This window comes from Trachinotus anak, unplaced genomic scaffold (assembly GCF_046630095.1).
Source record: "Trachinotus anak isolate AG129_WGS33_773 ecotype Australia unplaced genomic scaffold, CSIRO_AGI_Tana_v1 ptg000012l, whole genome shotgun sequence".
In the NCBI taxonomy this organism is placed as follows: Eukaryota; Metazoa; Chordata; class Actinopteri; order Carangiformes; family Carangidae; genus Trachinotus; species Trachinotus anak.
The window spans coordinates 15,683,920-16,195,736 of record NW_027273863.1 but is presented as its reverse complement, the minus strand read 5'-3'; the positions used below and the strand labels follow the sequence as shown (position 1 = coordinate 16,195,736).

General features: G+C 39.7%; 20 protein-coding genes and 2 long non-coding RNA genes across 53 annotated transcripts; 11 read left to right on the top strand and 11 right to left on the bottom strand.

Annotated features, from left to right (window-relative positions):
* The first annotated feature begins 3,955 nt into the window (after positions 1–3,955).
* Positions 3,956–20,496, top strand: pcmtd1 (protein-L-isoaspartate (D-aspartate) O-methyltransferase domain containing 1). 3 transcript variants are annotated; one of them, XM_071490594.1, is made up of 8 exons: positions 3,956–4,180; positions 4,634–4,864; positions 4,954–5,124; positions 12,676–13,140; positions 13,677–13,779; positions 14,532–14,703; positions 17,186–17,309; positions 17,694–20,496. In XM_071490594.1, exons 4-8 carry the CDS (start codon positions 12,834–12,836, stop codon positions 18,065–18,067), a joined length of 1,080 nt encoding a protein of 359 aa, XP_071346695.1. In that variant the 5' UTR covers positions 3,956–4,180; positions 4,634–4,864; positions 4,954–5,124; positions 12,676–12,833; the 3' UTR covers positions 18,068–20,496. The 3 variants fall into 3 exon arrangements, with proteins under 3 accessions (XP_071346695.1, XP_071346696.1, XP_071346694.1); XM_071490595.1 differs by lacking the exon at positions 4,634–4,864; XM_071490593.1 differs by lacking the exons at positions 4,634–4,864; positions 4,954–5,124.
* Positions 20,497–22,515: 2,019 nt separating this feature from the next.
* On the bottom strand, positions 22,516–54,876 carry sntg1 (syntrophin, gamma 1). The gene is made up of 19 exons (XM_071491613.1): positions 54,470–54,876; positions 46,375–46,725; positions 45,626–45,675; positions 43,613–43,747; positions 41,994–42,050; positions 41,729–41,786; positions 41,597–41,640; positions 41,123–41,164; positions 40,706–40,808; positions 39,993–40,075; positions 39,562–39,692; positions 38,618–38,747; positions 31,931–31,969; positions 30,190–30,306; positions 28,778–28,849; positions 27,979–28,131; positions 27,712–27,804; positions 24,571–24,681; positions 22,516–24,454 (listed from the first exon to the last, which is right to left on the bottom strand). Exons 3-19 carry the CDS (start codon positions 45,650–45,652, stop codon positions 24,272–24,274), a joined length of 1,578 nt encoding a protein of 525 aa, XP_071347714.1. The 5' UTR covers positions 45,653–45,675; positions 46,375–46,725; positions 54,470–54,876; the 3' UTR covers positions 22,516–24,271.
* A 5,144-nt stretch (positions 54,877–60,020) lies between these two features.
* snai2 (snail family zinc finger 2) lies at positions 60,021–62,388 on the top strand. Of its 2 annotated transcripts, none has more exons than XM_071491617.1 (3): positions 60,021–60,231; positions 60,459–60,980; positions 61,425–62,388. In XM_071491617.1, the coding sequence occupies exons 1-3, from the start codon at positions 60,174–60,176 to the stop codon at positions 61,604–61,606; spliced, it is 762 nt and encodes a 253-aa protein (XP_071347718.1). In that variant the 5' UTR covers positions 60,021–60,173; the 3' UTR covers positions 61,607–62,388. The 2 variants fall into 2 exon arrangements, with proteins under 2 accessions (XP_071347718.1, XP_071347715.1); XM_071491614.1 differs by having other exon boundaries at positions 60,021–60,252.
* Positions 62,389–119,675: 57,287 nt separating this feature from the next.
* ube2v2 (ubiquitin-conjugating enzyme E2 variant 2) lies at positions 119,676–125,305 on the bottom strand. The gene is made up of 4 exons (XM_071492374.1): positions 125,148–125,305; positions 120,493–120,641; positions 120,245–120,370; positions 119,676–120,060 (listed from the first exon to the last, which is right to left on the bottom strand). The coding sequence occupies exons 1-4, from the start codon at positions 125,161–125,163 to the stop codon at positions 119,914–119,916; spliced, it is 438 nt and encodes a 145-aa protein (XP_071348475.1). The 5' UTR covers positions 125,164–125,305; the 3' UTR covers positions 119,676–119,913.
* A 1,296-nt stretch (positions 125,306–126,601) lies between these two features.
* On the bottom strand, positions 126,602–134,306 carry mcm4 (minichromosome maintenance complex component 4). 3 transcript variants are annotated; one of them, XM_071492370.1, is made up of 17 exons: positions 134,225–134,306; positions 133,158–133,235; positions 132,827–132,985; positions 132,513–132,676; positions 132,301–132,405; positions 132,109–132,204; positions 131,811–131,906; positions 131,270–131,408; positions 130,851–131,071; positions 130,559–130,679; positions 129,778–130,037; positions 128,823–129,188; positions 128,589–128,716; positions 128,246–128,453; positions 127,871–128,099; positions 127,408–127,541; positions 126,602–126,910 (listed from the first exon to the last, which is right to left on the bottom strand). In XM_071492370.1, the coding sequence occupies exons 2-17, from the start codon at positions 133,219–133,221 to the stop codon at positions 126,815–126,817; spliced, it is 2,586 nt and encodes an 861-aa protein (XP_071348471.1). In that variant the 5' UTR covers positions 133,222–133,235; positions 134,225–134,306; the 3' UTR covers positions 126,602–126,814. The 3 variants fall into 3 exon arrangements, with proteins under 3 accessions (XP_071348471.1, XP_071348472.1, XP_071348473.1); XM_071492371.1 differs by having other exon boundaries at positions 132,301–132,402; XM_071492372.1 differs by having other exon boundaries at positions 133,158–133,256; positions 134,225–134,257.
* Positions 134,307–137,665: 3,359 nt separating this feature from the next.
* cebpd (CCAAT enhancer binding protein delta) lies at positions 137,666–139,092 on the top strand. Its single transcript, XM_071492373.1, has one exon. It carries the CDS (start codon positions 137,881–137,883, stop codon positions 138,763–138,765), a length of 885 nt encoding a protein of 294 aa, XP_071348474.1. The 5' UTR covers positions 137,666–137,880; the 3' UTR covers positions 138,766–139,092.
* Positions 139,093–139,159: 67 nt separating this feature from the next.
* Positions 139,160–174,129, bottom strand: spidr (scaffold protein involved in DNA repair). Of its 3 annotated transcripts, XM_071492366.1 has the most exons (20): positions 173,926–174,129; positions 173,417–173,578; positions 172,956–173,019; positions 172,317–172,523; positions 171,778–171,920; positions 168,639–168,874; positions 167,330–167,436; positions 165,609–165,828; positions 160,309–160,501; positions 158,801–159,039; positions 152,329–152,487; positions 149,535–149,622; positions 147,904–148,044; positions 147,718–147,777; positions 147,002–147,200; positions 143,577–143,771; positions 142,196–142,289; positions 141,993–142,107; positions 140,688–140,744; positions 139,160–139,699 (listed from the first exon to the last, which is right to left on the bottom strand). In XM_071492366.1, exons 1-20 carry the CDS (start codon positions 173,938–173,940, stop codon positions 139,580–139,582), a joined length of 2,814 nt encoding a protein of 937 aa, XP_071348467.1. In that variant the 5' UTR covers positions 173,941–174,129; the 3' UTR covers positions 139,160–139,579. The 3 variants fall into 3 exon arrangements, with proteins under 3 accessions (XP_071348467.1, XP_071348468.1, XP_071348470.1); XM_071492367.1 differs by lacking the exons at positions 173,417–173,578; positions 173,926–174,129 and having other exon boundaries at positions 172,317–172,518; positions 172,956–173,009; XM_071492369.1 differs by lacking the exons at positions 172,956–173,019; positions 173,417–173,578; positions 173,926–174,129 and having other exon boundaries at positions 171,834–171,920; positions 172,317–172,457.
* Positions 174,130–174,885: 756 nt separating this feature from the next.
* mapre2 (microtubule-associated protein, RP/EB family, member 2) lies at positions 174,886–190,244 on the bottom strand. Of its 3 annotated transcripts, XM_071490535.1 has the most exons (8): positions 188,010–188,089; positions 183,231–183,392; positions 180,200–180,327; positions 179,380–179,525; positions 179,039–179,255; positions 178,585–178,727; positions 176,551–176,709; positions 174,886–176,312 (listed from the first exon to the last, which is right to left on the bottom strand). In XM_071490535.1, the coding sequence occupies exons 2-8, from the start codon at positions 183,350–183,352 to the stop codon at positions 176,214–176,216; spliced, it is 1,014 nt and encodes a 337-aa protein (XP_071346636.1). In that variant the 5' UTR covers positions 183,353–183,392; positions 188,010–188,089; the 3' UTR covers positions 174,886–176,213. The 3 variants fall into 3 exon arrangements, with proteins under 3 accessions (XP_071346636.1, XP_071346637.1, XP_071346638.1); XM_071490536.1 differs by lacking the exons at positions 183,231–183,392; positions 188,010–188,089 and adding an exon at positions 190,135–190,244; XM_071490537.1 differs by lacking the exons at positions 183,231–183,392; positions 188,010–188,089 and adding an exon at positions 189,897–190,056.
* Positions 190,245–192,129: 1,885 nt separating this feature from the next.
* Positions 192,130–213,115, bottom strand: dtna (dystrobrevin, alpha). 9 transcript variants are annotated; one of them, XM_071490529.1, is made up of 23 exons: positions 212,929–213,115; positions 208,812–208,879; positions 207,586–207,666; positions 207,265–207,478; positions 206,835–206,920; positions 206,167–206,321; positions 205,954–206,059; positions 205,265–205,431; positions 204,919–205,043; positions 203,417–203,500; positions 203,106–203,174; positions 200,701–200,796; positions 199,505–199,586; positions 199,076–199,170; positions 197,650–197,763; positions 197,354–197,450; positions 196,247–196,270; positions 195,503–195,662; positions 195,300–195,389; positions 195,129–195,228; positions 194,514–194,631; positions 194,344–194,372; positions 192,130–193,402 (listed from the first exon to the last, which is right to left on the bottom strand). In XM_071490529.1, the coding sequence occupies exons 2-22, from the start codon at positions 208,876–208,878 to the stop codon at positions 194,355–194,357; spliced, it is 2,148 nt and encodes a 715-aa protein (XP_071346630.1). In that variant the 5' UTR covers position 208,879; positions 212,929–213,115; the 3' UTR covers positions 192,130–193,402; positions 194,344–194,354. The 9 variants fall into 9 exon arrangements, 8 of the variants coding, with proteins under 8 accessions (XP_071346630.1, XP_071346632.1, XP_071346635.1 ...); XM_071490525.1 differs by lacking the exon at positions 212,929–213,115 and adding an exon at positions 211,350–211,449 and having other exon boundaries at positions 193,263–193,402; XR_011692835.1 differs by lacking the exon at positions 212,929–213,115 and adding an exon at positions 211,350–211,453 and having other exon boundaries at positions 193,347–193,402; positions 194,344–194,425.
* A 1,308-nt stretch (positions 213,116–214,423) lies between these two features.
* LOC139628916 (coiled-coil domain-containing protein 178) lies at positions 214,424–241,347 on the top strand. Of its 2 annotated transcripts, none has more exons than XM_071491103.1 (20): positions 214,424–214,602; positions 214,909–215,029; positions 217,838–217,974; positions 218,069–218,127; positions 218,217–218,296; positions 218,715–218,933; positions 219,050–219,270; positions 220,472–220,614; positions 221,674–221,827; positions 221,965–222,060; positions 222,218–222,354; positions 222,458–222,641; positions 222,761–222,823; positions 223,173–223,301; positions 223,423–223,536; positions 223,759–223,904; positions 224,217–224,376; positions 226,662–226,811; positions 230,082–230,216; positions 232,587–241,347. In XM_071491103.1, the coding sequence occupies exons 2-20, from the start codon at positions 214,972–214,974 to the stop codon at positions 232,713–232,715; spliced, it is 2,514 nt and encodes an 837-aa protein (XP_071347204.1). In that variant the 5' UTR covers positions 214,424–214,602; positions 214,909–214,971; the 3' UTR covers positions 232,716–241,347. The 2 variants fall into 2 exon arrangements, with proteins under 2 accessions (XP_071347204.1, XP_071347205.1); XM_071491104.1 differs by having other exon boundaries at positions 214,425–214,602; positions 218,730–218,933.
* klhl14 (kelch-like family member 14) lies at positions 241,273–256,286 on the top strand. The gene is made up of 9 exons (XM_071491105.1): positions 241,273–241,414; positions 242,315–243,215; positions 245,194–245,315; positions 249,873–249,962; positions 250,662–250,740; positions 251,265–251,455; positions 251,926–252,084; positions 252,637–252,794; positions 253,688–256,286. Exons 2-9 carry the CDS (start codon positions 242,338–242,340, stop codon positions 253,826–253,828), a joined length of 1,818 nt encoding a protein of 605 aa, XP_071347206.1. The 5' UTR covers positions 241,273–241,414; positions 242,315–242,337; the 3' UTR covers positions 253,829–256,286.
* LOC139628919 (uncharacterized) lies at positions 252,702–258,697 on the bottom strand. 4 transcript variants are annotated; one of them, XR_011692880.1, is made up of 5 exons: positions 257,995–258,697; positions 257,808–257,887; positions 256,295–256,390; positions 254,557–254,623; positions 252,702–252,797 (listed from the first exon to the last, which is right to left on the bottom strand). It is a non-coding gene; the product is annotated as an uncharacterized lncRNA (long non-coding RNA). The 4 variants fall into 4 exon arrangements; XR_011692878.1 differs by having other exon boundaries at positions 256,767–258,697; XR_011692879.1 differs by having other exon boundaries at positions 256,295–257,887.
* Positions 258,698–258,720: 23 nt separating this feature from the next.
* LOC139628918 (uncharacterized) lies at positions 258,721–270,593 on the top strand. The gene is made up of 3 exons (XM_071491106.1): positions 258,721–260,785; positions 262,775–263,228; positions 268,592–270,593. The coding sequence occupies exons 2-3, from the start codon at positions 262,813–262,815 to the stop codon at positions 268,890–268,892; spliced, it is 717 nt and encodes a 238-aa protein (XP_071347207.1). The 5' UTR covers positions 258,721–260,785; positions 262,775–262,812; the 3' UTR covers positions 268,893–270,593.
* A 35-nt stretch (positions 270,594–270,628) lies between these two features.
* On the top strand, positions 270,629–315,282 carry LOC139628915 (voltage-dependent R-type calcium channel subunit alpha-1E-like). Its single transcript, XM_071491101.1, has 45 exons — positions 270,629–272,554; positions 273,502–273,641; positions 283,948–284,051; positions 284,453–284,611; positions 285,671–285,861; positions 285,953–286,056; positions 286,145–286,260; positions 287,225–287,278; positions 288,229–288,309; positions 288,512–288,721; positions 288,874–288,986; positions 289,178–289,290; positions 289,413–289,544; positions 290,834–290,903; positions 291,317–291,434; positions 292,381–292,448; positions 293,078–293,145; positions 295,722–296,486; positions 297,451–297,716; positions 297,968–298,097; positions 298,220–298,349; positions 299,971–300,030; positions 300,185–300,291; positions 301,603–301,699; positions 301,807–301,967; positions 302,231–302,368; positions 302,485–302,686; positions 302,792–302,956; positions 304,589–304,699; positions 304,810–304,890; positions 305,149–305,268; positions 305,368–305,433; positions 305,843–305,934; positions 306,078–306,252; positions 306,345–306,472; positions 306,805–306,901; positions 307,603–307,708; positions 308,025–308,132; positions 308,218–308,318; positions 309,414–309,520; positions 309,603–309,702; positions 311,340–311,444; positions 311,865–311,997; positions 312,123–312,286; positions 313,431–315,282. Exons 1-45 carry the CDS (start codon positions 272,462–272,464, stop codon positions 313,953–313,955), a joined length of 6,474 nt encoding a protein of 2,157 aa, XP_071347202.1. The 5' UTR covers positions 270,629–272,461; the 3' UTR covers positions 313,956–315,282.
* A 4,845-nt stretch (positions 315,283–320,127) lies between these two features.
* LOC139629442 (RING finger protein 11-like) lies at positions 320,128–324,980 on the top strand. The gene is made up of 3 exons (XM_071492051.1): positions 320,128–320,791; positions 321,116–321,285; positions 322,272–324,980. Exons 1-3 carry the CDS (start codon positions 320,669–320,671, stop codon positions 322,441–322,443), a joined length of 465 nt encoding a protein of 154 aa, XP_071348152.1. The 5' UTR covers positions 320,128–320,668; the 3' UTR covers positions 322,444–324,980.
* Positions 324,981–325,960: 980 nt separating this feature from the next.
* rpe65a (retinoid isomerohydrolase RPE65 a) lies at positions 325,961–330,621 on the bottom strand. Its single transcript, XM_071492043.1, has 14 exons — positions 330,484–330,621; positions 330,114–330,196; positions 329,784–329,934; positions 328,993–329,100; positions 328,595–328,736; positions 328,355–328,502; positions 327,942–328,023; positions 327,721–327,853; positions 327,463–327,602; positions 327,239–327,368; positions 327,029–327,143; positions 326,821–326,915; positions 326,618–326,729; positions 325,961–326,525 (listed from the first exon to the last, which is right to left on the bottom strand). The coding sequence occupies exons 1-14, from the start codon at positions 330,492–330,494 to the stop codon at positions 326,380–326,382; spliced, it is 1,596 nt and encodes a 531-aa protein (XP_071348144.1). The 5' UTR covers positions 330,495–330,621; the 3' UTR covers positions 325,961–326,379.
* Positions 330,622–332,958: 2,337 nt separating this feature from the next.
* Positions 332,959–341,319, top strand: LOC139629438 (serine/arginine-rich splicing factor 11-like). Of its 3 annotated transcripts, none has more exons than XM_071492045.1 (12): positions 332,959–333,263; positions 334,182–334,315; positions 336,977–337,092; positions 337,702–337,782; positions 337,898–337,935; positions 338,068–338,201; positions 338,396–338,474; positions 338,570–338,689; positions 338,774–338,863; positions 338,943–339,026; positions 340,373–340,538; positions 340,661–341,319. In XM_071492045.1, exons 1-12 carry the CDS (start codon positions 333,142–333,144, stop codon positions 340,850–340,852), a joined length of 1,356 nt encoding a protein of 451 aa, XP_071348146.1. In that variant the 5' UTR covers positions 332,959–333,141; the 3' UTR covers positions 340,853–341,319. The 3 variants fall into 3 exon arrangements, with proteins under 3 accessions (XP_071348146.1, XP_071348147.1, XP_071348148.1); XM_071492046.1 differs by having other exon boundaries at positions 333,000–333,263; positions 338,570–338,668; XM_071492047.1 differs by lacking the exons at positions 332,959–333,263; positions 334,182–334,315 and adding an exon at positions 336,463–336,724.
* A 2,377-nt stretch (positions 341,320–343,696) lies between these two features.
* LOC139629437 (ankyrin repeat domain-containing protein 13C-like) lies at positions 343,697–352,841 on the bottom strand. The gene is made up of 13 exons (XM_071492044.1): positions 352,018–352,841; positions 351,846–351,887; positions 350,551–350,655; positions 348,443–348,528; positions 348,115–348,160; positions 347,835–347,901; positions 347,489–347,633; positions 347,267–347,398; positions 346,493–346,654; positions 346,304–346,383; positions 346,034–346,132; positions 344,074–344,174; positions 343,697–343,971 (listed from the first exon to the last, which is right to left on the bottom strand). The coding sequence occupies exons 1-13, from the start codon at positions 352,391–352,393 to the stop codon at positions 343,841–343,843; spliced, it is 1,572 nt and encodes a 523-aa protein (XP_071348145.1). The 5' UTR covers positions 352,394–352,841; the 3' UTR covers positions 343,697–343,840.
* Positions 352,842–352,921: 80 nt separating this feature from the next.
* On the top strand, positions 352,922–354,191 carry znf830 (zinc finger protein 830). The gene has a single exon (XM_071492050.1). It carries the CDS (start codon positions 353,009–353,011, stop codon positions 354,032–354,034), a length of 1,026 nt encoding a protein of 341 aa, XP_071348151.1. The 5' UTR covers positions 352,922–353,008; the 3' UTR covers positions 354,035–354,191.
* A 56-nt stretch (positions 354,192–354,247) lies between these two features.
* On the bottom strand, positions 354,248–361,964 carry efcab14 (EF-hand calcium binding domain 14). 2 transcript variants are annotated; one of them, XM_071492048.1, is made up of 9 exons: positions 361,135–361,964; positions 359,981–360,129; positions 359,683–359,828; positions 358,778–358,876; positions 358,561–358,668; positions 356,444–356,596; positions 356,221–356,323; positions 356,007–356,138; positions 354,248–355,833 (listed from the first exon to the last, which is right to left on the bottom strand). In XM_071492048.1, the coding sequence occupies exons 1-9, from the start codon at positions 361,308–361,310 to the stop codon at positions 355,655–355,657; spliced, it is 1,245 nt and encodes a 414-aa protein (XP_071348149.1). In that variant the 5' UTR covers positions 361,311–361,964; the 3' UTR covers positions 354,248–355,654. The 2 variants fall into 2 exon arrangements, with proteins under 2 accessions (XP_071348149.1, XP_071348150.1); XM_071492049.1 differs by having other exon boundaries at positions 359,981–360,126; positions 361,135–361,456.
* A 7,177-nt stretch (positions 361,965–369,141) lies between these two features.
* On the bottom strand, positions 369,142–379,408 carry LOC139628801 (uncharacterized). The gene is made up of 3 exons (XR_011692862.1): positions 379,237–379,408; positions 377,706–377,800; positions 369,142–369,350 (listed from the first exon to the last, which is right to left on the bottom strand). It is a non-coding gene; the product is annotated as an uncharacterized lncRNA (long non-coding RNA).
* Positions 379,409–410,383: 30,975 nt separating this feature from the next.
* Positions 410,384–493,872, top strand: LOC139628951 (adhesion G protein-coupled receptor L2-like). 8 transcript variants are annotated; one of them, XM_071491185.1, is made up of 23 exons: positions 410,384–411,019; positions 430,003–430,215; positions 444,864–445,077; positions 449,095–449,204; positions 452,776–453,576; positions 462,488–462,787; positions 465,181–465,281; positions 466,658–466,843; positions 469,267–469,305; positions 472,379–472,562; positions 474,144–474,266; positions 475,398–475,603; positions 476,109–476,282; positions 478,208–478,417; positions 479,565–479,785; positions 480,572–480,638; positions 483,251–483,342; positions 484,692–484,860; positions 485,639–485,767; positions 487,133–487,229; positions 488,321–488,446; positions 491,188–491,226; positions 491,830–491,971. In XM_071491185.1, the coding sequence occupies exons 2-22, from the start codon at positions 430,140–430,142 to the stop codon at positions 491,223–491,225; spliced, it is 3,663 nt and encodes a 1,220-aa protein (XP_071347286.1). In that variant the 5' UTR covers positions 410,384–411,019; positions 430,003–430,139; the 3' UTR covers position 491,226; positions 491,830–491,971. The 8 variants fall into 8 exon arrangements, with proteins under 8 accessions (XP_071347286.1, XP_071347284.1, XP_071347283.1 ...); XM_071491183.1 differs by having other exon boundaries at positions 491,188–491,241; positions 491,830–491,942; XM_071491182.1 differs by lacking the exon at positions 491,188–491,226 and having other exon boundaries at positions 491,835–492,074.
* Positions 493,873–511,817: the final 17,945 nt, after the last annotated feature.

The following is a 511,817-nucleotide window of genomic DNA, read 5'->3' as shown; positions in this document are numbered from 1 at the left end:
AATGTCCTCCTCAGTTGTAAAAACAAAAAATGCCCCAAAAGTTGCTTGAAATAAATTAAAACAAACTTCACACTACAATCTCTTTCAGTGTATTTAGTTTTGGGCTGCAACTATTTTCCTCATCAGTTGATCTGCCAGCTGTTTTCTATATTAATTGTTTGAACACTAAAAATGAAGTACATCAATCAATCAGTTATTTAAAAAACAGTTGCTGTTGTAAATTTTCTGCCAATCGACTTATCAGTTCATCAAGTAATTGTTCCATATCTTACTCAGTTCTACAGATTTTAGATGAGATAACTTAGATAACTGGTCACCAAACAAACAGAAACAACAGGGCAAAGGTATGTCAAATAAAATAACCCTTTTCACATGTCGTACAAAAGTTAGTTCACAGCTATGAGCACAAAAATCTTCTCCACTTGACACAATTTTTATCTACTAAAAACACCAAGAAAGTGAAGAATGGTTTAAACTCTCATCTTATTTTTTTTTTCTTCCAACACATTCTCTAATGAATGTTCATTTTCTGAATATCTTTGTGTTTTGGACTGTTGGTGAGTAAAAACAAGTCAGCATCACCTTGAACGTAACAGACATTTTCCACACTTTTAGCACCAAAATGAGAATTTGACAAAAGGATCTGGACATTAAACAATGATGAAAATAGCTGTTGCAGCCTGACAGTGATTCACAAATTAAATCTCTATATCTTTGATGTATTCATTTGCAGACATTCAAGTGGGGAATAGGAAGAATTATATGCAAGGACCTATTGAAACAAAGGTAGATCGTGCGGCAGAATTGAACCACAGTTCAATTTTTGGTGTAGTAACAACACATCATTCAGACTATGAGGCCGCTCAGCGCACCACAAACATGTTTCCTGTCATGTCACATGCCAGTTTTCCTGTAATGTACATGCGGTGCATGTAGAACGTAACAGATACATAAAGTAAATTGATGGCCACACACACACGCACTGTGACCTCAGCTAACCCCGTTGAAGAAAACTGTGTGTATTTATTTAATAAAACATGTGGCAAAAAAAAGGTTTGGTTTCATAGAAATGACATGACAAGCAAGTGTGGCCAAAGGATCCTGCGTTTGTGTGCGATAGTGTAGTCTTCTTTTTAAGTAACGTGTATTTTTATGACAGCCTTATCTGGGGACTCATTTCGTCTCCTCATATTCAGCGGTACAATGACCTGAGGAGGACTTATATATGATATGTTTTCAAGGCTGTGATAGTTTTATGTTGAGTATGTTTAAATGTCTATTTTGAAAACTTTTTTTTTTTTTTTTGTTTACCCACTTTGAACAGCTCAGTGCATTAAAAAAACGAAAAGTTTGAGTTCTTTCTTTGTGGCTGGTTAAAGCTTTCTTAGTGGGCGTGAGACTCCTGACCTCTGTATTTCTTAAATCCTGGCTATGGCCTTGGTTTCATGTATCACATACTAATTATGGTGCTAAAAGCAGGTCAGACTTGAAGATGTAGATCTTGTTTGAGTCATAAGTCAAGCCTCTTAAGGCCGTGAGTGACATGACTAATGATCCTCCCTGAGTAGGTATTCAATTACTAGACAGACTTGAATGAACCCAAATTAAACACTCTGAACCCTTGTGTATTTTGTGTTTTTAATAGTTTGTGTTCATGTAAGTAGGGCTCAGAACCTCTCAGTGTTATGCAATGAAAGCCGCCGTCTGAGGAAGTAAACAAATTCTTCACCTAGGGGGCAACCTGCAGCAGAACTGCACCACACACCACAAAAAGTGTCTTGACACAAAATGTATTTACTCTAACAGGAAGTGAAAATCAGCATATTCCACCAAGAGTGTTGATGGATTTGATAAACTTGCTTTCTGTACCAGCCACTTTAGCAGCTGCTCACCCAGACCATTTAGTGCTCCAGAAAAAGTTTTGGTTGGAGAAAACAGAGAAATAACTTAAAGCTATTTTAAATACTAACTTAGTCCCCTTTCTATGAATGAAGAAAAATACAGGAAGACAATCTGTTTATCCTGTAACTGTCTCTTATGCACCTCAATAGCCTGAGCTAAGACTGAAAACAGGGCAATTTTCTAAAGTTCTTGAACTGACTGCATATTTGGCAGGCAAAACCTTCCTCCTGAAAAATAAGTAATCAATAGTATATAAAAAGATGAGGTGATGCGAGGCTCCAGACACCATGACTCTTTGTGCAACAGATCAAACTACAACTACAGTACAACAAAAAGCTTGTTTAGTGAAAGCTGACTGGCCCTGACCTATGTCTGCTGCCCACAAATGCTTCCTTATTAAACCGGGTAATCATTTACTCCCACACTGCCAGAGCAAACCAGAAACCAACTGCAGGATAAATTTAGGCCTTTTCTTAAGGGAAATGTGCGAGGTTACAAGTTGGGAGAAGCTTCCAAGCATCATCCCAATTTTATATTCTCTTGTTAACGGCACTGATAATAAACTATACTATAACCATTGTGACATTAGTCCTGAACTCGACTTGAGCAGTAAATAAATTTGAAAACAAACTGTGGTAAAAGTAATTTTAAATAAATTTTTTGTACTGGCAGACAACATTGGTTCTCTGTAGCCTACTGGACTAATTCAAGATGCAACAAAGAGGGCACTGTTGGATCTTTAAACTTTTAAATTACTTCCATTATTCAATTCGGAAGCCTGTCAGCGTAGATCTCTGTAACTGGTATGATTTTCTCCGTAGTGAAGTCCATATTTTGACCACTCCTGACTCCAAAAAACACATACACAAAAATGCTCCAGTAAAAAGAGCCATGGTGTTGTGTAATGTATTGGCATTAATATTGTACAAGTTTTATAATAAAAACCAATGGTAATATAGGTAGATGAGTATGGCTAATAGTAACTGAGTAACATTAACTGATACTTCAATATCATTAAAGAAAAAGTACTGGCTGAAATTTTCTCACAAAAGATACCATTACCACCTTTGATATTGTAATAGACAAAAAAACACTCATAGTACACAATACAGCATTCTTAAAATACTTCATTACAAGTTAAAAACTTGTCTTCAAAATTCTAATTAAGAAATATAGGACAATAAAAATATTTACTTTATATACAGTTGGGTAGACCCTACTTTAGTCCAGGGGTCACCAACCAAAAGAGGTCAGGCCACAGGGTCAGAAGAAAAGAAGAAAACAGAAATGTGTTTAATTTTTCAAACTTCGAACTAACTCTAAGCCTTGCTATTTTTTTAGAAACACTGGGTAATTTTACCTCTTTGGGCGATGAACACTTATTTAAATGGAAACGTGTCAGATGTTGAGTGGGAATCACTGTTCAGAACTGCTACAAACCCAACAGTATTAACAAGAAGCCCAAACTAGACAGTGGTTTTTACAGTCAGAAGGTAACCGCCGGTTTAATCTTTGAAAAGTATTATATTGAATGTAAAATCTTAATCTGAAATGTAGCTTGTAACTGTAGCTTTCAAAAAAATGGGGCAAAAAGCTCAATATTTCTCTCTGAAATGTAGTAGGAAGCATAAAGCTGCAAAAAAAAAAAAAAAAAAAAGTAAATACTAAAGCACAAATACCTCATAATTCTACTCAAGTGTAGATCTGGAGTAACTAAAGTGGGGCTGCAAATAACTTTTCTATTCTTTTTAAAGCTATTCTGTATATTTCTTATTTTTTATTAATATGCCAATTATTTTCTATATGAATCAATGTTTGATTGGAAAAATAGTTGCTGATTAATTTCTCTGTCTCTCTAATGGATTGATCAACTAGGCCTAAATGTTGCATGATGGATACCCAAAGTAAAAAACTAAACTATGACTGTAGAACATTGCACTAGATAGATAGATAGATAGATAGATAGATAGATAGATAGATAGATAGATAGATAGATAGATAGATAGATGTGAAGCAACAGTGCTTCCCTCTATCGACAACATTTTAAAACCACGTGACCTGTGTTTACATCCTCTCCTCAGCTGTTTCTGTCTTCATCCGCTTCGACACAGCAGCCCGTCCTTACTACTTTACCTTACCAAACCAACCAACTAGTTAGCCCGGTTAACTAGTACTCAGCCTCCACGGGAGGCACTTCACGTTTCAAAGTGACTGTCACTGACCGTCGCATCGCACAGCGCGTCCAGTTACAAGGAGCGAGTTAATGCGACACGGAGCTGTGAGTATCTTTTATGTCTTTTCAGCTAACTGCAGTGTTGTCAGTTAGTTAGCCGCTGTGTGTGTTTGTGTCGTGTTTTTTTTTTTTTTTTTTTTTTTTGCCTTTCTGGGGGGATAGTTTGGTTAGGTTTATCTTAATGTACCACACACAGAGTGGGTGCTGCGTGTTTGCTGGCTGTGTAACGGCAGGGTGAGGAGGCGAGCTTACCTAACCTGCTTTGTCTGTTTTGGTGATGGCGCACTCAGGCCCGCTGGAGCTAGCGTTAGCCGGGCTCACTTTAGCACCACAGCACCTCGGTTGTCCGACACCTCACGGCTGATTTAATGCGCGATTCTCGGGTTAAACCCATCACTGCACCCGTCAGTGTGACCGTCGTTTGCAAAATTGAAAAAACATTTAGGACACCTCGTCTTTCATTTTGGTGTGTGTGTGTGTGTGTGTGTGTGTGTGCAGGCTGCTCAAGCGGAGACTTCAGTTACATCAGGCGGAAGAGGCTCCGAGAAATCAACGGTATCTTTGTTTTTTTTGGGGGGGATTTCTCCTGAGCGGTTTCTTAAAACCTGCAGGACTATTATTCAGCCTCTTCTTGACCAACCGGTTTTGCTAGTCGCTGCTAAAGATTGAGGTTAATCGCACTGCAGAGAGCTGGAGAGCAACTGCGTTGTGGTTGAGAACAAAAGCGTGGTGAATACACACACACACACACACACACAACCTCTCAGTGTGTGTCATCTTTTGTAATGAGTGCCTGACCCGCCGTGTGTTTCTCGCAGATGTGGACGGGCAGGATTAAGGAGCAGCCGTGATTATTAACGCTTGACAACATTTTCGTGAAAACGCTGTTGTTGTTTTGCTCCATCGTCACACGCAGTGCGAGGAAAGTGTGCGGCCCTCTGATTGGCTGACAGGCTGCCGTCTGTGTGGCAACTGCACCACGTGACCAGGTACGGCGCTGATTGGCCTCATCAGGTGTCAGTTGTGGGGGACTTGGGAACATCTGTGGGTGACCAGAAAAATAGAAACACCTGCGTGACGTGAAGCAACATCCCTGCAAAACACTCCCACCTTACCCAAGATGTTTCTGGGAGTTGCTGAAGGTTGTTACTAGTATTTTTGTGCAGTAATGTTGGTCACGTGGCATTTCATCTATTCAAATTCACTTGCAAGATCCAAAATCTTTATTCAGTCTCATGAAGGCGAGCTTTCGTCATTTGCAGGTGATTAAGATTATATGTAATCAACAACTCAGAGATTCAGTTTGGATTTGTGAGCATCACCTGTTGTTGGGCTGGAAACTGTGAACACCATGGTTTTTTAATGTATCTGTGTATTTTTAGTGATACCTACTAAAATAATCAGCATCAGCATTTATTAAGCAAGCCTAATTGATTGTTCTGACATATTGACTTTTACACCAGATTTTTTCACAAACTACTTTGTCCAACTAAGAGAGACTCTAATTCACAACTATGGGGTTAATGAGCTCAAAGTATTGGTTTGATATGCAAATAAAAGTTTCATGTACTTTACTGGAGTTTTCTCCTGATAGTTCTTTTAGATGAAATATTCTTTAAAACATATTTTAATGTGGAGAGGTGCTGTCAAAAGCCTCTGTGACCCAGACTTATTAAACAGCCCGGCAGCAGTACAGAGGTATTTCCTTCTAAAGTTTCTGAGCGACCCTATTCCTTCCAACCAATCAGTTTGGTCTATAAATTGCATCACAATGGTGACAACTGCCCATCACAATATCCCAAATCCCAATCAATAGTCCAAAATCCAATGATGTTTGGTTTACCGTTACAGAGGACAAAACAAAATCAACAGATCCTCACAACTTAGAGGCTAAAATCACCTCTGAACCATCTACATGATGGCAAATCCTGACATGAGCTGCAACTAACAAGTATCAAATAATCTACCATTTTTTTTTTTTTTTTTTTGCAAATATTAGGTATGTCTAAATGTCAGACAACAGTAGAAAATACCAATTATAATTTCATAGGGCCCAGGATGGTGTTTTTTCCTACTATCATATATGACAAAGAAAAGCAGAAGGTATTCACATTAAGGAAGCTGAAACCAATTCATTTTTGCCATGTTTGTAGTAGTAAATAATTTTCTGTAGAACAACCAATTAATAAATCCACTATTAGTTTCAGCTCTAGTTGAATGAACACCTCTGTGACCCAGTGCTGATAGCAGATAACAACACTTAAAGTCGGTTGCCTTGCTGGCAGCGCTGTGATGCTGGCAGTCTTATCACACATCAGATAAAATAGTAGATGGATAAACTGGTAACTGTTTTAAAGATGTCCTCAGTCCAAAAGTGAAATGAGCTTTGAAGGTGGCATGACTTCAAGACAGTCAATGGTGAGATACGAACAGTTTCAAGTTTATCTAGGTGCCACAAACTGAGGGAAAGACGTGGCTGCTTGAGTTAAAAATGTTTTAATTTGAGCCAAAATGTCAGTCATATCCCAAGATTGTAACACTCCTCCTCTTGAATACACAGAAACAGCAGGAGCAACATTAGGAGGATCCAGAGGAGTTGGAGTTGTGGCACCTGTCGCTGTTGTCAGCCTGGTACAACACAGGTCTTCACTGTCACATCTCTTGGCTGTTTGTGGCTAATTAACACAGAGTCTGGTGGTCACATTTGCATAAATAAAGAGTGATGCAAATACACTTTTAATCAAGTCTGAAGGCATCATAGATCATTACCACTAGCTTAAGGATGGAGTCAGATGAAAAGCAGGGGGGTTTATCCCCTACCGAGCATGAAAATGTTTAGATGTTTGCATGGTGGTCTTTCTTACATTCTCATCTAAAATCAGGTTCACTATGGTGAGTGATTCAATAAACTCTGTACCATGTGTAACTGTGGAAATGACAGAATAAGTCTTGATATAATTCTACCACTATCATTATCCAAAACCGTATAACTGGAGAGGAAGACGCCCCACTGAAATGACAAATATTTTTTTAATACAATCTGATTTTATGTAGTGTATTAAAAACACACAACAACATGCAGACTGTGTCAAAAAAAACAAAAACTTCCCCCTCATGTTTATTCATGTCAGAACATACTAGGACAAGATATTACTATATTGTTTTTTCCTCCCACCTCTCCATCTTTCATACATTAAAAGTGTGAAAATGGTCTAAGGTCATGGGGTCAAAACAATTGAATGGCTTAAGTTGTTACAGTGACTAAGAATATATAATAAGAGATTATGTGTAAAAAGTTGGCCTTGGAGAGGTCAGTAGGTGACAAAATCCAGAGGATGCCTCCTCTGGGGAGTATGAATGAATGCAAAATTTACAGTGTTCCACCCAGACAAGCATGTTTATGTAAAATTAGAAATTTTAACATAAATATGACACTATAGGAAAGGTCAGGTGCGGCCAAAATCATTGGACAGGTGGAAAATTAGAATTTCTGGTGGTGCTAGATGAAACTTCATCAACCAGACGAGGCAATCATCAAATAGATTACCATTAATAGATCGGCTGACTGACTGACATTGCTATACCTAGAGCCATGCCGTTACTGTGGCTATAAATTAGCTTGAGCTTCACAAAGGTAACATTTATCACTGGATAGTTGTGTTGAAATAAATAACAATGTCCAGGTGCTTTTATATTTTTCATTTCACTTAGTCTGGAGAGGAGCGCGGAACAGTTCCTTTTAGTCACAGTTTTTGCACAGAGAATTATTCTGGTATACATGACTTCAATAACATTCCTCTCAGGTAATATGAGCCCTTCTATGAAATTTGCATTTATACTGTGTTTGAACACGTTGTATTAATAATACATTTGGCGTCACAGACAAATTTGTAGCAGAATTTATTTCCCATACAGTCAGACATAAGTAATAAACCTTTTCAACTATTAGATTTACTTTCTTCTTTTACCTGTTATCTTAGGCCACGTTTACAAAAAGGCAAAAAGCGCTGCTTTAACAGCGCAGGGGGATGTGTTTGTGGGGACATGTTGTTTCACGTACTAGCGGGACGCTGGAAGTCAAAGTGGCAGAACGGATTTATGTGTTTAAAAGTTTATTAGATGGCAAAACTCAGCACATCAGTTTGTTATACTCACAGACAGGATTTTACAACACTGGAAAGTTACCACTGCAGCAGTTGTGTTATCTGTTGTCCCAACAATTTCGTCAGCAGCAAAACCAGATTCAGCTTTTTTTACCGCACAACACGGCGATGTTTTGGATGGACCTTCCCGTCCGGCCCCCTCACTTCCCCAATTCAAATGAATGAGAAAAGCTATGTTTTTCCACGCCAAGATAATGTCAGTGTGATTGCGGCCTTATCCTTCAATGTGAACTTCACACCACGCCACCCTCGAGAGATGTAAATTCACAGGCAGGATTTATGTATGCAAGTTAGAATTAAATGGTAAGAAAAGTATTAATCACAAATACACTCAGTGACCACTTTATTAGGCACACCTATACTATCTAACACGAATCAATACAATTGTGATGTCTTAAATTCTACCTTTACAAAGTCTATAACTGATGTTGCTGGAAATGTGGAAATTCGATTATGTTTTTGTTACTGAAGTCAAAGGTAAAGCTGGTGTTGTAGTGGACTTCATCACATTTAGAGGCGTTTCTAATTTTTTCTTCTGATTTACATACGTGAGTGGGGCAGAATATTAGAAACACACCTGAACATGATGCAGTCCAGTACATCAACACTATCACAAACTAAGACCTCAATTCTAAAAAAACAGAATTTAATCAAAACTTCCGTGACGGTGTCAAAAAAAACTGAATAGTATACACATCATAAAACTAGACTTTATGGCAGAGCAGGTGTGTTTGTTTGCATTAGACTGTACAGGTAAGTGGCCCCTGAGTGTTTATTTCTCACAGTTATTGTAGCTTGTCAGTGATTACAAATGCATGAATCGGCCATTACAGCTTCACAAATGAACTGTGTGCACTGTTGATAGCAAAAGTGAGGCGGGTGAATGTAAATTTATTGTGAGCTTTATTCATACATGTGTGATTATTTTTCACTAAAACACATTATAAAGAAAAAGTGCTCAGGTGTTTTGCCACATAGGCATGAGTATAATTTTCTCTCTGTTGGCAGAGCTGCAAATTGTCTGCAAAATGTGCTCAGTAAATGCTGGTAGCCATGAAGATTATCAGTTTAGCTCACACTGTCTGTTGATCAGCAGCGTGTACATCTTGGGTGTGCTGCCTAGACAGGCCTTTGGTATTTAGTTGCAGCATTCGTGCTGATCTTGTGTTGCTGGAGGATCTGTTACATGTTTCGTCATCCTGCTTGGTTCAGTGAGGTGTCCATAAACGGGTCAGGGCAGCCCGTCATGAGTTGAAATGGCGTCCGAGCACTTTCCATACACCCCAGGGGTCAACCCAGGACATCCTGTGTGTGTTTACCAGTGGATTCCAGTTTACAAAGAGACATTTCTTTCCGTTTAAGACTAGCTTTACTGCAGCCATAAATGTTGTTACCTCGCTGGCCTTTCTTGATTTGTCTTAAAGGAGTGGATGAATAATGACCTGTTTCAAGACTGGGTTATCACTGGTAAGATTGTGCAGCAGTTCCCAAAAGCAATATGCCCATAGAATACCTACTCTGACCCATTTTCCTGGATTTTCTTTCAACCACAGGCAACTCAAAGGACTATGCATTACAGAGAGGATGAGAGAAAAAACTGGGATAAAAAATACACTGCTGCACAATCAGTGATGGTGAGCGAATCAATGGCTCTTTTTACCTGCGAGAAGGAGCCAATGGAAAATTACCTTACCAGGCCTCCCACTACAAAGTCACCTCTGAATTTAATCTTTATTAGCTGAGTCAGATGTAGAGATGCTGAGAAGGCAGAGAGGGAACTCAAGACTTGTCTCCCTCGGCTACAGTATATCCATTCACCCTGTGGTAGTGTGGGATATTTTTGTTATCCAGGTATTTATAAGATGGTTAAATACCTCTTTATTGTTGCAATGTGGTACTTTATGAAGAAGAATTTTATAGTAAAGCCAATAGCACAGTATTCATAATCTAAGTAACTTTTAAAGCTCCAGAGATTAGTGCATATTTTACCAAAACCCCACCCTGTAGTGGTGCTTCCCAAACGTTTTGGCTTATGACCTCTTAAAATGAAACAGTCTTCTTTTTTGTGACCCCACATCACAAATTATGGCCTTAGTGTGGACATATGTGTTGTGGGCAGTTCAGCCAAAGAGCTGTTTTTCCTTCTCAGACTGTTTCACTTGAAGAGTTTTTAAAGGCCTGACGTGCAGAAAGTTTTCAGTACTTTACAAGAAAAAAGCATATATTAGAGAGAAATCAGCAAAAAAAAAAAAGAAGAGAAGCAATGTTATGTAATAGAAAATGTCAGTGTTTGTTTCACCTTAAACTTTCTCTGTGTACAACAATTCTGTTTCAGTACAGCAGGTAAGCCAATACAGATGCAATTGACATATAGTATAAAACAATGATTTCATCAAGAGTGCGTGTGTTTGGATTTTTAGAGATATACATGTTAGATTAGTACGCTTAGTAAGATAAATGTAATAAATCCCACCTTCACAAAGTTTAGAATGTTATTAAGAGGAAACACTTAAGTCAGGTGCTCTGCCTCAGAAAACAGAACTCCACACTGTGGAATTTATTTGCAGTTAAAACGCAGACACATCTGATTCATATATCGGCATTAAAGCTTCATCAGAACCTGATTGTAATGTTCTGTGAGAGGAGTTTCTCTTATCAGAAGCTCCCTGTATCAGTGAGGAAAGACTAAATATTAGAGCCACCTCTTGGTAAGGTGCAGTGGAATTCAGTGGTGCCAAAAAAACTGCAGACTCTAAAATGATCAAATCAACGTCTTTCAAAACAGTGTCAACTAAATATGAACTTTATAACAGTGATGATGGTAGGATTAATGCAGCGCTGTTGTGTTAGACTGCATTCAGCTCAGCCAGGTGTACATGTATATTTGTTTCTTTAATATCTTAAGGTGTATAAGAGCATTATGGGTAATGTTGTTAATCTGTGAACGGGAGAGACCTATGATAATGTCATTGATAATCTCCTGTCTGGTTGTTTTATACATCAACAGTTTCTCAAGAGATTTCCCAGAACCTTTGCCATATCACGATACACATACCGCAAAATAAAATTCCACAAGCCATTACAGAAGATTTTATCCATGTTTCCCATTACATAACCCCCCCCCCCCCATTACCCTCTGGACATAACAGACTCCACTGACGTAAGTGCTTTGACACCTGGGCAGACAGTATCAGCCTTACATCAGGTTTTGGTTGTGACAGTGTCTGGAGCAGTTAGTGGTTTCAGTCTTTTGATAAAATATTAGAGCTGCAGTGTATTATTATTATTATTATTATTATTATTATTATTATTTTTATTATTATTATTATTATTATTTTTATTTAGCTCTCCTTTTTATTATACTGTAAATTATCAGGAAAAGTTCATCACAATTTCACAGGGCCCAGGGTGACACCCTTGATTTGTTTGTTTTGTCCAGCCAATAGAGGAAAAAGTTAAGAGATTCTGTCACCAGAAAACCAGCAGATATTCACATTTGAAGAGCTGAAAGCAGTGAATTCTTGGCATTAAAAAAAAAAATTAAGTCACTTGAAACAATTAATAAATATTATCAACATGTGGATTATTGATCTCTTAGCACTTAAACACATAACATATACAACACACTACACTGCATGCAGAACATCTGTTAGTACTGGAGACAGTGTAACATAAATATTGTTCCTACTTAAGTGTGCACGACATTAACGTGACTAATAGAGCTTTCTCACAGCAGACATTTTGACATGTCAATGCAGGAAAAACCACAGGTGTAACTCAGTGTATTAATGACCCAGTGAGCCAGTACGTGTGATGCTGGAGTCCTGAAAGCTGCATATCTCCATACAGTGCAGACATAATTAGGGATATTAAGCTTTTCCTGGTTTAACACAACAAAATTTCTGCTGTGGAAAAAAAAAATTGATGTGCTATGCAAAATACTAATTTTGAGGCAGACCTATTGAGGCCACAAACAAGGTTATAAAGTAAAAATGCCTTCATGTTGTATTATTGGATTGTTTTCAAACATGACAGTTTGATGAATACATCATCATTATTTACATAAATACAGCTAAATTTTATTTATTTTATTTGGCATATTGCAAATGCATTTCAAAGCATTAACTTTATCCGGAGGGGAATTAATTAGGATAACACTACTGTAGCATAATATGTCATTGATTCTTCAGTCTGTTTCTCTCACAGTCATTAATTTTTCATCAAAAGACAATCCCACTGGAGGGAGAATATTAATCAATCTTTACTTTTATCAGCGCCTTAAATCTGCACTCTGCTTGTAGATTTAAGTTTTTTTTTTTAGACACTGTGTTCTTTAACAGGTGTATCCCCATAACGTGTTTTTATCTTTTTTCTCAGGTCATTTGCTGCCCGGACATGTCTGTTGTTTCAGCTGACGTTTGAGGAGTCACAGCGGCAGGATCCTTCAGCCAGACGTTTATCTTCATGCCACTGTGAGGAGGTATCACTCAACCTGAGTACGCCTTCGTCCCTTGTGTTTCCCTTCTCTTTTCGCAATGGGGGGAGCCGTGAGCGCCGGGGAGGACAATGATGACCTCATTGATAATCTGAAGGAAGCTCAGTATATTCGCACAGAAAAAGTTGAACAGGCTTTTCGGGCCATAGACCGAGGCGACTACTATCTGGACGGCTACCGGGACAGTGCCTACAAAGACTTGGCGTGGAAGCATGGCAACATACACCTGTCTGCTCCATGTATATACTCTGAGGTGATGGAGGCCCTCAAACTGCAGCCAGGACTTTCTTTCCTCAATCTGGGTAGTGGAACCGGCTACCTGAGCACAATGGTTGGCCTTATCATAGGTAAGCAGAGTGTACCCCTTTTCCACAGCAGTTTTTTTCATATGTGGGATATGCTGAGATGTTCTGTGTGATCTAGAAGACATCTACCTGGAAAAGTACAGTATGTAATCACAGTGATATTAGGACAGCAACAGTTATTTTCCTGATTCATCTAATATTTATTTGTTTTATAAAATGTCAAAAGAAATTGTGAAAGTTGCTCATCAAACTTTCCTCAAACCTAAGGGACAGTCTACAAATTACTTACTGCCCAAAACCCAAAGATATTCAGTTTACTATCATATAAAACATACAAAAGCAGTAAATCTTCTGGAATCAGATAATGATGAGCAATTTTACGATAAAAATGAATGAAAAGGTTAATCAATTATTATTATATTATTAAAGATAGCTGCAGATTAATTTTCTGTCAATTCAATTTTCTGTCTGTTAATTGTTTCAGCTCTACATCATACCATAATAGGTAGTAGGTAATGATTAGTTATGATGTTTTTTTAAAGAAAATATTTTTGCTTTTTCTTTTTTTTTTTTCTAAGGGCCGTTTGGTGTGAACCATGGAGTTGAGCTCCATAAGGACGTGGTTGAATATGCCAGAGAGAAACTGGATGATTTCATTAAGAATAGTGACAGCTTTGATAAGTGAGTACATGCATTGGGAAATGCACTTTCTTGACAGTTAGATTAGAGGATCAAAGTAAAGGTGAGAAAACCAGAACCGGTGATGTGAATACATCTGTTTCTTGTTAAAGCAATAGTTCGACATTTCTTGAATCACATTTCTTGCTGTCTTGCCAAGAGTTAGATGAGAAGGTAGATTCCAGTCTAATATCTGACCATTAAATGTAAGGCTGTAGCAGCCGGTTAGTTTAGCTCAGCATCAGGACTGGACACAGGAGGAAAACCTGGCTCTTCCTTTAATATGTACAAAAACTCGATTGTAATAACACAGACTTCCTACTTAAATTTTTACACTTTTTGTACAGATTAAACAACCAAGACATACCTTGTTAATTATTGAGCTTTATAAGCGCTGGTCAAAAGATTTTCTTTGTCTTGAGACAGAGCCAGGCTTGCTGTTTCCCCATGTCCAGTCCTGATGCTAAGCTAACCTTACCTAGTCTTATAGCCTATATAGCCTTATATTTATCACACAGTTTACCTTCAGCAAGAAAATGTAGCATATTTGCCAAAATTCCCAACTTTTCCTTCAACAAGAAGTGAATGTCTTACAAATTTGATACATTTAAATCCCTCCAGGTCTACTCAATGTACTTGCATAATTCTGTCACAGCTTACAAATGAGATGATGAGCCTGAATGAAACAAAAATGTGTTTTCCATGGTTGGTTGTTATATTTTATCCTCTGCACTTCCGTTATTATTTTTTCACAGGTTTGAGTTCTGTGAACCCATCTTTGTGGTGGGGAATTGCCTTGAAATCTCAACAGACAGTCATCAATACGACCGCATTTATTGTGGTGCCGGGGTGCAGAAGGACCATGAAAATTACATGAAAGTACTGCTCAAAATTGGAGGCATTCTGGTGATGCCTATAGAGGATCAGGTAAGTGCCAAGCCACCAGAATGATACAGAATCAACACATTCTGATTGCTGTTCAAAATGCTAACAGATGAGGGAAAACAAGGTAAAATAGCTTTGACCTGCGAGACTGGTTATGCAACTTTCACATGCATTATTGAGCCACAAATGCCCTTGGATTTGAGCAGCTGTGTAAGGAGCACAGTGGGGCTGTATAAGTACATATTTTATTTAAAATGGAGGATTTTTGGTGGATGGTGAGTGTGGACAGAGTTTGGTCCATGTAAGAGGGTATTCAAGATATTTTGGGATGTTGGTGGGAAAAATGTTTGGCAGGATGGCACCTTTTTCAGTAAAGGGGGTAAAAAATCTTGACTGAGTCATGGTCAGAGATTTTGGGCAATTTAGGGTATTTAAAGGAAAAAGAAGCTGAAATGAAGCAAAGTCTGGTTTAGATTATTGTGACCCAAAGTTTTGACGTTTAACAAAGGCCTGAAACCACTGAAATTAGCATAATGTACTTAGGAGATATCAAATACTGTGTTTTTAAAGAAGGTGAAAGAAAACAGCCTGCACACTCATGAATCATGGCAGAGAACTTCATTCAATATTTTGATCAGGGATCTTGGTAAGATCTAAACAGCATGAAAGCGCTACAGCCCATATTCACTCAGGCCATGTCTACACTAATGCGCATGATTTTCAAAACACATCATGTTCTCTTTGTTGTCGCCTTTCATCAGCACCAAGCTGACATTCTCCACTTCCATCTCCACCACAGCTTTTTAAAATGACTCTCCAATAAGAAACATCACATTGTAGTCTTCAAAGTCGGATACTAATGTGTGTGTAGAAGCCACAAGACACAAGCTTTGTCATCTGTAACTCTCTCTCTTTTCACTCATGTTGTGCATCCATATAACAAATCACATGACAACAGACATCATTATGACCATATTGATTTTTTATGTTTATGCTGGCAGATGGAGTTACTTTAAGCCTTTGTCAGCATGTGGCATTTAATCAAAATACTGTTGTACATATGCCCAGTTCAAGCAGGAAAATGGAAACACCTATATTGAGGCTATACTGAAAGAAAAAAAACGAGTACGGTAATTGCATAGAGACATTGAGTGTTTCAGTGCTGGATGAAGTGCTCCCTTGGGGGTACAGTACATTAAAGATGGCTGTGAATGGATGAACCTCACTTCAAGGTAGTATCTGGTGGTATTAATGGCTCTGTAAGTGTGCGACTTGAATGCCTGAATGTTGATGATATGTCAGGGAGGGGTGAACAATATGACAAGATACTCCTTACTTTAACTTCAACAATTAGTCAATTAGTTAGTCAATGGACAAAAATTACAAAATGTTTTTGATAAATGATTAATCATGAAAGTAATTTTCAAGAAAAAAATTACAAACACTGAAGATGTAATGAGAAAATAATTGGCAGATGAATCAATTATGAAAGTTGCAGCAGTTTTTTTTGTTGGCCACTATTTTTGTTCTGCTTAATACCATTTTAGCTACTCCTTTAATGTCCCTGGCAACACTAGGCCAGCGTTTCAAATCAATCAGCAGAATATAATTTATTTCATTATATTATTAAATTTTTACAAACGACTTTAAAACTTCAAAGTTTCATCCCATTGGATGAATATAAACTTTCAATTTTGGACCTTTTTTTTTTTAGAGAGGTCTGTGATTGTTTCTGATGCTGTCTGCATGGACGTGTGTGTGTGTGTGTGTGTGTGTGTGTGTGTGTGTGTGTGTGTGTGTGTGTGTGTGTTTTTGATGGGTGTCTTATCATGTTTTTTATTTCTTCTGCTGAACTCGGGTCTCTCTTGAAAAAGACATTTTAATCTCAAGGAGACTAAGAGATTAAATGTTGTATGATTTCTTTTTTTTTTTTTTTGCATTAGTGGAATAAGGTTCTTTGATTTGTCAGGTAAAAACTCATATTTCTTTCTGTATATTCTATTCATTCATAAATTTTCAATAGATGTTTTCCCATGAATTGTATTATCTTGTAATATAAATTTCCATCTGTTCACATACAAAGCAAGTGTAAAGATGAAGTTGATGTTTGATGTACCTATTTGATGTGACGGCATATATGCACATGTAAAGAAAGGTATATTTCTTCTCTAGGGGCATGTTTTATATTCCCCCGGTTACACAGTGTGCATAGATCTGCCAAACATTATGCATCTGGAGTCACATCTAAGGCGTGTGAATGTTATTTAAAAAGCAAATACTGGGCTTATACAGAAATAATTGCTCTTGTGTGTTTGTTTATTGTTGACATCTGTATTCAAGTGGCAAATTTAAAAAAAAGACACAAGAAGCAATGGCAGATGGTTAAATATACACTGTATATATACATCATATGTTGGAGAAACTGTGGTAGTTGAGGAGCTTAGCCCTTGTTCCCTAAGGTTATACAGTATTTCATATTTTATAAGTGCTCAGTGTGGAGTTCAGGTTTTGTCTCTTTATGCAGCTGACCCAGATAACCAGGACTGGTCAGTGCACATGGGAGAGCAAAAACATCTTGGCGGTGTCCTTTGCCCCCTTGGTCCAGCAGAGCAGAGCTGATGGAGAGAAGCCTGACGCTGTCCAGCTGCGTAAGTTACCCGGCCTCAACAAAACCAAAAAAAAAAAAAAAAATCTTTGAGTCATTGTGCTTTATTCTGCCTAAACCACCTTAAAATGTAAAAGCAGGCGATCTTTTAAAGTTGCAGTCCACTCAAAGTGATGTGACGAGATGATTCCTAAAGCAATATCTGCTTTGACATATGAAGCTTGCCCTGCAGCTGCTTCAGAGAGCCAGTTATTTCCTTCCCTTGATATACTGAGACACACTTTTCTCTTTGACAGCCTCACTTGTTTGTGCTGACCTAGTTGAGGGACTGGTGCAGTTGTATGGATTATTCTTTTTTATTTATTTATTTATTTATTTATTTTGGCGCATTGCCCTGAAGGACTGTGTCATCTCTGTTTGTCCTCAGCCCCAGTGACTGTCCGCAGCCTTCAGGATCTATCTCGGATCTACATACGCCGCACTCTCAGAAACCTGGCCAACGAGGACAGTCAGGGGAAGGGGATGGTGCAAAGAGTCCCCCAAAAGCGCAAACGCAGGCGCTGCCGGCGGCGACGCATCAACACCTACGTTTTTGTAGGCAACCAGCTGATCCCCCAAATGGTGGAGAGTGAGGAGGAGGAGCACCCTGAAGAAGAACACAAGGAAGTGGAGGAGGAGGAGGAAAGAGACATTGGCGATATTGAAATCCTCAAGCAAGTGAACATGTTGAGAGACCAAATAATGGCTTTGCCGCTGCCTGAGTCACTGAAAGCATATTTGCTGTATTACAGAGAGAAATGACTGATTCCCTCGATATCCATTCGTTATGGGTGCGGCTCCTGCTGAAATGCTTTTCTTCACTCTTTTCAGTACAAATGTAGCATTATTTCCATTAAATCTTGATGGCGAAACTGTATTGGAAAGAAACGTCAGAGATAATATTGGATAATAATGTTATGATTGTCATGACTTGTTAGCTTTTGTTGACATTTTCTTTTGATTTGTATATTAAAAAAAACAAAACAAAACAATGTAAAAAGTATTCTAAATGGAAATAGTTTCAGAAACCTGTTTTCAGATTCAGATTTTATCACAATATGTCAGGATTTCTGCAGAAGTGTGCAGATTAAAAATTGTATAAAAAAAAAAAAACAAAGTTCTTACTATATTTGTTAAAATATGATCATGCTAAGATGAAGACTTTTATTGCACCTTTTTTAGAAGCTTTAACATACTCTCAGTGTCTGGCGATTAAACAATGCTGAAAGGAGCAAAAGACACTGGCGAATAAGGCCACATCGTCCCATTTTGAGTTCTGAGAGCATAATCATGACTGGGTCATTACTCTTCTGGATATTTGGTTTTGGGTCAGCGTGTTTCTACCTTCCTATTATAAAAGAGAATTGAGAGACCAGATTGGTTCATAATTTTTTCTACAGGGCACCTTTTTAATGTAACTTTTTCTACAGGGTGCTTACATACATACTTGTGTTTTCTCACTTTGCACATGATTTGCTGACATCCTACTTGATATGATGAGGTGTTATAGGCCCTCTCCCCTCCATGGTTTTCTTTCCATCGTTAATGCAAATGATTTATTAGTTTCAGTAATCATTTCAGAGGTTTAGAATAGTAATGAAACCGATGTCAGGTGTTTCAAAGGTGGTTCACATTTTCAGCTTTTTTTTTTTTAGAGGGGACTGGTAACAGGGAGATGTTAATGAAAACGTGCATGAATTTACTGTATATGTCTTGGGTGTTCCTGACTTTGCTTCACATCTTATGATTGGTCACTGGAGGTGATGTCCCAAGTGATCAAGTTAGGAAATGCTTTGACAAAAGGAAAAAAAATGATTTAAAGATGATTAATCAATTAGATGGCCTTGAGACAAATCTCAAATTCTGTACTATTATTATTTTTGGGTTTTTTTTGTTTTGTTTTTTAATCGACACCAATGCAAAATCAGAATCGCTGAGGATTTTGAAGCCTTTTTGTATCCTGGACTGTAGAAGTGTCCAGCAAAGCACCTTACTCTGCAGTCCACAAGTGGAAAAAAAAACACACAAAAAAAGGTGCCATTTTTGTGGCGTAATTTGTACTGTGGACTGAACATACTGTAAATGTAAATCCTGTTTAATCAAAGTACAACTTGCTTGCAGAACTTCCCTGATAGTGATGGCTTTTAAGTGCCAACATACCCCATCACATTAGGATTTCTGTGAGTTCTCTGGCACAGTAAATTCAACCCAAACAATGCTATATTTATACAAAAACATTCCACAGTGAGAAAAAAAAAAAAAAAAAGAAAATGGCACATCACTGATAGATGTCACACTTTTTTTTTCATGCTTTACCGTCACAGACTTGGAAATTTCCTTCATCTTACTTTGAATGCATAATTTAGTATTCCAAAAACTGAGTTGAATGTCGTTGATATTAATTCTATTCAGTATAAAAGTGATATATATGTATTGTTATCATATGATTCTGCATACAGTTTTATTTGCATTTGGTTTGTTGTAGCGCCCTCTTGCTGTACTGTATCTTGACACTGGGAACTCTGTAGATCAAAACTCCACTGCTGTCTGTTAAATAGATAAGATATATTAGTGCTATAGGTCTTCATTTTGTTCTGGTGTATTGAAAAAATATTTTGTTGGAAAACGGGCTGATTATTCTATTAGTAGTTTTTGTGTGAGAAGAGGTAACATTTATTTTCAGTACGTTTTTTTTTTTTCTTTTTTCTTTTTTTTTTTTTTCTTTTACATTCATCAGAAAGCTTTGCAAGTAAGCAATAATGGAATAATTTCTCAGCGTAAAATTACCAATAAAAACATAGTCCCATTTGATTTGTGTAGTATCCATTAAAGTTGACATAACCAATTGCAGGCATGCAACAGTTAATATACCATTATCTAAAATGTAATTGCTAATTAGAGAGCACATTAAGAATTGAAAGCAGGGGACCTACAACCTTGACTCTCAGGTCACGCCTTGCACCAAAGTTAATGGGACTGCTGTGATTTCATTTAATTCGACTACAGAAATGGCACCCGGTAAAGTCATAACCAATTCTGTGCGCTTATATTAAGTTCATTTGTTAAGAGCCAAAACAGTTCTGTTACTTTTTATGAGGCCTAGGTTGATTTCTCACAGTGTGTGCAGTTCATTTTGAAAATGTGTTGTTTCTCCGTAAATGTTTGGCACAAAAATAAAGGTCACAACCACATCATGCCTCTTCTAATTATTGTAACTTTTTTTTTTGTATCTTTTCGATGTTGATGGTTTTCTTCCTGAGTATGTCCAGCGTGGTCAAAGAGTCAGATGAGTCGTTGTGACAAACAGATGTGGAGTAGGAACAGTGGTAAAGGTGCCAAAGTGATATCTAATGCTACTTTGACCTCACATATTAGAGCAGACTTAAGAATTATGAGATGAAGCTCCCAGGCTGGATTCAAACCTGGGACACTACAAAACACACTCATCATGCCAATTTTCATTTTATTATCTTGGGTTAATATAACAAATTTTTGGATACTGCATTTGCTGTTTGCAGCTGATCCATGACAATAATTACTAGATTTAGAGTCAGGCTCATTCTGAGCATAATCAATAGATAAACTTCAATTACATCTCTTTGACTTCGGGCAGTGTAAATATGCACAGATGACAACTAGAAACAAGTAGACAGACTTTTATCTGCAATAAAACCCAATGGTGTACGTGTCACAAATCTATAATATCCTCTTAACCTTCAGTTAACTTACTGTTTTCAAGTACCCTTTCAAGTAGCTTTAAGGTTCCTCAGATCATCTTCAACAGTCTGAAAGTACAGTGTACTTATATCCTACATAGAGTGAAATAGTGGTTCAGGATGTATGTTTTAATGGCAATAGAAACTATTGTGTAAAACAAGGTTTTCTTGCATTTATATAAAAAATAATATCTTTTACTTGAACATGACTGGAAAGCTACTGTTTCAGACATGCAATATGCTGAACTTGGATACTTCAGAGACTTAGTATCGTATTTCCATTGTCTCAGGGGACAGATGAAAGACAGATAAAAGAAGAATGGTGAAAATAAAAACAGCAGACATTGAGATATCCTGACTTTTAGTCTCTAGTACGTGTCCAACTCCAGAAACTCTGGATGCTGTTATTCCCAGCTGCAGGTTTCCTGTTTAAAGTTTCAAGCCCAGACTAAACTAACCCTGATGACATCTTCAGGCGCGTTTTTCAGACTTTACCACAGGCTAAGCAGCTCCCTTGTGAACAAAAAAAATGCAAGTACTCATGATTGCTGCACTTAATCATGAGTGGTATGTATTTTTGACATATTAGTACTGTGCTTTATACTAATTGTACAGCACTGATATATGAGTGCAGCTAAATAGATACTTGACTTCACTTATGTCTAAGTGCACTTGACTGCACTGAGAAACATTGAAGTTTTAATTCTAATTTTACTTCTAATTTTAATACTGTGTTCAACTTAACTTATTTTTTCTTTTTTAATGAAGGACCTTTTCACCAGAAACTTTGTGCATACTTAGACTATAGTACCTAATATCTTTAGATAATGTCATATAATAGATACTAATTATATACTTGAAATATGTTTAATATACTTTTAATATGCAAATATCAACTACAAATATGTTTTAAATAGACTATATCATAATTCAATGGTGTCTCAAATTACTATAGTCAAGTATATAGATTAAGTTGAAATACTTGCATACCATTGAACGAATTGTCTTACATTTTGGGAAATACTTTTATTGCCGAGAGTTGGATAAAAATCTATCTCTAATCTAATTATATCTGTGCAATAATTGTGACCTACCACTCAATTTAACTCATTTTATCGTAAAGACATGAAACAACTTGGACTAAACAAGAGGTATAATGTCTTAATTAGTGAGATTTAGAGGTGTTGGTGGGCGTGTTTTGTTATTTTTGAACAGAGCTAAGCTAACTGCTGATATGAGAGTGGTTTAAGCTTCAAGTGTAGTTTAGTCAACCACATTTTTTTTTTTTTTCAAAATAGCATCATATAAAGACATCTTACCACACTTCTGAGAACAATCAAGCTTCACTTCTCACATTCTTAGACTAACACTATTATTTCACTAACATCTGAAAATGTGATTTGAGTTCCCCTCCGGATAAGTAAACTGACCTCCACATGCGAAATTATTGGAATACCCAGACGCTGTGAGACATAAAACCAACCACAAATGATGCCATGTTATAAAAGTTCTCATTTATTAATTTATCACACAGCATATTTGTTAATAAAACATCTGCAAAAAATAAAATAAACCTCACTCTCTAGATCCTGTGTTATAAGGGTATATGCGACCGAGATAATTTTAAAGCACAAAAGCATCACTCAGACTTTCTTTGCATAGACTGCACCACCATTAGTTTCCCTCAGACACTCACATCAGCTTAACAAGCCTGCACTGTACGAAGCACTTTACTGACCCTATTTAATTTGCTATCCTCTAGAGGTTACTGAGCAATGGGCCTCTTGTGTTTGGATTCTACTTTGTAAATGGAAGGTAAGAGCATGACTAATTGTGCTAATTGACCTGAACTCTTCCTGAATATGATAGTTTAGCTGTCACTATGTTGTATTTTTAAACAGTTTAGTATAGTTTAAAAGGAGCATCTCAAACCTTTTGAGGCCGTGATGCTACATTTTTTTCTGTTTTCCTGGTGTGTTTTTCTCCTGTCATGTCAATGTAAAGTTTTCTTTTATTATATTTACAAGCTGAAGTTAAAAAAAAAAAAAAAAAAAAAAAGATATTCAAAAAAATACACCATTTTATTCTTCTTAATTGGTCCATAGAGTAAATGATGAGGAGAGTACAAGGTTATGCGCTATCTACCTAGTCGTCTCTGGTGCACATCAAATTAACAAATGCAGTAATCCCTACAAGTAATTGCTCCCCATAATTCATAATTCTTTGAGTTCATTTGAATGTCAGTGTTTATTTACATAATTAAGTCTTAGGGCAAACGAAAAGCATCATGGAAAGTGTTTCCAATCATGTTTATAGAGTGCTTTTGTCAGATTATGTTTGTGTGGATGGTGAACCTGATTAACAAAGTGTCATTCCTTATCAATACAATCAAAGCTACTCTTTCACACAGCCTTCCTATCCAGCAATCCAGAAAACACTTGTGTTCTGACCTCAAACACCGGTGTACATCATACACAGGGAAAAAGAAACAAGGTTACTGAGTATATTCATACACATGCTGATCTAAAACCATTCATTTCCTCCACTAATGCTGCCAGCAAATTAATTTGTAATTAAATTTAATCAAAATAAAAATGTTTTTGTATTGCGGGATCAGACTGATGTTGCCATGTAGCTTTTAGTTGGAGTCATCACACATCAGTGGAAAATACATTTTACTGCTAATTGAATTATGCATGTAGGCAAAAGTTTTCACCCCGAGAACAAACACAAAAATTGAAATGTAGAAAGCGCCATCGTATCCATTGTCCAGGAATATCCTCGCAGAACTTCAAGTGATGTGTTGTGTGATGTGGAAAAAAGGGCTAAAATCTGTTTTGCTTAAACCCCCAAATCTTCAGTAAAATTACATAGAAAAGCAGACTACCCTGGAAAAGGAACTCCATTTTCTTTGTGTTGTGTTGATTATAAGGATGTCTGAGGATCAAGAGAAGGACAAATTTACTTAAAAACATGTTTAAATCACACATTTTGTGTTCATAGAGTGTTTCTGTGAAGTTATTCAAAGTAGAAGTTTGTGTTTAGGTCCACATCGATTCCAGAAATCCCACAAATCTGATGCTTCTTCAGAGATGATCCCTAAGAGCTCTTTTGTTCCACAACTGTATACAGCTGTCCTCCATAATGTCACAATCCCAACCTTTTCCACTCCTCCTGTCCACCAGTTTAGGCCACAGTCACGACTAAGTGCGGTGTCTTTTTAAAAGGGGTCTGGAGAGGGCATCCTCTGTCAAGTGGCGTATTTGAGTTTCGTTGTCTGTGAATTACATGAGATACTGGAAAGAGAAGGAATCCCTGTGGTAGTCGCGGTGCCATGGCTCTCCACGAACATTGGGTCCAGGCAAGCAACTTTGGCAGCGAAAAAAGCGTGAATACAATGAAGCACGGCGAAGAGGTTCGAGAACTCCAGCTCCTGGAAGAGAAAAAGCATCCATTTTCTCGTTTTCTATAATTGTTGCTTTGAAATTCTTCTTTAATAACATTTTCATTTACGTGAAGTACCATTAAACATCTCCCAAAGTTAATTACCTTTGCTTCGATAGATTTGGAGTCTTGATTTTGGAATAAAAACTTGATCTTGCTTTTTCCATCATCAGATGATCCTTTTAGTTGGGAGAACTTGTATCTCCACAGTACCGCCTGAAATATACAAATTGCAAAGATTATATGAGTCTACTAAACAACAAAAATGCAACTATATATCTGTATTTACAGCAATCTAATCTGTAAATTCCTTCTTGTGTCACTGTTTCATGAATAATTCATGTTAAATCCACATGGATCCAGTGAGAAATGGGGCACGTCAGCAGATCAACCAGATACCGGTTGCTGTGAGATATAAACTTGTTATTTTCGCCACTGGGAAATTTAACAAGCCACAGCAATTTCACCTGAAATAGCAAGGCTTCGGTGATTCAATTAGTGTTGAACTGAATAAACAAAAGCTGAGCACTGAGCCAAGCGACAGTCAGTTTCCAGGCTGACTCCTCAGGTCGACGGCCGGCCACACTTTCCACACCAATATGTGTCTGTTCATTACAATACCGTGGTGACTGCTCCTGCTGCTTTAATAATCACTCTAACACCAATCGGATTAATCAGCAGTGATGGAGTTTAACTAAGTACATTTACTGCAGTATTTCCACTTTCTGTTACTTTATACTCCTACCACATTTTAGAGGGAAATATTGTACTACCTACTCCACTACATTTATACTACATTATTTTTTATATCCTTCCTGTCCACTGAAAACCACACCACTCCATATTTGATGATTTTGAATTTACTTGAAGGAAGGATGACGAGTTGCTGTATGGGTTGAAAAAATTCTCCCGCTTCTTAAGATAGATAAATTATTAGAGAGATAAAATATTTTTTATAGTTAAGTGGTTCTCACAGGACAAGCTACGCACATATAATAATCTTGTAGAATATGATGCATTTCTGTAGATTTAGCGACGCAACAGTAGCTATATAAAGACTTTAAACAACAGTAAATGCAACATACATATTAATGCACCACTAATAATTATTTTATTATTTTTCATTAAAATAATAATTTTCTGCATAATTTGTCTTAATTTTGATACTTTAAGTAAATAGCTGCCAATACTTACTTACGTTAAATAAGGGTTTGAAAACAGGACTGTGATGGAGTACTTTCACAGTGCGGTACTTCCTGTTACTTAAGTAATGGATCTGAATACTAGAAACTTCACTGTGATTTTTTTTTATCTTGCAAAAAATCATTTAAAATCAGGTCAGATATTCATGAAATGCTATCAGAGTGTAACAGGAGTGTCACCTCCTCTTCTCTGCCTTTTTAAACCCATCTGACTCTTGTTAACCTTGACAGAGGTGATGACATTTCCATCTCTTTCATGTCAGTCACAACCACTTGATGTTATATCTGTATCATGCTCCAAGCGGAGGATTATATGTGACTCTTATTTCCTCGTAAGGAGACATTCTCATGAGCTTTGCTTGGTTTTATTTTTGATGCCTTATTGCCGTGGTGGTGAGATAATGTAGTTTAAGTACCCCTTCATCAACATCAACAATCAAGTTTCGAATGTGTTGATTTGATATGATTTTAAACTAAATGCTATTTTATTCTGTTTATTACAGAAAAGTGGATATTTTTACAAGGCAATTTTTATACAAGGCAAGTAATCCTGGAATTGTTGGATTTTTAGGTTTAGTCTCTCTTTTTTTTTTAAGTACGTTCAGTTAACTTAGCATTCATACTATTACCATTAGAAGCGGTAAAAGCTGGACATTTCAACCATCTGATTATTGTGATGACAAACATACTAAAGATCAGCCTCAAACCAATTGTAAATCCTTTTTTTCTGTGTTTATTTTCTTCCCAAATAGAAATAAGTGTGTGGATATATAGTATTTACATATAATTTTTTACCAAATCATAATTTCTATTCTTTTGAAATTTCAACATGCCCTCCTCCCTCAGGTACACAGTGGTGATTTGTACATTTTGCTCATCTGGTGCACTTATGTTTTGTTGTATAGATCAGAGCTAGCGCTTTCCTACAAGGATGTTATAGCCAGAGTATTTCGATGCCCTTCTTAAAGCAGAGAGTTGTCACATTCACATTGACCTGTTTATGTTTGCTCAAGTTCATTTTTCTTAAACTTTATCTTATTACTCCCACAGCTGACTTTAAAGGTGTCAGCGCTTGCCACCAGAGCATGAACCCTCCAAGTCTTGACAGCTTACTTGCTCTGTGCACAATCCTCATTTGTTATACAAATGTTGTATTTGTTGTATTTACATTTTATGCCTTTTGTTTAATAGATGATACTAAGTGCTTTATCCATCCATCAGGTTTCGGAGGGCTGGAGCTTACAGTATCCCTGCACTCACATTTTCTCACAGGTTGCTAATGTGCACCCAGAGTTTTATAGATTATAAATCATTGTGCCATAGAGGGCTTTGTTCTGTCAGCCTTGTTTTATAGTATGTGATACAGGTACCAGATAAGATTTATTTTAAAATGTTGTGTTTTGAACAGCTTTTGCAGAAAAACTAGAGCTGTGGAACATCTCACTGGCTCCTGAGCCAGCAGAATACAGCTTAACTTGTTGTACAGAGTTTTATTTGTGCTGTTCCATTAAAACTAATTCTAACATGGGTTTTCAAATTTGCCAATAGCAGCTTTTAATTATGGAGTAATCCCACCCCGTGTATTGTCTGCGATTGTAGTTTACATATGGATTGTGTTTTGTGCATTTCACTCTGTAAACAATACGCTGGCAACATTTTTATCGTCCTTGGGGGACATTGTTGCTTCACATTGCAGGAATTAGGGCCAAAATCTTAGAGAACAATATGGCAACGCTTGTGTCCTGCTCAGCCACATAATGTGCACCAGTGGAGTACTCTGCATGGCTCTCAGATTTGGGGAAAGGCCAAAATGAACTGCAGGCAGAAGTGAGAGGTTTGAGCTGGGGGGAACCAGCCGTCAAAACAAATGTGCTCATACTCCCAAAATGCACACAGTGCAGAATAAGTTAGCAGCACCAAAAAAAGAAAAGGGAAACTGAGGCATCATGATTAGTTTCATCACACTGTGTACAATCTCCCACTGAAGAGATCTGTTTTCCCTTTTCCAGTTCTTATTGATGATAAAAGGCTGTTCTACACTCACCTTTGAAGCTGCATCAAAGCACACAAAGCCCATGCTGAAGTCAATCGTAAGTCCCATAAGGTGGCTCTCCACAATACAGGCATACGTTTTACTCTACACAATAGGAGAACAAGATGTCATCCACAAGGACACAAAAGTCTCTTTTGCTCCTGTGAAAATGTCATATAAGTATTATCAATCTTTGTACTAAAACAACTGAGCTGGAACCTTGTGCTTGATTAAAATCATCACAATTCCCTGCACGTTGCCTGCTGTTCAGGTGCTGACCTGTATCCTCTCCACCTCCAGGAAGGTGGCCATCTGAAAAGCCTTTTCCCAGATCAGCAGCTCGCACTCCAGCTCCACGCTGAAGAACATGTCCTCCCCGCTCTCCGTCTGGACGCTGAAGCAGTGCTTCCTCTTGTCCAGAAGGTCATTATCCTAAGATAAGACAGTACGACTGCCATGCTGATCAGGTACAGATGGGCACAATGATGTGGAGATAAGACGAGCAACAGCAATGCAGGGAGGTAAAAGGAGGTTTATTTCACTCTGATGACAGAGTAAAGGCTGCAGACTGCAGCTGTAAGAGCACTTGAATTCTTATTCTCTATATCTTGAACACTTGCATTAAGGTAATAAGTATGTATGCAAGCGGAAACAGACAATGTTTTCCTCTAATGTATCTTTTTACTGTTTTATGTAACACAAATAGCACAGTATAATATATATGGGAGTATAGGTCAACTTATATCTGATCTAATATGTCTGATTTAATATGTCTGCATGAATTGAATTACCCATAATGAGTTTCTGCATAATGAATTGCAGATAAATTCTCACAATCAAATTCAAAGTGACCTCGAATCCGCAGAGACTCAACAAAACAACCTGAACCTTCAGTGTCTCTGTGGGATTGAAGAACACATGCAACTAACTGAGTGCTGTTATGTAAGCGCAATCCTCAGAATCTGTTCGCTACTTTATATTCTTTCAGTGTAACCAGTGTGAGGCTTTGATCTCTAAATGGAATGAATGAATGAATGAATGAATGAATGATTGAATGAATAAAAAAAAGGCGCCTTACCTTTAAAATCTTGCACATTATCTCATACACAGTAAAGCTTTTCTCTGCTCTGGTCCAGTCCCATGTTGTCACCTGAAAATATCACATAAATGTTTGGAAATATTTTTAAATGACAATACAGTTTGCTAAGCCCTGCCCCCCTTTGGTTACTGGTGTTACATCTGTCAAGCTTTTTATTTTACAGTGTACAATGACAAATTTTGTAGGATCAAAGTACAACCGGCTTTTACCAGTTTTACATAGCTAGGGCAGCTGTAGGTATAGCTAAATAGTGTAAGCTAATGCTAATGCTCAGTGAGCTGGTTGATGTAGAACATAAGGAAGAGCACTGTTCGTAAATAGGGTAGAGCTATAAACCTAATATTATACAGTATTATAAGTGAAATTGTAATTTAAATGGTATTCATTCCATCATAACCCTGAGTAAAGTTTGAAAGCTTTGTGTCGAAAAACAACTTGGACAAGCAACATTGTGGTTATATTTATGCTTTAATATTTGTATTTTGACATGCTACACCCACTTGAGCTTTATGAAACTAGCTAGTAGTTACTAAGAAATTAGGAATGATTTTACGCACAAACTTAGTGACAGATTTACAGCTGTCCAGGTATTTTTCAAACATAACCCTAACCCTATAATATAGTAATTATGTAGTAGGCCTACAGTTAGCTAATGACATGCTTTATAACCAGTGAAACTAGTTAGCGGGGCATGCCAATGTTTGCAGCGTAAGTCAGAACAGACACTCTGTCACATCCATTTCTGACTCGTTTGATTTTGTGGTTTTGGTTTTGGAAAGGTAATTTTAGAAGAAAAAACTACCATCCAAACTCTTTAGATACCAAGTGTGGCTCTTATTACAAACCTAATCTGAAGCTTAGTGCTGAGTTATGATTACTAAACTGTGAAAGGTCAGTCACTACCCTGGGCCAGGGTTTATGTGGTCACTTGAGGGGAAATATTCCTCAGAGGAAACTAATCTTCAATAATAAATAAGCTTGTCTCGACGTCTGAACTAGCAGGCTCCCATATTCCACCATCCACTCACATTAGCATATTCCATTTATATCAGCACAGTCAAGTTGAGCAGGCAATTTTCAGTTATCTATCAATCTTTTCCCATCTCCAGTACCATCGACAGCTTATCCCTCTTGTCATAATCACTTAAGTGGCTGGCAGAATGTAAACAGATTTAATGATCATCATCAATCAACAGGAAGATCAATGCAGCACAAATGATTATGAGTGAGCTGCTTCCTTTTTTCCAGCAGGAAAGCATTTTCTCCCTCAACAATACATTAAGATCAAATGAAAAATCTCCTGTGGAGTTGAGCAACATTAATTCAAACACAGAAGTTTTGTGGGTTGAAGATATTGATATAAAACAAATAAATACAGAGTAAAAACTTACAGGAGGTGCTGAAAATTTGAAGAGTGAGGAACCCCTCAAAGCGAGGAACTTTGGTGAATACATTCGGTCCTGAACAGAGTCCTGCTCCTTCTCGTCGACCCAGCCCATGTAAATAATCTATCAAAGGATAAAACAAAACACAGATCAGATAGACATCAGAGACGTGGTATGTAATAACAGGCATCAAAGAGGTGTCGGGCGAAATAGACAAATTCCTTTATATAAATATATATAAAATGCCTAAATTTTTACCCAACTTTAACTTTGATTATTGCTGATTTAGCCATAAATATTTATAGAAAATTACTTGAGATTTGAAACCAAGCATTCAGGAAAATCTCTAACACTGTAACACAACCTATTTAGCATTTAAAGGCAATATATAAACCATTCATAAATGGTTCATAGCACATTATAATGTAGTTCTAAGCAAATAAAAGTACATTTGTAAGTATTAATTAATGTATTAATGTATTTGACAACTACACCATATTTCCTGTGAGGCATCTGTAACTGGTGTACAGACTACAGTAAATGAATGACTGTCAGTGTAATATAATACAGTTGTAATTAATATCAATATGAAATGGAAAGCATTTGTTTCTTACTTTTATTAATAATATATTTTACTTAAGTATTTATTTATCTATAAGTACATTTTTACTGTCATTGAGAACTAAGAAAACATAATCCTTAGATGAAGGCAATGAGATACAGCTGACAGCTCTGGGACCCTTGATTTAAAGATTTCATTTTTAAACTACTGTTTCTAAGGTCAGGAATGAACCTTTATGAGGTTTGAACATATTCATAAACACTTTTAGACCCTCCCTCTGAGTAATAAACAGTTCATGATGTAATGATGTTTGTTCATGTGTTTGTGATACAACATTAAAAATTATCACAGCTGTGTTTTCAGACTCATCAGTTTGTTGACAAGTACATTTGTAATCTCTTAAAAATGTTTTTATGAAATCAACACCAAGGTTATAGTTTTATAGACAAGTTATTTATTCATTAAGTTGGGGTTGGGGGAGGCTCGGTCATATACGTCATCATATCACTTGCTCTTACATGTAGGCAAAAGGTATAAAGTTTTCAAGGGGAAAAAAAAGAGGTTAGACCGTCAGGGAGATGAAGAGACAGAAAGCAAAGCCTCTGCTGCAGATGTTCTGAGGCATAATTTTAGACATCGAGGGTTTCACACCATCACTCCTCATTAAAGTCAGGGTGATTTCAACCAATCAAGTAAAATGTTTGCTTGCTTTTCTGTTAAGAGTTCTTTTTTGATGGATTTGCAAAACAAGCAAGTGAAAGATTCGGGACAGGCAGTCACATCTCATGCAGTTAAATTTCTTAAATGAATTGTCAAGTGAATTCACACATTTTTGTGAAGCAGAAACCCAGAATAAATAAGTAAGACAAAAAGTATCCCACTGTCACGTCGGCTCCCCATGTTTAGACTGAAAAATGACACTGTGTCTTAACTGACTGAAGGCGCTTAAGTTGTTTTCTGATCATCTCTCCGTGGATGGTCTTTAATGATGCAAACACTCTTCTTGTGTTGCAATAGTTGGCAAGATGGTACTGTGTCCTTTCTCTGACTGAGTGACCTGGTTAGATTTAGTTGTGATTTTTAAGATAAATGTAAAATGCAAAATCAAAACAAGACAAAGCAAAAAAAAAAGAAAATGTAACCAAGGAGCAGGAGCCCTGCTGCTGCACGAAGAAAACATCTCACCTGCTGGTTCACTGGAAAATTCCGGTTAATCTTCTTCACCTGTTAAATTCAACAAGAACATCATAAGTCATCAAAATATCTCCTGCTAACAAGCAGGCACCAATTACTGGCAGAGGTTAAAATATTTACAGCACCCTGTAGGGACTCACAATCAGACTAACAATGTGTCTAAGAAGAAATAAACTATGAATCACAGCATCCATGCTAACATGTTAACCACAGCAATGACGGAACACTGTTAGAGCCACTTCATTTATTCAAGGCATGCAAATTACAAAATGAGATAGATAGAGTCATTTCCACAAGGACCTGAGGCTCTTCCTAAAAAAATCCATTTAAAAAAATCCATTCTCTCAGTGGTAATAAAAGTGGGGAAACTACTGAGAGGGCAGTCAGGCTTTAAATTAAAACATTCTCCTCAGATCACAGGTATCACTCGCTCCTAATCCATGCTATACTATCAATATAACTCTTTCTTAGGAGCAGAGAACCAAATTAAGCCGTCCAGGCCTGATCCTGTCTTCCTTTGGAGGCGAGAACAAGTCACAGCTGCTTATTGTGAAAAGTTACTGAAGTTTGTGTCAAGGGAGAAAACAGGATGTTTCTTTTTCAGTGGAGGAGCTGAAAGGGAAACAGCCAGATCACTGTCAAGATGTGAGCTGGGTTTGGATATATGGGAGCAGTGATGGTGGGTTTGTTCACATTCAGCTGTGGGTTGTTGAGGCCCGTCATAGTGACTGCCGGTCTAAACCACCTCTGACATAAATCTGGAAAGGCTGGAGGGTCCAGTTCTTTAAAACAAATCACACATCTCTCACTCTATTTCACAGTACACAGAGGGGAATTTTGACTGAGTTAGGGTGGGAAGTACCTGACTAACACCTACCGAATCACTGTGTTAGTGTGTTTTCACTTTCTAATCTATAACATTTCAGGGGAAAAATTGTACTTTTTGCTCCATTTTTTACTGTAATTATTGTACCATAAATGCACATTCTGTTCAATACTATTAGATGATAGGATAATAGTTTTTCAAGTCCATCTTAAAATGATAGCTATTACCTTGGAAACAGGTTTTGCTGACAATAATCATGCTTTATGTTCATCCTGGCCATTAAGAGATCCGTTCATCAGTAATTAGGTTTGATTTATATGGCACTTTTCCGAAGGGTTACAATGTGCTTCACGAGTGCAGATGAATATATACAATGGTTTAGGAATACAAATGCAAAAATGATTAAGAGAAAAGAAAAAACAAAGAAACATCAAGAGAAACCTCTGAGAATGTCTTGAGACGAGACTGAAAACACTGACCTGGCTCCCAGAGGGAGGCTGTTCCATAACGTGGGGCCAGTACAGCACAGGCAGAGATTTTTTTTTTCTATGGTTATAGCATGACTGTGGGGGTCAAAATCCTCATTTTGAGCACAAATGTATTCAAAATATATCTTAAGCTCATATGAGGCTACAGCAGTCTGCAGTAAACAAATCAAAAGTTACCAAAATATCTGAAGTTACAGCCTTTTTAATATAAAGTTCCTTCATGTTTTGACAGGTAATGTTGAGTTGCAGGGAACTAAAGCCTGTTATTAACTGCAGATAAACTTCTGAATACACTTTGGCAGGACAGGGGATTTTGGCCCACATCACTTACATTGACAGGGTATTAAGCAAAACATGTTTCAGTGTTCATAAGGGCAAGTGACTATTCATTTAAGACAGACGTTGAACTACAATTACCATGCCAAGTTGCAGGAAATATGGTAAAAAATCTCCCTTTCCTGAGTTACAGCAATGAATAATGGTCAAAGGTGTTTTTACAAAACATTATGATGTCGCAGTGAAGTTGACCTTTGACCATTTGGATATAAAATGTCATCACTTCATCGTTTTATCCTTTTAGGCATTTTTGTTGAATTGTGTCATACTTAGCATGTGAATTTGTGAGTCATGGCCAAAATGTGTTTTGTGAGGTCACAGTGACCTTGACCTTTGACCTTTCACAACCAAATTCTAATCAGTTCATTCTTCAGTCCAAATGGACATTTGTGCCAAATGTGCACAGATTGTCTTGAGGGGTTCCAAATATATTGCATTCACCAGGCCAAAACTGTGCTTTGTAACTGTCTCTATGACCTTTGACTTTTGCTCTTTGCCCAAAAATATCTTTACACTTCATCCTTGAGTCCAGGGGAATGTTTGTGCCAAATTTGAAGAAATTCCCTCAGGGTGTTACTGAGATATTGCATTCACAAGAATGGCACAGACAACATGAAAACATAATACCTCTGGCCCTGTCCCCTGCACAGAGGCATAAAAATGCCCCATAAGATAATACCGCCTATACTTCTATTCTTGTATTTTGTGGTATTTGTAGTATAGTAACACTGGTGAACCTTTTTGTACAGTTATTAGATTAAGATTGTTATATTGTGTTCAATACACCCTTGTGTATAGGTTTTGTTTTCAATGGTACTTTGGACTTTCATTCATGCGTTGTACTGTCATTTTGTATTTTGCAGGTACCTTATTTTACTATGTATACAGAGCATCTTCAGCATAAACACCTACTCCAGGGTAAATACAGCTCTGTTATCTTACTTACTAGATTTGTTGCACATTAACATTCAAGTTGAGATAAGGCCATAATACATCGCTGTTGTCGGGCAAAATACACAGCATTTACTCAGAATATAAACATTTCACGAGCACAGGAAAAACAGCCTTTTTTTGCTTGTTAGTTTGATGCCACAAAGCACTTTTGAGAAACACAAGGCGTTTTTGAAACAGAAACAGGAGAATTGACTATATTATAGCGAGAACATCACTATGTCAGGTAAATAGCTCTCTCCAGGGTTCAAATTATTGGGCAGGGGGGGTCGGTGGTGGTGGTGGTGGTGGTGGTGGTGGGGGGGGGGGGGGGGGGGGGGGGGGGGGGGAGAAAGTCAAGAAAAGAGAAAAAGCGGATGCCATGCAGAAAATTGCCGCCGGTCAGACTCAAACCTGGGCTGTAGCTGTTAGGACTAAGCCTTTATGGCATGTGCTCTACCAGGTGAGCCGCTGGAGGTCCAAAACTTTTGTGTGGCTGTGGGGGTGTAGTTAGTCTTTTACCTTTAACATGAATTTTTATAACAGGCACCCTCTTTGTTTTCACTCAGGAATTCAGGAGTTTGACTTGTAATTGAACAATGTTAAAATACATGTGCCCACCACCTCAGTTCACTGAAGCACGTGCCTGCACTGTACTGGGTTCACTCTCAGCCTGAAGAAATATCTATATATATATATAAATATATATATTATAATAATATAATATCAATACCTGACAATGTAGCACAATAACGTCCTGTACGATGCTTTTACTAACATTAATATTCTATTTTTTTTACTCTCCACATCCATAACTTTAAACTTTAAATTTCAATCTTCTATTCTTTCTCAGGGTGAAAATGTAACATCTTTCCAGGGACCACAGATGAAAAACAGACTTTTGGTTAACTCCAGCACATTTAAAGCAATGTTTATTAATGTGCACTGTCCCTGTTAAATAACCCAATAAATAAATAACATAGACTAGGGGATTTATCAAAAACATTGTCATTCTGGTTGGCACTTTTATAATGACTACTCTACTTTTTAAAATTTTAAGTATTTGACTAACTTGTTCTAACTTTACTTCCAACTCAGTATCTGAGAAGATAAATACATTGCACTGACAGTTCAACTAACCAAACTCCAAAAAGGCCAAATGAGTCATGAGTCACCAATAGAAAGAAGACCAATTATAAAAACTGCTAAATTATTCAAAAATAATTATGATGCATACCAAGCATAACCAAACAAAGACAAGCAGGCATCACAGTTCAACACTTGCCAATAGGGTGTAGACAGACATTTAACGGTGGAGCTGCTAAAGGCCACTGAAGAACAGCCTTGAAAATTGCCACAGAATTGAATCAGCACAGTCTCAGCAGAAACTGTTCAGCCTGACCTTTGTTAGAAACTTAAATCTGAGCTGCGATTCAGACACCACTTATATTCAAGGCCAAGACACAGAGACACATAACCTAACCTGTCGTAGGGAGCATTATAACTAAACAAGAAAGAAATGAGTCATGAGGTATGAGTCAAGCTTAAATGTGATTCCTGGATCTGATTTGATTCACAGTCACAGTTGGAGAGAGCCAAAAGAAACCCTCAGCCCACAGTATCTGCTGCTCTGCTGTGTAGCCGACTAGTGGGAGTCGTTAGGGCCAATGGAGCAAACACTTCCCTTCATAATGATCACATTTTGCCTTCAATGACGCCCTAAAATGCACCGCTAAACAAACTCAAGAGCGGTTTCATGAACACCAGGATGGCCTCCCCAGTCACCAGACGTGAACATCACTGAACCTTTATGGGAGTTTGTGGAGCGCAGAGAGCTGAGCGGATTCCCTCCTCCATCATCGCTCAGACAACTGGCGGCACTTTTTCATGATGAATGGAGCAATATTTGATTACAAACAGCTCAGTTCAAGTGTTTGACAGCAAACCACGAGAGACTGACGCTTTTCTGAAAGCAAAGGTTGACCCTGCTCTTTACTGGGTCCTTTATTCCAGTATATTTTCAGATGTCGGTGCTATATTTGTCCACTGCTTGTGCATCTCATTTGCAAGGTTGCCTGTTTAATAAGTTGGGCCCATTAAATTTTTTTGCATTTATTTATTTTTTCAAAAAAAAGGTCCATCTATGAATATTTACTTTGACCTTTTTTAAAACAGGTAAGATTTTGATACAAACACAGACCCTCCAAATACATCCTCTAGCATTACACTTTATTGTTTTTTCTGAGTCTCTGTCTCATCTGCTGCATAATTGATCAATCAATCAATCACTTTATTTGTCCCTGAAGGTCAATTGCAGGTGCAGCAGTGAAACAAAAACAGAATAACAACACAAAACACAAAAGCACATCACATATTTACAAAGTAAAGCAAAAATAAAACTGGGTGTAGAAATAGAGTACACAACTCAAAAAACTTAAAAATAAGTGAAATAGAGAGTAAAAATATAACATTTAAAAAACAAACCTCAATTCAGACCATTAGTTCATGCATACCTGTACATAACTCTGTGTGTATATAGATTCACAGTGCTCATCTGTGCAATTTAAAGATGATACAGTAGATACTGACCTTGTACCAAACATGTACATGTATCACAGGCACTGTTGATGTATATATGTAGAGTTCAATAAAGATCCTAGTTTCTCCTGTTAGTTTAGTTTCTAATCAAGCTAAGTTTTAGTTATTTCTTTTTTTTTCAATTTCTTGATCCAGTTCTTAGAGTGTCCTCACGTTGTTTGCTTTGTTTTTGTGACTTAGCTGCTGTAATGTTATAATTTTACATTTACATTAATAAGCTGTATCGATCATCTGTCTGTCTGTCTGTCTATATGTGCTCCTGTTACCTTTTCCTAAGGGAGTTTAGTTAAGAGATGGCAGAAGGTATGAAAGCATTATTGTACCTTTTGTTTTTGGATAAAGGGAAAATGGCTCTTTTGCACTTCTTTTATTACTAGAAGTAAATTCTGAGCTGTCTTTGACACAGGAAACATAAAAAATCCAGTACATCAAAGCATAACAGCCAGGTGATAATAACCAATCTACTCTTGAAATTCCAACTATTCTCAGTATGAGGATGAAAAATATAAAGCTTATTAATGACGCCGTCACTGATGGCCATTTCAGAATCATGTACACTTGCATTTATATTCAACTGTCTGTTCTCTCAGCAGAAATCTGTACATCCTACATGCAGCCAGGTTACCAGCTCACTCACACACCTCGGTGAATGCCAAGGCCAGAGTGAGAAATACACTCTGTATTGTTGAGGCCACTCTGGCAGTGAGTCATCGGTGTTATGTTTAGTACGTCCCTCATTTCGTCCACTCCAATTAACCAGGGCTCCATTATTCCCCAGAGACTCTCTAACACACAGGCCATCGCTCTAACACACACACCACCACACAAACAGCCACACCAATGGACACAGGATAATTACAAATCCCTATTTTTCACTGCCGCTCACTCCATGTTGTATTCATGTCATGTGGAGAGCCAACACTACTGTCTGGTTACATTTGTCTAGACAACAGCTTGACAGGCTCTCTCTAGAAAATGTAAAATTATAGTTTACTGCATGTTGTCAAAATTTGGTTCTGTATGAGCTGCCACACATGATGAAGCCTGTTAGCAGCGTTTGTATTTGACCCCCTGCTGAGCATCGTGCCTGCCTAGAAACACAGAGAAACACTTTCTTTTTTCCACATCAGCTGTGGTAGAGCTGGAGAAATATGTTCGCAATAAGACAAAGAATACAGCATCGTTATTTCTTTAGATCTTGCTGCTGCTTGCTATCATTATTTTATAATATATTATGATGCATTATAGATTACACAAGTGCATGGGCTTAGCTGGAGGGAGTACTGTAAGTGTAGTACAGCGCGCTTTCTGTTATTGTGACCTCGGGCTGAAAAGGCATTAGTGTTTGTCTACTTAATGCCATGACATTTGCAGAGAGACTATTAGACAATCCACAAATTGAAAGTCTGTTGCATTAACACGTAACCCAATATCTGATTGGTTTACATGGGTGACTGCGTGAGGTGGCAGACCTAACAAGCACCATTGTTTCTTACTCACATTGTGCTTGGTGAGACTGGAAATGTTGCCCGCTATTGCCTGAAGCCAGTCCAAACAGTCTTCAGCTGCGGGAAACTGTATAACGCCGCTGCAAACTCCGTCCACAGCTATAACCTGGAAAGCATTTTTCCTGAAAGAATAGAGACGAAGAAAAAAAAAAACTGAGGATCAAACTGAGCATGCACAGAAATGTTTGTGATTTTAGGGGTGAGTCTGCAGTTTATCCACATCTCTGCAGCATCTCAGCACATTTCTGCATTTCAGTGTAACAGATTTAACAAATGTGTGAATTAGAGAGCTTCAGAGGTGCTGGTTGGTTTATTTTTGACAGAACCAGGCAAGCTGTTTCCAGTCTTTGTCCTAAGCTAAGCTAACAGCCACAATGCAGACATGAGAGTGGTATCGATCTTCTCATCTAACTCTCAGCAACAAAGCAAACAAATACTGAACTATTCCTTTAAATGAACAGATTTTGGGAACAGACCATACTCACAATGTCATAACCAAAATATTCATGATAACTCAATGTCAAGAACAAGTTAATCTTCATCTTCATTCATACTGAAAAAACATCAAGGACGATTGATCTAAAAACTTATTATATCCTTATGCCATTTTCAGCTAATATGCTAAAACCACAGGAGTGGTTCATTAAGAGTCAATCCAAAAGATTACTGTTTCCATCATCCACAGTATAGTTAAATGGAAATGTATTTATTGACAGCTTAATGGCTTATTACATCATACATCCACTATTCAATAGTTTTGTCCTGCAGTATGGCGGATGTACCTGTCGGTTAGTGTAAGTAAAGTTTACTGCAGAATTGCTTTACGTCTTCTTAAATTGTGTTAAAAGGATAAAAATAGTTGCAAAAACATATTTTCTGCTCCAATTGCACTTAAAATGGAGGATGACACGTCAAGATGAAGTCAACGCAGCTCACCTGCTGACGTCAGAGCCTGGGATGTACTGCGACAGGCGTGAGTGTAGCAGCGGAATAAGGCGCAGGTCCACCCATCTCTTCTCCCAGCGAAGCCCTGGGGACGTGGGCCAGGACGAACAGGACAACGTGTCCTGCATGAAGTGTGAAACACAATTTAGAAGAGCTTGTCGTTTCCCACCTTGCACATTGCACAACAGTTGACATGTCAAGAGCTTGAGTCCCGCTGCTGCTGCTGTTGTTGCAGGTACACAGCCGGGCCTATAGCTGCAGAGGGACGCTGATTCACCCTCCTCAAAAGATAAAGATAGAGCATCTTGGTTATCAGCCAGCAGTGACAGCTGCATGGAAACAACTTTCTGGCTGCTGCACGGCTACGAAGGGTAAGTTATAGAATCAGTCAGTCAAAGAAGAGGATAATGGAAAAAAAGTACCGTGTTGTTAGGATGGTAGTTCAAGTGCAGGCCGCTATCACACAGAGGAGAGGATGTCCCACTACTCTGGTCGCTGGGAATGCCTGAACGTGCAACAGGAATGTACAAAAAAGAAAAGGTATTATACCCCCCCCCCACACTTCAAACTCAGTGCGACACCTCTATCTATTTCAAGGTTTCCAACCTCAGTGAATCACAGCTGTCAACAAAAGTGTGTTACTTTGTTCTCTGTGCCAGTTTGTATTCAGTCGACTGGTTGATTGGCCAGTCAACCTGGCCTACATATGCGTATGAAAGGATTTCATAAAAGCTTTCATGTCTGATGACAGGCTGAAGCTTTCCTGTGTAAGAGCAATCAATTGCACCACAATGAGCAATGTCAATTCTTTCAGTTCAGTCTTTAGTATATTTTGTGGAGCTTGAGATGTGTCCTATCATCTCTTTAGCAAACTAGCATCTTTATTTAGTGCTTGTCAAGACAAGCAAGTCCCAAAAAAAGAGCAGCTGAATCTATGTTGGTTTTTTTTGGGGGGGATTTTCAGTCACCAGGACAACCAGCCCTAGACAGAAAATAATACCAGCTATAAATACTCTTGGTTGATTATTCTCCACAGCAGTAAAGGTGATTATATACTTTAATTAAAGAGAGTGTGTATGTGTGTGTGTGTGTGTGTGTGTGTGTGTGTGTGTGTGTGTGTGTGGAGGTTTCTTACATGTGCAGTCCTCACACAGGGGCAGTTTCAAAAAGGCAGGAGTCTTCTTTAAGAAAGAGACGGTAAGAGTCACTTCCTCACCAGCGTTTCTCAAAACCTGGACCTGGATGGTAAAAACAGGAGAATATTTTTACGGCAGGAGCTGTAAACTGTGAGCTTTTCTGCTGATCGCTTGCTGTGAAGAAACATGGTGTGCCAATGTCTAGCTAAGAATGGAAATCCAAGATAAGGGATTTAAACAGACTAGAAGTTTTATGCTCCTTACACACATTTCTTACAGTTACATTTATGAAGGGATGAAACAGAAAAAATTGGCTTTACATGTCAAAAAGATACAAATCATAAAGTGAGACAAGATAAGCTGCTGAAAGAGCTGTTGCAGTGTAAGAGAATGTGAGATATGAGCTGACAGCTTACCACTTCCTCGTGGCGATAGCTTCTAACGTTTATTCCATTTATCTAGAAACAACAGTAACAGGGTTACCCTAAATAATACTGCTGGCACTGGATCACCGTAGCTCTTTCTTCAAGATGATTAATGAAGCAAGCACAATAACTGTTATGGCATCTGCACTGAAAACTGTAAACAAGAGAGTCAAATCCACGGTTGCCATGAATGCTGAATGTCTTTGGCGAGCTTGTAAATGTTGCTTCTGCATCGTATGAGCTGACTGAGACGAGATGTGGGAGATTTTCTTTCTTTTTTTTTTTTGTGACATTCATATAACAAATGAAAGATTTGGGATGTGACATTTAGCTATAGGGATGCATAATCTTTCAACACAGTTTTGTGAATGTGACACATGAATTATTGAAGAAGCAGTCCATGTTATTCTGCAGCCTAGAATGAGTTGTGTAAACAGGCTTTAATATGAATTTTGGCATTTTTACCTGAAGGATGCCGTCTCCAATGAATAGCAGCCCAGAGAGTTCAGCTGGAAACAGAAAATCACTTTAGCAAAAATAAACTAGAAAAAAAAAATGGCATTAGTTGTATAAAGTTTTCCAGGGATAATAATATACCTTTTTGCTCTTTTGATATTTTTGATATCACAACAGGGATTTTATGCTCTGCACCACCCTAAGAAGACAAATTAAATCAAACTGAATTACAAAGGTATCACAAACTCAAAAAAAGGCAAAGACACTCAAGAGCAACTCAATTTTCAGTGAGTCCCTGTGCTATTGCTCCTATTGCCATTTGACAAGAAAATGATCAATAACACTTGTTCAGACTTAATTTAAAGGAGTTGGGAGGAGTGGTCTAATCAGCCGGGATCTAAATTACCTTGATGCTCAGGCCAAAACCTCCAATCGTCTGTCTCCTGATCGTTACAGTCCTCTCCTGGAAGGGATTCACATAGAGCCAACAGATGAGTTCAGGCTGATGCTGAACCTGTGGGAGCTCGTCCCGCAGAACAAATGGGGCGTCATCCCTGACAAAATAACTGATACAACTGGTGCAAGATACAACCTAACAAATGAACTTATAAATCCTTATTTGTTTCTTTAAAGTGCAGCGCATTTTAAAGAATGACTGTGCTGCAGCTTGTTTTTCCAATAATAGAATTACATAGGATGCAGTGATAATTCAATATCATCATTTTTAACAGAAGGAATAGACATCACTCTCAAAATACACTTATCGCATTCTTGCCAAGTTAGAGCATCTACACCACTCTCGTATCTGTACGGTAAATAGGAAACGATTCATGATATGCAAGAAAGCAAATAAGTGTATTTCTACAGTGTCAAACTAGTCCACCAAAATTTTTGTTTCACAGTTCAGTTCATCGCTTTGAACATCAGGTTGATCACTTCAGATGTGACTGCAAATCTTTGCCACATTGTGACAAATATTCTTATGAATTTAATGCCAGTGATTTCTATACAGTATATATTGATGTTATCAAACTCTCAATTCCAACAGATCAAATATTCATATCCATCCAAGACAATCTGTGTGAGACAACATTTTGAAAGCTAATGGTGTAAAAATGGTAAGTACAGGTGCATACAAAAATGAAATCCTGCCAAAGAAAGTGTTGGGTTCTCACACACAATCAGTACTAAACGTATTGACGATGCCTTTGTCAGGCATCAAATTCAAGATGTGGAACAACAACTTTTATATGCGAGCCACAGGCTGCAACAACCGATCAGAACCAGTGCGAAGTTAGGAAACACCTGAGACAATTAGAGCATCAGTTGAGGCAAAACAATCTGTAAAATCAGACAATGTCTGTCCAAATCCATAGGATATTAGAGAAAATGGAGATAGAAAATGTGCAAATGAAAATAAGACAAGAGGAGGGAGAACAGAGCCAATCTCATTTATTTGTAAAATTCTGGAAAGGAGACTGGGACTGGTTGCTGTTCCACCATATCTGAATATAACTGATATCCTATTTTTTTCAATTTCAGTTTCTGTGTTGTTTTCTATGGACTTTGTGAAACATCACCTTATTGAAAGATTGATTTTGATGTTATCTCAGGTGTTTGTGGTTTCACCCATTATTCGATGGATTGTGGCAGCCTGCCGCTCTGGTTTAAAGATGTTGTGGCTTCATATTGTGAATTTGATGCCTGACAAACGTCTATGATCGAAATGAATTTTCACAACGTTTTCTGCTGACAGTGAGCGGGAATTCTACTTTTTCTTTCCAATGTAAAATGTAAAAGCCTATACATCATGATCCAGTGGGTGAATCACTATTTAATAGCTACATTTGATTTATGAGGAATAGATTAACTGATGTAGATTCTTCATTAGCTGAGGTTCACAGTGTTCCCAGCCTCTTTGTGCTGTAACCTTCACATATTGTACAGTACATGTTAGTGATTTCACTGTGTGAAGGTGATGCAGCATTCAGTCATTGTGAGTGTAAGTAACACAGTCATACTTACACTGGAATAAAAAGGTTCTCCTGTCACACAGATGACATCTTGTTCTTGAATGGTCAGAATATCTTTGGCCAAGTGTAGTCGAATATTAAACGGCTCCTCATTACCTTCTTGCATCAAATAAATCCCAGTCTTTGTCTGCGAACAGTCAGAGAGATAAATTCATTCATCATCTCTCCATGACTAAATTAACTGGCCATGAAATGAAATGTCATTGAAAGTACTCGCTGCAGGACGAACATGGAAATTAGGGTACAGAGTTTTCGTGATGTCTGTGATTTTCTTTCTTTATTGCTTTGCTTGTTATTGCTAACGTTGGAACAAATAACAATAATCACTGCTCTTAGTAATAAACTAACATTTAGACATAACATGAAAGCTGTTTGTGTTTTTAAATAATGAGGAGAGTCTGTGAGAAGAAGCTTTTTGTGAGTCAACATTTTTAAGTGCACGTCTCGAGAAAAAAAAATACTCGGGCTACCTTTTCGAAGGGTGAGGCTAATGATGATGACGACAAATTAAGAAGCTGTGAAATTAAGTGGCTAGAATCACGCTCACCCTCTACATTTGAATTTCCCTGCTTTTATACAAGCAAGTGTGAGGACTGTGTGTGTTTCCAATGATCCATTTAAAACATGCTAATCCGCATAAATTTGCATTCTGCACCCCCAGCCCACCACCACGCACGCACACACACACACACACACACACACACACCTCCCCGGCTAATTGCGATGCCTGTCCTGCCCTTGACTTAAAAAGGTCTAAATAAAAAGTAGCACCTTCACCTGACAAGACTGCTAATAAATAACAAAAAAAAAAAGCCACCACTGTCAGCATCCTTGTCAGCTGGGACTCGCCACTCATCAGTTAACCAGACAGCCGGTTGCGTGGCTGCTGTTCTGACAGAGAGTATATCAACTGCAGGTCAAACTTGAATCAAAGTCAGTTTATGGAGCATGTTATCTTTCACCCCTCTGTAATGAGGAATGTGAAGAAATGAGCCTCCGCCTGTAGCATGAGAAATGACACGAGGGGAGGGGGTGGGGGGTTGGGTGGGCATTAACTCACAGAATTTCAAGTAATGTGTGTGCGAGGGTCATTAGCCAAGCAAAATGAGGGCAGTAGTGCCATAACCGTGCAAAGCCGCGTCAGACAGCGTCTCACGTGGCCGAGGGTTGCTGGACCTGTTGTAGCGTTTGCATTGCACATAATTAGCCTTATCTCTGATGTTTCACTATTGCTGCCCTCCGAAACACCTCTCCATTACTATCTCAATTATCATCTCCAACCTGATAGCATGCACATGACCGACAGCAGCAAGATATGCAGGACAACGCTTTATAACCCAAGGGTGTAACAGTGAGGGGATCTGTGGGCCACAACATGGCGAAGGCCCTTAAAAAGCCTGGAAGTAAACGTTTGTTTTTACTTGCAATTTTGAAATAAATGATTTTGCATTATAAGTTAATTGTCAATTGTGAAATACAGTCATACAGTGATTCCTTGTCAGTGTCGAGCCCAGACCAGATGGGAGGGGTGGCTGAGGCTGCCAGTATTAATATTAGAGCATCCCCTGCCCTAAGTTTGTCTCCAAACTAATTGAGGATCTCCGGTGAATGATATAGCAGTGAAGTCATTTTAAAAGTCAAAGTAAAATCAGAAAAACAAAGAAAAACACAAGCGAGAAAGAAAACAGAGGGAAAGCAGCTTGCAAGGAGGGTTTTTAAGTGATTTTACTTTTAGTATAAAACATGGTTTGCTAATACTGTAATATGAAGAGCCACAGAGAGTGAAACTGTTGTTTGTACAGGTGTGACAATGGAGGTATTAAAAGGGGAGGGGGACCCACTGAGGCGGCATATGTACTGGGGCCCAGAGCGCTGCTGTAGCCACATGCTTTCAGATATACTGTGGTGCTCAATGTTACTTTCCGGCGCTTCGAAATGTCAAAGCAGGCTCTATAATCACAGTCAATTCGCTGTCAGACTGTTACAATGATTGAATCCTACCAACCTCTTCATTTGAAGTCTTGAAATCCATGTGCTACTATGCAGTGAGGGATACTGCAAAGGAGGAAAACAAGATTGAGTTAGACTGTGGAGGCAAATGCTTAATGACATGACCGACGTGCTGCAGCAATTTACTGCAGTCCATTTAAAACAGCATTGTTAGCAGGACGCCTACTTTCATTATGGTCCTGCCTTTCTCATATAGAACTTCGACGATGGAGAGAAGTAGATGTTTCATTGAAATGTGCCACTTTTAAACTCAACTGTGCAAAGAGAAAAAAAAATCCCTATTGAGCAATCTTGGGAGAAAAGCAGAGACCATTAAGCGTTAATGAATAATTCATTAAAAAAAGGTGAAAACCCAGGTGTCCTAATAAATGTTTCAATATCGAATCCAATGCTCCCAGAAATGAACTGTGTAACCGTAACCAATGCCTTGTCAGAGAGAGCATAAAACTGAGGGGCAGCAAGAGAAAATGTCACAATAAAAGTACCATAACCTGAGAGGTACTGTGGTTACAAAATAAAGGCATGACACCACAAATAAAAACCACATCCTTTTTAAATCACCTGACCTGCTCTACACAGACAGATACACAAGTAGTCTCGAGAAATGTTGTGTGAGCGCCTCATTTACATAAACCAGTTCCACTCACTTTTAATCAGACATGACTGCCACTTGACTCGACAAAACAAGTGCACAACAGAAATGGATCAACAGAGTCTGTGCTGCAGAGGCAGTGGGAGACTTACCTCAGCAGAAAGGCCCCCAGCTCTTCGTATGGTGAGGTCTAGCCATCGAGCAGGGAGCTGATCCCAGATCTGAGCCGTAGGAGAGGGCCTCCCCAAATCATGGCTTTCAGACCTTGGTGGTGGGAGAGAGAGCAATGCTGTCACCTCTCCTGGATGGCTGTAGGTGCTGCAGGATTATTCCCGGTGGAGCTGGAGCCGAAGAGCAGAATGAGGCTATCGTGTAGGGAGGTTTCACTCCTGGCAGTCCCTAATCGGTGGCTGTGCTGCAGTAATAGGAGGAGGATGTGGCTAAGGTATCATACTGATACTAAACCCACTTGCAGGTGAGGAGCTGCTGTGATCTGATAAGAGCTGAAAAAAATTACCAAAAAAAAAAAACAAACAAAATTGAGACTCCGAAATTGAGTTGGATATTGTTTGTTAAATGCTTCTGTCGAAGGCTGAAAAGATGCAATCTACAGTTGCCAGCAACAACAGATAGGTGTGATGTCAATATAACTGCTGCATGTATGTGGGCTGCTGAGTCAGAAGCAATTCACATCTTTATTTCTCAAATAAGCACCCGGAACAAAAAAACAAAAGGGGAGATTCAAAAGCAAACTCAAAATTGTGAGTCAAATCTTTCATTCTATGATGGAGGATCCTCTCAAATACTACAAAAAAAACCCTGTAGATTCATGTCATGCCAAAATGCAATTAACTCATATTCTTCCATTTTCTTGGATTTCTGTATGCCAAGCACAAATGACTCTCAAAAGTGTTTATTAAGTTCCAACAGCATACCCTCGAGAAATCCTCCTCGTTAGTATGCATTGTTGGCTCCACGCCACCTTCTTGTTGAGCCGCAGTGTTCTTACTATGATCATTGTTTTACAGCCTTAGAAAAAAACTCAGGGTATATGCATTTCAAGCTACATTTCATGCATAAATCAGCAACTTGCGATTATACAGTAAAAGTAGCCTTAATGAAACTCGCAAATGTATTTGTCTAAGCGCAATGGAAGAGAGAGAGAGAGGAACAACAGAGAGGGGGTATTCTGAGTATCTTTAAAGAATAAAAGATTCATGAAAATAGTTAAAATTCCAAAAAAGCTTTGACCTTCGAGTCAAGGTTCTAACTTGGTTTTCTTTGTAAGTATGTGTGGTGTTCTGTGTATTTTGATTTATTTGGCTTATTCAGCTCTTGAATTGTAACCTTTGGCAAAACAAAATACATGCCAACGAGCTGACTTATTGTTGGAGATCTAATATGTTCATATACAGCCTGCTTATTGTTACAAAGGTATCAGGTAATAGCTAAACTAATGCAATCTAAGGCAACAGATTTACATTTATGACGTTCGTCTTTTGTTGAAACTGTGTTAAAAAGCTGTTGTTTCGAAGTTATGATCATTTTTGAGGCTGCAGTTTGTGGAGCATTATACCAACAGATGTTTGTAATAGTCTGTTTGCCCCATTCCGTGGGTGAAATGATATATATTAGACTGCATTTGTTTTTAGCTAGGTATACCTGATAAACAAGCTACTGAATGTACATACATTCAGTAATATTTCTTGCAGTGTAGTGGAGATTACATTACAGCATACAGAAAATTATAGTAATACTGCGAATTTAACAGAAAATCCATCGGCAGTAATCACGATAATCATTTCAGTCATTTTCTGCCCAAAAAGTGACTCTAGACTCTCACATGTAAAGGCTTCAGGCTTTTCTTTGCCTTATCTTATAGTAAATTAAATATCTTTGGGTTTAAAACTGTAGTCTAATTCTATATGTGGAATACATTTTTAACTGATTAAATTGTTTTACAATACCTGTCAATATGTGTCCGTTTCTTGTTTGAGATTATTGATGCTGGAAATTCAATTTGAGAGACACAATCACAGTTTTTGTCTCCATCTGCGCCTACACTGTGAGCTGTCTGTGTCAGAGACGAGCCAGCGCTGTCTAATGGATGTAAAAGAAAATCCTGACATCATTTGTGGACCTGCTTTAAAAATGAATGTGTTCACATGGTCAGCTGAAAAATGTGTCTGCAGCTCTCAAATGAGCACTTTGTCTTTGCAGGTGCCCTCCTGAACATCCTGTCAAAAGACGTGAGCACTTCTCTTTTTTCCTTCTCTTTTTTTCTGTGAGAATCCAAAAGATTAAATAAGCCGAACCTTTTGTGCCTTTTAAGTCGAGTCAGCGTAACTCCTTTTACAACCACCCCATCAGATATTTTCAGTCCTGCCAATTTGCCAAGCAGTGTTTTTTTTTCCTTCAAATAGTGCTCTTGTCTTTGACACAATGGCAGGAAACAGAGCGAGAGGAGCACAGTGAGAGTGCCTGGATGATGCGGAGATTGTAACTTGACATCTCCATCTCTTAGACCTGAGGACAGCTGTGGCCCACACAGGATGATGAATAGCCGTTTGTGCATGCAGGTGGAGCAGCTGTCTGCAGAGTGCTCCAGCAAATGTAGTTTTACTGCTTGAAAATTGAGATGCTTTTCACTTACTGTATGTTGACTTGTTCTCTGACCTGGAACATATGGTGCCTGGGAGTGAAGCTTTTTAATTTGGCCGGAGACTATGGCACTATGGTATTATGTTGATCAAGCACAAGGACATCCTAAAAACAGTCCTGCTCAACATCAACGTTACACTGACTAAATATCACAGGATCTGCTCAATTCATGTTAGAAAACATAATGACATTTCTCTCGTTCCTCTCTTGCTGAAAATGCTCACCTTCCCTTATCTGATCCGTGTCTCTGTAGATAACAGAAAATGCAGAGAACTAATTGTGAATACTTATTTTGCAAAAAAGAAATTTATTTTGTTATCACTCCCTCAACATTTAAATCATTTCTTGATCAATTATCACAATTTTCACCCTGAGAGAAAATGAGTTTGACATTGTTTCTATTCTTCACGTGACAATGTCATATAAAGCTTTTCCTCCATATTTAGTTTGTTATTGTTATTTATTGCTTCTGATTATTTGGTGTGCGACTGGACTGTTCAGGAAGTTTATTGTGTTAGGTAGGTTTGCAGTCAGTATGGGTTGGAAGTGAGTTTTAATTCAAGTGTGGGCGCTGGAGTTTAAAATATGTCCTATTCATAAATAAACAAGTGGCCTTGGGAAAAAGGCAGCATCTTTACTCTCCGCAGCTTGGTTGAAAGGCTGCAATGCGATTATTTTCTAGAATAATCAAACTTAAGGTCAATAAATATCAGAAAACAGTTAAAAACACTGACCACATTCTCTCAGAGTCTAAAGTGCCTGTTTGTTCAAATCCAAAGATTTTAAATTTGCTATCAGAGAAGACTAAAGACTATTTAAATATGAAACAGGCTGAAACTAATCATAAAACTAAATAAACTGAATCATTTGGTCTATGAAATGTCAAAAAAAGGGTCCAGGGTGAGCCCAGAGCAACATGTTCAAATGTCTTGCTTTGTCAAGTAGTGGTGCAACACCCAGAAATGTTCAATTTACTGTCATAGAGGAAGAAGAGGAAGAAGAAGAAGACAAGAAAACAAATATTTACATATGAGAAGTTGGAACCAGTGAACTTTTGCATAAAAAAGAAATTTTCATTATCGATTCATTCAAAAAAAAACATCAATAGTTCCCGGAGCTCCGGACTCACAATTCAAACCCCCAAAACAGCCAATTTACAATGATAACAAATCCTTACACTAGAAACGTATAAGACTATTTGCCTAAAAAAATTGACTCATTATCAAACTTATTCCAGATTTGTTTTCTGTTGAGTGGTCACTTCAGCTCTACATTGTCTAAATCTAAAGAAAAGCATTTGAACTTTAAACTGTGGTGTGCAGGTTCCTCTTCACCTGATAATTAGCGACACGTTAATAAACAGAACGCCCCCAGTCTTACTCCTGCAGTGAGTGAACTCGTGTCAAGAGGCAGCTGTTTGAACAGTTCTGTATTTACAGAGCACATCTTGTATTCAACTGGGCCTGCTCCTGTGTGCTGCTGGAGGTGCAACTTCTCCTTCTTTTCCTTCAGATTATGTTCAAGATCGATCATTCTGGCAAAATGGAAAAGAAGCACCTCATCATGTTTTCAATTCTTTTAGCGCATTTGTCAAAAAAATAAGTCTTTCATTACCTCGTAAGTCAATGACTGCGGCCCCGGTACCAGCCAGTGGCACTCTCCATGCCAGATGCTCATGAATGATAGGCAGAGGAGTAAATTAGTGATGGACACATTTATAGACTGAGCTCCTGACCCTCCTGACTATGATGTATGGTTTTTGGCAACGGGGAGCCACCAGATATCAGCTGGGTGCCAACTTAAATCAGCTAGAATCATTTCACAAACTGGTTCCCTGTTATATCACTGGATATCAGGGAGCAGAAATAGACATAATAAACTATAGCTAGAAGAAACTGATCCTGCAGCCTGTTCACTACTGACAGGTTCCTTAATTGGATTGTAATCTTTTTTTTTTTTTTATTTCACAAATGATATTATGGTGCATTGCCTATGGATGAATGGATTGGGCAAGTCAAGCGTGTTATCTTACATGAGCGTCTTAATTAGCCTCAACAAATGAGCACATGGCCTCTATTGAATTATTGCATTCTCCTAATTATACAATTTATGTATGAAGTGATTCTAAGTATATATGCATGTAGTCATTTTTTTTTGTATTTTAACCAATGGGGCCTGAGCAGCCCTTCAGGAAGAGACTTGGGGACATGGAAATGGCCCCATGCTGTGCGTAGAGTACATGAAAGGATTAAAAAGCTCAGCATATCGCTGAAGGCAAGGCTACACTGAAATGAAGCTATACACAGTCGAGGGACACATCTGCTCCCTTACTAAATATAAAGTACGGAAACATAGAACTATCTCTCAATTGCTCGGGAAATTATTTATGAATTCAAACTGCATGACATGAAACAAATTACTATCTTAGGGATATAAATTGAGTTCTGTAGATCATAAACCCTAAAAGGTTGTAAATTTTATTGTAGATAAAAGCACCGGTTAGAAACGTTTCAATTTTTTTTATCATTTCCTGGAAGATTTGCATGATTCTCCCCTACGACTCCCGACTGTTCTAAATATTGATCCATCTATGGGTGAATCAATAAATTGTTTACTCTGTATGAAAAACACAACTATACTATTTACTGTGGTATAAAACAGACAAAACCAGCAAAGCCTCGCATTTGAGAAGCTGAACAAAGAGAATATTTATCATTTATGCTTAACTCAAATAACTTAAACGATGACTCCATCAAATGCTTGTGTTACAGTTGTTACAGTAGACAGACACTATGATGCCTCTCGCAGTTTGTTTTGCTGTCATAAGCAAAAAAAATGTGACGTTAATGATTGAGTGATTTCCAAATACTCCAAGGAGACACAGCAATGCAATTCACAGCATACAAGACTTTTCTTCCATCAAGGTTGAGCTGCTACTGTATAGCGTGCTGTCAAGGCAGCGGTGCTTAACGAATAAGCAGACTGTCTACATTAATCAGATGTGACCTAAAATTGTCCAGCCTGGGCTACTTAAAGGTTGAAAAGTATAAAGGAAAAACTGCTTGCCCTCGACAGAATTGCAGCGTTGGAGGCATAGATGTTATCTGTGAGGGTTTTGTCACTTGTATGTTAAGCAACCTGCTAGCATCATAAATCATTAAGTATAATCTAACCCCTTATTGCTCTTCTTAGGGTAGTTATCACTCACATGTAGCTTTCAGTGCACTGGTCTGTGTTGCAGTCCTGAACCTCTAAATCAGATGGGCTGGTATATGAGGCGCATATAAATGAGAGTTGTGTCTTCTATCTTCCCCGCCACAAGAGTTTGGTGTGCATTCGCTTCATTAGCCATCAGTCTCCGCTAAGCCAGACTAATGGCTTTCTTGTTGCATGACAGTGACTTCGTGGCACAGACGACAAACATATTTTTCCTGCGCCCTCACAGAGAGAACTATCTACAGTTTCTTTTATTTGTGCAGCTCGTACATCATGCTGCAACGCAGGCATATGGCTTCTCCTCTGTGAATTCAACATCTGGAGCAGTTTGTATGGATGGTCGATCAAACAGTTGCTATGAAAGCCCCACAGAAACATCAGGTGTGATGCATTTTTCTCTCTGCCGTCAGGCTCTGGGGCTAGATCGTAATGAAGATGTCCAGCCTTACAGTGACATGCTGTAGGCTCTCCCTGCTGCCCTTCAGACAGAACAATTGCTGGAGGAAAATGTTAAAGGATTGCTCTGTTTTGAGGTACCAGACTCTTTTCTTTGAATACACAAAAAAGCTGCATGCATATGTTTCAGTTTTTACCCTTTACTTTCCCTGTTCCTGTTGCTACTTCTTAATTTTTCTCTGCCACTGCTGTCAAGTTTTTTTGTGCACTACTTTCATCACAGCACTCTTTTCTATGGTCAAAATGGGTCAGTGAAAAAAGCCGCACGACATTCAAAGAAATGAAATTACGCCTCACTGAGTACTGAAAGTGTAATCCTTGATTGTTCAGAACAACTCTATTACATATCAAGCTGTTGTGTGATGCTGGGGCAGTGTAACAGCACTTTGAATGTGCTAAAATACATAATTCATGCTAATGTGTACATTGACTGCTTCCGAATGCTTAGGACAGTTTATCCCACTTATACATTTCAAGGCATTTAACTAGTGTGGATTTTTAAATGACCCAGTGGGATTCAGTTGCAGGAGAAACATCAGATTATCGATTAACTAAGCAGGGAAGATAAAGTGTGGAGGAACTCTTTGTTGTGCAGTGCTGAATTAGTTTCCAGACCATGACGGATGCCAGTGTGCTTTAGATCATGATGGTTAAACTTTTTTTCCAATTTTCAGCCGATCCAGACTGCGACACCATATGAGAGGACTCAAACAAGTTGTCCCTGGCTCTCATATTGACCAGATGTCACTGACACCATTTCACTCAGGCCTGCTTCTCTGCCAGTGTACCTCTGTCATTTGGCCAAACTGCTCTTTGATTTAGGACTTAAGCAGCAACAGGGGAGGAGGGGGGTGCATGTGCGAGGGCATAAAATCGTCAATGACATGTCAACATCTCTTCCTCTGTAGGAAGTGAGACCTCCAGTACATCAAACAGATTGCTACTGACCTATGACCAGCGAATGGTCCAGCCCGGCTCAGCTCAATATGCCTGCATGAGCACGGAGCCTCCTGTGCTGAGAGGGTACAGACCTGAAATCACTGATGTGAGGTCTAATCTCTACATCTCAATGGGTTTCTTGGATACAAACTGCTCCTTGCATCCCACATTGAGGAAAAAAAAAAACAAAAAACAAGCTTGCCTTATAAGCACCCTGCCACAACGCTTTATAGTGAGAGAGGCAACATAAATTTTGTGAAACAGCAGAGGATTCAGGAGCTTTCTGTGAGGCTAATAAAACACACAGGACCAGCAGCAGCAGCAGCAGCTAAAATACTCAGGTTTATCTCTGATGGACGTGGATGTTGAGGATCCAGCAACAAGGGGGCAGGACTGATGAGCAAACTGTGAATAGTTCCAGTGACGTTTGAGCTGTAAAATGGCCTATTCTGTTTTTAAGTAGGAATGTTATAATTATTGGCAGGGAGAGAGAGAGAGAGAGAGAGAGAGAGAGAGAGTACTTAAACGCTGCTGAATGGCATTGTGGATGAAAAGAGGTCTGCTGCCACTGCACTGGCTGGAGGAACTGCGGGTGATGCCTGTGTGTACCTGCACCGAGGCAATGGAAAGGTTTCTGCAAGCAAACCCACACATTCCCTGCAAACCATACAATAAAATGAAAGGTGTCTCATCATGAGGCCCATCATAAGTGAACTGTTCAGCTCAGTGCACCACACTAATGTGACTAATAGAGGGTGCGATGCTTTATTATCCATCAGATCATATGGGTGATTGGTACATAAATTCTTGGTGCGCAGCATTAAAGCAAAATTACATCTCAAAAAAGTACATTGCAAATGGATTAATGTTTCGTTTCAGGGATGTTTGGCATAGCAATTAACTACCTACGTCCGTCATGCACTGTGTTAGGAGGTATCGTGATTGTAAAAGCGAATAAAGGTCTGTGAAGCTTACCTGATTTTCTAGTAACAGGTGGTGATGTCTTATTAGATCCCTTTGGACTCCAATCCCTCATGTGACGGGTTGTCTTTTTTTTTTTTTTTTTTTTTTGTTAATTTATGCAACGGTTGCTAAAACATCTCTGCGAAATCACAATGTATCCCTTGTGGCAGCATCGCCCACACGGCATCCTGGTCCACTAACACTGTAGCAATGTGCAAAAAAACCGACCGAAAAACAGCCCGCACTCGCACACGAAACAAGATCTGTCCATATTTCCTGGGCAGCGGCGGTTTCAGGGATTCCTGTCGGTCGACATCTCTGGCAGAGGGTCCGGTTTCACAGCTCCGTGTCCGTGTCTCTCCCTCGCATCGTGCTGCCAAAATGACTGAAGCCGGAGATCACATGCGGCTGGTTTAACGCGCGCGTCAATCGACTTGGTTTACCCACGGAACCCGCACAACTCCGGCTCCATTAATATTACATGATCCTACTTTGTTGCTGTTCTCGGGGACGTCCGCGGCTCTGTCCCACATCTGTCCCACCCGCGATAAATACACACTATCATCATTTCACCAAGCTTTTTTTTTTTTTTTTTTTTTTTTTTTTCTTCCTTTTTCATGCCAGTTACATTTGCGTGCATTGCGGTCCTGTGTGTGTGTGTGTGTGTGTGTGTGTGTTTCAGTTGAGATGTGCAGCAAAAGACAAAGGGAAAAGAATATATAGGCAATGATTTGTTTGGAGCCACATAGCCCATACTTGAGAGTTAATTTTATTTTGAAGGCTAGTGTGTGTCTGCAACTTTCTGGGCACAAATGGCATTTAAAAGGGAAAAAAAAAAAAAAAGCATGGGTGGTGTTCTCACTCCTGCTCAGTCAGACTATCATGACTCAGTTTGTGTTGTCAATGAACACAGGCACAGGCACAGTGTAGGCTACATATGCGTTCAGTCACTCAGTAGTATTTGTACTCTTTCCCTTAGGCCCTTGCGTGAGCAGCTGAGCAGGCTGACCAGGTGCGCCTCATTTTCCATGCTGTCATCATGCCAGCTGAAAGACCCCCCCCACCCCTTCCCCACATGCTGCACGCTGACTCTTCTGACGTTTCATGTTTGCCAACCAACCTCAGCTGCATGTCACAGGCCCTACTATGAACTGGAGAAACATGGACGTTTCACTCTGCAACCCAACACAGATCAAGTCTTTTATTTTGGAAAGTTGGTTAAATAAAGGTCAAAAGCCTCCCGCAGCTCTGGACCAGTTTTGACCTATTGGTCCTTCAACCAGCAGCTGTTCTCCATACCATGGCGGGTGGCGTGATACGGAGATGATAAATGGACGTGCTCTGTGACTTCACATTTCACACACACTACAGCAACCTCTGTAATTGTCTTACAAGATACGAGGCTTTCCAACCCTGTCCTGTGTAATGGCTTAACTGTGATCCAAACCAAAGCTAACAGCCAGATTATGGCTCTTATATAGCTTCCAGGTCTCACCAGAGGCTTTGTAAGAGCTCCACATTTTCCCTTATTGCACCTTTAACCTTCCTGCGCCTGACTCAGCAATGTTCAAATCTGATACTGATATGCTGGATCAAGATCAGTGCTAATTCTGAGCCTATTAAGTGGATCAGATATCGGCTATAATGCAACTGATCCACAATAAATGCAATTTATTTGTCAACATCATTGCAGTGTTTCCATTATCAGATACAATAATTCAGTCATGTTGGGCTGCCCACTCACTTTTCATGCCTTAGCAATGCCAGACCTCCTGCTACTTGAGTGATTCCAATGAGATCCATGCAGTGAAGAGCACTGGTATTGGATCGGTTGGAATCGGAGTTGAGGTATCAATATTAGCATCAGAAAGGAAAAGCCCCCATGATCCCTACTGAAAATGCATTTTCTCAGGTTTTGCTTATGAGTTGTGGTCCAACATAAACAATAAAATAATCTAACAAACTGAGAACTGTTTTGGTTATTACACTGGAGAGATTCCTGTTTTTTAATTTCTGATTGTGCTGTTTCCAATGGGCACGCTCCAAAAGTGGACTGGCGCAGAGCCGGTGATGATATGCTGACGACTGTTTCCCCCGATATTTGTTTCCCTTTGCCTTAAAGGACCAGTGGGTAGGATTTAGTGACATCTAGCAGGGAGGTTGCAAATTGCAACCAACTGAATACCCCTTCCTTTACCCCTCCTGCTCCAAACATGTAGGAGAACATACTGCGGCCTTCAGGTGATATAAAAATGCAAGGGGCCCACTCTAGAGCCTGGAGTGTGGTTTGTCCGTCCTGGGCTACTGTAGAAACATGGCAGTGCAACATGACGGGATCCGTGGAGGAGGACCTGCCTCCCGGTAGATATGGAGAGCTCATTCTAAGATAACAAGAACACGATCCTTCGTTTCAGGTGATAATACACTGATCAAACTTAATCATGAATATTTAATTCAATTTCTGCAAATAGATCCCCCTAAATCCTACAAGCTGGTCCTTTAACCTGAACCAAACATTATGCATAACCCCAACCAGTCGTCTTTTGTGGTGCTCAACCTGACTTTAACCTTACCATAACCCGAATCAGGCTTCTGGTAAAGAACATTTTAATGGCTGGGAAACCCTGTTGGAAAGGGGAGCAGACTTAAAAAAGACCTGTTTGTTCCGGTTGAAAAAGATTTGCACACTATTTCAATTTGACACACAAAACAACACATGCCAACAAGAAATGACAGCTCTGTGCAACAAGTAAAGGAAAGACCTAATGTAACAGCAGCAATACAGACGATGCAGACTTATGGACACACATTTCACATGGCTTGTAGAGGCTGAATCCAGATAGGAAAGCTACTGCAGAGTCTCCACCAGCACTTAGCATCTCTACCACCTACTGCAGTTTGATTATCAAGTGATGATACCAACTCAGATGCCGCCTGTGATCCATGTACTGCACCTTCACCACTACATAAAAAGCAGCATGGTGGCCAGTTTAAAGAGGGCAGGGCTCAGTTGTAAATAGGTGATGTTGCATATTTCAGTGCATCAATCAGGATTTAGCAACATTTGAACTACAATCTGATGGCAGTAACCGCGCCATGTTTTCAGGCCACTGTCAATCAAATCTGATCAAAGCACACACCCACACAGCCCTGTCAAAGCAGACAAAGCAGATTACCCAAGGAAGTTTATTCTGCTAAACTTTAACTCTGATGGTTGCTTATATAGTCATAAATATTTCATGTTGAAGAAAAAAACAGTCAAATTTGACACCAAGAAGTGCAGGGCATATGTGCCCTTTCTGTATTTCCTGTATACTTTTTATACACTATTTATTTTATTTTCTGCACATTAAAAATGCAATTATTATAAATGTTACGATACGCACACAAAGATGTTAGCATAAATATAAACACAAACACTTACACCTACATATACTCTCATATACATGGATTAAAAGTAAACAAAAGCCGGTGCAGAGGAGGCTGGAAGCTAAAAGCTTATACCGCTCTGCTCCTAAAAACTCAAGGCAAGATATTCAGGATTACATTAAAAAAACTAATGAGGGATGGAAAGGCAATTGCAAAACAAAGAAAAATATATATAAATATAAAACAATTATTTTTCATTCCAGCTGTTCATTAGTCAACACTATAATTTGGAACTTAACTATATTTGTTTAGTGTGCTTTAAAGGTAAACAAAGATGGTGAATAATGGACAATATGCAAGTTTGAATTCCATAAAACAGCACCCACAAATCTGAATCTGAAGGGAGCTGAAGATGCCTCGACTGTCTAGCAGACAACACCAGCGTGGTGTGTTCAGCAGATGCTGCTGCCTCCAAAGACAGCAAAGGTTATTCTTTTACCTGCGCTTGAGCAGAGAGTCAAAAGCATGTTCATGTTTAATTGAGCACATCTTTCCTGGTGTGATGATACAATGCAGAGCCAAGGATCCACGGATTCCTCTCTGTTAATTAATTGTCGCACTCTTAAACTACTGCCGCTGCTTTTCAGAATTAGTGATATGATTTGCTTTGCTTTCACTGCCCCCCTTCATCCCTCTCAATAGAACGGCATCCACGTGCTCTGAACAGGTAGAACAGGAGTGAAGCATGAAATCTGCAAGATGGCATTTTCACGTGGACATGCATGGTCTCTCTTCTCTTGGATACGGTTTGGTTGGTGGGCAACACTGATTTTCAAAAGCATTATCTTTGATGGTGCACAATGTTTTTTGCTGGATCACCACCAAACAACATCATCCCTGCTTTCCATACAGAGCACTAAATGTGTGACAGTACCCGGGAGTTATTATGCGCAGATAACCTTCCCATCCTTTTATAATCCAAGCAGGCACAAAGGGAAACTATTCATGATCTGCAATTATGTTTTCTAGATAAGATAAGCAGTTCACAATTAACTTAAGGCTTGCCCCAGACACAGATTTTCATATCTGCTGACCTAGCCAATCAAACTGCTCTAGGAGCTGCCTTTCAATATCACCATTGCTAAGCCTTTGCCTTTGTGTTTCTTTTACCCTCTGCCTTGTTACTTTTAGATATACAACTCACGCTTCTCTCTCAGAAGAGCCGAGTTGAACACAAGGGGGCGTAGACTGCTAAGTTTGCCTCTCCTCTTCCAGTTCAGCAGGAGCAGCAAAGGGGATAAATTTGATTATGATATCATGTCTGACCTTGAGAGGGAACTACACTTAAATTTACATTTCAAGGAGGAATGCCTTATTGCATTATTGGCAAGGAAATGTGTGGCTTTCTCCACACGCAACTGCATTAGGAAGAGCCATCCTTTGGCAAAGCCACAGAATGACAATGTGGATGCAGCACGCAGTTTGGTCCAGTGGCTGGTTGGAGCATTCATCATGGAGCCACAGATTTGTCAGTTCATTAGATTTGGCGATGAAAATATCTAAACATGTAGAAGACAAATCTTCCATATTCCTTCAATCCAGTCATTATCATCATCATTAGGGCTGCAACTGTTGGTGGGAGTAGGCCTATTCCTCAATTCAGATATACCACCCGTGCAGGATAATCAAGTCCCCAGAGGTTTATAAGACAACAATCATCAGCAACACTGTGCACACTCCGTGCTATGATTGCATTAGCAATGGCATTTTAAACAATCGTGCTGTCTACCTCTCCCTGCAGCACCTCTTCTTTTTCTCCTCCTAGCACTTCATTCTGTCATGATCTGTTGCAGGAATGTTTAAATAAATAAAAAAGCTTTACTTTGCTGCTGCTCTTGTTGTCACTGTGGGTAACAGCCAATGGCAACTGCATGGTGCCATGTACACTTGCACACTTGCATCCTTCAAACACACAAGTGTAGCACAAAAGCACCTGTCTAACCGGGGCGGATGGCACTAACCCAGCCCATCGGGAGGTTACGCGCTCCTATAGGCTAAAAACGCTTCTCTAAAGCTCCAGGTTAAACGCGAGATTTAATTGGTTTGAGCCCCCAGTATATGTAAATGACAGTGGATGGCTCCTCCCATGCACCTGATAGGGAGTATTTACAGCTCTACAGCTACTCACTGCACTGTTTCCAAGAGCGCAGCGCTGCACCATGACACTCCACTGGACTTAAGCAATAAGGATTTCCGTCTTCACACACTGAACTGACGTTCACCGCTACATTTTACAAGAAAAAAAAAAAAAAAAAAGTTTGCCAAAGTTGTCCACTTGTTTTCCAAGATGCCACGCTCGTTCCTGGTCAAGAAACACATAAACTCCGCAAAGAAGCCAAATTATAGTGAGTTGGAAAGCCCAACAGGTAAAGTTTTTCAAAGTGAAGAGCAAGTGTAACTTTGCAGATTTGCTGAAGTTGTTTCTGACATGAAATCGAGATGACACGCCGCGTTTTTCCACTTTGCAGGAGTTGGCATTTTAAAAGCTTTTGGCCTACTTTGAAGTCTGTGCTGACGCGATGGCAGCCAGCATCCGATCACCCGTCTCACTTTAACTTGTCTTTCCTTCCAGTGTTCATCACGCCGCACATCTACAAGGGCCTTCCCCTGCCCGTCATCCCCCAGCCGGAGATCCTGAGCCCGGCGGCGTACAGCCCCATCACAGTGTGGACTACCAGCAACTTGCCGCTGTCTCCGCTCCCCAGTGACCTCTCCCCCATCTCTGGATACCCCTCATCGCTCTCCGACACCTCCTCTAAAGACCACAGCGGCTCTGAAAGCCCGAGGAGTGATGAGGACGAGCAGTTGCTGCCCAAGCTGACAGACCCTCACGGAGTGGAGGCAGAGAAATTCCAATGTAGTTTGTGTAGCAAGTCCTACTCCACGTACTCTGGACTGCTCAAGCATAAACAGCTGCACTGCGACGCCCAAACGAGGAAATCCTTCAGCTGTAAATACTGCGAGAAGGAGTATGTTAGCCTCGGAGCTCTCAAAATGCACATCAGGACTCACACCTTGCCTTGTGTTTGCAAAATATGCGGGAAAGCTTTCTCCAGACCATGGTTGCTCCAAGGACACATCAGGACGCACACCGGTGAGTGACTGGAGGGGGGGGGGGGGGAGCAAGAGAGGGGCCTCCATGTGTTAAGTTGTTGTTGGCTTTTGCAGGTAGAGATTCAGCCTAGTACATTATTTAATAGCCTTTGCAGCTACAGCAGACACCGTTACACAGCTTACAACTGTTTTGTAGTGAGGCTGAGCAAGTTACTGTTGTGAAAAACGCTCAGAATGATATTACCACCTGTAGGTTTGCTTGTGGAGGTGTTGAAAAGAAAGATTGTTTCTTTTTTTTCAACAAATATCATGTCATCAGTAGAATATACTCAGCACAGTGCCTTTCTCCCAAAGAGTGTGATGCAGCCAGCTATAAAAAAAAAAAAACCATAATAGCCCACCATGCCTCTGTGACTATTTGGATTGAAACACATTTGTGCACAATTACTGACAATGTCTCCCTTCTCGTTTCTCCCCTTGACAGGAGAGAAGCCGTTCTCCTGCCCTCACTGCAACAGGGCGTTTGCAGACAGGTCCAATCTCAGGGCGCACCTACAGACCCATTCGGATGTGAAAAAATACCAATGCAAGAACTGCTCCAAAACTTTCTCCAGGATGTCTCTTCTGCACAAGCATGAGGAATCTGGTTGTTGTGTAGCACACTGAACTGAACTGGGATACTTTTCCACCAGCAGAACCCCCCCTCCCCCTCTCCCTCCATTGCTCTGTTTCTTTGTTTTTCCAAGCCCAGGAGAACTGTCAGGGAATCACATCCTTGGGGATTTGTTCCCTAATGTGCAGACTGTTTTTTTTTTTTTCTACCATCGGTCGATTTCATTTCAAAATGAGAAATAGCTCTGTGCTCACGTGCTTCTCGTTTCAAGCAGTGTTTCTGTGATTGCAATCAGTGTCGAGCTTTGTCAAAACCATGTACTCACCTACCTGTGCTATTCATGCACTTTTCTGCATGTCTAGAATGTTTTATATGCCTTCACAATGTTATCTTCAGTGTTTGTACCAACGTCTCTCAATGGCTGTTATGCAGCCCTCTACTTTTTTTTTTTATGCAAACCACACAAACGATACCAAAGGGCGCATTATGAATGACAGTATGAATATATCCTGAGGAATACTGAAGCCATTGTTACTTAGGGAACAAGTGCAAACTTAGTTTTTAGGGAGAAATTATTATAACTTTTGCACAGTCATTAGAAGCAGGTTTGCCAGCACTCAAATAGCAATACAATTTTTCTCAAGTGCCTCAATTTTACTTGGCAATAATATGTATTTTTGAACAAGTTTCTTTTTATATTTTTATATATTGAATGTAAGCGTGACTGAGATGATTGTATACTAACAGTGAAAACTGTGATGCTGAATGATTTTCATATTTTCATATTTCTCATGACACTTTAAAAAAAAATAAAGTTTCATGACATTTTGTATAATTTTCTTTTTCTTTTTTTTGGGGGGGGGGGCATTTTTCAAGTTGCTTTTTCATCTGTGAGGCTTTCTTGCCACTGTGCTGTTATGAGCAGGTCTTTCAGCAGGGCTCAGCAGGATTCACTGATTGTCACAAGCTTCAAATGGAATAACCTCCACAAAAGTAAATGATATTTAATCCAGCTTGCACCATCTCATGTTATGGAGATGTAAAAAAAAAAAAAAAAAAAAAAAAAAAAGAGAAAAGAGGTGACTCAGCTCTGAATCAGGCCTGAACCTGTTCCTTGTGAACCTGTCCAGACATCAAACAATCTTGAAATTTAACACATACTAGCTATATTGATCTGCACTCACTTGTTAGACCCTTTGAGGGCACATGACTCTTTCTTTACTCAAGTGTGTGTAAAGTTTAAATGTCAGGGTGTAGCTCTTATCGAAAGTAATTCTAATTTCAAAACTCGTGTCATCAAACTAACCTGAGGAAGATGTTTTCTTTTTATCCTCCTGCTCAATCACGGCCATCACTGCAGGGGCAGAGGGCACTCGGATATCTAGATTTTAATATGTTTTCACAAAAAGCTCACATTTGCATTTGCTTTGACAACCTCCCTGAAATCTGGGATGCTTGCCATCATGGATTAAATTGACTTCCTTCAGCTACATTTTTGTTTAGTTTTTTTCCATATGCTGTCTACTTGCAGCAGATAGAGATTAGAGCACAAAAAGTGCAATGCCTTGGGGGATACAGTCAAAGTTAAACTCTGTCTAACAGACCCCAGAGTTTGTTCCCGTTTGCCCTAATGCCCAAAAGCTTCTGACCTGAAAGATGTGATCTGACAAATAGACACTTGTTTTGCTGGCTGTGAGGGACTGAACTCCCCTGTAGGTAGATTTTCCTCACTGTGAGTCATCATCAAGCTATTCCAGGTGCTCACTGCGGCTCTTTGGTTTGGGCCAGGTGGCTCCAGGGCTCTTCAACCTGGCTGAAAAGCAGGTGCAAGAGGAGGATACAAACCACAGCCACAGGTCCACAGATACTGTAGAAAACCTCATCCCTGACCTAATGTGGAAATGTTGCAAGCAGCAGGTCCATGCTATTCAGATCATTTGCCTCATAAAAGGAAAGTGCCATCACGAGGGCACTCTAAACTCTAATACTGCTGAGATGCTGAAGCTGTTTGTCCCCACTATTGTTTGGAGAATCTAATACCTTTCCTTCCACAGGCAACATTTTGTTGTGCTGGTGTCAGGAAGGGGAAAAAACATGAATGCATAATGCCAATTAGCTTCATAATCTTGCAAGATTTCCCTGTTACAACAACAATTAACTGCATGACTGATTTCTCAGATAACAACAACGTGTTAAATGCTTTCCCCTCCAACATGAATATTTGATTTAGCCGTTGTGATAATAGTAGGATGAGAAAGGGAGGGGAGGGAGCAGCAACCCGTTTGTTCTCAAGCATATGGCTATTAGAGAATGTGTTAAAGAATGTGAGATCTAATATTTGTTAGGTCTGGAGACTGTTAATAGTCACACTGCTGTGTTTATCCATGGATGCCAAATGCAGGTAGTATACCCTGTGGGTGTTTTTGCAGCTATATATGGAAAAAAAAGAAATCTCACTCGCACTGAAATATTGTGTTTAAGATGAAATTAGATTTGTATTGTATATGCTAGTTGATTTTGTTCATTTTTGCCCTTAGAACATCAGAAAATTGTGAAAATGCTTTTAATGATTTCCCCTTAGCCCAAAGCGATGTATTCAAATGACATATTTTATCGTATCATTAGTCCTAAACACAAAGATATTCAGTTTACTCTCATATTTGACATGAAAAGGATCAAATTCTCACATTTGCGAAGCTAGAAGTGGGGAATGTTTGATATGTCGCTCGAAAAATTACTAAAACAATTTATTATCAAAACAGTTGCCAATGCTTTTCTGTCAGGCAATTGATTAATTGACTACTCTTGCAGCTTTAGTGCAAAAAAAAAAAAAAAAAAAAAAATTCCATCTTGTTCATTTTAGCTGTCTATTCACTTAATTTGGTTTGATTTTTGACCGTCATTAACACCTTAATTCATAATGGGCCAACTCTTTATTTTATCATGTACAATTATATCACATATAAAATGAATGTCCTCACTCTGCACGTATAAGTGCCCCCGGGGCGACATGAAAATCCAATGCAGCCTCAGAGAACAGTGTGGTAGATCTAAAGCAGAGCAGCACTCTGAGAGACCTGCTGACTTTATGGCGAATCAGGGAGTATGATTCCTTTATGGTCATCAAGTGGAACAAATAAAGTTAAGGGTGTCCTCTGAGGCCTGATTGTCCTAGCCAGGGAGTGATCCCCAGCCCTCCTCTCTAACCCCACCACATCAGAATGGAGATGATTGTGCATTCCCCTTTACGCCGACTGCCTGGAGGAATGTTTGCTGTTTATTGAGTTCCCGCATCTTGTTAAAGACTTTTCTCTTTCATTTCTGTTGTCTCTTCAAGTGACTGGGTAGCTAGTTAGAATGGAGCTGCTTTTCAGCTGGAGGTGCATATACTCCAGATAATACTGTTTGCCTCTAATTGTGTAGCGTCCATTGCTTCAGTGCTCTATTTGTTGATAAATTGGATTCGTGCAGACCGAGCAAGTATAATCCAATCACCAGGGAAGATGAATTCATTTGAAGTTTTACGGTGCCTCTCCTAGTCTTATGTATTTATCAAATTAAAGTAAAAGGGTTAATGTAAAGGGGAGAAAACAGTTGTTTAAAGACTTTTAAGAAATTACACTAAGGAAAAAATAAGGCACTGACCACCTGTTTGATGTATGAAAGTGTCTGACTCTCCATGTAGGTCAGAAATGATTTGTTCGGCACGTCATTAACAGTGCTGAAGTGAAAGGTCCAGCAGAGACAGACGGGGCTGTGTTGTCTTAATCAATAGCTTTGTGTTCTCTTTTTGTTTCCTTCTTGTTGAGCAGAGGTCAGCTGTCAAAGGATCCTGTGATCATATTTACTTGATTGTATTTCCTCCTTAATGTTCAACCCACTAAACCCCATGACAACAGCTGTAAAAGATCATCTCTGTAAACAACACGGTCCTTTGTGGTCGCCACTGTGAAAGTTGCCCTTTTTATGAAAGCTTTTCACTCAAAACTTTAGTTTAAATCCCATATTCAGCATTTCAAAGCCGTATATAAACAATTAACACACGGTTTAACACAACCTCATCATAAACTCGCTGTAAGGAGGCATAAGAACATTTTGATATATTGTTAATGTATTGGCAGAGAACTAACTGGGAAACTGTACAATTGAAAGCTATTTTGCTACTGTATATAAATACATAATATCTAAAACATACCTGCCTCATTCACTTATGTGGAATAACAAACAAATATCAAAACTGCAATTTTTCATTTTCGAATAACATCCGAGGGGAACAGCTAGCCATGCCTGACTAGCTAGCTTTCATTTCACTTCATATATATATATATGTGTGTGTGTGTGTGTGTGTGTGTGTGTGTGTGTGTGTGTGTGTGTGTGTGTAGGCCACGACACATGGATGAAAGCCCTGGTAATTTGACCATGAGTCTCAGATCAAGAAGCTCCACATGCCACCATTTATAGTTTTAAACCCACCTGTAAACGATCATGTCCATACACATGTAATAAATGTTTTATAACACATGGTAAAGATTTGATCATGTGTATAAATGTATCATTAATTATAATAACAGTAATGTTATAAGTTTTATTAATCATCCATTAACTGATTATACTCCACCTGCAGATGAGAGGAGCTGAAGTATTTACAAATACTGAATAAACACAAATTAAAACCACAATATAGTGTACAAACATTGTGTCAAGTGTGTATATGTGTGTATATACTGTTATTTATTTGAATGGAGAAGGTTGAAATGTTACCTGACAAACCTATGTGGACAGATTTTGAAGTATTTTTTTAACTGTTGTGAGTTTTAGCTTTATCCTTTGTTTTGCAGTTGAGATTAATCTGAGGGTTCAGTCATGCATTTCCTATCTGAATTCAAGATAACCTTTAGAACTTTAAACTAGTCTCAAAATATACCAGAGGAACTGAGAACCTTGAAAGTGTGACCACCATATAACCACATTATTTGCTGCTGATGACACAGACGTCAGTTCATTTCGATGAAGCTCTCCAGAGTTGAATCTCTTTCTTCCTCATCCCTGAGGAATAGAGTCAGTTCAGATTTATAATATTTTCTCAGAGTCTTTTCTGCTGCTTTTCAGGACAAGGTGATGCTGGACGATCATCAGATAGACTAAATACTATTCTGACAGGGACTTCTGAATGGTTGTCAGTTTCACAAAGTGGTGCTGGAGACTCGTGGTTTGATGTGAAGCCGCAGTCACACTAAGTGGGGAGAGTCTGCTTTTAATTTAAATAATGATGATGACATTCTTTGAAAAGCGAATGCAGCAAATTGCTCATTTTTAATCCTTTTAGACCTCAGAGCTGCCTTTGACACTGTTGATCATCCAATTTGAATTTGAAAGCTGCGAGCACTGGGTGGTATTACCTGCCCCTCGCTTGACTGATTCATCTCCCTCCTCTCACACAGAAACTTTTATTTCACCAGTGGAAACTCTTCCACTTTCTCCTGAGTGAACATCACATCTGGAGCTCCTCAGGGCTCAATTTTTGGGCCAACCTTGTTTTCTCCCCTTGGGCCATGAATTTAATTTTGTTGCTATGTTGTCAAGATTTCAAATTATGGTCAAGTACCTGTGAAAGCCTCAGAGCTGCTAGTATGGCTATAAGCTCTAAAAGTAAATACATAAATTGATAGTTTGAAAGTTAATTCTTTGCCTGGATGCGGTAGTTAAAAAACCATCTCATTCACATGATCTTCATGATGGACTTTGCTCAGCTGTCATGAAATCGTAGATGTTCAAATGTCTATATATTGTTGAACACATGGACTTCTTACTGATGTTGGCTTAAAGTTGAAATTGAAAGTTCATCAGTGACCAAACAGCCTCACCACGAGGGTCATTTAGTAGCTGATTTGGAACATTGTCTTCAGCAGATAGAGCTTAATTTTGATTTAAAACTATTTCGATATACTCATTTGTAGATGCAAAATTCAGGAAATGTATCTTTTCAAAAAGCTCTCCAAAGAGGATAAGCTTGAAGAGCCTGAGTTTGTATTGTAGTATCAGTAAAAAGTAAGAAGTTTTCTTTGCACAACATGGGAAACATTTAGGAAAAAAAATGCTTAAGGTAAATTCTTTTGGGTAAAAAAAAACTCATTTAGGATATTTTTTTATTCCTGTATCACCATAATTCGTGCACCACCTGTTCTACGTTATCTCTATAAATAGATCACATTGGATGTATGTCACTTTGTATGCACAACAAGAAGACAGTTTTCATTGTTACTGTCAGTAGCAGCATTTTCAAAAACATGAAATATTAATATTTTCCTCATTTAGTAAGACAACACAAAACTTGGTTTGCCTCTTTCAGGGGATGTTTTGACAGCCATCAGAAGTTAGAAGTAAATTGATCCCACTGGAGCTTCATATATACTGTCTGTGTTCAAACAGGAGGGTAGCTTGTCAGAAATTGGTTATCATAATGAATTTTAGGCGCCAGCAGATCTTTCGTCTTTTACCAAATTAGGAAAAAGGTCATAGTATCAGTAAATATCAGCAATGTAAGAGGAAATGGACTAATCTGAAGAACAACTGGGAGAATATAATGAAATAAAGCATACAAAGAAGCTTTAAATAAGCAGAGTTGTTACATTTTGCACACATGGGTTTTGTCCCCCAGGGTCTTTAAGGTATTTCCATCCAGCTTGTGAGTTGCACAGGCTGGGCACCGCATCCCCTCCTCTGGATCTCAGCTTTTAGAGGTGATTATACAATTTTACAATCAACTCTGCTCTGAGCAACAAATGAACTGTGGGTATGTCTAAGCCGGTTGCATACTTACCAGCTGTTTGGGTCTAATCGCAATCATGGCTGCGTACATTCACATCTAGATAAGGAGGAGAAATTACAAAACAGAGTGCGCCAGACTTTTAAAGACCAAACAACCATTGTGGAAATGAGATTTACTTTCTAATTGTGCAGCTGTGTCCCAAGTCATTTATTCAGATTAATATCCTCACTGTGTTTACCTATTGTGTGAAGCACAGTGCATCTCAATGTGTTTTTTTCAATCCATTACATACACTGAATCTAGAAAATGCTTTCACATCTACTGATGAGGTGAGGTGAGGTGAAAGCTATTATCCTTAATTAATTTCACTCTCTGAAGATGGATTCAAAAGACAATACAGAGACGTGGATCGGGCTAAAAAGAGGCTGCAAGTAAATACAAGGAAGACTGCTGCCCGTTCATCACGGTGCATTATTTTGATCACTGATTATCTCCGAGCTGCGTCGGTGGCGCACATGTGTATGTGATAGTGAGAATGTGAGATGATCCCTGAGAGGCCAGCAGACCGAGCCGGTGACCTAATTATGATGAATCAGGGCTGGGGAGAGCTGTCTGGCCACCAGCCGTTTCAAAGTGGTTTTATTCTCCACCGCAGCAACAGCATGAACAGCCTCAACAAAACAACACAGCACAACAGAGATGCTCTCAGCAACACAGAGGCACTTGTTTCGACACTTTCCATTAACTCAATTCATATGAGCTGGAAATGAAACAAGAGACTACTAAAGGATTTTAAAATGCAATGAATAGGACAGGATGCGATATTCTGGTGGGGTTTTTAAAGGAGTGGTTTAATATTTGTTTGCTCTCCTGCCAAGAGTTAGATGATAAGAACGATACCCCTCCCATGTGCGGTAAGGCTGGAGGGAAAATTATCTTATAGCCCTTTTCCACTGCATGGTACCGGCTCAACTTGACTCAACTCTACTCAGCTCTACTCACCTTTTTACATTTTCCATCCGGTAAAAGTTGCAAACAGTGCCTGGTACCTGTTTTTTTTTTTTTTGGTATCATCTCCACCAAGGTTTCACACAAGCTGAGGCACTACTGCATCACCACTGTGCAAGATGGGATGTTTTGAACAAACTTGTCATTTTCAAAGAGCAGCAGCTGTACACTGCTCATCCTATTATACTATTTCTATGACAACCCTCAAAACCACGGCATGGTCAGTTGAGGAGGTGGCAGACGTTTCTCTGTTCGGTATCCCTTCGATATCCTCCATTGTTTGTGTGTGCATTGAAGATTATGCCACAACACTGCATTGAGAGGCAACTATCTGCAGTTGAGAAAGAATGACCTGGGAAGTAGAGTCCAGTGAAGTTGAGTTAGTACTTTAGAGCTGCTGGTAGGTAGATTTTGTTAACTTCAACCAGAGCCAGGCTAGCAGTTTCCCCCCGGCTTCCAGTCTTATGCTAAGCTAAGCTAACCACCTGCTGGAAGTAGCCTTATATTTAGCAGACAGATACAGAATGAGAGTGGTGTAGGTGAGCAACAAAGAAAGTAAGTGCATTTCCCAAAAACTGGATGAAAATTTTTGTGAACTTGTCATAGGAATATGTCCCTGTTGAGTCCCAGGTACTGACATCAAAAAGCAGCTGTTCGGGGACACACACATTACTGCATGACCTCCCTTAACTTATGGGTAAATAGTGAAACCGAATACTCCGGGGGCTTGAGAAAGGCCCGCCTTGTAGTTTGGCATGACATTGGGCCTCTGAGTGGTATTAGGCGCCATCCACATCACATTTAAGACTTGAATATGTTGCTTTGAGGAATGTTTTTGGATTTCTTAGATGGTGATGTTAGCCTCAAACCATGACATGGCATGAAATCAGTCCACAATATCCACTGTGACACATTCTGCAAAGAGCCAGTGGCAGCTAGGGGATCTCTAGAGATAGTCTGGATTTTTTTTCCTTCTGTCTAGTGGTTATCTGATGATCAGTGGAGGGAAAAGGTGAGTATGGAGCACAAACAAAAGGTGCTTGAATAAACTAGCTCCCGGCCACATTATTCAGACTCTGGGTATTGTACTCTGCTGACAAGCCTCAACAGGACGTGAACCTCCAGTGAAGCTTCTCTGGGGATGGGCTGGACTCCTTTGCTCAACAAGGATTTCAGCAGATGAAAAGTTATGTAGATAATCTGTATCTTAACTGCTGCATAATACAGACCCAGGTCACAAATCACAGCAGCTGTACTACATTAAAATGTCACAACTAGAAATACAGGAACACCTGTAAGATGTTATGCAATGCAATACAGCAGCGCTGCAGTAAATACTACTCGATGTAAAATGCTCACTACTTGTTATTGTTCAGTTTCATGGTTCATCTTTAAAATGTAATAATGTTCTAATATAGATTTTAATATTTGTTCTTTAATTAATTCTTTTTGGCTTGTGCTCCATTAAAACAAACCTATCTTTACTTACATGTCAAATGTTGTGTATGTCAGCAGATTGTGACCAGGTCGATCAAAAACTGATCTCAAAAGGCCAAGAGGAAAAATGATGCAGTAATTTGTGAGAAATGAGAAAGAGTTACTGAAAGATGAGAAAAAAGAAAATTTTCTTATGTGGATATTGCTTTTTTTTTTTTTTTTTTTTTTGTCAGATTTATTTTGTAACCCCTGTGATGGGTCCCAATCCCCAAATTGGGAACCACTGATTTCAGTATCATTTTGTAATATTAATATGCAGGTTGATCTGGTGGTTAATTAGGCATAAAAATGTGGTTAGGGAAACTTTTGATGTTGAGATGATAAATGTACATCACCAGGTCAAACACTTTGGTCAATGACTCGAAGCCTAAAGGCAGCACTCCCATGGAATTTGCTGTGGTTGATTCATGGTCACCTGAAGATTAATCCTAATATTTTACTAACTGTTACTCCATTAGGGCCAAAGTATCTCTCTGTATAACAAAAATATCATAACTGAATGGACAAACTGATATGAAATATACTGCACATACAAAATCAACAAATCCATTTTTGAGACTGTGAGCCTTCCTTCCTCTTTCCAAAATGTCAAATTTGTACACAAAATATTTGACAGCTGGATTCTCATAAGATTTCTTGTGATATTTATGCTTTCTGGAGGAGTAGTGACCCCAAAGCAGAATCAAATGGGCATATCAGCATTGGATTTTCTGAGCTCTCTCAGTTTCAGTTTCCAGTTGAATTACTGATTCAGTCTCATGAGCCAAGAAGCCAAGAAACTGAACCAGGGCCAAAGTTGCAAAAAGTTTATCACACAATAAATTATTCTGTTAATGGACATCCTTTATAATTGTTTGTGATTCAAAAGGACACAGTGTGAAGTCTGCCCACTTTTTAATTGCCTAAGAAGGATTTTATTTTTCAAGATTTTTACTTTTACTTACACAGATTTTTGTACTTCTACTTTTGTGTGATTTCTGAAAAGTAACACTAATAGGGTAATAGGATATGAAATAATGAATTCAGTGTGGTGACACAGTTAATAGGTTAGGCACTATGAAAAAATCATCAGCATGGCAGACTGGCATCAGTCATTTAAAAAAAAACAATTTAGGATAGAGTAGTTGTTTTGGCTCAAGCCTCCTCTGAGATCAGTGGAACAAAACAGATAGAACAATGTTTACAGCTGCATCCAACAAAAGTGTCCACAGTGAACTGGAGACTCCACTGGGACTGCCGGTTTTTATTTATGTTGAACACAACTTGCTCTTCCTATTTTCCTGTTTTTCAAGAGGAGTCGGAAATATTTTAGTACGCTAAGATTTCAAACATAACATAGCAGGCCGCTGAATACTTGTATGGAGTGACATTTTGCAATTTTGAGCCCTATAAACACTGCATCAATATTAAAATCCCCCTTCGAGAAACAGATTGTTTGTCTTTCCAAGCTAGTAGTCACAGTCTTCCCTGCCATAAATATTCTCTTGTCATTGGTTCATTCCTTTGCCTTCACCGCAGCCTTTGAGTATTTTCGGAGATTGCTTGGTCTGCACCAGTGCTTTCATTCCAGTGGACTGAACACAGGAGACCTGATCCAGCTGTGTCATGAGCCACAGAGAAAAACCACAGCTGATAAGAGACCCAAGAAGACACTGAGTGATGTGGGATAAACTTTAAAGGCAACAAGCAGCATTTGGATTGTATTAGGAGATAATGCTAATGACGTTCAGATTAGCACTAATTTAGGCCTCTTTGATTGAAGCGACACTGAAAAACCACTGGCTTGAGATCACTGATGATAGCGTCAGTATGAGACATGCCGCCAAGCACAGCAATGGGTACGAATCGCGGGCCTGTCGTGTCATCATCCCACAACGGCAGTGTTAGTTTCCACATACAGCTGGAATGTTCCACTGGGATGACAGAAGGTGTGCCCCCCCCCACTCTCTCTCAACACCACCACCCTTCCCCATCAACATGCCTCCTGGTTGAACACCGTGGCCCCCCCTCCAGCTCTATGCTAACTGGTCAGTCAAGACAAATGGCAAGGAGCTGCCTGCTAGTGAAGACGCAGCAGGTGCTGTGCTGTCAAAAGCCACTTCACACCTCCTCTCTCTCTCACAGTACTGCCATATACCCCCCCCACCCCCCACCACCACCACCACCACCACCACCCCCCCCAGACACACACACACACACACACACACATACACACACACACACACACCCCACCCCCGATGTGAGCCCTGGCCACCCTCTCCACAGGAGGGGAGAGGGGGACTCTCCAGGGTCTGCTTTGTTATCAGCATGTTCCAGCTTTGAAGTGAGCTCGGCCAGAATCTGGACTGTGTTTACTTGAAGGCATCTCCCTTGTTGTGTGTGTCAGCCCAAGGTAATTACGGCTCAGCGAGTAGCCCTGACCGTGATGACACGGTGGGGTAGGTGTGGAGAAGTAGGCAGGGCCCTGGAGTTCATCAGTGTCTAGAGCAGCGCTTACTCACAAGGATGTGGTGTAGACAACGGAGCTCCCAAGGGGGGGTCTGCTTGCACGGGCATGATGTGTTAAAAGAAGCAATGACCATGGCCAATAATGTCCTATAATTGTATTGTTATCGTGAAGCACAGGCCTGTTGTGCTTTTTTTCTCTGTGGGGTGTCACATCAAAGACTTGTTAAGCAAAGCAGTACAATTTGTAAGCATGATTTTTGTTGCATAATCCGAAGGGAAAGTATGTTCAAGTTGTTATTTTAGCATATTAATGTATGGTAACATATTTTCTATTCATGTTAATTCAGGAGTTTGATAAAGACCCAGTGACTTAAGTTAATAAAATCAGTGTTTTATGTCACTTTTGCTGTATGTGTTTGAGGTTAGGTTTGGAAATGTCATTACTTCTTCAAGCTGTGAGTCAAAGGAATAGTTCAATATTTTTGGGAAATGTGCTTATTTGTTATATGAGAATTATATGATTATTATATGTTATATTTGTTATATGAGAGTTATATGAGAAAATGTATACCACTTCTGTGTCCATATGGTAAACATGACGCTACAGCTGGTTAGCTTAGCTTAGTATAGGGGCAGAAGACGAAGAGAAACAGCCAGCCTGGCTCTGTCCAACAGTAACATAATCCAGCTATAAGTTTCTGAAATGCTTTCTAATAAATATGTTACATCTTGTTTGTTTAACTTGTACAAAATCAAAGTGGCAAGATTGCATGTTGTAGTTTTACAGAGGGTTATGTGCTGTGTGTATGTCCTGGCTGGAAGATAAATGTTCTCAGCTAACTCCTGGCGAGAAAGCAAATAAGCTTATTTCCCAAAATGATTCACTTTTCCTTTAAAGGATATGGCTAGCAATATTCAATAACATTTTTTTTTTGTTACTGTCTACAAATCCCATGACAAGACTAAAACTAACAATGCATTAGTGTCTCTTAATACTTTCCAATTTTTCAACAAAGCCCCAGGCCTACTGGTTTGAATGAAAGACATAAATCTTTAAATTCATCAATATGAGATTCATGAATATATTTATGAATCTGTGCTTTCATTAAAAAAAGGTAAGATATTTCCTAAAAAGATATTTCCTAAAAAGTTGGGCAGTGTAGGTTTCAGCAATGTAACTCAAACAAGAGTTAAAATTGAATTTGTTTGGGACTATTTTCAGCAGTGGACATTTAGTGTGTTGTTGAATATTTACAGCAGCTGGATCATGAATATGGGATCGACTCAAAGTGAAATATAGTTTGTAAAGAGGGAACAAGAACGGAGGTCAGTGTCACAGAAGAATTAACTTTGGCTCGCTTGCAGAATCAGTTTGTTGTTGGATTTGGTCTATGCATGATGTTTCCCGACAGTGAAAAATATACAGTTTCACCAGACATGTACTTTAATCCTTTATGCAGTGTCATTTCATAACATGTCAGTCATATTTGGGGTTCAAACTACCCAGAAATGTCTTCAATCCGCAAACTAATAAATGAGAATGAGATGCTGGTTTTGCATTGCCAGTTACATTTCAGCAGCTGCAATTTTAATCAGGGCTTCAGAAACACGCCTAAATCTTTCAGAGTCATTCCAAAAACAGTGGTCGTGCACAGCTCAAGCTCACTGGTGAGAGTTTGATAATGAGATTTCCCTCCCTTCAACCTGCCCAGCGGCCAAAACATAGTTTTTGTAGCTCTTAGAATACCAATTAACTGCATATGCCTTCAGACTATTTCAAAAAAAAAAAAGAAAGAAAACTGGATATGTACATCGGGCTGACAGGTTTGAATATCACAACACATGATGCTGCTTTTGCACCACCTTGTTTCTCAAGCTCCAAACATGCTGATGATGACAGTGTTAGCATGAAAGTCAAAGGTCAGATTCCACATAATACTGGTGAAGCCTTGTAGAGAGCCTGCCTTGCAGATACCGGTGCATGGACTGTAATCTGGAACCAAAATGACGTTGGAGATTTGTGCATTGCAAAAGGCCAGACATCCCCCTGCAGGCCTGGCGCAGTTGTCAGAGAGGATGTGTAAGCTCCCTGTCAGAGTAATACCACAAAAAATAAGTCTTGCATCATCTGTGATATCCTGTGAGGTGTATGTTTATAATCATGTGCATCATTTGAGCATATTACAGAGCAATGTGATGAAATCCTGTGTTCTTCGTGCTGACTGTGACTTTTGCTGAGGCATTTTTTTTTTAAATCAAAAGGACATTTATGTTTTTGCTCTCTCTTTTAACTTGTTACAATTAAACTTGACTGTTATACAGATTTAATAGATGTTCTCACTTGTGAAAGAATAATTGCCAGTCAGCTTTGAACCGCACTGAAGCACACAGCTAATTTGAAAAAATGTAAATCAATACACTTTAATGAATAAAAGCTTTCACTAAACAAAAAAAAAAGACCACAAATTAAACAACAGCGTGAATTCCCACAGACCAAGGTGACGAATCACATATGGCTGAGAGTTAATGTGACAATGAAAGCTTTTTCAAAGCAAGTACACACACTGATTAGTGAGGATCTACAAAGTCTATCGCAATCTGATAAGACTTGTGGTGTTTTCATTGGTGAGTGTCTCTGCTTTTATCTTCTACAACCGCTGAGCTTCTCTTATCATGTGCAGCACAGTCTGGAATTCCAGCCTCTGATAATTGTCTCGTAATCTCTGGTTACCCAAGCAAAGAGTTAAACCAATGTGGACTGTAAAATATTTCGCAAACAGGCTCCCTATCTTACCTGTACGTCACTAAAATTGCTGTGATGGATCCTTTTAGTTCTGCACCTTTTGAATCTTTGTTTTTTACCAGACCCCTCAGCTAATTTTGCAATATCTTCTATTTGTGATCAAATGAGAAATGGATGGAAACTGGGCTGGCTGTAGCAGAGAAGCAACGGGAGGAGGCTACAGAGGGAATACATACAGCTGTAATTTGTACTGGGCACGGCCTGGCGCAGCAGGAGCATCATTGATTGCATTTTCTCTAAAGTTGAATGAATAGTTTGACATTTTGGGGTATCAACTTATTCTCTCTGTTGTGTTTGTTTAGTGTATGGACTGCCATGTGCTGCTTTAAAATTCATAGTTTTTGCATGGATTAAACCAACTAAACAAAGTAGGTTCAATATAATATGTTAATAGGTGTGCTTTAGAGGATTTGCTAGTTTTCTGTTGTTTTTTTTTTACCTTTGAACAGAGACAGTCCAGCAGTTTCCTCCTGTTTCCAGTCTGGCCAGTTTTTGTAGTATCAGTCTTCTCATCTTTTGGTAAAAAATGCAGACAGGCGTATATCCTAAAATGATGTTGAACTACACTCACACATATGTGCTTGAAATAAATTTGGAAACTATTGCAGACCTCTTTGAATTATGCTAGCACTTGGCTCTAAGCTGTCATGTCAACGGCATGTTGACATTTGAAGCAAATGTCCCTCCCCCACTCGCCTTCACCTTCTTTTTGCTGCCATACTCTCCCTTCATTGATGCATTTGATTAAGAAAACCAATTAACAGGGTTGGACTCATCTCAGTGTGAAGCTCTACTTTATAATATGCCTTAAAGGTCTGTTAGGTTTTATTTTTCATCTCTCACCGATGTGAAGCCTGGAGGAGTACGACTTGAGGGTGAGGTAAAGCTCTTCTGCCTTGATGCCAAGAGAAAGCAGAGGCAATGGTTGACCTTGTCCTTCTTTGCTGTTGGTCTGTGGGTTTGGGCCAGGGACAGGAACTCCCTGTACAGACACTGTGTCTGCGATTGCTGAAACTGCTCCACAGTAGAACGCTTTGTTCACTGCCACCAAGGAAAACCTAGACAACAAAAACACACACATTCTGGAAAAATGAACACTTGAGAGGGGTCGTTTTCTCCTCAGAACGTCTTGCTTGGGTTTCAGTGGTAAATAATATTCCCTTCACAAGGGAACAAAATCATGCAGCTTAACAAAAATGCCTCAAGATAATACATACACGACCTGTTGTTATCAGACCATTAATCTAAATTTACAAGTAGTGAAGGGTTATGATGTCTTGTATTTTGTGTTAAAAAAAGAAAAAGCACATAACCACATTCTGACTGTGTGTGTGTGTGTGTGCGTGCGTGTGTGTGTGAGACTGGAGGGGAAGCTCATAACTCTCTAAAAATTAAACAGTTTAGGAGTTGTGTGGTTATTTGTATCACTTAGAAAAATCTTATCATGAGGCAGCCAGTGAAAATAAAATTGATGTAGCAGTGTTATTTTTAGTTGGAAATCACACAGATAATTCGATTTTGAGCAGCTTATACATAAATATAACCCAAAACTCCTGGTATCTAAAGCTCAACAACTCTTGTGACAGTATATTCAAACACAACATGTTTTGTCTCCACGTGCTAATAAAAGATTAATGCTACAGCAACAGTGCAGGTGAAGAGCTGCTCTGCGTTCATCATTTTTCATTCACTTCCAATCCAGCTGACCAAATATCACTGGCAAATAGTGTCACTTCAATCATGGTGCCCCCAAAACTGATAGGTTATCCAATTATGTGCGTTGATGCATTTCCTGTGAAGCTGGAACATTGCTCATGACCTTTTCTTGATAGAAATGAAATTTTCTTCCCCTCAGGCTAAACAAAATCTCACTGTACTCCACCCTACGAGTGAGTCATGCTGGGATAGTCAAACAAGCCTACACGATGATGAATCTACAGACATTACTCCTGGAGAGGAGCTGTTTAGAAATCAGCCACCTTGCTCGCCGGTGTGTCACACAGTTCTCTCTGTACTGGCATGTCTCAGGGTTTTAGAGAGGTGTCGACCACAGGTTGGAAAGTCCTTCTCTACTCTTTGCTCAGTGTCTGAGAGCAGGTTATCTCTCCCTGCAGCATGCTGCCACGCGCCTGTTGCACCTGATTGTCTCATCGGCACATTCCAGGTGAGAGGGTCGGACAAGCCAGGACAGAGCGCCCAGACAGTGATACACTTGTTCAGCAGCCGCAGGTGTAGCTGCCCTCTTTTTCTGCGCTCTCCGAGAGATATTGGGCGTTGTGGAGGAGCAAGGGAGAGTAATTTTAAGGCAAGACAGGGGAAAAATCAATGACAAATGACTTGGCTTTTTCATGGAGCACAAAAAGAAAAGAACAGCCATGTGTTCATCTTATTGACCTATATCCCCGTCCATCATTCAGAGTAGATTCTAGAGTGAGAAATAGATTAAAGTAACAGACTAAGAGGGGAAAACATCCAGTGCGAGCCATTATAAGAGGAAATGTTTCAATATACACATTAATTCAGCCTCAACACCTCCACCAGGCCAAATACTGTTATTCAGTCTGGAAGGTGCCTGTAGTCGATTGTAAAGGCTGTGGCTGGACAAAATAACAGAAATACCTTATAAATTAGTAAAATCCAATTCAGTACCAGAAACTGTAACCTGTGTAAGTCCAGAAAAAAAATACTGATTTAAATCGTTTTTAAACTTTAATGTATATGACATCATTTATAAATCACTCGTGAAACATATATACCGTATTATAGGCTAATACTGAAAATAAATACTAATTAAAAGGCAATCTTGTGTGCTTTTCCTGTTTTTTTAGACAAAGTTAGCAGCTTAAAACCCATCAAAACTAAACAACTATTCCAAATAGATAGATAGCAAGTCTAGTGTGTGTTATATATTGGCTTCCGTCTATGTGGCTAATATTATAATTTGTGTTTATTATAATTATATGATATAATCTGAATACCAGAATATTTCAGGGTTTTCTCTAACCATTACTGTTGTTATTTGTGTGTACGTATGATAGCTAATGTGTCTTTCTTCCATTTTTTTAAGGATTTTATTTTTTCATATATTAGCCTAAATATTTCCTTCTGTCAGTCAGCTGATCAATGAATCGACTTATTGTTTCAGCTGTGATAAAACTGACTTCACTGCAATTTAAAATCAGATTTTAATCAATACTTATATGGCACAGTGTCAACAAAAGCTAAACACTGTAAGTCTTAAGAAGACAAGATAAGACTGGATTTTATTCTGAGGTGTCTCTGTTATTTTGTCCACCACCTGTACATATTAAGTGCCTTCGAGAATATATTTAAACTGGTCTTTGATAATGAATTTAATTCCACCCTCTGGAGCAGAATAATACTCTCTTTCTCTAATACGCGCTGTATCACCCTGACATTAATAACTCCTCTTCATCTGTTCAGACACACACTCATACGTGCACCTTCTAAATTTATGCCTCCGTGGGTCTGTTTGGCTGCCACTGAGGGGTGATCAGCCATTCAAGAGAAGGAGGAAACAGGAACTTGAGCATTATGATGATGTAATTGGCAGCAGATGCAGAGGAAGATGGAGATAAAGGAGAAGGAATTCAAAATAATATGTGTTTGGGCATGCATCAGTGGGGGTTATCATGAGCACAGAGGGATCGTGTTTTGACTTTTGTCTCACTGATTCACTGTTGCTCAAGTGCTTTCATTTTACAGTGGTCTAAACTATGGAAATCTGACATTCCTGTCCAACAGCAGTGATGGTGATATTGTGGAGGAATACTGTAGCATCTCTGAAAGAAGAGGCCTTTAATGAGCTATCCCCACCTGATCAGAGAGCACGCAGGGCCAGTACAGAAAACAAATTGGATATGCTAATATACAAGACACGCTGTGAGCTGCTTGTAAACAGTATTGTCAGCGTTCCTCATTTTGCAAGCCTCACCATCTGCTGGGAGGAGAATTATAAGTTCTCCAGTAAATTCTTAATGCTGTAAAAAAAAAAATTTAAAAAAAATCCAACAGTTCTTCCAGGGCAAAAGTTACTCTCTCATGTGAAAGTCATGGCAAAGAAAATGACCAAAGAAGGTCAAGTAGCCACTTTTTCCTACCTTCCTTGTGGTCTGACAATAAGGCAGTGAGAACAAGGCAGGGCTGAGTAAGAGGATGCAGGGGGGAGGGATGCAGGCTGGGACCTGCTCCGGCATTAAGTTATGCCTTTGTAAGGCAGAAGCACTTGCCTGTGGCAGGTGCAGGTAGCAGACGTGACGCTGCCGAGGTGTTTCTATTGAGAAGTACCCAACCTGCCGAGTTGTCAGGACAAGTTGGAGGACTCAGTCACCACCCTGCTGTGAAAAGCTAACCAGATCCGCACACTATGACTTGCACTTCTAAAGAGTTGATGGAGGAACTGGAAAATCCCTGGGCTCGAACATAAAATTATAGGATTGTTGTGATGCTTGTCATGGAGGCTAATGTGGAAGATAATACATCATAACAGCAATTACAATCCCAGGGATTGTCTCTTTTATGTTCCACCCTTAAAAAAAGCACTAAAAATATTTACAGACTTTAAATAAAGGCATATATCATTTACAGTGCTCAGCAGTAATATTTAAAATTCAGAATGTTAGTTTTTATGGGAGTGGACTAATCCTAAAGCTAGACTTTGAAAGGGTACATAATAATTAGGGCACTTAGCTTTAAAGCAGAAGATTCTCATTTTCCGCTGATGAGTTGCTGTGAAATGTTGCTGTATTTCGAATAAAACCAGTCTTTCTGTTCACTAAGCACTCACTGTATTCATCCCTCTGCCCCAGTGTTCAAAGATGGACTGATTAAAAATCTGCTTCTCCTGTGTTTACGCCACAGAGACACCTGTAGCTGCCTACACAGTACAGCAAATCACAGACGAATGTAAGCTTGCAAGTCTGGCCATGTCAGGTGGGATTCTTGTCATCACAGTGCAACAGTAATCATCAGCACTGTATAGAGTCCGAGTAAGGAGAAAAAAAAGAAAAGATTCAGTGTGAAAAATGCATAGAAGAATCTTCTGAAGGAGATGTGACATGTGCTACACACACTGAAAACATTTTGTTGTTGCAAACTTATTTCTCACATACTGCACATAGAGACAGAGTGAGCTTCGTCGCTATGGTGGTGTTTACCCAGAACTTATCAAAATTCCATGTCAGGATGTTTGCAGTTTAATCTGAGCCACGAAATTTAAGATCCAGAGCCTGTTTCAGCCTGTGTTTTTAAAAAGAAAAAGAGGGAAAAAAAAAAACCCTGAGTGAGATGATATGAAAGATTTTTAGCCCTCATGCTGGTTTGGTGAATCAAAGATCATGTCAATGCCCACCAACATGGAGTCAGAGGAATTTAAATACACCTCTTAAAGCTCTCTTTAAGCCTCCTTGCCTGGAGCATTTTATTAACAGGTAATTGAAGTATAGGCACTACATGCTGCTATTACTATTTTTATGTTATTCTGAACAGCCAGTGGAGCAACTGTGATGATATGGGTATAAATACACAAAGTTTAGCTGCTTTTATCACGGTGGACACCTGAAGGAGTTGAGGTTTTTAGCAATGAGGGCAGAGTAAGCAAAACGATCTGCCTGCCCTCTTTTGTTTGCTTTGCCTGAATGAATAGCAGATCCACCAGCATGGCAGTGTCAGAATAGATTAGCGCCATGGTCCATCTCCCTGCCTTCACAAAATAAAATCCTCTTAAAAGCAGGGGATGTCACTCAATCTCCTGAGACATGTACTTGCATGGTGGACTTAGGAGCTCTCACTACTGGGAAATATACCTGCACAAATAGAGGAAGTTTAAACTGAAAATGAGCTGCCACAAACATATTTGCCAAGGTATATAAAGTCTTCTACACAACTGATCAGTTTTCACTCAGACAGGAATGCTTTTAAAGTTTGTAATTTTTAATGCAGTCAAAGAATAATATGTTATAGAACTGTAGACAGTCATTATCTTAACATATGACATCCACTTAGTCTTCTATTAAGAGATACTGGATGTGCAAGTCTTGAGGACAGGTTCAAGTAGCTCTTATCTTAGAAGTATCTTCATACTGCCTCCAGCTATCTTTTATTTTACAATCATAGCCCAGGGCTTAGAGTAAAAGACGGCTTTTCCAAAGCCATTCAGACTTTTCAATCCGTGTGACTAAGAAAACAACAGGAAGTTCCTCCATGAAGAGCCCAAAGGCACAGGGGTCATAAGGGGTCATTGCTTACAACTGCTATCCTTACAAAACAAAATAATTCATTTACTCAAATTTATGATAATTAATGATAAATTTACAAAAAGAAGACTGTTTGTGTTTGTCTAGTATATTTGCGTAAAAGCCCATCTATGTAACAGGGATTGCAAACTAGCTTAAGCTACAAATGCTGTTTTATGTGGCAATGGGCCATTCTATACTTCTGTCTTAAAAAATGAACATGAAATCAAAAAAAATATATAACTTATAAAATATATCAATACAACATCAAAAAACTTGAAGAATTATGTATCTATGTAGCACTTTACACATCCACCAATATGCCACAGAATAACACATGATCTACAAGCCATAAATTCTGTCAGATTCTTTACTGTACTTTGACAAATAAAGGCAAAAATATCCAAAAAATAATCTTTAACAAAAAAGAATGTATGATAAGTAGTGAAATACCTCATTCATTCTGTTATAAATGGAAATATTCATTATACCATAAATTTTTTTCTCCTTACCACTGTAGCTTCATATATAAAATTGATGCAGTACTAAAACACTATAATGTGTAAACCAATGCAGTTAATAGATAAAATTGTATCATTAAAAACTAGTAATTTAACAAAGGCAACCTCCTCCTGTTAAAATACCAACCCATTAGAAAAATCTTGTATTGTGTATGTATTATGTATTGTATTTTGAGATACAACAAATTTATATATGTTATCAAAATATCATTAAAACATACTAGGCTACTGCGGCTAAAATATATATTTCTATTTGTAAGACAAAAAAAATGGATTCACTTTGTCCATGTTTCACCTTCCTGCATCTTGAAACTGAAGAAATGTGGGGTCATCCAGTCTGCTGGGTCTCTCACCTCAAGATGATAATGCACCAGGAACAGAGACAATACAGATTTCCCCCTGAGATATCCAGGGATGGTGACATGTAAGGTGGATTACCTGTTCGGGAAGGAGACACAGTGTTAGCCTGTCAGCTTAATGCCTCCAGCAGAATTCAAAGTCTGTCAGAAAAATTATGTCAGTGCAAACTCATGCTCACACATTACATAGATCAACACAGAGGCACACATAAGGATTATATAAGTAGCTATACACACTTGCAAAGTAAACACTTCTGGTACTACTTTCTGATAAGGCACCGTTTATAAAGGGTTTATACAATGTAATTAATGGCTTTATTAATGTTTAATACACCACTTACACATTCTTTATAGATCAGTTATAAAATCTTAATAAGAACAACTTTTGGGTTGCCATCTTGCCATGAAAATCGTCCACCAGCAAGACACTGCTTGTCTTTCTCATTAAGGAGACCTCTCTAATGGACTGCTTGACCACTTACCTTCTGGAAAGGGCTGCAGGGCATCTGCACCTAGAGTGATTTATAACCTGTTTATAACACAAGTGCAGACTAACGAAGGTTGTTCAAATGCATGCAAAACTTAATACATAAATAGTACAAATAAAGAGAGAATGTTACAGTAAATGTGAAATGTTAACGATAAGTAAGTAAGTAAGTTCTTTTGTTTGAATAAAGACTTGCATTAGTGCATCTTTAAAAATATTTTGGAAATGAAATAACTGTGTTTCTATTCAGTAGTAATGCAGTTATAAATGTCAATAAAGAATTAATAAGTACTTTTTAGTTGTTTAGTTTCACATAAGTCAGCTTTGCAGTTATAAATGCAACTATAACATTAATGAAGGTCTTGTTTTTCTTAATTTCTAATATTTTCATATCATTTAAATGGTTCTTCAATCAATCATGTCTGCAGCTGTAAAGTGCTAATGAGCTGTTTATAGATGAATTTTGGTCCAGATGTCATGCAGCTATTTTCCAGAGTGTAGGAGGTCAAACAATCCATTGGAGGGTCTCCAAGATGAATAATGAAAGTAGTTCTTATTAATAGGTTATAACTTATCTAAGCACTAGCAGATGATTTTCCAACAGTTAACAAATCAATTAATTACAGGTTATAACTCATTTATTAATTGTGCCTAATTATAACATGGTACCACATTTCTTGTCCACACTGATTTTGGTCAGGGATATAAACTTTTTGGAGGAGCTGCAGAGAAGTCGATTTTCTTTCCTGAGCTTCTAAGAAAGATCAGCTGTCGTTTCTGGCAAGGATGCAATAGTCTACATTTTCAGCAGAGCAGCGTGTATCTCTCCTCAAATTGATTGGAGTCACTTTCTGTACCGCAAAAAGAATCCTCTTCCCTCTCCTTTTCATCTCATAGTCTCATTGATCATTGGAGCTTCTGAGATACAGAGTGCAGGTGTGATCATCATCCTAATGCATCTTCTCTCCGTATGGGTGTGTGGAGCACAACATTTCGATGAATACCCTTTGGTGTGGTCCAAAAGTACAATGAATGAATGTTGACACAACGTGTGTAGTCATCAATAATTCATATCAGCTAAAAACATTCTCATTCCATAACATCATGTTGTGAAGATTGTTTGTTCTCAAACTGGGCTAAACCTTTCAGGCCACAGTTTACAACGTGATACCTTGCAATATTTGTGGATACATTTATGTGTGCATGTGTGTGCATGCATATATGTGTATGTTTGTGTCAACCCTGGAATAATGATAGACTGACAGCGGGAGCGACAACACCACCCCGAGCAAGTAGAAAAGCCCTACATTCCTGGGCTGCGAGCTGTGAATCTGAGCATAGATTGCAAGTTAAAACACGCAGCCTGGAGCCACCACTGTTTTAGTAAATACTTTCAGAGCTAGTGTTTAGAGATCGCAGCTTCAGGACAAGGCTGGGATTGATTTCCCAAACGGGGATTATGTGTTGTGATTGTCCAGTTTTATTGAAGGGTGGAAATGGAAAATTGGTTTCGCCCGCTAAAGTAAGGGTCTGGATGTTCTTCAAGGTTTATCGATTTCTTTCAAGCAACATTTAACATTTTTCGAAATACATTAACTTTCTTGCTGAAGAACAATACCACTCTCACATCTGTACAGTAAATATGAAACTGCAACCACCATTAGCTTAGCATAAAGACTGGGAGCGGGGAAATAGCTAGCCTGACTGTCCAAATGTAGCAAAACCTGCCACCTTCACCTGCCCGCCTCTAATGCTCACTCGTTAACACATTATGTCCTGTTTGTTAGAATAAAACCCAGAGAAATCTCAAAGTGGCTACTATACATTTGGTTTTTGTAACTGCCTTAGCTGATTAGCTTAACACAGACGTTGCAGCTTTTGTCAGGTGAAAGCTAGCCCTTAGTTTTTACAACCACTTGCAGCTAGTTAGTTCAGCTTAGGACTGAAAACAGGCGGTGACAGCTAGCCCTTAGTCTTTATAATTTGTTTTTTGTGCAGATTGACAAAGCAAGACATAACCTCTTAATCAGTGAGCTTTACCCCTGTTTCCTGTCCTTATGCTATGCTAAGCTAACCCAGCTGCTGGTTTTAGCTTCATGTTTAGCATGCAGATATGAAAGTAGCATAAATCTCCTAATCTAACTCACAGCAACACAATTTAATATATATAACATTTTGTAAAGCCACAACTTGTCAGACTACTTATGCTAAGTTAAGCTAAGTGTCTCCTGGTTACATATTTACCCTACAAACAAGATAGTGGAATCAATCTTCTTAATCTCAAATAAGCATAATTCTCAAAATATTAAACTATTCCTTTCAATAAAAAGCATGATTGCCCCATTTTTTTGTTATTTTGTAATACTTATTTATAACATAAATGTGTTTATGTTCTACTCATTTGCGCTATAAAATAAAACCTAGGGTCTTCAGATGGTCTTTTGGATTCTATCTTGCTGTAATAAGAAATTATGGATTTATCTGGTGGCTCACTCTGGCTGCATAGATCTGCATAGATCACCACCTGCCACTCAAATCTGGAACACCTGCTTCCTCCACTGTGTCCATCGCCAGCTGGCTCACTGCAGAAAACCCTAAAATAGCCATAAAAAATACAAACTCGACCCAAAACCAAAACAGTATTTTACCCACTTCTGAGTTTAAACATTTAATCCCATAAATGTTCACAGGAATATTTCATAGCTCCTGTACAGTCCCCACTTTTCTAAAATTTATTTCCTCTCCTTTAACTATGCTCTTTTTTCCACTCTCATTCCAGCTGTCCAGGGGTTGCTTGAGCTATGAGAGGAACTTTCCTGAACTCCCATCCAACATAATCAAATAGAAAATGTTCCCAATAATAATACCCACTCCCTGCATCTACTCACTAACCTTTTCCCCCTTGCCTTTCGTTAATTGAAACATTAATCAAGCAGACTCGCCAGTGTGGCCATGTTGCGCTCAATATTCCCGGGCAATAAAGAAGACGACTGGTGATTACAGGCAGACAGATCAGTGTGTTTTAGATGGTGAAGTGATGATCATGCGCCATACTTGGTGGGAACATACAGGAAGGAGGATCCACTCCACCTACAGGATTCCACTGGACATAACAGAATGCATCTCCATTCAGATGTGTTCACTGCCCAGCATGCTCTGCTGAATCCTTTCGACTTGACTTGATAACAAACGTATTTTGCTGCTGTGTCCTCCTCCCTGTGTGTATGTGTGTGTGTGTGTGTGTGTGTGTGTGTGTGTGTTTGTATGACTGCCTCACTGCTTTTCTCCTTGTAATACACTGCTGTTTTGCAGCATTTTTGAACTGGCTGTTCAAAGTTATTGCCTGTGTTTCATTTGTCGGCTTTTCACATATTTCATCACATGCATAGAGTTTCATTCTTGTGCTGTATTTAAAATTTTTTAAAGGTTTTGCTTTGATTATTTTGTCTCGTCCGTGGTTAAGGAAGCATTGGAATCTTTCATTTAAGTAAAACTAACAATAGCTACCCCAAATAGTTTGTTACAAGTAAAAGGCATGCCTCCACTAGAGTTTGCCTTGCATTTATTTGACAGTTACAGTTTCAAGTTTCTTCATAAATTAAGATTGTACATACAAACATGTGATGAGCTTCTGAAATACAAAGCATTCAAAGGTCCAACATATTGCTCTGTATGATGTGTTAACCTGGTATTTAATGGATTAATTGGGGGAATGAATCCCTACAGCCTGAACAAAATCCCGGATGCTGTGTGACAAACAAAGCTGCTGCATCTTGTCCAATTTGAATGACCCAAACCTACTGAGCGGAGGATTTCCAGGAGAATGTCAGACCTACTACAGACTTGATCTGACTAGACATATTTCAGCTTTTATGTTTATGGACAGGTATCACTTAAGTTCGATAGCGATGCACTGACTGCCTCATATTGCCCGCTAAAACAAACAAAAAAAAAACAGTAAGTTTAATAACACCTAAATTAAAATGTAACAATGCCGGCATTAACGTTCTTTGATCAGACAGTATATGCAGAATTGTTGTAATGAGGCCCCTTTAACTCACTAAACGGTGGTTAAATAAATGAATTGAACTGACTTTATACTGAGGCTAATAAAATGCCTAATGCTTATGCACAAAGGGGCATTTAACATTTATCCTCTAATGGCAGACTTTTGGAGCACAGATGTTTATCATGCTGCCTGTAACCAGCTAAATAGCATCATATTATCACTCAGACAGACCTGCAGTGCGTAGGAGTGCGAGGTTTTGTTGTACCTGATGAAATAAGGGCCTGTTGCCACCAGCTGGAGCAGAGCTGCAGTGCATCATCACCTGCAGGGAGCACCTGGGCCCAAACAGACAGGTGTGTTTATTCATCCTAATGAGCATGTGTTGTTTATACACATGCACACACGCACACACATAGGTATTTGGTTGGTCAGAGCCACATGTTATTAAGAAAAGGACTGAATTCTGTAGAAGTTGCTTATTATAAACAAAAACAAGCTTTTTAATTAAGGCCACAGCCACATTATGTTTCCATTCAACAGAACTGTCCTGTTCGCAGCCCTGAAAAAGGACCCATGGATCTGACATGAATATTAAATATATAGTGATCAGAGTGATGACAAACTATACATAATTCAGAGGGCATATTCATAGAACAAAAGTGTTACATAACTGTACATTAAACTTTTGATGTACTTATTTAGCAGTGCACTGCTATAATAAGAGCTGGACTCAGAACGGACAGTTAAAAAAAAGTATCTAAATCAGTGGAGTAAAATCAGAGATGTCGTCACTTTTATAGCACATTGTCTTCTGCCTTGTCAAAACCTGCTGCCCTCATTATCCACAATGCAACACGCCCACAGCAACTCAGAGATTCAGGTGTTTTTTTCATTTTCAAACTCATTGTCTTCATCCCCAGGCAATGCTGACTCAACAACCCTGTCGCCACTGACAACGTTTGTTTTGAATGAATGAAGCAATATATTTATGAAATCCATCACTAGGAATCACCAGGAGGTGGTCGGGGTGGATGGTAGGCATACATAGCACAGAACTGTCACACAAAAGAATGGGGTTTGAATCTTGACTTCTCTCTGCAATTAGGTTTAGGCAACCAAAGTGCTTTAGTCAAATATAAATAAACATGTAGTGTCTGAAGTCACAATCCCTAACCTTAGCCAAGTGCTAAACATAACCATATTTTGGCAGAAAGCAAGTATGTTATCTGTGGATATTTTACTCATACGTTCAGTAATTTGCAATTTGACAAATACGCAAATCAACAACATTTGGTACAACTGGAAACATAATACAGTCATACTTATGTTTCCTTCCAAACACATTTGTTGTTGCAAATTGGTCGTACATAAAAGTAATTTCTGGGACACTGGGTCGGATTGATGTTGAGGAACATCACTTATCAGAAACTGTGGACCTTCCTCTGGAGCCACAACTTTTTTCACATATGCAGCAGTACTCCCCAAGACTCTGATGTATGAAATCAAGTCACCCTGTTATCATCCATTATTAGTCCGTAGAGCTGGGTGACATCAGGCTATTCCCAGCATAGCACCACACTTACACCTGACTGGAGGTCTGAGCAGCTGTGTGAGTGTGCAGAGCCTTTAATCTAAAAAATAACACATAACTAAAACTAAGGAAGGAATGAGGGACTGAAATGTGTAATATTTTCCTCTGAAATGTGGTGGAGGAGCATAACATATGTTCAAGCAAAGCTCAATGCTGGACTTAAGAACAGTATTGAGTAACTGTACTTATGAGGCATGTCTGGGCTGTCTGCTGGAGCAAATCACCAAAGATCAATGGCCAGTGAAACAATGGCATTGGGAGTGAGTGTAACAAGTGGCTCTGAATCAAATTCCAGTTTGTACAGGAAGCTGTAGAAAACCAGGAAGGACACTGCCCTCGCTCTTCCTCTGCTACGTCAAAAATACACCAGCTCCAGGCACCAGACGCTGCCCGATCAGGATCCTGTTTTCACTCTTTTTCTGTTCCACATTTCAAGTTTCCAAAAAGGAGAAGGGTCAACGTTTAGACAACATGAGCCCTTGTGCACGTGATGAGGTTGCAACTGTTAATTTCCTAAGCAAGTGGCATGGTGTCTAATTTTAGAGGGCACATTTGACCAAGAGGGAATAATTGATAGCTAATGACACTATAGATTCCATAGATATTCAGGGGTTTTTGAAGGGTTTGAGGAAGTGATTATTGCAGCACTGCAATGATTCACTGAGCTATTGCAAGCTATTGAATCCATGTCACGTTATCAAAGTGACAGTGATTCATAAGTCACTTGACATTAAAACTGCTCGTGAAAACTTGAGCTTCTCTCTCCGACCTTTAAGCCGAGATATGTCACACGTAGTTATTGTTCGCATTGTAGTGCAGTGGCTATACTGCTGTTTAAACATTGCTTTCATGTAAATGCAGCAGTTTTAGGATTATTGAACTGTACTTACGTGGCATTTTGAGGCTTTTTTACTTAAAGCATTTCTATTGTCATTTTTTTAGCTGTACTAAACCACATTTTAGAGGAAATATTTATGTACATTTAAATATGTGTTAAATAGATTCATTACTACAAGAAATGTACCTCAAACAAAAGATGATTTTTCAAACCAAGTGAAAGTGTCCAACATTTCACACTTGAGTGTAAAAATGAACACAAATTTGTGTAGCAGAAGTTTGTGCTTTCTTCCTTCCTTCCCCATTAATCATCGCATGTTCTCTCAGATTTATCTTGTGACCCTTTGGGGTGGCCTGAACCCTACTTTGGGAACCACGGGACTAAAACATGTAACTGTATAGCTCCACCTCAAACATAAAAGCTATCATTTCACATTGAGTCACAGTCACAGGGGCCATTTTTTCTGCAGAACATGTCCTTATACTTTGATATTTGAAGTGTATTTTGTTGATAACATATATGTAAATATATTTTTCATCTCAAACTTTTACTTGTAACAGAGCATTTAGAAACAAATGTGTTGGTACATTAACGTGAGTCAAGAACCTGAGTACTTCTTCCACCACTGGGAGCACAGGAGCAGCTCAGCCAACAACATGAGTAATGAAACAGAAATAGGAAAGTACCATGTAATGTAGTATCTGCGTTCAATCTCCATCTCCCTCCTTGTTAAACTATAGCTGCTGAGCTGCACTCCTGCTAAGCACAGAGGCTGTACTTCCAGCTGGAAATGTTCTATTGGGCTTTGGGCCCATTTCCTATAATCTTTGCTTATTAAAAGCAGCCCCTCCTGCTTTATTCACATGCTCTGTGCAACAGAATACCATAAATCCCTGTAAAAGATTGAATGTGTGAGACAGAGGAAAGAAGAGGACCAAGAGGGAGAAAATGAGGGTGGGAAAGAGAAAAGGGGAGAGCAATTATTCACCATCATTATTATCATCTTGATTCATTATCCTCCTAATTACTGGATCTCCAAAAGCAAGAGAGGGGACAATGCTTTAGTCTCAATACTCCATATACAGGATCCTTGATTTACTGGAGTTGTCTTAATGGCAAAATGTATGTTATTAATAATTTGAAAACTGCTGGTAATCAATGAGACGGAAACCACTGAACAAACACCATCAACAAATTGTGTGTATGTAAGTTTTCATTACTTGATGTATGGCTTTGATATTTGCCAGTGATGAATGTGTGTTGGGTATTTATAATCTGATCCAAGCACAATCAGGTTTTTGGGGCTTTTATGTTGGTGTGAATACTGAGTGAGAAATGAATAAGACCTTTCTAACAGGAAAAAAATGCACTGTTAATTAATCTTTCAGGGTGATTTACTAATATTGACCCTAGATCACTGTGCATACATTGGTTTACAACATTACAAAGACGAACTAGTTTTTTTTTTTTTTTAATAGTTTCAGGCTTTTTGTTTGCTTAAATTTTCATACATTATGTTGCAAATGAATACCAATTAATTAACTGAATCCATTTAATTAAAATTTAATCAAATGTTTGTATAAACTCAAAACACTTGTTTGTCTATATGAGTCATAATATCACATGTCGGGATCTTTGTACTGATTTTCTGACGGCTGAGGAGACGCAAGTGTTGTGGACAACTAATCAATAATGTCATGATCTAAAGTGACCTCCACGTCACCCCCTGCTTTTTCACAAGGGAAACCCCTCGTGAGCTGTCACTAACTCGAGCTGCCTTTGACTCCCATGCTCTGAAGCATCTTGGTATTACACAGGCACAGTTAATGTGTGTGAAGAATGGCTCTGAGGTTTTTAAATGTTATTTATGGCAACTAAGAAAAGGTTAAACGTTATTAAAAAAACAGTATCTAACTAACGTTTTTTTTTTCTTTTCCTTTTATTGTTTTTTTTTTTTTTTTTTCAAAGCAGTTTCTAAAATTAGATTTTGCGTTGGCAGTTTTCATGAGCATGAGTCAACATGTGGACAGAGGTTATGGGAGCCAGTTTTCTTAAATAAAAGTAAGGTACAAGTCATTCTGTGAACAAAGCAAAAAGATCAATAAATTGTGTTTGTTTGTGCATGTGGGTGGTTTTGTGTGTCCATCCGTCTGTGAGAACAAAAAAGAAGGCCATAAATACAAAAATAGAGACTCCAGATGAAAAGCTACATGATCTTGAAAGCATAAGTGTGTGTGTGATAATGGTGTGAGGGTTTTCGTGTAGCACTGAGTTCGCATTTTCTCTAACAAGGGTCTGGCGTCCCCGCAGCCGTCAGTGGGATCCACGCTGGGCCCTTTTGCAGTAATCAGCCAGACTGTCTTGCTCTAATTGTTTCCAGATTTGTGTGGGAGGTCAGAGCCCCGGAGTGCTGATCCTTGCCAAGTTTATAAACAGAGCAGTGTTTCCAGATGGCCACTGGCTCCAGACTGGCTAGCAGGTTGATTGGGACCAGAATAATAACAGGTGGAGAACAGACAATGAATTCCTTGACACTTTTTACCTCGCACACACACAGACACGCAGGCGCGCAGACGCACAGACGAGCCGACACGCTCTCAAACACACAGTAACACACTTTCAATATGGTGAGCAGGAGAGACTCCTGACGCTGTCTCTGTGGTTTGAGCTCAGTAACAACCAGATCGGAGAGTAATACAAGCAGGATGTAGAGCACATTTTGAGAGCGGAACAAAGCCTTTTTAAGGTTTTAAAGACAGAAGAGTATAACATAACAATATCCTCGAAAATTTGGGTTCTGATTTTGGAGATTTAATAAATTTAACCTCATGTTGTGACAGGGAAGTAACTATATTATTATCTGTAAAAAAAAAAAAAAAAAAAAAAAAAAAAAAAAAAGAGGCCAGTTGCAGACTTGACTTCTCCTTTGTGTCGAGTGATGTTTTGACATTTTACAGTGTCTTTTTCCTGACTTGGCCTGGTCCCAGCTTTATGAAACATCTCCTTCTTCGGGGGAACAATGTCAGCTGTAAATTGCAAAAGACCAGATTACAAAATATGAGGTTCCTACAGGAAGCCAACTGCTCTCCTATGTTGTTTTTGGATGCAATGTGAGTTTGTAAAATCATTTCAAATCTGCAAGGCATCTAATTATTTATGTTTTTACATTCTTTCAAATACTTTGTATTTTAGTCACGGCTACAAGCCAAATAAAATTACTTCTCAGGAAATTTAAAGAAAATAAATGTGCCCCACATAATCTATGTTTAATTCAAATCTCTCCTTCTGTTTTTAAAGTTGTCACTTTTGGAAGTGTTCCTGTTGCAAACTCAAAGCTGGTTCATTGTTTTTCTAAGAATCGATGCTGGGAAACACAGGCACACACACACACACACACACACACACATGCACACACACACTCACACAGTCATACTTTCAAAGTGGATATTTCAGCAGCTCCAGTGAAGACATTCCCACCACGATCACATCATTAGCTCCAGCATGTCTCTTAATGCCTCTCTCAAGTTTTTGTTTACAGAATCCAGTCCTTCCAAGGTCTTTGTAATAGCTTAGGAGATCTGGGCTCTGGAGAGGGGAGAGAAGGTTTTGAGGATGTGTGTGTGAGGGAAGGGGGGGGTGGGGGGGGCTGCCTTTCATCGGTTTTGCTCTGCTACACTTGTTTGGGCCAAGGTTGGCCCCTGTTTTTCAGTAAGCGTACTCCACTCCAGATGTGCGGCGGCTCCAGAGTGGCTGCCATGTACAGTAAATCGGCATCTGAGGGCTCGTCAATCTGTGGGGTAGAGTGCTGCGGTGTCGTCAGCCCCAGCCACTGGTATAAACGGAAATTTGTACTGCTGAGCTCCCATGAGGTCCTGGGGGAGGTGGAGGTGGTGTGGAGGGGGTGGTGTTGGAGGGGAGAAAAAAAAAAGAAAGGGGGGGGCAGTGAAGGATAGCTGGAAGTGAAAACTCAAAACTGAAACTGATGAGTAGCAAGGGGCAGACACTGTTAACGCACACAAAAGGTGCAGCAAATGTCAGAATATTCTCATCCAAAGGGATAATGAGCTCAGTTAGCTCAGCGGCGGGACAGCAAATGAGAGAAGAGCATGACGTCGACACGAGAATAAATGATCACTTTTGCAGAGAAATTTATCTGCTGCTGAAAATGGAGACATGAGTGTGGAAGCAGGTCACAGTCGGGGTATTTCAGCATGCTTTAACTCAAATCATCCAGCTACTGGAGGATAAAATGATACAAGTTCAGAAAACGGGAAACAAGACTTTTCAACGAGCCTTGAAGTAAAACAGAAGCCTAGGCAAAAAGACTTTACAGAGCAACTACTGGTTACAAGTAGTTAGTGCTGGTGACCAGGGGGAGAAAGAAATTATAAATACAGAAAATAGAGGTTATTAGCAACACTACAGCATCACAGTTAATGTAAATACATGAGGCCTGAGTCATAGTGAAGACTGAGCTCTTTGCGGAGAGGACACAGAGCAGACTCTGGAGTGTCATCAGGGTAGACAGCGTTTCCCCCGCACATTCCTCCCTTTACATTTTCCCATGCTCAGAGCTCAGGCCCTGACTCAGCGCCATTATCACTGGGAGCAAGTCATAGGAAAGCTGCTGATGACTTACAGAGTGAAGCCCTCATGTCCAGACTAATGTTTTAACTCCGTCCTCAATGTGGTTTCCTCCCTTCTGATGTTATTAAAGGTCATCCATGTTTCTGTCTCACTAAACAGTCTGAGGCATGAGAACGCTGCAGATAACCAAGGGATTAAGTGAGTGGACAGTCATTTTTTTGTTTCAAGTGACACCTGGTTAAAAGCTGTTTTACAAAAAAATCTGTCTGTTTATGTGCACTTAAGTAACAGGGTAAAGTCCCCTGTGTGGTGAAATCTTCATATTGAAAATCAAAAACAATATATTTTTAGTCGTTCTGTGAGAAATGGCCACCAACAGCCAATTTAATGTCCAGGTTCTGACTGTACCAGAAATTTAGGACCAAGGTCCCACCTTGTAACTGCTGCAGTGACCCACATTTACACGTCAACCAGTCAAAACATGAAACTAAAGTAGCCAAGTAGCCAAATATTGCATTTCATTTAGAAGAAAGTTTGAACTCATTTAAATTGATGTAAGAGCTATAACCAAATATCACTTTGAAAGGGAAACGATGCTTCAGCTTAATTGTATAATCTTAGTTTGTTTCCAGAGAAACAACAGTAGTTTGGTTGAGGTCAGGGAAGGATTGTGGTTTTGGTTAAATTTAAATGTCTGAAGCCACTGTGAAATGTTTCTGTATTAAACCAGACCACGACTTTCCTTTACCTTAAGCAAATGCTGTGAAATGCTGTGTGTCCCTGAACACAACCATAAAAAAGTTTAAAATGCTGTAGATTGGATACTTTGGTAGATGTGAACATTTTATTCATGCATTCAGTATCAACATTTTTGTTACTTGCCAAATACATACTTTAACAACATTTCTTCATAATGTTAACAGAAAACTTAGTTGGGTTGCAGTTGCATTTCCTTCAAAACATATTTGCGGCTTCAAATTAGGTGCAGATAAACATCATTTCTAGGAGATGGCGTTGTCTTGCACATCGAGCCGAGTCCACTAGGCTCTGTGTCCTGTGTGTCCAAGCTCTGCGTCAGATTGTGACCACGATTTTATCAGACCCATCTCACAGAGTTGCTGTTATTGTATAGTGTATAGACACCACTACAGATGGCTTTCTGCGGCAACCCAATGTCTTAAACAGTATGCATACAGGAAACATAGTGTTCGGGATAAGAGAAAACTGATTTCCTCAGGTAGACTTCTCCCGAAGAGATTGACTTCTTGGCTATGTAAGTGGGTTTCTAATTGGGGTTTTTTTGTATGCATGTGTTTGACAAAGACATCAGACAAGGACTGTATTGCTGTATGAAAGAAAAGATCATCACACAGCGATGCATCCTCATGTTCAAACTAATCGATCAATTCCATTCAGACTAAAACTGAAACTCACACCACACACAACACCGAATATATGTTTATGTTGATATCCTCTTGTATGTATGCCCATATCATGACCTTTTCCTCTTTGAAAGACAGCCCCACTGCCCGACCCCTTGTCACCGGTTTCCTCTGAGATCCCCCATGCTCAACATTGGGTTTTTCCCCCCTGCCCAGTAACGAGGCAAGGCGTCAGAGGCCTGATTATTTGCACTGACCCGGGTCTGTCTCCTCAGGGCGGCTGCCTCGGCACAGTCGCACTGGATCCCATTGACACGGTGAGAGGGAGAAGAAGGGGGGAAGAAAACAGGCCCTGGCTCCAGTCAGTCGGCCCTCCCCAGCAGGTTGATGAATGTCCAGGACTTCACGATCTTTGCCACCCAAGCCAGTGGAGTCAGGCTACAATGAGTTACAGTCTCTACGTTCGAAAACCCTCCTGCCCGCCACCACCACACGCCCCTCCCGACCAACCCACGAGCCCCACAGTCCCCCCAGAACCCGAGCTGGCCTGCCTCCCTCCCTCCACAAACACAGGAGGTCTATCCTCGATTGCTCCACTCCGGCTGCCACCACCACCTCCCTCGCCCTTTCAACTCTTGGCCCTGACTGGGCCAATTCTATCCGGCAACACACACTCACAGGTCTAACCACAAGCTGGCACAGGTCCCCACAGCATGCCATTTCATTACACCTCGAGTTGCTTATGGCAGGTTGCTGTAGTATGTATGTGTTCATGTACTGCACCTGACTTCATTTGAAGTCGTGTAGTGCAGTTCATTATATAGTTTTCCCAGCAATGCAAACTACAAGCTGAATATTATATCTTCCTGAAGGTGACAAATATTGCCAATGGCCAGACTACACTAAAAAATAACTGTGAGAGATATTTTATTTCTTTTTTTACTCCTTACATCACTTTGTCTTTGCCAACTACGTACCTTATAAATGCAAAACAGAGGTGAAAACGCGCACTTGGGATGGCTGTAAAACTGAACCGCAGTGGCAAGAGGGAAACAACAGCATTGTTAAGATTGGCCCCCTGCTGCTGGAGCTAATTGTGCTCCAGTCATGGACTATTCACTGTCACAGCTAGCTGGAAGCAAGTATCAACTGACTGAGAAACTCTTGCTCAAGTGTTTCTCTCATCATTTGTATTTGAATAAAGGAGAATGAGCCAATGATAGTGGTTCTGCAGAAGGATGAATGTAATCACAGGCTCATACAACTACTGTAATGTTTTGTGACACTTCCTGTCTCATGTGAATACCGTCTTCTAACATGATTGTTTCAGCAGGCTGAAAGGTTACTGATAAGAAAAAACTGTGGGAGGTATGATGAAACTATAGAGAGCTGAAGAAAAATATGCCATGCCATTAGAATTGCAATTATTCGCTATTACAGCAAAGCACACTCATTATGTTACCCTACAATTGAGACTGGCAACACTCATGGTAATTTGATGACGCACAAGTCGTGGTGCTTTTGGCTGCAGACAGCGAGTCTGAGTGTTTCACGCCATTTTTCCATCTTCAGCCAGAATTCCCGATTGACCACTTTAATAACCAAAATTTCCCTTCTCCTGACTCCTGTGGCCTGTTGAACATTTGTTTAATGTAAAAACACTAATAATTCCACCAAGTATTAATGAGGTGTCATCATAATGTTTCTATGAGAACATTATTATTCTCACAAAATAGAAAATTATTAGACATAATAATATAAAACTTGAAGCAATTACAGAAGCACTGAGTCATCATTTGGCTAATCTAGGGGCAGGTTAAAGTGTACAGTCAGTATATATAGGTGTATATGTTATATAATTTATTTGTTACACAGTATGTACAAGTTTGAATAAATAGGCCTTTCTGATTCCTTTTTCTTGTGCAAACCTGAATCAGATTTGATTTACAGATGATATTAGCTTTGCCCATCATACCCTCAGGTCAAATATAGTTATATGAGATAAAAAGTCGTCTATCAAATGTAAGTAAGCATGGGTATACACCTACTTCCAAACACAAAATATTAGTTTTTATTCATCATACTGTCAATTTTAATTAATTTTATGTAAAAAAAATAAAAATAAATAAATAAATCATGGCTTTGCAAGTTGCATGCGCTAGCATTGACTTAGTCCTGCATAGCCAGACCTATCTCAGCACTGGAAAATAGTCTGGCTGCATCCATTATCATGTGCTATAGGGGGGAAGAACACTGGCTTGTTTGAATTTGTTTGAAAAAAAAAAAAGCAAGGACGTATACAACTGAGTGATTGCACAATCCAAATCCAAACAGCCTACATCCAGTAAGTCAGACTAGAATTGACCCAAACTGTGTTTTTGTGGCTCAGACGGTCATCAGACATTGCGTTTTAGGAGCTTGGATTTTGGGAACTTCCAGTGTTTTAAAGGAGCTATTTGTAAGTTTTGCTCCATCGTTAGCATTAACGGCTGTTTACTTACCAGTCTAGAAGAAACACTGATAGCTGTCTCCAGTGGTGGAGAACAACCCTCTTGTTTTACTGGTCCTATCATTTCTTTTATGCTACTGCAGTGTATCCATTTATTAGAATCTTAAGATTCTGTTAGCTAGCTGACTTTAGCCCACTTACATTACCTAAGAATTGCCCATTACTTTTTTTTGCCAAATAACTTTTAAATGTAACAAAAAAAAAAAAAACAATACTCATATTTTCCACTGATCCATGGTGGAAAAAGTGTTCAGATCTTTTACTAAAAAGTAAAAGTAGAATAGCAGAGTGTGGTGCAGATGGTGCATTCAAAATGTAACTTAGACAAAAGCAGAGAATCAATATGCTTGATAAGTCAAATTAAAAGCAACCATTATATACAATGACTTTCTGTGTTACACTATCATAAATAATTACAATTATATATATTATGAATGATTAAAATTCCACTTATTTGATTATTATTACTGGTGCATGAACACTGCAGCATTTTCAGGTGCACCTGTAGCTCACCTGGTTAAACATGCCATGTGTCAAGGTTGAGACCTTGTCACAGCGGCTGATGTTCAAATCCTGTCTGGGCCCTTTGCTGCATGTCATCCCCTCTCTCTTACTGGCCCTTCCTGTCTATCTTGCCACTGTCACTGCCAATAAAGGCAAGAAAGCCAAAAATGAATCTAAAGAAAAAGTGTAGCTGGTCAAGGTGGGACAAATATTAACTGCTTTATAAAATGTATTATAGTTTAATTAATAACAATCCATCATATTGTAGAGGCTGGTCATATGTTTTATGTGTACAATTTAAAATTGAAAATAATTACTAACCACAACTGTCATCTAAATGTAGTAAAAATTGAAATATTTCCTTTTGAAATAGTAGGTTACAGGTACAAGCAGGCATAGAGGCACATCAAAAACTGTATGTGAGAACAGTGCTTGACAAATATACATGATTATGTTTTATCACTGCAACACAGTACAAACTAAAGCAGACCATAAAATAATATATTGCAGTGCCAGAGGTTTCAGTGTTTCAGCACATTAGACACCAGAGAAAAGAGTCAAAGGACGTGTAATCAGCTGACATGGTCTCTGTCAAAGGATTCTTTCAATGGCTGTTCAAAGGAAACACTGTCCGCACACGGTTCATCCGTCTGTTCCCTTTAAACCACATCTAACTTCCGTTCAACCCCCCCGCTGCTGCAGGAGACATTCCTCACAAGATGGTTGAATGGCAGCCCTGTTGCAGGTCAGCCTAGGCGGCAGCAACAGGCGATTTACAGGATCCCTGCTGTGTGGAGCTGTGACCTGGCCTCAGAGCAGTGCTCCCAGGTGACAAATAAAACACTAGCCCTCACAGGAGTGCGACTTGAGGCTCCACAATGCTAATTCGATACAATGCATCTAATTGTAGCCCATTTCAGAGAAGCTAGCAAGATCCTCTGCCAGCCATTCACAGGATTACTGCTAATTGGGAAACAAACGAGTGGTAAAAGAGTCTGGGATGAGGTAGTTAATGTGGAGCCCTCTTAATGGACACTTAGAGCTTATTAGCCTCATTCTCACAAAGCATTGTTTGATCAGAAGGGCTCTGTTATTTTCTCTTTATGGTGTTCCATTAGATTTGGTGGTTTTTTTTTTTTTGTTTTGTATTTTTGTTTAAATACACTTATTGTTTTGTTTGGCGCCACCAGAAGTCAGCATCAAAGGCGTTATGCAACGTTGCGGCTAAATATCAGTTCAATTATCTTAGCAATTTCATGTCATGCATTAAAGCATAATTCATATGAAAGCATATTTAAGTAATGATCATGGGCAGTTGTAGATATGAACCACTCACTACCAAATTCAGAAACCAGATGGCCATAGTGCTTATCTGCGATGGCTTTATTTGATATTTTGTGGAGCAGGTCCACTCAAAGCAGACGTTATGGACTCAAAAAGTGTTTGTTAGCTGGAATACGAAATACACTTAGCGCTACCATCACTTTTAAACCTGAACATATCGATATTTGCATATAACCCATTGGTACCTGTACCTTTTCACTATAAGACAGTAATTTACCTGTGATCAAGTATTGTTTTGTCTGAAGTACAGCCCTGAGCTACATTGTGTCTGCTTTCAAGCAATGAATCAGAAACTTACTGGTCGTAAACTGTATCTGCATTAGTTGCAGCAGCATTACAGTCTAAATCAATTGGGTTTGTAAATTTGTATCATTATCCAGTCCATCTGTGTGGTTGATTTTTGTGAAAATACAGCTTGTGGTTAATGATATCCCCAACAAATCACCAAGAAATGTTGACTGTGAAGTTGACAATGCCAGAACAGATTAGTTCAAGAAATTTGCTTATTTTCTTCCTTTTCAGGAGAGAAATGAAAAGATTAAATTTCACGCATGCAAATTCAGTACAGAGCTTTAATTAGAACATGGTTAACCTAACTTGTTAATTCGTACACAAACAGAAATGCAGAAAAATGTGGCTTTAGGTATGTGATTTAACTATTTCTGCTCTGCACTGCTGTACAATGTCCCACGCTATAGCTCAGGTTGCCAGATACAGTTTGTCAGCACAGGTTTGTGTACAGACACGATACCATGGCTGTCAAACTCATTTTGACAACAGAAACACAGAAAGACTTTGGGTTACATAACCCTCCTATAAAACGTTGCTGGTAGATGTATTTTTTTTTCACTTTGGACAGAGCCATGCTACTTGTTCTGGTTTTCCCCTGCTTCCAGTCTCAACTCCTGCTATACACAAAAAAATACAGATTGCAGTTTTTTAGGTTACCAACTGTAATCTTGAAAGCTACAACTAACTACTACAGAAATGTATTTTTATATCCCAAAACAATAACAACAACAGTAAAAACCCTTGTTTAATTTAATTCATTAATTTAGATTTTCCAGTATAGCCAGTGACACAGTTGCACAAAGAAATTGTACTTTGGCTAACACTGATGATTTCTGATTCTTATCAGGTTAAGGGACAATTTAAGAGAAAATCTCAACCTTTAACCCTTTGTGCAAGGAACACATTTGTCACTGCAGCAGTAATAACATCTTTCAGAAATTCATTAAATTATTTTATATATCAGTGATTAAAATATAGGCTATTCACCATGATCGTATCACTGCTTTCAGTCCAGTCCTATCCATGTCATTATTTTGAGAACAACATTTAGCTTCCACCTCGTGTATTTTCAAAAGACACGGTCTCCAGTCTGGCCCAGGAGGGATCCTGACCTAAATATAACTGTCCCATATGTAAAAAAATAAAAACTAAAAAAAATTCTATTGCCATCATTTGGGAGGCAATATTTCATGTTGAAATAACACCTATCTGTTGTGCCCTCTATTTCAAGTTTGTGACATCAAATTGAGGGCTTAGATATTTTGGGCCATCAATAAGACAGATGGTCTATAAAGCAAAACTCACTCAGAAGCACCACTGCATCACACCACATCAGTTCCAGCCAACAGTACAACATGGTTTTCTATCTAAATTAAGGGGATGAAAATGATCCAGAAGGAAAACTGATATCTAGTATTAACGGCTAAGGAATGAAGTTACAATTCTTTGGGGGTAAGACGAACACCAGAACTGGCCTTTGACCAAATTTGTTGTTGTTTGAGTAGCTGATAAGATGGATTTCCATTTACTTCCATTCATCCATCAAAAGAAAGTTATACCATGTTGTTGCACTCAGAGCTGCAAGTTTATTTCATGTTTTTAAAAGGGCTTTTGGCTGGCAAAATGACAAATGTCCTGTTTTACAAATCAGTGGCTGCATCAGTAGCCGAAATTATTCTAGAGCCTGAATACACTGATGATATTTTGGTTATTATCTGTGTCATAGGAAAAGCTTAAACAAATATGAATGCTATGGGTTTCTGTGAGTAGCAACACAATTTACTAATCTTATATTTTATTGAGGTCTGGCGTGTATATTACATTTCTGATATACCAAACACTGAGCTCGGTCGTCTCCCCCGTCTTGCACTGCAGGAGATAGCTCATGGAACATGTAGTTCATGTAACTTTTGCTGACCTTTTTACATCCTTAATAAGCTGCCTCTCAGTGTTACTCTAAAGGTCACTGTGGTGGTTTTGCATAATTTTACCAATTCACTACAAGTCCATTACATGCTGATGGCTATTTCTGAAGCTTACTAAAGCTTATAGATTCTTGAATATATTAATGTTATTGTTTTCATACAATGAAAATCCACTTGCAGAGATCTGTAACTAAGAGACATAATCTACCAAACAGAACATTTGCTGTAGTTTGCCTTATTTTTTTTGTGAGCATGACATGATTGTTGCATGGTAATAGAGTTGTAAGCATGGACTGATTTTTGTGCCAGTATGGTGTGTTGTGTATTGTTGGAGAGCTCTGATATCCAAAACCTCTGAGTCAACTGCTTAACAACAAACTCTGTAATGAATAAAGCTTCCAATTTCATATTATCCTTTTCACAACATCCATACTTGCCTTTTGTTTCCCTAAAGAACTTTAGATAAACAAAGCTTGTTTTGCTTTGAGAAGTCTGCACTGCATTACCACACAACAATAACATTGCCCTGACAAATGAATGTGATGTATTACCTTTGCTGATTTTCATTTTGAACTGAAATGATTGGAAGTAGAAATGTCAAGTGTACACACTGTATAATTGACTAAAACATGCACGAAACATTTGTATTAAAGGGCGAAAGTTATCGACCATGTCTGTGAATAAAGAGCAAACTCTCTCTGCTCATGAAGACTGTGACATGCAGTTTTTTCAGTGCTGATAAAACTTTGGAACCACTAAGACACTTTTTGTAAGGCATTTATAAGTTTTAACAAATGGCTTTATTTATGGCTAATAAATCATTTACTATATATATATCATTAATTAAAACAAGTTTTGATTTGCCAGGTTGTGAAAAAGCCCTTTGGTGGGTATTTACCCTTTACCACTTTCCCATAAAGCAATTTACAACATTCAGAGGTGCTGGCTGGATGGATTATTAGTTTTAAAGTATTAATTACTTATTTACATTTGTAGTAGTAGACCTGATGACCTTAATGCAATTAAGGGAGAAAGCCATGAATGTTTATTTATGGATCACCAACATTTCTTACTGCATTTTGGCCAAACTGAAAAAATAAGCATCAGTCAAATGGGATTTTCACACATTTCGCTCTTATTAATGGCTTGTAACTATTAATAAAGCCATTTGTGAGTACTTATAAATGCTTTATTTATCTTCTTAGAAAGTGGTACGAAGCATTTGTCAAACTACCATTTCCAAGGCTGACAATGTACTCATACTCATTATTCTTTTAACTGCAGTAAACTAACCTCCACTTGCATAAGTAGATGCATGACATTTATTCATTATTACTAATAATCATCTACACCATGCCCACAGTAGGTGCCTCCAAGCGTTCCTCCACCTCTGAGAAATCCCAGAAAGTCTTTTAGAAAAGCATCACAGAGCAGAGTCTGTCTTGTCTTGTGTAAAACACAGTGAGTTACTTCTCATGTTTATAAATCCTTTCTTGTGTGTCCAACATTACACAAGAAGTACTGTCTGTGTCCCATAATTGCTAGCTTACCAACAAACGCTTGACTATAATCATAAGTCAGGGACAGACCATTTAATATGTATTTTATGTAACAAGTTTTGAAAATCTAGGTTATGGAAAGACTACTGTTGTGTATCAGTACATTCTTTTTAGACTGTATATCAACATGCAGGGGGAGCAAAACAGGCACGTGGTTATCTACAGGATTATAAAGGAACTTTTTTGTGATAATCTACTGGATGACACTGGTCGTAAAACAGCCCTGAGCAAGCTGTGTCCTGGATCAAATGGGCAGGTTCTCAGCATGCTATCAGCACTGTTAACTCTGGCTGTAAACCAAACCCTCTAGGGGTCAGAGGTCAAAATGTTTGGGCTTCAGAGAGATGCCACAGGCTGAGCAGGGCCAGGATTTGATATGAAGTCTGACACAATGTTACTGCCTGTGATTAGTGACCTTAACATCCACCCTCATATACTGTAGGAAGACAATACAGAGGAAGTCCAGATGCAGATCACCCCAGCATTAGACACGAGTTATTATGAGGATAAACCCATACTGTTTTTGTGAGCAATATTGTGTTTAATTTTAATGTACAATCACTTTTTCTGTGTTATGTTTATGTGTTTCAGCAATATTTCATTGTTTTTAGCCATGCTAGCAACATGGCTCTATGGATTTTGGTCAGTTGGTCCAACACTTTGTTCCAGATTGAAATATCTCAACAAATATGGTATGGATTGCTGTGGAATTTGGTAAAGAATTCATGGTCCATTTCAGGATCAAACTGTAATAGGTTTGGTGAGTTCTTGACTTTTCATCATCAGCGCTAGTAACAGATCAGAATTTCAATCTGTCAAAAACTTTGGTTCATGATCAACTACCTGCAAACATACCAGTCAGCCTCAACAGTAGTGTAATGTTAGCAGGCTAACATGCTAAACTAAGATCATGGTAAGCATTATACCTGCTTGACATCAGCATGTTGGCATTGTTATTGTGCAGACAGACATTAGCATTTAGCTCAAAGCACCACTTATGGAACTGTGAGCCTGAGATGAGCTTGCTTTTCAACTACACGTTTTCATAGACAACAAGCTGCGCCATGAACATAATTGTTCACGTACTTACCTAAGTACTATGTAGGCTATGTTACTGGAGGATACGAGGGCACACTAGAGAGTTCAAACCATACCGAACTACTTGATTTGCATGATGTTAACAATAAACATGGCAAAACTCAAGGAGGTTACCGTTTTGTTATTTCTGAGATCACAGCAGAATAGACGACAACAGCATCACAGTACATGGTACGTAAGGTCGCTAAACCACATCCTAACAATGGCAAGTATGTTTCTTGTTTTGCAAATGCGAAAAACCGACAATTAGAAACACCGCCAATATTTTCAAATGTCCACAAGGACATTTGATTTTTTTTGCTCCGTTAGATTAGATCATTACACAGCGCAACACACACACTAAGCCTCTCAGTTCAGTAGAGCGGCTTGCTGTCCCTACACTGCTTAGTGTTCGTGTCTGTAATGCATCTTGTGTACACATAGCATTAATTAGCCCTTGTCAAACATGTTCTCACCAATTGGAAATACTTTCATTTAGGTAAGGGGTGGCATCTGGGAAGAGGTGCAGGAGGATGCATGATGCACGAGTCTCTTGCTGTTGAATTTGTCTGATGATTTTGGCATCAGCCCTTACAGAAGTTCCCAAATCTTGTTGTCTCTACGGTTTGACTTTTTCGTTCTTTGTGTAAATGACCTTTCGTCTTCACCAGGCCACAAAGCCTTTTTCCAGTCATACTTCTAGTAGAAAGTCCTAAAGGCTAACCTCTTCCAACAGCGTTTCGCACCAGCTGCATAGAAACGTCGTCAACATGCCCACTCCCTTACTGTGAATTCTCCGGACAATGACCTGCCCTATTCATATTCACATAGGCCCAGTCAGCTCCTTCGGGGAATGTCTAAGTTCAGAGTTGCAGGGCATGTGTGTGAGCAACTTTAATCGATATGCCTTATTTGTTTTATGAATACCAAGAAAGCAATTTGGGCAGTGGAAACAACAGATAACAAGCTTAGAATTCATTTTCATATTTTCATAATCTTAAAGGTTCCATTAAGTTAGATAGGAACTCCACCAGACAGGGATGCAATTTGTTGCGAAAACAATGTGAATTTAAAGTAGTAGTAGTTTTTTTTTTTCCGTTTGAGATGCTTACATGATAAAGCAATAGCGAAAGTGCCGCAGTCAAAAGACTACACTTTTCTGTGCATGGCCTAATTGAAGGTTAACTAAAATGAATTACTTATTTAAAGAAAATTTAAGTAACACTCAGATAAGAGACTTGCCTACTTCCCCTCCGTGTTCTTCATTTGGCATGCATTTTTGGCAGACACCTCAATGCTCTGCACTCCGGGGTGGTACAGATGATAAAGGGAGAGAGAGGGGTGAGGAGGAGGGAGAGAGAGGGAAAAGTGGTCCGTTATCAGGAGCTGGGAGCAGCAGCCTTTACCTGAGATGTGCACCTGCTGGTTCAGTGCACTCTCACGGAGGACAAACCCCGCACAATTGTACATCTGGATACACTTGGTACATTATTACCAGGGTATTAAAGTGTTCTTGTCTGGTATCAAGGAGATTTGTGCGCACTGCACTCTGCAGTGGCCCAAAACCTAATTTTTACACATTTGGAGGTCAACCAAACTAAGCATAAGACACCCAACTGTGTGCGCATTAACTACACACCAACTATGGAGAGATGGGCGCGTAAATTTATACATGAAAATAACCGATTTTAAATTATTACCAAAGTTCAACATTTTGGAAAATATGTGTATTCCATTTCTTTCTGAGTCAAGAGAATATTGATACCGGTATCAAATTTGTATGCTAAATATGTAGCTGGAGCCAGAACCTGGCTAGCTTAGCGTAGCATAAAGGGAGGAAAACGGGAGGAAACAGCTGGTCTGGCTCTGTCTGATGGTAACAAAATCAACCAACCCACACCACTGATGCTCAATGAATTACTTCTTGTTTGTGTTATCAGTACAAAAACCAACAATAAGCCGTTTTTTTTTTGTTTGTTTGTTTTTTTTTTTTTTGTGGTATATATGCTGGACCGTTTCTGAGTCAGGAGGTGTAACTCTAACATTACTTCCCTGGCAATCCCTTGTAAAACAACAAATTGTTATTTTACAACAACAAATTGTTGTTTTAAACTCAAAATTGTTGTTATGACACTTTTGTGCAGATTGAATAAAACAAGATATACAGTAAATAAAACATTTTGGAAAATTTTTGTTTATTCACGTTCTTTCCAAGAGATTCCTATCACACAAGACTGGAAACAGAGGGAGATGGCTAACCTGGTTTTGTCCAAAGTCAACAAAATGTTCCTACCAGCTCCTCTGAAGCTCAGTAACACATTATTACTTGTTCAGATTTGGTTACCTTTGGCAGAGCCATATTTTCCCTTTTTTCCAGTCTTTATGCTAAGCTAAGCTAACTGGCTTCTGCCTGCAGCAACAATTTTATTGCATAGACACAAGAGTGTTACCAATCTTTTCAAGAAGTGTAAAAATATTTTTTTCCCAAAATGTCAAACAATTGCTTTATGTGATTTTTATCTGATGAGAACCATTACTGAAAAGGTAGCCTATTGTTTCTACATGTCCTGGTATCAAATAATATTGCTGTAAGGACTAGTTGCCCTCCTGTCCCTCCTGTGCGACTGAGCCCAAGATGAGAGCTATTGTAGGGAGCGTTAACACAAACCAGATGTTAAACTTGTGTCCTCAAAATGAATGGGCCTATTGGGAAACCAAGGCAAGTCTCAGGGGACATTCCACTGGAGGCTAAGCTGATTGGTTCACATTGAAACAACATGGCCAAGATAAACTGGGATTTCAAGAAAGGGGGTCTCTGGACGCTGGAGTCTAAAATAAATCGTTAGGGCTAAAGGAGGAGCTTAGCTCATCCTCTAAGGAAAACAGTGAGTTTTGCAAGTGACTGACACACATGATGACTGTGGCGCCAGGCAACCTCGGTCTACGGCCCAGTTGTGGGCTGCATGGGAAGTGGGGAGCATCAGGGGCCATGCTTCTTTTGTGCTGATGTCACAAAGCTGCAGGGTATTACTTTTTCCAAATTGTTGTATTTATTTTCCCCTCATGATTTGACTGTTTTTGGCAAGGGGGGAACTAGAGCTGAAATGGTCTTGTAAAGACAAAGATTACTCTTTTGATCTCAAAGTCAAACGCTGCTCATTTGTTTAATCTTGCATAAAGGCGTCAAAGATATCATATGAATTAACAACTTTTCTTTTTGGACAGAAATACATTTGGATCTGTTTACTTTTTAAAACAGTTCAGTGTTATTCATGGGGATGAGATTATTTTTTGAAAAATAAAAGTTTAAGTCACTTTTGTTCATTTGCTTTTTCCCCAACAGGATATAATTTAACACAGTTATATCTCAAAGCCCTTGCTTCAAGATTCAGAGATTTATTTGTCACACAAACAAGCGTGTGTATAGTGTTTGGTGAAATGCTTAATTGCATCCCCACAGACTTGGCACAGGGCAGGTAGATCAAATTAAGAATAAATACATAGATGTTAAAAAGGGATAAATTTATCATCCTAACGTGGGGATAAGGATCCATGCTGGGGTCCCACACTGAACCTGAGGAGTCACAAGATAATTAAAGGGAAAGGAAAAGGGAAAGGAAGAAAAAACATCTGATGGCATCTGGCTAGTTCAGCGCAGCATAAAGAATGAAAGCAGTGGGAAACAGCGAGCCTGGCTCTGTCCAAAGGTAATGAAGAAAATCTACATACTCGCGCCTCTAAAGCTCCCTGATTAACATGATGCATTCTGTTTGTTCAATCTCGAAAAAAAAAAAAAAAAGAAACAAAGTGTAAAAACAACAATTTGCCATTTTATAGATCTTTCTGCTGTTGGACTGATTCCACCTGTTTCCTGTCTGTATGCTAAGCTAAATAGCCGCTGGCTCCAGCTTCATTTTGAGCAAACAGACGTGTGTTATATTGATCTTCTCATTTTACACTTTTCAAAAACACAAATTAGCGTTTTTCCCAAAATATTCAACTATGGCTTCTGGAGGTTATAGGCTACATAGGTTGGGAACAAGTGATATAATGTTGAGTAGCCCCAAGAATTGTATACCAATAATAATAATAATGTTTTTTTTTGTTGTTGTTGTTGCTTGTAACTTTGTTAACAACACAACACCAAGTGGTCATTCCATCACTAAGCTAGCAAGGAAACGCTGCACAATTGATGGATGTCAGGAGGCCAACATATCACTGCACAGCCTTCCCAAATGATAGTAATATTAGACACAAGTGGCTAAAGTTTATTTTTTCTGAAATTTTTTGTCCAACTTTGATTCTGTCTTTTGATCATTTCAGCAGTGACTGATCATCGCAATTTGCATTGACTGGAAAGTCTTACCAAGCAACAGTTGTAGGGGTGTTGCTAACATTAACAAAAATCCATTTTAAAAAGTATGTTTTGAGAGGTGATTTAAAAACCCAAACAGAAAACTGTTTGTTCCAGCAAGTGTAAAATCATATTTTAATTCACGTTCTAAAATCAATAAGTTTGTTAAAACTCATCAGTATCAGTAGTGAGGAGATAATCCCAGCCCAGAGAGCAGCTCTGTGGCCACATGACTTGTGCTGTCACAACAAGGCTTGTTCTTGTAAAGTGGAAGTCCAGTTGTTTGGACCTCGTGTTTGCAGCCCAGAAAGCCTGGAATTAAAAAAACAAAACTCTCAAGGACACAATAGTGGCATTTTAATTACCATCAGCCAGTCATGGAGGTAATTGCTGGTGCCATGTCCTTCAGTACTCTGAGATGTCACGCTTTACAAAGAAAGATCTAAAAAGAGAAGCATGCTCCCACACAATAGCTGGAAAGCTGGAGTGCGGCGGTGCTTTCCTCTGTCAGTGGGCTGGTCAGCCTGTTTTGTAAGCACTTCCATCCTGTGAAAGCCCCTGGTAGACCTCCACCTGCTAGCTCACCACTAGCCTGCTGCAACTTCTCAGAGAGAAGCAAGCCAGCCTCTCCCCCTCATTTCACTGGCGCCAGCGCTCAATGGGCCCTGCACTTTGATTATTTGTGTTAACAGTTAATTTAGCACCACAGACACATGTGCCAAAGCTGGCTTCACTTCCTCATGCATCACCAACAAATGTGACTTTTATGAGTTCCTTTTCACAGGGCCACCCCCCTCTCAGCTAAGTTCTCGCCTCGCGACTCACTCTCCAAACCCTCTATGGACTGAGTCTCCCCGCTCACACACACACACACACACACACTCACCCTCGCAGACACCATCTCCTCACCACCTCTTAGTTCTCCTCTTTCCCTCCTCCCCCATCTCATTTTCCAACCTCCCGCCTCCACTCGCTTATTTCGTTGGTTCAGCCTTAATCTCTTCCACATCTTGCCTGGGAGAGTTATTTCTGGCTCCTCTGTTCCCGATGTTTGAATTATCAGGAATACATTTCATGTCATTTTATTCGCTGGTTAAATACCACAAGAGACACTCTTTGAGAGATTTGAACTGCAGTTGAAAAGAATGCTTATCCCTCAGAAGAAGGTCCTCTCAACATTTTGTGACGACTTTTTCCATTTGGATCTGACCTTGCAAAAATAACTACTGAGGGGGAATTAAAGAAATAACTGTTTCGTACAGTAAGATCACTTAAAAAGACATTACAGACCACGAGGAATGCATACCTTATAACAGTTGATGATAAATGGTGCTATCATCCAGACCCCTAGCCAAGGATGACCACTGTACAGAGTACAGTGTTCCAGATATTAAGTCAAACCTGAGAGCATGACCTGCACTTTCTTTAGTATTAGGTGACACAAAGATATAATCTGCCTTTATGAAAACCTCTACCCTCAATACCAAGTGGAGCCACAGTCTAGTGGGTAGTGGGAAAGGGAGCTCAGAGGACTTTGTCAATGCCTAGTTAGCGTCGACATTGATACTTACAGACTGGGAAAGAACAGTGCTGAGGGAGCACAAACTAGCCGCACACCAATGAGCTCATGCCAGGACTATGCTAGCAGAAGGCCACAGGAGCCATGGAAATATTTGGACATCTTTTTTGCTCCCCCGCTTGTCTGTAGTGCAACCCAGTGCATCATCTTTTGTGGTTGAGAGACACGTTTTAAAGTGGCCAGAGGCAGAACCTTAAAAGGTTGGTCTTGCAATTTTTTATTGTGTGACTGCATTTCAGCCACTCAGCAGGAGCAAATTGCGACCGCATCCCGACACCGCAGATTCTTCTTCATTAATTCTCCATCCGTGCCATGTAGTCTATCACTGTTTGAGCATTGATTCATGCGCAGTGGTCCATAATAACACAGCCACTGTGACAGCATGCCTTAAGTCAGACAGAAATGGTCACTGCTGGTATCCTGCAGCAGTGTTATATGTGGTAAAACTGCTTGTGGAAACATGCTGAAAATCTTATGTAATTGCTTTTGCTTTAATATGAACACACAGAGTCCGGGTGCATTTCAGCAGTCAAGCAGCTTACTGAGCTCACAACGGCCTCATAAAATCTTTCATTTGGATTATATTTGATCTATGAACCGGTCAAGACTTGGATGTTAATTCGCAACAAGTGAATTCTTTTTCACTCTCAATTTCCAATGGAAAAAAATCACCTAAATTATTTAACACAGAAAAGTCTACCTTTATACCCTAAAGCTTTAATCACTACATTGACTGCTGTTTTAGACTATGATAAATATACATATCATTGTGAAATTGCCCTAATTTATAGGTAGCTATTGTTTGCTTTCTAGCTACAACAGATTGGCGTAGCTGTGGATGAACTGTTTCCATAACTAAGTAGCTTAGTTAGCTTAGTAGCTAAGTAGCATAACTTAGACAGAGCCTAATATTTGCATGATGATTGATGTCTGTCCTATATAACGTGCACTTTGATCAGAATCATGCCAAAAAATATCTGCTAGCTTTGTATATATCTTTGTTAACTTGCCGCTAAGTCGCATAACTTAGAGAGATAAATGCTAATTTGATGATTTGATGATGAAAACAACAAATATTAAATTGTGATTTTGAGCTAAATTAAGAAGATAGCATATATTTATTATGAACACTAAATCTCCTTGGGCCCATCTATCCTGACTTAAGGGTTAATAAGACATTTAAAATTGGCCATATATATTTAGAACTACATTTAAGTGCATAACAGTGTGGTATAAACCACTATAAATATTAAGAAGGGGAAGTTGGACTAGTTAATTCTACATAAGCCAGCCAAATAAAGGTGTCATATCTTAAATCAAGACTAAAAAAAACCTGTGAAGAAGCACAAGCAAAAAAAAAAAAGAAAAAGTTATTCTTTTCACATGTAAAGGTGAGAGGATGACAAAGTCCATCCTCAGGGGAAGAGGGGGGAAGAAGTCACAGGGGATTGCTCTCTGAGACACTCGGCTGACCCGGCTTCTGCACACAGCTCCGGGATTCCCTCCTCTTCCTTCCCAGTATTGTCTCACATCCTGCAGGGCCCGGCTCTCCTCTCCTCTGCGGCCACCACTGCCACAATAGCATCAGCGGGCACTGGGCACTGAGGGGTGACCAGAGGGACACCAGCAGTTGGCCTGACAGGATGTGACACACTTCTCTCAACAATTAATGAGTACAAAAGGAACGGCTGACGCGACATGACAGCTTAGCGTGGCACTTCAGGCCTTAATGGCTCGCTGAGTGGCATCTTCACACCCGGTCATCACACTCAGAAACAAAAATGGCCAATGATGGCAACATGGAAAAGACTTGCTAAAATGATTTATTCAACAGGAGGTTACCCTATTTAAAAAAATGACACTGCAACAGGATGAAAACTCATGGTTAGTGATGGAATGTCGCCAAGTACTGTAGATCTTATCTTATGTGTTGGTTATACTTATGTGTTGATGTTTTATGGCAGTTTATCATTTACTCTCATTTCTATGTAAGATTTTACATAGAAAATATATAACCAGTTAATAAAATATAGAGCAATTTTCTTAAATAAACTACACAACAGTATATAAGGTAGTTAACATTAGCTTCTCCTTGACCAGGTACAACTAACAAAACTGCATACGCTGTCATGCAGTAGTAATAATTCAATACTATGACAATACAGAGGCCATTCTGCTGCCTAATGAGTGCTTTTAATTTGATACTTGAGGTACACTTTGCTGCTGACACTTATGAACCTATATTTAAGGACAACTTTTATTCAACCACTGATCATGGCTAGCCGTAGCTATAAGGAGAATTACAAAAAACTACACCATTGCCATTAATACTTTCAAAGCAAAGATGGTTATTTTTTGTCGTATTTGTCAGGAAGAGGCCTAAAAACACAGATATAAAACATTCAACAAACTAGTATTGATATTCTCTTTCCCCAGTGACCTCTATTGCCTCAGTAAATAAGCAAAAGAACTGAATTTCTGCCTCCTCTGGCGTTTGCTGCCTGTGAACAGCAGCTTTCTCAATATTAATATTAATATTACCGATGGCACCACTGAAAGAGAGGGATTAGTGCTCATACTGCTGGATGAGAAGTCACCGCTTGGCTGGTATACATGTGGGATTTGACTTGACTTTTCTTTAAACACAGCAAATGGGAAGCCAAAAATCTTTTTCATTTAAGAGCAATTAAGTGGATCCCAGAATCACTGGCTCCAGCATGCCGCCGAGGCTTTTTTTTTTTCCTGGTTTTATTACCCATTTCCTCTCCCTTGCGCCAGCAGAAGGAATGCTCACTTTTCTCTCACAAAGCCACATTTCCAACGCCAGAATCACACAGGGACCACCATGATTAAGTGCAAGCCAGTGCTTCTCTTAACATGTGAGACATTATAGACACCCCCCCCCCCTCCTCCAAACACTGGAGAAGTGTTGTGCTCCAACATTTATGTGAAGTAATTAAAAACATCCACATGTAATTTAATAGTTCTCACCAAGTAGAGACATGAAGTCTACACAGTTTTTTCACTCTGTATAAATAACCCGGAATGCAGTGAGTACACAGACAGACGATTTGGGATTTTTTTTTTTTCTCCCTGCTTGCTTTTTTTTTTTTTTTGCAACATTTTGTAAGAAGCCCTGTTCTGTGTCACTTTAACCCGAGATGAGGTTGTGCAGTTACAAGCGACACGTTGAGTCTTAAACTCATGTTCCAGATTGCGTGATCCATACATCATACTGTATCCTGACAGCAGATTCAAATCAAAGCTTCCCTATAACTCCAGACTGTCATTCTACCAGTCTTACAGTCTCTCAACATCAGTGAGCATAAAAATGACCTCAAGCGCTCGCTGCAGCAGCGTATCCGAATGTGGATGGCTCTGTGAAGTGCATGTCAATAGCCCAGAGAGTCAGCAGTGCAACAGACATGTGGTTCCAATCTGTCTCTTTTCTCACAGCTCGAGAGGAGGCCATTCATTTATCTCACTGTAAATACAGCACTTAAACACTCAGACTCACTGTTTTCCAAACCCCCAAAAACTGTCTGGGTAATTAGCTTATGCAAACAAGGTTATTGTTACTGATTTTCCTTTTTTAATAATACATGAAAAAACACTAAGCAGTGTCTCATTCTGCGCATCTTTAAGAGATTTTTTAATCTAAAAACCAAACAAGCAAGCTCAGTTTTGGGGTTAAAAAAAAAAAAAAAAAAGATAGTTGATAAAGGAAGTTTGAGACTGCTGGCCAACTTTCGTTTTTAGTTAGTCAGTCTTCTCATGGTTTGATGGTCTGGGAAAAACACTTGAAGCTGTTATAATTTATATTTTTCTATCAACATTGGGCCAAATATCTGTGTATTGTGAAATGGTTGTTCGAAGTGATGGATCTTTTACAAAATGTTTTAGCCTCTTTTAGCTCATTGTTTTGGTTTCATGTTCCACAACTTTTCTGTTTTGGCTGTTGAACGCAGCTGAACATGTCCAGCACCAAATGACACACAAAGTTAGCGACTAGCTGAAAATAGTGGAGTATTTAGCAACACAAGGCCCAGATATTTCCCTCAGGAGTTGGTGGAGACCAAAACCAGAGTTAAAACAGGGTGAATATTGGATCTAAATTCTCCAGGCGGCCAGAAACACAGCTCCAAATGAATGCTAATGTTACTCTGGTTATGTAAATATGCAACTGTTTGAAGATATTTTTGCCGCATTAGCTTTATAAAGTGATAACATGTCAATGCTTTGTTTCCAGCTTGTTGTACTGCTGCCAAGTGAGCAAGAAAATCAATTAATGCAGGTTTAAAGAAAAACGGAAGATCTCTCAGGAAGGGTCAGGCTTCTGAGAGCACATGCTGGGAAACAGCTTGAGTGATTATAAATGATGGATAGATACATACAACTGCAACTAATAATATGTATAAGAGCAGAGCCCATGAGAATCTCAAAGACCACCTTCGTAGGGTCAGGAAATGTCATGCCTGCTGGAGAGCTAGAGGTTTAATACCAATAAGGGAACTTGTTCCTTCAGTTTCACTGGTGCCAGGAACTGGATTAAGGTTTCTTTGCATACTGAAACTACCAGAGATAAAAAAAAAAAAGAGGCTTATGGGAAGTTGAAATATAAGTTTATCATAGTAGCCTGACTGATTTGGATTTTTGAGGTCAATATCAATGGAGTTTAGATGATCTATCGGGCTGACACATTTTGTTACTTATTGGTCTTCATATAGGCTTCATATAACACAAGTCATCTGGAATGAGACAATATCTGTACAGTCTAGTTCTACATGTTATCACAGTTACAATTTGTATGCAAGTTATAATTTATTTTTTAGATGTTTGACTTAAAAATGATTTTATGGATAATGATTCAGGTATTCATTATTTTTCATGTTGGTTTGAAGGTAGTTTGAGGTCACTCTGTCATTTGAACTATTATCTTCACAGCAAGGACAATAATGGAACTAAGTCTAGGATTTTGTTTCATCCTTGATATTTTTGTGGATGGCAAAAGAACTAAAAGCTGCATCAAATTTGGTTTTATTTTTAATCTCAAGCCACAGATCATGTGAGCTCTTCTCTTTAAATCTCAAAAAGCAAGTTATGACAAGGACTTGGAGAATAGGAACAAATGGAGTTTCCAAGGAAGACAGACACATTCTCCCATCAGTGGCCATAAAGAAGACAAAGCTTTTTACAGTATCAACAGACGCAAGATATGACCCTCTGGCCCCTTGGGGCAAAAGGTGAGAGCTCTGGGAGCGGAGGCCTGGTTCCAGCAGTCTGCCAGCAGACGAGACGTATGTCCTCCTAACCACATTCCTTCCCATCTTAGATCACTGAGCAGCTCTCTTCGGCTTTCTGTCTTCAGTCCCTTCCAACCCAAAGCAATATAACTCTTTATTTTAGCCCAGATGGCACCTTATAAAAAACAAAATAGAATGAGTGGTACAAGTGTAATAAGATCAGTGAGCTTCCAGGGCGGCTTCAGCTGGTGCTTTTGTGCAGGTGCCTGAGTTTGAAATTTAGATTAGTCTGATGGGGCTAGAGGTTAAATAGTCAAGTAAGGATTTCCTACTTCCATTTAAATGAGATTCTCTGAAAAGTGTAGCCATGATGAGCAAAGGTTGAGAGAAGTCTACTCGGGAAGTACATGTGGTGAATAAAAGAATAAGCCTGTGTAACCTGGGGCTGTGTCTTTTATATTTGGGGATGACTGTGCTGCTGAGTGAACTGTCTGCAACACAAGCCACTTCTGATTTCATATTCATGACATCCGAGAGGGATGGGGGAAAAACAAACAAAACAACAAGCAAGGAGACTATAGCTGATGGAACCTAGGCCCCTATACGAACTGTCACATCTACAAAGTCAAATCTCATCTTGCACAGACTGAGGAAGAGCGAGGTCATCCTCCGCAGCAAACACTGACTCATCTCACACCCACACACACACATGCATGCACACAAATTGTAATAACAAACCTTGGTTGCTTTCTTTCTTAAATCTAATGGCTTAATAGTACAAACTGGTTATCTATCATTTAACACAACCTCAACAGCCTCATAGGACACACAGGGACACCGGCTAGGAGCCTTTGCACAGTAGCCTACAAACTGCCGGGCTGTACTTCCCTACAGCAAACTGCAAAACACGTCACTTTTCTAAAGAATAATGACAGCATGCACAAATGGAGCCTGGAAGCATCACAGTGGCCCTGCCTTTTCAGACAAGTCATGTCCTCCAAACAGAAGCCCCTTCACAGAGCAGTGCCAAGGACATACATGAGTGTGGAGCGCCCTCTAGGGGACAGAGCTCTAAGTGGATCAGGCTTGAGAAGCAGTGAAGTGGCAACAGTGCAACCAAATACACATCAAAGCTCACCCTATGCAAATGTAGATTGAAAATAGAAATTGTTCAAAACTGTGATGTTTGATATGCAAATGATGCACAAGTGTCCTAAAATTTACAAAATGTTTTCTTTCTGTATATATGAGTTGCTTTATCACTTTTGCTTATGTAACTGTCTTCGTAATTATTACCTTATTAAGTCAAACATACTGCAACAATATGCCCTTTGTGGTTCCCTCTACAGTATCGTTATCGGCTGTCTTGAGATTACATATGTAGATACAGTATGTGACCCCAGTAAAAGAAAAGTCACTGCTTTTTCCAGGGGGGATATTTTTGAATCATCACCAGCGCCAGGCTCTCGCCATGCTGCTGTGACAGCATTACAGCGCAGGTCACAGTGTGGTCAACAGACTTATGCACATCCCAGGCCCGAGACAAGACAAGCTGCCTGGAGCTGGGCTCTGCTGCGAGGGTTGAGGAAGATATATGGCCCAGAGGTCACACAGGTCGAATGTGGAAGCCACCGCAGTTCATCTCTTTTAGATGTCACACATATACACCATCATGGAGCCTTGAATGTTTTTGAGGACAGATTTATCATGAGGTGTGCTTGTTTGCAAAGAGGGCCTGTAGCTGTCAAAACTCAACATCCATCATTATGGTTTTCACAATATTAGATCAATCTGTCAAGTGAATGATTTGACTGATGGTACATTGTGACTGAACCATCAAATATTAATGTCTCCATAATACGTAGGCGAGTGTGGCGCCAGTGGAAAATGGGAATGGAAATTGCAAGAAATCCCACAAAATGCTCTATTAACCCTCTCTCCCACTACAACTACTCTGACAGGCTACCAATGGAACAAAGAACGAGGTCTTCTCCAAGTAAATAAGGTTTAAAAATTCAAATTCAAGGATGCTTCAGGAACTTAATGTTCAGCAATACACAATTATTGTAAACAGATAAACAAACTGAGTGTACCGAAGACAGAAGATAATGCCATCTGTAGTGAACGCTCTTAAAATACCCATTTGGTTAATTAAACTTTATGAATAATCAAACAGCTGAAAAACCACAAAAGGTCACATTCTCAGAGGGAACAGTACCCTTCCTTCTCACTGCCATGTTGGATACCAACAACCAAATACCGTGCAGTGTTCAAACTAAACCAAGAATTACTGCACAACTGAACAAAGTCTGGCTGGCCTATCGATTAATAATGAACAGGCTTCTTCCTCTAATAAATATGCCACTAAATGAGAACTGCAGAGTAAAATAAATGGCAATTTAATCATATAATTCTAATGAGCACAACTCGCATATCAAATATCTTCAGTGTGGTGTCACCCAGGCGTTTCATTAACCTGGTTTCCATTACATGGCCCAACAGGGACAGCGAGAGCTTACTCACAACTTAATGCATGTGTTCAGTTGCCAACATTACTTGACTTGTCATCTAAGGCCCTCTTGTGGGAAAACTGGCAACTGTAGGTGCAGCAGGGGAGTCAAATAAAGTTCAGCCGCTGGATTCTTTTTTTTTTTTTTTTTTTTTTTGTCGCAGACAGTGATTTTAATTTCAGAAAATCACAAGTTCATACACCTGCCATTTTCACTAGAAGTTAAATGCAAGGATTTCAGAACAGAACAGGCTTCAACGTCTGTTACATGTCAAAGAGCTGCAGAACAGAAACATATTGGTATCGTGTCAAATACAGATATATATATATATATAGATAGATATATATATATATATATCTATATATATATATATATTTATTAAAAAAAAAATCTTTCTTACCTTGTGATACTACTTTTAGACTACAGCCACAGTTCAATATTCAGCAATCTGCATGATATTTCAATGGACCTGCTAAATTTGACTAAACTCAAAAATGTGGCTTCTCTTTGACTAGGTATTAGTTACAGAACATGCCTTCGTACACACATCTTGCTTTTTGCTTCAGTGATCAGTCATTTGAACACAAAACTAATGGGACTCTGGTACAGCCTGTGTGTGGTGTCATGCTTCTTTCTTCAAGTCCACTCAAGCTGGAACAGGTCGAACATAAAAGTCATTGTCAAAGTAACTTTATTAAAGGCGGATAACTGTGGTCTTGTAGTCTTTTAACTATCTATTCAGTGCTTAACTGCAGGGACATTTTTTCTTTTCAATGAGCTATGTAATAAGAAAGTCCAATCTTGCTCTTGCAGACGATATTGTTGATGTGCGAAGTGAGCCTCTTGATGATTTTACACAATATTTCTAAGAGAGTAAGGTTTAAGACAGAGGGTCGACACAATCCATTACGATTAAGTGCTGTAGGTTTGTCCTTCTGGTGGTTGTGGAAGCTTCATATTTTCTTTGGACATCATTAGACGCCTTAACTCTTGAAGAACGATTTTAATGCTATAAGAATTCTGCCATTTTGCTAATATTGGTATGCTACGTGAATCCACCTGTGAGACACATAAAAAAAAAAAAAAACACACAAAAAAAAAATACCACATCAGTCATTGTGACAGGACTGCTGACAGTGAGTGATTACACACATCACATCTGAGCATCAAAAAACTGCAACGCAAAACAATTTCTGAACTCGACACCAATACATAACCTTGTCAGATTTGTGATGACACTTACCGTCCCGTTGGAATTATTTATCCCATTCATGCTAATTTTTGTTACAAATCTAACAGTCGGGGCTGTCTCTGGGTATCTAGGTCCACATTCCACTTTCAGACTGTATATCCTGTTCTCATAATTGGTCTGAAAAACAAACAAGTAGAGAAACAGAAAACACATCAGTTACACTATCTATTTTAGCCGTTAGACAGTATGCTGTGTCTGCAGCGGAAGGACAATGCCCATGTTGAGTTTGCCGTGCTTACTCTTGCTGGTCCAATGATCATGCCTGTCCACCGTGTGAGAGTCATGTCTTCATCATCCTCGAGGCCCCAGCTGACTGTACCGTCACCTTCGCCCTTTTGTCCCTCTTCAAGCTCCTCCAACAAGCGAAAATTGCGTGGAACTTTAACTCCTAAAATAACAAAAACAGAATATGAACTACCCTGATTTTAAAGATATGTCAGACGATTTTCTATATCTTTCTTACTATCAGCAAATTCCATGGAAAGACTAAAACCAACAATGAACTAATCATACGAACAAGTACTCTCTCAGTGGCCAAAGCCTAATACACGACTGGTCAAATGCTTTAGAACACCCCCATTTTTCCAGTTTTGAGTTACAACGATTCAAATTTGATTGAATCACATTGATTCTAAAGATATGGCTGGTGATACTGTATATTTTACTTAGTGTCAGCAAATTCCATGGAAATACTAAAACCAACAATGAACTACACTTGCACAAGTATTGGCTGTGTAGCCAAAGCCTAACACTGTATATCTTGTTCCTCCATTGTTGGCCAAAAACTATTAAAACAGGTTGGTATGTTCCATCTTTATGGAAAAATAGGCACTATAGTTTATTTTGAATCAGCCACACTTAGACTATACTGCTGCTGTAAGGCCATGGAGAGATGGTCTTTTCATGGGATTTAGGAACAATAAAAAAAAAAATACAATCTGAATGAAGGAGACCCAAAAACATTCTTTATAATCAACTGGTTTGGAGGGGGAACGATTTATTAATACTTAAGCAACAGAAATTATTTTGGTATATTATTTAACAAATTTGATGGTTCTAGTTCAAATGTGAACATTTGAACAAAACAAGCAATTTGAAAATATCACTTTTGGATGAAAAAAAATTCAGTATTTATAGACAAAGAGATTAATAGATTAATCAACAAAACAATTGGCAGATTAAGACAGTAAATCAATATCAAACAATGAGGTATACACAATATAATTACACTGTTATAGTGTATGTTTCAGTTTGGTTTTTTTTTTAAATCATAATTATATTATTGTATTTTATGTTTGAGGTATAATCACTGTCACTAAACAGCAGTTCAAAGACTGTGCAAAACTGCGCGTTTTTCTCGACAATATGAAAAATATTGCATATGGCAGGAAATACCATGATATTCGATATTATTGAACACTGGCCCAAGCCTAATCATTATCCAAGCATTTTTTGTCACTCCTGGTGCGCAAACTGTGTATCCTTTCATGAAAGCTGATGCAGAAACACATTTGTCTCTCTGATCATAGAAAAGTAATGCATCCAAATCAAGTAAGAGCATGAAGCATGTGCAAGACAGGACTGGTCGATACAAGAAATGACTCAGTGGATTTAAGTGTGATATGCACGTGTCCACAGCATACAGCACATCCTTATCTACCTACTGTGAAACTGCATCTAATTTGATACCTTGTTCACAGGGCATTTACTGAAGATACAGCATCTGATGCTACTCTTGACAGTCGTTTGGAAACAGTCATGAGATTTGGAGCACATGGGCCCTGCACTGATGATTTTTACACAAATGATCCAGTCATCTTATGACCAATGTCGTAACAGCTGAGTTGATAATAACATCTTTCAAAACTAGTCAATCACAGTGTTCAGCTACTGGGAACATGTTCTAGGAAGATGGTTCAGATGTTGGCATTAAACACACAGCCTGACAGGCACTCATGGCAGTGTAAATGATGAACCACTTACAGCTCATGACTGGAGGAGTGGTGGAGGTTGAGGAGACAGCACTTAAGTTAAACTACTGCAATTCATAATTATGATCCTGCGCACAAATTCACAGAAAGGGAAGTGAGAGGAGCGTTTTAAGAGAGTCACGTGACTGAGGCAGAAGACACAGTGAAAACATTCAAATTTTCCCTTGTCACTGAAGCGTTCATTTCATGTCCTCAAATTTCAGACAACATTCATCACAAGCAAACATCACAAATCTCTTTGTAAAATCAATATTTCACATCTGGTGTGCAGCAACCACAATGAAGTAGTGACTCTTCAGTGGTACATAAGCTCTCACGTTTTCTTAAAAGGCATTTGCTCCCAAGAAGTCGTTCAAGATTTCAGTCCTTTATCCGGTAACACTGGTAAAGCGAGTTTAGCTCACCAAAGTGTTAACTGGTAGCAGCATGTGTGTCAGCTGCTATGTAACAAGAAACTGTGGTGCAGCAATGCTTAAGATACTAAGGCTGTAACAAACAATAATTACTATTATCAATTAAACAGCTGATTATTTACTCATCTAACTGATTAATCCTTTGGCCGACTAAAATATCAGAAAATAGTGAATATTTCCTGAAACCTGAAGAAATGTTTTGAAATTGCTTTTTTTGGTCTGATCAACAGTCCACAACAACCAAGAGATAATCTGTATATTGTAAGACAAAAGGAAAAACAACAAATGTTCACAGAGGCTGGACCCACCAGATGTCCAGCATTGTTGTTGGATTTAAGACTTAAAAAATTAGGTGACAATCAAAATATCTTGGTTTTCTATGAAATGATTAATCATGAATTTGAGTTTCAGCTGTAAAAGACAGTGTTCATAATACGCCCTTGTCCACACCACAAATTGCTTCATTAAGGGTTATTATAATTAATAATATATTACATTTCTGTTGTAGTGTATAGGCTATATTTTTTATATACTGGAGCCTAGTTTTTCTTACCATATATTATATTTTTGCAGTACTTCTGTTGTAGTTTAATCTAGTTTACTATTATAGTTGCTGTTAATGTTTTGACAGGTTCATTTTTCAACTGTAAAATCACAGCTTTTCAATAACCACATCTAAGGGATCAAGTGTTAATGTTATCTATTTTAAAAAACAAATACTGGCCCATACATTCTTATCAGGCTTCTAAAACCTGCGACTATCTGTATTGGTACTGGCTCAAAAAGCTTTCATCAGTCGAGCTATAACGACGGGATGTATAATGAAAGTAGGAGGAAATGAACACCTCACAGAAATAAGTTGATCTAGTGTTATATCTGGCAATGTTGGCAGAAATTTGCTTAGTAGAGACCACTGTTACCCTACAAGAAGGCAGGCAGAAGTGTAATCGAGATCAGCCTTAGTTTATGCAGGTCATGTATAGATGTTACTGTATAGTTTTATTTTTCTCTATTGTTTATAGTTGTCCTAGCCTTGCCCACTTCTCTTTGGACCCTCATTATTGTTCTTCCAACAAAACTTTGAAACGTGTCAAAATTAAAATAGGGAGGGAGGGAGGACTAACGAGTATGGCTACAGTAAATTGCAAATACACAAAAGGCACTAATGTGGTTATGTCAGGTTAAGGCATCGGGTTACGTAAAATGCGAGATTCACTTAACTCTAAAATCTTTAAAAAGAGAAGAGGGAGAAAAGATTATCCTACACTACGTGTCAAAAGCTATAAATGATTTTTTTCCTTCTCCTTTCAGCTCATTTTATCTATGGCACTAGTAACTTAAACCTTGTTAGGTTAAAACTGAATCAGCAGCAGGTCGCCCCAAGTCGTCCTGAGGTAGTTTCGATTATGATTAAACTATTTCCCCGTTTCTCTACTTTGTAGCAACATCCCAGTGCTGTATGGCCTAACTCACGCAGAAAAAAAATTATTTCGACTTTGAGATGATATTACACTCATAAATATTATTTTGATTTCCCATGATTCAAAGACTTTATTTTGCAAGTTTTGAGAACCACGCTTCCTGCTGAGCGCTAAAGCAGACATGGGCTCCGACTATTTGCTGAAACCACGCGTGTCAGCTACGGTAGCTGTAATGTTACATCAATCCGCGTCCCCCTGCTCCCCACCCCGCGATGACAAAACATCCGCCTCATATATGGACGCCGGGTTGTCTGCGGGATTTATTCCTACAACCAAAGAGTCAAAATCCAGTTAAAAATGTATCAATAAAGTTAGCAAGTGGGGTGCTAATGAGGGCAGCGAGGAGCAGTGTCTGCATCGAGGCATTTCCGTCACCGTCACGTTGAGTGTCACAGAGAAGCCATCGAAATCCGCACATTACATTTATCATTGATAAATCACTGCATTTTAAAGGCCATTAAAGCACGCAAAAGACAGATTGAGGCCTTTATCCCAGCCAAGAGACCAGCTATCCGGACGTAGCAGGATCGACACTCGGTGCCGCGCAGTGTTGGAATATTCTAGTCGCTAACTTAGCTAAACTAGCTAGTACCGTCTGCGTTTGTTTGTAGTCCTCAAATTAACATGCACTTACAAGCGAAATTAAACCTTCGTAACGTATTGTACCGACTGTGGGGTCTTCTATGTAATACATAAAGTTAACGTCAGCAATACTGACGCCCATTTCTGACACCTTCAGCTATTTCAGCTAACTCACTGACAAGCTATTCCCAACGCCTCGCTTTAGCTACGGTGATCAACACGGTGGCTCCATGAAATAGACGGCGCCCGCGAGGCTCGCCGCTGTAACGGAGAGGCGACGTTAACCGAAAATACACAAGTCGGAACAATTTGGTAAATATGTTCAGCTGGTGAACGGGCACGCTTGCTGACTTGAGTTTTCAACCCCGGCCCTGGCTTCACCCGCAACTCCGTGTCCCTGTAGATGTTTGTCTGAAGGCACACAAACCTGAGGAGGCCGCCATCTTCTTCTTCAGCCGAGTCCAGAAGCACACACAAGTGTGACATCACAGCCGTTAAAACCGGCAGATCACCGCACTGCGAGCCGGTCGGTTCACCCCGCTCCTGCGCTAACACCGCGCCGGTCACGGTCAGTGTAGTCCACCGCATCGCCGATCTAACCTCCCGAACCCGCATGTTACACCTTTGACCAGCTTTAAAGAAACAAAACCGGCTGTGTGCAAAAGTTCAGGCAAATTACGTATTTGGTTGATTGTGGAAAGGTAAAATAAGCCTATTCTCAAATGCATTTTTATTACATTACAAATAAACTACATTTAAGAAATATAAAAAAAAATATTTAAAAAATCGACAGTACCTGTGGCATATGCAAAAGTTTTGGGCACCATACTATACCCCTATGCCCCTCCTATAATAATAATAATGATAATAGAGTCTAATAGTAATAACTAATAATACTCCCACTCTGCCTGACATACTCTGGGATATTTTTAGGTTGTCTTGTATGCACATGATGAGGTTCAGGTCAGAGGTCTGTGAGCAGCATCTCAAAAGCTTCAGCTTGTGTTTCTTGAAGTATAGTCGAGGTATACTTCAGATCATTGTCTTGTTGTAGAGACCAATACCCTTTCACTCTAACTTTGACATTTGCATTGAGAATATTTAGTGTAATCCATTCATCCCTCCATCTGTGCAGCATTTCTCATGTCACTAGCTGCCACATGACCCCAAAGCAGAATATTTCCACCCCCATGCTTAACAGGTGGTAAAGTTTCCAGAGATACTAAATATGTTCCCGCTCAATTTAAAGATAATGTGTGCAAAATGAGTCATCTGCAGTGTTTACATTTGATGAGACTGTAACCATAAAAACATTTGGTTTGAATGTTTCATTATGTAAATGTGAAATTGCTTCAACAAAGAACTGAACGACCTGGTGCAGAGCGTCATATACGATACTGCCAGAGACGGCACATTAATGCAATTTCAGCAGCTTTTAAGGGAAAATATGAAGGGGAAACTGGAATTTACGTCAACTACAAATAATGGAAAAAATAAACTTTCCAAGGATGTTGAGTAAGCAACTTTTTATTTTCTCTCTATTAACAAATAGTCAATGCAAGCTACAAGGGCAATTCAACTCTGGTGATAGTCAAATACTCAATCTTAAAGAGCATTTAGAAAATCTGATACAAAACAAACAAACTGTATGTTCCAAGCTTGCTTTAACACATATCTCAAAAAACAGAGAAACTCAGTGATTACAATGTACAAGACAGAAGAAAAGAGCTTTTTTACCATCACAGAACAAAAACATCAAGAGCAATACTTAGACATAAGACAAGTACAAGCACTTTTAAATATTAGCTCTATTAATTGCCAGTACATGTGTTTTGTTGCCTTTTTTTCTCTTTTTGTTTAAAAAAAAAAAAAAAAAAAAAAAAAAAAAATCACATCAAGACACTTCAGTTTGAATGAGTCCTCTGTTAACTGAACCATGTGTCCAAAATCCAGGGTATTCAAACATCTAATATGCCCACAAAACATATGGTGGTTCAATTATACAAACACTTTTTTTTTTTAACAGCACAAGAAAATAGGTCGACACAGGATAGGACTTAAAATTAAGGACTGTACATAATTGCAGGGTGTGCCTTAGGCGAGGAGACGAACAGTCTTTCCAGTAACCGTCAAGTAATCCTCGTCAGCCAGGGCTCGGAGCGCCTCGTCAAACAGCTCCTTAGTGATCGCCTGCAAGCAGTGACAAAGAAGGAAGTTAATACAGGAAGTGGTGGTGTTGATGATAGAAACAGACAATGTATGATTTAAAAAAAAAAAAGCATTTGTTGAATCTTCATAGAATCTTTTCTTGGACTAAATTTACTTTTATTATGAACATTATGGTTATGGTAAATTAAATATTTTTATTATTAAAAAAAAAAGAATTGAATCAAACTTTAGGCCTTTTTCTTCCATCTTCTATGCATGGCATTAAAAGGTTTTATATCCAGTGCACTTTAACTTCTGAAAACTGCCACCTAATGAAGTTTTAATGTATCTTACAATAATGTCATGGAAAAGAAATGAAACAGCTCTGCTCTTGTTCTGCCAAATTACAAACAAGGAGCACACTGTTCTCATAGAACTGAAAGCGAGTTGGAAATGACGTTGGTTGAGATTTTTATGCATCAATTTCTCTCAGACCTAAAGAATAAAGCAGCACAAAGTAAGGTAGAATAAGTATTTACCGTTTCAGACTGTCCTCTGAGGTCGTCGAGCAGCTGCTGGTATTTCATGGCAGGCGTCTTTCCCTTGGTCTGGATCAGTTTCTTTAGGGCCTGGGCGACCTCCTCCTTGCGCTTGCGGGCCGTGGCGCTCATACCTGTAATCAGTAATCAATACATTGAAATACACTGCTTCTGTTTGTAGACTGAGAAGGCCATTTTCACTATTCCCTAATGGTTTGTCTTCTTTTGGAGATATTTTTTTCAGTTCATGATCCATTTAAATCTTTACTTTCTCATGTTTTATAGACCAATGATTCATCAGTCAAATAAATATAGTCAGGTGAAGCCTTAAGTCCAACTTAAACTAACAGTAAAGGACAATTAAGTGATAAAAAAAACAAAACAATACAAGGTTTGACTCATTAAATATTAATTATTTGCTAATAATCACTTTGGTATTAATCTTAACCCTGTTCCTTCATACCTGTTGTGAGAATAGAGATGTCAACAAATCCTGTCCTGGGATCTGTCGCTGACTGTTTGAGGGCCTCGCGGTGCAGCCGCTTGGCCTCCTCAACATCGATGGTCTCCACCTTCTCAGAGAAGCGCACTTTAGCGTGGGCCTCTGCCAAGCGGATCAGGGACTCCAGCTGTCTGGGGTAGGCGGACACCATGCCTCGACCGCTGCCTATCTTCCTCATGTCCACGTAGGCCTGAGGACCGACACGCACAAGGTCGGCTGAGGTCACAAAGGCCGATACCAAACTTGAGGGGCCAACAGGTGTGTTATTACCCACACCTGTCTGAAAAGTTTCAACAACATGTTCATAAATTGTGGAAACAGGTGGCACAAACTAACCTCGATGAGGGCCTGGCTGGCTTCCTCACTCAGCCTTGGGTTAATGTATGTGCGAGCGTATGCGATGTAGTCCTTCAACACAGCCATGTCGAGGAACTCCTCCTCAATCTGCTCCTCGCTCTGGTAGTACAGCGACACCAGGTGGTGGGCCAGCCTGCGGTCGTAAGCCTCGTCTTGGGGATCCAGCATCAGGAAAATTAGATCGAATCTGGCGGGGCACAGAAGCGCAACATTAAAAACCAGTAACATGACAACTGAGAAACATAGATGAGACTAAATCATTAAAAAAAAAAAAACATTATCTTGGATGTGAACAAGTAAGATTTAAAAAAAATATATTCACCTGGACAGCAGTGTGTGAGGCAGCTGGATGTTCTCAATGGTGGTCTTCTTTGGGTTCCACTGAGATTCAACAGGGTTGGCGGCGGCCAAAACAGCCGTACGGGCGTTCAGCTGGCAAATGATTCCAGCCTGCAGACAGAAAAAAAAAAGAACCCAAGTGAGAAACGTCCAGTTGTATCCTCTGAGTTTTCAGTAATACATGCCCCTACACGTGTTTAAAACTAGTCGAAGGTACCTTGGCGATGGAGAGGGTCTGCTGCTCCATGACCTCGTGCAGCACGGAGCGTGTGCTGTCACTCATCTTGTCAAATTCATCGATGCAGCAGATGCCGTTGTCGCTCAGCACCAGGGCTCCGGTCTGTAGGACCAGCTGCCTGGTCTCTGGGTCCTTCATCACGTAGGCGGTGAGACCCACGGCGCTGGAGCCCTTTCCTGACGTGTACTGGCCGCGGGGCACCAGGTTGTAGACGTACTGCAGCAGCTGGGACTTACTGGTGCCGGGGTCTCCGCAGAGCAGGATGTTCACCTCTGCACGGAAGTTCCCCCGGCCGGTCTGACTGAAGTCCTTACGGGTGCCGCCAAACAGCTGCAGCAAGATGCCCTGGAAGGAAGAGATAACAAAACTGTTGCCAAACTTCTACCAACAATACGAAGAGTACCACCATATTAAAAATTCAATAAAATATCAATACAATATCAATCCTTTGATTTTGCTATTCAGAACATCACGTTGACTTTCTTCTGTTTTAAAGGCTGCACAACACCTTACTGAACTTATTCAATTATTCCTGCCATGTGAAGTGAACAATAGACCTTTTTCCAGGCAGAGATATATTGACTTGTCAAAGCAGGAATCACAAGTGAAGCCAACAACACTGATGACACAGTGACATTTTAGCTTCTTTTGAGTTTTTTCAAATAGGTCTCCCTGCAGGTCTACAAGTGCAACTGTTTCCATGTTAGCCGCTAGAAGTGTCCTTCAGAAAGAGGCCACTGCTGTCAAGAGTGTTGTTAGTCCTTAGATAAAACTATAGAAAACAGGTGCCAACTTTTGGGGAAATTTTCTTAAAATGCATGTTGGGCATTAACATGATCATCATTGCGACAGAGTTTGTGCCGATGTTTTCCTGGGTGCTTGTAAAGGTTCGCGCTCTGTATTTTGGCTTGCATTCCCTCTCAAACACACACACCTTTTTGATGTCCTCGTGTTCATAGATACTGGGCGCGAGGGCAGAGGAGAGGCGTTCGTAGACGTCTGGCTTGGCTGCCAGTTCCTTCAGGGTCTGCACTCGGTCTTCAGTGAAGAGCTTCTGTTCGGCCTCCTCGCCCATACCATGAAGGCGCTTCTCGTCTGTCTTGCGGAAGTGGATGGCGTCGATGTGAGTCTTGTACACGGACTTGACGTTGCTCTGGCGTGGGTTGACGCGCATGGGAACTGCTCTGTAGATACCTGCAGGGACATTTGGGGAGCTGTTAGGATTTCTGCTGAGTGAAACCTGGACTCACCACTGCCCTATTTAAGAAATTAGTGCTGAAATTATCAGTTGATTGACAAAAAATGTTATCACAAATTTGATAATGAAATAAAATAATTATGTGAGAAATTGGTTTTTTTTGTTTTATACAACTGTAAAATGATTATCTTTAAATGTGAACTGTTGGTCAGACAAAAAAAAAAAAAGCAATATGAAGATTTCAACTTCATAACACCTCTGTGAAATTGTGACGGGCATTTTTTTTTTTTAGAAAACTCTTCTGATAATCAGTTCTTTTCAGTCTTGTTTCAAGCAAAAAATAAATAAATATATGGTAAATATTCTCTAGATTTTGAGGAGTTGTGAGTCAACAATTATTGATATTTCTGGGTTGTTAAGGGGCTGGTTGGACTGAGAAAACAACCCCAAAAAAAAAAAACAAAAACAAAACCTGAAGACATCGCAGCAATAGCAGTAGACACTTTAGGGAGCTTACCAGTGATGTTTACTCTGTCTCCTGGCTGCACTTTATCTACCAGGTCATTATGAGCGTAGACAATAGTTGTGTGAGGTGTCTGACCAGCCGGCATGTCTTCAGGAGACTCCTGAATTTTGATCTGTTGTTTAAAAAAAAAAAAAAAAAAAAAAAAGGATCAATAAATGAACAGATGTCACCACCTCAACAGCAATGCATCACTAATTACCACTCGACATATTCGGAGATCAGGTGTCATTTACTGTAAGCAATCTGCCCCGTCACCAATCCCTCAGCCCCTCCAAACTCTCACCATCTGCTTGTCTGAAAAGGCGGAGCGATTGTGCACGAGCGCCAGGCTGTGCGTGGTGTTGCAGTTGCGACACACAGCCGGCTCAGCGATGCGCCCGCGATCCACTTCCACGCGGGTGCTGTAGGCGCACACCTGGCACTGGAAGAAAGCCTCCTGCATCTCAGGGATGAGCTGCGAGGTGCGGATCACCATGCCACTGATGGTGATCAGCTGATCGATGTCTGTGGAGGCAACGCATAAGGGCAAACAGAAGCTTTAGTCTGAAGCTGATACCTCACATTTTATCAAAGCAAGGAAGAATGTTCACAAATCCCACACTAAATATGGGATGGGATATCTCGCCAGTGGTAGCCCTAATAAGCGTGATTGCACTTTGTAGTGCATCTGCTGACGTTGTCTGGCTTCATGAATCCACACACCTTCTGGGTTCAGGTTCCGCATGTTTTTGGTTTTCAGGGCGTTGTAGGGGCGGACTTGGATCTGGTACTCCAGAATAGAGTCTGGGAAACGCTCAAAGAAGAGCTCGTTGACTGCCATGTCGAAGGTGGGGATGACTTCCTGTAACAGAAACAAATGACTCAGGCATTAGCATCCATTAGAGAAAAAGTATAATTTAAAATTTAAAAAAAGAGACAAATGTTTGAAACTAAGGCTTACAACATCCTGTAGATAAAGTGTGAAACTAATTTCCCAAACAGCCAATTCCCCTCTGCATTCAGGACTGAATTCTTTAATGTTTTTGAGAAGAGTGCTCTTTAACCCTGAAATATTATTCTGACCATTCTTATATTATTATGTAGCTGTTCAAGAATTTAATTACATTTCTTTTAATATCATTAACTCAACAAATGTAGTAAAAATGTGAGCAGCCACATTTCCTGGATCAAAACTGTCCACACTGACTCTTAATACACATGGTATAATGAGAATAACATGTGGTTGTAAAACATGGGACTTCACCTGTGGGTAGCAGATGAGCTGCCTGTAAAGTTCTGCATCAAAGGACTGCACATGTCGGCAGTTCACATTCAGCACTGGATCACCAACAACACTGATCTGTGAGATAAAAGAAGCAATGTCAGTTGTTAACATGGATTAAGATGTTGTTCACCGTCTAATAAAGTGCCCAAAAACTACATACAAACAAAACTAAATTATCTGGTGTGCACCTGATTTAAACGTGTGTTTTGACTGGTGTTATCATTTCTACCCAACGCTCACAGCACAATAACACAGACATCAGTAGTCAGTACACTACCTCTTCCAGCTTCTGCATGTACAGTGGCTCATTCAGATCCAAACCGGCGTTCTCATCCTCTGTGGAGGTCGGGTCAATGAACCTCTGCAGGAACCTCTGGAAGCAACAGCAAAGCAGCACAAAAGATGGGAACAGGAACTCTGAGAGTAAGAGGCATCTTATAAAAGCTTAAATGTGTGATTATTTTCATACCTGAAACTTCTCCTTGCACGTCCCTACGTTGACATCAGTCCCCCAGATCACCAGCCTCTGGCCTGCATTTGATTCGCTGGCTACTGCACCATCCGTACTCGGCTGCTAAAACATATGAACAGTGTTAAGTTATTGTGGTTTTAGCTTTGTTGGCCTTAATAACGCCTCATGGGGGAGTTTCAAGTTTAATGCTAGTTTCAACCTCCACTGACCGGCTCAGAGTGAAGATCAACTTGTGGAGCCTTCCTGACTGACCCCAGATCTGGTCGCTGTCTGGCTGGGGTGCCACGCACTCCACTGCGAGGGGTCCCCTCAACCCTGGAGCTGGGGGTCCCATACATGAGAGGGGAGCTCATGTCCACTTCATTGGGTAAGACTGTTGAGGGAAGAAAACGACATTTTACCACACTGGAGTTAGATCAGAGTGTGTCACAACAGATGATTAAAAGTTCCCTGCACCTCCACTGAATAATGATAAAACAAACCAAATTAAGTTTAACTGGGCACATTTTGTCATATTAACTACCTGATGGTCGTGGACTGGAGAACAGAGAAGTGTCCTGAGGTGCTGAGGGACTGAGCATGTCGGTAGCTGGGGAGGTGGGCATCGGCATCAGGTCCCCGGTGGAGGAGTCCTGACCTCTGCGCCTCTGAGAGGGAGGTGAGGTGGGGCCATCACTGATGGCTAGGTACATGAAGACACGAGGAAAAATTAATAAGAGTATAACAGAGAACCACCTATTACAATGTTAAGACCATGTCAGTGGCATGGCAGCTGAAAGCTTCAGGAAAATGTTGAGGAAAAGGTTTCATTTCATTTCATTTGAGCCACAGACAGAAAAAACCAGTGAACTTACGTGTGGATGGGTTCGTGTTCCTTCCACGTTTGCGGCCACCAGGAGTAGATGCTGGGGAAGACATTGTTGCTGCAATATCTAAAAGATCAAGTGGAAAGGCTGTCAAGGAAGGTAAAAAAAAAAAATAAAAAAAAAAAAGTACATTTTTTTTTTAAAAAGGTACTGTCCTAAACCTACCACTTTAGTGGCTGGGTCCCCACCACCTGCCCAGACTTAAAAAAAAATAAAATAAAATCGGGCAGGTGTGTTTGGTTGTGCCTATTTTTTTCTCTTTAGGAGGTCAGGGGGGACACTAGGGTCACCTCCAACATCACTTTACAAGGGGCTGGCTAGTGGGACAGTGTGTTGATGTACTAATGACTGCCACACAATCTTACTTTTCCTGCTCTCCATGCTGTTTTGTTTACAAGGTTATCACTCAGCCTCCCATGACCTGCAGATGAAAAACGCCTGATGGACACAGTCAGTCAGGGGCAACTACTTTGCAGCTTAGATTGACATTTTTGCCACTTCCCCACCTACCTCACTACATGCTAAATGACATGAATAACAATGTGCCTAAGTGAGACCAAGATACATAATGACTGATGCCATTTACCGGAATGTGTTTGGTGCATATTTATCCAGATTATGAACATAAATCGAGTACATGTTAAACCATGTTTTCATTGTAACAATGCTGTATTTGTCAACCTGCAGTTTTCTTTCAGGTCATTTCATGTTGGTTGGCAGCAACGCTCAGTTCTTCAAAGTAAAAGCTAAAGTTAAATTAAAGCCGCATCTTCTTTGTGTTTTTAAGCAATAAACATTGCGTTTGTCTACTTTTATTGAAAACGTTTACTCAGTTAGCAACATCTCCACCATTTGACATGTGGCTGCACAGGGAAACAATAAGCTGAATCTTTTGCGCTGTTTGACCTGATTGAACGCTTAAAACTGAACATGTAAATGACATAAAATGTCGACGCACAATCAAGCAGACGTGGTTGTGAAACGCCACTTTGATTCCACCAAGATAACCTACGGTTTAATAAGAAACACATTAAATAAATCAAACTTATTCTTACCCCTTCTTGAGTATACGTCCGAGTGCTGCAGATGTGGCGCGAAACTGCGGATGACGTTATTTTCGCGGGGAACTTTGGACCAATCGGAGGCCAGAATGGCGCTTTTCCTTCCAGTCGATTCTTTCGTTGCAGAGGGGGCTTCATGCTGAGTTTCTACGGATGCTGCTTTAATTGAACACGACGAAATATCTCGATGAATAAAACAAACACTTTAAAATAAAACTAAAACTAAACGTGCTTGTCTATGATCATTAAAACACGATCTGTTTTTCCTGCGCGTAGTCTTGTGCTCATTGACACCCTGTACTGGTTTGGTTTGGTCCAACAGTAAATTGCCCTTTTTTTCTGTCTCTATCTTTATTGAAACTGTGATCGCTAAAAAAAATAAATAAATAAAAATCAACATATTGTTATTTCAGTTATATAACTGCATTAGAAGCATAGAAAGGCCATCAGAGACAAATAATATAAACTTAGTGGCCACTTTATTAGCTACAATTGAACTATCTAATGCCATCCAGCAAAACTATTGCCATAATTTATTTATAATCACTATAATGAAAAAAGAGGAAAAAGCAAAATAAATAAATAAACTAATAAATAATACAGTAAATGATAAGATGTATTTGTATAGAGAAGGCAGTGGAGTAGAAAAATGTCCGTCCACAAGTGGGCAGCGTTGGGACGTTCAGAAAATGAGTGGGTCAAACACTCGTCCTCTTTTTTTTTTTGCAAAATAAGTAGTTTTAGAAAATGTCAAACTCAAGTTTATTTGATGATGGCACGGCGACTTGGGAATTTTCTTAAAATGCAATTGTTTGACTTTATTTGGAAATAAAAACGCGTCACAGGGATTGTCTTTATTGATCACGCAGCATGTATTTGTGTGACTTTGTCCTGCAGGTGTGTTTACTGACCACAGGGCGGCGCAGTTTCCATTGAAGACGGGGCTATGACAGAGGAAAAATACAGCCCACTTCCTAAGAGGAAAACATCGAATCATTTCCGAGAAGTGTCAGGACATGTGTCATTTAAGGCGGCTTTTTATAGACAAGATCTTTAACATATCATCACCACTAACACCTTCTTCATTACCTTTGGAAGATATCAACCACCTTCAATTGATTGTCTGGCTATTTTTTCACTGTAACATTATTCATTGTAATCAATTACAAAATATTTAAGATAGAGTATTTACTTGTATCTGTCTGTTATCTATCTACTCAAATCTTAATGTAATGTTAATAACTTGAGATTCTGAGGGTTTTCATATGCCAGTGAATGTAGCCCACCATGCACACTCTGTTGTCATACAATGGTCTAATCGGCAGACTGTGTTGTATACCTCTGTACATATAGTGCCCTGTATATACAGGACGCAGTAACAATATCACTTGTATATAGTTAGTTTGTTGTCCAGCTCTTACCTGTATATAACAGCTATAGTCTATGTTTAAATTAGCTTATATTTGTTTGGCTTGGAGTCTTTTTTTAGCTGTACGTCCGGTTTTGTATCCCTCTGTAAATTTGTTCTCTGTTCTTTCAGAGGGGGAATGTAGCTGTTTACATTTACTACAACAACTACTGTACTACATAGTTCTTTGAGTCACATATCGTATTTCCATCTCATGCCACTTTATACATCTTGAAACTACATTTATTTGACAGATAGGCCTTTAGTTACTTTGCAGGTGTAAAAAAAATGCAACAGTAAAATACAGTTTCCGTTCATGTATTACTAATCATTGCCCAGTAATACAATGTTTCACACTCACATGGGCTTAGGAGTAGGCGACTGTTACTTTTGATACAAAAAAAATACATTGTGCTACTAATATTTCCACAGATATACTTAACCACCACTGCCAGTGCAGGGCTTGCACTCGTAATTGAGTATGTTCACAGTGTGGTATTGTTACATTTACTTGGGAAAAGTATCTTAAACTTCTTCCAGTTCTGTCGAAATTTGACAAACACATTGTTATACTGACTTCACCTGCCTCAAAAACTCGTAACAAGCACCCATGTCGGGATTCAGTATACTGAAGTATATTTAGATCTGGAGTTTAAGTTAATTCTGCTTCTGAGCATCAATTATATAAATGCATTTTATACCACATCACATATCACATACAATTTTGTGCACTAGACCACTTTTGGAAGAGTTATTTATAGGACTGGCAACATAAGGAAACTCAAAAAGGCAGATAGGAAATAAAGCAATAGAAAACATAACTAGAAACTGATGCAAAACCAAAGACTAGGACCACACTCTTGACTCTCAATACATGCAATGGTGGTAACATGTTTTGCATGGTTAGTGTAAGTCAAGTGGATCAAGTATATTGTCCTTTATCTGTATGGCCAACATGTGCAACAGGCCTTCACACAACAAACTAAATCATGTTTCTGCATTTCAGATGAAGGTATTATATTTCAGATGAAGATATTATATTTTTTTACCCCACTACATTTATCTGATCAGCTATTGTTACTTTTCACACGAAGATTTCTTCAAACAGAATATGTCATCAGTTTATAAAATATGATGTATTGTTGCAGATGAAACCACCAAAAATAGTTACAATGACCTTCACCTTGACCCGTTACAAGTTACAAGTCTCACATACATGGTAATAAATCAATAATAATAATAATCCAATAATATATTCATTAATTTATGACAGTTCTTCTGGATGAATGATTATCAGCAACTTGAGCTTGAGTTGTGGAAATGTTGTGTCTCTTTGAGGTCATTTTGTGTCTTAATGGAGATTTGACTCCTCTTTGTGGTCATTTAGTGTCTTTTCAACCATTTCTGTGTCTCTTTGTGGTCTTCTTGCATCTCCTTGAGGTTTTTATGTGTCTCTTTGTCATCAGTAATGTGTTTTAGTAACATTTGGCCGGTGAAGCCCAGGGGGCCCCTGACCCTTTGGGCCGTACAGTAATCCATTGATGTGTCTTATAAATCAGTGTGGACTGAACATTTGTATGCGCATGACACAATAACTAACTAACTAACTCGACTGTAACACAAAAGGAATATCCTGCATAACGAAGTACAGTTTGCTGGTAATACCTATGTACTTTTACTCTGTACTCCAACAGTTTAAATACAGGAGTCCTGCTGGTAATGAGGCATTTTTGCAGAATATTTCTTCTACCACTGTTTGAGACAGACGTTATCAAGCCAGACAAATTAAAGTTAATCCCACACGCCCAGAGCAGAGCCCACAGTATGTAAACAACTCTGAACCATTCATACAATCGTAGTAAAAAGTGGGTGGCAAGACCAACACGCCCCTCTCTCCTCAAATGGGAAGTTAGGGGACACCATGTGATCCCAGTGTGGACTTGACTGGCTCGTAAGAGGGCGGCACATGTGACGTCAGCGGGGGGAAACGATACAAAACTGTCTGCGAAAGTAGAGATGCCTCAGAGGAGTGACGAGAAGTGTTGCAACACCCTCAGTGACAGGAGCCTGACAGGCAGCACCCAGGGAAAAAAGCCAAACAAGTGAGGGAGAGCAGAGCCTGCAGAGGGGAGAAGCCAGTGCATGGTCACCGTGCAGCAGAGAGCTGTCATCTCCGTGGGCCACTTCTTTTTTTAACCAGTTTATTTCCTTCCAAACACACGTGGACAAGTCACCAGGGTTCATGTGTGACATATACAGCCTGGACTCCCACTGCGTGTCCCCACAATGCAATATGAGTTGGGCGATGGAGCCTGCTAACTTCTACGAGAGCGCCAAGCTGGGCGGCCCGCAGCAGGGGGTCTGCAAGCCGGGGAGCAGGAGCGACGGGACGGGCGAGGACGGCACCATGGTGGAGCTGAGCACCGCCCCTGCCATGTACGACGACGAGAGCGCCATCGACTTCAGCCAGTACATCGAGTCGATGACAGCCGTGCCAAACCTGGAGCTGTGCAACGACGAGCTCTTCCTCGACCTGTTCAACACTGTGAAGCAGGAGAAGGCGGATTTCTACAACATGCAGAGCTCGGTGCTGCCCGGCGGCGCGCAGCAGCTGTCGGCCACATACACGGCGGAGAGGAAGGCGGAGAGCGGGCTGGAAAAGGGGGCGTTCAGCGCGCCCATCAAGCAGGAGTCCGACTGGAGTGACAGCGACATGTCCTCGTCCCTGCCCTCCCAGATCGAGACCTGCGCCCAGACCTCCGTCAGCCTCCCCACGGGACAGCCGACACCGCCAACCACCCCGGAGCCCGTCTCCGCTGTCAGCTCGGCCAAGTCCTCCCCGCGGAAGATCGGGAGGGAGAAGGGCAAGAAGGCGGTGGACAGGTTCAGCATGGAGTACCGACAGAGGCGAGAGAGGAATAACATTGCAGTGAGGAAAAGCAGGGATAAAGCCAAGAGGCGCAACTTGGAGATGCAGCAGAAGCTGATTGAACTGAGCAATGAAAACGACAGGCTTCACAAAACTATCGAGCAGCTAACCAGAGAGCTAACCGGCCTCAGAGATTTCTTCAAGCAGATGCCCAACTCCTCCTTCGCGGCTCTCTCCACGAATGCAGAGAGCCGGTGACAAACGAACTCTTCTATGAACTGAGCTTTTAGGAGACATACCTCAAGAGACATTTCGTTTTTACCATCTGTACCAGATGTATTTTAAGCTTACCATAATGGCACTGGAAAATATATGATGTTGCTGCCATATTTTTGTGGGATTTTATGTGTATTAAATTATTTTACCACTGCATTTATATGATGTTATACCTGACATGGTACCTGTTTTATAATTCCAAACTTTGTATAAGAGCCAGAGCATGATCTTTTATATAGTTTGTATGAAACCTTGAAAACATTTTGTTAATGGAATCTACAATAAAAATGTGGAAAAAAGGTGCAGAAATTTGCCTGGTCTGTGAGTAGTCTTTGCATATAGCTGGAGTGAAGTCAGAGAAGTGCAACAGGAAATAGAAAGTTAAGTCAGCAAAAATATGTTTATTGACAGTGTCAGCAATCTTAAATACAGAGGTAGATGACTTGGTTGGAGAAGGGTTTTTTTTTTTTAAGACCACGTCCAAACATGTTTACACTGAAAAGTTCTCTTCTGAAAGTCACATCCAAGTTGATGAACCATGTGGGCTGCTTTGACAGACACTGCATGGCACTGATCTACCCTTGGGCTGTCAACTCCTGGTGCACAGGATCACATATCAGTAACACAAACAAGACCTTGTCTTCTTGCAGCCCATTCACTTGAGCACTGCTACAAGCTGTCAGGGAGGCCTTCAGAGGGGAGGAGAGCAGGCTAAACTGGCTCAGACCAAGGCCTAGTGTGCATGCAGATCCTTGGAGCCAGGATTGATATCATTAGCTACTTGGCCTGACAGCTTTTAGAGGCAGATTTCCTCCAGGCCAATCCAGGGGGCAGGTTTCCTGGTGACGACTCGGACGTAAACGGCGAGGGGGCCCACCTCTTTTCCCAGGACATTCTCCACATCGTAACCTGGGAACTGAGACACATGGTGCTTTAAAAAACTCACACCTGGCACACTGGAAGACACAAACTCGCACCTTTACTAATTGTTGAGACCATTTTAGACTGAAAACTCATCTCCTCCACTTCAAATTATTAGTTCTACTTTAAAACTACTTGTACTTCTTCAATCTAAAGAAGTTGTTGTGCTTTCAAAAATATGAGTGCACTTAAGGCCCTGACCTTTGCACTCCTCATATTAGTCAGCATTAATTCTGTTTATTCAGCAGACATGTGCTCCCCTGAGAAAGCACTTATGCCTATTTGTAAGTTAAGGCTGCAACAAGTAACTTTTCATCATCAATTAATCTGCAGATTATTTTTCAATTAGTAATATTGTTTATGAAATGTCAGATGATTCTTAAAAAAGGCCTGTTACAAGTTCCCATAGACTAAGGCGACACCTTTAAATGTCTTGTTTTGTCTGACCAACAGTCCGAAGCCTAAAGATATTCAGTTTACCATATTGTGTGACAAAGAAAAACATCAGATCGTCGTATTTGAGAAGTTAGAAACAGCACATCTCAACATTTTTGCTTAAAAACTGTCTAAAACAATAAAGTGATCATCATTAAAGGTGAAGATGAACTTTTTGTCAATTGACTAATTAACTAATTATTGCACTTTTCAATTGTAAATAACACTGTACAATCATGATTACTACCACGCTCCACCACTTGCAGGTTACATGGAAAGTAAATCATAATATTTCCAGTGGACAACCTGCATGCAAACTTAAAAAAAATACAAAACAATCACTAAATACAGGAAGATTTCATTTTGGCAGTACATTCCTTCTGCATCAACGACCGGCATGACTCTTGAATTTTTTTGTTCGGGACAGAACAGAGCTTTATCACCCTGACATGAACAGATGACTGTGCTTTCAGGACATATTGACAGAGGATCAATGCACCGTGCAGTTCAGTCCAGTGTTATGTAAGAGTTTATAAAAGCACACCTACCTCATTACCCTCCAGTGGTGCAGTGTTCAGAATGGACATGATCGTCTTTTTCTGCAGCTGTCGGGGAGATCAGAAGGTGTGGAGCCATTAATGTCATTTTAATTATCGTCTTAATGTTGTAATAAAGAATAAATGCTGAACCAAACATACTGTGCTCTCTGATGAGTAACAGATTGATGGAGGGGGTTAAAATATCAGATTGCTGATAAGAAAAATGCTGATAATTTTATCAGTTTGGCTCAGTTAGTTTTCTGATTACAAAGTCACACCAGGTTTTCTATAATAATAAAAAGGCCATTATGCAGATGCATGTACAGTGAGGGATTTTATTTCTTCAGCCTTTTAATGTGCTGAATGTGAATTTTATCTTTATGAGTCTGTAAAAGTGTCATCACTGAATCCATGAGAGGATTCAGTGTTTGTCTCAAGGACACTTCAACAGGTTTCAACAAGGTTGAACTGAAAGCTCTGATCACTGTACCACCCTCCTACTCTGCTGCTCTTTGTACTTTCATACTTCCAAAAAAAAAAAAAAAATTCTTATTGTTTCCCTTTATTTCCGCTTAAAGAAGCAGTTCAACATATGTGTTAGATAAGAAAGTTGATACAACCCTCATGTCTACTGAGTAAGTATGAAGCCTAAGTGAAGGCAAGGTTAGCGGTTAGCTTAGACTAGCATAAACACTGGAAACGGGGGAACAGCTAGCCAGGTTCTGTCTGTGAAATCCGCCAACCAGTTCCTCTAAACCTCACTGATGAACACATTACATTTTGCTTGTTTAATCCACACAAAAACCAAAATGAAAAAATAGTCTGAAGCACGGGTTCGATTCAGACCAAGAAACAAGAAACCAATAAAGAGTCCAGGAAGTCACTGGTCCCAGCTAAGAAATAGTCCAGCACACAACCCCCCCTGCAAAATGGCACTTTTATACGTTGGATTTGTGTGGATTAAATAAACTAGACATTACATGTTAGTCAATGAGCTTCAGAGGTGCTGGTAGGTGGATTTTGTTACCTTCAGACAGAGCCAGGCTAGCTAAGCTAACCATCTCCTGGCTATAGCTTTGTATTCAGCATACAGACATGAGAGTGGTGTCAATCTTCTCAACTCAACGCAAAATAAAGCAAACAAATGTACAGTATTTCACAAAATATTGAGCTGTTCCTTTGAACAGACATCAGTTACCAAGTGTAAAATAATATGTGATTATACCTAAAACATTTTGATTTTTGAGGCTTGATTCACCACAAAAAAAGGTACGGGGATGCATAGTTAAAAAAACCCTGAATCAGTCTTCTCACCTTAACCTTTAAAGTGCAATCACTTAATGAAGAAGAACTCAGAAACACTTCCAGTTGAATCCTTGTGTCTGGCTTGTCCACCACTGACTTACAAGAAACACAGTGGAAGTTTTGACTGTGAAAAGAAAACAAACAAAAAAATGAAGTGCTGATTTGCCCTAACAATTAGCATTAAGCTATTCTGGGTCATTTAGAAAACTTACGGCGTTTCAGCTAACGTCTCTAAGTTGTCACTTCCACAAGAGTTGCAGGCAGGCCAGGAATAAGCTGTGTTCTCATCCACACCAACTATCACCCCTGCAAACAGAAACAGAAGTGCAAATAAAACATTAACATACAAAATAACCCTTGGGAAACATCCATACAAACTATACTTTACTAGACTTTAATTTACTCTCAAGTGACAACCTCCTTATTTTTACTGTTAGTTTTATTTACACTTCTTGCTATTTTGAACTGGTGGAGGCCAAAGGAAAAACACTGACGCCTAATTTGAAGAAACAGATAAATGATCTACGCATAGGTTTCAAAGTGTGTGTATATTTGTGACAGGGTGTTGGAGATAAACACATCCCTTTCATTTTTATCTGAGATTGCAGTGATAAATGTAGCTATGATGTTTCTCCCTGCCTAAACACCATGTCACTTGACAACCAGAGCTAATGTCCTACAAACACAAATATGGGACCTTAAATAAGATACTGAATTTAAGACTGATAAATGCTTGTTGTACTTTCTGATCCGAGGCTTTTTCCACTGGTAATTTCCAGAAGATACTATTTGCACATGAGTGCAAAAGATAATATGTTTGTTTTATTTTTTTTCAGCCACCTGACCAAACATGTACAGCCAGAGGAGCCAGAACCAAGAGGGTTCACAGTTTGATCTTTGCCCTCAACTGCGACACAAAGTCGACAGATGCAGATTATTATCTGATTTAGGCTGCTCTTTTCTGCACCACATTTATCTAATTGCAAAGCTTCAAAGGATTTAAAAAAAGAAATCAATACGTCACAACAAGGGCTTTTAACTGTTGTCTGAATCAAATGAGAAGTAGTTCACTCATCTTTTAATTTGCACTGCAAAAAGTCAAGTTTCTTCAGCAATGCACTGAGGAGAATAGTTTTTGATGTTAGCAAACATTAAAAAGCTTAAAAATGTGAAGGAACAACACTGCTTGCATGCAAGGGGGTGGGGCTGGGGGTTGGGGTACTGCAACAGGCCTCCACACTAGCTTCTTTTCCCATTGTGCTACCCTCAAGTGAAATTTAAAGTGAGCTGTGCATGTTAATTTCACCGAAACTGACATGGGAATTGACATGAATGCAACAATATCTCATGTGTTTTCATTTCTTTAAAGTCCCAAACAATGACAGCCTGAGGACAGTGAATAAGAAACAGAAGAAAGCAGGGGCCTTAAAGCCACATCAAGGCCTCTTGCTGAGCTGTAAACTTATATATATGAAAAAAAAAAACAAGTGGTTTTCTTCCCCAGAGAAAACATTGGGTATGTTCTGTAGGAATCACTTCAAATGAGGCGAATTACATGAAAACCGCAGGACACAGTGAAAGGGGGAAACTGACCTGTGAGAGTACAGAGGGAGTTGGGTGTGGCCTCCAGACTAAGGGGATCCAGTCTCACAGGTTGGAGCAGGGTCTTCGCCTGGGGCTCGGTCAGGGACTGTGAAACTAACTCTGGCCTGGTTGTGGACTGGAGACTGTCATCAGGCTCAGCAGAGCACAGCTCAATAACGGACTGCTCCACGCACAGGAGGACACCTAGATATTGAAATTCAAATGTAATAACAAATGAAATGTCCATTAACGATCTAGAGTGCTAACTGTGCTCGTGCCCAAACCAGGAGACTAGTGAGGGTGCAGTGGGGGAAGAAGTACGCAGACCCCTTATTTACTCAAGTACTGTGCTTTAGTGCAGTTTTGAGGTACTTGTACTTGAGTATTTGTATTTTATACATCTTTATATTTGTACTCCACCTCAGCTTTAGGTACTAGTTACTTTGCAGATTCAGATTATTAATACAAAACTCAACTAATAAATGAATTTTGACATATTTTTATAGATTAAGCTACCAGGCAGTATATAAAACAATTAAAATTAGACCAACCTTTACCAGCTGCAACATTAAAGTGATGCTTTGAAGTATAGGGTATTTGATCTTGTGTATAATTTAAAACAAACAGGTTAGATAGACTATATTGAAAATACAAGGGTTGTGTTTAATGCAACATGGCTCCATATGGTAAGGTGTTACCTGATCAAGTAAGAAACCAGATTTCCTCAATATGGGAGAGGGTAAAAGAGCATCAGTGGGCTACTGAACATGAGCTGAAAACACAGCTGCAGCAGTGGTGAGGAGGTATAGGAAGAGCCATACGACCAATAACAGAGGGTGCGGTGGCCGTCCTCGAAAAATGACACCAGACACAATTTACTATTTACGTAACCTTGCATTGAAAAACAGACGGATGAGTGCTTCTGACTTGGCGCAAGGATTGTCTGTGGAAACTGGTGTTTCAGTGACTGATCAGACAGCATGAAGGACATTTAACAAGTTAACCCTCTATGGACAGCCTCCAAGGAGAAAACCATGACTGTAATGGCACCAAACTGCAAGATTAAACTTTGCCAAATAACATGCAAAGATGCCTGATAAATGTTGGCAGCACAGTCTTTGGTCAGACAAAAAAAAACAGTTTGGATCACATGGGGTCCAGCATGTTCGGCACGGACCTGGCGAAACATGGAGGTGGGTGTGTTCTGATATGGGGCTGCATGAGTGCAAAAGGTGTAGGGATGATGATATTTATAGATGGCACCATGAAATCAAATTAGCAATAACCAAATACTAAATGATAAGATAGCTCCCAGTCTGAACGAGCTTGGCAGGAGAGGAATTTTCTAACATGACAATGATCCCAAAGACACAGCAGAAATCATGCAAAAAATGTTTTTATAAAGAAGAAAAAAGCGAAGACTATGGCCCGGGCAAGTATGTCTCCTGACCTGAATCCAACAGAAAAACGTAGGAGTATTTTACAGTGGAAGGTAGAGCAGCAAAAGCCCGTCAAGCAAAGAGCAGCTGAAAAGAACAGCTCTCCACAGATTTGAAAGGTATCATCCCCGCCCAGGAGGATCAAATCTGTCATCCAAAAAAAATGTACTCTAATTTATTACTCTAACATTTGTGTTTTTTAAATTAGTTAGCTTAATTTTTCTTGGGCTAAAATAAACAAATAAAATTGTATTAAATGGACAGGATTTATAATTACTTAACATTTGAGTGACACTACCCAAGAGTGTAATCAGTTTTGGTGTGTACTTTAAATGCTACTCGCAAATGGATCATTCTGCGTCAGTAGTACTTTTACTTTTGGTACTTTAAGTATATTTTGATGCTATTAGGAGTATTTCTAGACTGTGTAGAAGTACCACTACAACACTGAAACACTGAAAAAATATTTCATTATAAGTTAAAAATCCTTTATTCACAATCCCACTATGTAGTCCTCTGATTTAGCTCAGCACCTCTATAACACTGTCACTAGCCTCAAGCAGAGATGAGGAGCAGGCTACAGAGGTCTGGTAAGCTCACTCCTTTCGACCTCCACATCCCTCAATCAAGTTTGTAGTTTTTAGTACTCCCCAACACCTGTTAACACTGATGTGTAAAATCAGTGGAGTTCCCCTTTAAGTACAAGTACAGATGTATTATCAGCAAAATGTACGTAAAATACCAAAAGTAAAACATGTTGCGCAGAAAAATACCCCCCTGTAACTTATTTATTACTATATTTGACCTTAGATTCTTAGTACTGATGCATCAATGTGGAAGCAGTATTTTACTGTTGCAGCTAGTTGAGGTGGAGTTAGTTTTAAATACTTTACATAATGTTGGGGAGATTAATCCAGTTCTTCCCAGCCTTTTCCAAATAAATCTGATGTGTCATGATGATTAATGTGGTCGGACAGAAGAAAAAAACATTAGGTCTGCTACACAAATGTGTATTCATTTTTTGGGAGTTTTCTCTGGTCTCTGATTTATTTGTCAAATATTGGATAATTTTACCTCGTTGGGCCTTGAACAGTTCTTTAAACAAAACCATGTGAGAAGTTTAGAGGAGAAATGTCTCTTTGGTGGAACATCTGAGACGTGACAAAGGCCCCATTCAAATGTCTTTTTGACATTTTTTGTGAAGGTTGTGACCCCACTGGTTGAATCTTTATTGTGTAAGCTTATTGTATGTGTTGCATGTGAACCTTTGAACTACCAAGTAACCAGTGATGGAAAATAAACAAGTTAATTTCCTGAAGTACTGTACTTCTGTACAATTTCTACGTACTTTTCTATTTTAAGTTTCAGTTGCCGACGACAACCCTCTCACTGTCTGGCTGCCTTTTTTGTTCTACTGTGTTTTTCCCCTACAGGTAGACAAACTTATGTCCTTTGCATGTGTGGTTTGCTGCACCATTGAACACAGAAAACACCATACTTACAATCATCCACACATTACACACATTACTGACTTCTGCTCTGTTTGTACACCTCATAGTTATGTTGAACTATTTTGGTTATTTTTGTTCAATTAAAATACTTTGTATCATAATTCTGTGTGTGACCTTTCCCCCACCAGGTGGTAACACATCAAAGAGACATTTCCCTACACACTTCTCACATCGTCTCATTTCAATACCTGTTCAAACTATTCAACATTTCACAAAGGCTAGATAAAAGATTTAAAATAAATAAAACACATAGCTGGTGACTATTTGGAGGGGCCCGACCCCCACTTTTACTTAAGTAAAATTTTAAATGCACTTCTACTTATAATTGGGCATTTTTACATTATGGTATTAGTATTTTTACTTAAGTAACAGATGGGAGTACATCTTCTACCACTGCAAGTAAGTAGTAAGTATAGCTGTCAGATGCATTTAGTGATGGGCAGGAATGTCAGGTCACAAATGAATCATGTTATGTGACATTTACCATGTTCTTTGAAGGCATCTCTGAACGACATGCAACATGCAGCGGGGGAATGTAGTGCTTCGAGGACAGAGGAAGTGAGCACACAGGACGTGCTCACACACAGGGCCACTGTTCGCCTGCATGGTCGCTCGGGCTGCTCATCCTGAAGACTGGGGTCTGTCAGCACCAACCAAACCTCACCCTGACCTACATCACTGCCCTGAAGTCGAAACAGAAAGCCAGAGAGTGAGAATTACTTAGAAAAATAGACTGACCCAGAAAGAGACAATTTAAAGGAAACATTACATGACAAAAACTTACGAAGCACAAATGAGATGCAAACTGTCATTTCTGAATACGAGTTCATTTATTCAACAAGTTGCCCACAATGCTGGTTTACTAGTACAACAACTTCAAAGAGTTGTGTGTGGGTTTCAGTGGTGTGAGCATGTGGCAAAGTCCACCAGTTTGTTCTGAGCTGCTATCTCATCTTGGCCAAAGTTTAAAGGTTGAACCAATCAATGGTAAAGAACGCCCGGGCCTGACACAGATAGTCTCACACACACAGTGATATGAATGCAGCTCTCGACGTCAGAGCTGAGGCTTTATCAGTTTGTTGGTTCAAATGATCTCAAAGGGATGACTGAGGAGCTCCTCAAGACAATGTTTTATCTGTTCATTTGGTTAAAGTCAAATAAAATCTGTCTTTTTCTGGTGTAAAAAAATAAAATAAATACCTGCATTCTCTTGTATAGAACAGTAGCAACAAAACTGCAGCGACAGGTTTTCATCTCAATCTGAAAGAACAAAACACACACACACACAAAAAAAAAACAGTTTTAGATGGACCTGCTGAAGATAAGTTATCTCAACCTGCAGCAATTTTTTTTAAATTTGTGTGTGTATTGTGAGAAACTGTTCACCTGCAGTATGTCTCGTAAGCTTCGTCCCGTGGGGGGAATGTACAGCTTGGACAGAGTCTGCCCCTCAGTGGGTTCAACAGAGCTCTCCTGACCTGAGAGCAGGTAGCAGAAACTCAGAGCTGGGCCTGCAGCTCTGTTCTCCTATAAACAAAAGACACTTATAAACACTCTCCATGTTAAAGAAAATAAATTTGTATCACTGTCCTGTCAATGAGCAATTATTCTCAAAAAGAGCTGTGATTTCACCTCCGATCTTCATAGATATTAACTTTTCTACGGTGGCTCTGAGAGCTCAATGCACAGCAACTGAAGAGAACCTGCTAACAGGTTTTCTGTATTTGTGTTGACTGTATTTTGCAGCATGTTTCTTTACGCTGCATTTGTGTTGTCAAAGTGATAAATGCTTGTTTCCTCGTGTTTTATTTCTCGGCAACATTTTTTTCTAAATGCTGTGAATGTGCTGATGAAATTACAAAGGTGTTTTCTTCATTTGACTATTTGCATGTGTTTTCTTAAACCGCATTGAGTTCTCAGGGCCAGCAAACTTTCCACTACTTAAAAAAAGAAAGGCCACAATCAGTGGATCTAAGCATTTTTTTCCAAATGCTGCACATGTTGTGCATTGTTTTGTCTTTTTGCATGTGTTATGTAAGTTGCAGTGCACAAAGGTCTCAGGGCCAGCTCAAATCTCAGCCCTTTACAATAGTTTGTTTGACATTTTACCTATGATATTTCAACAATGGTACATTTTTGTTTTACAGTGAAAAAAGAAGATTGACCCCATGTAAGCCAGGTTCCAGACATCTGAATCAATGGCGACATCTCAGATTTCCTTAATGATTTATGGAGTGCTCATGTTGTGCACCCTGACGAACCCTTTTCCCCCCGATAGAGAAACAATCGACCAATCATGAAGGTGGGATTAACAATGAGGATATCATATTCCTAAAAACTAGCTGGCTAGATAAAGCACGGATGAGATCGAAGGAGTTGTACAGTTTGTTTTAAGTTGACGTACAGAAATAACAACTCTTGAACTCTGTAATGATTCAGAAAATCAGATACCTCCTCCTTGCAACCACTACCACAGCTTCTATGTTGACTAATGTCAGCAGGACAAATGTGCCAGAAGGGCTAAACAAAATGAATAACCCCTTCCAACTAGGAGTCAGCTAACATGAGCACAATGTGAGGATAAAACAACGCTCCTTATAGAATTGAATATAGTAACTTTCCTGTTAGAACTGTGACCATTATGAGATTAATTGACTAGTTGGTCCTCAGAAAAATAATCTGCACCTATACCGATAACTGGTTAATAATTCAAGTATTTATTTTGGCAAACATGTCGAACATTATCTACAGTATCACAGAAAAGCAGAAGATCCAGAGTCATAGTTGCAGATGCATTTTATATCAATCAACATGTAAATTTGATGTCAGCCTCTTGGGCTTTAAAACATCATCATGAGTTTTTTTCTGAAATTTTATAGATCCAAAAATGTTTGATATGACAGTTATTCAATAAAACAAATTAGCAGGCTAATCAATAGTGAAAACAATCATTAGTGTCATATTACAAAAATGCTCTCTTGGGGAGATGCATGATTTCTGCTGTAGTCAGAACTTACGCTGGATATGCTTGGTGTGTTTCCATGATCTTTCAGAGGCGTCACTGGGGGCCACAGACTGTCGATCAGGCTGAAAAGCCTGGTGCGCCTAAGAATGAGACACAAAAAGGCAAAAAGAGTAAGGAGAGCGGCACTAAAAAGGGGGGGGTTAAGGAGAAACTGGTGAATAAGGGACTTCAGTGAGAAGACTGAGAGTTTTCACTGCCAGTTTCACTTCCAGTGAAACATGAATCTGTTAAGACAGAGCTTGTTCTAACGTCACCTAGAATTAACAGAGAACATGCTTGGGCTGGCAGAGCAGATATGCACAAAAACAGATTTCACAGGCAGGTTTAGAGATACTGAAGGGTGGGAAAACAGTTCACGCCCTATGTAAATCACACTATCATAGTAGTTCAAAACTAACAACGTTGAGGAAAAAAAAAAAGTGATTCTTAACAGCCACATCTATCATGCTTGATTCGTAACATTTGCCTTCTCTCAACACATCCTTAATCTCAGTAATGACAGATAATACTCAAGCTTTCATGCCATTTCATTTACGTCAAACCGACACTGGTCGGTAGGATGAAAAAAATAAGAGGGGGAAAAGCAAACTCATGCAACTTCGACAGGAAACGTCAATCTCTTAATTCATTGTATCTTTTCTGAGAAGAACTTGTTGAGTTCAGGGTGGCTGGTCAATGTTACTTATTCATCCATGTGGGCGCTGTCATATCAGCCAGTGGTTAACAACCTGTTAGTCAGCCTGTAATCACAGGGTTTCTTTGTGTGGAACCGGTTCTGCAGACCATTCAAGTCCAGTGAGGCTCGCTCAAGGATGAGTAACGACAAACTAACAGGACTCATTCAACACACTTTGATTTGATACTGAGCTCATACACTTGTTTAGAAAACATTTAAGTATATTTGATTTACTGCTTTAAAGGTACAGCTGTGGTTCGTGCTGGTTAGTTATCTCAAGTCTCGCCCCCAATCCTTACAGGTGCAACATTTTATCTTTATTTAGTTGGCACACATCCAAGAATATGCCACTTCCTTTGAAAATCACTCCTTCCCATACTAGTAATGTTGACAGGCCACACTACTCATGAAGTGACACTGACACTGATGAAACAAAGATAATTAGCGAATAGAAGAAATGGACAAGGGAAAAGTCGTAGAAGCTGTAGCCGGAGTTTTTTGAGTTTTTAGGTTTTTTATTTTTTTTGTCAGTGAACAAATACTCTGATAAATTGTTTGCATTTATGGGTTTTTCTTGTATAACATTACTGCTTCTTAACTAATCTATATGAACCATCTGTACTGTCTATGCAACTTTTTGTTGTTTCACTGTGTGTTTATTACAATGATCTGTACAAAGTTTGTGTTTAAAAACTCCACACAAAGACTGTTACTAAGTTAAATAAGGCTTAGCTTATTTAGCTGGTTAGCTTATCTTAGCATAAAAGCTGGGCACTGAGGGAAACTGCTAGGCTAGCTCTGTTCAAAGGAAACAAATTCCACCTGATCTGCTGAAGATCAGTAATTATTTTGTGTGTTACCATTTCTTGGCTGGGTGCAATGACTTTGTAAAGTCTTGTCGTCACCGTGAGGTCAATTAGGGAACTTCAGCAGGCGTTCAGTGTTTAAAAAACCTAAGGGACTGCGCTGTTCGGAGCATGTTGCCTCAGGTGAGGCAATTAGATGCTATCCAGGAAGTCTGGTTTGACTTTAAAGGCTTATCAGACACCAAATACTTTTATTAAACTTAAGATAGCGGGTCGGTGTGGCGGGTGGGGCTATTCACGCAGTGCTTAAGTTGGTCTGGATGCAGCCTTTTGGCTGCTAGGCAGATGTTTTTTTTTAACTTTTGGACAGATGGCTAGTTTCCCTCTGTTTCCAGTCTATGCTAAGCTAGGCTAGCTGCCTGCTGGCTGCAGCTTCAGAATTAACAGATATGACAGGAGGGTTGTATGAATCTTTTCATGTAACTCTTGGCAGGAAAGCAAATAAGCAAAATTCCCAAAATGTCAAACTAGGTATGAGTTATTAGGATATTCTTAGAAGTCTAGTAGTCTAGTAGTTTCTAAGAAACTGGAGAAAAAATGTATGTCTGGTTTATTCCAACCAACCACGTGTTTTTCCACTTGAGCTAATACGACAGCCCATGTGTGAGCTCTGAAGATAGCTCACAGACAACCTCCAGAGACATTATAGGTTGTGGTAGCATTGAAAATACCAAGGATGTAAACATACCCCCAGCCTGTCTCTAAATGTTCCCATGGCAGTTCTTCTAACTGCTTCTAATCTGGGATCTTGAATATGGAAACTCACAAGGGAGACAGAGCATGCACCTCGGTATCACTTTACATGTAAACACAGCGGCACTGCTAGCAGGACAGCATAATAAGCTGCAAACATTAAATTCTCATTGTATTGTAAATGTGGTTGTTAATGTTTAGAAAAAGAGCATTCAAGGATAAAATTTGCTGTGGTTTATAATAATGTAGATTCACACAGAAGGCACCAAAGGCAATGTCCACATGTGTGTGCTGGTTTAATTTGAGGTTCACTTGCTAGTTTACCAGCATTGTCATATCAGGACCCATCTATCACAGGTATTTACCTAGGGCTGTTGTCCTAGATGGAAAAAGAGTGAGATAAGATAACCTCAGATATGGCAGAAATCCATATCACAACTTGGTATTGGTCGCAGGTTGAAGTTTACCTATGGCTATGAACTGAAATTCAGGTGAAAAGCTATCCTCATCTAGCGTGGAGGAATGAGTACAGAGGAGTGTGAGGGTCTCACCTTTCTCGAGTGACCCGCTGGACCACTTTAATTCCTCTCAACACACAGGTCTTCCCCTGCCACCTCTGGCAGTAGTGGAGGAGGTCATCTTTGCAGGGCAGCAGGTGCAGCTGGACCACGCTGAACATGCCGTAACCGTCCTGGACAAGAACACACAGCCTGGAGAAACACACACACACACACACACACACACACAATTAATCATGTGGAGTAAATAAGATTTTCTGTTCACAAATGTGTGTAAGTGTTAGGGGCGACCCAATGGACGTTTGGTTAGGGCGCATACCACGTGGGCGCAAATGCTCTGAGCAAGCAAGCGGCTGGTTTGAAACCCAGCAGGTTGTACTCTTTGCTGCATGTCAGTCCGTTACTCTCTCTGTCCTATTTCATGTCACTCGCCACTGTCTAATAAATAAAAATGCCACATAAAAATAAAAAAACGCAGACGTGTTGAATTTGCCTCCTCATTTACAAAACCGCTATTTCGACTATTTTAAGTACTACAATTTTAACTAGCTCGTAGTCTTTTTCTTCACTGCCTTTCCTGGTGTATTGCGGCACTTTTTAACATGTTACTCTCACCAGATGTCGGTCACTCGAATAGTGTGAAACAAGCAGCAGCAATGTGTACACTGTCACCCGTGTCATTGTGCATGTTCACAGTACAAAGTAAACTGTAACATTGCCCCTTAGTGTTACTAGTGTTCAAAAACTGCATATGGTAGCTTTAAAGTTGAGGACAAACAAACAACTTGATTTTTCATTAAAAGCAGATGATTTCCTGTTGCCAAACATATGAAAGTTGTAATATTTTTTACATATTTTTATGCAGAGTACTAATCTGCATACTGCGCATTGAACTCCCCCAAAATTCAAAGAAGCCACACTGGACAAAATTCAAAAAGTTGCCCCTCTTAACTTTTAAGTCGCCATGGACAACAAGGCCAAGTTCTCAGAACAATGTAAAGTTTCTGCAGTTTGATGGCAACTGTGCAAAACTCGGCTGGAACAAACAAGTTTGCTGACTCATTTATTTTTTTGGGGAACTTGAAATTTTCAGTGTGCAGAATACATTTCTTTTTCCTTTGTATGCTCTCTTTGTTCTCTCGGCACCTGCACCCCACTGAGTTTGGATGTACGCACAATGCATTTTTTAATAGCTACCCTCAGGACTAACACTATATATTAATCAATCAAAAATACTCAATAAACACATGGTTCTACTACAAGTATTTGTAGAAGTATTTGAGTTGATACCATTTATACAATTAACACCACTGCTCCCAGTGACATACTAACAATGCACCGTTCAGGGTTAGTCGTGACATTTGGAAGTGTTAACACTTGTGGCTGGTTTGACAGGCTACTGCTGACAGAAAAGACCTTTGGCCTACAAAGTTGTGAGGCAGTGAACTGCAGCGTATTCCTTCACCCTGCTGCTCCCACTGAGCACACAGCCTCAACTGCTATAGCTGAGCTGCTCCAGTATCTCATTCAGTCAAGCCCAGACACAGCCCTGTACAAGCCCTGAGAGTAAACAGTGGAGTTCATATCCCCTGGTTTGACAAGCAACGTCCAGGGAAGAAGAGAAGGAAATAAACAGGGGAGAGAGAGGAGGACTGTCAGCGTGCCCATCATGCATGTGCATGCATGCGCATATCCCAGACACTGAGATCGTTTTGAGTCTGTTTTCAACCACCTGATAGGCCTATAAATGTCCTCTGTTGGTAAACATGGGGTCCGTCTGTGTTTGCTTTGAGAGACCTGGAAATAGATATCTAAATAACATTCCTGACATGACTTCTGGTGGCGTAGGCCGATGTTTTAACCAAGATTATTCCCAGTTGTTTGTTTAATTCACAATCCAAAATCAGACCTATACAACGCCTTGTTAAAACAACAAGGAACATTTAACATACAAAAAAAAAACAACAACTTTTTTTTAACTTTCAAGCTATGGACCTGTAAACACAAGTGCAAAGTTCAAAGTGTAAAGTGAATGGACCCTGGCCCCTTTTACATGGGAAGTATTTATCACAGCAAAGATGAATCACTTCTTGACACGTTGAAAAACAAAAGTCAGAAAAGCAGATGCCTCAACAATGTCATTCCTGAGAGGCAAACATGTTCACATTCTTTAAAAACAACACTTACTGCTGTAGGAGTGAGCTACAGTCCTACGATGAACCCCGTCATATAAATTGTAACCAACAGACTTCAACTAAAAATTGCTGTACATTTCTGAAACCTAAAGACCTAAAGAAAAAAGTTTTGTTGATTTCTGCCAACTGTCAAAACAATTAATTGTTTTAGCACTAACCAATGAAGAGTTGTCCGTTATCAAACTTTTTGGAAATCTATAGTATGTCAATATTATTATTGCAACTATTCACACTGTATATAGCCAATGGAAATGACTACACTTACAATACATGGAATATCTTGCTCCAGGTTTTTTTTTTTTACTTCAGCATTACCACTATTACTGGTTTTTGACCCAGTGCTTCACTCCCTGTCCCTTTTTTTCATTTCCACGAATATGTTGCTCTTGTAAGTTGAGTTGCTTTCACCTTCTGTCCAGTTCATCCCAAAGCAGCTCCATGGGGTTTAAGTCTGGAGTCTGTGCTGTAAGGTTGGGCCTTGTCTACTGAATTGGCAGCTGATTTAAAAAAAAACATTTTAAATGCTAGTCATAGTGATATAAACAAGGTCGCTAAACAAGGTAACACTTCACCCATCTGGCAGTACTTTGTGTTTTATCCTAATGCAAGAGGACAGCCAAGAGACACTGTACAGAAGTGGTGTGCAGAATTTGTGCTGATTCCTTACGAGCATTTGAATCTACACAATCCCTGTCAAAAAGTACAATACAAGCGTGACAGTAAAAGACTGAGGCAGTGCACTGATGCCGTAACCTAGCAAAAGAAACGTTTTCTTTTAATCACGACGCTGAGCTCAACATCATGATGACTGCCAACTGTCAGCACTGGCCTAACCTACTGTGCTGGTCTTCCATCACGTTTTTTTCTTCCAATGTTTTGTGTTATTATGATGACGTAGGTTGAGGCCCTGTCCGACCAGTCTGCTTTTGTTAGTTGTCTTTTTCTCACCTTTCTGATTGCATTATACAGTTCTACTTCCTGCAGTGCAGTATTGTCCTAATAATGCATCAGAGGGTGTAGTTACCGTGTTTACTTTCATTATTGCAGCATAACTGAGTTAACCAGTTTCTTAATCCCAGAAAAAGGTCTGTTTTCTATGAAATATGCATGATTTTTCAGTTTTCAGTGACCTTTTTTTAAACCTGGGCAGTTGACCGCTGATCTTTGTACCATTTAATGTTATTCACTGGACATGAATTGTTGACATTTCAATAAGAAAAGGAACAAGGGGGTGTTCTAAAACTTTTGACTGGTAGTGTAAATACACTTTCACTTTAAGTGGAGCTTGTTTGAACTTGAAAAAAACTTGGTGTGAAAGCTGATAAGACACTTGACAGATAGAAAAGAAAAGCATGATGAGACTCGTGGTGGTACCAACTTGACATAAACAACCGCAGCACCATTCAGTCCCTCCTTTTAGCCGTTCACAGTCCCACTTCCTCAAACAGTGACCCCTCTCTCCCAAAAACCTCTGCCATTGGCCAGTAATAGTTGCAGACCATTTTCAGGAATTTGTTATTGTGAGCGATCACAGAAAATTCTCAGCAACTCAGGTTTCTTTCCAGGAACTACGATCCAGTGAGTCTGTGCAAACACACACATGCTCCTTCACACACACACACACACAGTCACACTGTGTACGCATGCAAGCCCACGCACATGAACATTACTTGGCAACACACTAAGTAAGCGACCCACACATTGAGAATACAGCAGAGAGGCCTCATTGGTGGGGGGCGGACAGGCGGGATTCCTTCCTATGTGTTGTCCACCAATCAGTGCAGGCAGAGCGATAAACACGGTTGTAACAGGATCCTTGCAGCACATTGTGTTCCTTCTCCACCAAGAAAAAAAACCAACTAGCCTCTCCTCACTTCCTGCAAACAGTTAATCTTCTTGTTTATTCTACTCTGAATTTACGGGAACTTAACATCTTCTTCAGGCATAAATATCATACTGGCCTCTCTCTCCTGTGTGTTAACACAGTGGCTAAACAACAAAAGGATCAAATAAGCAGGCTGACCAGGGGAGTGAGTCATAGAGGCTGGGGACACAACATGAGAGGTACAAACTGTCCTTGTCTTTATACAGAATGAGGCCAGTGGGCTGCGAAGTAAACTACCCTGCTCTCCACAGAGCAGGCATGCATCCTGGAAAAGTACTTAAAGCAACACAATGTACCAAATGTTGTTATTTCTGTGCAGCAATTCAAACCAAAACCTCCCATGAAAAGGCACAAAAGTCATAGGAGTTCAGGCATCTATGTACTTTAATACCTTGCTATACTATAGAAAAAAACAAGGTGATGAAAAATAAAAACAAAAGGTAGAAAAAACAGACTTAAATAAAAATTGAGAATTCTCTAGACAATGTTTTAATTTGTCACAAGATGCAGGGAGGGTCACCCAGATTTTTTGAACTTAAGCCCTTGTGATCACCTCCTCACCTCTGCCCCACCTCCATCCTTTCACTACCAACGAAGCCTGTTGAATCCGGTCGAGTTAGTGAGAAGCAAAGGAAAGGGTGGGAGAATTTCCGGTCAGAGGGCGGCGTTTGTTTACCAGCCGCAGAGGCAGCATGGCAGGAGCAAGTGTCATATTACAACCGCTGCTCATTTAGTGAGTTAGCTTGTCAGCTGACAAGGGCTCTCCTCCCTTCACCACAGAGTGCCCCTCGGGCCCCACCACTCAGAGAAACCAATACTTTACTTTTATTACTCAGCAAAGGACAAAAACAACAAGCCTGGGGAGGGCCAGGCAACTTCTGGACCTGCTTCAAATAGAACATTCACTGACTCATTAACTATAACAAGACCACTTGAGTAAATCTCTAAGTCATTTCAAGAACACAGGACACTTAGAACAGCTTGCACTGGATACGATAGGCACTTGTTTTTATCAAGCTAAGACTGATATTTTGACCTATTTAAAACTGAATGTTTTCATATCAACAATGGAAACAATCACAACATATAATGTGAAGGGTCTTACTCATGGTGACAAACCCACAGATAGTTATCATTTTAGTTATCCTACTCTGCAGTTCCCCTCAGCCGTCTTTTAGTACACAAACTCCACACTCAGCGGCAGACAGACACTTTTAGCAACTAGCATGTGAACGTAGTGGAGATTTTAGTGGCCACAGATTAATTATGGACTTTTATTTGTTGGCTGGTCAGAAACATGACAACAAATAAACACTAATGTTACTCCATATGTTTTGAATGTGTAAATAGGCAACTGTTGGCTAACAAATTCATCATAACAACCTTATAAACTGACGCTATGCCTGTGTTGTGTTTATAGCTTGTACCAAAAAAAAAAAAAATTGAGGCAGGTCTAAAATAAAATAAAATTTCAAGGGCTGGAACTCACCATTATTGTCATTACTTATTATTATGTCGATTAATTTTTCAATTCCTCATTTCTTCAATAAATGAAAAAAAAATAATAATAAAAATGCCCGCTACAGCCCGAGGGGACGTCTTCAAATCTCTTATTTGGTCTGACCAACCCAAAGACATTCAGTGCACAACCGTGCATTGCAAAGAAAAGCCTTAAATTCTCACATTTGAGAAGCTGGAACCAGCAATTGTTTGGCATTTTTTCTAAAAAAAAAGACTTGCATGATTACTCCGTCATCAAAAAATTGCTAGTAATTCCTTTCCTGAAGATCAACTACCGGTAATTGATTAAGCGACTAACAGCTGTATAACTTTCATTTCTTTTCAGTGAATATTAATCTCATCTGATTCCACAAAACTGTGCATATTTTATAATGCTGAGGCTTATAGGAATTACATGTTTTCACTCATTATAAAATATACTTGTGTTTTTTCTTTAGAGCATTGAGGTAAAAAAAAAAAAAAAAAGAGAGAGAGAAAGCTGTTACACCCAGTGGAGTATGAGTGGGCACCGGCTGAACTCTGGTTTGCTGGTGCATGAGATTCTGAAAACATCATACTGTCTTTCCTGAGAATCTCTCAGTGGGGCTGGATTCAATTAGAAATATTTGTGTCCTTTGTCAAGCAATGCCATATGGCTGGAGACAGAGTGAGCACTTTGTGGGGCCTGCTGCTCTGTGAACAATAGCTAAACCACTGAGACACATTCTGCCACTATGGAGAGGCATGCAAGGCCTGAGACCAAGGAAACCAGCATGCATTTTTTTACAAAAAGAGAAATTTATATTGTGGGAGGGAAGCATACACAGGAGATAACATGTGATTCATTTTTCCCAGTCTCGCTTGGCATCAGGTACAAAACCAAAGGCCTCACTGGGCCGCCAATTATCAGCTTGTCCAACAGTACCTGGTTTTCCCTTTCTCTGCAGGAGGAGGAGGAGCTGAGGAGGACCTCGTGGGAACTCTGGGTTTGAGGATGGACACAGCAGAGCTGTCAGGCACCGGGATGGAGAAAACTCTCTGGACCACCACCTCCACGTCCTGCCCCACACAGCCAGCCTGGCCAAGTCCCTCAATAGCTTCCAGGAGAGAAAGGCACAAAACCCCTGAACCTCCAAAACTGCACAGAGCATCGGGGACAGCGACCTAGAGAGGAGAAAACAGGAAAATCAGATAAAAGATAAGATAGCCTTTATTAGTCCCATAGTGGGGACATTCACAATAACAATAATACTTAACATAAATTATATATAGCAGTTGCAACAGTCACTTGGCTAATTAGTTGATTGCAAGTCAATCAGCAACAATTTGGTTTGTCAATTAAAGAGTTTAAGTAATTTTAAAGCAAAAATGTCAAACTTTTACTGATAAATTTACTGATAGATCAATATTTACATATTAACCTGAATATTTTGGGTTTTGGACTGTTGGTCAGTTAATACAAAAAAATTGTTTTAAATGTCACAGTGAGCTTTGGAAATTAGCGATACAGATTTTTCTCGTTTTCTGACATTTTACAGCTAAAATGAATAATCTATTAATTGAAGAAGTAATCCACAGATTGAACAGCAATAAAAGTAATAATTGCAGTTCCAAAGAGAAATAGTCTGTAAAATTAAACTTATTTTTATCTGCATATCCCAGTTTTGCATCAATAGCATGTGAACATAATGTAAGCTGCAACATACTATACAAGCACATAGGGCTAATTTCACTGCCAAGGTATGCCATTACACAGTGACAAGCATCTAGCTTGATGTCAACAAAGACCACAATTAAAATTTTCATTCTTTTGTATTTGAAAGCGACAACATCAAGGTGTAGCTGATGGTACCACGTTTTTCATGTGTTTTTCTCACTTGGTTGATTTATTTGTAGTTGCCCAAAGCAAACAGAGATTCAGATTTTGGGAATCAAACATACATGCTTCAACAGAGACTGAACGCACCTGTAACTGTCTGATGTGGGCTGGATGCTCCATGTTTATTATTCTTTGTGAAAGAACACTGTAAAACGAACCCAATGAACCCTGTGGCAAAACCTGCTGTTCACACAGTTGCACCTGTGACTTGATAAGTATGCACTTATGAAAAGTGCAGCAAACCTCCCGTTGCACAGTGATTCAGTTTCATTTTTATAGAGACAAATAACTAAACCTGAGCCGAATCTTATGGCTGGAAGCCAAATAATCCCGTGGGCAACAGACTGAAGCTGTTGTCACATTGCTGGCTGTGTTTCTATGCTAATTTATTGGACTTATGTCAGTTTTCTGTCTCACAGTAATTGTTTGTGCTCTTAAAGTGACTGACAAGAGTTTAGGAAGTGCAATAATGACTTAAAAAGTTGTTTAACATCAGAAAGTAGCAGCTAATTTTTTTAATTTACATGATTCTAACAATGCTGAAGCATACAAACCTGTTTGGCATTGTTCTCTGCAGTGGTCCTGCACACCTCCAGCAGTCCGAATATTTTACCCAAATAATAGGGCATGCATCTCTCTGCTGAGAGCACAGATATGTTGGCAGGTCTGGAAGCAGAGTAGACTTTCTGGCTGAAGTGTGTGTTCAGAATAATATCACAGCCAAAGCCCTCTATAGAAAGGCGTTGCCTAAAAGAGACGAAGTTAATCATGTTTAGATTCAGAGTATAGCAGTAGCTTTTGTTGCAATCTGCACCTCAACTCTACACTTTCTTATTGCATGGCATCAAAGAATTGAGTTTGAAATTCATCATGAAATTAAACATCTTTAAGGTGTTGGGCAACGATAAACAGTTGGTGTGTTGAGATTACGCTGATAGCAGATGCAAAAACTCAAGATTTTACATTAAATGGAATAGGTTGTTGCACAAATGTAGGGGGGCTGACAGCTCCACAGTGCTTGAATGTCAAACTCAGATAAGGTGCCAACCACCTCCACAGGTCTGTACACTGTGTAAATGCATTAACCTCCTCCAAGGCAACTTAAAATACACAGCGGATATATTTGTCCTCTTTTACTGAAGTAAAACATCATTTTCCATGTAATTGAGGTTCTTCTTGAAAGGCTACACCTCGCAGCACTGCACAGCTTGATTGAAAACACTTTCCAAATGTGACATCATCTGTGGAAAAATACTTCAACGCCCGACACAATCAAACAGGCTGAGGGTTTGCTGATGAAAAACTAACAAAATCAAATGCACAGATTGCGTACGTGTGGTCTGAAGGGCTCTTGTGCTATGCTTTAAATTTACTGATACCAGCACATATTTCACTCATCTGTGTGCGCCAAGAAGGAGATGCTGAATTTCTCCGTAAAAACGTGAGAAACATTTCTGGTCAAGTATTTTAGCTCATGCAGAGAAATAACACACACCTGAATGGTCCAGAGCATGAGAGAAAAAGAACTTGAATAACAGCCAGATAATTACATGGCATGTTGTTTGTAGTCAAGTTTGAGTTACGACTTAATTTTTTCCACATGTGAAGTAGATAATAGTGTGATGATGGCTTATCACTGACTCAGAGCCAAGTGCACTCTGTGACTGGAACTGCCGTACACGTCTCAGCTTGTCTCAGACCTGTGGTGATGGTTGGGCCAGAGAAATTAAACACACAGATAAGTGGGAAAAAAACGATTTGTTTGGACATACAATGATAACAAGAAGGGAGAAGATTATTTAGAAACCAAATTATTATATACACAGAGATGCCAGCTTTAGGTACACCTTGCTAAAACGAAACGCAGTTGAGCATGACCTTTGTGAAGGTTACAAAGCTGAGTTTTGGTCACAACTGTTTTAGAGAAGTACTGATTTAATTCTATGGTCATTTTGGAGGTTGTAGTTTGTCTTACAGTTGTTGTTGAACTGTATTATGTTATGTCGAGAGGTGTTTCTAGCATTCACTCTGCTCTCATTGATATAAATTGGTAAGTATAAATACCGTGTTCTTTTACAAATCAAAACGGATCATTATGAATAATAATTACATATCGACATTACATATTATAAGTGCAAAATTAAACATTTAAATGGATAGAGAGGCTTGGACACACAAATTTGCACAACATCTCTGTGACACTGAACAGTTTGATATTGAAAATTATAGTTAAACTTCACACAGGTATTCCTGTGTTATTGTCCTTGATTACATTAGACTGTACATACAGTTCCTAACATTGCTTCCTTGCCCTGCACGTACACAGTTGAGCCAGACGAATTACAATATCATGTGTTCGCGAAATCTAGTACATTCTGTATACCTTACTATGCTGGTGCAGACACAAGCATGACTCATCCATTACTCAGTCAACTGAAATTGAATCCATTGTTTTTTTGACAGTCAATAATTTTGAGTCATTTATACAAGTAAACATTTGCTGGTTACAGCAGTGTTGCACTATATTGTCATGTATTATCTGTTTATACCACAGCCTCCACCCATGGGCGTCCACAGACGGAGTTATTATTGTTGAGAGATACATTAATAAGCACTTCACACAAAAACAGATTTAAATGTGTTTATACTGCAGTGACGTGGCTAAATTAAATGCTAACTGTCAGTCAGACTAAACATGCAAATACAAAGCCCTCTGAGCTTGTGGTATGGGCTTCATTACTTTTTTTTTCATTATAATCATAATATATCATATTAGACAAGACTAGAATTACTGCATGACGGTTGTATTCATCCGCCAGCCAGTCCAGTTGCAGTTAGTGTCAATTATTGAGTTATGGCCAAAAATGTGATTTTTGTGGTCACAGTTCCTTTGACCTTTGACGTCTGACCTCCAAAATGTAATGAGTTCATCTTTGGCTCTAAGTGAACATTTGTACCAAATTTAAAGAAATTCCCTCAAGGCATTACTGAGATATCGCATTCACGAGAATGGGATGGAGGGATAGAAAGACAATATGAAAATATAATGCCTCCAGCCACGGCTGTCACCGCCGCGGAGGCATGATAACATTTGTTGAAATGTGAGCAGATATCCACAAAATACCCCGAGACCGAGTAGCTGTTGAAACCCTACTATATTATTTTACAATGGAAACCAAATCAGTGGAAATCCAAGTGATGAAAAGTAACATTAGTGCTGAACAATTCTGAGATACTTGTACTTTACTTCAAGATTTCCAATTTTATAATACTCTAATTACTATATTTCACTCCACTACATTTCAGAAGAAGATATTGTTTGCTTCACTGAACTTATTTGACAGATATTGTTATTTTCCAGTTTAAAATTAAATAATATAAAAATATACACAGGGTTGCTTTGCATAATGAGTACTATTGATACTTTAAATACTTTTAAGTAAAATTCTGAATAAAGGACTTTTAGTTTCGTCTTTTCATAGCATAGTATTGCTACTTAGTAAATGGTATGAATACTTCTGAGACTGACATATCTCAGCTATGAAAAACCTAAAACAACAGCTCACGTTATGATTAACACTGTTAACAATGTTTATCAGTTCAATATCTCAGCATAGAGCAGTCATCAGTAAACGCTTCACAACAGTGTTAGTAGAGCAGAACGTACTGTTCACAGGAACAGGTACAACGCCCGTACAGGAAGTGTGACCCCACGGTGAGCAGGTGAGTGGGCAGCTGTCATCATCAGACAGGTAGCCAGGTTAAGGAGTGGCCGCGGCTGCTGGCGTCACAGATCATAAGTGAATAATCCCTGCAGGTATTTCCGCTCAGTCCTCAGCCCACTCACAACAAGGCGTGGGAGGTGGGAGGAGCCAACCTACTCACTGCAGGAATTATGGGGGAGGTTAAACCTTCAAGTGTCACACAGGAAACTCATAAGAGGAATTTTACCAGCTATGTCGATGCTCTAAATTCTGGGTTTTTCCACTTTGGCCTTTCCTGTGGCTGTAAAAGTTGGATCTCTTTACCGAACATTTAGCTTGTCATCAGCTTTTCCTGGTGATGATGTTTGCTTTGTTATGATTTAGAGACTTTTTATTGAGATCAATTATTGATTGATTCACACAAATAGAGAGGATGCATGTTCACATGAAAACTAATTCTTTGAAAGAATAAGTGGGAGTGTGTTTTTTTTTTTCTTTTTTTTGAGGGGTGGGGAGGGGGCCTCTACTCTATGTGATTTCAGGAATAGAATACAACATGGAAGGAGAGGTGCAAAAGCAAAAGAGATACTCTCAAACCACCATGTGTTTTCAATCTCAGCCCTCTGGCTCCCTTCACTCTCTTCTCCCAAAAGCTCCAAAAAATAATCCTACTGTGTTTTTTCCCCGGCTTGCTGGAAATGACCTAACTACTGCCAGGAAGAGGAATGTGAAGCATTCCCTGGAGCTGTTCGTGACGTCAGAGCACAGAGGAGGCCCCTGCGCTTCCGCCAGCCTGGATATTCCAGAGCACACTCAACCTAAACTCCCAACAGCTGGAGTCAACTGTTGCTGCCTCGCGCCAACTCCAAAACAATCCCGAAAACACCCCCCCCAACAAACCCCCCGCTCTGTGTGTGAGGGATTGTTCTTCACATCTGGGCCTTTGCTGCTTGCTCTTGTGAGCTGAGAACACGGTGTTGATACTTAAAACCCCAAACAATTAGCTTTAATTATGATTGCTACAGAATTATTTTTAATCTTGTGCTTTTCAGTATCAATGAGCGTATTAATCTGCAGTCCACCAATATGCCTCCTCAGCATTATTTTGGGAGTACATGTCAGTGTTGTATTGTGTAACGGCCTGTAAAAGTGTCTTTTTTGTGTATTTTCCAATCGCCTGCCAAGAGATGAGTAAGTTTCAAAATCATCAAAAACAAGGAAATGCAAGAGAAGGTTTCAGTGACCAGAAATGAATGTTTTAACTTGAAACTTATTTCTTCTTCTTGTAACTGAAGCTATGAATCGATTAGTAAATCAACAGAAAATGAATCAGCAAGCATTCTGATAGCTTTCCAAGTACATTTTCTGTGTTATATGTCATTGTAAACCAAATATCTTTGCAATTTTTAATGTTGACTGGACAAAAAAACAATTTGAAGACGTCATTTTTGGCTAATGACATGCATTTTTCTCTACTGACCAAACAATTGATGGGAAATACAGTTATCAGTGATCCTTATTACTTCATATCACAAAATAAATGTTTTCCTTCAGTTGGTGCTTTGACAGCTGACTCTTTCAGACCCTGCTGACAGCCTTAAAGCTCCAAATAACTAACTGCTTGTGTGTGCATATGCACAAAATGTGCAAAATGTGATTTTCTTTTAAAGATCCTATCTAGAATGGACTGGTGCTGTGCTCATGGTTTTAAGCAGTGTTGTTGAGATAATGCATTCATTTTGTTTGGTATGTACTGTTAGTTTAGGGTTCTTGTTTATATGTTTATTTCTTGTCTTTTGTGTTTGTTTCTCTTGAAAAGAAAAGTTTAGAAAAAATACATTTTAAGACGTACAGATACTTTGGTCTGAACAAAAATGTGTTGATATGTTTTCCCACAAAAAAGTTAATTTACATCTACTCCACATACCTTGTTATAAAAGTCCAGACTCTATGAATACACAAACATTTTTTGTTGAAAAACTTGAAGGGTTTGTGTATGTGCTCTATAGGTTTGAGATTTCCACAGCCTTCTAAAATTCTGCACATGCATCATTCTGCACAGTTGAGGTCAAAGATCCAGGTGAAGTAACAATAACCAAACCACAGCGGATGGGGGACGTTAAAGGGTGACACATATTGCATCCTCTCACCATGGCGGGTATATGTGGATGATATCTCTGGGCGCAGGAACCAGCTGGGCTGCAGTCTCTCTGTTGAATAACACCAGCATACGAGCCCTCTCCTCAGAAACAGGGTTACTGTGTTGGTGGCCCTGTCCTGGGGGTTGGTGGGGCTCACAGTGCGCCAGTTGCATGCTGCACTCCTCCTGAACCTCCAGCACCTCCAGCACCAGCACACCAGGCCTGTCCACTGGAGAGCAGAGCAACAACAACACAGATGTTGAGTGTGTGTCTGTTTCATTGTGTGTCTGCGTACAGAGTGTACTCATGCTCTCACGGACTCTTGCTCCCTGTGGAACTCATTATGCATTATGAGAGTAATTCACTTTTAGCATCAGAACAATTTGCACTGCATAACTGTGAAGCTGTTAGTGACTCAGGCTAAGGTGGATATGAAACAGAGTAAATCCCACTGGGTGATGTGCAAACGTTTGGAATTTTACCACGGCTCTGACTGTACTTTTGGCCTGGACAGTGAAGTCGAGAGGAGCAAATCAAGACAATGCACTGAAGCTATAAATCAAAATCAGATAAGAGAGCAACATGGCTGTATGCAATTTTTGCATGTAAACTTTTTTTTTTATGTACAGTCTATGGATTGCACTGAACTGTGCAAACTGCAACACGAGAACTCACAGCCATTGCAGTTTAGTGTCTCTGTATATTAATCTCTGAATGTGGCCAGAGGGGGAAATATTAATATGATAAGCATAAAATCACTAGAGAGCTATTGAGTTTTAACATGCATTTGTCCAAACATGAATGTTAAGTGCTTCATTTGTGCTCAGTGCATTTAGGTCCCAGATTACAAAATCATCAGAACAACCTCAGGCAGCTGGCCAAGGCGCAGATAGTGCTCCAGTGCTCCTCTTGACCTATAATGATCTGATAAGTCGCAAGCAGAGCATTATGTCAGGAAACAAATCAAGACCTCCTACATGTGCATGTGCGAGTGCTCTTACATCACACGCCAAAATTACTACAACAAAGATAAACAGGTGTCCTACAACAGAACGATCTAGTTGTGAAACAGTGTTGTTATTATTAAGAATGTGCCAGGAAGTGGAATAGTTAAAAATGAACAAACATCTTCTGATTATTCATAAAATTACATGTGTTTTTTTTAAGCCATCTGACTTCAATGAAATGAAATGTCGATTTAAACAGAATCAGGAATGTTCAGTGCCAAAAAAAAACAAAAAAACAAATGAGGTGAAGTTAGCATGATCTTCCACATTTTAGCCCTCTGTTAATCTCTTTATGCTAATCAAACCATTGACTGACCCCAAACTCTTAAGTTGCATCAGGTGGGTGACTTGCTTTTCCACAATCAACTGTCACCTTAAAGCCAGCTTGTGTCCTATTATAAGGACTTAAAAATGGTAAAATGCAAGTTGTTTGGTACACCACGGAAAGGAAAAAAAGAAAAAAAAAACAAAAGACCTAGGCAAGCAGTTTCCTGTCACCTACATTCTAACTTCACAGTTCAGAGTCACAGTGATCGACCTCCAGCCAACACTTCCTCAACGTGGCCTCTCCATGCAATCACAAAAAAATGACACCTGCTTAGAGAGAGGGCTTCATCCCACTCACAAATCAAAGTTCATTGTTAAACTTCAACAGTGACTCAGAGGTGTGTGTATGTGCAACATCCTGATGTGAAGTTAATATGCAGTAGGTTGGTGGATCACCTGTTGTTGTTGCTGGTGAGGTGTCAGAGATGGACTGGTGCCTCCAGAAGCTGATAGCTGACCTCTGTCTGCACTCGAGTCGATTCAGCCTCTCTGCAAAACCTCCGCTATGCCCATCCCACACCCACACCCACACCCACACCCACACCCACACACACACACACACACACACACACACACACAGATGTAGATGTTGTTATGTGATAAAACTCATACAGCACATACAACCTGGAGAAATGCACAATGCAAAGAAAGAAAACGATTTTCTGATGCAAACAAGCTGTCGAAGACTACAGATAGCCATCTGTCAGATTTACAGGGGCTCGGAGATGGCAGTGACATTTAGCACCCACATCATGACACCAGGTGTCCCTTTCATCATCTGCTCTAGTGTGGAAACACTGCAGCCAAAGTCTGACTGTCACCTGGCTGCAAGTTACATGTCTTGTCTGTTTCTGCTCCTATTATGAAGCAAGACACTATAATGCTCGATGCACACTCTCTGCCCATTTTATTCAATACAACAGATCTGCCACTAATTGTGCCTTTATGAAGATGATCATAGAAGATAATTTTTTATAACTTTTCAAGGGGTATTAATACAACTATATGTTTATGACGCTATGTGTTTATGAGGTTGTAGTTAGTGGTGGTGTTGTACTGGCCTGTATTATATTGAGAGGCGTTGCTAATATTCCTTCCTCATGTTTGTAAATGGGATGGGCAAAACAGAAACAGCTCTCAATATAAAGCAGTTCACTGACAACCTCAATGTTAAACATAAACATATATTAATACCTCTGTGATAGTGTCAATCAAAACTGAACATTATTATCTTTATAAAGGTGGAATTTATGGCTGAGCTGTTGAATTGGATTCCATTCGATTTGACAGGTGTACCTAATAAAGTGGCCGCTGAATGTGTGTATGTGTGTGTGTGTGTGTGTGTGTGTGTGTGTGTCACATGAGGAATGAGTGCACTAAGTTTCTTCATTAATGTCATTATAAATGTCTTTGTTTACCCTGTCAGTCCCATTCATTAAGTTCTATCCGACTGCTGACTCAGCTTTTCGTCTCACAGAAATCCCTGACCTCATGTTACCTCACATCAAAATGACCCCAATGAGTTAATACAGATCTTAAATTTAGGGAAAAAAACAGGAACCCTAATATTGTATCGAGAATTGACTACCCTGAGCTAACAGATGCAAATTGGTGTCACAAGAGAAAAACCTGGATTGGTGCATCCCTAATGTGACATAAAAAAACAAACCCAAAAATAAAAAAAAACATAGCATAATTTTCCAACCTTTGAAACTTTCTTTTTTTTTTGGCGGAGTCTTCTGGAGTCTTGGACTGCCGCTCAAGCGGTTTCTGAGGTGTCTGCAGCATCGCCTGAGCAGATCTGACCCAGTCACTGACTGACCTTCTGCTGCCCTCACCAGTTTGCAGAGGAAAGCTCTCAGAGTCCAGTCTGCTCGGGGTCATTGTGTCACCAATATTTTCTCCATCAGACACGTAGCCTGAGATCTCTAGTTCTGGCACCTAGGGACAACATAATAACTACTGATTAATCAAGTTGGCAATAATAATAATAATGATAATAATAATGATTAAACGCAGTTTTGAAATTTGTCATGTTTGCATAAATTTGAACCTTTTAAAGTTCTAAATTATAGATTATATATATGAGGGAGATATTAAATGTCTGAAGTGGCCTCAGCCTTCAGTAAATTAATGATGAGTCATTCGAGATGACATACAATCAATAAATGTATTGATGCAGTGGATATGATACACTGACACACTGACAGACTGATTAATTCACAGATTATGGTAACAAAACAATCTTTTTTGCTGTGTCACTGGTAAATACACCTGCGGGAATCAGTTCTCATGGAAAAATCCATGAGAAACCTGAGTTCTTGTCATGTGCTGACAAGACCAGCATACCAGGCTCTGTCAGCCAACGCGCTCTCTTATTTGAATCAACTTGACCCTGCTAGGCAGTGTGCCAGCAGACGTCACACTCTAACCAGCCACAGAGAAAAAGGAACGCTATGTTCCTGGCCCGGGCTCAAAAATGTTTTCATCCGGCACTGAAAGCATTGTAAGTGCACAGCTCAGTGCAGTCTCATCCACTCACATGTTTTCCTGAACAAACAGTAGTAAAAAGACTTTTATAGTCCTGCTATGTTGACATGGCTGTGATCTGGCAAAAGCCTGGCATGGTGGAGGTTTATCTTAGGTGATTGGGACAGAGCAACACACTTCATTTGGGAAGTGGCCATCCTTGATGGTCTTGAAATGCAAAGTAGCCCTCACAGCTCCGCCTATCCCCTCACAGCGCTAGTACAATAACACAAAAATCTGGCAGACATGCATCAAGTGAGTCAGCCATGCATTTATCTGGAGTAATAAACCCTGACTTGGACTGGGATCCTCCCCCTCTGTATCCTGTTAGATCCGGTTTGATTTACAATGGGCAGTATATAAAGAGGCTTTCCGGGCAGAAAACAAAAAAAACCCAAAAAACTAGGTTTGTAAATTCTGCTGTTTAAATTTAATCGAAATCTACTTTGTGCATATAACAAAATAAAACACTGGAATATAATGAGAAATAGGCAGATGCACATAACAACCTGCTGCACAGCTAAATGCTATTTCGATACTTGATTATTCACTAATCAACCTGTCAGAAATACCACATGCATAAATTTCTGTAAAATCATATTTGAAAAACCAAGACCCTAAAGAGTCTCTCTTTCTAGTGGGCCCCTGACCACAAGCGTCCTGTTGGGGGATCTTAAATCTTATTTGACACCAGAGAGCTGATAGCAGCAAATTAAACTGTGACAAAAGGAAGTAGCTGGGTCTGTGGGAGTGATGTTAATCTGTCAACAGGCTTCCTCTTCACAAACAGCCTGCAAACTCAAGAGCTTCGTCACAAGATAGTGGTTACTTAAATTCATCCTGTGTTTAACAGCATCAATAACTTGAGTTTAATTAGTGGCCAAGGTATTCCACTATACTGTGATGGTTTGGATGATTACTGGCTTAAACTAGAGCTATCCTCTTCAATGACGTCTTCATAAATCACTATCTAAACAACCACATTACCTCAGTAATTTGGCCACATCTAGCTGCTCAATTGCAAGTTGTAATGTGTGCTGCAACAACCCCCTAGCCCTGTGTGTGTGGTCTTGAACCTGAGCACAACAGTGTCACCACTCCTTGTACATTCTCTCCCCGAGAGCCCTGCCTTTAACAAACACTGCTCCTGAACAACTTCTGAGAAAACAGTCAATCTAAATCTCCAGAGTGTACAGGCGAACCCACAAAATTTGACTACAAAGATAACACAATTACTAATGAAATAGCAAGAGAGCTGTGTTCAGTAAATAAGTAGCGTATGCATTACGTTACATGAAACTGCTAATAATTTTCTCTATTAATAGTTTGATCTCAGAAAACAGTGAAACTAGTCATTGAATTTTCCTAGAACAAGAGAGGTTTAGTCTTAAAAACCTTCCAAACAAATGTGTGGCATTTATGCCTGAAAAACGTGAATAATAGAGAAATAATTTTGTCTGTTGTGGCATCTCTACAATTTTTGACTTCCATAAATTGGAAAATATTTAATTCTTAACACATCTGAATTTTAGGGGATCAAAAAAAACTGTTGTCTTCATGAAATCATGAAATTAGTAGGCTGTCTTCCTTAGATTAGGCAATTCTTCATCTTGAACACACTAACTACTGTGTTAATATCTACTTTGGATAAGCTTGTCCCTCCATAGTCACTCAGTGTTTTATTGCTACCTCAGCTTGTGAACTTTGACAGTTTGGAACCTGAATCTATAAAATACTCAGTGCAGCTACTGGTTTGAGTCTGTCGGGCCCCTTAAGGAGATTAGAAACATCAACTACACTCCATCTGGTGGAGAAAGGGTTAAGCATACAATTAAATCAAATGAAAACAAAATAACTAAAAGACACTCATATGAAGACTTAAAATAAAACACAATACTATAGATATTATTTTACATTACACTGAAAAAAAGCATGAAACATAGTCTTTCACACAGTGTAAACTAGAGTTAAAAATAAAGCTCATCAGGTTTAATGCACTAAGTGAACAGAATATAATCTGGTGTCTCACTGGACTCTAGGAAAAGTACTGACGCATGTATACTCTTTGGATGACTGCACATGCTGGCAGTTAACACTTTTAATTTGAAACTATGGATCATAAACTGGCCTGAACGAACTGGAGTTTAAGAAGGTGTATAGCCCCACCTAGTGTTGTTAAATACAAATAACACCCTTCATAAAATGGTCATGTTATATTACCTAGAGACCAGTGTTGGCCAGGTGTAGCACACGTTTCATGCACTAATGCAGGTCATAATTTTGATCCTCTATCACAATAAGTGTAGTTCACTCACGTGTGTAGGTTTAAGCAGTACGTCTTTTGGCTTTTCACCAGAGGACTCTGACTCACAGTCCGAGATTTGTTGCCCACTGTCCTTTTCAGCGTCCTCCTCAGAGTCATCCAGATCACTGTCTGTGTCTATAACAGCACGGTCATCTAAAGAGAGAAAAGAAAACAAAAGAAAAACAAGAAGTTTCTGCGCCCAGCCAAGAAATAGTAAAATCTATCTGTATTTAACATATGGATATGAGAGTGGTATTAATCTTCTCATATAACTCTATAAGCATTTTTATAGGCAGATAAGCATATTTACAGAGTAGGCGTAGTGTTACAGACCTAGTGTAGTGTGAGACACCTTTTCAGTGAATATAAACTTGCCTTGATTTGATTTGTTGTTTCATTATTTATTCACATGTGTATTTAAGTTGCATAAGTTGAAAATGACCAAAATCAACTAAACCAAAAACGGAGGTCAGCTCTTGAAAAGTTGAACTTCACAGTTTGTCTAACCCTTTATGTCCAAGCCCAGACCTCATGACTGACTTAAACTACCTTCATCAGTGCGGAGCATGCGCAGGTCTCTGGTGTAAGACCGTATAGGACCCATGTGTCTCCCTGGTCTATGAGGACGCTGTCGCTGCAGTGCAACAGCTCTGGAGAGATGCTGCTCCTGCATCTCATCATCAGATGGTTCACTGTCACTGGAGCTCCACGCAATGTGCACTGGGTCCTCATTATGGTGAACGCCACCGGTCTGCACTGGGTAAACGCACACATATGGGATAATATCATGTCATAACCAAGTATAGCAAAACAATTAGAAACTAAGACGAGTCCACAGGGCTGAACCGCTGAACTCTACATCTGTAGAAAAACATATGAACAGGTACCTCTACTATCTCAGGCATCCATTCCTGTTCCTGCCCTACTTTGTATTTTCCACTGTCTAAATTAAGAACAGAAGAAATCAGGAGTGGATATTGTATGTTATTTCTTAAGACTAGTGTCAATACTAAAATGCCTAGTTGTTTGTTCCTTTACTTTGAGAAATCAAAATCTTATACAAATCCTTTTTTATTTAACAAAAAGGAACAACATTGCAAATATATTTAAATCAGCAACTAAAAAAGTAATGAGATTTGGTACCAGCCCATCCCTAACACCACACCACTAGTCTGAGCAACAAATTACCTAAAGAAGGGGTCTGTGCCAACTTTTTAATGGCAGAAAGTTTTCTTCCTGATGACTGCAGGTTCTGCAACAAAAAAAAAACATCAACACCAGCAACAATGTTAGAGCAGCAGGGTAATAATGTGAATCTTTAACGTCACAATGCACAGGGTCTCCGCAGTGTTCACCAAATGACAGTAGTCATTTTTATGTCCCTTTGAGTCTGGGTGGTCCTGTGTACCAGAGGTGTGGGGCTTTTAACTTGTCTATGCCCAGAGGTCCATTGTCTCATAATCCATCTCTGCCTGCACCAAGATACAGGGCAGAAAACTGATGAATGAATGAATTTATCAATTCAAGTTCAACTGAAAATGAAGTTTTTCTACTGCCTTATTTTGACAAAGCTGACATTATTTTTACATACGTTTTTTTAAGACCTGCAGACACCCTGAATGCACTAAACTCTGTTGAACTTTATTGACCTTTATGATCGGCGTGTCCGAAAAGCTGTCTCCAACCTTCTCCCAACTCTTGGCTGAGGACACGGATGAAAGTGTTGCTGTCTCTCTCCCCACTCTTTGAACACCGTGTTCGACATCATCCGGAAAGAAAACACACTGTATATCCTTGGAGTACCTCTTGCGCTACAAAGAAAGAGGGACCAGGTGTAAGACGTTTCTCCCCACTTGATAAAACGACTGGTTTGATAGCTCCTACTAAGTTAGCCCTGATGCTGACTGTGATGGTCATTTTACTGGAGATTACCGTAACAGACGGATTGCAAACAGTATTGAGTACATGTGTCCTGTCCTGGTATTAATAATTAAAATGTACAGCTGGTAATATACAGCTTGGGGGGGGGGGACCCCACTCAGCTGTGGGCGGGCAGAGGCGGATAACATGTGTTGCTAAAGCTAACTAGCCAGTGAGGTTAGCGTTAACTGGGTCGCAAGTTAGCTGTCGCTAGCTCGCTAGCAGGCACGTAACTTACCTTTCTGGAAGACATAGCGATAAAATAAAGTAACTTTAGACCTTTAGACCACTGCTGCTGTTCGCACGTCAAATAATGAGCTCTGTTTCATTAACCCATCGTTAGGCAGTGGCGGTTTCCTGGCAGCTAACAAACATAAAGAACAAACTTGCAGCGGTTTCACAATCTGAAAAGGGTGTGTTTGATTATCCAACGCCGTGGACCGGAGGCGGGCGGGCCTGTCTGTGTAAGCTTCCCATTCGGGATAATGGGCGTCTTCCATTGATGGAAAGAAACCAAACACATAAAATAAAGCGCAATACTGAGGTAGTTTTCAGGTCCTCATTGTCTACTTGACCTGACTTGGTCCATTTTCTGCATCTCTGTACAGTTTGTTCCAAGTAAAACCTTCTAGCATTCAAACTTTTACTCAAGGAAAAGTAGGAAAAAAAAGTCAGTGAGAGAGTGTTTTCTTGCTCAGTTGCTTACTGCTGCACTTTAGATGGAAATACCCCAATCTTCTCCTCCACATTTATCTGTATTGTCAAATTAAAATTTTACATAAAACATAGGGTCAAGTTATTAATCATTCTTCACACTGCACAAAAAATCACCAGTTACATCATTAAAATGCTGCTTAAATGTTAATGCATCAATATTAATAATTGTTTTAAATAATATTTTTTTAAAAGTGCTTATCACTTATTTTGTATGAGGAGTCTCATAGTACAGGACATTAATTTTCAATAGTATGTTTACACTGTGGTAGTAATACCTTTTTTAATAAAGTTTCCCTGCATATCTTGCAACACTGCCTGCTTGTTGGACCATTTGTAAACAGGTTTGTGAAATAATCTAAAGGGATAAATGAACAACCCAACTCTTCTTCTCATCATCTCTAGACATAGATTATTAATAATAAAAGCATACTTTTGTTCTTATAAACCTGACTCATTCTAGAGTAACATCACAACCCTCCCATGGACTCAAAACGTAATTTTATTACAGCAAATCCATCCGAATCTCAACATCTTTCAAATAGCAGGTTAAACATACAAAAGCTCACTTAACATACTTGTTTTTTATTAAATATGTAAAAAGCAGGTCAAGTTATTCACAAATAAAATGCAAACATGCAACACGTTGTTTTTGGGGAATGCATAATGAGTGGGACATGAAAAAAAACATTTACCATTCATTAATTATTGACAGTACAAGTTTACATTCCTTTTCATTTACACAATAATATATGACTAAAGCATTATGGTGCACTGCCCAGTTCAATATTAGTAAATGCAATATTAAGAAAGGGTATACAATGTACTTACTGGAATATAGCACGGCAAATTACTCAGTGAACCGACTCATCTCCCTAAGACCTGTGGTTTAAAAAAAAAACAACTCTGAAACAAACAGCTGAAATCTGAACAGACCACAAGTTCCAGCTGAAGTTTAAAACTTAAAATGCTGCATTATAGTAAGACTAGTCCACAATAATTTTTCTTCCTTCCCTATGTTTATGGCATACCAAGTAAATACTAATACCAAACCACCTTGTATGGTGTGAGTGACACACAGTGGAGCACACTGATTATCTGAAATCGTGTAATTTGTGAGGATAGCTGTTAAATGGTCATAAGTTGGCATTGTACTACACTTTATTCACAATTCATCGACTGTAATGTCCTCCTTCATGAGGATGCAATTCAGAATCTTGCACTATTCCTAAGGCTTTACAACAATAAATATGGTGAGGGTCTATGGACAGATTGTCCAATACAGAGTCAAATGTCAGTGCAACATATGGAAGGAGGTTAAATAAGAGCTACTAGGAGCCCTTTCAGGGCTTTGCTTATTGCATTCTTGTGATTAATATTGTTGATATGCAAAATAAAAACAAAGTAAAATAAAAAGGACAGAAGCTGGGAAGTTAACACTTGCACTGACAGGTAACAGTTACCTGTCTAAATTTCAGCATTTCATCACATCTACTGTAGGATTTGAATTGACTTTTCCACCCACACAGTCCTTGGAAACTTCTGTGATGGTCTGAGCTTGTCTGCTGGTGGAGGCTGTCACCACAAACCTGCCACAGCAGTTCACCAAAAGTCACAAAAAACATCGAACAGTGAGCAGAGGGATACAAAAAAAAAAAACCAACTGTGATGGTGCTTCTATTCAGGAGGTTGCTTCATGTGCTCAGTCTTGGAGAAAACAAAAAAATAAACCATGAGGAAAAATTAAAAATCCTTTTAACAGTTCTCACATATTAAAAAGAAGGGTGTAACTGCAGTGAGGGATGATGGCAGTCAGTATTCATCCTGTTCCTCCTGCTGATCATCTGGTGCCTCCTCGTGGGCTTGCTGGTCCACTTCCGGTCCGTCACCCTCAGCCAGCTCCACTCTTTCCTAAAAATGAGACACAGTCACTCAATATAGTTGGAGGCAAGCATGTGATTTCACACAAAGACTGTGTTCTTATCTGTTTCAACCACACAATAACTTCCACATGATTTTACCACCAGGAAAAATGGCGCTCACACATTTTACTGGTGTACACTGCTGCAAAAATGTATATATGTCAGGAAAAAAACAGCCCCCATCTGTTCTAAATCCTGCTCAGATCAATGTGGGGTCACAGACTGACCTGATCATCTGAGGCATAAAGAACCTCCATTAGCCGCTCGATAAACGGGGCATTTTCTTCACCCTGTTCCTGGCACAGTAGCTCCACCTCTCGCAGCTTGCTGAAGTAGTAGTCCCTCTCCTTCTCCACCCCTTCCAGTGCCAACTTTAATGTGTTCACCTACAAAAATAACATTCCCAAGATTATTTTAAGCTTCACAATTGAAACACACAATGCTGCGTGGACTTTGGTAAGAAGGTAAGAGATACGCAATCACAAGATCTACTGGACAGACCTCAAAGAACAAACACACACAGCATCTGATTTAAACTGATTCATTCTAACAAACAGCTGCATTTTGAAGGACTCAGATAAGTGGAAATTCAGCAGAAATAAGATTTAAACATTGTGTAACTGATACAAGTTGTCCAAAGAGCACAAATCATATGTAACTAAAGTAGTTCAGAGTTGTGCTGAAAACATAAGCTGAAAAGCAAAAAAAAAGTTTAAACAATAATACACAAGCAAACAACTATTTTCTATGTAAATATATAGTGGAATAACAGCATCATTACTCTTAGCAGAGCACAACGTCACACCCCCTATGTCTATGTTGTAATCAAGTTTCTCTGTACTTTCTCTGTGTTTCTCTGTTTTGGTATCTGGTCTGAACACCTGTGCATGTTAATGCATGTCAGTACCTCACCACACATGAGATGACACAGTGCAGTGCAAGGTGAGAGTGACCTTCAAGAAAAAACAACAACATGTTTTTCTGCTAAAAAGGCCTCAGACAAACAGAGATGTGACCAGAGCACAGGCGGACTGGCCATAGGGTCTACCGGCTCAAATCCTGGTCAGCTATCAGCCCATCAAAACATCCATAAAGTTTTTTTAAATTTTATCTGGCTCTGTGAGTCTGTTTACTGCCTGTCATTGTGCTATGGAGCCAACACTGGTCTGGCTTTTCCATGATTGAGCAGCTTAAGGGCTCCAGCTTAACTTGGAACGGGCTTTTCTTAATACATAATGTTACATGTCTGTTTTCATTAGTGACTAGCTAGAGTGGGCACGATAACGTGAGCCACCTTGCTGTTGCCCACATAGTTTTTGTGTTGTTTAGAACGTTAGCTGTAGCTGTTATTACTTAATTAACTCATAATAAAAATACTTTTGACAGAAATCATATTCTATCCATACATGTGGATAGTTCTGGACCAGTGTTTGACATTGATTCTACATCTTTCTTTTCCCCCATTCGTCTTTGCAAAACCATTCAAAGGAGCCACGAGTCAGCGTGTGTCAAATCTCAAGGTCTCAACTAAGTCGGCATACTTTTTTTTTTTTTTTAAGTAATTATCATTCCAGCACAGACAGTGCCAACACACAGTACATAATATATTTACTTTCAATTTCTTCCACTGTTTAATTTTCACAAGACAAACAATAGCCACAGAAAACACCAAACAGTTAAACAGTTAGTTAATGTTGTTATTTGTTGCCACAGCAGCTGTGTTGCTGATCATCTGTTGATACCAGAAGTATGGAAAGACTGCATGCCTAATATAGCTTTTAGGGTGGATATACACTCATTGAGATCAAGATCAGACAGCACATTACTGATCCTATAACATAATGGAGTTGTACAGTACTTTGACACTAGTCATCTCTATTATATGTGAAGCGACTAATAATAGTGAAAGAGCAGATTAGAAGTCAGGGACAGATTTGAAGGAGATTAATAAACAAACTACAGAAAAATGTATAATGTATTTATAGGTTGATGCATTTCCTGGTTTGCGTTAAACACCAGTTTTGTAACCTTATTTCAAAAACCTGGAGTGGAGGCGTTTTTTTATCCATAATTCAGTCACACTCCAGTCTCTTCTATGAAAACACACCAGCCCTCTAATCACCACTCACAGCGGCCGTCTGTGCAATTCATTCGTGACCACAGACAATGCTGGTAGGAGGCCTGTGAGCAATGCTGAGAAAAGACTTTGTGGTTGTTAGGCTCTCAAAATAATAATAATTTATCAGAACCAATAAACTTACCTGCTCAGTAAGATGCGTGACCTGTGCTTCCAGTTCTTTCTCTCCTTTGGCAGGAGTTGCTGTTGCAGGGATCTTTTTGGCTGATGAGGGTCGGGATGTTGGTGTTGAGGACTTGGGGGTTGTAGAGGTTGACCTTGATGCTCCTACAAGCAAATTAAAACTTTATTACTCAGGGACAGATGGATTCTTCACCAACATCCTGAAGCAAAACTTAAAACACAGAGACATTGTGTAATTTCCTGTGAAAGAGTGACTCTGGAAGTTATTCGAATTTAGACCTAATTGTAAGTGTTGTTGATATGAAAATAAATGTTCCCCTGTCTCAGCAGTGCATTACTATCAAAACATGTCTGCATGTCTGCAAATATTTCAGTACATATAAAACCACATACCCTCTACTGCGTCAAAATAGACATCTGTAAACAAAGTCAGCATTAATCATTTGTAAACTCACCTGCAGTGGGGGAACTGGCTGCATGGTGGGACTTCTTTGGCAGGTTGAAGATCTGCTCACCGGGGTCAGGTGGGGGAATGGCATCCTGACCCTGTCTGGCTGCAACCGGGTCATACTCTTTACCATCATAATTGGCATCAAAGAACTTCTTAAACCACTGGATGAAATCAAGATTGTCCTGAAATCTGCCTTTGACCAGTTTCTCCACAGGAATAATCTGAATCAAGGAGTAGGGTCAAAAATCAGGCGAAATATAAATTCAATCACATACAAACAGCGAGTTCTAAAAGCGATACTGAAAATAACTGGAAAAAGATTAAAGTAAGGTTTATGAAACCCACCTTGTCCACATTCATCCTCTTGAAGGATGCTTGTAACAGTTTGAAATTGTGAATGTACTCGTGCTCCAATTTAGCTTGAAACTTGACCTTTTTAAGACTGATGCAGCCAGGGAAGAGCAGATCCATGAACTGGCAATAGGCAGCTCCTAAGAAGACATAACAAAATGTTAGTTGAATGTATAAGCCCTTGCTGGAAACTACAGCAAACTGACTCCAGCTATAGGCTAGGATTTATCAAGTCTGCCTGTCTTAGCATGACAGAAATCCCCTGGAATAACAAAGAGCCTTGGGGCCTTTTCTGTGACCAGATTATTGACCTTGTTACCTTAAAAAGAAAACTATTAATGCATGCTCTTGGTAGCATGGCTAATATTAACTGAAGCCTAGTTAAAATTATATCCACTTGAAAAAACAGGGCACTAGCTCAATCTGGTAGTGGGTAACTGGACCCTATCATATAAATCCAACTAGAGAGCACATAGGAAGTAATCTACAGTACGAAGGAGCCTACACCTAAACCAGTGTGACTGCATAAATCTCTTTTTGTGTAGGCAGAGAGTGATTGAAATTGGATTACTTGGTCACAGAGGGAGAGCACGGCAGGCTACAAGTTTATTTATAGACAACTCTCTGCCAGGGAGAGGTGAACATGTTTCCACAAGTTGCTGTAACTGCCAGCTTAAACAGAAAGTGATTTGAACCCAGTAGATGTAATCTCTGCAACATGCTTCTCATCTCAATCAGCCTCTTTGACACATGCAATGCAAGGAGAGGGAAGAGGATAAGATGAAAAGAGAGGTGGTTTTCAATCTGTTCTCACCTGAGGAGAGCTGCTCCACTTTCGTATAGTTTAGGCAGAGAATATCGTTAACCCAGGCAGTAATGTCATGCCTGCTCATAGTCTCCTGGGTTATTGAGGTAGAATATACGTTGACCGCCATCCCCCAACTGCAACAGAGAAACAATAACGCTCAAAAACAAAAGCAATGCAATAACGTGTAGGAGTTGAAAATTTATGAACATACTGTACAGGATCCACTCAAAGGATTGATTGCAACAGTTAGGCTTTGCAAACCCAGCAACTGTAACCACTTTACACCGACTGGCTGTAATGATTTTTATTCAAAACAACTTGCAAATCAGATCAGATCACATTCAGTAATCGTTTTCCCTTTGACATTGGAAGCCACACAGCAAGAATGCATCATGATAGACTGATGACAGACTGACCCACGAAGAAGCCCAGGGGCAATAGTGCACTAAGGACCCCTGCAAACGTTTGACCCCTCATTGCTGCATGTCACAGTATCCAAGTGCACACTGTCATACATTATTAGGCAAACAAAATCAGAGTCAATTCTCCAATGAGAACAGAATTTATTCTTAAAACTATGAGTTTGGACCTGTAGACTGAATTAGGCGTGTACTAATGTTAAAATTTTACGGTGTCCTAAATTTTATTAGTATACAATATTATCCTGATAGTTACTTAATATGTTTAAAGTCTGTAGAGCAATATTTTACATACAGCAGGGTCCAAAAGTCAATTTTCCAAGAACATTTTTCCATTCAATTAAATGAGAAAGTGGTCCCAGACGATTTGAGCCCGTATATTACAGATTAATGGGTCAGATTAATGGTTCAGTTATTGTGTCAGACGGGTGGTTGTGTTGCTACCGCTGGCTGCAGCTCTTTTAAAATATTTTCAAAACATTCATCTCCATCTCACGAAAAACAAATTTATCTCAATACTTTACACCAAAAATCTTCTTTGCTTAGGGAACACAGAATACACAGGATATTGTGATAATAAATTTTTGCTATATTAACATTGGGGCTGTAGCAGGCCCTATAGGTCCTGTTGGGTCCTGTTTAATTTGATTTTACTTGATGGTAAATAAAAGCTGTTGCAAAGTCTGACTAGAAGAATGGTGCATCAGTGTGTTCATCAGCTTGCAAAACTGTGGCTTTTGGGGTCCCAGGACACCTGCCCCACTTGCAGTGGAGATATTATGGTCTAAAAACCTAAAGCATTTGATGAGCCAGAAAATAAATCAGGATACTCAAACTTTGATACTTAAGCTACAGATTAAGCAGTTACACAGACTGGCAACAAAACGCTGAAACAATGCTTACAATTTCATATGTTACCTCTTTGTAACAGAAACAGTGGAAGGGGTATCCTTCTCAGCAGCTAGCCCATTCATTATGTAAGTATACTGTAGACCTCCCAAACATATTTTGACCAATTCTCTAACAAATTTTCACAATTTCATTGATCAAGCAGAGAAAACTGCTCTATTTACAATTTCAATCAGTAATTGTTTGACTGTATAAATTACAGATTCTGTATATTAACATTTGCACAGTTCCCAGTTTATTAGCTACATCTAGCTAAAACCACTGCAGTCTAAAACAACAGTCCTGCAATAAAACCTAACTGGAGGATTTGTTGGCTCTTCTTTCTTATATATGATGGCAAATGTAATCTCTTTGGGTTTTGGACTGTTGGCCAAACAAAACAAGCATACAGAAGAATCATTTTTTACATTTCATAGACTTGATAATTGAGCAGATTAATCAGATTAATCGATATTAGATCATTAGATGCAGCCCCAGTATAATGCAATACAGTTCAGCAGCACCATAGACTGCATCGCCTAAAATGACAATAAAGTTGTAATTAACACCTCTCTGAAACAGATCCAACAAAAACTGGACATTTCAGCTTTCATGACAGGAGGATTTATTGCAGGACTGCTGTATTAGACTTCACTAGGTTCAACCAGGTGAACCTAAAAAACTGACAACTGAGTGTACAATAAGGAGAAATCAGTGATATCCATCATATATATCCTCCTCAGTTCCTCTCCCAAAAACTGAAAACTGCAGCCTGACCATTTCGGCTCACTTCACTGATGGGGAACAGCAGGACAGCTGCATTAAAACACTCCTCTTATTGGATTATGGCAGCGACTAATATGGTATTAAATCATGCTAAATCATCGTCGTCATCACCATCCACTAGCGCACACCGGGGTATGCAGGATAATAATAACCCTTCATCATTAAAGTTGGGCTATGGCAGCACTGCAGGAGCACAGCCTCGGTTGACTGATTCTCTGGGAAGGAAGGAAGGAAACTGGGCCAGAGGATCTCATGTCAACAAAGCGGATGTATGTGCCGCTGCTAGCATGCTTTGTTAGCCGGGGCAGGGATAGCCACCAGGGCTGGGCTGGTGCCTGGATTCATACAGAAGGGGGGAAACCGGGCTTGTGTGGGAAGTAATGAGAGGTTATACACAATGAAACACCCCCCCTAACACACATCTGAAGTGATACTGGGGGGTATTAGGTAGCTGCGAAGTGTCATGTCACGATGGGAATCTTCTAGCAGCAGCAGGGGCGGCTGTCTGTGTGTGTGTCTGTGTGTGTGTGTACTCCTGTCATTTGACAAGCTGCACCTTTTCAATTCAACCCCTCCAAAAAATAAAAAATAAAAAAATCTGCCTGTGCAACTGCGCACCAATACACTTGACAACGTTATACTGCTGCCAGCAGCAATCCGGGGCGCAACACCCCGGCAGAAAAGAGGGCTCATTACGCTAACTTGAGAGCGATTTACGCCGTAGTCTCGGAGCTAACATGACAGGAGACTGGGAGACAACAGGGGGGAGGAGGAGGAGGAGGCAGCGGATGGGTGCAAAGCAGAACCGACAGACGTCGAAGAGGAGGCCAGAATGCAGGTTTCTGTCAGCAGCAGTGTCTGTCCTTTTTATTATCTTTTTTTTTTTTTTTTTTTTTTTTTTTTTGGTCTTACATGAAATCAAATGCGGCATTACACTGATTTACCTGTAGGCGCGCTCTCCCCGCACTGTATTTTTCCTGTAAGGAATGATGTTGGTTCCGTTGTCCGGGACGATGTCGTTGTTATTCTCTCCATTTGGGGAAAGGGCTTGGGTGGGACCGGGCATTTGGGTCTCTAAAATGTTGAACAGATACTCTGTTCTCTGTCTGGCCGGGGAAAAAAAAAAAAAAAAACAACAGGAACGATGCAAATGCTAAGAAAGTGCTGCACCTCCGGGGCTCTTTCCCTCTGTCTGCTTATTCTTCACAAATCTCTGCCCTAGTGACGTTGCTGCACCGTGCACCACGTGATTGCTGGGGCTGGCTGCCTGTTCCTTATGGTGGGCTATTTCAGTACACCAAATTACATTGATCACTTGATGTGCTAAAAAAGCATCATCACCGGTCAGATCAATGCCTGATGCTTTTTGACATGCAGATCAACTTTGTGATTTTTTTTTTTTTTTTTTTTTGCCAGGCCACTTATCAGATGCTTAAGAGACAAAAAAAAATCCAATCAACTGGGAGAGGATGAATTTGATTAAAAGGAAAATGCAGCCCACCCAGTTTCACCCACAAATCCTCAGATGATAATCAAAGTCCTTGGCACTACAACACCCAACAGATGTGGCTAAAAAGAAGAAAGCAGGCAGATCCTAAGAGATAAAAGTGGTGCTTATGCAAAAGATGACCACACATGGTATGTCATATAATGCCGTTTTGATTACTAACCATATGAATTAATGCTGCCACCTCACTTTAAGTCACTCTTTTTTGCAACATATAAACACTTAATAAATGATTTATAACACACTTAGTTGTAAGAATGGCTGTAACTATTACCTTCATCAACCCGCCCACTACTGTTAAAGAAATAGTAGAAAGAAATAGTGAAAAAATGCCTGTCACAACTTTGCAGAATCCAAGGTAAATTCTTCAAATGTCCTGTTTTTTTCTGACCTTATGTCCAAAATCCAAAGACATGTAGTTCCTTATTAAACATGACAAGGAAAAGCAGCAAATCTTGTCTTTTGAGAACCTGAGAATGTGAAATATGTTTCAGTTTTTTTTACTTATAAAAAAAATTCACTAAAACGATGACAACATTATTGAAACATTTTTTTGTTTCATCTTTAGTTGTAAGCAGATGTGTTTATTGGCAACAGCTGTAACACAACCTATGGGCACCCATAAGTGGATGCTGGTGTATGAACAGAAAATGAATGACAATATAGTAAAACTCAGTTCTAATAATATAAAATAAGTCTTTATAGGAGAATTATAATTGTTGACAAAACCTGTACATTAATAAATACTTAAACTGTTCTTATATTGGAATACAACTATATTATAATATGGTATTAAACATTTATATATACTGCTTATAAATGCTAAATTGAGGGACGTTACAGAAACAATTAATAAAATGGAACTATAAAAATATCTAAATTCAACTGTAAGTTTATATTAATGTTTTTGTGGCTGCAACTGGTGCAATAACAATTAGTCAATCAATTCTAATGATTGATGAATTGTTCAAGTCATTTTCAAGCACAAATTCACTGATTCCACCTTTTTAAATTGTGAATATTATTTGGTTTTATGAATGTTCTATGATAGATGACTCTATGTCTGTATTGATAGTAGAACTGCAGTGATTAGTTTATCAGACGTGAACTTTTTCGAAAGATTTATTGTTTCACAAATTTTTTGAGTGAAAAATGTATTTACTGGTTCCAGCTTCTTAAATTGAAGGATTTATTGGTTTTCTTTGTCTTATTTGACAGTAAACTGAATAACTTTGGGTTTTGGACTGTTGGTTGGTCATAACAAGCATTTTCAACTGATGTCACATTGAGCTCTTGTAATTTGTGAGGGGCTTTTTTTCCCCTATTAAAAGCATTTTATAGAATGAACGATTAATCAAGAAAATATCAGAAGATGAATTAATAATGAAAGTATTTACCTGTAGTTTTCTGTATTAGGGAATTGAAAAAAAAATGCCCATCAGAATTTCCAAGAGCTCAGGATGAACAGTTCAGATCAGATCAGATGTCCAAGGTACAATTCAAACAGCAAACATATTCAATTTACTACCATGAAAGTCTAATACAAGCCAGTAAATATTCACATTTGAGAAGCTGTAATTGGTGAGGTTTTGCTTGATTATTAAAAGGGTGAACAATAAGTTTTAGTCTATCAAATAATCAGTTAATCAACGTATTTTAGATGCAACATATATTTTTTAAATATCCATTTTGAATTTCCCCTAGGTGGTGAACAAAGTTTTATCTATCTATCCATTAGGGGTGAAAAGATCTCAGTTCAATGGTGTTGTGTTTAAAATCTAAACAACATAGTCCTTAGGTTGCTAAGCTATCTCCTGTTGCCACATCTCTTGTTTTTACGCCGCTTGTGTGTGTGTGTCTGTGTGGTGCGCTGCTGAGCAACCACTCACAATGGGACACAGAACATTTCCTTAATATACGGCACGTCTTTCTGTAACTAGTCAAATTAAGAGACTGACAATGTGTCATTACACCCCTAATATCCAAATATCTGTGTGTGAGAGCGGAAGCAAGGCCAGCTCCGTTCAACCTTATATGCACATGGTTAGTAATCAAGGATAAGAAGCTGCTTCAAGTGAACCAGCAGGTCACAGTATTTAACAGGCATGATGAAAAACTGATTGATGTCACATAAACAGCACTGGACTATAACACCAGCTAATACAACACAGCTACAATGTTTTATACAGGAATTTTATGCAAGTATTTCCAGCCATTCATATGGCCTCAAACGCCACCAATGAAGTAGCCTGTGCAAAGGCCTTAGGGCAAAACTAAAACATTTATTATTCTGTGACGTTGTTTGACTGCCTTGATTTTTTTCTCACTCTTTTTCTTATTCTGTCTGACTTATCTTTTCATTGTATTGCTGCTTTAATTAAAAAGACACCAAAGTTGTGCTGGTACCATGTCTTTCTTTGATGGAGTCCTATATCAGTATTTATTGAAATTGAAAACATGAAGATAGAGGTATAGATCTTGAGACCAATACAACAATCTGTCCAGCTGTCTGTCCAAAGGTCAGCTCAGATAACTTATTTATTCCAGTAATGCTTGAACTGTCAGCAGTATTTATTCTGGGGGGGGGGCAGGTTGCAAGAAGAGTCCAACAAGTTTCTTGTATTGACACAAGCCAATATGTGTTTGTTAAACACTTTTTTTTGTTTTTGTGCTTCTTCTGCTATAAGCTGAACAAAACCCTGCCATAGGGAAAAGAACCATCTTCTGGAAGCCTTTCTTTCCAAATCATCCTGTGTAAACTTCCACCTCCAGTTGCAGTGCCGGCAATTATTTTTTCTGTCAAAATATTGGACTAATATTGTAATTTCTTTCAATTTATGCTTTTAAAATAAATTAAGTACTCACACAACTCTTGGTCATCACTCTGTGTGCTCACCTAAACTCTAGCTAAATCTCTGGTGCCACCATCAGGCCAAAGTTGATGTCACTTTTTCAACTTTTTCAACTGAACTTTTTACATAGAGCCTATAAACAGACTTTTTAAACTCATATCTTATTCATCTCATAAAGATAAGTCTGACAAATGAAATATAATTAATTTCATCCCTTTGGAGTTCTGTCTTTATTCTCCTTGTTTTCACTACATGTGGAACCTTTGCTTTGCCTTTTTTTTTTGGTCTATTATGGTTATTTAGCACAATTGTCCCCATCCACAGCTACAGCTTGATAAAGTCAATTCCTGTTGAATGGTACAGGCTTCCCAGTAAAGCCTTGCATCGAAGATGTTATAACACACAGTCCAAATTCCAACAGTGTCTCACCGTGAAATGGTGGCCATAATTTACACCATCTGTCTCATTTATTCAACTTTAACCAATCACACTGGAGCTTTCAGGAGTCACATGGCAGCAAAGCGGATGTACAGTATGTTTCTCAGATTGCACCTTTGACTGTGACAGCAGTAACTCACCCCTACTTTCCTTTGAAGCGTTTTTTGAACTATTTCTATTATATTAGAAATAAATCAAGGCAGTGGACAAAATGCAAAATATTCATCTCTAGCTTGCGGTAAATCTGGAGGGAAATATATTTTGCACCCCATCACCCCCCCACTTACTCTACTGGGTCAAAAGTACTCTTTAGTCTTTACACAAATTCCTGCAAAGCCAAACACAAGGCACAACCAGGTACTAATCTTATTAAATGGCCAAACTGTAGATGCTAGGAACGTGTCCACTAAGAGCCAAAAGCATGCAGTACTACATTGCCACTACATTAATGCTAAAGGCCCCATCAGACCGGAAAGTGACAACTGCAGCATATTGGTCTCATCAGAATCAGAATCAGGTTTATTGCCAAGTATGTTTTCACGTACAAGGAATTTGTTCTGGTGAATGGTGCAGAGCGCACCAAAACACCGAGGCAGCCATCTGCGGCGCCATTTAAAAAGGACAGCACAGAGGTCCTCTTTATTTCAGGTGGCAAGCAGCAAAAATATGACATGGTCAAACTTCATTGGCAGCAAGAAAATAGGAAAATCTCTGCTTGATGGCATTAGTGTGCTGCTGCCAGGTTGTCACTGAAATTAACTTGCCACTTCCCAATCTGAAGGGCCTTATCACCAGAGAGGTGCAGCATGCATGGCCTGTTTCAAATAAAGGTTCAGACTCTAAAGACTAAGAATTAAGCGAGTAAATATAAGGCCATAACAAGAGGGACACATCCCCTCTGGGCCTATTTTTGCTCACACCCTCACCTGTAGAGGGATTCTCCTCCGTGGCGCTCTCAACAAAAAGCTAGGATTTGTCTCCAAAAACGTTAAACCAAAGACACATCTGCAGTTACATGACAACAAAAGCACAAAAAGTTTGAGCATCTTCTCACCAACATTTCAAAAAGGAATGACTGATCTGAGGCAGCTGTGTGTCGGTGTGTTACTGGGAGTTCAGATCAAAAACACCACTGACAACAATAAGACACATGCTGGCTGATGGGGGCTTGCTGTTTCAAGTACCACAGAAATGATACAATTTGAGTCAAGTTCAGGTAATAGATGCATAAATCTGAAGCCTTACTAGATGCCAAGTGACTACACAATGGCTTCCAGTATAATAGTAAAGGAAATGATTTTACAACTGTGGAAATCTACCAGGAAGGCACGTCAATTCAATGCGTTCCAAAATGACGTTGCACTTGATTGTACAGGTAGCCTTACAGTGTTCAAGAGTGTTTTGCTGAACATTTGGCTTTAATATTTGTAATAGGCCGACGTGCAGCCGTAACACATATTCACAGCATATCAGCCACATTATGTGAAGTGGATGAAGTGTTTTGTGTTCTGGTGCGATGGACAGGTTTTGAGTCGGGTAAGGTACGGGTATATGACAGTAACTACAGCTGCGTCAAGAGAAATGTCCTTAAACGGACACTGATATCTCTCACAGTTTGCTTTCTGGAGATGGTTATGAATGTTCATTATTTGAAAATTTTTTCTATACACATCTTAGCTTTGAAGGTATTTTGAACTACAAGCAAACACTCTGCTCTGCTACTTAGCATACAGTCAATAAAGTCATTATAAAACTCATTAACCTACTGCCAGTTGCATGCGTAAGACATTTAAAGTATTATAGTTACGAATGCAGACACCATGTGGTTTCTGCTCTTCTACCCTGTGTTTCTTTGTGCCAGTAAACGTTGGTACAAGGCTCAAAATTCAACAATCACTCAAAGTGGATGGGAGCCCAGAAACACAGCAAGCAGGCCGGCTAATCTAGCGAATGGCTTCTTTGTTTGGCTTGTCTGTTAATGGCGCTTGCGTTCAATGTTGTGAAGGTGGGGGTGACGTGTTGGTGATGCACAGCCGAAATCCATGATGCTTTACGGTCTGTTAATGCTAGGTTCATTCCATTAGAGGAAAGGCAGAGCTGTGCTTGCTCTTTCTCCATTTATATCTCACCAATGGCTCTCTTGTACTGGACAATCAAGTGGGTGGGTGAGGGGTGGCAGCTCCACCCGGCGTATCAAGCCCTCAGCATTCAAAAAATAGCAAAGAGGTCACCGTTAACCCTGAGTTGCAGGTTAGAATATACTACAAGTATTCAGGGTGCAAAAACATTATTGACAGAAAGAAGGGGTTTACAGGGTCAGGGGTGTGTACAATCACTATAGGGGGGACCCTCAAACCTGACCAGAATGAGGGCAGGGAGGGCCTGGACCAGTGAGGAGGGAGCACTGATATGTCACATCCTTCACTGGCACCTTTTAAGCATTTCCTTTAGATACAACATGAGAGAAAAGTTTTCATTTGCCATTTGAAAAGGGCAATTTTGCACCCAAGATTTAAAAAAAAAAAAACAAGGTGAGGTGTCTTCTCGTGTGTCCCAACTGTCGTTGTTGCTGATGGGGAAGGAAATATGAGGCTGTCTTTCAAATTTCTGGGTTGTTTTTCTTTCTTTTTTTTTTTTTTTTAAAGCAAATCTGTAACGGAGCAGCTAGCCGCGGTGAATGAAGCTAACTCAGCTTCGTGTTAGAAGTGACAGTTAAATGAGAAACAATGACTGGAAAGCATGCTATTACACAGTGATAGAGCAAAAAAAAAAAAAAAAGGAAGAGCATTTTTACCAAGCCAGACGATACTCACAGTGACGATAGTACCTCTTGTTCAGCTAACTGCCAAGTTACAGTAAGCTAATTTTGCTCCTGCCAGCACTTTGCCAGTGTAGTGACAGCCGACATATGCCCTGACCCTGGGTAACATCCCCGTACGAACCGGCGACAACCACGTCGATACGCACCGGTTTCTGTATGTACACATCATGCTGCAGGTTTCTTATCAAATTACATGACTTCAATTGTTCGGCAAAGCAAATGGGACTCACCAGTGAACTCCGATCCGCAGGTTACAAGGTGTTAAAAAAAAAGAAGCTGTTTTCCGGCTGAGTCACCCCACCCTCAAACGCCCATTCTCGCTACGCGGTGAGCTGAGAGCGGGCGTCTGATTGGACAACGCTGCACCGAAGTGGCAGTTGATTGGCTCGCTAGTTGCATCTGTCGTGGAGTTGACCAATCACGTCTTGATGCGTTGATCATTCGGAACACCAGACAGCTTTCCGTCCAGTCGCACAGTGTCATTTCACTTTCCCTCCTGGCAAACGCAAACAATGTTTTCATACATTTCCTCAATAACAGCGGTGGAAGAAGTATTCAGATCTTCTGTCCAGCGTTCAAAACTGTACCTAAGTAAAAGCGTGTAAGTATTATCATCAACATTTACTTAAAATTTAAAAGTTAAAGTGCCCACTATGCGGGCTAAATTGCTAAATTGTCAGGGTTACATTGCTATATATTACTATACCATCAGATGATTATTGGAGATGCTTGAATATATATGAAGATAGCATTTTAATTAATACTATATAACAAGCTTCATATTTATAGGCTAAGAATAGGTTTTTAAAATCTGAATTGGTAATGTAACCAGTAAATACAGCTGCCAAATAAATATAGTGGAGTAAAAAGTACAATATTTCCCTTTGAAATGTAGTGGAGTAGTAGAAAACAGAAATACTCAAGTAAAGTACAAGTACCTCAGAATTGCACTTAAGTAGGCTGCAGTTAAATGTGCTACTCAGTCACGGACTAATAAATATCTAAGGCAAAGCCCTTTATTAATAAAATCATCAAAAAAATAATGGAAAAAAATAGGAAATCTGCTGTTATGCTATATAGTACAAAATATTAAGGAAAACTAATTGGTAACAATTTTGATGGTCAGTTGTTTGTTACAGTTTTTTAATCAAGCAAAAATGGCAGAAATTCTCTGGTTTCAGCTCCAGTGTGAAAATGTGCTGCTTGTTTGTGTTTTATGTTATTTTAAATTGAATATCTGTGGGATTTTGACCTTTAAGCAAAACAAGACATCTGAAGATGACACCTTGGGTTCTTGTGAATTTGTAGTGGCCATTTTTCACTATATACATATATAATGACATTAATCAATTCATGATGAATTCAAAAAATAATGGTCACATTAATCAGTAATGAGATGAGCCCTAGTATTATGTGTACACTGACAGGGTCAGATTAACTCTAAATTATTACATCCCTGTGGGAAAAATGTTGTTATGGGTTTCAGTGGTTTGCTGAAGAATGCTTTCCTTTCATTATTTTTAATCATTGGAATATAATTCAATACAATAAGCAGCTGGAGAGGAAAATACAGTGCACAAAGTTTGCATCTGTGCCTAAATAAGCCTGATGTTCCTTCAGTTACACAACTGCATTCCTCCTCTTTTAACACCAGGGTGCAGTCATGCGCTTGATAAATGACAAAAGACATTCATGTACATGGGGCTTGCTATAAAATTCATCACTTTTAAAGCAGCTTGCTAACAATGCTGAGAGAGTAGATGCAACATAGACCAGGTAAAGAATGTATTGTGGGAGAATTGCATGTAACCAATTTATGGTAGTTATGCAAAGATCTGGTGATGGATGCTGTGGGTCTGTCTAATAAATACAATCTTTAAATGTTGAAAGGATGGGCCTGTGTTGATGTTTTTAAAAAATACTGATAATAATAATAATAATAATGATGAGGCCTCTTATCAGTTAATTCATATGCTCCTAATATTGTCTGAGCCTGAGAGCAAAATTCTCCTTCCTAATATCCACATGACTGAGATTCAGTGCTGGATGGCTGCTTTTATGTTACCTCAGATGGTGGGTCTATGTGATGAATTATAGACAATAGGTTGAGGGCAGCCAACAGTGCATTTATGACAGATAATAAATGTGCACTGCCAAACCCAGCCAATTGAAGTGTGCCGTTCTGGAATGGAAAAAGAAAGAGAAAAGGAGTTCATAGGCAAAAATTGTGATATTGTGTCAACACTTTATTATGCATCACCACCATGCAAAATCACTGCTATGAACTTGCTCAAAAATCAAACTAGATATATTTCACACATTTATGATTTTAGATTGGCTTGCCACTTCTCTCAAAGTGACTGAGTAAAGTTCCACACACACTCAGAAAATACATCAAGAGTGTGTACCTTGGTGTGCAAGTCATGCACAGATTTGTGAGAGCATTGACGCTAACAAATGAAACAATGGCAAATGATCTATGATCGAACCTTAATTCATAAACCATTGATAGTAAACACAATTTGTTCAATGCCCTTACCAATGTAAACCTTTGAATTTGAGCGATTTGGAAGTTTCTGTGTTACAACTTTTTCACTGTGTCTTAAAACACTTTCAGTCCATCTGTATCTTATATTTTATTGACCATTTATATGTAGACAGTGTACATATTTGCAGACCAAACCTTTCTGCAGACAAAAGCACTTCCCACCGTCAGCTTAAATGAGTTTAACCTCATTTTTCCAGTGAAGACAACTAGCATTGCTGCTGAACAGGTGTGTTTTGTTGTGAGCTACATGCTGCATTGACAGTTTGAATGAACTCCTTTGAGAGGCCATCCAATCAGCTAAGGCAGTGTGCATTATTATTACTAATGTATCAATAAAACAAACTTATCTGATCAATAGCAGTCGGCCTGCTCCAAAAACAAGTCAAAAAACAATACAAAAGCCACTCAACAGCAACAGTAAGAAATCTATGGAATAGTGATAAAATCTGTTCATAGTAACCAGGCCAGAGTTATACATTTACAAAAAGATTGCAAATTTTTATCATCTATAACTTCAACTCCAACGTAATCTCAGGTTTATAACATAAATCAGATGACAAACAAACCCTTAAACCTGGTTTACTGCATTCAGAAACGTGACAATTTGAAGGGATCAAGCTTGCCACCCTGTACAAACAGTACTGTTGTACATTTGTTTGACAACTCATAGAAAAAGGATAAAAATTAAGAAAAAATTCCCAAAATCATGTGGTTTTTATGGCACCTGTGGTATAATAGACAGCTCAGTAATTAATCTCTTTACATCAGTCACAGTATTACCTTAAATATGTGGTTGGTTAAAAATATATATCTTTACATAAATGTATTCTATGGTGGGATTTAGCAATTTTTTTCAACTTAAATTCGTCGTATCTTCAGTGCTCTGTACCGTCGGCCCAGTGTTGTCCCATCCAGTGTCTCCTACTATTGTTGCTTTTCATATTGCTCACCTGTTAAAAATACAAAATATGTTATTAGAGCCCAACAGTAGCCAATATAAAGCAATGAAAGACCCAAGTGTGTTTACATAGATATTGGCACATCACATCTTTGTTTCAGAAACCTTTTACCTGGATTACTTCATTATAAACAGGACTATATTTTTTCCAGGTTTCTGATCAATGATCACTGTCTGGCTGAAGCTCTGTTAGTCAGTAAAAGAATAAAATATGATAATACTGACTGTAAGGATGACCTACACATGGCAATGAAAGCAAAAGTCTGACACTGGTAAAGTAGAGGATACTTTTATTGTTGCTCCTGTCTTTCATTATTGCCAATCAGATGAAGAGGGCAATTCGAGGGATGGTAAACACTCTGCTAAATGTGCTAACCTGGGCTCATCCTCAACTGCTGAGGAAACTCAAGTTGATTCAGAAAGAGAAAATGTGTAGCTGAAATGTTGAGAAAGTAAAACCTGGACACTGATGCACCAAAAACAAATTCTACTGATTACCCATTTCATTCATAAATTACACACTTTGCCCACTGAGGCCACAAAAGACAGAAACAGCAAAGGCATGCACTGCCGCAAATACAAATGTAAAAAAAAAAAAAAAGTCTACATTATCAGAAACCTGGATACTGCTACAGCTGTGTACACGGGGGAGCTTGATGTCCATGTTTCTCAATTTCCATATCAATATCATCTCCAAAATATGATCAAACTCAAAAGAGACATAAAGACTCAAAACCAGGACACTAATATGCATGTAAATAAACTTGAGAAGTTAAACAGAAGTAAACAGTACAGACCTTGCATAACTGAAAATCACCAGATTAATTGATGATGGAAGTAGCTGTTAATTGCTGCCCTACTTTCAAGTACTGCATGTGTTGATTTAAAAAAAAAAAAAATCTTACAAGCAACCACAGAGTTTCAGAAACTTACCAGTAACACAGTCACTGCTGCAGAGTCACCTGCACCACAACATGAACACCACCACAGCACATACAGCAGGTTAGAATTAGAACTGAGGGGGAGAAATTTAATAGTTGAAAACACACAATATGCAGCTTTCTTCTTTGACTTCGTTCCAGTCTTGGAAAGCTGCGACTCACCATGCAGGTTTTGTCTGGCTCCCGCCTGTGCTTCATTAGCTCCTCCAGCTTGAGCTCGTCCTCCAGCTGCTGCTCCAGGTCGTTCTCAAAGCTCTCATCCTCCGCAGCGCTGGCGCTCCTATAACAGATAACAGGCAGTTTAAAGACGGGACAAAAAATGGATGGTGGAAACATGAGGTATAAAACTGTGTTTAAATAGGAATTAACTGTTGTTATTTCCAAGTAACACTGTTTAATTGAAGATTGAAAACACTGTAAAAAGTCTCACAAACTTGTCATCTCTAAAAACAACCATTACATTTGATTCAAATCTGTGATATATAGAAATGTAGATGTATAAGATGATGTATAAGGTATTTTTCACACACTGCAAAAGTGTAGAAAAACAGGATGACACTAATTAGAAAAGGTTTTGAAAATGAAGGGTGTGAAAATGGATGATTTGCCTTGTTGTGGGTGAAATTTAATCAGCTGTCTATGACGGCGGGTTCTCACTCAAGAGCCTTTATTTCCTTTTTTGTCTCACATCCATATAGGCACTCTCCAAAAGCACATAAGGTATTTATATTATTTATTGTGTACTGACTGTTGATGACATATCCAACAGTATAGTACCTTGGTTTATAGTTGATGAAGGGATCTGAAGCAGTTGTAGCCAACAGGTCACCACGTCCAAAGTCTGAATCCACAGTGCTCTCAGTCTCACTTCCACCCTCTGTGGAAAACCAAAGAAATCAGCTGTTGTATAAAAATTCAAACCTGAGGTTTTTTTGGATTCATTTTTACCTGAATTGAGTTCCTTAACCAGTGACGACATTGTGTTGGTGATGGAGTCAGCAGCAATGAGCAGGTCATTTCTCAGATTTCTCCTTGAACCTTTAAAACAGACAAAAATAAAAGTTTTGAAATGTGATCATGCACAGCTTCCAGCCACATTTTGGCCACTATTCCCATGACCAAATGCACGCTTATGTATTCATGTGTGTTACCCTGAGCGAAGGCCTCCTGAACATCCCCTCCCACGCCCATGAGTGAGTCCTGAGGTGTGTGAGTCGGGGTCGTGCCGGCGGAGTCCGAGTGGATTGGTGTGGGGATTGGCCGGCTGATGGTGTGGCTGGGGGAAGAGCGTGGAGAGCCGGGACCCTGAGTCTGCAGCACAACACAGACAGTTTAAGTGGAAAGGAAAGAAAACAATGCTGAATGAAATCTAATCTGAAATAAAAGGTTTCTGATTAAAGCAAACACCACGATGCATCAAAAGACTAAAAGTCTAAAATCACAGCAAAGAAACTTAATTTAAAACCCCCCAAAAACAGCTACAACAACTCAATTTGATAGTTCTTAGTTCTACTGAGAGGCCAATTGGTCCTAAAAGCACACCACAATAGCTTTGTAAGCAACACACATTGCACGCATGCTTGAATTGTACAGTATGTAGAGTCATTAAACTATTTTTCAAGTAAACACAGCATTTTTCATACACTCAACAGGCTGTTAAAACAGATGTTTCTCCCTAAAAGCCACTTTGATTACTCCCACAAACCAAACCACAAGCCGTTTTTTGTCTGGTAAACACAATATATTTCCAAAATTTCAGACAAACCTCTTTCGTTTTTAAAGAAAAAGCTAAAACTTTGCAGATAAAAGGTTCACCCGACAACAGCAAAGTACTTATTTCAAGCATGCATCAAAGTTTCACCCTCTTTTCTCTGCCTGTCAGTTTTCACACTTACAGCTTGTTTCCGTTCCTCCTCCAGCTGAAAAACAATATTTTATGGCTCATGAAACAACAAGCACATTGCACTGAGCGTTTCCTCCAGGATGTGATGAGCATGCGGCTTCCTCATGCAACTTTAATGGATTAACATTGATCTTTTTAGGCTAATTAGATTGATATCCACCCCACTTAAGCCAGTGCAGTAAGCAGTTTATGTAGGCTTTGAGGAACTCCTGTCTTGTTGACTGGAAAAGATATTCTCACACTAAATCACTATCCTTCTTAGAGGGGGGTAGACATGCTGTCTTGTAAGGTGTGATCAAGCTTAATCCCAAACTCAGCATCCTGCTCTTAAAGCGTCTGTCTGGAGTCTTGTCTGGCAGTGTCACTCTAATCAACACCATATTTCACTTATAATTACAGACATTTATCTGAGAGGGCACTTTCATAACAAACCATAATGTATTTGCTTCTTTACTTACACAAAAGATTCAAATACAGCACGGGAGCTACTGAACTGATGGACAGGTTTTTGAAACAGACTACGCAGCAACTAAATAATTTTATTTTCCTTTTCTGATGCTCCCAAATATATGATTAAAGTAAAACAGACCTATACTTAAAATGCTTATTTCTCATCTGTAGATCCCACTCATTATATGTAAATTCACTGCCCCTCATGTTTTTAAGGAAAAAAAAAAAAAAAAGGACAGACTGGGCCTTCAACAGTCGGGTGCCCTCTAATGGACATTTCTGGTAATTGCTCACACGTTCCCTCATCTGTAAAGTGCAGTGTTTGCTTTACATAAGCTGGAGTGATCAGCCACAGCTGGGAGAAAATGTAATACAAGGTAAATTCATAATCTGGCCATATTGCTTACCATCTGCATCAATATAAGAAAAAAAAAAAGCTACATTGCATGTCCATGTAGTATTATATAAACATGCAAACTTAAACTGCAACATAACTGATTCTGGCCAAGGGGTAAACATTAAAAAAAATAAAGTATCATAACCTCATTGTTCCCCACAGGAAACAGAGTGTGTCTTCCTTCAGTAATCATGAGGGCGACTGTATGTGACGACTGTGCAGTGAAAGAGATTAAAGACATGTCTCTGGTACCTTGAGAAGCATCATTAGCTGCTCCAGCTGCACCATGAGCTCCCTGCGACTCTCCTGCAGAGTAGACATTCTTTGTTCAAGCTCATCTTTGCGTTGCCTAACAGAAGAAACGAGTTGTACAGTGTGATGACACCATCATGTCACGTCAATGGAAAAAACAGGAGCAAAAAGAAGCATTATGAGCACGAGCAGTCTCGAACATGTGTTGTTCGTTTGCCTTGTAAAAAGGTAAGCAGGTGTCGCAGTCTAAGCTAAACTGTTCACAGCAGTGGGATGGGTCGAGGTAGCAGAGTTACCTGAGAAGTCGTAGCTCAGCCAGCAGAGTGGGGTTCTGCTGACCCCTGTCAGGGGGCGGCTGGGAGGCCTCCTCATGCTGGAGCCGCAGCCGCTGGATTTCCTGCAGGATTTCTCTGTGACAGGCACAAACATATGCAAGCAGGTACAACACCTAATTATTATTTCTGAAATGCTTTGTCCATGTGACCCTAGGTGAACGCAAAACACAGAGAAGCAGTATTATGCTACTGTGCTACGCATACTCAGAACAAACTCTCAGATGATCTTAGGAATTATACAAATCTAGCCATGTTTAAATATGAACAGAAACCTAAACAAAAAAGAAAAAAAACAAAAACAAAAACTGTAGTCCAGCATTATTTAACTTTTAGCTCAGTTTCGTTTTCCCTTTACTCCTGAGGGAGGGAGATATCTGGCTATTTAGCAGCTAAATGCTCCACCATGTTCACCAGTTAGTGGCTAGCTTCGTCCGTCCACCTTTTGGTGTTGGACAGGTAGTGGACAGAGGGTTTTTAGAGCTTTTTTTTTTTTTTTTTTTACTGAAAGCATGCCTGCTGCGCCTGAAAACTACACAAACACATTAAAGTTGTATAATGGAAAACCGAAACGATGAGCTGAGAGACGCCATAGGCCTTTTTCATACACGTGTTGACTTGTCATAGAACAGGGAAAGAACAGGTGTTACTAATAACATTAATCATGACTCTGTTCTGTTCAAGTGTCTCAGTAAAACATGACAGTGCGACAGTGAGTCAGCATGCACCATAGACTGTATATGCACAGTGCCAGGACCCTGAAACTGAGGCAGCTAAATGGAATTCAGCCATCATTAATTTTATTATATACACCTGTACTTTTCACACTGGGACTAGTCAAAATGTCCTCTGTGAAGACGGCCTATAAAGCGCCACAGATCTGAAGAAAAAGGAGAGTCGGGTGATAATTCTCTGTGGGTCCGTCGTCACCAGCAACCTCTCATATACAAGCAGTGATCCATTGTTAATATAAAAATATTGCTTATAGCGGAACTCTTGCCGCCACTTTGGTTCCACTATTTACTATTTAGTGATCTGATTTTAAAGTTTACATTTGTAGTTAGATTCAAAGTTAACTGTTTTTTTTTCTTTGACTTTTCCTATTTTTTATGCAGTTATTAGAGCACTTTAAATTTGCCACTCTGTATGAAATGTGCTACACAACAATTTGCCTCATCTTGCTTAACACATTATTTATCAGTCTACATTTTACAAACAGTTAGTTCCTTACTTGGAAATGTTAATATTTAGTCAGCAATGTCATAACTTGATGGATGAATGTGCTTTTAAGTCAGTATTTATTTTTGTTGTGAAACTGAAAGACGAAGTGAAGAGACAAACAGAAAGGTATCACCAACCGAACAGCGTCACCAAGGCAGTCATCCCTAACCTGTTTTTGCTCTCGAGCTCAGCAATGAGCTGCCTCTGCTGTTTGTTGGCATCCAGAGAGCACGGGAGGTCTGTGGGGACCCTCTGCTGTTGAGCCTGATGGTGAAACCAAGCAAGAGACATCACGTGAGCTGGCTTTACCCCTGGATGATGTCATCCACTACCTTATCTCATATCTCACAGAGGGGAAAAAAACGGTTAAGTCACCAGACATTCATCAAGACCTGATCACAGCATTAACTGGCATACAAGTCATCTTAGAAATGATCACCACCTTTAAATCCCTTTTTCATCCTAGCAATAAAAAGGACTGAAACCCCCAAAGGTAGAGTAGCTTTTCTCATCAAAGACAGATTTTTGGCACTGAATACCGTTGAAAGATGCCATGATATTGTGTGCAATAAATGTCTTAAATATATATATATCTCACCGCAGCATCAGCAGCCAGTCTAGCAGCATAGCGGGCGATGAGACTGTGCTCTTCATCCTGATGGTTACTGCTCTCCAGCAAACTGATCAAGAGGAAAATAGAGATGGGAGTCACAACATGACACAGTTCATAATAAACAGCTGCAGAGATATAAAATATGCAGGAAAAAAATCCAAGAAAGTTTATTTTGTTCAAGAGTCTGATTAATCAGAAAAGCTTCATGAGTTTTAGTCTGACAGCAGAGGCCCCTGTAATCATGCTAAGCTACTCATGTGAAACCACAAAAGCAGGAATGAAGTTGAGTTATTATATATAAGTGGAGGTGAAGTAATCATTTGCTATGTATTTAAAGGCCAGAGGGATTACACAGGTTATGTATGTGCACGCCCACATACAGTAAAAGCTCTCAAATGCACTCACACAGGAAGATATATAGGGGTGTTTGCAGAGCTGCAACTATAGTACAGGTATCCAACATGATAAATGGCATTTAACCACCACTGATACACACACACAAGCATATTAGTGCACACACACACAGAAAACAGAGGCAACACTATTTTCATGTTGCTTGTAAGTAAGGAAATGAGCATCAATGAGGAGAGAATATGCTATATTCCCAGTAATACACAGCATTTACAGGATCAAACATACCAGACGCAGTTTAGAGATTACCCTGTAAGGAGGCAGTCAAATCTGAGGAAAACAGCAGCTAAAAGTGTTTAAACTACTTGGTACCAGTTAAATAACTAATCTGCCAAGAGCATTTGGACTAATATAAAATAATGTAATATGAATAAGAGACTATGCATTTTTTTTCTTTTACATATGTCAGTCAAAGACAATCAAATGTACATGACATGATTGAGACATGAGTGTTAAATCTAATAGTACGAGGTCATGTATACTTAAAAGTTCTTTTATGGACTCATGAAAAAATGTCTTTAATCTTGGAATCAAATCTAATCTATACTGTTCTGTTGATACAAATCAATCAAAAAGACTTCTTGCTGCTGAATGGCAATAACGTGTTGACAGAAGTGTCAGAGGTCGAGGTGACCACTCTGCAAAACTGCCTGACAGCACGCAGCGTTAGGACTGTAGCATATTCAGACTAAGGTTAGATTAGGGGAAGGATTGCGAGGAGCACATAGTTTCCACTGGTGTTTGGCAAACACAGCAGCACACCGACTAACCATGTTTTGGGGTTGTTTTGGAGTAGATTCACATAGAGGCCAATGAGAACATGTTCGTCAGCAAGTCTATCAGCAACATCGAGGTTGTAGTTCAACCTGGAACAGTGCAGGGTTTCACAAGACATAAAACATAACATTACACAGGTGACAACCGAGGCACAAGGGGATGAGGGGGGAGAGAAAGCTGAGAGAGAAAAGGAGAGAGCACAACAAAGGAGAAGAGGAGGAGAGTGGCTGGAAAGCAGCCATTCATGGATGACTAGAGAGAGACAAGGCCATATTATGTTTGGGAGAGACACCACTGATGAAGTCTGGGAGCACTGTTAAGGACATGCCCAGCAACTCTACCAGCTACATGCACTGTATGCAAGCATCAATCAATCACTCACTGCTCTATTATTAAAACTATTGAGAGCCATTATTCATAATAAGTCAAACATTCAGCCCCCAAGATTCGTCAAGCATGCACAGTCTTTTACTGATGTAGCTTCCATATTCATAGAGGCTTTCCACTTTTTCCACCTGCATCACAAAATACTTTACTGTGGCAACCAACTGCCGTCATGGAGGAACACGGCAGAATTAGCCAGAATGAGCCATTGAAAGATGAGAATAAGAGAAAACAATCCATTCAGTGGGCAGTGGAACAAGGTGTAAACACAACATCAACATATCAGCACTGTGGTGAAGTTGTTGTCCACACATTACACAGGTCAGGGTCAATACACATCCAGTAGAAAAAAAAAAAGCATCATTTGCATTTTTTTTTAAAGTCATTTATCTGCTAACACATATAAGTCAAATTTTCTCTCCTTTTCGCTCTGGTTTGTTTCTCTACCACCTGCTGATCTGGTTCTTCACTGGCTGGTTGTTAACATTGAAAACAGCCGCCAGCTGTAACTCAAAGTGAGGTTGAGAGTGAACCAAAACAATTCAAGTCGTGGGCCATAAAACCCAAACAATGAACAGAAAGACGCTAAAACAATCCATAGTGCTAAAGAGACCTTCTGAATTAAGTGATAATTATCTACATTTGCCAGTACGCGCAACCTCTTTCAGATTACACTGTCGTAAGCTATTGTCAGTACAATAATATTTCTTATCTCCACCAACGATGTTTTGTTTTCACCCGTGTCTGTTGGTTGGTTTGTTACACAAAATGTACTAAACCAATTTGCGCTGAAATTGGTAGAGGGATGGGACATGGGCCAGGGAAGAACCAATTAAATCCTGGGGCAGAACTGGATCATATACTATGAATTTGAAATGTATTCTCTGAAGTCTGGTGTAGGTTATTTGACAGTGGCTTTGACTGAGGTCTGCTCTCTCCGAATGCCCCTCTAGATAGTGCAGTTTTAATAGAGAGCCTTCATTACAAATTGGGGCAACAGCATTAAAAGGATGTAGGCCTTTATCTGGTATGATGTTTATTATGTTCTATTAAGTGTAGGATTGAGGATTTTTGGAGCTGTACCAACATTAGAGACTAAAAGTCAGGATATCTCGGCATTGCTCTGTTTTGATTTTGAATACCCTTTTTTTATTTCACAAGTCCTCCAACCTTATGGAAGTAGAATACTAAATCACTGGATTGCCCCTTTAACTGCATATTTCATGCACTCATAAACTTCAGTTGTGCATTTACGGATGTAATCCGATACTGTAATCAGGTATTCTCTTCAGTCCCTGTTGTGGAAGAGCAAGCCGGTCAACTTCCAGAGAGCACTTCTCCTGAAAGCCCTGTATTATATAGTTTCTCAGCCTGTGCAAACAGCAACCACAATATCAGAGGCTCTGACATGCATAACCTATAGAACGCCACTCACTCATCACATCATCTGTATTTTATTCTACAAGTTATGAAAGGGAGCAGCGCTCCCTAGAGAAACACTTTTTTCATCCAATGCAGGTGCAGAGGAGCTGAAAGATTTTTTTTTTTTTTTTTTACCAGAAAAATCTGGATCAACAATACTTGTGTCTTCCAAAACACAACATAAACAACAACTGAAAAAACAAGTTCATTTCTTCTAAACAGCTTCTGTATACCTCTTCATCTACATAATAAACAATGAGCTTGGGAATTTATACTGTTTAAGTGCTATAATTTCAACATGGAGGACAATGAAAGAAACATTCAAATCAGATTATATTAGAAACTGGCAGTTAGAATTTCCCATTTCTATGTGATTGAAAAGATTGTAATAGACATTCAAACTAATGGCCAATGATCTTTATGATGCATGCTTCATCTAGTGTTTTTCAAATAGCCCCTCGAGTACCACAACGTAAACCCCTCTATAGGAAAACAGGTTCTCTAATTTATGCCCTATGATTATTATCTATATTAGTTCACGCATGCATTTCAGCTACAAAAGCATTCTCATATGCACACCTGTGTCACTTACCCTCTCCCTTTCAACAGATGTGGAGCGGCCCCAGTCAAGGGCTTTCTTTGCTCAACATCATTATTCTTGCTGTAAGGCAAGCCATTTACATTCAGCGCAAGAAACCACAAAAAAACGTGGTGATACACAAATGTTCACAGACACACACACACGCACGCACGCATCCACTCTAGAAAATAAAGGCGAGAAAATAAAGACAGTATGGGTCACAGAGTCTACAGGGGGCTCTGTGAGGCCTTCAGGGAGGATGGCAAACTGAAAAGATCTGTTGTAAAATCCAGGACACCCATTGTTCCTTCTGTTGTACTCACTTTTTGGTGGAGTAAGGGTTCCCTGATGTAGGCATGGAGTGGGAGAGTGAGTAGTCATTGGTGATGTTCACTGGTCTTGGTGGCCTGAGGGGGAAAAGAATATTAGTTTTCAAATATTATTAAGACAAGGCCGCCAAATGCTGCTTTTTTTTTTTTTTTTTTTTTTTTTTTTACCTTTTATTCTTTCATAGTTGAGGATTTCTAGTGGAATACTTTTCTTAGTGGATACTTTTAGTTATGAAGGACGTGGTCAACAAGGAAAACATGCAGTGAATGGAGGAACGAACCAATGGATCAGATAGAAACCAATGAGGGATACTGACAGTGCACTAGGAGGGATGGCACTATGATTAGCACAACGAGCACAAAGGAAAAGTAAATCTACCAAAATGTACAAAAAACACATTTTGTGGTGCGTTAAACAATCAAAACAAACTCACCACGTGTCTCTATTTTGAGGAAAGTAAAGAAGAAGGAAAGGAATGAAAATCATTTATTACAATCAGCTCAGCAGTTCAAAGACTACACTAAATGTAAAGGCTGCAGTCATTACAACGATACAAGACACATGAAATCAACATCTTTGAGTAACTTTAAACGTTCACTACTGAAGGAAACTGACAGAAGCCAGACTGATAAAATGAAAACATCTTATCACAGTTACTGTACACCTGTGTCAACATATAGCGAAAACTGCAGTGCGGAAACGCCAAGTATTTGTTTGCAGTAATACAGAGGCAGTGTTGACAATGTGTAGTTTGGACACCAGAGAGCACTGGCAGACAAGTTTATTTTTCAATTGTAAAATGTCTCACTAAGTACATATCATGGTCACAATTCTTTAATACCTAAACTCATGGGATTTTTATGAATAAATGTTTGTTAATTTTATGTGTTTATATAAAAAAACTAATGTAGACAGATATATTGTAATCAGAATGTTTTAGTAGTTAGTATTGAACTCAAATGTCTAGTATAGGTCTGTCAGAAAGCAGGCTGCCACATCCTCTTGGCTGTTTAAGGGCAGTAAAATACTGTGACTATTAATAGAAGACCTTCAAGATTCAATTCAAACATGTCTTAAAGTGCAAGGAATAAACATAGTCAAAACTTGGAGTGTTGTTCTGAGCACCAGGAGTGGGTTTTTGTTCCAATACCTAATTTAACCTTTAATGGACAGCAGCAGAGTCTGTGCTTGTGTAGCCTTTTGTTTCATTATTTATGAGAAAACACACAACATCAGTCAAGTCAAGAAAAAGGTACTAGCAAGCACCACAGATTACAACCATTCCCAAGGCCATAATTAAGCCTCATTGATCAGTTGACCCAAGACTTCAGACTTAGAGGCAGCTACAGGATAAATATCAGCTGTGGGTTGAAATCAAGCATTTCAAAATCCGAGACAGAAACCAGAGATCCCGAAAATAACACGACTATCTGACTGCAGAACATGATTCCTTTGTTTCTCCATCATGAGGAGAAGAGAAAGAAGATGGACTTACACAATATGAGCTAGGTTGAGAGGTTTCTCTGGCATTTCGAGAAACATGGGGTGAAGAGGCTCTCTGCTGGATGCACAGCTCAGTGACTTACTGAGCGCATGGGATAACTTCTTAGCAGGGGATTTCTGGGAGAAACACAGAGGTAAGGCACAGATTCAGAGGACGTGGGGACGCTAATTTCTTTTCTGAACACGTGGCATCATGACAGCCATACTGTCACCTGCATCGAACATTCGGCATCTTTACATTGTGGTGAAGCAGAGCGAAAAACAGCCACAATGACTGGTCCAGTGCAGACACACCTCCCTCAGCCCGCCCCTCTCCTCCTCCCCTCTCCTTCCCTTACCCATGACGTATACTCCTTCATTTGGTGCTGGTTGCTATGGGAACCGCTGGCATGCCCCCTCCAGAAGCAGTCCTGACAGAGCTGGTAATTATGACATTGCTGGCAGCGGTAGCGGAAGCCCATCATACTCTCAGTATGGCAATAGGAGCACTCGACCGGGTGAAAGACTGCAGGGAGGAGAGGAGGGGTCAGACACACAAACATATACACACACACAAACACACACAGATGCACAAACACAAGCACACAAACAGATGTGACGGTAAATCCAGATATTTTGCACAGTGCAGCGAATAGAGGATTAATTTTCATTAATTTTGGGACAGATGTGCTGGGATATTGAGCCCGTTTTGATGTCAACAACCCTTTGATTTTGAACAAACACACAAATCAGCGCAGTGCAGCATCAAGCTGTATATGTGTTTCTTTTGCTCACATGGAGGTGGCTTGTGACGACGAGTGCATCACAAATAAGCACACACATGCACTCATACACAGGTGTAAGGTCCCTATGGGTCATTTTCCCCCGAGGGTGTGTGTGTGTGTGTGTGTGTGTATGTTTGATGGTGTATGTCTGCTTGACTGATTGTGCGTGCGGTGACTCAAGATTATGATGCAAAGCTGAACTTCACATCCTCCCAACCCTGCTAGCTATCCCCTGTTTATAAATGTTCTGTGTGGTGTCTCACCGTTCTCCACGTTGGCGAGCCGATGCATGAGCGGCAACCACACCAGACACTGAGGGGGCGGGTCTGACATCAAGGTATCGAGGAATGTGTTGAGGGAGACCTTTTTCTGTTGACGTTCAGCACATAGGGAGAGTGAGATTCACCCACAACATCAATACTAAAACAATCACAGATTCGCTTAAATATTACACTGTGTGGTTTAAGGACCCTCACCTGCTGTGCAAAGCACGTTCTTGCAGCTTGTTCTGTGTAACCAAAAGAAGGTCCCTCAAAAACCGCCATCGGTAATTTGAGGACCTCCCTCAGAAACTGGTCAAACTGTGAGTACACCATTATTCCAGCGGAATCTGATATCTGTGAAAAAATATCTGGGAACAATAGAGAGAGACATTATACAAATTAATCAAACTAATTGTCAGTTCCCACCACACTCGGCTAATTATAGCATTACACAATACAATTATCCCACTTATTTGTGAAAACAAATCAAAGTAAAGCAGTTATTCAAATCAGTTGTTATAATACACCCGCAACAGAGCCTTCCTTTTTTCTTTCATGAACTATTGTTACTGCGCCCACAGATTTTGTAGATTATGTAATAAACCCTATTCTTCAGCTAATGAATAAAGACTTCTCCCAGCAATGAAGAGATAGGCCGGCGCTGCCTCTTATTTCAGGAGCAATAGGCTGAGCAGAGAGAAATACAGAAAACACAGCAACTAATAAGTTTGTATTATAAATTCCAAAACGGTACATTACTTTGACTAGAAACTGTATGAACTTTACAAAGAGAATTAGCTGATTTATTGCAGGTGAAATGGGTGATTTTTAATTCATTTTTCACAATTAAAAGCAAAATATGGATTTGTTGTGTTGCTTACATCTTAATTTATCCAGAACTTTCCCACCACAGATGGTTGCTAGGGCCATCTTCGCAACAAAGACAGATATCTTGCCATGGCCCTCCCTAAAAGGAGCAAATACATTTCACATTACGGTCATAGATTCTTTTAAATGGAGCTGTCAAGGGCTATGTGGTGTTGCTGCTACAATCCTATGTATTCAACTGTTTTTGTAAAAGGTTATCACCTTTAAAGGCAAACTTGAAGTGATCATCCTCTTAAAAAAGGTTGGACTTGGATTTACAAAAAAAGCACTCGATACCAACATGTTGTGAACATATTACAGTAAATAGTCTGTATTTTCACTCAACTTTGGCAGGCCACATTTCACACTACAGTAGCTCGTGTCAAAACCTCAGATGTGAGAGAACACAACCAGCTACAAACTGTCATATGATGGGTTACTCACGGGTCGTAGGCTGCCAGCAGGAAGTTGAGCAGCAGGCTGATGGACTGCTCTACGTTGATCTGGTGGGTGGTGGGCATGCGTTTGTTCAGCTGGTAAAAAATGGTGGACAGCACCATTTCTAGACGAGCCACAGAGAGCTCAGCATTGAGGTCCATGGTGTTGAGGCCGTTCTCTCGAAAAGCCTCAATGACATTCCAAATATCAACCAAATGCACTGGAAAGCAAACAGGGAAACAGTGTATGAACTGTTTTTTTTTTTTTTTTTGAAAAAATATGAGCATAGTGATGTAGTTGTGTAGAAGTCGACCGCGTCATACTCACAGTTGCATCTCTTTTGCACAAATCGGAGTTTGCAGGCTGTTCTGTATGTTGATAACCGTATGGAATCCAAATCCTGAGCCCCTGAGGAAGAATTATTCATTAAACAATCATGGAAATGGCAACACTACATGACAGACAAAAATGGAGCTTTGGAGTGGGAGTGCATGGCAGCCCAGAGTGGTCAATACATAAATAAAAACTGTGAAATAATTATATCAATAAATATAATACTATAATAATATAACACATTTTCCAAACTAAGCTCTATGTTATTTTTCCATCCTGCTACTTTCTCAAAATAACAGAGTACACTGAAGTTCATTCACAATGTCATTTTTCATTGCTAAGTCACTGATTGGGTTTGAATGAGCAGACAGCAAATTTCATGATTGCCTTTCCTGTTTGTCTTGCTAATCAACTCACTTTGTGTCCCACTTCCATACCACATACTAATTGTATATAGTAATATGTTTTTTTTTTTTTGTTTTTTTTTTAATCAATACACTTTAGCCTTTTATACCAACACGAAATTATGTTTGCCAAAGCCATGTCAATAACACTATGGAATGTCACTGCCCATTAAACTTCACAAACAAGATTTATTTTCTTCTTTCCCAAAGCTGTTCTACCGCCAACATTATTTTTTCCAGCTGCTCCAGCAGCTCCTTCATTTCCTTTGTGCATTACATTGTGTTGTGTCCATCAACAGTACACTCACAAAATTAGTGTTTGTTAAGTTTTTACTTAATTTTACCACTTGTCCAGTGTAAACACAAAATTTGCTTCGAATTGTTAGACGGTATGGAACCAGGGCAGAGCTGACAACTAATGTTTAAAAAAAATTCAAACAAACTTCTTAAACGGAGATATTTTGAATTTGAAACTGCTGAAATAAAATTTTAAAATGACCTACAATAAACTGTTATTGTTACAAGAAGCCATATGAATTACTTAATAACATTTGAGCTGAACTAAAAAAAAAATGTGTCAGATTATTGGGTCACTATACATAACAGTGTGCCTCCAAACTGTGTAAATAGTGAGAGAGCATGAGGTCATACTGGAGGCCTGTCTGTCAGTGTTTAACATCAATCTGGTTGACAGTAGTGGAGACATTTGTCTTCATGAGATTTGCTTTACATGAAAGTTACAGATTGCCATTTTCATGGTCAGTGTGTAAAACAGTCCGGCATAGATCACACTGGGCTGTGGCCTGGAGCACTTACTCATCTCGACAAACAGTTGCCTTCTATCTGCCATGTTGTCACCGCTCGGCCCGCAGTCTTCAATCATTCTGGTCAGGAAGAGAGAAAGTAATGTCAGAGCCTGTGCTTCTGGGCTTTTAACAGAAACAGCTCCTGTTAAGGCACTGCTCATCACCGAATATGCACTGAATATCCTATTGCTTCCTGCTTCAGTCTGTATAAATTACTATTAACTATTAATGAATGTTGGGGAGCATCACAAAGCTGCATTATAATGCAGCTGTAAAACATTCAGGACTTGGTTAACATACTTTAATATAATAATATAAACATACTTTTATATTATTATGTCTATTTGATATAATGCAGCTCACACTTATTTTGTGCCATTTCACTTTAAATGATAGAAATAACCAATCAATCAGACTTTATTTGAATAGCGCTTTTCATACAAACAATGTAACACAAAGTGTTTTAGAAAATATAGGTAGTAAAAAAACATACCAGCCAACCAATCCAGAGAGCATCGTCTCAGGACCCTAGACCTTCAAGGGGCCTAAACACAAGTTCGCAGTGAGGTAACTGACTGGTCTCTGTTGAGTACATGTGAAGTATAAAGGATGACGGTGGCGGATTTACTTAGAGACAGTGATTTTTCTAAGTGATGGACAAAAGCAGCTCCTCATTTCTAGTCGATGATCGTTGACTTTAACATCTGAAATGACGACCGAGACACTAGCAGCTAGCTTGATAATTAAGTTAACGTCAGCTGACTTTTTATGTTTCATTTTGTTGTTTTTTTTTAAGGTATTTTGTAAAAGGGGTCTTAAATATGCATAAGGGCCACATACACAATATCACGCTAAAGCTAGAGCTGCACATTCCTTCGATTGCAGCGCTATAGTTTTCCCTAGAAGGTAAGCACTGGCTGGGGTTTGCTGGAGTGTAAACTTCCTCAAATTCAGTGAAGAGTACGACAGAACCCCTGGTGTCACTCTACTCAGTTAGCAGATAATATGATCCTTGGCTTTAGAAATAAGATTGGTTACCACGGCTTGCAGTAAGCTAGTTAGGTGGACATGCTAACGATTGCAGCTCACAATAAAGCAGGTGAACACACGTAACGCATCCCTTACACTCTCGTATTCTTTTGGTTTGGGAAAGGCTAAAAAATGGACACCACCCTTCAAAGTCTTCAGCATATGGAGAAATCAAATCTGACAGGCCTGCTGTGCCAAGTCATGGTTGCTAAACTATGACTGGACAATCACTCTTTCAGGGAGACTGATACGTGTGCAATACATAGAGTTGGAAGAATTGGGGGGGGGGGGGGGGCTCATTGTGCCCCAGGGCCACATAGCAGGTTAATTCGGCCCTGGTGGGGGGAGACTTAAGTAAGCAAAGGACAAGACTTTCAAAGGGGCAAAGCAGCAGAGAGAATGCTCACACCATGCCTCACTGCACACTGTCCGAGGCAATCTAATACACCTAGTCATGTGGTTTGTTGCCATGGCAGCAAAGATCCCAGCCACTCCGTTCGTAAAAACATACTGCTAGTCCCCCCCCCCCCCCCACGACACACACACACTGCACCTCCCTCTACAGACAAGCAAAGTTTGCAGAGTAAAGTTTTGTGCACTAGTAAATATCTTTTATGAGATAACGCTCGGTGGGATGATAGTTGTGAGCCCAGTGGCACATCTTGGGCGAGTGGCTCGAAAACAGTTTTTCTGCAAGACAATCATTCAGGCATGGTATTTCAAATTACTCTGACAGTAATTGGTAGACCTAAATATTATGGTGCAGAAACCCGCGGTGCAGAAATTAGAATTCAACTCGCGTTAAAAAAAGCAAACAACAGCATACTTTTTTTCCTTTTGCTTTCCTTCCTCTGATTTCAGTCAGCACAAGAAGTCAATTATTGAGCTCCATGAATCTTTGAAATCCAGTTTAAGAGGGAAAGGATTAGGCCAATAAGTTAACCTGGAATTACACAATCAAGTGCAGCATTTCAGAAAATCACCTCACAGCACAGCAGTAAGAGCCGTGATAGAAAAGATGGGAATATCTAACGATTAATGGCGCATTATCCACATGAGAATGAAACTTGTCTGCATGTTTGGGTTTATATTATGATGCAATGGAGCAAATGACAACCCTATAGTAACATAAATAATAAATGGGTATTTCATCAGTTATGGGAATGCAACTGAAATAGTAAATTTTAAAAGCAGTTTTAGATGCACGGCAATGTCAGGCCACTGCCCGCAGCTGGTAATCCAATGTCATCTTGAAAATAATGGATATGCAAGCCCATTCATCACTTGCAGAGTGAGTGAATGAAAAGGTGTACAAATGTACACAATTTTATGGATTAACATCGATATCCTTTGCCACATCACAGGCAAACACCTCCCGAGCGCCAGCTATGTGACCTTCTGCAGTCTGTTTTCGGTCTCCGAAATAACTCAGATTGATACAATCTATTGCAGGAGCAGATATTAAACCAGCAGAGCCAACAGAAATTGTATGATGGCGAAGGGAACAAGATCAGCATACCTTTCATAAAACACCATGGCCGTATTCCTTTTCCCTTTTCTGGGCTGAGTTATTACAAAGCCAAGTTCTCCTCCCAGAAACGATTGTCCACAACACAAACTCCTGTCTTAAAGAGGAAACATTACAACAAAAACAGCCCAAATGGATGAGACTGAGCGAAGATATCTGAAATTAGAAACTGTCAGCGAGGATACGGCCTGTGCTGCCTCTATCTTTAACTACAAATGAGAAGGCTCCACATTCTTGTACAGCTTTACTGGCTCTCTAGTTGCAGACCCCAAACCTCATTCCTGGCATGTGCCCAACAAACATTACTCGTTCTCTGTGGCACTGCCACGCTGGGTAACATTAGAAAATAACTGCCCTTAAAAGAACAAATCGTCATTTATCATTAACATCGCGGTGAGACTGGTAGGCCTAAGCACTGCCAAAACCAAGCCAACAGTCTCACAGCAAGGACTCGCTCTATCTATGGACTTCTGCTGGCCAAATATTCAAAAAATGCGTTTTTTAGTCAGTTATTTATATTATGAGTCAGCTCAATAAAACATAGAGGACAGTGCTGCTAATTTATGTCCTCCGTGATGTACTTGGAACAGATTGTCATGCAACATTTCTAACCACAAGCGCTTACTTGAGTTACAGAGCAATCTGTGTTTGGCTGGCTCAGTACAGTACATCGCAGCTGTTACCACTGATTGGGCCAGAGTTATTTTTACATCACGAGACTATAAACTACACTGGCATCTGAATCCCATCCGCTGCCAGGAATAAAAAAGCTACACTGTTGACTTGAGGTCAATCAGTTGCTGGACTTTAGGTAGTGGAACAGTTTTCTTTCTCTTGTCTGGTACCAGCCAGTGATGTCTGAGCTGGGGAGCCCTCCGCTCTCTGTCGCCTGCTGATGATCACCATGGTTTCAGCTGCAAAAAGGCCAAAACTTTTTGGACCCTGGTGTTAAATGAGAGAGCAGCTACAAATTGTCAGTGGCTGGTGCTGTCGTGTTGTTTACAGCAAGACTTGACAGAGTTTCTTGCGCAAACTGAAAACGGGAAAACTCTGCAGTCACAAAAAAGTAGCAACAATGGAATAGGTGGAACTACAGCATGTTTGCCTGTGTGAATGTGCAATGTGATAGTCAACGCTGAATGACATTTGCATTTTAATCACAAGCTTGAAAAGAGATGTACCCCAGGGCATAGACAGTGTCAGTGTTGCTCTCTGGACAATAAGAAAAGCATCAAAATTCCACCACAGCAACACTGGCCAAACGGACCAGAGCAGCCAGACAGGCAACAGGCACCTTATGGATACATGTTCAGCTCAGGCATCACCTGTCACGCTAGAGACACCTGTGTGGTCGAGAGACAAAGGTCTCACTGTTAGGAGAATTTCTGCCTGCATTATGGCTGTGGCTCCCTTTCCTGCCGTGTTTACCTTCGCATATCCCCGTTTTTTAATCGCTGAGACTCGATCGGCAAACTCATTTTCCCCCGAAGTGACAAAGTAGGTTAAGGTCGCTCCTCTGCCGCTTGGCAGACTCCAGCAGCTGCAGCAGCGCACTTTGCACAAGACTTACCACAATTTATTTCGAGGCATGTCATGCACCATCACTGTCTTTCTCTCCAGGAATCCCGACGGCAGGTCGCGTCCTGCGGTGCGATCAGGTCTTCTTTGGTGTAGGGTGCTGCATCACTGCACGCAGCGGCCGCAGAGCCTGCAAAGCCCGTGTTGTGGAAATTTTCGGGTAGCGCACTGGCTGAGCCGAGCACAGGCAGCGGCAGCCTCCAGTGTGTGGCCTTCACGATGACGTAATGCGGGATCTCTTCACATGCGTCAGTTTGCTCCGGCTACAAAATGTTAGTTTGATGGAAAAAAAAAAAAAAAAAAAAAAAGTCGATTTACACACACACACACACGCATACACACACATATATATCATAACTGTGATCATATAAAGACGCGTTCATTTTCTAGTTTAAGCATTGTCCCCGTTTTTATGTGGTATATGTGGGGTTTTTTTTTTTTTTTTTTATCATGCAGTTAAAATAAGTGTTATTTCAGTCAATCTTTAAAAATGAAAAAAAGATATCAAAATGACTACATTTACAGCAATCCTTAACTGCCTGTCAAAATGAAAAAAAAAAAAAAGAAAATTAAAGATTATTTACTGTAAATTTGCACTGTGCATAAATAGATAACAACCAATTCCTTTTTTTTCCAGAGGTACTCAAATTGCACATTTGCACAAAACTCGTGAGTGTTATAAAATGTCATACTCTCTCTTGTCATTTCATCCTGTAAATGAACAATTTGAATCGTGAGACAGAATAGTGCCCAGACAGACAGATTAGATCAGCTGCGATCCCAACACATTACTAATAGCTCTATATAAAAATAATTATGAGATTGCAGAGGTTTTGCCAGTCTCAAATTAAGAGCAAAATACCCTTTTCAAACGCTTTATAGTATTCATATGACTGTTCACATTTTTCATAGCATTCCTGTCCAGTGAAAACCCATGTAGATCCAAATTTGGTTATACTGAACTTATTTTCTTCCAGGTAAACTCAAGGATGAAGTGTTCCTTGGTGGACAATTCTCCAAAACTCCTTGGATTAACTAAAAATCCTCTGTCACAGAGCTGAGAACAAGGCTGTTTTTCTTAGCTCATAAAAACTGACCTTTTACAGAGACGTGGTTCTCACAGGAGGGTGAGGGTTAGAATCGGACGCTTTGCTATAGATTAAGCGACCCAGCAGTAGCCATATGAAGTAGTTAAAATTATAGCGTACAATTAAACAACTACATCAGTAAACTGCAACATACGCCAGTTATGATAATTCAAAAAAGATAATATCGAATAGAAAAACTCTGACAATGAACAATTTCTGCATGACTACTTTTGATAATTGCATGTGTTTACACTGTAATTGCTAAGTATCTAAATGAAGTCCATATCCATTTACTCCCACCTGCATGATAATTTAGGTGTTGCTCAGTGCTGCTAAACAAATTCCCAAACATTCCCTGCTGCTCTTGAACGCAACTCTTTCTCTCTCCGAGCGCAGCCCACTGTTGCTTAGCAACCGCCACAGAAGATTGACAGCAACTTCAGTTGATTCATTCGGAGAAAACTTTAATAAAAAGCTACTTTTTTGACAGGACAGCTGCAGCGCAGTCTCGCTGAAGAACAATGAAAAACTTCGAGCATGCTAACAGATAGCTGGTGGCCAAAATTGCAGTAATACAAGTAAGTTAATAGCCAACCACTTTTTCGCTTTCACTTTCTGCCATGGCAACGACCGCCCCAGCTCATTAATTTGTCATTAGCCAAGTTAATTAATCGTTAACTTAACGTTAGCTAAGAGAGCGACATATGAGTGAAGGTATCAGTTGCAACTTTAGCTGGCGTTAGCCAACTTTCTCCGTGAGTCTAACAGCAGAATTTCAACCTGTGCCATCCAATGTGAAACTGCTGCTCAAACAATGACACAGTCTGGTCTACCTCAGAGGATGTAGGTGAATGTTGAACATAAATGCCTCTACTTTTTCACAGGTTACTTTCAAAGGTTACTTGAAAATCGGTGATATTATCGTTAATATCGGGGAAGTTGCAGCAATGCCAGACGTTGAACCCCTCAGGTTCCCATCAAGGGAAGGACGGCCGAGTCAAACAGGTGAGAAGAACAACTGGTTAGTTAAGGTTAGTTAACTGACTCAACGCTACTATTGTACTTAACATTTGACATATGGTAGATTTTTATACATTTTTATGTTTGTGCATTTTTTTTTTCAATTCCCCACTATTGGTCTTTCATAAATTCACCTCTTTAACTGAAATACAATGTTTTTTTTGTTTTTTTTTTTGTTTATATATATATATATATATATATATATATATATATATATATATATATAGATTTGTCTCAAATCATACTGAGTTTCTTTGATTTTAAACAACCTTTGGAAACTTTACAGTATAATTGATTGATATTTTAAATCCGTACATGATTTGAGCTTTTTTCTAATTTTTAGCGTCAGAATAAACATGAGTTTGTTCCTTCATGGTCTGTGGTTTTGTTTACAATAAAATTAATTGGTTGGTCTTGATGAATGGCATTGAATGATGCTGAAATAATGCAACTATCTAATATCTAATATCAGTGGCTAAATGGAAGGTGATTGGCCCTCAGACTAACGTGGGCCTACTCTATGGCTATAATATACCCTGCCATTATGATTTAGAGCTAATTCAGCCTTCCGCTGACATATTGCCTTACCACTTTGCTACCCCACCTGGTTCTTTCAGTGTGTATTATTCATCTAAACTGCACAGCAACAGATGGCCTTTATTTCAGGTCCCCCCCCTCAGTTTTTCCTCTCCTCTGCTCTTGTATTGGTCTGAGTCAGCTCATTCATTGGCCATTTGACTAATTAATGGAGAATAATGGTATCGAGTGTCATCTGAGGTGGGAAAGCTTCAACTAGTTCCAAATATAGAGTTTGTGGCCTACCCTTTCCTGACTGATTAGTGTACTTATTTGTCTGCAGGTCCCTGACAGAAGCTTGGTTGTATCTCCATTGGGGGGTATTGATCTGTCTCGCTATGCACAGTAGACTGAAAACCGTAATGAAGGGGCCTATTAACTACCCCACAGACGTGATGCTGTCCATAAAAAATTGCCAGGCAACAAAAAATGTCACTGTCTTGGCACTTTCAGCAAGACAGGTATACTAACACTTGTGACGCTTAAATTGCTGTTTTGTGGGTGTGTTGTTGCATCTTTCTCATCCTGGGAGTGGGCCCTTCATCCAGGGCTGGTCCACAATTTGCAAAGTTGCACCCACAGATAAGAGGGAGTTTGGGCCTGGATTGATTGGGCACCTGAAACACATTTCACCCCTGGTTCTTCAGCTACAACTCAACCCATGGCGAAGAGAATCACACATTTCCCTCCATTCCTCAGTTCTCACAAGTTGCCTCTCAGTATAGCCCTTTTGGTCTTCTTAGACTTGGTTTGCAGACTTGAGGTCAATGGTACAAGGGACACCATTAATTCAAGTGTAGGGGGGGGTTATCCCCTCTCCAACTGGAACCTGGTGACTTGGCGCCAGAACAGGATTGTTTGTTTACCGAGACTTTATTGTTAGCACGAGTAAACACTACACAGAGGTGCCCCTGAAGCTTGGGTAGTAAGATGCCGCAACATCCCAATCCATGTCTGGCCAGGGATCTTTGCTGCATCTCAGTCTCCATTGTTTCCCCTAATTTCTCTACTTTCATTGATAAAGGCTTAAAAAGTCCCATAAAATAGTTAAGAAAACAACACAATAAAAAATGAAAGAGCCCCATCTTGCTCCTGTCTTAACACCTATCGACTGAAAGTATTTGCTGGATATTTGAGGACCTATCACTTTCACATGAATTCTTGGATGTAAAATAAAACCTACAAATAATGAGCACTACACATTAAGCATTCCATTGTTAATGGGTACATATAACTGATGTAGATTTTAACATTGGGCTGCGTTCATCAGATCTTGGGAAGAATATTCAGCTTTTTAATATTTAATTAAACACAGGCCACTGGCCAAATTATGGTAACTTTTGTGAGTGGCTACTGAATCTGTTGAAACTATTAGTAACTGCAGCCTTAAACAGTATACTCTATACATGTAGCAATGACAGCCAGAAGCTGGCCGTCAAAATAAAATAATGGAAAACCCAAAAAATGAAATAAAATTAAATGAAATGTATTGCTTACTATGAAGCCCTCTCAGTTCTACATTTGCAGAAATGGATTTCTAACTGGGAAAGATATTTTATTATTTTGTTGGCTACATATTAGAGTTCAGAAAAATTCAATGCATACTGTACATATTATTTGTGTTCCAGTACTATCTGTTATACTAAGTCTGTGGTTATTAGATTATTTACCCAGAGACTGAATTAAAAGTGTTTGTGGTAGCATTCACATACTGCACACTGAAATAATATACAGTATAGTGAACTTCCTGCCACTAACATCAAATAGATTACAGTCTGCACCACTGGTGTTTTGTTTGTTTTTTTTTACCCTTTTTTTCAGCCAGATGGCGTCCTTTCACCACTAAGAAGTGTGTCCTTGGGTTTGTCTTAAGATGTTCAAATTAGTTGTCTCTGCTCTTTCACTGATGCTTTCAATATATTGCAGTCTATGCAAACAGAATCAAAGAGAAAGAGAGGAATCATAGAACATCTTTCACAGCCAAATACATTTTTGTAATTACTTTTTCAAAATAAAGTTAATGAGGTAGGGTGTTCCAACAAAAGTCTGTTGTTCTATGATTTTCTTTCATTGATGGATGACTTGTCAGTGTGTTATTTATAAAATATTTCAGGGGCTTTGTGCCATTAGGTAAAGAAAAGCTGGAGGTAGGGTTGGCTTTTCATCATTACTTCCCTGAAAGCATTTGTTTCTTAAGTTTTGTTTGTGTTCCTCAAGCTCAAGCTGATCTTCAAGTTGTCTGCTCTGGTAGACGTCGCACCTGCGCTTTGCTCAACAGTCCCTCTCCATGTGTCAACAATGCTCTTTACCATATGCAAGAGCTGAAGATGACTGTGGAAAACTGGTGTCAGCAGGTAAAATGATGTTAGATGTGATCAAACCCAAATATCCTGTCAGGAGTAAAAATCAATGAAAATGTGTTTGTTTTTTTCTTTTGTTTTGAACCAGTGTGGAAAATATCAGCCACAGATTGACCAGGACAAGCACCAATACAGCAAAACTTTAAGGTGAAGTCTTTTATTGGTCTCTTTTTTTCTGTTTGTCTTAATCAGTGTGATGTCAAAATATGACATGAGTTTAACTCCTTTTTTAACAGATTTCAATCCAGAGACTCAGATACTGAATCAGTGATGTCTACAGAGTTGTTTGTCGAAGGCGTTGCAATTAGTGCAAGAGGTGAACAAATTTCTTTTCAAATACCATAAAGTCATTTCTAAATTATTTTCTCTCAGTTGTTATTCTGTCATAGAAAAGCAAACAGTGGGCCCAACACCCATGCAGACAATAGAGCAGCAGTGTAGAAGCTCTAGGTTTAGATGCTGTTTCATTTATGCAGCAGCAGGTTACATCAGTGTGACAATAATGGAGTCCAACTTACTGGTTCACATCTTTTGCTTGAATAATAACAAATTATATGCTATCCACTTCGCAATTATGCTAATATAATTCCATGAATGAGGTTTATGTTCACTTGTGCTTTGTGGTTGGTCAGTTTATGTCAACGTAGCATTGCAAAAATGTTTTACCTATTTATATTTATGTTTATTGGGTTGAAAGTGATGATAGTACAATAGAATGTGCCAGTCTTGTAAAGTTTTCCATCCTCCAGAAAGTTGTCCATTATCGCCACTATTGAAGAAAATAAATGATGTCCTTGGAGAGGTTGTGTATCTAATTGAGCGACTGGAGGCTGATCGGCAGTATGCAGAGGAAGCTCTCCACAAAGAAAAGAGAAGAAAAAGATTTTTGGAGAGCAAAGTTGACAGTATTTCACTGTGGAAGCAACAAGAGCATTCGTTTGTTGTTCAAAAAGGTTAGTAACTGTAAGATGGTTTATCATCTCTTCGTAGATCTGTTCTTTGTGATGTATTGTGATTCTGTTGTCCCCCACAACAATGAATGAACTTTCTAATTCACTTGCTTTTTTAGAGCATGAGGCTTGCATCAGAGACATCACTGAACTGAAGTGGCAGCTAAAACTGGAAAGAGAGAGGCTTGACCAGGTCCAGGAGAAACTGTCACACACTGAGGTTTTGAACCAACACTTACAGGAGGACATCAACTTTGCCAAAAAACAAATTCCCATTGTGAAAGAAAACCTGGACCTCCAGACAACTATCATAAATCAAATCAATACTACACAAACCGAGGTAGCTTCTAATTTGCTTTATTCTATTACCATGAGTATATTTTTTAATCTACTAAAGCTGGTGACCTGTTATTTCAGGGATGTGGTTAAAAGTTGTCTTTTGTGGAAGCTGAAGATTTATTACACATTTTTGAAAGAATTAGATAAGCTAACATCCAACAGTGTGTTGTGAACACAGTTGTGTTGTGTCAAGCTCCGAAATGCAGTTCTGTAGGTTTGGTTCTCTTTTGTAGTCAAACCAGACAAGATTAATGTACTTGTTACTTTATAGCTGAATGTGATAAAGATGTCTAAGTCACGTTTTTTTTAGATTGCAACTGTACTGTAGTGTCATACAGACTAGTTTCTCCCTTGCACACTAGCTCCATCTCACTCACCCACTCGCTCTGTTCTAACTCAGTTTTCATCCACGAGTGGCATGGCCTTAGGGATTGAAGCGTTTGTCAGTCTGTTGGTCCAGTGTCCACCCAACACTTCTAGAGTAAAATCTCAAGAGTAAAATCTCCCTGTTTTAACAACAGACTGGATTGCCATTGAATTAGGTCCAGACATTCATGGTCTCCAGACAATGAATTCTTATAACTTTGATGATTTCCTGACTTTTCTTTTTCTTATTTATTTTGTTTATGACAGGATGCATTGAAATATAATGACCTGTTAAGACCCAGCTGTATTTTGAGCTTAATGTTTACATGCAAATATGCTATGGAAGTATATTAGTAGAAAGAAGAATGATAGGTAAGAAACACATGGATCAACATGCAATAGGTCAACTTTGACCAGAAACTATTGCAGCTTTATGCTTGCTAAATGAAACACCAGACTGACTGTGTTAAAACAAATGAAATGTTTCTTTTTTTAATCACTGTGAGTTTTCTTAAGATGTTTACCAGGGGCTGTAATGTTGAAGTGTGAATTCTTAAAACCAGGCTTACTGAGGGCCTAGGGTTAATAGCTAGCCTTCAGCTTTCTGGATTTTCTAGGATTTTTACCAGAGCTAAGAGGAAATATAAAAGCCCCAAAGTGCATTGCTTCTTCATTGACTTGTGGTAGTGATTAACTGTAGGCTTAGAATGTATAGTTTCTACAGAGTATGATTTGATAGCAGGATAATGTGTTGACTTTAATGTCAGGAAATTGTTTGATATAAATAATATCTGAGGAAAATAATAAGCCCATAACCACCTTCCTTCTTGTTTTAGGCTGATGAAATATACTCAAAAACAGAAAGTTATCTCATAATGGTTGAGAAGGAGTTAAAAAAGATGGAACTGCATGCCAACAATGAAAAAATATCATTGCACCATGTACTGTTGGCAATGAAGAATCAGCTGGCTAACAGATTGTGAGTATCTGTCCTAACTGTAGTGGTAAAAAAAACAGGTTCACCATCAAAGCAGTACAGCTGAGTAGACAGGAGACATCGCTCATAAAATGTATACCTTTAATCAATTTCTAGTACAATTACAAGTTAAATTAGTAGTAATGGCAGAAAATGCATACTGATCTACAGCATATACTCAGCATCACTAGTGGCTTTCACAGGGCACAATCTGAATTCTCTGCCCTGTTGTGGCCTCTGTCCATCTGTCTGTTATAGAAGTGTGGTGTGTTTTTTTTTATATTTCCAAATGCTTTAATTCTGTGATTTCATAGGTCCACAGTCCAAAGTACACTACCAAAATACAAAGGAAATTTCAGGAAGCAAATTTTTTGCATTGGAATATAAAAAATAATCAGATGTATTTATCCTAACAACTATATGCTGTAGTTAGAAGTCATAGTTGTCTGTAGTTCTCATTAACATCATTTTTGTATTTAAAATTATGCCATGGCCATGGAGAACACTTGTTTCTGACTGGTTGGCAGGTGTCTGTTAATATCATATAACAGGACAGTTTAATCAACGTTCCATATCAGTGCACAAGCCAACATATATTAAAATTCATGTAAGGTTAGCAATCTATTTGCTGCCATCAGCCATTTGTTAAACTGACTACAAACAGGTGCAGGTGTCCCGATGTATAGAAATAATGGACTCGGCATCATTTTAATGGCAATGTTTTAATTTGTCATTTGATGCTGACAAAGCCAAGACCAGGTTTCATATCCACCGTCTTGAAACTGTGAAACTGAAAGCTAATCACAATGAAGTAAATGAAATATAGGTTGAATTCCTGCTTTTTAAAAAGCTATTTCACAGGTATATTTTCCTCAACAGTTACACAGGTGTCATGATGTATTTTAAATTATATTCTTGCAATATATTGTGTATCATGTAGGTTGTGATGCTATCGCTATTATTGGGAAAATATTATGATAGCAATGCTATGTGAGTTACCATTTGATTCCTAAGGTTCATCCACCAACTTAATAACTAAAGAAAAAAAAAATTTCTCTTCAGGGAAGATTTAAACCAATTGAAGATGCTTGAGAAAGGTCTATGTGCTGAAATAAATGATGCTGAAAAGACAGTTGCTCTCACAGAAGAAAAGTGCGCAGCCATAACGCAACGTATTCCTGAAATCATGGAGCTTGAGAAAACTGAAAAAGACCAGGTAACTGATATTGTTATTTAAATTTATTTAAAATAAATAAATTTAATATTATTTAAATTTTTACATTTCTCAAAAAGGTAACTTTCAGCAGTGTATGAAAGTAGTCAAATTCATGTTTTTTTCTGCTTTTATTACAGATTTTGCAGTTGAAACTTCAAATTGATGATGAAATGCAAAAGAATAAGAAATTAAAAGAGAAACTAATTGCATTGCAAGAAGATATTGAGAAAACTGTAAGTCACACTAGCAACAAAATAAAGTCCCAAAAACTTACTGGATTTGAGAATGGATTCTCAGTGCAGCTACACTTGCTCATAATGTCTTAATCCATGGCACTGTAAGGTGCTTTGTGCATTCATTCAATGGCACTGTATGTTATGTTATCCACAGAAACTTAACGGGGAAGCAGAGGTTTCCTGCATAGAAGAGCAGCTCTGTTTAAAACGTAATGCTTTTGCAACTCTCCGCAAAGAAAACATGGAATATGAACAGAATGTTGAAGACTACAAGATAAAAATTTCTGAGAGGTACAATGTCAAGCCAAAACAGTGGAGAAACATGCAGCTTTACTATATGCAGTAGAAGGCCACATGTGTGTCTACCATGACTTTACTGTGTGATTTTTGTTAGTGAGAAAGCAGTGAAGCAGATGCACGAGGAGAGGAAGATGATGCTCCAGAAAATCATTGACAATGACAAGCAGTGGGAAAAGGCCAAGGAGGAAGCGACCCAAATTGTAGCCCAGCACAGTGTCACCCAGACTAAGCTGGAGGAACAGGAGCAGCTCACCTTCATGGAAGAACAGAGGGCCAGGGTCAGTGACAACATATGTACACATACAATGTACTCTGCACAAGTTACAGTTTGTAAGGAAAATATGAAATGCCAACTGCTCTTTCCAGTGTTACTCAGTGCACTTTCTATGCTTTACAGAAAGAGATTGAAAACCTGAGGAAAGATCTGACAGGTCAGATGACTGCTCTAGAACTACTGAAGGTAAATGTATGAAGCACTTGAGAATCTTCACTCTGAGAAGAGGGGAGAGAATGTCATCACAAAATTGCAGTGCAAACAGTAGGTTTAAACTGAAATCTGCTAACTTTTTCATTGTCTGTGGAACACAAGCTTATAGCTATGTTGTCATGGAGACAAAGGCTTCACAAAGTATCAGTAGACAGACAGTATCAATAAAACTGAGCATTATGAGTTTCATAAAGGTAGTTTTAGATGCATAGCAGTATTCAGTTGCATAATATTTTACATTTCTCATAATTGTTTTTACCCCCTGTTCATGTTTTAAGACTTGAGTAATGTCATTTTGCCTTGTATTTGTCTTTTGTGTCAGGGTCAGTGTGCAAATATCAATGAGGGACTAAAAAAACAGCAGAGGAGCTCAGAGCTAACCAACCAAAAACTTCAGAAAGAATTTGAAGATGCATCTTCAGCAACAAAAGCTCTGGAAACAAAAATTGAGGTACTGATAAAGCTAGATAATAATTCATCTTAGTCCGTAGATAATTTTATATCAAAAAAAGCAAGAATTTATAGAAAATGTGTTAAAGCTTCATTTGTGATTTACTTTTTGTTTTGTTAAGAAAATCAAGAAAGTGACAGAAAATTTGGAAAAGATTCAGTGTGAGCACAGGAACACGTTACTCAGCCTTGAGAGGGAGAAAAAACTCAAATGTGACCACCTGAAAGCTGCTCAGGTAAGAGAAGAAAAGTTAAGGATTGCATGAAGTAGTTCTTCTGGAGTCAAAGAATAAGTTGCAAAGTCAGGTTTACTCAGTAGAGCTTGCTGAGCACCAAGCTAGTCACAGCTATTTATCATGTCATTTTTTGTTGAACAAAATAATCTCTTGCTCTAAACACTTTGAACAAAGTAAGGTTTGCAGGCTTTTTTCAACATTAATGCTACTCTTTGTTTTCAGGATTTACACACTGCCACTATAAAGAGATGTGACAACACTCTGGGTAGGATCAGTGACCTTACAACGAAGAGTAAAGACTACCAAGATGCTTCAGATAAAATGGAAAAAATAGTTGAAAGAATGCCAGAAGCCATAGCGGAACTTCAGTAAGATTAGTTCTTCAGAGGAAACACTCAACAAAATGGTTTAGATTAAGGAAATTACTGTAATTATTGGAAAATAGTCAACCTTTTTTAATGGTGATGGCAATGTCAGCATCTTTGAGAAGAGAGGAATAAATACTCAAAAAAATAACTAACCTTTACTATTAAAATGTTTAGTATTTCTCTGACTTTAAGTATTCAGCTTTTTTCTAAAAGGCTAGGTGTTTCTTAAATAACTGTGTTTCTTTGAGTAATAATAATACTAATGATTTTAGAGGTATAATATTGTTGTATATATTTCATTTCTCCTTTCAGAAGTGTGTTTGATGTGGTGGATTTCAAAAACAAATCAGCTGCTCTCATAATGAGCACCTTGCAGTCTGATATTAATAACTGCCAACAACAAACACAGCGATCCATGCAGACACACACCGCTCATGTTACAGCAAGAAAGAAGGAAATGGAAGACACCAAGGTAACAAAATGTTGTTCAGTGTAACTCTCCGTAAATACATGTCTTTTTGTGTCATGTGCAGTGAAATCAGAGGCAAGTTGTAAAAAAAACATCTCATTGTTTATTTGTTTGTGGATTAGTGTCAGCACATTGCCTGTCAAAATACTTCCCTTAAGATGCAGAGAAAAGAACTGTGTGCAATTAAAATTACAAGCCATGGCCATCTTGTTTAAGTGCTTTTCACACAAATGACAACTCACTGTTGTTATAGTCTTTTGTCTGGACGAATTTGATGATGCGTGTCGTGGTGAGATGCTTTGCCTATTTTGTTACCTGTAGGTCAACATTTCCTATGGCAATTTTCAGTATAAGTATACAATACACAATATCAAATAAGCATATATTCAGGACTTATTTTAGATTAATGTCACAAATAGGCTCTCATAAAAACATGAGTATACAGTGCATAAAATGGCATGTATTTGAACACTCCTTTGTAAGAGAAACCCCTGTTTATTGTAAGGTTTTCATCTGCAGGATTATCAGCCCCAGCCAGAGCCTCTTTGCTGATGGGGGTTTCACATGGCTTATCTAATGTGAAATCGCCATGTGGTATATAGTTTCATTAAACGGTGATCAAGAATGCATTAGTTCAAAACAAGAAAAGGCAATGGAGCTTAAGCCGCCATGCATCCAAGTGCAGCAACTTTAAAGAAGTTGTTGGTGTGAGACAATTTAAGAATTAGAAGTCTTCCTCATAGACACAACTCCCATTAGCCAGATAAAAATTAGCCATGCAAAAAAAAGGGTTTAGTCTCTTCACTTGACGAAATAAGATGATATAACAACAATACTCCTCACCAAATAAAAAGATCAGAGTAAGTCTGAAGTTCTAAGGAAATTGGTCACTTTAATCATTTGGACCAATAGAAAGCACACATTATGTCTGCATTAGCATAACATAATAACCAGAGTGTGCATTCAGAAGTCACAGTGCATGAAGCAGAATGGTCAGACACTCTCAAATATGAGATTTCTTATAAAGATGCTGACCCAATACTAAACTCTCATAAGCTCCTGTAGGTTGCTGTTCCTGTTTTAAACACAAACTGATACAGGTTATTCTAACAAATAGCCAGATGAGAGTTTGTATGTGTCTGTATTAAATACAAACCTCACACGGTTGTTTTTAAAGATACAAACACAGAATATATTAAGGTGAAATAGATTGACTTGTTAGAAATCTGTGGTCTTCTCTACTGAACCCATACACATCTGAAAGGACTTCAGCTTTCATACATGCACCTATTTTTTGAATTGATCAAGGCTTGTCATTTGGTGAGGACAAAGTAAACAATGCAAACTGCCGACGCAATCAGTTTCTTATGGGCAATGAAGTGTAATTTGTTCCATTTACACTTCACAACAGCGTCAGATGGGCTTTGTCAGTGCTGCATGGAGTAATTAAACCTGAAATCAATAGCAGGCATTTGTCATGTTTACAGCCCCTCTTTCTGCTGGGTTAAACTCATCACTTTAGTGCTGTTCTGTTTTACTGCAGAGACACACTTCATTATGTCTGCAGGTAGAGTTGAGATATTCACCAACAACATATCCAGTACTGGGGAAACACTGTTCAAATGAAAAGGGGACACGCAGAGAGACACATACTCACTGTGATTTATTTGCTTGATTTCCCAGAAAAGAGTCCATTGTTGTATGCCTGCTATTTGTATTGCTTTAATTAACAGCCCAAATACAGAGCGCATGTATTGTACATGCACACATAGCAGGTCAGGTGTACAACTACTCTATCTTGTAAATGGTCAGAGTATTGTTACTATACAGTATCTGCAGTGCTGTATATTGAATCTCCAGTTCCCTTCACTACATAGAATCTTTTCCTTTGGTATCTGTACATGGCAGATTGTGAATCATGAAAACATTGATCTGTGTGATCATCCATTATGTAGATCTTCATATCTTAGATCTCAACTGTACATCGTGCTGCCTCAACAGTTGTTCTTCTCACAGTATTGCTGTGGTCTTCTACAAACACATTGCTAAAATTAGTGAATGCTCTCTGCTCAAATTGTAATATTCACATTGTATCAGAATCAGGACTGGAACACAAATAGTCAGATCAGTGTATCACTAGTGATACTGTAGCGTAGTTATAACAGTATTTACAATATTGGTCTGCAGTTGACCTTGCGCCTGCTTGTGTCTTAGTGGTCATTTAGTCACTACTGTAAACATATTATTTACCTTTACAGTTTTAACCTTTTGTTTTCATGTGTGCATAGGAAGCGCTAAAAATTGCACTGGAGGAGAATAAAAAACTGGCAAGCGAGTATGAAGGTCTTAAGAAGACTCTCATGGAGGCCAAACAAGAGGCAGTGTCAGCATTAAGCAAGAAAAACCACGAACATAAATCTTTTAATTATTACACACAGGTAAGGTGTATATAACCTTTTGCTATATTTAGTTTATGTCACCCTGTCTGTCATTTTAGATATGTGTAATGAATTTAGATTTCTGCTGTTATCTTATGTCCTTTCCCCTTATGTTCTAGTCCATGTTTTTCTTCTTAGCACTAGATCACTCTTCTTTGCATGGGCAGTGATTTTAAGAAGGTTTCAGCTTGGGAACCAGTGAGGAGGTTACTGCAGCAATCTAATAATGATGAGATAACTTGAGTGGAGGAGGATGATGGATGTGACATAATGTAATGATAACTATGTAGTTTTGCCACCAAGGGGAGTAAAGCTAGAGGTTGATGGTACATGTAAATACTATAACTTCTACTTTTTCCTGATTATAGTTTTTGTGAGGTGGTCAGAGGTGAAATGTTTTATTATCGTTATGTTACAAATTTGTCTCTTCTCACCACAGTAATTGGTTGGGGATCAGGGGCAAACACAGGTAAAGATCAGACATTAAATGTGCCTTCAGTGCTAAAACAGCATCAGACTTCTTGACTAGTTGAGGGAGACAACTCAGCAGCATTTTACTGTTTAATGTTTATAGTTTTTGACACTGTTTAACTGGAATAGAATTACACATGACAACCATAACACCAGGAAGAAGCCACGCTGCTCCTGCAATGAAAAATACATATTATTTGTTCCAAAAATGACTAATACCTTTACTTGAGCAATTCCTCATCTAACTGCATGAATGTTATCAAGTGAAAAATGCATGCAAAAATAAAATCCTGTGGACAGGATTTTCCACGCTCATGATCAAAGCCTGATTTTCTTTTACTCTGGATTCAGCCTTCACCATTTTTGTTTGTTTCAACTCTACACTTCTACAACAGCAGCCTCTCGGCTAGTGTTTTATGCCTAAATTTAGTTTTTATAACAAGCTCATAATCAACAGTGTTTCTGAAATGCAGACGCAGGCCTCTCACATTTAATCTGATTTAAAGAGGAACATTCAAGTACTCTTTTTTCCAGTTTTAATTTCCAATTATCCTTATAATGTTTGCATATATATGTCCCAGTTAGTACATGTATTACACAGAGAGATCACCCTCACTGCTTTGCTTGTAACTGGAGGCAGCAATGTAGATGCATTTTACACTGTCAGGATCATTTGAGAGATCAGAACATTAGTGCATGTGTGTGAGTTGACACACACCAATCATTTTCTGGGGTTTATGTATCTCTTCTATTATATACAACTAGGGGACACAATGAAACCCATTCCTTAGGTATCCTTAAAAAAATAATCTTCACAGCAGGCATCCCTGACATACAGTTGAGGTGACAAGTTTAAAACAATCTTGAGTATGATTTCAAGACAGCTGCTACACAAAATGCCTTAAAATATACTGACATAAAGTACAGACATTCAAAAAAGATGTTGACATTTTCAATTGTAATATTACTTCTATAATGAATACTTTTTCTAGCACCATGCTTATTTGTCCAAAGCAATACAGAAAGCACCTAAGACAAGGAACATGTACAAAGAATGCTTGGTAGTGGGAATTACATATTGTAATTTAAACTTTTCCAAACCTCCATAGCACAACCCATAATTGATATTCACATGTTGAAGTCACTGTATAGGTCTGTCTTTAAAACTGAAATTACTCAACTTTCCAGTGCTTGGAGTATCTAGTGTCAGCCTTGTTACCTTGAATGGTAGTCAGTGGTGGAAGTACATGATGTATTCAAGCCCCTGAAGTACTTGTACTTTACTTGAGTAGTTTAATTTCTGAAAAGGGGAATTTTATATTCTTTATGCTACTACACTAATTTAACAGCTTTAGTAATTAGTTAATTAATTGAAATTTTACACTTGAAACACATGATGAGCTTATAAAATATCATGCACTGTAAAAGATTGAACTACCAATCCGATAATATAACATATAATAATAATTGCAGACTTATGCACTTATGTGATATTTTCAGCACAATTATATTTCAGTATAACTTAGGTAAAGGATCTTAATACTTTGTCCACCAATGATTGTGTGTAAAACTGAATTATCTATTCTATAATGATGACCATCTAGGACAGGTGTAACCTAACAACCATCATTTCTTAATAGCAGAGATTGGAGAGCATCATTAGGCACATAAATATATTAGTTTTGGTGATATGCCATACTCCATGATAACAGGTTGGACAAAAGAACATACAGTAGGATACACACACACACACAACAGATTGCAACTTTAATATACCTGTATTTCAGATACAGACCATTTAACACTAAACTTGACTTGTATTGAGGCACAACAAACATACAAAGCCTTTTTATGTTTGTAGTGAAAAAAATGTGTCCTGTTTATTAATTATCCAATTAAGACGCCCTTCAGATGGTTTATGTAATATAAGAGTTAGCCTTTTTTTAAGCGAGGATGAAAGTATTTGTATTCATAAGACATGAATTTATCTAAATTCAACAAGTATAAATATATTCAAATATGCAAAATTCTCCTTTGTAAAAGACACTATTAATTAGCATCTGATAGCACTTGCCAGTACGCACCTCTTATAATATTCCTCTTGAATCTACTGTACATGTAAGCATTGCTTTGTTTATGTGGAGGCTTTCAGCTCTTGGGTTTTAACAGGGTACACCATAAAGAGCATTCTTGTTATTGTCTTTCCTTCAGGAGCTGATGACTGAGCTAATTCGCTTTAGTTTTCAATGCACTGGGGAACACATTGCCAAGCAATGATAAGCTTTGTAGGAAGAGTAGAGAGATGGAGGGGGAAGAAAAGCAATGGCATCTATCAGAATTTAAACCTCTTTGCTTGAAACTGTGTTCAAATAATAAAGCAAGCAGCATGTCTTTCCAAGAGACTAGGAATAATTTCTGGTTTCAGTGGGGGGTTCATGACTCTGTGTGTATGTGTAAAATATGTCTTGAGGGGATTGGTATAAAGTTAAACTGGGTGAAGTAGAAATATTTTACTCATCAGCTTTGCAGTCACAGAGTTTGCCTCGGCTAGAACAAAACTGCTGAAGCATTTAGAGAAAATTAACCCCCCATCCTGGCAGCCAGATGTGACTGGATTCTGATGAGTGCACACGAGTGGGCAGAGAAACCAAGAGACTGTGAAATTCCTGTCAGGCCCGTGTACTGCAGAATGGGCTATTGACTGCTTTCTCTATTCCCCTCCATCATTCTTCTTGAACACTGCCATTAATTTCCTCTCCTGCCTTACCAATTCCTTTTCTCTGCCTTCTCTCCCCCTAGCTCTCTTTGTTGCAGAAGAGGATGCACAAAGCTTTGGTGAAATACTTCAAACAACGCAGCCTCAACAGCAAGGCTGAACTGGACCGATGCCAGGCTCTCTCTCAAGAGACCAACCAGAAAATAAAAACAGCCCAGGTATTTGTACATATACATGTAAAACAGGGGGGAAAATTGCACATAGTGTAACTATTCATTTAAATGGCAAATCCCTTTATTCAACTTTTATCCCGGGCTAGGTGCTCTACCAGATGGTAGCGTATTCTTTTGCATACTACAGTAACTCCATGTTATGCTTGGTATTGTCTGAGCCTCTTCCGGCTCGTCAGTTGCCTTGTGTCTTCTTTGCCAGGCAAGGGCAGCCAGGCAAACCTCCACCAAAGCTTTGTGCCTCTCTGCTATGGTGGAGTGAAAGACGCCATTCTTACATTACAGTCTATACATTCACTCATGAGATCACAGACTGATGTGATGGATGATGTGTCTGCTAGAGTGCCTATGCAGTGACCCTGTGTCTGAGGCTAGCTCTGCCTCTCTAGATAACTCTATATACACAACACATTGTGCATGGTCACATTGTATTAACATTTGAGCCTGTTTCCTGTTTAGCTGGGGCATTTTTGACTTCACGACTATTTTCGAGTCAGTTCATTAGACCAAATGGAAGATATCTATGTTACAGCTTCTTCTTTGTAAGACGAATAACCTTCTGTCTGTCTTGCAGAAGAGTAGCAGCATATTCTGCAAGGTTGAGAAGTAAGGATCTTCAATTAGAGGATAATCGGTGTCTAATCTGTGCTGTGACGTGAGATGAGGTCAAAGCGGACAGAGGGACAGTGATGAATCTTTATCAAATGTCCTGTCCAGCTTTACCGCAGAGCCAGGCAGCATGCAACCATACTATGGATCACTTTCTCCCTTTTTACGTCTTCTTCACACTAACAGGAGGGCATCCCAAACCCCCAGCTAGCCATGTTTGTCAGTTGCAGCCTGTTGTTTTTGTGTAAAATTCCTTTTTTTGTTTTTGTTGGTCAATTTGTTGTTCACCAAATGTGATATGACTTTTATCAGATATGCTTGAGGCAAAATATGCTAAGATTTGATTAGAGGTTTTCCAGGGGAGTACCTGGTGCAAATACTATTAAGCGGCTTCCATCTCAATTCCTCCTCCTCTGCCTGCTGACATGTTTTTTTGATAGGTCTGGTCCAGACATTACAGGGAGCAGCCATGTCTCAACGGCCCAGCCTCAAAAGGCCCCAGCAGATCACAGCTCAAGGCAGGGAGGAGTGGGGCACAGGGGGAGGAGCTATCAGAGAGCTGCAGAGTGTGAAGGACAAAAGAGCTGGTGTATTCAAGCGCACCACACCGTCACCCGTCACAGCTCAGCACAGGGTCCATCAGAGCAGGCAGCATTCACTTTAAACTCATGAACAGTCCGACTCAGGGTCTATCCTCCAAAAAGTACACAGGGAGAAAAACCTCTATGAGTAAAAAAAGAAATTCTTTATGAGTTTATGAGCATCCATAAAAACACAATCTGCATGATTACCTCAATATTTCGACCTTGAATGTGATCCATGAAGAAACGCACTGACAGTATGCAGATAGTGAAAATGCACTGGATTTTTTGAGTAGGGACGAGTTAAACACAGAGGCTTCAAGACCCACAATTACATGAAGCACAGATTATCAATATCAGTTGCCAATGTATATAAAAGAAATGAAGAAATCAATTGAACTGATACCAGTTGTAACTGGAGTTAAACCAGGCTGAATCCTGATGAGGCCTGTACTAATCCATCATGTCCACTTAACCTCACAAGCAGAACACAGAGAGGTCAGGTTAGTGCTTTCACAGCTAAGGCGTGCTTGAATCAGAAACCAAATAGCAGTTTGCTCAAAAGTAGCTTGAGGGAAGGAAGGCCGGGGGAACCCTAGGGTGGGTGGGTGGTAGTGGGTGGGGGTGGATTGTGGGTGGGAGTGGGAGTGGGGTGCGGCGGGCTGTCATCCTGTTACACTCCTGCCAGAACTGGCAGTTCAGCTTTGTGTTCTGCGAGTTTACACTAGGGATGGCATAATTGACAATGGCTAACAGCGGAGAGCAGTGCAGAGCCTTGTTGAATGGCCAGTAATGATTGGAGCAGACGCCCACTGCCCCAGTCCCAGGGGACAGTAATCCAAGATCCTGTTTCTGATATAATTGTTAGTCAGAGAATTTCTGCATGGCTACGCCGGTTCAGATTCCCAAGCTGGTTGACAGTGCCAGGCAGTTTAATAGAAAAACTGGATGCTGAGGTTTTTAAAACAGAAGAGCACTGAACCTGGACGTGGTTCAACAGGAGCCTCTTTTTCTCCTTCCCTACAAAAATAAGAACAAGATGGTACCTTTATTCTCACTATTGTGGGATGCACACAGAGCGAGGACTTTATGTTATTGCCTTTTTGAAAAATAACAGCATTTTCTTAATTAGTCTCTTTTCTTTTCTGGTTGCCCCTTATTCAAACAGGAGGGGTTGTCAGAGGAAATTCAGCTCATCTCTGCGTTCCTGCAATCCTTGACAGATGACTCTACTACCACTGATGATGCTGGGGTGAACAAACAAGCCAGTCCAGATGCCGCTGGATCGAATGAGTAGATGCCTTCAGTTCAAATAGCAGTGTAATTGGACATTCACCTGTACCAGACAACTTACTTACCCTAGCACGCTTCACTATTCCCCCCTCTTTACTTGCAGCAAATCCATAACAATGAAACAGGTGACTTTCATGCTGCTGTCAGGACTGATCTAATTTTAGCTGGGTGAATGATTGCAATTGGCTTTGCCTCATCAGATAATTAATCTATGTCACCATTAATTGGAAAAGAGAATAATTACAGGCAGTGTTGACAGAAATTCTACGCTTCTCCAGATTCCAAGATCTAATTACAACTAGTGAAACCCCGTGACCTTAACTAGCACTTAGTACACCTTGCCCACCTTGACCATGCCCATGTGAAGACCACTGTCTCCGGAAAGCCCCTGTTTTTGTAATCGCGCCGCGCACTCCTCCACTCTCTCTGCTCTCCTTACTCTCTGAAAGCTGTCTCCCTCAATCACTTTTCAATATTCAATCTTAATTTTGTGGAAGTTTAGCATTTTCAATGAGCTGGAGATGAATGATTAATGAATAAATTTAAATGCTTCATTTTGTCCATGGATCATTAGTTAAGTCCTTTGTGGGAAGGACCTGAGAAAGGAGTGAAAATTATTGAGACATTAGCCTGAAGCAATCCAGGGGTAAATAGTGTGCACAAAAGGATGTTGTGTGTGCACTATCCACTGGCTTTTCTAAAGAACCCTGGGGAAACACTGTTTTCAATTTGGAATCTTAACTGAATCACATTTAGTACTTGTAGAAAATTGATTTTTGTTTCATCATGTTTCAACAATGTCATACTAATAGTAGGCAACAGTAATGTCTGCTCCATATAGACTTTAAAAGTTAAGTAAAATATTTTTCTGGATAAACAATACTTAATAATATTTACATTCTCTTAAAAAAAATACAAATCTGTTATTAATCATGGCATTAGTTTTTGAAAGAGTTCAAGTGCTGTTTTTTTTTTTCCCACCAATTTTTGTGTGGTCTAGGTTGGTGCTTTTATACTGCTCCTTAGCAATATGTGTGTCCCTCTCCTGTCTGTGTCTGGTTGATAGAGATGCTGTTGTTTTGTTGATACGCCGGATGCCTCTCATACTAGTGGAGACAGAAGGGGGCAGTATGGACACAACAACCTTAGAGAGATATAATTGACTGCAACATGGTCCAGTTTAGTATCTTAACATGGTCGTAGCATTTCATCTCAAATTAAGTATCTTCATTATTAAGTCAATTGGAATATACATACAAAATGTAATTTTGGTTTAAAAAAAAGAAATATTAGAACTTTTATGGTGTCCTTTATCTGCAAAGTGAATAAAGTTTTCTTCTATAGCTTTGCACTTATATATGCCATGTAATATTGTACAGTGACACACACAAACACACACACATACACATACACAAACACACACACACACACACATAAACGTGATACCTCATATTGACTACTCACAAAACCGTGATGCCACTAGAGCTCCAAAAGCACCTTGAAGAGAAAAATGTTCAGTCTGTCTGATATTCCTTACAGGCTATATGGTAATATCTCAAAAGAAAGTCCCTCCCTAACACATTTATCTGCTCTCCTTGCATCTAATCAATCCCCTAAATAAATGAAAAAGAGCCACAACTAGATGTCATCACATTTATCTGCACACGTGCCTCAAAGTGGACACACCTAAATGCTGCTACTCTAAAGAGGGTGGATTGTGGAAATACTGATGGGGACTACTTGACAGCTGAGATTTATTTTCTTTCACATTACACACGTTTCAGTATGTTGAGGATGGGATATACAGCACAAGCCTTACTATGTTGTTGTAGTCTGTGATATATCAAAGCTGGTTTAGAAGATTTTTTTGTGTAATTTTGTGTAAAGGCATATTTTGCAAGAGACATGTTGGGGAAAATCTGATTTACAAGCAGCATGATTCTCAGTTTCAGCCTGGCGCCATCATGCAGACGATGGGCCCGTTTCGTTTGGATTCACTTCAGTGATCATTTTTGATCGTTGATGTGAAGCCAAGTGAATCAGAGCATCATTCAGACTTCTCAAGCTAACTAAAATTCTGTTGCGAGATCTTTTTAAAACCAGGAAAATGGAGGTGTCCACTCAAACCGTCCTGTCTTTGTTCATGGGCAAGTGGAGAGTTGAGCCATGGAGCTGATGGAGCCAAAGAAAGAATGTGAGTGGAGAGAGGTGCCACTGTGTCTAAAATATCAATGAGGGAGATGCTGCCAAGTTTTGGAGCACACAAGAGGGAAAAGGTCCTCTGTTAATATAGAAGGGACCACGCTGTTCTGCATTGCTACATACGGTAACTGTTAATATCTTTTATCTTATGGAGATAATATATAAATATATAGATATAAAATATAAAATAAATATTTTTAAACATTCCCTACAGTATTTATGCACTACACTAGGTTATTAGGGAGTGTATTCCTTTAAAGTTGAGCTACAGCATCTGTCATTCAGTCATACTGTGCAGCTGAACAATACACTGGAACTGTGTGTTTGCCCAGGTGAGTCTTTAATGTGGAACTCCACAGAAAACATGCCAAACAAATTCATCAGTATAACAATACATGTTCCTTGTGTTTCCACACTCATTTGATTTCAAAGATATTTATCTTAACAGGATAATAATTTGTGAAAGTCTCTGACATTTGTGGCTAGCTAGCATGATAATAAATCCATGGCTTGGAACATTTTTTAGTTAATTAGAGTCAATCAATCCAAACTTTGCTCACTTACCGGTGTGAGTATAATGAGCAGAAATCAGCATGGTGATTGGAAAACACAAATTACAGCTGTTAAAGAGAAACTCATCCACTTTTCTTCTGTTGATGCCAATGCCTGCTGCGAGGATTTAAAATTAGCATGGCATTCCTTTAATGGATGTTGGGGGAATGTGCTCCTCTATAATTAAAAAACCTGTTAATATCCTCACAGGCTAAAATAAGAGGGGTTGGTATGATTACATGACAACTCTTTAAAAGGATATTGGTCAGTTGACTGTTAAACCACAAATTCTGTCTGTATTTATTTTTGTTTTGTCATGAGACTAATGTTTGTTTCTATTTAAAAATATACACCTAAATAAACTAACACCGCTTACATTCAGTATATGCTACTTGTATGATATATTAGTAATGTTATTTCCCTGTTTATCTGTGTTATGAGGAAATGAAGTAACACTACATAATGGTGTGTGACCATACCAGTGAGGTCATCAGCACTGCTGCCTCAGTAAGATCATGTGGCATATTAATGAACTTCCCTAATATATATAGGGCAGTCTTTGCTTCTAAAGCCTGCATATATCTCTATGGTCAGGACTACATTCATATTATTCTTGACATATTCCATGCACCTTAAAGTCATGGTGTAATGATGTGAATAATAACCTGGTGATGTTAACAGAACCCTACAATAGGGCCTTTATCTGATCTAGGCTGCCAGACAGTAGTATGACATGACCCAGCTGCTAGTGGCCGCGATGTATATGACCTCACTGCTGGATGTAATTTCCTCTCAAGAGCTCTTGGAAAGGGAGAGCTTATGTTGTTGAGCTCATGTCGTCGGGGCTGGTAACAGCAGCTTGCCATTGTATTAATTATTGTCAGGGAATCCAAGGGGTGTAGATAATACAGAATGCACTGGTTGGTCCCATTTGTTTCACTTGTCAGTGGAGTGAATAATTGGGAGTGCTGACCATATTAGACACAGAGAATTTCTAAAAGATACGACTCAAACAGTTGCAACACAAAAGTATGGCTTGGAAATTAAAAAGCTTAATGTCTGAGAATTTCAAATCAGTATGGAATAATTTGCTGGCTTCCCATTGCCAAAGGAATTTACTGAAGTTTAACTCTGACGACATTAATTCTGATTCACAGTGAAACATACAGTGTAGGATATAAATTACAGAAACTGTGTAGAGATTATACATAGTCCTTCAACAACATATTCTTATTTCTAAATATAAAACTTAAAACTGCACTATATTTGCTTTTCAGATATGTGTCAGATATATTACACCCCAACTTCATTCTTTTAAGTCTTGAGAACATTGATACAGTTTTAGTAAAAGGGGGTTGCTAATACAATGGGGCTCATCTTGCAATTCTCTCAAGGAATAACTATCAGTCCTGCTACAGCAGCTTCAGCGTCCCTAGGTGACCGCGCCACTGAGCCCGTGCTCGCTCCATCGCACCCCACTCCACGCCTGCTGCCACCCTGAAGGTAGATGCATCACGCTGGGGAGACTGCGCAACAGCAGCCCCCTCTCCCTCCAGCACCCCCAAACCTCCTCCACGGCACAGTGGCCTCCTGCGGCCCCTACACATCTCCTGGTCCCCGCTACAGCCCCGGTCCCAACAGCCCAGACTCTCCCTCAGGTGAGTCTCCATACCACCTCCATGTCTCCTCCCACCTGAACTGCACAACTGGTATCCTTTTGTCATTTGAGAATGCCGCACACACACTCACACACACACACACGCTCCTGTGCTCACTCTGGAGGGGACACCGCCTGTTCCTTTCTGCTCACCTCCCGGCTGCTGGCTGACTCTCTGAGCCGTGTCTGTGGTGGCTACGCCATGTGTGGGGATCTAGGGGTTTAAAACAGCAGGCCTCCCATACTCCCTGAATGGCAAATATAAGTGCTTACAATTTATTACACAGTGGACGTTTTATGAATCATCTCTGACTAAGTTTGATCTGAGATGACAAGCATGCGCTAATCAGTCCCAGCATAAAAATGTATGTAAAAAATATATTAAATCAAGTTAACAGGTGACTGCATCTGTGCAGATTTACAAATTCATCACATTAAACCAAAGCTGCTATTAGAAATGTTGCACTTTACCTGACCCTTTCACTTTCTCCTCACCTACATAAATTAAACCTGTGCTGCAAGTTCACTCATTTGTTCCTCTCGGGAGATGATAAACTGGTACAAACATTGCTACAGACGGTTTAAAGTAGCAGTTTACTGGGACTCTGGAACAGGAAGTCCCAATCAAAGCGCCATGGAATACTGTATAGTGACTGTTTACATATCCAAAGCAGTCATATTACATTACAGTATCATTTCTCACATAACTGTGAACTCTAAGATCATATTAAAAAACAGGGGGACAGATGTTGAATCAAAGTAGCCCTGCTGTTAAAACATACAGTTAACTGGAATTGAGGGGGGGTGCCTTTAATTTAAGTGTAACTGCTGAAAGCTTTATAATTTTGTATTTACTATAACCTACAGTTTGCATTAATTTTGTTTCACTTAAGTCTCATTTAAGAGGCTCCCTGCAGCATTTTCTCTTTTCTCCCTTTCAATATATATTTTTTTTTTATCAGAAAAGGGCTTTAAACTACATCACTTTTACTAAAATACAAATTACAACTTTCACTTTATAGGTTGCTATACCACACCACACTTAGTTAACAAAATATTTTACAAACAAGATGATATCACCCTCTCCATGATATTAATATGATATGTTCTCTGATCTGTAAACAGCTGGTTATCTTGCTTTTCCACGATAAGAGAAACTGCTGAGGATTTACGCTTGGTGAGCACATTTGGGCTGAATCTTTCACACGTCACAAATTGCAGATGGGAAGCAGTGATCTTGAACAGCCGATCACATTTCCGTGACCATCTGACACCTTCCATTTAGGAAAATAATACTTTCTATCTTAGCATACCCCTCTGCAGCAGCCAGCAAAAGGAATTATGCCTGGTAGACTTTGCTATTCACAACTTTGGAGCTTCTCCTTTTGTTTTGTTTCATTGCACTGATTAGATTAAATGCTCACTCTTTAATCAGTTTTTCAAGGCCACAATAACGTCTGCAGTTTCTGTTGTTTACTTTTATTTTTATGTATTGTTATATGCATAAAATTGCAGTGTTATATATGATGAGAAAATGTGCTGTGATGTAAGCATTACACAAAAGTCGTGCAGTAGCTTAGGTAAAATGAGGAGCTTATCATACTACTGCACTGTATGGAGCAGATGGTCAGTGACTGGGATCTTTGTGTACCTTCTTTTTTTTTTAGCAGTTATCTCCTTGAAAATTAATATTATGAGTGAACTACAGTATTTAAATCCCGTGTAACTGTTGTTATTTACTGTAATATCTTCCCCTCGTGTGTTCTCAGTATAATGAGAAAAAGATGTAAAGACTTTTTACCCATAGAGGTAGATATGGTATCTGAGTAATATGACAGATAAATATGAGTCGGGTTAACTGGTACAGAGAGTTGTAAATCACTGTAGTGTGATTCTTTGTCTCAAAGGGTTTAATTAGTCTAGAAATTCTTCTCTTATCTGATGACCCCCCCCCCCCCCCCCCTGCACACTGCAACAACTTACAACCATAAACGCCCTGCAATCTGAAGACCAGTGGCCTCAGGAGACTGAGTTGCTACAAAGAGCTGAAAGAGTTGGAAACGGTCATTTTATTGCGTTAGAATAGCTCGCTCGAGACTTGGGTAATGTAGTGCTAACTGGGAGCAAGTAACGATAACAGTATGTGACTCCGAAGTGAAAATAAAGCGAACTACTATAATGCACTGCAGTGACAAGCGCTTTGAAAATGAGGCAACACAATAATAACAGTAAACAAAAATACAAACGGCTTTCTTAGTGGTTTCAAACCACTAATTAATACCACAGTATTATAGTTTTCCTTCAGTGATGATAATTATTTGAGTTGCAGTGCACAATCTAATCAGTCATCTCCCACAGTTCATGTAGAATGAATTTGTTCAGTATAACTACAAGTGGAGGATACGCATGCTTGTCAAACACTCAAACATCAAACAATGTCCTGGTTCCATCTATTATAAATGCTACCTATATGTGGCCTGTTATTGCTTCAACTGTAGCATTGTGTTGCTCTATTTCATAGTACATGAACAAACCCATTTATCCTTATCTGTCATTTCATAACTTGTGAGGTATCTGTCACTTCTGGTCCCACGGGAGTCCTGCATGTAAGTTTTATTTATTTTTTTTTACTCTAATTGAGCTCTTTACTTAATTGACAGTTCTATTCTGTCCTAATAAGTCATATCTAACTGTGTTTGATTGAATTTCCAAGTATGTTGTTTTTCTTTGTTTTGAAGCTGCAACTATCTGCTTGTCCACCCACAGTGATCAGGATAACATGATTATTCATGTACAGGGTCCTAGGACGGATACAATCCTAATTCAGATAATGAAAGTAGGTGTCTTTGTATCCAATTTTTCAACTGTACAGAAGTGAGGGGAGTTTGTGTACTAACGTTAAAGTAAACGATGTGGTATGTCAGCAACCAGACTTATAATGCAGGACTGAAACTACCAAGTGGCTCACAGCTTTGGCTGTCTGTGACACAGTGCTTGATGTGATCCATAAGGTCAGGTGGACAGTCACACCAGGCAACGAGGAATCTCTTTTTCACCATGTCTTGTGAACTTTGCAGGGGTTTTGGAGGAGAAAGTGTGGAATCTAAATATACAACGAGGACTTTCACACAGAACACGCTGCTGTGCACCTATTGGATGTTGTATTAGGTTTCAGCCCTTTGTGTTTCCAGGCCTGCAGCTATAGGCCTCCAGGTTGTGAGACAATGAACTGATCAGACAAGATATTAGCACATGATAACACTGTATATTGTGTTACACTTTATTTTCATGCGTGTTGTTCATAACTTTACGTCACTTTGGTCATGTTTTGTGTTTAATAGTGTTCGTGGCCCGATTCTTTTTCTCACATGTGAAATGAAAAAGGAGGTTTCAGATGCTTTAATTCAACATTATGAACATAACGAGGACACTGTGGTGTGTGTGTTATTTGTGATACAGATGCAAAACTTGAGTTTGTGTAGAGCACCTTCTTTTGAAGGACTAGCAGGAGCAGAATGAGATGAGGGGTTATTTTGGCGATGGAGATTAAGGCAGGGGCTTTTTGTCATTTGTGCGAGACAAGCCATTCATCCATCCAGTTCACAGCCAAAAAAAGGCTGGTCCCAGAAATTAGCAGTTTCAGCTCAGCAGCAAAGTCGTCGGGCTGTGAAGGCAGAGAGAAATTGACTAATTAGCAATGCGCACTAAAACTTGACGGTTCTCTCTATAACAGCGAGGGAAAGACTCGGTTTTTCTCCCCCTTTCTCTTTTCTTTCTTCCATAGATGTTTGAAATCGCAGTCATTTACGCTCGACAGTTTTTACAATAGCCTTGAGCCATAATTTTGCGAGTCTCTCCAGCATCCATACCCCTGCATGGTCTCTCTCCACCGGCCATGCACGACCGTTTCTCTCCCCAACCGTGGATTTCCTATTACTCTCGTTACGACTCACTGAGCCCCAGGCCCAAGGATAATGATGTGTTGTTTCTTGGTAGCATAATTTGTCACACGTATATTTCTTCTTCTTCTTCTCTTGCAGAAAGCACAGCTCCCTCTCACACACTCACACACTTCTTGTTAATTCAGAAGAACAAATGATCAACGTCAACAAATAACCTGAAATAGTGACTTTATGAGTTGGAATCAATGGTTATTTTGAGACACCACCGACCATAGACTTTAAAGGAGAGGACATTTCTTAAAAGGAGAACAAAGGAAAAACAATTCAAGTGAGATTATTGGGAACCTGAAGCTTACTTTCTTTTTTTTTTTGGTCAAGAGCTGAAGTCAGGTAAGTTTGGCTCCTTCTCAGGCTCAAGCTGCTCACATCATTTAGTTGTGACAGGCGCTTTTAGTGAATCTGGCGACAACGTTACCGCACGCTTGTGTCAAGTTTGCACACATTACGCACATAGAAATAGCCTTTTTTTTCTTCTCCTGTCTAGGAAAACATTAGCGATGCACATTGCATTTAACTTTGCCGAAAGCTGCATTTCAGTGAACATTTTTCGATACTCACGTCCGCGTAACTCGGGTAGACTGGGGAAAAAAAAGCGAAACGCACCCATACTGCTTTGCTGACGGGCTCGGAGACAAAACTAATTGCTTTTGTGTGACTCCGTAAATCTGTGCGATGTGTAATGTCCTCATTTTGTGTGTCGTGGGGGGGTGGTGGTGGGGGTGTGCAGCAAGATAGGAGAAGGGATAAGTGTTGGCTGAATGCTGCATGTTATCCGTCCACCGTGGCGGCGGTCTCTGTTTTTCCTGATCCGACAACTTCAGCCGCGTTACCGAGGTGGTGGTGGAGGGGGGGAAGCGCTGCAGCATCTCCGTATCCTCGGTTTGTTTTGACAGCGCCCTTCAAAACCTCAGCCTCCATTTAAATCATCTTGTTCCTCGGTTGAGAATGAATGAGAGCGGCGCGCTGTGGGAACTACTGCGTTTTTGTTTGTTGCTTTACGACCAGAGCTCAAAGTTGAAAGCGACTGAAGCCGTACTGGATGTAGATCCTCGCCGGCTGGCATGGCACCGTGGTTATTCCCCGCTGGACGGACGGGCGATCTGTTCAATAACTTATTCCAGAAATCGTTTCCTATTGTAATAGTTGACTGATAGCGTCTATAAGAGCTACGTGTGTTGTGCAAATAAATGACCTGAGGTAAATGGCTTGCATGGTTTATTTGTTGCCTAGGTGGCGTTCACAGTCAGGAAGTCATGTCCAGATCGGGTGATAGAACATCCACCTTTGACCCAACACACAGTGACACCCTGCTGCATGGGCTCAATCTCTTGTGGAGGAAACAGCTTTTCTGTGATGTGACTCTCACTGCCCAGGGACAGCAGTTCCACTGCCACAAAGCTGTGCTGGCATCCTGCTCCCAGTATTTCAGATCTCTCTTCTCCTCCCATAATGTAATCAACAATGAGGGGAGCAAAGGGGACCAGGGCAGCAGTGGGACCCCCTCATCCTCTCCTGATGACAAGCTGGTGACCCCCAGTGCCAGGCCCATCAATAACCTGGTACTCCAGGGCTGTTCCTCCATTGGACTGCGATTAGTGCTGGAGTACCTCTACACTGCCAACGTGACTCTTTCCCTGGACACGGTGGAAGAGGTGCTGTCAGTCAGCAAGATCCTCAACATCCCCCAGATTACTAAACTCAGTGTGCAGTTTCTCAACGACCAGATCTCTGTGCAGAACTACAAGCAGATCTGCAAGATTGCTGCACTCCATGGACTGGATGAGACCAAGAAGCTGGCCAACAAGTACCTGGTGGAGGATGTTCTCTTGCTGAACTTTGAGGAGATGTGTGCCATGCTAGATGCTCTGCCACCCCCAGTGGAGTCAGAGCTGGCTCTCTTCCAGATGTCAGTTCTCTGGCTGGAGCATGACCGGGAGACTCGCATGCACTATGCGCCAGACCTTATGAAGAGGCTGCGCTTCGCCCTTATACCTGCCCCAGAGCTGGTGGAGAGGGTGCAGTCTGTTGACTTCATGAGGAGTGACCCTGTGTGCCAGAAACTACTCCTGGATGCCATGAACTACCACCTGATGCCCTTCAGGCAGCACTGCAGGCAGACCACAGCCAGCAGGTGAGGAATAAGACAAACAGAAACACAGACACAAGTTTATACACACAAACACACAAACACACACACACACACACACACAGCAATGAGAGTAGACGGAAGGTGATTAAATGCCTCCCACTTGTTAAATTTGAACAAATTGCAGACACAAGTATTGCCCACTCACTCAAGTATTGGTCCCACTGTGTGTAGAGTCTAAACCATGTACTGTAGGTGGTCAGTCAGAGGTGTGAGGTTTGAGGCCCAGTTAATGAGGATGTGGGGGGTTTCCTATAAAAGAATGCCAGCTGTCAAGGGGGTTGAGCTACTCTATGCTACACTGTATCCATAATTACAAGCTTACCTTATGTTTTAGTAAAGAAAAAACAACTCTTTATTTCCTCACACATCTGTGTAATTGCTCTCTAATCAGTGTAGACAAGATGTAGCAAAGTAGCTAAAGGTTATGCATTTGATTTGTGGGAAGTCTCATGAATACAATTTGAAATGCTATAATTAAATTGTTACCAGAATTACATAGAAATTACTCAACAATTTTGATGTAACTACAATGATACCATGGTGCTGATATCACATAAGCAGAAATATAACAGGGTCAAAGGGAATTTAGAGCATTGGAGTGTGTATTATATTTGAGATTTATTAAGGGACAATCGGGCAGTGCTTCTTATTCAGGTTAGATGCATGTGTCTCACTCACACACAAAAATAGGCCAAGCAGCATGGTTTACCTCCATGTTTGTCCTGATCAGCACTTTAAGGGGCTGGCAAGTGGACAGGCGTTATCAGTAAGTTGACTGATTTTCGGTGCTGTTGTCAGATTTTGTTTGTAGAGCTGACTGTAGCTAGATGGTCAAGGCTGAAAATGTTTTGAGCAGTGATGACAGCAGTATTTAAATATTTCACTTGCTGTGTATGCATGTGAGCAGAGGAAAATAAAGCTGAGGCATTAGAGAATTGAAACTTGAAAATCAAATTTTGCACAATAAATCTAGAAGTAGAATCATCTTACATGTAGCTATTCCTACATTATCCCAATAACATATCTATTCCCACATATGGACCTAAATGAGCAAGGAATCAGGAATCGTCATAATTAGTTTCACATGCCGCTGTTTCTCTCCTCTCAATTAATCACTATTATCTATGTCCAGGGGCTCATTTGCATATGAATAACCCCAAAACACTTCCGAGTGGGCCGGTAGCAGGGAGAATGTACCGAGACAATGGTGATTTACCCAAGCATAAAAAAGTAAAATAAGAAAAAGGGAAAAAAGGTGAACGTGTCTGAGTATAAAGGCCAGCTACGCTTAATCTTTTTGCTGTATATTGTGATTAATTGGTAGATTTGTGTTAAAATCCATTAGGAGCCAGATAATGGTCATTAATGTGGAGTAAAGTGTGCAGCTTTGAGTTTATATATCATATACAAACAGCAGGAAATATCTCACAACTGGCTCAGGGATGTCACATGAATCACTGTAGCCAATGAAATGGAGACATTGTATAGGCAGGTTTATATACCCAATTGCGCTTTTAGCCTCCAGCATGGCACCCTGCAGGATCATCCTCGCTTCACAGCTAATTGAAAAGATATCTTTAGAGTACAATAACCGTTCAATAACACATCAAAAGGATAAGTGCGCTGTTGAGCAATTTTATGTTAATTATAATAAACGTGGCCACACATTGCCTGATTAGTAGTCTCAACTTAAGTAGTTGCACTTGGACAAGGAGCAGTTATTAATTTAAGCATCCATTTATGCTTATTTCATTCACTGATTAATTCATTCACACACACACTGAGCATTTGAAAAGTGAAACATCAAAATACACTAGGCAAAGCACTGTTGATACTAATAAAGGAATTAAAGGTATCCAGGTGCAGGCTGTGCTTTGGATGTTTTATTTCATGGCTTAATACCTGTTTTGTTCTCTGTTTCCTAACACTTGTCCACACACCCTCACTTTTGACATTACAGAATCCGTTCCAATAAGAGAATGCTGTTACTGGTGGGTGGTTTGCCTCCTGGACCTGATCGTCTCCCCAGCAATTTGGTCCAGTACTATGACGACGAGAAAAAGACATGGAAGATCCTCACAAGTGAGTTGGAAAGGCTTTGCTGCCTTTTTTTTTTTTTTTTTTACCTGGGGCATCTTGTGTTCGCGGCTTTTATGATGAGAAATAGTTGTTCCTATGGATGACTTTAACACAGGTTAATTTCCACGGAAAATGAGGGGAAGGAGTTCCCTAAATCCTTCAGGTAATAATGTATCACTATCACTTTTAATATAAGTTTTTAATCAGAGCGTGACTTCACAGCACTGTGGAGCTTCATGCCCGGTTTCCCTTGTTTTTACTGAAATATGCTGGCAGGATGCATGATGAGATTTACTTGAATGTAATGATCTATTGTGGCAGAGATAGAACAATAATGAATGACATCTTTCCACCATAGCATTTCAATATAGCATAATTATTCACTCGCAATGATCAATACATAAGATTGAATTGCCCCATACATACTGATACTCGGCATGGAATTATTGATTTCAAGTTTATATAAGATAAAGCAAAAGCCAACAGATAAGGTCAGGAGGACGCCAGGTGTAATGTGTACACAAACAGTCAAAATAGATAATGATTTTAATTAACTAAACAAAAATAACACAAGATAAAAGCAATGAATACAAGTAATAAAAGAAAATAACGATGTATCTCACAACCTGTAGGGATTTATACCTGGATGAAGTTTACAATATTGATTTTATGATGTCATTTTGAAAGCAAGTTGTCATAATTTCACCAAAAAATATTCTATACAAAAAAAAAAAGTAGTGTCTATAGAGAACATGTCTGAAGCCCTTGTGAATTTACAAACACATCCCTATAGCACTCACCTTTGTAAAGTGTACCATACTCTTTTTTCTCTCTGTCTTCCCTGACCTTTTAAGGCTCACCACTATATTGTTGCCATATTGCAAAGGTCAAACAAGAGCTAATGGGAAACCATATTTGTCCTTTGCATCATCATTGCCGGACATATCGAGTTTTTGTCCTTTTGTTTTGGTTTGAGTCATATCTCAGCAGCGTCTCTCCATTCGTACATATTAGCCACAAGTCTGTTCTCTGTCGGCTCAGTGTGTGCAGTTTATTTTCTTACTTTATGGCATGAGTTTTCAAAGCCGGTGTGAGGTTCCTCTTGTTGTGTCTCACATTCACCAACGGCCTCAGACATGGTTTCTTGTGCTCAAATCATAACATTTCTGGTCAGTCGTCTGTTATTTTAGCTCATGTGTGTCTAAATCTTTCAGGGTGCATTTTACTGAAGGAGGCATACATACACAACAGCCTGAAGCTCACTGGTGTTTATATTGTCATTTTCTCATTAAACTCAGACTCCTGGGTATAAACTGCAGCAAGCAAAAGGTCAATAGGGATTTCCATCACTCAGAACTAAAAAGTTAACACTCAAATGGTCCGTGGCCAAGTGGAGGGACAAAACTGCAAAATCATCCCCTTAACACATCAGTGACCATCTGATGTAGCCTCCACACAATGGATGTGGAATAGAAGATTATTAACATTCAATCATAACTTTTCAATGAGGCGAAACCTGAGAGGGACAGCCTTTGATTAAGACATTCATCAACACAATTTGGGAAGAATCTGATCCCTCTTGTTGTGTCAGATATATCTGCTGCTCGGTGATTCTAGTGTAAAGTTTGCCATCTAGTGTACCCACAGCAGCGTGGACGAACACAAGACAAAGGCAGGCACAGCCTCAGCCACAATGCTGGACTACTCTCTTCTTCTTCCTCTTTAAAACAACCTGATATTAAAATCTCACATGTGGAAATGGACCTCATCCATGCAACACGGCCTAGAACAAAGGAATTCAGCTCAGTGGGATGCAATTGTAATGGTGTTAAAGGCACGTCAGAGCTCGAGCAGCAGTGGTGCATTAGCTGTGGAGTCATTCAACCGACCCCGACTGTGCCTCTATGCAGAGGTTTCTGACTCCCTCTAGTGAGCCCTAGAGCTCACTGTAGACTGGAGTGATGGCGTCCATCTCGTGGAGGACGTGCTCATCCTGCTCTCCTTTGACTGTTCACCCCTGGGGCTAATGGAAGATTTAGAGGAGAGGGGGACAAATATGCAGACTGATTTCACACTCTTTCTCAGGTGATAATTCACAGTAAAGTCTAAGAGGGGAAAGAATTGTTTTGTTTAATTTGTTGTTTTATTTTTTTTGCAATGCACAAGACTAGTACAGTGGTGTGCAGTTATCATAGCCTCATACTTATTCCACTGTTCACCTGTATCTGTGGCACCTGTAGAGGCAGGCCAAATGTCCCAAGTACTCCCACTGTACTCCTCATACTGTAGCCTGTGACATACTGTAAAGCAATAATCTTCTTTTCACGTGGGTATGAGATGATTTTTAGTATGAGTGCAAGTCACTAGACATCAAATAAAAAGCCAGCCATCCATGTCCTATATACTGCTGACTGAATGATAATGTAAATAGCATGTACAGGAATTTGGCAGTCATATGGCACTCGTCTTTGAGGTGCACTGGAGGCAAGCAACCTAATCCCCTCGTTCAAGATAAAGCTGTGTTTAGTGTATGTAGTATTAGTTCCTATCTGAGACTCCCCTCCCATAGAGGGGACCGGCACATGTCAGCCAGCCAGAGTGAGATTGCAGGGAGAGGCCAATAGGAAAGAAATGAGATTCAAGGCTGTCTAATTTTGCAGCAACTGTGATCCATCAGGCAGTGGGGAGGTGACAGTGGAAATGACTGATGGAGACAGACAGGTGGGCTTTAACATTTCACTGATTTGTGCTCAAAAAGCACCGGGCCTGAGATTTATTGAGTGAACACGATCATGTTCATTATGACTGTCACCTAAGACCATTTCTCTACATCTCAATGGGGTCACTTCAGCAAAAGAAGATGGAGGAGAGGAGGGGAGCACAAAAGCATACACATGGGAAAATCCTCCATGTGGGGTCCGGCTGCAGCTGTGGGCTTGTAGCTGTTTATGCTAACATGTGCTAAGATAATGAGTCAGATGATCCACTAAAGATTATATTTATTGGATGTACTTGATTTTTAGATGAATAGTTGCTGTGGCATATTCATGCCAGATGAAGAGAAAAGGAAAAGTGTTGTTGCACTATGAGAGTCAGTCCTTAGAGTACTCACTGGCAGGTAAGATAAGTCTCCGAAATAGAAACTCATTTACCGTATCAGATAGATAGATGGATAGATAGATAGATAGATAGATAGATAGATAGATAGATAGATAGATAGATAGATAGATAGATAGATAGATAGATAGATAGATAGTGTCATAACAAACAGTAGCCTGTTTACTCTGCCTCATACTTTCATTTGTTCCAGTTTAAGAGTCAACAGGCTTGATTCCCCACAAGAAATCACTTCCTGTAGATGGATGAATGGAAGGTTGCAAAACAAAAGCAATGAAGAGGCAAAATAAATCATAAAACATTGACTCTCACTGAGGATTGTGAAATAGAAGTCTGGTTGTATCATTACAACAAGCACTCTGGCCTGTTGTTGAGTACATTGCAAATTAAATCGGTCTCGACATTAATATGTACGATAAGCACCCCCTATGAAACAACAGGACACTCAGCATCACAAGTAATAAAAGCAGGCATTGAATGAGAAACACTGCCTGTACAAATATTGCTTATTAAAAAGGTAAGATAACATTTTGTAGATGTAAATGGGAACCTTGTTTAATTGTGACTAACATCTGTTGTCCAGACCTGTAGAAACATATATCAGGGATTGGCAGTGAGGTTAACCATGGGCCAAGTTTTGTGCAGTGTAATTTTACAGGCACAGTTGTGATGCAGTCCGAGTGTGTCTGCTTGTTTGAGTGTTATCTGAACTAATTTAAGAATAAAATTAATTTATAAAATTGTTAATTTTAGTGCAGATGTATCTCCCATTAGTACTCAGTTGGCAGTTTATTAGGTACACCGAGCTGAAACCAATGCAGTCTAATACAACAGTCCTGCAATAAATCCTCGTTTATGTAGGTTATAATATTCAATTTTTATTGAAACTATTTTGGGGAGGTGCTCACTCGACTGTTTGATCATTTTGGAGGATGTAGTTTGTGGTGCTGTTGAACTGTACTGCATTACACAGAGAGGCCTTTCTGTTATTTAGCCTACCCTCATTGATATAAATTGGGTGAACAAAATAATTGAAACATCTGCCCGTACAACACAATACAATTCAATAGCACCACAGACTGCAGCCTCCAAAGTAACCATTGAATCAGCACCTCTCCAGAAGACTGCATAATGTTTAGCTAGGTATATCTAATAAACTGCCAACTGAGTCTATTTGTGTTTGAGAGACAGACATTTATAATGGTCAAATAGGCTAAAGTTATGGAATTAAAGCTGTTTGAAATCCTGGGCTACTTTTTTTTTTTATTTAAATCAAGTATTGTGAAAAATCATATATAACTTATGATGTAATCTATCAAATTGAAACCTTTATTTCTCTTCAAGGGGACGAATATTCTTGTTGGAGAGCCAGGTTTGGCCCCCTGACCTAAACTATTTTCATGTTTGAGTGACTGACACCTTTTATTTTTGTGTCTCATTTAGTAATGCCTTACAACAGTGCCCATCACTGTGTGGTGGAGGTGGAGAACTTCCTGATGCTGCTGGGCGGGGAGGACCAGTGGAACCCTAACGGTACTGTAACACTACAGAATGAATGTCTTGCTTTTCAGCGCCTTCACACAGCAGATTTGTCAGTGTTTACTTAATGTAGAGAGCGCTCTGTGCCAGCGTGTCTGTAAGTTCAAACCCATCAGAGCTAATGTAGTTCTTTCAGACAGTTTCAAACACTCATCCTAGAGTGGACAAACAACACTTGTCAATAATTGGCACAGAAAAATAACTGTTATTAACACAGAAATATTAGTGGTGTGGAAGTGTCAGGAGTGCGTTTGTGAAACAGTGGTAACATCTAACATTTAACAAAGACTGTAAATCATCAAAAAATTAAATGCTGTCCTTTCATTCTTATTCCACAAGTGTCATGATAATAGCAGTGAGTGTAAAAATCAACACAACACTAACACACATCATCATATATAATTTAAAGGTTGAACAGAACCACATAAGTCTATGACTGGAAAAGCAAACCTTCAGTCAACACTTGTTAACTCTAATTGCAGTGAAAAGTATCACATATTAACACTGAAAAGCAGCATGTGTGGGTGGTGATTTCCAGATAATATGTTTATTTTTAAATCAAGACTTGCAGAGTCACAGTTGTGCATTTTATTGGTATGTAACAAAAAACTAAACTAAACTGTATTGTACTGTACTCAACTAAATCATGGGGGCAATCATTTTCATTGATCTTGATTTCTATCTCTTTTGCAGGAAAGCACAGCACTAATTTTGTCAGTCGCTACGATCCCAGATTCAACAGTTGGATACAGTTGCCTCCTATGCAAGAGAGGTGAGCCTTTTCTTTTGTATTTGAATACAACATTTTTCTTGCATTCATTTATATTGCTTTATATTTTATATTTTTTTAATATTGATTGCTATGAGGATCATTGCCTTTGCTTAAATATACTCTAAGTTTATGGCTCCCAAAGGGCAATGTGTAATAGTATATAAATCTGAGGATGCAGTAAGAGACTATAGGACTCCCAGGAGTCTTAGAAAAAGAAAATAAATAGAATTTTCCTAATGTTTTCTATTGCTCTAAACTTATGGTGTTTTAGATTATCTTACTTTTTATTAAGTTTGAATAATAAGTAAATTTCCCTGGCAGTACAACAGCTGCTTGCAGTTGGCAAGCATGTGACTCCTGTAGCCCTAAGTCACAGTTCACATATCACAAATCCAAAGACAGAGTCTTAGTTGTGATCTTTTTCTTGAATAATTTCCACCTCACACAGAAACTGTATAAAATCCTACAATGGATCTTGTCATTGTTGGTTTAATGATGTTGTCTGGTTGACACTTCCTCCTCAGGAGAGCCAGTTTCTTTGCCTGCCGCCTGGATAAGCACCTGTACGTGATTGGTGGTAGGAACGAGGCAGGCTACCTCTCCAGCGTGGAGTCCTACAACCTGGAGACTAATGAATGGAACTATGTGTCGTCTCTGCCGCAGCCTCTGGCCGCCCATGCAGGAGCAGTACATAATGGCAAGATCTACATATCAGGTCAGGAGAGAACCCGTCACTCAATCACACTTATCTTCTTTTGAGAAGAGGTACCTGATGGGCATCATTACCCCTTACAACATTAAATGTGCGGCTTAAACAGTAATTCATCCACATTATTTTTATATTGTGGTATTTCGACTTTTACTTAAGTGAAACTGTAAAAGTGACATTTTATGTTAGATGTTAACATAGACAAAATATCGCGTTAAGTTAAAAGATTTACCAAAAAATACTATTCATAGGTTAAAAATCTTTTTGTGATATATTTCAACATGGGAACCCTGGTAATTGTTAGTTTCAGTAATAAACCAATTGATTTTTTTCATAAGAACTATCATTGATCAATGTACATGTGCGTGACAGTTTGCCTTATAGGGTACCATATTACATGAACAGCCAGTGTGTATACGTACACTACGTATTTCAAAACAGTAAAAAAGACATAGTGCTGTGTTTACCTGTTGCAGGAGGAGTACACAATGGAGAGTATGTATCCTGGCTCTACTGTTATGACCCCATAATGGATGTGTGGGCCAGGAAACAGGATATGAACACAAAGCGTGCCATTCATGCCCTGGCTGGAATGAATGACCGCCTGTATGCTATTGGTGGAAACCATTTGAAAGGTAAGTGCTCGAGCTTTTTAGGAAAAGAGATACTGCCATTATTGTCAATTTTAATGTATGTTTAATGTTGAGTAATGAAACATGCTACATTGATAAAATTGCCCTCAGATTTTGGCAAGTTTCCAGTACATGGCAAGAAGAGGAACTTGTAGATTTAATCAAACACACTTCAGAGGCCTTGAGAGACAAGAGGAAAGAAAAATCTGTCAGACTAATCCAGATGTTGATGTTTCATTTTTTAGTTTTCTACGATAGAAATATGACATTTACTTTTTCCATGAAGTCCTGCCCACCTAAAAACCAGTAAGAAGAGCATGGAGAAAACGACACACACAGAAATAACCAAAACTGTTCTAACTTTGGAAAAAAAATTCTGTTCACATAGAAACCCATCTGTCAGAGTAAGAGGCTGATTGGATTATTTTCAGGTCCTGTAAAATCAAACCATCTCACCATCTTATTACTTGTCACCTGGACTGACAGAGATGCAGCATATTAACTGCACGTGATACACAAATGCATACTTTTAACAGAGTTGTCCTCCTCTCACAGGTTTCTCCCATCTAGACGTGATGTTGGTTGAATGTTATGACCCAAAAGCCGACCAGTGGAATATCCTGCAGACACCCATCCTGGAGGGTCGCAGTGGCCCAGGCTGTGCTGTTCTGGATGACAGCATCTTCCTTGTGGGAGGCTACAGCTGGAGCATGGTACTGTATATTTTTACAGATCAGATTACATTCTTTTACATTAAAGGATAAAGCTATATTTCATTATTGTCAACAAATCCTGGGGAAAAATAAAACCAGTGCTGATATGTTTACATAACCAAGGTACTCCCAAAACCTGATTATAACCAGGACTCTATAGCTAGGTCAGTCAAAGTTTAGCACAAATTTTAACTTAAACTTTGAGAAAGTCAGCAAAAGAAAATCTGAATTAATACACGTTTGCCTCCAATACCATTATGTGAAACTAATTTAGTTTTTTTTCTGCTCATATTAAAAAACTGGTGGATGGAAACCCACCTTGGGTTTTAGTCTGTCTCTCAGTAACACTCCCCTTACTTGTGGAACAGGTCATTGAATATATTCTTTCATGTTTGTAATAGACTTTGTAATTTCCTGGGTAATGTAGTTCTAGCAGATTATACCCAAACAGGAATAAATAGTGGATTTGTTGGGGACTGTTTTCAGCTGAGGATATATACACATTTGATGTGAGCATTTACTATATGGCAGCAGAATGGCGTACGTGGAATTGACTCAAAATAAACTCCAGAGCCCATGTTCATCATAATGAAGGAACATGTCCCAGTGAAACAGTGTGGCTTACTGATGTGTTTTGGATCATTCTCGGACAACGGTGGAGCACTGTGGGACAGACCAATAAGCTATATCTGGCTACAGAGGAAGTGCTTGCTATTATTATCAGTTGATTGGTTTTGGTCTTTTCGTGGAATTCGTTGACAAAATATAGAAAATGTTCCTTTAAATATATCTGCTGTTTTTGATGACAAAACTGAGCTTTCTGTCCCCTAGTTAGAAATCCAAACAGCACTAAGATGAATGAAGAAGATGACTTGATTTTCTTTTTTCCCCAGGGAGCCTATAAGTCTTCTACCATCTGCTACAGCCCAGAAAAAGGAACATGGACAGAGTTGGAGGGAGAGGTGGCTGAGCCTTTAGCAGGCCCAGCCTGTTCCACTGTCATACTGCCTGCCTGCCTTCCTTTTAACAAATGACAACTAATCCAACCAACGGGCAGAGAGGGCGAGAGGCAGCAGAGTGACTGGGGGGAGGACCATCAATAAGCAAAACAGTTGTCAACAATTTTGTGACAAACCCTCCGGTGAGATGACGAGGGTGTGTATAAATTATTTTTTTACAGGTTTGACCAGAGCACTTTCGTTATTCCCTACTGAAAGTTTGAAAAAAAAAAAAGAAGAAAATTGTGTAACTCATGTATTTAAACTCATCTGTGTTATGAGAAATGGTCAGTTTCATATTTGATTTTATTTAAACTGATAGTAAGTGTTTTTGGCTTCTCTTCTATAGCACGCATAGTGTTGAACTGAATTATAGCTTTCAATTCCATTGTATCTTGTATTCAGTAGATGCATAATTCCAGCAAAATGCAGTGTTGTTTCATGGACTGACACTGGGTGAAAAGGTGATCAGTCCCAAATTGTCATGGGGTCAAGTAAAAGTGGGGCTGGGTGAGTTACATTAATTGTGATGATCAAAGCATATGAATATTCTTCATCACTCCTGTTATTCTTCATTTTTCTCTGGCTGGATTGTGCACTGAACTGCTGTATCACCTGGTTGGATCATTATGCAACTGTTTTTTTCTTTCTCTGAAAATGAACATATTTATGTGTCTAAAATGGGGACATTTCCAGAAAACTTTTCATAACAGCAGTTGTCATTTAACTGACATGGTATCATTAAAAATATAATAGAACTACACCTGCAAGCAAGTATATCGGGGTCCAAGCAATCCATGCAGCTTGGCAGTGGGGGCAACCAGGTGGACACTGTAGAAAAAAAAAACACAATTACACAATAATCCTTATGAGGATGTGTCCGGATCGCCCAGCCCTAATTTTTAACTAATTATCTTAATAATTTACACCCAGGCTAAAGTCATGTTTCTGTATAACTTGTTGAACGGAGAGTTCCTTACAGGTTATCTGCTTGACAGAAAAAAAAAAAAAAAAAACTTGCCAAATGTTTATGGCAACTATTTAAGGATTCACCATTGATTCTTAATGTTCATATGACGCACTAATGTTCACGTTAATTATACAATGATGGTACAATCAAATTGTAATTGCTAGCCAGTGTATTTATGGGTGGCATGTTTGGGTAAACAGACGAAGAGGACGTTTGTTTGGTTTGTTCTCCTTTACAAGTTAGGCCTGTTTATGAGGCCACATAGCATTACCTTGGTGGGATTTCAATCTGTAATGTATGAAAAACAAACAAGCATACAGCGATCCTTAATGCACTAAAAGTGAACTTTTAATTCAGCAAACAAAGTTCACTAAAATGTAATTTAATTAATGTGATGTGTTTAAAAAATATCTTCGGTACAAATGAATCTAAGTCCAGTCTAGTCTACGTTATTAGGTTCAAAAAGTTGACTCTAAATATTGATGCAGTACCTGTTGAATTCTGTACAGATTTGTTGATTTCATTCTTGTACATAATCGCTTGCAGTGAAACATTTTTGTGCACTCAACCTTGGATTTATTCTCAAATCCTGTTATGTCCTTTGAATTTTAGAATATGAAAATAAATCGACTCTTGATGATTAAAATTCCCCTTTTCAGTTTTTTGACATTTCAGACAGAAAAGGAGCTTCATTTGAATTTATTGTGAATCCCAGGGACCAGATGTGAGCAGGGTGATGAAGGTCTCTGGTTTAAAAACAAACATAAGTACAGCACAAGTAAAACTGAACTTGAAATACATACCGCTGAACACAAGATCGCTCTAAATTATGAAAATACAACTTCACATTTTGGTTGAATGAAGCTCAGACACACTATAAATGCCAAGCGTTCACATCTCAGAAGGAGATTAAAAACAGTTTCTACAACATGAGCAGGATCATTTTCTCTGCTCACTTAGTACTTAGCTTGTAGCTATTGTCAAACTAGAGCTAGCTTACACGCTTACCTGCAGTGGTGGAGGACATATTCAGGTCCTTTACTTAAGTAAAAGTACAAATACCACACTATACCACACAAGTAAAAACCCTGAACTGAAAATGTTAATAAACTTCAAATATGTAAGTATAATCAGGAAAACTTTTCACTGAGGTTCAGTACTTTTCGGTAAATGTACTCAGTTACAAAGACTCCACTATAGTTGCCTTGGTTGGATAACAGATGAATTAATGTCAGTATAAGTTACAGAGGGAACTAGCAGTTCACCTCCTCAGCTCTGAATACCTCTCAGAGATTGACTTGCCTTCATACTGTCAGCCTGCAGAAGTTAAGACTATTAATACGTTTAAGCCTGAAACTCCAAAAAACATTACACCAAGCAGGAGTCTGTAAAATGTGAACCAGCAAGCGTACAAAGCGAATCTGATGTTTACCTGCAGGGCAGCCTCTCATGCCAGACCTGATTTGATTTGCCAACCATTTACTACCAACTGTCTCATGCACTGAACAGCATGCACGTCCCCCAACACATACATACACCTGATGGTTTATTTTGATGTTGTTTTTTTTTTTCCTTTTTCTTTTTCTGTCCTTGGCGTCTGCACTCCATGCATCCACTTGGCCATGTGCCTAGAGGATAAGACAGCAATTATTTTCTCACAGAGATGATTCTGCTAGATTACATAAATCCATATCTAATTCACACAATATGGTATCAGGACACTAGAAACTACTCAGTGTTCTTCACGTCACATAATCCTCGGAGACATGTCTTACAACAGCTATGGAGATGCTGCAGTTAATAGATATCTGAATGCTTCCTCTGGTCAGTCGTAACTACACTTCATCACAACAAACACGCTGCTTGAAGGGGAGTGTGGGCGATGAAAGAGGAACATAATCCTGATTAAGACGAAGATATGAAAAGAATGAAGAGGTTTAGACAAAGAAATGCAGATTGTGATGTGAGTGTGTAGCTGGGTGTGGATTTGAAGTCTTCATTTACCCTTCAGTGCTGGTGGCAGCAGATGGTTTCTGCATTGCTCTCAGTCCCACTGCTAACACCTCTTCCTCAGCTCAGGGAATAACAGGATTGGTTAAAATGAACATGGCTGACCCTTTAATTAACTACATGGACCATCGTGGCTACGTTTTAATCACAGAAAAAGTATTCTCTGTCCTTGGCTCTAGTTTTATAACAGTACAGACACAGAACACATTTTCTGCAGCCCACGGAGGGTTTAAATAATTCTTCTCCTATATATGTTGTCTTAACAAAAACTTATTATATTAAATTGACAGCATGACTTTGTACCATCTATTCAGTGCTGGAATCAATAGTATGAGACTTTTTTCCCCACACAAGTGATCGATAGATGAATTAAATGATAGGAAAAGCAACAAATCCTCACATTTAAGAAGCTAAATCAACGAAATGTTTAGCATTTCTGCATGAAAAATTACTAAAAATTATCAAAATAGTCGCCAACTAATCAGTTATCTACTTGTATATCATGTTGATAGATAATGATGCATCATATCCTATAAGCTCTTCTATAAGCTTCAATGTATTATAATGGTTAGTGTGTAAATAGCTCTTATTTTATCGGAACTACAGCTGTCCAGCGTAGATGAGTAAAAGTGTCATGAAAATACCTGCAAAGTACAAGCAGCCTACATCAGATTTGGAGTAGACGCGCAGTTTGTGACTTCTACCTTAGGGTCTCTCAATCAGCACATTCAAAAGGCGGCGTTGGGTGACGTCATTAAATAGTGCCTGATCATGTGGAGTCGCTGGCTTGATAACCATTGGTGTGAACTTCTCTCGGTTTGGATTTCTTAAGTGAGAGTCGATCGGAAGGTTTTTACCTGGAGCTGAATTATCTACAGAGATCTCCAAAATAAACAGGCCCGGTGACTGGAGCCGTTAAAAAACGCTGAAAGCAGTTTCACTTTTAAAGGCAGTGTTTCGCCGACGCTGTACGGCGAACACATGATGTCAGGGAAGAGTAGGGAGCTAAAAATGCTGCGAACTTATGAACCAGACCTTGGGGAGGTTTATACCGGCAGCCGGATTATCCGCAGAGGTGTCCTCGTCTCCATAACGAACGGACCAGAGGGTTTAAACTAGTAGAGACACAGAAAAAAGAAGTGCCACTTTAAAAATCAGTGATTCACAGATGCTTTTCGGCGGACAGATGACATCCTGGAATGGCTGGAAACAGACTCCTTACCTTTGTGTCTTTGATGACGTATCAACCAGACGTTCAGGATGTTTTCACAGGCCGCTTAATTATCAACAGAGAAGTCCTCCTCTCCATAACAAATGGACCAGGGGGTCAAATCTGATAGAGGGGTGATCCAATAGCCCAGCAGTTAGTGATACTGCATGTCATTCCCCTTCTCTCTGTCACTCTCTGCCGGTTTTTACCGGCAGTGGATCAGCAGATGTCCCCCTCTCCATAACAAAGGGACCAGGGGGTTAAAAGAAACAGTGAATAAAGCAGTTTCAAAGTCATCATCAGTGATTCGCTGAGGCTCTTCGGTGGATACAGGGCATCTTGGAATGGATTCATAGACGTTCATAAGTGGATGAGACCGGAGCTGCATTACATTTGCCTGCCTGTTTTCTCTGATAACTATCCAGACGTCACATGACTAAAATCATTCATGCAGTTAAAATATCTAGTTGAAAACAACCAAGGTGTGAAATTTGTATCTAAAAAGTGGCTTTAAACAGGATAAAGGTCAATGTTGAGCTTCTGGCATGCAACTGTTTTTTTTTTTCAGTCTTTATTGAAAAATTGTCAAAGCAACAACAACACACATAGGGGATATGGCATCAATGACAGACGACCAAATGAAACCGTCCGTTACCATGATTAAAATCACAATTTCTCTGGTTTGAGAATAGCTGGAAACACTCGGGATGATGTAAGTACATAACTCCTATACAACATATGTCTAGTAATTTTTAGACCTTTTAATGTGGAAAAGTTACATGTTGTAACTTAAGAGTACTTCGGTATAATCCACCTCTGAAAATATTAAAAATTAAGTAGATAACTTTGCTACACCTTGTAGTGCTGGGATGTTCAGTACTATTTTCCCTCAGTGTACTGAATACCAGCTGTAGATCTCTAAATGTATTGAGTACATGTATTCAAGCACACAAACATGATACGCTGGCATATGGAGTCAAAGTAAAACAATATATTTCATTATCCTCCCAAAATATTAAGCAGCAGGCTACGTAAAGCTGTCAACTTATGAAATCAAGAATTTTTCTGATAACTGTGTTGATGTCAGCGTGTAGTTTTACAGTGAATAGACAAAACTCTACCTACTTGTATGTTGTATAATGTCAGAGGCAGAAGCGAAAAGTAACCTGGTAACGATGAAAGCATTTTAAACAAATACAAAACAATCTCTCCAACGTCCGCAGGCAGCAGGAATCAGGAGTAATATCCACTGGCTAACAGACTAACAAGTAGCCTACTGCTCTGCTGTGTGAGTCTGGTACATGAAGGAATCTGGAGAGGCCCGAAGCTCTTAAGTGGTGTCTTTGGCATTCCTTGCCATACGGGCTGCAATTCAGTATATACTAAAAGTATTGCAGGCAGCCAGTAAGTGCCAGAGAAGGTTACAGCAGCAGTGGAGTTAAGCCGAGTTTGTACCTTTCCTATTAGTTTGTAGTTCTGAAAGGTGGCATCAGCGAGCAGACACAGCTATGGTAAGCCCCCAGGAGAAAACATGTCCGTCACTGCACAACTTAAAGCAAGCTAAACTTTGTCACACAGTATTCAAGTGAGATTCTAACACTATTTAATGCTTTCCTTTAGATGGCAGGCAATTATTTTGGTAACATTTAGAAGCAGAAAAAGGCAGGAGAAGGCGAACGCTTTGTCACTGTAGGAATTAGCAGAAGTAGGATAATGTGTGTGTATGTATATATAAATATATATATATATATAAACACAGTATGTATAATGTAACAATCTCATGAGCCTGTATGTCTGTTGTGTTCGGTTTTCACTTTGGATATTTTAAATACATTGATTTCATTTTTTTATCACTATATTTGCACTATAGTGCCTTGTGATAATGTATATTATGATTTGGCGCCATACAAATAAAATTGAATTGAATTGAATTGAATATTTAATCATCACTGGCCCCATTCACACTGTCACACGGTGTACAAATTACAGTTACTTTAAATTAAGTAAATGTTATGAGTATTTTTCCACCACTGCTTATCTATTTCTTCTGGGAGTTGAGGGGGTCAAACAAATATTTCAATCCCCAAAAAGGCTTTGGCCGGCCCTGCTTCTGCCCATAGATTCACCTTAGATAGGCCCTGCAGACAAGAGCAGCACCGTCCGAGAGAAATGTGAGGATGGAGGCGACGGTAAGACCCTCATTGTTCCCTCCGCCAGGTTATGTGGCTTTAGTCCACCATCTAGTGGTAAATGCATCTGAGCGTGTGTGTGTGTGTGTGTGTGTGTGTGTGTGTGTGTGTCACCACCACAGCACCGCTCCTAATGAGCAACGTGCTGCTGCAGACCTGTTGCATCTGTCTCCTCCACTTAAACTCACTCCCTCTCTGCCCAGGTAAATGACTCCCCGCACACTCTACAATTTGAACTCCATCTCTCAAATGAACTTTTGAAGACAAGCGCCAGTTCCGTGTGAACCAACAACCAACAACAACAACAACAACAACAACAAAAAAAAATAAAAATAAAAAGTGACTCATATCACGGCAGCCTGCTAGTGAAGATGATTGGGATTATTTCCATGCCTCGCTCCGTGTCCCCATGGCTGTTTACGTTCATGTGATCTACACTCCCCTGGCTCCGAGCCACCCCGCAGTATTTATAGCGGTACAGCGGTAATCATCACTCAAGGAATCCGAGCGAAATCGTCTCCCAACCCGCTAAACTTGGACTGAGTGAGAGGGCTGAATCCAAGATCCACCTGATCGGGGCTCAATGACGATGAAGGAGCGCACGTCACCTCGAGGTAAAGCTGTCAAATTCATTAATCATTTCATTAGTTAATTGATATTGTCGCTTCCTGTCGCTGGCGCTGCATTAATCCCTCTTCCTCCAGTCAACATTTTCAGCATCTTCATCATCTAGCTCTACTTGTTATGACTGCTGCTGCGTGGTTTTTCTTCTTTATTCACTTCGCTTCTGCATCATGCACTCAACTCCAGGAGACTGGAGAAGCAGCATCCTAATTAGCAATACCTGTTAACAGGCTACTTAATGTATTTCTAAGGCGACTGCCGACCTGCAGCTGACGTGCACAAATTAGCCGAGGGGGCCGCCTGTTGTTCCAGTCAGTCTACAGCGGTGGCACTAATTAAAGCGAAGGAGATCACAGCCAGGAGCTGCAGAGAGGAGGAATTTGAATTTAAAATAAAAGAGCATCTTGACGCGAGTGTTTTAACTTGAATGGATTATAGAGATAGGGTGGACGCTTCCTGTTTCATTAGGCTCATTGATCCTCTTATCTGTAAAGCAACCTTATCAGTGCTGACATTCATGATTAATTTCATTTTTGTTTAAATAAGCAACCCACATGTCATGGAGCCGCCCTTAATATCATCCCAGTTTTGTTGCTCCTGCTGCTTTTTCAGCGTGTGCCTGTTGATACAAGCGCCTTGGCATTTAATTTCCTCACAGCTCTGGCTGCAAAACTGACTGATAATACAAGGTATCACATATCTTTTGAACTTGCACGGCTGTGCTAAAAATCAGAGGCGGCCCGCCCTTCAGCAGCATAAAGCTGCGATCAAACCACCCGTATAAATGTGTGCGCTGACCTTGTACCCTCTCCAGGCTTTCAGACAGGCGCTGTTCTGCGTTTGAGGGCAGAGCTCAACTCAGACTGTGTCCAGTTCATGTCTGAGGAGCCCTGCCGCTGATGAGTGAGTCACTGTGCCTTTGCTTCAGCTCTCCCACACTCAGTCATCTTCCTTTTCGGCTCCAGCGCAGTGGAAACAGCCTTGTTTTGTCTGTCTCTCACTGGCTCGCCTCAAACTTGCTGTTTTTCAGCCTCGCCACCTCATCTCCCCCATATTTATCTGTTTCAGTTACACATACATGCTTAACTGGACAATGGCAGCAACAGCAGTATAAACGTTTTACTGGTTTGTTACGCTGTGTTCAGTATTGTGGAAACAAAGCATGTGCCTGAATTGAGATAGTAAAAAACCCTCCTCTTCAAACATCTCCTTATCGCTTTTACTAGACTAGCTTTCTGTACAAAGTCTTATTCCGCCCACCAGTACGATGACATGTACTATTTCTGTGTGGCTGTTGGTTTAAAGCTTTTGTTCATCTAATCACGCACTGCTGGTATCAAAGATCCCACTGGCGGAGGTGATCATTTAGAAAAAGTACTGACAAATGGTGGCACTCACTCTGAATTCAAACTGCACTGTGTAGTAACAAAATGCGGTTTTGCTCCAAGAACTGTGTGCTGCATGTTTGTCATCCATATGCCGTAGAGTCTGGGTCTGTGAAGCCGTGCTATGCTAACACTGACATGCTCACAATTACAACGCTTATATGCTGATGTGAAACTGATGCTGATGGGTGTTTTTGACCTGCTAGTGGTACTAAGTGGAAAGTCATGGACTCACCTGTGTCAGTAGAATTCAACCTCTGGGGAACATCTGTACACAATTTCATGACAAGCCACATGTTGAGACATTTCCCCAAAAGGTTGAGAAAAATAAAAAATTAAACAGCCAAGCAGTGGAACAAGTAAGAAGCAAGAAGTTAGAATACATTGTCTGGGGAACATGAATGTCTATACCAAGTTCATGGGAACCCATACAAAGTGGTGGACTGACCCACATTGCCACGATTGGCTCATAAAAATACACAGCGGAAAAAGGCGGGATGTCAAATGTTTTCTGAGCAGTGTTTCATGAATTATTCTTTTGCCACCTTTCTCTCAACTCATCATTTTTGGTCTCTCCTTTTTTCTCATTCGTAGCATTATGTTGAAACCACCGACGACTGACGTCTGTAGAGATGCTTACCAGTTCAGACCAGTCCCTCTCCCTCTCCCTCACACCCAACCTCCACTCTCCATCCAGCTGTGGTCCAGCAAGAGCAACACATGTCCAGTCCTCCCTGTCCCTCCCCGAGCCTGAGGCCTGGAGGAAGCAAAGCCCCGCTGCTCGTCATGGCCTCGCTCAAGGAGCTCGCTCCTGCTCTCTGCAGGTCCCTCATGCTGTCCCTGAGTACCTCGGCCTGCCCCCTCGAGCTGCCAGCTTTGATGTGCCTTATGGTCAGGAAGAGGGCTCGTCCGATCAGGGTTCAGGGTCTCTGAGCCCCCACTGTATGCTGCGGCGGCGTGGGGGACTTGTGGAGCAGAAGGATATCATCATGGCTCACCAGGCGCATAAAATCCAGAGCACGCCGCAGGCCCGCAGGAAGGAGTGGGAGTAAGTATAAAAGAGATTCAGAGGCAAAGGATTCCTTTTAAATTGTACGTGTAAAGATGATAAATCTCCATGGAGGAGGATGAAAGCACCAGGGTAAAATGCTGTGCTGCGTATGCAGTGTAACTTTTCAACCTGTTGGAGCTGTTTTGTTGGTCCATCATTACAAAAGCATGCTGTGAAGTCACAACAATAGTATTGATTTTAATATTTCAGTCACCTTTTTCATGGCAGACACTTTGACTTGTCATAGTAAAAAAAACACAGGTGTAAACATTAATGATGGCTCTGCTCCATCTAAGTGTCTCTAAATATAAGCCTTACAAGTGAGCAACCATGCATAATACCAGGGCTGTTGAACTGGAAGTGGACGGCAGCCAACACTGATGTTGCTGTTGACACCTGTGCCTTTCCTGCTAAGATGTGTCAAACCTTCTGTTGTGAAAATGTCCTGTGGAAGTGTTATATACTGCAGCTATAATGAGCAGATGCTGAATACATAAGGGACATTACCGTTTTCTTGTTCTAATCAATGTTTTGGATCACTTGACTATGGATAAAGTGAAAGGTGTCTTTCACAGTGACAATTCCACAAACTCAGCAGTTCTCTTCGTCGCTCTCGTCAGTCTCATTTCCAGATTTAGCAGTAGTGTCAGTCGCTAAAAAATTCAGTTTAAGCCACTGTATGCTTCCTGCTCAGCTCCAAACTGCAGACAAAGTTAGCAGCTGCATCTAGCAGGAAAAGAGATCAATATTTCCCTTACAAGCTGGTGGAGACCAAAACAGAACTAGAAGGAAAATGAATATTCAACTCACATTCATCAGGTGGAGTCGTTATTCCTCCAAGTGGTCAAAACTTGTGTGCTTTAAAGGAAAAGTTGAAAGGTAACCTGTAACCTGTTTCTCACCAAAACGCATCGTGTGTACCTTTAAGTCTAATTAAGGTGTTGAATTTGAAACCAACATTTTTACTCCAGTGTTCGCTTGTTGGCAGTCTCCCTCTCCCTTGCCTTTCTCGGCACAGTGCTACATTTCTTTGCATGTTACTGCCACCGACTATCGATCAATAACAATGTGAAACCACGCGTTGATCACGACACTCCCGTGCACACCCATGTGCAGAACAAAACAAGGCCTCACGCTTAAAAGCATTGTTCCATCATGCTTCTAATGGTCAATCACTCCACATGGGGAGTATTTGAGGGGAGTATTGAAAGCACAAGGGTTCAAATGATTAGCCTTTACAGTCGAACACTTATTATTGTTGTTTGGTTGCTTAGCGACAAAGTACTTATTTCAAAGGGTGCTCCATATTAGCAATACATATGCAGAGGCCTTTGTTGCAAGCATTGTTATAGTTCCACCAATGAATCACCAAATCAGTTCCCACTGCTTTCATCAGTTAATTTGACGTTTTTTTTTTTTGTTTTTTCTTTTTGTGTAACATCGTTTGCTGCAGTTTACTGTAATCAGATGCTGGATAGCGTTATTAATGGCGGCGCTGAGGGTGCTTGCTTGTGAACTTTTGAACCTGGGAGCCACATCGCTCTGATTATCTGCTTCCCACCACTTGAATGTGGAGTGGCACTCCATCACTGTAACCCCAACCCACCAACAAGCCCCTTCCCTCCTCCTCCTCCTCCTCCTCTTCCTCTTCCTCTTTCCTCCATCCTCCAATTTCTCTTTACCCTGCTGTACCTCCACCACCCACTCCATGTCCACTTAACTGTCATTCTCTCTTGATTTCCATCTTTTGTTCTCATGTACAGAAAAACATATGCACAACTATTCTAATACGTTTTTTATTTTCAGCCTGTAAACGTCATCAGGATGAGCAGCTGCATCACATAATAAGCAGAAAACGTTAAAGAAAACGTAAAAAAAAACAGAAGTAGGACTAAACATTGATTTCAGAACACTACTGTACATGCATTGTGCTTATTTGTCCATTAGGGGATGCTAGGGAATCAAAGTAGAAGAGCAGCAGGGAGGTAGCATATAATACCTTTACAGTAGAGTTTGGAAATTGTTGAGCTTGCCTGAAAAATGCTAAATGGTTTTGAGGATAAATGAAATATTAATGATATTTATTAAACCTTAGGTGGGGGTTGATAAAAACCAATGAGTTGTATGGTATTTCTGCATAGTTGAGTGTGAGACCGTTTTTTTTTTTTCTCATGCTTAAAACTTTTATTGAGGTTCATCAATAGATACCCGACATTTTGAGCTGTACAGATGTGCAGGTTTGGTGAATTGCATTGAAGCCATAACCATGATGTGAATATGTTTCAAGGTAAACTGGCACGGTGTCACACCAGTCTGCGATGATATGAGCAGCAGTTATTGGTCAAATCAAACTGACATAACTCAGTACTAGAGGATGTCTGTTGCTAGGGAACAGAGAGAAAAATAAAATGCTAAAACCACTCCAGTCAATGTTGGGTGAAAGCCTGTCTGCAATTATATAAATGCTCTTCAGAGTTCTGGCACAAAGTACACCCATTAACGTTTTAACTCACAGTGCGTGTCACCTGCAGCCTCGCTTCATCTGTCTTCCCCTATACAGTGTTTCTAAAGATGTTTTTCTGCTGTGAGTGTGGACATACAAATGCACCGCAAACCGCTGTGCTCTCCCCATCACATTTGTTTTTCAAAAACGTAGCTCTCTTGAACACCTTTATTGGCTAATTCTAATTATGACCATTTCTGCGCAATTTCGGCTCATTCAAAGTTTGGTTATGCCCAGGCAATTTGATATGAGGCTCTCTGCTGTTTCTGCTAACAGTTTACACAACTATTTTCAGAAGCCTTTGAGTAGGCTGCAAGCAAAAGCAGAACAAATGCCAAACACTCTCAAATCGGACTACATCTGGTCATCTATGCAGCACAATAGATCATCAGTGTAGTGATGCAGCTGTACACGAGTCTGCCAGTTTCCTCCTTCAAGACATCCAATGACCTTGATGCAGTGGAGGGAGGGAGAGAGGTGTGTGTGTGCGTGCGTGTGTGTGCGTGCGTGTGTGCGTGTGTGCGTGTGCGTGTGTTGGGAGAAACAGATTTCTGTAGGAAGAGGTTGCTCTATTGTGCAACATGGCTTTTGTTGGCAGAAATGAAAAGAACGGAGCAGGAATTCAAGAGAGCTATGTCGCTATGGAAACAACAGCAAAGAGAGAGCTAGAGACACACACACACACACACGCACACAGATACGTGCTGTTTGCAGAGATGGACAAATATTTTTGTTGGGCAAGATACAAGTAGATGATTTTTTATTGTGATGCGTGCTTGTCTTAGACATTTTTAGTAGAAAGTGGAGATGAATGTGAGTTGTGTTCTGTACAGATACTTTCAGTACAGTCCATTAACTATCAGAAAACTGCACACTTTACATGCTAATTATCATTCTTCGGCTATTTTTACATTTTCCACTCAATAGGTCAGTGTAGCCTTGTGTTGCTCTCCTGCTTTGCATGAAGTGACACGCCTGCCTGCTTCATGCAGATTAGGAAGAGGAGGTAACAGAGTCATGGCTGAGTTTCTGAAGCTCTGTTAGGGACTTATTCATAGATCCTGTTAAATCGATTTTTTTTTTCATGTCTCCCCCAGATTCTGACTTGTTTGCCAAGCATAAATTTGTCACTCTCTCTTGGCTTGCTTTCACAATCCCCCGTCTGAGCCCTTGCTCGCTGCCCGTCTGTGATACCTGCGTTGTGCTGCTAACACGGTGGCGTCTGTCAGTCGGCATCCAGGCGGTGATATTTCTGTGTCAGGATTTCCAGTAGACTGATATTGTGGCAGATTTTTTTTTTTTTTCTCTAATTGTGACAAACAGCAGCTTCAAGCATTGAAACAAGCCCCCACCCGCCTGAATAAAACCATGTTTGTGGGGGCTGAAGTGGTCATCTTCAGGAAACAGTGGGGGAGGGAGGAGAGCAGCAGATGGAGCGAGGGAGCCCAGTTGCCTAATGAGGTCTCACTTGTGTCACTGAGTGTGAAAAAGACCCTGCTTTCTTCTCCTCTCCCTCAAAAAGGGAGCAGCCCTAAGATCTATTTCATGCTCTATTTTTACTCCTGACTTTTACTCCAATATTAGCACAATGGCCTAGTTTTTAAATGTTTTAATAGTACAAGTCTTGTCTCCATTAAAGAAAATATGACAATGCTGTCTGACTAATAGTGAAAGCTTTTCAATGGGGGAAAGCTCATTTATAAAGAGCCTTTCTATAGGTAATGTCTTTGACTCGCTTGTTGCCTTATCCACACACTTGTTGCCCTTTTCTGTGCCTTGTCTCTGCTTCTACTATTAAGTGTTAAATGTATTTTCACACCCCCCCTTCTCTTGCCACAGCACCCACAAACATCTTTACATAATTGTTTTTTGAACCACATACCCACACAGCATACTGTATATAGGTTTCTTCTGTGTTTTTTTTTTTTTTTTTTTTTTTTAGGAAAAATGTTTTTGTTCATGCAGCAAACTCTAATTGCTATGGTAACAAAATATATGTCCCTCCTCTCTGCCAGCTTTCATTCAGATGAATTTTGAAATCGCCATCATGAAATGTAACTGTGGGAGGGGGGCAGTCGGTGCTCGAGCGCTCCTGACTGCGTGATAATTTCCCCAGCAGGTGATGAGATTGTAAGATCTATAGCCATTCGGGCAACTCTCTTGCTTCTCGTCGACCGATTAGAGAAGAAGTTTTTTTTTTTTTTTTTTTTTTTTTTGGTAAAGAAATCTGGTGTAGACGCGTCAAACAAATGAGACCCTCCTTTTGTCAAGTTCACCGGGTGGAGAAGATGCGTGAAGTTTGCGAAGACTTCCCACGGATCTCTCCATCTGATGAGCGCCCTGTAGTTTCAGATCACGCAGCTGCCGGGTTGTCAGATCGAAACGGGCTTGGATGTTGGTAGAAAATTGCAAGGTGTAAACTCGGTGGATCTTTTTTTTTTTTTTTTTTTTTTTTTTTTGTCCCCCCCTCTCCGCTGGCTGAGTTTAGAGACGCGCACCCATTAAAAGTTGTCCAGAGCTGACTGTGACGCGCTGTTTAACAGATGGGATAACAGAGATGCTGAGTGTTTGCAGTCTGAGCGCCTGAAACGTCAGTAAATAAATGGATGTTTTTTTTTCCTAAAATAGAAGCCAGCTGAATGATATAATCCTTTGTTTTTTTGTTTTTTTTTTCTTCTTGTGGATATGGAGTGATAGGAATTTGCAACTTTTTTCTGGGGGGTGGGGTGGGGGGGGGGGGGATCTCGGTGCTCGAAAAGCTGCCGGTGGATTGAAGGTGGATCATTTTTCGCTCAGCTCCACTTCACATTCCTGTAGTAAAACACTCTAAGCGGGCCGTCTCCTCATCTCTTTGTAGAATGGCTCGATTTGGAGACGAGTCCGCTCCCAGCACGGTGGACTCCGGGGATGGGGACTTGGAGCGCGGCGGGGACGGGCAGGACGCGGCGGCGGCGACGGCGGCGGGACTCACGGCGTCCATGAAACAAGCTAAGGCACAGCGGGCCCGGACCATGGCTCTGTACAACCCCGTCCCCCACCGGCAGAACTGCCTCACCGTCAACAGGTCGCTCTTCATATTCGCAGAGGACAACATTATTAGGAAATACGCAAGGAGAATCATTGAATGGCCATATCCTTCCATGAAAAGCTATGTTTGAACTTGTACGTGCTGTCCTGGTACTTTGCTGTAGGGAGAGTGTGTGGTAGGCTGTTGTCTGTTCAGCACCATGGACAGCGACAGGCAGCGTGTGAGCAGCTGCAGCTTAAAAACTACAACTCACATTTGCTCCTCATGTCTGTTCCCAAAGTGCACCCTCAGTGTGTTTTGCATGACTTCTAATCATTTTCAGGGTCCTTCCTGTAGGCAGCTGCCTTCATCCTCCTTGTTCACTTTGCTTATCTGCCTAACCTACTCCATGATTTCCAGCTCTTAGTTAAGTAACCAGATTGAGAGTGAGCTCTTTAATAAATACCTGAATTGAACCTTTTCATAATTCTGCTAAGTAACTTGCCCTAGTTTGTTTGCCTTGTGGTTAGTTCATCCATGTGCTCCAGTGCTGGCAGGAGACGGAAAGTTAGCATGTGGTGATCATTAGAGGCAGCTCTGCTGGCTGTGGGGGAGGCATGTAGGCACATCTCTGCTGCCTTAGTGCTCATTGGAATATGAACCTGGCCATGAGTAGGTGTCAGTTCAAATCCACCAGGCAGCGCTCCTCTGCTTCCTGCTGTAGCATCGGCCAACAGTTTCTTTCTCCTGAACTTTTACAGATTTAGTAGGATAAGATAATCAGGGAAGTTGTTCACAGCAAATTCATGTGATGTGGACATAAAGTGCAATCACATTCAGTCATCACAGGCCAAAGATAAGAATCCCTCAGCGCTGCTTGTTTAGATTAATTAATTAATTTAGATAATTTATATTTGGAGTGATATCCTGATGAATCCTGTGCATGTTTAAATGTTTTGATGGCATAATCACTTCAACAGCATCACTTAGTTGCCATATCTACCCACTGCTCCTCCTGTCTTACACCCCCTCCAGTGCAGCGTGCCAGTCTCCCACTGTTACCTAACCACAAGCTCTGTGGGTGTGTGGGAGTGGGGCTAGTGGTCAAGACTAGCTGGCCACTGGCAGCACGGTAATGTGACTGTCGGTATCATAGAGGCAGAGGTATGTGGGAGAGAGCTGGCCAGTAGTACCGCGGTGGATCGTGGGCTGTAAAAGCAACACATGTCAGAGTATTGACTGGGCGAGACCCAGATTTTTGCACATAGTGTCAATGTTCTGAGATTGCAAATGAAAAACAAACTCATATGAATTCATAGCAATGGTGTTTCTTTGATTGGATGTTGCTGCACAAACACACTGGAGAGTTTTAACAATTCCCACAACTTTAGTAGTTGCTGGGGCTTCTGTTGCCCAGTGCAGAACATAGTCTGTACCATACGTTACTGAACCATACCAGTGTTCCCGCAAGTTTGATAAATCTGCAACAATTACTTGATAAATTGACTTGTCGACAGAAAATGAATTAGCAACTACTTTGAATGTTCAGGTCATTTTTTAAGAAAAAAGGCCCAAATTTTATAGCTGCAGCTTCTCCAATGTGAGGATTTGTAGCTTTTCTCTGTTTTTAGAGATGCGCTATATCATTGTTAACTGAATATCTTTGAGATTTGGACTGTTTGTTGGCAAAAAACAAGACATTTTTAACACATCATCTTGGAGTGTGAGAAACAGGAATGGACAATTATGTCTTTTTTTTTAATGTTTTTATAGATTAAATGATTAATGGATTAATCTAGAAATTAAACCATTAGTTTCCATTCATTTGTTTACAATATGAAATCAGTTGGTAGACTCCCCAAACTTGATTTAGTTATATGAACATCACACTCCATTAGTTTCAAATATAGTTTTATGAAGCAGCTTCACTTCAAGTCAGAGTGAAATAAAATTGATCAGTCGATAGGCAGAAAATTAATCCATACAGCAGTGTATGTGAGCTGTCCTAAATGGTCTAAAACATGCATGATGACGGTATGCATTGTAACAGGTAGCAGGAAGTAAGAGAGTGGGTGAGATTTATTAAGTGTTTCCTACTTTAGCTCTTTTCAGCCACTTTCAATGGCAACAATGTGGACTTGTCAATGTGAGTCAGTGTGGGTCCCAGAGGCCCCCATGTCAGCACTCCTCTGTGATTCAGTGACCCCATTTCACTCAAGGCAGGAAAATTAATAACAAGGAGCAGCTGTCTCATGGGAACTCCGATGACTGAAAGTCGCAAGCACATACAAGTGTTGGGGCCTGTATAGTCACCATCACACACAGTGTACACTGTGTCAGTGCATGTGCACACACATGGGCTGCAGATGTTTCAGCTGCCTGCTGCCTTTGAATATCTACAAAGGTAACTATTACTCCTGATAAGTGGGATAAGTGGCTGTCAACAGAGTTTTAGAGTTTCTATTATCACACAGGATAAAGAAAAGCAGCAAACAATCACGACTTAGAAGCTACAACAAGGTAATGTTTGGCATTTTTGCATGAAAAATCACTCAAATGATTAATTGGTTAACAAAATAGTGTTTCCGTTGATCCCTTCATGAGTTAAGGAACAAATGATTTCAGCTCTGAAACATTTTATTGGAGGAATGCAGGTTTCATATTTACACATTCATCATTGCATTATGCAATATCAAATTCAGGTCATTATTGTCATGATTTCTACAGGCTCTTGCATTGTTTCTATAGGCAATCACAATTAATCACTTAGTCTATAAAATGAAATGAATGCAAAATGACCTGTATCAATTTCCCAGACTCAGCCAAAAGCCCAAAACTGATGTGCAACGATCTGAACTACAAAACTGTCACATTTTACAGAAGCAAGATATACATGCTGAAGCTGCAGTTGACTATTTTATCTCTTGTGCACTGGTTTAGAGGATTTCACGACTCTCTGGTTTATGAAACCTCAAATTAAGTTGAAATCCTGGCTGCTTTCCTTTAATAACAAAGAGATGATACTTGGAAGATGTTAATTTTTAATCATATGAGAATCAGGAAATTGACGTATATCACATACTGTATGGTCTCCTGTTGTGTCGGCTGTAGGCAGAGAAAGGAGTTCTCTGCCTACAGCAGAGGACTGTTGTAGTTTGTGTAGTTAGACTTGTCAGGCCAAGGTGACTTCACTCGCTCACTTTGCTCTCTTTCCCTCCCTTACCTGCTTTTTTTTTCCTCTTCATGAAAGCACTTTTAAAAGCAGGTTGCCATGGATACTGCAATCTCTCTAACAGACTGCTTCCAATACCCGAGAATATGAACCATGACATAATTCATGTGTCATTTAATCATGCATCCATATATCTATGTTTTTTTCCTTTCCACTGAACCGTGCACACATCTACTTTGAGGTATTTGTTCAATTAAAAAAAACAAAAACATTAACAGTTATTGCTGTTAGTGTATTGAACATTTAAAGCTTGTTCAACTCTCAGTATATAGTTGTTTGTATAATGATGTGCGCTGTATTGTCACATCCTTGTAACACTGATCTCTGAAATATGATGACGATTCGAGCCTTCATAACAACAAGGATCTTTCTCTGGTTTTCTCCATGTTTGCTACATCCCACTTGTTTGTTTTTATGTGCCACTTGTGTCCTTGCGTTTTGATCAAAGTACCGTCTTTAACTTCACGGCCTTTACACCGTTTGAGTACATGATCCTGGCCACCATCACCGCCAACTGTGTCGTCCTGGCTTTGGAGCAGCACCTCCCAGGAGAGGACAAGACCCCCATGGCAAAGAGACTGGTGAGGACAAAATCTGTTTTCACATCCTCATGCCACACACAGGTTTTAGAGCAATGTCATCATGAAGTGCACTCACACAAGTGGGTAGAAAACAAACCAGAATGACTGGGCGTTTATCAGGCGATCAACATGAGAAGTTGTTTTTTTTCGTGTCACACAAAGCAGAAATTTTAAAAGTAAGAGGTGGAAGGTGTTCAGTTACTGTGCATTAGGGTTTAGTAGGCTGGTCACAGCCCTGGGCTTTAATTAAGTGGTTCAAAGTTTTGCACAGAAATGAGTGGGTAAATATTTGTTTTAAGGTAAGGAAGCTTACACTCTCACCATGCTACTAAGTTTTGAGAGGAAAAAATATTGCGTACATATTTACCTCCAGTGGTGTAAAGTAACTAAATACATTTACTCCAGTACTACACTTAAGTACAGTTTTGACATACTTGTACTTCTCTTGGGTATTTTAAGTTTATGATACCGGATACTTCTCAGCAATGCAAGTTTATTTAATTGAGTAGCACATTTCATACACAAAGTCTATTGAAAATGCCTTACATAATGCATTAAAAACATTTTTAAAAGTATTTTAAAAAAAGAATAAAAACACTAAAATACAAATTAAAAGAACAGAAAGTAAAACTTTTACTTAATTAAAGGATCTAAGTGCTTTCCTCATCACTGTTTACCCTGTTTGTATGAGTTATCATGACATTGTGCCAATGTGCTTTCTACCCCCTGCTGCACATACAGCCTTGATTCTTTGTAAATGGAATATAGTCTATAAAGTAGACTGTGTCTAATTACTGGATTTAATGTGTGCACAATGTGTGATAGGTTATAGTTTTAACGTTATAGCCTTGTTCATGACTAGAGTTTATATTACTTTGTCAGCTCCACTACCCCTCCCTATAGACTCTAATAACCATACATTACATCATGCTACATTAATCCCACAGGAGAAGACAGAGCCATACTTTATTGGGATCTTCTGCTTCGAGGCGGGAATCAAGCTGGTGGCCCTTGGTTTTGTTTTCCATAAAGGCTCCTACCTGAGGAATGGCTGGAACGTCATGGACTTCATAGTCGTGCTCAGTGGGTGAGTGATATCAGCTGGTCTCTCTCTCACGACCTGAATTTCCAACAAAGTGAGAAGTGTTTGTTTTAAACATTGTCAACAGATTCCTGAACTTCTCACCAAATATAATGCTGAGATCTGTTTTTAGAGGAGGGACAAATATCAGTTCTCTGCAGGGAGGGAAATGATATGAACATTTACGGCTTTGTTCTTCTTCCACCACGGCAATATACAGTTCTCTGACTGTGGATTAGCAGTAGTGTCTAAACCTCTTGCTTTGTTCGTCTGGATGAATAATCTGCCTTCTTCAAAGCAGCCATGGTGGGACATGCACACGTGTGGCTAATTACATTAACGATGGCTCATTTCCACCGAGTGAGCTATGACAATGAGACAGCATGCGCAATACAATGACCCTGGACCAGACTCCCCTACACTGAATGCAACTATTATTAACACTATTAATGGCACCTGTGCTTTTCTTGCTATGGCATGTAAGTAGGCCTATGTCTGCTGTTTTACTGGGACTAAGTGTCATTTTGCTGTTATGGTTGAAGGTGTCATGAATTGTATTCGGTTATAAGTGAAATGTTCCGTGACAACAGAAAAATGGTAGTTTGAAATTGGTCATCTTATAGTAGCTTGTCTAGCTAGCCATTATAGCACTTGTAGCAACCATTTAACCACAGCAAACGACATTTACTACATTAGTGGTCACAGCGTTGAAGCTAGCTTTAGTGCTAAATTGGTGCAAGAGTTTGGCTTCCTTTACAAGAGCAGATGAGAAGACCACTGAGTAAGTGCTTCTCTAATGTAATGCTTTTTGTAAACTGCATGACCACTGATCATCATTGCACTGCAATTTGTTTTGGGTATACATTTGATAAAAGTAGCCTGTGTATGTTTAGAGCAGCTAGTTAGCAGTGCTAATGAGTTATGTTGCTTTGACTGTGGCTTCCACTCTGCACAAAGCTTGTACTGTTTGGTTAGTTGTTGACTATCTCTAAATATCTGATTCCACCAGACTCATCAAAGTCGCTTTATGTGCTCCATGTTGTTACTATGTATGTAATGTACATATTTTTCTGTTTCTGTTGTCAGACAACGGAACAAGTATGAAACGCCGCCCACAAAGTCTACATGTTAACCAGTACTCACTTACAAGCCTGCTTGGCTCTGCTAAAATCCTGATTTTATAACCACAACGTCTTCTGACAAAATCGCCAAACTCATAAAGACATAAAGACAACGGCTGTGCTGTGATTTTGGCTGTACTGTAAAATGATCTCTCACAGAGAAGGTTAGTTAATGCTGCATTTGTTGGGGACTAAATTTTCAGCGATGGATTGATACACATCTGGTTGTGATGTACAGCGGCATCGACTCAAAAACATACTACACTGTTCATATTCTAGCTACTGAAAAAAACATGTCAGTGTGGCTTATTTTGTGTTTTTAATAGTTTTTGGACAACAATGAGGCTCCATGGCACAGAGCCAGCTTTGGCTACACAGACCGTGCTTGTTAGGAGGATCAATTCATTGTTTCATTTGCTGACAAGAAAGAAATAGAATACTGTCAGCCTTGTCCTTGCTGTTTATAAGTATATAGAGACAGAAGATTAAAGTTGAAGGTCAGCAAAGTGGAGGCTTTGGTTACAAGCATGTGTGTGTGTGAGGTATTCATGAGGTATGCCTCCGAGTGCTCTGTTTTAATTTGGAATTTAGTCGAACTCCACGATGAATTACAAACCTCACTGATTGAATGAGAGTGAAAAAAAAAAAAGTTTTAAATTCATGCTCAGCAACTGATTCCGCAATTAATTTCGACAGTATTCATTTTTAGTTTACCAGGCTGTGGCTAGTGAACCAAATGATTAATTTCAGACACTGATTGTCAAGTTGTGTTGGTCCATTCATGCATGTGACTGCGCTTGTGTCAACATTTATCATTATTTCTCAATGCATGTCCATACTGCAGTTTAAAGGCTTCCAATCACTATGCCATACCTCATGTCTGACCTTACTGCTGCATGGTTAGCAACGGTTGACCCTTTGGGCTGGTCTTTATTGTTGTTATGTTGATGTGATTTTCTCTACAAACATGTACATTTACACACCACATACATCCACAGGAAAACACAACACATAAATGCAGGAAAATGTGTGTTTCCACAGCACAGTCAAGCTCTGCAGTCAGTGATAGGTGGGTGGATAAGTGGATTGGCAGTTGTGTCTAAAACCTGTTTCGGTTCGCCCCCAGGACCTCTGTGAATTAAATGTGAATGCAGCGCTGGAGATGTTATGCAAAAGCAAAGAAAGAATGGATGCATGGTGGAGAGAAAAAGAGAGGGGAAATCAGGGGGGAAAAGCAAGATGGAGAGACAGACCCAAGAAGAAAAACATAATGAGAGACTTAATTTGTTCCCTATAAGACTGGGTTTAGTAAATTAATTGCAGAGGAGCTAAGTATTGTTGCCACTGGTATGCTGTTTATGGCTAAGTGTACAGTATTCAGCATTCATGGAAGATTGCTGTCGGCGTGTTGACATCTCATTTCAACCTGACACCCACATCTTTCTTTTTCTCTGTATCTCTTATTTCTCTGTCTGTCTTTCTATCCCGCTGTCTCTCTCTCCGCCTCTTACATAAAAGGGACATCAGCTTCACGTTTACAGAGCAGTCAGTGCCGGCCTAAATGCCGAACAGCTGTGCTGATGACAGATTTCCACAGAATTTACAAGGTTGAAGTGTTCGGTCGGTTTTAATTATCTGAACATTTTTGGTTGCTTTAGTAGGAAACGTTGAAATTTTCTCATTAGGCATCCATCAAAGTTTGCACGAAAACATTTTAATGCCAGTTTCTTAAGAAATGGCCCATTATAGTCAAAAGAAACAAAGCAGTGTTTGGTTCAAAGTAACTGGCTAACTAACTGGCATTTTGATGAGCTCGACAAACTGGTCAAAAAGGTATTTTAGCTTCCTTCTTCACTTAATGTGAGAACTTTTCATCTTTCCTCTCCCATTTTTCATCTCACAACCGACCTTACATTTATTTTGTGACCTTTTAGAGGGGCCTGAACCCAAGTTGGGAAGCAATGCACAACACTACCAAACAGTATATACTATAAAATAATTCAAACTAGCTCTGTCTTGACCTGTTCAAACAATATAATGCTGCATACTGATTTTTATTATGAATGAATATCAATTATGTAACGTTATGTTATGTTATGTTATGTTATGTTACGTTATGTTATGTTATGTTATGTTATGTTATGTTATGTTATGTTATGTTATGTTATGTTATGTTATGTTATGTTATGTTATGTTATTTAATATCTAATTATATGACAGTTGTGGCTAAGTAGGATTTTAAGTGCAGGACTTTTACTTGTACTAGAGTATTTTTACAGTGATGTATTGGTATTTCTAATTAAGTTTAGGATCTGAATACTTCTCCTCACTCCTGCTGCATAATTCAATTCACTGTTGTTAATCCATATGTTCAGTATGTTACACCCATTGTTATTGCCAGAATATTCCCTAAATGTGTTGCTTGCACCTTTCAAGCCAAAAGACAGTGAGTGGTACTCAAAATAGAAATTTGGGGTAGTGAGGATTTAACAACATTTGAAACAAAATGTGATGACAGTTGTGGGCTTGTTTGCTTATGTCTGCCAGCGCTGTCAGTCAAATTTGATTAAGCCACCCTCACACAATCCCAAAGAAGAGTTTGAAAGAGTTTTAAACATTTAAAATAATGCCTGAGGGTGATTTTTCCCCCCAAACATTTACTCTTATTGTGGCTTAAATAGTCATGAATATTTAATGTTAGAGAGAAATTTGTCAGGGGCTTTAAGGTCAGTGGTTGTACAGACAGCTTGATGATGTCCAGGGAACTCTCCGTGAGCTTTGGTCTGGACCAAAGTTCTGTCCTTATTTTCTGCACATTTAGTACAAAAAGGCATTGGTATGAATTTAGAAATATGTGCCTCATAAACATATGTCAGAGGTGGTCAAAGACTGCATAAATTAAAGACAGAGAGCTGCACTTTATCTGAAAATGTGGCATTTTTGCTGCTGCTGTAAGAGTGTTGTTAGAGTTAAGTGTGATACAACCGATCATGTCACTTACTGTATAAAATGCACAAAGTCGTCAGTGTGTTTTCTGCAGCCCACAGATCATCTTGCCCAACTTCGGCCACATCTGGAATTGGTAACTGACGACCTGGTTTCCTGCCTTGTATCTGACACATTTTCTGGTAGCACATATGCTGCTTTCCTCTCCTCTCTCAAATACACACACACACACACACACACGTACACACACAAACACACACGCCCCGACTCTCTCTCACTCTGGTGGCACAGCACAAGTAAGTCAGACTTAAAAGAAAACACACATGTGTCATAGAGGCCGGTTGGGAATAAAATCGAGGCCACTGGGCCAGCGCTGGCGGCATTCATTCCATTTCATATTAATGAATTGCTAGAAGCGAATCTGCTGGGACACTGAGCTCAATTAAAATCCTTAATCTGAGTGAAGAGTGTGTAGCAAAAAGAACCACAGCTAGAACAAGTCACCCACAAACCAATTTAATTCAGTGGGATTCCTAAAATGGTCAATTATATCCCGCGGCAAACAAATTGGCACAGGTGGATTTGATGCTTTGATTAGCAATAAAATGTCTCCCAAATGACTTGTGCATGTGTGTGTGCTTGTTACTCCATTTATGAGGCTGCAGGTACAGAATGTTACCAGTGAACCTGTTGTACCTCATGTTGTAGATGAGTTCTGATAACTCATTCCTCAGACCTAAATGATATTGATCCTTCCTGCACACTATACTTCTGTGTGTGTGTGTGTGTGTGTCAGTATCCCATCCTATTGTATGAAGGAAGCTTTCCCCCATTGCCCCAGTCTGCTGTCCTTCTTACAAAGTGTGACACTTTGCTAAAATTGTTGCTCTTTAGACAGGATGAATAATACAACTGGGTAGGAGTTGAGAGTGATTCATTAGCCATCTGGCACAAAGATAGACATACAGGAGTGAGAACAGTCTCACTTTTGTATGCCTGTCTATGCATGCCAAAGCAGTTTATTCCTAGCATTAAATGTGTATGTGCATGTATGGCTGGATTGACATAAGGTGGCCAGAGGGCAGAGGTTATTCCAGTTAGATCCCTGTTCACCACCCCAGTCCATTATTTTCTGTAATGCATATTTACCTTGTTGCATTTAAGTTCCTTTTATTGCACAGAGCAGGACACAGCAACTCAACTTCATTATTTACCCAGAGACCCAAAGGTCAATCAGTGCTTCTATGTTTGAATACTACTGCGTGGCTACTGTTTCGTTCACTCAAACGTAACCTGATTATAATACAAGTGTTTACAAAGTGGAAATTTACATGACTGAAGTGTAACAGGTTGCACCATAATAACTAGTTCGTACATAGAGCTTAGTTGTTACTAAATATTTACCTAGTAACTGCCAACTGTTGCATAGCCAACTGAGCTTGCTAACAGACAAAGCTAACATTAGCTTGCTAATAGTGTTAACAGTGAAGAGTACAACAGTTTATGGGATATAGTTGACATCAGAACTTATACTTCATCACAAAGGGGATGTTTTTAAATTACATTTCACAAAAATAACACAACATACCTCAAATTACACAATGGTATGCTTAAAACATCAGACTAAGTGATCAAATTATCATGAACAGGTATTTTCCACTGAAAAACATAGACTTTAGACTTAACACACAAACTGGAGGCTGGAGCAATTAATCCTGGACATTTGGGGCCTCAGAACATTTGCAAGCTTTGCCTGTTTCTTAATCCAACCTTGTGTACTTGTGTGTGTTATGTCTCCAAGTTGCGTTTTTTTATCTACCTATGACACAAGGGCTTACAAACTCACCAGTAAGGACCAGTCCCACTGCATATCTGTAAACTCAAAACCTTGAGTCAAATTGCAAATGCAAATCTTCAAAAGTGTTTCCAACCATGTCGATAACTCCCAAAACTAATTCAGGAATTATGAGTAAAACTTCTTCAAAATTGTGTGTATTGTGCCTGGAGTTTTAAAGGATGGCTGCAGTGGTCTCAGTTCTAATTTTGCTCGTATAATTGAACTGAATAAACAATAGCTCACAGTCCCAGGTGGGTTTTCTTTGGGAAAACATACACCCAGTCATTTATTCTATGACTAATAGTGAATAAATGCCTTTTTTTTTAAATGTAATCCCAATTCACCAAAACATCATTAATTTTGCTGTTAGACGCATGGTTTATGTTTTTCCCGGTTTAATTCAAAGACATTAATTTGTTGATGCATTATGTTGATGTTGATTCCGTTGCACATTACCATATGCAGAGCTGTGTTGAAATGTGAGCAACGTGATGCTGCTGATTACTGTAGTTTTTGGTGGTGTTCTTAGTGAGTGTAGGTGGAGGTGTGTGGGAGAGGCTGCATTCTGTGCATGTAATGAATTCATCCTCTCCAGAGCCAGTTTGGTACAATACTGTGCAATAGTGCTTCACTTAAAGAGCCAACGAGGAAGAGATTAGCCACTCACCATGAACATTAACTGGTGGCTGTTGTTGCAGAGTTGAATCAGAAGAGTGACGTGTGTGTGCAGCTATCCCATGTGTTTTAATGTCTAGTTACTTTACTGATAGCTCCGCTAAAGTGATGATATCAGTATTTGTACTATGAGATTTTACATTTTCCTGCCTGTCATTATGAAGTTCTTTATGTAAAGTGAAGTTTCACTCCTTAAAACTGGATTTTTTTTTGCAGTCAGACTATGAAAAACCATGAATGCAACACTGTTTTATATGTGAGAAGCAATCATCCTGATCACCTTTAGTCTTCACTCGCAGTCCCAAAGGCTCACATTTTACCCTCAACTGTGACTCACCCAGTATTGTTTACATTGTTCAAAGATATGAGTTGGCCAAACAATCAGTTGATCCGTGATGGAGATGTCCCAAAACTTCTGCATCAACGAGAAGTGTTTTGGACAGAGAAAAATTAAATGCAGCGGTCTAACATGGTCTAAGTGACTTATTCAACTTTAAACCTTTCTTGTAATATCCGTCAGTTCCTAACTAGACCTTACTTGTTTTTGGATGTTATCAATGCAGAACTAGTGGTTGTGGGTTTTTCTGTGGGACCTTGTCTAAGGTATACAGTTGTAAATATTTTCATATGATGTGTCCTTTATTGAGTGTGACACTGCTTGTGCGTTTTTTTTTTTAGGAGGCTTTCAGAGTGAAAGAGGTGTGGTGGGAGAATAGAGCCACATCTGAATCCATTTCTCCTGATTGTTATATAAGAGGGCTGGATAAATCACTCCTCTCTCTCTCTCTCGCTCTCTCTCTCTCTCTCTCTCTGTGGTTTGGTTGTGTTCTAAAAACTTATCTAAAAGAGAAAATATAGAGACCAGGTGCAAATTCAAATTTGTGCATACAGCATCTTAGGTAGAGCCGACTGTAAAAACACTGGGAACATGGTGGTTTGCATGAACACCGATTGTTTCAGTGAATTTTTCTGCAGGAAAACAGAAAGAACAAAAAGAAAATGACCTCTCTGTGTGTGTAGGGATGATTCATGAGCTAGCACAAGCAGACACAATATTTGCTTTAATTTTGCGGGAGCCTCCAATGAATAGTTTTGCACAAAGTGCAGCCTTGAAGGAGCTGTGCTGTTGCCTGCCTTTGTTCAGTGTGTTTGGTTTGAAGGCTATTTCCACAGACTCCCACTCCTGTGCTCCCGCTCCGTCTCAGTGTCTCTCACTGTGTCATCTCTTTGTCTGACACTCACTCACTCACTCACTCACTCACTCACTCACTCATGATAACCCAGTTAATGTTAATAACCACACTCGGTAACAGTGATTGGTTGCTATCCTCATAAGTGCCACATTTGATTTAATATTCCACCGCTGCTGCTGCTGTGCTGCTGTTTCTATGTAGGAACAAGGTTCTTCACACACGTACAGTCAAAGCACAGGAACAAACGTAGACAGAGGTGTATACAGTAAATGCCACTGTAATTTGAAATCCCGTCATGTAATGTAAAGTGGGTGTGTTAATTTGATAAAATCTTTTCCAATTTCAGCCTTACTCTGATTCTCTCAGATGTTTTTTTTTTCTTCTTCTTTTGAATGGCTCTGCGCCGGCAACAAACATATGGCCGGAGGCATTTTGTTTGGGTCGCCCATCTGTACGCCCATTCAATCCCATTCTCATGAATGCAGTATCTCAGGAATGCCTTGAGAGAATTTCATAAAATTTGGTACAAATGTTCATTTGGATGAACTGATTAGATTTTAGTGGTTAAATGTCAAAGATCACTGTTAGGTCACAAAATATGCTCTTTTCCGTAAATCAAGAATTCATATGCTAATTATGACACACTCTAAATGATGAAGTGGTGACATTTTACATCAAAACGGTCAAAGGTCAACTTCACTGTGACATGATAATGTTCTACAGAAACGCTTCTGGCCATTAGTGAACACTGTAACTCAGAAAAGGGACATTGTGACCATATTTCCTGCAACTTGACTGGTTGGTGGAGATAAACAGTCAGGAGGGGGTAATTCTAGTTTCAGCTAAGTTTCTGAAATTTGACTTCAGCCTGGATCTCATGGTGTAATTATTACTGTACTTGTAAATACACCTACAATTATGTGCCTTTTTAAGACCTTTTTAACACCACACAGAATACAGTCTAATACCTGCCTCACAATCATACTGATCAAAGTATGTAAATATGATGAAAAACCAGCAGGGATAGATAAATAATTCTGGGCAGTATGGTCTCAAACCTTATCACCTGACTTCCTCCCTTTCTGAGCATACACTATGTCAGTTTAGGACACTTTCTCAAACAACTTGCGCCTACTCTAACTTTTTGGCCTTATTCTCACCACAACATCAAAACCAGGTCTTTGCAAAAAGGCTCCAACATGACAAGCTCAAATTTGAAGATGCTGGCTCCGTTTTAATTTCATTTCAATGATGAAAGTCATATAATGTGATCCCCTCTTTAGATTCAGCGTAGCAGCAGTGGGAAGATGCTCACTCAGTCGTCCTGCACATGTTGCAGCATTCAGTATTGGTGGTAAACTTTTAGAAACAGTTTCAGAGCATGGTGTTGTGGACTGTGAGCCTTCTCCGCTTTGAGCGGCTTTTTCAGGTTTATCTGCATTAACGGTAACATGGCCTCACTCATTCACTCGCTCACTCGGCCTCTCTCCCTCCCACTGCTTTCAGGAGAGATTCTGCGTGGGCTTACACTTGAGTTTCTGCCATGTGCTTTCTACCCCCTATTCACACACACGCGCACACACACACACACACACACACACACACACACACACACACACACACACACGCATACACGCATACACGCATACACGCATACACACACATATACCCTCCCCCACACTTCCCAACACTGTCCAAAGATTTTATGAGTTTGTATATTTGTATCTGTGTGTGTGTGTAACAGAGAGTGAGAGATGGACAAATGTGGAAAATAATTGTGATTTCTAGGATCATTTCCACAGCTCATTTAAAATATTACAGCAACTTAGCGGTGGGTATTGATCCTCTCATCATGGAAAGCATTTGTGTTTATAGGCCACCAAATTGGCTCGGCTGATATTGAACTGAGATGAAAAATGTAGACTAAATGGAAAATGTTCTGTTTTTATAACGGGATTATTGCAGCACTTGAATCATTTGTTATCACATTATCTTTTCTCATTTGAAAACAACATAAAAACCAGCTTTTGCCGTTACTACAAGAAACATTCAGATGTGATTTCTGGTGAACGTTGGTAAGAGATTTGCCTGTCGGTTGCTCCTGACGCTGTTTTTCAGTGTTTGTGTGTAGGTGGAGGGACATCAATGTGTGCGTGGGCAGATGTGCGTAGAGATGCCTGCCAGGTGTATGTGGTGTGCATTCTTAGTCTCTCACCATACAAGTCTGGTGTATTAAATAGACATACTGTAGCTCATTGGCAGCACAGTCGCCTCTAATCAGTTTATTATTTGCCTTTTTCCTTTAAAATCAATGACTCGTCTCCAAAACTGTCCTTGAGTTACATCCAGTTGTTGTCTTTTGCCTATTTTTGTAGTCAAATTTGTCACACACCATGCGTAACCGTGGACCAGATTTAGCTACTAATGGATGTTTTCCCCCTTTTTAATACATCCCTGTTGAATTTTCTCTATTTTTACACAAATGTCTTCTTCTTTTTCAGGCCATCACAAGTAATAACTGTTAATTTGTTGTCCATCAGAATCCTGGCCACTGCCGGTGCACACATGAACATCCCAGTCGACCTTCGAACCCTGAGGGCTGTGCGAGTGCTGAGACCTCTCAAACTCGTCTCTGGGATCCCCAGTGAGTCAGTTACTGATCTTTTAATCTTGCATTGTCAAGGTCAAACAATCTGGTATATTAGTGCACATAACAAGTTGTCATTCATCCCTTTATTTTAAGATGTTTTCCTCATTACAAATTCAGATGGTGTGAGTCAGTGGTGTTAAAAAGAACTCTTTGGGAAAAACCTTTTCTTTAAACTTTACAATACAAAATGAATGTAGAAACTAGTGCTGCTGCACAAAAATGTCCAAAACTACTGTATACAGAGCTGACCACCAGGATCATCGCTGCTTGTTCTTGTGTGTCACATATTTTTAGGCCCTTTGAACTTATTTATTGTGTTCGATTGTTCTGTTATTCTTATGTTAATCTGAGGTAATTCTGTAACGGGATGTTTCTCTCTTTGTGAATTCTTTCAGGCCTGCAGATTGTGCTGAAGTCTATCATGAAGGCCATGATCCCGCTGCTCCAGATCGGCCTTTTGTTGTTCTTCGCCATCCTCATGTTTGCCATCATCGGTCTGGAGTTCTACAGCGGGAAGCTTCACCACACCTGCCTGGCATCTTTTGACATCCTTGGTATGATCAATGCACACTGCTAACAGTCTGTTCCTGTTGTGAAGCAGAGGGGGTAGCCCATTAACCATATATGCTTTTTATTCTATATTACTTCCTTGTGAAAATAAATAGTTAGACGCAAGAGCAAAATACATGTCCATACCGTTTTTCTGGTGAATAACTGGTTAAATGAAGATAAGATGAAAGGGGAAGACATTCCCACTCATGTTTGAAGGGAGACAAATGTTGGGACACTATTATCCATCCATCCATTATCATTTGGCTTAACCACGTCGCTATTTGCGGGCACTTTCTTTCTTCAGGTGCACCTGCTTTTTTCACAGTACTGATGGCTTTAGAAGAATATTGTCATGCTTTGTTTTTAGATTATGTATGACTGACTGTGACTGATTTGCCAACAGGTAAACCAAATGTGTGGCTTATGCATTGTTCTCAAACAGAGGGTGTGAACGTCTTTGTTTGAGAAACTGAAGCTTTCATAGATAACAGCAGCAGCAAGCTCAGAGGTATTATTAAAGTTGTTGCCAGCTGATTTAGCTGCTGCTTAATTAGTCAACAGCTACTCTGTAATCACACGCCACACAATAGCATTTACTGTCATCGCCTAGCACAACTGAAAGATGGAGATATAAAACCTGAATAGGCTGACAGCATTTTAAGCGAGAAGAAGGATTTCATCTGTCCTTTAATTCTCTAATGGTCCCCGAAATTCAAAGTTTTAAGATCCCCTCTAGACACATCTGGTCTTTTATTACACCTACTACTTTGTTCTGATTGAAAACCTCAGAATCTATGAATATTAGCATTATCATTTGTTCCAAAAGTTTAACTGATCAGTTGCATATTGGACAACGTTTGGTTAACTAACTATTAGTTATGACACAGCACTCTTATGTCCTTTTCTTAAACTTAGATTTAAGGTGAGCATGGAGAGATCCAATATGATATTTAACTAATACAACTAATCAGTAGTGTCCATAGGGAAGTCAGTCTGGATATTAAGTATATAAATCTACCAACAACAGACCAAAACAATTTCTACATGCTTCTTTTATGTAGAGAATGAGACTGTTGACTCGTCTGAGTTGGCGTTTCCATGTGGCGTGAGGAAGTGTCCAGAGAGGTACGACTGCAACGACACCTGGATCGGGCCCAATGACGGCATCACGCAGTTCGACAATATCCTGTTTGCTGTGCTCACCGTCTTCCAGTGTATTACCATGGAGGGATGGACGGCCGTTCTTTATAATGTGAGCTTGAGCATTCAGTCAGGAAATGAAAACACAAAACGTCACAGTGATTGCTATTATGAATGAATGAATGAATGTTTGTGGATTTCAGACCAACGACGCCTTGGGTCCCACATGGAACTGGATTTACTTCATTCCTCTCATCATCATTGGCTCATTCTTTGTCCTGAACCTGGTGTTGGGAGTCTTGTCTGGGTGAGTAAGACACTTCCTGTGTTAATAATACTGCCATTTCTGCCTGTATTATGGATTATGACAGCTGTTTTCATGCCTCCGTCTTTAGAGAATTTGCCAAGGAGAGGGAGAGGGTGGAGAACCGGCGAGCCTTCATGAAGCTCCGCCGCCAGCAGCAGGTGGAAAGAGAACTGAACGGCTACCGAGCCTGGATAGACAGGGCAGGTACTGGGCTGCAGAATAACTTTATATCAGTAGAACATTTACTTGTTATTTAGCGACATTCATTTCTACGGCTGTATAAAGACATGCAGGGAGTGAGTGAGCAGGCAGGATTTAGTCTTGCTCAGTGATATTTGGATCAGAAATGCAACTGTTCATGGACACAAAATGACTGTTAAGTGAATCTGTGAGCTTCTGGTGACAGGAGATCTGCCCTAATCCCATTCTGGGAAAGTTAGACAAGAAGATTGATATCACTGTTATAATTTATCTGTCTGTTAAATATGAAGAGGCACAGGTACTGAGTAATCATACAAAGATTTACCAGCTGGTTTAGTTTTATTTATTTATTTATTTTTTGCACTCTGCTACAGATTTTATCAGAAATTTGGACCTACAGTGGAGTAGCTCAGAGCTGTACACACACACACACACACACACACACACACACACACAGACACACACACTGTGCTGTAATGGCAATCTACATTGCTAGTCTCCCACGCGAGTAGAGGGTGAGAAAAAGGTGAGACTGACTCACTGACTTAAATTTGTGTGCATGTATATGTGCGCACAGGCATTTGTGTGTGTTTGTGTGTTTACATGCGTGTGTGTGTGTGTGAGAGAGAGCTGCTGTGCATATTTATGTGTGCATGGATGTGGGAGAGTGTGGGAAGGGAGAGAGAGAAAACAGAGAGAGAGAGAGAGAGAGAGAGAGAGAGAGAGATAGAGAGAGAGAGAGAGGGAAAGAGATATTATGAGAGTGTAAGAGAGAATGAGAGCTCTTTCTCTGAAGAAGGCCATAATGGCCTCTCAAAGCCACGTTTACATCACTTCGCCCTCAGTTCCTGTACCTGTTTGCAGACATCCTAAATAATCCAGCCCTGTATATTTCTATGCCCGATGATTTAAGTTGTGCTTTGATGAAATAAGTCTGTGTATAACCTCCAGTTTCATTGCTTTACAGAGGAGGTAATGCTTGCGGAGGAGAATAAAAATTCAGGGAGATCACCGTTAGATGGTGAGTGAACACCCTTAAGATTTGTAATCACACCTAACACTTGTATCTGATACCGCTATTTATAATTGTAATAATCTAAAATAACTTTTAGAGGTTATAAAACAGAAATTACTCATGTTTGACTGATGTCGACATTTTACACACAATAAATCATTCTGCAAGATGTATTAAACTGCAGGTAACAAGGCATGGCAACAATGCTTATATTAGTGATACATTACCAGGTAACTTTCACTGGTGAAACCTAAATAAATATTAAAGTGACTATAAGAAAAAGGCTTCTGTAGTGAGGTAGATTATTTCTGTGCCTCAGCATACTGTATATCCAGAAATGGATCCAGTGAATCCAGAAATTGATACTCTGGATATAAACTGTGAGTGTTTTCTCAGTGGTTGAAAGTGACACTCACAACCCCAATTCACATGTATCTATTGTATGTGTATATATGTACAGGTTAGCGTGTTACTTGAACAAAGTGTGGAGGATGAGGACAAATGTTCTTCAGGGTTGCAGAGTTCCTTTTCCTTCTCTTGCTACTTGGTGCACAATTCTGTTTACCTGAAATTGAATAGATGTGTTTGTAACGTCCGCGTTTTTCCTTGGATTTCATGTATGTGTTACATGAACATGTCTTGTTATATTTTTTGTCTTGAAATAACTATAAGCAATAATTAAGTTGTTATTAAGTTTATTGCTACTTTTTCCACATTGTGCACAAAGTTTATAATGTGCTAGTAAAACATGTATAGAAATATTTATATACTGCTTATGAATGCCAAAGTAAAGTAAAGAGTTAGCAGTAGCTTGGTCTGTAAGTGTAAATTAGACTTTTAAGTCTTCTAAGTCAGCAGGAGTTATCAATTTATTTGTTTTCATTTTGTTTTCATTTCCATTTCTAATTTATCAAAATTCAGTAATTCAGAGATTTGCTAAACTTGATCATTTTTAGTGCTAAAGAGAGCAAGTAAGAAGACCGGCGCACGGAGAGGAGCGCCAGGGGACGAGAAGTACACAGACATGTCTACCGCCAGTGAGTGAAGAACATTTCAGTCTGTTTAGTCAATCACTTCCTTTACAACAGGCCTCTTCCTCCTGCCTTTACCTCCTCACCTGTCTCTGTAGTGACTTTACAAACTCTATATTTCACATTGGTTATACCAGTTCCTCAACCTCCTGCTGTCCTTATGTTTGAACTTTTCTTTTTCTCTCTCTCTCTCGCTTTCTCTTCTCAGGCATGTCGCGATCGAGGATGAACTTCCGCAGCGGCCGCCGTGGCCCCGCTGCGTACCTGCGACGTAAAGAGCGCATGTTACGCATCTCCATCCGCCGCATGGTGAAGACAGACACTTTCTACTTGATGGTGCTCAGTCTGGTGGCTCTGAACACCATCTGTGTGGCCATCGTCCACCACAACCAGCCCGACTGGCTGACCATCTTCCTCTGTGGGTTTCACTTTTGAGTGGCTGCGCTATTTCTTTTTCTATGGTTTACTACTTAGAAAATAATCCAGGTCATGTCTGATAAATGCATTGTTTGGCGCATCACTGCCTCGTTTTCCTTTGACTTAATTGCTTTTTTGTTTAATCATCTCCAGACTATGCAGAGTTTGTTTTCCTGGGGCTGTTTTTGGCTGAGATGTTTTTGAAAATGTATGGTCTGGGTTTCCGGCTCTACTTCCACTCATCTTTCAACTGCTTCGACTGTGGGGTGAGGTCCTACATCTCTTATTCTGGAAGTGTTAGGGAGACACTCTGATACATATATTTGAGATGTGTTAAAACCCCCTGTCCCACATCTACTATCATTTCCTCAAGATTAAGGTTTTGCCAATTTGCTGCTATTCAGATGGAGCTTATATGAAATGATTTTCAGTTGCTTGTGTCTGACATGTCTTGCAGGTCATTGTCGGCAGCATCTTTGAGGTGGTTTGGGGCTTCTTCAGGCCTGGCATGTCATTTGGGATCAGTGTACTGAGGGCGCTGAGGCTTCTGAGAATTTTTAAGATCACCAAGTAAGTGGGACAATGAGACATTTAAAATAAACCAGGCCTGGGTTGTAGTATACTAGTGAGTGTGTTTTTACAGGTCTCTGATGAAAAAGACACAAAAATTGTGTGTGATTTCTTTCTGTCAGGTACTGGGCCTCTCTCAGGAACCTGGTTGTGTCCCTCATGAGCTCCATGAAGTCCATCATCAGCCTGCTTTTTCTTCTCTTCCTCTTCATTGTGGTGTTTGCTCTGCTGGGGATGCAGCTTTTTGGAGGAAGGTAAGTAAAGTCTTCAGGATGTCAAAATCATCAATTAGGGCCAACCTCAGTCATAATAATAATAATAATGATAATGATGATAATATATTTTATTTATATAGGTCCTTTCAGAAACAAAGCGATTGAGCTGAGGGGCCCAGACAGCAAAGGCACCTTTGATTTTAGGAACCGTTAGTGGGGCCCTGCCAGAGCATCTCAAGCAGTGCTCAGGCATATAGGGAGTTAGCCGCTGTAGGTAGGAGCCAGACTATTCAAGGCTTCAAAAACAAGCAATAAAATCTTAAAATCAATTCTAAAACTCACAGGAAGCCAGTGAAGGGCAACAAAGATTGGTGTAATGTGGTTGTCTCTCTTGAGACGAGTGCATTGCAATAGTCACGTCTGGAAGAGATAAAAGCATGGATGACCTTTTCCAAGTCAGTAGAGGACAGAAATGACCAGATCTGGCTTAACTATCTCAGGTGGGCAAAGCGCAACTGCACTACTGTGGCCACTTTAGCATCAAAGGACAATTATCATCCAAAAATAACGCCTATGTTTTTGGTTGTCTCTTTGAACATTACTGGATAAGTCAGCCAGACTAGAGGAGAGATGTTTAATACTGCCAGTGCTGGGGCCAGAGGGAGTGATTATAATTACCTCTGATTTGGAGTCAGTCAGCTGCAGGAAGTTTTTGGACATCCAATTTTTTATTTCAGCGAAGCACGACATAATACACGATGCATCCGTGCTACCAGGCTTTACTGGGACATAACTGGGTGTCAGCCGCTTAGCAATGGAAAGCAATGTCATGGCTATGCAAGATTTGCCTCACGGGTAGCATGTATATGGTAATCAATAGGGGACCCAAAATAGACCCCTAGGAAACCCCACAAAGTAGAGGAGCACAAGAGGAGGAGACATCTCAAAGCGTTATAGAGAAAGACCTGTTTGACAGATAATAGATCAGCTAATTCAGAGCCACATCACTGATGCTTACATAGTTGTTCAGACAGCTGATTAGGACATCATGGTCCACTGAGCTGAGGTCAAGTAGAATTACGTTCCTGATTTGCACACTATATTTTAATCTACGTTCACCTACATCTGATCTGATCATACCACAGTTTTTAAATGGTAACTACACCCAGCAAGCTGAGCAGCAGTTTCTTCAATGGCTCTTTTGATAAGACGGGAAGGATATGACATGTCCGGATGAAAATAGATCTGCATCCTCCTCCTCCTCTCCTTCCTCCTCCTATTCTTCCTTGGTCATATCTGACCCTGCTTTCTATCTGCCTCCCCTCTAGGTTCATCTTTGAAGATTACACTCCCACCAACTTTGACACGTTTCCAGCTGCCATCATGACAGTGTTTCAGGTTTGGCTCCTACAGATCCCCTCATTCTGCCTGCTCTCCATGACACATTGCACCCTGGGATATTTCTCACCCCAGGCGCAGATTAAACAACTCTGCTCACTCGCTCTCCACCCCCTGCCTCTGCTATCATCCCACACATCCATGCACACATATGCGCACATGAATATCAGACAAGTGAAACGTGAACAAATCCACATCAGATCTGCTACAAAACCAACTGCTCTGTGAAAGAGTGTTTTGATCAGCACACACAGTAATTACTTATCTTGCTGCCATTTTTAATAACATATCTTTAACTGCTTTGTAGACAGGGAATATGTCTCTGGTTTGGTGTATTTTTAGCCCAATGTTCTCTTGGATCTACAATGAGCAATGTAATTATTATGCTAAATATTCTGTGCATTTGCCTCCAGATTCTGACTGGTGAGGACTGGAACGAGGTGATGTACAATGGGATTCGCTCACAGGGAGGTGTGCAGTATGGCATGTGGTCATCGATCTACTTCATTGTGCTCACACTATTTGGAAACTGTATCCTTGTTGAGTCCTGAAAAGTGGTCAGAGCTCGGATATAGCATCTACCTCTGAACACAATATACCTCTATAAATCTGTCACTACGTTGCACAGTACAAGAGGCATTTACTTATGTAGAAATGCAGTTAACGTGTTACCTGAGTCAAATATTTATTGATCTTCCACTGAAACTAATGATGGTTTTATTCTTGTCCTGCTCTTCTCATGTTGCATTATCTAACAGCGATTCACGGACTCAAATTCTGTGATTAAACTTTATTTGTATTACTTTGGATAGAACGTAAAAACAAGCGCGTAGAGTTAAATGATACTACTTCCAGTTTCAAATCAACGCAGAAGTTTATTGTCATTTTACCAAACATCTGTGTACAAGGCAGAATGAGAGAACATGTGTGTGGGACCAAGGAACAAAGCATTAAACAAAGCCCTATATACAAACATTAATAAAGAAACATTAATAAGGGCGCTATACAAGCATACTAACATTTATATAACACAGTCCCTGAGTCATGTTAAGTGCAAGGTGATAAAAAAAGGTTTAAACTGGCCTGTGCAGGTAGCCAGAAATACATTAAGTGGTTTTGCCACATAACTAGATATAAACAAAAGACTTCAAACCATAATAGAATAAATATGGAGTAAATATGAGTCCCCCAAATCTGTTAAAAACAGTATAAAAATGAATTAAAGTTTCCGGTACAGGTATCCAGAAATGAAAATAAACATAAAACTAAACAAAGTACAAAGGTAAATTGGCTTTATAGAAACATCTCAGATACTTCGTTTGCATCTATAGGTCTTTGAATGGCTATTTCTTTTCAAAATCTTTATTATATCTATGCACATTATATCAATATACAGTCATGTAAGGGATACAGGAGAAAAATCTGGATGTGTTCCCACAGTTTGGTTTGTGTGTGTTCTTAACTGCCTTGATGACAGACACGCTGTTGAATGTCTTCTTGGCCATCGCTGTGGATAATCTGGCCAATGCACAGGAACTGACAAAGGTTTGCATAGTTTTTTTATCTTGTACTTGGGAGTTTACTAGTAAAATACTTTATTTATTTTGTTGTGTATGTGGCCATTAAAATGTGTGATGTGTGTCTGTCTACATTCAGTATTACTCGCCAAAGCATCCTTAAGGTCTAACAAAAGGTCTTGGGGTGTTACCACCCCTGGCAAGCGTCACCTACAACAGAGACCCAGATATAAAAACATTCCTCCATAGTCCTACTCAAAAACAGGGTACCTCGAAATATTCTTAAAGAGGGGAACTCCGGTTATTTAGCATTATACTTCCATGAAGACGTGGGGCTTTATTTAACAGTCAAAATTGAAGCAGGAGGCTGAAATATCCTGACTTTAGTCATACTGCCAAATCCCTAGATCCTACATGTCCCATAGTGCAACTTAATAGAATCTTTAATCGGCCTTTTCTTTCTGATAAAGGCTCACATCCTTCAAACTCAACACCCCCAGTTTTCTCAAGTCAAATTATCACCATCATCATTTTATTTGACTTAAAAAAAAAGAGCCACAGAAGGCTACAGTACTCCTCATGACAAGTAAACCGAACTTCATGTGTAAAACTGGTGGATTGCCCTTTAACATTTTATATTCCCTTTGTCTTTCTCAGGATGAAGAAGAGGAAGAGGAGTTCTTCAACCAGAGATATGCCAGAGGCAGGGATGGCTTGATCTCTGAGTAAGTTATTGGTTAACACTTAACAAAATCACAATTTTAAGATGAGACACCCAAAGCGTTCACAGCCTTTAAGTAAATCTTAGCGTTCATGTGTGGAGGTGTGACTCAGATCAGCTCTCCTCTTGAACAAATGGAGAATTAGATTTTTGGACTGAAGATTTGTCACGATTCTTTCTTGTAGCAGATGTATCCAGAGTAATCAAACTAAGACTTACTTAAGATGTGGATGCTGTGGGAAAAGTGGTGGTGGTGCTACTTCTGTTATTGGCAAGAAGATGTTCTACGAAATCAATATGGAGCTTAGCCAATAAGATCTATCGATTATGGATTCTCTCAGAACCAGTTGTTTGTGTAATAGTATGTTCCTCAGTGCCTTCAGTTGCATGGTGAATGCGAAGAAAGAAAGAAAGGCATGTGTAAGACATCGATGACACAATAATGAATGTGAATTGAATGTGCTTGATTGAAAAGCATGACCCCTTACAGACTGCTTCAGCAGCTTTACTGAGACACCTTCTGTACCTGTGATTGGTTGTTAATGGATTTCCTGCTCCTCGCAGCGACCTGGTGGCCTCCCACTGGTGTAACGGTCCAGCAAGCCGGTAGGGGGAGGGCAGCAGGCAGGAGGCATTTTTCCGACATTGCTGGGAACAGTGGGGAGTCTCAGTGTGTCACTCTGCTGGGGGGAGGCACACTTTGGAGTGTGGCAGATTTTGGTCAAGCTTTCCCACTTAGTATGACTTGTCTGCTTAACATCTCCACTGGAGCTGTTGTAAGGGGGAAAGAAATACGACATGACACATCAGGGGGTATTACTGACCCAGAGTGGCTTGTTAAAGGAATGTCCTCATTATTTTGCATGTTTTACACCACTAATTACAAACTGAGGACTTACTTTACTAGCAATTGTTTTCCAAAAAAAAAAAATCATATTCTTACAGAACAGTGTGTTGTTCCTGCTCTCCAGGTAACCCTTTATGTATATGAAAAACAACTTGCAGAAACTTGCTTGTAATTCATCACATTGGACTTTTTATCAGCTTTTTTTTTCTTGGTAAATATTAAATTTGAATGCTGTAATTGTTTACAAAAGGCCTTGGTGGTTAAAACGCATACCACACTGGGGACATTTGTTGCTTGTTACCTCTCTCTCTCCCCAAGCACTTCCTCTTTCTCTACTGTCATTGCCCCCAAATTGATTCAAATTTTTAAAAACCTTGTATTGGTGCATTCCCAGACATTAACAGACATTAACAGATAATGTTTTTTTGCAACAAATGCTTAAGTATTGGATGTTTGAGGTTCCCCCTACTAACACCTGAATAAACCAACAACAAGGTGTTGTTGGTTCCTGCTCCCATCTGCAGAATCAAGTGATAATAACATTTCCGCAAGAAAGATAACTATGATAAATTACCTGTTTAAAGCTTTTTATGTCTCTGCAAGTTGGTTTTATGCAATATTTAAAGATATTTATAGGTGCCTGCAGGCAGGAAATCAAAAGAACAACATATGATGGGGTAACCAGTGATATAAACCAGTTGTTACCAGTGATATAAAGCAGTCGTTACCAGTGATATAAACCAGTCGTTACTAGTTGTATAAATGTGAACATGATTGAAAAAATCCCTGATAGTGGGTCCCTCAAACTCCCCAACATCTCATAGGTGCTGTTTAAAGTAAAACAGGTAACTGCGTAGACTCTTACTCTCTACTTTGACTCTCTAGTTGTGACACTGAATGTATCATTTGTCTGTTACATATTTGAATGTTAGTCTTGTATGTGTTGCAGCTATCAAGATGCTGATATTAATGTGCCTTACAGTCTTTTGCTGGTCCCATCATGTTGTCTTGTTTTATGCCTGTTATGTGGCACTGACCAAAATGTTGTGTTCAATGACACTGCGAAACAATTAACAAGTATTTAATATTGATTACCTTAAAACTGAGTGCTCCATAAATTACTTTTCTACAAGATAAAGTACTGATTTCAGACTATTTTATTTACATTTTGTTCTGTGTCACAGAAAATGTTTGGCGTATGTTGTAAAACTCTAATGTCTTGTTTTCAAAAAATCACTCATTGATTACATGGACAACAAAAGAATCTGAATACCAGTAAGTATGATTGTATGCATCCCTGTCACACAGAATTTCTCTCTTGAGTTTTCCTACTCAATTATTCAGATTATTTTCTAGATTTTACACTATGTTTCTACTTTAATCCTGCACCTCCCCTTTTTTTGTTCTTGTGGGTTTTGTTTTTCTCTTTTCCTTTCTATCTGTCGTTACCTCTCGGGTATTTTAAGTTTTTGAGTTTTTGGATGTATTTGTATTTTTTAGCTTGAAGCATTTTGCTCATTTTTCATGGGAAATTTTTTGTGTGTTACTAATCAAGTAACCTTATAAATTCACAGAAAAGGTTTGGCCTTTTCTTGCAGCTTTTATTTGTTTGAATTTTTTTAATATGACTGGTATGCTAAATGAACACTAGTCTTGATGTTTCTCGTCAACAATTCCTTAGCTGTGGGCCTGTTGCTGCCTCATAGTGATGTGAAGCATGTTGTGCTCCTTAGTGGGAGAAGAAGACCCTACCTATACAGGAAACGGGCGATCCACCGTGGTCGTCCAGCCTTCCCAGAGGAGCCTGAGGGTGCAACAGGTGCAGCAGACGAGCAACCTCTCAATGGCTCCAATGCCTTCGTCAACCGCCGCGAGAGGAGGAGAAAAGTCAACATGTCAGTGTGGGAGCAGAGAGCCAACCAGCTACGCAAACGCCGCCAGATGGCGAGTAGAGAGGAGCTGTTTGGCAGCCCAACAGAGGACACCATGGAAACTCCCACTATCGCCCACCACGTCCCCACCCTTTCCCCAGAGGCCAGTCCGGCTCACCTGCCTGAGTCTCCCATGTCTGTTGGGATGCCCCTGCCTGAGCCCCCGATGTCCATCTCCATCCCCATCCCTGAGCCTCCGGCGGCTGAGCCTCTGGTAAACCTGAGTGAGGACAAAGCAGGAGGAGCTAACCACCGGACTACAGGTGGGGGAAGGCACAGGATTGCCCGCAAGTTCAGGCCCAGTCAGGGGCCAGATGAAGGGGCCCGGCACAGACGCCATCGGCACCGTGATGCTCGCACTGAGGCCAAGAGTCTGGACTGTACGCAGTCACCACATGAAGTGCCACTAGTGAGACGGTCACACAGCCAGGAGAGGAAGATACTGGATGAGAGGGAAGAGAGAGATGACAGAGAGGAGAAAGCAGAAGTAGAAGGAGGATCAGTCCAAGACGACTGTGGAACCTGCATCATCAACCCATATGCAGAAGTTGGAGAAGACTGTAGAAGGTAAGGCTCATGTATTTATCTGTGAAGACCCTTTAAAAGGTGTAACATTCATGAATTCTTGTATATTTGTACCATCATATAATTATCAAATAAAGGTTCATTTGGTTTGAAATGTTACTGGATATTTTCCCCCTGAGAGACAGCCATAATAACAATAATACATAATAGTAATTATATTAGAATAGTAATAAAAATATAATTGAATTTAGACAGGTCTGAATTTTTTTTTTTTTTTTTTAAACAAGACATTTTAGATTTTATAAATTTTGTAATTTCTAGCGAGGCTGTTGTATTGAATTTCAATAGATTGTACAGTTGTACTGGATAAAGTGACCAGTGTAGCACAAGGAGGACTTTTTGTACCAAAAAGTCTATGATTTTGGAAGATACCCTTTTGCTTTGTCTAACTCTGACTGTTATAGCTTATATTAGCTTTAGTTAAACCTCAGGATGCATATTTGCACAGAATGTGGACCAGTATGGACAAGAAAAGCAAGTACAGTGACAGATAAGGCTTGAAATGTAGACTTGGGGCATTTGATTATTGTTTTAAAACAGACTATGAAAAGCAAGACTGAGAGTCTACAGCCATGCAGGAGACAAAACAACCACAAAGAGACACAAAATGACCATAAAGAGTCAAAACATTTTGTGTTTTTTGTGTCTCTTTCAGTCTGCTCCTGTGTATTTGCTAATTAGCACTTAAACATAAAGTACAGCTGAGGCTGATGGGAATGTAATTACTTTTGCAGCTACTTGGTCATAAACCAAAGTACATACTGAAAATTTGATGTTACGGTGCTAGAAAAGACAGGGGTTCACCGGTGTCATTACAGTCCAGTTCAACACATTATAGTAGATCTTTTGTACTTTCTACAGGAAAAATGATCTTGTCATAAAACATGTATGTATTGTTCTGCTGATTTAAGTTCAGTGTTCGGTGACATTTTCTTTCCCATTTCAGAGGCGACATTCCTGATCCTCCTCAATGTGAGCAGCTGCTCGACGGCACCTGGTCAGAGCAGGGAAAAGGCGGGCACACGGACCAGTACGAGCCCCTGTGCCAAAACATCCCAGTGGAGCCTGCTTTGGAGGCCACTGAGTACACTGTAAGCGCCATGGAAGCTGAGAACTGCCCGATCCCCATTAAACGTGACAAGTCCAACCTGGAGGGAAGCGTGGCCATTGAAATGTCTGCACAACCGCTGCTGGAGCTTACACCCATGACAGGTAGCTGTGTGATCACTTCCCACTGCAGTCACACTCCTTTACTGTGCATCATCAAGTGGGATTTAGTGTCAGTATTGCTCTGTATAACAGTGTGTAGGTGTTTCTGACACCCGAGTGCCACACTTGCCCTTGTCTTTTTTTGATGAATCCATTGTACTGGTGACTCACATTATTCTCTGTCATAGCTGTCCACATACAGCTAAAACAGATTTTTTTTTCTCTCTCCTTTTGCACCTCTGTGTTGGTTTTAGTGAACAGTAAAGAGTTGGAGGCGTACCAGTCCGACAGAGAGAGAGATGAGGACACAGAGGAGGAGGAACCTCCAGTTCCTCCCAAACCTGTAGCACCAGACAGCATGTTCATCTTCAAGGCGTCCAACCCGTAAGCCACCAAATCACAGATTATCAAAGACACTGCAGTGCTTTTTGTCCCTTTTAGTGCCTCTTTGTGTTTTTTCTTTTTTTTGAGCAACAATTAATATCCTCCCCTGCACTGCTCCACAGTATCAGAAGGATCTGCCACTATGTGGTCACTCTGCGCTACTTTGAGATGACCATCCTCCTTGTAATTGTGGCGAGCAGCATTGCACTGGCTGCTGAGGACCCTGTGTGCACCAGCTCAGACAGGAACAAGGTGAGATCCAAATGCATCTCTTCTGAAGTGTTTGTAGTTTCAATCATGATCAGACTTAAAGGATAAAAGATGGAGCAGTGCACTGTAGCAGAGTTAAACTGTTGAAGAAGAAGCGTTGGTAGGCTAATTACCAGGGGAAGCGCAAAACAAATTGCCGAATGGCCAGAACCTGCTGTCATAGAGAAAGATGAGATGCAATAGTTGTCCAAACAGTGCACAAGATAAACATTATGTTACAATCAGTTGTACATAATAATCAGAAGCAGTTGTGCGTGTCAAGAAGATTCAAAATCCTGCATATTTTATCACCTACGCACACCTGAGCAATAGTTGAGTGAAGTGGGTCGGAATGTCGGATTGTCAGATTGCCCCCCCACCCCCTCCCCCACCCCAAAAAAAACAAAAAACAAAAGGTCAACCATCCTGAAGTATAGTCACACCTTAACGCAGTGAACGTCTAAAGCCTTAAGAGCTTTAGTATATTTCAGAAAATGACGATTGGACAGTCACACCCACTTGACTGATCACACTAACAACAATGTGTTCGCCTTTGTTACAGCGCAGCAGATGTCAAGTAACCTGCTAATATCATCTACTGAATTTGATGTACACAAATTTACTCGTTGTAAAATACCATTGATGAAGTTTTGATCTCAAGTTGACATAACACTGTGTCAGCAACAATGTGTCGTGACACATTTGGTTTCACGCACAAACAAGGTGAGAATGAGCAGTTTAGTCTGGGAAATAGCTGTGCAGTTTGTTTTTCACAACTCTGTATCACAGAAAGTGTCAAGAGTAACCAAATAAGCACACACTCGTAAAATCTACACTGTATTTTCCTAAAATATGAGCAAGTGATAAAGCATTATTTATTTGCCATTCTTTGGATGGCTATTTTTCTGCTTTTCTCCTACTGACTCCACATCACTCACACAATAACTTAGACCAGCCACAAATTTCTAACAGAAATCCTGTGCTGCAAACTGAGTTGTGGAGTTTGAAAGACATGGATGTTTGAAAGCTAGTTTGTAAAACGATGCTGGCGAGTAACGTTGTGGGAAATGTAGGATCCAGTATTTTTGGAGCATACCCAGGACTAGAAGTCTAGGCTTTTTTTTTTTTTTTGACCATTCTTTTCCTAATATGTCTCCTGTGAGTCATGTAACTTAACAAAAGTGTAGTACTAAATCTCTGGAGTCCCCCATGCAGGACTCTTAACAGCACCAAACACATAACTGTGAGCACTGAATGATTCAAGGATCCCAGAGTTAGACAGAATCAGAATTTCTTGTGGCATCTTTGCATATTTCTATAACCCGTTCAGCCCAGTAATGAAGGTTACCTAGAGCTACGCTTTGGCGCTGCTTATAAACACACTTAGTCATCCTATAAAGGGTTATTCAGAAGCAGTAAGAAGCATGATAACTGGAAGGTAACAAGGTCATTGCCTCTGACTGAATGTTCTCCCTTAGAGCTGTACTACTATCAGTGTGTCCCGAGTCCCACACTACATACTGATTCTGATCAGGTTTTGAGTGTGTAGTGTGTTTTCACTGAAAAACTGAAAACTGAATTTGTATTTAAAATTTTTTTTTTTAAATGTTTGTAAAATACGCAGGTCCTCCGTTATTTTGATTATGTCTTCACTGGAGTGTTCACCTTTGAAATGATCATTAAGGTAGGTAACTGAAACATGTATTTTCTTCACTTTAAAAACATCAGTCACACACAAGAATTTAACTTTACTCCAGATTTACTCATAAGATTTTGGCTCCTGTGTGTATTTAACGTGTTCACTTTACGTGTTGTGTGGGTTTGTGTTTGTCCTCCAGATGATAGACCAGGGTCTCATTCTGCACGACGGCTCTTATTTCCGAGACATGTGGAACATGCTGGACTTCATTGTGGTGGTGGGAGCGCTGATTGCCTTTGCTCTAACGTGAGTCACTATCTAGTGCTGCCTGCCGATGACTAGTGACTGACTCACTGCAGCAAATCATTTTCTGAACATACAGTATTGTTATAAACAGCCTTCCCTCAAATACACTTTTTGCAGCTTTGAAAAAAAGAGAATGCAGTCTGCTTCATTGACAAAGGGGTGCAGCTCAAAAACTGCAAATATGGGGGGCATCCATGGTGCTGTACAGTGTGTAATGCAGACTGAACTGTCGCCATGGTGCTGAAACAAGAGGAAAAGATGGATTTCTACATAACACATGGGTGGGGTGTGTCATGACTGATGTTAAAAGCCTTTATAGTACTTTTTTTTCTGTTGTCTGAGTGTTACAGATTAATAACTGAACCTTTTGTGCCCTTTGTTGTACTGTAGAAGATTGTATTGTATGTGAATTTATCTGTTGTGAATATAGCTGTGATTCTCTGAGCTTATCTCTCTTTATGCCTCAATTTTTTCTCTGTTGTTCCTGTGGATTGTGTCACTGTTGGGGCTACCAGGAATGTGATGGGGTAAAAATTTCAGTCACACTAAATGTGAACGTCTTACATACGCTTCACATACATTTCTTTTATTTTTATGTGTCTGATTTTCCTTGTTTTTTTTTATACTTAATGTATTTTTGTTTTTTTTGCTGTGTCCTCTAAATCTCACCAGAATGCAGAGCCTGACAGGTATCAGGGGTAAAATCTTTGATACTTTGTGTACACTAAAAGGTCATTTCTGCCCTTTAATGAATGATTTTAAATTGCCTAATTTGGTCCCTCAAATTATTAATTTTTGCACCATAATTAACTGAGGAAAAGTGCCTCAGTTCAAGCCTGGGTTTCACACAAGGACAAGGACAAATTCAATGAATAATATGATTTATTGTAATAACCTTTATGAAATAAATTCAGTTTTTTGGCAGCTCTACACTAAAACACAGCTGCTAACCTACATATAATACTCTCAGCCTAAGTAGGAGTGGAATTTTTTATTTTTTTTTACTATTTCATCATTCAAGGACATGACTATAATGCAAGGTATGCAAGGTAATCTATAACTCTTTTGTGTGCACAAATAATAAGTCAAATTAAAAATATTACCAAAAATTTGACCCTTGACACCTGCTGGGCTCCATACACAGACACTCAAGGTGCAAGACAGTGTTTCATGGTGTTTTTGATATGCTCTCGTGTGGACATTTTACTGTTTTTCATTTTCACTGTTGCCATTGTGTCTTTGCTACATGTCCTTGTGCGTTAGTTAATATGCACAGCTATGTTACTAATTACTGTATGTCAATGTCAACAGGAACAACAAAGGCAGAGACATCAAGACAATAAAGTCTCTCAGAGTTCTGAGAGTTCTGCGTCCTCTTAAAACTATCAAGAGGCTCCCTAAACTCAAGGTATGACGTGAACTTCTGCAAACCCTCTCCTGTATGTCGGTGTTACCTCACAGATCTCGGACAGATTTGATTTGCTTTGCCACCTTTCTTGTGCTTCCTCCCTACAGGCTGTTTTTGACTGTGTGGTCACATCTCTGAAGAACGTCTTCAACATCCTCATTGTCTACCAGCTCTTCATGTTCATCTTTGCTGTCATTGCGGTGCAGCTCTTTAAGGGGAAGTTCTTCTATTGCACTGACAGCTCCATGAATTCAGAGAAGGAATGTCAGTAAGTGGCTATATCTGAATCACAAAATGACATTAAGCTTAATGACGTTTAAACTTCTAACAAGAGAGAGCTACGGGCTGATTTTAGTCAGACGTCCTGACACAAATAGCTGACAGAAAGACTCTAGACCCACCAGTCCACAGTATGAAGGCAGGGTAATGTTTAGACATAAAAGATTTAAAAGATTCCTCTTCATTAAAACTGCTGGTTTAATCAGTGAGTGAAGAGAAACGATTGCCTGTGGGCTGCTCTGCTCCCTACAGAGGCTACTACATTGACTACAGCAGAGACAAAAAGGAGGTGAAGAGGAGAGAGTGGAGGAGACACGAGTTTCACTACGACAACGTCTGCTGGGCCCTCCTCACACTTTTCACTGTCTCAACTGGAGAGGGGTGGCCTCAGTAAGTGTACAAGATAAAATACACAATTCAGAGGCTTCAAGCTCCACTTTTTCATTGCAAAAGATTTCTTCTGATGAAGAAGGAAAGACCAAATAGTGTTTTTTTTCTATTGCTAGGGTCCTGCAGCACTCGACTGATGTAACAGAGGAGAACATGGGGCCGAGTCGGGGGAATCGAATGGAGATGTCCGTTTTCTATGTGGTTTACTTCGTGGTCTTCCCGTTCTTCTTTGTCAACATCTTCGTGGCTCTGATCATCATCACCTTCCAGGAGCAGGGTGACAAGATGATTCAGGAGTGCAGTCTGGAAAAGAACGAGGTGTGGAGCAGTGAAACACACACACACACAGATACATTCACTCATATACAGCTAAGGATCATCTGCAGCTCTGCGTGTCTGTTTTGTTGAATTTCTCTCCATCAGAGGGCTTGCATCGACTTTGCCATCAGCGCCAAGCCGATGACCCGCTACATGCCCCAGAACAGACAAACCTTTCAGTACAGGCTGTGGCACTTTGTGGCTTCGCCTTCTTTTGAGTACACGGTGCTCGTCATGATCGCCCTCAACACCGTGGTCCTCATGATGAAGGTAAAGAACTCTATAAAGCACAATCCATTCTGCAGCAGAGGAACAGCTGGACCTGGTGTTTAACATGTTTGCGTTTTACAATGCTTAAACTGAAACTACCTATTTTCAGTGCCTTAAAAGCTTAAGACATGACAGTGAACAGTTAAGCATGTGGTGATGTAATTCAAGAAGAACTATGGCTTACCACAAATTTGGTTTTATTTTCAGCGCTCTGGTCATCAGATAACCATGTTATTATTATGTAACAATAACATTGCTATTATTATGTAACATTGTAACATTGTTATCGTTACATAATAGCACACTGACTCTAAGCCACAAAATTTATTCACAGAGATGTTTCAATCCCAGTTGGATCGTCAAGATATGTTTGTGTATGTTAAAGGTTAAATACACTGCATATGTGTTTAGATCTTCGGCAGTGACTTTATTGGGTTGTATATCCTTTTTAAGGTCATTTTTGTACAACATTGTAAGGTTCCCCTGTTTCCAAGTGTATCACTCTATTGTTGATATTTTGATATACTGTTGGTATTTTTTGGTGTATTGTCTTTGTACTTCTACTATTTGAGATTCACTGTCTTGAATTATCAATTGCTTTGCGATGTTTATAACCCTGGGTGGGTTTGGTGGTTAACCACACCGACTGTGATCCGACTGGGATCAAAATGTCGTCTGTTTGAACGAAAGTTGTGGCTTGGTGCGCAGGTGCTATTTTTTTTTATCGATGCTCGTCTTCAACAGCTTTGCACTTATACATGATGTGCGTATAATTACACCCATTCAGTGATGTGGGAACATGACAATATAGCTAAACTGTCTCATGGGAAAAGAAACACAAACAGTTAGATGCTCTATCAGGTTTTAAACAAACTCCCATGTGAGTCCAACTTTTTTCGAAGAGAAAAAAATGGTGAACTGACGGACATCCTAGTTGAACTTTGACCTTCTGCGCTTACTATGGTTGTGCACACTCATTATTTTTACTCTGCAATGAGGGATTACAAGCAACATTTTGGGTGCATTCTCTTGGGTTTGATAAAGTGGTTTAGGTAATCTTAGTGTCAAGCATCACACTCCCAGATCTGAGCACTTACTTTCTCAGTAGTTTTATCATACCCAGTGGAAATTATGGTGAAAGCTACAAAAATAAAACTTCTAATAAACTGCAGCTTTCTTTTAAGAGCAGGCAAGTGTTTGGGTTTTCCTTTCATAGCGCTCATGTTCAGTTATTGTTTGTCCTCGAGGTTTGATTGACACCAGACTTGACAGCAGCGACCACGCTTTTCCTCACATATCTTTGAAACTTTAAATTCTTTTGTTTTGTTTTTTTTTTGTTTTTTGTTTTTTTCAGAAGACTTACTGCATAATATAACACAATAATTGAACTTTGACAAAAATATAAATAAAGGCAACGATTCACTGTCATGGACTACCAATCACATGTCAAAATGAATGAATGAGCTTTGTGGATGTTAAGAAAATCTAGAGAAGTAATGTAAAATTTGCTAAATGTATTGTTGATGGGCTATGTTATGGTCTTTAAAATTGTGTTGTCTAGTCAAAATGTAACTGGTAAATCCAAAGCGATTAGTATCAGTGATGTTATTGATTTAATGTTTTTCCCTTCAGTACCACTCGGCCCCGACAGCATACGATACAGTCCTGAAACACCTGAACACAGCATTCACTGTCCTCTTCTCCCTGGAGTGCGTACTCAAGATTATGGCATTTGGTTTTGTGGTGAGTGTTATTACAAGAAAATGACTCAAAGAGGAATAATTTAGATTCTAAATTATCTGGATTAACTAATATGTTTAGTTAAATCATGAACAAATTTTTCTTTCTTGCAGAACTACTTTCGAGATACTTGGAATATTTTTGATTTCATCACTGTTCTTGGCAGCATCACTGAGATAATTGTGGATTTACTGGTAAGATACTGCCAAGAGAACATTCGCTTTCACAATGTTGTGACCCCAAAAAAAGACTTAAATAACCAGCTTCATATGCAGCAGTCTTTCGTTCCAAGTTTCCTTGCATGTTATGATCCCTGCCTCCAGACGCAACTTAAGTCATGTTGTGATGAATTTCGCCATCTGTGTTTTACATCCTCTCTCCCTCTTCTGTCTGCCACTCTCTCCCTCTTTTTCGCATCACCCTCTCTCCAAATATTTGCGTGTCTGTCCCAGTTGGTGAACACCATCAACATGAGTTTCCTGAAGCTTTTCCGAGCAGCAAGGTTAATCAAGCTGCTGCGACAGGGTTACACCATCCGTATCCTGCTGTGGACCTTTGTACAATCGTTCAAGGTCAGACACATTATAATCAGTTTTTCAATATAACAAGTTTAAATTCTTGCCTCGATGACTGTATTTAACCACCTGTCTTTGTTGTCTCTTCTGCCACAGGCTCTTCCTTATGTCTGTCTTCTCATAGCTATGCTTTTCTTCATATATGCCATAATTGGAATGCAGGTATCCTTTCACTAATAACAACATTAAACATCATCATTAAAGGAGACTGTCTGACTGAATACACACATTTTTTTTAGTTTAATTAATTTTGACAGTGGTTGTGTATTTAAATGTAGCTGTTGTGTTGTAATTTGTGTCAGCTTGTCTGGTGCGTGTTTATATTACATGAGGTAATTGGAACCAGTTATTGATATTATTAAAAGCCGTAACTGGTATTGATTTGGTCGTGTTGTTTGGATATCAGCGACTTTGCTTTATCTGTTTTTTATGTTTTACAGATGGACCTTGCTTTTTTGAATGTATTACTGTTTTATTTGCACATTTTTTTCATGTGTGAACCCCAGGATGATTAGCAACTAATAAAATGAACAAAAATATGTATTTTACTGAAGCAGCCTTTTCTCTACAGGTGTTTGGAAACATCAAGCTGAACGATGAGAGTCACATCAATCAGCACAACAATTTTAAGACGTTTTTCAGCGCACTGATGCTTCTGTTCAGGTTGGCTTATCAAAACTATGTTCACAGCCACATGAAGATTTAAGTTAATGTTCAATTTGAGTTGTTATTTTTAAGTAGTTTCTTTTGCAAGATTGATATTTCGTTGATGTTCACTAGATTTATGTTTGTTTTTAAACCATCAGGAGTGCAACAGGAGAGTCCTGGCAGGAGATCATGCTCTCCTGTCTATCAGGTCAGGAGTGTGAGCCAGATCCCTCCATCGCCCCCTTCACCACGTCTCCAGACCACGAGGGAGGCTGTGGGACTGACTTCGCTTACTGCTACTTCGTCTCGTTCATCTTCTTCAGCTCGTTCCTGGTCAGCGTCATAATATTCCTGCACCAACACCTCTCTCTGCTGTCTTTCACACTGCTTTCCTCATCAAATCTTCATTTGATGTTCCTCTTTAGATGCTAAATCTGTTTGTGGCTGTGATTATGGACAACTTTGAGTACCTGACACGAGACTCTTCAATCCTCGGTCCCCATCACCTGGACGAGTTTGTCCGCATCTGGGGGGAGTATGATCGTTTGGCATGGTGAGACTTCACCTTACTTGTTTTAAGCAGACCTGATCAACATTCATGTTCTAACTGTATCCAGCAGAGGGCAGCCAAAGGGTGTGAAATGTTAAATACCTTGACGTTTCAGTGCAATGGGCAGACACGCTTAGCACTAAACTTCACTTTTTTTTTTTTTTTTTTGGAAGAAAATAAAAACATATGGAATCATCAAATATTTGAATACCATGTTTCAAGGAGTAGAAGACTTTAAGATGGGATCTATCTGTTTGTCTTGATCTGTATTAGTTATAAATGTTATACTTCTCTTCACTGACCTCTCCACCTTATGCTTCTATTTTCTCCTGAAGTGGTCGTATCCACTACACGGCCATGTACGAGATGTTAACACACATGTCGCCACCCCTTGGCCTGGGTAAAAAATGTCCTGCTAAGATCGCCTATAAGGTACTGAAAACATGATCACTTGTCCCCAAACATAGATGGGCTAGATGAACTGACAGTTCGAGTGAAGTCCTATCTATATTTTATAAATTCATTGTATACTATGTACAACAGAAAAGAGCAATACGAATTATAAATCATGTGTATTCACAGGAACAACAGAATCAAGGGTAATAAAACTGAAGGATACAGTTGAATTTAAAATATTGTTCATCACGTTTAAAGGTAAAAACAGATTACTACCTGAATATTTACAGAAGTTGGCAGCTTTTAGATCAGTCGATGATGAGCACAGACGGAAGTTTCTTTTTAAATCTCAGTTTGCAAAAACTACATTAAACTATATGTGTATTTCAGTGTTGAGTCACATTTGGAAAGATGTTAAACTATTATTCAATTTGAGAAAATAAAAAGACACCAAATATTTGGATGATATGAACTTGATGAACAAAGTATGTGTTTAATATTCACATAGATTTTTATGTGAGCACAAGAGGAAGTTTTGGCAAACCATCTGTTTTTGGCCATCTCTCTCCTCTGTGCTCCTTTTCAATCATGATATGTGTATTATGTTGTTATATGTTGTAGCTTATATTTTGTGTGGACTTTTATGTTGGAAGTTTACACTGAAGTGATTAAAAGAATAAATAATTAACGAATTAATCTTCTTCTGTCTTCATCTCTCCACCTCTCGTCTCCTTCAGAGGTTGGTGTTGATGAACATGCCTGTGGATGAGGACATGACCGTCCACTTCACCTCCACTTTGATGTCGCTCATCCGCACAGCTTTGGAGATCAAAATAGCTCGAGGTCAGGGTCACTGACAAGCATGATAACTTGGTATCCAGGACTGAAACTAATGATTATTTTCATGATCATTTATCTGCAGATTATTTTTTTGATAATTGATTAATTATTGGGTCTGTAAAATGTCTAGCATAATTTCCTAAAGTCCGAGATAACAGCTTTAATCGCTTGTTTTGTCTGACCAACAGTCCACTGGAAAAAAAACAAAACAAAAACGTTTTAACGCATTTTTATCAACTGACTGATGATTTCAGCTTTAATGGCATCAATATAACATATTCTATTTGCCAAAGTGACTGAATGTGAATGTTTTACTCAGGTGGTGAGGACCGTGTCGCTCTGGATACTGAACTACAGAAAGAGATCAGTATCATTTGGCCTTATCTGCCCCAGAAGACCTTGGATCTACTGGTACCTATCAACAAAGGTCTGGCTCTAACTATGGAGGAAATATTCAGTGTAACACTGGGAGTCAAGCAGTAACAGTTAATGTAGTGTGTCTGCCGTCACAGATACGGACATGACTGTGGGGAAGATCTACGCTTCGATGATGATAATGGACTACTTCAAACAGAACAAAGCCAAGAAGCTCAGGCAACAACTCGAAGCTCAGGTCAGCTCATAATGAACTTTCTGACACCTTATTTTGTTGTAATTAGATTTTTTTTTCTTATTGGCAAGCAAATTGTCTCACTCATTTTTATGATTATATATTCAAAGAAATATGTGTTTTTTTTTACAACCTCACAGCACAGTTTCAATAGTCTTTCTTCAGATCCATTATCATTTACAGTACCGTGGCATTCATTTAGGACGCAATTTGATCAATTACATGGAGAAACAAGAAATACTTTAAACTGTGAGCTTGAGTAGGAAGTTAACTCATCTGAGCTTTGAACTGTAAGTAAAAAAGAGAGGTGAAACGTAGATAAACAAAAATTACATGGACAAAAAAGAAATAGAGGAAAGATTTAGTCTAGCAAAACAAGAATCAAGTTCCTTCTCAACTTCTCTTTAGTAGCCATTGTTACCAAACATAACTATGTACATAGAACTGGGAGGAATGGAAATATCCAAAAGGAACTTAAATAAATCCAGTTTACCATTATTATGCCTCCATGCTGGCGACAGCCAGAGCCAGAGGCATATTGTTTTCGGGTTGTACGTACATCCAGACGTGCGTACGTACTCATGGACATGATTTCTGAATAACACCTTGATGGAACTTCTTCAAATTTGGCACAAATGTCCACTTGGACTCAAGGACCAACTGATTAGATTTTGGTGGTCAAAGGTCAAGGCCACATTGACCTCACAAAGCGGGATTTTGGCCTTGTGAACATAATATCTTGAGGGAATTTCTTAGAGTTTGGTACAAACGTTCACTTGGACTCAAGAATGAACTGATTAGATATTGGTGGTCAAAGGTCAAGGTCAGTGTGACCTCACAAAACACTTTTAGCCATTACTCAAGACTTATCACAGCAATTATGACAAAATTTCCCAAAAATGTTTAATATTTTATATGACTCTGGATAAACAATGATGTAATCTGAAACTAGTCTGAGTGGCAGAGGCATTCAACCGCAAACCGGTAATTCCAGTTTTTGTATGTTTTCACCTTTAAAATTCTTAAATGTGGCCTGAATAACTTGAAAACGAAATGGGTGAGAAGTCCTCTTACTTGTGCTTTTGTCTCTCATTTCAGAAGAGTAACTTGATGTTCAAGCGTCTTGACGCCTCTACCCTCCCAGAGGACATTCTCTCTAACACCCAGCCACTGCCAATGATGGCTCACAGCGCTGGTTCAGCCCTGTGAGTCTGCAGAATGTGTGCAAAGATGTGTACTTGTGTGTGCCTCTGTGTTTGCTCACTGCTTTTCTCTGTCCTGACACAGGACCAGAGGAGGCTTTGTGGCTTTGAGTCCAATCTCCCCCCAGGAACTGTTTTTGCAGCCCATGAGCTCTGACACTGATGCAAACCAACAGCAGAATCTGGTAAGAAAGTGGGCAAACATACAACGAGCATACAACGATGTAAAGCAGCAATGTCTTAGAGCAGTGGTTCCCAACCTTTTTCATTTACAGCTATTTAAAACAAAGCATTGTCAAGTTGCAACCCCTTGTCACAAGTTGCCTTTATGTAGGTGGTGTGCCTTTTGATGTGTTAAAAGACCATGGGCCGCTGGGCACAGACATATAAAATCCCCCTCTCCTACATAGGGACCAGATACCGAGACTAAAAGAAAATTTTTAAGGTGGACCAGAATCCCTAAGTGCTGCTGTTGGTTCAAAAGCTACCAGAGGTGGTCATATTTGTCCAAACCTTCCTGCTACAGCAGATCCACACTGATACTTTATTTTGTGTAAACAATCACATCAAAGAAAGCCTGAGATGCAGGTTATGGGCTATTCTGCCGTTTTAATTCAAATTGCTTCACTAATTTAACTGTACTTTAGTCAAATGTAACCATAGCTATTCAGCCAGAATATGAAAATGAAATGAATAAATAATAATAAATAAAATATAGGCGAAAGAAACTTTTTTTTTTTTTTTTTTTTGCAGAAACTCAATATTAAGACTCTGATCCAGATCAGGCGACAAAATCATTTTAAGCAGGACATTCACACTTTTAAGTGAGCTCAGTGAGTTTTCTAACAAGAAATGATAGGATGTGGTGTAATGGCACCCAGGCCCACGGGCTCATGCTCAGTGGACCATTCAGTAATCCATCCATGGATCAGTTAAAGTGAAATTTTTATTTCTCAAGGACAGGTTTTTCCTTTCCTTTTTTGATTATAAAAGTGTGAAAAAATGTCAGAAATGTCAAAAAATATTTTGGTTCACATGTTGTTCTTTTCTCAGGTTGGGAACCACTGACTTAGATGACAGATTTTTACTTTCACAAATTTACAAACTACATCATTTATTTAAGCATTTAACTGTACAAAAACAGTGTGAATGTGTTTCAGCTGGTGACACTGACTTTTCTCTCAGTGCCTTGCAGAGCACGGCATCGCTGACTCTCTGTGCTCCTGTTGTGGTTATGTTTTAGTCCTGCAGAGGTCGGAATTGCAGAGGCAGACTGTCAAATTGTTGATGTTTTGCTGTGCATACTGTCTGATTCTACTGGTATACACTGCCTGCTAGATGAATGACAAAATTATTCTGAAATACCCACATATTAGTGTGCAGAGGAATGTGTTCGGCCCCTGGACAGATGTTGTCTGGCTCTGTTTGTGTAGCTAGTAAGATCTGAATATGCATGACTACATGTCCTTCCAATCTGAAATATGGATCCCATCTTTCCCTGTAAACTGTTTTGCTCATTGTCTGTTCTCGCTCTTCATCCTTAATTCTTCCTCCTCTTACACAACTTCACTGTGTTTCTCTTCTTCCTTGAAGTCAGTTTTCCTGTTGCTAGTTGTTAATCTGTTTGTTTTTGGCTGGAATGGCTTCTTATTGGATGGCGATTGGTGATGCTATGATAGATGACCCTCAGTGATGAAATGGCTTGTCTGCCCTCCTCTCACCTGAACTGGACCTCTGTGTAAAGAGGCAGTCCTGGCAGGGACGAGCCTGATTGGTGCTCTGTCTATCCTTGCCCTCCTCTCTTGTTTCTGTACTCACCTAGGTGGGCGAGTGCAGTAGGGGGATTGAAGCCCCACTGGAGCTTCCGCTAGGGAGGGGCCTGTGTGTGCGGGCCTCTTCCATGCCCCGTCTGGCTGTAGATTCGCAGGTACACACATCTTCCATGACATGGCCTCTGGGCTGGATCTCGAGGACTTCAGTGGCTGCATGGGCTCTAATGCCAAAGTGCCTTGATCCTTACGTGCACGAGATCCCGAGATGTTTGAATCAGTAGACTTCTGGTTTGTCTTTGCTCCTCTGGGAGTCTGATTAAGGCTCAATGAATTGTTAGAACGGGATGTGATCCTTGAATGCTGAATCGCCTTCTTTACCTCAATCTCTTTCATCTCCAGAGTAAAGGAAAGACTAAACTGTACTGAGTAAAGCATGATAAAGAATTGCTAAACACACTGGTTCACTTCTTTCTGAATTAAATAATGTCAATGCAGTTAGAGTATGTATAATGTTCTCTTTGTGTATGTACCCTGTGCTTGCATGTTTGTCTGTGTGTGTTTTCCCATACAAGCAGACAGAGGTTGCAGGCGGCTCCATGAAACGTTCAGCATCCACTGTTGGGGATCAGCGGGTGAACGGTCTTTGGCAGGAGGAGAAAAGTCCGGAGCGATTGTATCGACCTCGTCACAAAAGCTACAAGGCTGCCGGTAACTCAAAGTCATGGAGTACACGCACCACCACTGATAAAGCTTACAGATAAACTCTTCACTATCACTTCTTCTTTAATGCTGTGACTTTGTGTTGTCCCCTTTTCTGAACGTCTGTCCACTAGTTTCTCGGTCTGAACACTGGCAGCAGGGTGACAGGGAGCGTGGCCGGTCTAAGGAGCGCTGTCACCTCCTCTCTCCAGACACGTCTCGTTGTAACTCAGAGGAGAGAAGCTTGCAGCCCTCAAGATCGTCCAGTGTAGAGAGAGAACACCCCCAAGATAAACAGGTAGGCCAGACGAGGACAAACAAGGACTTTGGTCAAAAACACACTCATGTCTGTAAAATCAGAAATGAAGGAGCAAATTGACCTTCCATGAGCCTTTTCTTACACATCAGTCACCCCGTTTATACTGTTTTTGCTGAGGTGTCAAATGCCCATGTGTGTGTGTGTTGCTGTTGTCCTGCACACACCATCAAAAAAAAAAAAGCTTCTTTCTATTGCGTTGGGGGGCAAGAATAGAAAGGCATTTTGTGATTAGAAGACAGCTCACTATGTAGTCTAAAGCTGTAGAAAATGTCTGCAACTACAAACTTGGGTAGTATATGCAATAATTACAGATTATAATAAACTAAGCACAAAAAGTAAGGAAATTTGTGTTTGGTAGATTATTTCTTTATTGTAACAATGCTTTTTGGCAATAAATCTTAAACCGTTGGAAAGCCTGTTTATTTCTCTTTTAAATGGTGCCACATTTGTAAGGAACATGCAATTGTGGGATGAGCAGCAGAGCTGAGTATGTGGGTTGCGCCCATGAAAGATTTGCCAAATCTTCTCTGCTAATGCCAAACAGCTTTTTTTGCTGTTGACTCTTGTTTGGTGTTGTTTTGGTGGATTGGATGATTGAAGTCTGAAGAAACAAGACATATTGACAATATTAACTAATGGATGTAAAATCACATGAACTGTGTTGAACTGTGAAGTGTTACATTAGACAAAAGCTTTTATACCTAAAGTTTTTAATCGCAATTTGCTAGGAAACATTAAAGTGGAAAACAGAATTTGTTAAACAATAAGTTACATTAACAGAAAGACTCTTTGATTCTGCAACTCTGACTCCATTACTACATGACACTGTGACTCTGTTATTCTGTTACTCTATAAACACATTCTTGTGAATACAATAACTCCAAAACTATCAATAGCAGAAATCATACTTACCCGAAGGTGGAGTAGATGATCTGATTAGATTTTGCTGCATACATTTGCATATTAATGGTATTAATGATACAGATTCTTTAAAAAATTCTCTTAGCATTTATGACAGAGTACTAGTGGTGTGACCATATGTTGGTCATAGCAGGAGGTCATGGAGATCACAGCAGCACATAATGTAATCCGAATGCCTCTTGCTCTTTATTCTTGTCTTCAGGGCAACAGCTCAGACAGTCCAGTGCCATCCACCTCAGAGTCCAGCACCCCAAGCGGCCGACGACCATTATCGCAAACTCCAACCCGCTCTCGCCCTCATATCTCCTACTCCCCTCTCGTGTGTCGCACACAAGCCGCCGTCGGTGAAGACGAGGATGAACAGGGCAGCCCAGAGACCATAAGGCGAGGCAAGCCCACCTGGGAGACCGAAGAGGGGGTCGCAGGAGAGAGGCGGAGTGAGGCGGGCCGACACCCGTCCCCACCTCGACGCTACCCCTCCGAACCATTCTTGGCATCACAGGAGGATGACCACAGCCCAGACCCCTCCGGTCCCATGGAGACGTTGACCTTTGAGGCGGCTGTGGCCTGCAGCCTGGGACGCGCAAACACCATCAGCTCGGGCCGCCCGCGCTTGCGGACTGGCTGGCAGGTCCCCAACGGACACTTTCGGAAGCGTCTGGCGCAGACAACCTCAGTTGCAGGCTGTGATCCTCTCAGCGACACAGAGGAGGACGACAGGTGCTAGGGACAGGAGGCACAGCATGAAAGAAAAGGGGGATTCCCAGAGGGGTGTTAGAGGAGGACACTGTACAACAGAGTACAGAGTGAAGGTTAATGTGACTCTTTTTGCATCAGTGCTTTGAGGCCATGAGCCCTCTGGATGTTTGGTAAAATGTGAACCCAAAACGACGAAGAACAATACTTCCTGAAACTGTAGTTGCCAATTCACACAGAACACTGACAATAAATAAATAAGGTCTATTTCCTGACTTGTACTTGATGAAAGAGAGTAATAATACACCTCAGATAGTCATGGGACGCAGAAAATACATGAAATGAATGGATCAAATTATGTCATTTGTGTCAATATAAGGTATTTTCATTTCTGAAGATGTTTCTAAATGATTCAGTATTGCTCTAAACGGTATTTATCTGTGGGGTGTGTGAATATGTAACTACATTTTCTTATAAATTAGTTGTTTTGTAAATACATTGTGATCATCACACCATTGCCATTTATTAGACCAGATCAATACTACAAGCCATCATGAAGAGGCGATCTGATACTTTACCAGACAATGTGGATACTAATATGTAACACTCAATAATGCTGGATTTTTTTACAGTATGAATGAATGTGCAGGGGAAAAACTGCCTGATTTTCTTTTTGGTATTGAACATAATAAGTTGTGGGATATGAGTATAGTTATAGGATAACACAGAAAAGATGCCTATTTGTTATTTCACCCTGCTCACCATGCCTCCACCAAACCTCAAACCTTTAAAATTTCTTAATTATCCTTCAACAGTCTGTTACTTTTATTTTTTACCAGTCTACACCTTTTAAATGAGAACTTTCCAACAGTTGTATTTAACATTTGATTTTGAGAATTTGAGAAAGAGCGTGTAATTTTACCACGACCTGATATGAAAACAAATTACCTTTCATCTATTTTCACCTTTTATCTTCCTTGTGAATATTGTACGAACCATTGCAGACGATAACTGTAGAAACACTGTAGACACACCATGACACATTTTGCTTCACAAATTAACATTACTCTATTACTTACTAATAATGTACAGAGAAATTATGCTGTTTGTATTTAGAGAAAAAGATAATAAACAGTATGAGCTGAGGAACTTTAAAGGTAAAGGAGTCTTTGAAAATGTTCATTTTAAGGTTTGTGTATTTGTTTTATTTGCCTAAAGAAGGCCAATTCTGTGAAACTCACTTAACCAAAAACATGGAGATTTGTATCATAAATTCCTGGAATGCAAATACTTTGTGGGTTTTTATGTGTACAATAGCTGTATATACAAATAAAGGTGTCCCCAAGTTGCCACTGTTATTGGGTGTCTTTATTTTATCATTTTACAAAGCCTCATAAAACAAAACAAAAAAAACTTGCTACATGAGAGTTTCTAAAAAAAACGATTAAGTGCATTTGGAAAATGTGAGTTTGTGCATTTATTATTTTTTTATTTGCTTGATTCAATATATTTGTTATGTGTATACACTGAACATACTTTTATTACAAATATGGTGGTATCTGAAAGATGCTGGTACTTCTTCACATTTTTTCACACACTCACACATAGTTGAAGCTGGCCTCTGCCAAATAATGTATTTTCTCATTGGCTGACCTTCCTTTAGCTTTCTTTCTGATCAACTAAAATGTAATGTTGAGCATTTTGCATTTATGTATCACAGACTTAATTATGCAGTGTTGTCAAGTAGAGGGATCCTGTTGCCTTCACACTACACACTACACACACTACACACACTTGCTCCATATTGTCATGACAGCATCACGCAGTTGCTGCAGATTTGTCGGCTGCACATCCATGATGCGAATCTCCCATTCCGCCACATCCCAAAGGTGCACTGTTGGATTGAGATCTGGTGACTGTGGAAGCCATTTGAGTACAGTGAACTCATTGCCATGTTCAAGGAACCAGATTGAGATGATTTGAGCTTTGTGACATGGTGCATTATCCTGCTGGAAGTAGCCATCAGAAGATGGGTTCACTGTGGTCATAAAGGGATGGACATGGTCAGCAACAATACTCAGTTAGGCTGTGACATTTAAACACTAAGGGGCCCAAAGGGGTACCAAGAAAATATCCCCCACACCATTACACCACCACCACCAGCCTGAACCGCTGATACAAGGCAGGATGGATCCATGCTTTCATGATGTTGACACCAAATTCGGACCCCACCATCCAAATTTTGCAGCAGAGATCAAGACTCATCAGACCAGGCAACGTTTTTCCAATCTATTGTCCATTTTTGGTGAGCCCATGCGATATATATATCGGGAGGAGACTTACTCCCCCCCCGACCCTATATAGGCTGAGTCCACATGATTTTGAGCTTGTAAAGTAATTCCAGAATTTGTATTTGTAAATTAACCTTTGTAAGCCTGTAAAGTAAATTAGAACGTGTCGTGCAGATACTGCACGACACGTTCTAATTTGTCCATGTGATAAAACTGTGCTTGAGTCAAAGAAAGCTGTATCTGTTAAAAAACAGACAGACTGAAGCGAAAGAGAACCAATGATCAGTGGTGAGGTTAAACAAAGACACACTGAAAGAAATGCTTTTGTGGATGTCTGTGTACAAACAGAGCAGAAAACCATAAAACTCAGCGTGCAACATCCCCAGTGTTTGACGCTGACAAGTATGAAATTTAATCTTCTAACTTCTTATTTTACAGTTTTCCTCTTTGTAGTAGTGCACAAATGCTAAAACCATTTCCTCTTTTACCGTGTCTTTGTTTAACCTCAACACTGATCATTTGTTCATAGTTTTGATTCAGTTTTTTCACATGCAGAAACTTCAATTTCTCATGCAGATTTTATTTTACAGGTTTACAAAGGTTCATTTACAACTACAAACACTGGGATTATTTATAAATATCACGTTACAAGCTCAAAATCATTTGGACCCTAATTTGAGCCCATATGGGTATAGAGTGTAGTCATACGCATGACTGACGCATTTCTTACTGGTGAAAACGCAGTGGTAATTGTATTACATAAAATGACTGTCCATTGCAGGGCAAACAAATATTTAAGCAGCTCTTTTTTGGACTGTGAAATGTTTTTGAAGCACTCTAAGGATTTGAGATAAAATATTTAAAAATTGACCCATACTAATTAACTACTTCAGACACAACTAGCAGAGGTGACATTTAATAGTAGAGCTACAGTTAACAATATTAAGAGTTTGTTTTTAAAAATGTCTGCTACTAACCTCACGTACAAACACACCTTTCACAGCATAAAACAGGCTGTATTACACCTTAAATTCTTGGTTATGATTTAAGTTGTATTTTACAGTTTGTAGATATTTTGACAGTAAAGTGCAAGAAAATTGTACTATAAATGAAAGGCAAAGCACATTGGGTCACATCTGGACGCTCCTTCACTCGTCTGTTGTAGCCTGGATGTTGCCAAGTTTCGTGGAGGTTGTTGTTCATTATAGTTTTTGCTCCCATATCCCAAACAGTAGGCTATGGAAGCTGGTAGGACATTGCATCTTTTTTTTTGGAACCGTTAGACTCTTATTAGACATTAGAGGGTAATTTCTGACACATTACAATTGTACTGAACTGTAAACTAAAGTGAAATCCATCAGTATATAGTGGTTGTTTTTACAGCTTGTAGAGCTTTGGTAAGTGAAGTTATACATCAGAGTTTTTGTAGTTCCTCATTATGTCATCATTATATCACAATAAGTTCTTTAACATCAAATCAGACACAAGTTTGCAAACAAGTGTCCTAAATTACAATATTGAAGCCACAAATATATTCATTATCACATCCATGTTGGTTTCTGATGCATGAAAAAAGCAAACTGCTTCTTTTTTTATTTTTTTATTTTTTTACAAAAACGTTCCTATGTTTGACAAAAATAGCTTAAAAATGAAGGCAACTTGTAGAGAAACAATTTACTGGCCTTATACTGATGTTTGTCACATTGAAGTTACTTTGAACAAGCAAGTTGTATATTTCTCCGAATGCTAACTGCCTCTCTTCTGTATCTCTTCAACAGTTTCGAGACTACAGCAAAGTCTGACTCTTCTCCATCCATCTGTCCTTGTGTGTAGGACTGTAATGTTACACTTGTGCCCATCGACACACATGACAAACCTATTCAGAGAAATATGCTATAGAATGAAGCAAATATCATAGTCTAAAAACATCAAAGGCTTGCTTCATCAGTCAGGCTACTGAAGTTATATACATCAAATTACTTTGAGCCACTGAGCGAAATAAGTTGCCTCACTAAGCCCATAATCTACAATTGATGTGTAGTGTACGTCTTGACAAGTCTCACCCAGATTTTAAAATTGGATTTAAAATTTGAAACAACCCATTTTGGTGTAAGAAATTTTACAAACATCTTCTGGACTCAGTGTCAGCACCCCATTGATTGTTATAGAGTACACTGAAGTGACATTGCATATTTTAAAGTTCTCCCATTGGTTTCTAATTTTGGAGGATAGCGCAGGATATTCACAGATATTGACCAAATTGTTCTGGGGGAATAAGGAAAGAAGGAATAAAAATTCTTAAAAAAGGGTGGGATTCTCCTTTAAATGCACAATCAATATAGCACAATCAGTGATTATGATATTGTGCTCCATCCTCAAAGTATCTGTTGCAGAAAAGTAACTAAAAGGAGCTAAAATTATAAACACTGAAATCATTATCAAAGCCTGTAGAGGAAAAAGATCATGTAAACTTGAAAATGAAAATGTGATTCTATGATAGGATTGTAATTTTTCACACGTGTTTCAGGATTACACTGGACATGGCTTCATAAATATGAGCAAAGCAGGAGAAGCAGTCAGCATGTTACATTTGAAAGTATTTAATCTTTTGCTTGCAGTCAGTTAGGTGTGACTTGTTACAGTTGAGGGATTATATTTATACAAATGAAAGCAAGTATACATACAGGTCAAATTCCATCATATTGTCTTGATTATAGCAACAAACAATTCTAAATCAAAATATGTACATCGATACACTCACACTTTAAATATATAATCATGTTAGAATTAACTAAGGAGATTAGATATACTGCTAAACAACAAACTAAAGATGACTTGAGGAAATATAATGAAATAAACAACTCACTCAACATATTCAGGAACAAAGGTGAAATGATAGAGCAGACAGAGAATGAGCTCAGGAACACAGAACAAAGAAAACTCAAGGCACCTCTGTGCTGCCCAGTTAACACACCTGATGAAGTGTGTACCTGCTGCTCTTCTGGCCAGCAGTAGTTCTTTCATTAGCTATACTGCAGGTCGTTCTATCACAGGGCTGCCACATAGAGACAAACAACCAGTCACGCTGGCATTCACACCTAGGGGCACTTTGAATCACCATTAACCTTATGTGCATGTCTTTGGACTGAGGAAGCCAGAGTACCTGGAGAGAACCCACACAGGCACAGGGAAAACATGCAAATTCCACACAGAAAGGAAAGGATTTCGAACCCAGAACCTACTCACTGTGAGGCTACTGTGCTAATCACTGCCCCACAGTAGGAGTTATTTAAGTAAAAATTGAAAAGAAAATACAGTAATTCAGTTTGCATTTGCATTTTCACATGCTTATGTGGGCATTTTATGAGCATATTAAAGTGAAAATTGAAAAGGTGTTGACAATAAAGAAAAGAATTAACCTGCTTTACAGTGGACAACATTTAAATAAAATAAGCAAACAGCACCTTCAGTCCATTGTATTTACATTTACATGTCACTATGCTCTTTTGGGGTCAAAATGAAAATGCAATTTGTCCTCTCATCAAGGCAGGTCATCAGATAGGATGTCACTTCCTTATCACTTGTCACTTTGTCTGTCTGGGGCAGTGGCAAAAGCTTGTTTTACCAGTCCATGTATGAAACTGTGTTTTTTTTATCAATACAACTCAATGAAAAATTACCAGAGGTAAGATTAAAATGATCTAAATTTAAATGTATTTATTTATTTTACATATACACACTTTTTAAATTATATTTTAGAATAATTTATTATAATAATTGGTTTATTGATGCAACCTATTAATTATAAATCAACTGTTATTATGTTTTCCCTCATTGATGTCATTGGGACCACGTACAGAGATGATCCAATCACCGGCGCAGAATCACACCCCCTCCACCCTACGTCATATCAAACGGACCGATAACATGACGTCTGGTTGAAGAAAGGGCTAAGAGCTAGCAAGGAAGAAAACTGTTTTATTTAACACGCGAAGTAAAAAGAGGGAGATGTCGCTACGCTCCAAGTCTTAGTCCGCTCAGTCTAACAGCCACAGTGGCTGCTGAAGTTGATATTTAGTAGAAATTACGATGATTCTTACAAGGAATGAGCGATACTGATAAAGGAAGTCGGGCGAAAAAGTAGCTAGCTCGGCTGCTAGCTGTCGTTAGCAAGGACTTCTTTGTTTTGTTTTTCCGTGTAAACATGAAGAGAAACTAGCTTGGACGTTTGCTTTAATATTTAACGTTCATGTGGGCGTTTTATAACCATGCGTAGGGTATCTTTGGTGGCAGGTAGCTGAGTGTAAATTCATGGTTTGTGGGATAGGAGGAAGACAAAACTAACACTAGCCACCGAGAGCAACTTTAGCAACAACAAGATCAGATTGTATATTTTTCTTGTCTTTTTTTTTTTTGACGTCGGCCAGGAGAGCACGATTGGGGGCACGAAGACATGGGCAACTGTCTCAAGTCTCCGACATCAGACGACATCTCTCTGCTTCATGAATCCCAGTCAGACAGGGCGAGCTTCGGTGACGGGACGGATCCGGACCTGGAACCTCCCCCACCGTACCAGGTGAGGGTTGCAAACACACTCTCACCTCCCAGAGAGTTGCTGCCACACTCAGGACAGTGTTCAGTTACAACCCTAAATGTTCATATACAGCAGATATTGTTCATGAGAAAATGCCTGTGTCCCATGCCTGTGGCCTTTCATCAAGTCACCATCGACTGTGCCTTAGTAAACAATTAGGCTTTAGTGTCATTTTCACAAACTGGCCGGTCGGCAGCTGCTTTATTTGCTTTATCCCTGTCAGCCCACTTTATGTAAGTGAGCTGATACAGGAGGACAACTATTTATTTGTTTGTTTCATGGTAGTGTTTTTTTTTCTGTTACCAGGAGCAGGCTCACATGCCCATGTACCATCCCACGCCTAGTCAGGCCCGTCTGGCCACCCAGCTGACAGAGGAGGAGCAGATCCGCATAGCTCAGCGCATCGGCCTCATCCAGCACCTCCCTAAGGGTGTTTATGATGGAGGGCAAGACGGCTCAGAGAAAAAGATCAGAGAGTGAGCATTTTGTATAACTGCATGTGATGTCTACACAGGGGGAGGTTGCAGTAGAGCTAAGCCATTTTAAGTCATTCATACATCCTTTTTTTTTAAATTTTTCTTATTTTATTTTATTCCTAACCTTAATATTTATATTGTGAGACTTAAATGTGACTATTGACCGAAAATTAAACAATAATAATTTAAAGTACTCTCAATCATCAAAGTCTGAACTGGGGGTGTTGAATTATGTATATCGAAAGACCTCTAAACAAAATTTTGTTTAAATATATTATATATATATATATATATATATATATATATATAATATATTTTTTTATTTTTTTATTTTTTTAAATCTGAGTGTTAGCTGTTTTTTTCAGTTTTTACTTCAGTGTAAAGGGAATATCTCTGTGTTTTACTGTTGGACAAAACGAGTAATTTGAAGATATCATCTTGGGTTGTGAGAAATAACAATGGCAATTTTTAACACGTTCAGATGCTTTATAGGCGAAATGATTAATCGTTGCAACCGTAATACAATTAACATCATTATTATTTGGCTATTTTGGCAAAGGAGTAGCAGCTACTTGTTTCATTTCTATTTAGCGAAAAAGCTCAAAATGTGATAACATAATTTTAGGGCTACAACTAATGATCTCAAGGTGATGTCTTCATATTGTTTTCTGTTAGTTTTTAGTCCAAAGACATTACATTTACAATAACAGAAAAGCAGCAAAATGTCACTTTAGAGAAGCTAGAACCCAATGTTTGAAATAACATGACTTAAATGATTAATCAGTTATTAATATTGTTTCCAAGTAACTTTCTGTTTCTCAACTACCTATTTAAAGGACTAATTTTCAGTTCTGCGTCTGCATCTTTTTAGACTACAAAAGACAGCAGTGAAGTTGCATAAAGACATTACAGTAATATAATTCTCACATGATTTGAATTGTGTTATATACCAGTGTATATAAGCTTTTCATTTAATCTGTTTTCAGGTGTGTGATCTGTATGCTGGACTTTGTATTTGGGGACCCCATCCGGTTCCTGCCGTGTATGCACATCTACCACATGGACTGTATAGATGACTGGCTGATGCGATCCTTCACCTGCCCCTCCTGCATGGAGCCTGTGGATGCTGCCCTGCTCTCAACTTATGAGACCAACTGATTTTTTTCACCCCTCCACCCCCATGCTTAGATCAAAAATGGCCCCTCGCATTAGCATAACATCTGCCCTCTTATAGAGTGTGAGGAGCTAAAAAAATACTAGGTTGGCTGTTTTCTTGCACTTTGAAAATTTCAAAAATTACTCACCTAATGTTGGCCTTTTATGCCCCCAGGTCTAAGTAAGCTGGTCTTAAACATCAATTACACAAGTCAGTGAGAAACTATTTCCAGGCGACCATGCATGATTGTTTGTTTGTGCGAGTTTGTCATGCTGAAGAAGCATCCTGTGTTGACGTAGAGCACGTTGTGTGTGTGTGTGTGTGCGCGCGTGTGTGTGTGCGTGCGTGCGTGCGTGCGTGCGTGCATGTCTGTCTGTCTTTGTGTGTGTGTGTGTGTGTGTCTTTGTGTGTGTCTTTGTGTGTGAGTGTGAGAGAGCTGTTTGATGACTTTGCATTTCCACTTGAGCTGGTCTCAGTGGTCTTTCTTCTTTCTCCACATCTAACCCCAGTTCACCTTCATGCCCAGTCAGTCGTGATTTAAATGGACAAATACGTTAACAAATTATTTACCAAAATGCTTCCTCAACATATTGATCTCCTAAACATGCTCTCACATGTAAATGGCCCTACATTTTGTTTGGAGATGTTGGAATACACAGCTGCAGAAGAACTGGCTCTCCTGTTAGTCAAGATTACAAAAAAATAATGCACACACTTTACAGGGCTTTACACCAAAAGTTTAAAAGTGCACAATAGTACTTAATGGAGATCAAGAGTACATGATATTTGTCTTTGGCTACTCCAAATAGCCTGACTTTAAAAAATGCTTTGAGTTGAAGGGAAAAATGATGATGTGTAATGTGAATGTTTCACCAGACAATGTGTAAAGTAGCTGGCAGCCAATGTAAAGGGCTCATTTGTGCATGGGCAGGTGGATCAGTCAGTCAAAAATTAGAAATGCTTGCACACACTTTTCATCTGATCCAGAGATTTGCACTTTACTTATAGGACAGTATCTAAAACAATATATTAATATATGTACCTTATAACCTTGCACTATCAATACTTCATTCCTTTATTTCCTGAGATGCAAAAGTTATATAGCTGATAAAGATATTTTCAAAGCTGTCAGTAGTCACTTACCATGTTGAAGTAAGCCTGAAGATGTATTTCATGAATTCTGTGATTCAGTAGTGTGAGCCTCCGCTTTGTTCTGCTTGATTTTTGATTCTTGTGTGTTGTGTGTGTTAGTGAAGGGACAGAGGCTTGTTCAAGGGAAAAGTTCAACATTTTGGAAAATCTGCTCATGCCGGTTCTTGCTAAGAGTCAGATGAGAAGGTTGCCACCGCTTATAAGTCTGCGAGATAATCATGGAGTTGGAGCCAAGAGGCATTTAGCTTAGTTTAGCATTAAGACAAGGCACCAAGGGAAACAGCTAGCCTGGCTCTGTTTGAAGTTGAAATATATGCCAACAAACACCGAAAATTCACAAATTAACACCTTGTCGTTTGATTAATCTGTGCACAGACGGTAAAGTAAACATCATTGTGGTTTTACAGGGAGTTATGTGCTATTGTGCAGGTAAGGACGGTGACAAAGGAAAAACAATCCAAGTATCATATTGGGGTGTTATTGGGGTGTTATGCCATAACAAGCCATTGATTGATTCTACAAGTCTCTAAACTCCACTGGTGGGATGAACGCCAACCTTCCAAAGACATTCCCTAATTTGATGTTTTGATGATGGAGTGCTGTCACCAGTCTGTAACTCCTTGTAAAGCAACAAATTGTCATTTTCACTTTGTTAGCTTTAGGTGTGCTGGGAGGGCATTTTTTCTGTTCGGATAGAAGTAGGCTAGTTTCAGTTTTTTATGCTGAACTAAGCTTGTCACCTTGCTTAAGCTCTATATTTACCATATGAGACAAGCAAACCAGTGAGCCTATTTCAAAAAATGTCAAACTATTCCTTTAAGAAAAAAACATGGCAAATTTTGGGGTGATTTTTTTTTTTTGGATTTTTTTTAAATTTTGGTTCCACATTACTACAGTGTCACTTTCTTTGTTATACATCACATTTTTTGTTTTGTTACACTACCTTGAATGTATTTGTTGCTTTATTTCCATTCACTGTAGCAGTTGTTACAAAAAAAAAAATCATTGTTTTATGTGGTGGACTTGTTTGGTGCCAGTATGGCCGTCTTCTTCTGTTACCTGTGTTTTATCTTTTACCTTCACCTTTTTGTTAGATTTGTGTGAAACCCACTGTGTATTTAGGACAGTAAGTACAAAACTATTACACTGGCTGAAGTCTGGTTGTGCAAACCTCTGTCCCAAATGAATTTCAGAGTATGAGAGACTTCTCTTATGGTGTGATAGCTAAAACTGAGATATCAACTTTTCCATTGAGCCTTTCCTTTGCTGTGTTTTTCAACTTAAGTTTATTCTGAAAATTAATATTTCCTGTAATCTTGTTTTATTTCTTTCTTTTTGGAAGGCTGAAAAGCCCTCATGTAAAAAAAATAAAATAAACAGAAAAACATACATTTGGTTTTGTTTAATTAAAGAACAGGCAGTTGTCCTCACCACAAAAAAAAATCTGTTGGGATCGGTGTGTGAAGTGATCAAAATGCATGTAAAGGGGCAGATTTGTAACCCTATGATTACTAAAATGAGAGCGTACAGAATACACATAAAATATTTCTTTGAGCCTTTCATTAATGCAATCCTTCATTCAGGCAGTGGAGTAGAAAAGGTGATTGAGTAATAAGGATCTCCATTTGACTGATGTACCAAGTGAGCCCAAGCCATATTAGCAATGTTTATTGCTTTGTTTCCTTTGCCTGCATCAGCTGGGGTGGAAACGTGAATAACATCGCCTGTTATGAACATCTGAGATTGGAGTTATAATTACAAACGGAAGGGAAATCTTCATCTGTCCCTGTCAACATGAGATGAGACCAATCAGACCAAATGTATGCTTTGTTTATGTACATGAATCTTACGTGCAATAAAATGTGGTTTACTTGGGGTTATGACATTGTATAAAAGCAACATATATCCATCTTTATGAACTTAAAGAGAATAATTGATTGCAACATGCCCTTTCTTTCTTTCAGGATTAAGCACTGACACAGTTAATCAGCTTAGCAGTGCTGCAAGACCTGCGTGCTTTTACTTTTTAGATTTGATTCAAGACAACTTTGAATAACACAATAAGGACGGACATGGAAAGGTCACTTATTCAAATGTGACCATAATAAGATTTTGTGTGGTAACATTAAATCTCTACAAATATCTCAAGAATTTAAAATGAAGGATTATTGGCTGTGCTTGTATTTTCTGAAGCGTCAGTTGAAACACTTACTTGTTCAAAGAAAACACTACAAATGCAGATCAGGATGTCAAAAATGAATAATTTTTTTATCTGACTCAAACAGGCAAATAAGAGAACATAGTCATCAGAATTCAATGTTTTGTTTAAAAATATTGAATCCAGTCAATATTGGACCTGAGATGAAGGACAGTATGGCTATTCACTTTATTACTCTGCTACCTTGTAAGTATATGATCATGCCATATAACAGATCAATACAAAACAACAGTGTGTTAATTTTGATTTATTTCTCCTCCCATGAAATATTAAAATCCATGTCATGATATTTATTAAACCATTTCTTAGATTTCAGCGATACATCTTTTAGTACATTCAAGCTTGGACATATCATCTAGACTCACAAAAATTCACACTTTAATAATATTTTCATTTTCTTTAACAACCTGGGTTTCCTGCAAATGAAGACATACAATTATTGCTCCTGAAGAAAAAACATTATTTTTTCTGATACAATGTAACATTCAGTCTTTATTTATCCCAATACTAAGGGCAGTTGTTAACCCTATAATGTCTGACTACTGTTGATTTCCTGAGTGATGCATCATTAGGGCTTGTACATCCCGTGAAAGGTGACAGGGATGCCACACTCCACTTCTGCTCTGGCGACCTCAGATAGGTCCTTGGCGTTGAGGATGAGGAGATATGCTGGTCTCTGGGAGCCAGGAGCCGCCACGATGGTCAGCACCACTCCTGCCGGGCACAGCACACAATGATAATGGCACAATTGCTATCATAGAAGGCGTAGAATTAAATCTATTGTGTTTATATTGCTGCTGACATACCATCATCCTCATCTATCCCATCAGGATTCTGGACAAACAGGGGCTCTGAGGGGTAGGAGTCTGGTTCCTGCCATACCCAGGTCTCCTTGGTCTTCACATTCAACTTGCATATCTGCAAACAAAGGAAAAACGAAATCAGTTACTGAAACGGTTTGTTTTAAACGTTCTGAATCATTTTCGACTGAAGGCCTTTGTTGACATACCCTGTCTGGTATGAAATGGTTGAGACCCAGGCCGTAGGCGTAGGAGTAATTCTTTCCTCCATACCTCTTGTAGTTGATCTGAGGGAACTCAAATGCTAACAAAAAATATATTAAAATGGTTAAATGGTGAAGATATTTTCCTGTATCTATTAAAGATGAATGTGTACACCATGACTGAGTACAAAAAGTTTGATGGTCATGTTGGCACCTTGGCGAGGCCCGGAGAACAGCACTTCAGGCTCCAGCCAGATTGTCCCATCGGCGTGCACCACTGCAGTGGCTGTGGTGTACGGCAGGCTGATGAGGTTCTTCCCCTGCTCCTCCTACATCAAGTTCATGATGAGAACAAATAAACAAAAATAAAAGACTTCACGTCTCTAAGTGGCAAATTTGAGTCCTTGTGAGACAGGTGACTCACCTTGTGGACGTCCAGGGGAATAACATATCTGCGGACCTCTGGCTGGGGTGCCATCATGGCCGCCTTCTTTACCTCCTCCCAGTTGGCTCTCAGGTTGGCCAGCCAGAGGTAGTTGTAAACAAACTCAAATCTGCCAAAAAGAAATTAACAGTGAGCAACACGAGTACACCAAATGCGTTTGCAGAGGATATATGAGAAGGCTTAAATGAAAGCGAGTCAATTACCCTTTCCAAGCACACAGGTCAAAAACAATGAATCCTTGGTCCTCATAGGTGTTGATGTGGTGAAACATACCAATGGGCGCCCCTTTGAACTTAAGGTCAATGTACTCTCCTGGGTCTTTTCGGGCAATGTGGAACAAGGTCTATAAAAAGTACATTAAAAAGAAATATCATGAGATTTTAGGATGCAAGGTGATGGTAATTTGAGGGGTCAGCACCTTTAAAATCACTTAAGATATGAATCTACTCCCAAGCTCTTACTCCTTGGCTCTCGTTGGACTCGAAGCAGTCCATGTAGTTGGAGCCTCGGATGCTCCAGGCACTCAGGAACTTCAGCAGGTTGATCTTCACAGGGGTCTCCACAAAGACAAAGTAGTTGTCAGACATGCCGAAGCTAAAGTTGATGAGGAGACAACATTAAAGCTTTCTGTGACAACATGGATAATAACTCACCAAATAGATTACTGACAAAAATCACACACCTGTGCACATAGGAGGGCTTGAACCGCTCAGCACTGGGAAACTGCACCACAACCTTGGACTTCTCAATGGGATCAGTCTTATCTGTGAAACAAAGCAAAGGTTGTAAGTGTCAACTTTTTTATACTTTCATTTTCTATATGACATTAATGCTAAATACACTGTTTATCTGTTCCTAAAACTGTCTAAAGAGGGGTCATTGTGCTTAATTTAACAACTTGAATGAAAATATTTTGAATTATTTTGAGAGAGAGAGAGAATTATTTGAGAGAGAGAACATATTTTTGGAAACATTTTTCTTGGTTTTTGAGAGGGGTCACTGTGATTTCCTTAACCGTAAATTCACCATTCACCAGCACATTTTGGTAAAACTGGCTTGTTGGTGCAGCACAGCGATGCCAGTGCTGATGCCGACCTTTCTGTGTGGGCGGGATCTTGACAATGTTGTAGGCCAGTGATGCTCCTTTTCCCATGCAGTTTCCAATGTTATACACGGTACCATCTTTCTCAATGTGAGGGTGGGCTGTCACTCCATTAATGTTGACATAGTTGCACATATCAACCTGCAGGAAGCAAAAACATTTTACTGTGCTTTAATTTGAAGAAATGTGCAGTCCTGAAGTAAAAATCCAGTGATGTATTTGTAATGATGTACCTTCTTCAGTGTCTCCAAGGTGTCAGTGTTTACTTTTGTGATGTAGTTGGTTTCTGTTACAGCATAAAAGTCCTCACCAACAGGGTAGACATTCACTAGGCAATTGTCTGTGACCTCAACACCCTTGAAATAAGAAAAAAACCTACAAACGAAACAAAAAAAACAAAAAACATTTCACATAAAGCTGTTTTCCAAAGGTGATGTTGAAATGTAAGCTGATGCAAGTAAAAGTTGGGAGTCTGGTGATTTTAGAAAGCAGACACAGCATATTCATCAGTGTAGAAGAAAAGAAAACCAAGAGGAATATATATCTTGGTGCATAAAGATCAAATTGAATTTGAATTCTACAGTTATAAGCATTCAGAAAAGAAAATTCTGTGTATCTGCGTGCAACCCACCTGGAGAAAATGTTTTTGCAGGGATCAGGATATGCAAATGTACCGAACTCGGTGATGACCACACGCTTCTCTGTGATGGCTCGAACATAAGCATCTGTTCTGATAAACCTAAGACAGAGGAGAGATTGAAAAATCAAGAATTCAGTTCCAAAACAATACATATAAACTTGACATCTGATGTTCAATATCCTGGAAGCTTGTATGAATATATCCTCAAAGGTTTAGCTGTTGAATGCTTAAATGTGTTACAGTGAAAATGAACCATTTGTTCCTCGCAAAGCTTGTTAAGTATTTCATGTCTACAAATCTGAAATTCAACCTCCCTCTTGTAGTTTAATCAACTTGCAGAAACTCAAGGCATTTGGTAATCTTTCATGAAAAAAAACCCCATTAAATTCATACTAAATATTTTTTTAATCTGCCCCAAAATTTAAGGGATTTGGATAAGGGATCTGGTGGATTGATGGAGCAAGGATCAGGTTCAGTGCAAATTGGTTCAGTACGTTTTGCATAAACCTGCTGACAAATAAACAGATATGGGTGAAACTATAACAACCTTGATGGAGGTAAATATACGCATGACATGATGCTCACTGTGATGGATTACATATCGCAAGCATATCTCAAGTCTCTGCAGATTGAATTTGATGCAGCATAGAAACAAATGGCTGCTTGAAAGGCAAAACAAGCTCTGAGGTGAAAGGCATTATTGAAAAGTGATCAGCAGTTTGGTAAATTATGGAAATATGCTGAAAAATGACAAGGCAGTTGTAATGCCCTTAAAGTCTTACTTTCGGAAATAGGTGACCTGACCGTTCTTGAAGTCGAATTTGTGCATAAGGGCCTGGCCATCAAAGAGGTGATAGAAAGGTTCATCTCCAACCTCAAAGAGCCCAGGTCCCAAACGGAGAAGACTTCCTTTCAGAAATGAAGGAATCCTACCTGTAAAACATAATGGACATATAATGAAAGATTGTTTTTTGAAATCAGTTTGTAAAGATGCATCAGTGGAAAGAAGAAAAAGACTCATGCTACAAATTTCCTTAACAGTGCAACGGGTACATGAATGTCAAAGAAACATTTGCCTCCAGTCTATTTCTGTCTGAGAGATGCAAACAAACCTGTGACTGTTGCTGGAACAGTCTCAGACAGCTCCTCACATGTCTCAAAAATCTTCTTGTAGCAACCAGCTGGGTGTTCAAATCTGTCATCAGAAAGCAGAGATACCAACAAACATCAAAGCCAAGGAAAATAAACTGCATGCATTGCTGTCATGCGATTCACAGTGTGAGCTTTTAAGCTTGAGCTTCATCAGCTGCCGACACACTAACCACGCAGGGTCATGGGGTCAAGTCGGAAAAAAGTCAATACCAGATCTGAATAACACCATAGAAATTTCCTAATTATGAATTTTCACATAAAAGCAATGGTAATCAATATGAGATTCAAAAAAATTACACTTGGAATAGTTGTAATTCACGAGAAACTCACCGGCTGACCATGTTTCCTTCTTGCTGTGGCAACACACAAAGCAACTCTTAAGAAAACCCCTGGTCACTTCTGAACTGGAAGTCTGATCTCCTCGTGGATTTGGGGGTATTTATTCGTCTGGTCGTCGTCACAGTCACTTCAATCTGCGCTGTAAACCTTTCTGCTGGCCAATCATGTCGCACCATGAACAAGAATCCCATTGTGCCAATATCCTCTGCTGGATGACTCAATGGCTCCCATCTGAAACCGGATTTAGTGCAGGGAATATTTATCACAGAGAGCCATGCTTTGCAATTGTGTTGCAATGGTGCATGTGATTGTTTTTTTTCAACAGTATCAATTAAGATTTTGTGCTTTAAGGTATAATGCTGAGTCATACTAAGTGCAGTATATCTCAGAATATTGTCAGTATGTGTTGAGCTACAGCATGAACTGGATGTGGATTTAAATTGAGCATTTCACAATATGTACAATTAATATTATTAGTAAGTACAATTAAAGGCCTTAGCTCCATGTGTATTCATTGTACACTTTTAGATTTTTAGAGGTATGAATTTATAGAAAGAACCACTGGGATCAAGACTACATTGTCCAAAAAACAAACCTCTTACTATTTCAGGACAAAATTACCACCTCATTTAAGATTGAATAATGATTTCCTAAAATAATAGATTAATAGGAGGAGCTGAAAAATATTGTGCAACAACAACAACAACAACAGTGAACATTCACAACTATTATTAGGTGCTATTGTACAATGTCTGTTACACACAATGCTAAATGGAGGATTTGCGGCCAGTTGTTCTTTGGTCTGAACACAAATGCCTTAACTTGCTTGTCTCAGTGCAACTATAATCCAGGTGTAGGGATTATGTTCAATGTAGGCCTCAGGACAAACGCTGTATTGTTTCTCCTGGGAAAAAACACCATTAGTAGAGAGAGTTTCTCCAGACGCAGTTTTGTCAGTGGCAGGGTTTTGGTGTGGCACCCACCCCCCGGTCCAAACATGTGGGACGGCTTTAATTAGCGATATACAACATTTTTGTGATAAGTGATTAATCCACAAATTCTTCTCTTCAACTAAACCGAAAGGTTAGTGGTCAGAATGATTTTTTCTGCCACAGGGGATCAAAAACAGCTACGACTAAAAATTGTGAAACAGAACAATACAATAGTCATGCAAGAAATGCAAACTCTAATGCAAAGCACAGGAGTCCACAGACCAAAAAATAAAATGATGAAAGCCTTTTGATTTAAATATGTGGATGTGAAATTCATCAAGGCTGATCAGCAACTGAACTGTGTAGGAAATATTCACTTCCACAAGATACATTACAACAGATACATCAATCGGCACATTAGTTCCCATTTTCCTATCAATAAAACTCTATCTGGCCAAAATAAATAAGAGTGAACACAATGAAAAAACAAAACAGACAGAAAGCAATTACAGAAATTATGTTTCAAACACTTCTTTTGCAGGGTAAATAACTACTGATGCAATGTTTATGCTGGATACAGCAAGCATGTATATAGATCTGTATAAGTGTGTCAGCATTCAGATCGTTCGCTTCAATACAAGTACTAATAACACACTGTAAAAAATAATATATGTATAACCAGGAAAATGTACTTCAGGTATCAAAAGTGAAAGTACTCAATGCAGAGTGTGTGACTGTTGTACTTTTACTTACAATTACTACTATATTAAACCAACAGATTGTTATTACTCATGCATTAAATGTGTTGGTGACATTTTAGTTGTAATTGTTTGAGGTGAAGCTATTTCACACAGGGCAGTAACTAATTATTAATTTCATTATGGATTAATCTGCTGATTACTTTCTGGTTAAGTGTTTGGTTTGTAAAACTTTGCCCAGGCGACAAACAGGGAAACACACACACACACACACACACACACACACACGTATGAATCAAAAGAAAAGCAGCAATTACTCACATTTAATAAAAAAATCCCTTTGAAATATAAGTAGCTAGAAGAATAGTAGAAGTAGAAAATGGGATAAAAACACTGAAGTACAGGTGCCTCAAATTTGAAATTTGCCTGCAGTATTTGAGGAGTACATTAGTGCATGTACTCATGTGCATGTTGCATTTCACCACTAAATGTTCTCTAGGAAATTACAATTTCTTATTTTCCTTTCTCTACACTGAATGAAGCAATATTATTTTAATATTAAATGCCTTACTTTCCTACCTTTTTCCTCTTCGTAACCACATCTTTGAAAAAGGCAGGGCGACCTCTGTTGGTTATTAATTGCAAGTTAAAACTGTTCCTAGATAATATTAGTCCTGCATGCACTGGTGTACAGGACTTATATTGTATTGCTCGATTAGATGTAAAAAACAAACAAACAAACAAACAAAAAACCTTATGAACTGTGATGTTTTTATAAGTATATGAACGTTATTTTCACCAACAGCAGTTCAATGAAACGCATGCGCACTACGATCGGGATTTACCGAATATGGCGGCGAGAAGCTACAATCTGTTGTTGTAGTCGAGGAGCTAACTAGCACTCAGCCAGCTAATCACCAACGAACAGGCCGCTTTAATAGCGACTAAACAACAGTTACCTTAGTTTAAGTGTAGTGGTTAACACTGGTGTTGTAGTTTGAGCGGTTTTAGTCGAGAAGATGAATTACACCACGAAGGTGGTCCAGGTGACGAATGTGTCGCCGAGCACAACATCGGAGCAGATGAGGACGCTCTTCGGTTTTCTGGGAACCATCGAAGAGCTGAAGTTATTTCCTCCAGAGTGAGTTACCTGGCTGTTGATTTATTAGTAAAGTTATAAGGGTAATTAAGCCGCTCATTAGGGTGGGCTGCTAAACATTTGTGGGACGGGGACGTAGGCCCATGCTAACCAGACCTGTGGCTAACTGTAACCGAACATACCTGACGTTAATTTGACCAAATTACATTATAATTAAAAAAAAAATATAGGTTGTAATGAAACGGTTAGTTGAAATATTAAAGGCTTGAATGGAGGCTACGAATATATTATTTTTTTATATTAATTTGGGTTGTAATGTTAGACCATTATTTTGGTTATTACATCAGTGAAATTATGAATTATGAAATGTTTCACATATGGAAACGCAGGAAAAAGATGAGCACAAAAAATACTTAGGATCAAACTTGTGATCTGTTATAATTTGTCTCAATTTTTACTTATTATCTCATCACTTAAATATACCTTGATCATTTTACCTTGGCACATAACTAAAGGTCATTTCCACTTTTTGATGAATGTATCAATTATGTTTTGGATTAATTACTGAAAATGCCTGCCACACTTTCTAGGGTGAGATCTCCTGACTGCCTGTTTTTGTCTCACCAACAGTCAAAAATCCAGAACCATAAAAAGAGAAAAGCAGCAAATCTTGACATTTTACAAGCAGGAACACTGGAATGTTTATTTACTATTATATTACCTGTAGATTTAATTTCTGCAGATAGATTTATCGATTTTGACTTCCTGTCTTTTAAATTTGACTCACTGCATAACACCTTTTCCTGCTTATCTCATAATTTTGATTTAATATCCTCATTTAGATATAAGATTACAGTGAATGCATTTTCACATTTCACACACAAACCGTTTGGGTACAATTGGACCACATTATTTTGTCAACATTTTGGACTTTTGTAATATTTTTGACCTCCCCAACAGTGATTCTCCAATGCCGGTGACGTCGCGGGTCTGCTTTGTCAAGTTCCAGGAGCCAGAGTCTGTTGGAGTGTCTCAACATCTGACTAACACTGTGTTTGTGGACAGAGCGTTGATCGTGGTCCCGTTCGCTGAAGGTTTGTCTCATAATTATTCACATGTACGAGTGGTGCTTGTTGATTGAATGGTATAACTCCTGAACAGTGACTGTAAAACAGTAAAAACAGTTTCATCTGTCCCGGTTGTGAAGTGCACAGGCAGCTCACCTTGGTCTGTTTATGTGAGCTTTTTAAGATAATGTCAATGATAGTGGTAATGCCATTCCCTCCCATTGTCTGTAGGAGGCATTTAAAGCAGGCTCTGTCGCCAGATTTTTGGTATGCTGTGGTAGCACGTGCCATATCTGTTTTATCACCACAATACAGCTGTCTCGGTGAACTGGAATTTGTGTTCGGAAAATTACACGTACATATCAAACTTTGTGTCTGTCCTTAAAAGAGCCATTTGCTCTGCACGTAGAATACGCAGTATACCAAAATCGGCTTTACAGACTAGGACTTGAACATTCTCAAGCTGTGGGCGCCGCAGACACCTCAAAGTTCAAAAGTGAAGTTGTTTAAACTCTTAACCACATGCATTTTATTTTCTCCCCCATATTGGACTATCCTCTGTTAAACTTCTCTCTGTCATTTGTGTGTGTGTGTATGTGTGTGTGTGTGTGTGTGATTCTTGTAGTGAAGAAGGCAAAAGCAGCCCCCTCGTTGATGGCTGAAAGTGGTCCTCTGCCTGCCAACAGGGGATTGTAGACATTTGCAAAGGCCAGCAAGCATTCCAGCCCCATCCCTCTCTTTTTGTGTCCTCTGTTCTTTCTTTGCCTTCTCCTTCTCTCTCTCTTTCTGTCAAACTTATTTTTTCTAGGTGGTTTAGTATAGAGTATAAAGGTCAGACATCAAGGACATAGCCTGAAATGGTGCTTATTCTGCACTACTTTGCGACATTTTTGAATTCTGCTTAGCTGTTCATTTTATGGCTAAAGCTTTGTTTCTTAACAGATGAGGCTGGCAATATTCTTCATTTTTTGATGTCACCTAATCCCATGAAAAGACAAGAAGACCATTGTTCAAAAACTCCTCATATACTCTCATATTAAGAGCACATCAGTGAGCCACACTTTTGCTCCGAGTGACATGTTTATGCATCATAATGAATACTAGCACTGCAATTTATTTTGAGTCAGTGCCAGGGGCACCATCCTGCTGCTGAAAATAGTTGCTGTGTCACCAAATGTATATTAATCCACCACTGAAAATAGTTCCCAATAAATACACTATTTACTGCTGTTGGAGTAACTTTTGCTGAAAACTATAGTTGTTTGAGGAAATCACTCAATTATATGTTTGTGAACTGTTATGGAACATTTCAGTGGGGAGAAATGGGACTGCAGCTGAGAGCCACAGATACGGTATAAAAGTCAATGTGCTGAAAGACGGACTAAGGCAACAGTTGTTTTTGGTCTTTTTATGCGATTTATTGAGTATAACCAGCCTCATCCTTTTTAAAAATAGTTAAATTTACTACTGACATAAAAAAAAAAACTTTTAGCAACAATCAGTTATTTGGGTCTGGTGGCAAATTGCTATTCAAAGAGACTGTGTTGATAATAAGTTGTGCAAAAACCACAATACTCAGGTAGCTGACACTGCACAGTCTAACTTCACATTATGAACAAAGTTTGGGACTTCAAAAGTGGAACACTGGTCATTGAGTGGTTGTCTGATATAACAGTTTAACTCCATCTCGTCATAACTTGTCTAAGATACCCACCCGACATGACACGATGTTGGTACAATATTCTCTTTAACAGTGGTCTTCTTTTGTTGTTGTGTTTTACAGTTCTTTTTCCTGGCTCAGCCAGTCCTGTATACCAGGCCCTGCTGAAAATACCATCCAACAGTTTTGTCTCCTGCAGCAATTTCTCTCTCCAGTGTGCTTCTTTGTTTAAATGTTGTCATTATTGTGTGTCTGTATTTATGTGAAAGAGTTTTTTGTATGGGTGGATTTACTGAGAAGATTATGAGGTGTTTTAATTGTTAACTGTGGGCCATTTTCACATGACATCAGAGGCATATTGCAAATAAAGATTATACAATTACTCTTTAATTGAGGGAGATATAGCAAACCAGTCATCCTCTGCCCAGGTCTGGTTAATTGATGCAGTGACAGGTAAGGATACTAGAATAATGATGTACAAAAGGCACGCTACCTACCCTTAATTCTGTTATTGCCATTTAGTGTATAAACCACTTTATCCGCTGAAATGTGTTTTGGTAAGTAGACACTTATAGCTTGTGTAGTGTTCTTGCCAAATCCCTAAATTTCTCTTTGTTGTGTGTATCTCGATTTTTCTCTGTGTGCTTTTAGTAGCGAAGCCGCCAACGTGAGTCGCTTGTTTCAGTAAACGTCTAAATGAAAATTGAGGGCACACCCAACTGGAGAAGCAGCTGTGCTTGCTAACGTTTGGTTCATGACTTAAAAAACACGTTCAGGTGATATATTCTTGGCAGTGTTCATTGGAGTAGTGTGATTTATTCCAGCTATAGTTATGTCACTGCAATGATTTTTTTTTTAAATTAAGGGAACTCTTCTCTAATCTGTAAGGTAACCTTTTTGTTGAACCTAATTTGAAGAAATGCAGTGTGAAGACTTTTTTTCTTTGCCTTTTCTAAAATGTCTCTCTGTAGTTGATGTGTGTGAGAAGATGATCTTCTCTCCTAATGCATGATTTCATTTTCCTGTAGGATCTATTCCAGATGAGGCTAAAGCTTTGTCACTGTTGGCGCCAGCAAATGCTGTTGCAGGAATTCTGCCAGGAGGAGGACTTCTTCCAACGCCCAACCCCATTCCCAATCCTCCTGTAAGACTTCATACTCACTGTCTAAAACAAATTCTCTCACCATTGGAACATTTAACGTATAGAGCTGCAATGATAAATCGATACATTGATTAGTGGATTAACAGGAAAATAATTCAAATTCAGGGGGGGGTTTGTGAGATGTGTGTGGGATCAGTTAAGAATTTCCATTCCTCTGAGCACTTAAAAATCTTGCCTTAAAAGTTGATTTATGAAGTTCATTCGTCACCTTGCTAATAACAGGTGATAAAACAAACAGGTTGTTTTAGTTTCTTTTTAAAATTGAGTTAAAGGAGTATTTCAAAGGATAGGTGAAAAATGAAGGTTAATAGTTTGAAAAGAGTGCTCGTGTTTCAGTTTTTGACAGTTGTCACTTGTTATTTGTGGGTAATATTATCTTTCAGTTGGAACTAAAAATAATCCATGGCCACATCTGTCAGTATCAAATATTTCCACATTTTAACACCAGTACAGCACATGAGCAAGTAAGCTAGCCAAACAAAAGTGCCTTAACGTGTGTGTGTGTGTGTGTCTGTGTGTGTGTGTCTGTCTGTCTGTCTGTCTGTCTGTCTGTCTGTCTGTCTGTCTGTCTGTCTGTCTGTGAAATTTCAGATTGGAGGGAACCCTTTTGGTGCTCCAAACATGGATGCGATGACCGCATTTGGCTTCCCAGGTCCTAATATGAATCCCCAGGTGAGAGGTCATCTTCAATGACAATAATTAGTTATTTTCCAAAATCAAGAGCCGGCAGTTTAAAACGCAGCATACTTGCAGCAAACCCCTACTTATTTTCGCTGTCTCTTCACAGGCTGCTGATCAGCTGTTAAAGTTCATGACAGATCCGAAGTACGTTTGTATAAAGAAGGTTCTTTGTTGTCGGTAAACTGCCTAAATGCAGTTTTAAATAATAGAGTAAAGACACAGATATGTTGGTGTGTTTGGAATAGTGGGTCAATTTATGAATATTCCTTTGTTTAGACTGAATCCCCTGGCTGCAGGCTTAAATCTGAATCCAGGCCTGAAGGCTGATGCATCTAATAAAGAAATCGAAGAGGCCATGAAGAGAGTCAGGGAGGCCCAGTCGCTCATTTCTGCTGCAATTGAACCTGGAAGTGAGTGCACAAAATTTGGGAGAACTTCCTTGCCAGGCTGTTGACTTTGCATTCTGAAACAGTATCTCTTTTGTCTGCATTGCAGTGTTTAGTAGTTGCAATAAAGATTACTGTATTTTACCTTGCACTCATGTTGAATGTGTAATATTGCACCTTGAATATCCTAAACAATGTCTGGTTTTGCTGTCCTGCAGATAAGGAGAGCAAAAAGAAGCGCTCTCGGTCACGGTCCAGGTCCAGAAGGAGGTGGTCCAGATCGCGTTCCAGACACAGGTGAAATCTTCTGTTGATGATGATGTGAACACTTGAGGAGGAGAAACTTTTGTCAGCATACAAAAAAGTCAAATGGTCTGAATGTCTGTTTGTAGGCGCACCAGAAGCAGATCAAGGCGAAGATCAAGCTCAAGAAGCAGGAGGCGCTCCAAAAGCCCACGCAGGAGACGCAGCCGATCAAGAGACCGAAGCAGGCGATCACAAAGCAGATCCAGGTTGACTGAGTGTATAAAAGCTCAATCTTGTGCCTTCTTTGTCAGATTAACAGCCGGTCTGAAACTAACATTTAATTTCTTTAGAGATAGAAAGAAAAATGACTCTGGGAGAAGAAGATCTAAAACGCCACCCAAAAGCTACAGCACGGCCAGGAGGTCACGCAGCGTGAGCAGGTGAGTACAGCCTGACAGCTACTCAGTCCTCTGTTTTCCGGGTCAGGACACAGTGTTAACCTCAGTTTTCTGATTACAGGAGACGCAGGAGAAGTCGCAGCAGCAGCCGATCTCCTAAAAAGTCCCCTAAAAGGAGAAGCTCCAGGTCTCCATCTCCTCGAAGGTTGGTGTATTGATGTGAAATATTTGTGTGTAATACAGTTAGTCTTGTTATGCTTATTTAAGATCCTGTTGAAGTAAATATTTTTAAACAACGATAGCAGATGCACGATAACACCTCATGTTTGAATTGGTTCATTTCGATATTTTTACACCTGCAGCTCTGTTCATTTGATCTGGATCCAGGATATAAAATGGTACATTGTTGCATTTTAGTTTTGGCTCGGTTTGTATTCCCACCAACTACAAATGAACACAGGAGTAAACATGAAATCATTCAGACTGATTGGACTGGATAGTGACGCGTCAGCAGCCCACTTTGATGCTTCTGTGTAAATGTATGTCCTCAGGCGGCCCAAAGAGGAGCTCACAGACAAATAACTGATTATAAGCTTTATTAGTATCATTGAGCTGGAAATTGATTGCACGTTAAAAATTATGACAAACAGGTGGATACAGTACAGAAGAGACATGTTGCACATCGTTATACTGAAGGTTTCACTGTGGGCTCACCGTTTTTTTTCGATTTTCTTAATGAACTGACATTGAACACTGAGGACACAAACACAATCAACAGCAGTTTTAACTGCTTTTGATTGATCAGGGTAAAATCCCAGCGCTCACGTGCAGACAAGGTCATACGTGTTTCCATGGCTACCAAATGCTTTATACCAATAAATACATGGCTTATACAAATCGATTTTAAGATTGTTCGTGATCAGCAGATATTTATTTGTAGTTTCACCTCTGAATTCATGCTAAAACCAGAAACCTGCTGTCACCAAATACTGTGTTTGGTTCGATTGCTTTCAGTCCACAAGTCTGCATGCAAGTGGACCAGGACCCTCTTTTCAAACATTCTGATTCTGGGTGTTTGGGCTGGTGAGAAAGGTGTCCATCGGTCACAGACCAAACAAGCCCGGTTAACTGTGCAAATACAGAGATTTTCACACAGTTGGATTTCTTTTTAACCTAATCAAGCAGCTTAGGGATGTCAACCCTCACACTTTTAAGCTTAAATTGGGACTCTGGTATGGGAAGTTTATGGTATGAAAGCAGAGTAGACGAATGACAGGATTTTGTCATGATAAACGTTATTTTAAAATGAATGCAAAAACTAAACCACTATTAAATTCATCTTCAGGTTGAGATCTGTCAAGGAAGCAATCATGGTATTTTACCATGTTTTACCACTGGCATCAGCGTCAGAGAGACTTCCACCGAAACAGTGCAATCAATTATTTCAGTCAGTGCAGGCCATATGACTTCATGCTTACATGGAACGAAAAGGAATGGGTACATTCTGGGCATTTTGTGACACCAAAGACTTCTCCTCTCTTCCCTCTACAGACACAAGAAGGAGAAGAAGAGAGATAAGGAAAGAGACAGGGACCGCAGGAGTGATAAAGAGCGCAGTCGTGAGGAATGTGAACTCTCCAGCAGCAAGAAAAAGAAAAGTAAAGACAAAGAAAGAGAGCGGGAGAGGAAATCAGACGGCGAGAAAGGAGATGTTAAGGTTGGTTGTAGTACATTTGAAACAGTCTTCGTTCTTCCACTCCATTAACATCTGTTCTCATGTAAACCAGACCGGAGGCGGTAGTATTTTAAAATGTCACATCCATTGGCTTCCTCTCACAGGTCACCAGGGATTACGATGAAGAGGAACAAGGCTATGACAGTGAGAAGGAGAGGGAGGACAGGAAGGATTCAGATGACTCTGCTTTGTCTCCTCAGTCAGTAGAAGGTAACGGCACTGCACGGCCCATGAAGCAGGCCAAAGTTAACGGTGCTGATGATCACCATGAAGAGGACATGGATGTCAGCGACTGAGTGGCCCGTCCCACCTGTTCCCACATTATCCCTCCATTTTGGTTGTAAAGGTGTTAAAAAAAACAACTTTCTTTTCCTCATGTAATCTAAAATGTGAAGTATGTTTGAAACTTATTGATTTTTCACACAGGAATGTACAATACACGACTGTTAAGTCTCTTTTGCCCAATGACATACTGTCTTTCTCTTGCTTTGTCAAATTGCTTTAAACTACCCTTATGCTTTTTGCCTCTCAATTGTAATTGGTTAAAACTGGAAGAAGGCTTGCTTTGTTTTCTTGAGCTTGTGTTGTGAGATTTTGTCACCTCTTCATGTATTGTATCTTGACATTTTTGTTTAGTGTTGTGGTCTGATGCTCAGGCCTCTTTTTGGCAACGTTATGTTTGCTTCTTATTTGAAAGTGTTGATTGTTTTATCAAAGATTTCTTTTATAATAAAGCCTATATGGAAAACCAAGAATGAACAAATTCATCATTCCCATCTTTTACCGGTGTGCCATAAGAGTAATATCCTCTTAAAATCTATTGAAAAACTGTTAATGAATAGAATAATCATGAGTATTTTTGGCATCCAAAAAATCTTAAAAATTCAATATCGCCATGAACTTAATTATTCACAACATTGCCATGATGGCCTAATACAACTGGAGATATAGATTTTGATGTGACCTAACAGAAAAATTTGTATCATCTCTGTATACATTGTTCTATCACCCAACACTAACCTCCGGCATTCGGAAGTAGGTGTGTTATTGTGGACAAAATCGCCATTACAGCATTTGTGACTTTATATCACAATATCAATATCTTGAAAAACAACTCATTGCTACCACCGAAAATAAGCATTGAGGGGTGTTTTTGACAAACTTCACCCAGGTGTGTGCCTCTGATAACATATGGAACATTTGATTCTCCCGAAAATAAATACCCACTGATCTTTGAAAAACCCAGAGCATTGTATGACTACACTAAATACTGTTCTGTACGCATTTCCAGAATAACTATCTGGATGAAAAAAATATTCTGCCCATTACACAAAGTTTTGTTAACCCACTTTTCCAAGCTGCGCCTTTTTTTCGTGGTTCAAACAAGATGCATTGTTCAGCAAACACATTATACTGCAGTTTGTGGTGCTGTTGAACTGTACTGCAATATAGAAAGGGGTGCCCCTGTTATTTAGCCTACCATCATTGATTTGAATGGAGTGGATAGAATAATAGACACACCTGTCAATGCAATATAATTCAACAGCACAGTCTCCAAAATTCTACTGTGGAATCAACACTTTTTTTTTTAAAACACAGTTTTAACAAAAACTGATCGGGGAAACCTTTGTGGAGAATTAATATCAGGACTGTTGTATTAGATTCCATTAGCCAGCTGTAACTATGGACAGGAAATACCGTCAGAACAGTGATACGTTTTTCAAAGACTCAGGTGTAATGGCAGCACACAAGAGGCACACTGAGGCTGTGACTGAGCAAGCAAATTAAATAAATGACAAATCAAAGTGCTTAATGATTTGAACAGTATCTGACAGCTGACAAATTTATATCATATTACTCATCCCTTGGAAGCCTCATTTTGAGTTGTGTCTTTTTATTATACTTGCACAAAGTCAGTTGAAACATGATGCTGGTGCTTTATTTAAAGGGATGTGAAGTAGGTATGGTTGCAGTACATATTAGCTGAAGCCAGAGAAAACTCAATGGATCAGGTCATTTCCCATTTGGGCAGTTTTGGGATATCCAGCAATATCAACTTCACAGCTTAGTTTACTCTCCCTGGATTAAAAAACAAACAAACAAACAAAAACAAAAAACAAAAAAGGAAAATTATGCGCAGACTACCATCAAGGAGAGATTTTATGAGCACTAAAAGGTGTTTCAAAGTGTTAGTGTTACAATTTTCAGTTTTTCCTTAATCTAAATACCAATAAGTCTGCAGGTAACATAATCGTTCAGAGAATACAGCTTAAAGAAGCATGTGATCCAGTCGGCCAACACAGCCATAGCATGCCTTAAATATACTTAATGTCAGTGCAGTATTAAACTAAGAACAGTTTACCTGATATCCCATCTGGGTTCCCCCACACACAAGCGTACATACAACAATCCTTGACACAGTACAATTATTCACTCACACTGAGCACAGAGTTCATACGATCACGACAAAACATGAAGACAGCTGAGAGGTAACATGAGCTAACCTGAAATTACAGGAGACTGCCTCCTGCACAGGGGAAAAGGCTTGAATATTGAACGGTTGAGAATGTGTTTTTATGCTAAACCTTCTCCCAGCTGGTTAAAAACATTCTTAAGTACTGGAAATGTATTGCTACACAGTGTTACTCCTTTGAGTATCTCCCTCTCCCTTTCTATATATATATATATATTTATATAGTACATAATCTATAAATGAATATTAAGCTCAGTTTGAGGATATAGCTATATTTGTGAGTTTTGTTATGAATTTCAGAAGAGCCGTGAAGTATTTACAGATGATGGTGTCAGTGCAGTTTCAAGAATGAGGATCCGTTCATCAGTCCTTGGAGATGAGGAGATATAGTAGATATTAAAATAGTAATTGATAGAGTCCAGGCTGAGGTTTCTGACAGCTTTCACAGGAGAGAACAGCAGCACTGAGCGGCACATGTAACTGCTCAGTAGGTGAACAGCGAGTACAATGAAAGCTATCACTCATTTCACAAAAACACCTGCCAATACACATCTATATGTGAGATGGCGCTCTGTAACATCTGCTTGCATTGATTTGCTTTGGATCCATCTGCAAAATGAATAATGACTGATCAATAAGACCAAGCCCAACCCAACCCCCACCCACATCTTTTTTTATTTTTATTTTTTATTTTAAATGGAGAATATACATATAGGAATTAAACAATGCAAGTTTTCCCATTTGTGTTTCCCACCTCCCAAACATATTTACTCTCTGGTCATTTCCTGTTTGTGTCAGTGGTGTTTACTGGTCAGAGGTCTGGGAAGCGACTGGGATCTTCTTTGTATTCAGCAGGGATGCAGAAAGTTGACTCTTCAAATTCGTCGTAGCGAAATTCCTGAAAGGTGACAGTTGCTGTGATCGTAGGGAAGACGGGGATGTCTGCAGGGGAGGAAACGAAAGAAGAAAACATGTTAGTTTGTGCTTGTTGTCTTGAAGCCTACCCACGCATAGGGATACAGTAATAGATCAACACACACATACCGAGTTTGACTGGAAACCCAGGCGGAAGCTTCATCTGCACAAACTCTCGGAGTTTGTTGAAATGCTTGAACGGCGCTATGACCTCCAACACATTTAATAACCTGCAGGCAGTGGAAAGTGAGTCAGCAGTTTTCTTTCACAGTCTCGACTTTGCCAGGAACAGGAAAAATGCTGGCACCTCCCAAAATCTCAACAACAACAAAAAGGAGATTAGGTCAAACTGCAATCTGAGATCTTGAGTGAAGAAGGAACAGACAAATGCAACGAATTCCCACATTTGATAGCCGGGGACCGCCAAATTAATGCTGTTTTTGCTTGAAAAATAACTTACAGTCAATTATTAATTGATTCTCAATTGATTTTCTTTTGATCAGGTAACTGGTTAACCAATTAAGTTAGTGAAACTAAGTTATTTTTTAAAAATATATATTTTTGGTTATTTTATGCCTTTATTATTTGATTGGACAGTAGCGAGTGACAGGAAAGGGGCAGAGAGAGGGGGAATGACATGCAGGAAAGAGTTGGACCTGTCGGGAGTCATGCGCTCATGTGGTACACGCCCTAACCACTCAGTTCATCCTTGAGTCCAAAGGAATGTTTGTACCAAATTTGAAGAAGTTCCCTCAAAGTGTTACTGAGATATTGCGTTCAAATGAATAGGATGGACATACAACCCCAAATTTATATTTTTAAGACTTGAGATAAAGTGATCAGATTCAAACCAAAATATTTACTATACAATTGCAGCACTGGTCTCATTTTGTTGACTAATGACAATAAATTAAACATTTGGAGAGTACTAATAACAAAATATTTTTAACATTACAAAGCACTGCATACAAATAGTAAAAGAAAAATTCCATTAAAAAACCATTAGCCATTATAAAGGGTGGGGTTTTATTGCTGGCTCCATTAAGGTTCATTAAGTAGAAAAGATAAAGCGATTTAGTACATTATGTCTGAATAATATTTTACAGCACTGCCTGTAAACCATTACAAACCACATCCCGTTTGAATATTACCTCCTCATCTACTCAGTGTCACATGACTGTATCCTTTAAAATTTCTCTTTTCCACAGATCTTGTTTGTTCTCCATGAACTTCTTTCTTAAAAGATCATGAAATCACATTTCCGCTGCATGATATCAAAACTTTGATTGAAAATGCAATTGATTTTGTTGTCTGTATTTTACAATCACAAAAATAAAGCTAAAAAACTCATAGCAAACAGTGGTTATTAGAGTTGAAACAATTAGTTGGTTAATCGAATAGAGCATTGACAGAAAATTAATCAGAGGGCGCTGTCCTGAGCAGTACACATCTTGGTCAAAATTCTTCAATAATCTATTTGAAGGGATTCTTTATGTTATGCTTAGAGCTGAAACAATTACTTGATTAATTGATTAGTTGTTCTACGGTAAAATAATCAATCATTTTTGTTATTTTTCAAGCAAAGAAAGTGAAAGACTCTACATATCCTCAGGTTCTAGCTTCTTAAATGGCAGGATGACATGGATGTCAGCTTTACAAACCCTGTATAAGTCAGACTCTATTATCAATCTACACTTAATTGTTTTGGCAATGAGGCTCAATGCAAACCACAGCATGTCACAAGGTGCATGAATAATGACATAAGTGCATAAGAAATGAGGTAAGGTGGGATTTTTTTACTCCTTCTCCAAACACGGCTAACATCATAACCTTATTGGATTAAATAATAATGTAAAAACACTGAAACACTTCAGTTGTCACATGGTGGAGCAGTTGATTTTTGCAAGCACCTCATCAGTGGCTTCCAGTGAAGCCCTCCTATCTGCCTGGCCCAATTATCTGATCTGAATTATTTCATCTCCACACTACCCTTTTCTAAAAATCCCAAGTGTATCCAAGGTTATTCACCAAGGATCAATCTGTGCAGAAAGCTTTGTAAATAGATCTAAGAAGGGAGGGATGTACTTACGACTCAATGCCTAGAGGAAAATCCTGGCTCATGGCTACAGTGGCTTTGAAGTTCTTCTTGCTTTCCTTGCATACAAGCTCTCTACCAAGGTGAGGTGGCCTGGAGGTGTGAAGAGACACACATAGACACAAAAAGACATTACTGTTTGTAAACTATGGTGGTTCACATGGATGTCAGATTCAGCATATACATTTTTTCTTGTAGCTGCCCTGAATAAATTTGTAATCATAGTAAGGACCGATGAAATCATGGAAAATACCAGATGCTTACTTTCCGTGCTCTGCAGTGATGTACTCTTCCCAAGAAATTGTGTTGGGAGCTGGTGCTGAGAGAGACTGCCTCCTCACAGGCTGGGGAAAAGAAAATGTCATTATGTCAGTGGCATAGTCACAATCATCAGAGTGCCTTCATTATTTACCATTTTTCTGTCAGGGGGTGGGTGTCTTTCTTTCATCTCACCTCAAAGTTCTGCTCACTGATGCTGCCTCCTTTACTCAAGCTCTCCATGATGGCTTTGTTCCTCAGGATGTCCTCCTCACTGAGGTGCTCTCGCCTTTTCCTTGACTCTAGCACCAGACCGTTTACTGCATAGAAGTCAGCCAGGAAGTTTCCTACTCTCTCCTGTACAGAGAACAAGTAGATTTTGGTATAATGTCACCCAGTGATTTCGGTTCCTTCTGCACATTTCTTAAAATGTGCCAAGGAGCAGCCTGAGGGTAAGAGCGTACTATCTTATCAGGAGGCTACGAGTTTAATTCTCTCCATCGTCTTTGTTGAGTCTATTGAACCAGGCTATGAAGTACACATAGACCTTTCAGACTCATGGTGCAACAAAACCATTCAAACATCAATCATCTTTTTCTTAGTGTCATAAACTTTAACTGTGCCTCATTTTAGATTTTTAAAAAATCAGTTTGTTAACTCTGCTTTTAGAAAGGAATTCATGTAAACATGTAAAATATTTATTTTCACATCTTTAAAAGATGTAAAGGCTCAGCAGACATATGGTGAAGCCACACAGGTGGTTTTAATATTCTGGCTGATTACACCTCTGTGACTTGACGCTGCAGGAAAACAACAGGTGTACATAATATTACTAAAGAGGGATGCTTTCCAACTGTGTTGGCGTGCAGAGGAGCCAACTTTTGAAAACCTTCAAGGAACAGAATAGTAGTCACGTAGTCACATTGTGTTTACTTCCTGTGTTCAGCATAATTATCACATTCGTCTTACTGTTTTATCCTCTCTGAAGAGCCAGCCAATCTGGCTACGGGAGAAAGTGATGGACTTGGTTGACAGAGTTGCGGAGTAGACGTCACTGCTCATCAGAATATCCACCTCTTCTTCAGTCTCCATCTCTGACTCCTTGAGCAAAACAACAACAGTTACATCTTCCTTTTCATATTAAACAGCTGATAACAAACTGGGGTGTAGCGAAACCACTCACTCACTCACCTCGTGGTGTATTCTTTGGTACACTTTTGCTTCATTGTCCAGAACCACAAAGGACTGGGAGGGTGTAGCATCGCCATTAAAAATGAAACTAAGATCCCCGCGCTGACATTTCATATCAGTGAAGTCTATGAGAGTGGTGTCAAGTCTAAATTAAAAGAGAGAGAAGAGATGAGAGGGTCTGTGAAAACTGTTGCGTCCTACTTATCAGATCTAAAAGAAGTCCTCGACCTGGATATCCACCATTTGCTTCTTCAAACACTCACAGTCAATTTAGATTCTCTCATTTGGTACAACAACAACAACAACAACAACAACCACCACCATAATCTAGTATTTGATGTCTTACCTAATATTGATGCCCTGCTTGTAGATTTTACAAGCATCAGATGGCAGCATCCGAGACAACAAAGGCACTACAATACAGAAGAGAGTGAATGAATTCCAGTGTGGCTAATAAGTTTTCCATTAATGACAGACAAAAGACACAAACCTCTTCCAACTCTGAAGAACTCAAAAAGGTGGTTTCAAATTAAAGCTGGTATTATCAATCATTAGGGTATTGGTATAAGGTTTCAGACTAGAGCATGTATGCAACATTTTTGTTTGTGTGAAATATGAAAACTCACCCCAGCTCTGAAAATCCCAATGCAACTCCAGATAAAAGTCACCAAGCTACAGAAAAGACACAAACATTTCAAAATAAAGGATTCAACTGATACATTATAACTTAAATGGTCAGAGGACAAGTACAGGACAGTGAAGATTTCACATTATGCATTTCAGCAATTAATATGGATCCTCAAGGACAGGCTATGGTCATTTATGCAAATCAATGCCTACAGCGATTTTCAAAATACAATGGAGTGAAAATTCAGCATGACTGATAGCAGTTGCACACTTGAGTTTGGTGTGGCAGCAACATCTGTGGAAGTGAAAGCCAGCTGTGATCCTCACCTCCCTGAGAGCCTTCAGTAATTTTGGCCTTTTATCCTCCACACTCTCCCTGGATTGCTGCTTTAACTTCCGCAGTATTGCTGTAACTGAGGAAAGAAGGTCAGAGAGAATATAGTCAGTTATTCTCTCATGTCAGTCAGTTAAACAACTTCACACCTAGATGATGCTGTATGTGGTCCAATCTCTGACACCACAGTTGTTCTAAAACAGTTTACAGCTTGGCTTCCTAATGAAAGTCTAGTCAATACATCAACAAGATTATTGGCTGTTTTTAACTTGTCACAAGTAAAACAAATTATAGCACAGAAAGGCCAAAGCAGAGTATTAACAACACCTCTAATAAAATGCAGTTCGATACACCACCACTTACTATGACACCAATGCTGTAACATATAATTTATTCAACACCTCTATGACAGTGTCATCAAAACCTGAACGTAGACTTTAAGGAAGAACAGTTGTATTGGATTGCCTTAGCTTGTAGAGGTGTAGCTAAATAAATGTCCATTGAGTGTGTATCATTAGCATATTTTTGAAACTCTAAAATATCAAATTCTGCATCGGTCACAATCAAAATTTTTGAACGACCTATCATATTGAGAGAGGGGGTGATGAATGTTATAAATGTATTCCACAACCACTCCGTAGGATTTTACCAGGACCCTGCTAGTTAAAACCTGGTACACCGTTCATGAGAGATAAGCAGTTGAATGCTGAGGTCTTTCTAGTGTCACACATAAACAACAGTGAGCATCACTACTCTGCAAGAACTAATTTATGTATAAAGGTAACATATTTCATACGGCATGCATCAGTAGCATTGATTGGATCAGCTGAACGCAGTGTCTTGTGAAGAGCAGCTCTCTCTCACAAACTGATCAGCAACCACTCACTGATACTGGATGGACCTCAGTACATCAACATATCTCAGACGTATCCTGATTATGTTCACCAGGGTGAAATTACTGGACTGAGAATGGATGTGACTGAGGAGAGAAGTGCTGATGAGGCACTTGCTGCACTCGGGCAGCCCGTCATTGCACACACAGAAAACCAGCGAGCGAGCTGCTGACGCAGTGTGCACATGTGTAAAACTGAAAGGTGATGACAGATGACAAGACTGCAGTGTTGCATGAAAAGCTGTAACCCACACATTTGATATTAAGAACACATTATTCTACATTTGTATCTTTCACAAACTGATTGCCAGCTACATGCTGCATTTTATTTAACCAGAGATCTAAACCTAAATACACCACTGTCAATGGAGTTTGACTTTCTTTGCATGTCCTTGCTGATGGTGTGATTGTTACCGGCCCCCTCTCTCTGCTTCCCTGCCTCCCCTTCACCCTTGTGAGTGCTGTGACCTTCTCAAAGCAAAACTCCTGGTCTCCGTCCCAAGCCAGCCTGCCACAGGAGGCATGGAGAATTGAGACGCATACTAACAAGGTTGAGAGTCATTTCTCAAAATACTGGGCCTCACAATCTCCATCAGAGGCAAGATAAGAAGAGGATGCTGATAATTTACACTTACATCATCTATACAACCAAATAACAACAACTGAAATGAGTGTTTTCAGCTCAGTCAGAAAAACTGGGATAAAATATTTAGCTTCAAGTCCCTTTATTAGACACCTAGCCTGGTCTTCATCTTTTCTATCATCTGTAGAGAATTATACAAAATTAAAAACACACCTAAAAAAGGATAGAACAGTGAATTCATGTCAAAGGTATTAGCTGGTGCCTTTCACATGTCATTTGACTCTTTTCACGAGATGTCAGATTTAAAAGCAGGGGCATCATTAAGCAGGGTGGTGACCAGGCTGTAAGCTCAGGGCTTCCTAACAGTAAGCCATGGTTCAGGCTGCGTTCCAGCCCATCTGGATGACGACTGCTCAGAGAAAATCTCGCCTTTAGCTTTTTAGCTGGTCTGACCAGATAGCAGTTGTGTCTTTATATGTACTGATTTAAATGCATAGGCTATGGCCTTCAACAGTATTTAGCCTTGATTTTTTGCTGGTATGCCACAGAGGTTATCATTAACACACCCCTATATGAAAACCACAGGACAGCAAACAGCTATTCAGAACACTGTTGGCACCACTTACTCATTTGCCTGTCGCCATAGCTGATGGCTTCTGCTAGAGGACTCCATCCCTGTGCGTTCTTTATCTTTACAGGTGCATTATGGGCCAGCAGGAGGAGGGCACATTCTGAAAGAAAAACAATCAAATTATCACAGAGAGAAATGTGATTAAGTCTGTTGTTATTCTATGCACACTCACCATGTTTCATTTTGTTATTCATTTAACAATCATTACAAATATAAAGAGTATATGTTGAGATTTTTAAGTAAACTCTGTAACACAGTGGAGATAAAAGATGTGCATGCTTTAACAGATTACTAAACTTCAAGTGATGACAAACCTAAAACTCATTATGCACTTTTCTGTATATTTAGATGATTCATTTAGGTCGGCATTAGCTATTAGCAGCAACAATTACTGCCCTAGAAGAGGGGTCTTGCCTCTGATGCTGTTCTTTATTTTTACCCTGTGGAAGTTTTTTGATTATTTATTTATTTGGAAGTTTCAGAACAAGTATATACAAAAGGACAAAAAGCAAATAAAAGATTTCTGGACATGCTATATCTGTTTATGTGTCCATAGCTGCCAGGACAGAAATGTCTATACAAGCTGTAAATGTCCATACACTGCCAGATTCCAGGGACATACACTAAGTATGATTTAAAAGGTAGTTCAAATACCTTAAGAGGGGCAGACATTAGCATACACAAATTGGTTGCAGCCAAGTCCATTTCCTCTCTAATATAATGAATAAAGGGACCCCAAAATCTTGACAAATGTATAGTATGAATCAGATGAGGAAGCCCTAATCTCCTCCAAATAAAGACCAAACACCACATCACTGAGCCACTTCTCAAAGCAAGGACAGGAAATATATTGTTTAATTTTGTTTTTTCTTAATCTTCTTAATCAAATTGAGGTTCCATGCTCATAATTTGGCTGCACTGCATGTAATCAGCAATCTGTGTGGATTTCTTTTACAAACTATCCCACTGCAGAGGTCGGAAAATACATGCCGAGTCCTGCAGGAGTGTGGATGCCATTCCAGAAATAGCAGAATTGACTGTGTTTTAAAAATGGCCTTTAATGAGAATGCATAAAGCTGTTCCAATAAAGCCACATTATGACAGGTGGAGGGCCATGGAACACAGCAGATTTAGTGTAATTTTCTGAACTCAAACTGAACCTGGTAGATTATCTTTTGAGAAGCTTTTTGTTGATTTTGGTTAATCCTGTGTATAACAATAGGTTGTTAAGATAAAAAAAAAAAAAAAATCAAGTTCAATACATTTGATCACACTAATGTTCAGATTTACCTTTGTGGCCCATCATCACAGCCAGGTGAAGAGGTGTGTTCCCTGAGAGGGGAAGAACGTTAAGACAATAAGTACAGATAAATAAAAATATCAATCATCTAACTCATGTAACGAAATATACCTGTTTCAACAGATTACTAAGAGAGCAATAAGGTAATAGGTGAAAGCTTACCATGTACATCTTTCTGAGAGATGCTATGGGTCCTGATGAGAGAGGACAGCCGACGCACATCTCCTTTGAACACGCATTCATGAACAGGGAACTCTAAATCCTCACTTGTCAGGATTATTGGGTTCTTGTTATTATCATTGACAATGGTGCCAATTGATGACGGATTGCCGTTAATGTTGTTTGCATTGAGCTGCTGTTGCTGCTGCAGTATGGAGGTTTTTACTGATTTCTGAAAAGCCTTGTTGGATTTGAAATGGTTACTGGTACCGTTGGGGATAGTCCCGTTAGAGGTCTCATCGTATGTGTCCATTATCTCGTCATTTTTGTTTGGTTTGTTGTGATCCTTTCGCATGGTGCGTATCTTCTCACCTGTCATGATGACCGCCGTACGCTACCAGGTTAACGAACCAACAGGCTACGAGCTAGTGAGTAAATCTGGGTGTCAGCATTAGCAATCTTCGAAAATATGTTTTAAATCCAGCGTCGCGGCAAGTTAAGCTTTCTCGAGGCTGGCTGCTCTGTGTTATTTAAATAACGTTACACCTGCTGCCCGGCTCCACAGCCAACATTAGCTCCTAGCACAGTTTAGTAGCTAGCTAGCCCACAATAAAAAATGAATACGGTGGGTGCGGCGATGAAAACAGAAAATAATGCTAAACATAACAAAAGATACACGCACTAAATAAACACACAGCTAAGAATAAGAATACGAACGAACCGCAGAAGGCTACATCGTTGTCTCTTCCATCATCTCTTAGCTGTACGTTTTTAAACGGTAACGACTCAATTTGCTTTGCGGCAAAATTCAGACGGTACAATGAAGCAGCGAGAGCTAACGACCCTGCTAGCTGGCTAATCTCGCGAGATCATCCAACAGCCCCCTGTTTGGTTTGGACGCGACTACGCGTAGTAGGCGTCATCTTTGTGAGACACACTTTTAGATCGCAAGCAAGCAGCTAGCTAGCTAGCTCACAAGTTGTTTTGGAAAAAAATGGCAACTTCTAAGAAGGGGAAGAAAGTTGTAAATCAAGAGGAACTGCGGCGCTTAATGAGAGAAAAACAAAGACAAACGACAGACAAGAAGCGCGTCGAGTCTCCTTTTGCGAAATACAACAGTGTCGGGCACCTCAGCTGTGTGCTGTGCAGTGTGCAGGTGAAGTCCGAGCTTCTGTGGCCGGCTCATGTCCTCGGAAAACAGCACAAAGAGAAGGTTGCCGAGCTGAAGGGAGCACAGAGTAAGCCAGCGACTCCACAGAACCAACCAGTGAAGAGGAAAGCATCGGAAAGCGAGGACATTAGCGGGAAAAAGGCGAAATCAGCGCCGGTTGCAGGGCAGTCTGCGTCGCCAGGGCTGCCAGGAGATTTCTTTCAGAAACCCAAGGAAAAGGAATCAGTTTCTGCTCATAAGTCTGCGGGTTTGAGTCTCTTGGCTGGAGTCTATGATGATGATGATGGTGAAGCAGATGCTGAAGAGGCAGGTCAGGCGGGAACCGCAAACCCTCCTCAGGCCGCAGCACTACCATCTGATTTTTTTGACAGCTCCATCCCACCCACACCCACCATCTCCCACTCTGGCTCCATCCTCAAAGCAGACGTGCAGGAGAAAAGCACAGACAAGAAAGAAAATACAGCCGAAGCACTGCCAGAGGGCTTCTTCGACGATCCAATAAGAGATGCCAAAGTGCGCAACGTTGACGCACCAAAGGACCAAATGGACAAGGAGTGGGAAGAATTTCAGAAGGAGATACGACAGGTGAACACAAAATCAGAGGCCATCGTAGCCGAGGACGACGAGGAGGGTCGTCTTGAACGTCAGATCGACGAAATCGACGAACAAATTGAGTGTTACAAGAGAGTTGAGCTGCTGAGAGACAAGCGCGATGTGGTGAAAAGCAAGCCTCTGTCCAGGAAGGAGGAACGAATGGAAACTGATGTCAACATTGAGGAGGAAGAGGATGAAGAGGAGCTGCTGGGTCTTTTGTCCCGGGACTGGAGGGCTAAAGGGGCACTGGCATAAATTTCTGTGAGAAATGAATGTTGTTAAAGCACCTAAGAGAGGTATTTTTTTGTACAAGTATGCCAGAAATGTGTAAATATGTTTGTTAAAAGATCCTCATTGCTTCTTTTTGTATATTTCAGACTGGATTAAATATGATGTGCAACATGAGCTACCACCACAATACGATGCTTCTTACTTCATGTCATAAAACACCAGACAGACCACAAATCAAACCTTTAACTGTGTTTATTCATTGGTGCTCACACTAAAACACATTCATAAAATCTCTCATGTACAGGAGCAGCATGGACCAAAATCTAAGTCATGATGGCCAAAGCTACTTTTAATTTTGAGCTCAACTAACCATTGTCCTGCAAAAAACAAATCCTCAACTATGTTAAGTTTATAAATTATTTGTTCATGTTACATTATGAGCAACATGCAAAGCACAACAGAATTTTTAAAATGTACAATGTTGAGATTAAGACCGTAAAGCAAATTTTACCAACCCAACCCCCTTCACAAGATAAGTGACTGAAAATACTTTTACACCATTTTTACAGAGTACAACAATGTTTGAGTATGACAAACTTATCATGTAAATACACCATTATTAGGGCCATAAAAACAGAATAAAATGAATCAAGTAACGAGGGATGGTCAGTGCTTCTTATACTACCTGTTACACATTGTAAGCTTTCTGTCTACTGCAATTTTAATCAAGGAATATCTCTCATTTTGTTATTGCTACATATGCCTCACAAGTTACCACTTCAAAAGTCTTCCCAGTTGAATCAAAGTGTTCATAGCCCTTCAAATCTTGTAGAACTGAAAACAGCAAAAACAACACGCAAAAGAAATATACAGGTCAAACAAATAAATGTAAAGATGGACTAAACACATAATTGCAACTAACTCAAGATAAATGAGAAAACACTGAAAGACAGAAAAAGAAATCAGAAACTTTAGATTTACCTTAGAAAAGAGCATACAAAAATCTTTATTCTTATGCTCAACTGTGTGTTTCATATAAGTTAGGAAACTGTCTAAAAACAAAACCAAAGACTCACAAAAAGTCTGTTTCTAGTAGTCATTTGTAAACATTCATAAAATTCTATCTTGTGTTCTATAAATAAGGTTCAGGTGAGTTGTACCAGGTGTTTGTGTTGATGTAAGGGGACATCTGCAATTGACATTTTCAGCCTCCACAGATGATAAACACAAAAAAATGTAACATCAAGATGAAACAAACCGGTTAAAAAGAACAAAACATGGGTGCAGGAAAACAGCAAGTTTGAGAACTGAGTGAAAAACAGGATTCAAAATAATTCACAACACTTATTTTTCATGGTTCATTATTTTAAACCAAGGGATTTGCTAAAATAAGAGAAATATTTTGCATACAGGTATATTGATTACTGTTCAAATTTAAGATAATGTTTTGTGGCTGAGGTCGTGTTGAGATGGACTGAGGGGAGGGAGAGTGAGCTGGGGGCATGCCAGCGCCATTGTTCCACAATCAGTATGATAAATATTCAGTTCACAAAAGTGCAGCAATTACAGAAGAGGGTTGGGAACTCCGAACCCGCAGACCCCGCTGGGTTTCAATACTGTTCACTGCTGTCAGTGATGATGTGCTCACAGACCTACAGCAGCTCTCAGTTCCATCAGGGAGTACCTCTGGTCCCCATCATTGTCAAAGCACTCCAAGGTACGAGCACTGGGAGTTGATGTTCCAAATACTTTCCTCAGGTCTTGGTAAGTTAATCCGAGGGAATTATGTCCAACACCTGCCTGCTGGAAGATGTCCACCAAGTCTGTTGGGGAAAAATAGACAAACAAAAACAGGTTCAATCATGAAGACTTCTTATAGCTTTTTTTTCCCCCCATATAGATATCTACCTAACTCTTGGAGAAAGAAAGCAATTAGATGTCACACTATTCCTTTAATGGATGCTGAGATCTAAAACTTTGTAGTAGTAGTGTGCACCTTTCACAGAACTGACACCTGGCAGGGATGCCCTCTCTGGGCATCTTGGCTTAGCATTTCTCTTGGAGCGGTTTGGGGTTAAGAAGCGTGGATGCCTGCTAGTGTGCGGCTCTGTCACTGGCGTGGATATCTCTGTGAAAATAAAACATAATAAGAAAAATAAAATGCAACATGGGGAAGATAAAGAGACAATCTGCTTTAACCAACACCATACCCTGCACATCTCCAGGTGTTGCTTTGGTTGTGGTGGCTTCTTTCACCATCTCAGTTGCGGGAGTTGTGATTGCCGGCTGAGCTGCTGCATCTTTGTCTTTTATCTGCAAATCAAATGGAAGATGAAATGTAAAATGTATTTTTACTCTCTGGTCTGACCACAATGCCCCCAAAACACAACTCTTAAAATGCAGCAAGTAAATGTGTATCTTCACGTGACTCACACTTTGTTTTGACCCTTCCTCTAATGTGACCACTCTCTGACGAAGATCTGCAACTGTAGAGAGGAGGACGTGGATCTGCTCAGCAGTCCATGTATGGTGCTGCTCTTCTGTCTTGTTAGCCTCACTCACTGCTTTTCTTAGGTCTGTTATGTCCTATGACAAAAAAAAATACTGTAAAGCAACCTGCAGTTCACAGTTAAATGAGATTTCATTTAATTTAATTAATTAATTAATTTAATTTCATTTAAGGAAATCAGAGGGTCAAGTGTCCTGGCAGATTAGGCTGGTAGACAGCAAACAGTGAGCCAAGTTAGTCATTTTCAGCAATTTAGTTTGATGTGTACCTCAAAGTCTTAATCACGAGACTACAGAGCTCTCAGCCTGCAAGAAATTCATGACTGACATCCCACTATTATTGAGGTCACTGTACAAAAAATACATACAAGTGTATGATTATTTGGTCATCCTCTTTTATCCCCATCCTATTTTGTTTGTGAAAAATTAAGTGTGGAAAACCTTCTGCAGTTGTCTCACATATTTTTGACCTAGTTTTACTCAGAAAACTAAAGCATCTAAGTTCCCAAAATAGATTGGCACTTGTTTCATGTATTATGAATGAAAACCCAACACAGGGATCCAAGAAATGACAGGACCTTCTTAACCCAGTGACTCTGTCAATGTAAGCCTGACAAGAACAGCAAAAACATGTATGCTTGCTGGGGTAAACACATAAACAAATTACTATGGCAGTGGCAAAGTTCACTGCTGCTTCTGGTTTGGATCCAAGCTACTGTTAAGCAGATCAACTGACATTTCATCAACAGAGTCATCTTGGCCATATGTAAGTGGATTACCCTCAATTCTGTGCGAGACAAATATGCAAAAGTGCTGCAATATCTAAGAGCTGAGAAGTGGTTAATTGCGCACTGGTACATCGAGTTACTCAGCTAATTCACTTAAGCACAATGTTCTGTTTTGTTGTATGTACACACCCTGCTCCATACTTTCATATATAAATGATAAATGAGGAGAAAAGCAGCCTCTAGCAATATCTGCAGAGAACACAGAGGTGAATTAAAAAAAACAAAAAAACAACAAAAAAAAGGTGTCAAACAACAAGTGAAATCTTTGACTGTGACTCATAAAAAATCCATCAGCTTAGCTCGTGTGGAATACAAGAGCTTGCAGCCCTATATTACTTACAAAGGAACACAGCTCATATTCTTCTGTGATGTTTGTCAGCTGGCCAAAACACTGTATCGACATTTCAGTAGCTTGACATGCAGTTTGACAAGTCATTCTGAAAGGTTAAGACTATTCTTATCGACTACCTCCCTCTCACCGCAAACAACATTTATCATCACTGCGACTGAAGACTGGAAACAGTCACAAGACATTACATTCTGAGATATAAATGCACAATTGAATGTAAACAAACTTGATGTAAAAAATGGCTGTTACTCTGTCAGACCACACAAATAAAAGATTAAAATTCAATATGCACATAAAAATATGTTAAATTAAAGATATATAAAGATTCCTTCAACAATTGAAGGAAAATCATGAAACATCTGAAAATGAAAGCATCAAGATGCATATTTGAAGCTGTGGAGAAGATGTTTAGGTTTGCAAGCCCTAATATCCTATTCAGTCTGAAAAGTGGGATTCCCCTCCCACTGTAGGACAAATTTTAACCAACTGTCAATAAAATTAGCTAAAGAAAATGTGAACTAATGCGTCTTTCTATCCACAACTTTTATGCGAATAGTAGGAGTTGTTTTATTGAGATAAACACCTGGTGGAGCCAATTTTTCAGTCGAGTGCTATTAGACTATTGCAGAAGAAGAGGTCGCAATGAGATGACATAAGATTTAGAATTTGATATATGATTTATTCACGGAGTCTGGTTCTATTGTGTTTTGTTGCATTTTGCTTTTATTCTTACGTCAACTTTTCCACGTCAGCCAAGTGTACAAACTTTCAAGATTTTTTCACTTTTGCACAAATCGTAAAAGCGCATAAAAACAGGGGGGATGGACACCCACCTTTTGTTATCATACTAACTCAGTCAGTTGTTCCGTGTTAAACTATTAAAAATGTCATAGGCTTTAATTTACCATTGTCTTCTTCAAGTCGTCATCTTTCTTCTGATTTTCCAGAGTAGCCTGCATAGTTTTCACATCATGCTGCACACTTGTTAGTGTGCTGCCAATTGTAGCAACACTCTGGAAAAAAATATGAGAGATCAGGTTTGAAAATCAGTACAAAACAGTATATTAATAGATAGATTCTGAATCTAGGTTCTATTTTTTTTTCCATTTTGTTTGGATTTACCTTTTGAAGCTCTTCAACTGTTGTGGGAAGGCTGATTAAATCAGCAGCTGATTTCAAGTTGGCCTTTAAATGGTTTACGGCAGAGTCCAGCGAGCTGATCTACAGGAGTAACATGACACAAACCATTCAGTTACACTTCCAAGATACAATTACAAAACTATACTAATGTCAGTTTTTTTTAATTTAATGAACCCAAAATCTAGACTCTCTGAGGTTGTAGAATAAAAATACTGAGTATTTTACTCCAGTGTTTGAAAACTTAAAACCTGTGTGAAACTGCTCTCTAAAAATATATGTGTAAATTTAAACCTATGTCTAGCTCTCACACACAGTTAGTTGTTATTACCAGATCTAACTCTCATTTCAGAATAAAAATTATGTTGCAATTTTGTGTGGTGAGTAACAGAAAGAGTGTAACAGTGACACTTGCTCAGCTAGTTTTCTAATTGCAGGAAGTTACATTACTGGTTTACTACTGTACATTTAGATCATGTTGTTATTGCAAAATGTGTATGCATGTATTGCTTTCTTTTCACTTTTGATTCTTAGTTTGCATAACCAAAAGAAGAGCATTACGTTGGAAAGTTAAGATAAAGAAAATTGGCTTTTATGACTACAGTTGTCATAATTTCTTTGTATTACTACTGTATGGTATTATCTATTTAACAAGGACTCTCAGCAGCAAAGTGCAACTGTAGTCAGCTTGAATCAGTCTACTTGTATGACCAACATTAAAAGTCTTTTCTATATTTTTTCCAGTTTATTGTAGAGTTGTTTTGATTCCAATACTAGCCTCCGATACTGCCTAAAATACTGGACTTGGAATCGGTGAGTACGTGAGTCCATGGATTGATCCTGTCCGATCGGATGGCTTCAAAACCCCTGCGAAAATGGTGACAACTGACCTTTCTGTTCATTTCTGTTAGGTTAGACCAGAGTTTGCTCAACCCCTTGTCCCCATTCTCAATGTCGTCAAGCTTTCTCTGCTTGTTCTTCAGGTCCTCACTTAGTTTTGGAATTTCACTTGATGACACCTTCTGGCTGGAATCCACTGTTACAAAAAAGTAACATAAGTTAATAGCTATGTTAAAATCAAAGAATTGCATGACTGTCCCCCTGGATAACAGGTTTAAGTGTCCAAAGGCCAGTGAGCTTTTTATGACCATCACAAGGTAACTGGTGGTGTGTGATAATGAGTCTTACTGCTGTGCAGCTTTTCTTTCAGTGAGTCGAGATCCTCTTTCAGAGCAATCTGCATCCATATGAGTCCAGCACAGGCCATGACACAGGCAGCTAGTATGATGAACAGAAACAAGGGATAGCACACATTGCAGCACTGCGTGTAGCTTCTTCTGTGAAAAGAAGGAATATGGTAACATTAGACATTACAACTTCACAGCCTCTTTCATTATTAATGAAGAAAGATATTTTCAGAAGACTGCATGCTATGCCATGGGAATAATAGAGATGAGTAATAAATAATGGACCTTAAAAATATGGGATGCTACATACTGTATCATCATATCATACTCATGTTGAATGTAGAATAGATTAATTCTAATTTGGCTTCAGAAAAAAGCATGACCATCCTTTTAGCATGCAGGTTGTCTCTTCTGTTTTACTCTGCTCTGTGTCTACAAAAGGAGCAAGGGAATGATCAATTACACTGTAAATATTTATACTTTCACCTCTGCACAAGGACTACAAGATACTGTAGGAAATGTGCTCCAGGGCAGAGTTAAATTGGACTGCTTCTCAGAGCATATGTGTTGAAAAGCAAAAGTCAAGCTTTAAAAATTTTCTTTGTCGTTCTTTAGCATATTTGTGCTAAGAAGATTTAAATAGCATGTACTCTGGTTCCATGTACTCTGGTTTCTGGCAACCTCATGCTTTATTTCTTTATTCCAGACACACAGGTCCATACCAGTTACAAAATAAAAGTATAAGTAGCCTACAAAATTAAAGTAGTAATAAATTTAACAACATTTAAAGCAGCTGTTTTTAAAATGAGGATCAAATGTTCCGACCAGCTGCTTCAGTCTTATTTGATTTACTATAATACTGAGTTTACTAAGTATAACAAAGAAATGAATAAATACTCGCATTTCAAAAGCTAGAACCAGCAAATATTGGGCATTTTTGCTTGAAAAATTACTACAATAACACATCGCTTATCACAATAGTTGCCGATTCTTTATTTGTTTTTTTCATTCAATAGAGTACTCTTTTCGGGTCTGGTTTTAGTTACTTTACGTTTTCCTTAGAAATTAAATCACAATTTTATGCACCGTGTTAATGACGTTAGGACCATACTATATCTTACCCCACAACAAAATATTAATAAATGGATCACTCACTTCCCAAAGTTGGCTCCGCCGCTCAGGTTGTTGAACTCGTCGTCGTCCGAGCTAGAGTCGGACTCAGAGCCCGGCGGCTCTGTGCGGAGCAGTCGGTGACCGGACCCCTTCTTGGTCTTCTTTCTCTTACTGTCCCCAAGACCGATCAAGGCATTCAGCTCCTTCCTCTTCTTCATCTTCTTCTGAGGGGTCAGCGAACCCGCCGAGCCCGACTTAAACCCGACGAAATCCAATGTTTTGTCCAGTTTGGTGGATGTTGTCGTTTATGTAGCAGCTAAGCTAACCAGACGTTCACCTGCTAGCTTGAATTTCAACCACGCAACGGCGTAAACGGATATAAACACATCGGACTTTAGCGGTTGGTTGCCTTGTTAACTTACACCTAAAACACAAAAAATGTTCAGCAGCTCGTCGGCATTACGTTACTCTCCCACCAAAGCGGTTCTCTAAAACAACTTTTCACAACTAGCTGCCGGGCTATCACATACGTGAGCTAACTCGGCTAGCATCTAACACCTTGCTAACAGTAGCTAACAGTGGCTGCTTGACGTTACCTAGCTATCACATCGTCACGGCGAGGTTTAAAGCCTGTCCCGACGTCGCTCGTTTAGAAACCACAACAAAAAGTCTTAAAATAGGTTTAAAACTATTAGAAATTCTGCTATAGGAGCTAAACATCGGGCGCTGTATTTCCAGCAATCCGTGCTGCTGCCTGTGTTGTTTGGGCAGGGCGTCAAAGTAACCTCACAGCTGATTGGTGCAATGAACAGCGACAACTTCCTCTGCTCCCGTTTTGACAGGGAGCGACACAGACCGCAGCACCACCCTCCCCTCCCCGACAACCATGGACGGATTATTGGAAAATGGCCCCCCTGGGCACGGGCAAGACACGGCCCCCCGTAGGGCCGTGTCTTTTCATGGTCGTCTTCTGTCTCTTTGTGGTCGTTTTGTGTCATCTTGCGTCTCTTTGTGGTCATTTTGCAAGTCTCTGCAGTTGTTTTGTTTTGTTTCTCCTTGTGGTCTTTTTGCGTTGTTTTGTGTCCCTTTGTGGTTGTTTTACGTGTCTGTAGTTTTGTGTCTCTTTGTTGTCATTTGCCTCTCCTGTTTTGTGTCTCTGTGCGGTTGTTTTGCATGTCTCTGCAGTAATTTCGTGTTTGTAGTTGTTATATCTCTTGTGGTCATTATGCGTGTCTCTAGTTCTGATCATTTTGCATATCTCTATAGTTTTTTTTGTCTGTTTTTGTTTTCCTGCATCCTACATTTTGTTTCTTTGGGCAGTTTGTGTCTCTTTGAAATCATTTTGTGTCTCTATGTTGTTGGTTTGCGTGTCTAATGCTTAAGACAATGAGAAGGACAAAAAGCAAGGCAAAATCATTTGCTTCTGTAGTGGCTGAATGTAACTTAATAAATTAAATATACATTAAAACTAACTACAAATCAGAGGAACTTGTGCTTTCATTTTATGATACTTTGTATTTCTACTCCACAGACAGAAATACTGTACTTTTAGATTTTGCATACAAAACATATGAAAAGTTAATAAAATTATGCATTATTATAAATTAAACTGCTCAAAGATACAATCCTGTTTCCAAAAAAGTTGGGACACTGTGTAAAATGTAAATAAAAACATGATACGATGATTTGCAAGTCACATAAGCCCGTATTTAATTGGAAAATAGAACAAAGACAACATATCACATATTGAATTGCTGAAATTTTATTGTTTTATTAAAAATATATGCTCAATTTGAATTTGACGCCAGCAACACGTTTTTAAGTTGTGTAATGCTAAAAAAAACAACAACAACAAAAAAAAAAAAAAACACCTGGTTGAACATCTCGCAACTAATTAGATTAATTGGCAACAGGTCAGAAAGAAGAGCCTCTCAGAGAGACAGTCTCAGTGCACCACCCGGTTCACCACTCTGTGAAAGACTGCGTGGACAAATAATGCAACAGTTTGAGAATAACGTTCCTCAATGTAAAATTGCAAAGAATTTGGTCATTTCATCACCTACGGTTTGTAATATCATTAAAAGATTCAGAAAATCCAGAGAAATCTCTGTATGCAAGGGCCGAAAAACCAATATTGGATGGCTGTGATCTTTGGGTCCTCAGTCACTGCATTAATAACGGACATGATTCTAGACATGATTCTATAGTGGAAATCACTGCATAGGCTCAGAAACACTTCCGAAAACCATTGTCTGTGATCACAGTTCTTTGCTGCATCCTCAAATGCAGGTTGAAACTCTACCATGCAACTATATCTAAACATCATCCAGAAATGTCACCTACTTCTCTGGGCGTGAGCTCATTTAAGATGGTCTGAGGTGAAATGGAAAACTGTCCTGTGGTCTGATTAATCAAAATTTCAAATTGTTTTTTGGAAATCATGGTTACCGCATCCTCCAGGCTAAAGAGGATAGGGACCATCCAGCTTCTTATCTTTGCACAGTTCAAAAGCCAGCATCCATGATGGTATGGGGGTGCATTAGTGCCCATGGCTCGGCTAGTTTGCACATCTGGGAAGGCACCATTGATGCTGAATGATATATACAGGTTTTGGAGCAACATATGCTGCCATCCAGACAACGTCTTTTTCAGAGAGGGCCTTGCATATTCAGCAAGACAATGCCAAACCACTGTCTGCACGTATTACAACAGCATGGCTCCGTAGTAGAAGAGTCTGGACGGTCTGGTCTGCCTGCAGTCCAGACCTGTGACCCATTGAAAACATTTGGCACATCATGAAATAAAAAATACAACAAAGGAGACCTCAAACTGTTGAGCAGTTGAAATCCCAATCAGACAAGAATGGGACAACATTTCCCTTTCAAAACTCCAGCAACTGATCTCCTCAGTCCCCAAACATTTACAGAGTGTTGTTAAAAGAAGAAGTGATTCAACACAGTGGTAGACATGCCCCTATCCCAACTTTTTTGAAACGTGTTGCTGTCATCAAATTTCAATTTGAGCATTTATTTTTCATAAAACAAAAAAATGTCAGCATTTCAACATTTGATACATTGTCTTTGTTCTATTTTCAATTAAATATGGGTTTCCATGATTTGCAAATCATCGTATCATGTTTTTATTTACATTTTACATAGTGTCCCAACTTTTTGGGAAATGGGGTTGTATACAAAATTAGAGCTGAAATGATTAGACAATTATCCGATTTACTGATAAGCAAAAAATGATTCTGATAAGTGATCTTTTATAAAAAAAAAAAAAAATCTGATGATACCTACTTAGGTAATATTTTCAGTGTAGGACTTTCACTTGTATTGGAGTGTTTTTAGTGTAGTATTATTTTTTTTACTTAAGTAAAGTATCTGAATGCTTCCTCCAACATTGAGCATCTGAAACTAAGTGGAAAAAAATGCAAAATACTTTACTGGTGCCAAGCTCAACCTGACTGTGCCTGAGAAAGAATCAGTCTGACAGTTGCCTAATATAGCCAAATAACTCACTGTCAGTCCGTATGTCAACAGATTCCCACTGTTTGGGTTACAGCTAATCTTTTTTGGTGTTTTTTTTGGGCTTCTCCTAAATGCATCCATCTGGGTGTGTTTAGTGATTTTGCCCTAACCGAATAGGTTTTTTTTTCTTAATCATGAAGCTAATTTCATTGATGCTATACCTTTTCACTTTTTTATATGTATAGTATTTGCTTATGTGCTCAGTCTTATCATCTATGGACTTTTAGCTCAGTGATATTATGATGATATGATCTCATTATGTTATCATTTTACAACTTTCTGTTTAAATTAATGACTTGAAGTAAAAATAGTGAGTGAGAGTTTGATCTCAGTTAATACAAGACAAAGAGCGAAACTGCTCGTTCTTCTGAACATCACTTTGATGCATATTTGCGATGCATATTGAAATTAGAAAATATCTTTGTTGATGTTAGTGATGCCAACCACATTAATCAGAGCCATTTGTATAAGGGCTGCAACAAATAATCATTTTCCTTATCAATCAATGAATCTGATTATTTGTCAGTTGATATTAAAAATGGCTATAAATGGCTATATATAAACCCAAACATATTCAGTTTAGCATGATATAAAACAGAGAAAAGCAGCAAATCCTCACTTTTTAGAAGGTTGAAACAGGAGATGTTTGGCATTTTGATAGATAAACAACCTAGACATTAAATTGGTTCTGTTGCTGTTGCTGACCAATCATTGCAGCTCTAGTTTTCACCTTTGTCGCCTATATATTGTTATATTTACAGGTTAACCCTCAGACCTTTGTCATCTTTCAGCCAGTTTGTTTTGGTGTTTGCATACTGTCATGAATGCACCACATTTTTATGAAACAGGATTTAAGTTTTTGTTTCAATTCACCTCTTCCAGCAGGGGTCCGCCAGAAATCCAGCTGACCTGGAGCGCTATTGGGCTGACCCAGCAAGACACATGGGCTGAGTAGACGTGGGGTTGCTGCAGACTGGCCTTTAGCTCTTTTTCATTGAAAAAGGACTCCCACTGGCCTGCTCATGGCTTTGAAAATATGTTCCTTTATTTGCCTGCCCCCCCGCCCCCCCCCCCCGCCCCCCCCCCCCCCCCCCCCCCCCACTATCACAGTACAATACTAATAATAATGACACTGAATGAAAATCGCCACACTGGGCCAATTTACAAACACAAAAAGGAATTGAGATGCTCCTCAGCATCTCAGTGTGAGTTTGGTTATTGAATTGCAAGAGATGAGGCCAACTGCTGATGCTTTATTATCCTCAGAAAAGAATTTCTCAAGGCGATGCTTGTCAGTTCACAATAAAAGCATGATGCCACCCACACGAATACAAAGCTAACATTATCATAGCTTACCCAGACTTATGTGCCTGCCATGTTATTTAAGTGAATTAAACTGGGAAGCGGTTACTGTATCGTTTTGAATACATTTGCTGTGAATTCACCTGTGTCATGTAGGTATAACAGAGAGAAATTCAATCATTGGCTTGTCTTCACAAGGAACACCTGGTGAGGGGACAAGCATCATGCTGAGGGCCTGCGCGGACCCCCGCCAGCATGAAGCTGCAAATCAAAGCAACAGAGGTGTTTCATCTCTTTGCTGGAATCTCAGTTTCATCCGGGGGTTAAGACTGAAAGGATGACACTTCAACTTATGGCTCCTCACATCTACAGCCACGAGGTAGGGAGCATCAGGCATTAGAAACCCATGACTCTGATTACTACAAAACACTTGTTTTTGCACTTTGTTCACAGCGGGGCTACTCATATTCTCACCAGGAGCGAATCCTGCAACTGTCAGGCAGGGAGCTGCCTTGGGTGCTGACAACAAATGTAAATAGTGTTGGCATGATAGGAAATACTGAATAGAATTGACTGCTAATTGAAGGCTTTCATCTAACATGGCAGACTGTGTGAATACAGATTATCATCAGTTGGAAGCAGGGGTGCTGGTAGAATACCAATTTCTCTCACCAGGAAATTTTACCGTTTATTTTGGATCTTTCAGCCATTATGTTGGATGACTCAACTAGCAGACGTGACAATTTCATCATGAAATACATGTTTTCCTGTCTGACAGATGAAACAGGATCCACATGGTATGTAGAACTGTCACACATGCTTGAACCTACGAACTTTATCTCTGACAGCTGCTATCTGATGCTTTATCGGGAAACAAACGTAATTTACAGGAAAGCACAAGCTCTGTCTTCAATTTATTCTTGATCCTGTCTTGATCAAAGTCCTCAAATCAATGTTCTTAATTGATGTCTTGCTGTGAGAAATGGAGTCCAGCATGAACACACAAGTTTCTACTAAAGTTAAAACAGTTTGTCTGTAGCCTGGGTTCAGACCTCTGAATCACTGATTTGTTTATCGATTCAAACATTCGTGTTGCTGTGTGTGCTGGCAGCTATTTCCACCAGTTCGACCAATCAGTCAGAGCTGCAACAATTAGTCAATTAATCAGTCAGCTGATTGTCAGAAAATTAATCAGCAGCTATTTTGATATTCTGTTAATCTTTGAAGTCATTTTTCAAGCGGAACTGCCAAATGATTGTTGGTTACAGATTCTCAGATATGAAGTTTTGTTGCTTTTGCTTGTCTTACATTAAAAGTAAACTGAATATCTTTGGGTTCTGGTTTGGATAAAGTAAGACATTTGATGAAGTCACTTTGGGCTCTTGGAAATTGCGATTGGCATGTTTTTAAAATGTTTTAAAGACTAACAGATTGAGTGATTAATTGGAAAACAATTGGCAGGAAAAATTAGAGCTTTGGAGGCGGAAATAAGAGTGGCTATGTCATCTTCCTATAAAGCTAGATAGCAAGTTACCTAGCTACATCCATGACTGAGATAAATGGCTGGACAAGAAGCTGTAAGTCAGCTTATAGAAATATCAACTCCTCAATCTAAGTATTTGTATTGATCATCATAAAAAAAAGTAAAGCTGCAATGATTAGTCGATTAATTGAATTGCTGATAGATAGAAAATGAATCTGCAACTATTTTGATAATCGTCTGATAGTTGATTAATAGACTACTTATTTAGGTAAAACAAAATGAAACACAGATAGAAACTCAGTTGGAAAAAGGGAATGTCATGTACTGCAGTTAACCAATCAGGATTCAATAACATTTGATTCAAAATCTGATGACAGTTGGTGACAAAATTTAACTCAGTATTCTTGTGTTAAATTAAATAAAATACACTTAAAGAGGTTTCTTCTCAAATTTGAACTTTGATTTTTTATTCAGTCATCAATATTTAATACTGTAGAGAAATATTTAAGATATGAAGACAGGTTTTCATGCTGCACTGAGAATAAGTGCTGCCCGGATGCTCTAAATCAATTAGTATGTTAGTTATATATTGAATATTTATTTGGCATATGTGTGAATTATTTAGACCACTCAAACTTTATTCCGTGTGATTTCTTCAACCACTTTGGTTTGTGAGGTCCAAACAAATACCAGACTGTGACACGTTTACTGCTGCGGATGAAACTCACAGAGAAATGAGTCTCGGGTGACATGAGAGTAGAAAAAACAAAAATGTTCTGTAGCATTTGCATGACCCCATCCCACATGTCTTCTGTCAGTCAGCACAGCGTAGGGAGGCCTCTGTTAGAGTTCACAAGGGAATCAGCAGGGGGCAATGTTCTCACATCAAAGAATTCAAGACATGCAGCATTAAGGTAACACTTGAGTCAAGGACAGATGAGCACAGAATCTCTGGCTTGGCTCAATAATGGCAGCAATGCAAATATTATTCATATCCAGCACAGCGATCATCATTGATCATTTTCCTGCTGTAGTATTGTCTTGTGCAGAGGTCCTATAATCATAAAGGTTCTTGTACACCTAAATATTTTACATTCTGCCAGACTCAACATTAGCTGCATACATACACACTCAGCTGTGTTTAGGGGGCAAAATGCATTTGAGATCATGTAATCATGAATAATTAACACAATTGTAACATTCGCCATTGTGGGTAGCCTGGAAATATCTTCAGCGTAAAAGCGAAGACGGAGAGCGAGATGACAATTTGAAGACTATTTGCAGCTTTTATTGTAACTCCCTCAGTGCAGGAGTGTCAGTTAAATGTAAAAGAAAACACATTGGACAGGAACATCACAATTTAGCAATTAATTCTCTGTCTTCTGCCAGAAATCACACTGTGGCGACACGGAATTGTATAGGCCGCCACTGCAGAGATACAGCAAAGGTTTGATATAGTCTGAAATGGATAAAAGGGAATAGATTAATATATTAAGCAAATGAAAGTGGTGAGAGAAGGGGAAAAGAAAAAATCAGAAAGAGAGAACATTCTTTGATTTTGGGGAAAGCAAACCATACACACAGTACGTTCAAGAACTGTCACAGTTTATTGTTTAACATAAATCTTCTGCTCTTCAAATCACTCGTAGACATGTTTATGGGAATCAGCATGGAAGCTTATACGACCCAGCTCTCTGCTATTAATAAAGCATCTGCACTGATAGGTCTCCCATATTGTGTAATACAGCACAGTGTAAAGCAGAAATATCAGACATTTTAAATTCAATGAGATTTAAGGATTGGTTTCACAGACAGACAGCCAAAGTTCTCCTTTTCAGTGTATTAGACCAGGATTAGTTTAATCCATGTCTGTGAAATAGGTCCTTCATTTTCCTGGTAATGTCTTCAGTGCACTAGGTGTATTCCTCTTCCTCTGGTTTTCTCTTATTTGCAGGGGAGAAGGAAAAAAGTCAGATCCACATAATCACATTTTTCCCCCCCTTTTCCTAACTTGTTTCAAGCGAGTTTACTGATTTGCAGCATCGTCAAGAGCACAAAGGGAGAATAAAAGAAAACAGAAGAAGAATAAAATAGGCAAGCAGATGAAGAAGAATAGAGAGACACAGCTGACATGTAAAGGAAATCAGAAAACAGAAAATGGAGGCAAGAGCAGGTGTGAAGCATCTGGGGGAGAAAAAATGCATTGAAGTTTTGCAGATTTGATTAAAACTGTTTATGTGGGTAATTAAAGCATGACAGAGAGGAAGTTGACTTCATTGATGGCAACGTGTCTGGAACGCGGAGAGGACAAGAACAGTGCTAATTTTTGATAAGGTGGAACAGGATTTTGCACCTGTTTTCCCCAGAAACTCCTCAGAGTGCATGGTGGGGGTAAACAGCGGTAAACAGAAAAACTGCTCTGGCCTAGATTTCTCTCACACAGCGGCTATTTTATTAAGTACATCCAGCCTGCAGCAGACCAGACTCCCTTTACTGCAGCTCATCTGTGACAACGGCTGATGGGTTTTTGTGCAGCTACACATTTGCTCTTGCCGTTGTTATCAGCCACAGAGTTAGTTTTTGCTTCTTGTTTTATTAAATTTGCCAGACATGTGATGGTTGTATCAGTTTTCATATTGCTGCCCATATCATCTTGCTTATTTAAGTCTTCTTTCCAGTCTTTTCCTCAAAATCTGCTATTAACAGCTTACATCTGTCTGTTACACACTAAGTGGTTTTTAAAAAAACATATCTCCAAGGCAAATACAGAGGGAGTTATTTTTTTCCTCAAAGACAGGGAGTGAAATGTGACATCCTATCCCACACACTGTAATTTGTAAGTTGTATTGGCAGTTGCATAAACTGGATTGTGTGTGTGTGTGTGTGTGTGTGTGTGTGTGTGTGTGTGTGTGGCTGCAGTCTTTTGGAGTGTACTTGTTTATGTGACTGTTTCAGTTGTGGCAGATGTTTTCAGGTCTTTTGCTTAAGTAAAAATAACAACAGTGTAGAAAAACTGTTAGAAGCAAAAATAATTTGTTCAAAATTATACTTATGTACAGAAGTATCAGCTGAAAAATAACCAAAAATACCAAAAGTAAAACTTTTCATTATGCAGAATGACCCCTGTTAGATATGTATTATGTAACTGGATTATAACTACTGATGCATTAATATGTAAGCATCACTTTAAATGTGAGGCTAATTTTAACTACTTTATATACTTATTATCTATAATAATACATAATAACCTATTTGTCACAATTGTTAATTATATTTTGTTTTTATCATCTGAATCTTAACCTGAAACAAGAGCTGAGTAGTTGTAGTATGTAGAAATACTCAATTAAAGTTTGAGTATCTCAAAACTGTACTTAAATACAGTGCTGAGCTACTTTCCACTACCAGACTGTATCAGTGAAAGACTGAGTAATATATTTGTTGTGCACATAGTTCCTCCTGATTAGTGCTGATTAAAAAAAAAAAAAAAATTTCAACAAAAATATGTTAAAGTTAAACAAGCAAATGAAACTATGTTTGGAACTACGTGTCTACTGATGTAATGTCAGTAACAATTTCCCTTCTTAAATCTAATTATCCTAAGGTAACTTTTAATAATTCTACTAACGCAAACACAAAATGTCAACGCTAAGTGTGAGAATTAAAAATGTTCGACTCATTATTCATAACATCTAAATTCTGGCTGTTAAATTGCCCGTATCATTCACAAAGACTTAACACATGTGGAGTTTGAACTGATGAGAACATCTGCTCAGCGTTAATGCAGCCTGCACCTGACTGGAGTAAATTGAGAGTTACATCTACACTGAGCTAATGGTCTAATCACATCCATGCACATGGTCATGGAACGATTTGAGCCTTATTGCCGTATTTTAGTGTTGCTTGTAAAAAATTTTTTGCACAATGCTAAGTGAGAGAGAAATTAGGTCAGTCCACATTTCTTCCTGTGTAAATAAACATGAGGTGGCAAAAATAGATTTTTTTTTGCCATCAAAAAGTCACCCGAGTTGCACAAAGTGACACAGCTGTGTCTGGGAACGAAAAAAAAAAAAAATCACAGCCATTTTAGGCTTGTCTCCAACATCATGTGGTTCCTGTATCTGAATGCCGTACTGTGCTATTATTTGCTTGTTTTGCGATCCCCCCGTTCACTTGCTGCTAACCTCCCTCGATCTCGGCCTTAATGAGCTCCTTTTTTGTCCTCAGAACTGTTGCTGACTGGGCTTGTGGATTGTCCGATGCATGAAAAGTGAAGAGGGGAGGGGGTGTCTGTTTACGAGATACTGGAACCATCATGTCTGGCAAGGACAATCACAGCAGCACCCTCAGTGTTGCTTAATTCTGCAAAGCCTTGTCTGCCTGCTTTGTACTGCAAACCACGGCCATGTGCCTCCGATTCATAGTCTGTAGACTCACGGATGAATGTTGTACTGTGTCTAATGATATTCTCATAACTGTTCCCAGTTATTGCAACCAATGAGGATGTGCCCCAGTTATGAATCAGCAAAGTATTGTTGTTTTTTTTAAAGATAATACCAAAGAAACCAAAGGAAATTTTAGAAAATAGTTGTTATGTAGGAGCATAATTTCCTCTCTGCACATTGCATGCTAAATGAAATGTGCTTCCTTCTTATGTTGAGGTGCAGGTTACGCTGTTTAGGCTCTTTGTGCTCAACTGTATTCATCTACTGTCAAGCTGAAGTTGATCTGCAATTCTCTTTGTACCAGGTCCTCTCTCAGCATCTACGATCCAGACGCACGAGGGAGAAACCTTGACGAGGCGCATGAGAGGAAAACCAGCACATTTGGGTATGACTAAAAGCTTCAAAGCATTCTCTGTCAGCCAGATCTTTTTTGTAATTCAGCCTATAGTTCAGATGAGCAGCACATGGAAAAAGATATCATATATTTTCGGCAGCATGTGTTATTTGTGTTTCTCTGGACCTTGAGGTTCATGGAGCCCCCACAAAATGAAGTGTGAGCTTAAAGCAGCTGCCAGACGGCGTGTAGTATAGAAATACTACCTCCTCTGATGAGGTCGAGAGGAAAGACACATTTTTAAAAGGAGAAAGGAAATAAGAGGATTAGGGCTGATAATGTGTGTGCAGCCTCCTACTAGGACAAGTGTGCCCCGTTGCAGAATTACCTGTGGCTCATGTAAGGGCTGTCTACAACGGATTCATACACAGACAAAAGACAAAGGAGGAGGCATTTCCATTGGTTTGTGGAGGCTGCGTTAGCAGCAGATGTGACGTGATCTTACTTAAATACAAGACTTAAGGAGCAGAAGGTCATCAATTGTTTGTAGATGTATACAACACATTACTGACAACAACTAATTTGCCCTTTTAATGTTTTCCTTTTTTTGGTAGTAGCACATCCTGAAACACACTGAAACTTCAACTGAAAAAAAAAAGAAAAGAAAAAAAAAAAAAGCTTTTGCTGTTGCCACCCAATTTGTTGTCAGTAATGCCAAATTACAAGTAAATGTGGCCAAACACCTTGGCAGCAGATGGGCTCCTAAAGCATCCTCAAAAAATAATTAAATGAGAATTTAATTACCTTAATGAATAGCCATTGAGTGTGAAAAATGATCTTAGAAATGTTTTTATCAAAGACGACTTTGTGCAGTGTATAGCATTGGCCTGTGTTGTTCACCATGTGCAAAGAATTTCCTTGCGATCTAGTGTTTGGAGTGCTTTCTAGTGTGTTGCTCTCAAGGTTAACTTGGTGCAATTGAAGTAATTAGCAAACAGAGTAGAACACATGTTTATTTGCTTAAAAAGACAGCGTAGCCAAATGTAATGGAAATATGCCAGAAATGAAACTATTCCCACATTTTCCCTATTATCAAATCCAGGTAATAAAAGCTTTGATTGATGAAGATGTTGGCAGAGGAGTGGAAATTGCTCTCTGCCATATTTACCTTTGATAAATCAGTGCCTGCAGAGTGAGTGATTTGGCATTGGTGCTATGCGCAAACATTAATAAGACATAAATAAATAGAATGGGGGAAAGGTGATTATGTATGTCTGTGGGGAATTTGTAGCAGGATGACTCTGACAAAAGGGTTCCAGCATTTTGTGCAAGCCCCCTCTTGCCAAGCCTCTATCAGCTTCCTAAGTCATATCAGATGTTTGGGCTTTATTGGGACTTAAAATAGTTATTAGCCAGAGCAACCACCCTGTTGGATTTATCTCCTGAGAAATACAGAGCCGCACAATAATGAGCTCTGCTTAGTGTGATATCTGTTCCTTCCATTCACTACTTTTCATTCTTTAAATCAAAAACTAGCCCTATTAGATTTATGGCAAGCAGGTGAAAGAGTTGTTAGTATAAGATCCAGTATATCTCTTGAAAAGATTTGTATCTTTGGAATGCAGTTGAAATGAAATAAAATAAAGTTTACACAGCCAGTCTTATTATAAGCGAGCTGCTAGAATGTCTTCTTCAGTGGATTAAAGGAAAACCTCCATTAATCAATGAACAATAGCCACAGTGGCTCTGAATAGAAACTGTGTATGAGGGCAGACTGTACTGCAGATCTTCAGCTAGAAGGATTACGAGGGAAGGTGGATCATTTATGCCGTCCACTGCATGTTTCCTAAATTACGCCATGCAGGTCATATCCATAGGGGGAAGAAGTAGGCCTGCAGCGTATCTAATTTGTCTATAATAGCAGCAGAAATAGAGAATCTCCCGCCAAGCAGCATCCCAACTTCCGCCTTTGTCTGACGTGCTGTTGCCTGTATTGCAAAACTCTGCCAATCTTCAGCCAATATTCCAACAAGTCTTGTACTGGAATGTTTTTCTAATGAATATTCAATATATGTTAAGTCACAATTACTAAACCGTTTCATTTAGAGCTGCTATGATTAGTTGATCGATAGGAAATTGATCAACAGCTATTTCAATGATTGATCAATCATTTTGAGGCTGGTCTGTTCTCTGGCTCCAGCTTCTCCAGTTTTTCTGCTTTTCTCTGTTTTATATCATTATGAACTGAATATCTTTGAGTTTTGTTTGTTTCTGTTGGTGAAGACAAAACAAGACATTTAAAGTTGTCCGCTTGGGCACAGGGAAACTGAGATGGACATATTTCACTGTTTTCTGAAGCTTTATTGAGTAAATTATTAATTAATTAATCAAGGAGATTATCAAGAGATTAGTCAGATCTAATTTAATGGACAATTTAGTTATAGGAAATGTAGGTGTAAATGTAGAATTTTTTTTTTTTAAGTTTTTTACATTGACTACATGAATACATCAAGCAATTCTGGACCTGATGGACATAGAAATAATAAAATAGCAGTCAGGATAGATGGCTGTGCTTGTTCAGGTTGAATGAGTGTAAATGTCTGAAAGTCAAGAGGGGTTTCGCTGAAAAAACCACTCAGTGCATGATGAGGCTGCTTTGTGATCTAAATTTTTTATTATTCATTCCTCGTACAGGCATCATCAGCTATATTCATTCTGTATGTATTATATATACATACATGTAGATACATATCTATTTATATATGTGTCTGTGTGTGTGCGTGTGTGTGTGTGTGTGTGAGAGAGAGAGAGAGAGAGAGAGACACACACACATTTGTTTAAGTAATAAAAGAGTATTCTCAGTAAAATGTATATACATATCTGTATGGATATACAGTAAATAATATGAGTTTAGTTTTTTTAAGATCTCTCTTTGCTGCAGCAGTAGTATATGCTTCTGTGATAAGTCTGTACGTATGAAAACAACCTACTCTAACAGCTCCGACATATATGCATTTCTTTTCTTTATATGCATTTCTTTATATGCATGCCCAAGAATCAAATAGAAGAAACCTTGGACTCCATGGAAATCCCATCCACTGGCAACAATACAGAGAAATGTAGCACAGAGACAGCACTTTCTCTTCTTGAGAGAGGAAATAAAAAATTATTCATTCCTCTACATAGCCAGAAATGTCATGCTGATTCAATTTAACACTGCTACAGGAGTGTAAAAATGATTACTCAAAAAGTAGCAGGTTAAGTGTTAAGCATTAATTTGTGTGTTTTAGAAATATGAACACTGTTGCTACTGATGCTGTCACAATTTTTTCACTGTTGTCGTGTGAGTGAAAGGTGACAAAAAAAAAGTTGGCAAAACAGTTGAAATCTATTTCTCAGCCTGTCCTCAATTGCATTTAAGGCAAATTGTGCCAAGTTCGATGTGCTTGACTATTTAAAATTGATTATGGGGTGAAGGATGGTCGCTAGACCTAAATTTAGGGAGGCTTTCAAAAGTGAGATCTGAGATTTTGTACTTTTTCTATATAGGCCACAGTCAAACTGCTCCCTGTCACTCAGGGTTACAAGCAGCTTCTCTGCATGTGTTCAAAGTAAGGCTCAGAGTACAGACTGCAGGTAATGTAAACTGACAGGGAAGCCAAAAGAACACCAGACTTTTTTCTCCTTAATGTTGACTTTTTATAGTTTGTAATTTTCTAACTGCATAATAAATCTAAACGTCTCCTCTTGAACAATCAGTGATGGTGCATATTTCTTCTTTAACCTCCTTTGAGCCACAGATGAAGGTTAAACATTGCTTGATGAAAAAGATAAAAAGAAATAAAAAAATAAAAAAAGATGAGAAGATGGTTAATGTTTTTTCTTCTGTGCCTGCTTCCTTTGTGTCCTTGTTAACATTTATATAATAAATAAAACCCTCCAAAAATAGCCAAAATAACCTCTGTTCTGTCACAAGTAAAACAGTTCAACACTTCAAGCCCCTCTGACAGAGAAAATTTCACAGTGATATTAATAGCAGTAGTACATAAATTTGATAAAAATGAAATGTGGCCATCTGCAAATCTGCTAATTAGAGTGGTGACAAATTGTATATCTATAGTAAAAGAAAAAAAACAAAAAAACTTATAACACAGGACAAAAAAAAAAAAAAGCAAAACATTTGCTGCCACACTTTATCACATTACATTTCAGCTTATGCAGATTACTCTGTAAATATACACTCACCCAGTTTATTAGGCACATCTAGCTAAAACTAATGCAATCTAATACAAAATCCCTGCAGTAAATCCTTCCATCATGAAGGTAATAATGTTATTTTTTTTTGTTAAACAGTTTTAGAGAGGTGTTAATTCAACTGTATGGCCATTTTGTAGTTAGTAGTGCTAGTGAATTTTATGACATTACACTGAGAGGAAATAATAAATATTAGTAATATCATGATATGTCTTTCCCTGGTCTTGAAGTCTGAATTAAAAGTGATTTAAAAAAAAAAAAAAAATTTGCTAATCATTTCAAGGTGTTAAGTCACAGACTATATAAAAAAACAATATTCAACTTTTACCGGTCTGGACTTTCCAACTACACCGCACAATGTCTCATCTGCAAAAATCTTAATTGTTCTTAAAAGTGAAAGGATGTGTCAATCATTTCTTCATGATTGACATAATCATATGCCAGAGGGTTAACCCTGAGTTTTTAGCAGTGCCAACAAAAACACAATAATTGTGACTGAAATATCTTTTGACACTCTCGCTCAGGCAGCCTAGGACTCTGCGCCATAATCCCTGCCCTGCTTATGTTCTTAAATGTCTCGCTGCTGTATAATTCACACCACACCATGCCACCACTGTGTTACATGTCATGCTGATAATGGCACAACGTATTTGTCGGTTCACACCCTCTAGTTTGTCCCTCCCATCATCCTGTGTTTGGACAAACATTTGGGCACTTAGAGATACAACTGTCAGTGGTGTAAACTGTGTTGGGATGCTAAGGTGCAATGTGCACAACGCCACTTAACATCATTTAGCAAGTCAAGGAGTAAACTTGAGCTGAAACATGATCACTAGGGGCCTATAACACAGCAACGACATTGTCCAATTGACTTGCATTAGTGTCAGGTCTCTTGTTAAGATAACTGTGGTGGTCTATCTAACCGCTGTGAGTGCAGACCCCTATATAAAAATCTGTATCCCTGCATGTTGTCACCACCTGTCTTTTTCACAATAATATAATTCCTTTAATAGGTGTCCTGTAACTCTTGGTGTTTGCTATATAATCAGGGCAGAAGCAGCCCTAGGTGCTCAGTTTATTGTATACAATAAAATATTTGGTGCATCAGTCTCAAAAAGTAAAACTGTGCTGTGTTGCTGCAAAATTGTGAAGCTGTGCTGCTGCTGCTCTTACTTACTTTCTGCAGATCACTTACTGTGGATTTCTAGAGTGAATTTTGTCACACTGTATGGTGCTCAAAAACAAGAGTTTAGAAAAACATAACCTACCTGTCTGGGGCATCACGGTGTGGAGGGACCTGCTGCTTCTGCTAATTCCCAGTGCGAGAAAATCCAAACAAGTTGAAAATATCAGCAGAAAAAGTCTGTGCCAGTGAGAGAAAATAACACAAATCTCATTCTATAGCGCACTCAACTGAATCAGATAAGAAGACATAATACCTAATCAGATAATCATATCCAGAAATTGACAAAATAAATTACCTGTTTATTTGTTTCACAGATGGTGACAACCATAGTATTTTAATTTTGAAAACATAATAATATTATGATGAGGGTCTGTAAATCTCTATCGCACAGCGGCCACATTAGTTAACACAATAGATAACCCAGGGAGAAGGCATTGCGTTCAAGTGGCCACGCTCTGCTTATATGAATTAATATATATATATTTGTGAATTTGACTAAATCAAAGAGGTTCTATGGAGCCCTCAAACCGACAAAATGTAGTAAATGGATTTACAGACAGGTTAAAAATGAATAAATACATTTTCAAAAAATCACAAAATAAATGTAACAATAAAATTATAGCTGATTAGATAATTAAAATTAAGTGTAAAAAAGGAAATTTAAATCTCTGTATACTTCCTTTATCCTCTTATTAGTTGGTTAAAAGTAAAAGAAAGCTTTTCATTTTTCCTTATAAGTTGACATTTTTATGACTTTTCAATTCCTCAATATTTTTTTTTTCCTGACTTCGGCAAACATTTAGTCATTTCCCATGTATGTCCAAAGTATTGATTGATCCAGGGTTTGTGTGTGTTTGTGTGTGAGTGTGTGTTTATAACACTAGTTGTAAGCAAATGTGTTTATTGATGTGTTTGTGAACTATAACACCAACAATAATAAGTGGAGGCTGGCGTATAAACAGTTAATGAATGACAGTAAAACACAGTTGTAATAATATAAATTGTGTCTTATCTCAGTTACAGTTAAGTGTTGCTGTTCAACACACTGAGTACCAGCGTTTTCAGCTAACTAGCGAGCTGAAGCTAACCTTCGCTACAAAACTGCACCATCTCATGAACATAATGTTAATCGTCCATGTGCTGTAATGAAAAACAGCTGCAGCATCACTTTATATACAGTCGCTAGATAGCTTGCGTATGCTACTTCAAAGTTGACATGAAGAGATATTAAATGACACACATCTACAAAATGAAACAGATGATACAGTCACGTCCAAGACTTGTTTCTGTTCTGGTCCTTGACAAGAAACAAGAGACATACACTTGAAGATAAAGACAATGTTATGAAGATAGAAGCATTGTGTCTGTTTGCGTCTGAGTTGTGTTCCCTTGTGGAGTAATTGGGTAATGGGGATTTTTGAATACTGCATTTAGCTCCATAGCTACCATGATTGAAAACAGTGTATAAAATTATGATGAACAGATCAAACTTTTTAATTAAGCTTTTACTCGTCCACTTTTCCACTTGCAGGTGTTCTCGTATATAGTTTTTTTTTATCTGAATGTAAAATTATATTTAAGCTTAATTCAAAAAAACATCTCACATAACTTACTTGAAGTTCAAAGCTCCAAAACCCTGCAAAATACAACAAAGGCTGAATCCTCTTGCGGTTTTGTTTGTAATGCACGCAGCAGTTGACAACAGTTATGATTTATGCTGTGTGGAAATCTAATTTTGGATTGAAACTCCTCACTGACTACACTCTGATGCAGATTGATCCAATTATTTTCTTTGCTGTTTCGTAATGAATTAAGTGCTGTTCAATATTGAATAGCGAGAATGTAAAAGAGGGCTTCAGCTGGCAATGTCATTAGATATGGCAGTGAGGATTGCTCGCAGACTGAAAAGTTGCATCTCTGCACAAACCTCTGGGCATTACCATAGGGAGAGATTAACCCTGTCCTCCTCTGTTTGATGTGGTCGGCTGATGTAAAGCGGCACAGCCAACTGCGTAAAGACACACGAACCGGTCTCCATGCTAATGCTGTGGGGTTTTGTGTGTGAGGCATGTGAAGATGGTCTATGAAGCATGCACTCTGCTAGTCCTCTACCTAACAGCTTCCAGCCAGGGATGATGTCACTTCTTGCCCTGCAGAGGAGTAATCAGTCTCCTGCATGCCTGAAGGGCCCCTTAGGAGTTATCAGTCTTTGATAGTTGTCTCTATTGCAGCTGATTCAATCTGTAACACCACTTCAGGCCCTGTGTGAGCATATAACAAACATACTTAATCATTTCTGTCGTTAGAAGTGGTGAAATTCCTCCGCGAGCCTCCCTAGTTCATGTTCTAGTTGCGGAGTATTAATATCAGAACAGACAAAGTGCTACGCCTTGCAAGAGCTATGACTGCATACATACACATGACAGAGGGAAACGGAGAGAGACTAAGAGCACACATAGATTCACACGTGCACACCCGCAGGCTCATACAAGCACACAGTGTCTCGCACACACACACACACACACGGACACAAAGCTCAGTGTGCCACTTCCTCATCTCCTGCTGCTCTGTCCTTAAACCTCTTCACCCTCCATGCAGGGAGCAGACACTGTGCTCTTTTCTCTTTGTCATGGTAATAACACTAAGCCTAACTGTCCCCCACTTTGCCTGTCAACTTGCATTTATTTTGTTTTCCTTTTTTCTTTTCTTTCTCCAGCATGTACTGTCAGGTTTCTCGGGGTACATTTTAGTCCCTCCCTGCATCATTCAATGCTCCTGGAACCAATTATATTATCCGGCCAGCCCTTGCAATTCCTACAGATGGAAGGACAGAAAGAAATCTAGATCTATTCTCCACGCCAGCGGCATCACACCTTTACTAACCTATTCTTGAGATCCCACTCATTCCTTGCACCGCTTTTTCTTGGTGCCTCTCAAACTCTCCCCTCTGTAGTTTCTCATTCTTTCCATGAAGCTTTCCTTGACAGTGAGAATAAGGGTCTTGTTGTTTGCGACACCAACATACTGCTGCGTGACACATTATCTGGTGTTGTCTGCCACTGCAGCAGGATGCTTGCCTCAGAGCCTAACCACCGTATTGTCTGAGCTTTCACCTCACCCCTGGCTATCTGCTGTGCTCTGGCTTAAGGCTTATCCTCAGGCCTCTGCAGAGCTGCCGGGCCAATGAACACTAACAACTTTCCCTTTGTATGCTGTGAGAACCTCTCTGCACTAGCACTGGCACATTTAGTAGTACAATCTACCTCTACTACTAAGATTATTCTGTCTACCTTTTATTGGTGGAACAATGATTTGTATTCTCCTAGATTTTTTTTGTGTAAGCCTCTCAATTCAATACATGTGGCGTTCTCCACGCCACACATTCCTTCTACAAAAATCTCTTGAACAATGCAGAACTGGGTGTTTAGATGAGATCACTTGTTTTTGACACCACATCTGGTGTTTTTGTTAAACTCTGAAGCGCTGCTTTGTTTTGGTAAGATTTCTGCTGCACACAAAAATGGGTCAAATATGTTTTTAGAAAATACGATCAGTTGTTGTGGATTTAAGTACCCAACAGCATATAAAGTCATTTCAAAATTACCCTCATCTCAACCAACTCCCAAATTAGAGCATCGACCTGTCTGTACTTGAGTCCCTCCATCCTTGCATTTGAGCCTGGCTGCAGGGATTTGCTCCCATTCAGCCTCAAGAGCATTAGTGAGTGATGTTTGACAATAAAACCTGTCTTGCAATCTGTGTTCCAGATCATCCGAAAGGTACTGGATGGGGTGGCAGCCAGGCTTCTGTGCAGGTCAGCCAAATTCTTCCTCGGCAAACTTTTTTATAGACCTGGCTTTGAGCACGAGGGCACTGGCATGTTGAGACACGAAAAGAATTTCCCCAAACTGTTGCAAACATAGAAAAACTATGTCCAAACCATGAAAAACGGATCCAGAAAAAAAAATCTAACTATATCAGTCAGTTATATATCAGTTAAAAACAAAAACAGGAAGCAACGACTCATACACATTTGACAGCAAATCATCCTAAAATAAACAGATGGGGTAGAGGGATTCCCCCAGCAGCCCAGACCTACCCAGATCCCCCCTTCTGTCGCCCTATTATGATGAAAACTTTCTTGAAAATCTCTGTAAAGAAGGCAGAGAGTAATGTGCCTTTGATGGGAGATTTAATAGCCAGAACTGGATGTGAGCCTGACATTGTGCATCAGCCACATCTTTGGACAGTCACTGTCGCTCCTTAGGCCTGTATATGCTTAACGGCAGAATGAAAGAGCACTGTTTGGGGAGGTTCACATACTGTTCAGCTCTTGGGACCGGTGTAGTCGACTACGCCATCACTGACATGGCCCCTCCCTCATTAGTGCATTCACTGTCAGACCACAGACGCCACCATCAGATTACTGCCAGATAAATGTATACATAAAACCAACTGTACATAAGGTAATAACAGAACCTGAGCCCTGTAAATTACATGAAATAAATAATCAATATAAATGGACTCCTGATGGTGAGGTTAGATTTACAAATGCAATCACTTCACCTGAAATCACTGATCTAATGAATACATTCCTCTCTGCACCGTTTCAAACAAACAAATTAAACAAGGCAGTTGCAAAAATAAAGCATATAAAGTATATTTTTTTTTTATCATAAATCAGCCAGTGAAGCAGATCATAATCACAAAAACTAAACAGAGACCGAAAAAAGAAGAATGGTACAAGGACTGCAAAAATGGCCAAAATAAAAAATAAAAAAAAGAAAAACGCATGAAAACACGGTCAAAAAACAAACTTTAGAAGAAGTCCATTGATCAAAATCAGTTCTGAGAGATGGAGCAACTTCAGCAACAAAAAGGACAACCTTGTCCTACAAGAGAACATTTGGAAAGAACATTTTGAAAAACAAAATGAGTAGTTCTCACTCTCAATCATGAACAGAAACAAATTCGTGAATCAACACTCAGAAATAGTCATATCCCCCTTGAGGATAATTAGAAAACAGCATAAAAAAAACTAAAACCTGGCAAATTGTTTGGACCTGATGGCATCAGGACATAGATGCTGAGATACATCAGCCCTGTGCTGCTCCTTCTTCAGCCAGGTTGGCTTCCTTAGATCTGGAGCTGGGGGCTTATTTCTTCAATACACAAACAACTACTGAGACATCTGTGTGAGCAGTATCTGGGGAAGTTTTTTTTTTTTTTTTTGCAGCATTATCAATAATCAGATACTTTGTCTTCCTTATGGAAAGTTAAATTAAAAAGTAAAATTCCTGCTCTATGCTGATGACCTAGTGTTGCTGTCACCCACACAAGGGCTCCAGCTGCACCTGGACTTCCTGGAGCAGCACTGTCAGAGCTGGACCCTGACTGTCCATCACAAACCCAAGAACTGAACCTCCAAAAGAATCCCTTCTGTCAGCTGGTCCTGAGACTTACTGATCAAATAACAACCAGTACTGTTCAACCTCAGACACGCACTGCTTTCCAACTGCTAATCAGAGTAAACCAAATTATTAAATCAACAAATGATGCCTATCTGGAACATTGGATGAATCAAACCAAACTTAATTGCTGTTTGGCTCTAAACCATGGATATAAATTGGCAGTGTGTCTCTTTACGGTCAGAGATACAAAGCAGAGACAGATCCTGACCAAGTACAGACTCTGTGACCACAGTCTAACCACCCACAGAGAAAAGACGATACAAGTTCTGGCTAACAACAGAACAAAGATTCTTTGGTCACTGCACAACAGGTGAGGTAGAGACAGACACAAACTTCCTCTTAAAATATGACAAGTATAATATTATTAGAGTGGAATACTTGAAGAAATTTCATTTGTAAATCTCAAACTTCACAGAGCCAGAGGACAGTGACAGATTGTATTTGGAGGCATGCTGAGTACTTAGCTGCACAATATGTGACTGCATGTCACAAACAGAGGTACATTTAAATAAAATAACATCCCTTAATGCAGTTATCTTGACATAACCTATTATACAGGTGGAACACACACACACACACACACACACACACACACACACACACACACGTGTTAACTGTTTTTTTTCTGCTATTGTCTCGTTCTTTTATCTATTTTTCTCTTATCTATCTATTTGTTTTCTTTTATATCATGAATTAAATTCCCAAATCCTTTATTGCGAGACCTGGAGGCATTATGTTTTTGGGTTGTCCTTCTGTCCGCCTCTACCGTTCTTGTGAACACAGTATCTCAGTAATGCCTTGAGGGAACGTCTTCAAATCTGGCACAAACATTCATTTGGACTCAAGCGTGAACTGATTAGATTTTGTTGGTCAAAGGTAAAAGGTTAAGCTCAAGGTCGACAACACAAAACACAGTTTTGGACTTGTGGACGTGATATCTCAGTAATGCCTTGAAGGAACTTCTTCAAATTAGGCACAAACCTTCACTTGGACTCAAGGAAGAAGATAAGATATTGGTGGTCAAAGGTCAAAGGTCAAAGGACAAGGTCACTGTGACCTCACAAAAAATGTTTTGTCCATAACTCATAATTTAACTGAAATATCTACAAAGATAAAATTAAGTGATAATGTTTTGTATCCAAATGGTCAAAGGTCAACTTCATTGTGACATCATAATGTTGCAATGCAAAAACAATTCTGGTTGTTGATCAATCGTGTAACTCAGGAAGGGGAGATTGTGACCATATTTCCTGCAACTTGGCTGGTTGGCAGAGGCTTAACTGTGAGGTGGTAATTCTAGTTTTTCTTATCTCGATATTAAATGGTATTATCCTTTATGGTGTGGCAATATTGTTCACTTGACATTCATGCCAATAAGGCATACTATGTTGAATTGACACTGCACTGAATTCTATCACATCTAAAGCCTGAAAAATGACAACAGTACAACAGAGGACTAACAAGCTTAAAGATACAGAAACAAAGGATGATTTAGCCCTTTTGGTCCAGCCAGCGACGTATCTATCTACCTTTCTACCTTACTATCCACCAGTTTAATTGGTATTCTTGGCTGATGTTTTCAGCCCAGTGGAGTTAACACAAGATGTGTCTCTACCTGACTGATGCCATAATGTCATTTTGACTCCTGGAGTATTTTGTCACAATTTTTTGACAACACTTAAAGGTGAAAATCACCACCCCCTATAGCACATGCATTGCTTTTTCAAAGGCTTAGAGGTAGACATTGCATGTTAAACAATTCTTTCATCTCCTCACAAGCTGTGATTGCAATTAGACAAGGCTTTGCCCATAAAATCATTGGCTTTGATATGGAAGTAGTTCCACTGAGATTTGTGTATCATCAGTTCTTTTTATGTTGTATTTCTCAGCTTTCTGGCATGGGTTTACTCTGAAAGTGTTTTCCTATGGTTTTGCAGAGAGGTGAAATCATGGGTATGGGCCTGATTGAAATTCCAGTGACACATTTAAAGTTATCCTCAGTTTCAGCTGGTCCTATGTAATTATCCTAATCGCCGTTTTAAAAGCAGTGGAGCTGTCAAATGCTCCTATGCAGGATAATACACATATTGGCTCGAAATGAGCCCTCTATTGTTGTTCTGTGACACCTGTGGCTACCTTTTTACAGGCCAGTATAATTAAGTACTCAAAGAATGATGTAGATGGAAAAGTGCTGATTTATCTTCTATAGTATTTTAAATTAATTTATTCTGGCTTATTATGTATTTTTATTGTCGTTATTGTGTTGATGCTGTCTGCATTGCCATGAAAAAGGGTTTTGTCACTGTTAGCCATTAAAATGTGGAATGAAACCTGTCTAACAATACTCATGCTTTCCTTGGTTTCACTCAACTAAAGCCTTTCTGGGATAATGTGGATGCAACAGTATAAGACAGACTGTATAAACTGTATCATTACATACAGCTGTGCTGTAATTTAGCAAAGGAACATTGACGAGGTTAATCAAAGACAAAAAACCTTTGCTTCCAGCAAGTTAAAGCAGTCAGATAGATTCACATGACTGTTTCATTTATATATTTATATGTACTGTGTTTACGTTGTTTCAGTTTGGAACTGGCTCCTGACAGCAGTTGGATCAACCAATCAACTTGCTTGACCCATAGGTGCACTCTACATGCAGAGATTTGGGAAGTGTGCACATCAGGTCATTTACAAGCCTCTGTGACCTATGGTTACCCATAACACCCTTCTCTCAATACATTTACAAAGACATTTATATAAATCATTCGTCACAATCTGACCTTCCAGGGAAAGAGCAATGATTTGAGCTATAGGAAATGTTAATCAGTAGAAAAATTGACCTACCTGCTGAGAGTTGAGGGAAATATTTTTGACAGTTGAGTCGAGAAAAGTTAATAATTAATCATCACAAAACATAATGCTGATCAAATATCTGTTTAAATCCAGTAAACAACTGGAAAAGAGAACGTGTACATACGGTGCTGTGCAAAGGTTTTAGGCACTTTGGATGTTTAGATTCTTACCTATTACACGCTACCAATAGGGAGGAGTCTGAAAAGTCCCAAATTCATTCTGCAGCTTGACAATGACCCCAACCTTCAGCCAATGTCATAAAAAACTGTGACAAGAAGAATAAGCAGTCCTGCAACAGATGGTCTGGCCCCCGCAGAGCCCTGATCTCAACATCATGGAGTCAGTCTGAGAACCAAAACACTGAGACAGCCTAAATGCACCGAAGGACTGTGGCAAGGTCTCCAAGATGAACCTACCTGCCAAGTACTTTGAAAAACTGTGTACTGAGGAGAACTGGTGCTGTTTTAAAGGCAAAGGGTGGTCACACCAAATATTGATTTCAATTATTTTTTTTCTGTTCACTGCACTTTGTGTGAAGTTAATTGATAAATACAAAGGATTCACTGCATTATCTTTAAAAGCATCCTCACTTTACTTTTAATGCCTATGACTTTTGTACATTACTATACATGTCTGAGTAGCCATTGACAGCTATATATTACTACTATATAGAATATACTATATATACACTAACTATTAGGTACAGTAGACCTGTACAATATACTTCAATCCACTGCAACTGCTAATGGTATAAAGTGTACTTTTATGTTGCCTAGTATCTTCAGCTTTTGTTGAGGCTTTGAGCATTGAGGTGTGCTATTTACATACAAACAGTGGTTTGCTCTTGTGTTTTCAAATAGGGATGACAAAAAACTTGAAACAGCTCTCAATATTATGTAGACCTTTAACTATGACATCAGTAATGAATTTATAATTGAATTTGTGCAAATCTGACACAAAAAAACTAAACATTATAAGCTTCATTAAGTTTTAGAATTTATGACAGAGCCGTTGTACTGAATTGCAGCAGATTGTACAGAATAAAGATGTAACTAATGAAGTGGCCACAGAGTCTCTTGCTGTAATGACTAATTCATCAAGTGAATATGATTGGGATGTTTAATTTGGGATTAAAATGAATGTGGAGAGGTGCAGTAGGATGACGGTCGCGCTGTAGGTGCTGACTGAACCTTGGTTGCTTGGTTGCAAGGTAGTGCCCTTTTCAGACAGCTGCTGATAGTGTATCGATCACGAAGCAAAAAGCTGGTGAAGGTATGTGTTGTCATGACAAGTTCAGAACCAGCTGTCCAGACAGCATGGGGCAAAACAGGCTCCTGGTGTGTCTTACAACCCTGATGCACACACACACATACCGAGCACATTCAGCCGGAGCTGCTCGCTGCTCAGGTCACTGACAGTTCAGGCTCCCAGATTTCTGTTCCTGCAGTGTGGAGAGTCTGCTGCTGCTGAGAGAGGAGGTGCAGATCGACACTATCGAAATCTGCAGGCACAATCTTATTTATATTCAGTATATAGATTTACCCTGACTCATCACGGTGCAGAAAGAAGTATTAAGAGTGCTGCTGCACATCACTGGAAGAGAAAGAATCCAAATCAATCATTTGCATATGACAGTTGTGAAAAAGAAACCCTTGTGTTTGTATACCGACTTGACACATTGCTTGAAATTTTATTAATCCCATTTTTTTTTCCCAAAAGCGCCCAAACAAAAATGCAATCAGATGTCAACGTGGCTTCATATTTATACAATATATTTCTTCAAATAAGTGTTCAAAACAAAAACAAGATCACCAGCTTTCATCAAAGCCACCTCAGAACAATCTGATCATTCGATTGACTTTGCATATTGCGCTGTCTGTCTGCTGCCTTGTTCTCAGGGAGATGAAACAATTGCAGCCATGCTGTACTGTAGTGGGATGTTTCGTCATATCAGAATAACAACTGTTATTCCTGATACCACAAGCCACAGTATAGAAAATTCACAGCTGCCTGTGTTTAAGGGTCTATTAATTCTAGCCATGACTGCTGAAAGATGAAACAGCTGGCCATAAACTATCTTGACAAACTTGTGTGTTGTGTGAAAGAAAGAAAGAAAGAAAGAAAGAAAGAAATACAGACAGAAAGAAAGAAAGAGAAAGAAAAGGACAGACATACTTAGACAGTCTTTGTGTCAGTAATTTTTATGTCCTCTATCATCACTTGTGCTACATCTCCCCAATCCTGGCAGAAACATCACATCTTAGAGGACGGACCGAGACCATATTTCATTCCCTAACAGTTCACTCAGGACTGTTTCTTAGGATTCCTCAAGGACTTTACAGGTAGCCTTTTTTCAGGGGTTTAGTGCTCGCTCTGTACTTCCACTGACATGAAAAATTAAAGGAATGGATCCTGAAAACAGCTGGGGACTTACAGTATGTTCAACCTCTTGTCTAGATCCTTTGTTTGTCCAAGAGCAGTAAATCTCAATGTTAAACTGTGGAAGTCTGGGTTTAATAACTCAGGCCTCATCGGCCAAAGCGCAGTTAGTGTAACACACAAGCTATTAGTGATGTATTTGAAGATTAGCCTTGAAGATGCTTCTCTTTCCTGCCTATGAAGTCAGCACCTCTGGGGGGCAGTAGAGGCATCAACACTTCCTTTCATCTCATCCTGGCTGCAGGAAAGGGGCAAGGTCAGAGGGGGATTTGAGCTTGGCTCAACAACACATGTTTCTTTGCTTGCCCAGTCTTGCTTTAGGCAGAGATTATCACCATATACCGGCTACTGTTACAGTCTACCTTTGTGGCTTGTGTGCCACACCATATCCTGACTGACGTGTCAGGGGACTCTCCTTTCCCACCATTCCTTCCTTATTTACGCAACCAAAGCTCTGTCTTCACTTCACTGTTAAAAATATACCCAAACATCAAGACATTTAACAAGCTACTTAAAGGATTTCCAACCAAAATATCAACAAAGCAGAGCTGGAAGCCATTTAAAGAGCTTTAGCTTGAAATGCTTCATCTGTGTAGACTGCTGGTTTAGCCCTAACTTTACTTTTTATTTGTGTGCTACTTCAGCAATAAGAAACAAAAATAACATTGTATTTTGTCTGTATAGTAATTTTGGTCTTTTGGGAGCCATTTTATCACTGTTAGGTGATTTCCAGCCCGGCATTTGGCCGGACACTCCTTTAAGGACACTGTGTGTGATAAAAGATTAATAAAGCTTTGGGTATGCTTGCAGTTTCCTTTGACAGCACATCCTTTACATGGCCTACATTTGTCTCGATTGAATAGCTGTATCATAAACACAATGAGGGCTCTCTGGGTTCACAGTAGTCTGTAAACTGGTAACGTGTAGTTCAGTTGCGCTGATGATTTGGCAGAGAAAAGAAGCATCAGGCAGAGCGTGACTGAAAGGGAAATCTTCCAGTGAGTGGACAATAAAAAGAAATGCATTGTGTTTCTGGAGAGTGTGGACTGTGAATAGAAAATATTTGGTATGGATAATAACTTACTCCATAAAATGTCACTATAATATAAAACTATTTAAAATATTCAAACTGTGAATTAGTTTTTCCACAAATTAATCTTCTGTAAAACTGATGTAACTGTACAATGTAACCAAGTATGACAAGTAAGTTTACCAAGTGCAACAAGTACATTTACTCAAGTGCAATTTTGAAGTACTTAATTTTATGCTAATTTATACCTCTACTTCACTACAATTCAGAAGAAAATATTGTACTTTTTACTCCACTGTATTTATCTGACATCTGATAGTTACTAGTTACTTTTGAGATGAAGATTTTAAAAGCCTATATTAAGCCTATAGAGCTTAATGCATTGTAAATGTATATATAATATCAAAACGGTTCTTACATGCTAATGCATCAATAATAATAATAATCCAATATTATAGCATATAAAAAATGACAGAGCTCATTTTGGCTGTATAAGGGGCTTCTACCTTTATTTATGTATTTTTAAATGTAGTATTTCTACTTTTTCCTAAGTGAAAGATGTGAATACTTCTTCCACCACTCACAACTGAAACTGTTACCCCGACTTTTCTCTGTTGAATCAAATACACCTGAACACTGTTGGTAGACAGACAGATACCACACAAAAATGCAAACCGTTGTTGTTTCATACATTTCTGTAAGTCTCTAGAGGCCTAAGGAGGACTTTGCTCAGAGTCCCAGCATGGCGAGGTCGAAGTCATCCAGCAGTGGCCTCCGTCTGGCATTTTACCCAGAGCACATCCTGTGGGAGCGGGAGCTTTGGAGCCGGCTGCACAACCACATCAAACAATGGCTTTTTGTTGTAAACAAAGCCAGGGCAGCTTGCCGGGGGCCCTCTCGCTCTCCCTCTCTCTCCGCCCGCTCACGGCCCGGATCCAGTCTGCCTACTATAATTCTGGACTGTCAGACAAATGTGCGCCAATGCACCACAAGTCTCTCTATTCCATTTGTATTTGTACACAAAGACCATGAACCTGGCAGTGCAACAGACAAATTCAAATTTGTTGAAAATAGTAAAGCAAGATGAAAAGCAAAACTAAAGGTTTGCCTCAAGAGCATAGTTAAAACTAAATCACCTGAACAGTTGTTTGACTGCACGGCATGAAACATAATGTCCTTATGTTTGTTTATTGGTGAAGGTATCCACTGCTGCAGCTGCTTTGTCCGGGGGATAGAGTACCAGTTATGAATAAAACATTTTCTGTGTCTTGGTTTTCCTCAGACATACACTTGTATACGCTTATTTGCAAGTTGCATCATTTTTTTTTTTTTTTTTGTATAATATGTAAAAATCTATAGGTTAATATTCAGTGTATAGGAGATGGATTTTCCTTTAAGACTTTGGACTTAATTTCTCACAAATTTCACACCAAGCATTTTATGTTAATAAGAGCTAAATAAAACAGCAACCATAGCCAGTGCTTCCCTACAAAAGCAGAGAGCACCTACAAGAGCCGTCAAGCTGGGGAAAAAGGGTTTAATGTTTTTTAGGTTGCCTGGCAAACAGCATAACATTTAGAAAGGTTGTAATGCTCTCATTTTATGTCTGCTCCGGCTGATGATCTTCACCAAGTGCAGGAGGAAAACAAACATTTGACCAAACATGATTATTTACAGTTTATGGCGGATATCATTAAATGTACTGTACTGTTTTGTTAGGTTAAAGTTTGTCCAACTGCTATTTTTCTTTATTGTTAATTTAATATAATACATTAATATACACTTAAACGCATTCAAGTGGTGGTAGGTTAACAACACTAAACTAATTACAGCTAGAGTCATGAGAGTCACCAACCTGGAGTCACTGCTACTCTACGAGTTAGCTTAGCTTTAGCGAGAGTTTAGCTGGATTTTTTTGTCTCCATACTGACTGGATTTAGCTACTACCTCATTAATTATGTTGAATAACTAACTCAGTAGCCAGCATGCCAATAAGTGAATACTTTTAAATAACAGTCAATCAATGAGTAAACTGAGCTTGAGTTTTAGTTAAGGCCAGTCATGGTAGTCATCTCACTAGCTAGCTCTCATTTGATATAGTTCTCCTGCTTAAGCTGTGATTGGGCTGCGTTTTTAGCTTTGTTTTGAAGAGACTTCAAATTTTGACTAAATCACTCATATTATGGTATGTTTTTTATAATACTGCAAAACAGATGTCACAGAGTCTTAATTGTGATATTATGTTGATACCTACATTCTGCCTTTGTAGGGCAGAATAGATTTCTAGCATGGTAGCTCAGTTGGCACATTTAACAACATAACTAACAAGCCACACTCACCATGAAATTACACTTAATAGGTACCCAAAGGTGCTGCACCACAATGTCATATTACATAGAAAACCCATTTCAGGATCAGGAATGATTCAAAACACTAACAAATGCTGCAACCTGCTGCAACCCCTGCTGTCTCATGTTAGTACCATTACCTCTTGTGCATCTGGCCTTGATCAAAGGCGAAAACACAAAATGTTTTCACAGTGGTACTTGTGCTTTCTCCGGTGATTAGCACCACGTTATCATCAGGAGTGTGGACCAGTATAGACCAGTGATCACACTTTAGCTATGGTATTGAAAGATTTAAAACACCCAGCTAATTGAGATTCTGGAGCAAGGTAGCAGCTGCTTACATGCTTAGCTATTATCACTACTAATAGTTTTGATCGGAATGGGAAACAGGATAAGGAAAGGGAGGCCCATCTCTGTATCCCAGGAGCCCCAAAGACCCTCTGAGGCTATTAGAGTCTCTGTTGTTCTATTATGGCACCTATGTATGTTTTACCCAAACTGATATTCTTGCAGCAACTCAAGCAGAGTAGGATTTGGAGAGCTGGTTAATTGCAAGGTTTGCTGATAATTGTTTCATCAATTCTGGCTGCCTCTCATTGTTCCTGGCCAGGCACATGGGTCCAAGCCTACGCAGAGCTTGGCAGTAGTTTTTAAACAAAGGGGAAATGGAACAGCCTGCTTCACTGCCCCCGCCGATCCCTTGGGTTTCAGCTAGTTTTTCCTTTTTTTCTCATACCTAGTGTGTCAAGGGCATTCCCTGTTTCCATGCTTCTGAAAACCTACAGAGGTCAATCATTCTAAAAGCTAGTGGAGGCACACAGCAGGGGACCAGATTTATGTACTCTCCCTGTATTCACTTTGACAGAATGACCAGGACGTTTGTTCTTAATAAATGCCACAGCCTTTACAGTCTTGTAAAATATTCCCCTCAAAGAAAATTTACACTGTAAGGCTGAGGAATCATTTGTTTTGTTTTCGACAAAAGGGGGATTAGCATCATGTTAACATTTATATCCTGATTCTGTTTCATATGAAGTGGAAATTACAATGGATTGAATTCTAACCAAGTATGTGCATGCTAATAACCCCGCTTTGCTATTTGAGATCCTCATGCTGACTGCTGAAGGGGAAAGAGGCTCCTATTGACTCTATTTGAATCCATTGGTGAGCACATGTTCCAATCTCAACACTGAGAGCTGGGGTTATAAAGTGTGGCGACGGGAAGTACACCAGAGGGCAGAAGCCAGTGGCTTTATTGCTATTTGGGGCACTGCTGTGTGTCGCTGAGGTTTGAAAAGTTTGAATTAGATTTGCTTCAGCACATCTCCAGCTGGGAACTCTGTAAATTGACAGTAAGGAACCTTATCTGTGCAAGAAAAGTTAAAGCCTCTGCCAACAGCTGGTCAGTCACAGGTACGAGCCTTTTGTATCCTCTACACTGGGTGACTGGTCCATAAATTGTCATGTACCAATGACTGAATGGGCTCCTTTTCTTATCTGGTGGCCATCAACAGCAAGAATGTAGCTATAAGAGCGTATCCTGCTGATAAAATCTATTTCTAGTCTTGTTTTTAAGGACTGACGTTTTTTTCATTTGAGGGAATTAAGCCAGAATGAAAACACTTTTCAATATCTTTTTGTTCTTAAAGAAAAACAGGATACCCAAGCTTTTCAATTCATGTGCAGTTTCTCCAAATAAAGGAAGAGTCCAGTCCTTTTCATTGTGAGGCTTTGATGAATACATTTAATCTTTGAACCGCAGCGTAAATTCTGTGTGCTGCTGCAGGCTTCATGGTAGTCTGCAGGCTGGTGTGGCCTGCAGACCCTGGGCAGGGCTTTACAGTGAGAGACAACAATCCACCATCATGGCTGGTGGCCATTTTTTTCCTTGAACTGCAAAAAACATGTAAGGAGCCGAAAAGCCTCTGTGTAGCAGAGAGAGAGAGAGAGAGAAAAAAAAGAAAGTCTATCATTTATTATTCAAATGAAATGAGGTCCGGCAGATGGTGGAAGAGGGGCCATGGGCTTGCGGCAGAAAACCTCCTGCTCTCTACCTCTGTGATTTCAGGCAGCCCGTGACGAAATAAAAAGTTCAAAGGGAATCAGCGATCGTGACGGATCTCATTAGCATATTTCCAATGAGCAACATTAGAAGCAGAGATGGGGCAGTCGGGGGTGTATCCCACGCAGGAACAAATCAATGTGTGCTGCATATACATGATACTGCAAGCTTCATATACATTTACAATATACGGACTATGCTTGAGGAATATAGCTTCATCCGGTTTCACATAGACCTGGGGTTCAAACAAGTTAAGGCAATGTTGCATACATTTAAATATTATATATGACCCACAGTCTTTTAAACTCTTTTGGAGTCAACAAAAACATAGGGTTTTATTTTTATATTTTGTTTCAGCTATTGGCATTGTGAACAATAGAGTGTACAATAAATAACAAAATGCTTTTGAATAGTTCAGCATTTTGTGAAGAATGCATGACCATTTGCTTTGCAACAGCTTTTGTATAAATACGTAAACATTTACAGATTCTTTATAGCTCTATATTATTCCAATGGTGTCTGTGAATGGTGTGAAAATACACAAAGATAAAAAGGACACTGAACAGAGTCTAAAGGAGACAGTAAACAGAGCTAAGCTTTTACGTGATTTGGCTTTTTACAGCAGTTGTTCATCATTTTCGGAAAAGCATGTGTTTGCTTTCTTTCGCGGGGGTTAGATTGATACCACTCATGGCTGTTCATTAAATATGAAGCTACAGCCAGGACACAGTTAGCTTAGCTTAAAATCACAGGGAAACAGGTACCCTGGTCGTGTCCTAATAAAACCGCAACTCCTCAATTTTACACTGAGTGTTGGAGGTGCTAGTAGGTGCATTTTGTTGTCTTCAAACAGAGCTAGGCTAGCTGTTTCAGCAAACAAGTGTATTTCCCAAAAAAGTGCATTTTCCTAAAAAACTATTCCTTTAGCAAGACATTTTTTGTGCCGAGATTGAGTTCAGTTTACAGCATTCTTTAGGCTGTATTTCTAGTATTTCACAACACACACACGCGCACAAACTGGCTTAACATAAAACTTTAAAGACCTAAAATGATATTTTATCACACAATACAGTACTGTACTGTACTGTATATAGATGCTGTGAAGTGGTTATGTATTTCCAGAAATCCACAATGACTCCATTCACTCTGCGGACACTGTAGCATTATAGAGTGCAGTCGTGTCATACCATTTGCCTGAGCACTGTAAAACACTGCCATGTGTGGGGTGAACAAACCAAGGCTGGGCTTGTAAAAAGGCAGAAAACTCTTAAGCTGCCATTCAGACACACAAGACTTTAGCACCTGTCAAGGGGTAACTTAAGTGTCAGCCGGTAACCACGTGCACTCAGCAACACCCAGCTAGCCTATCGTACATGGGGCTTCATGTTATTTAGTACTTTATTCTGTGGGCGGCCATTTCTCTTTCTTTTCAGAACAGAGTACCACTCGATCTCTGATTTGAAATATTGGGATGGGAGATGCTTTCACCCCCCTGAAATATGACTGTATTTCAAAAACTGAAATTTGAGTGAGTTTTTCTGAAGTTCCCTGTGGTGCTGTTCTTTTTGGGCCACAACAGGCCACAAATCTGGCAGCAGCGGCTTTTTTCTGAGTGAAAATACAGAGGAACATCTACCCATTAAAACACAAGAGGAATTTGGTTAGAGCAGGAATGCAATAAAATGTATAAAAAAGCCAAATTTGACTTCACACAAAGGATCTAAGGATGTCCCAGAACCAAATGAGGGATATAAAGGAACAAATAGATCACAATCTTTTTATTTATGGGATTTAAAGAACGGGACGGCCACATCCTGCAAGAGGGCTTTGGTTATCACATAACATAGGAATGCTCTCTCTGCAGAGGAGAAAGAAACCCGTAAAACTTGTTAATCCTAATTCGGAGCCGATTGTGAAAATGGTAATGTGTTGGCAGTTTTACCACTTGTTATTTGCATATTAATTGATAGAGTATAATTATAACATAATACCATCCCCTTTGAAACTGTGTTACATTAAAAACTGAGAGAATCACAATGAAAGTCTTTAAACAGAAACATTTGGACATTTGGCTTGGAATCACTTTGTTGCTTCACTCAGCACAAATGAAAAACGGCTCAAATACAGTGTAGATAACAAAAATCCCATTGCTGGGAAAACACCCAAATCATCCTTTATTGGCAAAAATCACAGTTATAAATGTCTGTTTTGAAGAAAAATGACTAGTAAGTCTTGATTTAAGGGGGAGATCAGTGTTGGAAGCTCTGACTGTCTTGTAGCCACTTCCTCTTGCCAGATAACCAAGCACTTCACTGAGGCTTTTTGTAGCTCACACATGACATTCAAGCAATATCAGTTTGTGGATCCCACCCCTCAAACGGAAGCACTTTGCAGTGTCACCTTGTAAATTCCTCTGCTCCTGCTTTAAATGCATTTTAGTGCTTTGAAAATGAAGAGACCACCATGTGCTTGGAACATACCTTCACTCGCAACAGGTTCTTTTTTTTTTTTTTGTCTCCAACCCACACTCACACTCACCCACTTACTCCTCTCCACTCTGTGACCAGAATAGAAGCAGCAAAGCGACATTGACGAGCACACTGGGCCTGCAGGGTGACGTTAGCCCACCCTGGGATAGGGCTGGTGGAGGACCACCCCAGCAGCCCAGGGTGCCTCGGCCAATTTATGACACTTACAAGGGGAGATTGCACTGCAGACACTTTAGAAGGCAGGTGACTGAGTGGTTGGCCTGCTCCACTGCTTCCTGCCTTGATTCAGGGCTTTATTTTTGATAGTTTATTACGACAATAGATTTCTGTGTTATCATTTTTACTGTGTTTGCTATGTTGTAGCAATCACACTCATATTGTCTTTTGTATTTATTATTATTATTATTATTTTTATTATTTTTTTGTTGTTGTTGTTGTTGTCAAACATTTCCATGATATCTTAGCCATTGTATATGGTACAAACTCCCTTAATACTTCAGAATGCTTACTGTTCCACACTGATCACTTGTACATAAGCTCATTACAAAGCCATGTACAGGTTCTGAGTCATATACTGCATTACATTCTAAGGACACTCCACTGTATTTATAACTCAGCAACTGTTTACAGGACAAACTACATTCTTACTTCAAAACACTCATCATATCAGTTCAGTGCACTTTATGAGTTACATAATGCATTATTGTATACAAAGCCTGTCCTCAACTTTATTTATATTTCTGTCACTGTAATGAGTACTAACTTTATTCAATTTGGAAAATGCTCAGCATTGCACAGTAATCAAGTGTTTATAAGCTCACCACTGTGATATGCACAGTCTATGAGTTATGTGGTAATTAAAAGCCTATGGAGGCCCATTCAGTTATTTGTAACCATAATACTTTGGAAACACCACTGAAATCTCCAAAAGCTAAGTATTGCACAGAGATTAACTCATTATAAACTCATTATGTTGAGATAAAATCAGTTTAGATCATAGTATAGATCATAATGCATTGAGATTTCATGGGAATAAAGTCATCCAAAAATCATTCTATTATTATTATTATTATTATTATTGACTCCTGAAATTGATAAAATTGGAGTGAGCCTTCAAAGGCACAGACAGTAATCAGAAGCACCCCTCCAGTCTGACTGCACAAAAGGAGTGAAATTAAGACCAGACCAGACTGTGGACAAGGCTTAATCCACAGCAGATTCTCCCCTCAGCTTGAATAAAGCTTTGCAGCGTGGCTCTCCACTATGTCTGCTTTCTCTGGTAACAAACCTCTTCTGTGACCAGGGGAGAAAAAATTCATAAGCAAAGCAAAGGTAGAGATAACCTCCCTCGCTTCCTCTTTAAATAAAGGCATGCTGAGCTTCACTGGAGAGGGTGGCAGTAGGGGGGCACTGGGGAGCATTCAAGCCCCTCTCCCCCTCACTCCTCAGTTTTTAACCAGCCTTTTCCATGACCCAGTGTCCACGCAAGGCAAGCCAAAATAGATAATGAGGAATGTCAGCCTAGAAACAGAAAATCACCTCTACCAAGACCAAGCTGTTCCAGAGGGCTGGCTTGCATTCCACAGCAAGTGAGTGATTTATTACTACCCAAAAAAAAAACAAAAAAAAACAAGTCTCTTGAAAAGACATATAGCTACACAGACTACACAGCTGGTTAATGCCAACTGGTTGTGACTTGTGATGAGTAATGACATCCCTTTGAGTCAGTGGCTTTGTTCTGCCATGTCTGGATGATGGATCATTCTTTTAAATCTGTTTTCAAGATGTGCAGATTATCTGTTTTATAATTTTTATTATTTTTTTTTCTAACAGGGCCGAGAACTATAAGAAGTCATTTTCCTCCCTGCCAGGTCAGTTGTGTTATCACATTTCTTGCGGAGCGCGAGTCCAAGCAGTAGATGTCCACTTTTCACTGCGCTCATCAACAGTAGGTCCAAGGTCCATACAAACCAAATTAAGAATCAATTTGAGCCAGTGTCAGACAGTCTGGCGCCTGGAGAGGGGTAAATGCTTTTAATATGAACATTTTATCGTTGTCTCACAGTCTTCCATCGTCTAACAGTCTGGCATGTGTAAAGTATCTATCGTGAAGCTGTATTCCTGACTACTACCACAGACGTGCATCTGCAGACCTCCACACATAGCATGCAAATGAAAGGACAGGTACTGAAAAAGTTGTGTAATACTAAAAAAAAAAAAAAATACACACCTGGTTGAATCTCTCACAACTAATTAGTTCAACTCGCAACAGGTCAGTAGATGATTGGGTATAAAAAGAGCCTCTCAGAGAGACAGAGTCTCCGTGCAGTGAGGATGGGGAGAGGTTCACCACTCTGTGAAAGACTGTGTGGGCAAATAGTGCAACAGTTTAAGAATAATGTTCCCCAACGTAAAATTGCAAAGAATTTGGGAATTTCAGTGTCTACGGTTCATAATATCATTAAAAAGATTTCTGTATGCAAGGGCCGAAAACCAATATTGGATGCGATCTTCAGGTCCTCAGGCGGCACTGCATTAAAAACAGGCATGATTCTACAGTGGAAATCACTGCATGGGCTCAGGAACACTTCCGAAAAGCTGTGAACACAGTTCTTTGCTGCATCCTCAATTACAAGTTGAAAATCCACCATGCAACTATATCTAAACATGATCCAGAAATGTCACCGACTTCTCTGGGCCTGAGCTCATTTAAGATGGTCTGAGATGAAAAGGAAAACTGTCCTGTGGTCTGACAAATCAAAATTTCAAATTGTTTTTGGTAATCATCAACACTGCATCCTTTGGGCTACAGAGGAGAGGGACCAACCAGCTTGTTATTAGCGCACAATTCAAAAGCCAGCATCCATGATGGTATGGGGGTGCATTAGTGCCCATGGCTCGGCTAGTTTGCACATCTGGGAAGGCACCATTGATGCTGAATGATATATACAGGTTTTGGAGCAACATATGCTGCCATCCAGACGTCTTTTTCAGAGAAGGCCTTGCATATTTCAGCAAGACAAAGCCAAACCACATTCTGAGTGTATTACAACAGCATGGCTCCGTAGTAGAAGCTAACTGGCCTGCCTACAGTCCAGACCTGTGACCCATTGAAAACATTTGGCGCATCATGAAACGAAAAATACGATGAAGGAGACCTCAAACTGTTGAGCAGCTGAAATCCTATATCAGGCAAGAATGGGACAACATTTCCCTTTCAAAATTCCAGGAACTGATCTCCTCAGTTCCCAAATATTTCCAGAGTGTTGTTAAAAGAAGAGGTGATGCAATACAGTGGTAGACATGCCCCTGTCCCAACTTTTTTGAAACGTGTTGCTGGCATCAAATTCAAATTAATCATAAAACAATAACATTTCAGCATTTCAACATTTGAAATGTTGTCTATTTTCAATTAAACATGGGTTTACATGATTTGCAAATCATCGCATTCTGTTTTTATTTACATTTTATACAGTGTCCCAACATTTTTGAAAATGGGGTTGTATTCTGCCTGCTGTTCAGTCTCAATTTAGTCCCAAGACAAACGCAATGGCATGAAATGCACTGTTGATTCATATCAAACATTTTGAATTGGGACCAGATTGATGCAGTCGCCATGAATGCCTTGAGAACAACGCTCTAATCTTGCGAATAGCTTGAGTAACATGCTTCCCGCTCTACATCTACCACAGCTCAACCCTCGAGAGTGAGACTAATGAAGTTGTGCATATATGGATCTGTATGTTTTAGCATTTGTTTATTATTATTGGTGTCGTAGCTACTTGAAAGATCTTTATTGCAAGTATAATGAAACCAATTTCAATAAAAATAGCATGTTTTACGCCAGTAGTAACAGAAAAATACGTAAATGCACCAAACAACAGCATGTTCACTTCTCAGTGCCATTTCACAACAGATGTATGCCATTTCTAATGGAGCTATCAAATCAATATCATACTATACTTCTGCCTCTGCTCCCACCAGGTAGCACAAAGTACCTGTATTTTCTATCAATTTGTAGTATTTCAGATAACAAGAGCCTGCACTTAGAGAACACACTGCCTGAAATCCATGCTACACCAGCCTCTTCTGGGCTGCTCTCTCCATGCCGACGAACCTGTGGGTATGAAATGCCGTGATTATCATCTGAGGCAATGCTGTGCAGAGAGGAGCTGTGCAGAGATGATGGCTTCGAACGCCTGAGTGGCAGTCAAAAAAAAAAAAAAAGTCTTCTGAACACGTTCACCTCAGCACGGAGGTCATTTTTTACATGAAGGCCAGTGATGTTTTTCATGCTCCTGTAGGTTAAACAGTTTGGTTCATGTATTGATTGGATACAGTTTGAAGCAACATAGGTGAACAATTTTTATTGACAGTTGTGACTGTGTCCTAAAAACATTTTTTTTTTTGCCACCGTGCTGGCAATTGCCAGCACCAGAGGCATTATGTTTGTATGTTTGTTTATGTTTCTGTGATTGTTTTTGGCCATAACTAACAAATGTATACACTAATTATGACACAATTTGACTCAAATGGCTATAAGGATAAAATAAAGTAATGACATTCTTATTCAAATGGTCAACAGTCAACTTCACTGTGACATCATAAAGTTCAGCAAAAACACTCTGGGCTGTTATTCAGTGCTGTAACTCAGGAAGGGAAGATTGTGACTATATTTCCTGCAACTTGGCTGGTTGGCAGAAGCTTACAACCACAAGGTAGTAATTCTAGTTTTGTCCCATTTTTGCAATCTCCGCTCACTATGGCTCTCTTTCATTCATTCTTTTTGGACAGCAAAAGCATGATTTCCCTCCATATTCCGATCTGAATACATGGAATATATCAAATATATGAAAACACTGAAAGGTAGGTCTCTCCTTTTGCCACTTTTCTAATATGCAAGGGTTCACATTACTGGACAACAAGATGGTCATATGATTTCATAGTTGGTTGTGTGAGGGTTAGAAAACACTGTGCATTGACAGCATAGTGCAATATTCATTTCATTTGAGTTTAAATAGGCTGAACAATGGATTTTTGGTCTGACCTATCAGAGTTGTATGTTGATAAGAACAGCATTTCAGGAAAAGGGTGAATGCGGTGATTTCAGTGTGACATGAAAGCAGCATGAGACTTATATTTAAATGCCCTGCACACCCACACTGATTCTGGTTGATTAGACTTCTTCTCAGGTTGAGGTTGGGTGAAACTATGCTGGGAACATGCCATTTTCACAACTGTCAGTTTGACTTGTCCTCCTCGGAAAAGCACAGGTGTCATTAATATAAGTATATAATAAGACTCTAGTCGCTGTCTGACATTTTATTTGAGTGTTCACATTCTGACACTGTTAAAAAGTTTCCACAGAATACAAATATAGTCCACAGACACTGCACCTGTCATTGATGATGCAAAATGATGATGATTTATAAATGTCCAAAATCTCAATGTACTGCCCACTTCGTAGTAAACTATTGAAGGTCTATGACATAGTGAGTGTTGAAAGTGTAGATGAAGACATGATTTTGGATGTAGCCTTAGAACCGTCAATTCAGCATGTGCATGGACACTCTGTTCTGACGAGGGGTCTAGTCGGGCATAATAACACTTGTATTGGTATACCAAGGATATACATGCACTTTAATGCTAATACATTATTCTTTTATTTTGATAAAAATGAGAAGGCGTTCAAACCTTACTATCAAGAGCAGTAGAGTGCACTAATTTATCTCAGAAGATGGAGAGACACTCCCTTTGCTTCATGCTCAGAAATACTTTATGCAAAAATGTGATATGGTACAGAGGCTAACTGAACAGAAGCTATATTAGAAAGGCGTCTGACGTTGTCAAAGCCCCTCCTTGATTCAGTGTTTCTCTAGCATCCACTCCACCGTGTTTTTTTGCTAAAAGGGTTTATTTCACCCAATTTTCCTTGTGAGCTGCTTTGCAAATTAATGACTTCCAACCGACCCTTGAGAGGATAATATCTTCCTGTTTGGTGGATTTATTATTTACCGTGTCTGTGTTTGTGTCAGGGTTACCCTGTGCGGTATGCATCTTAGCTCTAGTTACTAAAAATAGAGGATGTCCCAGAACTCCTGCTTGACTGACAGGATTCCTTTTACTGGCGTGCAAAGATGACCCATTTCCTTTTTTCCTCAAAAGTTAATCACCTTCTGTATGTTGTTATTTCAACAAAACTACTGCTTTTTCAGCTCAGGTATTTTCTGCCAGGGCAGTTACTTAAAATAATTTTTTTGTACTGTATATTTTTATTCCCCTGTGTGTATTTATTTTCAAACAAAGGTCTGACTTGGCAGGTGAACAACACAACAGTGTGAAGAAAACTTATCAGCTATGTTTTAACACAATCATTAAATGCTGTAAATCTTTTTTTTCTTTCTTTCCTTTTCTTCACTGCCTTTTCACACTGAAACAATGAGCATCTGTTTCCATTTTTCAATGTTTCAGCCTCTGCGTGGAAGAGGGTAGACTCACTGCATAACAACAGAGCAACAACATTTAAAACTGCACTCTAAGATAAACATTCACATTGGAAACTGAGTTAAAACAAATGTTCCCAAATGCTTTACCAAGTGCTTTAAAATGCTCAAGTATAGATTGAGATGCCTTTTTTCAGATAAGCTGTATTTTTGGGCTGAGACACACTGATATATTTGGAGCAAATCACACAGCTGGAAAGCAGTGGCTCTGGTACATTACATTTATTTGTTCGGTGCTTTTCCCCATAAAAGAGCATTTTTACCGACGTCCCAAGGACAGAGGAAAGGCAAAGTTCTGTGAGCAAAAAGGATCTAGGGAAGAGACAAGTCTGGATCCGTGTTGCTTGTCAGATTTTATCTATTGTACTGAGTTGAATTTGCTTTCTATGCTTGATCTAACTTCTGTCAGCAAAGTCTGCAGTCGACACATTACTCATGGGGGAAAATGGAGGACAACATAACTTCCATAAGGGAGAATATACTGTATGGTTATGAAACTCAAAGCTTCCTCCAAAGCAAATTTAAAGTCTTAAATTAATAAATGAGTACTTTATTTATAGGCTACTCTGACAGCATAGCTCCAAATCTGGTTTTAAGCTCGCAAGCAATTTTGCAAGAAAAAAAAAAAAAAACATTTAATATCTATATAATAACAATATCTATTCTTACATGCATATGACATGTAAGTAAGAAATAAGAATTTTGCATGTAGCAGGTCTTCAAGTTAATAGGCTCACAAACAAACAGAATTGTGTTCATGCTGGGCCAAGTTGCACCAGTTCTAGGTTCAAACTTAGCCTAGTAATAATGTAAGGATTTAATGTATGTCCCTAAATTAAAACAGGTCGCACCAAACAAACTATATTTACACTCAATAACTGCCATGTGTAACTGTTGAATAGCTAATGTTAGCTGCTAATATATGACCTATTTAGAGTCAGGAGAGGTAATGTATAATATAGTAATAACACATGTGACACTTGACACTTAAGATTAAAATGCTGTAATAGCAATAACAATATAGACTGGGACATTGTACATTACATTTTTAATAAATAACACAATATACTCAGGCAAAATGACTGACAGATATGTTAGCATAATGCTAATTGGATATTTTCCACTCATTCTAAACTGAATTAGTGTGATGATGTTTCCATGGAAAAGTAAATCTATATCTAAAAAGGATAAGCAGTTAGATATAATTTATCGCAGAATCAGTTTTTCATCAATAAGAATATCATGTCAAAATATCATGTATGAAATATGTATTTGTTGGTCTTTTTTTGTACATTCAAACTTAGCATAGTTTTAGGTATTTTATGCATCACTAAATTGAAATGAATTGCACCAAACAAGCTGCTTCTCATGCAGTGATCAGTTGTTAGAAAATATTTACACATAGTGTAATGTGTAGTTATCTAAAACTAAGGTTGGCTGCTGATATACTGTATGACCTGTTTAGAGTATATATAATATGGTTGATGCATTTGGCCTGACATTTGATAAAAATGTTGTAACAGTAATAACAATGTAGGTTGTGAAATTTGAAATTGTATCTCATAAAAATAACACATGATGCCTTATAAATAATTAATAGAAAATGTTATGCTACTGGTGTCAAGCAAAATGATTGTCTCTTAGATTAGCATAATGTTAATTGGATATTTTCTACACATTCTAAGCTGCATGGTAACAGTGAATCACATAATTTCTCCATGGATGCATGTATAAATAATAATGAATAAATAAATAAATATAGATATACAGACTGTACAAACAATCTCAGTAATGGATTTATGAATAGCTGGTGCAAACCAATCCTCCTGGTCCTCATTGAATTAAGTCATTGTCTTGTCATAAATGTGGTAGAGTACACTCGTGGCTGAGCCTTATAATTGAGCTTCTTCCCTCATGGGAACCATCATTACATGACTATCAAGATCATTGCACTTCCCACCCTTTTTATGCTTCCCTATGATTGCAAAACTATAGAAAACTACTCTTCACAATTACATAGGAAATGGATGCCGCAAAAAAAAAAAAAAAATTAGCTTCCTCTTGATGCGTGGAACAAGAGCATTTATCAAAACCCATAGAAAATCTTCAAAAAACTTCTTCGTCTAATTTTTCTTTTTTCAATACATGGCTTCCCCCCCTTTTAGGTTTGAGATTGCCTTTGAATTTGTGGCTTTTGATCTTAATGAATAAAACCACCTAATAATGACTCGAGACATACAGTATTTACCACAGCATTCCCAGCTACCCTCTTCTTTACCGCATGCATGTTTGTTGAAACACCACACATTATTACATGAGGTTTTTGCCTATAATCTGAACGGCACATTTGATGGGGGAACACACACAATGCATGAGAGGACAAAATCAAAGACAACATGTAGAGGTGAAGGAACTTGAATTCTGAGACTGTGTCTCTCTCTGTGGGGTCGTTGCAGATGCAAAACCCACAAAAATACTCCCACCAAAGAAATTTAATTATCACTCCTCTAATCCAATGCAACATCTGAAGTTTGGATTCACAAGAAGTGGAACTGACGTAGTATTTTAATGGCTGTCAGCTGAGTTTCTGCAGCTAAGTAAAAGACCCAGCACCATGAGCACTATTCCAAAGCAATGGGTGTGCCCTTACAGTGTATCAGATACTGCAACAGATTAATAACTAATAACTGATAAAAGCTAATGCAAATGCGTATTCAAGTCACAACACAACATAAAACAAACCACCAAAACAAACCACTTTTTGTATGTGTTGCTGAACAAGGTTAGCCAGTAGGAAGTTTGTTTCTGTCTTACATTAAGCTATATTACAGGGAAAAGCCGCAACTGGCAATCATGTGCAATCGTAGGTGATGTAATGTGTATGTATGGATGGTGTTTAGTCTCCCCAGTGCTAATTAACACAATTTGAGAAAGCAATGGTCAAATGAATGACTTTAAGCTATGACAAAATGTGAAGGAGGTATAGAGAAAAAAGGAGGCATGTTGAATTTGTCGCTGCTATAAACTCAAAGCGACTTAAAGCGTAGTTTCGTAAAGACCTATAATTTACAGCATGGGGTCTCTTTTTACAATAAAGTCTGATCTCTCACAAATCAAATTTATTTGCACTCTTTAGATGAGTCAGCATCAAAACAGTCTCACTTTTAGTCCTTTTGTGCTACTACTTGGGGGTTTTGATTGCACGCCGAATGCAGGAAAGAATGACAGGCTGCTGTGAAAAAGCAAAGCCAAGCATTTTCTGACAACTTCATCAGTTCTCAAAAGAAAAAAAAGAAGTAAAAACAGAGACTAGGGCTGGCTGTGTGTATTTACATATATACTGCATTGACCACAATGAATAAAACACCAGCAAGCCAGGCTCTCCTGGGTCAGTTCAAATGAAATAGAGAGTTTACACTTTCGGTAGTAGGCCATACATAAACATTGTTTCTCTAAATAAGAATATGTGCCAGTGGATCAGCATCATTACATCTGTTTTCTTTTACTTGGCTATTCTTTATTATGTAAAACTACGCCTCAGAAAACATGCGAGCTCTGCACTAATCCTCTCGCTTTCCACCTGGTGAATCTGACCCAAATTCACATTTCCCCTGTGCGGCCAGGGGACTGTTTTTTATTGAAGCCACGTGTAACAGAGACCACTGACCTGGCTATGTACTTTGGCTATGAAGGGAAGAGAAGAGAAGTGATATTTAGGACATTAATAGTTCCACAGTTGGCGATCAAGTGTTTGTTCTCAGATCGACTTTTCTCAGGCAAATATGTCCTTCGCTGGAATTTGCACCACTGAGGTGGCTCTTTTATTACAGTGCTGTAAAGTTAGGATCTAAAAATAGGAATAGTGTTGGGGAAGAATGAAGGCTCCTACTAACAGTATAATATCATGTTCAAAAGAAAGCTGCATGGGGCTGAACTCTAGAAACCTGAGGAAAATGTTACCATAAACCTGCTTCCAGCTGGGCAGATCATTTTCCTTCCAGCACACTGATTGTTAAGAACTGACAACAGAAACGTCACATGATATTTGAAGCAAAATGACAGAGCTCAGACAGCGCATCAAAAATTGCACGTTGCCTGAGAAGAAAGGTGGCTGTGCAGAGACACCGCTGATCTCACTGAGGACACGGCTGGTAGTGCAGCACAGGTTACACATCTCATGAACTAGCAGTGTGTGCCTGTGTTGCTTCGGCATATCAAGGGTGTACTGTTTTCTAATGATAGCCTTGGTGTGGTGAAAAATAAATCAGAACTTTATGAAATACATTTATTTCTTCATTTTTTTGTTCCTGTTTTTGCGAGACAGAAAAATACGTAGCCTGCAGCTGGCACAACCAAACCAGTCAACAAATCATGACTAAATAATTAGAGATCTGCCTTGCACCAACATGCTGTTGTCCAGTTTGTCATGAAGATTATATCATATTTGTTCGAAAAAATGGCAATTTAATGCTAATGTTTTGCAGCATACAGTAAAATTCTAATGGGCTTCAAGCTTTGAAGTGTAATTTCTATTGTGAAAAGCAAAATCATTTCCAGTCGTCTCATTTATAGTTTCATGTTTTTTGGGGTGCCAAGTCAGTTCCAACTCTGGTCTCAATTCACGACCATAAAATCAGGATTCAATTTGCCCACTTTCCATTGTGACCAACAGAGGAGGAATAGTGTGGTTTAGAAAAGAGGGCAACACAAAATTCCTTTTTGCATCATGGGTAATTTTTCTCACTTAAAGCCAGGCGTCTGTGGAAACTACAGCAATACATTACACACAAATATATGCAAAACACTGTTCTTCTATTCAGTATAAACACAATGACCAAAGATATTGACCTGTGGTCTGAAAAATCCATATAATATTGTGTAAATATTCATATGAGAACTTAGTGTGCCTGCAGAACACCACTGTGACTACATATTAGCCTTTTTATCTTCTGTTACAATACTATTCTTACAACTTTGACACGGGACATTTAGCAGTTTATGTCAGGTTTGTTTCCTGATACAGCGAGCTGATGTTAGACTTTGTTTTAAAACCAAATATCAACTTCTCACTATCATCCAGCTCCACCACAATGAACATGATGAATATAATGCAGGTTGTTTTAGTAGTGCATATATATTACCTTATACTATATACTGTCTATCATGTACTGGACACAAATGTGACAGGTAAAATTTCATATTTCCCTGGTGAAAATTACATTTACTATCCTGCAAGTTGTGTTTTTCCATATGAAATTAAGGGATTGCACCAGGGTTTTTTCATGTCTTAGTCCATTTGCTACCAATGGTGTATACTTAACATAAAAGGTAACCAATTTGCTATCCATGCTGCTGTGTTTAAGAAATTTGAATGCATTCATTCAACCATCCCAGACAGCCATTGCTTTCCATCCATTTCCAGATGGCATAAAAATCAGTTAACAAACTCTCAAAGCTTTCTTGAGTTGTGTAATCCATCACAGTCCAAATCAAGTCTGCATTCAGTTTCTAAAAAATGCTACATTTAACTCAAACAAGTTTAAAGAGTTTGTTTATTGATTTTTACAGAGATTAATGGAAACCAGTGGCTGCCTGGAACATCAGGAAATATGCTTTGAAAAAAGAAATTTTAAATAGACATGATTTGAGATAAAACTTGCAAACACTCTTTCATGGTTTTTTAAGTTGCCACTTGTGAAATAAATAGTCTTATATGTACATAAACATACAGTATTATGTGGGTGGGGTGTGAAAACAAGGTCCACAAATTAACAAAAACCCCCCCCAAAAAAACGCCCTTTTGTATATGAAGTGAGAAATCCACTTTGAATCTGATGCAAACTTACTGGCGTTCTTGGTCATAAGTTGTTAATACATGTATTCAAAAATCGTTTGCTTTTAATTCACAAGAGAGGATTTAACATAGTGACCTTGTTGTGAGTGACTGTGAATTAAATTAATAATTTTTGAATACATCCATGAAGATGTTATTATTAGCTGTTTACTGTATCATCAGTGGATTCAGTGCAGCTTTGTAATGTCTCATGGTTTAAATCCTGTTTCCATGTCGACGGGAATAAAATTGAAAGGGGGGCGCTGAATATTGTAATTTCTTTCCATGAGCATATGGATGGATAGTGAATGTTTGCCAAACGTGTATAAGCATCTGCTCTGAGGAACTGGTTGAACATCACTACATACAAGTAGTTTAGGTGCACGTGTGTGATTGTAGCACTGCTGGATTTATTTTTTGCAGGGTAAAGGTTGAGTGTTAAGCCCTGCTGTTTTCCTTCCCAGGAAGGATATATAAGTCTATATATATACACTTAACATATTACACACTCGCTCGCTGGTTATACAATGCATAACACAGCTAGACTCATTCTACTGTTCACACCACTGGTTCTTTCCATGCTTTACATATCACACTTACATCCCTGACATAGCTGAATTCATTCGCTGTACTTTAGTTACTGTTGTTTTGGAGTTTACATATCACTGTTAAATGAATTCTTACTATCACCACACCACTGGATTTATTGTTGATTCTTATCATCAACATTGCAATTAACCCTGATTTTCATTATTAATTAATCTACTGATGATCTTTTTTTAAAAAAAACCTTTTTAATCACTTGATCTATAAAATACTAGAAACTACATGTCTAAAGCTCAATGTGACATCTTCAGAGAGTTTGTTTTGTTTTACTGACAGTCCAAAAGCCAAGTTTATTAACACATAAGACTAAGAAAAGTAGCAAATCCGCACAACGGAGAAGCTGGAACAAGACAATAGTTGAAGTTTTTGCGTGAAAAACAACGTAAACCAGCAATAAGTTATAAAAATACTTGCAGATGAGCAACCAACTTGTTTCAGGTCGACTGCCCATTCTGTATTTTTGCACTTTGCTGCTGTTGGCACTGTCTGATTAGATGCTAAACTGGTAGGCTACTAAAATGGAAGCAGACCTTGCAGAATAGCTACAATAGCTACCTTTTTTCCTCTCTACCACCATATGACCTTGTTACCCAGAGTACTTCTTATCAAAAAAAAAAGTCAAATGCTTCTGCTAAAAGATGATTTTCTTATCATAATGACGCCTTTTGCATTTGCTATTTTGTCCGTAAAATCTTTTGGAGTCACCCAATTAAACCAAATCTCATTTTAGCCTCATTATTTTATATTGTTTGTTCATTTCATTATATAAGCCTCATTAAACCAGGTGCAAACTGCTCCCTGCAAAACTGAAACACTGAGAGAAATAAAAAATACTTTGTTATTTATATGAACGTGTTGTTTTTATAATGAGCGGCCTTGCACAGTTTGCACTCTTCTGTTGATTAAACAGCAGGGAATCCTGGTCTCAAATGCCGTAACACTTCTCTGTGCTTTAACACATGCGTGCAATCTGAACGCACATGAGATAAGGCTTTAATATTAGCCTTAATGTGAGCTGTCATAATTAGCACTGAGATCCAGTCCGTGTGCTGCCGCCGCTCCGCTCCAGGTTTTGCGAGCAGCTCTTCGCAGCCAGCTGCTGCAGAGCAGGGGACCGGTGCGCCGTTCCTCCTCGCCTTTTTCGCCTCCAGTCCGGCTGAAGCTCCGACTGTCTGCGCGGCGTGTGGATGAGGCGCAGAGGGAACGACCAGGAGCGCACCGAAAAGCCAGACTATAGAAGTCACATTATCCGTCTGCCGGCTGCATCTGCGAACCAAGCCGCTGGAGGCTTTCAAACAGACTTGACAGCGCTGGGGACGTGCTCGGGAGTTTTCATTCTGTAACGACACCGGGGCGCATCTCGTCTCCTTGAAGTGATCCTTTTTTTTTTTTTTTTAATGCAGTCTATCCGTAGCGCTCCCGTCGGAAGGAGCCTGGGTGCACACACAAGAGGAGAAGGGGGTGGGAAGTAACGATCATTACTTTTGAGCAGAGCCCCCTCGCCATGGAGCTATTCGTCCGGTCTCGGACGTACTGGCTTGAAGAAGAACAGATACCTGCCACCATCTGTCCACTGTGAAGAAAGTGGAGCATGCAGCCGAGCCCCAGCCGTCTTTGTGCGACCCGCTGCTTAGTTTCTGGGGGCCTCTTCTGAAAAAGGAGAGGAGAGGAGAGGAGAGGAGAGGAGGGGGGCTCCTGGTGTTGATCTGAAATTCACACTCCACGCCGGGATCCATAGGCTATTTTGGCACGGCGCAGCACTGTAAGTATCCTTTAAAAGCGGATGTTTTGAGTGTTTCAAGGGAGATGCTGGGTCCTGCTTCGCTGAATCAATAGCATTTATTTACACTCCCAGGATAGGATAAGGCAAATGTCAGGAAACGGGCCCACGGGCTCCTCCAGCAGTTTAAAACTGTTGAGATGAGATCAATATATAGCCTTTAGTAGGTTACACGGTGTTATTTTGTGGTGTCTGGAGCCTCCAGACTTTTAATTAAAGTGAAGTTGCCTGGCCAGAAGGACCATCCCAATGTGCATTTGACTTAATGTGTCTGCACATAATTTAAATTGAAGGCTGACTAAAGGATGCGTTTTCTACCACATGACAAATCCGGTGAAAATTCTTACATTCAAGATGTTTAAGATGAATCAAATGGCATTATTCTTCAACTGAGCGTCTACACCATGACAAAGCAGGTCCTGGAGAGGAATCAAAAGCCTGTAAAAACCAAATGGGAGTTGATTTATAAGCTATTCAGTGATGATAATCAGCGTGATGATGTGGTGAAAAAAAACAAGAGCTCACACAAACATCTCCACCCAGTCCAGGACAGGAGCTAAGTAGTTGGATGTCAGCTACTGTCTCCATTTACTTCTCCATTTTGCGGCTATAAAATAAGATCATTTCACAGAGCATGTATAATTCACAGACCCTAGCCAGCCATGTGTGATGATGGGGCACACACACACACACACACACACACACACACAGTTTTTACAGGCTAAGGGAACCATATCTCATTCTCACGTGAAGCTTTTAGAAATAGGGCCACATAGACTTCAGCAAGAAACCCCAGGAGAGCACGGCTGTGGTTGACTGAAATATCAAGGTTAAATAACATTTACACATAATCCATACCATCGAAGCCAAATCAGGATAGTGGTGCAACATTATATAAGTCATACTGACAAGTTAGGAAACTGAGAGCTTCCTTGGCATATACTTATATAACAGGCTTCATGCAGGGAAGTATAGATGATGACTTTTCAATTCATATTATATAAGGCATATGTAGAGTGTGAGAAATTGTCTTGCTATGAGGCGAATCGGAACATATTTTGACCAGGGAGGATAAGTTTTTGTGTCACGCCAGCCCATTTTTTTCCTTTTTTTTTTTTTTTTTTGACGATCAGACAAAAAGTCTCCTCCCTGCAAATTGGCTACAATGGGATGTTTTACTGGTGAATGTAGATGTTGCACTTTGAAGATCCTGCATTTCAGCTCAGGCTATTTCTCGAAAACAAATGCTGGGACAGTGGATGGTAGGAATTCAAAGAAGGGGGGGGGGGCACACAAATGTTCTGTTACCTCCACCCTCCACCCTCTCTCTCCCTCTCTCTCTCCACCTCCACGCCTTCTCTCACTGGCCCCAGACGTGCTGGTTTGGTCCATTTGTCTGTGTTGTCTTGGGAGGAAGTGCCATCTCATCTCACATTGCGCAAATGGTTTCAATGCATGCTAGTGTGAATTCTAGCGGGTTTTTGTAACTGCCAATTTCCATATCAAAGTGTCTGCATTTCAATAGGGAGAACTTGAGCTACCAGCCCCCTTCCTCTAAGCAGTTTTGTCCTGATGGAGTGCTGCTGCTGCTGCTGCTGCTGGTGGAGGTGGTGGTGGTGGAGGCTGCTCACAGGATTGCTGGACACTGCAGTTGGTTATGTGTGAGAGTGTGTGTGTTTGTGAGAAGCAAGTGTTTTTGTTGGAACCAGATTTAGTGTGGACAGGGAGAATTTGTTGGCCATTATCTAACACCAAAAGCCGTGTATTTAGTGGAACTCTTGGACGCCATTCAGAGACGTGGTCATGTTGAAAAAGATTTCATCCGTTAAAACATTTCCCCCAGTTTTTTTTTTTTTTTTAAATCTCTCTGTGTGAGCATAAAACATCAACAGAGGTCTGTATCTTATTTTCAAGAGGAAAGAGGACCCTGTCTAGTGACTGTGGCGAGAGAAAAAAAAAAGAAGCATAAATAAGTTGCTGAAAATCTGTTTACACATTTTGACTGGTATTTTGGCCACAGCAGTCTACATCTCAAATTCCCTGAAATGAATTTGTTTTCAAGTGCTTTTTTTTTGGAACATAAATGGTTTAATTCCACATTCAGTGAGTGTAGATGTAAAGAGGCAGAGCATTCAAGCTTTGTGACAGACTCTGAGCACCTAGTGGTGTCTGATTGTTTTTCTGTCGCAGAGATAATATTTATTTCCCAATCTGTGCAGCTGTTGTTTGTCAGACAAAGAATGTGGCAAGATGCTGTTTATTTTGATGGATTTCTTCTTCTTTTTTTTTGCCCACTATGCCTTGTGATACATGACCTAATGTTCTCTGCAATTTAAGGCAAGTTTAATAGATGAAAATAAACACTCGCACATGCATTTTCAACAAGCACAAAGAGAATCAAAAAAAAAAAAAAAGGCGCTTTCTTGTCTTTGTGCATGCCCTTACTTTGAAAACAGGATCAGCGTAGGTTAATAGCGAAAGAAAGTACGGCCTGTGAGATGTTATTACACAGAGACAGGGAATTTAAATGCCATTGGGTGCGCAGCAGGGGTTGGTGGCCCCTTCATGGTCACCCCGCTCCTGGGTAATAACATGAGCCAACTGCTCCACAACCTGCAAGAGAGGAGACCTTGTTCCTTCCTCTTCTTCCCTTGGCTGGGACAAAATAACGTCACAAAACTTAGAGAGGAGCGGGAGGGCAGGTTTCAGTTTTGGAGCTAGAGAGGTGGGAGGAGAGAGAGGAGAGAAAAAAAAAAAAAAAGCACTTCACCTGCCATCTTCACTCACAGTGGACAGGTTTGACAGCTGTCTTGTTCAGTTCCTGTGACATGCTTGCTGTGAAGAGTTGGACAAACAAATGGACAGAAAGAGGAGGGGGATAGGGGGTGATTAATAATGGTAGATGGGGAAGTTCAGTTTATTGCATTGAAATAGCCTTTACATCTGTTACACACCAGCAATTTGTGATGTATAGTGCATGCGCTTATAAATGGTGTAATTCTTCTTTTCCTGTCCGACTGACGTAACATCAGTCCACTTCTCCTCCTGTTAGCGTTTTTCCCATGTTTCTTACAATGACTTCTGACAGAAGCCCAGAGAACAGGGCTTTGTTCGTCATATATGTGTAGGAGGGGTAGGGCAGGAGCAAAGAGAAAAAAAAAGCAAGCGTAGTAAGTTTGTGGAGTCAAGAAAAAGTGAGTGTGGAAATCATGCTGTGGTGTGCTGAGCTGAGCCTGGTTGTTCAGATTATTAAAAGGCTGCTGAGGAGGAGAGGTACATGCATTCTGCTCTGTTGAGGCAGCCATCGGAGGAGAAATTGGCATCGGTGCTCTCTCTCTCTAAGATGGATTTCTTCCTGGGTAAGTGTTGCTGCAAAATGGTCTGGAGTCTGGAAAGTAGTGTCTGTGGCTGAGGGGGCTGACACCAAACCTGACATTTACCGGTGAAGAGGCCTCAACAACAACAACAACAACAAAAAAAAAAAAAAAAAAAAAAAAAATTCTGAAACTGCACCAAAGCTGCACTCTTGTTGTTCACATTTGGCCTGTTTGGCCAGAGGAAGAAGAATAAGAAGGAGGAGGAGGAAGAGAGGAGAGTGGGTTAAAAAAAAAAAAAAAAGGAAAGGGCATTTTGTTTATTTAACAAAGTGCTTCGGGGTGAGTTTCTCATTTAACTGCTAAAGCCCATCTTAGCCATTTTGTGGCTCGCCTCGAAAATAAAGAGACAGATGACTGGAACGAATGATTATGCGCTGGGGTAGTTAACCCGATGGATGGATATATGGTCTCGCTCCTTTTCACTGAGAAAATACATCTGAGGGAGAAATATTCTCTCCCATACAACCACCTCCTGCGTTCTAAATGACAGTTAACTTTCCCCCACTGGTTTAAAATGGATGTTTAATCATCAACAGAGGCTTGGAGCTTAGGTCTAGCAGTCACGCTGGCTGTATATGCACTCACTGCCGAGGCTCTGTGTTGTTAAAGGACTCTCGGCTCAAAAAGAGGCTGGTTCTTGAGTGATGGATCATCAGAGGTCTCTTCGGGGTGTGCGTTAACCCTTTGGTGCGTGCAGGTCTCTCCCGGTTGGGGAGCCGTCGGCGGCGTGTGATGGATGTGTCCCGGGTCTTTAGGCTCCATATATCAGAAGATTAGCACTGACCTGTGAGTTGTCTGGGCCGCCCTCAGAGCTTCTTCTCCAACACTGGCTGACATTAGCATATGAGGACACTGCTCTGTCTCAGGGGGATATGAAGATAGTGTGCTTTATTTGGTTCTGTCACAGTATAGGTCGCAGGAAGTGTGCAGATTAAAGGCTGAGGGCTTTGTGTTGGCATTAGATATATCTGACAGGTCATCAGTCTTCAGCTGAGGAAATGCTTCTCTCTTCCTCAAATTCCTAAATAGTATCATGTAATTATCCTAGAAATTGAGGTTCAGGCCATGCTTCACTGCAGAAAAAATCTCCCCCGTCCTCCTTCATGGTATTCATGAATTATATAAAAATGTAAATCACTTGGCTGTTGTGGTCTAACATTATTGTTTCTCATTTTGCACTGAAAAGAAATATGGCATAGGTATACACCCACACCCATGTCAAAGACAGCCTGAATTCTTCTATTAAAAGCTTTCACATGAACAGCACAGGCACATTTGCTTCCCGAGAAACCAGTTATTCAGTGTATTGAAAGGCTGATTTAAATATTTTTTAAAGTTCTTTCATTAACTTCACTTTTGCTTCAGTCTCTCGTAAATGATCATAAAATCCTTCTACACTCTGCTCTTCTCATGCAGTGCCTCTTCACTCCAACATTTAAATGTCACCTCCCACGGTATTGCTGGCATTTGTTGTTGATGTTGCTGCGTCTCCATGTATAGAAAGAATACTTTTAAAGCTGTTCACCTGTAGTCTGCCAGTCCTTTGTCTGCCGTGTCTAATGGCTATTTGATGCCCTACTTGGTGTCACTTGGTGGCGTGCGATGAAGCCAATGTGTTTTCAAGGTGAGGAGATATTGTCAAAGCCCTTGAACGTTCCCAGGGCCTTTGATTGGCAGGCGTTGTCACAGAAGATGAGAAGCGGTGGGAGTCACACAGCAAAGAGAATCTATTACCTAGGATGGCGAGGCATGCTTTCACAATGTGTCAGTGCAGTCAGCCATCTTGCTCTCTCTGTGTCTGCAGAACAGTCCCTCCTCGGCACGACGAGGGAACAGCTTTCAACTTTAATTTTTGTGGCTGCCATATGTGGTGTTATTGATGTTTTATACTTGGGTTTCATTCAATGATAAATTATTGTGTAAAAATGAAAACATTTAAGTGTTCATCAGCGGCAGTGTGTAATCCATTTTATGATTGCTGGCAGTCAACATAATAAAATGAAATAAATAAAAAGGAAACAATGTAAATGGCATATAGATAATTCAGCTGTGCCCTTTTCTTACAGAGCTGTGCTGATTTCCTCCATTTCAGAAGCCTCCTTAATACACAGAGAGGGGGACTGCAGCCTCTTTGAGTTGCAATGAGAGAAGGAAGCTTGTTGTTGATCAGCCAAGCAAATCAGATCTTGATATTTGAAGAGTGGAGTTGTGATTGCTAATCACTTCACTGCTGAGTTTTAATTAGGAGACTCATAAGCATTCTGTCATTTCTCAGCAGAGCACAGTCAAGCATCAGATGTACTTAAGAGAACAAATAATTAGTTTTCTTGGCGGTTAGGGCTACAAAAACAGGCGCATGTCTTTTTTGTAGATCAGTGAGTATTTTCTCATCAACGTAATGTCACGCGAACACCTTGAGGAAATGTCTTCAAACGTGGCACAAACATTCTCTTGGACTCAAGGATGAACTGATTAGATTGTGGTGCTTAAAGGCCAAAGGTCAAGGTCACCATGACCTCAGGCCCGTCATTTTCTTGTGACCGCGATATCTCCTCAGGAACGTCTGCTTCGTGCGCTAATTATGATAAACTTTCACACAAGTGTGAATGATGAAGTGATGACAATGTAGATCCAAAAGGTCAAAGGTCAAGGTGACATCATAATGCTCTGCAAATACACTTAATACCTTTCAGTAAATTGGAGTAAAGTCTTCACTACATGTGTTATATGAGTCTGGACAGACATGATGTAAACTGCAACCTGCCTGGTAGGAGGAGGCATAATTCTTGTTTATCTTATGTACTCGCAATATAGCAGCATGACTGTGTTTCACATGAGCTCATTCACTTTACACATTATTTTAAATCATGTCTTGACCTTATTAAGGGATAAAAAAAAAAAAAAGATTTATTTTGAGCACAACAGTAATGCATGGAGACATTTTGTGCTTATTACTGCAGAAAGCTTGAATCTAATCTTCAACTATTTTCTTGGAGATGGTGCTATAGATTGGACTGAGCTTATTTTCAATGGGTAGGTTTCTGTTCTGTGCTCCTAAGACCTTTGTTAGGACATTTTAATTACACCAGAGCTGGGTGTAATTGATCTAGGCTTAGAGGGATTTCACTGTCAATGAGAATGAGCCTGGGCGTTAATACAGCCGAGCAAACGCTTCCACCTCTGTGCTGCAGTCACATACACACGCACACTGACACTCACAGAGGGCTGGTGGAAACGAGAGGAGATGTGTCTTCTCGTTGACTATCCCTTAATTCAGTGAGGCGTCTGTCTTTTGTGTGTTATGGTTAAATCCGCCTCGCAGGGCCGGCTGACATGACGGTGCAGGCGAGTGTTCCTCAGCCTCCACTTTAACATATCTGTTGCCAACATTGTTGCCACCTGGAGTGTCCTCTTACGGAGCACTTTCTTCATGGTTCCGTGTTGTCACCCACAATCTTTAAATTTTTATAAGGCTGTTAGATAATGCTTCCCGAAGAGGGTGAATTATTGATGGTCTTGTTCGTATGAGTGGGACAGGGCAGGCTTTTAACTCTCTGAGCTACTGGGTCTCTTATCCGGTAACTAAGGGACACCGCACAAACACCCAAAGGAATGATGTACTGGAGGAGGGGAAAAAAAAAAAAAAAAAACAGAGACAGGGGGCTGAAAATAAAATAAAAGAAGCATGCATCCTTTACTCTACTGTGGGGCTCAGCCACAACACAAGGGAAGCAGAGAAATGCAGTGCATCTACAGAAGCCTTTTCTCTGTTTCTGAAGCACTGAGAAGTGGTATGGTGGCTGTGTTTGGTGCTTATATTTGTTGTTTTATATGGGAGCACATGCAGCACTCTGGCTCGTCTATTTTAATATTTGGTCGAAACAAATGTTTCAAGTTAGGTATGTTTTATTAAACCGGGACGCGCAGACATGCGACGTGAGCTGATGTGATGTGATGTGAAGCTGTCAGGTGAGGAACAAAAAAAGTTATTCGTTTGAGCTTGAGTAAACAATTAATCTTTGTAGCACTAGAGCTGAAACGATTAGTTGATTAATTGAGCAGTTGACTGAAAGAAAAGGAATCTGCGACTTTCGCTACTTTCTGGTAAAAACACCATCCGTTCTCTGGCCTGTGGATGGATTTTCTGCTTTTCTCTGTTTTATGTCGTCATAAAATCTTTGGGGTTTGGACTGTTAGTTGGACTAATGAAACAGACTACAAACAACAACAAACAGGAAAAGATCACATTGGGCCTATTTTTTATAGACTAAATGATTGGTCAAGTAATCGTAAAAATGGATGATGCAGGGCGCTGATGGGATTTTTTTTGACTGTTTAACAAAAGCAAAGCAGTTTTCTCAGATATATGCAGCCTCTGTAAAGTATTTATGAACGTTTCTTGGAGGGAGAAACCACGCAACGGTCAAACAGAGGTTTGAGCTGCTTCTTTGACTCTGAGTGACAAACTGTGTAACATGCTGCAGACACAGAATGATTGTGTTTCTGTCTTTTGCACTCATAGCTACATTTCAGTAAAATCCGTCCTTTACTGCTAAAAACACCCGTACACCCTGACAGCTGTCCTGATTCCTATAGCACGCACTTGCATCATTGTTCCAATTCATTCTCTATGCACTTGTATGGCCCTCCAGTTTGCATTACAATGGAGCGAGCAGAGCAAACTCATGGAAATACTGGTAAAGCGTATAATTTGGCATGCTGTATTGTCCTTTGAGCTACATTTTAGATTCCATTTTAACATTATGAATAGCCAAAAATCACTACTTTGGATTTGTGTTTTACCAGACTCTCATAGATTTGGTGCATTGAAGCCATGAAATCTAGGCAATGTTGCGTTTCAAGATTGGACCCATTTCTCTTTGTAAACTTCTCTAATTGTTAAGAGACTATGTTGTGTAATTATGTTATTTTTTTTTTTCCATTTTGACTTGTTACTGTTCAGGTTGTATCCATGAGGAGTCCTTAAGATATGCATGTTTTCAGCTTTTTTGTAACAGCAGGGATGAGTCTATTTGCTATAAAGGAAGAGATATTTCAGGCCCACCGGCACATCTGTGGTGGACCATCTTTCAAAATGAAAATGAAGTGGTTTACGGCTGAATCAGGGGTAGTAACTCTTAAATAATAACCGAGACTGTGCTGGTGAAGACAGGAAAAGAACAGAAAAGTAATTATGTACAAAGAAACAAGAAAAACAAGTCCGGCCAGCTCCCATTTCCCACTGGAAATGCTGCAGATTGATGCCTGTGTTTTGGTTTCCAAAGGAACAGACAGAGTGGGTGGACAAATTAATAGAAACTAACACTGGGAAAGGATGACTTTGAATTGAAAACAGGCATGAAACCCATCCAGGCCTACAGCGGGTGTGTGCATATTAAGTCCATGGCTCATTTCCAACTCAATACAGCCAAATGGTAGAGCTGGGCAATATGGCTAAAAGATATTAGCTTGATATTTTAAGCCGTGGTGAAAAACTGCTTCACTAGAGAAGGATTTTTCTAATCAGAGCACTGATTCAGAATAATCAGCCTGTAATAAATGCTGTTAGATTTGAACAGACTTGTACAGCATCAACATAATGAAGCATTTTTAATTATACTTTAGATGAATTGAAGTTATATAAAAAAATACAAATGTTGAGGCAACATAATCAGGTCTAAACTGTCCTGTTTTTGTAATTATTGCTGCCTGTAACCTGGAGAACCTTCATGAACTTAATACTATTCTGCGACTGTCTCTGAAACATTCACTGAATATTTTTAATGTTCCTTAATTCCCACAACACAGGGTGCACTCTCTCTCTCTCACACACACACACACACACACACACACACACATTGACATTCGTGACCACTACTATCAGGTCATCAAGCACACCTTATTTTCTCTTTTGCTCATATTCTTTAATAAATAAATTTAACTAAATTTCAGCTCATTCTGTGGTGAATAGTACTCAGCCAAATGATCAGTTATGGGTCATCTTCAAAAGAGGCCAATCACCACGTTTTAGCCTGAAATTATGAACTGTCATTACTTGAATTGCTGCACATTAACCACTGAAGCTAAAGTAATTAAAGGTGGCAGCGGGAAAAACCAGTCAAACAGTGCTGGGTTGTGTATGTTTTTATAGCTGTGCAGATGAAAACGCAAGATTTTAGGTACCTTTCTAGATATTTTGAGGAATATTAACCATTTTTTAAAGCTGCAGTAATAAATGTTTTTTACATAACAATGGCTCAGACTAGATGTAATATGAAAGGGATCGTATGTAGTGCAAAACCACCCAAATCTGCAGTTTCCCACTGGTCTATCAAACTTTTTTTTAGCATCTAGCAACTTTTCTGCTCTCGTAGCGTCATTTTGGGTCTGCAGCACATTTTCAGTGATTAACCACGGTGAACATTGTGGATCAGGATATTTCCCCCAGGAATTGTTAGAGTCCAAAAGAAAGCTAAAAGGAGCATGAAAAAAAACTAATTAATACTGCTTTACATCCCAAACTTTCAAATCTAATAACTAAAGAAGAGTATGAATCTACCTCATGGCTGTTACTCTTTTGTGTTAAAGCTTAAAAAAGAGTGGCTGTGAATCAAAGCTCACTGACACAGATACACAGAAACCTGATAAACACAATAAAACTGTGACCTTGGAAACATCACAAAAACGTCCCCAGCTAAATATCACATCTTTTACAAAGCAGGTATTGATGATGCAGATGCTGTTCAGAACACTTTTATCTGAGTCTGAGTCACAAACACGCAGCAGCTTACCTGACGTAAAACGATTAAGAAACTGGACAAATAATATGATGTTAAACATTTCTCACACTTTTTCATGCATCCTGATGGGTTTACCTGCAGAGAAACCCAGAAGATGTCTGCTGTTGACCATTAAAAACGTGGTGGTGGGTCCGTAATAGTATTGGCAGCCATCTCGTGAGACTCATTAGGGCTGACAATTACTCCACACGGTTTTGTAATGGCTGAGTTATATGAGGCAATTTTTACAGGACTACTGTAGCTGCACCCGGTGCTGTGGTGGTTTCATGAATTAAATCAAATTCCTGGTAAGGTTTCCCCTCGTCACCAGATCTTAACACCATTTAACATCACGGGAAATCCTGCAGAGTGGAGTGTGGAGTCGATTTCCACCTCCTGAACCTCTCATACAACCAGAGACTTTGCTTGTGTAGGAAAATTACACTCTTCAAGACTGAACTTACAGTAGTCCTACCTACCACCTGTTAGGTTCTTGATATTCATATATTACATTTTTTTTTCTTTTGTCTTTGGCGTAATGAAGACCTTTTATTACAGTTTCATATGGTGTTTGTTATGTTTTGTGTGGGCGGAAAGTCGAAAGCAGTTAAGGATAACAATCCAGTATTATCATATATTGACAGCAGTGTATTGTGGCATATTGTGATACTGTTTTACAATACAGTTTTATCCAAATTGACCATGCTAATTAAGTTCAAATTAATGAGGAGGTTTGAAGAGTTTTGCCTGATTTAATACATAATATTAGAACACAGTGGATTTATTTCACATTAGGGCTGTAAGTAATGATTATTTTCATTACTTATGTATCAGCTGTTATTAATTGTTTTATTATTTGATCAAATAAATGTTACATGTTACAATAGTGAAAAGTTACCTTCAGAATTTCAGTGTCTTCAGATAGCTTTTTTTGTGTCTGCCCAGGAGTCCAACATCCGATTGTATTCAGTGTACAGTAATACAAAACATATAAATTCCACAGATTCTTTTACATGAGAGAAGCTACAACAAGGAAATATTTGGCAATACTGCATTAAATGACAGAAATGATTAATCCAATATCAAGATTGCAGATTATTTTTCTGTCAGTCGACTAATCAATTGATCAATTGATCAATTAATTGACCCCAAGGCCCCGACCCTAATTGAGGTTATAATGTTCAGTTTTTGTTGGGGGGTTTAAGGGTTAATTCAGCTCCATGGTCATTTTGGAGGCTGTAGTTCATTGTGCTGCTGACTACTAGTGTACTGCTATCAGGAAAACATTCTTACTGATATTGTTAAAGCGATTTCAGCCTTGGTGTAAAGCAATTTTTGACTGTGGCTTTTGTGTTTTATAGCATCACACACCGAGCCTTTGCCGACATTTTTTCTAACAGATTCTCATGCAAAAACTCGAGAGCTATCACGTTGCCTCTGAGGCCACATGACAGCCCTGAATTTAGGCGAATTAATGCACGTCAGTCACTTCAGACGAAGAATGAATGGAGACCACACAAACCGTCCTCACTTTGAATGCAGCCCATTTTCTCATCATGCATAGGTAATGTGAAGCAGACTGGATTTTGGACAGTAAATGTGCTTTAAGTTGAACAAAACTTTAAACGAACCCACTCCAGGAAGGCGAAACCAAGAGGATGGATGTATCCGCGTATGTGAAGGGAGCCATGAAGTTGTCTCTGTGGCAAAGAGGCCATATAACTTTAAATAGCCTCTTAAAATCAACAGGAAAATGCACTGAGCATGAAGTGTAAATCCGGATGTCAGGAGAGGCACAGCAGCTTGTTTGGATGATGTGAAATATCTGCTTAACAGTTCATGTTCTTCTGAAATAAATAAAGTCTTACTGTGTGACACAAGACGCTTGGGTGCCGTAACAGCTGTGTGGCTGAAATACAAGGAGGCAGTGGAGATGCTTATATTACTGGCAGATGTGAAAGAATTGTAGCTGGTGTTACATGAGTTTTAGCCAAAGCTAATTTGAGTGAACTTAATGATCATTATCACCACTTCATAATTTGGCTCATAAAATGTTTGAAAATAATGAAAAATCACAATGTCCTTGAGCCCACACTGACTTTTTTAAAGAAAAAGATTTTAGTCTAAAACCCAAAGATATTCACTCTCAGCTCAGATATTCATGTAATACAATAAAAGCAGCAAATCCTCACATTTTGAAAGTAGAATCAGAATTTATTTGGCATTTTTACTTGAAAAATGATTAATTAATTCTCAAAGTATTTGCTTATTAATTTCTTGTCGATTGACTAGTTGATTAATTGACTGATCATTTCAGCTGCAGTACAAGGTCTCTCTTGGTGAAAACTAAATGAGATTTTACTTGGTCTTCAGTAAGTGTATCAATAGTGCTGGTATTTGCATAGCATTTGTACAACTACCATTCATATGAAAAGCATAATAACCAATTTTGAAATAATGTATGGTGGTCTAGATTGATATAAACATATAAATATAGGAAACAGCACCTGGGACTTCATGTGTCGCCCTCACTGCTGACACCAAGCCTATGCCCTTGTCACAATTCAAATTTGTTGTTTGGTGACACTGTCTACTACGTACTCCCCCAGGAATTAAATAAATGTTGTACATTGTAGCACTATGTCATAAGCCTCATTTGGAATGGATTAGTTTTTACAGCAGGGGGGAGGTGGGGAAATGTAATCGAAAATGGAGCATGTCTGTAAATTTTAGCGACATCTGAATCTTGCCATGTCAGTAACTTCGTGTGGATTTTAGCGCCCGGCCAAATCTGGGACCTCCCGCGCCCAGCAGAAATTACCTCCGATAAACCCTCAGCTACTCCCATCCGAAATGACAACCCTGAGATAGTTTGCAAATAATGTGTCATTTCCTTCGGGGGGAGAAGGACTTCCTCACACTTTTCTGGCTTTCACCCCGAACTGAGATCACTCCGGTCCAGATGCAACACTTCTTCTCCTTTGCTGCTTTTTCATTGTTTGAACAAGTTGCTGTCAGTTGTGGAAATTATGTTTGATTATTGTAATACATTTTTGTTGCGATGGCGGCACATGAATTGAGTTCTCTAATGCTGGTGACTGATTACACAGATTTCTCCTCGCCTGCATGTTGTTCATTAACATTACAGATGTCACGTCTCAGCAGTTACTTTACGTACGTTTTACTGAAAACTAATTAATTCTAAATGGGGCTATACTGTGTAAAAAATTTAACATCCTGTCAGTACAGTTTCCCCCAGAAGGTGTGAACATCAACACATCTCCCGTTGGAAATGTTTTGAAAGGCTCAATGAATTTGTTGTGAGTCTATATGGGGGTGACGTTGCTAGGTCAATAATGGCTTTTCCTTGTAAAAAATGTGCTTTAACACTGGAGTGATCTGGAGGTGTGCAGTGTGTGTGTGGGCATGTTTGTGTGTGTGAATGAAGTGCATGCAGGGGAGTGCTAGAATTATGGGTGGCGGAGGCGAGAAGCGAGGCTCTCAGTAAATTTATGAAGAGACTGATTGAAAGGAAAAACCTCTCTCTTCTGTATCAGTGTTGAGCTGCTTTCTGTTCCTCTGCGGTGACCCTACTGCTTAACCAACTGCTCTGAGGTCAGCCTATTCATTTCAAAGCCAAGTGAAAATGGCTACTGAGCTCAAGAGCAGCAAGTAGCTGAATAAAATTGAATGAAAAGGTAAGTTCGATTTTACATTTTTGGGTTTTTTTTTTAGCTCCATTTTTGCTGAACGGATTTGGCTGCATTTATTCTAGAATCCAAAAATATATGTGTATCCATTATTTTTTAAAATAAAGTTAGCTTCAATGGTTAGTTGATTGATCAGGCAGAAAAATTAATCTCAAACAATTTTGATTATGTATTAGTCACATGCACCATTTGCCGCTTGTCAAACACAAGCAATAATAATGATGAAATAAGTGGGGCACACTGGCTCATTTTAGGCACTCCAAAGCTACATTTTCCTAAAAATCCCAATTTAACTACTGATTTATGAACTAGACGGAGATGATAACTGGAGCAAGCTTTTTAGGCAGATATCATTATTCCGTTGACAAGTGATTCCAGATACAAACCTCGACAGAAACATCCACTTTTACCCCTTTTCTGGGTGTCTGCTCCTCCACACAGCTCCTTTTGAACACACCACCATCTCTTCATTCCGCTTGACACTAACCTGGTTGTTCAGCAGGGGTCTTCTTTGTTCTCTTCACTTAAATAAGCTTCTTTGCTCACCCCTCTCTGTTTCACTATGTCCATCTGCCCGCTGGCACTCTATCTTATCTACTGCCTCAATCATTTGGCCAAAAGCCGTTGAACACACCAACTGTTGTGCGCGCTCAACAAAATAGTGCAGCATTGCACCTTTCAGGGGGTTTTCTGTTTGGGCTTTCTGAGCTGCACTGAAGAACATTTCAACTTTAAAAGCATGTTTCCTTTTTTTCTTCCAAGGTCTCCTTTAATCTAGAGCCATTTATCCCCAAATGAAAACAAGACATAAAAGCTGCAGCTGAAGTATCTTGAATTGGACTTTTGCATGTTTAAATGTCACTGGAACAAATTCAGACCAACTATCAACCATCTTAAAAAAGCACCTGTAAAATGATTTATAAACACTGAATCAAGCAGTAACTATGATGACATAGGTAGCACACACTGGATTATTGGAACTAATCCAAACAAACATTTTCCTAAAAAAATCACAGTACGACAACAGAAAATCCCCAAAACATCCCAGCAAACTGCAGCTGAAAAGATTAGCTGACTGACTTATTTAATTATTTGTCGTTAAATGATTCAGCAACTATTTTGATAATCAATTGTCCCAGTCATTTTTAACGCAAAAAAGCCAAAAAAAAAGAGAAAAAAAAAAAAAAAAAATCAATGGTTACAGCCTCCAAACTGGTTACACACATTAATACTGACTGCTTTTGTTGGTCAAAAGTGTGGGAATAAACGGAATATCCTTGGACATTTAAAGATGTTGCCTTGGACTCTGGGAAACTATAATACACATTTTATTTTCACTATTTTCTGACATTTCTTAGACTAAACTATTAGTTGAGAAAATAACCAGTAGATTAATCCTGAAGATCCAGAAAATATTCACATATGAGAAAAAAGTTACATCATTTTCTGTTGATCACCTAATCAGTTAATCAACTAATAGTTTCAGACATTAGAAAAGTCCTCACTGTTTCAGTGTGTGTAGCTGTAAACCACAATTTATAACCTTGTTATCCTAATAGCCGTATATCTTATCCCATCTCTGTTTCTGGCAGTTGATAGCAACTTCCCTACATCACTGATGGAGCCAAGGAAATGACATCATGTCCCTGCCGGGGCTGAAAGCGCAGCCCTGACAGGACTGTCATGACAAAAGAGTTTCTTTGGAACATCAGGGTGCACCGAGGACAGAAAAAAGTGTCTGGAGGCTGTGTTTTCTTAGTTCCTGTAGTTCCTGTCTCCCACTTCTTGCCCATCAACCATTTTCTGATGTTTGAAATTCCCCTCTCACATGTGTGCCTTTTTTTTTTGTCTTGAATGTAGGGCATGGGGGCGGGGCAGAAAGTTCTCCAAATTAGAAGTTATTCAAAGAGTGGAAGAGGAATCATTGTGTTGGCAAGATGCAGCTCCACAGAGCCAGATCTCTATTTCACTTGTAGGTTTTCAGCTTACACTTGGACTTGCGCATTAGTTTTGTTCCAGTCTTACTTGATATGTATGTATGCACTCTTTATCTCTCTCTTCTCTGCGCTGACAATTGAAAATAAATTAACATTCCTGGGCTTTATTTTTGTCTTCTCTAAGCCTGCAGAGAAAACTTGGAGGCGAACCCAGGAGGTCAGGCCGTACTCACAGGCTGTCAATCCTCCTCGGTGACCCTACCGCCCCTTTCTTTCTCCCCCTTCCATTCTTCTCCTCCTCTGCTCTCCCTCTCCCATCCATTTAGTCCCACCCGGCTTACAAACCTCCCAAACTCCCCCCTTCTCTCACTCTCTCTTTCACTGGACACCTCTCCAGCTTGTGAGTGAGGTAGACACAAGCTTTGTCAAAGGATCCTCACATTCATTCAGCCGGCTGTTGCACTCAGCCCTGAATTTCATGTTAAGACATGTGGGCTGTCTCCTTCTATCCATTTATTTTAATTATGTTTTAATTGCTTGCCGTCCTCTTTTAAATGCTTGCTTATTATTTCTATCAGGCTGATGTGAAAAATTTGCTGTGGACTGTGATTTTCTCCATTATCTTAACTGATGATAGATTTCTCTCCTTGGGTTTCCACTGCGTATGCATAGGAGACAAAAGAAAAACAGATGTTGTGGATGTTTGCGTACCATTTTTCATTTTATTGGAGGATTTTTTTGCCTTGTTTCCAGAAGGATATACAGTTAATAGAAAGAGAAAACCTGAGGGAATATATATTCTTGTATTTTTGGAGGAAGAGGAGCTTGAGGCCCAGATGAAAATGAATAACTTTTAATTAGTCAGTGGTCTTCTGGTGTATGTTACATGTTTGAGCTCATTAGATTTGGTTTAGGTGGCGACAGTTATTCATAACTGTGTACCTTTTTTTTTTCTTCTTTTTTTTTTATTTTTTTTTTACACATCTGCCTCAGTGGAACATGATAATCATTATGTGAAAATCGCTGGCCAAGTAACAAGTAACCTCAATTCCCAGGCTTCAGGAGGGGTATAGATAACTCCTCAACACAATCTGTGAGGGGTTAACGATGCCTCCTCAAACCATTTTCTGCTTGAGAACATCTTAGCCCCCCCACAACCGTCACCCCCCCACACACATACACACACACCCTCACGTCCCCTGATGTGAAATTATGATTCATCTGTCAGTACTTGTGTAAAGCATCTTAATGTTAATCGCCTAATCCTTTTATCTCAAGTCCAGACCAATTCAGTGCAGAAATAGCACCAAACAAAACAGTGTTTTAGGAAGATGAGCATGGCTCTGTCCACCAGCTTAAGAGAGAAAGGAGACATGTTACTCAGCGGGGCGACGGCTGATCAGGAGAAAGAACCCCGGGGTGTTGAGGGCAAGACTTCATTCGTGAGGCCTGGCTGGTTCTCGCCCCGATGTCTGCAGGGGCTGAGTGGCTCAGAATGCCCAGCAGGCCAGAGCGGCTGGGGGATGTCCCCCCAACAGTTTCCAATCTCCTCCTGTCAAACACCATTATGGTTACCCCATGGCCCCAGGCCTCATATTTGGGGATGATAAATGGCTGAGGAAGAAGTCACATGCGTCCCTGGAGATTTGGAGCTCTGCCCGATATTGAACTGGTGGCAGTCTTGTTAGAAGAGTTGAGAGTATAAGCTGCCTCAGTACACGTGGTGTGAGACTTCCCGTGGAGGGGAGCAACTATCCTCCAGTTTGGCCTTATCTGATCTGGTTCGGCGCCGCTGGCAGATAAACAAATGGAAGACAAGTAAAGCCACAATTCCTATAAAACCACCCAAGTTTAACTGATAAATTATAAGTTAGCTGTATGTGTGTTTCCTTGGCACAAACTGTGCAGCACAACTGCTCGGCCAGGGTGACCTCAAATGAAAATAAATACTCTCAGGCAGCGTCAGGCTAGGTGGAGATCCAGTGGGCTTTTATTCAAGCGTTATGCCCCAACCAGGCATTGGTCCTGTATAGAATAAATCCAATAGTGACTTAAATTATTACTCAGCATGCTAATGTGAAGGCTTCCCATGTTTTGTGGGTTTTCATGTTGCCAAAAATATCCAACCACATTAGCGAGGCCGGGAGAGCGATCAGAGCTGACTGCTCTGCTGCTCAAATTTAGGTTCATTATAAAATAATCAGGATGGTTGACGGGTGGCTCTGGAGGAACGGCATTCAGAAATGGGAAGCAGTCACTCTCCTTTGCATAGCGACGGCTACCAAGTGACTGATCCTGTGTACAATGTGGCTACATATGTGTGTGTGTGTGCATTGGGGAGATGCTGGATGGCAACCGCAAGGGAATAAACAAGATACAATATGTCTGTGTGTCTGTGTGTGTATGTGTGTGCTTGAGTGGGTGTGTGGATGCTTCTCCAGCATGTGTGTCCACATCGGTAGGAGTGTGCATGTCCTTGGCTGTATCTCTGTGCAGGCATGCATACGAGAGTCTATGTGTGCGTGTGTTTGTGTGTGTGGCATTTCACATATGACACAACACATCCCTCCTCGGTGTTTGATTTTGGTAAGCAGCTTATCTGTCTGGTGTGTTAGTCTGTCTCAGGCTCTAACCTTTTGCTGCTTTTGCAGACAAAGGACTGTTTTTGCCACCCCTTGATAAGGAAGGAGACAAAAGTAGCTCACAAAGCAGTCGTGTCTCTAATGGCGTCCTGTGTGAACGTGTTGCCGGAGCGACGGGCGTTCTCCCGCGGGGATCTGGGAGTAAATGGGGAAGGTGGAACAGGGAAGAGTGGGAGAATGAGGCAGTGTAAACATTCAGTTGTAACACACCGCCGAGCGCTGAATAAGTGTCGAGCACCAGGCACGCTATCTGCTTTGTTTGTCGGTGCCCTCATAAACACTGGAGAACAAAGTTTTGATATTTCTTTGAAAAATGCTTTTGTTTGCTCAATCAAACAGCGCTCAGGAGTTTTGTTTTCAGAGTGTTCAGGTTTGCTCATAACTTCTTGTGTTGCAGTGCTCATGTATGCACACCGGAGGAAGAACTGAACCGACAATTGCAAAACCGAGGCTGTGGGGATGCTAATGATGACCATCCATTTCCTCCATTTTTCACACTCTTTTCTGTTCTTTCTTCCAGATGAGAAGATGACTGGTGATGCTTCTCCAAGAACTACTGATCGTTGACATCGCTCCAGCTTTCCGCTCTCCCACTGCAACTCGTTGAACGACTATTATTAGCCATCAGGCTCCTGGATTGTTTGCACACAGCGCACCATGGCCTCTGCACTGTGGAGGTGTCCAGTGTTTCACTGCCTCTTGCTCCTTCTCGTTTGCTTTCCCTGTTCACAAGGTGGGTAACCATGGAGTTGTTTGGCAGAAAGTAGTTTTAATGTGATTTTGGTCAACTTTTCAAGATGCCACTTATTATTCTGCTTATGAATGTGTTGAATTTATTAGCACACATTGTTATGGCTACACAAAAGAAGTGAAGAGCTATTATGTAGCAAGGTTGCCAAGTTCTTCTTCAGTGGTTTTACCCTTGAGTTTGAAAAAGGTATTTCAAACACTTTATGATGAACTCATTGAATATTCCTGGCAACCCATGGACACATTCACTGACACATTTCTTTACTTCCAGAGCGACACTCTAACAGTGTTTCAGAGTCCCTCCTCTAATGGAGCATTACTGCATCACAAGCTTTATAATGGATTGTTTAGGTGGACTTTGAAGCACTCGTGTGACAGAGAGCAGATACATTTTTTATTTGCGCCTAAATCTGATCCTGCTGATCACCCCGTATACCTGAAAACAGCAAAAAGCAGGGCACTTCATTTGAATCAGCACCAGAGTGACGAACTGGGAAAGAATGTGTTACTGCTTTTAATTATCTGCAATGACATCCCAAGGCTCATTTTTGGTCCCTTCCCTCACTTTTGACTATAATTACTAGTATTGTCACAAAACAGTCCCATCTGTTAAAGGCCCATCAAGACCACTGATGTTGGTATGTCTGCTTAATGATGATCATTACATTTTTTTCCCTTTCAGTCCCATTGTACTGGGGAAACAAAGTAACCCCAAATCACATGCTTGTGTGCCAAGCATTGATTACAGATAGATGTTGAAGCACATTATTTTGGGAGGTTTCTTTGCAGTTTGGATTTTGCCTCTTTTTCTCTATCTTGCTGTTTTGGTCTGTGATACATTTCTCCTCCAGTTTTATTTTAGGTCTAGCTGTAGTGTACAATTTGTTAAGAAAGACAGATCACTATGGAGCAGGCTATCCCAGCATTCTTTCAAGCAGAGATTTTTTTCTAGATTAGCAATTTTAGCTAATACGGAGAGCCTTTGTGAGGCATTTGAAGAATAGCCCCCTGATTTGGCCTAGCTTAGAAACTGAGCTGAATAGTCTTGTTGAATTTCTTAAAGAAGAATACTGCTTTGGTATGCAGAAAGTCAGGGTTTTGGGTTTCAGTTGATGTGAGGACTCTCAGGCCTAAGAATGCATATTTGCCCATCCATCAATAAAGGAATGTGTGTGTCTGTGTGTGTGCGTGTGTGTGGTTGGGTGGGTCAGTCTGAAAACAATATCTAGTTCTATCCACATGCCACTCACCTTCAGCCTGTCCAGCCCCGAGGGCCCGCATCCCAGCACTTATGATCTACGTTTCCATCACAGTTCCTTCAACGAAAGCTCTGCTTGATAATTACCTTCTGTCCCTCACCAGGAGAGAGTATAATCAGGTTATCATATTTACCCAAAACATTCCTCACTCTTTGAAATGCTCGTTGACATACCTGAGAAGAAAGTGATTTTTCTCTGTCCTGGTATTGACTTTTCTGTCCAGCGGGAAGAATGAACCCCAGTCCGGTCTCTGTTTTGACAGTAATCAATTTTTACACACTGTTATATACAGATAGGTGACCCACTGTATATGTATTGTGTAGAATAAAAAAAAGAAATTCTGTTTTAGTTCACTCTCTCTGCCCTTGTACTGTGGTTTTCAGCAACAGGAGGCAGCTGTCTTCAGACAAAAAAGACAAAAAAAAAAAAACAACCCACCGTACACTACCTACTCAGCACAAAACAGAAGACAGATATAGTCAGAGACAAGCTGGTGAACATTGTGAAGTATAGCAGCAAAAAAGCCAGGTATTTCCCTCAGGAATTGGTAGAGACCAAAAGCAGAGCTAAAAGGAGAGTGAATATTATACTTAGATTTACCACGTGGCCAGAAACATGACTCCAAATGAATGACAATGTTGTTCCATAACTGCTTGATGTGTAAATAAGCAACTATCTGCTTACAGGTTCATCATATCAACTTAAAAGGTTGATAAAAAGTCAGTGTTTTGTTCACAACTTAAAAAACTTGCAGGTTTACATAAAGTTGATAAATGTTTTTTTTTCTTAGTGCCACAAGCAGCTGCAATCAGATTTCTTGCTGCACGTGGTGCAAGTAGTTTTCCATTAAACACCAGGGCACAGCGAAGCTGGATACCTTGCTGAGGTGTTAGAGACTCAAAAATGACTGTTTTCTCATTTTGGAGATGCATTTTTGTTAATGAACAGTCACAGTTAGCAGCAGGATCAGTGACAAATATATTGTGCTTCCTGTGACTGGTTCACAATAAAAGCTGCCCCATGAACCACCAATTTAGCATTTTTAATGGGAAGCAGCAGCAATGGGAGATGCTTGGTTCGCATTAGCATATCTGATACAGCTGTGGGAGAGTTTACACTAAATGGTGAGGCTGATATCAGTGAGACAAAACTAAATACAGTAACGATGGATTACATGTATGCATCATTTCCTATAGACTCCTCGTGTGTAGGTGGGCAATTTTAATTTTGCGCTCTAATGGCAGATTCCACCACTAACATTGAAAATTACTACATAAAGAAGTAATTAGTGGATTTAAATACAGTGAATCACTAATGCAGGAAAAAATGTGAAAAAATGCAGACTATAAATAGTATCAAAAATTATATAATTATATAAGAATCATAACCTGAGATATGTTTTTAATATTTTTAATTGGTATAAAGAAGCAGATAAATATCACACTAAATTCTCCATATAAGCTCGTCCTTGTTCTCATTATTTGTACTTCGTTTCCTTCACATCATTGTGCCATTATATAACCGATCTATAAAATGACGCTCCTGCTAGAATAAACTAGGTCATGCAGGTATCAGATTTGTTTTAGATGCCCCAGACCGCCCAGTCTGTAGATATGAGAGAAGATGACCAGATTCAATGGCAGCGGACACAAAGGTAGGGCAAGCACACAGGCACATACCTGCTGTGACGGAATGAGAGCTGTTATCTGACTCTTTAAAGTAAAGAAAGCCAGATTTAGGGGAGGATTATATTGTGCAGTCAGAGTCAACACTCTTAGTTGGCTGTTGTGTTAAAATGCCAAGAGGCTAGCAGGGACCTCAGTCCTCATATCTAAATACTGCACAAGAGGGAAATGTAAAAGATTAAGTGGTTTGTGTTTGATGGCTGTGTCATATTCACAGAGAAGGGGATCAGAGGAAAGAGGCAGTGTTTGTTTAGGTCCTACCAAGTGTTCCAGCATGGTCAGTGTGTGTGTGAATAAAAGACATTTATATGCAGTTCTCTGAATTATCAGTCAGTACACAAAAGAATCATGTACAGGGAAAATGCAAAAGGCAGCAACAGACTCCTGAGAGGATTTTCCAGTATGTTTTTTCCTGTTGGTTTTGAGCCAACCTGCTGCTGTGGAATTGCACTGTACATTTCTGTCTGAGAGAATTAAACATTTTTAAAAAAATTTTTTAGCTTTTTTGATTGTGAAATATACCACGCTTCAACATACCAGCCTGTGTTTCTCCCCAGAAGGTTGTAAAGGTTAACAATATGTCTCAGCTCAACATTTGTCTCCAGCAGTGCCATACCTTGTGCTGACGGAAGACCCTCCCTCGTGCCACACTGGTATTTCCAGTCCTGGGCTTGACTGAATGGGGGAAGCTATTGTGAGCTAACTCCTCTCTGGCCCTGGGCCATACACATCCAGTCTGTCATCCATTGATATGCTTGGCTTGCCATTTTATAATTCATATTGAATGCTGCGGGCCCATGGCAGGGCGATCATGAATTATCAGCTAAACCATGGGAGATTCACAGATGACTGGTCAATCTGTGTGACGAGAACAAGCACAGAGGAAAAAAAAAAAAATCTGATATATTAGCCATGCCTAACTGTAAGTATTTTGAGAAATAGGGCAGGGTTCATCATTTGGATTGAACGGACTTTCCTACAGACTGGGAGCCATGCAGAAACGGATAAATCACTGCATTTCTCCAGTTTTGATTTTTTTTTCTTTTCCCTTTTTCACTAATACAGATTTTTCAGCATTTTGCAACTATCCCTGCGCTATGCAGCCTTTCATTTTCTATACAGTGCAACAGATATATTTCTGTATGGCATTCCGTGACAATATGCTGTTTTAATAATACTGAGGAGCTGGAAAGTTTTGAATCATGAGAGAACATGAAATTGAAATGAGCCAGAGTCACATGAATCTCCAGGATCAGTATTTCACTCAGAGGAAATGAAATACAATATCACCCTTGATAGGGTCATCCTAGATTTATTGCAATAGCGATTTCCTGAGTGCGTTTTTGGTAAAACAAAAACAGCAAGAAATGTTTCCATCCAATATGCGAATGTTACAGCAAATGTCTTTCCCTTTTGGTGAGAGGCTTGTGCTTTATTATGTGCTTGGATGTGATAGTAAAAAGTCGCTGTTCTATGGCCGGCTGATGAACAATCACTTAATTTAATGGGCTAGGAGCTGCAGTTTTCTGACAGTTTGATTTCATTTGTTAAAGCATGCCTTAAATCGCTCTCGCTCGCAGCATCTCAGAGCCATTCAATTCACACCTCTTATGGTAACAAGTTGTATAAACATTGGACCAGATGCCTACCTCACTCTTTCCTCTCTTAAATGCTGTCTGCACTTGTTTTTTTTTACTCCAGGCAGCCTAATTCAAATAATAGATGAGTCCAGCTTACAACCACGGAGTAGTTTGCCTCAGAATCTAAACTTTTGGATTTGCTCGGTGTAACTCACTGCTTCACAGGAGGGTTCAGCTGTCATAACAAAGTAATGCATTTAATCTTGAGAGGAAGCAGGCGGGTTACAAATAAAATCAAGTCTAAACTATAGAAAGATGTTGAGGTTTTTTTTTTTCCTTTTCTTTGTGTGTGGGGAGGTGTTTGCCAATACTATAAATTGGGTTTGGAACAGAGACAAAAGTATTTACAGAGTCAACAAGAACCTGTTAGATTTTAGTGTGGTTCAGTGTTCACCCAGCACTTTTGAATAGCTTGGAGGCATGTCAGAACTAATTTCATTCGAATGAAAAGCACAAGAGCTAAACAAACATGCAAAAACAAAAGCAGACATATAATATTTAACACCAAAGGGACATTGTGCTAAGGCAATCAAAGCAGATTGTTGCTCTGACTAAATACCTGAGGCAGTTATATTTGTTTTGTTTTGTTTTTTTGTTGTTTTTTTTTAGAACAGCCACTCTAGAATTTTTTTCTCTAATTGTAATGTACATTTTAAGCATTAATTTATTAGAGAGCTTGATTTTGTAGACACATCACGTGTGTGAGTGAGCACGAGGGTCACTTGAACAAAAAGTCCCTTGCTGTTAGAAAGAGAAAAAAGAGGTGAAGGCTACAATTATATTTACACAGGAAATAGTTCAAAAATGATGTCTTTGCCTCTACCTGTCGTCCTTGCTTCGTATCAGAGATGTCAAAACAAGCTTAGGTCTCACATTTCTGTTAACGGTGCTGGTTATGATTTAAACTGTAAATGCTGCTGTTAAAACCAGTGTTGACAGTGGGGAAAGGAAGGCAATCAATAAAAGAAATTGTGAGGGATTCGGTAAATGTGGTTTTGGGGGCTTTCTGTGACACGTGCGTGTTTTAGTGTGTGCACAGATTCTCTGATGTGTATGTTCTTAAGTTAGAGGAGGAGAGAGAAACAGACAGAGGGACCTGTGTGTAAATATAAGATGAAACTGGGTCCTCGTTGGTTTGTCTACCAATGGTTTCTTGTTCATTTCGCTCACTTTCACATGGCTAATGGTAATACATGATTCAAATCAGTGTAATGATGTGTGCTGGCTCTCTTTCTCTCTGTGTCTGCAGGCTAGCTCTCACTACAGGCCATGAATGCAGCTCTGTTGCATTCACTGTATTAGTAATCTCCTCAGGCTGAGAGTCTGTGCCATAGAGCATGACCACACATTTTTTTGTCCAGGAATTAAATGTCACCTCGGGGTGGGTCACCTGCAAACAAAAGGCCACCAGCCGATTTGCAGGTATAAACAGTCTGAGATAAGGAGGCCCTCTCCTGCCGTGCAGGAAATTGAATAAGTACGCAGCAAGAAGAAAGTCAGAGAAACAGCAAAGCACAAAGAACGTTTTTGTTGTCTTACGCTATCGGGTATTGACCCCCTCTTGTAGCGTATATCCCTACTGAGTGTGCGAGGCACAATGGCCTCATCGAAGATGAGGGGCAGGAAACTGTCTGTCATCAAGATCTCCCCATCTGTGCATCTCTTATCAGCACTCCTGTTTTCTGCTCTCATTGACCGGTATGCTGGTGGAAGGGAATGGGGCAAGGTCATCACTCTCTAGTCAATCAAAGTGGTCAGTGTTCTAGAGATAGCAGCGGGATACTGCCAAGGAATGCACCTGGAAGTTTTTTTTTCAATGACTTTCCTGGTAAATATACGAGACACTCCAAACAGAGGTGTATAAAAGACCACAAAGGCTTTCTCTATCACACTGTACAGTATGTACAGGTGTGGAATGCGGACAGTGTGCAATCTATATGATGGGAGCCTCTCTATTGCCTCTAAAGCGCAGCCACATATTTGTTTCGTGACCAAGAAAGCTAAAGGTGTTGGTAGGCTAGTTTTCAGCAGCCTCACAAGCTTAGCTACAACTGTAGAAGAAGGTAAATACAGACAGAGCACACATCAACTGTGGTTGAAAATTTTAGTAAAAGTCTACAGCAAAGGGAATGTTTGTTAACATCATTTTTTTAACTTATAACTTATATCATATCATGATTACAAGAGAAACAAACTAAAGACTTATAGCAAGTCAAGATGCAGGCAAGCAACCAAACCTGGTGATATACACTATGAATATTCTCACAGACAAAACTAATAATTTCCAATTTCTGCATTGCACCTCTTTTAAATTCTTTAATGCCAATGTGAGTGTGTCTCCCAGCAAAAGAATTACACCAGTGTTGTTCAAAATGTCTGTTTAGCAGCTAATAAACAGTTGGTTACAGCTCAATTACATTATAATAAAATCAACAATAGTCATTTTCAATTTTCTGTTCCTACTAAATGTTACCATCTGTGTCTTTTTCCAATAAAAACTCTTAACAGTAAATTTCACAGGCTCACACAGCCAACAGTAGTCGCATGTTAGCAGATTCATTTGTGAGCAGTAATGCTAAATTGGCTACTCTTGTCATGCAACTTTTGCCTTGCAGGTTGTAGCCATGGAGAATCTCCCCTGTAGGCATATATCACTTTTATTTTCCTGAAACTGCTCATGGGATTGACCAACAAATTTTAAAAAACTGTGTTGATAGGCGTAAACATTAGTAAACATCCAGTCCTGGGTAAGTGTATGAATTTTGCAAAACGGGCTGGAGCAGGATGAACATTGTTAGCAGGAGTTCAGGATGTGTCCTGAAGACATTCCTGATAAGAATCAACAGTTAATGTAAGCCAGCACAGACTCTGTCTTAGTTGCATTAAAAATTGTATTTTAATGTGCAGTGAAATGTGCCTTAGATGAAAAACGTATGTCAGAATGAAAAAGGCAAAACAAAACACACAAGAAAGATAAAATTTTTTTTTGTGTGTGTGTGTGTCCACCAATTAAAGCCACAAAAAAATTCTTGTATTGGGATGAAACACATAAACACAATTTCATGCCAAAACGAGAACCAGAATTGCATGGCGCCACCTCATCTGCATAATCACAAACACAACTGCACCACTCCATCCGCTTCGGCAAAGGTGGGTTTGTGTGGAGACACGAAACCTAAATGGACTTGTGCCCAATGAAAGTGATAGCACCACTGTGTGAAAGGCTACTGCTGTCGCTGCATGAAGATAAACCACCTTATCAGAATTGTCTGTTTATTGTCACCTCAAGGCCCCGATCTCATCCTTGTAGTCTGTGGCTCATTATTCGTGTAATCCACGTTCCGGTTGCAGCTTCTCCTGACACCCTGTCTATGTGACGTACTGAGTAAGTCTCCTGGGCCCGGCTCTGTATAGGCAGGGTTGGGTGGAGGAGATGGCGGGGTTGATTAGGAGGGTAGAATGGGGTAGGCTCTGCCCCAGCAAACACGAACAGAGACACAAGCATGTGATGGAGACAAATCCACATCCTCCTCCTCTTTCTGCACTTCATCCTTTTCTTTTTTTCTTCTCCATCCCCACCCTAGGGGAGGCACCTGACTTATTCTGAGGCGTTTTCTTGAGCGGAAAATCCAGCTGGGCTTTAAATACAGGAGTAAAATATGGGCTTAAGGGGAGTTAAGCATCACTCTGGGTAGATCAAACCTGTGAAAATATACCCCTGCTGCTCTTGGAAGAGTGTTGCTTTAACTCACATCTTTCTGCATGTTTCATCAACTCCCGTGCAAAAAGGGGACGCAACAATATGTTAGATATTGAACCAGCAATGAACTAATTCTGTCAAAATGGCACCCTCTCGGGAACATATAGGTTTTTTCATCTTCCAAGACGATTTTTTTTTTCTTTCAAATGTTTAGCCTCTGTGACAGTCATGAAAAGGTTGTTTTCTTAGTAGACTATACAAGGTGTCGAATTATACTTTGCTTTAATCTGAATGATGTGTCCATGGACCAAACATAAGAAGACATTACATCGAGTAATGTCTCTTCAACTGAATTATTCCTGTCATGACTTATATTAACCGGCTCTCTTTGCATTTAGAGGATTATACATATTAGTAATGTAATGATGCTCCCCTCTTTCCGTGCTGGCTTTCTTTGATGTGCGCCCACAGGGTCAGGGATCAACCAACCAATCGATGGAGGAGAAAACCTTAATTCTTGCGGCCAAATTAAGACACAGTCATTATAGCCTCCACTTCCTGGCCTTTTTTTTTATTTAAGTTCTTGCTCCCATGGGGAGAAATTCTTCATCTGCAGTCTGCTGCAGCTGAGCCGCCTGTTCTGGAGAGCCGAAATAATCCACCGTGTCGACTGTGCATCAGTTTTGCCAAAACTTAGACATTTTCTGTGTGTTATGTAATCCCAGACAGTGATTTCTGCAATATCAAAACAGAACGGTCTGTGCATTTTAAGTGTTTTGTGTACATTGTGTAGTTGTTAGATACTTTATAAAAGGGTTTGCGTGTCTAAAGGAAAATTCTGGTGTTTTTCAACCTCTGTCTTTATCTCATAATAGTGGGTACTTTTACTAATGAGTTGTAAATTTGCACTTGTCACCTCTGTTGCAGGGACTTAGGTAATGAGACTCCTGCATCTTAAAGCTTTCCAAGTAAATTTCAGCTTTACATAAATAACTTCTACCTCTTGTCTCTTAACGTGTAAAAAACACAGAGTGTAGTTTAGCAGCTGCTGCTAACCAGCCTGCTAACCAACCTTTTTGCTTCGTCAACTATCTGCATTTATTACTTGTCATCATATGATAGTATGATTCTACTTTAACAGAGGTAACAGATATACCAAATGCCCTGAGGACCTTTGGTCTGTATAGAGGAGGGACATTCATGTGGACTCTTCTTGTGAACACAGTACACACAACCTTTTTAGCAAAAATTCAGCATCCTCATGAACTGATGATCCATGCAAGTCAGTTAGAGCACATAAGCCAAATTTTTTGTAAAGCCCTTACACTAGCAAACTATTAGATGCAAATCAACCGTTGTTGGGGGAGGGCTTTAGAGAAAGGCCAATTTTGAGAATAAGTCCCAGGTTGAAAAATTCCCTTCAAATTCATGCTGCTTCACTAAAAGAGAGAACATTACATGGCTGCATCTGGCATGATAGGATCTAGCTTCCTCTAAATGGACCCACCTGAGGAGTTAAGAGGCAGCAGCAGGGTCTATCACGCTCAGTCTCAGCAATATGACAGGGCTTCCCCTTAAAGCCCTACAACAAGACATGCTTCAGCATGCTGCATGTGATTCTGCCCTCCCACCTACTGTTTTTTTTTTTTTTAAGTGAAGAAAAGGGGAGATGAATTAGAGAAAAGGCCCTGGCCATGAATACAAATCGTGGCTCTGGAATTTGAAGTGGCAACATTGAATTCATGCATCACCAGTGAGAGAAAGGGATATGACTCAGAGCACTTCGTCTAACCACAAATGGACTCAATCCTGTATTGCCAGTTTCTATTTTAGAATACTTATATCGGAATCAAGAGTGTCTGATAGCAGTTGTCTGGGAAAGGCGGGTGTAGCCCCAGGGTTTGTGGTCTTGTCTGACACTGTCTTTAGAAACGATTCCCAGCAAGGTGGATCGGAGCGGGGACTTAAGTGTCATGGGAAATGGTACCATATGTCCAACTAGATTTTCACTGTTTCACCGCATTTCGACAGTTGAAATGAAATATGAGCCGTTGTGGCATGGTGAAGAGCTCTCGGGGTGTTGTCTGTATTTGAAAAGCAGGTGTTATTTTGTGAATCCCAAATCTCCTTTCTCATCTCCCACTTTGCTCCTGTGTGTCTCTCACATCTGATGGGCGGTCATGTACTGCATTTGTGAACTCACACATTTTAGGCAGCAGCATTGGATGCCTTACAAATGTAGGGATGTGGTAATAGAAATTGTGCGTGCTGTGAATTAGTCCAAGTATTTAGTTTGTCAGTTCAGAGGCATATGAAGGGACAGTGAAATGTACTTTTGTTTTATTTCACACATAAAAGGTTTACCACAATGGTCTCTTGAATTAAATTTTTTAAGCTAATTTTATTCCTTGGCCAGCAATCAGAATATTCCATCAAAAAGATTAGAAATACTGCAGTAAAGAACAAAGACGCTGGAAGAAAGAGGCAAAACATTTATGAAGCTTTGTTCCCTATATTAAGAATTCAAATCTGTTTTTCAGTTTTTTTTTGTTCTGCTTCATGAATTCCCATTGAAACTCTTTACTCCGCCCGAGCAAAACATGCTGTATGACCACTCTGTCACTCCGGATATTGGATTATGGAGGCATCCCCGCTGGTGGAGGAAAAGCTTGACTCTAAGATCTGCTCTTTCTTCCGAAGATGTTGGCTACCAGTAATATTGGGAATGAAACAACATAAAAAGACAAACAATCTTGAAGTACTCCTGCTGAGACCACGGTGGGGGCACTCTTATTTGACTAAAGGCTACACCCTCCTTTATGCTGCAGAGAAAGCGTCCCTGTCAAACCCAAGCTCAGAACAATGGGGGCCAGCCTTGGGCAAACAGGGCCATTTGCATGCAGCTGTTTGCCGTTTCCAGGACCACAAAGGCCAATCAAAGGAACCTTAATGGAGGATGACAAGCGTCAACCAACGCCTTTGCTCTCCGTCTGTGCCAGCCCTCGCCACACTGTCTACCCTCCAAAAATGGCCCAGTTTTTTTTTTTTTTTAAGACTGATCAAACATTCCTCTAGTTTTTTCTCCCACCGTCTGATGTCCTGTGGAGTTTGCAGGGTTAAAGGTTGGGCATGACTGCACTATCGAGAGCTAACACTCAGACCAGCAAAGATGAACCTTAACATGTGTGTTATGGTCTGGCGCTTGCAGCTGCCAAATGGCAATATCTGGACACCAAACCTCCATTATCTTTTCGTTTTATCTCCAGGGTTTTAAAAGCCACAAAGTGTAACTCTGTGGATGATTTCAGCCGTACCCATCTGAGCCACAGTGCCACTTCCAATTTCAAGGGTGTTGATAGAAAACAAAATATGTATTATGAGGGTTGGGGGGAGGAGGGTTGGCAGTGAATTAAAGGCTGTCAACGGGAGGAGAAGAAAAACTCCCAGAATGCAACATATTGAGAAGCGGACCCAGCCTTTGCTTTGCTCTCTTGAGCTCAATAGACGGCTTAGCAGGCAGGTCAGGGGGAGGAATCTGAAAAGCTACTTTCCTTGCAGTCACTCACTGACCAGAATGCATGATAAGGCTTCGTGTCAACAAGGCCAGGAACAGGGATCATAGCCAATTATAGCTAAGTCAATGTGGTTACCATGGCGATTTGACTAAATGCTCTATATAAAGCATAATTTGGTTCCCTCACTGATTGTGTAATTTAATGTCAATCTGAGGTACAGATACAGACAGAGCTGCCGGTTTTTATTCTTAATTTTAACACTCATACACACACACGTGCACACACACACACACACACACACACACACACACAGGGATCATGTAGTGGATTTTTTTTCCTGCAGTTTTCTTGACACCGTTTTTCCCTGCAGCTGGTGCCCTTCTGTCGCAGTCTTCAACTGCTGCAAAGTTGAGCAGTCAAACATGGCACAGAATGTGAGATGAAGAGCTGTTCATACCTCCTTAAGACATTGACATTTGTGCACACAAACAATCATCCCCTCTTTCCAAAATCTCACAGAACTTGTTTAAACTGAGAAAATCAACACCTACATCCAGAAACCTGTATTGTCACAAGGTCTTTTCTTCTTAGCTGCGCTTAAATCGTAAGATCTTAAGTAACATCTAGTTAAAAATATATTCCCTTTAATTCAACGCTCCTCCTCCTACAGAGAGAGAATCAAATCTCCTTTATATATATTTTGACTTTTTAGGCAGATTTGTCATTACTTGCTCAATTACGAGTTGACAAGACAGTCATTAATGAGACCGAGACAGTCTGCAGTTTGGAGAAGAAGCAATTTGTTCTTCAGGCCGCCAGTACAGTCTAGATACTCCCCCTAATTGATGTAGTGTTAGCCTATGACCAGAGAGATCTATACAGGCAAAGGAGAAGGAGGCCAGCAAGGCACAAGCCTAATCAATCGTTAGGCCTGTGTTGACAACAGCATGCCATCATGGCATAGTGGGCTGATAGATGGGCAGAGTCACCAGTGGACAGCTAGAATGGCTGTTTTAGCCAAACGATGGTCTCTTCGCTCAGAATTTTAAAGCCCCATGAAATGCATTCTTTCTGTCTGCTCTCTGAAGCTGCCGTGATAAACCCGTCACTCCTTCCATGAGGAATGGCAGGCGGGACAATCATTAGTCTCCGCAGTAAAGCTGGCGACTTCACTCTGTGTTTTATCATCCACCACTCTGGACAGGTTTTCTGAAAGGTTTGGGTAATTGTAGTGGTTATTGGAATAAATGGAGTGACCCCACAGCCCTCCACTTATGGTTCGGCTCCACTGACGTCTCTTAATGAGGTGATAAACAGTCCAGCTAAGCAGAATCTACTGGCCATTAGATAGATCATGGTATTATAATGAAATGTCTGGTGGCCGTGTGCCAGGGAATTTATGCCATTAGTTTCATATTTTGTTATGCTGCTACCACTACTGATGTGTGCAGAACTTTCTCCCTATATGCAATGACCTCAGCATTGTATTTCAACAGTGTATGATTCACAGATATCAGTGTGTGTTTTTTTTTTTTTTTGTGTTTGCTGGTGTGACATGTGCAGACTGACATGGAATATCATTATAAGTGAGCCAGGCACAGCAGGCCGAAATGACTAGCAGACATGTGGGTCGGAGGTTTCAGGGTAGGAATTTCAAGCCGGAATCAATTCAACTTTGAGCAGTTCAAACAATGCTAATTGCACAAGGCCCTGACTGTCAAAAGAGTGAGGATAATTAGAGTGAGGGGGCAAAGTGAACCCAGGGTGGTAAGTGTTAGTACATGACAATGCTCGGGAGCCAATGGGAGCATAGAAAAGGTAACAGGCTGAAAGGAGGGCTAATTAGGAGAGAGCAGAGCAGAAAATACAAGTGGAAGCTGCCCCCTCAGGGACCCGCTATTGCTGCAAACAACAGCGATTATTGACAGTTCATGCAGTGCTCTGCTTGCACTTCTTAAATGGAACACATTTGCATGTTGTACTTAGATTTTACCTAATTGTTTTCTCAGAATACTTCTTTTTTCCCCACTTTCAATCATTTTAACCTCAGATAATGGATTTCTCCTTCTTCCCTCTTTTGTTTTTTTTTTTAATAGCTTTTTTCTCTCCTCAATCTGAAGACATTCAATGACATTTTATTACTTAGTAAAAGGAAACACTTTGGAATAACCTCTTTCATTATCATTTTCTGAAAAGGGGGACAGATTTGTGTGAAATAGTTAATTTTCTTGGCTGCACTCCCATCTGCTGTGTTCCATGTATAGATTTTCCCCTTGTGTAGACTCCAGACTGCCCCCTCTTCGATCACCGACACTGTAAAATGGATTATATTACTCTCCATTCTGCCAGGATTCTGTCTTTTTCTCTATCTTACTTTACAGAGCAAGTAAAGCAAAAGAAACAAATGAAAGGGCTTGTAAGGCTGTAAAACAAACTATTCTGAGTCCAGATAGATTTGGCTCTGCAGTGGATGTTCTCTAGGTGGAGGCCTTCCTGATGCTCTGTAGTTTTTGTATTTGCTCAAGAATTTATGAGGTTACCATTGGTCTCCAGCGACTTACAATCTGATGTCTTAGCCAACATCCAAGACCACAGAGAGATGGAGAGATGAATTGTTTCGTCTTTCTCCATTCCTGTATCGCGTGTAATAGCCCGTCTGTTTAAAACTGTGGTAAACATTGGACTGCTGTTGCCTATTTATTTTGTGCCAGTGGATTTTTACTGCATGATGTGTGGCCTTATTGTATTGAAGCACTGATCCTTTTAAGTCATAAATTTTTTTTTTTTTTATTCATGTGCTTAAAGTTTCTTCTCTGTCTCTGTGTATATCAGGGTTCAGCCGTGCAGCCTTGCCTTTTGGGCTGGTCAGGAGAGAGCTCTCATGTGAAGGATATGCAATTGATCTCCGCTGCCCGGGGAGTGATGTCATTATGATCGAGACGGCCAACTACGGCCGAACTGACGACAAGATCTGTGACGCTGACCCATTCCAGATGGAGAACGTCAACTGCTACCTCCCCGATGCCTACAAGATTATATCACAAAGGTAAAACACTGGAAAGAGAGGAGGGATCTTATTTCACAAACATAACCAGGAGCTGGGAAGGAGAAATATGGACCTCGTTTATTTTTTTTCATTTTTTTTTCATTTTTTTTCTTTGGGCCCAACATTTCTGCACACAAAAGAAATGTTTAAATTATCACCCTGCTCGTGCGGCCACCTACACACCAGACAATTAATCAACATCTCACACCTTTTAACTTTTTTTAGCCTTTCATTGACTAGATTATGTAGGTGGTATTTTAAAATTCAGAAAACTAGGGCGCAGATTAATTCTTGACAGGCAGGAATTGACATCCATGCAGCAGAGCTCTTCACACCAGCTGCGTGTTGTTGCTGCTGCTTGAGTCATAATCAGTGCAGCTCGGAGACACAACAAGTCACATGAACACCCTCTTAATTCCCTATCTGGAACACTGGGCTTGCTTTGTTCAAACACTTGTACTGCAATTGAAGTGGCTTTGCCGCAGGTAGTGAGCAATGCCCATCATCATGCCTTTTATCCTGGTTACCCTCTCACAGGATGCTGCCTCGCTGTCAAATGACAGCACAGCAACACTTCAGCTCGACTGCTGCTTACCCCCAGAGGTGTGTGTATTTTTAAAGGCCACTGGATGAACTATTCATAAATAGAAACCAGCACAGTTCATCTTCTAATGCGCTGCTCTGTCTTAACCTGCCCCCCTCCCTTAAGCTACCCTCTGAGCATCATCGCCCACCATCTTACACCTCTGGGTTTTTCCCCGCTTCATTCACTTTTGTATCTACTCCCATGAGGTGCAGCACCGCACAACAGCTCAGGAATAGATCAAGTCCTGCTGTCTTACTCTGTCTTTCTAAATTTACAGCCGAGTCCCAGTACGCTCATACAGCAACACGCCGCTGACAGTGTCCATGCCCTTCGGTTTGACTGCAACCTGCTACACTGTGCGGCACGTCTGTTGACAAGTCTGACTCTCACTTGCTGGAGCCACACTTCAAACCTATCTCCACAGAAGATTCCCTGGAGGCAGTGTGCGAGTGAAAGCTTTGAGAAGACTCTGCACCACAAGCCCTTAACCAGAATTATCCTAATGATTCAGATCAGAGGAAATGGGCTCCTGACCGTAATTAAGGTTGATGTGATAACTAGGGATGTTAAAGCATTGGGAGACCCTGATCACTCCTTCAGTCTGCAGCAAACTAAAACAAGGAGAATATTTAAACTGAGCCACATTAAGACACGATGCCCTGCCAACATCATGAAGATTAACAAGAGGCAATAGCACTGCAGACAGATAAACAAACTTATTAAAAAAGATTGGGGAGATAGAAACAGTGGGAAGTCTGCTGCACAGAGTGGCAGTTTTGTTGGTTTAGAAATTGCAACAAAACATATTCATCAGCTGTCCGTTTTTCTCAACAAAAACAAGCAGACAGGAATGAAACAGCCTGATTTTCAACAACATCTATCAAAGTGTTTTGTCAAGTAAAACATTTGGTTGTTGACAAAAAAAGTGGCTGGATGAAAAATGCATGGAGGAACTGATGGCAACTCAGGCCACACAGCCTGTTTAATATTCAGGTGGCGTTTACTTCAGAGATGTACTGTAAATGGACGGTATGTCTGACCTCTCTCTCTGCCAGCCTTGCCCCCTTTACCTGTTTGTGCAAGGCACACAAACTATTCAAGCACAATATACTTGAAATAAGGTTTCTCTGCTGACTTGCATTACCTTTACCATTACCATTTCAATGGCCACCTATTCCCTGACCCAGTAAAACGTACAGAATAGATCTTTTACCTGGTCAGAGGTGCAGCTCTTAGATAGAAAGTGAGCAGGACTCAGACACTTTGCTATCACGAGACTAAGCTCAGTGCAATACAGAGATCACATGCAGTGATTTCAGCAGCCATTTAAAACCGAAGCAGCATGTCAAAAATGCTTAGCAACAACACTCCTCTCTTCTCCAAGGCAGGAGCATCTAAAACTTGCAGCAGAGTAAATGCCAGAGTGAATTCTTACAACTTGAAAGCTAGCAGTGATGAAAGAATTTCATGAGCTTTTACTTAAAGCTGCATTAAATAAATAGTTTCATATTAACAATGGATCAAATGGCCTGGTGTAATGTGAAAGCAGTTGCTCATGGTGACAAAGCCACAGAGAAATATCTCCAAACTCTGCAGATCCACGAAGCATTTTAGTGTCTTTAAGCTCGTTGTTGTCTGCTGTTTGTCTCTCATGGATGTGTAAATAGGAAAATGTTTGCTAACACGTTAGCTATAACTTTATACGGCAGTAATATGTCAAAGTTGTGTTTACAGCTTGTTATGCTGCCCCCAGGTGGCCAAAATTCATTCAGATTTAAGAACATAAAAAAACATCTTTCAAAGTTTAAATAAAATAAAAATACCAAAGTCACTGTGCTAAAGTTTTCTGTAAACTACTCATTATGCAGAATGGGCCCTTTCAAAGAGTATATTATTGTATGTGTTTTACTATTGGACGTTAATATAGTAGCCGGTAGAGGTGAAGCTAATTTGATCTATTTCCATACTGTTGGTACTTAAATCCATTAAAACGTATTTAATAAAATGAGATAATCTTTTGTATGTTAAACTTAATCTGCCAACTATAACTGTCACTTAAATGTAGTGGTTCAGAGTACATTATTTTCTTCTGGAATTAGGTGAGTAGAAGCACAAAGTAGTATAAAATGAAATATTTAAGTAAACGATCTCAAAATTGTTCTTAAGTACAGTGCTTGAGTAAATGTTCTTCTGGGAACTGGGCACTAGTGTCAGTCGCACTTATAAACTCTAAACATCGAATTAAAGAGAATATCTCTGGGTGCATTGGAAGTGACTCTGTCGCTCTCATCTGTTCACACTTTAATGCAGCGACCCTTCTCCCTCGCAGCAGCTCTCACTGCAGTGAAGCCATAACAGTGAATGTCTTAAGTGCAGCTGGCACCATAGCGTCAGTGATGGTTTAAACATCACCGATGATGCTGATGTTATTTGTTAACTTCATAATGGATATAACACATTTTTATTTATATATATATATATATATATTAATCCATTAGTCCTGAGGGATGGGTTTTTGTTATGAAAATGCGAACATGTACATGGTTAATGTACAGACATTTACCTTTTCACTCTTTACCTTGACATCCTGTATAGTTGTTGTGCAGCGACAGAAAGCCTCTTGAATTACTGATGTTTCTTTGGAAGTCATGTCCAGCAGTGAAATGTATGTCCGACTTGCATGACAGCTACCGACCTTTTGAAATATTTATCTCAAGCTCGCAAATTGTTGAATGTCCTATTTTGGTGCCAATTTTCTCTTGTTTGCCTCTGCCACTGCTACTGCTGACATTATTCTCAGTCCCCCGGCCTCAAGAGAGCTTGATTGAAGTGATGCCAGTTTCACCCTATACAGAATTTACACAAACTCAGTCCTCTGCTTTTTTCCCCCCTCCCTCTTTGCTCGAACTTTTTTAGCATCCAGAAATATCTGCGCGCACACACACACACACACACACACACACACACACACACACACACAAATAACCTCTCATTGAAATGATACATGGACGTCATGTTTGTTGCGTACATGCAGAGGAGCTTCTCTGTCTCACCAGAGGTCACACATTCCGAGCAGGACATGTCACCGCCACCTGTTGTGTGTGTTTTAATGAATGTCTTCCCTTTCAATAGCGGTACGAAGACGCTGTTAAAGGAAATGCCATCGCTAATTCCTAACATGCCTGTCACTTGGTTATTCATTATCGAATTCATTGCACATTCATTTACTCTTCTTTAATGTTTTCATTCCTCTTTCTGCTTGACAAGGTTTAAACTAGAATGCATATGTGACAGTCCAGGCTGGGATCACCACTTTCATTGTAGCTGTAACGATGAACTTTTCCCGCTCTGTGTTATTAATTTTGTCTTTGCCGATCACTCTTGTTTTGTGTAGTCATGATGAAATCTCTGGTCAATCTTTTTTTTTCTAGGTGCAACAACCGTACGCAGTGTGTGGTTGTCACTGGCTCTGATGTCTTTCCTGATCCATGCCCTGGCACCTACAAGTACTTAGAGGTCCAGTATGAGTGTGTTCCCTATAGTAAGTATCGCCATCCTAATCTCATACTGAACTCTTATTGTCTGTTTTTAAAGTGTCTATAGACTAGACAGATGTGCTATAACTACAGTCTCGCTGTGTATACATTTATTTTACAGATGTCACTTCAACTCGTGGGAGTGTTTGGAAGGAGACTGTAGCACTGTTAATGACAAATTATGTTGAAATATAAAGTGTTGCAGTCATTGAAAGGGTCATTTCACCCCAATTATGAAAGAACATATTTTCTCAGTTACCTCTTAGTTTTATTTCTCCAGGTTTAAAGCTATGTCTTTAAATTTCTGATATCTGCTTTTATTTTGGATCTGGTTTCCCGTTGGCAACATAACTGAATTTTTTAAGTTCAAAGGCTAACAAATCTCTTATTGGCCCTTATTTTACATGTTAATTAATGTTAATGCTGTAATGGCTTAAATTAAAGTCCTGTCTGTTATCTTGTTAATGTGCTCTCTACAAGCTGGTGTCTGTACTCAGCCCATGTTTGTGAGGGAAAAGAAACCTCACTGTTACTGCCAGTGTGTTTTTGTGATTCAACAAGACCAACTTTTAGACATATTATATCAATATTGCAATGTAATGATACATATTTATTTTAACATTTCATGTTTTTCTGGTTGTGGCTGCAGGTTGTGAACATTAATTGGGTAAACCACTGTATCGAGCTGAATGAGTTTTAGTTACACATAATTTTAGTCAATTACAAATTGTTGAAAACAAAGCCTAATTAGATTCTCTAATGGGTTTGAATTCAATAAGCAGATTCAATACTGGATTTGGATTTGATAAGACGCTATCACTGCACCCCATCCCTATCTAGCTGAGATTTGTGCCTCCACCCCATTACAGCAGAAGTAAGTGGGTTTTTGCTTGTGGTGCTAACAGCACTGAAAAATGACATTTTAAAAAAATCAACAGTGAAATCTCCTTTCAGAAACAGTGTTCCTGTTAGTCTAGATAATCCACAGACCTCACTGTGAGGAGTTTTCATTGGAACTACTTTCTGCTGGAGAAATACTCCCGATAAAAATATTTTTTTTTCACTGCTGTGAGCACGACAAACACAGTTCCTTTAAAATCTATTGTATTTGGGCGGTGGCAGAAATCTCAGAGGCAGACATTTCCAAACTTGGGCAAATAAAACTCAAACTATCTGCTTGACTAGATAAGACAATGGGTAACTGGGAAAACAAGCTTCCTGTAATTTGGGTGAACTGAAAAGAGTACATCACAGGTATCACATTAGCACAGCACATTCAGTAATAACCTGTGGAAACATATGACAGAGGATATAAGAGTAAAAAATTGTGAGACGATTTTGCATCTTTTCTCAGATGGATCAGCTCTAGTCTTGCTTTGAAAATGATTTAATTAAATGTACTGTAGAGTTGGTTAAAGACGGCACTATTTTAAAGTCTGTCTCTGGTATTGATTTGAGTTAATCTACCTCCAAAGGGTGTTTGAGAGCAGTTTATAAGAGCAGATTTAGACTTCATCCCTGCCTGTGAAAATACTTAGTATTTAAATTGATGAATGGTAAACATTTTCAGAAATATTCACCTATTTTTTTTCTTCTTTCAAACAGACCTCCCTTTCACCTCCTGTCCCGTCCCCCTCCCCAACTAACCTCTTTGCTCTCATTTTTTTTAACTTCCAATCTTTCACATATTGTCTCTAGCCTCTCCCACCTCCGCCCAGCATATGCAGCTTCACCAGAACTAAAGAAACCAACTCCATATTAGGCCGACTGTTGATCAGTCATCTAATGTGCTACAGCTCTCCTTGGCTCATTTAAGAGTTTGGTCTGTAACATTAGCACCGTGTCATGTTTTTCGTGTGTGGGCGAGCAAGTTTGGAATCGAGTTTTGATTTGTGTTTATAAAGTTTGAACAAATTCCACCCTCAGTCAGTACAAGCCAAAAATAACTCTAAGAATGTTATCCATCTAAGTACGACCAGGACTTTCTGATTTTTTTTTCCTCCTGCCACTTAGGCAAAGCATTTTTAGAGGGATTTATTCTGCTTTTACAGTGGCCAATGCATTATTTTGTTGGCAGTTAATGACCATAGGAATGAAAAGTTTAATGCGCTGGAAAGCATGGCACATAACTTGTCTCCAGTCATAACTTGTCTGTTTTTATACCCTAGGATGAGAGGCTGTTTCAATAACAAACACCCTTTTTTTTCTCTAGCTCCTCTGTTCCAAAACAGCCGTGCAGTTCATCTCATGGTCATATCCTCCAACTAATTCTTCTCTTTGTACCTGGTAGTTGTCTCATGATAACCTTTCTCTCCCTTTTGCACTCTTTTTTGCTTTCTTTTCCAATGCCTGAAATAGAAGTGGAGCAAAAAGGTAAATGAGTGGTCTGGTCCTTCCCTCCCCCTCCTTCGGCTCCTTGTTCTGTGGTGTTGAGTACAGCTCCCCTCACGTCTCTTCCCCCTTCTCCTGATTGCCTCTCCTGTCAAATGCTAAACCTATAGGAGGATTGTTTGCACCCATGGAGTTCAAATGAGTTTCAAAACAGAATTTCAAATGACATCCACGGCCATCGAATGTAGTTTTTTTTCTCACAACGTGAAAGAAAACACCAACTGTTCGGTGTTGATTTGTTCCAGGGACTCTCGCTTAGCACTTTCTTAGCCCTTGAAGAATGACTAGTTGTGTATATATATTCTTAGCTGGCTCAGTTTGTAGTTTGCTTGGCCCAACTTCTGCTGCACCCATAGCACGTGATGTGAAATAGCAGTGATGGCTGAGTGAGATTGGCACCGACTTGGAAGAAAAGAAAAAAGTTTGAAAGGAAAACAAGAATTTACTGTGTCCCATTTTATCCAGAACCAACTAATTTAAAACCGTCAAAATGGGAACTTTGCCATGGCCTCCCTCACCCATCAGTGGTTACTCTTGTCTTTTGCCACAGAAGTAGTGAAAATCCTTTACCACTCTTGTTCGATATATTCCCCAACCTCCACTTTCATTTTACCTCTGCTTTGCTGCCGCCACCACCATTGACAACCTGTTGCTCACTCTTATCACAAGATGTTAAGTCTGTTCCCTTATCATTTTGGTTTATGACCTCAGTCATGTGAGTATGCATGTGCAGTGTGTCCATATACCCAGTTGTTCATGTGGCATTTGACAACAGAGACAGACTGGTATTTAAATAAAAAAAAAAAAAAAAACATTGTGAATTCTACTTCTCCCATTTGCCATGTCTTTCATTTGCAGGATTTTTACCTTTTTTTGTTCACATTTTCTTTTGTTTTGTCCCTGTTAGGTTGTAGCAGCAGACCCTTGAGATGCAAGTTCTCTTAACCTCACATTTCTCATTCTGAATAATCACTATGACACATTCATTTATTTTCTCCCCCCCCCCCCCCACCCTCCCCTCTATTCATTAGCGGTAGTACAAAAGCACTAGTTAAAATACTCCTCCAAATTCACAGTCCCTGATCTTGCGTTGTACAGCAGCGAGAATGTTGCGTGTCAAGTGTGTTGAGTATCTTTTTTAAAATGTCTCATTGTATTTTGTTTCACTCTCTTCTCTATCACCAGTTTTCATTTGTCCCGGGACTCTGAAGGGTGTAGGAGCCGCTACCTTCCTGTATGAGGCAGAGCAGCAAGCGGGGTCGTGGTGCAAAGACCCTCTGCAGGCTGGCGACAAAGTCTTCTTCATGCCCTGGACGCCATACCGCACTGACACCCTCATTGAGTACGCCTCTCTGGAGGACTTCAAAAACGGTCGCCAGACGACCACCTACAAACTGCCCCACCGTGTCGACGGGACGGGCTTTGTAGCTTATGATGGTGCTATCTTCTTTAACAAGGAACGCACGCGCAACATTGTCAAGTTCGACCTGCGCACGCGCATCAAAAGCGGCGAGGCCATTGTCAATAACGCCAACTATCACGACACCTCACCTTACCGCTGGGGTGGCAAGACAGACATTGACCTGGCAGTAGATGAGAGGGGCTTATGGGTGATCTATGCCACCGAGCAGAACAATGGGCGCATCGTGGTGAGCCAGCTCAACCCGTACACTCTTCGCTTTGAGGCCACGTGGGAAACCGCGTATGACAAGCGCTCTGCCTCCAACGCCTTCATGGTGTGCGGCGTGCTGCACGTGGTGCGCTCCACCTACGAGGAGAACGAGAGCGAGGCCAGCAGGAGCCAAATCGATTACATCTACAACACCAAGCTGAGCCAGGGCGAGTACACTGACATCCTCTTCCCGAACCAGTACCAGTACATCACCGCTGTGGATTACAACCCCAGGGACAACCAGCTATACGTGTGGAATAACTTTTACATCCTGCGCTATGACCTGGACTTCGGGCCACCGGATCCCGCCGAAGGTGAGAGCTGCTCCGCTTTTGTTTGGTTCATTGTCTTTGTGTAATTCTTCCATTGTTTGGCCGCAGCGTAGGATGTCACAGATGGCTGCCTTTTAATTTTGGTTCCAATTCAGGTGTGATAAAGGAAAGAGGGTTGTGTTAGTCTTGGGGAAAGGGCTCATTTGCAAACAGAAATTACAGATTCACCTTGGAATGAGGGATAGCTCCCAGTGGCATCACGTCCCTGCAAAAATCTGCTTCTTTATTACCATGAGGCAAGCAGAGGCACTCACTCCAGCTGAAGCTTGGACCCTATCAAATTCTTTAATCGCAGACCTTATCCAAAGCCATTATGAACACTGCCCTCCTGAACTTCCTTGTAATGCTGGGAATACATTTGAGAAGTATTGTGCGCAGTATGACAGAGGTTATCCTCCTTAAGTGGGATTTTGAGTTGTGTTGCCATGGCTCCCCTAATCAAACTCACAGAAGCCATTTTTTAAAAATACATCGAGAGATAATGGCCACTCTATTGTGGCATGGTATTTTTAAAACCACCAGGCTGATGTGTGTATGAGTTATGTGCCACATGGTGAATCAGAGAAGAAGAATGGCTGGGAAGAGATCAATTACAGTGAAGAATCTTGTCAGACGGTCAGGGGGCTTAAATTAATCTGTGAAGTGCTGAGAGGCGACATACATGTCATCAGACGGGGACCTTACATCAGGCTGGTAATGGGTTTAATTACCTGACTGCAGCCACGGTATCCGGGCTAAGGCTCCTGTATGAAGTGGGGAAACAAGGAGCGTGACCCGACTCCACGTTATGTTACAGGCTGAGGTTGCCCCCGAGCACTGGTCCGGATTAGGTTATGATTTTTAACTTCTGGATATTCGGGAGGGGTTTCCAGGGGGAAATCTGATTCTTGACCTGAGCCGTTAAAGGGGGGGTTGGCGTTGATGTCTCAATGGAGGCTGTGTGCTCCTGAACTCTGGCCTCTTGTCAACATGTCTGTTTGTTTTCCTGCCGTTCCCTGGAATCTCCCCAGCATGATAACTCGACACCCAATGGGAGCTCCAAGTTTGTGTCTGTTCTGCTGAACAACCATAGCCTCAATTAAGAGTATGTTAGAGGAGATATGAAAAATACTCAAACTTTAATGAGTTCTCCATGCATGCAAACTGCCTGCTCAACTGTTCACGTCCCGATGTATGTAAATGTAATTAACAAGTGAATTATCATAATTACCCTCCTTGTCTCAAAAGATGCTCAAGGAGAGGAGGAAAGTGGCCATCTCAGAGCATTTTCAGTGGAGGGTTTAATGTGCTCTCTCAGCTACTATAATGGCTTGGTAAACATAAATGCCACATAGGCATGGTGTCCCCACTTGCTGCAGGAACAGTGCATTTAATCAAGGAACCCAACAGAATGTAGTTGTTGATTTTACTCATTCTTCTTTGCTATTGTTCTGCCACTGTTTTCTTATAGGGATCCAATCAGAAATAAGTCTTTGCAGCAGAACCTGTCACTGTGGATCACTTATTGTGTTTTATGAGAACATTTTGAAATGGTGTGAGTTCATGAAGGAGAGAGGAGGCATCTCAAGATGCCATGGCCAGCAGCTGCCTTTGTGAATGGCACTTGAAAATAATTGGTTCTTGTTTATTAGGTTTTTTCAGACCCACACCTTTAACTTCTTTACTGTGTAGCTATTAGGATTTATTGCTGCCTATGATATGGCGTTGAATTAAACAACCTATTCTGCAGGGTAATCTAATGGTGCTGAAATAATGTCTCTCTCTGAAACTGAGGGGCACTTGAGGCGTAAAGGAAATTAATTGTGCCCATTAAGATTCATCGACCACGGAGTGAAGTTACCTCTAACACCAAACCCAGTATATTTTTCTCTGTTGTAGGACCCGTGTAAAACAATGAACGTTGGTGTCCTTTTCTGTCAGAAGCATCAACCTTGGCTGTTGTGCTCGTCCTAGAGAGGTGCTGAGGTGCCAGCAGGATGAGGGGTTTATATTAAGGGAGTTTTAGAAAAGTGATCAAAGCAGAACATAATTGACCTTAGCAACTTGTCAGTATTTCCTTTTACCTTCTGTAGTGTTGGCACCACTGCAGGCTTACTAATTCCGGCCATGGTTGAAGTGATTAGCTAAGATCATTCTCCATATTGATCTTGCCACTTAGTGTTCCAAACAGTTCACACACATTTAAAGAAAATGTCTATGCTCCGCTAATGCATTGTGAACACAAAACAGCAATGATCAATACTTAGAGAGCCCACCTCCTCAGAGGTCTCTCTGAAAGAGGGGCATGCCAATAAAGAGCACACCTATGTGCTCACCGTTACAAAACTCAGAGAGACATTGGGAATGTATTCTCTGTGATGTGCAAAGACATTAACTGATTTCAGTCCAATGAATTCAAAAAACCAATCAGAAGAGTTGGTAATTGCCAAGAGCATTTCAAGCTAACAAGGAGAGAAAGGAGAAAATTAATTTGTCTTTGAGGTAGAATTGATCTGAGGCCATAAAGACAAGAGGCGTAAAATTAATGGCTTTGTCCAAGAGGCTTAGCCACTTGGAGTAATCTGTTAGGAGTGAGCACAAGTGGGCTTCGAACTGAACTTAAATGTCAAGAAGAAAATGCTACTTCATATCCTGCATGCCACACATATCTATCATCACCAAGTTGATGTTTTAGCCATTTTGTGGCTAAACCCAGCTGTGCACCTCGCTGCACTTTGGTTTGCTTTTATATCCCCGAACGACGCCTCCAGGTGAGCGTTCAAGATGGAGGACATTTATAGATGTATCATGCACTAAGCCTGTGTTCCACCCTCTGGAGCGTGATGTTCGGCAACAGAAATAGAGACTGAAGCAAAGGTGTCAAGAGGATTTGGAAGTGCTCTAATTGTTCTGCTTGCTGAATTATGACAGGAAGTTGTTTAAGTGGACGTTATAGGCGTATACGAAAGTCTATTTGCTCTGAATATATTTCTGTCTGCACATAAATCGTCCTGTCTCCATGCTTGTGCCTTTATTGTGAGCTGCTTTGCCACCTTCCTCTCCTCTCAGACTGTCTGGTTGTGACTGCTCTATGTCTGCTTCTCCACAGTATTATGTTTCAGGCCTCATAAATTACCCCACGCAGACACAGGATATGTCCGGCAGAGTTTTTTCTGTCTACTGATCTTTAAAGAACAAGTGTCAGTAAAGCAGTAAGCCTCGCGGACAGTTTCACAACGACAAGAGTTTTTGCATTTAGCAGGAATAACAATCAAATATTCCTCAGTGTTGGTTTATAAATTGATCATGAGTTGTCTTGTGCCACTTTACCTTCCGTGCCAAACCGTGTGCTCCTGTCTTGTAGGCTTGGATGAAGCTGAACAGCATGTACGCATATAAACAGCCTAATGTAAAATTCATGTCTTGTGGGATTTATTTCTCTGTCATTAATTACCAGCACCGGCTCTAGGTAAAGAGGCAAAAAGACCAACTGTAGCTCTTACTTCTTCTCCTCTGAGACAGTCTTGTTATTGAATCAAGCTGAAAAGTTCAACGTATAAAGACACATGAATATATAAAGACCCACATGCAGCATAGGTACACTGTCTTGGGTGTCATTAGTGTCACAACAAACCTATTACTTTGATTTAAGCAAAGGTCTGAGACTCTTTGTTTAATTAGCACAAAATCCAAAGCATAAAAAAAAGACAGGCGACTCTGGAAGCTGAGCTAGCAGTGGTGGAGGAAATATCCAGATCCTTTAATCAATGAAAGGCATTTATAACACAGTGTGAAATTACTCTGTTATGAATAAAAGACCTGCACTCAAACTTTAAAAAAAAAGTATAAAACTATTATCAGTAAAATGTATGTAAAGTACCACCAAAAGTATAAGTTCTGTGTTTCAATACAAAACATATTACTGTTTAATTATCACCCATGCATGAGCATGTAAGCAGATTTTAATTTCTTCATATGATGATGTATTTTACACTGCAAAGTATCTCCATCTTGCTAATTAATTAGTTCCTGAGCCTCAAAATACTATTTGGCCTAAAATGAGTAGAAATATCTGCCAGTCTTGTTTATTTCAACATGTTACCATTAGAGTTTAATTTTGCTTTAAAAGCTTAACAGAAGTCAATAGGGCTGTAATGAATGATTGCTGATTATTTTTCTTAACAGAAAATAAATCAACAACTATTTTGTTGATCAAGTCACTTGGAGAGTAAGAAGTCAGAAAATAGTGACAAATGCCCTTTATAACTATGTTTTGTCCAGCCAAAAATACTCAGTTTACTATTACACATACATTTTAGAAGCTGGAGCCAGCTAATGGTTAGCATTTTTGCCTGATAAAAGACTAAAATGATTAACTGATTATCAATCAATAATTTTGATGCAACAATTCGATCGATCGACTAATTATTGCAGCTCTGAAAATAAATAGGAAAACCTTGAAAAAAGGCACAATCATGGCTCTAGAATCAAAACAAATGTCAAAATTCATGAAACCATCGGACTGCAACAGGTTGGAGTTATGTCACTATAATCGTGGATTATTATTTAACTTGCTTTAAGAAAAGAAGACATTTAGTCAATATTAGACGAGGCTCACTTGGAAAGACGGAGACTTTCACAGTGCGTGCAGTATGTGTAGCATTAAAGTAACTCCAGCTGTCAGATAAATGGAGTGTGGCAAGTAAAGTACGAGTACCTCAAAACTGTATGGTAGTTGAGTAAATGTACTCAGTTAGTTTACACCACTGGCTAATGATCACCAGCAAGCTAATCTGCTAGTATGTTAACTGTTGCCCAACTGTTACAATGTTATCTCACAAACTGCACTTGGCAGTTTATGAGTTTTTATTTACGCAAATGCTACAATGGGCGTTTTTCAGTAGGATTTGATTATTGTTTTCTAGTAATCGTTGTAACTGTTGGCACATTTTGCGGAAGGGTAAGCTGGGTTAGCCTAGCTACAAGTCAGTTTCTCTCATTCGACAGTTTTTATAGGGGCTCATCTGTGTTGCTACTTATCTGTGTCCTTTGTTCACGTGACCTTCATAACCAACCTTAAAACTTAAACTGACAAGCTTCATAGGTATATTTTAGACGGAGCCAGATCAGCTGTTTCCAGTCTTTATGCTAGGTGAAGCTAACCATCTTATTTTGAATGCACCATACTAAATATATTTCTGTATTTATGTTCTCCTCTTGTTCATTCATGGAGTCATTTGCTTGTCATTTCATATGATTTAGAGATGGATCCCTGCTAATGTAGGGGTGATTTTTTTTTTTTAAAACTAAGCTCTGCCTGTTTGATATTTCCTTTCAACTATATGGGTCTATTTGTTATTGCTTAGGAGGATAAGCCTTGTAAGTGATTCATCTTCAAAATTTAAACCAATTAAAATTGCTTATATTTGGCTACGAGCTGTCATTACGCCTCTCTAATAGTAGGTATAAGAAGGCTTATGATCCATTTATCCAGACATTAGTATAGACAGGTAGTTTTTATTGCTGACTGCATGACTGTTTTTTGATGCTCTTTTAGTGCAGTGGTAAAAAGTATAAGAGCAAGGACAAACAGAATATCTGGGCCTGTGATCATTTGATTATGGTTTAATATTTTTTGTCATCTTCCTCACAGATACATAAATGACTCTGGGGGGTTATAAAGTGGTAAAACTAATTCTGCTTCATCTTCATGTCTTGATTGATGATCTTGCATAATGGGTTTCCTTCCCTTTAGCTCTGTTTTAATTCACGTGCTCTGTTTAGACACTTGTGACAGTCATTTTTCAAGTGTTCAATCTCAAACTCTTCCATTATTTACAAGAGGTATTATTCAGCATATGGCAACAGTATGCCTTTGGTGTCAGATTGCCCATAAAGAGTGACTTCACCGCCTCTTGAGAGAAATGGTAGCTAATTGGTGCAGCCCTCTCTTGGATGAGTGCTATCAGAGGACACAGGGCTCTTACTGGAGGGGAATTTTCTCTTCTCAATCAAAAGAAAATTGTAGCGCATGGTACAGACACATCAAAATAAGCCCACAGATGCATCAACATCTGACAAGCACATTACTTAATGTAGTATTGAATAGATATGTTTTATATTTGATGTCCTTGATGTTGTTCACAATCACACTCTGATGTGGAACCCAAGACGCGCTAACTATAAACACGCATAAAGATTGAATCTGGTCTTTGATTAAAAAAATCACTCAGTCGACGTCTGAGTGCTCCTGCTAATTAAAGCGATATGATTTCATGATTCTGCCTGAAAGAGTGAACATGTGAGACAATGACCAAGTGTCTCATAGCATGAAATAACTTTGTGCTCCTTTTTTAAACTAGTATAGAATATGTTGTGATCAATGGAGTAAGAGCTGCAACTATTGATTATTATTAATTACACAAATCAGTTAGTCTATGATATGTGACATCAGCTTTTCCTACTAAGACCCACCTACTTCAAACCAGTGAAAAAAGAACAGAGACAAAAATAAATACAGAATTCTCTCATCTGAAATAATCAAAACTTCTAATTTTGGCAGAAAATTGTGTTTTCATGTAGGAAACCATCCTTCATATTAAAAGTCTAATTAAGAAAATAACTTTCAACAAGGCCTTTAAAGTAATTTTTAAACATTAATGCCCTGAAGTCAGTGGCTTCAGCTTTCATTCTGGTAAATTAAATTAAACTTTAGGTTTTAAACTGTTGGTCAAAATATTACAATTTAAAGAGACGTGATGATTGGTGGTTGACATTTTAAAGGCTTAACACTTAATCACGAAAATAATTGTCAGATTAAATTGCAATGAAAGTAGTCATTAGTTGTGCCCTAACAGGTAGATGTGGATACAAATTGTTTCTCTTCACTTTGCTAACTGTATTTTTGCAGCATATTTAAATAGACTGAATCACTAACTACAGAATCTGCTATTAAGATCAATTTTGATTTGCCAAGATGAAGAAAGAAACATTAAAAAACAAAAGTCAAAACTGAACAAAATATTTCTCAATACTGTGTCATCATTTTTGCTGCGATGGGCCGTGGGCTCTTGAGCTGGATTAATATGGTCTCAGGAGCAGGTTAATCAAGTGATGCAAGCATATTAGTGTTTATGTCAGCCCATGGAAAAGCAGAAGTTTGCTCAGGTATGGAGAGGTTTAATATTCTTAAACCCAATTACACTTGCCTTTGTATTGCATTATATGTGTATATTAAATCAAATGAGTCAGCCTATGAATCATCTCTCTTTTCCTGAGTCAATGAAAAATATTCTGCTACAATGCATAATATATTTGAAATAGTCATTTATTGTAGAAGTGTTATACTATTATGTTATAGCCTGTTCAGAGTTTTGTTTTTTTTTTTAAATCAAATTTACCGCTGATTTACTAAGAATGAGTGTAAGGCTTTTGAAATCATCTCAGGTCCTTTTCTTGGGTGGTCATTGGCATTTTTTGTATTGATTTATTAATTATTTTTATTACACTTACCTTTTTTCCAGGGAGTAATTCTTAACACCTTTATAGCTGTGGGTGCTAACTGAAGACTCCTCTATCATCTGCTCATGTTAACTGCACATGCACTTTTAGCTATGCTGTTCAGGCAAACCTGTGAATGTGTGGGTGACAGACACACAATGACTGAATGAGTGTAAGGTAATTAGTCAGGGCTCCTTGCCAGGGGAAAAGGTCATTGAGTAAAATGTCACAATTCAGCCACAGTGTAGGGTGATTTAGGGGTTTAGGTTTTATTTTAATAGTGAGCATCACAGAAACCCAGTTCCCTCTCTGCTGTGGCCTCCTGACCACATCACCAGATATCAGCTTTGTAATAAACTCAGATATTTCACTGGAATGAAAAAGCAAAGATTCCCCCGACTGGCTGATTAGTGTGAAATGTGAAATGTAGGCTTTGTCACCATTCTCCCCCAGGAAATGGAGATATGTGTCTGATGATGGAGTGTCAGATAGCATGATATTGCATTTTCCCAGAAGCACCCAGGGAACCTGAAGACAACACTGTAGTGCCTTTCACAAGGGCAGACCTCATTGTGGGAAGCTGCTTTTATCTCCAAATACAATCAGGTGGTTGTGGGTAAAAATGTATGATCATTCATGCGGGAGACAAGTAGCCTAGTATATCCATGTAGACACGCACACACATACACACAAACATTCACCATTTTTTATTCATATTGGCTATTCATACCATATGAAATGTATAGATTTCCTATTCTGCTCTCATTTCCTAGTTATCTCCAGGCTCTCTGCAGCAGATATCCATTTGTGCACATGGTGATTTTGAGCAGGAACACACCTGAGTAATGGAGCAAACACATGTGCACATGCACGTCTGCATGTGTGCATTCATACATAGATTTACTTTGCAGCGTAGGCGTGGATTGAATGCAGTGGAATCACATTATTGCTGATGTATGGTTTTTGTTTGGAGCAATGCAGTTCTCCTTCCTCACGCCGGCTTTATCAAAGTGAGAGAGATGAACTAGGCAGAAAAAAAGTAAAAATGCTTTGTCTCCATTGTTGACATTTAATCAGCTCAAGAAATCACTGCTATGTCAAAAGATGCCCTGCCACCACAGCTTTTCTTATTTATGGGCTTAAGGTAACTAAAAATAGCAAGAGAGATAGTGTCACATTGGCAGGGTTGCCTTGATTTTGTTTGGAGAAGGAGCAGAAAAGAGGTGGAATTATGAGTGAAAGCAGTATGAAGCTTTTATTTCCAGGAATTATGGGCAGCAATAATTCTAGCAACAAGTAACAAGCCACAGGACTCAAAGCAGTTGCAGTCTCCCCACAGCTAAAAACGACGGGAGTTCATGGCAAGGACATTTATGACTCGAGGTCTAACAGCTTCATTCATCTCTTACTCTAGTGCCACCCACTGAAGATTTCTCCGTCTCGTCATCCATACCAAAGACCACTACCGTCGTGACCACCACCGCTGTGTCCACTGTGAAGGGGCATGGTGACACTACTGTGGCAGGAGCAGATCCAAGAGATGGGAGAGATCCGTTTGAGGACAATCGTGGCTCAGGTACAGCTGAGCCCACCGTCCCTGAATTGCCCCCAACACCCAGACGCTTCTGTGAGGCGACCAGGAGGAGAGCCATCGACTGGCCCCAGACCCACACTGGAACCACTGTGGAGAGACCCTGTCCCAAAGGGACCAGAGGTAGGCTACCATCTGATGTGCATATGTACGAGACATAGTGATGAGATGTTACAACTTTATTTAACCCATTTTTTTCCTTTAAATTTACACAGTGTACTAAATATTTCCAGATTTTTTTAAAAACCTGTTTACACCCACTACACACCTACAAGCACTATACAGAACATTCATGTGCTGCTCATCCTAGGTGGAAGAATTATTCACATTTACAAGTATACATACCAACGTTGTAAAAAAAACTCCATTACAAGTAAAAGAATAGAAGTATTATCAACAAAATAAAGTACCAAAAGTAAAAGCACTCATGCAGAATGGCCCCTGTTATTGGTATCTAACCTTATTATTGGATCATTATTAAATAAGCACATTGCTGGCATTGATGCATTAAGAGTTATGTTGGAGCTGATTTAGGTTAACTTAGTTCTCTCGCTGTTTTATATAGTGTCCTGTAGCCTAATCTATAATACTATATCATATTTCATAAACTAATTGTTTGTTTTGTGTTTTGTGTCTTGTAGACTTTCATTGTGCTCAACAGTGCCGTGTCATAGAAATAGTACAGTTATAATTCACAGGAGCATATACAACTAAAATCTTAAGTATTAAAGGAATGATTTGACATTTTTGGAAATACACTCATTCACTTTTTTGCCAAAATTGAGATGAGAAGATTGATTGCCTTGACCTTGCACAGAGACTGGAAAGAGTGGGAAATGGCTAGCTATCTTAAAAATCTGATGATCGACCATCATCTTTGAAACTTGCTAATTAACATGAATCTTGTTGTACAAAGTAAGACATTTTTTTACGAGGATTTGTGTGCTGCAACTATTTCTAACAGCAAGGTCATTTTTTGAATCTAGCTTTATTTTATTGCATTGAAGTCGCATGAAAGTTTTATCGATCTTTTCATCGAGCTCTGAGCAAGACAGCAGATACATATTTTTCCCCAAAGTGTTCAACAATTATTTTAAAGGATAAATTACAACAACATAATTTTGGAGTAAATAACTTCCTTTGCATGGCCCACAAGGAGTAGGTAAAGGAATTAAATAAAACTACAATATGTTGCAATCAATCCAACAGCACCATAAACTACAGCCACAAAAATTGCCATAGAGTGGAAGACACATTTCTCTGATAGAGAATAATACCTGGGCATTTTAGGTTTCCAAAAGTACTGTTATGTTGCAAGGATAGTATTGAATTTTAAAAGTGTTTCTGTCATTTTCTATCTTGTCCAGGTCTAGCTATTTTACCCATCTTGAATAGTCTCTACTATCCTCTGTGGCATAGCATTTTTTCTTTTTCAATTAACAATCAAGTTTATCAAACTAAAACTCAAAATCACACCTTCAGCATACCAATGATCAGGAGTTTCAAAGATCATGGAACTAGCTACATTTTTTATTTGTGCTCATTTAGGTGTGAGTGTGCTGTTTCCACCTTTGCTTTTATATTCTGAGTCTGTGACATTTGAGCTACGGGGCATGTCAAATTTAAAAAACAGAATTTAGCGTGATTATAGCCCTTCACACTTTTTTGTAATATAATAGCATAACGCACATTGCACCTGTTTTGGTGTAATATTGAAACCCATTTCTTCCAACAATGAGATTGCACGGGGAGGAAAAATGCTGCCACCCATTTCTCCCTAACAGAGCAGGTGAGAAACTAATGAAAATGATGGACAGTATTTAGGAAGCTTTCAAGTAGAGGACACAAAATCCAACGTCTACTAATAATTAAATCCAGACAGCACGTTCGCACTTACGTCTCGCAGTAGAAATCCTCTCTGGAGGCATAGGAAGTCAACAGTAAGGGAAACATTGTGCTGATGGTCGTTATGGCAGCTCAGTTGACAATGATACTCACACAGGAATCTCTCACAAGTTACCTTAACACCCCATCACAGAGACTGACAGAACTGTCACAATACAAAGCAGGGCTACTGGAGGATGAAAGCAAGGAAGAGACAATGTTTTGACAATGTCAGGGTAAAAAAAGTAAAGAGTTTAGTAATACATATCAATCCAAACATATTACACATGCGTTATTATTCATTAGGAACAATCTTGTATTTATTCAGACATGATTAATATGGGGGAATAGAAAATGTTTACAATTCTGAAATGTTTACTGGCAAGAACAAATCAGAGTCTATTGTTTTCTTTTCCTGTCAGCTATGTAGAAAGCTGATAGTCTTTTAGTATCCCTCCTACATTTGTCTGTTTGTGCAGAATGTACAAAGCTCCCAGGCTTTCAAATTGTTTGGAAATGGTTGTTCCTGCTGAACAGAGAGTCTGTATGAATGAAGGATCAGCAGGAGAAACTTTATCTGAGCATGGCTTTGGCTTCCCTCCAACTGTTGTGTTTATTCTGTGCTACTGCAGGCATCGCCTCCTTCCTCTGCACTGTGGCGGGGACCTGGTGCTCCAAAGGGCCAGACCTCAGCAACTGCACTTCCCACTGGGTAACTCAAGTGGCACAGAAGGTAAATCTGGAATGTGTCAATTACACAGAATATAGCAGCAAACAAGCATGTTATACTCCAGAAATACAGCATGGAGTTGCAACTTTTGACCCGTTTGTTTGCTTGGTGTATTTTTATTATTTCTGCAGAGAACTGGTCAGCGGTACATATGCTGAAAATAGTTTTTCAAGCGTAGCAATGCAGTGCGGTAGCTGAAAGAAACGAGCTAAAACGTCAGGAATAAATGCCAAGAACTGTAGTCAGTTGCTGAGATTCAAAGAGCCAGTGCTTCTTTCTTCTCTGACTTTTCCTCTTTGATGTTCAACAGTCATGCAGGTAGAAATCTAATGTAGATGCTCAGATAAGAGTCTCAGTAGCCTGCACAGACCACAGTGTTGTGCAAACACACAACATATTGCATTCTAAGGAAAAGATGCTTTTTTTTTTCTCCTTGACTGGAAAAACACCAACTGAATTGCAGCAGGTTCATGCAGGGTTCCTGGCATTTAGAGAAATGTAGAAATGACTAACAAGAGTCCACCTCTATACAACACTGTAAAATTCAAGCAAGTGTTAAATATATATTCTGTGTTAGGAAAGTGACAAAATGTAGTATATAAAAGTCAGTGTGCACATCAAATCAGCTTGATGCTTTTCCAAGAGCCAAAGTACAATTGACACTTCTGTAGTTCTTCTGGTCAAGTGGTGGATATTGTATCTGTAAGAAATTTACTTTGAAATACACCTTGGAGGCCAAATGGTATTAACATTTACTTCCCACTCATAATTATGGTATGTATGATGAGTGCTGGGTCACCTTTCCCTTGGTGAGGTTCAGTTGACAGTAGCACTCTGAAGTCGCGCTGCGACTGATGTCTATGCATGTGCTGCTTCATTTCCTCTAAGTACTAAATGGAAATGGACATGGATTTTGATACTAACTGCAAAAGCATCATACCATGAAGACTGGTATATTGTATATGCTGTATAAAATTAGTAGGTGGTATGAAATCGGGTCATAGCTCAGTGTAAAGCAGGTTGGGGGAGGGTTGGTGCAGCCAAAAAATTAGAGCATTTTATCACAAAATAAATGCTGGATTTCACTGGATCACAGATGACAGTACAAACACTGACAGCCTATCATTATTGCGAGTTCTCGTGTTTTTTGTCTTTTCTTTTCTTAAGCCTCTGTGTCACAGCTAACTATTATGTTCCCTGCTAAACATGCAATCCATGTGCTTACATTAATTCAGCATACAATTACTTTTTCCTTCTGAACAAGCTGTGTTGCAGTGGATTATGACTGAAGCGTATGTGGGATACATTACTTCAGCTTCACATTGCAGAACCATCATCTCGGGCCCGCTTCACTGATGCTTCCTTGTTGCTGTTTTTAGATTCGAAGTGGCGAAAATGCAGCTAATTTAGCCAATGAGCTGGCACGCCACACACAGGGCCCAGTGTTTGCCGGAGACGTCAGCTCCTCGGTGCGCCTGATGGAGCAGCTCGTGGACATTCTGGATGCTCAGCTGCAGGAGCTCAGGCCCAGCGAGAAGGACTCAGCTGGACGCAGCTTCAACAAGGTACTGTGAAATTCCTGTCTGGCCTATTGTAACCTCTCATTAAACTTTGTCCCCCTTTTGGCCTAGCTCGGTGTCAGCATGACTCAGGACATTCATTAGCAGGACACCTACCGATACACACAAACACAAACTTGCGGCTGCACTCGCTCACATGCACACACACACACACACACACACACACACACATGTATGGACACACACAGTCTCAGGTGAGGGGGCTAGGGAGGGAGTTCTGGCCCTGAGGGGAAGCTCATTCCTCTACAGCTCCCCGGTAATTACTGGCATTGGGAACGCAGGCTCACCTGGCAGTTCCACCTTAAAGGAGCTAATGGCCATGAGCCCCCCCCTCCCCACCAACGCGAAGAACAACTCTTCATCACTGACAAGTGTGGAACTGCTCTCTCCTGGAGCTCCTGCAAGTGCTCGGAGAGAAAAGAGTAGGCCCAAAACATACCCTACATCTCTCAGCTGCTGGCAGTCCCATGGAGAGATGAGTGACAGTTTGAAAAATAACGTTGTTATTCAGACTTTCTAGACGACAGTTTCTCTGTAAACAAGGTGATTTGCACTAAAATGACGGCTGTCGTTGGTGCCCTTCTGTACCTTATGTTCTTATCTTCAAATGCTATTATGCATTTAAAGACAACAGCTAGCAGCTTTCTCAGTGGAACGTCAATTGTGTTTGCAGTGTTTTTTGTGTACATCGCAAAAACAGCAACAAAAGCAACACCATGTGATTGGCTGATGACAATAAACAGTGATGGACGTTGAAGGATCACACCAGTAGTTTTGCATGTTTTATCCCTTTCACTAAAAATCACATACAATTAACCGCACAGCTAACAACTCTGCAAACCGTGCTGCTGCATTTCTGATTGTTTGATTAATTGTTTGTACTGTTCCAGGAAACCACTGGTTTCCATTCATCTCTGTGCAGTATGAAAATCTATTAGCATTCTCTTGTGATAGACGTGTGCAGTCTGTCACAGTGAACATCGAGTCTGCATTAATCTTTGTCAGTTTCATTACTGCTCCTTGGTAATGCAGTCTCATTGCAGTTTGACTCGAAAAGCCTGCACTGCTTTACTCCTCAGCCTGTGCAGGAGATCAGACGCTGCATTTACATACACTCTAATCACCTGGTTACTGTAAAATCCACATATGCTGTTCATGCAGAAGATACTCACAGTTCTCCCCTTCCTCCAACCGTATTTTGGAGCCATGGTTCAGACAGAGCACAGTTTTTCCGTAAAGCACAAATGTGTCTGACTTTTAGAAATGGCCAGCTGGTCAGCTATGGAAACTTGACTCATTTATCGCTAACACTGAAAAATCTCTGCAGTAATGTAGTGGTGCACTCCAGGATCTTGTGATCCTGTTTGGTGTGGTTATAGGAGTGCTGGGTCAGAGGTGAACCAGTTCACCCATCTGTAGTTTTTGTCATGCAAATGACTGATTAGAAACCTGGTCACAAGTACACATGGCCAAGAAATCTGTGTTTTTCAAATCACCTGCTCTGATTATGGAAACCGGCTTCCTTTTAAGAAATCAGGTTACTGCAGAAAGCCGACTGTAACCTTACGTACATGTTAACACAGTGGCAGTTTATACAGCTGTAACAACACAGGTTTAATGAGTCTGCCAATTGATTTTCACATTATATGGAAATAAATGAAAGCCAATGGGTGCCACGGCATTCATGTGAAAATGAACAGCAAAAAAGTAAAGTATACATGAGCTATAAACACTGCTATGGTCCTTAACGTTTCATGCAGCCATTTCCAACAAAATCCCCATTTCCAAGTAAATCAAGGTGTCCATGGTGGCAATACTGACTCGGTTGAAGAAACGTTTTTGTTTCCCATGTGTGTTTTCTATTTATAATGATGAGGTTGTAATCCGGATACAAAGAACATTTTATCTGTTTGCTTTCTTATGCAGCGAGAGAGCTGCGGTATGCGATTTTCTCTGGTTTGACTCAATTAGGAGGAGAAGGCTACTTATTTAATACCAAGAGACCAACAAGGGGGATTTAAAAAAAAGAGCCAGTGCTATATTAATCTCCATGCCATGAAATACAAATGACCTCATCCCACATTGTTTATCTTTTCAACATATTTTAAAGCATCACTAATGGGGGCCATCAGAATCTCGTCTAGATTTTTTCCCTCCACACTGCTGTGCATTTCTCATCTCTTCCCCTCACTATAATGCGATCCATATTCATATTTAGAATTCCAACACCGTTCCCCTGAAAAGCATTTCGTGCTGGCGCAAGGTTGTAGTTCATAGACCTGTGTCTTTTCTTCCTTTCATTAGTTCTGTAATGAATGGTAAGTGGTATTATTTAATGCTTCCTGTTTTCTTGCCACCTCTTTCTTAAACCTATCTCTTTTGCTTTATCCTCTTGTTGAATGGAAAAGCTTCAAAAAAGAGAGAAGACATGCAGGGCATACATGAAGGTATAACTACCAGGCTTTCCATGTTGCTTTTATGCCCTGATCCCTAACGTCTAACCAGCAGCATGCAGCACTGTCATTCCCAATGTCCTTGATTGTCTTGTTACAGTATGTGCCTGGTGAGCCTGCTTGTACAAGATATGGCTGCTTCCTCATCTGACTCGGCTGTCTGTTCTCCTGTCATTCTGTCCATCTGAGGATGCCACCGTCAATATCACTCCGTCTTTGTCCTGTTTTCCCTGCTCTGTGTGCTATCACTTGTACATCTTTCTTTCATTTTTCTCTCCCCTCCTTTTCTTCCTCCCCCATTCTTTCTCTCCCTCCGTCTCTCTTGTCAGCTCTTTATGCGTTGTGTGAATAATTGCCTTCCCACGGTCGTAATTGCACCTCCCTGTCAACCAGAAGTGTGATCAAAGTGGCAGTGTGCTCAATTTTCACTTGCTTACATTGTACAATTTCTAGTCTCCCTTGTCCCCTTAGTGAAAAAGAAATCTTATTGCAGTTGTGTTTTATCTTTGGGATTAATTTCTGAGCCCATTAATATGTTTGTGTTCCATTCTGATTTTTTCAGTCTCTTCCCCAGACAGTTTGCTTTTCCTCGGGTAGGTTGTGCTGAAAGACAAGGACATGCTGTAAACACTCTGGAGGTGATGCCTTGCATGGCATAATACAAATGATCAGATTTTGTATTTCTCAGTGGCTCATGTGGACTCTCTATAACTCTGGGTTGTTTTTACTTGAGGCCTTATTTTACTGTGATGAAAGGGCAATGCATTTCCCTCAGTTGATTTAGAAACGTCTTTTTAGCTGTGCTAGTGGCACAGCAATATGAAGCAATGTCAGTTTGTTGGCCGGTTGGCCTACCACTCGGAGTCAGACTGAAATAACTCAACAATCATTGGATGGATTGCCTTGAAATTCGGTCCAGACATCTATGGTTCCCAGACGATGATTCCTAATGACTTCAGTGATCTGACTTTTCCTCAAGACCAAGCCTGATCCCCCCCATTGTCCCTCAAATTGACACTACTAAAAGTATGCCGAATTATTAGAGGTTCTTGCTATTACTGGATTACTTTGACTCTTTTCTATGATTTCCAAGTGGATTTTCATCTGTAGCGACCAGATGTAATGATATCCTCAGAAAGAGTAAGTGAATCTAAAAATATTTTATATCGCGTCTCAGTGTTAAGATTTGCCTGAGGTATACCCCAGAGAAGAAGTACAAATTTTGATGAAAATCGTAGCAATCAGGCGCTAAAAATCTGAAAATACCAGAACTGCCTCCATGAGCTGTTTGTCACACCCTCTGCCGCAGCTCCAGATACTGACCGTGATGGCGACTCGAGTATTGGATGAATTTTAATTTGTCCAGTACTTTGGGTCATGACTAAATACCTGCAAAATGACCAACATTCTTATCACCTTCTTCTGCTACTTTGTGTTTAATGCTAATTGGCGAATGTTAGCATGCTAACATGCTAAACTAAAATGATAAGCCTGTTAGCGTTTGGGGCGTGTTAGCATGCTGGCATTAGCGTTTAGCCCAAAGCACAGTTTGCCCCATACATTTCTCTAGATATAGCGAGCCACAGGGGCTCCCCTGGCAGCACCCCTGTGATTTGTAAAGTGACCTCCACCCAGGCGAGAATTAAAGAGGAGTCAATGAGAACACAGATTCTCTCTGTGTTAGACAAATTAGAGACAGCCAGCACCCCCAACCCCTTTTGGATTTCATGGTTCCTTTGAGGATGGCTCACCGGGGGGGGGGGGGGGGGCATTTAGTTTCTGTCTGGTTGTAATGGCTCCGACCCTGTAATCGCCACCACTCTCTCTCTTGCACACACACACACTCTCTCTGTTGCACACACACAAACTTAACTCCCATCATAGTCACAGCTCGCAAGCTTCCAGTTGCCTGCAAGGTCAGGGCCACAGAGATTGATTTCTGTGCTCTGGTCTCAGATATTAAGACACACTGAGAGCCCCGTGTCTGGATACAGTCATCAGCACTGTGGTTAACGTGAGCTTAAACGTTGCGGTTAATCACATATTGGTGCAGACTTTGGTTGAGCCCCTTTCTTGTTATTCCAGGCAAACGGATAATCCCGTCTGTGGTCAATTAGTGTTTTGGATAATCATAGCTGTGACTAATTGGTACAGTGAGCACGGGCTTGTTGTGGTTAATTACCGTTATTGTGGTGGGCCTTGCTGTGGTTAATGGCACCTATGGTTAAATTGTCACTCTGATTTATCACACCAGGGGCTGCTCTGGATTCTGAATCTTTGTACAACTGTCTGCCTTTAGTGGAATTTTAGAAAGTTAGTTGTGGCACGATTGTGCCAAGCAGGAGTGAACTCACCCTGCTAGGGTCAAGGGAAACTCTTGTTTTATCAACATATGATACTTGTGTGGGTTTTGTGGAATGTTTTGCTTACTCATGGCTTATCTGAAAGCAGGAAATGAAAGGATTGCCATTGAAAACAATCAGAACCCCCCCCCCCCCCCCCCCCCCCCCCCATCTTGACTTAGACTGTCGCTCTGGACATGGATTTCAGGATAATGCCCCCGCTTTTCTACAGCAGAATAGTATTCAAGTACATTATGGGCAGATCCTGTCATGGAAATAAGACTATTGTTCATGGAGATAATTGTTGTTTTGGAAAATAGCTGCTTAAAACCAGGAATTGTGAGTCCAGCATTGTAGACAGCTTCATTCAGTGAAGGGAAGGAAACATTTGGTTTGTATTTCTTTCTCCCCTCAAGCATTTTTACATTGTTATTTAGAAAAGAAATTGGTCTAAAAGGGACTTCCTCAGATTAGACCTATTTTTTGTAAACAGCGTTTTAAATAATACATACTGCATCTTTTATCATCATTATTATTTTAGTTACCCATGACCTCCTTGAACCCTCACATCTTCACTCGGAGTGATCTTGCTGTTGCTGCTGTCACTGTTGGCCATGCATGCCCTTTTAATCATTTGCTGCCCAGTCCCCATGCTTTGTTATGACACTGAAGTTATGATGGGAGGAAACGGCAAGCTGACATTTCACTTGTCTCCATGGATACAGGCAATTGTGGACACTGTTGACAACCTCCTGAGGCCGGAAGCTCTGAAATCCTGGAAAGACATGAACTCAACTGAACAAACGCACGCCGCCACGATGCTACTGGATACCCTGGAAGAAGGGGCGTTTGTTCTTGCAGAAAACCTGATCGAGCCAGCGATTGTAAAAGTACCAGCAGAGAATATCAGTAAGTTCCTCTCCAATAACTATAAAATAGATAAAATGGCATGTACACATCTGTCAATCACATTTTATTGTGCGGACGGTTATTTTTCCTTTTTGGCTGTGCACCATGTCTCAGTAAAAACTGTTTCAAACTGAGTAGTAAAATTGGTTTCACAGTGATTTTTTTTTATTTTTTATTTTTATACCAGGACAACTGTTCCTCTTGGGGAACATAATTAAAAAAATGGCCACATCTGGCTGACATCACAATAAAAGATTTATCTCAAAAAGCCAAGCAAATGTGCCCTCACAGACAGTTTATTAGCGGTACGATCTCATTAATTTAAGTCAGCTTCATATTTCTACTCATAACTCTTTGTTGCTATGGTTATGGTCTCCCACGCACACTTTTAGTCTTATACCTCAATGATTTTTAATCTTTTTCTTGCATAGTAAAGTCACCTCATTGAATGTGTGCTGCAAGATGAAGTGTCCAGATCTCTGGGGGAAAACAAAGAAACCAATTGAATGGCATAGTTCCATTCATACAGCACTCTGTCTATTCTCTCCAAGCCTTCCCATTAAGGGGTAGTTAGCTAAGCTGATAAGGACTAGTTGCTCTGTCTCTACCAAACGCACTGATTAATATATTGCGTAATATGCAGCAGATTGGCTACTTAATCACTCATTCAGGCAGTTTTTATGAGCTTGTCAAGCTCTCGCTTATCTGTGCAATAGAGATAATATTCCAGTGGAGAAACATAAATACAATCATATGAAGAAACACACAACCTCATAGAGCATCCCATGTGTCCTCCCTTGAAGAGCTGAAAAAATGTGAAAATGATTGTTCTCCTAATTAGCAGTTTGTCGAAGCCCAAATGGCACCTCCAGGCGACCATCAAGGGTAAGACGAGAGGAAAAGGGAGGCGAGAGCAAAAGAGCTAAAAACTAGGCAGTGGGGGAGAGAGCAACCAGAGAACAATTCCTCATCTCCGTCTGTCAGAAGCCATCTATCTGAGGAAGTGCGGTCATTTCTGATGGGAGGGAGTGTGCTGATACGTGTGTCCTCCTGACCCTTCAGTAATTTCACACATCAAAGGGAGCACCACCCGGCAGCTGGCATACCGGAGAGAGTGGCTGCGGGAATTTGGAGGATTTTCAGAGATTTGCTCGTCGAGCCAAGAGTTATCTGAACCCACAGGGGAAAGAAAAAGTAAAAGTAAAAGCTCAATGATATTTTTGATCCTATGAATATTTGACATTCATGCTGCAGTCAGCTGTGCGCTTGCATTTGCTCTTCCTATAACGCCGCCCTTGTTGTTATTTTTTTCTTTTGCTTTTGCCTTGGAGGCATTCACAATCCCAACCAACGGCTTAGTGACATGGTTCTTTTTAAGTAAATGACACTTTACTCAGCCTTGCTGATAAGACTGGATTCTGTTACTGGTACAAAAAGCTCAAATCCTTACACACAACCCGCCAGGCCGTAACTTTCAAGCGCTATTAAACACCATGTACTGCTTTTGGAATATTGCCTGTGAGTATACATCTCTTTTTCTCTATCTCTCCCCTCTTTCTCCTCACCTCCTACCTCTCTCAGTGTTGGAAGTGTACGTGTTAAGCACCGATGGTCAGGTGCAAGATTTCAGGTTTCCACAGACAAGCAAAGGTGGAGCGTCTCTTCAACTTTCCTCCAACACGGTCAAAGTCAACAGCAAAAACGGTGAGAACCACACAGCTGCTGCAAAATCCTTTTTATGATGGTTAGATTCTGGGTCTTTGCCTTTTTGCCTTGTAGGGTTTATTGACACAGATGGTGTAAAATAACATCCTGGTGGACGAGTTTGTTGCCTTGAATCTGATCTGATCACAGTGTGATCATACAAAAAACAGATTTTTTTTGACTGATATCTTAATTAGATATTTCTGAAAGAATACACATGAGAGGTGATTATCTTAGCTTAGCATAAAGACTGAAAGCAGGGGGAATCAACCAGAATAGCTCTTCCCAAAAAATCAATAGGGTCAACAGTGCCTCTTAAGTTAACTAATTAATGTCATGTATTTCATCTGTTTTACCTGTACATAAACAAATGTAAAGTGAGAGTTATGTGTTGCAGATGTTTCCCCTTCTAGACTTGTCTATTGACTCTTCCTTTATTTTAATGTAATATCTCACAGCACAGCTAGATGATAATGGATTTAATGGAAACCACACTTTTGCGGTTAGAATAAAGATCTTTCAAATCAAAATGAATTAAAATGAGTCTAAACTTTGTTTTCACTAAAATGAGACTAGAAGTCAGTAGCCAAATTTGCGTAGACATGTCAACAATATTTTTCTTCTGCAGTACCTCAGTTGGCCACTAAGAAAGAAATAGCAGAAAGGCAAACTCAGAATTAGAAGACATCACACAACCCTGTAGGAAAACATTCTCTATTCAACCAGTGTTTTCAGCTCTAGATGTTATGTGAAGTAAGCAGTGGAGAAATACAAGAAAAATTGTTAAAATGTTAATAAATGTGAATAAAATGTGTTGTGCTAGAGAAAAGTTGTGCAACGTATTCGCTCACACTGGTCTTCACCTCGGTGTTTGTGTACTCACTGTGTTAGAAATAGCTCTAGCAGACTCTGCCACTCTCTTTTAATTCACCCATGGTGCAAATTGAGATTTTGCTCAATGCTGGCCCCAGTGCCCACTGGTAGTGAAACACTTATTACAACTGTGGTCTCAGATCCAGGGGCGGCCCATTAATGCTTGGTACATTCATATAATACCTGAATGAACACCGTTTGCCTCTTTTTGTTAACTGGATGCTGTATGTCTGATGACTTTATTGCTGCCGGTTGCAGGTGTGGCCAAGCTGGTATTTGTGTTGTACAAACACCTGGGTCAGTTCCTCAGCACGGAGAATGCCACACTGAGGGGAATGGGAGACCTGAACAAACGCAACCTCTCCCTCACCGTCAACTCCCACATCCTTTCAGCCTCTATTACGAAGGAGTCCAGCCGTGTATTTGTGGCCGACCCCGTGATCTTCACACTGGAGCACCTGGATGTAAGCCTCCTCTTGAGACCCTACCAGACCACACTATAGAGCTGGGCTGTTTAAAAAACACAGTGTTTTACAGTGAAGGGCAAATCCAGCTCTTTGATGTATTACTGTTGCAGAAAAACTGGTAGAGTAAAAAGAAATCATCCATATTATGCTACCGTGTCTGCACTGATCTAGACTTGAGGAGTCAGGGAAGGAAGTCAAGCTTCTTGTGTTTCATATTTTGCCTTGTGCTTTGCAATTGCCATAGTAACCCTTCTCACATCTCAACATATTAAGATTCTGTTTTTTTTTTATTTTTTTATTTTGATCTCTTTCATCCCTTTTCATTCCAACATTTCATTGCATTTAAAGAATTTTAATTGGACAGATACTAACTGGTCAAACTTGCACATATAAACAGAGCCTTACTTACAGTGAGAGATATGAACTATACAATCATGCATATTGCAGAGCATGGTCATATATGTTTAATCATTTTTTTTCTACCTGTGTTTGTGTTTTGTAGAAGGAGCACTACTACAATCCCAACTGTTCCTTCTGGAATTACTCTGAGCGGAGCATGATGGGATACTGGTCCACTCAGGGTTGTAAACTGCTGGAGACCAACAAGAGCCACACCACTTGTTCCTGCAGTCACTTGACCAACTTCGCCATCCTCATGGCTCATCGGGGGAATGTGGTAAGTGCCCCTTGCCTCGTGGTTGCAGGTTTTTTTTTTGTTTTTTTCCCCTGTCTCAGTTAGTTGGTCTTCTTCCGTCTCGCTGATAGATTTGTGCACACACGGCAAGAACAAGAATGGCATTTCAGTGGAGATAATTAGATTATTGCTGGAGGAGAAGGTAAGGGCGGGGGGAAGAGGGAGCGGGTGGAGAAGAGGAAGCAGGCTGTCACTTTAAAAGAGCGAGATTGTGGATCAGGATAGGAAGTGCCGTAGCATTATCAGAAGTAATTATATTTTACCTGTGGTCCGTGTCTAATATCCCTCTGTGCATATGTCCCTGAGAATCATGGGAAACGGTGCTATAACCTGAGGTTCACTTGTGTTTCCACCCCTCTTGAAGTGGTATAGGATCCATTTGGTTGCGAAATGCAATTACAATCCAATTACATGATAAATGGCATATGTAGCAAGGACCTAGCCAGTAATAAATGTGGAGGATAAGTTTGTGGTTTGTTTAATAATACATCCCAACTCCTGAACTCTGTCCCTGTCATCTGTCTTAACCTCAACCTTAACCGCAGCTTGAAACCAGAGCCCTGAGGCAAGGCTTACCCTCACACCAATTCCCTACACATCACCTCAACTGCAAACTCCTGCCCTCAATAAAATTACAAAATATCACAGGAAGAATTGCCTCACTTTCAGGCCACCATGTCCTTGAGTGATATTTTGTATGGTCAAGTCTGCTATTTTCACATTTGCCTGGCTCCCATCTTGAAACGTGCTCAGGTTTAGGTGTTCTGGAACTCGACGAAATGCAATTTGACTTCAAAAACAGAACCCACATGTGGACGTCACATTACATGGTCGCAGGTTCTTTGTGGCAGTTTTTCAGCCAACGTCACTTTCTGCAACATGGGCCGCATAATGTGATCCAAGCATGTTCAGTTTGAGTGCCAAATGTCATCACATATGATCAAGTTAAAGGACAGACTCACAATTTTTCATGTCTGTCATAAATGAAAAGTCAGGTGCCCACATGAACAATAAAACAGATTTTACTTGCTGTAATCATTCCTCCTATCGACTGTCTTTTTAGTCTAAAATTCCCTCTTTTCGTTACTATGCTTCTACCGCAGCACACCAGGGAAACACATAAAGGGAATTTTATACTAAAAAGACTTCAACTTTGGGAGATATCTCCTTGATTTTATGTGATCAAAGCCACTTAAGCTTCATATTAGCTTCAGATATTTTTGCTCAAAATGAAGGCTGTGGACCTTTTCCTCCATCACTCCCGTTGAAAGAGCGTTGCGATTGTCATTGTAAAATATGAGCACCTTTTTTCGGAAATAACTGCGTAGAAATTATCATTTTCATTACATCTTTGTATATCAAGGTTTCCATCAGGTCAGTGTTCAATTCAATTTATACAGCAGCCTTATCACATAGATTATCTCAAGGCACTTTATAGAGTAAGGTCAAATCCTTACAATATTATAGAGAAAAACCCAACAGATCCCTCAATGAGCAAGCAATAGGCAATTGTGGAGAGGAAAAGAAACCTCAGACAGAAGCGTACTCGGGGCGGGCCACCTGCCTCGACTGGCTGGGTTGGGAGGAGAGAAATGGGGGAGAGAGAAGGAAGAGGAGGGAGGGGGAGAGAGAGAGAGAGCAAGAACAGATATATTTACTGTTGTATTTAAGCACCAAGTCAGACAGTCAACAAGTCGAACTGGTTGTTATAATGACAATAACAGTGAATTGCATAGGTGTAATGATGTTATTAACAAAAACAGCAGCAATGATAGAAGCCTCATTTTACACTTCAGCAAATATACCTACAACCATTGTGTGATTAGAAGCCACCAATCATCATGGCTTATCCCTCATTAAGTACGGAGTATTGAAGGTCAGTCCATGAACTCTCTGTTTCTCTGCAGGGGGAGGGCAGCGTCCATGAGCTCCTTCTTACCGTCATCACACGGATGGGCATCGCCGTGTCCCTCGTCTGCCTCGCCATCAGCCTCTTCACCTTCTGCTTCTTCCGAGGTCTGCAAAGTGACCGCAACACCATCCACAAAAACCTCTGCCTCAATCTCTTCATTGGCGAGCTCATCTTCCTCGTGGGCATCAACATGACGGAACCGAAGGTAACGTGGAAAATTGTACTGCAGAGGGTTTTAGCTTTTATGCTGCTGATGAAGGGTCTCATCCGCTGCGATTAACCTTTTTAAATGCTTCAGTTTCCCTTTAAAGTGGTCTGAAAGTGTGCAAGAAAATCCACACTAATTTAAAATATCACATATCAAATGTGTCAGCGTGATTTAACGCTTTAAGATATATGATGCTGATTCTGATTTTCAAACTCAACTCTGTGTGCTGTTTGCTAGTGATAACAGCCTAACTTAGTTTAGTTCTGCTCATTTTACTGGATAGTTATGGGGTCAGCACCATTCAGGATAGAGGATACACTTTTTCAAATTCAGTGAGTGTTTGTATTCTTAAATCTATTGATTTTTGCAAATATGAAGTTTCATAACTACCATAATCTCATTTGAGTTGGAAATTATTGGTATAATAATATATGTTTATGAAAAGTGTGGCCACACATCCATCTTTCATGTTTAAACTGGCATAATGTTAGCTTTAAACATGCAACAATACATTTTTTGGCCATATGGGAGCAGTACAATTAGATGTATCAGAAAAATGATCAATTCATGACCTCCATATAGTTGATATGGATAACTAGTTAACAACCAGTTGCTTATTTACACTGACAGCAGACAGAGATCAACACTAATGAAGCTGTGTTTCTGTCTCCCTGATGTAAGACCATACCCACTCTTTTTTTAAAATCTCTGTTTGGTCTCCACCGGCCCTTAGGGGAAAGATCTCACTCTTTAGTCTCTAAATGCTTCAATATGTTCACCAGATATTTGCTGACTTTGTCTGTCTGCTGTTTGTTTTTTTTTGTCTTTTTGCTGAAAACAGCTGCCTATTGTGGTTAAAAGCCAGAACAAAATTGGTGGCCATAAAACCAAAATAATGAGCTGAGAGTGACCATTTGTTGATACACAGTACAAATACTGATGAGAGCAGCCTCAAGCAGAGGCACTACTTGATCCTACAAACACTGTTATCTTGCTAAACTGATCTAATATCACTGGTCATTGAACCTATAAACTCTAAAGAAATGCATAAAACACCTGGGGAAGTAGTAATAAAAACTAATTCTTGGTAATTAGGAAAAAGCCAAATTCATCAAATTAAAAAAACCTTGTCTCTTCCTGTCAGCTGGTGTGCTCCATCATCGCTGGCATACTCCACTTCTGCTTCCTGGCTGCATTCGCCTGGATGTGTCTGGAGGGCGTGCAGCTGTACCTCATGCTGGTCGAGGTGTTCGAGAGCGAGTTCTCTCGCAGGAAGTACTACTACATCTCTGGGTACCTCACCCCAGCTGTGGTGGTGGGCATCTCAGCAGCCATCGACTACAGAAGCTACGGCACACAGCGAGCGTAAGTGTAGCGTCTCTGCACAGGCTCTTCTTTTGTGGGATAAAAATCAGGGGGCATTAGTTCTCCCTTCTCCCCATCAAGACACACCCACACAGCATGCATGTGTCTTCTAATGATAGTAATATCACGAAGAGTAGCCCACCTCTGCTCCCGGGCAAATTTACACCCTGTCACTGCTAAAAGAAGATGATGTGAGCCAAGTCGCAACATTAATGAATGCACTGGCTAGCTGCACCGACCTGCTGGGTTTTTTATTCTTTGCATGTGGATAATTGCTAGTTAAAAGTTTATGCACTTCTCCGCTGGTCTTCATCCACGCAGCAAGCTTTATGATTTGTAAGAGTGCAATCCTGTAATTTATGGGATTTAGGTGGACTTAGGTAGTCTTTTTCAAACTCAATTTTATTGCTGTAGTCTTCGCTTCATTTCTGCTTCCTGGTGATAAACACAGACCGAGGTGCGGTTCATTCCTGAGCTGTCTTCATTACATCGTTTACTGCTCAGGGTCTTAGGTACACATAGTCAGACATCACACATTTGTAGACATTTGCAGACTGTGAAGTCATGAGTCCAACAACCACTGCCTTTTAGACTGCAGCTTCTCATGGCACGAGGCCAACACTCCCTCAAAGTCGGGTTTTCTTCTCTGTGGTCAGAGGAGTCTCTATTCTGTTGCTGTGGCCTATCATCCAGCCGGCTCTCCTGCGCCCTTGATCGATGAGACACAACTTTGTTTTGGCAGTGAGATGATTTAATGAACCGAATATCACCTTTTGCTCCCTGTAGATGCTGGCTGAGGGTTGATAACCATTTCATCTGGAGCTTCATCGGGCCTGTAACCTTCATTATTGTGGTAAGTTCTAATTTAGGGCACGTGTGTGATAACTTTTCTTTTTTCCTTTCAAAGAAAAGCTTTGAAAACAGTGTATAGATTTTCTCTCTGTGCGTGCTGCCAGCCTCTTGGCTCTGCTTTCTCAGATCAATTTGCATGAAAGGAAAGTGGTCCCATTATAGCTGACACGAGGACATCAGTGTCCGCTCAGCTATGAAATCCTCTGAAATCAGAATAGGTGAGCAGCAACAACTTAAAGCTGTTTGGTCCTTGCTGTACATCTAGAGAATACTCCCCTCCTGCAATCAGGAGGAGAAATCGTCTCAGGCATGAAGGTCATTTGCTCAGTGGGAAAACAAGGGTGATGGTGAGGAGGGGGGGTGAACATGGAAGTAATGAGTGGGTGGGCCAGACAACCATTACCACAGCTCATAGCCCTGCTGAGGATCATGACACGTCCCCAGCCAATCCCAGCACACGGACATCTCCATCTTCACCTTTTAATATTTCATGTGGTGCGCTGGGTGTTCACAATGCACGCACACACACACACACACACACACACAAAACACATGCAGGAATGCACGCACACAGTCCTGAACAAACACACACTGCATATCCATATGGGCACATACAGTAACACACATGTAAATCTGTCCGTAGGCAGTAAATACATGAAAATCCCGGGGAGGTGCTGCATCAGCAACGCCTGTTTTTTTGCGCTGAGTTTTGGCAGAGAAGTGAGAGACCTGAATATTGTAGAGGACGGCCCCTCAGAGACCAGGCATGAGGGTGGGGGGGTCCATATGCAGTTTGCCTCAGCTTTCTGCAGAGTGCCTGCCTGCCTCGCTGCCTTCTCGTCTCGCTGTCCGTCCATCCGTCCGTCTGTCTCATCAGATCTGTGTCATCACTTGGAGCTGTGTTAAATGCATCTTCAGCCACTCGACTCATGCGGATGTAAATCGGCCCCAGTGGCTGAGAGACAAAACTCAGCATCACTCTAAGCTGTGATCTAAAAGCCTCTTTCTGTGTTCTTAGCCACTCCTTTCCCTTCCATCGTTCCCCCTGCTGTATTTGGTTTCCATCTGCTTTGCACAGACACTCTTCATTTCCATTTAAAGGCCCTTTTCTGTTGCCTTGTAGTGTTTCAGAATGCATCCGTGTGGGATAATAAAGAGCATCCTTGTTCTTATTTGCGAATGAATCGAAAATTGAGTCTTTGATAAACTCAGAAAACTACATTTGGATCATTATGCTTTGTTTTCTTGCCAAGTTTGTTTTTTTTAACTACCATTTATTTTCCTTGCTCAGGCTTGAAAAATGCTGACTTGGAGCAGATATAGGATACAAGTTTTTAGTAAAAATGAAAATCTGGATATACTTGTTTTTCAGTGAATTTTTACAGAACTGCATTTCAAAGGTTTAATATGGTATTGGATTGATGCGCATCTCCTTCCTTTCCCTTGGTGGCAATGAGCCCTGCCATGCTTACATAGAGACATCCTGAGAGCATGGAAACCTTTCTGGATGTATGGCCTGAATCACTTAAATGTTTTTCCTGGCCTCAGTAAAAAAATATTTCTAAAATATGGCACTCAGTTCTGTTCTTTCCTCTCGGTATTTTTCTGGAGCTTTCGCACGCCGTGTATCAGATCTGCCTGGACGTCATCAGATATACTTTCTCATATTTGATGAGGATTTGCACTTCGGGATTGAGTTTAATGTCAAACAACAAGCGAGAGAGGAAAGAGAAACTCTCAACACAGCTTATGTTGAAGGCCAGAAGTAGACCAAAGCAATAAACTCTCACTGTTGTTTTCCTCCTTGGTAGTCGGTGTACTTTATGATCTGAACCAAGGCATTAAATTTTCATATTCCTCTCGGTCAAGGTATGCTGTTGTTGACGCTTGATATATAGAGCCAAAACCACCACAGATTAAGCAATCCTCTAAGTCACTGTGAAGCATAACAACTATTGTTGGCAACCACTGGTGAAATGTAACTAAAAGTAAATTTACTGAAGCACTGCACTTGTGTTCAGATTTGAGGTACTGGGGCTTTACTTGGGTAATTTTTATTTAATGCCACTTCATACTTTTACTACTAGAATTGAAAGTGAAATACTATAATTCTCACACCATTTGGCAGCTGTAGTTAAAAAATATGCCCCACAGTAAATACAAGTAGATGCGAAACAATTAGTTGTCATTTTTCATGCAAAAAATACCAAATATTTCATGGTTCCAGCTCCTTAAAGGTGAAGATTTGCAGTTATTGTTTGGACAAAAAAAAAAAACATTGTGAAGGTTTCACTTTGGGTTCAAGGAAATTGACAATAATCAGGGAGAAAATCATCAGTCCTGTATAAAATAAAAACGGAAGAAAAATTATATAATAGTTTCTCAGGCACTGGGTTAATTTTTTCTGCATTGAGGACTTTTACTTTTAATATTTCTTATTGTACTGAAGTACTTTTACTTTGGTAAAATTTGAAGGATTTTTACTTACTAATGGAGTATGGAATTAGTGCTTTTACATAAGCTCTGTATACTTCTTCCTGTCCCTTCAGCAGCAGAAATCGGATGCCTTTCTGAGTGCAGTGTGTTAACCCTGATACGCGTCTGTTTTGACAGGTCAATGTCATCTTCCTGGTGGTGACGATGTACAAGATGGTGAAGCATTCCACCTCCATGAAACCCGACTCGTCCAGGCTGGGGGGTATCAGGTGAGGGGTGTCACTCAAGGAGATTAGGTGGCCGGTCTGTGGTTGCTTGTGTGAAAAGAAAAATAAAAGGCGCCATTACTGCTTTTGCCTCCTTCCTGAAATTTCAAAAGCTGCTTTTGACCTACACGTTTATTTGATTTTTCTTTTCTCTTTAAACCCAACCAGACCAATAATTTTCCCTTTCAGACATTATTTTTGTCCGTAGGTGGTGCCTTTTTAGTTCACTTTATGATTTCAGTATTTGCACTATGCGAGGTTATATTGCCTTTTTTATTTCTTCATAACTGCATTTCTGACCTTTGGTATCTTTTTGCTCCTGTGTTCGCATAGTTTACAGGCTTCAACCACCCTCATAGATTTAACGATGGTAAAAACTGAGAAAAAGCCCCCTCCCCTCCCCATTTTCCTGCTTCCAGTGGGATGCATTTGCTCGATAAAATACAAATCCCTGGTCATTTCTGTGCCTGGATTCTTGTTCAACAATATGCTTCAGGTGCTTGAGTTCAAGTCAACATATGTTATGTGGGCGTCTGAATTTTAGGAAGCCACTCCGATTTTGGTCCAAACCCAAAAAAAGGCATTGAGTTGGCTGTGAGGTTTGTTTCTAGCAGCCAGAAAACCTGCATTTCTTTGCATTCAGATGGTGGATTTCACACATTATCTTGAGTAGTCAAAACTCATTAACTGCTCTTAATTACGGTCTACCTGAAATCTGTTTTTAGTTTGTGTGTCAAATGGGGTAAGTCAGAAAAAAAGTGAAATAACTGGTTGCATTTATTGTGATTATTCCGACAAAGAAATATTCTTGTATAAACAGCCCCTAAAACTGGACAGTAAATCTAATCAGGCATCACTCTCAGCAGTGGTTCTCATTTTTCTGTGGCTCCTCTCTCACGTACTGTTGTCCCATTTCTTCTCTCCTCACCGTATCTTTCTCGCAGTGGCTCACTTCTCTCTTGTGTATCAATATCAACCAGCCGTCGTCACTGAAACTGACTGTTAAGTTATCTTATTTCCTCTAGGCTTTCCTGGAAGCCGCCAGGGAAAAACCTACTGCGTCTGCAATTTCTGTAGCCCATCAACTCCAAGGAAGACCAAGCAAAAATGTTTTGACTCAGTGTCAAAAACCAAATGCTCATTCATAACAAATCTATTTATCAGTGTTTATACTCCATTCCACCATGAGTGCAACTTGAACAAAATGGCAGTATTTCTTGATGTTCTTCCTTCTTTTTTTTTTTGAACAAGGTGTTAACCAGAAGGAGAGAAACATCAAAGCAAGCAAAGATGAAATCCACTGCGGTTTTGCTTTTTCACTTGTTAACATTTCTCTTCTTTCTCTCTCGCAGGTCGTGGGTGTTGGGAGCGTTCACCCTACTTTGTCTGTTGGGACTCACATGGTCCTTTGGCTTGTTCTTCCTCAATGAATCCTCCATCGTGATGGCGTACCTCTTCACCATCTTCAACACTCTGCAAGGGATGTTCATCTTCATCTTTCACTGTCTCCTCCAGAAGAAGGTGAGATTCTGTCTTCTGTGATTCATTCATCAGTCAATTAAGAGAAAATGAATCAACAAGTCACTTTTTAATCAAAAAAACTCCAGCATCTTAAATGTGTGGCCTTGTTTTTCCACTTATATTATCTCTTTACTGAATATATACTCGAGTTTTGAAGAAATTTGAAAACATCACCTTGGAAACTGGAGACTAATCAACTAGTGAATTAATAAAAAACTATTAAGTGACTGGTACATCTATAAAAGAGTTGAAAAAAGTCAGTTAATGAATTACTCAATCAACAAGTAATTGGCAAATGTTTTTGATAAATAGTTGAACCAGTTTTCAAACAAAAATACCAAAAATCAACTTGATCCATCCTCATAAATGTGAAGATTTATCGCATTTCTTTGTCACAAATTGCAGTAAATTAGTTAATAAGTTTGACAAAACAAGAAATTTGAAGACGTCACCTCACACTTAGTAAACTGTGATTGAAATTTCTTTAATAGACATTCAATTAATCAAGAAAATAATCAGCAGAATAATGAATAGAAATCATCATTATATTTCATAGTTCTTATTTCGAAACACCCATATCAAAGTGCTTCCTCTCTGTTATGTTTCAACAAGTTATCACAGTGTTTGTTATCCCTGTCCTTGTGGCATTTAAACTGCTGTCAGCTGGATGGCATTTGATAAAGATTTGGGATGTGCACTTCTCGTGGGGGATGGAGGATTGCGTCGCTGTCTGTGTCTGCGTGCGCTCAGTCTGCCCTGAACTTTTACTCCCCTGCAGGTCCGCAAAGAGTACAGCAAATGTTTCCGTCAGTCCCAGTGCTGCGGCGCGCTGCCATCTGAGGGATCACACAGTTCAGCCAAGACGGCCACGTCTCGATCCACAGCCCGCTACTCATCCGCTACACAGGTACATGTACAGCACTGGCAATCAGATGCATCGGGGTTCAAGGTTTAGAAAATCTGATTATATGTCAGTGGATTTTATTTTTCTTGACTGTTTTGGCTTTCCAAAAAAAGTATTTCATTTAGATATCCTGTAGGTTTTAATTGTAAACAAATATCATGAAAAGATCAAAACCAACAAAGGACAGATGCTGCCAACAAATGTCGAGCTCCATTATTGTCCACAAAGTTAGAAAACACATCAGTCAGACACGTTGTGGCAGTGGGGGACAGGTTCCTTCATTATGATAAATAGGGACACTGCAGTTTATTTTGTTTGTTAAAATCAACAGTGCCCAGATGTATAAGGGCATTATTTTGCCCTTTTTGAATGAATGAAACTACTTATTTCAGACCTGTTTTGAAAGACTTACATCCTTAGATATGAACAGCCTTGGGGCTGACAGCCTCAGAAGTTTGAAAGCTGTGAGAGACAAAATGTCATACTGTTGGTTTTGTTCTTTTCAGTGGATTCATTGATAAGAAGAAAAAAAAAAATTAAAAAATCGCCAGCCGTATCCTTTAGTAAAGGCTCAAAAGTTTTATGTATTTTCAACCTTGGTCTTGAATTTTACCATTGTAAAGCCGAGCCTCTTAATTCATTCAGCCAAATACAAAGTTTGGCATTGAAGTAGAAACTTGAATGTGGTACAGTACTCAATGCCACAGTGCTCTTATTGCTGAGCTGACCTGTTTTCTAATCCTGCACTTTTCATTGTACCTGTTGGCCAAGCATTAATTTACATATGTATGAACTGAAGTGCTTCACATAGGAAAGCTAAACTTTAGTTAAGTCTGCCAAGGTTATATATGAGGGGATGGTATCGATTTTTTTTAAGATGAATTTAGATGAAGAAGCATTATTGTACAGCACATCTAGCAGTCAGACAGCAATAAAATTTGCTTTTTAAATTACTAAATATTATCACGATTGTTAGGTAGAACCTATAGGAAAAGAAAGAAACACAAGAAAATACAGCTCAACTGAGTGTAGAGGTCTCTGTTCACTATGTGGGATCTATCTCAAGAGCGCTTCTGGGAACTTGATGGAAGCTTCTTCTATTACTATCAAGAGAGATAGAAAAAAAAAAAAAAAAGAGTCCCTCGGGGCTGATCTCTCAAATTACAAGCTGTGAGATTCTCAGCTTATCCATTTGTTTTAGCGTAGCACAACCATGTCATCTAGTAGTGAGTTAGCCGAATCGTGTGCACAAGTGTAGGCTTGAATCACAAGCCCACGTAGCCACTCAATTCTTAGGGCCAAAAGCCCTGAATAACAGCGGCACCATGTTGAGTCCTGATCAATGGCTGCTTTTCTCTCTACCCCCAGAGCCGCATCAGGCGGATGTGGAATGACACCGTGAGGAAGCAGTCGGAGTCCTCCTTCATCTCAGGAGACATAAACAGCACCTCCACACTCAACCAGGGTAAGCAACCCTTTCTTCCACCAACACCAGACGAGGCACATACACTATTCTCTTTGTGACGAGGCTCTGAATTCACAATAAACACTTCAATGGATGCAGTCTACATGGCTCTGGCAGCTTGGCAAAGAAGGAGATAAGACCCAATTTAATTTTGCATTTCTCTTATCGTTAAGCGATCAAAAAACAGCGTTAAATCCTGTCTGCATATCAAAAGTTCACAGCATTTCACTGCACTCTCGCTGCTCACTGGGATCATCTGAGGGAGGAGGGAACAGAGAGAGGAAAGAGAGGTGTGATATTTAGCCGCTACTTATGAGGACTTGAGTTCCAATTGGAACGACCCAGAGCTGGAGAGACTCAGCGCGGCAGACTTCACCTCGGAGTGATTGTCAGGATGAAGGCAGGCAGGACAGATGAGCAAAGTCAGGCCGAGGTCAGAGCAGGTTTTGGGACAGATCCCGGCATCATGAAGCTCAGGCTCCAGACTGTGCCAGCCCAGATTTGGCTGTAGTTATGAATAAGTTTAGATGTTGTTTGTTTCTTTTTTTTTTTTTTTTTTTTAAAACCACACATGCCAGCGCAGAGTTCCTCAGCGATCCGTCCAAATGACTGAGGATAGTTATTACATTCTTGAGGATTTACACAAGCACGCTGAGGATGATAGGGATACTGTATTATTCATGGCAGGCCACTTAGACATGTTTTGTCTGGTGTCTCGACTGGATGAGTTTGCTTAGATGAATTTGTTTCACATAAACACTGCAGCTGATTGTGTTGCTACGCTTTGGTCAACACTTGTCGCGATACTATTGTTTGTCAGTTAATCAGCTGACTGTTTGGATAATGTTTTTGCTTTGACCAGTGTTTCTGTGGCTGCTTAGTCCATAACAGAAGGCAGATGGATCGCAGGTCATAAATCTTTTGTGGTGTCAGATTCTGGACAGCGAATGTCAGTGTTTGTTTATGTCGACAGCTACACAGCGCACCACCACAGACCATGAACTATAATACCTCTTTTTCCTTTTGCTGTTTTTTCCCATCTGATTTTTCTCCCCTTCTCTCTCTCTTTCTCTCTCTTCCTGTTATTTCAGGGATGACTGGCAACTACCTCCTAACTAACCCTCTCCTCCGAACACACGACACTAACCCTTATAACAACCTCCTGGCAGAAACAGTGGTGTGCAACACCCCCTCTCCACCGGCCTTTCACTCCCCAGGTGCACATCCACCCTCCACCTTTATTGTTACTTAGATTTGTATTTGTTTTAAAGCAGAGCATTTTGGGAAATACACTCATTCACTTTCTGAAGGGGAGTCAGATGAGAAGATTGATATCACTTATCTACCAAGAAACAGTCCGGTGCATAATCCCCCATAAACAGCAAATTATTGTTTTTATAAAAGCTAAACAAACCAGATGGAGCATGTTGATCCGTGTGCTTTAGAGATACTTGTAGGTGGATTTTGTAACCATTTGACAGAGCCAGGATAGCTGTGAGCTCCCCCTGTTCCCACTCTTTGTGCTAAGATAAGCTAACCATCTCCTGGCTGCAGCTTCATATGTAACAGACACATATGAAAGCGGTATCAATCTTCATGTAACTGAAAGCCAATAAGCCTATTTCCCAAGATGTCAGACTATACTTTTTAAAGTGTGTCACATTTATGAAAAACATGAAAACTCCTGAGGTTGTGACTGCGACACAGCATGAATGAAAATGTTGAAAATAATTACACGTTCGTTCTTCCTCATTCACACCTTCTCTGTAGTTCTTATCTTCACAAGTCGCTCCATTGTAAACACAGGAGATAAAGCTCAGAGACGTCAATGCTATCTTATCTCCTCCACTGAGCAGGCATATGGGAATTCCTCTTTTGAATCTGAGCTTTACACACTGGTCCAGATCATTTATGCTCTGAACCTGTATTCATGGTCGATACGTGTTGAAATCTTTACATTGTACATAGTTTACTTTGAAGTTTGACTTGGAATCGTGTCAGTGTTTATGTTGACCTAGTTCCTCACTGGCAGAGGAAAAGAAACCCAATTAAAGAAGAGAAGAAGAAGAAAAAAAACAGAACCACATGACGCAATGCGGGCAGAGTCATAGCCCTCAGATACTCCAGCATTTGATGATAAAAGGGAATTCGCAAAAACAGCAGTATGGTGAAAGCCTGTAAGGAGAGGTTGTGCAGTAACATATAGCTTTAACCTCATCATCATTACCATGGTCTTGTTTTGTGCTGTTAGTTATCTTAGAGCACAATGAGAGCACTTCACACTCACACAGATAATGAAGCGGGGTTGAGACCAAAAAAGGCTATCAAAGACATTTTGTGGTTTTTTTTTGTTTTTTTTTTGTTTTTTTTCTGAGCTCAACGGCAGCTGAGCCAGACGCAGAAGTCGGGGTGTGTGTGTGTGTGTGTGTGTGTGTGTCAACAGCTTGTGCTTTATTGCCCTAAAATGTTTACCTACATAATTATTGTAGCATAATTGCATGTTAACAGTGGAGCACAGGAGATAGATAAAAAGTGGCAATATTTAATTAGCAGGTAGTTCTGAATGTCAGCATTAACATCTCCTTTACATGTTGAAAGACCCCCCCCCCCACACACCCCCCCCCCCCCCCCCCCCCCCCCCCCCACCCAGGCCACAGGGGGAAACACTAACCACACTCATTTAACAGTGGATCGAGGAGCAGTGACAAACAGGAAAAAACTGAAGGACTTCACATATGGAAACCAGTTTGAGGAGAGCAGGCAGCAGTGTGACACACAAATGTCAAAACCTGGTGTGAAGATCACCAACCAAGTATGAAATCCGCGCCGAGAGACTGTCAAGTTTAACATAAGCTCTTTCAAAAATTTCCTCTGTTATAGTCATTACATTTAGCTCCCTGCAAAAAGGATGAGAGTGTCCTCTATTATAAGTGTATTAATACTAAGTAATACTCTGCAGATGTTCATCTGATGCAGTAAAATCTGTAAGGAGAACATCTTGGATGAATCTCTGCTGGAACGGTTCCCAGAGTGCAGCTGTTGCCGTGTCCAGTTGAATTCTGTTCACATCATTTCCCCCTCTCCTGGTAGACAATACCTGTCTGCAATAAAATCACTGCCTGCGCATAAACAAATGCAAATTTGGAAGTAGAATCTATTTAGAGAAATATCTAATAACCCCCCCCCCCACCCCCACCCCCCCCTTTCTTTTTTTTTGCCCTTTTGCTCTCTGCGCTCCTGTCACTCTTTTTTAGAAAAGTCTTTGATGTTGTTTTTCATTCGCTATCATCCATTTTCTGACACTTCCATTTGAAACCTGTGACTACAGTTTCCCTTTTTTTGTCCTTCCTGTGACGGCATCCCTCTCACCCTACAAAATGTCAGCCCTTCACTTAGAGCCTCACAGTGTACCCAGTAAATAAACTCCTCATATCAAATCAAACCACCCCCCCCCCCCCCCCAGCCCTCTTCACTCCCCCCTGCTATTTGAGCTTAGTCATAGAGCTGTAAAAAATTAGAGTGTGTGTGTGTGTGTGTGACTGCATTTTGTTCACACAATACATAATAATAGATGTACATTTCAAAAAGAGAAGAAGAAAAAAAACATATGTCATTCAGGAAATGTTCCTTCTTTTATTATAGACCTTTAAAATAAGACTGTGCTTGCTGCTGAACCCTTTCACCTGCCGAGTCCAGGATTCAGTCGTCCTTGATTTGTCCTTTAGCTCTCTCAAACTGTCAAACACATCATTTCGCTGTCATTCCCCATCCACCTACAACAATTTGCGCAGAGCATCACATGAGCTAAATTATAGTTAACTGCAAGGACACAATCCGAGTAGGATCGACTGAATCCAGGCTGAATGTTACGAGCTTCCACTTTTGTCTTATTTCAGTGATTTTGTTGTTTCTGCTGCAATTGAAAAAAAGCATCTGTTTTACTTTTTTTGCACATCAGCTGTTCTTAGGCCAGATAGCCTGAGCAGACACACTTGATGTGAGTGGTGGCAAAGTGAGTCATTGCACCGTGCCTGTCTTGTTGTGGTGTGTGGGGGTTGTTGCTGTGCTTGTGGGGCCCCAGTGCAGAGAGGTGGCTGGCCATCTGTGTTCAACATTACTCTCCTGTCTTGCCTTCTTTCAATAGGCGGAATGTTTTATTCATTGTTAATGTCACAACACTTCCTCATCGGCTTGTATTTATTTATTTCTTTTATTCTTATCCTGTCTGTTGCTTTGTGTATGCTGCCGTGTTGTTACCTGGTCATCAGCTACTTTATAATGTGTTGCTACGGTGTATATTTTTTTAAGTCATCGCTTGTTCTCATTTCTCCAATATTGTTCAGGATAATTTCTTAGATTGGCTATAATGAGATTCAGCCATAATGAGGATGGACATGTTGGAGAGCTAATTGGGTTCTCCTTTGAATTTTAGAAGTTTTTGTATCTGTATAAAATTAAAATTTACCCAGAGATCAAAGAGCACAAGAGTGAAGTGTCCTGAGCAGTATCAAGTGTACGTGGATGGTGTAGTGGAGAATTTTTTGTTCTCTCAAAAGGTGGAAAATTATGTCTCACGTGCTCCATTTGCCTTTCTTTGCAGGACAGCACTCCCTGAGCAACAGCAGGGACATCAGTGCCATGGACACCCTCCCCCTCAATGGCAATTTCAACAACAGCTACTCCCTGCGAGACGACGACTATGAGGCCGTGGGCGTTCGAGCCACGGGTGACCTGGGGGGCCTCAACTTGGACGATGTCGCCTTTGAGAAGATGATCATATCTGAGATTGTCCATAACAACCTTAGGCCCCGCGGGGCCCCCAAAGGTCGTGACGCCCAGAGGGACAGAGCCTTGCCTCCCCAGACCAGAGTGACAGTGGACCGAGGCGGGGGTGGGAGCGGCAGCGAGGATGACGCCATCGTGGCGGATCATGCCGATGCCTCATCCCCCCAGAGAGGAAGTGGAAGAGGAGGACACGCCACCCTGGAGCTGCTCCTGCACCCCCACCACAAGGAGGTGCTGGAGGCCCCCCTCCTGCCCCAGAGGACTCACTCTCTCCTCTACAGCGCCCAGAAGGCCCCCAGGCGCCTGGAGGGGCAGGGCAGCCATGGCTCTGAGACTGTTACCGCAGTGGAGGATATGGGCTCCCATTCACCCAACAATAATAGAGACTCCCTTTACACCAGCATGCCAAACTTGAGAGACTCACCCTCACCCTCAGCTTCGCCATACCCCCCCGAGGAAGAGGAGGAGGAGGAGCTCTCCCCTTCACCTCGAAGCGAGAGCGAGGACGCGTATCATAAAAGCATGCCTGAGCTCGGTGATGCACCGCAGCCCCTGTCCTACTACCACATAAACCGAGGCACCAGCGACGGGTGCATCATCCCACCCAACAATGAAGACTGCGCACAGGGGGGAGAGGCGCCCAGCGACGGACAAATGCAGCTCATTACCAGCCTCTGAGGAGGCCGTGTTTGTTTGCACAGGGTTTCAACAGACGGGTGCTTTCGGTTGATGTCAAGAGAGCCGGCAAGTCTGGCTCCGCACTCTGCACGCTCTTCCTGTTAGGACAGGAAGTGAAATGTTGTTGGGTGGGAAACGGAATGAATAAATGACTTTTGCACACAGATCTCATTAACACACAAAACACGTCCATCCGAGGCCAGACAAATGTGGACTGTGAAAGCTCTGCTGTTGGACTAAAGAGGTGCAGAGAATAACACCAGGCGGCTGTGCCACAGATAAGTATGGCATTTCTCTTGTACTGAAAGAAGAGCTGAAGAATAAGGGATTAAAAAAAAATCCAAGCAAAGAACTATGGAACTCCTGACATATTCCTGGGGGACTTTGCAGGACCAGGGTCTTTTTAGTCATGAAGTACAGAACTAGAACTAGTGTGGCTCCACTACACAGTCAGGACTGTAAAGTTAAGAAACCACTAATTCAGACTCAGGCCTTATATTTTCTCTATTGCACATTTAACTGTTGTCAAAGTAACAGCTAAAGAAAATATATTTTGCTGTACCACTAGTGTAAAAAGTAAAAACAAGAAAAAAAAAAAAAAAAAAAAAGAGAAACGGCAACCATTCAGTAGTTATGCCCTTTCAATGTTAATAAGATTCTTCAGACAAGGTTAATCAAAATGGTGGAAATGTGCTTTTTCCTCTCACACTTGACTCGTAGTATGTTTGAATATGAAGAAAAAAAAAAGTTTTGAGCGATTATCAGTCCATATGAAATCATGCTCACGTCTCTGCTTGTGAAGTGCTTTTGCTTTCATGAATGATGAGTTTTTGCCAGTAGTATATTTGTTAACACCGGGCCATGCACAGATTTGGAGTGAATTGGATACTTGTGTAATTTATTTTACTTGAAAGAAATTGTCAGGTTTAAGGACTTATGTTCGTGTCAATGCGATACTGCAGTTTCTGCGGACATGTTTCATCCTTTGACACTAATTAATTTATTAACTGAACTATTCAGAGAAAAAAAATGGGGGGCGGGGGGAACATGGTTGGAAAGTGTGAAAAGTTGTTGCAGCACTGATTAGGTTCATTCTGTTTCTTTTGTAAGAGCCCATCATCAGCTGATATTTAATTCAACTCCTGTTTGATATCAAATAAATGTGAAATTTTTTCTTGTTCGCAGATGTCTGGTTGCTTATTCTCAGTTTGCATTAAAAATCTGCTATGATCCATACATGTAGTAAAATGACAATTAAAGGATAAGACTGGCAAAATTGTATATTTTTGTTATTATCAACAAATTTCACGAAAAGACCAAAACTAACAATGTGTTAGTCTGTCTTTATCCCAGCTGTTTTCATTTTTGTTCCTTCTGGAATCTTTAAAAACTTGTCACCAATATATTTCATTTAAAAAAAGGCTAAATTGATTTCTTTAAACAGCGGTGCACTGTGGTTTTTAGCAAACTTTACTCAGACGAGAATAAATAGTACATTTGCAAGGGACTATTTTCAGTTGCGGATTAACACACAGCCGATGCACTATTGAGGATTTCCAACAGCAGGATGGTGTATGTGTGGCTTGCTCAAAGAAATTAGCATATAAGTGGATTTTTTTAAACGCGGGTAAACCCGCTAATAAAGGCAACTGACTTCTTTCACAACTGCAGGGAGTGATGTCATCACATGCAATTCCAGAGCACACACACACACAAACGCAGATTCAGATTCAGTGAGCTGCTAGCTGCCGCACAGTCTGGTAAAATACATCTGTCTGTCGATGCCCTTGTAAGTGTCACAACCTCCCTGTGAGACACTTCAGTTGGTGATTGTGTGTTTTTAAAACTTATTGAGCGCAGCCCTGACCGCGGCACACTCTCAGCAGAAGGTGTAGCAGCTGTGTTTAACGGCACCTTGCTGGGCAGATGACAGGTCTGTGTCAGTGTTTGTGTGCTCTGAAAGATGTCACGCCACGGATAAGGGGCGAAAATTAGCATGTTCACGCTGGTGTTGTGTTTATATCACTACTGATCGGGGCTGGAGCCAATAAATACCCACGACCGCTGCATAGTCATTCGATCCAGGAATAAATCCCAGTTGTACACTTTTACATTGCAGACAAAAGCCTGATTTAACCGGCCCCAGTGGGTTTTTTTGACCAGTGGAAAAGGAGCTCTACAGTGCCCATGTTAATCGTAATGAAGAAACATGTTTCCCAATGCAATCAATTACTTAAGCACTTTTCTGAAACACTTTTGCACTCCTCAAAACAATCATTCACCTAGAAATCATCGCACCATTTTTTACTGAGCAGCACAACGCTCTCAAAAATTTTGCCTTTGCATCAAAAGTAAATAACTTCATCACTGCTGCCATGATCTCTTTGTCATTGCATAAGTTAAGGCAGTCAAATGCCAAATGAGCTTTCTCAGTGACAGACACTGAGTTCCTAATGTACAATAATTTCTCATTGAGATTTGCATACAGTAACCAAATAATAAGGTCAAATATTCTCTACAGCTGACGAATGCAACATGTCTCTGTGTTCACTGTCTCATCCTGTGTGCTTTTACATTTATATTTGAGAGGTGGGGATTTACTCGAGTGTGTCGATGAACATGTCTGAGAATTACACACATCACTGGAAAAGCAGTTTAATCCATTTTGACCCTAAAGCAATGCATCACTGGATTATTTGAAGATAGTTGTGCTTCTGCCTTTGACCTCTGTGGGAAAGCAACGAGAAACTGTTCTGATAGATTGAATTATACATTTTAGAAATGCGTTTTAGGAATTATTATTTTTTTGCCACAGAAACTGACAAAAAACTGTAAATAGCTTTTGGACAACAGTGTGAGGCTTATCACACAGACGAATGAGCAGAATCAGGCTTTGGCTACACAGGCATCACAGGTTAGTCATGGCTGGATTAACCTGGGCCCTGGGGCAAAAAGTTGTTGTTAGGGCCCTACTGGTCCCTGCTGTACTGTGGCAGTTTCATTATTTCATCAGACACCTACCAGAGCTCTAGAGCTGAAATGTTTACTTATTAATTGGCTATATTATTGATAACTGATTAATCCCTAAAATCACTTTTTAAGCAAAAATGCCAAGAAATGACTGCTACCAGCTTCTCAAATGTGAATATTTTACACATTTCTATGAAAGTAAACTCAACATCTGTGTGTTACAGAAAAATGAAAGCAATCTGATGAACCACAATGTTACAACAAATGAAGTCAATGTAAACAAAAACAATGAAGGTCTCAAAACTATGATTTTGACACAGTGCCCCCTCTTCAAGACTGGGCCACAAGGATGGAGAGCCAGTCATACTTGCATCAGTGGTGCAAATTTCCAACAAATTTGTAATTACTCACATTATATAGACCAAAAATGAAGGACCCACTTCACTGTTGGTTTTGCTCTTTTTGTGCGAGTTTTCAACCACAATAAAAGTCAGAATATCATCAGCCAGATCCTTTACCTTCGACTGCCTGCACATATCATGACATTAATTATGAAGTTTAACAAGACGCAACATTTTTCATCAGTCTCTGTGTCCAAATCACTCCGTGTGCTGAATTGTTGCACATCATCCAAACAGGAGACAAGAGTGAATGACACCCACACGATAGATTTAGCAGATTTTGCATTGAGCGTGTCTTTCATCCGTGGCTTTCCAGGAGTATCCTGCTCCTACTGACCACACAGACACTCAGCAGACATACAGTGCACGCAGTCACTGTAGGATCTGGGTGGTGCACATTATTAGTTCAAGCAGGGTGCCAGTTTGCTGTCAGGAGACTGACGCAGAGGCCAAGGCAAAGCTCTGAGTCCACTATGGCTCTCTGCCTTGTTGTTTGAACATCAGTCTCTCAGTTTACACAGAGCCATCCAAAAGCCCTGAGAGACACCAAACCAGTCAGTAAATTATACGGAAACTTGGCTTCCTTTCAGTTATAAATCAAATTAAATGCAAAGTTGATGACCCCTTCACGGTTCATGGGGAATGGGCCGGCATTGTCTATGAAAGCTGCCTTATTATAAGCACTGGAGAATCACAACAGGCTCCGCATGAGACTAACCCTTCAGGGTGTGTGTGATGTCACTGCGAGGAGGGGAAGTTTCCCCGTCTGCATTTTCATAACAGACAAAATTGTGATGAATGAATGTGCTGAGCTCCCTTTCCCAAGCACAAGGATCGGTTTTGCATGATGCATATATATTGGTTCATTATCACTAAGTCACCTGTGCTCTGTATTACCTCTCTCAGCCTATGAGAACATTGGATTCTGAAATTGAACAATATATAGATGATCACGTCCTTTCCCCCAATAAGACTGGAGGGGTTCTTGATAAAATAAAAAAATAAATAAAAAGATCAGCATATCCTGGCCGCTCCTTATCCTGCTGTGATGATTTCCAGCCATTTATCCTCTTCAAAGAAACTCCCCTCCACCTTTGACTCCTTGTGGAGTCGCTGACATTACCATCTGTGATTATCTGATTATGCTATGATGCAGCATATTAGCCATGCAGTGTTTGTGTTGCAAATGAAAAAGTTGTCAAAGTTTGTTGGAGATGAAAGTGCTTCGTTTTTCAACTCATCTTTTATCTCTTCCCAGTCAAAGCCCAGCTTCCATGGGGCAGTGGCAAATGAAGGCGCAATAAGGCTCAGTCCGAGAAGACATTACCGTGTTTTCATTTGGATCTGTTTGAAGTTCCTGCCTCTGGTGATTTGGACATTATTTCATGTCCATCATCAAAAAGACATCAAACAAAATGCTGCATTCAAAATCAGATCACAGAGTCTGGACCAAAATGCGATGTGTGTGCATCTGTGTGCGTGTGCTGAATGCATGCAACCTATGTGTACACACACATAAAAGTGAGGTATTTTTTCCTTATGAATTACCCCAAACTTTTCTCCAAACTGAAATGAGTACGATGTTTACAGAATCATCTTTTTGACCCGCTCCAACAAGGTCGTGCTCAAAAATACATATAATAATAACATTATTATGAAAATGAAAAGGTGTTCATACAGACAATGTTTATATTCTTGGATAGAAATCTTTTCCTTAGCTAGTGCAGGAACTATGCATAATTACATTAGCACAGCCACAATGCAGAAGGAGTATTATATTTCCTCAGGGCCTCTGTAAATGTACAGCTTACATTCCTCTACATTTCACTCTGCAGCATGAAGATAAAGAACATCTGAATCGCTCCTGCTCTGCTGCCACCGTCCCACTGAAAAACACTGCATAGCCTTGGCTGATTTGACTTCTCTGTGTGCATTTTAAAGCTTGAGTAAAGACAGAGAATTCCTGCCTGCGGAAACAGCAAAACAAGGAGAAATCAGGTTTCCTCACATTTTTATAGCTTGTGGCACATAATGGATAAATTACTTATAGGCTGTGTTATGGATGTAAATGTGTGAGCTTGTGTTGTTGAGGAGTAACCACAAAATGTTGCTCTGAAGATCCTGCTGTGCTGTTAAAATTTGCTGTTTCGTTGCATAATCTTCCGATGCAATTACTGCAATTTAACTTTGCTGCAAAATATCTTAAGTTTAGCCTTATGACATTTCTAGTTTGTTGTTTTTATGCTTGTTAGGATATCACCACAACTAGCCCCCCCGTCCAATAGAGGGCTGCTTAAAAAGAAATATGGGCTTCCTCCTCGACTTCAACAAAGAGGCCTATTATGAGAGATTAAGACTTCGGGCTTAAAATATGCTCGCGAGTCCTCTTTGAGTCGGTCTGAGAAAGGCTTGATATCATTCCTTACCTCTTTGTGTGTGCGTGTGTGTGTGTATAGAGAGAGTCAGAGGAGAAAGTGAGAAAAATAGAAGGGGAGAGATTGTGAGACAGACAGGGAGCGGCAGCAGTCTAACATGTCAGAAACGATCCGAGTGTGAGCCCCGCAGTTGTAAAACTGTCATACCTCGTAGGAAACACCAGCAGTGACCTCAGAGTTGGTCTAAGGTAGCCTGTCACACCCATTATACAGTAAACACTCAACAGAGGCCCATGTTTTTGTTGGGTTGTTTCTGTTAGAATAATAGCAATGCATTCCCCCGAGGCACAAACACAACATATGACTGCTATTAGTCAAAAGCTCAAGAGAGGAATTTTCCTACATTTAAGCAATTGGTCCCACAGTTTTTGGCCATTTGAGTCAAAATGTAATGATTGCAATTTTAAAAAATGCAGGATTTGGAGAAAAGAAAAGTACGTGAATGTGTGACTAAACTCCAGTCAAGCATGTCTGACTTTACTTCAAACATGTGAGAAACACATTTGAATATAAAACATGGTCATTTTTGCCGTATGTCCCACTTCAAAGTGCCTTTTGATATGTCATTTTAGAGATAGTATTGTCACAGACAATCTTTGATGAATAATAAAGAGATTTCTTTTTTTTCTTCCTCCTTATGTATAACATAGAATATAAATGCTTCAAGAAAAAGCCTTGTCCTGGTTTTATTCAGTGGAATTTAATTGCAGATCATTCATACAGATGTTTCCCATATATCTCTGAAACTGTATAGCCATTATTTACATGAAAACCCCACCATTACACAAACACATCTGTACCTATTTTGCATCTCCAATTTATTACAAAAAAGGGACAGAAAACGACAACACGTTGAGACGAGGCACTGCTGGTTTTATTCTTTTTGTAAAATTCAGCTTCAGACTGAAAGTGCAAAAATGAAGGTTTTCGTTGCAGAAGCAGCGCATCAAACATTTTCAGAGTGACAGTGTAGCCATGTCAGTGTGAGCATCTTTTGTTGCCACTGTTGGATCGCTGAGAACATTTATAGCATTAAACAGCAGGATGTCTTTGACTAACGCTTTACATAAAAGGCTTTTATTCACAGCTAATTTACTTACAGTTGCTATAATCACTCACCCAGGATGTACCAAACCTCGTCTGAATGTGGAATACAGTGGTACAGTAGCATGTGGAGATAATTATGAAGCTAAGGAAATCAATGTCATGCTTGAAGTTGCATTCAAAAGATGCCCAAAGCAATGTTTTCTTGGGCCATTGGTTTGAAAATCAAAGTGACAGGTTCAAAGAAAGAAAGAAAGAAAGAAAGAAAGAAAGAAAAAGTTGACTAAAGGTTTGGCTTCAACTTGGAAACTGCAGAGCTGTGATGCACTGAGCTGCTACACATGGTGACGTTTTATTATTGCTTTCTTGTAGACACTAAATGACCTTTACTACAGACTGCATCAACAAAGGTTCATATTTCGTCAAAATATTTGGTTTAGAAGTTAAGACAGACACACATGCTCCAAACCACCCACAAACACAAGGAAACAAAAGACAAACTTGAACAAAAGAACTGAAATGTTGAATTGTGACATTTGTTTTGGGAAGATTTTTGCTTTCTTAACTCCCTGACAGTTTAAAAAAAAAAAAAAACACAGCTTTTTGTTGTCTTTTATTAGAAATCATCTCTTTAGACTCACTGCACTGCACTACACAGAGTACACTTTACTTTGAAGGTCTGGAAAAAAAAACATTTGACACTTTTATGGAAGTGTAGATCAAATTTCGGAAAGAAGCTTCTCAGCTGTTTCAACCTCTCACTATCAGAGTGCCCTGAAGCAAGGTCCAGGTCTGACTGCCAGTTGGAAGAGGGTAGAGTCTCTAGAAATGCGGTGCGTCACTTCCTCTTCTGCCACAAAAGCATAACATAGGCTACTACTTTTACAGTTAATTTACCAATGTCTTCTGTGTTAAAAATGTGTTATAAGTAAGATTAAAAAAAAAAAGGTTTATATTTTCAGTTTTATTCCAGAGGATATATTACATTAGAATCTGTTTGACAAGGTTTTAGAGGGCTAATAAAAATGCTAGCCTCTCCAACAGGCTATTATCACCTCCATTTTTTTGTAATGGCAACAAAACTGTACTCTTTAGGTCAATTAGCAGAATATTTCTTCCACAGCTAACACACTCTTAGAAAAATAAGCTAGTTCTTCACCGAAAAAAATCCTTATTTCAACACAAAAGTCTTGAACAGAAAAACATGGGGGGAAAAAAGAACTATATATAAAAAAAAAAAAAAAAAGCTACTTGAAGTGCAGAGCCTCATGTCCCCAGACATGAGCTCCACAGTTGAACCCTCTTGATCTTTCTTCCAACTGCTCCATAGTTTTTCCTGGTTGTGAACAACTGTATGAATGTGAATCAGAGCTCCTCGTAAAAAGCAGGCACGCTCGCTCAGACTTGTTTTCCTGGACAGAAAACATTTTTAACAAAGATGAATGGTAATGATAAGAAAATAAATAATAAATACAGGAGCAAATATCTGCTTCTGTTTTGTTCTGGAGCAAATCTTTTTCTTCTTCTTTTTTTTTTTTTCATTTGAGCAATGTAAGAAAGAAAAGCCATTCAGAGGTCGACAGGAGAAAAACCATGCTCTTTTATAGAAAGTCACTCTGAGTTGCAGCTCTGTGTTCTCAGTTCTGCGAAAGATCAAACTAAAAAAGCTTGAGGCAGCCCGAGAAATCTCCAAGATTTCCCCCCATACCTCCGTACCTCTTTAACATTTCAGACTATGGAGAGCATAGTACAATACTTGCTCTTGTCTTGTCTCTTTCATGAACCTGCATCTTCAACCTTTGCCAGAGCAAAGAGGGCAAGAAGAGTCTTTTCAGTAAATATATATAAAAGGAAAATCCCCCACTGTGCTCAGAGCCTGTGTTGTACAGGTCTCTGTTCTTTTTCTTATCACTTTTTCTAAATCAAGAAAGGTCTTGACTCAATACTGCCTTAAGAGTGCTGAAAAACTTCTCTGTATAGTGATGTTAACTGGATGAAACGTTGTGGAAGAAATAAGAGAAATACACAGCAATGGCTATAGTTTTTCTCTTTGGAATTATACCCATAAAAATTAAGATAAATATACAGTATGTGTCCTTGAGAGTGAGCTGTTTTCTCCAAGGTCAAAGAAGCAATGAACCTCCTCTAAAAATTCTAAATTAAAATATGGCTTTCTGCCTAATATAGCAAAAAAAATGGAAATATCATGGATCGAGTATGGCGTTAGGGATGGCAATGTCGGTTGGTCCACTACTTTGGTACTAGTTAAAATGTCTAAAACTACTGAATGCTCTGTCATTACATTTTGTACAGAGGTTCATGGTCCCCACAGGATGTATGATTTCAATGATCCCCTGACTCTTCCTCTAGCGTCATCATGAGGTCAAAGTCTTCAAGTTTAAGTTTGTTAAAAGTAATTTAACCACATTAAATCATGACTTTTACTAGAGTCAGAGGCTAAGGTAGCCACTCTGTTAAGCTAACTTTAGGCTAGTTACCATATTAGCAGAACTACTTTTTTTTCCTCCATGACTGGATTTAACTACTGCTTTAAGGATAGCAAAATAAATGAACAAGGTGGTGAAACTAATAATGGTGATCCATTGACTTTTTTCCCTGGCACCACCATGAGGTTGGCATTCGTGTTTTTTTAGTGAAATATCACAAAAAAAATATTGGATGGACTGACATTTTGAATAGACATTAATTTCCCCCATTTTGATGAATTTTTTTTTTTTTTTTTTTTTTTTTTTAAATCCATTACTTTCCACTATCATCAGGTCAAAATTTTATTTTGTCCAGTATTTTAGTTTATGCTAAAATAAAGCAAACTATTTGCAGCCTAAGATGTTTTAGAAATTAGAAATTTTTCATTTGCTAATTAGCACTTAAACACAAAGAACATCTTTGTGTTTAGTGCTAATTAGCAAATGAAAAATTGCTAAGACACCAAACTCAGATGGTGACAGGGTAAAAATTAGACGTGCTAAACATGATCATGTTAACATTGCCACTGGGAGCATGTTAACATGCTCACATTAGCATTTAGTGCAAAGAAAAACACTTTCTCTGAGTACAGTCTCACAGAGCTTTTAGCATGGCTGTCTTACACATGTTAGGGTTTTCAGACTGTAAGAGTTCAAAATTAAAACAAACCCTTGTGATTATAGCTGAATCCATTACTGATGCATTTTTAAGAGGGTATATGGATAACTTGAGGGGGTGCTATGATCTTTTTCCGATGTAAAATGACCTTTAAAGTATATCTGTTTTTTTCCTCACATCCAAACAGCTTCAAAAAAAAAAAAAAGGAAAAAAAAAGAAAAAGAAAAAAGTTAATAGTGCAAAAGGATTGTTCTTGACCCTCCCTTGTTTTCCCTGGTGACTTTTTTTGGGGGGGTAACTGTCATTTAATGCACCGTTAAAACACTGCAGCTGGAAAAGTGAGCAGGAACATTTTTAACAACCTCACAAAGCCCCTAAACCCTCAGCCCAGAGCTGTCTCTGACCACCTCACGCACAAAAGGGAAGCCGTCCCTCAAACCACAGACTCCAAATGCTGCATGTCAATCTTCCACATCGGGAAGATGCAATGATCATTTCACTTTCATTGTTCTGACCCAGCCTATCATGTATTGATTTTGAAATCATCTCCTGACTGTGGTTGAATTGTGCTAAACATAATTCAAATTTGGATGTAGGCGTGAGATATGGTGGCGACCTTGAGGGATCTCAGGAAAAATGGGGAGGACAGGGCTTGTGTTTTCGCTTATTTCCAGAGGGGAGGAAGAGGGAGCTGTCCTACATGTACTTGGCATATATTTCCTGGAGGAACTGCAATCCTTGAAGGAGATGTCATAGTCAAAAAAGATTCATTTCATCATAAAGAGGATATACGGCCAGGCTGCGTCCTGAAGTTGTACCGTTCGATAATGTATGTGCCTGCAAAAATCTGTCCCTGTAGAAAGAAAAAAAGATTTCTATTAGGTGTCCTTGGGTATGATAGCATATATAATCTGTCTTGAGGACACCAGTCTTTAGAATTATGGACACAGTGGAAATATTGAGAGCAAGGGAATGAAACGTGCACATGCATGCACGCAACTTAGAAAGTAAAACTGTTCAAGTGTCTGAATTATCAAAGCAGACAACTGCGTAAACGGCACAACAAGGGGTGCCAACGTTCATATTAGATCCAGGGCCCTGGGGTATCATTTTGTGTTATGAGTTCAACATTAATTGCTGCCTTTGGGAACGTTTGTTCTTGACGTAATTACTTGTCAGAGGGAACCCTGACTCTCGATGAAGCATGAGCTGCAGAGGAGCATACAGTATTTTGTGACAAATAACTCAGTGTTTAACAAGACAGAGCTGATTTTCAACTCTATAAAGAGCAAATGTGTCTCTCTGTTACTGGTATTATTGCAGTAATTGCAGCTCCAGTGTAAAAAAAAAAAAGAAAATCATACTTAACATTAATGTTTCATAAATTGCTGTATTATAGAGATGAAACAATTAGTTGATTATTAACAGAAAAATATTTGGCAACAATTTTGATAAAAGATTTTAATCATTTTTCAAGCAAACATTCTTTAGTTTCATCTCCTCATTTGTGAGGCTTTGCTGCTTTATTTCTCTCACTAGCTACAGCGTTAGGCTAGTTAGTCAGACAAGACTAAGACAAGACAAGACATTTGAAGATTTCACTTCAGGATTTCAAAAATTATGATGGGCATTTTTCAGTTTTCTGACATTTTATAAGCTCAAACAATTAATTGATTAAAAATATAAATAATAATGATGATAATAATAATAATTTGTGGATAGATAATGAAAATAAATTGGAGCCCTGCTGTATTTGCACATCATGTAGCATGTATTTAATGCATGACTTTGTCTAAAATGGACCTAAAATTGAACATAAACAAAGGTTTGATCTTAGATTTCAGTGTCAGTTTTCACATGTATTGCTCTGCTTGACCATTTGACATGCAGGCACACCCACATCAAAACTCTGGAACAGGCAGTCATACGCACACACCATACACACACTCAGGCACACATGCCCTGTTGGACTTTGAAGCCTTGCGACCGTCATGTCCATCTTTTCAAACACTGTCCAGACAGGAGAAAAACCTTGGCCATCAGCTCTCCTCTCTGAACCTGTCCATCACTGTCACTCTGGATCAGTGGTGCAGAACTCATCCTTCCTCTCCCGCTGGTCCCCGCTGGACTGGACTTGCTCAGTCTAGCCCCTCATATCGCTGTCAGGCGTCCCAACTGACAGCCTGCTGGTGCAGCTGATTCCAGTTTGTTGGCGCTGCTATGGGCCAAAGCCACCAATCTGTGCTTTGGCAGTGGGTGGCCGTCTGGTAAGGAAAGGCTTTGATAGGTACAATGATGGAGTTATTCATATGGGCATCTTAACACCCCGAAAGCACTATCATATGCATGAAATGGCAACGTGTTGGAATGGCAATCCCTGACTTTGACGTGAGAATGCTCAAATCCTGCAGTTCACAGGCGGAGGTGGCGATGTGGGTAAAACACGCACACATGCTGCAATGTCTCAAATACTCGACCCAGACCGGATGTCACACCAGTCCTGCTTCTGTGAATGAGCACAGACCTTTTCTTTCTCTCTCTGCACCACATGTGTGAATTCTATCATAATGGCTGGGGTTTCCAGAGAACTCTGGATCTTTCAAACAAACCACAACAGGCGGTAAAACCCAGCTTCTCAACCTCCCACAGAGACAGGGACAGTCAGTGGAGAAGTGAGAGTGGGGATTGGAATTTAATTACAGCCTTAAAACCCTCAGAGTCCAATATGAGAGAGAGGGATGAGACATAAATCTACAGGGGTGCCTTTGTTTGTACGGTGGCTACAACAAGAAAATCATTCAAAACCCACTGCGGAGACACTGAAGTCTGCAGAACAGCGGTTCAAAGTTTGACGGATGAACAACTGGGCTTTCAGTGACTGACATTCACTCACTCACCCCAGCTTTCTTTAATTAAAGTGTCCATTCTTGTTCTGTAATGGAAAACTGTGCTTCAGTAACTGCCTGGAAATAACTAAGACAAATATAGATTTGATTACACATCCTGGAAAGCATGCTAGCCGATACATTTGACTGTGTTTTAAAAAATATAGTAAAATTTCAACAACTGACAAAGAAAAAAAATGAGAATTATTTTAACTGTTTTCCATCCAGAGAAACACCAGGGACTCCACTGATTAACTATTGAAAAGGTTTACTAAACTATCTCTGTCTTGCAATACATCACTTTGGGAGCTGAAATTCATGGCTAAAATCAATCTGTCTTTTTCCACATTGCTGACCATAAACGCAATGCCCCTGTGTCTAATTGAAGGAACATGGATGTACTATTACAAGGGAACCTATGGCCTTATGATTGGATTCAAAGCTGCTTTGGCCGACACATCAAGGGAATTTTCCGGGCTGCAGATTGGCCAGACTGGCGGCAGAGCATAGAATCTGCAGAGTGAGTTAAAAGTCACAGGCCTGCTCCCAATCCATTGTATTTTCAGCCAGGGTGGGGCACTGAGGATGAAAACCAGATTGGGTGCTCCACATACTGCAACACATACAGCATGAAGAATAAGGCCTGCGGGACGCTTTCTGTCTCTCCTTCCTTTGCCTCACATTTGTAACAGAGACACAGCGAGGAAGTGTTGTTTTAGGATTTCACCGGACTCTGCTCTGATAGGTGTGACAGGGAACATTGAAGGGTTAGATTCACAGCCGTGTGCACTGCAGTGTAACTCGGAGAAAGAGAAGGAGGAAAATCAGCCTTGTGGCTCTGCAAGAGGCTGTCAGGGGGTGGGGCACCCTCTAGTGCAGAAATCCAGATGTAGGTCACTGCCAAAAAATTCCAAAATCCTGATGTTCTGGCCAACAAGGAGGCTACAAAACCTTCTCCATGTAAATAACGTCAGCGAACCACCCCCTACAATCCCTTCCATAAAGAATCTGGAGACATTTAAGCTGAGACAGCTATGAGAATACAAACCGCATGTCTTCTTCTGTTAGCGTTCCTTAAATCACCCCAGCTCTGCTAAAACAAAATATCAGTGTGCAATTTGACAGGGAGACGTCAGGCAGTGGAGGTGGGGGTTTGATGTCAGTAGAGCTTATATAGGCAAGAATTTCGGATGTAAGCCATGATTGTTTTTGGCATCAATATCACGCTAATATACCTTTTCAAACTGACTAGGTTTGCTCAACAAATTACTACAAAATATTGCTGTCATTTTGTTTATCTGGACAGAAGTCTTTTAGTCGTCTATTTGAGGAACTGGATAGATTCATGTGCTGGACTTTCAATTGATATAACTGGCCTTGATCCAGGTCTTGACAGAAAGGTCTCAATCCTCTGTGTTTGAAATAAGAGGATGAGCGTGGTATGAGAAAATGCCATGCATATAGTGGGGAAGCTGCACAGAGGCTCTGTGGCTAAGAAAGCATATGTGAATTCTTTATGTGCAACCCAAAAAAAAAAAAAAAAAAAAAAACGACTGTTCACACAAAAGATGGTTGGGAAATAGACTGTAAAAAATTAACACTAGTAAAATTGAGTGTCTCTAGCGGGTGCCGATTCCACCTGTTTTCAATTCCTTTGTGTAATCGCAGCCATGCAAGTGTCATCATCCCCTCATTCCTGTTTCGAGGTTCATTCCACCAACTTTACATCCATTTCTCTGACACATGCAATCTCTTTCAACAAATGTGATGACTTTTTTTTTTTTTTTTCCAGGAGCTGCGATGTGTTATCCAGCAGATGTTTCATTCTCAGTCCAGTCAGAGACGTTTTGATTTTGGAGACACAGCCTTTAAAGATCTTGTCGAAATGTAGCTATGTGGGTGTGATGGTGATGAGAAATATGGAAATGCTGAAAACCAGAAGAGTGATCCACATAAATGTTTATGTCGCACTGTGGACTTAATAGTTACTTTCAGCTGCCACTTCCTAGCTTGACATTTTCTCTCCATAAAATCACAGCGGAGTGACATCTGGACTTCATGCAGCAAACCACTTTGATTCTTCTAATGTCAGGATGGTTTTCACTACCTATTGGCACTAAAACCGCTCTCCAACAGACTACTGCTACAATCTATTCACTCCAATTTCCATCATATAAATAAAGTATCTCAATTAAGAAAATAGAATCATTTGCAATATGAATTTATGTTTTTTTGGTAAATATTAAAATTAATTAGTTAAATTAATTAAAATTAGTTTAAGTTTCTGTCGACTCAAATAACTGGCTAATTGTTTTAGCTGTAATTACAATGAGAAGGGCACAACACTCCAAGTTGATGTGATTAAATGGTCACATCTGTGATGTGAGTCCATTCACCAGAATTAACCCTTACCCAGTGATATCTTCACGATATGAATGCTGTTTTTGAATATTTCAAATGTGTGTTCTGTGAGCGCTGCAAATATGATTCCATACATCTCCATTACATTTGGGGTGAAGACAGAAAAGTAACTTAGCACATTTATTGTAGTACAATTTTCATGTACTTCAATTGCACTGTAATGAAGTGCAGTTTTTAGGTTTTTTTACGTTTCAATAGAAAATATAAATACTTTTTACAACACAACATTTATGGCAGGTACAGTTACCAGATGCTTTGCTGATTAAGATTTTACACTCATAAAACTGTGGCCAACCTATGAATTATGATGCATTAATATAGTTTAAACATAGTTATATAAAGTAGTGTAAATTAGTGCTACATTAACCAGTGAACACAATAAAATGCTGCACGTGTTAATGGATCAGTAAAACATTCCTAAAAATGTGACATACATATAAAATTATAACACCCTGAAACAAACCATTCTGATCAGCAAATACTTTACTTTTCAATAATTTATGTTTCGCTGTTTTTGCTTCTAGTTAATGAAATCTTGGTACTGCTGCTTTTATATGACTAATATATGGGTACCTCTTAAACTATTGAACTATTGCAAATAAAACCAGAACTATGTGCATGGCTAAATCCCACTGTAGCAAACTCTTTTCTTTTTTTCTTTTTTTTATTTTGGAATTTGGGTGAACTAGTCCTTAAAATATGAATGATATATGTTTGTTATCATAATCAATAATGAGCAAAAAACTTTTGTTTTGTTGTATAACTAGTCTGCACGAATATCATTTTACAGACTACTTGAGTTAATTATGGGCAGAGAGACTTCTCGTATGTTTGCATAACATTATGGCTATGCAGCATTTTCCCCTCCTTGATGAAAATACCCTGTGAACTCAGCTCTAAACAAAGTGTTAAGGCTGGCAGTCTGCACATGACATGTATGAACTGTGGCATGTCAACGTGACTGGTTGTATTTATCACGGCACAGGTTGCGACTGACCAGCCACGCAAGGCCGCTGTACCAGTCACAAAGGTTAATTAACTATCTGGAAACTATTTTGGCCCTGCCAAGTTTGTGTCACTTCAGGTATGTCTCCATTTAATGTCTTCCGCTCTAAGTATAGGTGGCTGGCACAGGCTCAGAGTGCTTTTCCTTTGTGAGGAATTATAATGACAGGACAGAGAATGCAGTAATATGGGCACAGACTCAAAAAGGTTTCAGTCACAGCTTCCCAGAAGAACTGTGTGTTTTGCCAAAAAATGACATGGTGAACATTAAAATGACAAAGACCCTCATCTCTTTTGCATTAGTATTTTTATCCAACCTGCATCCTGCCCAACCTCTCTGCTTCTCGAGGAACTGCTCTTTGCCTTTGTAGGGCAGAACAGTACACAGTGGAGCTTCCACTATCCCACCAGTGAGTTGGTTTTAAAAGGAGTTTGGGTATTTGGGTGAAAAGTCAGGATATTTGATCTCTTTTGTAAAGTAGAAATAATTGCTGTAGCTTTCTCTAGCTACGGCAGACATATTAAACTGCTGCTGGTGTCTATTTTCATGCTTTTCCCTTATTTATTTGGTGCATTGGCATAATCAAATACTGCATGAAACACAATTGTCATATTGTTGCACTGCATTGCTTGTACCTGTGATGTGCGGATCTTATCTCTTCTGTTATTGCAGTACAATTCATCTGGGGACATCAAAGCCTCTGTTCTCTATGTAAAACAGCGGATGGCTCTCAGCAGCTTCATATCTGTAGCACAGTCAATTGCCACTTGAGGATGGATCCAGGATTTCTGCCACACGATGAAATGTATGAACATGTCAAATGTATCTGCAGGTACAGTGATGCTCTGCAAAAATGAATTCACCATAATTACATTAAATGAAGAGAAATGCATTAAACATGTCTTAGTGAGTAGAACCCCCTTATACTGTATGTGACCTGTCATCTTATCTGCATGTGTGTCTGTGCAGTGAAAAGGCAATTTGGAATTGCATACATATAGGAATATATATATGAATATATATATATATATATATATATATATATATATATATATATATATATATATATATATTTTTTTTTTTTTTTTTTTCACCTTGGTATGAAATTAATTAACTGCATTTGCTACTCACACTTTTTGGGTCTAACATTACAGGAAACAATCCAATGCAAACAACAGTGTGTTCCCAGTGCATTCAACATTACACTAAAGGAGTATATGATCTCTATGGTGATGGACTTATTGAAGAAACAACCTAACCTTCTGTATTTATGCAGTGTTTTTGACTTTCAAACTAACCTCCAGGAATAACTGGGGCCACAGGGGAGATAATAATCAAACAAAAGGCACTATTTTGTTTTGCTTTCTGTGAAATAATTTAATGTTTAACATTCAACTAGGAGTGTGTGTGTGTGTGTGTGTGTGTGTGTGTGTGTGTGTGTGTGTGAGCAGAGTTAGAAGGGCAAATAAATTCGGGTACAGGGGTGGAACTGGTTTATTGCCAACATGTTCAAATTGAAGACTATTTTTGCATTGTTCACAGTGAGTGATTGCTGAGTGTGAGGCATTAGTTATGCTGCCTGCAGAGCCATAAATAATATTTTACTGTGGTGAGGATGTGTGTGTCTGTTAGCGTCACATCTGGGTTTTAATTCTCACAGAAAAATCCCATATCTGCATGATCCTACTAACGCAAGCCATCTGAAGAGAATACAGATGAGAGATGGTCCCTCCATTCTCCCAGAACCTCCTTCAACAGCAGTGCACGGCAACACACAGTGACCTTGGCTGATTAAACATTCCTCTCTGGTCCGTATTTTGAAAATCCAGCCTTCGCTATGTCCCTATAGTGTGTATGCACTGAGCACCTACAAAGGTGCTGGACTGTGAAAAGGGATTGGAAATGAAATATTTTAATAGTGGAGTGGTTTGTACTGCTTCTGTAGGGGCTTGTTTGTGGTTTGGTGTGCACACATGATTATGGTGGTGAGGATATGCATGTGCATATGTTTGATGATCAATATGATTTCATTGCACATGGCCTGTGGGATTTATTATCACTCATTTTAATGAGGTAGCAAGTGATAGGGCAACAAGATCACTAAGAGTAATGTTCCACTGGGAGAGTGCAAAGACCGCCACCAGATGGTTCGGTTGGGGATGACTGGAATATTAAACAGGCTTTACAAACAGAATCGTTTTACTCGCAAGGTTAGGTAGCATAATTTCTGCCATGTTTACAGAAATAGACTTGAAACAGCCTATTAGAGTGTTTGAGCCCAAAAAGAGAAAGCAAAATGGATGATGCAGCACACTCCAGTCCTTACCACATTCTCAAGAAACACGTCATGATTTATAAACAGCATGAATGAACATAACTCTCTCACGTGATTGCCACAGCGGACTTATAGCTTCAAGAAAATAATGTTGTTTAGGGGTCTCTGTTGTGGGCATACTAAATGTCTGCATAATAACATTTCACATTGCAGCGGTGAAGATATACAGTATCATGTGGGCCAGACTGATCCCTGGTTTAATTTCATAGCAAATTGTTGGCTCTTTGAAGCCTTCAGTTACCACATGGTGACACTGGAAATGGTCTATTTAATACCTGTTATATTGTCACTAGACCCACTAGTCCTTCAGCTGCCTGAAGCCCTCTGTGAGATTGGAGAGGAACAAAGGGAATATGAATTAAGTCTGTAACCGAGCTGGCCCCTGGCATACGTCTGAATTCAGCAGTGCTTTATGAGCCTTTCATCTGATTCCGGTCTGATAATTCTTGGTCTTAATTACAACAGTAGCAGGCAGACCTAGGCTACAAAAAGATGTTGAACATAGGAAGCAGAGCTATCAGGA

Coding starts and splice junctions, on each gene's coding strand:
- pcmtd1 (XM_071490593.1), top strand. CDS start 12,834: ATGGGGGGAGCCGTGAGCGCCGGGGAGGACAATGATGACCTCATTGAT. Junction 13,780..14,531: donor AATAGTGACAGCTTTGATAA/GTGAGTACATGC, acceptor ATTTTTTCACAG/GTTTGAGTTCTGTGAACCCA. Junction 14,704..17,185: donor TGATGCCTATAGAGGATCAG/GTAAGTGCCAAG, acceptor CTCTTTATGCAG/CTGACCCAGATAACCAGGAC.
- sntg1 (XM_071491613.1), bottom strand. CDS start 45,652: ATGGATTTCAAGACTTCAAATGAAGAG. Junction 42,051..43,612: donor GAGAACCTTTTTATTCCAGT/GTAAGTATGACT, acceptor AATCCCTTCCAG/GAGAGGACTGTAACGATCAG. Junction 28,132..28,777: donor TAATGTGCAAGATTTTAAAG/GTAAGGCGCCTT, acceptor GTCTTATCTTAG/GATAATGACCTTCTGGACAA.
- snai2 (XM_071491614.1), top strand. CDS start 60,174: ATGCCACGCTCGTTCCTGGTCAAGAAACACATAAACTCCGCAAAGAAG. Junction 60,253..60,458: donor TGAGTTGGAAAGCCCAACAG/GTAAAGTTTTTC, acceptor CTTTCCTTCCAG/TGTTCATCACGCCGCACATC. Junction 60,981..61,424: donor ACACATCAGGACGCACACCG/GTGAGTGACTGG, acceptor TCCCCTTGACAG/GAGAGAAGCCGTTCTCCTGC.
- ube2v2 (XM_071492374.1), bottom strand. Junction 120,371..120,492: donor TGATCATTGGACCAGCAAGA/GTAAGCACGGCA, acceptor TTTGTTTTTCAG/ACCAATTATGAGAACAGGAT. Junction 120,061..120,244: donor TAAATAATTCCAACGGGACG/GTAAGTGTCATC, acceptor TGTGTCTCACAG/GTGGATTCACGTAGCATACC.
- mcm4 (XM_071492370.1), bottom strand. CDS start 133,221: ATGTCTTCCCCAGCATCTACTCCTGGTGGCCGCAAACGTGGAAGGAAC. Junction 132,986..133,157: donor GAACACGAACCCATCCACAC/GTAAGTTCACTG, acceptor TCATGTACCTAG/CCATCAGTGATGGCCCCACC. Junction 132,677..132,826: donor CTCCAGTCCACGACCATCAG/GTAGTTAATATG, acceptor TTCCCTCAACAG/TCTTACCCAATGAAGTGGAC.
- cebpd (XM_071492373.1), top strand. CDS start 137,881: ATGTGTGACATATACAGCCTGGACTCCCACTGCGTGTCCCCACAATGC.
- spidr (XM_071492366.1), bottom strand. Junction 160,502..165,608: donor ATCCACATATACCCGCCATG/GTGAGAGGATGC, acceptor CGTCTCTTTTAG/GCAACGCCTTTCTATAGAGG. Junction 140,745..141,992: donor ATTGCACTTTAAAGGTTAAG/GTGAGAAGACTG, acceptor TCTCCCCGACAG/CTGCAGAAAAAGACGATCAT.
- mapre2 (XM_071490535.1), bottom strand. CDS start 183,352: ATGCCCGGTCCCACCCAAGCCCTTTCCCCAAATGGAGAGAATAACAAC. Junction 180,328..183,230: donor CGGGGAGAGCGCGCCTACAG/GTAAATCAGTGT, acceptor TCTCTGTTGCAG/TTGGGGGATGGCGGTCAACG. Junction 179,256..179,379: donor AGAGGATGAATGTGGACAAG/GTGGGTTTCATA, acceptor TCCTTGATTCAG/ATTATTCCTGTGGAGAAACT.
- dtna (XM_071490525.1), bottom strand. Junction 206,322..206,834: donor AGTTCTGGATAAATTAAGAT/GTAAGCAACACA, acceptor TATTGTTCCCAG/ATATTTTTTCACAGATATCA. Junction 195,390..195,502: donor TCAGGAGGCCTTCGCTCAGG/GTAACACACATG, acceptor TCTGTTTTAAAG/GTTCAAGGAGAAATCTGAGA.
- LOC139628916 (XM_071491103.1), top strand. CDS start 214,972: ATGCCAGACGTTGAACCCCTCAGGTTCCCATCAAGGGAAGGACGGCCG. Junction 215,030..217,837: donor AGGACGGCCGAGTCAAACAG/GTGAGAAGAACA, acceptor GTGTTCCTCAAG/CTCAAGCTGATCTTCAAGTT. Junction 226,812..230,081: donor CTTTTAATTATTACACACAG/GTAAGGTGTATA, acceptor CTCTCCCCCTAG/CTCTCTTTGTTGCAGAAGAG.
- klhl14 (XM_071491105.1), top strand. CDS start 242,338: ATGTCCAGATCGGGTGATAGAACATCCACCTTTGACCCAACACACAGT. Junction 243,216..245,193: donor AGGCAGACCACAGCCAGCAG/GTGAGGAATAAG, acceptor TTGACATTACAG/AATCCGTTCCAATAAGAGAA. Junction 252,795..253,687: donor GAGGCTACAGCTGGAGCATG/GTACTGTATATT, acceptor TTTTTTCCCCAG/GGAGCCTATAAGTCTTCTAC.
- LOC139628918 (XM_071491106.1), top strand. CDS start 262,813: ATGCTTACCAGTTCAGACCAGTCCCTCTCCCTCTCCCTCACACCCAAC. Junction 263,229..268,591: donor GCCCGCAGGAAGGAGTGGGA/GTAAGTATAAAA, acceptor ATCTCTTTGTAG/AATGGCTCGATTTGGAGACG.
- LOC139628915 (XM_071491101.1), top strand. CDS start 272,462: ATGATCCTGGCCACCATCACCGCCAACTGTGTCGTCCTGGCTTTGGAG. Junction 305,269..305,367: donor CCTTTGTACAATCGTTCAAG/GTCAGACACATT, acceptor CTTCTGCCACAG/GCTCTTCCTTATGTCTGTCT. Junction 306,902..307,602: donor CTGCTAAGATCGCCTATAAG/GTACTGAAAACA, acceptor CGTCTCCTTCAG/AGGTTGGTGTTGATGAACAT.
- LOC139629442 (XM_071492051.1), top strand. CDS start 320,669: ATGGGCAACTGTCTCAAGTCTCCGACATCAGACGACATCTCTCTGCTT. Junction 320,792..321,115: donor AACCTCCCCCACCGTACCAG/GTGAGGGTTGCA, acceptor TTCTGTTACCAG/GAGCAGGCTCACATGCCCAT. Junction 321,286..322,271: donor TCAGAGAAAAAGATCAGAGA/GTGAGCATTTTG, acceptor ATCTGTTTTCAG/GTGTGTGATCTGTATGCTGG.
- rpe65a (XM_071492043.1), bottom strand. Junction 327,603..327,720: donor AGTCCAACGAGAGCCAAGGA/GTAAGAGCTTGG, acceptor TACTTTTTATAG/ACCTTGTTCCACATTGCCCG. Junction 326,916..327,028: donor GTTCTCCGGGCCTCGCCAAG/GTGCCAACATGA, acceptor ATTTTTTGTTAG/CATTTGAGTTCCCTCAGATC.
- LOC139629438 (XM_071492045.1), top strand. CDS start 333,142: ATGAATTACACCACGAAGGTGGTCCAGGTGACGAATGTGTCGCCGAGC. Junction 337,093..337,701: donor ACCCCATTCCCAATCCTCCT/GTAAGACTTCAT, acceptor GTGAAATTTCAG/ATTGGAGGGAACCCTTTTGG. Junction 338,202..338,395: donor TGCTGCAATTGAACCTGGAA/GTGAGTGCACAA, acceptor GCTGTCCTGCAG/ATAAGGAGAGCAAAAAGAAG.
- LOC139629437 (XM_071492044.1), bottom strand. CDS start 352,393: ATGACAGGTGAGAAGATACGCACCATGCGAAAGGATCACAACAAACCA. Junction 351,888..352,017: donor CTCTCAGAAAGATGTACATG/GTAAGCTTTCAC, acceptor TTCCCCTCTCAG/GGAACACACCTCTTCACCTG. Junction 346,384..346,492: donor TCAGTGAGCAGAACTTTGAG/GTGAGATGAAAG, acceptor TCTTTTCCCCAG/CCTGTGAGGAGGCAGTCTCT.
- znf830 (XM_071492050.1), top strand. CDS start 353,009: ATGGCAACTTCTAAGAAGGGGAAGAAAGTTGTAAATCAAGAGGAACTG.
- efcab14 (XM_071492048.1), bottom strand. CDS start 361,310: ATGAAGAAGAGGAAGGAGCTGAATGCCTTGATCGGTCTTGGGGACAGT. Junction 360,130..361,134: donor GGCGGAGCCAACTTTGGGAA/GTGAGTGATCCA, acceptor TTCTTTTCACAG/AAGAAGCTACACGCAGTGCT. Junction 356,324..356,443: donor AGGAAGGGTCAAAACAAAGT/GTGAGTCACGTG, acceptor TTTGATTTGCAG/ATAAAAGACAAAGATGCAGC.
- LOC139628951 (XM_071491178.1), top strand. CDS start 430,140: ATGGCCTCTGCACTGTGGAGGTGTCCAGTGTTTCACTGCCTCTTGCTC. Junction 480,639..483,250: donor CTGTAACCTTCATTATTGTG/GTAAGTTCTAAT, acceptor CTGTTTTGACAG/GTCAATGTCATCTTCCTGGT. Junction 487,230..488,320: donor CACCTCCACACTCAACCAGG/GTAAGCAACCCT, acceptor CTGTTATTTCAG/GGATGACTGGCAACTACCTC.